Source organism: Podarcis raffonei, chromosome 5, assembly GCF_027172205.1.
Source record: "Podarcis raffonei isolate rPodRaf1 chromosome 5, rPodRaf1.pri, whole genome shotgun sequence".
Lineage (NCBI taxonomy): Eukaryota > Metazoa > Chordata > Lepidosauria > Squamata > Lacertidae > Podarcis > Podarcis raffonei.
In genome coordinates this window covers 64,920,466-65,458,595 of record NC_070606.1, presented here as the reverse complement: position 1 = coordinate 65,458,595, position 538,130 = coordinate 64,920,466, and the positions used below count along the sequence as shown (strand labels likewise).

General features: G+C 42.9%; 2 protein-coding genes and 2 long non-coding RNA genes across 12 annotated transcripts; 2 read left to right on the top strand and 2 right to left on the bottom strand.

Annotated features, from left to right (window-relative positions):
• Positions 1-4,124: 4,124 nt before the first annotated feature.
• KY (kyphoscoliosis peptidase) lies at positions 4,125-33,568 on the bottom strand. The gene is made up of 11 exons (XM_053389857.1): positions 33,162-33,568; positions 28,265-28,315; positions 26,419-26,466; positions 24,304-24,378; positions 23,002-23,058; positions 18,966-19,048; positions 16,556-16,664; positions 15,108-15,225; positions 8,895-9,083; positions 6,481-6,671; positions 4,125-5,631 (listed from the first exon to the last, which is right to left on the bottom strand). Exons 1-11 carry the CDS (start codon positions 33,301-33,303, stop codon positions 4,727-4,729), a joined length of 1,968 nt encoding a protein of 655 aa, XP_053245832.1. The 5' UTR covers positions 33,304-33,568; the 3' UTR covers positions 4,125-4,726.
• Positions 33,569-82,897: 49,329 nt separating this feature from the next.
• Positions 82,898-84,304, bottom strand: LOC128414488 (uncharacterized). The gene is made up of 2 exons (XR_008330674.1): positions 84,136-84,304; positions 82,898-83,090 (listed from the first exon to the last, which is right to left on the bottom strand). It is a non-coding gene; the product is annotated as an uncharacterized LOC128414488 (long non-coding RNA).
• Positions 84,305-84,725: 421 nt separating this feature from the next.
• Positions 84,726-97,865, top strand: LOC128414489 (uncharacterized). The gene is made up of 2 exons (XR_008330675.1): positions 84,726-84,785; positions 97,721-97,865. It is a non-coding gene; the product is annotated as an uncharacterized LOC128414489 (long non-coding RNA).
• An 8,686-nt stretch (positions 97,866-106,551) lies between these two features.
• Positions 106,552-437,988, top strand: EPHB1 (EPH receptor B1). 9 transcript variants are annotated; one of them, XR_008330670.1, is made up of 18 exons: positions 106,554-107,034; positions 217,089-217,153; positions 242,990-243,671; positions 349,107-349,262; positions 361,617-361,952; positions 379,011-379,192; positions 383,104-383,266; positions 386,352-386,460; positions 387,287-387,351; positions 396,838-396,960; positions 399,943-400,190; positions 401,087-401,302; positions 407,501-407,650; positions 412,012-412,205; positions 413,784-413,939; positions 415,009-415,988; positions 423,964-424,026; positions 437,565-437,732. XR_008330670.1 is itself a non-coding variant. In XM_053389846.1 (16 exons), exons 1-16 carry the CDS (start codon positions 106,962-106,964, stop codon positions 437,827-437,829), a joined length of 3,126 nt encoding a protein of 1,041 aa, XP_053245821.1. In that variant the 5' UTR covers positions 106,552-106,961; the 3' UTR covers positions 437,830-437,988. The 9 variants fall into 9 exon arrangements, 3 of the variants coding, with proteins under 3 accessions (XP_053245821.1, XP_053245822.1, XP_053245820.1); XR_008330671.1 differs by lacking the exon at positions 437,565-437,732 and adding an exon at positions 424,480-424,769; XR_008330672.1 differs by lacking the exon at positions 423,964-424,026 and having other exon boundaries at positions 106,553-107,034; positions 379,011-379,135; positions 415,009-416,273.
• Positions 437,989-538,130: the final 100,142 nt, after the last annotated feature.

Below are 538,130 nucleotides of genomic sequence, written 5' to 3'. Positions count from 1 at the left end.
TCTTTCCAGTGTGCTAACTCCTGTGTTTTGCTTGCTGTGTTTGATTTTTATGGCTTCATGTCATTCTTCGTCAACACCTCTCACAGCAGCTTGACACTGATAGACAATCAAATGTGGCATGAAGACAGACATTTTTTAAAAATTTATGTTGTTTTGTAGGAATGGTTAACAGTTCTTGGCAAAGCACACACAGCATTTTTTTTTGTTAAAAAGTGGTTGGGTGGCTGCCCCCGCAAAGTGAGTATACTCTATCATTTCTTGTGTAAGAGCCCTGGTGTTAACATTTTGAGTAGAGGGACTGAAAGTACAGGAAACAGCTGCTCGAGGCAAGAAGCACATGCTACAGATTTACTCCTTGGAAGACAGAAGTCAGACAGGGAGACCTTGTAATTTTGCCCTTCATATTGAGCAAGGAACTTCTGCCATACACGAGGAACCTGACATGTACATTGGGATTGACTTTCCCTGCACATAGAGGTGACTTCTGTGGGAGTGGCCAGCAAACTTAAGTTTTGGATCCCTGAAAACGTGAATAGTTATGAATCCATTCCAGATGCATTTTCAGAGATGTTGTGATTTGTTTTTGTGAAACTTAAGAGTACAAAAATAATCACTTAGTAAAAAATATGACAGCCTTTAAAATAGACTGCTACTGAATAACAAAAATTCTTCAAATTCTGTGACTTGAAGATCAAAATTTTCCCACTGTGAGTGTTGGTCAGGTGAGTTCAGCAACTGTGGCTTTCTATGTCTCCTGTTTGACACTTTGCTCTCTGAACTAGGGAGAACTCTGACTCTGGCTTGCAGGTTCTGCAGTGCATAAGGCTATTGTATCATGTTTGACAGAGTTGGCGTCAAACCAGTGTTGATGTTTCCCCAAAGGCTATTCATTTCCTACTGTATGATGATCTTTAAGTTGACCTCCAGTAATGCAGAGGGTAGAAAATAAAGTGTAGTAATAGGTGCTCCAGATTGTGCAGTTCTGTGGAGGCAAACATTCCTTAGAGAACATTATCAGTGGAAAGAAAAGAAGATGCTTCTTAAAAATTTGAAATGCATAGTGTACCTTGGGATATAAAATATGCCTTGTTGCAGCCATATTTTTTCCTACCTTGCTAAATCTTCAAGGATGTTGTGCATGCCACCATCGAGTTCAGTATAATTCCCTTTGTGACATTCATAATTGGGCAAAGACGAGAGCACCTTAACATTCTCTTGTAAATATATCTAACATCTTAACATTGCTCAGTCCCTTCTAAAAAACTGGGGGGCATCTCTATGTTGTATAGAGCAAAAGTAGTGTATTTGGTGAGGAATATCTTTGGTGGCTCACCCCTCCCACCTCCATTCTGATTCAACACAAATTGCTTTAAATCAAAAACTAATTTGGGTGTATCAAAAAAAATTTCTGGAGGCCTATCTGATCCGAAAGAGGTACAAAAATGTTCTGTGCCACTTCACTTGTGTTGCACTCGTGTTGGTTACTGTGTTTTTTTAATTCAGGGGAAACACTGGTTCGTTCTTGGAAAGAGAGTTGTAATAACAGAGGTGCCAAGAACTTGAGACAGTGCTGTACTTTGGCAGGGCAAACTGTTAGTCCCAAAATGGACAGCAATCTGAGACGAGCAAATTGCACAAGGAGGTTGGTATTCCTGCTTGTTGCTTCCCCGTGCATATAGAGTACAGAAAATGCTACAAAGGACTGATGAGTTAAGGGCAAAGAAAAAATTATATTAGGAGTTATGTGTAGTTTGTGGGCTACATCATCAAAAACTCTTGAGTGGGCTTAATATGTGTTGAGACTGTAAATATGCATGTTTTGGAGGTGCAGGAAGGTTGTTTATCCTGGAGGGTGATGACAAAGCTAGTGCAGACTTCTGAGGCACTTTTATCTGTGGCTGCAGGGTTTCCATGCATTCATCTATGCCTTGAGAATGTTGAACATCCCTTTGGAATAATCAGTTGGCCTTAACAGTTTTATAATTAATGAAGCTGGAGGGGAGTTTTTTCTTTGAACTGAGCCTTTTAATAACACCAAAGAGTTTCCTTTTTGCTTGCAAGGCTGAGCCAGATGTTCGCCTTCTACTTTACATATTTTTTTTTAAAAAAATGAGAATCAATGTGTATTATATTAGTAGGTTTAATTGGTAATCCTCAGTAAAAGAGTTCAGAGAAAGTTTAAGGATTATGCTTTGGCTGGTGTTCAGTATTATCTGCCTTCACATCAGATATAGAAGATTGCATCCAGCAGCTGAGCTTGCTTGTCCTTTAACTTCCTTAGAGGCAGCCCTGCACCAAATACCATTTTTTGTGCTCTGTAAGATCTAGTTTATAGCCCAGAGCAGGGCCTTTTAGTATCGGAGTCCTGTGAAATTGTTTTCCCTAGGAGGCTTAACTGAGCCCTGCAGCGTAAGCCTTCAGAAAGCAATGCAGGGCTTTCTCTTTTCCGAGAAATTTCTAATGATCCATTAGTGATGTGAAAGTGTAGAATAAAACAATGATAAGAGTGTTCAAAGTCTTTGTAATCCTCCTAGCTATGTTGGGTAGGCTGGTATTGTTTCCAAATATAGAAAAAGAGAAGGGTTTGTTAAAGTCACCTAATCAGACTATGGCAGATGCAAGATTTCGATCAACTGCTTCCTGATTTACAGCACAGAATCCCAGTTACTATATGCATTTTGGGGGTAGCCAACATGGTGCCTTCCAGACATCTGGGTTAAGAGACTTTTCTTCCTCCGTTTTTAGGATCTCTGGATGAAGCTGAATACGGCAGTAGGTTCAAGACTGACAAAAGGAACCCTTCTTGAACTTGCTTACCCAGGCCATATTATAATTTTGGGGTAGCAACAGACAGGGGTAGCAGCAATTGTCACTCATCAGTTGGCAGATGTTATCTGTATGGCTGGCACAATCACGCTCCAACTCACCTCTAAAGGAACTTTAATTCTTTGGATCCTCTAAAATAATATTGCTAACACAATGGCTGCATGTAATGTGATTGTACAATATTACAAAAATGACACAGGAGCCTATTGGAAAGTTATGAGTCATGAGAGTGCCAAAATGTTCCTCTAATGTTTTTAACTTTCCCTTTTACTTTATGATTATTATTTTTTTGCTAAATGAGTGCTCCCCTCCTTTAGAGACTCTACAAAGCTCATCTTGCGATGTTCTTTTAATTATATATGTGGTCTGTCATGCTTGCACCACCTTGTGCTTCATTCTTCAGAGTGTCATTAACTATTGCATCCACAGTCTTTCCCTGGCTTCTTCTAGTGGGTGCTACAATTTAAAGTGTGGTGGGTTGGAAATTGTTTGAACAGGAGCATAGCTATCTTCCCTTCTGCTTCCCCAAAGCTGAATAACGGATTGGGTAATATTAGCACCTTCATTCAAGCTGCTGTGGGGAAGATGCAGTTGGGACACATGCCACTTGACCATCTATATTAGTCCTTAAACTGTTGTCTATTGGTGCGAACCAAGTCACAGCAGGAAGAATTACTCATTTGACACAGGGGTTTGCTTCAAGTATATATATTCCTACAAAAACTGGTAAAACAAAACTTTTAAAGGCACATGGAAAAAATGAATTGCTGATATTTTTTGGTCTAGGCAAGGAATCCACATGGTTCAATGAATATATGAAATTTGTAATAAAAAATTAATGTCATAGCACTGAAAAACCTCCAGGGCTATCCAGTCAGCTCCCTGAATTTTGATTAGAGACAAGGATTTTTTAAAAAGCAAATTGCAGTCTATTGATCTTATAGAAGATTAGACAGATTATAACTTGTGTTAAAATAAATTCATTTTCTGACTTAAACCACAGATCTTTGCTGTTATACTAAACTATCCATGTTTGACCAAAAGGGTTCATGTGTTTATATAGAAACTAACTTTTATCTATGATACCTTTGTGTTCGTGTTTCATTCTGTGCAGGTCATCAAGATTGTCTTTGGTTATCCCACTGTGTTTCACACTTGGTGAATTGCTATTTCCTAGAATCAGCAGCACAATCTTTTCTTATTGATAAGGTTGCAAATTAGTTAAGAATTAAATTGCCCTTTTGTTCACATACATGTTCCTTACCATGTCATTTAAAAAGCACCACAGCCCAATGAGATAAAAACTAGTATTTAATTGCTTTTAAGATCTGGTGTAAAAACTTGTTTTCGCAGTATCATTTACAGTAAGACAATGAAGTGCACACAAGAAAGCTTCCATTTGGATTATATTCTTGCACCAATATGTGTTTTGATGAGATTCTGCAGCCACTCTCACATTGATGCTCAAAAGTGTGTGGTCCTCTCTTCCTGGCCCACAATGAGTTAGAGAATGCCCCTTTGTTGTCCATAACATATTTGTTGAATGTAAGCCATTCAGAAATCAGCAGTTGCATCCTAAAATGGAGGTGGACTAGGTGGGGAAATGTGCATAATGTACTAGGCCTGTAGCACAGGAATAATCTATAGTTGAAATTATGTATATGGGAAGTATGACTTTACACTGGTAAAGAAACTACGTTTCCTACAAATGCCACTCATTGCGTAATACCATTCAGGAAGTTTTGATCAAGTTGTATTGTTTTGTTGGTGCTTCAGAGAGGGGTGAGCACTATTCCCCAATGTTAAGGGAGCCTTAAGGAATTACTCGAGAGCGGTATGAACTGTGATATATCAGATCTCGCTGCACATGTGGACAGATGATAAGAGTAGGAGTGGCCTCCTACTGTGGCTCTACTTCATATTTCAAGATGTGAGAGTAGAACTTGTGATTGGCATTTTCCAGCACCATCACATAGACCTCTGTGCAGCCTGATGTGCTGCAAGATCCCTCCCAGTAGCCATCCTTGCTTAAAGACAAGGGGCAGATTTTTTCACATTGAACAAATGCCTTGGCAATGCTATGAAGCTTGAGTTTAAACTTAACGTTGCGGTCAGCAGGGAGCAACCCGGCTAGCGGCTCCACTAGCTCATAACCCTCCACCCACTTGCTATAAGTCTGGGGGAACACTGGCCATTTCACCTTGGTGTTTGGGCAACAGATGAGGTAGTTGAAGACATAGTTATAATTTCCAGGATCAGACTTCTTTTTCGCAAAGATTTTAAAAGCAAAGTTCCCTGCATGAGGAAGGTGGATCTTAAAGTCTACCTGGTTTCCTTGGCAAGCTTGCAAGATATGCCGTCTTGTTGTATCCTCGCTGAGGCTTACGTTGCCCGAATGCAGGGAAGCTAAAACACTCAAGTCCTTACTGAGGATGAAGCTGAGATCGTAGCGCCCGTCACTTGTATGAATGATTGGGCCTTTTTGCGAGGGCTTGAGGAATCCTTGTCTCTCTGAGAACCAGCTGGGCCCAACAGGTTGATGAAGTTCCTTTGGAAAGCAGACGTTCCTGTCTACAGAGCTACACTCTAATGTATATTCTATCACACAGTTGTAGACTTCATCTGAGCCCTTGGATGGTTTGGCGTAGATCTGTAGCTTATGGGTCCCCGTCTTCTGTGGGTAGAGCTCCAGATTCATCCCATTCCTCTTCAGAGTCATCAAGCTATATTCCTTTGCCCCTTTCAGTTCAAACATGAACAGCATCGGCAAACGAGTCTCCACAGCTACTACTACTTTCCCATTTACTGTGACATGCAAATAAAGGAGGCTGGTTAGGATGTTTCTTACTATTTACTCAAAAATACAAATCAATCAAAAAAAAATCTGGAGAAAATGACCTGGAGAATGGAATTGCCTGCTGTACTGTCAATCATTTTGGCAGTGAAAGGGAGAATATTATGGTTGGCTGGTTAGAAGTTGACAAGCGTCTGTCAAATCCAAATTCAGAATAAATAACAAGAGGGTTAAGGGCGGGAAGCCTTCATTTTCGGGTACTTGTTTGCTTCTGTTTTATTACAAATGCAGTAGAATCGCTCATCATTCTTGGAAAAGATGAAAGCACCAATGTCTTTCAGTTACAGCTCAAGCTGCCTGCAGTTTTTGACTACAACCCCTTAGAAACTTGTCAGTTTCAGAGAAGTCTGAGAGAGTTCAAAAGACAGGATTTCGAAATGAAATTATTCATTCCATGGTTAGGTTCTGAATGACACCATGGGGAGCATCTGAAACTCAAGTGTACTAACTTGCACCCATATAAGGCTCTGAGCCTCAGCCCAGAATTTTCTGAAACTTTCCCCTTCACTTCAGGCTGGAATATAAATATTCTTGGGGCACAAGCAATCTGATGGGTAATAAATAGCACTTTGTATTTTACACCGATTGGTACCCCAAGGGCAATGGTGATTATGACCAAAAAAGGCTGCAGAACTTTGAACCCCATGCTTTAGACCCACAGAGCTAATCTTTTAAAAGTAACCCAGCAACCTAAATCCTAACCTTTGCTACTTTAATCTTTTTTTTTAGCCCCCCTACCAAAAGCTGGAACTGTTCCTTATAATAAGATCGGCATGGGGCAATGACATGTATCACTGTACCTGTTTGAATAATTGGTGTTTCTGGGTGGGCTGCCAGCAATCCCATCATGTAAAAGTCACTCTTATATAGCATGTTGCTCTCAAACTGTTTCAATGTCACAGCTGGTTTGAGGAGCTGCCAATTGCTGTTGTCTGGGAAATGATTATTAATAAATAGGGCGGGGTGGGTGAGGAAATAAAATTCGTTGTATCTGGAACAAGAAAGGAGAGGTCAATACATCATTGGCACCGGGTGCTCTTAGCTTTCTGCCTTAAACTGAATCTTAACTACGGCAGCAGTTCTAGATAGGTTTATCAATGGGGGTTTCCTTTCAACTGTACATAAATTAGGACTGGAATGATGGTAGGAAACACAGCTGAGCTCTAGGAGGCAAAATGAAGAGATGAGATGTGTAGATTTGGGGCTGGACTGATTTGGCTGAGAATACAGTAGAACAGAGGGTGCAGTCAAATGAGGTTGCCTGTTACAGTGTAATTTATCAATGGCCCAGTTTGGTTATAATGCTCCTGGCTTAATAATGCATAGTTTATGCGCTGATTTCCTCATATCAGACCTGGTCTGTTTAAGGTTGAGTTGCTAGTTATGTTAGTGAGGAACTATTGTTAGCATATTAACCAGGATCTTAAACCATAGTATGGTCCTGGATAGTTAAATGACATTAAATGATAAATGTGTTTTTAACTTTTTAAAATTTTGCAAATACAATAAAAAGAAATGTTGTCAGCTCATCTTAACAATAAAAATAATCCTACATGCACCTATGCAATCCATGTTTCCAAAAAGATTTCCAAATGAGATTTCATATATCACAGGGATGCTGTTTTAAAGATCAGAAAGGTTGTGCTAAAGCCAAAAACTTGTTCCTAACTCAATAAACTATAGTTTGTTAAGGTAGGGAGGTTACATAAACTTCCTAAATTGCATAATTCAGTCATTCTGCTTCAGCAAGACATAGACAGGATTATGCAAAACACTGAAATCTCCATCCTCCCCAACTTCTTGGATTTCCCTATACAGTGGTACCTCGAGTTACAAATGCATCAGGTTACAAATGCTTCAGGTTACAAACTCCGCTAACCTGGAAGAGTTACCTCAAGTTGAGAACTTTGCCCCAGAATGAGAACGGAAATCGTGTGCCGGCGGCGCAGCGGCAGCAAGAGGCCCCATTAGTGAAAGGCATGTCTCTAGTTAAGAACAGTTTCAGGTTAAGAACGAACCTCTGGAACGAATTAAGTTTGTAACTATAGGTACCACTATATGTTCTCTGCATGCACTTTCAAGCCTAGGTTTGCAGGTTTAAGGGATAAAAACTTAATTTAAATAAAGGAAGGCTGGATGGGAGTTCTAAGAATGCTGAATTCTGCTACCCAAGCATGTGGGCAAATCAGGCATTTTGAAAGAGAGCAATAAGAAAAAACAATCTCGCCGCTAGAGAGTGAAATTTTCAAAATCATGGAATTTAACAACTTCAGTTAAGAAATAACTCTTTACACCCAATGTAGTCCCTCTATGATTAAGGGACAATGCCAAATGAAAGCAGCATTCTCTCAGAATTAATTTTTAGCAGGAGCTACTGAAAATGCATTTTCAAAGTCAATGCTCGTCTTCAATTGTGTTGTGCCAAAGAAAGTCTATAATAAGCTAATATGGGGATTTTCAGACTGGCTAGTACCGGTAAACTTGGTTTGGCCTGTTGCTTGCCCCACGGTGTCTCTAGCTTTGGTGATCTGTGTTTCATTTCTAATTACTGTGGCCTTCTAATTATAACATGGGTTGTCCCAATGCTAGGTCTTCACATGGAGAAATATCAAATCCTTCACATGGGTCATTGTCCAGACTACCAGTAACACTGGCTATCTGGACCAAGTGGATTTCTACCATTTGTTTCCAAGCTTTAATTTCCTTTTCATGGTTCTCACACCTTTCAGGAGTGTTTTGGTTTCAATAGTTAGTGGAAATATTAACATTCAAAGAATGGGGACTTGTTTAGCTAGATTTCTATACCTTTTTAGTTTGTAACAACCCTGTTTAAGAGCTTGACATTTCTCATAGGTGGAAGCCTGAGGAGAACCTTTAGGGGCCAATTGGTGGGAGGGGAGAAAATATATACACCCTTATTTATTTTTTAAATGAAGCTTTGTCCCCTTCACGATTAGCCTTTGAGACACGTAGCTTGGAATAGTGAAGTAAATGGTCATTATGGTTAAATGATAAGCCCTACATCGTGATGATGCTTTTGTTTTTTCAAATCTGAAATTTGACATGGATTTCAATAAGTAGTTATAAATGAAGCAAGCAAATCAAAGAGTATATGTTGCAGAGCCCTTGAATGTGACCAAGGAAAGCTACGTGTTTTGCTTATCCCCACCCCTGTGCCCCAGAGCTGTAAGGGAGGAGGAAAGGACAATCATACCTGAAGGTAAATTTGCTGAAGCAGTCATCAATGGAGCCACTTCCCCAGGTGCTGTCCACCAAATGCCACCTTCCATCAAGGTAAACTGCATTCCAGGCATGGTCATACTCTCCTGTGAAAGTCTCCCCAGCCCTGTAGCCATGGCCTTTAGAATAACCAGATAAATTCATGCATTGCACTCCTGCAATACTGGGGAGAGAGAAAAAGGATAGAAAGGACTTAAAGAACAGGGTCTTGCTTCTAAGGGGCTGTCTTTATCATTCATATAAATGTTGGAAGTGTTATGATCTCTCGTGCTCACTGCAGATTAGAGTGAATCACATCTGAAATAATACTCTTTTCATGCATTACTAATATTTATGGGTGTTAAGTCAAAGGCTGTCTTTTGTTCTTCCTGACATCTCTTGCTTCGAGCAAGTGTTATTATGGGAGGAGGCAGACTTTTAACTATTTGGCAGTCGATCCAAGTGCTGTGAAATTTTTATTTAAAAAATAATAATGCTTGAATAAGTAAAGACTCCTGAAAACAAGCAGCCTCAGTTTATTTAAGATAAAGAAGGAAGCCCAAGAGTAGCCCAAGATGTGTTTAAAGATGCAGGCGAGAAGGAAAAAAAGAGGTCTCACTGTTGTCTTCTATGCTGGAGCTCTGCTGCATCCGGGGAGGGTGGGGTACAAATAAAATTTATTATTATTATTTTGGATAAATGCTCCCAGTCTCCGCAGATCAATCAGGATAATGCTGCATTCTTAAAGGCAAAATTAGCCTGTCAAGAACATAAAATGAGCCCTCCTTGATCAGGCTAAAGGCTCATCTAGCCTAGCATCCTGTTCTCACAGTGGCCAACCACATGCCAATGCGAAGCCCACAAACAGGACCTGAACTGCAATAGTGCTCTCCCCACTGTGATTTCCTGCAACTGGCATTCAGCAATGTAATGCTTCTGACAGCAGAGGTAGATTATAGCCTTCATGGTTAGTAGCTGCTGATAGGCCTGTCCTTTGTGAATGTGTCCAACTCTCTTTTAACACCAGCCAAGTTGGCCATCATTCTCTTGTGGGAGCAAATTCCATAGTTTAACCGCATTGTGTGAAGAAGTCCTTTCTTTTGTCTGTCCTGAATCTTCCAACATTCAGCTTCTTTGGATGGCCCCAAGCTCTAGTATTATATGAGACAGAGAAAAACTTCTCTATCCATTTTCTTCACAACGTGCATAATTTTATATACCTCTGTCATGTCCCCACTCACCTTTTCCCCAACCTGAAAAGCTCCAAACATTGTAACCTTTCCCGATAGGTGAGTTGCTCCAGCCCCTTGGTCATTCTGGCATCTCTTTCCTCCCCAAACTAGGCATAGGAGGATGTAGTTTAGGCCGGCTCTGCTTGTAAAGGTTCAGCCCCATAAAATCCAGCTGGCTGCTCCACCAGCAAAGCTGCAGCCCTGACTGGAGTCCTGCCTTGACCAGTTCTGAGGAACTCACACAAGTCTCATAGTACAATGCCTTAGTTTATACTTGTTACATCCAGGTTAGATGACTGTAGCGCTGTGCATGGGGTTGTTCTTGAATACAACCTTAAAGCTTCAACTGATCCAGAATGTGGCAGTGAAGTTTCTGATAGAAACTGTCCATTCTCCAGCATCACTGGTTACCAGCTTGCTTCCCAGCTCAGTTTAAGCACTGCTTTGACCTATCATGGTTGGACCCAGAATATCTCCAAAATCACATCCATCCATCTCAGCCAGCATGGGACTGTCATTCTATTGCAGAAGCCCTCTTTTGGGTTTCATAACTGCTGTATGAAATGGCACATCAGTATCCAGGAAAGGGCCTTTTCAACTGTGGCACGCAGGATTTGGACCATTCTCCTGAGCAAAGCACATAATAGCTTACTCACTGCCTGCAGGCAGTGACGATGATCTTATATGTGAACTTTTGTAGAAGTCTGCTTTTATCATGTGTCCCACTGCTATTTTACATTGCTGTGTTTGTTTTTGCTGAAATGTGTTGTGGTTTTAGGTGGCGTTTCATCTTTCTCTTGCTTTGTATTATGTTGGTAGTTTTGTAAGTTGCATTGCATATTCTGGTTTTAAAAAGGCAGCAAACAAGCCAGTCACGTAATGATTCTGGACAATCCTATAGAGATGGCCTAACCAGGTTCCTTCCTTTTACTGTTAACAACTCATCAATTAGGAGTGAGTGGCTAGAGAGGGCTGTGAAGAGCTCCCTTGACGCTTAACAAAGCCAGTAGCTTGAACAGAGTGATGGTAGATGAAATTAAATTTGTGGCAACATTGGATTGAATGAAACAATTGGAATTGATTGCAGACAGTGATACAATCCTTGCAGACAGTTCAGCGAAAGCATCTGCTCAGTGCATGGAGATGATTAAAAGCAAATAAGATGTTAGCCTGTGTTTCAAAGGGGAATAGAAGATAGCCCGGAAAACAGTGCAAATTACAATGGTGTTACGTGAATGGCATGACCTTCCCTTCAGTACTACTGCAGTAGACGAAGCTGGTCACTTCAATGTGAAGAAAAGTGGTTGAGAGAAAGAGAACAAAAAATTGAAAGGCTTTAGGGAAAGTGCATGAAGGGAGAGAGAGTTGTTTCAGCGAGGCATGTGGAGAAATGAGATAATTGCCAGTGATAAAGGGTATGGCTGGAGAGAAGGCAAGTCTATATAATCAATGAAAGGAGAAAATGGTTACTTGGTTTACGGTCAGGTTCTTCTTCATCATGTCTATAGCTGGGCCAGCACTAGAGGCAACAATGATTCCTGATTTAAACTGCTGAAATAGAAGCATTTCTGCATGTTGCTACTTCCCTCTGCCAGAATGGTGTTTTGTTCACCCAGTTAGTTCTGCCCTTAGTCAATTAACTTTGCTGTTTCGAGCTGTGGGGCTGCCAGCCCAGACAGCTGCCCAAGTCAGCAAGGCTTTGGAGTTTTGGACGGGCTCTTCCTTGATATGCCAAGCTGGCAATCCAGCATTGCTTTAAAAAGCATTCTTGGTTAATTATATTATTTACATCAACAATGGAGATGGATGGTGTCTTGTCAACCTCATTTGTTTCCAAAGCCATTTTTGTGGTAATGATTAGGACTGCAAGGTAGGCTTTCCCCAGCGTTTATTATCCTCCATAAAAGTCGTTCATCTCCAAAATGCAGCCAGAGCTGCGGCAGGCTTGCCAAGCAAAGCAGCTGTTGGAGGCGAGACCCTGCTGCCACCAGAATCTTCAACTCCTGATCAAACATGGAGGTTATACTGTATGTGAGACCTGAACATCGGAACGCCTAACAGGGTGCCAAAATCTCAGCATGAGAGGCGAATTCCATGGCCCGACATTGAATGCTCTTGCCCCTAAGCCTATTCAGTTAGAAATGTTATGCCCTCCATCCAGTGTCACTTAAATGTATAGCTTGAAGAAAATTGCCTACATACATAGCGAGACGGTAATGAAAGGTTGAGAGTGCACCTTGTTGCTACATGAAGATTATCACCCTGATCATTACAGCAGCAGTTGTGCACCATTATTATGTTGTGCTGGTCTTGCTGCAACAACAAGCTAGCTAATCTTGAAATATCACAGCCATTGCTTAGAAGTACCCTAAAGGTTTCTGCTCTAGAATAGAAATGAAAGACAAATGTGTCGGCTTTTGCCTGCTCAGCAGGCACAAACGTAGCAAAGCTGCTCCTTTCTCTTTCACCCCAAGCATTAGGTTTTTGGCTGGAGGTACACTTGACAAAGCAATGACAAATCTAGACAGCATCTTAAAAAGCAGAGACATCACCTTGCCAACAAAGGTCCATATAGTTAAAGCCATGGTTTTCCTAGTAGTGATGTATGGAAGTGAGAGCTGGACCATAAAGAAGGCTGATCGCCAAAGAATTGATGCTTTTGAATTATGGTGCTGGAGGAGACTTTTGAGAGTCCCATGGACTGCAAGAAGATCAAACCTATCCATTCTTAAGGAAATCAGCCCTGAGTGCTCACTGGAAGGACAGATCCTGAAGCTGAGGCTCCAATACTTTGGCCACCTCATGAGAAGAGAAGACTCCCTGGAAAAGACCCTGATGTTGGGAAAGATTGAGGGCACAAGGAGAAGGGGACGACAGAGGACGAGATGGTTGGACAGTGTTCTCGAAGCTACAAACATGAGTTTGACCAAACTGCGGGAGGCAGTGGAAGACAGAAGTGCCTGGCGTGCTCTGGTCCATGGGGTCACGAAGAGTCGGACACGACTAAATGACTAAACAACAACAACACTTGACAGAGCAATGGTTTGGGGTAGAGAAGGGAATTTGGATTCAGTTTTCTCTTCAACAGTGTTTGCTATGGAAAAACAACAACAAAGGATGGCAGGATTCTCTGTTCATTTCAATGTTTTAAGAAAGGAAAACAAATGAGGTTGGATAATTTGCCTGAAGGCAGAACTTAATACTGCCTCAGTCTAACAGGAAGGGGCTACATGCTTTATTGAAGCACACTAGGCAATATTCAGGTTTGCGAATGGTGCAAAATACCCTATAGAGACTCCCTACCTTAATGGCTTTTTGTGGTATTTCTGCACCCATTTTGCACCCCTCAATGGGCTACTTATGGTCCCATTTTAGGATTTCATTGTGTGATCTCAGCCATAATGAATGCAATGATGTCTGCAGCAAGTAGTCAATATAACATCACTGAGGGCTAAGAAAAGTCTTCCACTGGCCCCAGCCCATTCAGTGAGGCAGAATGGAGAGAGATGGGATACATCTCCATTGCCAAAGCAGCCACAATGCTTGCCACGCTGCTCTGGCAGACTTTGTATTCATCAAAACATGATGTGGCAAACCTAGTGTGACCCATGTGTAGTTGCCCACGATTAGCTCTTGCAGAATGGATAAAGATTGGAATCCACAGCACATTGGAAGACATGCAGTGAAGATGCACAGTGTCTGCATTCAAGTAGGCATGTAAACACCTATTTTCCATAAGCATCCTTCTTACAATGGGATGAACATTTCGGTGAGTGCTTCAATATCCCACAATTGCTTAATTAACTTCCAGCAGGGCTAGATCCTGACAAGGGAACATTTGGATGAGTTGATAATTACTATTGTTAAATGATATCTGATAACACAACATTTCATCATGTTGATGTTTACTTTTTATGGACATCAGGGGCTTGGCTTGGAAGAGATCTCAAAGCTGTAATTAAAAATATACATAATTCCTTCCATAAGCACCTGTTTTTTCTCAATGGGTAGAGGATGTGTTGGAAGAAAACCTTGATTTATTCTCGATTCGATTAAGGTCTGGATGTAACAGAGTGGGTGGCATGGGAATCCAAGTCTTCAAGGAAGTTCTAACAACATCATTGTTTTTTTTAAAGCATTCTCACCAGCCTTAATTCATAAAACGAAGTTGGCAGGAAAGTTCTTGTGAAGGAATCAACTTGTATGTCTTGTAGCCATTATTTTGTGAGCAGTCAGGTGGAAATTAATCACAGTGCTTGCACAGCCAAATCCCATCCCTCTAACTTAGGGCTGGGAACTTCAGGCTGAAGGCCAAATGTGGCCCTCCAAGCCTCTCTAACTGGCCCTTGGGAATCTTCTCAGGCCACGCCCCTCACCAGCCTTGCTGTCCCCTTGAGAGGGAGGAAATGTCCTGTTGCATGAGTGCCACACACACAACTTAGATGAATCCTGCCCAGAGTTTTATTTGTTGCTCTGCCCTCTCACTCACCACTGACTTGTGGCCCCTGGGAAGTCCCCCAGAAAGGAATGTGGCCCCTGGACTGAAAAGGTTTTTGTACCAGGGTGCTCCTGCGCTAGATGTATGGGGCAGTTTGCAGAGGATGTGGCCAAGTTCAGTATGGGACACACCACTCACCATTTCTTGCGTGTGGGGAACTGCATGGGGTAGTCTATATTCTTCAGTCCTAATGTTCTTTTAACCTTCAGATGCTCCAGAAAAAACCAGAGAGCCTCTTCTAACTAAATTATCCCCATGTACTCATCTGCCATTATGTTAATGCAATGCGAGCCTCAGCAGATGGTACAAAGTAAATTATGGAGCGGGGGGGGCGGAAAGCAAAATTGACCTTTCTAGGACTTGCTGCTGTTCAACAATACAGCTTCAAAACGGTGCTTCAGATCCTAGTTGGTGTAAAGAGAGATAGAACTGGTGCATAAGTTAACAGAGCAAGGGAACATTTCTGATCTTCATGTACCTGCACATTTGTTCAAAGAGCCCAGCGTATCCCTCGCAAATGCTCTTTCCACTCTGGAGAACATCCTTGGGCTTGAAAGACTGCTGGTCTTTGTTAAAGAAGCCCACAATATCATATTCTGGGGAGCAAAGGTTGAAAGTTTAAACACAGGTGTAAAGTAAACAAATAGACAAAGTGAAACAAGGGTCATTCAGACCTGTGCTAAGTAACCAGGAAGTATTCACATACAAACAGGTACAACAGATGTTTACTTAAGGTGGGATTCACCTAAGGAAGCCTGTCAGTGGAAGCCCTTGGTAATGTGCAATGGATACTGACACTCTGTTGTTAAAGAACAAGAACAAAACAACTTTCCTCATCCAAATTAGACTGCTGAAATGAAGAAACTTAACCAGGAGAAATGCATTACTGTGTAAAAGAACTGTGAATTCAGTTAACTTCTGCTGCTGAAAACAAACTCCTAGCACTAAGTTCAGTGTGCTTAGAGTCACCCTGTTCTTTAATTGTAACTGGGATGTCTTTTGTGTCTGGCTCTGGTTGGCAGATACTGAGATTCTAACAGGGGTGGGAATCAAAGTAGGTCTGATAGCCTGAAGTCTGCTTTGCCCCAGGGACAGATGCACCACCAGATCTAAATTCCTGCTAGGCTCTCACCAGTAGGACAGAAAGTGAAGACAGGGCGGCTTTTTGCTTTTTTCTAGGACACCAGTCCATGGGTTGATGTACTTTCCCTCCCTGTGTTGGTGGGGTGTTGGTTGGAGAATGGGAGGGTTTTGGATCTAGCAGCTTCAAATCCCACAGTGACCCACCACTGGTGCACCCCTTTCCAGTGCTTTCTCTCACTGGACCTCAGCTGGAAAGCCCCAGTGACAATTCTTCCTGCACTGCCTGGGAGGGGGTTTTCAAGAAGGACCTTCCTCTCTGCCCAGATACCATAGAATTGCATCCTAAGGGAGAAGAACTGTTCAACCCTTTCTCCTTTGGCCAGTTCCCACTCCAAATTGTTACTTTTTCCTCCTTGCAGGAGAAAAGCTATAGGCACCAATACAAATCCAATCTAGTATGAATCAACTGTCATTTGTTTCATAAATAGTACTAAGAGCCTTCTGTGGTGTCACAATTTTCACAGCTGCGCCAAACTTGAATTGGGAAAGAATGGCCCAAGGGAAGACAATAATTTACATAAGTGTTTTCTGGGAAGGGACAGTTCTCTGAAAGGTATATGAGTGAGAAGATTATTGACATAGAGCACTTTTTGCAGTGGTGGTAAAAACATTTCAGAGTTTCTTAAAATTCAGATTTTTCCAGGCCTGGTGCATTTTCTTGACATTCTCCCTCCCTCTATTGCCAACACAATGTGTAAACTGGGCTCTAGAACCACAGTGAAAGGCAAACAACTGTTCAGCATTATCCACAGGTTCCAGGAAATGATGGCATCCTCTGCTTACCTATATGATGGCATATCCATGTCCAAATGGCCCTAACCTTTTCCAGGTCGGTACGTGCTACACGAAGCAAGGTTTTCACTAGCTCCTCCACAGTACTCTTGGCAGTCACCTGTATTATACGAATAAAGTGGATAACTGGTGATTTCAAACCAGCTGTGAAGGTTGGTTACCTTTTCTGCCTTCCTACAAAATTTAGAGGATCTCTCTTAGGGTCCACTACTTGGCAGAACCATTGACTTCATCAACCAAATCTCTGCTATGTTTCACAGAAAGCACATTAGCTTACAGGTGTGGGGAACCTGTGGCCCTTTGGAGGTTGCAGAAGAAGAAGAAGAAGAAGAGTTTGGATTTGATATCCCGCTTTATCACTACCCGAAGGAGTCTCAAAGCGGCTACCATTCTTCTTTCCCTTTCTCCCCCACAACAAACACTCTGTGAAGTGAGTGGGGCTGAGAGACGTTAAAGAAGTGTAACTAGCCCAAGGTTACCCAGCAGCTGCATGTGGAGGAGCGGAGATGCGAACCTGGTTCCCCAGATTACAAGTCTACCGCTCTTAACCACTACACCACACTGGATCTCAGCAGAACTACAGCTTGCGCCATCTCTGGTCATATGGCATGTTCAACAAACAGAGTTGTAGTTCAGCAATGTCTGGGCGGCCAAAGGTTCCCTACACCTGGGTTACAGTTTGGCTCAGGATGGTTTTAGGAGCCATTTTCTGTTTGTTTGTTTAGAAGCCGTATCTATTAGTCAGCAGGCTGGCATAAGGCACTCAGAACAGGGTTTTCCTCAGCTTCATCATGCTGTTCTTGGCAGCTTGCTGTGTTTTAAGAAGCAAGTCTTTTACAAGCTTCAAACATATTATTGGGTAGGGTTACTCTCTCCTATCGCGCGTATGCCCTTCAGATACCTTTAGACACTATTCTATAACTAGATTCTATTTAAACTGCTTCCTTTCACATGGTATGATGGTTGTCAGCCAGACCTGCTCAACCCTCAGGCCAATATGAGATTCTGTTACTGTACAATTTCCTTTGCCAGCCAATGAAAGTGTGTTGTATCTGTTCTAAAAGATCTGGAAGCCACATACTCAGCGGACACCTCATCCTGGGCTGATACTGTCTTGTGAGAAATATTTAGCAAGTTGTTTATGGAGTTGCCAGTGAAATTTTTGTCCAAAGTGAAATTGGAAGCAAATTTTGGAGCTCCTCCTGAAGTGAAACATCTGAGGGAAGCCAAACAACATTTTGATAAGACTTGTGGAGTTTCTCAGCAGCTTTTAAGGTTGTCCTCAGATTTTGCCCAAAGCAAAACATTTGGATGTGCTTCCTCAGGGAAATATCATTTGAGGAATTACAAGGGAAAGGGATCATTACTCATTAGTAGAGCACTTGCTTTGCAGGTCCAATGCCTCACATCTCCTGTTCAAAGGACCAGCCTTCCACAGACTAGGGTCCTCCAGATGTTGTTGGACTGCAATTCCCATCACCCTTCATCATTGGCCACACTCTCTTGGGGCTGATGGTCTCCACAACTTCTGGAAAGCACTAGGTTGGGGCAGTGGCGTAGCGTGGGGGGTGCAGGGGGGGCCGGCCGCACCGGGCACAACATCTGGGGGTTAGGGTTAGGGGGCGCAAATCCACGGGTTGGGGGCGCAAATCCACGGGTTGGGGGCGCAAATTACTTGCCTTGCCCCGGGTGCTGACAACCCACGCTACGCCACTGGGTTGAGGAAGGGTGAGGCAGCAAGTAATTTGAAATGTCTCTTTCAAATGGAGAACTGCTTCCAGTCAGAGCTGGCAGTACTTGGTCTAAGGTAGCTTGGGATAAGGAGGGAAGAGTTCCATTCAGATGATTGCGGAAGGGTATTCTTAATGCAGAATCTGAAAGACACCTCAGGAACACACAAATGAAATTCAAAGGACTGTTTGTGTTTTGCCCACTATTCAAGTGGAAGAGGTTGTCTGAAGGAGTTGATATGAGCAATATCAGACTTCATCAAAAATGTGATGATGATTGCAGAGTATTCTGCATAGATAACTCAGTCCATAACCCAATTCCAAGGATCATGAATTTATGTTAAAGGCCAGTTCCTGTAATCTTTTCCCCCCAAAGTGGTTATTATTTTTATTTAAAATATTTAAATTTACACTCTGCTTACTGGTTTTTAATTCAGCACACACTTGGCTTCTCAGCATATTTACCAGCAGCCATGTAGCTTTTTGCACAAAGTGTTGTAAAAAATAATAATTGAACTGATATATCTGATCATTCAGACAACCAAATTCCACAAGCATTCCATTGTGTAATTACTAGAATATATGCAGTATGTATCTGGTGCTGGAGTTTTAGAAATGATGGGAAGCAGAGTTTGAATTCATGATGTCATGACCTCCATTTATGTTTTTACCTTTGTTGCATATGCATCCAATTTCTCAAAGTCCTTTAGGTCAAAAGGTATGGATTTCAAGCATGACTTGTCCCATGGGTAAGCTAGGAGAAAAAACACATGTCATTGGTAATAATTATTCTGGAAAGGAAGAAACATTTCAGCTGGACAAACGCTCTAGCAAGCATAAACCAGATCTATACTAAAATCGTTTTCACATGCAAGGTTTACAATAGTTTAAGTTTCCCTCCATTCATTATGTAAAAATAAATAAAAGTCCACTAGCAACTGAAAAGGCTAATAAATATATAGTGGCATAAGCTTTCTTTGCCCAGAGGCTGTTTCATCAGATGCATGGAGCACTGAGCAGGTAAGTTTATACATGAACTAGGAATGAGGAAACTCCAGCCTATGTGCCAGTTGTGCTCTAGCAGGGGGTCCAATTTGGCCTGTGAGGCCATGCCTCCCAAACCACGCCCACTTGTCAATCAACTGATATCATGCTGGGCAGGAGGGCTGGGTTCGATCACACAATCCCAGGAGTCCTTGCGGCAACCATTGAGGCCTCTGGAGGTTTGGAGGGTGTTTGCAGGTTTTTTCAATGTTGTTCCCAATATATATAGTTTCACGTAAACACAAAGTGCCTCAGAACATAGCCCCCGTGTAAATGGGGAGTTGCCTGTACTGCATTGGCTTTGCGCACCTCTTCCCAATTTATAAACATTAAGGCACAAAGGGGAGGCAAAAGGTTTCCTGATTAAGCGGGGACCAAAAGGCTAAGCAATGGATGAGATTTGCATCAGCTGCAACACATGCAGAACACAAAGATGGAATCAGAACTGATCAGATTGGTATAAACATTTTCCCTATGCAACCATGTGCATCCCTACCTACACAGGCTATCGCTTCATGTAAACAGCCTATGCCCGAAATCCTATGCACTATGTCCTGGGACTAAAGCAATTTGAATAGGTATTATAGCTGAGTAGACATGCATAGGATTGTGTTCATGATGGCCACTAGCTTAGGTCACTTTAAAGGGGATTACGCAAATTGATACAGGATAGGTCTGCCAATGGTTGTTGGGCATCATGGCTCAAGGGGCAGCTGCTCCATTAGGCAAAATTGGGCACTGCTGCACCAACCCCAGTCTGCCCTCAGCCAGCCCCACCTAACTGCCTTATTTACAGCCAGTCCAGGGGGTGGTACTGCCTGTCAGTTTCCTCCTCCTTCGTGTTGCTCTCTTGGGACTCAGCAAGGTGGAGGATGGAGACAAAACTAGAAATAGCTGCCTCTGCCTCTCGTTGGTTCTGGCTCCACCTGTAATGGGCTCTGGTTCTTGTCCTCCCTGCTTTCTGCCCCATCAGCCACCACTGCCACTGAATGACAGGCCACAGTAGGAGAGGCTGATTGCCTCAATTCCCTGCTTCTGAGCTTCCCAGAGGCATCTGGTTGGGCCCAAATGTTCTGACAGATCTGCAGAGGATCAGATTTATATAGCCATTAAGTTGACTGTTCACAGATGCACAGCCAACACAAGCCATCTATGCTGTGTTGTGTGAATCAGCTATACATCAGCTGATGCACTTGGGTGCTAAATAGTCTCTACTGCAAATTGGCAGCTTCACGGGCCCAGGAACAATGTCCAGGAGTAGTCTAACTGTGTCACACCTCTCCTGATTTTAAAGCCAAGTAGCACACGACTCTCTTGCTCTGTCTCCATCCCTAACACACCTTTTCTGCTGTGTCTGACCTTTGGGGAATGGGCAGGCACAGCTGAAAAAAGCCTAGTGTCAGAAGCCCGTGTGTCTCACTATTCCTCAGGCTTGGTTCAACCTCATTTCCAGACTGTGATTAGTGATGGAGCAACCACAGGCAAGAGGGTGTGTGCTGTCACCTAATGTACCGAACAGCCATCTGTCTGTCTCAAACCAGCACTCAAGCACAAGGCATCTGTCTCTTTAACAGGCTTGTTTGTTTATCTGGCCTTTCGCTGAAGAGGGCTATTACACTGACCTAAAGAGAGCTAAAGCAGATTTACGCACTTAAAAGGTTCCTGCTCTATACAGCTCAGAAAATTACTTTTTTGCCATTTGGGAGCGGGTAGTTTCTTCAAATTGGTGATCAGTTTTAGTCTTTGTCAGGCTATAACTGAAAAGGCTCCCTACAGCTGCAGAATTCACAATAACTCTTACAGTCACACACTGTTACCATTAGCAGCCAGAATTGTGTACTAGGCCTCCGATATGCTGTGCAAACGGGAGCAAGGCAATATTTAAGCACAAATAACATTGGCAGGCACTGACTATACCAATTTCGAATGTTTAATTGGAGGCCTATCTTAAAAGCAGCATGCTCAGCTAAAACACTTGCCCATCAAACTTCCGAAAAGGGCTGTGCGTGGTCAGGTTATGGTGAGGCACACACCTTGCCATCAACAAAGTGAGGTTGTATCTCCACAAGGACTGGCTCCAGGCTGGAGGGGTTTCTGGGCAGAGTACCATCTTGTGGGCCGCTCTTACACTGGTGGGCTCCCTAAGCTGTACTTGGCGGTGGTGACAGAAACAGCACTCCAGGAGAGGCCAGGCACTGCCATTTTATTTCACCATAATGCTCTAGAGCACTTCATGTAGCTGTTACATGGGTTTTGGGGGCGGGGAGTAGGCTGAATGCCTGAACCCCTTCTAATTCTTGTAATAGCCAGGCTAGCTTCTTGGTGAGGTGTCAGCTTGGGTGATGGGCCATTAAACAGAACAAAGGAAAGGGTTTTGTGTGAGATAGCAAATGGGTGGGTAGTTAGAAGGCCAAAGGCAGAGTTGAAAGTTGGGTGATGTGAGCTAAACACTAGAGTAAGGTTACTAGACGTCCCCATTTCCCGGGGATAGTCCCAGGATTTACAAATCAGTCCCCATACAAAATCAATTGAAGTTGAAAAGTGTCCCCGGATTCACTGAATTTTTTTTAGTAACCTTACACTAGAGGCAAAGCAGAGAAAGATGTTTGGTTTCTGCAGGAATTAAAGGCTGTGGCTAACGGTGAAGCAAGGCCCTCTTGGGGTGTTAATGCTGTGAAGTCTCTCTATCATAGGCTCAGGTTGCTTATATATGTGTATATAAACTACGTATCATAAAGACACTACAGTCTCTGCTGTGCCTCATTCCAAAGGAAACACAAACCTTGGGTAAGAACCTGGACTCACACCACTTGGGGACTGGGGTGGCGTGCAATGGAGTGTTCACTTCAGGGTGCTGTGGGACATTAAAATGGAGGCTCACAGGCCCAGATGCTCAAGATGGAGGGTCCAATGCAGGCGTAAGTGCTGGTGGACCCCGCTGGAACACTGGGGCAGTGGCCTAGGATGCCAGATGCTGATCTCTACCATGGCTGCTGTGCTTTATACGTTCACTCCCTAATAATCAGCTGTATTTGTAACTAAGAAATGCGGAGGTGTAATCTGAGAGCAGGATTTCCTTCTCAGCCAAATTGCCAATGCATTGATGGCATTTTCAAAAGCTTAGTAAGTTTAGCCTCCTGGAACTCATCGGCACCAGCATCCTTGCTTTGAGTCATCAGAGAGGACTCACCCCTTGTTCCATGCTGCATACACAATTTTTTAAAAGCATATTACTTCCCCCAAAGAATCCTGTGGTTTGTTAGGGTTTCTGGGAGCTGTAGCTCTGGGAAAGATAAACTACAGTTCCCAGGGTCCTTTGGGGAAAGCCATCTGATTTAAATGTGGGCGGCAACAATGCTGTTGCTGCTGCTCATGAGGATTGCCATCTAAACAGATGGAAAGTGCTGTCAAGTCAGTTCCCAAACCGCTTCAAAGATAACAGAGCTGGCAGCACAGAAAAACTGTCCAATGGTGAACATGTGGCAAGGAGCACCACATGGGCAGCCTTGGGTGCTGAATGCAAACTTTACTCTCAACTCCATTTGTTTTGTGTGTGCATTTTTTTTCTTAAAAGGATGCTTCCCATTTTGTATATTGTTGTTTCTGCTGTGAAATCTGTACTGTAGGAGTAGGAACGATGGTATAAAACAACTCTATAGTTACCATGCTGGTCTTTCAAACCCGGTGGACGGGGTCTGCGTTTTCTGTTCTCCGGAAAACCTATGAAATTGTGAAAAGCATGTGAGATAGGTGAACGGATGTAAAATGAATTGAAGTAGAAAGACGAAAGAGAAGTGAGAAAGGAGAGGAGGCCTACAGAACAAGCACTTAATTAATTGACACTGATTTGTTCAAGAGGTCATCACACTAAAACCCCACATGGCATTTCCCTAGTCTCAGTGTGGTGTGGCAGCCATGAACATATGATCACGTGAAAAGCATGCTGCAGGTGTTTCTTTTGCCATGAGTTGAGGACATATGTTGAACTCTCAACTATTTGTGTTCCCATCATCTCTGGGACATCAGCTCACTAATATGCCCAAACCATTTTAAAGGGCTTGAGTATAGTCTCATATGTGGAAGATTTTACTTATTTACTTCTCGCTCTCTTTCTCCCTCTCTACTACTAAATATAGTAAGAGGAAAGGTTGGGAAATTGGCCCTACAAAGATGGAACAATTCTCCAATAATAAAAGTGCAAAAGTGACTGGAGCTTTTTGTATGAGAAAATAAACGAGTGTATTCTTTTCTGCCATTAGTGGAGTTGGGTTGGTGGAATCCAGATTGGAAGGGTATGGAATAGGTAGGTCAATTTTGGAAGGGTGATCATTTTGATCATGGCTATTTTATCTGACAGAGTGAAGATAATATGGTTCCATCTGCTCAGGTCATTGTTAATTTGTCACCACAGGGCTTTGTAGTTGTGGAGGTATAGTTTGTTGAGGTTTCTGGTTATTTGTACCTCTAAGTATCTGAATTTGACACGGCAGATTTTTATCTTTGTGATGTTGGAAAATTCTTTTTGTATATGAGGTGGGGTGTTGAAACACATAGCCTCGGACTTGGCAAAGTTTACTTGTAAGCCCAACACCACTGCGAATGTGTTGAGTTCCTCGGTTAGGGTGATTGCTGTATATGTGGGGTCTGGTGTCGTGACCATCAGACCATCTGCGAAGGTAGGCCACTATTAATATCCCACATATCACAGTGGAGGAATTGTGGATAAGAGAAAATGTCTTTCCTAAGGCTACCTAGCGAGTGCGCAGAAGATTTGAGGACTCCCTCTTTCATAGCTCAGTTTCTTTACTACAGCGTAACATGAGCTCCTGCATATAATTTGAGATATTTTGCGTTTATCAAGGAACCAGTCAATTTATTTTTATTGTTGCGAGAACAAGGGAACAATAAAAATAAATGTGTAAGAATTGTTCCAAAACAAAATATTGATTTTTAAAAGTGGCATACCTTTCCCAAAGGAGAGTTTTTTGAACAACTGTGGGGTAGAATTTCTAGCATGTACTTCTACTGTCACGTGGGTTCCTGAAACAAGCAAGAATTTTTGAAGCTGGTCAGTACCGGGAAACGTAATTCAGCATGTAAGCATCATGCCTTGCATCCAAGGCAGTGAGAGCCCAAGGATGAAAGTCTTAGGATAATCCTGCATTCCTCCTTCCTACTGAAACCCCAAAATGCTAAGAGCTGCAATGATAGTGGGAATGAAAGTAGTTTTGGGTGATTCTCTCCTCCCGCTACCACTCCCTGTGCCACATTCCAGGCCTTCAAGGGGCAAAGGGGTTGCAGTGGGGAGAAAGACAGCTGGAAAGCCCTCTTAAACAAGCAGGTGTCCATTTGTGCAACACTGGTTACATTCCCATACGAAACAAAATGGCGGAAAAGGCCATTTTTCCAAGTCACAACCAGGACAATCCAGAACAATCAGGAACTGAAAGGAATTGTTCCTTTGCAAGTGGGAGGATTGGTACACTAGAGAGTTTGCTGTCAGGAGCTGTCTGGTGCAGACAAGGCGGCTGGAGGAAGCTGTGTGGATTCAAAATCCTTCCTCTAGTGCTTTGAATCCACACAGCTTCCTCTGCAGAGGGGGCAACACTCTGTTTAGAAAGTTTATGAGCTGGCTACCCACATAAATATGCTTCCTTTATGCTTGCTTTCACTATAAGCTATTCAAAAGTTCAGATGTATAACTACCTCAAGCCAATTCTCATTTCTCAGCCTCTCTTAGAAGGGAACCATGAGGGACTTTCTTCAATCAAGACATATTTTGACAGTTGTATACCCCTTTGTGTTTGATATTTCCTCATCAAACAGAGAAATTTGACTGGGAGCCTCTGGGCACTTAACAGATGTTCTGAAGTTTCTTTGCAGACAATGAAGTCAAGTAATTGCCCTGTCAGTCCTTCATTCTTACTTCTTCCAGTTCTCTTTTAGTTTAGTAGAATCTTTTCTACTCTTTCTCCACAAGGTATGGCTTACAATTGGGCTTGCAATTTATTATTTTTTTTTGAGGAGCAGATTTGCAGCAAAAAGTCGTGGGATGGGGGTAGCCTCTAAGAAGATCATAGGAAGCTGCCTAACGACAAGTCAAATCACTGGTCTATCTAGTGCAAGGGAATTTTGAGAAAAAGCAGTGGACACTCACAATATGGCTGCCATGGAAAGCAGCCCATTCATAAAATGGCTGCTTTGGTGGGCATAGCTATAGGAGTTTTCTGAGGGACCTACTGGGGATTGCAGGAATTGAATCTGTGAACATTGCATGCAAAGAATGTGCTATATCACTTCATGATGGCCATTCTCTTTTGGAGGATTAGAAAACTATCTGTATAATGTTCTTCCTCCAAGGGTAGGGTTGTCACAAAGCAAAAACCAGGACACCCTGAAAGTTGAGTTGTTTTTTGTTTTGTTTTACAAAAACACCAAAAAACATGATTTTTTTGACTTGCCTAAGATCCAGGACAAAACACTGCCCTTCTGACATCAATTCCGCTTTTGAAATCCTGGTAATGTCCAGGAAAATCCAGACATATGGCAGCCCTATCCGAGGGGCATCTGACAGACTGCTTATGAAGACAGAATGCTAGATTATTGAAATATGTCTGTTTTTTCTTCATTTTATAATGCAAACTTTTTAAAAAAATGAATAGAAGTTCTATAATTTTGGATCTTTAAGTATTTATTGTTATAATGGGAAATCATCAGGAAAAAAGTAGTTTAAAATGCTTTTGAGATTGCATTACATACTCCTTTAGCAACTACATTTTGCCTCCCTCAGGCATATTTACCGGTAGATTGATCAGGCATGCAGGATTTTTTTTTAAGTAGGCCTTCCCTCATCTTAATCCTGCTTTCAGAGATTAATTTTATTGAGGGTTTTTTCTTCTTTCAACCTCTGTAATTTTGTAACATCTGGTCATGGTGATTTTCTAAAATAGTATGCCATTTTTTGCTCTGTTCAACCATCTCTAAATGCTCCACTATTTTATGATGTTCTAAGGTAAAAGCTTACTCCCAGTAACTTGTAGCAAAGGGCACTATCAGACAGTTCATTGGTTTATCACATACCTTGGGCAGAGCGGGAAGTAATGACTTGCTGCATCTGAGCTGCATGGCCTGGTGATGGAAGGAAAGCTTTAGTGACAAGAAAACAACCTATGAAACAGGGGGAAAGTGATAAGTCCATGCAAAAGCAGGGAAAATGCAAGTTGGACTAGTGGCAAAAGATTGAAGAGTATCATTATTAGCAGGGTGTTCCTGTTTAAAGTCCCAGCCAGCCAGCCATACCCTCCTCCAGGATAGGTCATTCCATTTCCCCTCCCAAACACCAGTTGCCTGTTCTTCTCCAACTGAAATTGAACATCACCTCCTTATGTCCAACCCATGGTCTGAATAGAGCCAACACTTGTACATGGTACAAGTAAGATAACTGTGAAAAGTAGCTTTTGCCATCTGTCATGGATGCTTTAGCTGAGATTCCTGCATTGCAAGGGGTTGGACTAGATGACCCTTGATGTACCACCCAACTCTATAATCCTATGATTTGTGTAATTGTATATATGTAGACTCTGCTCCGACTTTTGATGAATGCAACTTGACGGCAAGGATAATGGATTCAATCCCCACTCTGTGCATTCACAGAACACACATACACTCATATTTTAACAGGTCCATGGTTTTATATAATTTTGATCTAAAATACTAGCCCCCCCCCAAGCATGGAAGATAGACCAGTCTACATCAATGGACACACTGAGTTGCATCCCTTTTCTTTCAAAGATCAGTATATTGGCAGTCCCCAGAGAGAAGCTGGAGCATTTCAGCAATGTGTTTGCCATTCTGGGTACCACGTATCTTATGGCTGGCATGGCTCAGACCCATGAAAGATGATGAGATATCACTGCAATGTGTGTGATGACGGCCCATGTGTTTGTTTTAATATGGCTCAATCTGCAGTTGCATCATAGCATTCAGAAATACTGTAGGAGCACCGGCTGCTTCACGGTGTCAGACTTCATAAGTACAGTAATCTCGCTACACTGCCTGAAATTGATTTGTTGACACCTCCATGCTTGGTGCATGAAGATTTCTGGCAATACAACTGGAGATCTTCAGTGAATACCTATGAGTTGGTGGAAGCCGCTGTAAAGTCTTGTTAGATCCGGTTGTAAAGCTAAAGAGCCTATTTCCCTCTGATCTGAAAATTTCATGCCCAGATTCTTGGTAGTTCCTTTGCTAGGACTCCTGCTCTGGGGCATCTTTTATAGAATGAGGAGCAGAATGACTCTGCCTCTTGTACTGTGGTTTGAGATGAGCAAAATGGAATTATCTCACAATGTTTCCCAAACTTGGTCTCCAGCTGCTTTTCAACTTCATTTCCCATCATCCCTGACTACTGGTCTTGCTAGCTAGGGAGGATGGGAGTTGTAGTCCAAAAACAGCTGGAGAACTAAGTTTGGAAAATATTGAAGAGTTATGCACAAGGCCTAATATTTGTGTTTCTTAATTCAGGTTGCTAATATCTGTACTTGGCCGTTTCTGTAATTTGGGACTTGGGAAGCTCTTTCCCCCAGACTGCCTTCAGCACAGAAATTGCTAGCTCTCCAAATGCCACCATGGTGCTATGGGCATCAGGACCGGCTCTACTATTAGGTTGAGTGAGATTTTGCAATGCCATTAAATGGCAGCAGATTGCCAGTTGTTTACAATATCTGAGCAGCCTCTGTGAGTGGTGACAGCATTTGGACCTTATATTTCAGGCAGCAAAATATACGGAGCTAATGATTAAACCTCCAAGAGACCCACCCCAGCCTCTCTCAACATGGTATGGCTGCCTTTAATGGGTATTAGAATACACTGATCTGGACTGCATTTCTCACATGGAAACTCAAAGGGTTTAGAGAAAATGACATACCATGAAGCTCATTTCCTAGTTTGTTGTTTCCATTGCCATCCCCTCGAAAGCCTAAAAAACAACAACCAGTAAACTGTGTTATTTATTTATTTAACAAAAATTATGTACTGTTGGATTGTAACAAAACCTTTAAGTGGATTACAAGAAATATTAAAATTATCAACAAAGAAGTTAAGAACAATGAATTAAAAACTTTAAAAAAACAATTAAAATAAGTAGTGAACTAAAAATTGATTAAAACATGTCAACATTTTCATGCCTGGGAAACCAAAAATGTTTTAAACAGGCACTGAAATGAATACCGCAATAGCACCTACTGATTTCAATAGGCAGGGAGTTTCAATCAATGGAGTTAAGTTACCCAAGTCAATGGGTCTACTCTGAGCGTGATTAACATCAGATATTGCTCATAGCATTTTGGATTTGTCCAACTAGCAAATGAATTCACCATCCCCTAGATGAGTATTTAATCATGGACAGCTACAACAACAGAGCACTAGTAGCCTTTGTGTATATGATCTACTACTAGGACTGCTCTTAAGGCATACCTGCAAAAGCTCACTGTTCTCCCAAAGGTATGAATAGTTGGATGAAGTCAAAGACAAATTCTCAGCTGGGTGGTTGTTGTTTTTAAAAAGGCTGAGCTAAGGAAATTAGAATTGTTTCCCTTCATAAATTAAAGAAATGTGCATATGTATGCTTATTTTTCATCTTTTACAGTGCAATCTTCTAGATGTCTCCTCTGAAGTTAAGTCCCACTGGCTTCCATGGGATTTGTTCCCAGGTAGCTGGGTACAGAGTTACAGTCTTATTGTCCTCCTGCAAATCCTGAGAAGCTGGAGGCACTGAAGTCCTGCTCAGCTCTCCCTTTGATCTCTGAGGTTTCACTAAGAATTGAAAGCCTTGCTCTGGCACCATAAAGGTGTGATCACAGGATCATGACACAGCCTGTCTTGCAGAACTGGTGACAAAAGAGAAGTCAATGCTTTGGAGCGCTTGGAGATTTTGCCTAGAACTGTGTGGGGTTTTTTGGTGTGTGCACGCATGCAAAATTAGGCTGGATGCCCGAGTCCCTTCTAATTCCTGGATCCAGCAAGGGTTAAAATCTCATGGAGGATTCAGTTGTTGGAATAGCCAGGCTAGCTTCTTGGTAATGGCCCTAGGTCTTTAGTATAAGGAAGGAACCTGCTCTGCGCATGAGGGCGAATTGGCTGGTAGTGGCTGATAGTGAGAAGGTCAAAGGCCAGAGTGGGGAGAGTGGGTTGGGCTACAAGCAAGTAGATGCCTGAGAGTGATAGTCATGTCAAGGGTTGTGGCTATGGGAGAAGCAAGTCCTTCTGGGGTGTTAATGCTATGAGCCCTTTCATCATAGCCTCAGTCTGTGTATATGTGTAAATAAACTATATGGCAAACAGACACCACAAAATTCCCTGCCCCTCATTCCAAGGAAACCAAACTGTGGGTAAATGATTTGAAGCCCTGGAATCTTACACTGCTCAGAGATTGGGATGTTGTGCAACAATATATTCCTTTTCAAACTCTTTCTATGCTAGGGTGTGTGTATGCAGCTGTTAGTTTAAATTAAATGTACAGCATTTTCCCAAAGGAAGGAATGAACAAATGGGCTGGCTAGAACAAAAACACTCCCACCCCTCTCCAAACCTCCCCAGGGTAACTTCTGAAATGTGTTGGCTCATTCTCAAGGCCAAAATCTCCTTCTGTGTTTGTTTCGTGACCATATCCCTGCTACTCTTCCTTGTTTGGAAACAAACATACAACCCTGAGTGCTTTGACTGATCCACCTCGCTGCAGCTGACCAGGGCACCACGGCGGAGTGATGAGTGAACAGCCTGCCTAAGGGAATTTGGAATGGCTTGATATTGCAGACAGACAGTTTTCGTTATAAATAATGGCCGCAACACATCAGGTTTATGAAACACGTAAACACCTAATGCATCAGCACAAATTGGGATGTTACATTTATATTTCTGCTCTGAACTTTGTCCTTGGATATCTCAATCTCTTCTGGCCATTGAAAATAGTGACATTATTCTGACATTGCACTCTGCAGGAACAACACAAAATGAATGCAACATTAACTGTACCTAAGAATAAAAACGATGACTTGCCTACCTATTGGAGTGGAGTGTATGTGTGTTGTTTTAGTATTTCTTTTTATATTCAATTTCTATTTTGTGACTTTATACCATATGTATATATTATTGAAAGACCAATAAAAAAATAAACAAATAATGGCGACAATCTAGCACAGAATTTGCATTTGCTTTAACATGTCATTGTTTTTCTTTAACACAACTCCTACATCTGCTCCACTCACAAAGAAAGCAAGAGTTAAGAAATACAATTTAATGAGCAAGAGAGGTGGCTGGGTAGGGTGGGAGAAGCTGAATCTTCCTTGCATCCTCTGCTTACCCTACTTGAGCTTCTCTCCTCAAGCCCTCTACTCATTCCAGCTAGACATGGAGCTCCCAAAATAATCTTGCTCTTTTTTCCCTAAAAACACTTGCAGGTCTCCCCTATTTTGAATGGAGACATGATGCATGGCAGGGAGAAGGGGGTGGGGACAGGGAACCTAATATTTCCACCCCCCTTATTTATTTGATGATTTATAATCCACACTTTCATAAAAAATATCAAGAGAGTGTGCAACATAGGAGAATCAAATCAACAAAAGTATCCATAATAACAGTATAAAAACATCAACAAAAATATCAATAAATACTGATGGGTCAGAAAAGAAACTTCCTATTGTAAAGGCCTGAACAAACAGTACAATTTTCAAAAGATGTCTCAAAAAAGGGAGGCATGATTCCTGCTGAACCTTTATTAGTGGGGAGGGCCACAGGGCAGGGTCTGCCACAAGATAGGCTTGGTCCTTGGTGAAGGCCAAATGAACTTCAGGGATGTGGGCAATCAAGAGAAGTGCCCCATCTCTGTGAAGTTCTCAGTGGTCAAGGTGGAATTTAAGGAATCAGTCACACACAACTCCCTTCCCCAGAGCTACTATCAGCGTGACAATGTGTTTGAAAGGCTGCCTGGCCTAAGTCCAGCTGAAAGGTAAAGATCCCCAAGAAGGGAGAGTAGAGGTCCTGACATTGTCCATCACCTGGACAGCAGATTGAGCAGGCACAAGGGCCACAGCCTTCCCAACAATTCTCTTCTCTCCTAATAATTCCACAGTGATGCATCACCATTAAAATCTTGAGCATTTCATTTCCCAATAGGCTGCTCTTTGTTGTGGCAGTCTAGGATGTTCTGGGAAGGTTGCGCATTGTGCTCTTGTTTACGGTATATGTAGGCATTGTACCTATGTATATAGTATGTAGGCGCTTTCTCTTCCCTAGCAACTGGGCTGCCTCAGTGTAGCTGAAGTGGTGCAAAATTCTAGTGTTGTATGTCGCTTCTGAGTTTCTTGGAGAAAGGGACAAAATTAGTAGTAGTGGGTAAGATGGTGGTTCAAATTTTACCAATTTTTACCTCAGTCATGAACTCACAAAGTGGCCTTAAGCAAGCCACTATTCACTCACTCTCCATTTGTAATAAAGGGACAATAACATTGATCTACCGTATTAGAGTGTTGAATGCTATACAGCACATTTCAGCATTAAATATGTGTGATGTATGCAGTCATACCTCGGGATAAATACGCTTCAGGTTGAGCGCTTTCGGGTTGCGCTCCGCGGCGACCCAGAAGTAACAGAGTGTGTTACTTCCGGGTTTCACCGCTTGTGCATGTGCAGACGGTCAAAATGACATCATGCACATGCGCGGAAGTGGCAAAACGCGACCCGCACACGCACAGACGCACTATCGCGTCTTACGTTCTGTTTGGGATGCGAACGGGGCTCCGGAACGGATCCCGTTCGCATCCTGAGTTACCACTGTATTATCAATGGGTGATCTTGGACCAGTCTCACTCTTAGCCTAATCTACCTCACAGTATTGTAGTGAGGGAAGAAATATTGTGGGGAGAATGATATACACTGAATAACAAATGAACTCCCCTCATACCCTAGCAACTGGAAATGCCTGTTCTTCCCAGTTGCAATATCCTATTATTATCATATTATATTACTACAGCTGCTCCTATTATTTTTCTGAGGTCACCCATTTCACTGGTTTCTGTACTGTGAAAGGAGAGTACTTAGGTCACCATTACAATTATGCCCCCTGCAAAAGGTGCATCAGGCTATATACTAAAGTTCCTTGTATTACACACATGCATGCTAGCACACACAGACACACACTGCAAGCATTTGTTCTCTTTGTTTATGATGGCAACAGACAGGAGATTGAATTACAGAATCACTGTCTGTTTCAGCAGCTCCCGTCACTGGTTCTGTCTGCAGATGGGGAACATTTTCTGAATGACAACTTTGGAGGTTTCTCACACTGTAAAATTTCTCACATTGAGAAGGGACAATGTGAAGACATTGCCTTCACAGTAACTATGCACAATGCTGTGCTTATGCCCTATGTGCTGCTGCAGAGGCTTCTTCCCAGATGGAGATGCAACAGGAACAGTGTTTCCCCTTGTTGTTGTTGTTATATTATTATTATTATTATTATTATTATTATTATTATTATTATTATTATTTCATCCACCATTCAAAGTTCACAGGGTGGTTCACAACAATTTTCACGGGAAGGTTGGTAGGAGGGAGCTAAGCTGAAAGTTTGCAAAAGCAGCTCAGACAAAGGGAATACCCATGTTTTGTTAAAACTTGTTTGTGGGAGTGCATGTGCAAAAATAGCTCCCTCCTTCCCTTTATTCCCCCCTCCTACCACTTTCATCCTGCAAAGTTAAACCCTTGCCACCGAATTTGTTTGCACTTCCCATCCTTGCAAGCTAACCAGCCAACACAGATTTCTTTACCTTCGCTTTGATGTGAAGCGTGGCTCTCCGTCTGTCTGTCCATCTGCAGCCTCTGCACCATCTTCCTCTTCTCGGGCTGGACTATCAAGAGCATTTCTAGGGCTACTGCACTGGGGTCTTTCTGAAACTCCATAGTCCCCATCAGAGCATTGCCTCTCCTGCCTTCCTCTTAGAAGTCCTAATGCTACTGCTGCTACAGCCGCCAAGTGCCCTGGGTATTTTCTACCCCTCACCCAAATTGCACACCCGTACAGACATGCACGCAAAACACACGCACGACTTTTGGCTGACCCTGCCAAAGGCACTGTTTGTGGGTACCCGGCAGAAATCTACCCTAATGAGTAGGTTACAAGTCACCTTTGAAAGGAAATCCCAGCAGGGATCCATTTCCTAAACCTGAGGAAGGAGACACATTTTGGAGAGAGAGGGAGGGAGGGAGGGAGAGAGGGAGAGATAGAGATAGGGGTCTAGTTTCAGAACATGTTCTTTTCGAACCCCCTCCCTTCTGGCTGCCCTTTCAGCATTAAGCCCTTGCTCACATGTAAATCCCGCTAACACCACTGTTGCTCTCGGAGAATTTGCTTTGTGAAGCCTGCATACCCCCTAAAAGGACTTCTGCTGGATTGCCAAACCCAATGTGGAAACTTAAAACGAGACTGCGGGGAGGGGGGGTGGTCAATTATTTAAAAGCAGCAAAAAATAAAGTAACAATAGGGATACTTTTGGTGAATGGAAGTTTTTGATGTCACATCCTGGGGTACTTGTTTCAGATAAAATGAGCAATCCCAATTATTTTCAGAAGCAACCTGGTTTCTAAAATATCGTATTAACAGCAGCAGCAGTAATAGCAATTGCCCATCAAAAACACCCATTCAGTTTCTCAAGCAATTCACTTTTTCTGCAGCAACTTGTGTGCTTTGCCATTCAGTCTCATTGCAACTGCAGGCAGAGAACATGGAAAGGTGGAAATGTCAACAATTTTTACCAGCTCCCAGTCCAGCAAATAGAAGCACTGGCAGTATGGTATAGCAATTATGAGCGACCTAGTTTAGCCGGCTGCCGTAATGGGGAGAGTGTGCTGGCATAAGAGTTCTTTCTAAATATATCCCGGACCTCCATCCTGTCACAGTCCGAGCTGGCAGCTGAGCAATGTTTGGCTCATCGTCTTGGGGGTGGCAGGGGTTTGGATGGGAACACCTGTGGGCTGGAGGACGGTGCAACACAGCTAGATAGTTTTTGAACTTCTGCAGCCCTCATTCAATGTATGAATGCAAACCCATGAAACTGATTGCAAGCCATCCTGGGCTTAAATGCTACCACCCCATGGTCCTCAAGTGACAGTTGGTGCTAGAATCAGGTGCAATAATTGTTCACATGTATAATTTCTGTGTGTTTCTTGGAAGACTCCTGCAGGGCATAAAGGCAAGACGTTTTCAGCAATCTGCTCATCTCCCATTATCATCCACCAGCAACTGATACTTGGAGATATACTACCTTTAAAACAGGAGACTGTAGCCATCATGGCTGGCAGAAAAGAGGTTCTGTGAGAAAGAGTCAAAATCATAAAAGAATATGAAACCAATAAAAGCAACTCCCTTTATGGATACAGATAGGTAGCCGTGTTGGTCTGCCATAGTCAAAACAAACAAACAAAATTTTTTCCCCTTCCAGTAGCACCTTAGAGACCAACTAAGTTAGTTCTTGGTATGAGCTTTCGTGTGCATGCACACTTCTTCAGAGTGTATCTGAAGAAGTGTGCATGCACACGAAAGCTCATACCAAGAACTAACTTAGTTGGTCCCTTTATGGAGATAAGACTGTTTTGTCCAGTAGCAATATAGGGCTTATTCACACTTACCTTTCCTCCACTCCATGTTGTTGTTGTTGTTGTTGTTGTTGTTGTTGCTGCTGCTGCTGCTTGCCCCAGAGCTTTACCTGTGAAAACCTGCTCTTTAGCGCTCAATCTGAGCAAATGTCAATTCGGGTTTTAAGCAGATTGTCATTTGCTTGGGTTGAGCTCTAAAGAGCAGGTTTTCGTGGAAAACGTCTGGAGCAAAGAAAAGAAAGGACACTTGGACACAGAACTGTAAAGTGTCGTCCATGCCTGGAAAGTGTAGGGCAAAATATAAGAGTGGATAAGCCCACACACTCCATTTCTGATATCAGTAGTCTACGTGGCTATTCAAAAATTGATTTTTGGAGTTGAGGCAACAACTTCGCACTTACGAAGACTAGACAGCCTTTTGTGAAAAACTGGACATGGTGACTTGCTAATTTGTAATTTAAATAGCTCTAGAACTCCATATTTTCTTCCCTAGGCCAATATAAAAAATTCATTAAGCTTTTCTGCAATTTCCCTGTCTTCCTTTAGCAATGCTCTCATTTGCTACCAGATTGCTCTCACCTTTTTAAAGGAAGTCTTTCCTTTTATAGCTTCCCTGATTCTACTTGTTAACAGGGCTGGCATCCACTTCGATGGTATCTTTCCTAATTTGTGGTGGCATACAATCTGTCTGAGCTTCTATTATTATGTTTTAAAGAATCTCCAAGCATCCCAGAGAGATTTGACGCTCCTGACTCTCCCATTTGACTTCCTTTCAACTAATCCCCTCATTGAAGTGGATCCACTTTCTTTCCTGCTTAGACCCAACATTGCTTCCCTTGATGGAATACTGGCTCTTAACATCTATTGACACCATTATTTTTGTAGGGATGGCAACTGGTATCCCAAGAGGGTACCAACTTACTTCCTCAAGGTGGTACTTCCTGTTTTCCTTTGTAGATGGAACAAATCAGAGAAACATGAGATTCCAGTAAAACTAAGAGTGTTGGTCAACTGTTGAAATATATACTCTATTAATTTATATACAATATATGTGTGTGTGTGTGTGTGTTGATTGTAATAGTTAATATTGTAAGCATATTACATGAACTGTTAAATCTTCTATAATAATGTTGTTTATGAATTGGGGGAGTGGGCAGATTCCTCCGAAAGTCCTGCGTACCAGATTCCCCCCCCCATAATTTCTAGAGTTAATAAATGTAGACAATTACTAAATGCTTGAAGTCTTCACCTGGGTGCAAGGCAACTTAGCAGTGTACAAATCCCAGAATCTTAGAGTTGGAAGGGACCCAAGAATCATTGAGTCCAGCCCCCTGCAATGCAGGAATATCAGCTAAAGCATCCATTACAGATGACCACCCAACCTCTGCTTAAAAAAACTCATGAAACGAGAGTCCACCACCTCTTGTGGTAGTTTGTTATACTGCCGAACAGCTCTTACTGTCAGAAAGTTTCTCCAAATGTTTAGTTGGAATCTCCTTTCCTGTAAGTTGGAGCCATTGCCTCGAGTCTTACCCTCCAGAGCAGGAGAAATAAAGCATGCTCCCTCTTCCATGTAAATGGAATGCAGGCTGAATCAGTTTCTTGGCCTGGAATTGCTTAGAGAGAAGAACCATTGTGTAGTACAAAGGAAGAAAATGGGCAATTAACCCACTTACCCTGTGCTGGGCAGCAGAGGAGTGTGAGCCCTTCCTCATGAGGGGATGATGAGCAGAGACAAAGGTGAGGTTTAGGATTTCATTGTCCGCTGATGTAAGCTGGGAGCGGGGAGGTTGCCAGAGTAACAGGGTGATATCAAAACAGGAAAAAATGTGTCCTTTTAAAACAGAGGAAGGAGGGGAGAACTCTATGTTCGTTGGCTAGAAGAAGGGGGCTTTGAGAGAGTAGGGAGTATGGTGGCCTTCTGTTCTGGACCTAAGCTTGCTGAAGCTATGAAAGCAGCAATAAAGAGATACTCTTGGGGTGTAATGTTCTGCACTCCCTCCACCTAAACTCAGAGGCAAATATGTGTAAATAAACCAAATCTCTTAAAGATACCACAATCTCTACAATGTGTCATTCCAATAGAACACAAACCCTAGTTAAGCACCGAGAGCTGCTTGGCTGAGATTGGGGTGGGTGGTAATAATACTGATGTTTATGTTTTGTATTAATTTAATAGTTTAAATGCAAACAAACCAATCATCACCATCATCCTGGCCACACAATGTGCTTCACTGCATCCACACTTTGATTTTATGTTGGATTTCTCTCTCCCACACCTGACTGCATTATCCACAGATCAGGAAAATCTTAATTTGGGGTGGGGTGGGGGAGTGTGGGCTGCCACTTGGTTGACATCCATGTCATGTGGACAACGTGAAAGACAGGCACAAACGGCAAACATCAAATCCACTTTATACTCCAGAGTGTATTTGCTGGATTGATTTCCATTCTAGATATGCGACAAATAAATGAACAGCAGCAATTTCTACTCCCATTTCTGTTGTCAGATTTCTCAAACATCCCTAATTAAGCTAGCTGTAGCAAGCCCACTCTCTGCCCCTCACAAGTTTCTCTGGGTGTGTCTTTCCCTCACTGACTGCACCATGTTTCAGGCTCATGGTTGGATTGAAGGACAATTAATTTCTCATTCTGTGGATAGATTTTCAGAGAGCTGAACTACATGCATATGCATGGATTGACCTCTCCATTAAGATACGTCATGCTCCAAAACTATGTTTTCTGTTTCATCTTTCGATCTTTTTGGGAGAGGTGCACAGAAGGTGCAGACAAATGAATCTGTCAATTTCAATCTCTCATTTTTCTAGTCTTGAGTTCAGACCTCTGTACTTCTACAGCAGCCTACAATCTTTTCTGCAAAGTCCTCTTGAAAATTCACCAGCATTTCAGTGTGAATGTCTGCCTAATGTATTTTTTAATATGTTCACTCTCATATTCATTTTTATGCACACCTAGCCAGTCTATCTATCTGTTTGTACAGATTACTTGATTAGCAAACTGCATTGTAAAATTTGGAGAATTGTGAACTTTGAAGGTTAGCTGTGCTTCAGTTCACATCTTGTTCCGGAAAGGACAAACTAGGTAGGATGGCTTTGAATACTAACTGAAACAAATTTCGGCCCCATCCGAACCCTGCCTCACTGGCTGCATTCTGATATTGTCTTGACAAAAGGAGGGAGGGAATGAAAACCATCTAACATATAGTTTGAGTTTTAACACAATCTTTAGCATATTTACTTGGAAATAGTAATTTCCAGCAAGTTTAATGGGACTTGCATTCCAGTAATTGCATTTAGGATTGGAGCTATGGGCCTCCACTGTCATGACAAATTAATCTGTATGTATTAGAAGTTGATTTGATACTGAATTCTGCTCTTCTGGGGTTCAGACTGAAAATTTGCAGTCGAAGGGGGAGGAAGAGATTTTTTAAGTTGCTTGGGGGCTTGATGTGCCAAGTAATAAGTCCCAGGGAGATGGATTAGTGAGTAGGGGAAGCTATTAGGGCACATGATAAATAAATTTATCACATAGGTATCATATTTATATCTTGAGGTCTGTGGGTAAGAAGGAGGGAAACTAAATTATTTAAATTACAGAAGGAGTGGAAGAAAACTTTGTGGAACTACATGGAGTAGAAAAAAGTCTAATTGAATAGGCCTTAATTGTCAAACAATCTCACCTGATTTGTAACAGTATCATTCTGGTGTATGGTGTGAAGAACTAGTGCAGAAAAGCAAGGCTGCTCATCAGTTATGAACCAGGATGTCTCTGGTTCAAATCTCTCATTGGGCTGGTTAGGATGTAACACTGAACAATGGTTTATTTAGCCCAAACTATGGTTGTTCTCTATGGATGAATGTCCAGTGTCCAAGTGCACCAGGAAGTAAGTCTTGATACTGCACACAGCCCTAAGGGCAACATTAGAGACTCATCAGACAGCCCAAATCATCAAATACCAGTCCAGGTCCAATACAAGGAGCAAGACAACCTGGGGTCAGTCCTGAAGTCACAGTCCAGTGGCTTTCCCAAAGCAGCCAAGCCATAGTTCATCAATGGAGAAAGTTGAGCAGACACAGAGTCTCTGCCTTGCTTCCCTTTTATCCTTCCCAATCTTGATTGCTGCTCCTGAGCAGCTGTGCCTCTCCACTTGATGAAGCATGTGATCCTCACCTGCTTTGACCTTCTCCAGCTGAGTGACCACCACCCTCTTCCCAGACCTAATGAGCACCATGATCTCCACCTGGTCCACTAGTGAGCTGGGCTGTGTTCCCTTGCCTGCCTCCGTCTCTTAGAATGCCCTTCCTACTGTTCCTGCTGCCTCAGAGCCTGTTGTGTCTGTGGAGATGGGGGCACCTCTGGTTCTGGTGATATACCCCCCTCCTCTGGCTCCCCTGAACTGTCAGCTGCCCCTGCAACATCCTCTGATGTCCTGTGAGTACCTCCTAAGTCCCCAACCTCCCCTCCCCCCTCTCCAGCTTGTCCCGGTGTGTACCAATTGTGGCTACACCCCTCACCAGGATCTAACCCCCCCTTCCTCTGTGTCCTGCGAGTTCATGACAGTGAACCTGACCTGGTTCACTAGCTATGATTTGGGAACCTTAAACCACAATTTGAAGCTAGCTTGTGACTCTCAGCTTGCTCTAATTGTAGTTTGTCATTACATCCAAATGTGGACATTGTATGTTCTTAGGCACACAACCGTCCCTCAGTCTTTCATCTGAAATGTGGGAACAGTGGTACCTCGGTTTAAGAACAGTCCAGTTTAAGAATGATTTGGTTTACAAACTCTGCAAAACCAGAAATAGTGTTTTGGTTTGAGAAATTTACCTGTCTAAGAATGGAATCCGAACGGTGGAAGGGCACTGGCGGCGGGAGGCCACACCTCGATTTCAGAACGGACTTCCAGAATGGATTAAGTTCGTAAACCGAGGTACCACTGTATACATTTTTTTACCTGTTTCCTAAGGTCGAGGTAAAGAATATTGATGGGAAGCACTTTGAACACCCTGAAGCAATATATAAACATTAAGGATTTTAAAGGAATTGTGCCATGGGTTGGGGCACTGATAGGAGAATACTTGTATTCTCAGCTGCATTTTTCAAACGCAGCCAAGGCTTAATTCTAAGTTCCACATTGAGACACACCTTAAAAGAGCACAGCTATGTAAAAGAGGTGAACACTCTCTGGGACCCTAGTGCATATGCAAACTAAAATGTATTCGTGAAGGCAAAATATATTGCTGAACCACTGTACAAAAAAGCAGGCCATTTGTTGAAAGCTAAAACCAGTAACAATACATGTGTTTATACATTATATTGTACCTGTGTACAAGCTGTCTATAGCTGTGTTTAGCTGGTGAGACCATGTCTACATATTTTTTAAAAATAAGTTTTTATTAAAGCTTTTTGTGTTACAAACGAAACAGATAAATAGAAATTGTCTCCAATTTCAATTCATAGTCTCTTTCACAGTTTGTTTACATATAGCAAGAGACACTTTTGGCATAGACATTTTGCAGTTGGAGGAAAAGGGGGGAGGAGAAGGGGGGGTATTGTTCTTTCACACTATAGCCTGTTATTAGTATAAGGGTTTGTGTCAGGGTTTGTGTGGCTAGGTCCTGTATCGATTGACTGATAATATGAGGTACTAGGGCGTCCCAAGCTTGGTTGGCTGCATTCAGTTGATGGCAGTGTGTCTTGTTTGTATGTGTGTTGAGGGTGGGGGTAGATTGTTGGGTCGGGTTAACCATATTGATAGGTCATTGTCCTGTTGTGCTGTGTATGGTATCTACACATGTTGATGTTTTACTCACCTGTTGACCAGTCCTGCGTCTTCTCCATATGGCTTTGACCATGTGTGGTTTTCTAATGCCATGGCAGAAAATGCAGCAGGGCAGTAGAGTGTTCTGTCTACCCAAATCTCTTATTTTCTCCTTTTAATTCAAACGTACTGAAGGAAAGGAGAAAGAGAACCCACATCTAATTACCCAGGAAGATCATTTTTCATAACTTTGGGAATATTGAATCTATTATTGATAGTGTGGTAGGTTTTAACTACACAGCTTGTAGTGGGAGCCGGCAAGGAGAATCTGGGCTAGAGATAGCTTGTTTCTCTTGGGGCTAGGATCACACTCTCATGTAGTTTGTAATGTTCTTCCCATCCTATTCCACCCCATCCCACTGCACTTATTGATTTCTTTCTTTTTCAATCATCAGCCAGTCAGCAGGAGGTACACAAAAGGTTGAGGAAGCTGAGAGAGAATTCCCTTACAAATCTTGTTCAACATACCTGCCCTGAATTCTCTGTGGCTCAGCTTGTGGTTTTATGAATATGAATGCTGCCCTATACAAGTTGACTTCTCCAGTGTGTATCAGATTTAGTTCTTGGAAAAGAAACATTTCTCACCCTCCCACCACCCCTCAGTTACTAACCAGGAAGAAAAACAGAGATACACCGATTCCTATATTTCGCGAGTGGGGAACCTGTGGCCCTGCAGGTGCTGTTGGACTTCAATGTGTAGCTCACAAGTTCCCTACTTCTGCTGTACTGGGTAAACAGCTCAACCTAATGCTGGAAAACTTTCATTTGGGCATCCATACGTTACCTTCACAGTTTAATTTTGCTACCTGCGATGAGTTTACTAGAATCCTCCCATTTCTTTGAGCATATAGCTTGTCCTTTGCTCATCCTCATACTGAACAGTGAACAAATGGACTTCACCGGTGTGTACACATCACTGCTTCCACCGGCTCTGACACCTCTGGTGTTTGAAGCCAAATACGCAAGATGGTAGCCACATCCCATAGGTATCCTGTAGCTCAGGCATAGGCAAACTTGGCCCTCCAGATGTTTTGGGACTACAGCTCCCATCATCCCTGACCACTGGTCCTGTTAGCTAGGGATGATGGGAGTTGTAGTCCCGAAACATCTGGAGGGCCGAGTTTGCCTAGGCCTGCTGTAGCTTATTTAAGAAATGTGATGTGTTTCCCCTCCAACCAGCTTCCATCTGATACCCACAGAAAGTAAAGAAATGAAAGACACCAGTTCTGGACTGAACTACTAGCGTGGACCTGGCCAACAGTATGATATGACACTTGAGGCAACTTTCTAATTTGTCACAACTGGCCTTTCTTTTGCTAGGCATGTGTTACAGCATGGGAAATGAAATGTTTCTCTAGAAACGTATCCTGTTCAATTTTACCTCTTGTCTGTTCCCATCTTTGTGTATGCCTATCAGCAAGCGCCAGTTGGTAGCATCTTCCTGTCGTCCCCCCCAGGCCAATATCTATGTGTGCAGCAATTAGGATGTACACTCTTGAACCCTTGTGCAGCAGTGATTTGTTTAGACCTTGGAAAATCAAGAGCAAAGCCAAAGCTTGTTCTAATTGAATCTGTTGCTGTGTTACCTAGAAATAGCAACAAAGATCATTTGCCAGAACAGTTTTTACTTTGGGGCATTGCCACTTTAGGGCTTAACCACAATTACCTTTTGCCCCACTTTTTCCAGGCACATGTCCATCCTTAAAAGCTCCATATCTGAGTGGTTTGTCGGTTTTTTTTTTGCCCTGGAGCTTCCCCCATGAAAACCTGTTCTTTAGCACTCAATTGGAGCAAACGTCAACTCAGGTTTTCTGCATCACCACCAACACAGAGGTGGCAGGCTTCTGTTTACATAATGTAATCTATATTTATATTATATGTATATGCACTGTAAATATGTTTTATGTTGCTGTTATTGGTTTTAGGCTATTCTAAAAATGATACTGGGTGTTTTTTAAATTGTACATCACTTAGATCTTTTAAATTTTTATCATGTTAAGAGGTTAATAAATCCTTTGAAATAAATAAATCTTCTGACTGGGGTCTAATGCAATCCATGAGTTTGTGTTAACATAGGACTGTTGTCAACTAACTTTTAATCAGAGTAGTACCATTGAAATTAATGGCTAAGTTAACCATGACTGTTAATTTCAGTGGATCTGCTCTGAGTAAAATTTAGTTGAATACCACCCATAGACTCTCAAATCTTTGAAGAGATGACTGTTACTCCACATTCCTTCTTTCAAACCCTCTGATGACCTTCTATCACTTTGTGAAAACATTCATTTTCTAGCAGCCGTTTGGCTTCCCAAGCTGTTAATTTTAGCCTGCCTAATTTGATAATGAAAATGTTTTTATGTGTTGAATCTGCTCTCCTTTCTGGTTGTGTATTTTATATTTTATTGTTGGTTTAAACCTGTTGATTACATTGTAAGGAGGGATGAAAACAGCCTCCCAATATTCTTTATGCTATTTCTGAGCAGGGAAGGGGAAAGGAGACATTTTGCCTGAATTTATTCAAAAGCTTTTAATGAGAAATTTTGACTCAACCCAAAATGTATGGCACCTTGAGCTTTTTAATGGAGACGTGTGTTGAAAATGCTTTTAATGAAATAATAACTGAAAAGAGGGGTGTTACCAGTAAGGAAGAATCAGATGCCCTCAGCTTGCCTGCATTCAGCACAACATGTCCCGCTGTCATATGCATTCACACTCTTTCCATCCAATTATGAACCATGCAAAAGCCCAGATTTCTGATTATGTGCAGTGTTTAGGACCATGCAGTGGTGCACATTAACAGAGCTACCCTAACTATAGAAAGCAGCCTAACATACCTTGTTAGGGTATGCGTGTGACAGACTGAATGTGTGAGCAGACAAATTTGTCACTCATAAGCTGCTTATGGATGTCAGGTTAACCTTGAAGCAAAGCAGTGATAGGTGTGTTCCAGCGACAATGCCCATCAGTTTGTGGTTGTTTGGTTACTTCTTTTAACCATGAAGCACATCATCTGAATGCTCTGTGTTTATGGGATCAAAAGTGAAATACATGCCGTAAAACTCTGTAGATATACATCCCACCCATGATTACTGCAAGCTAGAAGGCCACATAATTTCCATAGATAGTATAGGTCATCACACTTCCATCACCATCCCATATCTTTTTGTTGCTAAAGGCTTAAGTAATGGCAGGTCATTTGTCCCAAGCATAAACCATGCACTTTGTATTTTCATGCAGAAAAAGAGTGCCCAGTTCCTGGCGACTCTTCCAGGGAGCAATTTTCAGTACGATGCTCATTATGCACCCCCTCCTGTGGTGACGGACAGGCCAATCAAACCCTAAAGCACTTCCACAAGGCAGACAGTTCAAGTAAAATTGTCCTGTTAAGTCGGCAGGTCACCAATTAAATGTGCCAGGAAGGGAGTCTATTTCCCCCCTCTGTTTAAAGATGCTGTCTGAATTAACTGCAGCTCGCCCGCTATGCTTCAACTGTACAAAGACTAGTCGAGGGCAGAGGAGTGTAACATGAGCTTGGAAGAGTCAATTAATGCAAGCTGTAACTCCCATCTTCTCAGTGGCTGCATTTTCTCTCCTCGTTATGGATGCAAAGGCAGTTTCTAGCCAGCTCCCTTGACTTCCTGTTGAAGACTTCTGACATCCCTAAGATCTTTGCTGGTGTTTGCCTTCAGTCTCTTGGGCATCCACTGTGACTAGTCTGACTTTCCCAAGGCCTCGTCCACTTGTAGAAATGGATGGAATTTAGGGGGAGGGTGTTTGTACATTTCAAAAAAAGAGCTTTGGATACATACCACTTGTGGAAGTCAAATGTTCTATATTTTTTTGGGGGGGGGGCAGCGGCTAGTGAGATGGTGTGATTAGTAGAAAGAGATAGCAAGAGGACACCACCACTGAAGAGGGCCCAGGGGGAAGATGAGGCCCCATGAGCTTACTAGAGAGATATGCAAGGCTGGGCTGGAATCAGAGCATTTCTGCCTTCAGGACCTACAGGTGCATGAATGTGGACTGGCTAGGATAGGGACAGGAAACCTTGTTGGACACCACTTCCCATTGGTACTAACCATTGGCCAAGCTGGCCTGGGCTGATGGGAATTGAAGCCCAACACTGGAAGGCCACAGACCTCCCATCCCTGAGCTAGGTGTATCTAGCAGCCTCTTCCTCATTCTTCCTACCACCTGTAGGATCTGAAGAAGTGTGCATGCACACGAAAGCTCATACTAAGAACTAACTTAGTTGGTCTTTAAGGTGCTACTGGAAGGAAATTTTTTTTTGTTTTTCCTACCACCTGTAACACTGCCTCACAGGTTGCCACTGTTCACTCCTCCTGTTAAATTTAGCAGGATTACAACAGATGAAACCTTGACATTCTGTTTGCAGAACATGCTTTGTTACTGCTTGAAGAGCTGCACTATGCTTTGCTACTGAGCAGAAGGAAAACAAAAGTTCAGTGCCCAAAGGCATATTTATACTAAAGAGCTGATGATGCAGCTGGTGCTCTTAACTTTGCAAATTGTTTACACGGATTTTTCTGGTGTTTGTAGGTTCACTTAGGGACTGCTTGAAGTATGAGATGACAGAGTAATGCTATTAGAAACAGTCATTAATTCTACCCAGCTTATTATACTTGTCCTGTTCAAGCTACAGAGCCTTTGGTCACTTACTGATGACTTTGTTATTGAGCATTTATTCTGATTAAGTTGCAGAAACTTTGTGGAGAGATTAGATAATGTTGACTGTTTATTCAGCCTTCATTCTGACTGGTTTGCAGTGAAGTTATATGATATCACAGAAAGCAATTGTTTCCCCACCATTTTCAGCATATTTTCACATTACCTTCCTTACTGCAAAATTACTGACTGGGAGTGGGGGACCAGGTTTGTTGCATAAGAGTGCCAAATCCACTTCATTTGTACAGCCTGAATTTGGCAGTGTGCAACTGAATCCCACCTGCAAAATAACAACATTCTGAAAGATGTATTTGTTCCAAGCAGAGAATGAAGAAAGTTCAACAAAATGGCCGTAGGATTGAACCAGAGATCTTCTGCATGCAAAGCAAATACTCTTCCATTGAGTGATGGGAAAAAAAATAAGAGGAAAAGATTAGATGCTGAAGAAAAGTAAACTTAAGTAGAACATAAACCTTTTAGAAGACATCTGAAAGCAGCCCTGTTTAGGGAAGCTTTTAATGTTTGATGGACTATTGTATTTTAATATTTTGTTGGAAGCTGCCCAGAGTGGCTGGAAAAACCCAGCCAGGTGGGCGGGGTATAAATTATTATTATTATTAATAATAATCAATCTAAAAAAAAACAAAGTAGAGAAATGGCAAAGGCAAAAAAACACACAGCCAACGGAGTATAGCATATTAACCCCAGTTAACGATGGTCCTGCATGACCTTCGTCCTGAAACTTTAAGGAAATGCAGGGAACTCCATCCATTCACACTTCAGCTGCAAGAAGTAAACTTAAGGTACCAGTGGGGTTTTTCTTTTAAACTGATAGTTAACAGAGGCACCTTCAGCATGAAACATTAAAGAGTCAGTGAGGCTGCTGACAGTGTTAGAGGCGCAATCACCAGAAGGCACTCTCAACACAGATATACCCTCAGATGAGGGAGACGATGATGAAGATGACAGATTTTTTGAAGGAGGAAGGAAGCAAGTTCATAACCCAAACAAGCGAAAGAGGAAGAAAAATCTAAAACCATGTACATCAATCATCCCCAAACACCACACACAGCTCTGCACTCCACATCAGCTAGATGCCTTTAAAGGACTCGTTGAAGACTCATAAGACATCACCAACCTATCAGATTATTTTGTGGGCAATAACAATTGGACAACTTCTACATGGATTTCCCCATTCTCCTCAATGAAGAGTACAAATGAAACAATTCATGGTTAAGACATTATCCTTTTCACAGCTGTATATAATATTTAAGTGTTAAAACGTAACTTAGTTGTAATCTTTCTCACGCAATAACAGGTGGAAAGTATTTTTGAAATACGTGATGGAAGAGCAAGTCTGTCTTTGTGACAGAAACATCCATGTTATTCTACCCCCAGGGCCCTTTAGTTTGTTTATTGCTGCACAACTCTGAGTTGAAGTTTAGGGAATGTCTAGCTATTTAGCAGGCACCTTAATTCCTTTGATGTTTAATCAGACTTTTTTTTTAAAGTTAGTTTAGGATACAGTGGTACCTCGGGATACATATACTTCAGGTTGGGTTACATACGCTTCAGGTTACAGACTCCGCTAACCCAGAAATAGTACCTCAGGTTAAGAACTTTGCTTCAGGATGAGAAGAGAAATCGTGCTCTGGCGGCGTGGCAGCAGCAGGAGGCCCCATTAGCTAAACTGGTGCTTCAGGTTAAGAACAATTTCAGGTTAAGAACGGACCTCCAGAACGAATTAAGTACTTAACCCGAGGTACCACTGTATATAATTTGATGGTATGGAAACAAAGGAAGCTGGACAAACTAAAGAGTTTCTATAAGGACAGCAAACCATTGTAAGAGCCGAAACTCACATGACACCCCAATACATTGGCTGTTATGGAGACAGTTGCCTTCTTTTCTAAGTAAGAGAGACATTCAAAAATTGGTCCTTCAATAATTGACAACTTGGGAAAATAGCTTTATGTTGTAGAGGCCGGATAACAAGGCACAAGTCTTATATGAAATTTTGCTGGACATAGATACAGGTACTGCTGCTCTCTTAAGATCTTTGTGGGGAAAGAATTGTGGAAACGTGATAGAGGAGTCTCTACGAACAGCTGTGTGGGAGAAACCACTGTTTAAAACAATTTTCACACACACTAGGTGTCAAAACCTGAAACTGGTCCACTGCTAGTACATGACTCCACAGAATCTCACATTAACATCACATTGTGTGGCCTTTGTTGGAGGTGCTTTGGTGAAGTAGGAATATACATATGTGGCGGATGCGCCAAAAAGTACAGGCGTTTTAGATGTTTTCTTCCTGGGAAATACAAACTATAATGAATAAAAAAAATAAAATGGCACCACATTGGCTCTTCTTAATCCATTTATGGATGCAAATATACCTTTGCAAAACAAGGATCCCATCTGTCACTTTTTAACTGCTGTGAAGGCAAGGATAGTAAGACCCTAGAAAATCCTTGAGGGACTGAACTTAGACATGTGGTATAATTAGACATGTGGCCTTATTAGAAAAACTAATAGAGAGATGCAGATTGGCAACTACACAAAAGAAATCAGACACATTTTATCCAGTTTGGTATTATTTTATTGTTTCTACAAATCAAGCACAAGCCTTGGATTATGCACATTTGTTACTGGTATATGAGAGTTATGACTGAAGCTCTGTTATCTAGAAAACAACACCAGTAAAGGAAGCAGAGAAATTATAAAGTTAGTAATCTGTTGTGAGGATCTGGATAACTTACTAATATGATACACCTCAGAGGGATTCGGAAACTAACAAGTGTTAAGCATCCTCCAAATGAAACAAGAATAACTTGAAACCTTTAATTTAATCTGATTTATTTGCCCCCACCTATACAGTGGTACCTCGGGTTACATACGCTTCAGGTTACAGACTCCGCTAACCCAGAAATAGTACCTCGGGTTGAGAACTTTGCTTCAGGATGAGAACAGAAATTATGCTCCGGCGGCGCGGCAGCAGCGGGAGGCCCCATTAGCTAAAGTGGTGCTTCAGGTTAAGAACAGTTTCAGGTTAAGAACGGACCTCCGGAACGAATTAAATACTTAACCTGAGGTACCACTGTATCTTAGACAACACACCAGAGGTTATTTTTTACAATTTACAATATAATACCTTGAGCTGAAAGGGAATACTGATAGGATATATTTTATCATAGTTCTGGACTTTGGAATTATTAATCTCAGTTGTAAAATTTTGTTGGATTATTTTTTCTCAGTTTTTGTTGTAATCAGTTTTTGTTGTAATTGTCACTATTTCTGTATGCAAAATCTGTAATTTTTGTGTTTAGGTTTGAAGAAATAAAGAACTTTAAAGTCAAACATACAAAAGAAACAGAATAGACAAAGTCTAACTTCTTTGTAAACAAATGAATGTGAATGCTCAATAAATAGGTATATCTGGATGAGCCCATAATTCAGGAATAGGTGAAAAAAAGGGAAAGGTAAAGGGCCCCTGGATGGTTAAGTCCATCAAAGGTGACTATGGGGTTGCGGTGCTCATCTCGCTTTTAGGTTGAGGGAGCCGGCATTTGTCCACAGACAGTTTTCCAGGTCATGTGGCCAGCATGACTAAACCGCTTCTGGTGCAATGGAACACTGTGGCGGAAACCAGAGCACACGGAAACACTGTTTACCTTCCCACCACAGTGGTACCTATTTATCTACTCACACTGGTGTGCTTTCAAAAGTGCTAGGTTGGCAGGAGCTGGGACAGAGCAATGGGAGCTCACCCCATCACGGGGATTCAAACCACCAACCTTCTGATTGGCAAGCCCAAGTGGCCCAGTGGTTTTGACCACAGCGCCAGCCACGTCCCTAATTCAGGGATAGTGAAAATGGGTAAAAAAATCCGGAATGATCATTAAATGCATGCAGAATTCAGCCCAAACCTCTGCCATATGAACCCCCACCAAGCATGTGTGCATATCCTTCTCCTACAGAAATGCATAAAACTCACGTGGGCTTGGGGAGACCCAGTACCAACTTTCTGATGTGGAAAATCTCTTCCATCCATCACACAACCTAGATCAGAATGCTGCATAACCTTTAGGAACTGTACCTGGCACACACTGTGTGGTGCCATGGTCACAGAGCTCAGCATGGGCAGTAATTTAGTATGCACGCAGCAAGACACTTTGCACTCCCCAGGTGGCATTTTTGAAATCATGTGAGACTGGAGGATCAGTGCTGACAGCTTCTCTCAGCCAAGTCATTATGACCATCTGCTCTCAGCTGCACCGAGCCAACGGCTTCTATAAAGAGAAGGCATGCCACAGGATGTCAGGGCTCTGGCAGTAACAGGATCCCTGGAACTTTACAGAGGAGCTGACTCTGTCTTTTCTAGCTATGAGTTTTGGATGTCTTATCTAAATTTCTAGATTGAAGCTTTCTATAGAGAAGAATTGCCCTACAAGGTAAGGAGCGAGCTTAAACCGAGGACTGGTTCAGAAGCTTCAGTTTCCATATTGGGGCAACCAAAGAGGGTCTCTCAAGGCAGAAGCTCATCTTGATTCACACATAACATTTTAAAGCTGGCATCATGCATTAGGCCAATCCATGCTAGTGCCTCACACTTGGAGCTCTGCTATACCAGGGAGGCAAACTGGGACACTTTGGGTTGTGTATACATATTTGAAAACAATTCTATAGAAAAGGGGTCTGCTGCACCAGGCTCCTTAATTCCCCATAGCTAATGGTATTGACAGCTCATGTTCCATCATCACATGTCCCAGTAGTGAAATTCTGGAACACTCATAATTCACTTATGCATAAAGATCAGAAAGTCATGGTATTTCTGCCATGGCAGATCTCGAAAGTAAAGAAAGAGAAAGAGTGTCTAGTTTGTCATATTGTTTGCAAGACTGCCTCTGTGTGGACATGCAGAGGAAAATAAAGTGGTATGCAGTTTGACAGCACCCTGGGGTTCCAAATCCCCCTCCCTGAGCTTTAGGGATCTGCTTGTTAATTTTTTTCAGAAGCAGCTTGCATTCCCTTCTCTCCATCTCCCTTATCAGAGCAGAGAAGCCTGCTCATCTACCACCTGCCATGCCTCACCAGTTCCCTTCCTCCTCCATTAAGAGGCTGTTTCAGACTTCCTTAGGCTTCTCTTATGACTTCTTCCTCTTCTCCTTGACACCCTCTGAGGCTTAAAAGCTATTAAGAGACTTCCAGGTTCCCTCTATCAGCCCCAGCGAGAGAAGAAACACCATGGTGCATCTGTAGCAGAACAACTGGATGCCTGCATCTGCTCCAGCTGCAACAAAATATGTGTCTCTTGTATCAGTCTTTACAGACACAGCAGGTGCTGTAACTCTCCAACGGTTTGACTTCACCCCCAAAGGCACACTCTTCCATTGTCTCCTGAGATCGGTGGATGCCAACCATATGCTAAACACTGTCCTTATAAAAGGCAGAGTATGTTGGGAAGGAGGACCCATATATTGTAGAGACTCTTGGTTGGAATAATAGAATCACCACCAATGCTACGAATCATGGAATCATTTGGAAGGGACCCTGAAGATCATCCAATGTTGGAATAGGCAGCCATCTCCTATGGAGAAGCACAATTTCCTCAGGTTTCAAAGGATCACATGCAGACACCTTAGATGATGTGCTGGCATATACAGTGGTACCTCGGGTTATAGATGCTTCAGGTTACAGATGCTTCAGGATACAGACTCCACTAACCCAGAAATATTACCTCGGGTTAAGAACTTTGCTTTAGGATGAGAACAGAAATCGTTCTCCGGCAGCGCGGCAGCAGCAGGAGGTCCCCATTAGCTAAAGTGGTACCTCGGGTTAAGAACAGTTTCAGGTTAAGAACAGACCTCCAGAACGAATTACGGTAAGTTCTTAACCCAAGGTACCACTGTAGGGTGAAGCCATTGTTGAGAAAATAGAGCCCACCCCAGCCGAGAAAGGAACATTTTAAAAATAAGATTAAAAGGTTAGGACCTTAGTGAGGCTGCCTTTTATTGCATCAGACCAGGTATTGGCCCATTTGTTTCAGAACTGTCTACACTGACAGGCAGTAACTGTCCAGGGTTTCAGACCGGGAATATTTCCCAGACCTAGCTGAAGGTGTTGGGGATTGCACCTGGGAAAAAATAAAAGAAAAACAGATGATGAAGAGAGAAAACTTAATTAGAATATAATCTGAAAAAAATAGAAAAGATGGGCCATGGGAAGAAAGTAACGAAAAGAGCAAAAAAGATGAAAGAGGTACAATCAGAACAAGACACCCCCCCCCGCAGCATCCACCAAGGACCAAATCTTACCATCTCTTACAAGTGTGCAAAGAGAGTATTATGGGTAAGAGTATAAATACTGTTTTAAAATGATATAAATCAGATAGTCAGAATCATATTGTCTATCAGATATTCTAAACAGTATCTTCAAAAGAGAAAATGGAAACTGCATTCCTGAAAGGAATGGATGCAGAAATAGAGATTAAAAACAGGTTTATTAAAGACAGGGGTGTGTGTGTGTGTGTGGGGGGAGAATCCAGATGTATGATGAGTACTACAGAACACAGTTTGAGCGCAATATGCAGTTTTGTCTCCATAAATAAACAGATGCAGTGCACAAACTGATAAACACTAAGTATCCAATGAAGTCATACCTCTTGAGTACACTTCTTGAAATCAATGGACTAGACTTTTTATGTCGGGTTAGATGGATACAACCCTGTCCGGAATTATACCGCACTTTTTCAAGGTTCAGAATAAGGTTTGAATGCATGGAGCACAATAATGTAAAAAAGCAAATAATATTTACAATTTTTAGTACTTGCAAAGTTTCTAAGAATCAGTATAGGTTTAGAAGAAACTGTGTTTTTTTAAAATGCATTTTTATTAAAGATTTTCTTGATTTGCAGAAGTTTGTGCAATGTCTCTCTCTCGTTTCCCCCCCCATGTAACATTTTTACAAATCAGTTTCATTTGTTGAGACATTAAGAAGAAACTGTTTTTAGAAGAAGCAGTTTTTAAAAGGGTATGGAAAATCCAGATGTATACAAATAATAAAAAGGTAGCTAAAAATGGCAATGTATAAAGAACCTTTAGAGTGCTCAGTTGTCTTAAAGCCTAATTTGTGTCAGTATGACCTTGATATGCAAGAATATAGGCTGTACAATGAAAACTCTTTAGCAGTGGGAGAACAGGGCTACTCTCCTGCCAGGAATCCTACAGCAGTGCTCCCAAATAAATGTAGTGGGCTACTGTAGTGGCTGTAAGTGGATTGTTTTAGAGTCTTTTAATGGAAGAAATACATTTCAGAAACTAAAGAGCACAAAGCCGTTGCCATAGGAATGACAGTAACAAAAATTAGACTAGCCAAAGCCATAAAAACATATTTTGCAGTCGAAAACAAAACCTTGGCACAAAACAGCTTTAGTTGTGCAAAACAGCTTATGGCTACACACACACACACACACACACACAGAGAGAGAGAGAGAGAGAGAGAGAGAGAGAGAGAGAGAGAGAGAGAGAGAGAGAGATCTTGTTGCAGTTTTTATCAGGCCACCCTGGTCAAAACAGATGGGAGGAAGAAGGGGAGGATGGTGCCAGCAAGAGGAATTAGAACAGACAAAAATTCTGAAGAGGATTCCTTACAGCCCCCTAGTGGCCAAGACTAATAATTAATATGATTTTGTTGTTGTTGCACTGTGAATAATTTTAACATATCCTTTCAGGAAAAACAAATAAGTTAGAGAATGGTGTAACTAACTGGCCAATGCAGACAAACTTAATTTAAAGATAGAGTCTTACAACAACAAATTTATGTTCATTAATCTGAAACAGAGCATATGAAAAACACACAACATAAACCCATTAAATACTGTTAATGAATATGTCATCAACCAAATCTCAGAGCAACAACATCTGAACAATTTAGAGCACATTGGACCACAGGTCAATACCGGATTATCTGGATACAGCACAAGCATGGGGTTGAACCTGGCCATAGCTGACTAACAATCCAGAAGGGATTATTGGCCTTGACACACCCTCTCCATACATTTGATGAGGGTCCATTTCCAGCCCTCCAACTTTCCAAGTTGTCTCTTTCCCCAACTTGATAGCAGTCTTGAGCTTTTAACAGCTTCCCTATACACCGGCTGAAACTATGGCTTTGCAACAAATGGGAACCTAAGGGTTGCCATAGACGTAAATACCCCCCCTCTGTGTGTGTGTGTTGGGGGGGGGGAGGGAATAAGAGGGGATCCATAATCTCCCATAACAATTAAACACATTAGCCAGTGAGTAGAGATGTAAACTTTGGTTGCAAAAATTGCAAAGTAAATAAATTCTCCAGTAAAAGCATCATTGATCAATTTAGTATCTCATCTAAAAGGATGACAATTTATATTAATTGGTCATAGGCAAGTCACCAAGACCGCTGACCTCTGGACTGTAAGGAATACAGTCAAGTGCAGCATGGCAGAGGAGTGCTGGGAGAGGTTCTGCAGCATTTGCTTGTGCTGTGCCTACCGAAAGCTACAGCAATTAATCCTTTATCTTGGTAAACCCCTAATTAACTCCCATGCTTTTAGTTAAATGAAACAACACAGCAATCTGCCACCGGTGAACAATGAGATAATGCTGATGTCACCAGCCAATGTTTCAAGTAGTAATATCATACTTAGGATGCCCATTGTTTCTCCAAGCAATGAATTTGTTACTTGAGCAGTCAGTGACAATGTCACCCTCCCAAACACTGCTAAAGATGTTCAAAGAAGGAATCCAGTAGTACAAAGGAAAGGGGCAAAAGGATTCTTAATTGGGAGCCTGAGTCACAGGAAGGGACTTTCATAGGTTTTTGCAGCCCGGAAGGACTGTGCAAGAATCCTGAAAGAAACATCCTATGGTGAAACTGTGGCCCTCCAGATGTTGTGGGACAGCAAAACCCAACATCCCTGATCACTGGCTGCTTGGGGCTGGAGTAGAAGTACAGCAGAAGGGCCATGGGTTCCATATCCCTGGTCAAGAAGGAGTTTTACTGTAGGATCAAGGGGTGGAAGTGGGTAATAGGCCAGGGCCCTACGATTAGGTCCCTTAAGGAGCTTCTGGCAAGTCCTTTGCTCATGCCACCACTACCTCTATATATGGTATTCTTCCTGCCTTTTAACTTGTTAGAATTCCCAAGGGAGCTGCCAGTTCAAAAGAATTTTTTTTTATAAAAAAAATTAAAATAGAAGAAAAATAAGCAATGCCTTACTCATCTTTGTAGGTGTTGAATTCTATGGTGTGTGAGAGTATCTATAGTAAGAGGGCCTTGGTCTAGATCTGGTTCCACCATTAACATAGGGATATCTTGCTGGATCAAGTGAGTTGCCCTGCAGTGCTGCAGGTGCCCCTGAGTCAAACTCTTTCAAGGTGGGCCCGTTTTCTGCAGGACACTGCATAGAAATTTAAGAAATGATGATGGCACCACTGTTGGTGTGACTCGCCTCAGGTTGAGTCACAAACTAATAGATTCATAAGCTGCCAGCTGGGAATGAATGACAAAATGCGTAAGTCATGGAATTGTAAAGTTGGACGGGAGCCTGAGGGTCATCTTCTCCAGCCCCCTGCAATGCAGGAATCTCAGCTAAAGCATCCATGACAGATGACCATCTAACCTCTGCTTACAAACCTCCAAGGAAGGAGAGTCCACAACCCTCCCAAGGGAGACAGTTCCACTGTTGCCAGAAAGTTCTTCCTGATGTTTAGTTGGAGTCTCCTTGCTTGTAACTTGACTCCCAGGAAAGTAAGTGCTGCCCCCCGCAGTGTGGTGCCCAGTGCCCCCCGCCCCCCTAGCTACACCTCTGATGCACAAGATGGAATTCTCAGTTTCCTGTTTCTGTCAATTACTTCTTTTTAAAAAAATAATCCAGTAGCACCTTAGAGACCAACTAAGTTTGTTCTGGGTATAAGCTTTCGTGTGCACGCACACTTCTTCAGATACCTTGTCAATTGTCAATTACTTGTCGTAAGCCTTTTGGGGCTGAGACTGAGTCCAAAGTAACATGGTTTTTGTCTTGATAGGATTCCATGGGCTCGGCACAAGTAGGTAGATTGTAAAATCTGTTGGAATTAGTCTAAAGCTCCAGCTTGCTATGAGACATGTAATGTTTCAGACTAGCCAGCAACAGCGATTTCTTTCTATCCATTTCAATGTGAGCTGCTGCTGCTGACTTTCCCTTTGAAATGGACGCAGTATAGCCTGGAGATGCTTTGCAGAAGTAGTAGGATTTTCGAAGCAATTTTTCTCCAGTTGTGAGTCAGATTAGATTAGAAAGTGATCTCATCTCACCCACTATACAGTAAGTGATGCCACTTCCAGCATGTCTGCTAGAGTTCCTCAGTCTTTTGTTCTGAAGACTGCAGCTCATTCCTTAGTGCCTGTTGCTAGTATGAAATGGAGAGTAATGCAGTGTTTTCTAAGGCCCAGAGCATGTGGAGACCACTTGAATATGGAAGCTTTTAAAAAACGTCTTGTAGCTTTTTTAAAAAGATGCTGGACTGTCTGCTGGTTTCCCCCATTTGGCTAAAGATAGGAGGATGTAACATTGGTCTGCCAGCCAGTTTTGGAATGTATCTGATCTTTGCTCTTAGGTTGCTGGAAGCACTGGCATATAAAAAGGGAAAGTGCTAATGGAAGATGGCTTAAAAACAAGCCAATCTTTGCGCTACAGCAAATTCGCATTCACTCCAGCACTGTAGGGGGAGGGAAAGTGAGCAAATCTGTTTTACTTGGTCAGGTTTCTTGAAAAGGCCTTGCAGATTTTTTTTACTCTCACTCACAACTTGCTCTTGTGTTCAAGTGGAAGAGGCAGACAGTGTAGCTGATACATACAGAATCAACACAGCACCAAGTATTCAAGATGTTGGCTAAGATAATAAAGTCATTAGAGTACATAAGTATAAGAACATAAGAATTGCCTTGTAGGATCAAAGAAAAGTCCATGTAGTCCTGTATTTTGCTTCCAGCAGGGTATGTGTGTGAATGTGCAGAAAGCTGGATACAATTCTACCAGTCTGGAAACTGAGGGGGAGAGAGAGATGTTTGAAGATGAATCACCTGAAGTCTCTCAGACTCTGATGCAGGTTTAGCAGATCTGCCTGTCTTTAAGACTCTGCTTGAGTCCAGTTGGGTGTACTTGAATATTTATAAACTAAACAATTATTTAAGAAGCACCATACTTCTACAGCAGTCTCTCATTCAAAGGAAACTAAACTGTGTAGTGCTTCTCACTGTTCAGGAGGGAGTGTGTAATTGTATACAGTGGTACCTCAGGTTACAGACGCTTCAGGTTACAGACTCTGTTAACCCAGAAATAGTACCTCGGGTTGAGAACTTTACCTCAGGTTGAGAACGGAAATCATGTGCCAGCGGCACGGCAGCAGTGGCAACGGCAGCGGGAGGTCCCATTAGCTAAAGTGGTACCTCAGGTTAAGAACAGTTTCAGGTTAAGAACGGACCTCCAGAACAAATTAAGTTCTTAACCCGAGGTACCACTGTATTTACAGCTCCCCATGCCAGGAGTTATTTTGCATCTAGTGTAGTGAGCTGCAAAGCAGGCCGGATTGCAGCACTTAACAGGTAGACATCATGTGTTGACTTAGCCATCATCCTCATAAAAAAGGACACAGATATGCATTAACATTTGCCAGATTCAGGTTGTTGCTGTTGCTGTTGTTGGACCCACACCACTGATTCTTTCAGGGTGTAGGGCACCTTGCCAATATCCTCAGGCCACAGCAATTTTAACTGATGCCATAGATTGTGATTGGATGGTACTGTGGGCACCTCCTCTAGAACTGTACCAAGATCCTTGTGCTTATCGTTTGTGGGTAACGTCAAGGCCTCTGCTCTCCCTTAAATTCATCTTTAAGATGAATAGAACTTCAGGCAGAGGACTTATTAAAATAAAGGACTGTCCTCTGATAACCCTAGAAGACTGTTTTCTGTAACAAAGGACACTTGACCACAGACAGGCAGCAGTGTAAACTGGACCTTGTGCCCAAGTCAGGCCTGAAACCTCTCATGTACCTATCTAAGTGTGTTGCAAACTCCAGTTGCCCATTCCACTTATGGCACCTGTGCCTCAGGTTAGCCGTTCTTGTTTTATAGCTATCAAGTATGGAATATGCTGTATTTTTTTTTGTTACATAGAGCAACAGCTTCACAGAAGATTTAATCTCTCTCTCTCTCTCTCTCTCTCTCTCTCTCTCTCTCTCTCTCTGTGTGTGTGTGTGTGTAATACTGCAATATTCAAATGTTGATGTGCCAGGGATACAATATGTGTCTACGGGGAGTCCTGACTCCTTCCCAAAATACTACACTACTCCATCATATCATCAGTCAGGGCCAAATGGGGGCATTGTTGCTCTTGCTGCATCTGTTCAAGGACTCTGAAACCTGGTTAAAATGGAAAAATAACCTTTTTTAGAATTATAAACAATATAGAAATAGCTTACTGCTCTCTAGCACTGAACATTGATACTTAATACCTGTAGAAAACAATGAACAAAATACTTATCAGCTTCTCTGTATGTCTTATAACTATGGGTGAGTTCAGGTTAAAACAGGTACAATTTAGCCTATGAGTAGTTCAACAAACTCTGGCATTGTACTTCTGTACGGCAGCCATATTGTCTCCAGTTCATTAGGTTTGAGAATACATTTCATCGTTCAAGGGCAGTGGAAACCTATTACTGATTGTCATGTCAAGCAGGTAGGATTAACAGAACTACTGTGGATAAAACAACACTACATCACCTCCCAGGATGCTGGGAATATGCTTTCATCCCTCAGTTAATAAAGATGTGGGGCTGTCAGAGGCTAAGGTATCATACTGAGCGATGTCAGAGCAACCTGATGAATTAAAGCAACAGCAAATTATCAGGCTCAGATCTTTCACACCTATACATTTTCAAGGTGCAGCAGAAAGAGATCTCATTAAAACCGGCAGTAAGGTTGATAAATGTTGCATCTCATCTTTGTTTCAAGAGGAGCTTGAAGCCAGGCCAGAATGGCTGCAAAAGCCTGTGGTTGGTTAGTTGGGATGCTGTTGGCTTCCATTAGTAGTTAGCAGCATTTGCTGTTCCTGGAAGTCTGAGTACACCTCCACTACAGCAGTACCAAGTCAAGTTAGGCTTTTTAAAAAAGAAACAAATATTTAAGCACATGGTACACAGGAGGGATTTAAGCACATGGTACACAGGAGGGATGCGGCTGGCATTGTGGTCTAAACCACTGAGCCTCTTGGGCTTGCCGATCAGAAGGTTGGCGGTTCGAATCCCCGCTACGGGGTGAGCTCCTGTTGCTCGGTCACAGCTCCTGCCAACCTAGCAGTTGGAAAGCACATCAAAGTGCAAGTAGATAAATAGGTACCGCTGTGGCGGGAAGGTAAATGGCCTTTCCGTGCGCTGCTCTGGTTTCGCCAGAAGCGGTTTAGTCATGCTGGCCACATGACCCGGAAAAGCTGTCTGCAGACAAATGCCGGCTCCCTCGGCCTGTAAAGCGAGATGAGCGCCGCAACCCCAGAGTCGTCTGCAACTAGACTTAACTGTCAGGGGTCTTTTACCTTTTACAGTATATACAGAACAATGCAACACACACTGGAATCCTCTGCTGGTTTAAGGATTATGGTGTCTAAAAGGAAAATTGGCTGAAGCAGTCAGAACACCAGAGATCTGTCTGCAAGTAAAAATTCAATTTTTTCCAAGAAGTAACAGCTCACCTTCATAACATAGTCAAGCTAGAAATTATTGATAAGTTACAAACAACCCCCCCAAAACCTCACACCAATATGGATTTGTTATATAGCTGTAGTTGAAAAAAAAAACAGATGGAAAGGGACTGTTTTGTGTGGTTTAGATATAACTACGGACTTGAACAAGCTTACTCACAGAATGTTACTGAAGTGGTAACTATCCTCAAGAGCAAAGGGATTCTGAATATTAAATCTTTTATGTGTTTTAGAAAGCAATGTTAGCAGAGACACAATCTTATTTAACATTCTTCTGGATATCGCCACGCTGCACTGGCAACAGCTCACCCTACTATACATGGAGCAGCTGAAGATATTTGCACACTTATTCTGAGTGTGTGTGTGCCTGCCTGCGCAGAGACATGTTAGCATAGTAGACATTATTTTATTATCAATAAGCAAATAATTTCAGGCATCAGCAAAATGCCTCAGAACAGATTGAAAGGCATTGCCTGATAAGGAGAACTACCTACCCTCTAAGCTATATCAGGAATTCTCAATGTGTAACATTATGAGCCTCCAAAAGCAAGAAAAAAACTGTTCTGGGGGAGGGGAATAATAATAATAATAATAATAATAATAATAATAATAATAATAATAATAAAAATAATTTATACCGCACTCATCTGGCTGGGTTTCCCCAGCCACTCGGGCCATCTTCCAACAAAATATTAAAAATACAACAAAGTATCAGACATTAAAAACTTCCCTAAACAGGGCTACCTTCAGATGTCTTCTAAAAGTCAGATAGTTGTTTATTTCCTTCACACCTGACAGGAGGACGTTCCACAGAGCGGGCGCCACTACCGAGAAGGCCCTCTGTCTGGTTCCCTGTAACTTCACTTCTTGCAGTGAGGGTACCACCAGAAGTCCCTCAGAGCTGGACCTCAGTGTCCAGGCAGAACGATGGGGGTGGAGATGCTCCTTCAGGTATACTGGGCAGAGGAAACATCCATTGTCTGGCATTTCATAATTTCTTAATTTTTTTATGGTAAATAGATAACAAGAAATGAAAGGAGAGAACATTGCTTGGCCCTAGATTTTGGACAAATGTTTCTGAGGACTGCGGATTTGGTGGAGAAGACTGGGTACACTATGAGCTTTAGTTTCACTGAAGGGTATGTGTGGCCTCCCATAAGCTTGGCAGCATTCCTGACACCATCTTACAACTTTGACCCGTAGGCATACCTCATGGAGGTGGCCATGCCAGTTTGTCTCTGGGAAACTAACCCAGTTTGCTTCATCCCTTGCTACTCATTTAGGTCTCGGCACAGACAGATTTCTAGCGAGTCAAAAGGGTGGTTTAAAGCGACTTCTGAATTCTTCTCAGGCTTTGAGAAGGTCTTTAAACTTAAAAGGTAGAGTCTTTCCCTTTGAAGTGGAGATGCCAGGGATTGAATCTGGACCCTTCTGTGTGCACAAAGCAAAGGACACAGAAAGGTGGTATTAGTATCATTTTAGATGTGCAAATTACAAGAGAGAGAGAGGACAAACACACAAAGGTACACATGGACATGAAATATAAAAGAGCACAGTAATTGTGTTTGCTGTGCAATTATCTTTCACCAACTGCTCCCTTAAGGTAAGTTCATGAGAGTTTAATGTCAAGCTTACTAATTATCACACCCATACCAGTGCTACATTTGTTGCATATTAAATTGAGGTAGACCGGAGCGTTAACATTTAAAAGGGTAGTACTAAGAAGGGGGACGTGGGTGGCGCTGTGGGTAAAAGCCTCAGCACCTAGGACTTGCCGATCGAAAGGTCGGCGGTTCGAATCCCCGCGGCGGGGTGCGCTCTCGTCGCTCGATCCCAGCACCTGCCAACCTAGCAGTTCGAAAGCACCCCCAGGTGCAAGTAGATAAATAGGGACCGCTTACTAGTGGGAAGGTAAACGGCGTTCCGTGTGCTGCGCTGGCTCGCCAGATGTAGCTTGTCACACTGTCCATGTGACCCGGAAGTGTCTTCGGACAGCGCTGGCTCCCGGCCTATAGAGTGAGATGAGCGCACAACCCTAGAGTCTGTCAAGACTGGCCCGTACGGGCAGGGGTACCTTTACCTTTACCTTTTACTAAGAAGGAGTTCCTTACGTCAGTGTGGCAGTAACATTTTAACATTTGTCTGCAACAATTTGGACAGTGTTACTTACCTTTTTCTGAGGTAACTGGAGATAAGTAGAGCAGCTCATTGCATGCCACGAAACATTGAATATGTGCAGTCGGCATGTACTGCTGCCTCAGAAATGTACACTTATGCTATCAGTGGCATATTGGAGGAGTGTGTGAGCATTACCTCTAGAGAAGTTGAGCAGTGCCCACAAACAGCTTGATCTACACTGTGGTTCTACAAAATATTGGACTCTCCCATCATTTTACAAAACAATTCTTTACTTTTATATTTTTACAGTGGACTTCACAAAGAATGCAGGCAACACAAAATGGGAAAAGACACGAGGCTTTTAAAGCTGCAGTCCTGAATACTGAGGGTTGTTTGAATGACAACACAAGAGACTTATTCTCATGGGCTCCAGGGGTTATATGGAGCAAACAATACATTTCTTCTTTTCAAAGTCATAGTTCTGCTTCATTGGTAAAAGAACATGCTTTTGCTTTCTGAAGTTCCAGGTGCAATCCCTTGCATTTGTAGTTTACCAACCCTGAAATTTAAGATGGTTTAAAAAGACCATAGAGACCAGCTGCTTACCAGGACCATGTGGGTTCATATAAATCAGCTCTGTAAATATGTGTTATGCTTATATAGATTGGCATCTGCTCAGAGTCTCTGGGATTAAGTTAAAATTCCAGATAAGCAACTAAATAAATATATTTGCATGTGGGCACAATCCTATGGGTGGAGACCATGGGAAGGAAGTATTCATATGGACAGCAGAGGGTGTTTTATAAAGTTCTCTGGTCTCTTGATGACCTTCTGCAGTCTCACCTGCTGAGCTCATACCAATTCGTATTTGTATCTAAGTATGGGCAGCAGCACTGCATTTAATGGTCTGCGATGAATATTCATAGCAAATCTTCTGCATGCATTGTTTGTGCAGCCTTATTTAAGCTACTTCATGCTTCTTAAAGGAAGTGGAGCAAAACAGCCTCTGGCAGACTTTGCCCTCATGGCACACATTATTAAATTCTGAGTGAGAGTTGACAGCATTGAGCATAAATTTAGCACCCGTAAATAAAAACAAGAAAGTAAAGAGAAGCTTTCACGGACTTTCCTCAAGATGGGACAGGTGTTTGTTTTCAAAGTATCTGAGCTAACAATTTACATAAGCGATGTGAAGGTTAACTTTTGACTACGTGAAGGTTAACTTTTGACTGTTATTTTAATAATACATTTAAATTAGAAAAGCAAAGACGCAGAAAAACAAGAGGTAGAACTGAACGTCACATGTTTTCCATCGTTCCATCTGTGCAAACATTTCAGCTTGTCAGACAAAATGGACCCCCCTTTCCTCTCTGCACACTTTTCTGGGGTTCTGCTGACACACAACACCCTAGCCAGTTTCAGGGAGCGAGGGGCACACAATGTTGGAGGAGGGGGGAAGCAATGTTGTGCAAGCGGAAGTCCTCGTGTACTGTAGTGATTGTTCATCTGGAGTTTCTTTCACTCCCGATCAGCCCTTTTGCTTTGCTTCTATTTCAGCCTTAATGTTGGTAAAATGGGCCATTTTACAACTTCATACCTCCATTTAAATGCATTGAGATGCATTGGAAGGAAATAAGCTTTTCCTCACCTCTGGAAGTACAGTGAGACCACACTGTGGAAACACTAATATTGTCGCATTGCTTGGAAATCAGATTTGTGCTAATAAATAAGTAAACAGAATTCTTTTTTTTGCTTTCTTCATGTTGACAGGAAAAAGGCCAGAGCAGCCTCAGAAAAACAAATACTATTGGCCAGTAAAGATATTTACACTCCCTGCTGCCCCTTTCTGCCAAGTGCTGAAGTCAGACAAATGGCTCAGATTCATTCCAGATCCAGTTGCTGTATAGATAGATGAAATAATGAAATGATTATTTCATTTTATGGGTGAAATTTTCATTTTATGAAATAATACAGTGGTACCTCAGGTTAAGAACTTAATTCGTTCTGGAGGTCCGTTCTTAACCGGAAACTGTTCTTAACCTGAGGTACCACTTTAGCTAATGCGGCCTCCCGCCACCGCCGCGCCGCCAGAGCACGATTTCTGTTCTCATCCTGAAGCAAAGATCTTAACCCAAGGTACTATTTCTGGGTTAGCGGAGTCTGTAACCTGAAGTATCTGTAACCTGAAGCATATGTAACCCGAGGTACCACTGTATATAAATGATATGTATAAATATATAAATAAATGAATATTATTCATTTCATGAATGATAGATAAAGGATTAAAATATAACAACAACAACAACAACAACAACAACAACAACAACAACAACAACTTTTTTTCAAAGTACCTGGGCTTTCTTGGAAAAAATAGAAATATTCTCCAAAGGTTACTCTGGTCAAAGTAAAGTGTGAACATAATATCGAGTGTGAATAATATGCATACTCACCTTATTACATTATTATTATTGCTGTTATTATTAATCACCTACCCTTCACCATAAGGCCCCAGTGAGGGTTACAACAATTTATGATATGTTGAAAACTTACAATTAAGAATAAATGCAATCACATTAAAAAAAGAAAGAAAAAGACTTCCTTGGAATGGTAGATAACTGTAGTGTTTCACCAACAGGTGGGCCCTGCAACATTACATGTGTTCCAGCTGGAGAAGGGCCGAGCATGTGGTCAGAGGAGAGTCCCACTTCTGTGTCACCAAATGCCCTTACTGCCCTGGCAGAGCTGCCTGACTTGACTCTGGCACTGCCTCCTGTCAGTGAAGCCCTCCCCACCCCCAGAGAGGCTCCTGAGACAGTGTGCCAGCCATGTCAACTCCACCTCCATCACCGAGAAAAGTGGTAACAGTGATGCTCGTGTGAGCAGACCCAGCCTAATCATAGGAGTGCCCATTTGTTTGCCCAATCCTGTGGATCGGGATGACAACCGCGCAAATGACTGTGCCTGCCCTGCTCATCAACAGGGGAGCTCGTCAAGTGTTGGGGCAATGTCCTAGCCGTGTATCATAGCTCTGAACTATGGAACTGTATAGCCTTTAGTCTTGTCTATGTTTGGGCGCTGTGGATTTTGGAACAAAGCCTTTAACAACAACCTAGCCAAGGGTCCAAGTACTGCATCCACGTGTGGAAGCTAGGCAGCCAAGGGAAGTGACTGATGTGCATGCTGGCACTGAGGGGGCTGAGTTAAACTGTGTATTCTTGGAAGCCAGCTCAAAAGAAGAAGGCTCAAATGTCTGCTGGAGTCAAAAGACCCTCTGTAATTTAATTGCTGAGTGCAGCATATTTTCATGTTCTGATCAGATGTGACAGTTGCAGTCTGTCTAGGATGTGAATACAGGGCTGGAAAACCATTAAGCTAAATTCTTACGAGAGCTTAAGATCCCCTTTATTCTTTAAGGATCTATAGTCTTTTGTTCCAGGCCCATGTTTAACAGAAGCAAGAGAAAAACAAAATGGATTTTGAATCCTGTTGTGATAAAACTGTCTTTGGAAAACTACTCTGGGTATATATGAGTGAAGGGTGGTGTACTAATGTACTCAATAAGTAAACAAGCAAACCACTGTCTGCATATATATTCATTTTATATATAGAGAGAGAGAGAAGGGGGGAGAGAAATAGGGGGCTGATACCACAATTTGGGGCTACATGGTTTACTTGTGCATCTTCCCTACAAAAATTGTGGGGGGCTTGCATTTCAATGTACATTTTCCGTATGGAGTGAGAGAAAAATCAGATCCTAAGAGCAGTGACCAGAGCAATGCGTAGATGAGGCAAACACGGTTTTAATGGAAGCCCCCATGGCTCCCTTGTGTCCTGTCACTGAATATGCCAATCATGTTTAATTATCTCCAACTATGCTGTGGTTTTCTGTTAGACACAAGTATCCATTAGGGGATAGAATGAGACCACTCCATTAATTTCAATTGTGTCTGAGGCAACATTGAATGTGGGTCTCTAAAACCCAAGGCTAATGCATTGGCCTGTTACACCACTCTTCACTTCCTTGTTCCCAAGGTAGCCATTTATGTTTTATTTATGAAATTGTCTTAACTGACTTGATTTATGAAGGCAAATTTACCGATACAGTATCTGAAAAAGGAATGATACAGGACAGAAAAGCCGATAGCATATACTCAGGGTCTGTCCTGAGATACCTTATAATTGGCATCACGAAATTGATTTCCAAAGAGCAAAGCCAAGTTGTATTAGACCTGGCCCTAAGAATTATTTACAATCAATCTGAAATTCTGGAAATTTTCCCAGAACTTTTATACATTATATAACCCAGTAGTCTTCATTCTACTTATAGAAACAACTTGATTGGCTTTCATATATTATTGCATTTATTAAAAGGTTGTTTGGTATTAACCCTGACTACAAAACCAATGTAGCTGCCTCCTACAATGTGAAAGGTGTGTTCTTGTGGAACATGTGGTTTGAGACAATTGTTACATTGGGATTTTGATTAGGTTCAGTGGTAGTGCAGAGTTTAAGGTAGGCTGGAAAGCAGTGATGAAAAATGCATGTGGGGAGCCTTTAAGCTAAATGACTTCTTTTTTCTACATGTTTTGTTGTGGGCTAGTTGTTTAATATAGTTTAACTGTTGTTTAACAGGTATAAGGTAGATAGCTCAAGTTACATCTATTTAATAACTCCTATTTTATATACGTGTTTTTAAGTCAGAAGCATAGTTTGAGTGTTAATATGAATATGAAATATGACATTCAGAAGCATAGTTTGCATGTTAATATGAATATGCAATATGACATTCACCTTGCACGCAGAAAGCTTGTTGGCAACTAGGTTTTCTTGCAATTCTCTGCTTCTCTCAGCTATTCCTACTGAGAAGAATTGTGGAATAGAAGTTGTAGTTTCTCACAGCTCTGGGCAGTGTAATTTTCTATTGATTCTGAATGGAGCCTGCAAGAAAGTATACATAGCTGTTGCTAGCACATTGGTCCACCTAGTGGATCAGGACACACATGCGGGAAATGCCTTAGTCCTAGTTACAGGCGCTAACTCCTAGGGGCACAGCTCTTGGGGGGAGGGGAATTGGGGGGCATGTGCAATGATTTTTAATTGGTTAGGTCCCCGGCTTGTTCATGGGCCCAATAAGAGAGAAGACTACTAGCCAGACACAGCCTTGCCTATCTAGAGTATTTCCTTGACCACTGCTTCTATGACTGGCCATACCATTAGACAAAGTGATACAGCTGCCTCAGGCAGCAGATGCTGCACAGTGAGGAACATGTACCTTGTGTGCATGCAGCCTGCCCTCTGGTGCATTGGAGGACACTGCCCCGTTGCCAATGCTGAATTAATAAATTCAGCTGCCTCTTCTGTACATGGTATGCAGGGTGTGGAGTGGATCTTGTCCTTTGCTTCAGACAGCAAAATGTCTTGAACTGAACTTGACCCTATGCCATGACTTTTCAAAGCCATATTTTTATTCTCTTGCTCCCACATATATGAGCATAAGAGAGAAAAGGATAGAGGCAGGCTCACTTCTTATTTCTGTAAAGAGGAAGAGGGAAGGGAACTTGAATTGAGAACTATCCAATAAAGCCTCAAAGGAGGATGAATTTGTCCCAGATCATGTGGCACCTGCTTTAGACTCAGGAGCAGGCTGGCTGTACCATGAGGTGGCAAATATGGTGAGGTGGGGAGCACCCTCTTTTTGTTATTCCTCCTCCTCTTTTCCTCTTTCCCTCTCTTAGGTTATAGAAAAGCCAGTATACAGGTAAAACGAATATAGAGTCTTGTGCAAAAGCCAACACAGAGACATTGAGCTGAGCTCCTCAGCATACGGGCCCAGCATTGCTAAGAATTGTAACAGTCAACGAGCCTAATTAAACCCAAGGGAAGAGTCACCATTAACCTCACTGGAATATGGATTTCACCCTCACCTTAGCAACACACAAATAAGATTAAATAGTCCTCAGCTATTGTCTGTCACTTTAATAGTCCTCAGCTATTGCCTTTAAAGGGACGCGGGTGGCGCTGTGGGTTAAACCACTGAGCCTAGGACTTGCCGATCAGAAGGTCAGCGGTTCGAATCCCCGCGATGGGGTGAGCTCCTGTTGCTCGGTCCCTGCTCCTGCCAACCTAGCAGTTTGAAAGCATGTCAAAGTGCAAGTAGATAAATAGGTACTGCTCCGATGGGAAGGTAAACAGCGTTTCCGTGCGCTGCTCTGGTTCTCCAGAAGTGGCATAGTCATGCTGGCCACGTGACCCGGAAGCTGTATGCTGGCTCCCTCGGCCAGTAAAGCGAGATGAGCGCCACAACCCCAGAGTCGGTCACAACTGGACCTCATGGTCAGGGGTCCCTTTACCTTTACCTATTGCCTTTAAATGCCTCCAAGATCAAGCATTTTCTGGCGACCAATGCCATCTACTTTTATCATGTCAGTATTAATACAGTGAAAGTGTTGGGAACTCCCTTATTGTGGCTCTATTTTTCCACTGCTCTTTTGAAGTCTTGGAACATTGTCAAAAAAAACCCCAAAATAAAACTGACTACCATCCAGATGTCCTTGGAACAAATCCATATGACTTCACTAAGCATGCCAACAACATATTTATGTTCCATAATGGCAAAACTTACACATTTTAGAACTAAAGATTAAACCTTTTAAAAAAGCCAGTTTTAATGACCCAATTAAATTCAAACACACCACCTTCTATCTCCCATATTAAACATTCTATCAACTTACACACTCAGCTCTGCTTTCATCATTCAAAATATATCAAACTCATCCATATTCTTTACTGCCTACAGTTGTAATGTAGCTACATGACATTTTCCATCAATTGTTATCAGTGCCAGTCACATATGTTTGCTACCTGAACCAGAGGCCCAGTTCTTTTCATGAACATCTTTTGTTTCCAAGGCATAAACTTGAACATCCTGCTAGATCCAGGTGAAAGAGGGCTCCTCCAGTTGACCTATTTATTGTGTGTTCATTCTGATTTGCTTGCACAAAGCTTATGCAAAGGTTGGACTGTGTCCAGTCCACTCTTGAGCAGCTGTTCTGATTTTTTTGTCCAGAGGTTACATGACAAAAAGCATTCATCCTGATTTGCTTGTGGAGAGTTTTCGCATCCTGATTCCCTTTTAGGGACATGCTCCAGAATTTCAGAGCACTTGTATGTGGTGGTTGATCCAAAACTTTCCCCTCCATACAATTTCCTGAAATACCTGTTTTTGGGAACATACCCAATGCAAAAGCAACAACGGAGAGAGATGTGTGTATGTGAGAGACGGTGGGTGGGGAGAAGGAGGGAGAGAGTGGAAGTAGAGCCAAATTTCTCTTGGGTGAAATTTGCTGTATATTAAAGAGATGTTGATTGATTGGAGCAGTTACTGTGATCAGTGACAGCACCACTGTTGGTTAATCAGAGCACCCTGCAGTCAGCACTGGGCAATATTGAAGGCTTGTAGCAGTTAGGGCTGGAATTATAAACAGGTGCATTTCACACCCTATCAACCTTTTTTTAATTTCAGAAGCTTTGCAGAGAGTCTTCATATATTGTGCAAAGCTGGAACAACAGCTAGCTTTTGTAGCATGCACAAAACTAATGGAAACTCGAGCGGTGGTGCATCTAGCGTCCTGACTAAGATGGCATGCAGCCAGGCATCAGGAAGATAAATCCAGTACCATTTTATTGTTTTCTTGTACTAGTTGATGTGATCATCGTTTATGCCTTTCAGAGTTCACCAAACATGTCCAAAGCAGAGCTGGCCCACCCATGCTGCAGGGTGAAGCGCTTGCCTCAGGTGGTGGAAGTGCAAGAGGTGGCATTCCACCTACCCCACCCCTTCCCCCACCACATTGCCACTCGTCTTCCTCACCAAGTTTGGCAAGAGCCCGGGGCATTCCTGTACACCGGTTGCCACTTGGCTCAGCCCCCCAGGAAAGCTGTTCAGTGACACTCTGAGTTCATTGAGAGCCCAGGCATTCCTGTGTACCATATGCCACTTGGCAACACTCTGAGGAGTGCCCTGGCTCCTGTCGAGCTTGGCAAGAGCTGGGGCACAGCAGCAGTAGCAGACGTGGGCCAGGAGGTGGCAATTTCCATTTCACTTTAGGTGGCAAGTTGGGATGGGCAACCCTGGTTCAAAGATATGTGTTTACTAAGATTTGCCTCATCATGGCCAAAGATTTGTCTTTACTAGGGGTGCTTCCAGACTGTCACTATTTTTCAGTGGGATTCAATCACATACCAGCAATAAGGAGAATGATAGGAAAATTCAGTGGAATGTATGAGATAAACACTTGCATTGAGTACGCATGCGCATTCAACTGCCTAATGGCGGCTGCGTCACCCAGGAGATTGCAGACGCAGAGATAAGAAAGGAGAGTCATTCTGTTGTCTGGAGAGGCCACTTCCTGGCTTGCATGGAGAAGCTGTTCTTGATGGAGCCATGTAATGGAAGTGTGCAGCTGTATTGAGGCAGCACCGGATATTGAAATTTTACATCCCTAACCATTTTGTATGCAGGGCAACTGCCCATGTTCCCCCCCCCCCATGCTACGACATTGGTGTAGTTATGTAGTTGCTTTCTCATTCTTTTAAGACTATCAACCAATGTACTGTAATGTTATAGCAGGCCTATTTCGGGTCAGGAAACTCTCAACTGCAGCAACTATACAGCTCTCACAAGAAGGTTCAGGTGGGCCTTGCCACTATAAACTCCAGCAGGTCAACTTCTGTTTTGACCCTTTGTTGAGATCTGTGGTGAGTCTGTGTATATAATGATCCTGAATGCCCAGCCTTTTTGACCCACTTGAAACAGATCCATGTTTTTGGTCCTAAGCTCTTTCACCTTTGCAATCTGGTTTGCTGGCTTCCTTAACTGAAGTGCTTGAGTACGTTTGCCTGTGTTCAAGAGGTACAGTGGTACCTTGATTCTCGAACGGCTTGGCTCCCAAACAAATTTGCTCCCGAACGTTGCAAACCTGGAAAGACGTGTTCCGCTTTGCGGACGTTTTTTGGAAGCCAAACATCTGACGTGGCTTCCACAGCTTCTGATTTAGTGCAGGAAGCTCCTGCAGCCAATTGGAAACCATGCCTTGGTTTTTGAATGGTTCCAGGAGTCAAATGGACTCCCAAAATGGATTGACAACCAAGGTACCACTGTATTCTGACCTTGGTTTATGCAGAGCCCAAGCCACATGTGGATCCTGATCCTGCATCCAGTTCAGCCACAGGTTGTGAGCTTGAAATTCCCCAACTCCCCCACATTCTGGGCATCTTTATTCTGAATTAAGTCCCACTGAGTTCAGTGGGATTGCTTTCTTAGTAGATGTGCAGAGGGTTGCAGTTTTTGATTTAGAAACCACACCTGAACAGGGAGCCCAGCGTACTGACTGTTTCAGTGCTTTTCTCATGCAAACAGATCTCCACTCTGGATTCTGCTAAGGTTCCCCACTGGTGCTCTCGGGTGACTTAATTAGGATGGGCGCCTACTCTGAGCAGTCTGTGCTGCTCAATATTCATTCTAATCATGCAAGAAGATTAAAGTGGAAAAATAGTCAGCCTGCCTCTCTCTCCCCACCCTCAATTTCACCCTGCAGTGAGAAAATACTTACAGAGAGTGGGGATGATACATCACAGAGGATGGGAACCAGGCAAGAAAAGCACCTTGCACTGAGGGTCTCATTAGTGCTATTAAAATGTAAGCCGTTGGAATACAGATGGGTTTAAACAAGTGCCACTGGCCTGTGCTTGTGGTTCTGTCTTTCTGAAATGGCTTTCTTGAAGCTACTTATGCTTCAGTTTGGATTTTGGGTTCCTAGTCTTTACTTTCTTTACTTATTCCATGACAAACTACGGACCAGAGCCCTGGCATTAAAGGAACATAGATTAAGGAGTATCTGTTGTACCAGCGTTGCGGGTCAAGTAATAAGAACAGGTGATATTAAAAATAGGACAGTGCTTGGATGATGGTGTAATTCTAGCAACTAGATTTTAGGAACAAGTGTTATCTATATATAACACGCCCCTATAGATGAAACCAAAATACACAACATGAATTGACCTTACCAAGATCCAACTTCTGCAGGTCTGAGTACTAGATTTTAAAAATCGTCCTGCATCATTACATCTTTCCAGATGCTATTAAATGCTGCTGTAATTTGCGATCTTATCCTGTTAGAAATTTGTCTCGGATGAAGGACCCCTAACAGGAAATACAAGCAAAGCACCATAATTTGTAGTAAACTCTGCTCACTTCACCAGGACTACCCCATACCCTCCATCTTCCATCTCAAGCATTTTTGCCCAAGAGAAACAGTGGAAAGCCAAATTAGAAGGTGCTCCAGTTCTGAATGTCAGAACACTCACTGCTCTTGCAACCCCTAACAAAACAAATTGGCAAGTTATTCTTGTGCAGTCATTGTGCAAAAAACACAACACCCCAGAACAAAACCTGTAGATATCTAGCATAGGTTTGAACACCCCAATACAACACCCTGAACCCTGAACATCCTCAACTGCCTCTCCTAATTCAGATGGAACCAAGGGCAAAAAGCTGGGTATTATTGCCTTGAAGCTGCTTATACTGTTCTGATGGGTGGCTTAGAGAAAGATAACATTCTTAGCACACACTGTGAATTAATAGCTCTTTTGTGAAAAGTAGGTAAATTTCAACTGGCTTCATGATAGAAATGCCCCCAGGTGCAACCTATTAAGGGCTGGTTTGACAAAGGAAGAAGAATGCTTCTAATGGACATATATATTTATGGAAATTAGGGCTGCTTTGCACCTTACTTTCAAGGATGATTTCTTGGAACAATGGTTCCTGTTCCTGAGACATGTTGACTTGAAAAGCTGTGTGCAAAATGACTGTTAACTCGCATAGACAGATATTGTGTGTTATACTTTAAATGAATTTGATCTTTGTTGACTCTGAAAAGAGAAGATGTAAGTGAAAATTGGTAGATATATTTGAAACGTGTGTAATGGTACTTAGTTTATTGCTCTTTTGTAATAGAAAAATCTTCAAGTAAAAAAAATGCATTAAAAGAAACACTGTTAACATTGTGTGCAGTAGAATATATGAACAGTTTTCTGAAAGGGCCTGTATGCAGATGATTCCTGAGCAGGCACCACTGGTCAAGAATTTCTCTTCCATCTTACGCAGAAGCCTTTGTTCCTGGACAATTGTTATTTTTTTATTGCTAAAGAAATTTCTTAAGTCTTTTGTGCAGCAACACATTTTGAACATGACTGGTATTGCCAGTAGCTTACGTCTGGGGCTCATGAATATTTATCTGGGTGTGAATGCATAAGCTCAGGTTCAGCGAACACAGTATGATATGGTCTGTTTTGACTTTTCCAGAAATAAAATCTGTCATTATGCTATTGTGATGCCTGCAGGATTGGGCCCTGTGTTTGTGTGCAAGTGTGCAGGAGACACATTTTTGCCCTTGGATGCAATCATCCATGTAATTATCTTAAGACTGAAAGGAAAAGGGCAAAATCACATTATCGTTATGATAGCATGGGCAAGGCCATTGATCAAGGTGACAATCGGAAATTAATCACAGAATGGAAGAAATGAAAGTAGCCCTCCTTTGAATGGAAGGGGAAGATTTAATTGAGTCAAAAGGTAGCCAATAGCTAGCATTCTTGTTATGGCATGAGTCACTTATAAAACCATCTGAAAGAAAGAAAGAAAAGGCACATTGGCGTCTTTAGATATTATTCTTAAAAATGCATCCTTTTTATAACAAGTAACTGAATGATAGGAAACAATGGCAGACTGAATAAAGTCAAATGCTTTACATCAGACTAATAGGTAGTATCAACCAGTTTAAAAGATAGCATCATCATTGCCTGGCTGGAACATATGCCTCTTGCATGTCTGAATGGAGGATGAGAGTGTTCAGAGAACAATAACAACAACAACTTATTACTTATATCCTACCCATCTGTCTGGGTAGCCCCAGCCACTCCAACATACAGTCGTACCTCGTTTTGCTTCCAACATACAGTCGTACCTCGTTTTGAGTCCGCCCCTTTTAGAGTTCATTTTGTCGAACGTCCACAGCAAACCTGGAAGTACCAGAACAGGTTACTTCTGGGTTTGCCGCATGCGCAGAAGCACTGAACCGCACTTCGTGCATGCACAGTGCGACGTTTTGTCGAGCGTCCCTTTCATCAAGTGTCTGGGGCTCCGGAACGGATTCCGGATGCAAAAGGAGGTACGACTGTAATATAAAAACACAGTGAGACATCAAACATTAAAAACTTCCTTATACAGGACTGCCTTTAAATGCCTTCGGAAAGTCGTGTAATTGTTAATTCTTTGACATCTGATGGGAGGGCATTTCACGGCCTATTGTACCCAAATATAAATCATATCAATTTCTTTTTTTATTTATAAAAAAGATTTCTTATGTGACCTACACCATAACATCCTAGGGAGGGTTGTGACAATATAATATGCTATAGAATGAGACAAAACAGTCACGATTCTAAAAACAAGCAAAACTCTTCCAACCGGAATGGGATAGTATAGACTGTGGGTCCTACAAAACAAAGCGAAGGGTAGAGATATGTATGTCTTGTGCATCCTCTGAAAACTGTACAATGAAGATGCTAGATGCACCTGTATGGGTATGAGTTCCACACAGGGATTTGTGGGGATAGAGGCAGACTGTTCGATATTTGGGGTTAAGCCATTTAGGGTTTTAAGCTCTCATGTGAACACCTTGAATTGGGCCCATAAGCAAACTGACAACCATTGCAGCTGTTTTAAACCATGAGTTATATGAGCTATATAACTCATTGGGTTCTTTGGAACCCAAAGAAGTCAACCTTTCTTAATCTCCTTCAAGGGCAGCTCTGCCCACTTTTGCTTCTGGCTGCGCTGTCACTGGCATGTGGCCCTCAAAGTGCTGCCTGGAATTGAATGCGGCCCTCACGTTAGAGAAAAGCTTCCCCACACCCCTGTGTTACATGATGAGAATCTCCCAGGGCGGATTCCAAAACTTCAAAAAGATACATTGGATTTTTCTTCTTAGTAGGGAAATTTCCAGGCAGAAAACCATATTTTTAAAGGGCTTTTGTTTCTGGAAATGAGGACTGCTAGCTTTTTATTAAATCTCCATCTGTAGTACGCTTCTGTTGAGCTGTAGATTTCTTTCCTTCAGAAATCCTGGCTATGCACAACCAACACATTATTTAACTGCAAGTGTTTCTTTCACAACTTATTTCTAGCACTTTTGAAACTTTTAATCTTCAGGTTTGTGTTTTTTTTAATGTGAAGGAAAAGAAAGTTGAAGCCAGATTAGGAGAGAAAGCCATCTGTCTTCAGAGGAAGTAGGCTTTATATTTACATCTGCATTTGGTAATCCTTTATCTTCAAAGAGAACAAAAGATTCTTACCTTTATCAACAGGAAAGAAAAGCAAAACCCAAGCACTCAGCGACATTGTCAGCTGCAAAGTGGTATGATAATCATGTGACCAATGCAGCCAATGGAAACTTTATTCATTACAGGGAAAATGTCACTGGTCGCTAATTATAGAGTGAGGCGGCAACATATACTTTGGTTCATATAGGACGTTATTGCTGTTTTGGTTCAGGGGATAAAACTTTTCTGAAGTAATAGTGGCCTGCAAACCAGACAGAATTATACCTTTTATATAAGTTTGTCCACTGATTAATATTTTTCTTAGGAAACTAACCGTTCAACTAAACAAACAAACAAACCCCAACCCTTTATGTGCAGTGTACCTCAAGCTATTATTACTTGTTTTTACTGCTGTGGAGAAAAACACCTCACAGCCTAAATGTTGCCACTGGAAGATGTTCTCTGATTAAGGATGCGTCCAGATTGTTGAGTTCCAGAAACAGCAAGATTCTCTGAATCTTGTTAAATCAGTAATAAATCATCAGGTTAAATCAGTAATAAATATGTCCAAGATGCTGGAAATGAGGGTTGCCAACTTTTCCTTCTTGTAGGGCTGCTATGTCTTTAGCAGTGACCCGATAAGGAGAAATTAGCAGGTGGAGCTTTTCCTGATATGGAGATGGAAGTGATACGAAAAGGTTTGCCCACCTTTCTTCATGTCACGTCACTGCTAAGGGCACAGGAGTCCTGCCAAAAATAAAAACAAATTGGTAAGCCTTTTGGAAGGTCTTCCATATTTTCCAGTGATACCAACTATTATAGCCTGAGTAGCTTTCTTGAAGATCTGGACGGCATAGTGATGGAATGCTGGTGGAAAGAGATGGGGCACCAAAAGACAAAAAAGATAGCGATGAAACTTTTAGGATGGTGAGTCTCAACTTCTCCTCTAACTTCAGGCTGCATGTCTTTGCTATCCAAACGTGTTTGACACATTAGCTTGTCAGCTTCACCTCTTTGCTTGCTTTCTGCCATCCAAAGCCAGACAGCTACCGCAGGGGATTTGCAAAATTAATGCATATGTAGTACAGCAACAGAATTTTGCTGTATTGATTGGGAGAAGGGAATTACACGAAGGTGCTTGCAGAACATGCAAATACTATGCTTCTAGGAAGTGCCAGCTGTTTATCTATTTGTAATATTCCTTATATAAATCATGCCCTATCTTTCTTCCCCTCAGTGAGATCTACCACATGGAAGACAACAAATGCCCATCATTTCAGTTCTACCCAGGCACCATGCAATAGGGGATTTATGGCCCCTTCTGCCCTTACTTTATCAGCACTTTTTAAGACAGAAAAGTGTGTGTGTGTGTGCATTTTTATTGGTAAGAAATTTGTTGTTTAGTCGTTTAGTCGTGTCCAACTCTTTGTGACCCCATGGACCAGAGCACGCCACGCACTCCTGTCTTCCACTGCCTCCCACAGTTTAGTCAAACTCATGCTTCAAGAACACCGTCCAACCATCTCATCCTCTGTTGTCCCCTTCTCCTTGTGCTCTCCATCTTTCCCAACATCAGGGTCTTTTCCAGGGAGTCTTCTCTTCTCATCAGGTGGCCAAAGTATTGAGCCTCAGCTTCACGATCTGTCCTTCCAGTGAGCACTCAGGGCTGATTTCCTTCAGAATGGATAGGTTTGATCTTCATGGGACTCTCACGAGTCTCCTCCAGCACCACAATTCAAAAGCATCAATTCTTTGGTGATCAGCCTTCTCTGTGGTCCAGCTCTCACTTCCATACATCACTACTGGGAAAACCATAGCTTTAACTATATGGACCTTTGTTGACAAGGTGATGTCTCTGCTTTTTAGGATGCTGTCTAGCATCCTAACTGGTAAGAAATAAAACCCGCCATTCACAAAAATGTAGAGCAACAGACCCTACAAGCACTGGAGGAGGAAGGGCGTGCAGTGGGTGCAGTCTGCCACAGGTGTCATCCCGGGGGGGGGGACATCACCCCCCCTGCACCCTGGGACGCTCGCCCCGCCCCCACGGGCAGATATCCCCGCCCCTGGGTGCTGGAGGAGCTAGCTCCGCCTCTGCCTACAAGGGATTCCTGTCACATCACAGCTTCTACATTGGGGTTTCTCAAACTTGTCCCAGAGAACCTTTCCCAAGAGGGAAAAAGATAGCAAATTTTGACAGGCTGTGTAACCAGCAATACCTTTTTATCGCCAGGCTAGGGAAAGGACATTAAAGAAAAATGCAGGAAGCAGGGCCACATGAAAATCACAGAATACTTTATAGCAGCTATAAAATTTTATTTCTATCATTTAAAAAACATGGGAGGGGTCTTGTAATGCACCAATAAGTCATTTTTATGTCATGTAAAGTGCAGTCCCGCTCTGGTACTCTGATAAATGTGGTGTGTGAACCCTTTATGTACCGTATGTATTTGTTTATTTATCACTTAATGCCAAAACGGGCTTCTAAGCAGTTTACAAGTATAAAAATGAATTACGCAAGCACCCATAATTAAAATGTGCAATAAAGCATCTGTAGAAATATTCATAATTAAAATAATAACACAACCCCATTAGAAAAACACAGCAGTTACGACAGGAGACTCAGATCAAGATGTGGGACTCAGACCATGGGGTGGCTGTGGACACTTTTGGCTATGCACACCCCTTACATACAGCCCCCAACTATCTCTCCAGATCATATTTCTGCAAATCCTTGATGTGCTGGTTTTCCATTGATGGCCCAATGGTCACTGTACGACCATTGTCCTAACTGAACATTATATCATATTTGTCCCTCTTTGTCCTGCCCCCCTCAAACCAAAAGAAAACCCACCCAGATGCTATTCTGGGCTACATTTCCCGCTGCTGGGGCTGTCCCTTTCACCTGGTTATGCTGAGGTGACACAGTGGCAGCATCCAATGGCTGACTCCAGTTGATCAGAAGTTATTTATTAGCACCTTCATTAGCAGCTAAGACTTTAGCTAATCACCTGAATCAGTAAAATTCCAAAATCCATCACAGGACAAACACTTTATTGGGCCACCCAATATATTATTTTTTTTAAAAAACCAAACTCATACATTAAATAAATGCCACAAAATAGTGAGCAAGCTTTCGGGTTCTCCAGAACTCTTCATCAGGCTATATATTTTTTTAAAGCAGATGGTGGCAAGATGAAGATGGGGAGGGAAAAATAGGCTGATGTTGAAGTCACACAGTCTGCATTTCGTGATGGTCTTACATTGGAGTGTAGTGGGAGGCAGCAGACAATTAGATTAGGCTCTACGAGGTGCTATGTAAGTTTCAGGTTGCAGTTGAATCAGTGAGGTAAAAAGTAAACTTCAGCTGTTAAAATTTCGCAAGCTCTGAATTTTCAGGCCTTGGCTATTGTGAAGCTGAGGTTGTTTCGCTTTATGTACTGGCTACCTGAGCCTTCTCATTAGCCCGAAAGACCAGTCTGTTGACACTAGTCAGGGTTAGAGCAATGAACTGGGTCTTTGTACCTGGCAGAAATGGGCAGATATATGAAATATGAAAATTTGAATCCCATTGCCTAGTATGACAGCTTTGGCTCCGCTGCAGTACTTTGTAGAGTTGTTCTTATCAATCAAATGAAGTGTTAATATGTGCTGACACGTCCAAAAAGACATTCAGAATGCTAATCTTCAGATCTCCTCTGCATTTGTGCTCAGATGCTCAACCGCACTGTTACAGAGGTAGAAAAAGAGAGAAGGGGAGGGGGAAAGGACTCACACTTCATCTTTATTTTCATTGTGAAAAGGGCAAAGGTATTCCATTATTGTTCTAAGTGAATTTCCCTTTACCAAGGGAATCGTTAGACTTTCCTCCACTCTAGATCCCACTCTTTCTCTTGGTTTAGTTGCCAAATTAACCTTTGTATCACCTGGTTTCCTTTCACACTGCTTTTCAATTTAGGCCCCAAATTGTTCAGACACACAAGTAATTGTCCTCCTTTTCTTGCCCTCTTTTGCCAAGGTAAGTCATTTGATCTCCTCCAATAGCAATGTGTGAGGTTAGTCTTTGCTATTCCAAGACCATATGTCACCCTGAGGCTTTTTCTGTCTGGAATATCTTCAGCAATTAACAGCTTGTGGAACCACAATGCCTTCTTGGAAATTCATTTAAATTACTAGCACTAATTAGTATTAATATCGCAATTTATCATCTGATATATTTTAAATATTGGCTTGTGGGAAATGACAGGCTAATTTAATACAAAGCCAACTGTGTAAAGAAAGAATGCTGATATCGGGTGGCTATTCCCTTCCCAGCCCAGCAAAAATGGTGTTTTCATCAAATTTGAATGTACTATTCAAAAATTCCTTACTTGCCTAGGTCTTCACAGTCCTTCTCATATTGCTGATGTTGTCTTCATCCTAAAACAACGAAAGCTTAGCCTTTATTATTGCATTTTTAAAAAAGCCTTCCCTTCCTCCAAGGAGTTTAGGGTGGTATGTATGGCCCCTTTGCATATTTTTATTATCAAAAGAATCCTGTGAGGTAGGTTAGGCTGAAGGATAGACAACTGACTCATGGCCAGCCAGTGAGCTCCATGTTGGAGAGGGAGAACTGAACTTGTGTCTCTTCTCCTGGTCCAGAAGTCAATCACCACACCCTACTGGCTTTCGACTATGAAAGGAAGAAAGCCTAAATTATCTTAAACTGTTGAAGAATGTGTAAATTGTCCAGGGTGAAAACCACCAAGGAGCTGAAAAATAACACACAGTAAATAACAGCTTCCGCTGATGCTGTTATTATTGATGAATGGCATGCATGCCCCCCCCCATCTCTCTCAGGAAACATAGCTACAACCAGCAGGGCAAAATTTCATGAATTGGAAGTATCTGAGCCAGAATTGTTTTCCTTAGAAGTGAGACAAAAGCACCTCCCCAAACATTGGATTGATACCTCTGGAACCACAAAATCATAGAGTTGGAATGGACCCGAAGAGTCATCTAGTATAATCTCCTGCAGTGCAGGAATCACAGCTAAAGATTGGCAGATGGCCATCCTGTTAGAATTCCTGCTCCATCATTGCAGTCATGGGATTTTTGTCTATCACATGACGGTATATGTTTTGACTCCACAGAGTGGGAAGTGACGGAGACAGGATGTTTGTGCTACTGTGTTCCCTGAAGTGGGACTATTGTTCTTTGTTCTTTCTCTTTGCTGTCTGATGCTAGAGAGAGAGAGGGAGCCATGTTGCAGTGCTCCGTGTGTGTTCATATGTAAATAAAGTTGATTAGCCAAAATGCTGAGTTGCTGAGGTCTGTTATGCAAGTTGTGCAAATTCTGTGGATCCCTAAATGTGCCGATGTCTGTTGGCATCGGTCGCTGTGATGTTCGGGCTGAAGAAAGCTTTTGAAGCTCCCAAACGATCGACCAGGAGGGAGGGAACATGCCAGTTGGGCATGTGTCTCTGCCAGGGTCCTACTGAAGTGTAGGCAGAGCTCCTGACACATCCAACCTCTGTTTAAAAACCTCCAATGAAGGAAAGTCCACCACCTTCCGAGGGGGCCTGTTCCACTGTCACACAGCTCTTACCGTCAGAAAGTTTCCCCCAATGTTTAGTCGGAATCTCCTTTCTTGTAGGCTGCATGAACACCATACATTTAAAGCACATTTCCCCATCCCAAAGAATCCTCAGACTTTTAGCTCTATGAAGTGTAAACTAGAGAACCCAACTTGAGCACCAACAATTGCCTTCATAGTCAGACTGAGACTTGCATCGTTTTGGTGATTGAACCCCTCAGCCCAGACCAAATCAACGCCTGAACACATGTAACCACACACTCACTCACTCACTCTCTCTCTTTTGTATCCTTGCTTCTGCTATTCCTTCCCTCCTTCTCACTGTCTGAATTTAGACTGAAGCAAAGACTTTCTTTTGCCTTTGTGATCTTGTAAAACTCAATGTATTATTATTATTTATTGAATTTATATACCACCCTATACCCGGAGGTCTCAAGGCAGTTCACATAAAAAGATCACAGTATAGAAAATAAAAATAAAAACAATAACCCAATAATACCTCCCCAAGAGCCACATTTTAAAAGGGCATGGGATGTTGATCAGGTCAACCAAAGGCCTGTTTAAAATGGAACCTTTTTGCCTAGTGCCTAAAGGTGTATAATGAAGGTGCCAGGTGAACTTCCCTGGGGAGAGCATTCCACAGATGGGGAGCCACTGCAGAGAAGGCCCGTTCTCATGTTGCCACCCTCTGGACCTCTCAAGGAGGTGGCACACAAAGGAGGGCCTCAGAAAATGATCTCAGGGTCCAGGTAGGTTCATATGGAAAGAGGCGGTCCTTGAGGCATTGCGGTCCTGAGCTGTTTAAGGCTTTATAGGTCAAAACCAGCACTTTGAATTGTACACTGACAGCATTACATCAGTTGTAAGCATTGTGCTGTTGAGGACACTTCCTCAACTAGTTTCACAAAGTGACATTTTCCAGCCAAGAAAGGTACCATATCCCACTCCCATCTGGCTGTGAAGAAGGAAAGAATGACTGTTTTATCTGAGATACGTGTTTATCAGATTGGGAAGGGGGTGAACATGGGATTGTTCAGTTCTGGACCTGAAGAATTCTGGATCAGGTCCAGTGGTTCTTCTGCTCCTATTTAAGAGGTGCTTGTGGCTGTTTGGAACAGAATGCCTGACATTGAATACCCTCAAATGGTGTTGTTGTTGTTTAGTCGTCTTAATCGGGTTTGGCTCTCCATGACCCCTTGAACCAGAGCATGCCTTGGAGACTCTGACTTTCTTCTCAAAGCTTCTCCTTTTTTATGTCCATGGAGTTTTCTTGGCAAAATACTGGAATGGCTTGCCAGTTCCTTCTCCAGGTGGATCACATTTAGTCTAAACTCTTGGCTATGACCTGTCCATCTTGGGTGGCCCTGCATGGCATAACTCATAGCTTCTTGGAGTTCTTCAAGCCCCTTCACCACGACAAGGCAGTGATCCATGAAGGGGTCAAATGGTGTAGAGGAGTGTGATTGCAGCCATAGGACTATTTCTCAACCCTCCTTAAGTCCAGTTTGATATCCCCCCCCTTTTTAAATTTTTTTTTGAGGGACAGCTGGTGCAGAACTAGGTTAGGTCTCTTACGCAGAAAGTATCTTGCTGGCTGCAGTACAGAGGGCAGGCAAAGGCTAAGGAACTCACACTAATGTCACGAACTGTGTCATTATTGCCTGCAGATAATTAAAATGGATTTTCAGGAGCAAATGCTCCCTGCACTGTATGTTAACACTTCACATTTCCTTTCATCAAGCCTCCATATCTTAATCCTCTGGAAATGGCTTGGCATCACTTAAAACACCATCAGAGAGCAAAAGCAAAGCTATTAAGACAGAGCTGGTTTTGACATTAAACCACTGCTGGCTTAATATACTGACCTTTGTTTAGAGTCGCAAATGTATGAGTCATGTCTGCAGTCTTGCCCATGATACTAAAAATGAATGGAATTGCGGGGCCATTCATGGAAGAAATTTCTTATGTTTAAACATGCAATATATTGCCGAAGGACTTAAAGACCCAGGATGTTCCAATAACATCCCCTATCACCAAGTGACAATGGCATTCAATAAAAATTATTTACAACCTGATAGAGGCAAATGACTGGTAGGAGCAGTTACCAAAGGCTTTTAGAGGCAGCCTGCACCTCTCCATGATAGTTCTGGACAAGCCTCCCTTTCACACACAGTTTATGAAAGATAATGTAAAGGCCACTTTTCTGTACCCTCAGCAGAGAATGGGGAGAAAAGCCTGGGCTATGAACATTCACTCACTCATTCATTCATTCATTCATTCATTCATCCATCCATTCTTTGAAAGTTGGCATGATCAAGAGTCAAATTTAAATGTTAAAAGTTAGGAGGCAGATACCTTAAATATCATAGCTAGCTTAAAACTGTGATCCATAAAAGTATGAGGATTCGTTTAATTTCCTTTCTCAGTTTTAGAACCTATAATCATATCATTCTGAAGGTTTGCTACATTTAACCAGTTGAATAGATAGCATTTTTGCTATATGTTATCTGTCAGGATGTGACCAGCCCCAGTGTAATTCTTGATTTCATATAATCTTAGATGTGGCACATGCCAATTTGATACATTTCAGAACATTCTCAAACTAGAGCACCAAGCAACCTGATAAGCCTATCTAATATTAGACCAGTTACCAAGGAACAGCTTTTGAGACATCAGTGAATCTGCAGTTGAAGGAAGAGCTCCAGGAAGGGCCATCCACATCTCTTCTGCAATAAGAAGACAGATGTGTACAAGTGCTTGCTGTGGGATCATTTACTATCTAGCCTGCTCTTATTTGACAGGCAAAGCATCTTAATGTCTAGGTAAATCCATCTAGTTAAGCTACTGCAAATCTGCTTTGCATATTCACCTGCACCCGTCTAACCCTTACTTGTGTAGTAGCAAATGATTCGCTGATGAAAGATGGTGTGACTTAAACATTAATGCCTCAGAATTGCATTGCATTTTCAGAGGCTGATAAAACCTTTTCTGCAACTTTGGTTAGTTTTGAAGTGTGTGTGTGTGCACTTGGAAGTTATGTGATGGGAGCATCACAGAGGTTGTTGGACAGATACCATTAATTAACTTATTTTTATTTATTTTGTATTACACTGGTACCTCGGGTTACAGACGCCTCAGGTTACAGACACTTCAGGTTACAGACTCCGCTAACCCAGAAATAATACCTTGGGTTAAGAACTTTGCTTCAGGATAAGAACAGAAATCACGCGCTGGCTGCTTGGCCCCATTAGCTAAAGTGATACTTCAGGTTAAGAACAGTTTCAGGTTAAGAACGGACCTCCGGAACGAATTAAGTTCTTAACCCGAGGTACCACTGTATTGTATGTAAATTTACTTTCTAGAATATCTTTTTTTACACATGTACAACACATCATGATTTCTAACTGATGTTAATGGAAGTCAATTGGCTCCACCTCTTCATTCTCCACCCCCATTAAGAATAGTAGAGAATTTAATATTTAAAGTGCTAAACCCAATCCTCCTGCTATCAATTTCCTATGTACAGCCTCTGCTTACCCTGGGCTGTGTTTTTTTTTTACAAAGTGCATTTTCCCCTAGGAAGACAAAAGTATTTCCACAGTGTTCCCAGTAAACTCTGTCCATTTTGCCCTAGGGGGCAAATAGAAGCTCCAGGATGTATTTGATTCAGATAGGAAATAGGGTCTTCAGAGAAAGTGTTAACCCCTTCCTTCAATGGCACAGGCCCCCTGAAGCTGCATTTTACCTTTAAAAAAATAACCAGTTGGTTACCTGATCATGGATCACCCACTCTCTAGTTTGGCCCTGTCTGGATCGTAATCTAGATTTGCTTCTTATCACAAATAGCACTACATCGTCAGACAATTCCCTGGATAGCAAAGGAGCAACACTCAGTTCCCTTTCAGACCTTTTGAAGACTTCCCATTGTCTCCTGCTGCCTTGGTCCATGCTTGGCAACAGCACAGTATACAAAAGCCAGGTCACAGTGGCTGAATGTTCACTGTGATGTCACAAAGTCCTGCCACTTGGCAACCAGACCTAAAGCCAGAGTTTCAGAACAGCCAGATAGCCAGAGAGACTATCCATTGCCTAACCCAGATATCTTAACTGACTGAGTTCCATTGTTAATACTCTAAAAGGCTCATTTTTAAAGGGATGAATAATTACAGCTTCTTCAAATAAATTCCTACTGTATTTGAATTAAAAGAAGCTATTTATTTGATTTACAAGGAAACAGAGGAGACATATGTAGCCATGAAGACGCAAGGACAGCCCAGACTTCAGAAGCTCACCTACTCAGGCACTTTTTCTACTAGCACCGTCTGTGAACAGTTTCTCTAGCAGATGAATTAAAAGCAGCCGAATAAGAAGTCTGAAAGGTGAATCTTCCAAGTATGGCTTACATGTCGGGATGTTACCAAGTATGTGTGGTCTTTTGTTTTAATGAATAGCTTTATTCAGTTCTCGGTTCACTGTTTGTGTCTGAGAAACTGATGGGCATGTGTGGTCAGGAAATAGATTGATCGGTAACATAGCTGACTCTGGATGTGCTACCGCAAGATATTTGGTGGGACTGCCTCTCCATATGGCTTATTTTTGTATTTATATAGTATCATCAGTGTGGGTGGCGTTTCACAATGTACAAGAGGACAGGGCCCTGACCCAAGGAACTTGCAGTCTCTAACATTTGACACAGGAGAGATAACAGAGGACAGGAAGGAAAATAGAGGCAGGAAGAGACAGAGGAAGAACATTCATTTATTTCAGTTACATGTGCCTGGGCTTAGTTACAGTAAAGGGTGCCGACATAAAAAGCAGAGTGTAATGTATTGATCTTAGATATCACATTCACCATAGCAAAGCAAGTTCAAGAGAAATCTAAATACCTGCTTGTTATTAATGACTAGGAGTTGCACCCCTGCTCACAAGCCCCCCTGTCATTCCCTCCACATTTTTAAATTATTATTATTATTATTATTATTATTATTTCCATATTATTACAAATTGAACTGAATTACTTTAATTTAATACAAATTCTTAAAATCAGGTTTCCCGCTCCCATTGCTATCATATGTCCCAAGATATTCCCCCATAGCTGCTTCCTTTCTTATTTAGTCTCCAGTTGACTTCCTTTACTTGCCATTAAGCCATTCTTCCAGCTGTCCGCCTTTTCACCTTACAAACAGCTACCTTGGTTTCATCTTATATGTATATAATCTATTTCATCTACATTTTTATTCCAGACCTGGTGTGTTGAAAGAGTTCAGTTATTTCTCTTGTTGTTCAGTTCTTTGCAGTGTTTATCTGGGTGGCACAAGATCACATTCCATTCCATTCAGCTGTTATCAAACTAATATGTCAACCTCGGCCATAAATAACTTGCAGAGTGAACTTTCCAGACTTCCGCCATTAAATTCCCCTTTGCAATTCTTTCTCGGCATACAACACACAACAATTTCCCCCCTCAGATTCAGCCTCTCTTCAACAACTGTCATTTCTTTTCCCCCACTACAATCCTCCAACAACACACCCCATCCAGAGGTGGTTGTAAAAAAAAATCAATTCACCCTCGGTTGAGGGGGTGGGGCAAAGCAAAACTTTATTAAATAACTTGTAGATCATAAATCAAAGGCCTACCCCTTTTTCGAAATATAAAACTGAGTAGCAACTACACGTGTCTCTTTGTTATGTAGAGGAGGACAGGATAAAAAAGACGATTAGAAACCATAAGAAAGCGCAAAGCACTTTGTCTTCCCCCTTCCTTTCATGGCTGTTGTGGGGATTCACAGAAAACCATTCAAATACCTTCAGAAAACCAGTCCCAATTCTTTCAGCGGCTGATTGATTGAAGCCTATTTGCACATGATGCTTCAGGAGCACCTCTTTATTAATGCCAATTATCCAGATTGAGGAGGAACCTGCTACAAATCAGGCTGGTAACAGAGGCTCGTCCATGTCAGTGGCACACTCCCAGATCACTCCCGTTCTGCCTTCCAAGTTGGCAGACACGGGATTGCGTGTCACTGTGGGATGCAGTCAACTTCCCAAACCCCACTGGAAAGCATCAGAAAGATTAATGCCTCGTTCCCTTCCTTCCCCCTGCCTGAACTGCTTTGCAATCCCTGGATGGCTATGAAGAACCACCACCATTGACTCATGGGCATGGCCGGAAACTGTCATTCCCTCCCCATTAACCCCTACAGCTTCCCCTTCACACGCCATGCAACTACTAAGTTCACTTTTCTTGACCTCTTGGTCCCCCCCCCCATGGAAATCCAAGATTGTGGTGAGGCACTACAGATCCTCCGATGGGGGTTGTGATCTGACGCAGATCCAGACTTCTGATGCGGCACTACAGATTCAATGGGGGCTGCATGACGACAGCCTTACATTTGTATGTACATAGGAAGAAATGTCTTGACAAAATTGTTTTGATAGCAAAGCAGACAAGTCAGGCATGTGCAAAGGGGCTCCACGTTTGCTGTTGCCGTTTAGGAAAAGCAATACTTCTCTTAGGTGTGTTGCTGTATAAGAAGAAAGGAACACAAAGTGATTATGAGAAGTTTTGCTTTATCCAAATGGTAATGGCAAATCACTGCACTGTTTGAGGCTTCAATCTTTTACACCTTTGAGCTCCTTGGGACTGACTTCTGAGTAGATATGCATAAGATTATGCTCTAAACTCTAATCGTATGCATACGTCTTTGAAAGAATACCTTGCTGAACTCAGTGGGACTTACTCAAGTAAACTGGGATTGGATCAGGTTTTTAATTCAGTATACAATACAGTTGTACTTAACTGCAATATGATGATAATACTAACCAACCTGTCTAATGATCATTGAGATAAAGCATATGAAATATGCTGAACATTCAAAAACCACTATTTACACACTAGGGATTATTATTGCTGCTATTATTATTATTAGGATTCAACCCGATCAATTCACATTGGCTTTACCACATCGCAGAATTGAGCTGTACATGAAGAACGCCACACAAAATAGTAGCTCAGTAGCTCTTCTAAGTTTTATTACCAAATTACACTGCTAATTCTTCCATAGTGTCTTAACAGCTGTTTAATTTCCTAGGGAAACTGTGAAATCCTTCTCTGGTGACTGATTTAAAAGTCTCACTCATGTCATAGATGTTTGAAAAGCAGATTTGTTTGCTTATTTAACTGTAAACATTGGCATATGTCAGGGTTTATGTACAGTAAAAATGAAAATGTTTTCAGGATGCAATCCTCTGCTCCCGGTGATTTCCCTAGTCTTTAAGGCTACCATTCTCTGCTCGCATACCTGGAAGTAAGTCCCTTTGAACTCAGTTTAGCTCACCTCTGAGTAGACACATAACGGACTGCACAGTTTGGCATTCTCACTTCTGCACTGGTTTTCCTGAGGGCTTCTTCTCTTTTTCCAGGAACTGAACATTCTAGATGAAAACAACCACTCTGAGTTGCAAAATCACGCTCCCTTTTATGAAGGGACGGATTACAAAAAGATGAGAAGCGATCCACCGAGTTGAACAAAGGCCACTTAGGGGGCAGAGCCAACCACCACCGCCCTGCATAGACCACCCCATGCAATCTGATTAGTGTGCAGTGATCTATTGCAGAAGGTGCATTCTAACTAAACAGCCGCTGGTGGTGGAAGCAAGTGATGCAAGCCTTGTGTGGCAAGGAAAGAGCTCCACACTAACGAGTGAAATGCTTACACTGGGGTTGGGGAACCTTTTTGGCTCCATGGGTCCTTACCAGGATCTGCTCCTTAGACCCAATTTGACAAGCGAGTGGGAGGCCACCTCCCTTTCAATCACATAGCATCATTTTGATGGCGCATGATTGATATGATTGGCCATCCCTCCCATCAAAATTCATTGCGGGGGTTCCCAAGTGCCTGCTGCTGAGGGAGGCCAGAAAGTTGTCTCCATTGTAACAGGCTTCTTTCTCTCACTTCCTGCCGCAGTGGCAGCAGTGGTGAGAGGAAAACAAAGGGGAAACTTGTCAGAGGTGCAAAGTCCACCCCCCCATGCTTATCCTTTCAACCAGTGACATCAGAGGTTGAAAGGAGGAATTCGGGAAAGAGCTTTGCAACCCTCCCCCTCCTTTGCACCTCTGATTTCTGATTGTCTCTGCATAAGGCAAATTCTGATTCCCGATAAAATCAGTATTTTGGAGTTTTTAAAGAGTATTAAAAATGCTTTCATTATTTAGGTGCCAGGCAAAAACGTTCCTTTTTAACCAGGCCCTTGGTTTATCTGTTTGACATCATATACCCTTTTAAAACATGGCTCTTTTGGAGGGGGGGTGTTATTGGGTTATTGATCTTATTTTGATTTTATATATTGTGATCTTTTCTGTGAACTGCCCTGAGACCTCTGGGTATAGGGCAGTATGTAAATTCAATCAGTCAGTCAGTCAATCAATCAATCAATCAATCAATCAATATTTATTAATTAAAAACATAAATTTTCATGTGCTAAAAGATCATTATGTTTAGCACCAAAAATACTCAGGACAAACATAGATGGAGGGCTTTAGACAGAACATGACCAAGAGAATGCTTCTTTAGTATATCTGGCTAAATATTTGTGAACATACAGTATATATTCCAATGTTTAGGTCCCTGCAAACTTCTATGAAAATTTTATGACTGGGAACAGTATATTATTATTTCTTGCCGCCGCACTTGGTGGCCCTTAGATGACAAGTACTGTATAGTGCAAATGATTGTTTTTATTATCTCGGTTGCTTTACTGCGGCCAGGAAGGGGCTATCATTATCGTGATTTGTAAGAACAAACAATATTTCTCGCAAAATAGGTGAGTCACTCATGGGCCATACCTGCAGTCCTGTAATCACAAAAGAGCCATTTTCTTCTACTGCAGAAAGGAAAACCTGTGAAAATCATTGCTGTCGACTTTTGCTATAAAGTTTGGCTTCTCTCAAAATGATTTATTAAGTGAAAATTTGTGATAACCCAGCGACTCTTGAATCAGTACAAGTCTTTGATTATGGCAGGCAGCTCAGCCCTTCAAAAAGGATGGGGGCATCACATATATGCACCCTCCAAGATGATAATACCCTGGCAGGACAAACCTGACATTCCACCATCCTCTCTTCATCTTCTTGATGAGGAAAACGTGAATGGAGCCAAAAACTCTTTTTCCCCTTGTCCATTTTTATTAACATTGCCAAGACTGAATCTTGGGGATTTAGCCTTGAATCAGGACGACTTGGCTACAGCACTCCACAATCAGTTGTAGCAGCAAAGAGACCAAAGCCCAAAGGACTACCATTAGTAGCCACTGGAACCCAAGCCAGGAACACTCCACTCTGTGCATGTAATGAGCCACCAGAACTGCATTTTAGAGCATCTCTCTATGTCCTTAGGCTTTGGATTGGCCTTGCTTACCCAGGCTGACTTTTGGACCCCTTGAGGCACAGAGAGTGAGAAAGGGCTTCTTCTTCGGGCTGTGCTTGGACAATAATAATCTTCCTGGCTCCGGTGTGTTTCATTTTTTTTTAAAAGATATTTATTAAAGTTTTCAATTTTTTATACAAACAAAAAACAAACAAAGAGATTTTAAAAAAACACACATATAAACATACTTTTCAATAACAAATTTCTCTGACCTCCTCATACCTCCCCTTCTTGTATTCCATTTCAGATTATTTGTTCAGCAAATCCTTAACTTAAAGCATTACAGCTTATAATATCACCTTATTTTCTATCCAAACCCTTTTTTTTCATCCATGTTCCTTTATATCATTACAGCTAGAAACCACTCAATTTCAATCCAACATCATTCAGCATTCCTTAATTTTACAATATTTCTGTAAATAGTCCTTCATTTTTTTCCAGTCTTCTTCTGCCGACTCTTCTCCCTGGTCACGGATTCTGCTCGTCATTTCTGCCAATCCCATACAGTCAATCAGTTTCGTCTGCCGTTCTTCCAGAGTGGGTAGATCTTGCGTCTTCCAATACTTTGCGATGAGTATTCTTGCTGCTGTTGTAGCATACATGAAAAAAGTTCTGTCCTTCTTTGGCACCACTTGGCCGGCCATGCCCAAGAGAAAGGCCTCTGGTTTCTTCAAGAAGGTATATTTAAATACCTTTTTCAATTCATTATATATCATTTCCCAGAAAGCCTTAATCCTGGGGCACGTCCACCAAAGGTGAAAGAATGTACCTTCATTTTCCTTACATTTCCAACATTTATTGTCGGGCAAATGATAGATTTTTGCAAGCTTTACTGGGGTCATGTACCACCTGTATATCATTTTCATAATATTCTCTCTTAAGGCATTACATGCCGTAAATTTAATCCCGGTGGTCCACAACTGTTCCCAGTCAGCAAACATAATATTATGTCCAACGTCTTGTGCCCATTTAATCATTACAGATTTAACCGTCTCATCTTGGGTATTCCATTTCAGCAGCAAGTTATACATTTTTGACAAAGTCTTAGTTTTGGATTCTAACAATTCTGTTTCCAATTTAGATTTTTCCACCTGGAAACCAACTTTCTTGTCCGAATTGTAAACCTCCATTATCTGGTAATAATGAAGCCAATCTCGCACTTTATCTTTCAGTTTCTCAAAACTCTGCAATTTCAGTCTGTCCCCTTCTTGTTCCAAAATTTCCCAGTATTTTGGCCATTTGGCCTCCATGTTAAGTTTTCTCTGAGCCTTAGCCTCCATTGGTGACAACCACCTTGGGGTTTTATTTTCCAATAGATCCTTATATCTAATCCAAACATTAAACAATGCTCTCCTGACAATATGGTTTTTGAAAGCTTTATGTGCTTTAACCTTGTCGTACCACAAATATGCATGCCACCCAAATACATTGTTAAAACCTTCAAGATCCAAAATGTCTGTATTCTCAAGAAGCAGCCAGTCTTTCAACCAGCAGAATGCTGCTGACTCATAATAAAGTTTAAAGTCTGGCAGGGCAAATCCACCCCTTTCCTTTACATCAGTTAATATCTTAAATTTTATTCTAGGCTTCTTGCCCTGCCAGACAAATTTAGAAATGTCTTTCTGCCACTTCTTGAAACAGCCCATTTTGTCCAAAATTTGCAATGTTTGAAACAAAAACAACATTCTAGGCAATACATTCATCTTTATAGCTGCAATTCGACCCAACAAGGAAAGCTTCAAATTTGACCAAATTTCTAAATCTTTTTTCACTTCAGCCCAACATTTTTCATAATTATCTTTAAACAAATTCCCATTTTTAGCTGTCATATTAATCCCCAAGTATTTCACTTTCTTAACCACAGTCAGTCCTGTTTCATTCTGAAACTTCTCTCTTTCAATCGGTGTTAAGTTTTTCTCAAGAACCTTAGTTTTCAACTTGTTCAATTTAAACCCTGCAACCTGACCAAATTCTTGAATTAATTCTAAAACTCTTTTGGTACTAGATTCTGGCTCCTGTAATGTCAAAACTAGATCATCTGCAAATGCTCTCAATTTGAACTGTTTAGCTCCGACCTGTATGCCTTTAACCATCCGGTCCCTTCTAATCATATTCAGCAAAACCTCTAGGACCGATATAAAGAGCAGAGGGGAAATTGGGCATCCCTGTCGTGTTCCTTTTTCTATCTTAAATTGTTCCGCAACCACATTATTTACAATTTATTTGGCCGTTTGTTCTGAATATATTGCATCTATACCATTCTCAAAACCATGGCCTACCCCCATACCCTGCAGGTTCTTTTTCATAAAACTCCAAGAAATATTGTCAAAGGCTTTCTCCGCGTCCACAAATATCAAAACTGTCTTAGTATTTATGTTCACTTCTAGCTTTTCCAAAATGTCAATTATATTCCTCAAGTTATCAGAAAGATGTCTTCCCGGAAGAAAGCCCGCTTGGTCCTTATGAATCTCCTCAATCAGTACTTTTTTCAGTCTCTTAGCCAAAATGTCAGCAAAGATTTTGTAATCCACATTTAATAAGGATATGGGACGGTAGTTCCTAAGTTGAGTCTTTTCAGTCTCTGTTTTTGGTATTAGTGTAATATAGGCCTCTTTCCACGATTCTGGTCTGGCTCCGGTGTGTTTCAATTTGCTCCTCAGCTCTGGCTCTGGTCCTTGGCCTCAACTTCCTAGCTTGTCTCCTGCCCCAGCTCTGACCTCCTGGTGCAATTCCTGTTTTCCAGCTTCTGGATGGCTCCACTTTGACACCAGCGGGTTAAGCCCTGTGGCACATGGAGTTTCATGGACAAAAGGAGATTTACTTGTCTTTTTCTTCCAACTGTGTATGCTCTTGGTACTTGCCAAGTTTCCCCAGAAATTCAAGGCAGCATCAAAAACACCCTCCAATTTTCCCCCTCAGCTTTTCCCCCTCAGCTGGAACTCACTAGAACTGAGTTCTGGAACCTCTTAGGTGGGTACAAGAGGTTTCAGTGAGTTCTGGCACCTCTTTTTCTAGAATAGCACTGCTCCAATGGAATGCTGGAGCAATTGTCAGAACAAAATGGAGAAATGGTGCGTGCGCACAAACGCTTGCATGTACCTAAAGAGACTCTTTCGATTGTACACAGTATAGGTCCATGTTAGGAAATCTATGTGTCTTACAGTCTGTTGCAAAATGACACACAGCTTGTGGATCAGGCATGTCAGATTTATTATAAAATGCCCACTGTGACTAAATGGATCTTATGCTTATGCAGTTATTCATCCCTGTGCCGCTGTTTAGCTGCGGTGAAGCCATCTTTGACTGTACCTAAAAGCCTTTCCTTTGAAGCATATGTCAGCCAGGAGATAAGCTGTCAGACTGAAACAAGTTGTGGCATTAAGCAAGGAAATATGCTATATTAAGAAATAGGATAATCTGTGTTTTAATCTTGAATCTCTCTTGACCAAAGGGGAGCCATGATTTCTGTTCTGTATCGCTTGAAAGTATCTCTTTGTTCTCCCTGACCTGTTCCTGGCAGGCCAAATTGTGCCAGCTACAACTGCCGTTTGTTTGTGAAGGTCTTTTCCCTGATCAAAGCCCTCTGTTCTTGCAGATAAAATGTCTGCTGATTTCCTTTCTTCTTCACCAGATGATGGTCCATCAAGCCTTAAGAACTGCGGGTTCATTTGCTGGTTGCGGGCAGATAACCTCCTATAGGGAGGGATGTCTCTTTCTTGCTACCTTATCTGAACTCCATTGTTGTGCTACTATGAATAGCTAATGCCATTTGGTACCCACATGGTCTCCAGGCAGGGAAATTGCTATGATATGTCCAAATTGCATGGGTAGGTTAAGGACATCTCTCTCAGGCTGTGATTACACATGCATCTTTGACCATCCCAGAATCTCCTCACTGCCTTCTTCATTTCTTGCACATCATAGCTATTCAGAAGTTAGGTTTTCCTCTGATTTAAACCTTTCCATGCTCCTTCCAACCATTTATTATTTATTTACTTATCTATAAGGTTTCTTATTTTTCTTAGCATTTTTAAAGAAATAGTCCCATGGTGGGCTAGAACAATATAATATACATTTATGAAAACTATTACAATTATTTAAAAAAGTCAAACCATTCCCAATGGAAGAGAACAGTAACAGCTAGTGCAAGTTATACAACAGATGTTATTTATTTTATTTTTAAACATCAACAACTTAAGTTCTCTTCAATGTAAGCCTTGGCTTTGTTAAATATATTGAACTCTACTTTGGATCATCCTAAATCTTGCCTAAAATCCTCAGCAAATCCTGTTGTTACATCTTAAATGACTACCTGAGTATCATTTTCAGGAGTGGAAGAGACCCATACCAAGAGAGACATGTATAAAATTACACATTCTGGAGAAAGTGATGACTGCACTCCCTGCTCCCATAATATCTGAATCAGGAGTCCTCCAATAAAACTGAAGGTGGAAAGATTATTTGACAGATGAAGGGAAATACTTCATCACACAGCATATAGTTGAACTATGGGATTTGTTCCCAGAAGATGTTGGAATCTCCGTTCGACTGAGCCACTCCTCAGGTTGAGTCCTCCGGAATCTCCTCCTCCAATGATTAACGACCTAAGCCTTTGATGAGGCTCCAGGCATGTTCTCATTACGCAGAGTATACGCAGCAGCAGCAGGACGAGAAATATGAGCTACATTGCTAAGAGTTTTATTTCTAACTACGCAGACAGAAAAGAATATACATCCTCTCTCTGTGAAAGCAGAGAGGCAACTGGAACAAAGGAACAGGAAACCAGCAATATCAACATCCGTCTCCCATCTCCCATGAGACTTCCAACAGTCTGGAATCTCTGGAATGTAAACAGAGTCTTGTGACTCCAAGCACTGCACAGTGGCACAAACAGAAACCTAACAGACATGACCACCAACTCTGGTGACTTTGAAAGAGAATTGGACCAATTTGCAGAGGATAAGGCCACAAGTGCTGCTAGTCATGACAGCTATGCTCTTTCTCCACCGCCAGAGGCTGTGGACTCAGTATAGCTTCTGGTTGCTATAAAGTCCCACAAGGACTTCACTTTAAAGCAGGGTTTCCCAAACTTGGGTCTCCTGCTGTTTTTGGACTACAGCTCCCATCATCCCTAACTAGCAGGACCAGTGGTCGGGGATGATGGGAACTGTAGTCCAAAAACAGCTGGAGACCCAAGTTTGGGCAACACTGCTTTTGAGGATTAAAGCAGAGATCCTTGTGGGACAGTAATGTGATCTTAGACCACCCATATTCAGCATATGGTCTTACTGATTTTAAGTAACATCAGTACGCAGCAACAAACTTATCCAAGGACAGCTGCAGTATTGCACTGGGTAGGTTCACAGCAAATAGCTCATTTTGCAAATGCAAGTCTGAGAGAAATAGTGGGCCTGTTAGCATCCTCCCCCCCCCCGCCCCTCCTCTCTGTATGCTAATCTTCAGGGCTGGCTCACTAGCACTTTCCAAAATCACATAAAGATAGAGATGTTCAAACATGTAATTTAACGATTTTTCAAAATTATTATTATTTCTCCTGATGGCGCAGAGGAAGGATTTCTCTCTCTTTCTCCAGCCGCCGTAGCACAAGTGCAATCAAAGAATGAAATAACCAGGTGTCCTTCCTGCCTGTCGGTATTCATAAGCAAATACCCCAGCTCTTCCTGGGCCAATGTTCAGAAATGGGTTCAGCAGAGCTTTCTGAGGACAAGCCTTCTGATGGTACTCAGACGGGATCCATAGGTGGCAAGATGGCTCCAGATTTTGAGCTATTTGTATGACAAGGGAAAGAAGTGTGGGCTTCAGATGCAACTCTGGGTTCTGCATTGGCCAGCTACTTTGATCCTGTGCCAGCCTCTTTGTTTGGGCACAAAACTGTTGATGCCCTTCTGCAAGACAAATGAAATCTTTTGATGCCAAACAGATGGTCCTTGCTCTGTGGCCACATGGTTTGGCCTGGAATGTGTTGCTTGGATTAGCTTCCCCTTCTGGGCACATGAGGGCAAAATAAACTGATGTCAAATGTTCTGGCAGTTGTAGACAACAGTAATGGCTTGCTAGGAAGCCCTCTGTATGGGGCAGGGAGACCTAACATGTATGTCAGTTGCTTCAGGTAAAGAAATCTGCTGAGGGTTCTGCTTTTGTTTCATGTTTAAATCTCTTTAAAATATATAGGAGCTACAAGTGAATACAGTGGTACCTCAGGTTACAAACACCTTGGGTTACAGACTCCACTAACCCAGAAGTAGTACCTCAGGTTAAGAACTTTACCTCAGGATGAGAACAGAAATTGCATGCCGGCGGCGCAGCGGCAGTGGGAGGCCCCATTAGCTAAAGTGGTACCTCAGGTTAAGAACGGACCTCTGGAACAAATTAAGTTCTTAACCAGAAGTACCACTGTATAAAGCAGTGGACTGCTTTTGCAAAGAGACCAGGTTCACTGAACTGGCTCAATCAGACCTGTGTGTCTAAAAGGACATGACTTGAACTGGGCAATCAGACAAACTTTTTTCAGCACTTTAACTCAATCACTACAGTTACTATGATACTACCTGGGCAGAAGCACTGAGGGTCAGCTAGGTTAGACAATGGCTAGTCTCCCCGAGCTGTCCTGTTCATCTCTAAGTCTTGTTGCCAAGCGGCAGGACTTTGTGACATCACCGTGAATATTCAGCCACTGTGACACGGCTTTTATATCTTGTGTTGATGTCATCATGGCACAAGGATCTTCTTTGGGAAAACCTATATGCATAGGTGCAGGAAGACTAGCTAGGAGCCAAGCTCAGCTCAAGCTGAAAGTTTAGAGGAAGCAGGGGCAGTGGGGCAGTTGCAAGTGGAACTGAGATTTCCCTTCTTTTGTAATGTTCAAGTTCTGAACAATCTCAGTAACCTTGGTCTGACTGGTGGTGTATGCATGCAGGGGTGCAGCGTGGGGGTGGGGTGCCGGGACAATTGCTCCAGGAGCATTTGTGTGTGTGTGTGTGCTGCTCACATGGGGACTGGTGTCGCTCCAGCAGTATCTGCATCTGCAAGAGCTGGGCTGGCACATGGCGGGCTCCATTCTCCCATTGTGCCCCATGCTCCAGTGTGTGTACCCCAGGTACCCTGGGTGCCATGAAAACATGCTCCACTGCTGCATGCATGTACCTGTTTTGCTTGAAAAATAAAAAGAACAAAGCTGTCAAGGAGATAAGCAACTATGCAACCTTTAGAAGACATCTGAAGGGAGCTCTGTATAGGGATTTTTTTAATGTTTAATGTTTCATTACATTTTTATATGTGCTGGAAGCCACCCAGAGTGGCTGGGGCAACCTAGTCAGATGGGCAGGGTACAAATAATAAAATTATTATTATTATTATTATTATTATTATTATTATTATTAAGAAATAGCAATCTTGGGGGTAGGGACCCTTTGGCCCTCCAGATATTGTTGAACTACAGCTCCCATTACCCTTGATATGTTGGCTGATGGGAGTTTGAGTCCAACAACATTTGGAGGACCACAAAGGAAGGGTCCAGGAGGAACCTCAGATTACAAATGAACCCCCCAGAAGGACAGGATGCAAGAGGCTGATAGAGACACGTTTCCTTCAGCAACGTGCCTCATGCCAATAGGTTGTCTCCCAACCAGTGTGCTTTCAGCAGGCCTTCATTTTCATGCACCCTTTTGTACATATTTGGAATCAAACTGTCACCTGTTTTCCTGACCCAAATTCTCTGCCTTCAACAGCAGCAGGTGCAGCTTGACTCAGCACAGTGGCAACATGATGGGGAAAAAAAACCTTCTGAGTTTCTGCATATCATGCAGCTTGTAAACGCAAAGCCTATGGTGGAACGATAGCAACCAGCTGCCTGGTGAGTGCTTAACCTTTAGTAATACATCTGCCAATGGGATTGTCTATGTGTTTTTCAGGGATATGCCTGTTCATCAGCATCTAGTTGGTCAACAGCCTTAGAGAAACTTCTTTCAGACGAGGTTCTGTATCACTAAGGATCTTGGATGCCTGTGGCAGGTGAACTAACTCCAAAACATAATAAAAAACAAACTGCTTTCTTTACACCATTTTCATTCAGAGGCCACTGGCAGAAACTGTTGGGCATCGCTTTAAAAAATACTTCAAATGTCCCTATTTATGGTCAGCTTAGGCCCAGCATCAACACCTGGTACCCCAGGGCAGCTACCAAGTCCACCATGCTGCAACAAGGCCCATCAGCACTCCACATTGGGTAGTTGGGTTTGTGAGTCTCCATTTTAATTTCCTATAGTGCCAAAAAATGGGAACAAGATCTAGGCCACCCAATTGAATATAATGAATGGGAAAGACTATGGACAAAAAATATAAATTTTACAGCATGTTACTTAATAAGAGAGAACTATATGAAAATGTATCACAGGTGGTATCTGGCACTAGAAAGGCTTGCAAAAAATGAATAAAACATATAATAATAAGTGCTGGAGTTGCAAGATACAAAAAGGAACCTTCTACCATATGTGGTGGACATGCCCTGAAATTGGGAAACTTTGGAGCATGATCCACGAAGAAATAAAGAAAATATTAAGAATATCATATAGTAAAAGGCCAGAGGCATTGCTTTTAGGAATTTTAAATGACGATATTCCAAAAGACAAAACTAATTTTTTCTTATACGCAGCGTCTGCAGCAAGAATCCTGGTGGCTAAGTACTGGAAAGGGAATCAGTTACCCACTAGGGGAGAGTGGCTATGTAAACTCTCAGAATACTTAGAATTAGCCAAATTGACAGATATTATTATTATTATTATTATTATTATTATTATTATTTATACCACGCCCTCCCCAGCCAAGGCCGGGCTCAGATATAATAAGACAAAAACCAAAAAGTGAAGTAAAAAAAGAATGAGAGTGCCTAAATGAATACCTCAAAAGTCAAGGTTCGAGGGCAGAAATCTGGCTGAGTCTGGAATAACCTTGTGAAGTGAAAGAATATGAAAGAAGGATTTATATCTAGATGTTAGGATAGAGAGGATAAAGAAAACAGGAAAACAGGAAGACACAATGAGAGATAAAGGAGGTGCGGTGGGATTGGTGGAAGTCAATGTCTTCTTGTTGTTTTAGTGTTTATAATATTAGCTTGTAAGATATGGATTTGTTTTTTGTGTTTTGCTTTTGTTTGTTTTTTAGTTTTCGAATGTTGATTTTTGTGTGTTGTGTATTGTTATTTTTTGATATCTTTTGTGTTGTTGTTGTGTGGAAAATACTAATAAAATTCATTTATTGAAAAAAAAAATTTCCTATAGTGTCTTGTAGTAACAATATGCTGGACCTGGTCTGGAAGCTCCAGCTAACACCACTAACGGGGGCAGATGACTGGCAGCCAGTGACACCTGCACTGGCTCTCCATATGCTACGAGGCCAAGATCAAGGTTCTCATATTCATACTGGGGAACCTCCACTTATGTGGGATGCGCACCTTCTGGCACACAATGCCTTTCTTATCAGGAACTCCCATAGGATAGGGCTTAGGAGCATCACATTGTCAGTATAAATAACATTGTGTTCTGTCAGCATGTGAGGATTTAATTGCAATTCTAACCTGCCCAGCAGGCATGTAACTCATAGATAGGATCACACTGTTTTCCATTTGCACGAACAGATTGTATTTCTAAAGTTACTGTAAAAACAACAACTTTATGAGTCATATTACTTTCTTGAGAACTAACCTGTAGTTTTGCTTTGTTTGGAAATATGAATCTCAGTTGGATTGCAGCTGACCTCTTGCAATACTCACGTTGTCCTCTTTGTTGTTGTTTAATGTCCTAGCCTTGGCAAATGTGCCATAATTATCTTAATTGCAAGTTTGCACTTCAGAGTTCTCTGTTATAAAAAGACACACCTGGGACCAGAAATGACAGGTTGTTTGCCAACTGTGGCATGGACAATAGCTGACTAGTCTCTCTTTTTGTTTAGGACTTTTTCTTCTATCCTTGGGGCTTATGCACATGATACAAGATTTAGAGCAGGGAGGGAGCTGTGGTTCAGCAACATTTGTAGGGCCAAAGGTTCTCCATCCGATCCACAGGACAAGATGTTTGGTGGGAACCTCATTAAATGGCTCCCAGTCCTGATCATCTCCAGCTGGTGAGCTGTTTGATGCTCTCCACATCGCTGCAGCATCCACCCACTATCCCTGTTGTCGCTTTCTGGAAAAAATCATTCCACTTTGCAATGAGAATTGGTATGATAGCTCACCACTCTAGAAAGCATTTCAAAGCATCATCCACCAGCTCTGCCCACAATGACCCAAGCCAATCTTAGTTGCACATGCATTCTCAGCAGGAGTTTGTAGCTGCCTTCCAGCCATTGACCTGCTGCACTTTGCCATGATTGCAAATACCAGTACACAGTACTTTCCCCCCTAAAAAAATATGTTTAGGGGTACTCTCATTTTGACTCAAGAAAAGCACCATTTTGTAGTTCCAATCAGGAAAAATAAATACAGTAAACAGACAAAAGTACAAAGAACATGCATTACACTGGGAAAGGAAATAAAGCCGCCATCAGAGGTGGTAACAACGAAACTGACCAATCACCGTGCTAGATTCCAACTCCTACTTCACACATAAAATGCTTGCTTCCGTTTGAAACTCAGGAAACACTGTGACAGGAAATGAGGCCACCATCGGAGGTAGCGACGGAACTGACGATTCACTGTGCTATTCAATGGAACTGACGATTCACCATGCTAGATAAGCAACTAAAAACATTAACATTTTAAGTTTCTTCTCCCATTAGATTCACAACATGTTTAGGGATATGTGTACCCCTGCATCCCCCCCCCAGAAAAAAGCACTTGCAGCAGGACCGGATTTAGGTTTGATGAGGCCCTCAGCTACTGAAGGTAATGGGGCCCTTTCCAGCTGTCCTTTGTCAACAACAAATTGTCGCTGTTTTTTGTGTTGAATATATGCTATATGGTAATTTATGGACCTAATAGGTATCTAAAGCCATTTACACATAACAAAATATGTATTTTATCAAAGTAATTGTTGAACTGAAATAGAATTAAGAAGTATATTAATAGTGAAATAATTATTAAGCTCTAACTGTTGCTGTATGCAGGTTTTATTTTATTTGTTTTTTATCTTATATTTTGGAAATGTACATTCAGGTCTTTTTTCTTTAATTTTTTTTGGCCCCCCCCCCCAAGAGAGTGGGGCCTAAGCTATAGCTTCTTTAGCTTATACGTAAATCCGGCATTAACTGGCAGTACAACCTAAGGCACCTGACAATAGCACCAGGCAGTTAGGAACATCTAGGTCTGCAGGACCAGTCCCCCCCACCCCAGAGAGTCAATATTTAGCAGTAGGAATTCAAACGCATGCTAGAAATCTAGGTGTGCACAAATAAAGTGTTCTGTCACCCTGGTGCAACAAATGCATTTTAAGATATTGTACTTTGTGCAGTGTGACTGGGAAATGCATAGAATAGTGCAGGATGTACAAATGATTAAGGGGAAAACATATAAATACCCCATGAGCAAATCAGGATGAATGCACATTTTTATAAACTTCCCGTAAACAAATCAGAATGAATGCTCATCGTTAAACCTAGTTTAATGCGCAAGCTGTGTGCAAGCAAATTGGGATAGAAGGTTATCTGGAGGGGCCTAAGGTCAAAATGAGACATCCTGGGAGGAGGCTAAGGTGAGGTGGAGAATGGAGGGCAAGTGAGGAGAGCTGCAGGGGCTGAAGTGTAGAAATGGAAAGCAAGCAGGAGGAAGGAGAGGGAGTGCAGTAGATGAAGGCTACTTTCCAGCAGGAGGAAAGCCACGGGTAGAGGCATCTCCTACCTGCTGCCCAGAGCCTGACCCCAAGCAGCTCCCTCGATAGCATAGCTCACTCAAATGAGTTCTTTCCCTTGAGAGTTGAGACAAGAAGCCAAGGAAGGTGAGGTTAGAGGGCTGTTGGAATGGAAGTGGTGTTGACGGATGAGTGTTTGGACCCTGGGGTGCTCACTTGTGGGGTGCCTCAGGGCTGTGTCCTCTCCCCCATGCTTTTTAACATCTACAGTGGTACCTCAGGTTACATACACTTCAGGTTATATACGCTTCAGGTTACAGACTCCGCTAACCCAGAAATTTTCTTCAGGTTAAGAACTTTGCTTCAGGATGAGAACAGAAATCATGCTCCGGTGGCGCGGCGGCAGCAGGAGGCCCCATTAGCTAAAGTGGTGCTTCAGGTTAAGAACAGTTTCAGGTTAAGAACGGACCTCCAGAACGAATTAAGTACTTAACCCAAGGTACCACTGTATACGAAGCTGCTGGGAGTTTGGGTTAGGTGTTCACCCGTACAGTGGTACCTCGGGTTACAGACGCTTCAGGTTACAGACGCTTCAGGTTACAGACTCTGCTAACCCAGAAATAGTACCTTGGGTTGAGAACTTTACCTCAGGATGAGAACGGAAATCGTGCACTGGCGGTGCGGCAGCAGTGGGAGGCCCCATTAGCTAAAGTGGTAGCTCGGGTTAAGAACAGTTTCAGTTTAAGAACGGACCTCCAGAACAAATTAAGTTCTTAACCCGAGGTACCACTGTATGCAGATGATACCCAGCTCTACCTCTCATTTAATTGGTGGTTGGTGGTGGATGGCGGTCAACGGATTGAGGTTGAATCCTGACAAGACATGTGTACTATTTCTAGGGGACAAGAGGTAGGCTGGTGTGGGGGAGTCCCTGGTCCAAAATGTGGCAACTATGCTAAAAGACCAGGCATGCAGCCTTGGGGTCAGTCTGGAAGTGCATGGAAGTGCAGGTTAATTCTGTGTCCAGGGCAGCTGTCTGCCAGCTCCCCCTGGTGCAATGGCTGAGACCCTACCTACCTGTGCAGTGTCTCACCAGAGTGGTACATGTTCTGGTTAGCTCCCACTTGGACTATTGCAATCTGCTCTATGTGGGGCTACATTTGAAGGTGACTCAGAAACTAATCCAGAATGTAGCAGCTAGACTGATAACTGGGAGTGGCCACTGGAACCATATAACACCGGTCCTAAAGGATTTTGTTGGGAGCTGCCTAGAGTGGCTGGGGAACCCAGTCAGATGGATGGCATATAAATAATGCAGCAGCAGCAGCAGCAGCATCTATCTATTCTGCCCATTCCAGTGATGCAACTAGGGATACACAGAATCTGGAAGACATTTAAAGTTGTAGGCCTGCTTACTTATTCTGCAAACATGGAGATGCATGCATGCAAATGCACACACATATACACTCTTCCTGAGATAGAGTGGAGGCAGGTGGGGGGGGGGAGGAGGGAGAGATTCCATTTGCATGAAGCTAAAATCCAATGAGGTGACTCTATATTGTAAGGGCACATCATTTAGAAGCCTTGGAGAGGTGAACTGAGCTTGGAGAGGGTGGGAGTCAGGCTCTTGCTGTTTGCTCCATTTTATTTATGCATTTTGATTGAACAGAAAGCATCTAATGTCTCTCTATCACCATAAAACACATGTAAAGACATAAAATATCACCACCCTGTACAGCAGTAGCTGATTTAGTGGCATCCTTTCCCTTCTTCTCTTAGGAGGGGCATGGGAATCAAGGTACACAACACACATATTAATAAGGCGGCTTGGCTCAACCTGTGATCTGTCACTCCCAATCTCCCATCTCCAGTCAGGCTGTCCTCTGAAAAGAGAGAGAAGGGGGGGCACTCAGATAGCTCCTCCATGTTTGCTCACTCCTAGAGCCAGGCTGTTTGTGTCTGGGATTGTATTACCTTTTTTGTATTAATGGCGATGGTGGCATCGACGAGAGTAAGTGATTTCTGAACAGTTCACTTATGCCATTGGAATGCAGGGCAGCTCTGACTTGAAGTGGACAAAATGTAACAAAACACTTCAAGCACAACCTGTGCCACAACCCACCCGAAAAGTGCGCCAGCAATTAGAATCTTGTGTGGTGGGAGAAACAAACCAAGATCCTTGACGGAGGCGGGAGGGATGACACTTCCAGATGACCTGTTTATTGAGCATTAAACATGATTTGTTTCTAGGGAGATTAGATGGACATTGACTATTTAACAAGCATTCATTTTGATTTGCTTGCAGGGGGGTTAATGGTGCTGCAAGTGTTATACCACACTATCCCGTGCATTTTCCTTACTGCAAAAGTCTGATCTTTCGGGAAAGCAGGTTCATTGCGCAAGACCTCCCAATCAACTTTAAACATTCAAACTTAATTTGTTGGCATGTTATTGAATCCCACCGGAAAAGAGTGGCAATCTTTTCATTAAATATTCCAAAACATAACAAGAAAAACAATTCATTAACATTCAACAAATAAAAGCAGTATTAATTCTCAATGGCATTAGTACTAGTGATCTGCAGAGGCCCGAGTGAACAAATAAATTTTCTGGAGGTGGTGAAAACTCAGGTGGGAGAATACTCCACAAGCTAGGTGCCACAACAACAAAACAAAAACTCTGTGCTGTAGCTACTCAGTCTGCTTTGGAATCTGAGTAGAGCAGGTTTCCCTTCCATCCCTAGCCTGGCAGGAGTTTTGCTGACCCAGGCAAGCAAAAAGTGAGTTAAGCAAGGTTGCAATCTCTGGTTAGGGGCATATGCACTGTGTTGTGCTTTTAGCCCTTTGCACTAGGCAGGAGTGCCAGCTTGGCCCTGCGAACATGGGTGCCCAGGGTAGTGGGTGCCATGCAGTGTGCATGGCCCTGGCATCAAAATTTGTGGGTGCCCGCCCCCTTCTTGGGGAATTTTGTGGGTGCTCAGGCACCCAGGGCCCCAGGGAGCCAGCACCTATGGCATTAAGTCTGCTGAGTGTTTCTAAGTGTGCTTGGTTAAACACACTTAGAAATCTGCTGATGTTTCTAGCTGCATCCAATCAGACATGCTTAGGAACCCTCTGCATACTTGCACATTCCTAGTGCAAATCTCCAGAGAGCAGCCTGTGTGTCTGGTGACGCTGACGCATGGCTTGCAGGTGTGCTTCTGTCCCTGCCTGTGTCCAAACACCTGAGCATGCCTTTTTGCTCAGCAACAAGTCATCCCCAGAACACCAGCCACTTTAGTCTGGAAATCAATTGTTGGGAGAAAAATGGGTAACAACATTTTGAATATCAAACAATCAAACTAGCTTTGTGGGTGTATTGGGGGCAACCCAGCCAGATGGGCGGGGTATAAATGATATTGAAATATACTCGGAGTTGAGAGTGGATTTCATGCTCCTTATTCAGCTCATAGTGGTTTGGAGGAATGGAAGTCCCCCCAGAATGTCTGCTTTATATACATTATTTACACAATGGGCCCCACGTGATTGGCTAATTCCGGGATTCTCCTGTAGGCCAATCAGGTTGCGGATTCCCTTCCACCTGGAGCTGGATTGGGTGGCTCCTGTGGACCAATCAGACTGCTGCATTCTGGATCCTATTGTTCTAGGACCAATCAGACTGCTGCCTTTTGGATCCTATTCAACTCAGTACATAACAGATATAACAACAACAACAACAACAACAACAACAACAACAACGCATTGAGCCTTCTCAGGGGTTGCATCCTGTTTGTGATGTTCTCTCCCCAAAAGCACAGTTACCCTTTCCTGCAAGAAGCAAAGACATTTTTATTTCCCCAGGCTTTAAAATGTATTTTTAAAGAAACACAATCAGATAGTATCCTTCTGGATATCATTTGGTGGAAACCAGGGGAGGGGCGCTGGCATACAGTTCCTGCTTGTGAAGACAGGATGGTGGACTAGTTCATCCAGCAGGGCTTTTCTCCAGTCCTCATGATTTGTGTCCTTCATGTCCTTTTCCCACTGAATGAATACACATATTTTTAAAACTATTGTTTAGCGTAAGTGGCTCTATTTCTGTTTCTACTGTAAATTGTCCTGTGATCCTTGGATGAAGGGTGGTATATAAATTCAACAAATCAATCAATCAATAATTTCTATAGAACTTAAAAAAACGAAATCAACCAATGACAGCTATCCCTATAAACTGCATAGCTTGTTAAAAGCCAGAGATGTCATCTTGTGATCCTCATAGGCAAAGTGCCTTGTGTCCTGTCCAAATGTAATTAAAATCATTAAAAAGAGAGAGAGAGAAAGAAAAGAGACTTTGGATCCCAAGGGTTATTAGTGGGATTAAGATGGTCCAGGGCCAAGCCTCATCAGCGACAGCAGCAGCAGGTTCAGGAAATCTCCGGCTCTGGAGACTGGGATTAGGCAAACCCTTCCGATTGTCTGGACATTAGTTAGCAGGCAAGTTCTGCCTTCATCATGTTGCTCATGTGTGCTGTTAGGTGGAATACATTCCTGCGATTTCCCGTTGATCGTAGGGGCAAGAGGAATCTTTCAGAAAGGCGCAGGAGGCCGCGAGGAAGCGCGCTGCAAACAAAAGCCGAACGCTGCTGAAGATATTTAAATAGGTGGCTTCTCGTTAGCTTAAAGGCAGGGGCTGCTTCTGCGCGCAGCGCCCCGAATTAATGCTGCATCAGTGGAAGCAGGAGCGCAGCGCTCCCGATCAGTCACTAGGGGCCGCTCTTCCCCTTCCTTCGGCGCTCTCTCTCTCTCTCCCTAGTCCCTCGCTCTCTTCCCTTAGCAAAAGTTTTTCTAAAACTAACAATACCAGCGGAAGGCAGCGCTCGCCGCTGATTGGCCGGGGGATTTTTGCAGGTTGGGTTCCTTGATTGGACAGGAGCTGCCGGGGGTGGGAAGAGTGTGGATGGTACGCGCGGGTGCGGGGGGGGGGGAGGCGGGGAAGCCTCTCTCTCTCTCTCCCCCCTCCCTCCTTGCAGCCTCAGTGGCTGATCCAGTTCTCACTGTACACTTTACTACGGCTTGCAATGTGACACTAAAATATACACTCCCTCGCTCTCTCACGCACACCTCACACACACACGCACGCACCCACCCAGACACTCGCACATACCTTCACACACACACATATACACAGACACGCATGCACGCACGCACACACGGACCCACGCGGGCGACGGGGCTATAATCCGGAGTGGAGATCGTTCTTTCTCTCTGTGTGTGTGAACGGATCTAGATCGGTCGCTGCATCTCCGCGTCTGGTTGAAGCGGAGCCCGCGGAGCAGCGGGAAGGGAACTAAGCGCGGTCGCCCGACCAGGAGCTATTTCTCCGCGGGTGCGCCCGCATCATGTTTGGCGCGCCCATGCCATTGGATTTTGTCGTGCTGTTCTGCTTGGCATCTGCGATCGCAGCCGTGGAAGGTAAAGTCGACGGCGGCGGGCGAGAAAACTTTTGGCTCTGGCTGTCGGGGCTCCGTTGGGGGCGGCGGCTTCTCGGGACGCGCCCGCGGGGCTCTGTCTCGCCCAGGCACCTTCTCCGGGAGGAAGGCAGGGCGGCGGGCGAGGGGGACTCCGGGGGGACGAGCGGGCAGTGGAGGCTGGGAAGCGCCTGGCAGCCCTTCCTGACTCGCCAGCCAGAGGTTGCAGTGCAGTTTATGGGGCTGACTGGCTGGCTGGCCGGGCTCCGGGGGGCTTCGCAGCCCCCGGCCTTCCCTCCTGCCTCCGTGGCGCGCAGAGCGAAGCCCTTGGCCGTCGAGCAGCCTGGCGTGGCCCCCGAGGGCAGGTCGGGCTGCCGGAGACAAGGAAGGGTCCTCGCTACTCCCGCGAACAGGAGGTGCGCAAGCGTCTCGCTCTTGGGAGACGGCGCGCATCTTGCGCCTGTGCCTCGCCTCCTCGACGGGCGCTTCCCCACCCGACATTCGCGGAGATGGCCGTTTGCGTGCGCGTGTGTGGCGGGGGGGATTGCAGAGGAGAACCCGGGCGGGCATGCCTTGCCAATGGCTTTTTGACGCGGAAGTAGTGCGGATGCTCCGCGCGCGCGCTTCCTTCGAGGCGTCGCTTAACGCGGGAGTCCGCCCCAGCAGATCGCAGCATATAACCGAGCTAGACAATCGCAGGAGCAAAGAGGTCATTTGAGAACCGAAGACCCCGCGCTTCTCCACTGTGGCTGGGGCGTGTGTGTGTGGTGTACAACCTGTCACAGACCTCCTTCCCCCACCTCTTGAATGAATCAAGCCATAAAGCAAATCTTGGCTCCTGGAATCCGTTCTCTGCTGTCTATAGATCGTGGCTGGGAGTTTGTGTCACACTCTCATTCACACAAGGAACGAGCAAACCCTCGGTTTTGTAGAGCGAAGGGACACCCGCGAAAGAAACTTTCCCACTCCCACAAAGGAGCGGGGGGGAGTGGCTCAGGGATTTCACCAACCTGGGGAGGAGTGGGGAGGACATCCTTTGGTCTCCATCCTTTGGTGATGAGCAACTTGTGACCTTTTGCATCAAGCTGCCCCAATCTAGTTGGGGGCATCTTTATGAAGAGTCACTTCGGGGTCCACAGGACAGTACGAGGAGGAGGAGGGTGTAGAGCTGTCAGTCATCCCCGCTAGGATGATGAATGACAAACGTGACCATTCAGAAGATGTTCAGCTGGTGCAATTAAATGGAACCATGAAACCGCTTTAGCTGCTGCCTGGATGCAACAGGGCAGTGCAACTTTGGAAACCTTTGCGGTCTAAAATCCTTGCCTTCTTAAACCCCGGGAAGCCTGTTAGTCTTACGGCGGGGACCATCTTCTATAAATAACCCCGTGACTGTTTTCTTTTCTTAAAAAAACCTCCAGGTCTCCTCTTTTTTTGTTGAGGTCTGCAGGGATCCACCTTTTAATCCCCGCCTTATCCATGATGTAATTGAGGGATGAGATTAGCCGGGAGAAAAGCACTGGCGATCTTTTCCTTTCCTTTTCAAAAGACAAATTCCTTCTTGCACTGATCTTCTCCCAGCTGGTTGTCTTTGCAGGGGCTCTTTCTTTCTTTCTTTCTTTCTTTCTTTCTTTCTTTCTTTCTTTCAAAAAAATGCTAGGTTCAGGGGAGGAGGCTGCTGCCTGCTGGAAGCAGCGTGTGTGTGTGTTGGGGGGGACGGGAACTCTGGACCTTGCTCCCTTCTTTGCTGCTGACAATTAGAAGCTGGCAGGAATGGGGGCGATTTTAAGGAGACACAGCCCTTAAGGTTTAGTTTAGCAGCCCAGGCGTAGCTATTTGTATTGATTTTGCTTGCCAAGAAGGCAAAGCAGGAACGCTAATGATGCTTTATTGCAACATGCGTATTCAACATTTGGGGAGAGAATAAAAACTGTCTACTGAAGGCGATGAGATAATAGCTGCTTAATTTGTGCTACTTCTCTCACTTTTTTTATTACTGTTTTGAATTTAGTGGACTAGAGAGAGAGAGGGCGGGTGTGTGTGTGTGAGAAGGCATGGCTAGGATGTGGCGTAGCTCCTTAAAGACAGAGCCTGCTTTACATGGCTGAAATTTCATTGGTATTATTTCATCTTAGACTTCTACAAGAGGTGGGAGATTGTTTTTGTGAGTAGGTGGGGTTTGATTTTTTTAAAAAAAACCCCACAACAACGGCAGCAGCAGCACCACCCACAAAGGAGCTGCATAAAGGATCTGTTACATTTCATAAAAGAAACCATCCTTTGCATTTTGCCCTATGATCCTTTGAAACACTGTTTCTGTATCACTTTCCTCCCCATTGTTTACCTACCAAGTATCTTCTTGCTGTGTTGTTATTTTTTTTCTTTCCAAATTCACACTTCTGGCTGCATTTTCAAAAGGCACAGAGTGAATTCACGAATGGCAGGTATTTCTAAGAGATTTCAAGACAGCCTCTTTAAAGTTGCAAATGAACAAATATGTATGCATCCTGTAAATCAAGTTGCTGTTCTGGCGGTAAAACAACCCCCTTGTTCCATTGTGCTATTTTGCCACACGTAAAGCTGGCCACAGTCTGGTCGTTGCGTTGTCTGCATGCGTGAACAACCTCTGCTTCAGTACGAAATTATGAAGGGGTGGTGGCTCGTTTTCTTTTAACCCCTCCCCCCTTTCCTTTTTTCTTTTGGTTTTGTTCTGGAAATCTCAGGAGTGCACAGCTCAGCTAACCCCAGGGCAAACAGCTTTGCTTACCTAGCTAATTCCTAGTAACCACAGTGAGGAATGGCTTAAATCCCAGCAAAGCAAAAAATGACAATGGCTGGGAGTGGCAGGGGCTGTGCTGCATGGTTTCACAATACCTGCACCGATACTTGGGATTTAGGTTGGTTTATGGATTATGGTATTGGCTGGAATGCTATTGTCAGGAGTGGGGGAGGAGAGATCCTAGACAATGGGTGAGCGCTAATATGCACTATGGCAAGACAGCTTGTGGCAGAAGAGTGTCTGTTAAAGTTTGTAGAAAACACAGGAGCGGGGGGAGAGAAGCGTGACACTAAATATTAAGTTTTCAAGCCAGGCTGTGATTTCAGGACTTGATACATTCTGACTATTAAAATTAATGGGGAATTCTCCGGAGGCATTGTCAACATTTTCCTATTTCCTTTTGCATATGGGATGGGGACGTAGTTAGGAATAAGCAAATGTCCGCTAGCTGCTTTTTGTTCCTGCTCTCATTGTTAAAGATTTTGGTATTCCCAGTGCAGCGCTGAAGTGAAATGGACCAGTTTTCCTTCAGCATGCAGTCTTTGGGGATAATGTATGAGTAGCTTAAAAGTCAATTTTTGTCAAAATGCAGGGATGATAGAACCACCGGCCTGTTTCACACGTACATTTAAAGCGCCTTGATTTCTCGACACTCATCTTCTGTACACTTGGTGACTGGCAGCTGAATGTGTGAATGGACTCAAGTTGAAAAGTGTTTCATTTACATATTTGTTGGAGCAGGATTATAAATACTATTGGCCTAGTCCCAGGATGTTCACTGCCAGTGGACACCGCACTGATAGTTCTGAGCCCTAATGCTAAGAGGGCTTTTATTTCTAATGGTTGCTAACTTTATGTGGTGGCTAGAGGATGGTATTCCAAACAGGGTGCCTCCTTGTTAAAGTTTCAAAGGATTATCTGGGACTTCATAATAGCAGCTCAACTGCAGGCTGGGTGCCACAACCCAGAATGCCCTGCCCCATGCACCCATCAGCTGTACCTCTCATACAAAGTACTTGCTTTCATGGACAAAGAGTGGGTGGACAGATTCATGCGGGAAGATGCTTTTTCCAGATATTCTGGCCTCCAACTGTTTAGGGCAGAGTTGGGGAACTTGTAACTCTCAAGATGTTGAGAGACGACTGCAATGCCCATGATCTCTGATAATTGATGATGCTTGTTGGGGTTGATGGGAGCTGGAATCCAACAGCATTTGGAAGTAGTCCACTGATTCCCCATCCATAGTTTAAAGCGCTTTTAATTTCACTAAAAAAATAAAATAAAAACCCAGACCAGAAGCCAGTAAAGATGGTACAACTTAAAAGTCCCATACTTCTGTGAAAACGTGAACTGTAGCAGAGTAACTGGGGCTCTTTTGATAAAATTTACCTAAGGATACACAGGAACAGTTTCTGAACTCACAGAACTTTTTTTTGTATACTGGAAACTTAACTGGAAATTCCTGTTTGACATTTTTATTTCCATTTTCCCCCAGTTGCATATTGCCTATATAGCTTCTTTTTTTCTATAACAGTACACTAACAGTATTTGATTTGATTGTGTAATATTTTCATTCTTGTAAACATTATAATTTAAAAAAGAAAATCTGAAAAAAACCACAAATAAAAACTTTATAAAAAGGAAAGCATTGCATTTAAAGTGACCAATAAGTTCTCTCTGTGGTGTTGGATCAGTGTTGGTCCATTCTCACATGCAATCCACCCTTCTTGAAGTCATCAAATGATGAACATTCATGAGTGAAGCCCATTGAAAAAACACTTATGGGAATGCTTTTAGTCCAGGCTTTGGGAACCTGTAGTCATCCAGATGTTGTTGGACTCACATCAGATGCAGCCAGAAAGGAATTGCATCCAATGTGTTTAAAACATAAGCATAAAATAAGATACATTAAAATAGCAACACCTGCAGTTTATAAAAAAGACACAAAGCTCTCCCCGGCAACAACCCAAATCGTGCCCAATGGCATCCTTCCAATTACTAAGAGGTTGGCAGGCATACCAGGTTCTGCATGAGATCACACAGTGTGAGGCGGCCTGATGGGGCCCTTTGCGCCCTCTGAAAGGCCCAGCGGGGCTTGTTGTAACCTTGGGGGGGCCCCCACTGGACCCCATTGCAGCTGCAGGAGGGCTGATCGGGCCTGTCTGGCTGCAGAATATTGAGGAGGCCTGGCCCCCGCCTCCCCAATCGATGGTGCATCTGTAGGTTGGCAAAAGCCTCTACTGTCTAGTGAGCTGGCCCCATTGCTGGTTACCTCCTCCTCAGAGATAAAATGTATTTTTGTTGTTAGAAAGGGGAGGGCTAGTTAGTGGCAAAGGAGACTGGCTTGTGGCAGGGGCAAAGATGAATCCTATTTTGAGTCAGCTCTAAATCTGAAGAAATTTAGGCCCAACTCAAAATTGGGTGAGGATTTTCAGATGGAGCATATGTGCCTGTACCTGTACACACATACATAATTTTATTTGTGTTCCGTCTTTCCACAGTTCAAACCATGCTCAAGGCAGCTTCCAACATGAAAAAAGACATAACTATAACCTAACGAAAGAATAAATAAAACATTAAGAAATACAAAACTGAACTGAACAATTTCTACATAAATCACAACAAAATCTAAAGATACAAAATAGCAACAGCAAACAACACTGCCACCAACAAAAACCCCCAAACAACACCCCAGTACACAGTTTGTACTCTCACAATTGCAATTATTCCCTCTTCACTTGCCTGCATTCATATAACTTTTTATACCCCAGTCGCTTTAACTGATTTGATATGGTCAACCAATAAGTATATTTAAGTACATGTTAATTGGATGTATCATTTAGTAAAGGAAAAACAATGGCGTCAGGTCTTGAAACGGTATCCATTCCACTTCAAAAGCATGTCTAAAAACAAACACAAGGCAAGATGGAAAGTTGGTTGATGGATGACTGAGTGGAAAATTGAGGCCCTTTGTAGCGGATGGTCTTATATCCTTGCACTCTCCTTCATAGGTCCCCTGCCATAAGCTAAAACCAGAGAACACCAGCAAGCAATGAGTTTTCCCTTCTTTGGGGAATAATGGGTTGGATTCAGAGAAATGCCTATGGAAGGGGGTTGGTATAAGCTGATTTCCCCATCCTCTCCTTGTCCAAGGAACCCTCTCCAAAAGCCTCTCCCATCTGCATGAGCTGAGGAATGAGGGCAGAGGAGGGAAGAGGGGATCCCCCCAGATCAGATGAAGGCACTTTTTGTGAGCTTCTGGAAATGGGATGGGAAAGCCAGCTTTGTCCAGCTCCTTTCTTTGTGGTCTTTTTCCTGGATCCAGTCCCATGGCAGATGAAGTGCCACCCTTTCTGGTGACCTGCTAGTCACCCCAGCTCACTTGTAGCTCTTTCCTCAACAGGAAGAGAAAGGAATTGTTTACATGCATGGTCTCAAGTGTCTTACGTTCTCCATTTTCCTGGTGCAAGAGCAAGGCAAGATGTGCTTTCCCCCCACTCCACATCCATGTATCTTGCTTCCCCTTCTGTGCTTCTTTGGGCTTGCAGTGAATGGGGCAAGCAGCAACATTGAAAGGGCCAAGTTTTGTTGGCCAGGAGTCACTAGTTGCTGACCACTATCATCAAACTATAACATTGGAAGAGGCTTAGTGGTTCATCTCCAACTCACTGCCCTAAGGTTTCTCAGACATAAGGCAGAGCCTGTGAGACATTTCCAGTTTCCTCTTGAAATCTTTCAACAAAGGAGATACCACAGCTGCCCTTGGTGTCTCGTTCTCTTATAAAGTAGTTGGAATCAGGCTACACAAGCGGAGCAAAGGCTTTGCACTTCACCGCCCAGATTTGCAGGGGCCTTTGGTTTTCAGATATTGTATGATGTTTGCAGAGAAGCCTCTTCACCCTTCTGTCAAGTGGTTTTGGAACTCATTGAGGCGGAGGGGGCAGATGGATGAATCTTCAGTGACATCTGGGCTGTTCCTTTATAGCCAGGAGAAATAGTGGAGCAGCTGAGCATGAGTGAAGTCGTCAGACTCGCTTGGCTGCCATTGATTTCGGATAGAATTAGGCTCACAAATGGTGCTTTTGTCGAGTTAAAGGCACTTAAGATTATAGGAGGGTTCTGTGTTCCTGTGAACATGATTGCAGTTATATTTCTTAAACTTTTGCACAGTCTCCCCCCCCCCCCCGGGATTAAAATAGGAAGCACGTTTCATTTTTATGCCCCCCCTTTCAAGGTACACATATATTTTCTTGATCAGCCTTTAGAACAATTAACAAGCATATTCCTTGCAAACGTGATGATAGCCCATTGAATGTTCTTCCTGGGGTATCCCACCTTGTCCTTGGTTTGGGTTCAGGAAGAGGGCAAGAAAGCACATCGAACAGGTGACAGTTGGAGAATTTATTAAGTACAGTGGTACCTCAGGTTACATACGCTTCAGGTTACAGACTTCGCTAACCCAGAAATAGTACCTCGCGTTAAGAACTTTGCTTAAGGATGAGAACAGAAATTGTGCTCCGGCGGCGCGACGGCAGCAGGAGGCCCCATTAGCTAAAGTGGTGCTTCAGGTTAAGAACACTTTCAGGTTAAGAACCGACCTCCAGAACGAATTAAGTACTTAACCCGAGGTACCACTGTAGAGGGATAAATGCCCAATGTGGTTCAAAGGTATATCTTCTTCAGAGGTGCACTAGCTTTCTGTGTTCTTCTGTGCCAGCAAAGGACTCTCCTAAATTTCAGACAGATGAAACTGATATTCTTAGACAGAAGCGACCCCTGTAGGCAGTCCCATGCCCTCTTGTTCTCCATGGCCTTTCTAAAGACTTATAAATACAGGGCAAGTAGCTGCCTCCAGAAACTTAACCAGAGCCATTTGGTGCTGTCACTTGACTCACCTCTTGACAATTGACTTGAGGTGTGATGCAGCACTACTCCCAGAGCATTGCAGGACAAATTAGAATGGCTCAGCCACTGACAGCAGTTAACATGAGGGGTGAACATGTGGTCTGGTAAGCACCTGAGGTGGCAAGCAAGTGGGGTGGCAGGTGGGGAGGAAAGCCCACAAGGCATGGGCAAGATTCAGCTCAGGACACCTGGCCAGAGGTTCTCTCTGAATTTGTATAAAGATGCAGAGGCTCTAGAAAAAAGCTACTGCAGTTGAACAGTGGCCTGTAAACCAGTTAAGCAACTTTTGATCAAGCTCATGAGTTGACCTGAAATGAGTTTAGGCCAAATCCCCTGGTTTAGGGTTACAATTTGTAATTGGCTCTGTATCTTTTTATCAAGGGATTGTTTTTAACACGGTACTCAAGTCACAGTTCTTCTGATCACAACTCAATGTTTTATGGCTTTTTCTTTACGGCACGTGCCACAGTTCATTTTTTAATGATCCAGAGTTATGTGGGAAAGGGAGGGGCTTCAAATAATTTCCAGAACCTTCTTTGTGCCTCCCTACACTGTCGAGTCCCTGTTAGGCTCTTGACAACTTTAATCATAACCTTCCGAAACTTGACAAAGAGGAACCTTATTATTTTTAGTCTATCGAGGAAATTACTTTGATAATAAAGCAATATCCTGGGAGAGATTTCCAATTGAAAGGGAGATTTTGGATGAAGTATGTCTGAGGTATGGTATAGCAATTTATTCCATCTGATTTGATTTGAAGCCAAATTGAGTGCCTCCCTCCAAGGTCCTATAAAGAAAACACCTTTTTATGACACTTATTTCATTCTTTTAAATCTTCCTAGACTCAGTTAGGACATTTTACTCAGTGAAGGATTTAGGGCTCTGTTTTAGAAAATCCTCTGCTTTACACATTCTTGTGTGTGTGTGCACACTAAATTCGATTTTGTGTGGTTCTCCACACAGGCAAGAGTGAATAACCAAAGTGTGAGCTTTTTCGCTTCAGCTTTACAGTGCCCCTATAGTGGTGGGTCTGCCATTATTTAAATTCCAGCATTGGCTGAGGGATTGTATGTTTGAGTGCTACCTTCCACCCCAGAAAACCTAGCAGGTACACAGAAAAACTAGCATATTAGAGAAAGGGATTTTTCAGTAGTCTTTTCTGTCCTTGGCTAGTTTACTATGTTCAGGAAGAGGGGTTTGGGTTGTCCCCTCCTCCATGGGGGAGAATTCAGTCATCCATTTCCCTACCTGTAATCTAATATGGTTCTGTCCAATAAAAGCCATATAATGATATAGGGATGCGGGTGGCGCTGTGGGTAAAACCTCAGTGCCTAGGACTTGCTGATCGTAAGGTCGGCGGTTCGAATCCCCGCAGTGGGGTGAGCTCCCGTCGTTCGGTCCCAGCTCCTGCCCACCTAGCAGTTCGAAAGCACCCTTAAGTGCAAGTAGATAAATAGGTACCGCTTTATAGTGGGAAGGTAAACGGCGTTTCTGTGTGCGGCACTGGTGCTGGCTCACCAGTGCAGCTTCGTCACGCTGGCCACGTGACCCGGAAGTGTCTTCGGATGGCGCCGGCTCCCAGCCTCTTAAGTGAGATGAGCACACAACCCTAGAGTCGGTCACGACTGGCCCGTACGGGCAGGGGTACCTTTACCTTAATGATTCTGTATCACATGTTGATCGGCTCCTCCTTCTTTAAGAGCGCTTTATATTAAATTATTGATTCTTCTTGTGCTCTCTGTGACACCGTGGAGAAAGTATTGATAGCGAGGCTCATTTATTTACTACAGTCAAGATGAAATTATTTTCTATAGCAAAACAGTAGATGAATCTTCCACTAGAAGGCATGTCATCTAGCACTCCAAACTGTTCTTGTATCCTTTCCCCCCAGGATTCTACTTCTTTTTACAGGAGTGCCTGTTTGTGTAGCACTTGAGAATGGCAACAAAAGGCCAAACTGCATTTCCATTTTTATACCAAGAAGCGATTGTCAGCATGTTGACTGGCTTGCCATTTCTTGGGTGTCTGCAGGAATTTTTCCAAGAGGGGGGAAGAGTAAATATTCCAAATAAACATACACCATGCATACATCCATAGCAGTAGAGAACAGAGCTACCATTTCTGGTAGATCTGGTGACAGTCTGGAGGTGGGCCTGAGTAGATGTAGCATTTGAGAAATTAATATTCCAGGTCTACAGTGTCCCTCCTTTGTTTCTCAATATGTAGACTTCATCTGTGGATGGACCTGGCAACTCAGAAAGTTTTTCTGCCTACAAGTGAGTCCCCAGTTTATCCTCAGGCTTCCTTCATCTCCTCCAGCTTTTAATTAATTGCACTCCAGTGAAGTTATATTCAACTTGACTGCCCCTGCATTTTCCTAAATAACTTGACACCAAGATAAACAATCTTGGACTACACTTCAGGGTTCAAACTACACAGCTCCAAACCCCACTAAAAATGGGTATAATAACACCTGGGTTTCTGTGCAGGACTTGTGTAACCCACATTTTCTTGGCCACAGCACTGCCCCCCGCAGAATGGATATAATAATTATTGGCCTTATGGGTATTTGCAATAGTAGAGTAGGCTTTTCTTTTAATGCTTACAAACTCAGGAGGGATGAAATGATATTTTAAAAATACAAAACAAATTCCTGTCATGAACTCTGTTGCTACCTTTTGTTTATGGGCACTTTTAGCCAATCATAGCTGAACTAAAATCATGTCTACTTGAATTGTTTACTATTAGGCAGCAATCATTATCCCACTAGGGGGAAATAAAAGGCTTTAAAACTGAACCAAGAAGTTTGTTCTGTGGACAATGGATGCATCTCCATAGCTTTTGCCAAATTTCTAATCTGCTTTCTTAAATGTCAACCACTAGCCTGATTCTATTCATTTACTAAAAAAGCACACTGAAAGAGAGGAACAAGCTAGTTTCTAACTTAATGAATGAGCAGAATGGTACCTGTGTGTTCTGCATAATATTAGCATCTCTTAACTTACATGTGTAGATGCCAATTCTAAAATCATGGGTTTATGTAACTTACTCAAAGTAGACCTGTTGAAATTAATAGACCTAAGGAAGTCATTCCTTCATTTCAGTGGGTGTGCTCTGAGTAGAAGGTAGCTGAATACAACACAATTTGCGCAGAAGTGCAATACTTTTCAACACTGTAGGAAAGACTGTGGCCAGGTGGCATGCGTCTGCTCAACCTCTTGCCTAGATGGTAATGTTGATGGACTATTTCAAGACCCCTGCTCTCCCTTCAAACAGAGGAATTCATTTAGAGAAGGGTCCTCTGTAAAGTACAACACAAGGTCACCATAGCTTTGGCTCAAATTGATCATGGTTGAAACTACTGAAATTTGCAATAATATAAAAGGAGATGACTAACTCCTGAGATTCGCAGCAATGCAAGTACAGTGGTACCTTGGTTTTAGAACAACTTAGTTTATGAACAACTTGGAAATAGAATGCTGCAAACCCAGAAGTAGGTGTTCCGGTTTGTGAACTTTGCCTTGGAAACAGAACATGTTCCGCTTCCTGTTGAGTGTGTTCCATTTATAAATTGAGTCCAACGCTGCTAATCAGAGGCTTTCTGTTGAGTCTGTCGGCTGTTGAGTCCCAAGCACCCACTCAACACAGAGGTGATATTTGGAGCTTTTGTTTTTGCTATTTTTTGTGTTTTTGTTTGTGTGGCTTTTTCGTTTTTTTGACTGTGACTCGTTCTTCATTTTATGGGACTTTGTGACTGTGGCTTGTGACTTCATTTTTGTGACTGTGTGGAACCCAGTTCAGCTACTCACTGATTGATTGTGTGACTGCAGAAATGGATAAAAGCCCCCCATCCAAACAATGACTATCATCAGTGCATGTAAGAAAAAAAAATAATTTTAATTTTTATCATCTACAATACTGCCTTATTTATTTTATAGTACAGTACATTGATTATTCCTGATCTTATGGATCTTATGGTCTCGTTAGATAGTAAAATTCATGTTAAATTGCTGTTTTAGGAGTTGTTTTTAAAAGCCTGGAATGGATTAATCCATTTTGCATTACTTTCTATGGGAAAGCATGCCTTGGTTTTAGAACACTTTGGTTTTGGAATAGACTTCTGGGACTGATTAAGTTTGGGAACCAAGGTACCACTGTATGTGCATGCAATACTATACCCACTTACCAGGGAATCAATCCCATTTACATTACAGTGGGACTTCTGAGTAGAGGTGCATAGAATTGTGCTGTAAAAAAAGACCCTTATTTTTTTAAAAATAGTGCATGTCCACCCCATTGTTCACTTACTTGCCTCTCCCCTTATTGATATCTGATTGTATCCTCTGCCTTTTCTCTGTGTTAACATAGTGAGAATCAGCTGGAGTAGCTAAGCATTCCTCAGTTTTGTTTACTTTTTTGTTCAAAAAACCAGCCAAGAGTCTGCACATTGCCAGGCCTCAGTGAATCAAAGCACGTTGTAACATAAAGCATTAGTGCGATGTAAGGCAATTGAGATGGCTTCCACCACAGTTTAATTATAGTCTCCCTTCCCTCTGCCTGAAACAAAGGGGAAAGAGCTATTTTAAAAAAAGCCCACTCTGCCAGATGCTGAGTACCTCCTGAAATGATAACACCCCCACTTCTTGCAAACTTCAGGAGGACTTGAATGTTTTCCTTTCGCACATGTTTCTCAGCATGTAATCCCCAAGCCATCTAAGCACCAGCCAGAGGCTCTCCTTTCATTGTCGCATACAACTCTCAGCACGAGCCCCTCTGTGTTTGACTTGCTAATATATATATATTATTGCACTTTGGAGCCAGCGGTGGGCAGCTCATTTATGGCCAGCCCCCAAGTTAGCAAGACACAAAGGGAGCTATGGATTTGAAGTAAATCCAAGGGGCTATCATATTGCAAATTCTAGGTGATACATCCAGCGCTTGAGCAAATAGCACAGCTGGCATCTCGAACAATTCCCTATCTAAGAAAGCATCTGAATTGCTATTGTACATCAAGCCTGGGCTATTTATATTGTTTCCATTTCCAGCCTAACATCCTTGAGTATTTGAAGGGGGAGGGAGAATGCCAATTATTATGCATCCCTGGAATTTAGCTTGTGATCACATTTTATTTGGAGGGGTGGGGAGGAAAGGAAGACAGAAGAGGCAAGGTTATTTCACCTGGTACTTGTGTGTGTATGGCACAAAGATTCACTCAAATGTAATGGTGCTAGTCTGTGCTCTGGTATTGAAGAGGAGCAATCCCAAGGTGCTTCTCTAGGCTACAGATGACCCTGATGACTCATACTGTACAGTGTTATGAAATGCTGTAAAGATTGAAAAAGGGTTTTTGTTCCGACATTCAGATAACAAGGCAAGAACGACCTTGATGCAGCCATCCTTGAAACAGTGCAGTTAGTATTGCTATACATGACTGACATGGCACGCTAATGCCAGCTTTGGTGCAGATATGCCCCATTCAGGCTCCTTTGCTTGGCACTGCCTGCGTGAGGGCATCACCATTATGCCATACTTAATGCCATTGGTGATGTGGGCAGCCATTGGATCCTCATGTTCTCTCCCCTTCCCCAAAAGAGGAACACTTGAGCTGAAATGCCGAGTTATTTTTAAGCCTCAAATGGTAGCTGATAGTTGGGGTGTTAAGTGCTCTTTAGTAATACAATGAAATTTTGCACTTGGTTACATGTGAGGGCAGTGCTCTAAGTTCACATGACATGTAAGTGTATTTTGACAGAAGATGGACATAGTGCAGTTGGGTGAAAACAGCTGAAATGTAATAAGGAGTCAATAGCTGCATCAGCATCCCACAAAATGGGATAAAGCTGTTTGTAATAAATGTATACGCATTATAATAAGATCCAGTTTGTGTGGACCTTGTAGCCTTTTCATCTACTCTGTCCATCTGTTCCACCTCTACTTAGCTCTGCATAGGTAGGGTACTTGGGTAGCTTGGTTGTGAATGCCCCAATATGGGAAGGATAGCTGGCTGTTTGTGTGAAGTGTGCAAAAGGCCTGGACTGGTGGATGAATACGTGTCAGGGACTGGGCAGAGGAGGAATGGTGGAGACTGCCTCCCCATCCTGGCCCTTCCAGGGAGGAGGAAGAGGAAGACAGTATAGATTTACAACAGGCTTTGAGGGAGGTCACAGCTCAGAAGCAGATGAGGGGGAAAGTCGTGAAATCATGGGAGAGCCAGAGCAGCAGCTGGCTGACACATTGTCATTAGATAGTATTTCAGGCCCTCCATCTCCCAGAACCCAGCAAGCCTTAAAAGTAGGAGAGCAAAGAGCTCAAACACAGAGGGCACGTAGCAGCACCTGTAGAGGAGATGATGAGAATAACAAATGAAGAAGTGGGAGAGACGGGGGGTGGGGTGGAGATTCACTCAGGACAATGCCACTATCTAAGAGGCTGGGTTCTATAGCATCTCTCTGTAAAGACTGAAATAAATAAAGACTGTAAGAAACTTTTCCTTGTCTTTATACTTTCCTGGGCAACCATCTGGGAGTCTCTGGCAGCATCCTGACAATACAGTGGTACCTTGGGATGCGAATGAGATCCATTCCAGAGCCCTGTTCGCATCCTGAATAGAACATAAGACACGATGGCGCGTCTGCGCAGGTCATGTTTTGCCGCTTCCACGCATGCACGCGATGTCATTTTGAGCGTCTGAACATGCGCGAGTGGTGAAACCTGGAAGTAACACACTCCGTTACTTCCGGGTAGCTCAACCTGAAGCACATTCAACCTGAGGTATGACTGTACTGGTATTGTGGCAGATGAATCTACAGTGTATCAGAAGGTTATAGTGTTAAGAGCATAGGAACATAAGAAGAGCCTGCTGGAGCATGCCAGTAGCCCATCTCAACCAGCATCCTGTTCTCGCAGTGGCCAACCTGCAGGAAGTCCAAAAGCAGAACCTGAGGTTCTGAGCACAACAACTCTCTTCCCTCTGGCAGCTGGTACTCAGAAGCATATTGCCTCCAACAGTGGAGGCAGTACATAGCCATGGTGGTTGGTAGCCATACATAGCTGTATCTTTCATGAAGTTGCCTAATCCTCTATTAAAGCCACCCAAGTTGGTGGCCACCACTACTTGAGATGGTTGGACAACCTGAATAATTACAAGCTCACAGTGTTCATCTTTCAGTGAAATAAACCTGAGCAGGTTTATCCTGCCCATGGGCAAGCAGCCCTATATCCTTTCAAATAAGTTTCATTTCCCTATAGAATGCGGCGTCTGTTTCTGATTGAGGCAAGACCCATCAGTCCACCAAAGGGGAATAAACTTAGGCGCCCTATCCTGCTTGCCAAGTAAACTTTGGTAGCTCCCAGCCATGACTGATTGCAACTTTCAGCACAAGCCAATTTTGCAAGAATACACATAATGAGAAATAGTAAGAAAAATTGGACAAGCATGAAAGGACCCAGCCTTTTTATTTTATATTTATGAATTATTAAGGAGCACTGGATCGAGATTAACTTCCTTTGTTCAATATTTATTACTGTTTCATTCTCCTGGAAGTGGGAACACTGTGGGTTCTGATAGATAGGCCTGCATTTGCATGATAGTTAATTCAAATATCATCTTATCCTTGGGTGAGAAGCTAATTTGTAATTTCCTATAAAGTATTGCCACTTTATGAATGCAATGTGTAATGATACACTTGAGTCTTCCATGCTCCCCTCCGTTCCCCATGTAAAAAAAAAAAATACTTGAGAAAAATTCACTTTCTTTTTTCTTTTTCTTTTTCTACGTTGGATCAATCTGGAAAGTGTCCACTGGCTCTACCTTTACATTTTAGTAAGAAAAGTATGGGAAGCACATAGACCAATCCCCCCCCCACCTCCTATGTTGGAATGTTTCCACATCCCTAGAATATGTTTATTCAAGATGGGTGGATAACAGCAGCCTTATTTTTCTGGTTGTAAAAGCCATAATCTAGTAGGTGGTGGGATGTCTCTCTATTGTTCTGCAAACAATATTGTCTGTGTTCAGCCAATGGCTGGAATTTAAGCTTGATAGCGGTTCTGATCTCAATCTTTTTGCTTATTGGAAGCAACTGGTTAGCATCCTTCTGACAAAAGCAGAAAACTAAACATGTATGATGGCTTGAGTGTATGATAAATACTCCGCTGCTAGAACACCTGGGGTTCTGCTTACAATTTTCACTAACACTACCACAAAACTACTAGCTATGATTTTGTGCCTGGATCTGATGCTGATGCAGTAGTTAGGACATTAATGCAGACTGCACCACACAGAAAGTTGCACCACACAGCTGGTTGAAGACATTTTGCCAACTGAGACATGCTGTGCCACCAAACAGTGCCCTTTTGCTGCCTTCTCCTCACCCAATCCTGTGGTTCTTCCCCAATGGTGCAGAGCCCCACAATTCATTGTTCTGAGGAAGGAAGATATGTTATACCATAGCATCTTTCCTCAGAGAAAGGCAATGTCAGGGTGAGATGGCCCCATACTCAGCTGTGGGTGCATGGTCACATTAGTGTGGTAGCAAATATTTTTAAAGTTTATTGGCAAACTGTTAAACAGTTTTGGCTGCTGCAGCAAAATGATGGCAGTATTCCTACAGCTCTCTAGAGTGGGGCCATCTTACCCCACAATGCTTCACTCTGTGGATGGAAGTGGCGACACAGAGAACTTCTCTGAGAGCCTTTTGACGTAGGACAAGACCTTAAGACATTTTTTAAAAATTGAATTATTATGCAAATACAAATGAAACAAAGAATACAAACATTTCAACTGAATACACAAAGAAATAAAAAGAAAAAAAGGAAAAAGAAAAGAAAAACAGAACAGAACAAATGCAAACAGTAAAAAACATAAGTATAATACAAGGTAACTATAATAGTCATACCGGACGGTCACTTCTCTACCTGAATACTGACCCTTCTGGGGTGAATCTCTTTCTATTATACTTTTGGTTTTGGATTTTGACTTCTGTCGACCTCACAGTGGTTCATTTCCTATAACTAGTGTCATTTCTCTGTGTTTCACTATATTCCTTATCTTGGTATAAGGAGACATTTTCCCACTTACAGGTTTATTCTAAACACAACCAAACATTGGTTGTTGCACCTTGACTCGATAGGTAGGTATTTAGACAATCCCATTACTTCTGGACTATTTTATTTGACTTGTTCCTTAAGGCTTCAGTCAACCTAGTGAATTCCAAGTACTTGCTCAATTTTTGTAGCCATTCTTCTTTATTTGGCTTAAGTCATCTTTAGATGAGGGACGCGGGTGGCGCTGTGGGTTAAGCCACAGAGCCTAGGGCTTGCCAATCAGAAGGTCGACAGTTCGAATCCCCGCGACGGGGTGAGCTCCTGTTGCTTGGTCCCTGCTCCTGCCAACCTAGCAGTTCGAAAGCATGTCAAAGTGCAAGTAAATAAATAGGTACCGCTCCGGCGGGAAGGTAAACAGCATTTCCATGTGCTGCTCTGGTTCACCGGAAGTGGCTTAGTCATGCTGGCCACATGACCCAGAAGCTGTACACCAGCTCCCTTGGCCAATAAAGTGAGATGAGCGCCGCAACCCCAGAGTCGATCACGACTGGGCCTAATGGTCAGGGGTCGCTTTACCTTTTATCTTTAGAACCTGAAAGTTACCACATCACTCATCTCTCCCCAAATATGGCGCCCACAGCAGAATGTTAGCAAGATGGTTCAGTGTACATACTGTTTTACCACTTGGCTGATGCATGAGGGGGCAGTACCAGCATTTACCTCAGGCTGGGTGCAGACCTACATCTTGGCAGTAGTTGGAATTCAAGGTTAAGTGAGAATACATCAAAGTGTATCTCATGGGAGTGGAGAATATAATGTTTGTGCACAAGCCCCCTAGAAAGACCAACCGTCTTTTGAAAGAAAGAAAAAATAAAAGGAGAAAAAGACTCACTCCACTGAGTTCACCATATTTTGGCATGCTGCTATCAGATGCTTGTGAAACGAGGTGTGGCGTCTGGCTGCTGCTGTGGTAGGTTACTGCTGAAGGTTTTCTGAAGTGCTTCTGAGACCTGTAGCTCTCGGCTTCTCATGGCTCCGAAGGCCTGTTTTGCTGAAAGTAATATAATATTCATGGGAGTCTTGAGGCGAAATCTCTGTGCATCATAATGAAAACATGCCAGTTAGTGTCAATTTGCGCCTGCCAATAAAACACAAAGAGAAAAGCATCTGTTCAGCTGAAGAAAGGATTAATGATAAACAAAATTGTTATCCTTGCCTTGAATAATTGAACAAGAGGACCACTGAATATTTCATTTTGATAATATTTAGTTAGCAGGATCCTCAACCTTCTTTTCAAATGCAGGATCATCTGTACAGGGAATGGGGTATGGAGGTGGGGGAGAAAAACTCATGAAAGAAGATAATTTGTTATAGCCTACCACGGCTTTTTATTAATCAGTTGTTAGCTAAAATTGGTTAATGAGCTGAGCTCAATTAAGAAGCACAGACAGTGAAACTCGATGTGGCTAAATAATTATAGCTTTTGTCTACTAAGCCGGTAAACCCCAGGTGACCCAATTATTATGAGAATTCATGTGCTCTTGTCCTATTTTTAATAATTTGGATGAGAAAAAACTCTTTAGTTAAAAAGTCTTGGAGTGGGTGCGATTTTTTTAGTAATAGAATATAGAGACCTGGATTTCCTCTTTGTGAGATCTTTATTTGGAGATTACCCTTCTTCTTCTTCTTCTTCTTCCTCCTCCTCCTCCTCCTCCTTTCAAGCACTCAAGAGTCCTGGCACTAACTACTGGAAAAAATAAAGTGGCAGGAACCACATACTATTTGGGTGAATTATGCTGGGAGATCAATTGTGGGTTTTGGCAGAAATACCAGATAAATATTTTATTTGGCTGCTTGTACAGGTTTCAGCCAACTCACCAAAGACACAGGGTAGCAGAAAGCGTGTCAGCTAGCGGGAATGGTAGAGTACATGGTTTGTTTATGTAAGGTCTTAGATTCAGTCCCTACAACTGTCTGAAAAACCTTCAGGACCATGACTGGGAAAGAAGGTGCTGGTCCTACCATTAGACAGAGTGAGGAAGCCTCCACCTCAGGCTGCTGATTTTGGATGTTGTGAAAGGGCAGCAAATATTTATTTATTTAATTAATTGTTTTGATATTTTTTACTCCTCAGGGGAGACTTTTGTGGAATTTTCTGCCTCAAACACCAAATTAACATGGTCAGCCTTGGGTACTTTGCTTCTTCGCTAGATGAAGGTGGGGAATCACCATTTGCTGTTCCAGCTCAGGCAGCAAAATGTATTGTGCAGGCCCTGACTGTGGCCTTCAGGAGTGTCTCTGAATTTTGCATGCTCCCTCCTTCCTCTTGCACTTCCCCTTGAATACTTCAATTCCCTCCCTGGTCAGGCAATATATAATTTATTATGCTCAATTGAAATAAACCATGGTCTGTACAAATTGTAGTTTGTCTCTGAAACAAATCTGGATACTTAATTGTTTGGGTGGCAAACCATGAGTTGCCTGATTTCAGTGTAATGATAATTATGGTTTGTTCAAACCAGGGAAGGGAATGGGTTAAATCAGAGACGGGGAGAAAATATTTGAGCTGGAGGCACATTCATGAAAAGAAAACCATGGGTTGGTTGTTAGGTATAAACTGAGCTCTTCAGAGCAGATAAGTCTGTGTTAAATGTGGGTTTCTGTATTTAAAACTCTGAATACATGTGCTTAAAATAACAAAAATTCTAAGGCCAACATGGGTCCCTTCCAGATGTTGTTGAATTCCAACTCCCATCAACCCCAGCCAGCACTTCTGCTTTTGATTAATTGCCATTTGCTGTGCCATCCAGACTTGGAACTGTATTTAACATTACCTATGGTTAATTCAAACAAACCAGCTTCAGAAACCAGAGACTGAAATAGGATGGTTTTAAACCAACCATAGTTAATGTTTCAGACTGGATGACATGGGAAGCCATGGTTAACCAAAATCAGCAGTGAGAGGTTCTGGACTCTTCTTTGCTACCATGCCACAGGAGGATAAGGCCACAAGGAGTGCACAAGTCTGAAGCGCTCTGCAATCCATTCCTGTTGGTGCAGCTCACACTAAACCATGGTTTAGCATCCCTACAAACAGGGAGGAGCATGTGAGCTTTCAAGCATTTTACACCTGAAGAAGAGCTGTGCGAAACTTGAAAGCCTGCATATTTGCCCTACCTGCCCTTATACATAGCATGTCCATCCTTCCTTTGAATCCTCCTTGGAAGTGGAAGAACAATGGGGGAACCTTGGTACACTGCCAGCAAAAATCTGTATGAAGTTCTGCAGCAACTCCATTCCCGAGAACCAAAATAATTTTTCTTCAGTGAGCAAAAGTGTCATTCTTAATATGTGTGCTACTTTGAAGACAGGTGGAGAGCTAAAAAAAGTGTGAAGGGAGGGGATGAGGAACAGTTTCAGATAATGACAGTAATTTGTTTATCTTCTTTGACAATCATACCCCTAATAAGCAGGTGGCTTCCTTTCAAGGATTTTGCAGTGATAGAGAAAAGAGAGAGTATTAAATTTATTTTGCTCCCCCACCTCCTCATTGCAAAACTGAATGCCGAATGGATAGGGAGCAACTCCTGCTTCAGTTGTCTGTTAACTAGCATCACACATACAGTGTTTAATATCTGAATTACATCCAGGTGTTATTTCTGACATTATGAAGTCAGGTAGACTGCAACATATAGCTAAAATGAGGGTGTTGGGAGTTTGGAAGTGAGGTCAGGGTTACTAGGCCACAACTGAGAAAAACTATTCTGACTTTCTTTCTTTTTTATAGTCCAGCAGCTGCAAAAGAGCATGCACTATTCCCCAAATAAGTGCTTTTCAGATGCGTCCTTGCATACCTAGTGACAGGAAAAACAATTTACTTTCCAGCTTTCAGTATGTGACATTTAGAGGTCCATGGATACTTCTGGCTTCCTACCATGGGACATCCTTTCTGCTTTGCATCATGCAGTTCCTCATTTCCATTCATTCCTGTTCTAAACTTTTCACTGTGTTTTTACAGAAGATTTTTCTTTACTGTTATGCCTCTCTCTGGGCTTGTTTTTGTTCTGCTGCATATTCCATCTTTTAGACAGTGGCTGGAGTGGAAGACAATATCCCAGGTCAGGATGTACCAGCCAGCTTGTAAAACGGCACAAGGCTTTTCCAGTTACAATCAAGTAGGGGCTTCAGCCCAATTTTCATAAATCTTTAGCACTACATTTCAAGGAACATTTACTTCTTGTTCTAGTTTTAGAGCCACATTGTGTTGTGAATGTTCATGGGTAATTCAAGACCCAGTAGCATATACTTGCTGTTACTTGCAATCAAATTATTCATACATATTTTTCAGACAGAATCAAATTTATCATCTGGTTCCCCACTAAACCAAGCTTTTCATGAGCTCCTACAGAGATTTTTCTGTTACTTGAGATCATCCAACATGACTTGAGTTAAATCTTCTGACTCATACTGTACATGTTCAGTAATTCTTTACCTCTTATTTTGGTTCACATGGTAAGCAGACGATAGGTGAAAAATGAGTCAAGATGTCAACTTAAAAGAACAGTACATATCGCTGCATATCCTTGCACATTTATGAGCACAGGTGTGTCTTTGTGCACCAACTACAGGAGTGAAAAAAAACTCTGAATAATTCCCATTACATTTCCAAAGTCGCTTCTGCCTTTATCTAGGTGAATGTAGGGTGAGGACCATCTAGTTATGCCATCATTTCTTTCTTTCTCCTGGCTTTAAAAAGAAAAGCAGTCTTTCAGGCTGCCATCAGTAGTAGAAGAGTAGTGGCAGCTCACATGGGGAGTCGGAGCCCAACCATCTCCCTTTCTGCTTTTTGTTTTCTGAAAAAAACCCTCTGTCTGTGAGAGAGGAAGGAGATCAATGAGTGGGAAAGCAGCTGGAGGGGGCAAATGGCAAGAAAGGGTTAAGGCACTCCTCCTCCTCCTCCTTCTGATGGCAGCATCTAAGGATGTTTTCAGGTTCAGAAAGAAACACAGAATTACATGTAACTGTTCTTTGGCCCTGACCTAACATATTCACAACATTATTCATGACATCAGGAGAATCCCAGTACAAAAGTCTTCCTTGTCTTTTCCTGATCATGTGCAGAAGCCCACAGAAGAAGAGGAGTTTTGGGCGGGCGGGTGGGTGGGTGTGAGCCAGCTGTAGTCAGTCATTCCATCAAGGTAACAAATATGGCTGGAGTTTCAGCACCTTGGACAGCTCCAAGCAGACAATTTGCTCCAACCAGGGGCTTATCCACACTTTCTTCCTCTTTCCAGGCCAGGCTTCCTCAACCTCGGCCCTCCAGATGTTTTGAGACTACAATTCCCATCATCCCTGACCACTGGCCCTGCTAGCTAGGGATTATAGGAGTTGTAGGCCAAAAACATCTGGAGGGCCAAGATTGAGGAAGCCTGTTGCAGGCATTGTCCCTGATTTAAGGCTCTATGTCTGAGCACCAGCATTAGAAACTGAGATATGAAGCCTAGGAGCTAAATGGCACCTTAAACCTAGGTTATAGGCACATCAATGGAATGTCTAGGCACACTCTTTTTTATAACAAGACTACAAAGCTGCAAATGAATGAACTGCAGCTAAAACCTTACGTTCATTTTTCACATGTCCTTCCCTTGCCCACCCCCCTAATATTCTTAAGAGGTTCTCTTCTCCAGTCTTCAGAGAGTAGCTGGCTGGAAGTGGTGAGGCAGAAAAAGGTCCTCCTTTCCTTCCACTCTGCAGTTTTAATCTAAAATCTTAGGCGCAGAACTGTGCCCAGAGGTCAGAAACTGCTTGCGCTAATGAAATGCCCTGTTGCAAAATGCACCTAGAACCTGGGATCTTTTGCATGCAAAGCAGATGCTCTACCACTGGGCTGTGCTCTACCTCTGAGTCCATCTCAGGACAAATCAGATTTAGTAGAGCCTAATGTTTCTACTATGTGTTTCTGGTATATATGAAGGCCTGGAAGATATATTCACGAGCAGCTTAGTTAAGTCCTCTGTTCTGGCCCCGCCTCCTAGTGTAATCTTGCATATACCATCGTCTTCCTTGGGTTCAGTTAGCCATGGGTTCATCTTGCATCACACCTATGTGGGACAACAGGTGAGTACATGCTTATCACTCCATGGCTACAACAAAAATACTTTACTTGTACAGATCAGCCATCTCAGACCGTGCTTGCATATCACTTTATAGAACTGCCAATGCATGATGCCTGTCAGCAGAAGCAGTTAAGAACACGAGAAGAGCCCCGCTGGATCAGGCCAAAGTTCAACTTCATCTTTCCCACAGAGTCCAGTTGGAGGCTTCTGGGAAGCCTACAAGCAGGACCTGGAGGGCAATAGCTTTCCCATGCTGTCGTCTCCCAGCATATAGCCATAATGACTAGTAGCCAATGGTAGCCTTATCCTCCATGAATTCACCTAATCCCAGCCCTGTTCCATTGTTGAGCAAATGACTAATGCACATCTATATATGAAACCCACCAAAAAAGCTGCAAGCCTAATAACAGCGTCTTTAATTCTAAGTCGCTGAGTGGCACACGTCTCAGTTATGCCAGTATTACAGTCTAGCTTAGATTCAGCTGGAATCCTGGAAGAGAAATGAAAGGAATTGCTGTGACTAAAATCTCCAGCCTTTCATAGGATCAGAAGCCAGGGACAGACTTCTTTGATTATTAGAGTCCTGTGCTTGGCCAAGCCCCTCTCTTGAAATGCTTAGCTGCAGGGACTAAAATGTCTCATTATCATTCTCACTAGGGTCCTGTTGATGCAAGGATAATTGCTTTTGTTCAGTAGACTAAAATCACCACAGAGGATTTGGACTGGTGAAAATTGCTCACCTCTTCATCCCTTAGCAAACAGAGAACTCAGTGGAAAAAATATGTATAAATAGAATATTGCACCTGAGTGTTGAGGTTAGATATTTCTGAGGTGCTTGTTGGGCTTGGCATTCTTCCCTGCCCTTGTTCTTTCCTGTCACAACTACTTGTAGATTTACAGCCCTGATTTTGGCCCTTGCAGCTAAGCTCACTATCTCTAAATGACTTTTAGGTACAGCTCTTGAAAAGCCTGTGACCTGGTTTACTTACCATATATGCATGGACACCCATCAGCATATGTTGCCTGGCTAGCTTACAGAACAATAAATCCAATATTGAGATGCAACATGATTAAATGCATCACTAAAAATAGTAAAATGCAGGCTTAAAAAACATTTCTCTTTAGCAGTAGGAAAATGAAGCCAGTTTGGAGCTCAAATTTAAAGATGCTTAAAAGGCTTGGGTGAAAAGATTTTCAGCTGGTGAAAAAAGAACAGAAAAGGGAACATAGAGATGCCACCAGGTGATATTCTCTGAGGATGCTATTCCATTACTAGGGTGTCACTATGAAGAAGGCCTGACTCCACTTGGTGGGGGCATGTGGAGCAGGGTTTCTGAAGTAGATCTGAAGGTCTGCGTATATGGAATAAGGCAATCTTTAGGGTAACCTGATCCCAAGGTGTTATGGGCTTTAAAGGTTAAACTTGGAATTTTAAATTTGGCTTTGAAATGCACTGGGAGCCAGCGCAGCAACTATGATTGAAATGCTCAAGTCTCAGTAATCTTTCAACCCTGTTTTGGGTGAACTGTAGTTCCCAGATTGTTTTTACATAGAATGTATTGACAGAGTATAAACAGGTGCTGGCCCTAGCAGAATCTGCTTGGCATGTGCAATTAGATGAAGAAGAACTCTTGGATCAGAATTGGTGAGGAAGGAAGGAGGATTTGTCTCTTGTAGGGCAGTGGGCCTTACCTGATCACATAGGACAGATCATCACCACTCCCCTTGTCATGACAGCCATTGCTCATACAGATTTTCTGCTGCTGGAGCCACACATGGAAGCACTTGCATGAAAGCTAATGGTGTGCAAGGAACTTGGTGTATATTGATTTCTTAGCACACCTCTGAATCACCCCGGCAAGCGTTGCACAGAACCAACATCTTTCCATGCAGAGATAAATCATATGTCTGTACGATTATCATGTTTCAAAATAGCTTTTCCTGCTCACAGGGTTCAGAGCTACTTGTTACTGACACATCCCAGTGGCTTGCAAAAAACTACACCTGCCCTTAGCATTACTGTGTGGAGGCCACCACGCTGTGGCAGGAGCAAAGGTGCGAATGAACCTCATGGGTGACACATGTCGCAAACATTTCCTCCAATGCTGAAAATGGAATACAAATTCTCATACATTATCACTGTACATTGTGATAACTTGTATCTTTACAAGGTTTCCTGCTAAGACTAGAATAACTTTATTATAGCAGAACAGTTCGTGATGTACCAGCATCTTTTCAAGTTGATGTAGCTAGCGTGTTTATGCTAGTGTGTTTATATTCTAAACTGAACTGAGTGGGAGAGGAGTTTTCTGAACAGAGAACTCTGCAGAAGGATGACTACTGGAAAGCAGGAAAACTGATGTTGTGCTGGAAGACTCTGCTGGAGCTGTGCATAATGTGCTGGTTGAAGTGTAGTGTAGTATCAACATACAACAGATGGTTGGGCCCAAGTCTAGGAGGTTATGGGCCAACTGACTTCTACAAGTCCAACAGCCTTTAACTAATTTCCACCTCTCCCTCCACCCCTAGCCTTGCAAGATGGAAAGGTCTTGTGACTGTGCTGGAACATTACCCTGCTACCCCCTCTGGCACATGGAAGCAATCCTACATCACCAGGGCCATGGAGTCAATGTTTGCTGTTGTCATCCTACTTTACAGCTGCCAGGGATAACTCAGCTGCCACTGTGGCGACAGAGCTGGCATCTTCCTCTCCACTGCTCTGTATCATTAGCTGCTGCTTACCTTCCTGATTTTTGAGTGGTAGTCAGTTAGTCAGTCAGTCAGTCAGTTAGTCAGTCAGTCAGTCAGTCAGTCAGTTTGCCTGTCTGTCTCTCTGTGGGGGGGGGGGAGAGAGAGAAGTGGAAGATGAGGCAAACTGTACATTTCTAACCCAGGGGCCCACAAAAACCTGGATCCAGCCTGATTCTAAAGTATGAAGCAGCCCTGATGTGGAATGAGACCCAAGACACACCCACACCCAGAGCAATGAATCTTTATAAGACAAAACTTTCATCGATCCTTTCAGTTCGTCTGGGCACTGTGGCAGCGCACCCTCCACTTCCAGCATTGGATTTGTTATTCTTGTAATGGAGACACCCATCCCAGTGTCAGACTCCTTGATTGCCATTGATTGTGACAGTCAGCTGCACATCTCACAGTGAGCCTCACATTTTGGGGTGCCTTGGGGGGCAATGAGATAATCTTTAAATGTACATTCAGAAGCTCAGGAGCAAGGTTTGCTAAAGTGAAAAGCACAGGGATGCATTTCTGCAAAGAGCTTTCAAATGATAACTTGTTGGTGAAAATTGTTTGAGTGGTTCCAAAGCCTTTTAAGGAAGTGGGATATATACTTTTGCTAATGCAATCCAATCATTTTTGAGTTCATTCATGGTGTGTCATCAATGCAGCGTATGTTTACCCTTCTTGGAAGGTCTGCCTACCAAAGCGGTAGAGAGCCTTAGTGTTATAACAGTATGATAGTCTGGCAGTAGTGTGCTAGAAGGTCTTCTTAGGGCCAAGTTACACATGAGAATTGTATTTTGCTTTTCAGTTGTTGGTTGATTTATGTTTTATTTTTTAGTTTGTTCTGGGAAGAAGAGCTTGATCGGGATTGTCTCAAAGCCTGCAAATAGGAATGGGAGGAAAGTGGGTGCCAGTGGGAGATTTTGTCCCAAGGCACCCGAGCCACAAAGTTCTCAGGAGAACAATAAAACACACTGACATGGAGTATTTTGGTTTATGGGTTCAAATAGGCCACAACTCTATTTCAAAGTGTTGGTGTTGACCTTTAAAACCCTAAACAGCCTCAGCCCAGTATACCTGAAGGAGTGTCTCCACCCCCATTGTTCTGCCTGGACGCTGAGGTCCAGCGCTGAGGGCCTTCTGGCAGTTCCCTCACTGTGAAGCAAAGCTACAGGGAACCTGGCAGAGAGCCTTCTTGGTAGTGGCGTCCGCCCTGTGGAACGCCCTCCCATCAGATGTCAAAGAGATAAACAACTACCTGACATTTAGAAAACATCTGAAGGCAGCCCTGTTCAGGGAAGTTTTTAATGTGTGACATTTTGATGTATTTTTAATTTTTGTTGGAAGCCGCCCAGAGTGGCTGGGGTACAAATAATAAATTATTATTATTATTATTGGTTACAGATGTGAACAGTTTGGCTTAGGCATTGGGGTAAAGCCAGGCTATATCTTGACTCCTGCCCATCTGCAGGGAGTCCTCGGAAGGACAAACCACCGAAATGATGCCCTATGACTTACATCTAATAGGGGCATCCCAAGGGGTCCCCATAGGGGCTGTGACATGGCCCTAGCCCACGTCCAGGCTTTAACAGGATACCCTTACTGAGGAGGGGCAGGCAAGGCAACAACCTCCCCTCCCACCAAACAAAGGCTTATCCAATGCCTAACCTCACAAAAGTTGTGATGATTGCGACTAGTTAGGCGAAAACCAAATGGCCAGTGCCAATTTGCCAAGTGGAAAAAAATTCCTACCCGGCCCCAACAAGATGGCAACCAACAATTGCCATAGCAAGGTCATTTCAGAGCAAAGCATGAGAACCGGGTGGGTAGGGTGATTTGTCGAAGAGGCAAGAAGAGGGTACCAGCTGGCTGCACCACAATTAAATTACCCGCAGCCACACGTACCCTGCCAGCTGATTGGCTGGGGCTGTCCCCCAGCACAGATGACACACCCGGCCATGATGTAGGGGGAGGCAGCATACCTCCATACTATTGAGGCCTGGCTGCCTGGCCACAATGCCGCCCACTGGGTAAAAGGTGAGCAGACATCACAAGTAGCATGAGGAAGAGGATTCAGATTAAGATTGTGCTGAAGGCAAAGGGTTTAATGTCCCTTCTTTCTACACCACAGTCCTGATCCAGCCAGGCCCACTCTATACCAGCTGTTTATTTAATTTAAAACCAGCAGTGCAGGAGCAAACAACATGACAAATGTCTTGCCTGGTTTGGTCCTTTGTTTGCTTTTGAAGCACGTATCTCCCATGCTATTATTTTAGTGAATGACACTTAAGAGGGTATCAAGGAGAAGCAGTGGAATGATATAGCCTTCCAGGCCCAGTTTCAAAGCTACTGCAATTCCCATTTCAAGGCAGGCAAAATGAAAATAAGCACACTGCAAAGAAAGTAAACAGGCACTGATTTCTTCCAGGTGCTGCTGCTTCATTATTTATTACTTCTGGAAAAAAGTGAGGGTAAATACAAGGCAATTTCAGTACAAAAGCCAAAAATTGCAACACGGTGGGGGGAATTAAAACACATTAGCGTTCTGTTAAGAGTCCTAAAATGCAATAAATGGCTTTCATCTTTCTTGGAAATGGTCCAAGTTTGCCTGCATTCATAAAAACCTTTATACAATAAGTCAGCTTCATCGTTTTGGCAACATCCCATATCTTGTAAAGCCATTTATTAATTCCTTGTGTCTTATTGTTCTTCCAATATTGTGCAGTTAAAATGTTTGCTGCTATCAGTAAATTTACTGTCAGTTCCTGTTGTTCCTTAGAAACAGCATTCTTAAGATAACCAAACAGTAGTATAATTGGATCCCTTGGCAAATTAATTCTCATTGTCCTGTTTAGAAAAACAAGAACCTTTTTCCAAAAGTCAGCAAGAGCACTACGTCTGCCAAAACTCCCATTCCCAGTCAATAATGTTGACATTCATTTCATGGATCTTTCAAGAGCAAAGTTTCCAGGGAAACATATTTGAAAAAGAATTGCTTTCAGTTGTTTATTAAATTAATTGAGCTCCATATTTAATACCAGAGATTCTTAGCTAATTAATCACCTGGATTCCTCTCCTTTTTAATCTTACATGTAAGTGTACAGAGTAGAGTGTACACATATAAGATTCACTGGAAAATACATGTGACAGGGTGGGCCTCCCAGCAAACATTGAGAAACATCTCTCTGTCTGTATATCTCCCTATCTTATCCTTATTATCTTACATTATCCTTATTAAACCATGCAAAATACTTTCTGTCTATTATCTAAGTTAAAGTTTTATTCAAACAAACAGGCATCAAGGGTGATTTCATTGAACTTAAGGCACCATTAATCACGAGGAAATTTAAATAATTATTGGAAAATGTACATTGCCTGTTCTTTATGTTGATCTATAATAGACAGTCCACAGGTTTCTTAACATCCCACTTTTATTTTCTTTCATTTTATCCCACTTAGGTACTTCAAATGGCCTTAAAGTGGGAGTCAATTATGTTCTGAAGACCTTTAATGATGCACATATGGCCTTACTGTGAATGTGTGTTTCACATGCATATATGAAAATGATTGTTTTTTAAAATAAGGGGTGGTGTCAAGGAAGAAAAGAGGCATCCCCATCCTTTCTCACGAAGTAGTCTTTTGTAGCCCTGATAGCAGCAGAGCATGGTTCTGCATTTGAATTAATGTCTAGATTTGTGTCTTTGTGTTTATCTTTCACAATTTTGTAAACCAGCAGTCTCATATTAGCCATGGTTTGGGAATTCTAAGAAACTAAAAAAATCAGTGCCATTTTGAAATGTTCATTCTGCCATCTTGATTCATACAATTGTATCCAAACATACATACAAAAAAATCTGCTCTCTGATCTCAGGAACCATCATGCAAAATTAGGTTACAGTATCTTAAAAGGTGTCCAGATGCATAGCCATGAAACAAACAGCTTACCAAAATACATAATAGATATTGCAGACTTGCATTCAAAGTCTCAACTACAGGAATAAGTGAAATGCAGGTGTTCATTTTTCAAGAATTGTCTAGTCCTAATTGCTAAAGTGAGCATGTAAACATAAGAGGGGTTCTGCTGGATTGGACCACTGTCATATCCAGTCCAGCAATCCTCTTTCCATAGTGGTCAACCAGATGCTATAGAAAGTTCACAGTCAGACCGTGTGAGGAGTTTCTTAGGATGCTTTATAGTTTCAGGAGTAATTGGAAAGGGTTTATTGCCCCCTTTCTTGCATAGGGGGCAGTCTGATGATATTGGATGGCAATGTCAAAATTATACCTTTAAAAAGTCTTGCTGCACCAGATTCAGACACTAATTCCCACAAGCATCTAGTCTCACCCTGCCAGTGTTGCTTCCTGAAGCAGGTTGCTTCATCTGCTGCATGGCAGTACCAGAGTCCTGTTGCATGGTCCATTCTGGACTTCTCTGACCTGGTGATATTGTTCAGTTTCTCAAGCATATTGGTTGGATCAGTTCATGCTTTACTGCTAATTGTCTTGTCCTCAGCACCAGTTCAACAGTTGGGAACCTTCTACAGTTAATTTATAAGTTGAAAGTTTTGTAAACAGTGCTTTGACTTTTCTGGGAATCTTGAGATGTTTGGATTTCTGCCCTTGGCTGCACTTAGTTCTCCAGATGTTGTTGGACTACAACTCATCTCACCCCTGACTCTCGGCCATGCTGGGTGGGCTGATGGCAATTGTAGTACATCTGGAGGGCCACAGGTTAGCCACCCTCGATTTAAGAAGTTTCTCCTTTGCATCCATGTGGACGTTAGAGAAGCATGCCCTTTTGTATCTGTTCTTTTCATTCTCAAACTTGATTAAAACCATAACTGCCTTTGCAATGTACAAGTTCTTCTGTGCCTTGTAATTTATAAACTTCATTCAGAATGCCCACTCAGCTCTTTTGTTTTCAGCCACTTCCCCATCCATCTCAGACGTCCATCTCTGTTTTGTCCATTTCCTAAAGCCAGCACCTGTATTGTTTATCCTCTGGTTCTTGGTCCCTGTAACACTGAGATACAAGGCCTTTGTTTAAAGGTTATTTCTTACTGATCTCAGTAGAGAACGATTGGCAGAAGACTAGGTGGAATTCTAGTTTGAAAAGATTGCTGGGCTCTCAAGACTTCTGTTTGCAAGGCTGTCAAGTACTGTTATGGACACAGTGTCCTAAGAACAGTGACACCTCTGCTCACCCCTGTCAAATTTTACTCCCTTTGGTGTTCACAGTCATGCTTTGCTGTTTTGTTTCTTTAAAACCAGACCTGTGTGCAGATACCATTCTGTGTCCCACTGGAAAGCTACTGCAACAAGTCCAAAACCTGTCAGTAAACAAAGATCTGACTACCATGAAATTAAAACCAATAGCTGCATTTTCAACAGGTTTTTGCTTTCCTTAAAGGGTCACCGGATTTGCTGCATATCTGTTCAGAGGATCACATCTCAAAGTCTCAGAAAAGATGCAGCACAGAATAATACACTCTGTTCTTATGAACCATCGAGTACCTTTGCATAAAGAGTTTATTCAGCCATTTAACAATGAGTGTAATTCCATTGCATTGGAAAGTAACAAAATATGCTAAAGAGCTTGAGGTAGAATCACCTTTTCATTTTTTTATTGCTAGATGAACTTAAAACTAATACAGGCATTTCCTCCCCACCGCCCAGTATGGAAAACATTCTGGAATAGCAGTCTTGAGTAGTGAGATTAGCTAGCGAAAGATGTTTTTGAAAGCAAGTTGCTCAAGGCTTCCATTCCCTATTATTTGCTCATTGCCTCAGTTGTATGGGCATACACATTTCACATTAGATTCCCACCAAAGGCTTTAACCATCTGTCATCTCATCTTGCCCCAGTTGGGAACCACTTGCCATATGGAAACTGTTCTGCATTTGTATTAACCATCTCATAGGCTGAAGATTCTAGAAGGGGCAAATTTACACAGTATTATGGCTGCAGGGTCCACTAGCCAGCGGGGGCGCCATAAAGCTTATATAATGTAATAAGTTACAGAGAAAGCTACCAGACTTCTTTAGTGAACTAATACAGTGGTTCCTTGGGTTACAAACTTAATTCATTCCAGAGGTCTGTTCTTAACCTGAAACCGTTCTTAACATGAGGTACCACTTTAGCTAATGGCGCCTCCTGCTGTCGCCGCACGATTTTGGTTCTCATCCTGGGGCAAAGTTCTTAACCCAACGTACTACTTCTGGGTTAGTGGAGTTTGTAACCTGAAGAGTTTCTAACCCGAGGTGTTTGTAACCCAAGGTACCACTGTAGTCCTTTTGTACTCTTTGCAGTAACAGTAAGTGCTTCCCAGGTAACTTCAGGGCACTTGAAATGGAAACAACATGCACATTTCTCCACAGCTGGTCCTCCTCCTCCTGTACTACCCAGTGCTAAGCCAGGGTTTGACTTAGTGGTACCTCAGAACCTGGGCTCATAGTTTGCTTCACGCCAGGTAAACCTCAAGTTGGGGCTGAGGTTTGCTCATGGCTTAGCACTTGTGGTTTGTTTGGAGTGGTCAGTCCATGAGCCCAGATTTGAGTGTGAAACTTAGCCAGACCATGGCTTAGCTCCAGATAGCACAGCAGAAGAAGAACCAGAGAGAAGTTGTTGTTGTTGTTGTTGTTGTTGTTGTTGTTGTTGTTGTTGTTGTTGTTGTTACTGTATCTGCACACTTGCACATTCATGCTTAACTATAGTTTGGCTCATATTTTTAGTTTGGATGTGTATTTTATATTTTTATATTGGTATCTGTTTTCGAAAGCTACCTGTGGAGGTCTTCATCCTGAGAGGTGGCACATAAACTCTTAAATAAATATAAAATGATTAATGATAAGACAGTGGGTCATAGTGTGGGAGAAGAAAGCTGTATTTGTAATCGGTCACTATGGAATAACGTGTGTGTGTGTGTGTGTGTGTGTGTGTGTGTGTGTATGTGCATCCATCCATCCATCCATCCATCCATCCATCCATCCATCCATATTTGTTCCAAGGGGCAGTTGAAGATAAAATGAAGACAATTTTAGAAAGGCCCACCAAAAAGCCTTTCTGATTTTTGCCCTCTTGTGTATGTTTCAGAACTCAGGAACCTGAGCAGCATGCAGTATCTTTTAAGGAGCTCACCTTGAAATGTATCTTCAGTCTTGAAGGACCAGAAGAAGGGGTTTTTATTAAGTTAAGAGAGTCAGAAAATAATAATAAAACATGGTTTATGAAGTTGGCGAGAAATTTAGAAATGAGATGAAGTTTTATAGCTGATGAAATTGATACAAGTTGTAAATCTGAATTCCCAGATGAGTCTTTTTGATGTGGTCTTTATTACATGAAGTAACATTTTCCACAGTTAATAGCTCACCTCTGCACGCTGAACAGGGAATTCTGCCTTTCAAAAAGGGCTGCTTTAAGAGTTCTATTAACCAAGCTTTTACCTTACTTTTAAAGGTTCTGTTGATTACTTTCATTGGGAAAACAGCCTCTTTTTGATTATTGACAAACATCTATTACCTGCCTTATTTTGAGTGGAGAAGTGCCATGTGATGTGAGCCAACACATTCCTAGTAGGTGTCAGATAATCCCTTTATTGGTGTTGTTCAATTTCTGCTGTTCACATTTAGGTCAAAATGGAGGATTAATATTTCCAAGGACCAAATATATTTTGCACATTGCCCTTCATAAAAAATATTCCCCATAGAACCTATTAAATGTTTCAACTGGAATATGCCTGCCTGAAAGAGCCACCTCCATAATAAAATACCAGGACTGGTGCTGTGAAACAACACCGAATTGTCAGTTTGCAGCAACAGAGTTTCCTTCCAGCAGCAGTTATATTGCATGATAGTTTTCGGGAGGAAAGAGTCAGCAGACTGGCAGCATTGTGGAATGTGTGATTGTGGCAATAATGTGTGGTGGTGATTTCTTCCCTTTTTGCCATTGAACACATGGAGGAATTGCAAACTCAAATAATATAACCAACTTATTTATTTATTTTTTAAAAAATTAATTCCTTGCTCAATTTAAAGGAGAAGCAGTTCATAACACACTCAGATTAGAATGAATGGTGGGGTGGGGAGAGACTCATTGCTTCCAATTTTAAAATAAAAAGTAAAAAGCAGTGCCATTCATTCTATATTTTTTATTCCATGTACTATGAAGAAAATAAATGTAAAGTCAGTTTCCATTGGTCTGCTTTACCTTATTCTAATTACATTTTTTTTTGCTCCATAAGATTTTGCTCCATAGTTTTTAGAGGGGGAATGCAAGATTTTTTTTTTTTTAAGTGAGCGCTGAGCAGAGCCTGTATGCATCCCAGGCTCTGCTCAGTGCTCCCTTTCAGGAGGGAGAAGGGCCCCCAAGAACCGCACACATGCTCCATGCGGCTCCTGAAAGGGGGCTTTTATGGGAGGTGGGGGAAGGGACTGAGGGGCTGCCCTCTGTCCCTTCCCCCACCTCCCGCAAGAGCCAGCAAGATCCCTCTCGTTGTTCTAGCTTCTGGGATAGCCACGCAGCCTGCATTCGCTCCATAAGACGCACACACATTTCCCCTTACTTTTTAGGAGGGGAAAAGTGCATCTTATGGAGCGAAAAATACGGCAAGTTTCGGGGAGACATCAGGTTTCAAAGTGCCCACGAGGATTGGGGGATGTCTAGATGTGTCCCACCAGCTTTATAAAAGCTCTGTAGCACCGCGAGTGTATGCAGCCGCCCTGCCTCCTGTCTGCTCTGCCTTCACTTTGTCTGCCGACTTTGCTGTCCTACTCGCTGTGCAGCAAAGCTGGAACCTTCAAGGTGAAGTGACCTTGGGAGGTACAGCAGTTGCATATTTCATGGAAGCCATGGAGTTTTCAAAGAAGTGGGTAGCATCTCCAGGTTGAAATTGAGCAACCTTGCTTAAAAGCAGCTATGTTCAAACACAGAAGAGAGATGTGTGAGGTGGCTCCAACCTCTTTATTTTATATCCATTTCATCAGTAACACCAAAGACTTAGGACTCTCTCTCTTTCTGAGCCTGTTTCTCCTTTCACTAACACATAAAAGACATTTATTCAGGGCACGATGCAACCAAAAGGAAGCATTCGCTAGCATTGTTGATTTCAATAGGAAAGAGTTAAAAATTCCCCATTGAGATCTGAGATTTAAAAGTGCTTGATATTAGTTCCATAAGGCTGGAACCAAAGAAAGGATATACATACACCTGCGTGAAATAAAACATTGTGTGCAGCTGAAGCTCTGCTTTGCTTTTCACTGGAGCTTTTCCTACTACTGAAGAAACAATCTGCTCTTCTGTTAAAAGTGGCTTGCCTCTTTGGCAATGCGAACTGCTGCTGCGAAAAGTGAAAACAAGGTACTGGCTGTGCATGATGGCTGTCTCCTCCCCATGCATACCCTTTCTTTTGACCATAGCCTTATTTATAAAGAACATTGTAAGCAAAAGATAGGAGAAGCATAGAGAAGAACTGTGAGTGAAATTATTTCATGATGCTTCCATTTGTCTTGTCTGCATGACTACTTGTCATGATTGTTGAGAATAAAAAGTTGGCATGTTTTCAATCAATAAAATGTTTAAAAGCTAAAAAGTAAAAGTCTTTGGTTAAAAATCACTCACACAATGTCCAACAATAATAAGCCTTTATTTAGCTGTCCAAATGATTAACAGATTCATCATAAATTCCATCTGAAGATGATATACTGATTGTACCTATTCCCACAAACGCACTATTCCTTTGGTTCTTCTGGGGCATGTCGACGTGCTGTGAGTATATGTGTAAATATTTGGTTTCTAATGAATCTTTCAGAGAGTAGTATTGTTAGAAAATTGAAACCAGACAGCGGCTGTGTTTTTAGATGTTTCTTACAAGGCTGTATCTCTTTGTGCCGCCTTAAAGGTGACCTCAAAGGGAAATAAAATTGGATTTGTCCTTTTTTGTTTCTTTGTTTCTTTATGATGTGTATAAAAAAGGCCTGCTTGTTCTTTTTTATAATAGAAATGTACTGAAAGCCTGTACAGTGATTGGAAAGTTATTGCAAAATGCAGGCTCTACAGGTGCTGAGAAACTTGAGTACGGAACAGAATACAGAGTGGATGGGAGCAGTAGATTTCTTTAGTCCGCACAGATTTTACCCATAAATGGAATTGGATGTTTTGTTTGACATGGGGCTGCCATGGCAAAGACAGGCTCCGTGTGAAGTTCTCCATCTTCTCCACATGAGCCTTAGGTATACTTTTCTGTGTGTTGTGATGTAATGATACTGTGCATTTTCCAAGCTCTGCCGGTGGCAAACAATGACCGCTCCCCACATCAAATGGGGGCGCCTTTTGCGTGGTCGTGCGCAGCCCCCCGGATCCCAGTGCGACTCTTGGTAGTTTGGGCTGACTTCATCCTCCCAGGCTGGATACCTGGAGGTCTCCGCCTACCTCAGCCAATCGCCCAGTCCTGCCTGGGAGGTGTTGCCAGGGGATTGGCCAGGTAAGGGGAGGGACCGTCCTGCCCACACAACAGAAGGTGAATCTTACCTGCAAAGCCGTAAACAATGACACAGATTATGTACGTGAAGAAAAACGGACAAAGCTATGAAATTACCTTTATATCCCACCTGCCCACCTAGGAACTCAAGGAGGCATATATGGCTGTCTGCCTCCCTGTGTTATCCTCGCAACAACCCTGTGAGGTAGGTCAGCCTGAGCAAATGTGCTTGGCCCATTGTCACCTCTTGAACTTCATGGCAGAGTGGGGTTTTCAACTGTGGAGTCCCAGGGTCCCAGGTGTGTCCATGCATGTATACTTAAAAGTAAGCCATAGAATCATAGAGTTGGAAGGGACCCCGAGAGTCATCTAGTCCACCCCCTTGCACATCCTAGTGAGCTCAATGCTAAGCTAGTATATATGGGACGGTAGTCTATCAAAATGTTGTGGGCAGAGGGGGGAGAACTTGATACAGCATTCCTTTTTTTTAATAGCAGCCCAGGGTTGAACATAATATTCTGTTCAGTCATTCAATAAATGCATATGAGAGTGGGGTAGCAAGCTCTGAGCCCTATCTGTGCATGCTCACTGAACACTTGAGCACAGCATTGGGCATACATCTGTATGCATAGGAACTCAGGAGCTAAATAATGGTGCTTGGGACGTGGGTGGGGTAGAAATTGCCAGTGCAATATGATACTCCACCATGCATTCATTGAACAGACTTTGAATAATTGAATAGGCCTCTTATCTAGATCTGCTGTAAGTTGATTAAACTGTTAAACACCAAATTCTTAAAATGGTTGCAAACTTTCACAAACTGCTTAAAAATCTTTATGTGAATTTATTTATTCTACCAGTTGTTTACTGTCACTAACTATTGAAAAGGGTTTTAAGAAATCACCTAGAAAACCAATGCTAGAAAACTGAAAATTTCATTCAGCTCATTGCAGGTCCAGTGCCTAAAACTCTGTCGGTTGTGCAATTGCCAGGTAATTCCAGCTGGATCTCAATTCAGCATCTCAGAAAACATCCTGATTTGGAGGCTGTTTAGTTTGTCATGAGATCCAATCCAAGTTGGAAACTGAAGCCTTATGCACCCCATTCACTATTATGGATACATTAAAAATGTCTATAACCTTTTCTCTTTTTGACAAAATTGGATAAAATTTGCAGTGGCAGTAGATCTTCTTGAGTGAATAAGCCTGCCAAATTCTAGGCAAACGGGTTCAACCTTTTTTTGGAGATTTTTTAAAACAGGAAAATCTATGGATTTTGTTTATTTTTGTCTGAATTGAATGAAATTTTCAGGTATTGTAGCTTCTTCTCAGGGAATGAAAACTGACAATTTTCAGAAGTATAGCTGCAGTAGTTTTCCTGCAGGGATGACCTTTACTGTTCTGGAGAGGTTAAAAAAAGGATTTACTGTTGTTTTGTGTTCAATTTGTATGAAAATACCATACATCACAGAACTGCTCTTTGATTAGAAACCTGCCAAATTTCAGAGTGATAGATGCAGCAGTTTTGTGCTAGGTGCTTTTGAAAAGTTGGTTTTGTGGGAGGGAGAGGGTGACTGGATTCCATCTTTATGGCTTTGGGTGCAATGATTTTAATATGTAGATGGCATACACTGCAGAAGTGACCCTAGAGAAGTAACCTGCAGCATTTCAGAAAGACAGATGAAGAGGCCAGAGAGTTAAGCTGAATGAAAACAACAACATAGAATCCTAGAATCTTAAAGTTGGAAGGGACCCAAGGGTTATCTAGTCCAACCCCCTGCAATGCAGAAATCTCAGTGGAAGCATCCAGGACAGTTGGCCACCCAATATCCAAGGAAGGAGGGTCCATCACCTCTCGCGGGAGTCTGTTCCACTGCCGAACAGCTCTTACTGTCAGAAAGTTTTTTTTCTGAACAGTTTCCTGCTGATTAAGTGCAAAGCTGGTTTAACAAGAAAGGATGTGTGAGGATGTGGAACAGCCAAAAGAACTTGGCTGTCCGGCATTTTCCAAGCAAGTACCACTAGCAAAGAGCACAGAGCAGCCATGAGCAAGGTGATACATTGCTTCATCATTCCTCCCACAAAGTATTGTGACTGGAAAGCCCTGGGAAATCAATTCCCACTGATTAGAATTTAGTTTGCCAGAGGAGAGCTCTCGCTCTCCCCACCATCACCAGTGTTTCTCTTATATGGCAAGGCTGGAGAGAAATGTTTCATTTTTTGCTGATGCACTCTGCAGTGTTTCCCCTAAAACTGAATCTCCAAAGTGCCTTGAATTGCTTTGGCAATCCCTGCTACAGTTTGGGGCATTTTATGGAGATTCCACTCAGTTTGGGCAAGGCCCGAATCATTCTAAAACAGCCTGCTATGGATCAGAATTTGTGACTCATCTGAACCCCCACTAAATATATCTGTTACCATGCTCTCTGTTGTACAATGATTCAAGAATTAAATATATTGGAAACTTCTTAATAATACATAAAATCTTTATAAAATTTGCTGCAGAAGAACAGAGAGTTGCAGTCAACTAAGTTCTAGTCAGAGTAGACCCATAGAAAATAATGTACCTAAATTGGCCATGCCCATTAATTTAAATAGGTCTGCTCTGAGTATATCTAATACTGAATATAACCCAGAAAATAAGGTTGCACAGTGGTACCTCGGGTTAAGTACTTAATTCGTTCTGGAGGTCCGTTCTTAACCTGAAACTGTTCTTAACCTGAAGCACCACTTTAGCTATTGGGGCGTCCTGCCGCTGCTACGCTGCCGGAGCACGATTTCTGTTCTCATCCTGAAGCAAAGTTCTCAACCCGAGGTAATATTTCTGGTTTAGCGGAGTCTGTAACCTGAAGCGTCTATAACCTGAAGCGTCTGTAACCCGAGGTACCACTGTATATTGTAGCAACTTGCACAGTCAATTGTAGCCACCTATGTATACTTTGTCAGATCCAGAAAATGTTACTTTTACATACATTATTCAGCTGCAATATGGTTCTATTTTTGTTCTAATGTTTGAACAGAGTTTTTCTGACCTAAGTTGAACAATAAAATTTGACTGACTGAGTTTCTGGCCTAAAACTCTAAAGCTGGCTTCTGGGAATTTGAAATCTTTTTTCCATCTCTGCAATTGAATATTTTGGTGTTAGGAATTGGCAGTGAGCTCAGGATGGAGCTGGGGAAAGAGTTGACCCCAAAATATATGGGCTTCCTTGAATGAATCTAAGTTCTGACAAATTACAATCTTGGCTGTTGAAGGCAATACTTGGAACAAATCTCAAGGCTGCTAGCAATCATCTGTGAGAAGTCTTGGAAGATAAATGGAGTCCTAGTGGATTTGTGAAGGGCAAATGGTCCTTGTTCTCAAAACCGGGGAAGAGAAGGTCCCAGAAATTTATAAGCCCACTAGCTATCATTTCTGTCCCAGGGAATTATTTAAAATAATGATAAATATATTTCTAAACATTGTATGTTTCAGCTTTAGCTCTCTTCCTCTGCCCCACGCTGTGGCTCATGGCACAGGGCCAAAATAGCAAAGAGTAGACCACATGGATCTGACCTGAGTAGAAAGATGTTTCATATTTGTTATTAGTGACATGCAGGCTGGTTCTGTGCATGTTTGCTCAAAAGTAAAGCCCCTCCCCCTCAAGTAAGAGTTGTGTGACTGTGTAAAGTGTACAGCAGGGCTGGGCGATGTTTGGTTTTCAAGATCTTGATATATCATCAGCTTAACATCACGATATACTGATATATCACAAGATTTGAAGTAAGGATGTAACTATGTAGAGGCAAATGGGGTAGCATCCTGGCAACTGCTACTACTTAGGGGTCTAAAACTGATACATTTTTATTTACTTTTAACATATTGTTATAACTGTTTAATAGTACAGAGCAACAGGGGCAGCACGGATCACGAGAAAAGTGATGACCAGCTTCACAGTCGGTTCCCCACGTATCATGGTATTTTTTTTACATAACGCACACATTGCGATTCATAATATATTACGATATCAAATATTATGAAACTGTTATCACGATGTGGACTTCAAAGTGATTTGGGGTGATGTATCGATATAGTGCCCATCCCCAGTGTGCAGGAAGGGGCTGTGGGGCCATGCTTGCGGCCCTGCCCTGATGGCATGCAGCTCCTCTCAGCCCCACCTTTGACATATTCACATGGATGTCTGAGGCAGGGAAGCATTTGCAGAGAGCAGTAGCAGTCCGCATTGCTCACCTGGCTTCCCAGCACCTGGTGCTGCTGCTGGCTACTGAGAGGGGTGAGGTGGTGGGAAGCTGAGCATGTTTTAGCTGTAGTGATAGGAGTGTCAGATTGGCTGTGCAATGGCACCTGCACTATGCTGAGCTCCTGACCTGTCTCCCTCCTGATAGGTGGCAGTGATGTTTTTGGTGCAGGGAAGCCAGGTGAGTGATGCTGCCCTGCCCTGCCCAATGACTACTGGCATGGAGGCTTCCCTGGGTACCAGAATGCAGGGAAGCCTCCACACACAGAGGTCTGTGCATGGATGATTCCCTGCCTCATGCGTCCATATAAATGTGTTGAGAGAAGCCACAAGGATGGTGAGGCTGAGCTTATAAGTGTAGCCTTGTAGTCTCTTTCCACACAATTTGCCCCTTCTCGTGAGTAACACAGGAAGGGGATTATGTTTCATTGTGTTCAATGACATTTTCTCTAAAGTACGTGTGCATGGTTCAATGGTGTATTATCGCTAGTAAGTTTGCATAAGTTTGCTCCTTTAGGGTGTTTTCACATCGATTTTTGGCTGCATACAGATAAACGTAGCTTCAGCAATGAACCCACTGCGAAAGTGTGCTTGCCACTAGACAAATGTTCAGTCTTACCTAGATTGAGCTCAGGGGAAAACCTGCCCTAGTTTTGGATTTGTACAATATTGATCGGCTGCCCTTTGTATTAATTATAAAGTTATCTCCCCACTTTTCATATTGGGGCTAAGTACAGAGTTACGTGGCTGACTTTTGTGGAAGTCACAAAGGCAAATTACTTCCCCCTGCAGTTTCAGGTGCTCAACATTAGTTGTTTCGTTTCATTTATGTATCTCTTCCCATGAAGCATCCCTGAAGGATTAGCAATAAAAATAGCAGTAAAAATGGCAATAATAGGAACATATACAAAAACCAGTTCAGACCTAATACAGGTACAGACTGGGGCAAGAATCCCTGTTTAAAAGTTTTGTTGAAATATTAAGGGCTTCAATAGGCTTCAGAAAGAGATGGATCCTGCCTGATGTGCAATGGGAGGGAGATCCAAATGGATCTTCTCCTGCAGAGAACAGTGATCAGTTGAGTATATTATGGTTGAGTTTATATTTTAGGCACCCTGGTCCCAAGCTGTGTAAGGGCTCTGGGCACCAGTACTAGAACCCTGAACTTGGCTCAGTAGCTCATTGGCTGTCAGTGCAATTCTCTCAGCAGTCTTGTAACATGGTGGTGATATTCTGCCCCAATGAGCAGTCAAGCTGTTGCAGTTTGCAGTAGCTTCAGCTTCTGGGCCAACCTCAGAGACACTCCCCACACCCCAGAAATCATAAAATAGCATCAAGCCCCCTTTAAAAAATTTTTAAAGCATCAGATAAACATTTGATTGGATTGAACATGCCAGAAACTTGGAATTTTGTTAAAAAGCCATAACAAAAGTACCAATTTTGAACAACCTATCTGTAAGCATGGCAATGCGGATGAGGCAATTAGGATTCAATCTGGTGAATTTACAGGTGTAGATTTACAAGAGTGTATGTACGGGAAGGAGTTCTTATTCCAAATTCACTCCTGTTCATAGCTATGCACTGTTAAAGCAGCTTAAGACGTCTTACTGAAATGCAAGTGTAAAATGATTTTGACTGGACGGCTCTTTCAAATTACAGGTGCCTCTCTCCTGCTTTCTTTTTCACTTTAACAAGGGTCAGACAACAACATCAATAGCACACAAGAGGCTAAAAGGTGATTTAAGCCTCCTTCGTGAAAATACTGCTACTTGAGAGTGGTGGCTGTGCTCAAATTTGCAAATACATGAACCTAGAAGGAACTGATTGATGTATTAATAAAAATAAAGAAGATTGGCTAAACTCTGTGCCCACAAAGTACCACCAAGGGGGCTATATTGGATTGCTATTTGACAGCAGTATGAGGCTATTGTGAGAAGGCATGTGGCATTCTGGCTTCTGTTAATAGATGCAATGTACTTAGTGCTAGTTAGGGCACGACTGGAATATTGCGACCAGAAATAAACACACACTGGAGAGGATTCCGGGAAGAACGACAGTGATTAAGAATTTGGGATGCATAATGTGCATGGAAGGGCTGAACACTGGTGATGTGACACAAGTTCTTAGGTAGTTGCAAGGCTGAAAGAAAAGCAGCTGTTTTCTAGGACTAGAGATGTGAAAGGCCATGGATAGATGGGTGAGACGAGAGTTTTTGTTTCTGTAGAGCAAATTTAGGCTAATAAGGGAAATATTTTTATATGCAAGAATAGCTGGAGAATGGAACATGGTACTCTGGGGAGCTGCGGAATCTCCTTTCTTTCATGGCTTCTCAGAGAAGATAGGATGAGCCCAGGGATATGTGTGTGTGTATCTGTCTAGGAAACCTCACATCTCAGAACAGCTAGACTGGGTAATTGGATTTTGAAGTGTTACAGTTTTGTTTTGTTTTGTTTTGCTTTGCTTTGTTTTGTTTTACCAAGACTAGAGTAGAATGGTTCCCTTTGTAGAACAGAAGAAGACATCTGGCAAATGGATGGCTGATGTATTTGTAGCGCTGTGAAATCCGATGGTGATGAGGGCACCATGTTTCCCCTCCATTCGTTCTACCTTCTAGTTGCCTCCACTTGGTTTCCTGCACTTCAGGGCAGCCACATCACCTCTTTCTCTGACTCTGAGTGATGATTCCATGAAAGCAATCTGTTTGCTCAGTGCTGATGAATGATTCACAGGGGCCATCCTGGGCTATGCTTCTTCCCTTCCCGCAGCTATAGCTAAAGTGCCACCACCTTCATTTAATGTGAGTAAGAGCAATATACACCATCTGCTAGCACAGCCCAAGAAGGGGCAGAGCTGTATTTTGCCTCACTCTTAAATTGAAAACAAGACTACAATAATGTATTTTAATAAATGAAAATAAGTTCACCTGTTTGCATACCATAAAGAGATGATAGGAAGTAATGAACTAACTAGCTTTCTGTTGTCTCTGCCTACAATAGGCAATGCATGCAAATATGAAAGCTGTTCAGTCCCAATGCCTTGATTTCCTTGTTATTTTCCTGCATATTTGCCTAATGGCTTAGTGATCAGGAGTGTGTTCGTTTCAATGTGCAGGGCAGGCCAATAACTTGGATTAGCACAGTGACATTCGGGGATGTGGTAAACACTTTCCTTCCTGTGCTATTTGTCTGATTTAAATTGTTTCTTCAGCTAATACTAGCCATGGAGGGGGCAAACCTGGGGGCAGCAGAGGTACCCATCTGTGTGCCCCCTCCAACCATGACTAATAGAATCTTTGGAAGGGGAGTGAATTAAATTAGGAGACCTGTGGAGTGAGGATTAGCTTCCTTTCCCCAGTAACATACCACTTATCCAGATTTGAGCCCATCCATTGCTGCTTTTAATCAAAGAAGAAGACAGTAGCTTCATTATGTGATCTTAAACAGTGCACCTTGTTTGATCCTTATATTAAAATACATTTGGGGACATGGTGTGCTAAGTGTGATGAAGCTCTAAGTTCTACATCCCAAAGCTCAAGCCAGCATCTATATCTCTAACAAATAGTTTCTGAAAAGCAAGCAAATATGAGGTGTCTTTGTGCCTCCTTTCTGTTAATCTGCTGTTGGCCTACAACCGCCTCCTCCAACCTGGTGCCCTGCAGATGTTTTGGACTACAACTCCCATCATCCCCAGGTCACAGGGCCATGCTGACTGTGGCTGATGGGATTTGTAGTTTGAAAATCTGAAGGTTGGGCAAGGCTGGCCTAGAATTACTTTTCTGTCCTTTGATATTGAATGCAAATGCAAGCATTTTTTCTTTCTCTGGGTAACATGCAATATATGGTTTGATTTACTGCAACGACTAATGGGGGGCATGTGCATTTATGTGTGTGACACCAGATACCAAATTATACATGGTTTCTATGGGATTGTGTATGGTTTTTCCAGTTTATACCAGAATCTAGAAGATTTCCTGTCGGCTACTCTGTGAAAGTATTGCCTGAAACCAGATCAGATTTGGTTCTGAGAAAGCAATGTAGTTCAGGGAAAGTGTGATGTTTTCTGTTGCTACATCTATGGAACCCTATGTAAATTCGTACAATGATTTCACTATGTTGGAAAGTTACTTTAAAATGTGCAATTTGAAAAAATAATAATTGTATTATTCATAAAATTCTAAAATGAACACAGATATTCACCCGTGTAATTTTAATCTGGACATCATAAGAAATGTTTCAGACGTTAAAATGTTGATATAATGCTGAAAAATTCATTATCTCTTATATTTCATCTTGAAAAGCAATAACCAATCTGTTGTAACTGAATGTCAACTCTGAGAATATAGTGGTTGAGTATTTTTATTCACTCCTTTAAAAATGTATATGCAGTAACCTTGCACTCGAAACTGGGTTGTTTTTGCTGAAATATTTGTCTCAAAAGCAATCTTGCTCTGTATTCTCCACAGTCTTGTCCGATGCCATGGGCTACTCAGATCAAACTGGTCACTTTTGAAAACAAAGTTGCTCTCGTGTTTTATTTTCTCACCTTGGAAATAGTCCGAATTTATTTAAGAGGCACAAAAGGGGGAATGGAGATTGTCTGCAAGATTGAGTGTGTTTTTAGCAGTTGAAATTCAAAGCCATCTGGGTATTTATACAGCAAAATCTTCCGGATGAAGAATAGGCCAAGGTAGTCACATGGCGGGGGCCAACATGAAACAAAAGAATCCATTTATTATCCCGGCAGGAAATTTGTTCTTCTAGATGTTGTAGCTGCAGACATAATGATTTCATTTCCTTCAGTTTGCTCAGATTAATTGCCGGTGCTTGTGTGTGTGTGTGCGTGTGTGCGTACATGAGAACTCATGTTATTTCGAAGTATTTTCCACCCAGGTATACTTGCAAACCCTTAAAATGCCAATCTTATAATGTCTTTGTACATAATCTGTGGGGCAGCCACACTTGTGTTAGTCTGTTGCAGCAAAATCAATGGTGTCTTGTGGCACCCGAAAGAGGAACAAATCAGGTATAATACCGTGAAGCTTTTGTCGATTGATGGGACTGTCGTCCACAAAAATTTATGCCATAATAAATTTGTTAAGTCTCTCAGGTGCCGCAAGACTTTTTGTCAGCTGGAACGCTGTGTCTGTTTCTGGTTGTTGCATCTGGAAAACGGCACAGTACAGATGGAAAAGGTGCAGAAAAGGAGAACCCTAAATGATTGAGGGACTGGAACAATTCTCCTGTGGGGAAAGGTTTCAAAACTTGGTCTGTTTAGTTTAGCAAAAGACAAGTCAAGAGGTGTATAAAATTATGTACAAGGTGAAGGAAGTGGATGGAGAGCAGAAGAACAACAGCTCAGTGGAAGAACATTAGCTGTGCAAGTAGATAAATAGGTACCGCTCCGGTGGGAAGGTAAATGGTGTTTCTGTGTGCTGCTCTGGTTCGCCAGAAGCGGCTTAGTCATGCTGGCCACATGACCTGGAAGCTGTCTGCAGACAAATGCCGGCTCCCTCGGCCTATAGAGCGAGATGAGCACTGCAACCCCAGAGTTGTCCGCAACTGGACCTAATGGTCAGGGGTCCCTTTACCTTTACCTTTAAACAAAAAAATATAGGTTCAATCACTGGTATTTCCAGATAGGGCAGATGCAGGGAACCTAACACACAGGGTCCAAGTGTGATTTTCCAGGTCTCATAGTTTGGCATTTGAAACTCCTCCTGGGCTGTTGTCTTTCTCACCTTTACTCACCCTGCTTCATATCCCAAGTGCTTTTACCTGACTAGAATGTGTCCTTGAGCTATGGTAATACCTCTTGCTTGTCTGGCTGGAGAGCAGAGGGGTGTGTGGGTGTAGAAAGAAGCCTACTTTGCAAATATCAATTTCACCCACTTCTGCCTGTGGTCCCATCAGCCACTTGCATGTGATAGAGACCATACCGAACCAGATGGACCAATGTTCTGACTTGTTGAAAGGCTTCCTTTGTTCCTGGAAAAGTTTTTCATCTTCCCTCAAAACATTCAAACTTAGGGTTTTTCAAGGAAGCTGAAAGACTGGCGATTCAGGACAAACAAAAAGAAGTACTTTCCCATAAACAATACAATTAAATAATGGAATCTGCTTCCTCAAGATGTTCCTCTGGACTTAGATGGCTTTAGAAAGGGATTAGGAAAATTCATGCAGTCTCTCATTAGGGCAACTCTGTGTGACCTAAGTCTGGAGCCCTGCATCCTGGCGGCCCCACCAAATGATACCAGAAAGGCAGCTGTAGCTCTGCAAATTAGGAAGGGATGTGATCTGCTGGCAGCCCAAACTGCAGCCACTCATTCTTTTGAATTTAATCATTTCCCCAAAGTGAGAGTGGCAGTGAGCTCATCCAATCAAGGAGCCAACAAGGGTGACAGAGCAGCGAGGAAAGCAACATCATGGAGGCACCTGGCCTCTGCCCCTCTCAAGCCTGCCAGTGTCTCTGCAAGGAAGATAATGTTTTTGTTAGTGTAAGAGGCGTCATGCCTCTGGGTACCAGCCAGGGAGGGAGAGGCTGTTGTCCTCAAATCCTACTTGTGGGCCACTGTGGGAAATAAGACATTGGACTAGACAGATCCTTGGTCTGATCCAGCAGTGTTCTTCTTATCTTCTGATGGCGTATATGAAAGGCACAACATACCTAGGAAATTTTTGTGTGACTCACCTTTTGATTTTGGCTGCTATCTGATTTGGACTCATCTGATGCCTTTGAAAAAGGAAACTTGACTAAACATACATGCCTCCTGGAGAGTATCAAAACAGAGACAAAACAACACAAGAGAAACCACAGCTAAGCTTTTTCAAACAGCATCAGAGAACACTGCTGAAAATCTGGATCAGGAGAAATATAGTATAAGAGAATTCTGGGTGCTCTCTGTGGTGCATGGATTCCTATCCATGGGAATAACTGCTCTAAAGCCTGTAATTGGCCATTGACTTTAACCCATGCATAGCTGTTGCGGTGGTGTCTCACATATATCTCTCATGGTTTTGTCTAGCCTTAATAAATTTTCTGAATGCTTTTCTCATAATACAGGCTCTCAATAATGAAGCCTCTTGTGGTTTCTTTGAAATCTGTGGCTCTCTTGCTCTGTTCCGTAATAGCAAATCTCTCTGGTATAAGGTTGTTTCTCTATGTAGGAATCACTGTGATCTGGTTGTGGTGGCTGGCAGCATCCCGGGCAATTAAGGAGGCAGAAGGAGTTAAAGTCTCACTAGACACACATCCTTTGCTCTTTCTCTGCTGAACCCAAAACTTTCCTGAAGCTACACTAACTTTTATAAATTACCGTATTTTTCGCTCTATAACACGCACCCGACCATAACACGCACGTAGTTTTTAGAGGAGGAAAATCCGTAGGCATGCCACCCGTAGGCATTCCCTCCATAACACGCACAGACATTTCCCCTTACTTTCTAGGAGGAAAAAAGTGAGTGTTATGGTGCAAAAAATACGGTATCCTTTGATATGAGTACATTTCCTCACTCACTCTTGAGTGCGGGGGGGAAGTGCAGTTATTTGGGACCACATAGTGTTGTTGCAGCCCTATATCCCCAGGTCGGATGGGGCAGAGAAAAGGATTTATCCATGTTGTGGCTGCCACTCTCCACTTCCCCCCACCAGGGACAACCCCACCTGGGTTTGGTTTATCCTGAAGGAGACAACACTAGCATTCCTGCAAACTTGAATTAGTTACAAAAATAAGTGACGAACAGAAGTGGAGTTGAACAATAGTCACATCTATCGTCAATAGATCCGCTACCTCCCACATCAGATTTTCCAAAAGAGGCCCTGCCACAAAATCATCCTACCCTTCAGCTAAGTCTCTCAAACTTCAAAACTACTGCTTCAAAACTCTCCCTGCTCCCCCACAAACCTTTCCTCTTTCCTTAGCTGGGCGGCCGGGGGGGGGGAGTTATATCACCTTCCCCAAGCCCTGGTGGCTCTTCCATTCAAAACACTCAAGAGAGATCCCTCAGCTTCTTCCTATTGCTATTGGCATCTGTCTGTCTCGGAGGACAATGAAAGAGTGTGTCTTCTGGGGATAAAGTTAAACAGTTGGGGTATTACAGCACCTGCTGTGGCTGTAGCAAATGATACAGGAGGGGCAGGATTGATTGCAGGTGGGGCAGATTAAGGCGCCCAGTTTTGCTGCTACAGGTGCTCCATGGTTTTTCTTCTCTCTGTGCTCCTATTGAAAATACATCAACTAACCAACCTGAGCCATTAACAAGCTGAGCCTGACAAAGGATTGACTGCCTTGCTGCCTTAGCAATACGGTGCTGTAGATGCTCTAGTGTGGCATCTTCCTGAATTATGCTGGGATAGTAAACTGTGCTAATGTGTTAGCCAGATGTAATGATGCTGAAGACAGGCTACAATTGGAATGTAATGGATTGTTCTTGTGTATAATATTTATTTGTAGCTTTTGCTAGTGCTTTCAGTAATGGAGATTTTTCTTTTCAAGCACATTAAATACGATTAATTGAAAGAAATCCTGCTGGCAAGACTGGAGCATTTTTGCTTTTTAATTGAAATGATGATGTCTTTTCCACTCTTTTGTGGGTTTTTGTTGTTGTTGCAGCAGTAAGTATATTATTTTCTGTCTTGCACTTCTATAGCCTTTTGATTTCTACCACATTCAAATCTAATAGCCTCCCCCCCAAAGAGTATCTCTTGTGATAGAAGGAGCAGTATTACAAGCGTGCAGTGATGCTTTGTGCACAAAAAATAATTTCCAAGTTCAGAGGTACACTTTTCAAAAGCAAAATGTAGGAGCTGGTGATATTTCCTAGAAGCAATATCCAGTGCCATTTTTCTAGAAAAAGAGGTGCTGGAACTCACCATGAATACCTCCCTCATTCTCTTAGAATGGCAATGGCACCCACCTGAGAGGTGCTGGAACTGAGTTCCAGTGAGTTCCAGCTGAAAAAAGCCCTATATTATACAATGCCTTGACCTCTGTCCCAATCCAAGAACTGGTTGCTAGTGAGGTGCCAATGGCTCATGGTTCTATCCAGCCTTTCCTCACTAGGTGGAGCTGCCACATTTCCAGATTAGGCTTCCAAGACTTTAGTGGAAAACCAGTGGCTCCTCAAAACCAGCCCCCGTACAAACACATGGATACTTTGGCAAATATCCAGTTGCTATGCCCTTGGCAGGACCCACAGCAGCAGCTGCTGGGTCCATCCTGGACCCCCCCTTTTTTATTTGCCCAGCAGAGACAAGAGTGTCAGGTCAATGCAGCTGAACTTACTCCTGTGGCCTAAGGCTGCAAGCCTCTGTACACTTTTGTTTGTTGTTTAGTCATGTCTGACTCTTCGTGACCCCATGGACCAGAGCATGCCAGGCACTGTCTCCCACTGCCTCCCGCAGTGTTGGTTGTTGTGGTGGCAAACACCCTGATGTTGTGGGTCTTATTTTAAGGAAACCTGCAGCAGACTGAGCTGTTTGTGTTCTGGCTAGGTAGTCTTTTGATCCTGCTAAGCCAGTGTCCCTCTTTACTTAGGAGTAACCTACTGTGCAATCCTAACCATGTCCATTCAGAAGTTCTATGAAATGCAGTGGGCCTTATTCCCAGGTAAGTGGGGCAAGGTCTGTAGCTTGTATTGGGCATCTTATGCACCTGCCATAGAAGTAGAGGAGGAAAAGACATAGAACAACCTTGCCAGCCTCAGCCCCCAGTGTCCATGGAGTACACACCAATGATGCCCGCAGGGTAGCCTGGGAGGAAGAAAGCTAACCCATGTACAGCATCAGGGAAGGGCCCCCATGACATCACACCATCCTAACACATGCACAAAGCACCATCTGCCTGACACAAGGCATTGCTATGTTCGTCACTGAAGGAGCTACTGTGACCCAGGAATGCAGGAACTATGAACCTCCAGGAATCCCTGCACCCCAGTGTTTGAAGCCACCCTCCCTCTCACACATTCTCACATGCATGTGCACATGCAAGCACGCACGTATGCACACACACACACACACACACACACACACACACACACAATTCATAATTGTCCTTTTAACTGAAGAACACAAAGGGAAGGAAGAAGATGCCCTCTAGCACAGAACTCAAATAGCTCCCTTGCCAGGAGGCTTTTGTAGAGGCAGGGTTCGAGATCGACTGAAGGGCAAAGGAACCCTTTGCCAGGCAAGAAAAGGAAGGATCTAGGCCAGGCCACAACTGCACCTTCACAGGAGCAACCCTGTGATTAGAGCCAGCATTGTGTAGTGGTCAGAGTGCCAAACTAGGACCTGGGAGACCAGGGTTCAAACCTCCAGGGTTCAAACCTCACAACACAGAGTGTAAAAAAACATATTTAACAACTGCACCTTTCAGTAAACCTCGGAGTGAAAGTTTGCAAATATTAATGAAAATTTAGTGTCGTCCTTCTCATGCACCTACCCAAAAAAAGCATGTGCGAGCCATTGAAAATATCTGGTGACAGGTGATCCGTGTTAGAACAGAAAATGTTGCTTCATAGGTGACTGTAACATGGGTGATGGTCCTTTCAGTGGCCACAGGTTTATCTGTATCTTTACAGACCATCCTTGCTTGATAAATTTCTTGCAATGCATTTGCTCCGGTTTTTATAGAATAGCCTTCTTTCATCAGCCACAATTTCCTGGGGAAAGAGGGAAGCTTGCTTGCTCAAAATTCAAGTCATCCACAGAAGCTACTGCAGCAATCATTTCTCCTCTACCATCATCACACACACCCCTGCACTATCATATGAATCTTTTCTCTCACACACTTTCACCAGGTATAGTCATTCTTTTCATCTTTATCAAGTCTAGCACATGTCATAATATCCATTTCCATTTGAAGGTAACGGGCAGATTGATATGGTTCTATGAAGTTGTGATGGCTACTTGTTGAAATGTAAAATATAGAGCAATCATGTGCTACTTCCTTTAGCTTCTCTCCTACCCTCCAGCCTGATGTGGCATCTTACCACTTTTCCTTTTTTAATATGTGAGAGATGATTGATTCTTGTCTTTAGAATAAAAACAAAACAGTGCAAAGGCAGGAAGAACAGTAACTATGTTTACATCCCCTAAGGGTTTAGAGTCTCCCATTTGGTTGAACTGAATGTCTATAACAAATATCAGCCTCATGAAATTTCCATATAGTGCTCCATACTTAATCTGTATATAGGATTGATTTGGACAATCTCCTGGTCTGAAATATTCTAACTATGGCCTGTTCATGGACGAATATGTCAGCTTTGATTTATTTCTCTTTTCCCCCTTTCTTTTCCAATCTTTACTTCAGTTTGCCACATTTCTGCATCAGCCTGCACAAAATTAATACAGCCGTACCTTGGAAGTCAAATGGAATCAGTTCTGGAAGTCCATTCGACTTCCAAAACGTTTGGAAACGTTTGGAAGCCCCTGCAGCCAATCGGAAGCTGTGGAAACCCAATTGGATGTCTGAGTTCCAAAGAATGTTTGCAAACCAGAACACTCACTTCTGGGTTTGCGGCGTTCAGGAGCAAAAACATCCGAGTACCAAGGCGTTTGGGATCCAAGATACAACTGTATTCCTTTCCATGTGCTTTTTTCCTAATATACACTTTTGCACACAATATATGCACATCTGCAGTAATGCATTTATATGTTTTTGATAGAGTGCAGCTAAGAAATATTTCAAATGAATAAATAAAGCAGTGTGGCCATAAATCCAGTCATTGGTGGTAGAACAGCAATCTGAAGCATCTGGAGGGCACCAGGTTGATGAAAGCTAAAATAAGATATGCCCCCTAAATTCTCATACTTTAACAGAAATCAACAATAGATTTCCTGTTTTTCTCTGTGGCTCATGAAGGCTAGAGTCATCTTCATTACATTAAGCTAGTAAAGAGCATGTCACCCAGACAGGCCATTTTGGATAAGTTGGTTTGAGGAGAGACCCTTCCCCAGCTTAACCACTGCTCCCACCTTGGAGCATGGAAGGACAAGGGTAACTTGGAAGTGCAATGGCAATGCTAACAACCAACAAGGAAAGATTTAGCTTCTGTCATGGGCTGAGCAAATTCCCACTGCTCAGCCCCACTCCTTTGCTTCAGAGGACAACACCAAGGAAGACCAAGACTGAGGGGAATTAAATGCCACTTGAATAATGCTGTTTTCATAGGAACTTTTCTGTTCCTGATACCAGACTTAGATATAATTTTCATTGCAAGAAAATTCTGCAAGTTGCTTTGAGAGCCTTTCAGGGTTATAAAGAGGCATATAAGTATTCCAAATAAGTAAATATATTTGGGTTCCTGTGCCTGGATTTTAGGAACGACAACCCTCTATTTTTGGCCCATATGTTATCTCTCTGTGCCAACTTTGAGAAGAGAATTAAATTTTTGGCCATTCGGAGTATTGACTGATACCTATAGCAGCCAAACAGTGAATTGGCCTAGGACAATTACCCATTCTGCCAATTCCTGAAGACAAGAGAGTTTGTGTTAGCAGAAAAGACTTTTGGCAAAGCTGGGGATTGTTCTTCCTTGTCCTCTCCTATCCACCGGTTAGAGCTTTATATTATGGACAAGAGTGTTGATCATATCAGAGAACTCAAATAAATTTCAAGGTAGTTAAACTCTAGAAAATGGATAGAATCATGGTTTATATGGCATGGTAACAATGAGTTACTTTCTATATTTATGGTGTAATATTCACAATATCTTTATTTCCTTCAAGTGCTGTCATAGGCAAATATATCGTTGTCATGTAGCAATAAAATGTTCTGCTTTTTGCAAAAAAAAGGGGGGGGAAGAAAAATGGAATAGTATTTTGAAGCTAGCCTGTTCCTGTGTTTATGAGAATAACTCAGATGACAGTGGATTTATCACAGTAAAAATTGGCCAGTGAGATTGTTGACTGCTTTCACAAATTACATTGAAACCAGTGTTTAATTTCCTGTGTTTGTAAATTGAATAATGCAAGTATTTCATTGGGGGATCACAGAGATCTGTTCTATGCTGATTCTGACTGGCTGCTGTTATCCAGAACATAGCTGTCAACGTTTCCCTTTTTTAAAGGGAAATTCCCTTATTCCGAATAGGATTCCTCGCAAGAAAAGGGAAAAGTTGACAGCTATGATCCAGAGGTTTCAGGCCAAGGTCTTTCTCAGCCCTACCTGGTGAGGCCAAAGACTGAATCTGGGACCTCCTGCATGCAAAACTTATCTACCACTCTACCACTCTGGGTATAATTGCTTAACATGGAAATGTATATGGCAGGGAGTTGTTGGCATCTGTCTGTCTCGGGAGACAGTGGAGGAGGATACCTTTGTGGGGTGAAGTCAGACTGCTGCAAGTTGCAGCGCCAGCTGTGGCTGTAGAGACCGATATGGGAGAGACGTGTTTTGTTGCAGGTGATGCAGATGAAGGCATCTGGTTGTGCTGCTGCAGATGCACCATGGTGTTTCTTCTCTCTGCGCTGCTCTTGAGTGATGAACCTTTTCCAGTCTGAGGGTCACAGTCCCTTGTGGGCAACTTTCCCGGTAGCACATGCTAGTGGTCGGCACAGCCAGAGGCAAAAGTGTGTATGCCCCAATTAAAAACTGGCTGGGGAAACAGATGTGGCTCTTACCTTTGAAGATGACGTCCCATCCATACAAACGTCGTGAAGTTTCCAGGCACCCCCCCAACTCTCCCTCTGAATGAGAGGCATTGTCACAGTTCAATGGCACATGCTAGCCAGGTGAAATCATTAACAGAGGGTGCAGACAAAGACCAGTGAAGGGTATGGCCCCCAGGAGCTACTTACTCAAGGGCTAAGTAGAAAAGCCTGGAAAGTAGCATTTAGCTCCCATATCGGAGGTTCTCTGGCGTAAGGCTACCACTGGAAATGGTGCTCCATTTGTAACTTGGGTTGTGACATTGAACGTTGAGTATGGAGCAGTGGGCGGGGAAATGTACAGTGTCATGATGTCACAACATGGTATTTTACAACACAGTAGGGAGGGGGGTTACAGGATTGCTATTTATGGAATCCTTTACCTTATATCAGGCATGGCCAAACTTGGTCCTCCAGATGTTTTGCGACTACAGTTCCCATCATCCCTGACCACTGGTCCTGTTAGCTAGGGATGATGGGAGTTGTAGTCCCAAAACATCTGGAGGGCTAAGTTTGGCCATGCCTGCCTTATATAGTTCCACTCTGTCTCCAGGGGTGGACAGGTCTCAAGAATGAAGGTGATGGCTATCCCTTATGGTTAGTTTAGTCCCCAGGCTTCATTCCCTGAAGATGGGAAGCGACACTGATTCCATCTTCCAGTTTCTATGTCTCATTAGCAACAAACAGTAGTAACTTAGAGAGTAATAAATAGTGCTGAAATTCTGTTAAGCAAATTTGGGTGATATTTGCATACTTCACAGATGACCGGTGATGACCAGTTTTGGGGGTGGGAATCTTGCCGGCGAATTGTAATCAGATTACAGTTTTTAATCCACAGTACTGCATGTGGTATACTTGTATCTGTGTGAAGAACTCCAACTCTTTCAAATGATTCTGTATTTTCTCCTTTCCCTGCTTATTATACTGTACATGGAATTACCACCTGGAACAACAACACCATTCTAGCTTCTCCCTTGTGTCAGGGTCTTCCTTGTAACCTCCCTTAATCCTCCTCCCCTCCCCACCTTGCTACCTTCCTTTCCTCTGTTGTTTCCCGTATGTCAAATAATTAGATGGTAAACTTCTTGGGTCAGAGTCCGTCTTCTTGTTACTCTGTAAATGGCTAAGCCCATTGATGATGCAATCAATCAGTCTTTAATTTATATACCACTTAATGCTCAAATGGGTTTCTAAGTGGTTTAAAAGTCTAAAAACCAATTACAGAGCCAATAAAATGCCAGCAAAGGAGATGCAGTGAAAAAGTGTGGTAGAAAATGACAAGATCCAAGAAAAATAAATGTGCCACCTAGTTTACTGCACTAGCTTGTCTAAAAATAAGCAGAGTCTTCCATTTATAAGGCAGATAAACGTTGACTACACAATTTTGCTCCTCCAAACCATCTCTAATTTGCTATAGACTGTAGAGACGGGCATGTCCAAAGGTCCATTAACAGTGGTAATTGGGCTTGTAGATTGCAATAGAACAAGAAGCTTTACGTCTAATGGAGTTCTTCTTGGTGTAGTGCAGGAAAGCTGCATGTAGAAGGAAAGGTTGCTCTCATGAAGTGAAATCTGAACCAACCAACAACTGCAAACTAAATAATGAACAGCCACATTATTAAGTAAAATGTCAGAATTTCTTCCAGGCTTCCCACTAACTTCATTGTGGGGGATTCCACATAATTTGCCCTTGGCAGCATCTAGGTACAGATGGATGATGACTGCTGGTGGTTTTAGCTGGTCCAAGGCTTTTAGCAGTTGGCTTTATGGGAAGCCTCCTGGAGAAAAGGTTGGAGGATGGAGAACAAACCCACTGCTACCCATCCCCCAAAGTCCACTGCTAGCAATTTCCATCACCATCCATGGAGGAGAGTGCTATCAAGAGCTACAAGTCACGATGGCTATGCTCTGCCTCCATATTTGGAGGCAGCAATGCTTCTGAATACCAAACTGCAGAAGGGGAGGGTGCTCTTGTGCTCAAGTCCTGCTTGGAGGTTTCCTGCAGGCATCTGGTTGGCCCTGATGCTAGACTAGATGGGCCATGGGTCTGATCCAGCAGGGTTCTTGTGTTCTTACGTTTGGTATAAGGGAGCTGCTACTGGAACAGGGAGACTACAAAACCTCCATACACATGCAGTAGATCTTGTTCAGTCCTTTGGGTTCTGGCTGAGTAAATAAAAAAGTGCCTAGGCCAGCCTTCCCTAGTCTGCTGCCCTCAAGACTAACACTCCTGTTAAGCATCAAAAACACCTTGAGGGCATCCGACTGGGGAAGGTTGGTGTAGGCAGAATGATTGCAGTCTGGCCATCTCATGGATTGCACCTGATCTACCTTCACTATGCTTTCAGATAAGAAATTGCACTGAACAATTGCTTCACAAACAACCTTGTGCCCTTTGAAGGTTATTATTGTAAAGTGTTTTGTTAGGGCTTAAAAGCAGCATAAATTATTTTGTTCAAACAAACAAACAAACAAACAAACAAACAAACAAACATAGCGTCTCAGATGCCTGTGACTTTCAACCTGAGGGCCAACAATATAAGAACACCACACTTTTGGGGGCCGTGGGATGTTTCATCTAGCATTCCAGGAGTTGATAGTGTTCAGAAACGCCGTGATTCTGCAGTTGGTTATTTACACTTAAAGCTCATTCCTCTTAGTGGACTTTGAGCCATTTCACACATTGCATATTTCAGTGTGTATTGCAGGAGACATGCTTATGGGGGGGGGGAGTAAGATGTGCATGCGACAGTCATTAGGATTCTGAGGTTGTCCCTGCCTTCCTGTGGGATATGCACACAGTGGCAAAACTGTGAAATGCCACTGTGCAATTCTTGAAGCTACCCTTAAGGACAAGTGACTGGATGCAGGAGGATTTCAGCTTCAGGCTGTTTTGCATCCGCATCCACATAGGAAACGATTCTCACAAATAAAAGAACTATCTTGGCTTCCATCCCAGTGTGCAGATGGTCCGCTCCATGCTTGCTCCTTTGGAGTCTTTTCCTAGCATAGGCTTGCACAGGCGTCTAGGCTGGAGGCAGGGGTGTGCTTTGCAGGGAAAGGCGCCAAACATCATGTCCAGCCAGCTTTTTCTTACCAGTTCCCAGAAGATTATGGACAGGAAAGGTTGATAAGAAGCCAAAGCCATAAAGCCATGCATGTGAAACAAAGAGGGTTGACTGTGTGTGTGTGTGAGAGAGAGAGAGGGGGGGGGGGAATGTACATTGCATGTTGCAGCAGACAAATTCCTCATATGAGGTGCACAACAGAGTTGCTTCTTCAAATCATTATGTGCAGGACTTCGCGACGTGTTTGGGCTGTACAGATAGTCCTCTTTTTCATCTTTCCATGTTGCGCTAGATTTCCAGTATAAACTCCACATGGACACTACTGTGCCAGATCCTAGTTGCTGGGAATCTCAGGTGGCAATTGCGCTGTTGTGCTCCTGTCACTTAAGGAAGTTCATGGAAAGATAGCCACCCTACCAGCTCTCACTTTGTTCAGAAGGGCACCCTAACCCACCAGGGAGACCTTTCGGGCAGTGGGGGGGGGAGGGCAGCAGGCAGGAGGGGAGAAGAAACATTCCCTCCTTTAGACAAGTGATTACTGTAAGTGCTACAATATTGTCTTTTGTTAAACTTTCAAATAGCTGTTCTGTTTTTATAATGTAGTGTGTTTTGCTATAGCTTCAGCTTGAGGTTTATAGCAGAAACATAATGATAGCCCAAGAGCAGCAATTGTGCAAACAAAAGACAGAAACAGTCAGTAAAAATTGATACTTCTCAGGGTCGCGCTTTGGCACGGGGAGCTCTGATTTCCAAGATGACGTAATACACAAAAACATTTGGATTCATGGAACAAGGCCATTAGAACTGTACTGGGTACCATGAACCTTCTGTCATAGGGTGAATCTCAGTTGCTTTTGTTTGTTCATTGTGGAGTGATTTGCAGGCGCCTGAAAACTATCTTGCAATCAAATAGTAGAAATCTGCTTAATCTGGGTGATACTGATAGCTGTCAACGATTGCGTTGCCATCCCAATGGATTTAGGAAGTACCAACTGTTGCTAATTTCTCTAAGAACAGACTCTTTACGGCATCTGCATCATTATTTTGATTAACCCTTCTCTTGAATGTGAATCTGAGGCCACCAAAACAATTCATAAGCTACTTACATCTTTGTTCTATCTGGCTTCATTAATTGTCTTGAATCTGGCTACTATAAAGTTTGCAGAACTAATAGCCAAACAGAGCTTCTGTGCAAACCTCTGGTTTTGTTACATACATACCATGAGAATCTGCCTCATACCGAAAGCAGCCCTAGGTTAGTAGGTGTTATTGTACACTCCCCCTCTCTCAAAGCTTTCCTCTTGTACACACATTATTTTGTGGTTTTGTGGTTGTGTTCTATGCAATATCTATCTGTGATCTTGGAGTCTGGGGAAGATAGTGGATTATAGCCATTGAAAAGACTCGTTGGTGAGGCAGTAATAGGATTTAGCCACAACAGATGTTAACCGCAAGCCATGCAAAGGCGTCACAGAAGTTGCTGGCCTTTTCTTCCTGGCAATGGTTGTGACAAGCTCTTCCTTCAACATAAGAGATGACTAGGGCTGAACTGTGTCAACGGCACACTTGCTATTTTCGTCACCTCAAGAAAAGTAGTAACCCGTACAGCCTACATTTTTGGAGAGTCTCAAAATCAGCGATAATAAATTCTAGGCCATGGTTCTAGGCCATGTTCTCATACCTAGGTTCACTCTTTCTGCAGTGCTGCAATGAATACCCACTTTATTGGACAGTATGGGACCAAGAGCTTTCTTGTAGCAAAGATATTCTCCCTATATGTGGGCTGAATATAACGCTGCTGCCTATGGATGAGGAATATGGTTGATGTCACTAGCTGGTTTGAACACCTTTTGCTGATCATGAATGCATATTATAATTGTGTGTTAGGTATCCAGAGATGGTCCACAGCATTCTAAAGTTTCAATGTACAGCAGTGTTCCAAAGCAGGGCTCCTTTTAAAAGCTTCCTTAGGGTATCTCTTGCTGTGACTTCAAGTACACCTTTATTTCCCCTTCATTCTCAATATACTTTGTTTAGTCTACAAGCATTTACAGTTCTTGGCAGATGCATTATTTACTCAATAAACTGGCTGTCCTATAAATACATACCTAAAGACTACTCAAATTGACAGTAAAATCTATAGGAAGTGAAGCTGCAGAACACAGTCCCAAGAGCCTTGGGCCATATTTCCTTTTTAAAAGGATCAAATAAATAATGAACTCACTGCTCTAAAAGGTACCTTGTATCACTTTGTTGACACCCATAAAAGAGAAACACCATCCGTATAAATGAATTTATGGAAAAACTCTCTCAGCCTTCTAATTTCCTGTTAGAAGAATCCACTCCCATTCTCACAGATAATACTGGAGTGTTTTCACCTGCTCATTTCAACTCCTAAAGAAAATATGGCGGCAGTGTCTCCCTGTAGCTGCTGTTCAGGCTTTAGTATTATGCCTAAGTATAATTTCTCTGGGCCTGGTGCAAACTTGTAACATTGGCCCTTTTACTCCCCTTGAAAGGTGAACCCAGTACCAATTTTTATGGCCCACCCCAAACAAGCCTTGTCTGTTTTGAATATTTGGTCCTTTAGCTCCTTTGTTTAAGCTACTGTCTGCTTGCTTCATGATTATAGACACAGCAGTATGACAAGAAACAAATGCATGATAGATATTATACACTGACCCTGGGATCTAGTGTCAGTTTTTCTAAGAACTCTGGAGCTCACAGATGTAACTCACATGCTTTCTGGGGCTTGGGAATCTCAGCAGCACTGGCTCCTCCTGTTCCTGGGATCTCAGTGTTCCTGATTTTGTGGCATTTGTCCCTCATGTCTTCTGCCACACCCTATGGGCTTCTTCTGGATTGCCTGTAAGAATCAAGGAATTCTGGGGATTGTTATTCTTTAGGGAGCATGGCACATAGGGGAGCACATTTATCCCAGGGCCCTAGACTAACCTGTACAAGCACACTCTTAGGAACAAAGGAAGCTGCCTTATACCGAGTCAGACTATTGGTTCATCTAGTTGAGCATTGCCTGCACGGAGTGGCAGTGGTTCTCCAGATAGGAGACATTTCCTATCTGTGGTATTTCCCCTTCCTTCCTTCCTTCCTTCCTTCCTTCCTTCCTTCCTTCCTTCCGAGCACCTTACTATTCTAGCCTTATTCAGATATTATCCAGGCATAGAGCTAACGTTTGGAGAAGGAGGCAGCAGGATGCGTTGCTGGCACTGCCCCTGGAAATCCATGTGTTGATACAGATGTCTGCATGGTGTGCTTTTGCTCTGCAGACATCTACACTAACATCCTGCTGGATAGCTTAGTCAGTTAGAGCATGGTTCTGATAATGCCAAGCTTGCAGGTTCAATCCCCGTACCGAGACCAGGGCCACATAGGGGCAGGGGCAGGGGCAGCAGTATGGCCTCATTGCCCTCTTCTTCATGCACACGGAGAGCACATGGAAAGAACTCCAGCATGTTGCCTTCCTGTCCTAACATTGTTCTGAATGACTTCAACAAACCCCACAACATAGAAACAAGTTTGCGTAAACATCCTCAAGCATGATCTCTAGTTCTGCCACAGTTTCTCCCTATATGGTAATGGATCCACAGCCTAATTCTTTTCCTCTCATCCAGGGTCACCAGGCCCAAGTAAACTGCCCTCCTTCCCCCCTCCCTCACCCGTGGTGAAGCTTGCAATAATTTGAATCCTGGAAATTCACAGGAGCTGATGGTCTGACACTTGTGAGGTGTGTGTGTGCGCGCATGGTGAGGTTAATGTAAAGGTGAATGTTGAAATTTAAACCAGGCTTTAATTTAAGCCTGTTAACTTGAATGTGCTTTATTTCACTGATGACAATGTGTGAATTATGTTGCAAGAAGATAGCTCATATGTTGCACACACACATAATTCGCTGCAAGTCAGACCATATTTAAATAGTAGAGAAGCGCCTAATCATAACCCAAATCATATGCTGTAATTACATGTTCAAAAGATCAACATAATAAAAGGCTGCAATAAATAGAACTGCTTAAATTGTTGCGATGTTTTCCTATTGGTCCTCGGTCTACATCCTGTATCCCTCCCCAGGGCACGCAAATGCCTCTGCTTGCTGCAGCAGGGATATTTTGTTAAATAATGGCAGATACAGGAGACCAGCCATGTAGATGAAATTTTAAGAGCCCAGAGGTGTGTTTGTGGTGATGCAATTCCTCGAATCCTCCAGTCCTGCATAGGTGCATCTGGTTTGCCACTGGGCTCAGTGGTCTCACTGGCAGTAGGTGTGGCATTGGAAGGTAGGGTATGCCCTTTGCCTCTGTCTTTGTCGAAATGATGCACAGTTGACTTGGAAGAAGCAAGAGAAACATGGGGATGGTAATGAGTAATGGCTAGCAGCTGCAGCAGATGGTGCCTGTTTCTGGCTGCTCATTAGGAGCTGTTGAGCAATAGAAGTGGAGGGTGCGACTCTCTATGTCAGGCACCCCCAACCTGTGGCCCTCCAGATGTTTTGGCCTACAACTCCCATGATCCCTAGCTAACAGGACCAGTGGTCAGGGATGATGGGAATTGTAGTCCAGAACATCTGGAGGGCCGAAGGTTGTGGATGCCTGCTCTATGGCAAGCCTGAATGCAGCTATCACCTCTTCTCTCGGTTGTGCACTCAATATCTGAATGTGGGAGAACATGTTACTGTCAGCACAATGCTCCCCTGTCCTTTTGGCACTGCAACACCACCTGAAGTTCCTGCTTGTTCCACTGCATGCCTCCTTGCTCTTAGCCTGTAGGGAAGAATATGTCAGAGGTGTTTATGTGGCTAGCTGTACCAAGAGTTGGAGTAAAGTGCTTGGGTATCCTTTTGAATCGATGTTGTGGGTACTTTGGAAGGTTGTGTCCAACAGGGCCCTACCATTTTCAAATATCAGTTGCTGATAAGCATGGGAGTAGTGAATGCTCCTGTGGTCATGTTCTGCTCACTTGTTTCCCGCAGACATCTGGTTGGCCAAATATTAATGGGCTTACTCCCAGGTAAGTGGAGTTAGGGTTCCAGCCTTAGTTAGTGTTCTCTGTCTTAGGGACACAATTAGTCTCTGTTAAGTAAAAAGAGTAACTTACAAGAGGGGGGCAGGGGACGAGGAGACAATCTGTTGTTTGAAGATGCTGCCACTTATCTTCTTCCTCAGTAGCAAAGTGGTGGAGATGAATGGTGCTTCTTGGAGGCATGAAATCCCCCCCCCCCAATCCTTCTCCATTTCTAGTCTGTGTGGCATACTTTTGTTTTTGCCTCCCCAGCTTCTGGACTGGAGTTAAGGTTTCTGGTAGATGCTCGCATTTGGTGTCCTGGAATAGTAGCTGAACAACAAAACACAAGTGCCCTTCCTGCATTTGCTATTCTCTTTGGTTGTGCAAAGTTCTTCCGTTGTACAAAGCACTCTTTCACTAAAGCAGGGGTCAGCAAACTTTTTCAGACCTTGGGGTGGGGACTGTATTTTGAAAAAAGAAGAAAAATGAATTCCTATGCCCCACAAATAACCCAGAGATGCATTTTAAATAAAAGCACACATTCTGTTCATGTAAAAAACACCAGGCAGGCCCCACAAATCACCCAGAGATGCATTTTAAATAAAGGACACATTCTACTCGTTTTTTGACAGAATTACAAGCCTGGTAGATGAAGGGAATGCAGTGGATGTAGCCTACCTTGATTTCAGCAAGGCATTTGACAAGGTGCCCCATGATATTCTTGTAAAGAAGCTGGTAAAATGCGATCTTGACTATGCTACCACTCAGTGGATTTGTAACTGGCTGACTGACCGAACCCAAAGGGTGCTCATCAATGGTTCCTCTTCATCCTGGAGAAGAGTGACTAGTGGGGTGCCACAGGGTTCTGTCTTGGGCCCGGTCTTATTCAACATCTTTATCAACGACTTGGATGATGGACTCAAGGGCATCCTGATCAAATTTGCAGATGACACTAAACTGGGAGGAGTGGCTAACACCCCAGAGGACAGGATCACACTTCAAAATGACCTTGACAGATTAGAGAACTGGGCCAAAACAAACAAGATGAATTTTAACAGGGAGAAATGTAAAGTATTGCACTTGGGCAAAAAAAATGAGAGGCACAAATACAAGATGGGTGACACCTGGCTTAAGAGCAGTACATGTGAAAAGGATCTAGGAGTCTTGGTTGACCACAAACTTGACATGAGCCAACAGTGTGACGCGGCAGCTAAAAAAGCCAATGCAATTCTGGGCTGCATCAATAGGAGTATAGCATCTAGATCAAGGGAAGTAATAGTGCCACTGTATTCTGCTCTGGTCAGACCTCACCTGGAGTACTGTGTCCAGTTCTGGGCGCCACAGTTCAAGAAGGACACTGACAAACTGGAACGTGTCCAGAGGAGGGCAACCAAAATGGTCAAAGGCCTGGAAACGATGCCTTATGAGGAACGGCTAAGGGAGCTGGGCATGTTTAGCCTGGAGAAGAGGAGGCTAAGGGGTGATATGATAGCCATGTTCAAATATATAAAAGGATGTCACATAGAGGAGGGAGAAAGGTTGTTTTCTGCTGCTCCAGAGAAGCGGACACGGAGCAATGGATCCAAACTACAAGAAAGAAGATTCCACCTAAATATTAGGAAGAACTTCCTGACAGTAAGAGCTGTTCGACAGTGGAATTTGCTGCCAAGGAGTGTGGTGGAGTCTCCTTCTTTGGAGGTCTTTAAGCAGACAACCATATGTCAGGAGTGCTCTGATGGTGTTTCCTGCTTGGCAGGGAGTTGGACTCGATGGCCCTTCTGGTCTCTTCCAACTCTATGATTCTATGATTCTATGATTCTACTCATGTAAAAACACGCTGATTCCTGGACCGTCCGCGGGCTGGATTTAGAAGGCGATTGGGCCAGATCTGGCCCCCAGGCCTTAGTTTGCCTACCCATGCACTAAAGAGTGTTGTACACACCAGAGAGGGGGTGTCTTCCCCTGATGTGCATTACCTGATTTGTTTCCACCCACCCATGAAGCCCTATTCAAGGAAGCTGTCCTTTGTGCAGGTGCAATGGCTGTCTCCAATGTACACACCTCAGGTGAACCATGCCTTGCATTTTCAAATCATTTTTTTAGACGCAATTTATTAATTTTATAATCACAAAAAGGAAAAGAACATCATAATAAAAAAATTAAATCATACATCTTAACTGACTTCCCTCCACTCCCCCTCCTGGTTCTGAAGCCTTATTTACCTAGGGATCCATCAGCCACGCCATCCCCGGACCTTGGAGGGAACAAAAGTACCAGGAAAGCAAAATCTTCTTTGGAGAAAAAGAGTTTATTGAAATCTGTGTACAAAGACATTTTGTACACAGAGACAACCAGTTGGATAGCTCCTGAAAATACACTGGCTGTAAATACATGGCATTTGGCAGGCATTCTTATACTGTAGGTACACATTTCTCCACCAATCAGCAATTGCCAACCTATAGGTACACCTCCCTTCCACCAATCACCAATTGCCAACCTATAGGTACACCTTCCTTCCACCAATCACCAATTGCCAACCTATAGGTACACCTTCCTTCCACCAATCACCAATTGCCAACCTATAGGCACACCTTAGGAGGATAATCACGTTAAGCACGTTCCTTACCCATTTCCCTGTCTTTTGAGCCTACGTGGCTCCTCTTATTCTTTACTTGACCAGTGTCACAAGCCAAACCTGCTTAAGCAATCTTTATTGGAATCTAAAGCCAAAGCTTGCTCAGGCAATCTATATTGCAAACTTGACCAGTGTCACAAGCCAAACCTGCTTAAGCAATCTTTATTGGAATCTATATTGTGACAGAGCTAAACCGTCCCTTCCTTCATTCCCTCCTCTTCTTTTGGACAGCCTTCTGGCTCGTCCAAGGCAATAGGCTGGTATTCACGCATCAAAGCTATCACTCGGGGACCCATCATGCGCGACATTGTTTTGTGCACCATATTTTGCAAGCATTGCACCAAGCAGGGAATACAGAAGCAAAGAAGCAATAAAAATAAAATTGGTCCTAAGAGCATAAAAAAAAAACATTCCTCTGAGCCACCCATTTGGCAAAAACTTATCTAGCCAAGACATATTCCATCCTTCCCACATTTGTACAGGGACGTGTGCCACCTTCTCAATACTTGCGGCTAGATTACGGATGGCTTCACCATGATCTGAAATATTGAAGCAGCATGCTCCCCCAGTCAGGTTGAGGGCAGCACAAAATCCTCCTTGTTTGGCCAGAATAAAGTCCATTCCCAAACGCAGCTGGAGGACAGCAGTGCGGGTCTCATCCAGCTGGGTAGCAACAAGGCGAAGGGCGGTGGCCGTTGCATTGGCCACAATCTCTACTACTGCCTGGAGTCGGATTATGCGATTTAGATTGTACATGGGCTCTCTGGCACCTGCTACTAACTCATCAGGGTTCCAGGAGGCCGGATCATAGTGGGCAATTATTCGCTCAGGTGGCCATTCATCCTTTCCCTACGTCTGCTTGCTCCCTGAGGCTATATTCATGATATCAACAGATCTGTGATTGCGATGGGGAAATAAGGTGGTAGGGAGCAGCCACATGGGGGGTAAAAGGAAGGCTGGATAACAATTGCCCCACCAACCGTTGGGGAGGTGGTGGAAAGCCTTTGTCCCACAAATCCAATATACAGGATCCTTGTTCTGGGTGGCCATATGGTCACCCATAGAACTAAAAGCTAAAAGATTTAAATTGGTGCAGGCTCCGCCACACTCAGTGGTATCAGTGGGGTTACACGTACACTTGCATGAGGAGCGCCCAGTAAAAGTTATATTGTGTCCAAGGGTGGCATTTTTGGTCTGGTTGACACAGAACCATCCGGGAATCCGATAAACCCGGAGGGGATAGGGATGATTCCAGTATGGGCCCCACTGGAATTTACTTCCAGTATACTGGATTCGGGTCCGATTAAGAGGCAACGGAAGCAGGGGCATGCCCCCAGCCGCATCCAGAGGTCCCAAGGCACAAACAAGGCAACGGGTCCTATTCTCCTCCTTAGCTACCATTTCTGCCGTTTGCAGCCAGCGGTTGTAAGGGTTGTGGATGCCCCGCGTGACCATAATACGGGTAATGTTTACCTGGGAGATCCAGGACCCTACTTCCCCCTGGGCCAGAGCGCAGGCGGGTTCCCCAACTAGGAAGAGAAGGAGAACTGTCAGTGGGATGGAGGAGGGACGCTTCTTCCTGCAAATTCTATGGCGCTCGTGCCAGCAAAAAAGAGAGAGAGACATCCACGTGACAAGGGCAGTTGAGATAACTCCCACCCACTAACGCCAAGAATGCCAGGGCTCTTCCCACCACAGATCAGTCATGGTATGGGTCTGGAAGGGGGGTTGGGGTTACCCGGACGCTCGAGTTGGTTAGGGAAACAAGGTCGGGGATACCTCCAAGTGTCAAACCCTATGGTGTGGAGATAAAACCCCTCAATCCCCGGGGGATGATGGTACCCCTGATGGGTGGAGGATAACCTTGCCCCCCAAGGAGAGGGTACCCACGGTGGATGGGCCACTACACACCCACACGAATAGGTAGCCGCCTGTAAACTGCAAATGCTTGGTGTCAAAATCCCCACTGCTTCCTCCTCACACCATATAATGCATACTAAAGTTCGTTCAGGGTTCTGGACGTTATCAGGGGACAAAGGCTGCAAGGCTGGAACGTTGGAGGTGCTCCCGGCGGGCGCCCCTCCCATCCAATTATTCAGCTGTGCGTAGAGATATCAGCTTCCGGTGTGATATCAGCAGAGCGGTCGTCTGCCAGGCGTCTGGCGATAGTCAGACGGAGGGAGTTCTCTGGATCTGGTGTAACTGTCCAGTCTGAAATAGCTTTCTTCACTCGAGTATGGTGGACCCACGGGGTGATGCCAGCAACCTTCACAGCAGTAGGTGTAGAAAGTAGCACAGTGTATGGTCCCTTCCAGCAAGGCTGTAGGGGGGGGCTCGCTGCCAGTCTTTCACCCACACTTTATCACCTGGCTCGAACTGATGGAACCGTTCAGTTAACACACATGAGGTGCGAGCCTGGGTCCACCTGTTGAAACAGGAGAGAACTTGGGAGAGTGACTGTACATAGTTATTCAATTGCATATCTTGGCTAGCATATGGAGTTAACATTCCAGTCTTGTGGCCATAGCAATGGATAACTGCCACTGCCTCGGGCTCCCATACAGCATCCAGAAGGTTCAATAGAGCTTGTGGGTGGGCCACCTGGTTTCCTCTGGAGGTAAGCAAACCTCTTTCTTTCCATAAGGCTCCATGGGCATGTAAAGTCAGGAATGCATACTTAGAATCTGTATAAATGTTTATCTTCTGTCCCTTTGCCAGGCTCAGGGCTCTGGTAAGCGCAGTTAGCTCTGCCAGCTGGGCCGATGTTCCAGGCGGGGAGTGACTTTGCTTCGATCACCTGGTCTTCCAGGGCTACCACTGCATAGCCTGCTTTCCGCTGTCCAGTCTCAACAAAGCTGCTTGACTAATCTTTCTACAAACTCTTCATTCTCATCATCCTCTTCTCCTTCTGACTCATCAGTCTTGGGTTTGGGCTGGGGACCAGCTCCTCCCAGTGCCTGGGGACCTGGGCCTGGTGGAATTGCCTGAGGGGCAGTTGGTGAAGCATAGGGTGGAGGTGGTTTAATAATTCCTCCCTCCTCATCTTCTGGGTCTAGTATCACTGGGGGCCTTTCTGACTTCCCTGCCGGTCGAACTGCACAAACTGTACTTTGTGGGGCGTCGCCTCGGCAGGCTTTCAACCATGATGGGTTCTTTTCTACATTGGTTTTCCAAGTAGAAATGTAGGGGATCTGGTCTGGGTGGACGTTCAAGATATTTTGATACAGTGGGTTGATTAGTTGCAAATTAAGACTGCCCTCCGATGGCCAATTAGTTTGTTGGGGCCAATCAACTTCACACAATGTCCTAATCCTCTGTCTTCTCAATTTCCCCAATCATCATGCTTTGTGGCTGCTTTCCAGTTGTTTAAAAAAAAACATTCCAGAGGACTATATTGGCTTGCCCCAGACCCCATTTTTTTTCTTTCTTTTTTTTTTTTTTTCAGATACTCTGCTCCTAACAGGTTGTAAATTCTTTCACACTCCACACACTACAGCCCTACAATCGCTCGGCCAAGGGGGACACTAAGCCCTGGCCCACACTTGACAATTCAGTCACTAGAGTATCTGACATGCAACATACAACATACAAAGCACATCAATATAGTTTCAACATGTAACACACTAAACACACCAAAATAATTTCAGCATGCAATACACAAAACACACCAAAGTAATTTTCCCTCCTTCTTCTGTTCCAAATTTTTGCTGGTGGCACTCTCCTGCACAACCAGTCCCCCCCCCTTTTTTTTTTTCCTGGTGGCTGGCACTCTACTGCGCAACCAATCCCCTTTATTCCTGGTGGCCCACCTGCCACGCCCTTTTTTCCCTTCCTGGCTGCACTCTACTGCATAACCAGGTGAGGCTGATCAGGCCTCGCCCTTTCCGTCGGGCTGCCCTTTCCGTCGGGCTTACCTTTTCCGCTGCGGATTCCCTTCCCCTCGGCGCCGTCCTCTTTGTTTTTCTCCCTCAACAAGATGTCTCCACTGCAGGACAGTGTGGCTGGCTCCCCCCACGAAACAGGCGGGGTGCGCACGGGAGCCTGCAAACGCTGCTGAGCTGTTCACCTTGGTTGAGCCTGGCCCTCCGGTCCGTATTTGGGGAGGGGGCTTATCCCGGGACGAGCCCCCAAAGAAATGAAGCCTTATTTACCTAGGGATCCATCAGCCACGCCATCCCCGGACCTTGGAGGGAACAAAAGTACCAGGAAAGCAAAATCTTCTTTGGAGAAAAAGAGTTTATTGAAATCTGTGTACAAAGACATTTTGTACACAGAGACAACCAGTTGGATAGCTCCTGAAAATACACTGGCTGTAAATACATGGCATTTGGCAGGCATTCTTATACTGTAGGTACACATTTCTCCACCAATCAGCAATTGCCAACCTATAGGTACACCTCCCTTCCACCAATCACCAATTGCCAACCTATAGGTACACCTTCCTTCCACCAATCACCAATTGCCAACCTATAGGTACACCTTCCTTCCACCAATCACCAATTGCCAACCTATAGGCACACCTTAGGAGGATAATCACGTTAAGCACGTTCCTTACCCATTTCCCTGTCTTTTGAGCCTACGTGGCTCCTCTTATTCTTTACTTGACCAGTGTCACAAGCCAAACCTGCTTAAGCAATCTTTATTGGAATCTAAAGCCAAAGCTTGCTCAGGCAATCTATATTGCAAACTTGACCAGTGTCACAAGCCAAACCTGCTTAAGCAATCTTTATTGGAATCTATATTGTGACAGAGCTAAACCGTCCCTTCCTTCAGTTCCATTATTATATACTTACTCATGCACATCCATAAAATCTTATATTCTTAACTGTCCAATTTTAAAACCTTTTTCATGTTGTAACAAGTGACCTTTAGAAGTTCAACTAATGTAAAAACCTATGCACAAAGCTTGCAAAGTATGCATTAAACATTTTCCCATATATATTTTAAAAAACAATGTCCTTTTCTTTCTTGGTTTTCAAATTGTCTAATATGTCCTGCATGTTTCATCAATTTGTTTTTCTGATCTTCTTTGGCGGTAGCTTCTTCCTGTCTTTTGCACAATAAATCCATTAAGTCCTGTACCTTTCAAAATCATAGCTTCTGGGTTGTTGGTTTTTGCTTTTGTTTTAACAAAAATCATTTTCAACATTCTCTTCAAATCTTTATATGTTACCTCCCAGGCCTTCTTAATAACTTTACATTGCCACCACATATGGTAGCCTCTCCTACAATCATTTTCAAATCAGATGGAAGCTGGTTTGAGGGAAAATGCATCAAGCAGGAGTATCTCTCAAGAAACTACAGGATACATACGGATTGTCGTTAACGTCATGTGTGCTCTCCCTCAAACACCAGGAATGGGACTCAACTAGATCTGGAGTAAATGGTAATGTGTACACAGCACTGGACTCTACATGTTTCCTATTTTGCTATCATCACCATATGCTGGTAAGGAGACAGGCCTTAAGGCCCAGCGGAGATGATCAGACACTTTAACTAAACTAGTTAGTCCTATGAGCCTCCCTACCCTTACCACATCCAAGCTCTTCCTTCTCCCACTCATGATCGCATCATTACGCTACCATAACTTGAATTTATGCCAGGCTAGTGGATTGATTTGCAATTGTTACTTCACGCAGTTGGTGTAAGTTGAAGATAGGACCCCACCATAAATCGGAGGTGAGTGCTGGAATTGGGTAACGTGAGCCTGATGCCTTAATTTCTTGTTTTGCCTAAAAAATTCCCCTTGCTGTGTCACAGCGGCTACACTCTCCAGCAGTTTAAAAACAAATCCAGAAGCAGCTTTACATCTGCTTCTCAATAAAACTAGAGAACCGAAAGAAATATCTTTGCCTCTCTAATGAAACTTGGGGAAGGCTCCCCCTTCCTATTTGAAGTTTTTATTTCGGAAAGGTTATGCCATATGTTTTTTTTTTCAAAAAGGAAAACATTAGATAGAATTACCAAGATCTGTTTTAGATAAATCACCCCTTTCCCTTGTTATTCTTATGGTGTTGATAAAGTACTGAGTTTCTTTGCTGATAAAACAGTGGTGTGGTGGAGAAAATGGAATCAGTTGCATGCTGGTCTTCTAGTTTTAGAGAGAGATCTTTGTTTGGCTCAGTGGTTCAGTTTGCATGCCATGTTAAACCATTTTTAAACCATGGTTTGTTGAACAGGCCATGCTTAAGCAAAAGGATGTTCTGCAGTTGATTGAAGTAACTATGGTTCTACCCTATTTTGTTCTAGCCCTCAGCTGCCTCTCCGCCCAACATCCCTTAAGAGTTGGTGGCACCCAAGTTCTGGCATTGCAGCACTGTGTCACCATTTTCCTTTGCATTGGCTGGCTGCAAGAGTGAGGGTGTGGAAATCTTCTAGGTGACCTTTGGCACCTGTCATCAAGCACCCGCTCTGTTCCACCAAGAAAGAAATGCCCCTACTTCTTTGCAGCCGGAGAAGTCGTTGAACCCTTTTCTTCCACTCCTGTGTTCTACAACTGCACTTTTTATTTTTCTTTCTCCCATAAATTGCTACCATGAATTTATGCTTTGAGATTACTGAACATCAACTATGTTGGAGCCACTCACATCTCCTACCCCTCCACTGCCATGGAATTGGATAGACTGCTTTTCCTAATGCACGCCTAAGTTGTTTCATCTGTTAGATGTAATTAATATTAGGAACACAACCTCATATTGAATCCCCCTCCCCATCTTAACTCAATTCTCAACTCTGCTAGTTGTTTCGTATTTTATTTCTTTGCCTTGCTGTCAAAGAGTAAAATTGCAGCTCTTGTTACCATTTCCTACTTGGAGAAAGTGCAGAACTTAGTCTGGTAAAATCCCAGCTGCTTCCATCTGTGCAACCCTACAGTGGAATGAACATCCACCTGCTTGAACCCCTGACCCTAACAGCACAAATATAACACACTCAGAAGGTCTTTTTGCAATAACTTCACTTCATAATCACATAAGACAGATGCAGCAGATGCTGCATCATATATAAGCAGAAGAGGCAGTGCTTGTGTGTTTTTCAGTTATCAGTGATGTCAGCTTTGGGGAAAAATGCCAGCAAGAGGAGTTGAGCATTGAGAGAGGCTTCTTTTTCTAGTTGCTCTTGCCTAATGGCTCTGTTGCGTGGTGCATAATTTCACTGGGGTGACTAAACAAATCACACTTAAACATTAGTTAAGGAAGTCCCCATGTCTGCCTGTAATGCTAAGACAGCAACGACTCATGACTTATTTTTGCAAACCATAGTTGACAATCTGTAGTCGAGACATCAGATGTAAAGCTAAGCCATGGCTTCTGAACAAAGGTCTGTTTAAAGCATGGTTTAATGTGGCATGCGAACCAAGACAATAAATGTAGAAGGATGGTGATAAAAAATAAAAATGTACCTGGTGCAGTTTTCTGGAAGCTACATTTTAAAGGTAGCATTTTATAAATGATTGTAGAAGGCATATGTAAGGCTGTTAGTATAGTACACCCTTACCTTGTCCTATTGCTGCCATATGATAAAATGATAATTCTCTTAGTGGCATCTAATTTCACCTGTTGAAATTAGATCTTCTTACAAAAGATAATCTTGCAGGCATTAGTCAGCCTCTGACAAATTTGCTAGTTGGTTTTACATTGGATGTGAGATGATGATACACAGTTTATTGATGCAGATAGAACTCTGCTGTGGCTCAGTTGTGCATTAGCCATACATTAGTTGCATATTGATACACAACAGAGCCTTGGTCACTGCACCACAGCCAAATGCAAACATTGGTGCAGTTGCGGTTTGTGCCTGAGTCTTCATACTGCCCAATTCAATGTTGGTATTGGATTTTGAGAAATATGTAGCATTGAGCAATACAGTTTATAACCCATGCTCTTTCTGCTTCTTACCTTAGAGTACAGATGGTGCTTAAGTTATAGTCCTGTCCTCTTTTTAAGCAGGTTTGTTTTCAGGTTTGAAAGGGGCCCTTTGCAAGGTCCCAGTTGCCCTGTTCGGTTCCCACAACGCTCTTAAGCAACATGACATTGGGGCATTATGGGAAATTTAAAATGGCTGGCAGTTACCTGACCCATCCACTCAGTGTGGAGAGACCAGGGTACCCAAGGATGTCAAGTGCTGATGCCAGGGTGGGTTTGAAAGACCAGCATGTGTAGAAATAGGGGAAAGGATATGTATTTGTGTGTGAGAGAGCGTTATGTGACTCTTTGCAGGTTAGAAAGATGGTAACAATCACAATATTTTATCAGAGAAGCGCTGGTCTGCTGTCTCAATTTGAACTCACACTGGATTTGATATTGGAAGAATAGACTGGCATTTCCCCAATAAAATACTGTTTTTAACCTTTTACTCTCCTCTCCATGTACTTATCAACATTTGTATCCCTTTTCCTATTGGGATGCTGCAGAGGTATCTTCCTGCTGCTTTGCTCCTGCTTTGGATGCTGTTAGTTTTCTTTGTTCACAGCCTCATCCCTGCTCTTCGCTCTCCACCCCCCTCAATTAATCCCCTGTTCTGCAGGTTCTTATTTGTGCTCAGCAATCATGGAATGTCAGGGAGAGAGCATGCAGAGCTCATGTTTCATTACCCAGGCGTCAGGGAGAATTCCTTCACTTTGAACCGCTGCAGCCTCTTTCTTGCTTTCTTCTTTGTTCCTTTCAGACACAGGGTATGCCAACATTCTCCCTCCCTCCCCGCCAGATTTTCGTTCTTTGTTTTTTCGCTTACTCTCAGTTTCACTTTCTCTGCACAATGCCACATTTCTTCCTTTATTTGTTCAAGCAATCTGAGAAACAAAGCCAGAGAGCAAAGCAGCCTCCCTCTGTACACACAAAACCCAAAGAATCATATAACATTGGTGGCGATTGTGCAAGGGGGACAAAAAGATCTTAGAATCATAGAATTGGAAGGGACTCCAAGGATCATCTAGTCTCCTGCAATGCAAGAATATGTAGCTGTCCCATACAGGGACTGAACCTGCAACCTTGGCATTATCGGCACCACGCTCTAACCAACTGAGCTGTAGTCCACCCCGCTTTGCTCCTATGTTCTTATGCTGGCAGCTTCCATGCAGTCGTAATCTGCAACAATACAGTCCAGATTTTAGGGTGCCACTAACAGGAAGCGGGACGCGGGTGGCGCTGTGGGTTAAACCACTGAGCCTAGGGCTTGCCGATCAGAAGGTCGGCGGTTCAAATTCCCACGACGGGGTGAGCTCCCGTTGCTTGGTCCCTGCTCCTGCCAGCCTAGCAGTTCGAAAGCACGTCAAAGTGCAATTAGATAAATAGGTACCGCTCCGGCGGGAAGCTAAACGGCATTTCCGTGCGCTGCTCTGGTTCGCCAGAAGGGGCTTAGTCATGTTGGCCACAGGACCTGGAAGCTGTACGCTGGCTCCCTCGGCCAATATAGCGAGATGAGTGCCGCAACCCCAGAGTCGGGTACGACTGGACCTAATGGTCAGGGGTCCCTTTACCTTTAACAGGAAGCAGGAAGAGGTATGGAGCAGTAGTTCTTGATGACAATCTCCGCAATAGCTGGTCTCTTTGACTTGGAGGAAAAGCGCCTTTCCAATTCCAAATACAGGAATCAGTCAGACCTTGAGCATGAGCAAAACCCATCTGCTGAGATAGCCAGGGGAATTGTATTGGGAACAACTCCACGTGACCCGTGCTCTGACTCTAGTTGTGGCAATGCAATGTTTGGGAAGGTATCCAAATTTGCCAGGCTGCTGACACCTGCTGATTCCTTCTGTTCATGACTCTTCTGCTTATTGGAAGCTGTCTGAGACTGAGTCAGGCCGCTGGTCCATCTAGCTCAGTACTATCAACACTGACACTCAGCAGCTATCTAGGGTTTCAGGCAGTGGATGTTCCCAGCCCAGCCAGGAGATGCCAAGGATTGAACCTGGCACCTTCTCCATGGAAAACAGATGTTTCACCACTGAATTACTTCCCCTATTGCAAGCTTATGTGGGAGTTAAGTCCCACTGAACATGCTGAGATTCCTGGTCGTTAAAACATGCATACGGTTGAAATGCACATGGAACTACTGGTATAAACTGGGCAGAGGTAAAACAGGCAAGCTGTGCTAATAGCATCCTTTATTGCACACCACTCTTTTCTTTAAAACAAACCATATTAAATTGATATAGTTGTCCATCAATACATGCAAGTGAATCATGCAAGTGATCCTTTCCCATGAGATTTGGTGATGAGTTGCATACTAAGGTCATTGGGCAAGAATAACTTCCACGTAGAAAGGAAATTCCGCATAGAATTGTAGAGTTGGAAGGGACCCCAGGGGCTTGAACCCATGACCTTGGGATTAAGAGTCTCATGCTCTACCAAACTGAGCTATTCAGAAGACATTTCCCTAGAATCCAGGGAGTTTTGAGATTTAGATACTGGAAACTGGTATGAATTTAACTTCTCTCACAGTGTTTTGATCTGGTGCAGTCAAGTCCAATTTGTGTAGTCCAAATGAGAGCAACAATATTGTCATACTGGGTGGAATTGGCAGGCCATTTTCTGCATGTGATACCAGATCAGAATGGTGTCTGATCAAGAGGATAGGAAAGCAGGTATGGTACCCACAGCCAGTATGATTTGGTAATGGGGTATGGAAACTCTGGGCCACAATCTGAAGCCAGGTTGCTGGACTCTTGCCAAGCCATGCTCCTTCTCCCTGATGACACCACTAATCCTCCTTACTGTAACAATAGCTGACCAGACTGGCAAACCAGTCTGACCAATAGCCGATTAGACTGCTTTGCCAGTCCCCTTGGGGTTAGAGTGTCGAGCTAGGGACTCCTCCACACTGCCAGTATTTTGTGGCAGTGATGCAATTGCCTACCAGACCTTGACGTTTGCACATTTAACGTGGAATAAAGTGTCCTGTCACCTGAGGGGTATCATATCCTCTTTTTCAAAACAAGCAAGTCCCAGACTTCTTGCAAGTTTGGAAAGTGACAGAGAAATGCATGGAAAAGTATGGTCCAAATGAATGAATAATGGAAAGTTGTGTGACCACCTGACAAGCAAATCAGGATGAATGCTGTCTGCCATATAGCCACCCTAAAGGTAAAGATACCCCTGACCGTAAGGTCCAGTCACGGATGACGCTGGGGTTCTGGAGCTCATCTCGCTTTATTGGCCGAGGGAGCTGGCATACAGCTTCCAGGTCATGTGGCCAGCATGACTAAGCCGCTTCTGGCGAACCGGAGCAGCGCACGGAAACACCATTTACCTTCCTGCCGGAGCAGTACCTATTTATCTACTTGCACTTTGACGTGCTTTCGAACTGCTAGGTGGGCAGGCGCTGGGACCAAACAATGGGAGCTCACCCTGTCTCGGGGATTCGAACCGCTGACCTTCTGATTGGCAAGCCCTAGGCTCTGTGGTTTAGACCACAGCGCCACTCTGCAACATATCAAAATGAATGTTCAACTGCATCAGCTTTGTACAAGCAAATCAGGATGACTGCTCAGTAAAGAGGTTGCATGAAATAGTCCTTGGGCCAGAGGCAGGTGAGTTTAAATCCCTGTGAAATTTGTTGGGTGACTCTTGCAGCTCAGTCTACCCAGCAGGGATGTTGTGAGGATAAAATGGGAAGGGGGGGGGAGTAGAATGCCACCTTGAGCTCTTTGGAAGAAGAGCAGGATTAAAATGTGCTAAGTTAATAAATGTGTGTTAAATATGTATGCTTGGATTATACAGTATGTTTAAGGAGATCTTGGAAAAGTAGAAGTGTGGAAGAAGCTTCCATGGGGTCTGGTGTCCCCTTTGTTGCTGCTGAGTCCGGCTGCATCTTGTATACCAAGTGCTATACAGGGGTACCTCAGGTTAAGTAATTTGTTCCAGAGGTCCGCTCTTAACCTGAAACTGTTCTTAACCTGAAGCACCACTTTAGCTAATGGGGCCTCCTGCTGCTGCCGCACTGCTGCTGCGCAATTTCTGTTCTCATCCTGAAGCAAAGTACTTAACCCGAGGTACTATTTCTGGGTTAGTGGAGTCTGTAACCTGAAGCGTATGTAACCTGAAGTGTATGTAACCTGAGGTACCACTGTACTTTGATGTCCTCATGTTACCAAGACAGTTTTTTTGTTTTTTGTTTTACTTCTCCTGCTTCTTTCCTCATTTGCACCCCCTCTCTCACTCCATATGGTACAGAGAAAGGAAAGATGTTTGGAACACTTGCCAGCTTGCGGTGGTTGATAAAGTGAAAACTGTGCAGATAACAGGAGTAAGGGGGCCTCCTTGCATCTTGATGAAACTGCACGGCTCTTTTGCTTCCATTGTTTGTTTTGTTGCAGCATTTCCATTTCTCATTCCATTTCAAAGCTTTTTCTCCTATTTATTTTAACACATGCATATTGTTCATACTGGGTATGCAGACAGGAGGAAGGAGGGAAGTCTTAACTCCTGTTTTGGGCCGAAACCTCACTAAAGAAACCATAGCTGATTAATTGTATGCATTTTAGTTGATTGATGAATTAATTAAATTAGCAAAAACTGCATTTGAATTTAAAAAGTTGCTATGAAGCAAGAGACTCTCTCTTTTTGTGTTTAGGTAATGCACAATAATATCATGGCGGGCATAATCTTGGAACTGGCATTCCCATCTCTGTATGAGAGAGAAAGAGGAATGTCTGTGTTGTCACACACACACACACACACACACACACACACACACACACTCATATTCCATATTAATCAGGGCATATGTTTAGTTGAGAAACAGTCATTTTAATTCGCCAGTCTAACTGACTAATCAGTTAAACACTGCAGCCAAATTCATCTATCAATTACCTATTCCTGCAAGGCAATTCTTTGCATGCTTATTTGAAAGCAAGTCCCACTGAGGTCAGTGCAATGCTCTTCTTTCTCGGGAGTGAGTCCCACTGAACTGAGTGGACCAGCTTCTGAGTAAACATGCATAGGATTGCATTGTTAAAAGCTTTTGCCCCTTCCCAAGACTCATGTGTTAAATAAGCATTGAAGCGGCCAGTGTGGTTTAACTTAGTGATTATTAAATGTTTGCATTCTTAAACTCCTCTCTCCTTTTCCCCCCCATTGTCATTGCTATAGTGATTTAGGAGATTATCATCTTTAGCGTAGAATCTCTATAATAGAAAAGGTTCATGTGTTTTGGCAACTGTTCAGAATCCCTTCCCTTCTTATTCAAAGTACTTTAGCTCTTAGCGGTTGCAGTTTCCTTGCCCATGCTGCTAACTCATCAACAATGATCTGCACCACTTTAGCCATAATCAATGGGCAAAAGCCACCTAAGGTCAAAGGCCACTTCATGTGATGTTTGCCCATGACATGCAGCACCTAATATGGCTGTACATCTATGATATGTGTGTGTTTGTCACACTGCACTTACATTTAAATTGTAATCATTTATGTATTTGCGTCTATACAAACAAATTAGCATATGCAAACCTGCATCCTCGTTTCATCTTCATTTTTGGTGATGCGTAAGTGACCACCCTTTGTGTCCTTTCGGAAGCTCCCTGCGGGCTGTGCATCTGTGACCGCTGCATATTTTGAAACACGTGTTTGCAGGTAGAACATGTATTGTTAACATTTGTGAGATAGATACGTACTAAAAGGTTTTCTTGCTGGAAGTGTTTGAAGCACGGCAGCATTCAGACAGGATTTCTGTGGAGTAAGTGATTGTGGTCCTACATATCAAAAAATCTGGAAAGCTTTAGGGGCCCTGCACTCGGACAACATCAAAAAGGCAGATGTTTCCCCGGGGCTAGGTTTTGGGAGGAGCCGTCATTGCGTTAGTAAAGATCGGAGAGGGAACTGATCAGATAGGCTTTGTTGGCTGGAGTCTTAAGAAGTTATCTGGCTGGAGATGAAAATTTAACGAGGGCATTAGAATGTTTCTGCTGACAATAAATCCCTGAAACACCCGGCGTACTTTGTGCTTATATTGATCTTAAATATTGCACCTACAGTAAATGCTTCATGCTCTATTAACACCAACGCTTGAGAGTCTTTTTGATCATTGCATTTACAAGTTTCAAGGGTCATATGGTACTGCTGATGAAATCGCCAAATGCTGCTGCCCTGTCCTGAGAGGGAAACCAGCTGTGCACTGCTTTGCACAGGGAGAGCTTGAGAACTATGCCCAGGGAAGTGGTTGTTTTACATGCTGCCTACCGGCAGGCTGGGACATGCAGCGTTTGAGATATAGGGCCTCCTGTAAATCCTGATAATCTTCATTTTTAGTTGCTAGCACTTATTTTGGGACTGTGGCTATAATAGAGAGAAGGCGTGAGAGGAGCAAGGGAAGAACCCAGATGAAGTATATAATGCAGCTTTTTTTTAAAAAAAGAAGAAGCCTAAAGACAATTGCTGGCCTGCAAAAGTAGCTAAAGATAGAGAAGTGTGAAGAGGGTGCCTGGGAGGAAGAAAGGAAGCATAGAGAAGATTATCGAGGCAAGATCTATAACTGGACCAGGGTTCATACTATGCCACTGTCATGATGGTAGCATGAGTAGAACTGAGATGGGAAACCTGTGGACATGCAGATGTCCTGGAGGGCAACTCCCATAATTTCTGGACATGCTAGCTGGGCCTGATGGAGCCCAACCACATCTGATGGACCAAAGGTTCCCCATCCCTAGAGAAAGGACGTGTGTGTGTGTGTGTGTGTGTGTGTGATATTTTGTGCCTGCCAGCTTGGTGTAGCTGTTTGCCATGCCTCACCCTCAGTCTGAGGAGTCTTTCCAGAAGGAACTGAGTGGTGACTTTGTGGTCTAGTTATAAAAAGGGGGAGTGGTGGCTGACACAATGCTATCAGCCATGGGACTCCTGGTGTGTGAAAGCTGTTGTGCTGCCTTTAGCACAATGCCCTTTTAATGGCCACATCTGCCAGGTGAGAGACTTTCTCCACCTTTCTCCTTCTTGGGTTCTTCTCCCTGAGGACTGCTAGGAGGGCAGTTGCCATAAGAATAAGGCTACCTTTTCTTGGCCCAGGAGAGGGAACCCTGATGAGAGAAGGGTCTCTTACGGTCGGGAGAGGGTGAGCTGTCTGAAGTTCCTTGTGGATTTCATGCAGTTTGCTTTGGGGCTAGATTTGGAATCCCAGTGTGTGTGTGCAGGGTGGGTTTTCTCAGGACGAAGTAGGGGCTGTTGTTTGACATCTTTACTGGGCTTGGGTATAGCAATATAGTATGCATGGTTGGAGACTAGTGCTAAGGAGACTTCAGTTTCCTTAATCCTATATTTTCCTCTATTGCTGCTAGTGTGATTTGAGCAAGCTATCTAATTGTTAGGTCGCTAAATATAACTGCTGAATGACTTCCTTAATGTAGGTTTAATCTTAATATTATTGGTAATGAATAATTTGTTAAGTGACTTATTGGTACATTTCATGCTCATTTAAACTTTTCATATGTCTTCTCTGAATTGCAATTGTTGTAGTATAGTTTTTATTTGTTATGGCTACTGTTCTCAAATTGCCTGTTCTGTGAACAGCTTTGAGAACACAGTATATAAACAAACAGATTATGACTATTATGGGTCTCCATGAATCCTAATTGATGCTACCCTGTGATTTGCATTCTATTCTTATGTAGATATTCTGGCTTCTGCGTCAGGTTATATAATCTTTATAGACACAGCCGCAGGAGGCAGTGATTGCCACTAATCTAGATGGCTTTAAACAAAGATTAGACGAATTCTTGGAGTAGAGGGCTATTGAAGACTGCTAGCCATGATGGCTATGCTCTGTCTGCACTGTTGGAGGCAGTTGTTGGCATCCGTCTGTCTTGGAAGACATTGGAGGAGTGCACCTTTGGAAGAGAAGTCACACCATTGGAAAGTTACAGTGCCTGCTGTGGCTGTAGAGATGGACATGGGAGAGACATGTTTTGTTGCAGCTGGAGCAGATGAAGGTGTCTGGTTGTGCTATTGCAAGATGCACCATGGCAGCTCTCCTCTGTGTGCTCTTCCCAGTGGTCATTTCTCCTCTAGTCACTGGTATGGATGTATACCAGGTACTGTGGTCATCTGTAAAGGATTCCCCAATGGCAGGGTTGATGATGACAGCCTTCAAATTACATTTGGTGTGCTGGGGGCCTGGTGCCTGAAGCCAGTTCGCTGTAGAGTACATCCTTGGGGATCCTGTCATTTTGCAGTCTGTGTACATGACCAAGCCAGCATAGTTGTTGACAAGACATGAGTGCAATGTGGGCTTGGAACAGCACATCCTTGTTTAAGACTCTTAAACTGCCATGTGATGCCCAAAGTCTTCTTGGCATAGTGCATGTGGAAGGTATTGAGGCATTGCTACTGGCGGGTGTTAGTTGCCCATGACTCAATTCCACAAAGCAGTGTGCTCAACACACAAACCTAGTAGACCTTCATCTTAGTCCTGGATGTTAGCATCACATTCTCCCTTCCCTTTTGGAGAGGTGAGCCATTTCCATGGCTGCATTCCCCACCACACCCACTATTAACTGATTTTAGGAGAAGAAAGAAATGTCAGAAGATCCAGTCATCATGTTCTCCCACATAATGTGTAGTTTGGCCCTGACTGATAAGAGGAGCTATATGGAACATACCACAGCATATGCACAGATGACTTTTGCAATAAAAAGTTGTGATTCAGAGTCTAGGGGCGAACATGTTTCAGGCTTTGATCTGTTGGAGTTACAAGAGCAGCCCTTCTGCTGCCTCCCTCGTAAATTTTTGCTCATATTTCACAACAGCAGTTTGAGCTTTCGAAAGGGGAATGATAACTACCAGTTGGCTCGTAAGCTCTTAAAAGTCATAGAGTGTGCTAATGTACCACAAGAATAAACTTCTCTGTGCAGAAGAGCCAGCTAAACAATTTTGCACCAAATAAATGAGATACAAAACCTTTTGTTAGAGTGGGCTGTTGTAGGTAATGACATTACTTTTTCATTTCTGTATTGTAGCCAACATTGCTCAAAGTTGACAATACATAGAAATATCACCCAACTTTCATAAATGGTGTAGCTGGGTACCTGTGTATTTGTGGCAAACACCATTGTTACATACAGCTTAAGGAAGCCAACCTTGGATACAAATTAGCATGTTTGGGATGAAATCAATTTGCTTTGTAATAAGAATATTGTAGGATCAACACTAGAGATGTAAGGAGGGAGCAATTTCTGTCGTGTTCAGTGTTTGTCACAATCACTGCTGTTTCCATTCTTCTGTAGTTCGGCTTCAGCTAAAACCTGTGTGGTTAATCTTCATTTCCACTATTGCTGAAACTAATAGAGTTAATTATGCAGTCAATTTCAACATATTTCAATGGAAGGCAAACATCAAAAATGATGCAGTATATAATGCAATTATTTACATAATGTTTGCAGCCTAAAAAAAAAGATAGTGAATACCGCTCATACTTGCTTGCATGAATTCCATTCCTGACTCTGATGAGCATGCAAATTGTGGCAATTTCCACTCCAATTTCCATTTCTGATGGAATTCTCCAACATCCCTAATCTACAGTATCTGCTTTGACTGATGCAACAGCTGGTTGCAGTCATGCCACGAGAGCAAGTTCTTACACCTGTAGTTTGTCTCTGCAGGACCACTTTGTCCCTTTTCTCTACACTACTGGCATTTTGTGTGCGTGTGTTTGGGGGAATACCTGTTTTTGAAGAAAGTGTGAAGCCTTTCTAGAGAAAATGGTGCAAGAAAATGAATCACGCTGAATTGCTAAGCAAACTGTGAAATGTCATGAAGTCTAGATAAATGTTTTGACGTTACCCTACTCCTCACAGTCTTTTCTTTGCTGGCACGGGCCAAAAGAATGACGCTGATGAAGAGGAGGAGATAGAAAGAGGCTAATATGGCGCAATGATCAGAATGTTCTGTTTGGGCACAGAGACCCAGGTTCATATTCTTAAGGAGTCTGGCAGGTGGAGCCTTGTGAGAAGTATAGGAAAGCAAGCAGAAACTCTAAAAGGACCTTATGCATTGAGAATGCTTGTTATGAACATTCAGAAGAACATGAAATTGCTCCTGATGCAAGGATGTGGAACCTGTGGCCCTCCAGATACTGCTACATCACTGACCATGATGGGACTTGTAGTCCAAAACATCTGAAGGGCACCAGGTTGGGAACAGCTACTTTAAATAAATAAATATCACAGTGTTCATGCCCAAGGCAGGACACTGTGCTGAGGAGAAGATTTGAAACCATTTTCAAACCACCCACATTTACCTATGACAGTTTCCCCCATCCTCATGCTTTCCAGATATTTTGTAGTACCACTCCAGTCATTTCTGACCATTGCCCATGCTGGCTGCAGCTGATGGGATCCAAAATACCTTGAGGACACTAGGTTAGCCTGTGATGTTCCTCTACACTTCTCTGATCAGCTCAACCTCTCTATGTGAAGACATCTCAATCATTCATGCATTTGCTTCCGGCACCAGCAGGTCTAAAAACGCAGAGGAGACCTTTCTGATGAGAGAAGTCCCAGACTTCCCAATAAAGGTATAAAAGACTCACTGCTCTTCCTCAGGGACTGAAATGGAAATTGGGGTATATTTATCATGGGCCAGGAGTCAGCTTCACCTGCTAATAAGCAGGTTGAAGGGGGAGAAGGCAGAATGACTCCACCTGCAGTTGATCAGCCTTCAAGGATAGGAGGAGAAGGCACTGATGAGAACTAGCTGGCTTCAGCCTTCTTAAAGATAGTTCTCAGCAGCAATCAGATGCTGGAAACAATGCCTGTGGTTTGTGACCCTACTTTGCTGCTTCTTGCTCTCCATCTGGACCCTTGATTCTGTGATCATCTGGATTTCCTGATCTCTGGACTGTCTTACTATGTGGATTGCTGCCTGCCCGACCCTTGGAATATACTTCGGGTGTGGATTCTGCTCTCGAGCCAGTGTTCCTCAGAGACTCCTAGCCCCTGCTTGCTCAGCAATGGGACTCTGATGGGGTTATGACAATTTTGCTATTCCTCCAGGCTCTTTATGTTATTTAGAGGGAATGAACATACTGAAAAGTAATGGGGTGTTGCCGTTGTTGTTTAAAGTGAAGTAGTGTTTGGCACTAAACCTTCTTTGTAAACAGGCAGATGGCAAGGTTAGGACACCAGAGTTGCCTGCTATTTTGAGAGTGCATTTGAGCATTGAGGGTGAGGGCCATCCTAGACATGATGCCAACTATACAGTCCAGAGCTACATGAGTGGTTGGCAGCTTTTTTTAGTTCTTTTGGTCTAGAATCAGAACCCTGGTGGGCATAGGAGAACTTTCACATTTTCCTCCCACCGCTGACCTGATTCTCAACAGGCTCTTGTGACTTCTGTGCTAGAAAGAAGGCTTCCATTGGTGCAAATGGGATGCTTCCTTTTAATTCAGGAAACTAGTGCGGGCCCTTGGTCTGGATTGAGTGCACAGTAGGGGAAAAAGATAAAGCTCCTGATATTGCTGCCAAAGTTCTGGATTGGGACATCTGTGCTTGTTTCACTAAAACAACAACAACAACAACACATTCACAAAAATGTTAACTTTCTGAATGGTGTTACATCTAGTTTGGCCCTGAGTAGCAGACATGGAAAAATATTCCCAAGGAAGAAACATCATTTTTAAAGGACCTGCCTGAGTTTTCCCCTACATGATTTGAAAGTATTATAGTTGGTGTTTTCAAATATACAATCTTTTTGCTGGGATGAATAATGGGAAATCTTTTCTATTGATTGTATATTCTTAGCTATAGCTTTCACCATCTATCTAATGTGGCCCAAGAAGCATAAATAGCTCAGCGCATGTCTATAGTGAGCAATCTCTGTCGATATTTCTTTTTACAGAACTCCTCTATCACATCCCTTCAGCTTTTTATCTTGAGGAAGATTATTATTTTAGCCCTAATTTAATGGAAAATGACCTTTGGTGCACTAGAAGCAGAAAAGACCTGCTTATTTAGAACCTATTTAATATTTTAGCCCTTTTTGATAAATGCTCAGAGTAAAGCATTACTGACTGCCTCAAGGTGGATTTCTGTACAACGATTTCAATGTAACCAGCACTAGAAGAGGCAGTAATTTGCTGTATTTTTCTCTCTAGGTAAGGGATGCTGTCCATTCATGAAAACAGGAAACACTGTACTCGGGTTTAAGGTTTATTCTGTTTACCTGATGCTCCCTAACCTCAGAGCACATTTTATGTGATCTTTCATGTGCTGTAAAAGCCACTTCAGGAAATAAAGTGGAATCTAGTGGAAGTCCAGCATTCATTTTTGTCTTCATTGTGTCCAGAAAAAAATCTGTTTGCAATCCCTTAGCCCAGCAAATCTGTGGATGAAATTTGGGGCAGTATCGCTTGCAGTCATCTTGCAATGGAATCCACTTGTAGCTGAGCTCTATCTAAAGGGGAACTTTGCAGATGGACTTTGACAGTAGTGAACCCCTTTAGATAAGTCTATGGCTGCCTACTTATATGGTGGTCATGTGATGGCCAAAGGCTGTCCTTTGATACTACTCCTAGTGCAGGTTCTAACAGGAACTTCTGTGAATGATTCGTATTTTTATTTAAAATTGAATTCTCCATTTCTTTGTTGTAGCTTTTTCTCTCAACCAAACTGTTCTTTCTCTTCCTTTTTTCTCCCAAGATGCATTGTTTCTCAATTTTCTTTCTTCTGTTCTCCTCCTGCTCTCTTATCTCCCACTCTTGCCAACACCTCTCTATGTAATTTGTTTGCAGGCTGGTTGTCTCTTTGATTTACTGTGTCTTTTCTCAATAGGATTATGATAAATGGATTGCTTGGCTCAGCGAGAACTAGACCAACACTATTTACTCAGGCTAGGTCAAGCCCATGCAAACAGATGAAAGGCACTCACCCTCTTCTTCCCCCTGCTCTCCATGCCTGCAATTTGCTCTCCTTTTCCTGCTGAGCACCCACTGTAAGGTATCACAGCTCCATGGCCACCACTACCTACAGAATGCTGGATGTCACACAGTGGACCTTTGGGAATATAACCCTATAAATGAGGCAGTGTGTATCTCCCTACAGAGAAAGGAAAAATTAAAAAAAAGGTTCATAAGAGTGTTATCAGCTGACACTGTATAAATCCATGGATTTTGCAATTCTAAGTAAAGGTTAATCTTGGGAGTGAGCAGCTATGTGGTAGGAGCAGCCTTGACTATGGATGGGGGTGGTGGAGGAATTCATTTGGTTTGTATTTTAATGTGAATCTACCAACTTTGCACTTCCAGGAACTGAAACACAGCTCTCCTGCAAAATTCTCACTTTTTCGAATTTTGTGGCGCATAGAAAATGTGTATATATATGAAAATAACACAAAAATGCATTCTGTTAGGTGGAAATTGCTTGCAAAAATGCATATGCTAGGCAAATTTGCATATAAAATGTATAGAAACCCAGGAATGGGGAAATCATGCCCCTTCCAGGTTTTACTGGACCGCAACTCCAGTCAGCCCCAATCAGCATAGCCATCAGCCAGGGATGATGAAAACTGCCCTCATATAACCCTTGGGGTTGGTGATGGGGACAAGTTCCCCACCCCTGGATTAACCTTTTTCTCCACCAATGTAACTAATCCTTCTTTAAAGCTAGTATCTGGTGACAATAAAGTCACATCTGATGGCTTTGAATTTCACAAGTTATTGTGCATTATGTGAAGATATTATTTTTTCTCTCTGTCCTGAGCCCACTGTTAATCAGGTTCATTAGATGTCCTTAAATCCAAGGATTATGAAAGGGTAAGAAGAACTACACCACTTTCTTTCCATCACTTGTAGTTTTATAAACCTCTTTCATGTCTGTTCCTTACTTGTTGTTTTTCTAACCTCCAAATGCCACCAGTAGCTTGAATGTTTTCTCAGACGCAAGAAGCTCCATCCCTCGGATCACTTTTCTTTCTCTTTTCAGCACCTTTTCTCATCTCTTTCCCCCATCTATGTTCTGTGAGCTCACACATGGAATCAGGACATACACAGCTCCTGCCTGCGCCTTAATGATACTACTACACGTATCCTCTCATCTTGCTCTTTAGAAGGAAAAACCTGCAATAGATCCACTATAGCGACGAGGTGTTATGAGGGGTTTGATGTATTTATAAAGGCCAGTGAAAACACCTCATGATGGATTTATAGAGGTGTTTAAAGCTTTTCCAGTGCTTTGAACTTGTTTGGCTATTCTGGGGGATAATTCTTGATCATAGTGAATCTGCGAGAGATTGATGGGGCTTGCTCGTTATGTACTTGCCGCCTTGTTCTGCGGTAATTCTGGAGCAGCAAAATGCACCATTAAAGGCAAAGAGCCACGGGAATGATGGGCCATAATTAGTTGTTGCCGTAATAGTTTTGATTGAATGTGTATAGATATTGTAAGCAGCTCTTTTGGGAACCAGTGCTCTTAGGGAACTGTTAAGCAGAGCGGTGCTTAGCGAATGAAAAAGGGGTCATCCTGCTCTTACCCAGCCCGCCTCTCCAGAGCCATAATTAAAATGTCTGGCAGTTATGGGAGAGCTGTGGAAGAATCATGTCAAAGTGTTCAAAACATGCTATTCTTTCGGAGAGAGGCCGGCTCATTCAGAATGCAAGAGAGCACAGCTGCGCTTGCTCTTCCTCCAAATTGGGAATAAGAAGTGGGGCGGGGGAACCCACTGTGCTTTCTGCTGGAAATAGTCTTTCTGCAGGTCCACATGGCATCCTTTTAAGGATGGCAGTGATTGGTCTACTGGGATGTCTGCACGTTCCATCTATTCATTTAGCAAAGTTAGAAAGACTTACAAAGCATAGAGCACTCTAAAGCAGTGTATATCATAAAACCGTAGATAAATCACAGCTGAAATCCTTAAAACTATTTACGAAAGCAAATATACATAAAATAGCCAGCAACAAAAACCCAAAGAGAAACCAACGGAATTTTTCAAAACAAACACGGGCAACTAAATTACATGTGTGGGTTGGCTTGCTGAAAAGTTTCATGGCACACTTTGTACTTCGCCAAATCTGTTGGGGATCAGGCAAAGTAAACAGTAAACAGTCCAGTCTTGTCAGATTTTAAGGCCGGAATATTCTACACATTTCATTAGCTAAGAAAAGGAAAAGCCCAGGTGAAATTGTGCTGATTCTTAACATAAACGTTGTAAAGAACTAGATTTTATTTTGATCTATCTGCTTTTCCTATCGGTGGGTATGGTCTTTTTGGAGAAAAGAAGGTGTTTTTGCGTGTAATAAAATTGTTACGGTATGTTATATACGGTCCTTCAACATGGTAGAATTGGGGATAACATCTGGGAACTTGGGAAAGCTTGTTCTAGACTCTTTCCAGCTTGCTGTCACAACTGAAACTGTCTTGGCTACCCTGGTAAATGATATCCACTGGGAGAATAATGGGAGAGTATGATCTGAATCTTTTACAGTGGTACCTCGCAAGACGAATGCCTCGTAAGACGAAAAACTCGCAAGACGAAAGAGTTTTTCGTTTTTTGAGTTGCTTCGCAAGACGAAAACATCTTGCAAGTTTGTTTCCTTTTTCTTAAATCCGTTAATACCCAGGGAATGAGTGCTTCGCAAGACGAAAAAACTCGCAGAACGAATTAATTTTGTCTCGCGAGGTACCACTGTAGTAGCTTTTGATATAATCAACCATGATACCCTTCCACTGGTTAGTTTAGGGGTAGGGGGACACTTCTTTCCAGTGGCCTTGCCCCTATCTGGCTAGACTGTGGGCTTGGGACACTACTGTTGGGCCCCATGGGAACTATTCTGGGGGGTAATGTAGGAGACTTGTCTTCTGTAGTATTCAACACCCACATGAAACTGCTAGATGTGATAGTACGGGGATCTAATATTAGGGTGTATTGATTTTACTGTAGGCCACCTTGTTGGAGAGGCCGACATTGAAAGGCACAATACAAATTGATTAGATATTGAATGATTGTAATAATAGTGTTCTAGCTCTCTGCAGCCTTTTTTTAATTAAACAAACCTATATTAAAATTTTCATTAAATGAAGAGAGCAAAGTGTAAAAAGAGGTGTATTAGCTCTCAAAATCTATTCATAATTATTTCATTGAATAAGAAGCCAATTACATTGTGTAAACATTTTGGTTGGACTAATCTTCCTGTTGCTCGTAGGCATTATGTTCTGAAGTAAACCGACAGCTGAAATATGTACACACACACATCCCTTAAGTCCTTGTATCCTATCATAGAACAGTAGCTTGTTATCTAAGTAGTTAAGTTAATGTTTTGTAGGCGCTTTTCGTTACAATTCTTTAAAACTGAAATACTGTTAACAAAATCTCCATGATAGTTGCTTCTGGATATTTTTTTTAAAGTGTGATCAGAATTTCTTTTTTAAAAAATAAACTTTTAACTTTTTAAAACTGAAAGTTAGATTTTACTAGGAGTGCAATTCCTATCACCATGTTGATTACTTGTGGGGAGAGGATTAGGATGGCACAGGATTACCTCTCCACCTGCTTCTCCTTGGTGTGGTGGGGGTTCCAGCTTTGCCAAAGTGGGTGAAAAGGAACATAGGAAGTAATGGTGCTTCTGTCAGCAGTAAATAGTGGAATGCCCTAAACTGGGGTTTTATAGAATGGCATGGATGCAAGTCACGGACCACTTTGAATCCAGAGCCTCAAAGATCCTATTTTCAGGTTATGCCTTGGATCACAAGTTCAAATCCATAATATTTTCTCTCTTTCTAAATCTTGTTTTCAGGTTATGCCTTGGATCACAAGTTCAAATCCATAATTCTCTCTCTCTCTCTCTCTCTCTCTCTCTCGTTAGTTCAAAAGTGTGTGATATGCTTACGTAAATTGTGAGGGGCTGCTGAAATAAAAACAGATTCTGAATTCCCTAACTTGATTATTCATTACCAGATCAATACTGCCCAAAGAAAGTTTTAATTAATATCAACCACATTTTTAGCTGCAAACTCTTAAGTCCCACACAGTTACATTTTCCATGACTGCTCCTTAAATTTTTCCCAGAGGCCCATGGTTTCTGGCTTCATTTTTGCTCCTTAGACTCTGTTATCTGTCAGGTTTCCAGAGCAGCCGTGACACTGTCTTGTTCCATTATTCTCCCATCTGCAAATATTACCCATTCCTTCCCTGTAACTGTCAGACTCATTCTCAAGGAGGGAAACCTGAGATGGAGATGTGGGCTGCAATCCTATACCCAATTACCTGCGAGTAAGCCCCACTGAACTTGGTAGGATTTACGGCTAAGTAAGTCAGATATGCAATCCTTGGAGTGGATCATAGCTGATTACCTCTTTTTCATAGAGAATAATCCTCAAGCAGAATGCATATCCCATCAAGATTGGAAAAGGAAGTGCTAAGATACAGCCAGATTTGTTTTAGGCATAGCTGTCAACATTTCCCTTTTCTTGTGAGGAATCCTATTCGGAATAAGGGAATTTCCTTTAAAAAAGGAAACGTTGACAGCTATGGTTAGGTGTTGTGCACTCACTAATGTATACCAGCAGGCATTTGACTCTTCCTTGCCGTTCCTGCTAGCCTTCCTCTTTGGGGTGTGTGTTACACCTCTTTGCCCTCAGCGACCCTGGCATATTGATTGCAGTAACTGGAATTTTCACAAGGGCCCATCCAACTTCCGCAGAGCCATGTTTCAGAGGCAGCTACATATAGGAAGGCAGGCAGGCTGGTGAGAAGCTTTGCTCCTCTTGGGACTGAACTATTCCTTCCTCTCCCCGCCCCCCCACAACACTCCGCTTCCCTCTCTCCCGAACTGATTTGTGTCTGGAACGTGAGAATAACATCACAGATGGATATTCTGCTCCTCAAAGAGTATGTTCGTGCATTTTAATTGCTGGCATCTTTACTTGTTACTGGTGTAATTGTGAGTAGACTTTGTTTTTGTATTGATAATTAGGGAGTAGAACAGATGGCGGAGGCTTAGTTTAAAGTAATGTGTCCATTAAAGAAAATCTACTGTATGCAGCTGAAGAGTCTTCACTCTAGCAGAACCTAGCGGCTTCTAACAATCCTCTTCTCCCTGGCGGAGTGGCTCAGGACTGGCAGAGGGTGGGATAGTACTTCCCCACAAATGCGACGGGGCTGGATATTTGGAATAAAGGGAGTGTGTCTGTTATCCCCCTGTATTTGCAGCAGGAGTCCAGAGCTCATGTGGCAGCTCACAGGCCAGCAGGCATCTGGAACGAGTTTCTTTAAAGGGAATGGCTTTATGAGCCACATGTAGCAATGATGTGCTGCCTGGGATTGGGAAGCATGGAATCAAGCACAGAAAGGGGGGGAAAGCAAGTTTGCTACAATTCTTCTGAGTTCCCAAAGTATAAGCAATCTTTGCAGAGATGCAAAACTTCATCTACAAAGTACTGACTTCACTCCTCATCAAACCCTCTTCTCATTTGCGGTGCTCCAGTTTATGGTGGATTTAAGATCTACCTCTTGATATACTTCCTTGTATGGAGTCTAGCTCATCCGTGGCCCCTTCAATTGTCTAAAACAAAGGCTGAGCAGGCAGCCAGCCCTTTAGCAAATTCTGCCAGCCAGTCCCCAAATACATTCTGCTGCACCACACACAGAGACACAAGACTTGGAGTTCATGAATACCCAAGTATGGGGAAGAATTGCTAGGAAAGGTAAACAAACAGGAAGCCATGCTTTAGATCACGAGTCCAAAGTTTAGAAAGCTCTCTCTCTCTCTCTCCTATTTTTTTCTACTTTGGGATATGATGAAAGAGGTTTTGTTTTTGTATTTTCAACTTTGTCTATGGCACCTGGTATTTCTTCAGCAGCTGCATAGTATTGTGAGTTTGGTGGGGTGGTTAACTTGTACAATGTTTGAGTCCCTTCGAATTCCTTGATCCAGCAAGGATTAAAATCTAATGGAAGATCCCATTCTTGAATTAGTGAGGCAAGGACCAAAATGGCCCCCAAGTATGGGACATTAGTATAAGAAAGGAAGTTGCGTTGTGCCACAGGTCAGGTGGGTGGGCCCCCTCCCTTGCCTGGTTGGTAGTGAAAAGGACAAAAACCAGAATATGTGAGAGAGCTGCGCTGGAAGCAGACTGCAGACAGAAGGCACAGAGGGAGAGCCATGCTTGATTTCTGCTAGAATCCAAGGCTGTGACTGGGAAAAGCAAGACTGTCAGGGGTGTTAATGCTGTGCGCCCCTCCATTGTAGGCCCAAGTTATAGGTATATGTGTAAATAAACCATATAGCATAATGACCCCACAGTCTTAGCTGTCCCTCATTCCAAGGAAACCAAATCCTGGGCAAGTATCTGGAACTCCTGGAGTCTCACACTGCTTGGAGATTAGGTTGGCATGCAACATCATTTTATAGCACTTGAGGTGTAGCAATAAACATCCAGGGAAATTGCAAATAGCCACAGGAACATAGAAAGCGGACTTCTACTGAGTAACACCATTGGCCCATCTAACTCAGTATTGTCTACCCTGACTGACAATGTCTCTTTCGGATTCCAGGTAGGAGCTTTCTCCAGCCCTACTTGGAGATGCCAGGGATTAAATCTGGGACTTTTGGCATCAAAAGCAGAATCCCTGCCCACTGATCTAGTGCCGTACCATTGAGCTCCAGCTGTCGGGATGCTAAGATAGCAGTCCCCCCCAAGCTTGTTCTCTGAGTATATCCTACATTGTCCGCCCCGGCAATTTATGGCTTAATAAAATTGCCAGGAATGAGAGGGTAAAAGCAGAAGGAAAGTCAGGCTTGCACAACATCTTCCTCCTATGGTTTACTTCTGATAAATTCTGAGTAAGTGCTTTGGCCTTCTGGGCTGCTTCATTCAGCAGAATCTCTGAATTGTTTTTAGGACTTGGTAGTGGAGGAAGGACAGAGATTGCAACCGGCTTCTGTAACTAAAAGCTCCCAAAGTCTTTCCTTCAAGAGACTCCCTTCAGAGCTGTAACGCATATTGAAGACTCTCTGGAGCACCCAGCAGGAATGGCATATGGGCACATAGCAGCAGGCAAAGTGAAGGAACTGTGAACCTATTTTAGGAGGAAATATCACGTGAAACATTTGATTAGAAAGACATAACTCTGAAACTCTGATGGTGTCATGCAACGGCTTCACCTGGGTGTCTTGTGGACTCCCTTGGCAAGGATGATCAATGGCCCATCCTGCGGAAATCGCTGTCTTTGGTTGTGGTCAGAATCACATGGGAGTACTTCTGAAGTTTCTGTCCTGTGCAGTCCAAATCTCCATATATGTATTTACTCAGAAGCAACGTCCTTGCTGTGTTCTGCTGGGCTTACTCCCAGCTAAGCATGTTTAGGATTGGAGCCTTAGTTTAGTGTTAAATATCTCCAACACATTTAAAAGTGTTTTCTCGCATCATGTTAGCAGCGCCTTCGAACCCACTTATGCTATTTGTGTGAAAGTGTGAATACTGTTAATGTGAGAGAGAAGGCATTTTTTTAAAAAAAATTGTGCACATAGTCTATCTTATGTAGGTTTTATGTTTTGCTGCTGATGTAGGAAATGGAAATGCCCTTGTGTGGCAAGCATATGGAGTTCCATCAATTAAAATGATAAACTGCAAGAAAATAGAAATAGCAAGGGTGTTTTTTTTCTTTTTTTAATTCAACAAAGGAGATAGGAGGCTCCAATACCATTCCTTCTAACAGGTGGTTGCGAGCCAATTTGTTTGGAGGAGAAGAACCTGGCATGGATGTCAATTTTAAAAAGTGAAATTTGGGGGGAAATTGCCTGTTTTCAAGCCCCTAACAATTTAGTATCATGGGCTGGGGGGGAAGTTGGGAGTATGCAAATGATGAGATTAAAACCCCCCACTAATAATAATAATAATAATAATAATAATAATAATAATAATTTATTTCTACCCCATCCATCTGGCTGGGTTTCTCCAGCCACTCTGGGCAGCTTCCAACAAAAGATTAAAAATACATTAAAACATCAGTCATTAAAACCTTCCCTAAACAGGGCTGCCTTCAGATGTCTTCCAAATGTCATATAGTTGTTTATTTCTTTGACATCTGATGGGAAGGTGTTCCACAGGGCGGGCGCCACTACCGAGAAGGCCCATTCCTCCCTGCACTACATACATATTTTTTTTGGAGGAACCACATCCCTCCATTACTATACAGAGAATGATTGGCAGCCAGCCCTAAACCTGAGCCTTTTAGTACTCTGTATAGTGCAACAGGAGAAGGTCCTGCTGTGTGTCTTTCTTGCCTCCTTCCCATTCCTCAATAGTAACCGCCCCCACAGGCCTGAGCACTTATCCTATTTCAGGATAGGTTAAACTTGAAGCAGGACTCCTCCTCCTAAGGCTATGGATCCATTGCAGGTCCCTACTCTCATTATGTTTGAACAGTATTCTGGCAATTCTTTCACAAACATGAGTTACGCAGTTTAAAGTATGTTTCTGGACATTCTGCAAGTTCTCCATTCCTCAGGTTTGAGGACTTGTCACCAAAAAGAGGAAATGCATCGTTAAAAACAGGAGCAATTTGCATAAAATTAGCATGAATTAATTTGTATGGGTGGAATTTTATTTAAAAATAATTACCATAATTTAAACAGAAACACAGTAATCTTAGCATAGTGTAGAAGCCTATGATCATGTGACCTGTTTACCTGCTTGTTCTGCTGTCCAGGTGTTCACTGTTGATAGCAGCTCTGAGAAAACTTCCCTTTCTCACCCCCAAAACAGATGACTGTCCTCCTTCAATCAGGGCAGGTGGCCATTCACAGTTTGACACACGTGGTAGGAATAACTTTGTAGCCTGATGGGCTAACGACTTCAAATAATAACTCTGCTTGGCTGGAATGGGTGGCAGATCCCTCAGAGTTTAGCCAGCTCCATTACTCAGACTTTTTGTTTCTTAGGATATAATTGTATTGTTTTTCCTCTTGGCTTCTGTTGCTTTTCTAGTCCGAACAGAAAAGCAATTTCTGGCACAGCTTCTGCATAGTCTGCATTTTACAGAATGGAGAGATCTGCTGAACTTTTGGTGGTGTAAGGATTTTAGTTCTCTCATGTTGGTGCTTGACATTTCCCTTTTCAAAGCAGCTGCCTCTGCACTGACTGACTCATGATTCCTCTGCAAAAGTGTATCACTCACTTGGCTGAACTTTTGATCTGCGTGTAACAAGCCAAACATATTGTTTTCCATCTTTGGGGGCCTTTAGCGTTGCTCCCTGGTCTCTGGTGGCATCTCTTGGAATGGTACAGTTCCTGCTTTCTGGTTAGGTGTCCAAGTTGTTGGTGAATAAAGAAGGTCTACCTAGTGCTGGACCCCATTTGCCAAGTATGCCTGTTGGACTAGCACAACATTGTCTATCCTGGAAAATGGCTCTAATGCCTTTGTTGGTGTATGCTGACGGCTAGTTTTCATGCTGGAAGTAAATTCTGGATGGTATGTACTGTACAGCAAAGTCGATAGCAACATAACTTTTGTTGGACCGAAAACAATACAGTGGTACCCCGGGTTAAGAACTTAATTCATTCTGTAGATCTGTTCTTAACCTGAAACTGTTCTTAACCTGAAGCACCACTTTAGCTAATGGGGCTTTCTGCTGCTGCTGCGTCGCCGGAGCACGATTTCTGTTCTCATCCTGAAGCAAAGTTCTTAACCCAAGGTAATATTTCTGGGTTAGTGGAGTCTGTAACCTGAAGCGTATGTAACCTGAAGCGTATGTAACCCGAGGTACCACTGTACGTTAAAGAAAATATTTAAAACGGCACCAGACATTGTGTGTGTATGACTTATTATTAATGAGTTTGTCAGTTTTACTAGTTTATTTAAAAGAGGACTGGGGAACCTCTGACCTTCCAGATGTTTCTAAACTAGACCTCTCATCAACCCTGACCATTGGCCACACTGGCTGGGCAGATTGAGCTGAAAGTTCAGCAGCATCTGGAGGTTCACCAATTCACCAGCCCTGACCTAAGAGAGCCAGCTGGTGATCTGTTTTCCTTTTTGTGTGCAATTTTTATTCTATAATCATCATCATAAACTGCTTTGATACTTTTAAACAAAATCATGGTATACATTTTTTTAAAAAATACATACTTTTTTTTTAAAAAAAAAACCTTCCTTTTTAACTAAAAAATATTTCCATGGCAGCTCGCAAACTTTAAAAATCCAAATGCATGTTAAAACAATTAACAAAATAAACTGCCACAGCAAAACAGGAGCAGGAACGAGTGGAGCATTTTGTTGAACTCAGAAGCTCCCCAAGGACCTCAGGAGAAACCCAATCTGTGCTCATCAACAGAGAACAATCAGAGAGAACTTCTCCAGGGAGGGAGTTACCCAGTTTGGGGCATATCCAGCAATAGCCATGAACACTTTCCTGTACTGGTGCCAGTCATGCTCCTGGGAACTAATGCTGTCATACGGAGGGTGGGGAGGGAGAAAAGAAACCCACCTTTATGTAAATTCTTGGCTAAATTATCTGCTGCTCTGTAAGAAAAAGATCCTGAAAGGGAATCTTTCAGGGTGGAGTCTGGCATTGCCACCCCATCAACAAACCAGAAAACGGTGTTAGGGTTTTTAATTAAAGAGTTAGAAACAGACTGTTTAGGAAATACATAAAATAGATTGGATGGAGAAAAGCTGGAAGGAAATTGGGGATGTGAGGGCAGGATGGAAAGACGGGCGGGGGGAGCGCGTGTGAAACATCTGACAACAACAAAGCAGATGAAAGAGCTGCTGGGAGTGAAAGAGGGAGGCATAGAAGGGGAATAGAGATGGCTCTGAAGCTTCTTGTCTGATTAATGATGCTCAGGCTGTGATCCATTGTAATCCTCTCATTAGCAAGCTGAGAAAAGTAATTTTACACCGGCCCCTGACCACCTTTCCCACTGCTTTTCTCCCCCACCAGTGATTGATTGTCCTCGCAGATTCTTTGTTGTCCACATGCACACGCGGCCAAGGTGGCACTTTAGGAGTTGACGCAGAACTTGGTCTCCCTCCTGCAACACTGCAAAGTTTCGGCTTGGCTAGCAGACCACTGTTTCTGAAACTCGTGGGTGTTTATAGCAGGATCTAGTGATGGAGAAACTTATTTATCTGTCGATGAAATTAGCCACCACTTAAATACAGGGCACTTGATGTTGCTTACAACAACTAGCATAAATCAATAATAAGTTTATTTGTTTAAATGACTTTTTAGACTGCCTTTTAGTGCTGGGCCCTCACCAGGCAATTCCTAGCAAAGAACACATGGTATACCATCAAAATTAGAACATATTAAAATTCCATTTTTAAAAAGATAAAGTACCACCAACAGAGCACCCATGTCTGTCTAAGATAGGGTGGGAAACAGAATGTGGCCAGTGGGCCAGATTCTGATCTCTTCTACCCACTGCAGGGCATTTTGACAATCCCATCAGGTGACCCAAAGTTAGAGAAAATCCTTTGTGGATGTAGCTCAGGCTGCAACTGCACAGGGACTTCCTTTGCACTTATAGCAACCCAACTTTGGGCAAGGATTGTGAACTCTGTAGCATAGCCAGTCCCATTGAAGCTTGCTGTCAGCACTGTTCAGCTGTCCCCATTAATCAGGCATATGATGGTGAGTATGGGGCAGATGAGTACAGTTTGAGAGAAGAGGCCTTGAGGGTCAAATCTGGCACCTGAGCTGGGCCAAATGTGGCCTGTGTGCATTTCTTCACCTCTGGCCTAAAGTATTCTTATCCAATCTGGTACCTTCCAGTTGTCTGGGGGGTCCAACTCCCATCAGCTTCAGCCAGCATAGGCAGTGTTCAGGCATGATGGAAATTGTAGTTCAAAACCTCTGACGAGAACCCGCTTGGGAAAGGCAGCTCAAAACAAATGTGCAAAAGTCCTCCTGGCCACAGCTACTGTCTGTCTATGGGCCAAACAAGGTCCAATTACCTCTGTGTACCTGGCTCTATTGAAAAAATGCAACTCTCTTTAGAACAGGTTGAGGATCTGGAAAAGAATTTAGGAACGTGAATCCTGAAATCTCAAGAGCAATGCCAAACACGCTTTATTTATTCTGAAATCCTCAGTTTTTCCCAAGCCACATTTATGATTTGTGGAGCCTGCCATTATTTCTGTGCAGAGGAACTCTTTGGCACTGGCTTCTTTACTTGGACTTCATAGGCGTGTGCGTGTGCATAAATGGAAGGAACTGTGAGCAGGAACAAATTGCCTGTAAGTCGGTTCTTAAAGGGCAATAAAGCTGTGGCAGTGAAATTATCATGGACATCTCGAAATTCCAATTAAACACACACACACACACACACGCTCCACATATCTGAGAGTAAAGGGCAGAGCTGTCTGAATTCAAGGATGTGGCTTACAGCACATCCAGAATCTTTCCCTTTAGAAATTAGTCTCTGGTGAGTTCTGGCAGAGAGAGAAAGATTTGCTAGCTCTTTTTACTGGCCGTGCTTCTATACCAACAGGAGCCTGCCATGAAGAAATCCTGCTTTTGAAACCCTCCCTGTCTTTTATCTCCACATGCCGAAAAAAGCTTCACCTCCTTAATTTCTTCATTTCGGACAGCTTTTATAGGTATGGGAGCAGGGCCAGTGCTCTCTCTCTCTGTTTGTGTCTACTTTAAAAAAGAGAGTCAACGAAAGGAGGCAAAAGAGACCATCTTTCTTCACAATGAAGTGCGTCACCGGGAGAGAAATTCTGAGCCTAACGCTCTACAGATGTTCTGTATGGAGCCTTGGAACAGAGGGCACTCTAATTGACTACAGGTGTGACCCGTGACCAGGTAACATCCTCCCCTGCCTTGGAGAGGCTTACCAGAGGTCAGGTTCTAATCCACTGTCTTCAGAAGCTTTTATCCAGCATAAATGAGTGGGGCTGAGGAGGCTGAGCAAACTAAAGAGAAGAAGAAAAGGAGAAAACCCGCGCAGTAATAGAACCAAGCACTCATTTGTCATGTTAGAGCAAAGCTGTGTGACAAGCTGCGGCTGCTAACACTAATCCCCCTGTGTATTACAGTCATGCACTATAACACAGATAAGGAAGCTGAGCTGTGAAGGAGGCAACACCAACTTACCCCACCCCGGCTGCCCTGCTTCTCGTAGCAGGGGATGATCGGGAGTGGGGGGGACATATTTGTTCAGCAGGAATATTTCCCCCCTCTGTTGTTTGCCTGAACCGCACAAGTCAATAGTTTCAAAGAACGCCAGCCACTGCCAAGTCTGGAGTGCGCAAAAGGCTTGCTTGCAGAGGAAGCACCTTGCAGCCTGGCTGAAGTTTATCAAAAGTACATTCCTGTGTCAGTGTTAAGTCAGAAAAACGTCCTCTGGGGAAGCAAGTCAGAAGCGTGCTGAGCCGCTGGACAGGAAGGGAAGGCAGAGGAGGGAAAATCCTTTTGACATCAACAATGGTTGTTGTTTTAAATAGAGCCTGGCCTATAATTGGTCACAGCCAATTGCCCTTGAAAAGAAATGGGGGGGGGATGATGGGTGAATAGTACAGATGCACTGTTGCAGCAAGATTACTGGCCCTTAGGCTGTGCTTGCACTAGCGAGTTTGTTATCCTCCTGTTCCTATGAACATTGTGCCATGGTCCATAGGTGCATCTGTGGTTCATATGTCTACAGAGCTGCAGGGAAATTACTTGTTAAATATGCATATTAAATATGCTCGCTGTGTGAAGTGGTAAGTAGGCTTACTTGTTTATTGAGTCAGACGCATTTGCAGGGAAAGTTGACTTGAAATGGTTGAGTAGACTCTTCCTTGCCAGCTACAAGGAAGTCCACAGGAGGGGAAGCACACGGGATCTGGTGCAGACTGCACCAGCTCTCAGGATGGAATCTGTGGAAAATGACTTGTGGTACATGCAAGAACATAGCTGATATGAACACACCTTCAGTGTTTGAAAAGATCATCATGGGTCATCCATTGAAACTCAGACAGAGCATGTCAGGTTAGGGATTTCACACATTTATATAGTTCAGCCAATATCTGAAAACAAGATTATCACCTTGGGTTTGTTTTGCACCAAACCTGCACTGTCTGCACTGCAGATGTGAAAAGATAACAGTTTGTGGCAAGAACTGCCTGTTCTATGTAGGGAAGGGAGGAGCAACGGGCGTGTACAGAACTGTTTGCCATTTTGTGCCCTTCTTAATGTTTTCTACACTTTTGTTTGTGGTACAGGAGCTTTCAAAACTATTGATAGAATGCAGGGCTGAAGGTAGGCCACCCAACATCTAATGCATTACTAGCAGGTTGTGGTGAAGTATTTTCTTGTAAATTTCCTCTTCAACACTACTTGAGCCACTGCAGGTAATGACTATGTTTATTGAGTGCTGCTCAGAAGATACACAGCATGAGCAGTTACTCTCCCCTTTCCATTACTCATTTACTTCTTAATTTTTTTGGGGGGGAAATCAACATTCCTGCTTGACATACACATTGAAAAGTCAGGATGGTCAATCAAAATCCAGACCAGGTAGCAATTCTCTATCTACCGATAATATGTGCCATTAAGGGCTCAGGGTTTTCAACATTTTGAGTCACTAGCTTTGTATTAAAGTCAATAAGAATAGGCCTGGGTGAGCCTTGGGCTCATTCCCTCTCCTGTGGCATGACTGGGAGGAGGAAACTGAAAGCTATTGCTTCCATTTTTGATTAACCACAGTTTATTGTTACATATGAGGGACGTGGGTGGTGCTGTGGGTTAAACTGCAGAGCCTAGGGCTTGCCGATCAGAAGGTTGGCGGTTCGAATCCCCGTGACGGGGTGAGCTCTCGTTGCTTGGCCCCAGCTCCTGCCAACCTAGCAGTTCGAAAGCACGTCAAAATGCAAGTAGATAAATAGGCACTGCTCCAGCAGGAAGGTAAACGGCTTTTCCGTGCGCTGCTCTGGTTCGCCAGAAGTGGCTTAGTCATGCTGGCCACATGACCCGGAAACTGTATGCCAGCTTCCTCAGCCAATAAAGCAAGATGAGCGCCACAACCCCAGAGTCGTCCACGACTGGACCTAATGGTCAGGGGTCCCTTTACCTTTTTATTGTTACATATGAACCCTAAGCAGTGGTTAATCTTAACTATACTTTGGAGACTTCCGGAGGCGGCGCAAAACCGTGATGGCGGACCTCTTCGAGCTCTGAAGAGGGGCACCGCAGAAAAGGGTTGCTCGCGACGGCGCAGCGGCAACCCATCAAGATAAACCACGGGCAGAGTGAGTCCGTGGCCGTGGGACCCGGCGGGCACCTGGAGCGACCCCGAAATCACAAAAGGAACCCCGTAAGGGGCTCCGGAGTGAAGGAGGGGGAGCGGTGCTGTGGGTTCATCGCTCTTTCTGCGGAGGCGAAGCCGCGCGGCTGTCACGGATGAGCGCTGACCTTTCTTCCAAGAAACATCGGGCTGAAACATCAAACCCGTGAGTAAGGACCTAAGATTCTACAAATCAAATCGGAAAATTTGGCTAAAAACGGGAGACGAGAAAGAGGAAGTCCGTCTTCCGACACTGCTTTCAAGATCAAAGCAGACGGTCTAAAGAGCGGAAAGCGCTGTGAACAGGGAAGCTTTGAAGCTTTAAATCGGGACTTTCGTGCACATTTGAATTTTACTTTTAAAGAATAAATACAGCATAAAATTGACCTGGAGCGGACACCCCAAGGGCAAGGGAAGACTCTAACCCCAAATTCCCGGGTGGCCGGGTAAAGTTGTTTAAACTGCGGAACTGTTGCAAGCTTCCAGATACTTTTGTAACTGGATAGTGTAATTTTGAGCTCACCTAGCTGAAGTGGATACAATTGCAGGCACCTTGCTGGAACTTTGTTATATGTTTAAAAGGGCTCTGCAGGACCTTTCTTTTAGCGTGCTGGAACTAATTTGCTTTTAAAATTGTTTTTAAAGTTGGAACAAAGAGACTTTAATTGCGGAAAGTTACCTTCTTCTTACTAAAACTTTGGTGGCACTCCCCCTAGAGGACATTGGGAATATAGAGGCCTGGGAAAGTTTCTCTGTTTACCTTCTCTCAATAGACTGTTTTTAATTCTGGACTTGCCTTTCCCATGGGATTACAACACTTGACCTTGAACGTTGACTGATGAGTGGCACAGGAAAGACAAGAGCAGCCAAAGCTAAGGAAGCTAAGGAGAAAGAGAAAGCAAAAAAGCAAGCACAGCTTTTGCAAACAACTTTAACTCAGGGACGTAGATTATCAGTTCCAGCTGTGCTTGCGACACAAAAAGTAGAAACCGAAAAGCCTGAAAAATCGGAAGAGGAAGATATGGCAGCAGGAGGAGCTGAGGCAGTACTGAAACAAGTTTTGGAACAATTGTCAGCAATAAATCAAAAAATTGATAACCAATCAACAAAAATTGACCAAGCAACATCCTCGATCCAGAAATTGACAGATCAGGTTTCCCAACATACCCAAGCAATTGAAAAATTGCAAGGAGCAACAGAAGAGAATCGTAAACTGGCAGGGGAAGCCGTTCAAATTGCAACATCAGCTAAAAAAGAAGTCGAGGAAGTTAAAGCGGAAGTCAAGCCTCTTCATAAACAGATAGGGGACCAACAAACCTATCTCTCGTTGGTGGAATTGAAAAATCGCGAGACCAACCTCAGACTAAGGGCAGTCCCAGAAATTGAACAAGAAGATTTGAAAGGACTTTTGACAACAGAGTTTACAAAGTTCTGGGACTTAAAAGAAGAAATTGATTTCAAAATTGTATCGGCTTTTCGGTTGGGAAGATTAGTAAGAAAAGATAGATCCAGAGACTGCTTAATAGCTTTGAGATCAAGGGAGGAGAGAGACAAAATACTAGGCCTACACTTCAAAAACTCAATTGTGATACAAGAGAAAAGGGTGGAAATTTACCGAGATATTCCTAAACAGTTATTGGACTTGAGAGCCACCTACTCAGATTTGGCTAAGTTGCTGAGACTCAACACAATTCCTTACAGGTGGGAGTTCCCACAAGGGCTATCATTCACTTACAAACAGAAGAAGGTTAAAATAAGATCACCAGAGGACTTACAAAAGTTCCAGCACGATCACGGAGAAGACCTCCAAAAAGAAGCAGCAGCTAATTGGCCTATACCCAACCCAGGTGGAGCAATACCTGCACCTTCGGAACCAGAGGAGAAAGAAGATACACCGCTCTAGGTGTAGCAGAATAGTTCAGGATGTCTCTGCGGCTACTCAGTTGGAATATAAATGGCGGAAATTCCCCGGAGAAAAGAAGGAGGTTATTTCACATATTGAAGAAAGAACAATTGGACATTATTTGCCTACAAGAAACCCATGTGACCAGGCTCCACAGGAAGGTTTTGGTAAATAAAAGATTAGGCCAAGAATTTATTTCGTCTGACAAAGTAAAGAAAAGAGGAGTGGTGATCTACGCTAAGGAGAGCCTGATACCCAAATTTCTATTTAAGGATGAACAAGGAAGAATTTTGGCAATTGAAATTCAAACCCAAGGAGAAAAAATATTGATATTAGGAATTTATGCCCCAAATGACGGGAAATCAGAATTTTTCAAGAAGCTGCATGAGACGTTGCTGGACTATCTGGATTATGCTAACATCATAATGATGGGAGATATGAATGGAGTGGTGTCTACACATATGGATAAGTCTTACAACCAAAACTTAACATCAGACGGCAGACTGCCCAAAACTTTTTTCGAACTGACTGACAATCTGGATTTGATCGACATATGGAGGACAAAGAACCCCCTAGGTAAAGAAGGAACTTTTTTCTCTGAGGCCCACCTGTCTTGGTCAAGGATCGACCAAATCTGGACCTCCAGGGGGCTGGCACCCAAGACTAAAAAGGTGGAAATCTGCCCAAAAACATGCTCCGACCACAACGCCTTGAAAATAGAACTTAGATTAACTCAACCCGGTTCCTTCAGATGGAGAATGAATGACACACTACTAAGAGATCAAGAGATTGTGAAAAAGGCCCAAAAAACATTAAAGGACTATTTTGAGATAAATCTGAATACTACAGTTGAAAAAAGAACGATCTGGGACGCAAGCAAAGCTCTTATGAGAGGGTTTCTGATACAACAGAATTCAATCAAGAAAAAACTCTGGAACGGAAAGAAGGACAAAATATTGGAGAAAATACACCAAGGAGAAAAAAAACTGAGAACCAAACCAAAGTTCAAGGAGGTGCTGAGAGAAATTAAATTCCACCAAGCAGAATACTCAAAATTGATTAATCAGGAGATTGAATGGAAAATAAAACAGATGAAGCAAAGATCTTTTGAATCAGCAAATAAATGTGGAAAGCTGCTAGCTTGGCAGCTGAAAAAAAGACAAAAGCTAAACACGATAACAAATCTAGAGATTGATGGAAGGATCGTACAGAAACCAGAAGAAATTAGGAGGTGCTTCCACAGATACTTCAAAGAACTGTATGCACAGGGGCCCCAGAAAGAATCAGAGATAGATCAATTTTTAAAGATAAATGGACTATCAAAAATAACTCAAGATAAAAGATCAATCTTGAACTCTACAATAACCTCACAGGAAATTGAAGGTGCCATTCAGAATATGCAACTAGGCAAATCTCCAGGCCCGGATGGACTTACCTCCAAATATTACAAGGTTCTGAAGGACTATTTGATACAACCTTTGTTGGAGGTATGTAACCAGATTATGGATGGGAAGAGGGCACCAGAAACGTGGAAAGAAGCCTTCATCACATTGATACCTAAGTCAGAATCTGAAAAGACTCAGCTTAAAAACTACCGTCCCATCTCACTCCTAAATGTGGATTACAAAATATTTGCAGACATTTTGGCAAATAGACTTAAAAAAGTCTTAAATGAAGTAATTCATAAAGACCAAGCTGGCTTTCTCCCTGGTAGACATTTATATGAGAACACTAGAAACATCATTGACATTTTAGAACTTTTGCAGACTAACAGGAACACAAGGGCGGTGTTAATCTTTATTGATGCGGAGAAAGCATTTGACAACATATCTTGGATGTTTATGAAGAAGAACTTGGAAGGGATGGGAGTGGGACGGGGGTTTGAGAATGGATTACATGCAATCTATTCAGAACAAAAAGCTAAATTAATAGTGAACAATGTGGTGACGGAGGAATTTAAAATTGAAAAAGGGACACGACAAGGGTGCCCTCTATCCCCTCTGTTATTTATTTCAGTCCTGGAGGTGCTATTGAATATGATCAGAGAGGACCGGTTGGTACAAGGGATAGAGGTCGGAGTGAAACAATATAAACTGAAAGCTTTTGCAGATGACCTAGTTTTGACACTGCAGGAGCCAGAATCCAGTACAAAAAGAGTTCTCGAACTTATATCTGAATTTGGTCGGGTGGCGGGATTTAGGTTGAATAAACAAAAAACTAAGGTTCTGACCAAAAATTTAACAATTACAGAAACAGAGGGGTTTCAGAGAGAAACAGAACTGAATGTGGTTAAAAAAGTGAAATACCTTGGGATCTATTTGTCCTCCAAGAATTTGAATTTATTTAAGGATAATTATGAGAAATGTTGGTTGGAAGTTAAAAAGGATTTAGAAATTTGGTCAAGATTGAAACTTTCCTTGTTGGGAAGAATTGCAGCTATAAAAATGAATGTGTTGCCGAAAATGTTATTTTTGTTTCAAACCTTACAGATCGTGGACAGAGTGGATTGCTTTGGAAAATGGCAGAAGGATATATCTAGATTTATCTGGCAGGGCAAAAAGCCCCGAATAAAGTTTAAAATATTAACAGATTCGAAAGAAAGAGGGGGGTTTGCCCTGCCGGACTTGAGGTTGTATTATGAAGCTGCAGCCTTCTGCTGGCTGAAAGATTGGTTTTTGTTGGAAAACACCGATGTCCTAGATCTGGAAGGTTTTAATAATGCTTTTGGATGGCACGCATACCTATGGTACGACAAGGTTAAAGCACATAAATTGTTTAAAAGCCACATTGTCAGAAAAGCAATTTTTGCAGTCTGGATGAAATATAAAGACTTACTAGAGAGTAAAACTCCGAGGTGGCTATCACCAGTGGAGGCCAAGGCCCGAAAAAGACCCAATATGGAGGCCTATTGGCCGAAATATTGGGAATTGACTGAAAAAATTGGAGACAATTGGAAGTTGCAGAGCCAGGACAAACTAAAAAATAAGGTGCGAGATTGGCTACATTATGCTCAAATTCAAGAGGTTTTCAAAATGGACAAAAAAGTTGGTTTCCAGGTGGAAAAGTCGAAACTAGAGACAGAATTGTTAGAACCAAAGACAAAGCTGTTATCTAGAATGTATAACTTGCTGCTTATGTGGAATTTACAGGATGAGACAGTTAAATCTGCTATGATTAAATGGGCACAGGATGTTGGACACAACATTATGTTTGAAGACTGGGAAAGGTTATGGAACACCGGAATGAAATTCACGGCCAGTACGGCCTTGAAGGAAAACATTATGAAAATGATATACCGGTGGTACATGACCCCAGTCAAGTTAGCTAAGATACATCACCTGTCTGACAATAAATGTTGGAAGTGTAAGGAAGCAGAGGGGACTTTCTTTCACCTCTGGTGGACATGCCCAAAGGTTAAGGCTTTCTGGGAAATGATTTACAATGAGTTGAAAAAGGTATTTAGGTATACCTTTCCCAAGAAACCAGAGGCCTTCCTGTTGGGCATGGTAGACCAGAAAGTGTTAAAGAAGGACAGAACTTTGTTTATGTATGCTAGTACAGCAGCAAGAATACTCATCGCAAAGAACTGGAAGACACAAGATTTACCCACGCTGGAGGAATGGCAGATGCAGTTGATGGACTACATGGAGATAGCTGAACTGACCGGCAGAATCCGAGATTTGGATGTAGAAACAATTGAGGTGGACTGGAAAAAGTTTAAAGACTACTTGCAAAAGTATTACAAACTGTATGAATCTTAAGACGGTGCATGATTTGGAAATGATACGCTTTAGCAATTATGATTAAGTAAATAGTAAACTAAGTGATAAAAGAGAAAAGGAGATAATATGAAATTGAACATGTTACGTTTATTTTAAAGGTATAAAAATTGTGACATAATACATTGAATATAGATACATAACATGTAAAAGTTACAATAAGGTATGACATAAGGTAACAAATTGCTGACATTGTTAATATAAAGAACGCAGAATCGGAAGGGGTGGGGAAGTCCAAGTTGGGATTTTTGTTAAAAAAAAAAAAAAATGGTTTCTTGTAAACTCCTTATTTGTTTGTAATGTATAAAATTTGGAAAGAAACGTAATAAAAAATATTATAAAAAAAAAATAAAAAAAAATCTTAACTATACTTTGTTGAAGCAAGCCAGTTTCATAATTATTCAAGTTTGCTGGTTTCAACCATACCACAGTTAAAATTAACCATAGTTGGTTGGGTTCTGATGGTGTCACAGTCTCTGTTTAATAAAAAAAATGGAAGCAAAAGCTTCTACCTCATTATGGCTTCTCTGGAGGAATAGTGGGAGAGCATGTGTGTTTGAGGCTCACACAGGCTCATTCCCATTTTGATAAACCACGGTTTAACATGCTGCCCAAATGCAGCCACATCTTCAGGGGATTACTGAAGGGGAAGAGTGGTGTTGTAAATCCCTTACTGACAAAACCCTGGTTACTTGAGTATGAATAACAAATAGACTGTGAAGATGGTAATGCATTGAAGGAAGACACAAGGGTTTGCCGGGAGTTGGTTTGGAGGGAGATAGCACACTGCTTAAAATGAAGTACACTTAGAAGGATGTGGATGATTTCACAAAGTTTAAAACTTTCTGCCTTGGGGTGAAAGGTGGTGATCTGAAACATTATAGCTTTCTAAGCTGTGAGGTGTAAAGCGAGGAAACGCACAGGAAGGACAAATAGGGAACTGCTTGACCAGATGCTGGTGACAATTGTAATTTCCTTTTTCTAACATTTGGTGGAATTGCAGTAGACAAGCAACTTAATCTGTTGAAAACAAATAAATAAAACCTGGAAGATTTTTCTCCCCATCTGTCTGTCTATGTTTTTGTTGTTGCTATTATTGTTACTCTTAAAAACGAGAGTCTGGGAAAATATCAACAATATTTGTTTTTTGTTAAACAAAAAACTAAACCAAAAATCCTCCCTTAAAGAAATAAAATTTGACAACACATTCTAATAGTGTTGTTTGATATTGGTGCTTCTGATTTTTTGCCAGCATGGGCAACCAACAAATCAATATATCTAGCAGATGCCAATATAGACAATAGGGGGGAAATATATTACAGGTTTGGTCAGTCAGCCACCAGCTATTCATGGAAAAGCCAATAATTGACTACATCCATCCTCTTCACTGTCGGGCAAAACAAAGCAATTTGGGAATAGAGCTGCAGTAACTGGCATATTTATATCCTCTAGTCTGGCATTTTGAATTCATTATGCTAGTTACATTCCACTTTTTAAAAAATTATGTAACATTCAAATGTTAGAGATGTGATAATGGAGATATGGGCTTAAGATAATAGGGAATCTGAGTCCTTTACTTGGACCACACTTTCAAAAGGGTTCTGAATGCTGAAGCCTGGCAATTATTTTGGTGCCTAATTGGCCAATCAATAGCCCTGTTAAACTGAAGTGTTAGAATTTAAGCTGACCCATTGATTTTATTTTTATTTTTTGCGGGGAAGGGGTTTACTTAGCATCTTACACCTATGTACTTCAGCTCTCTGCACCAAGGCTATACTTTATTTGGCGGTGTTGGCTAAAAGACCCAACCTTAGGGTCAGGTCCTCCTTGCAATTCAGCCTTTTGTGTTTGAAGTGATGTAGAGAAAATACAGCATGAACTCAGTCACATAGAGGTGAAGCCCACAGTGACTGGCAACAATTTCCAGGCCATCCAGATTTTCAGTTGCATTTAAGCATATATAAAACGGGTGTTCATTTTATTCATTTGTCTTCTGGTTCATTTGTCTTCTGGTTAGGTTCAGTCCCTCAATCAACTTTACTCTAGTTCCTTTAAATCAAGGTGTGGCAAAAGAGCAATTGCGTTGAAACTCAGTTAGTTGGACTCAGTTGCCACTGGAACCAATGGAGCAAGTCGCTATGGCATGATCTAAAGCCTATTGATTTCATAGAATCACAGTGTTAGAGGGGGTCTTGTTGTTCCATCTGATCCAACCACTTGGTCCATGCAGGAAGTCCATAGCTAGAGCATCCTCAACAGGTGGCTGTCCATCCTTTTCTTGAAAACCTCCAGTGAGAGCCCATCACCTTCTTGGTGATTGATTCCATTGTTAAGTTGCTCTTACAGTACATAAATTTCTCCTAATTCTCAGCCACATCTACCCTCCTTTAGCTTAAGCCCATTCTGTGGGAACTAGGAGCAACTCATTTAGTCTGGATCTCACATCGTGCACAGTTTAACTTAAAAATAAAAGAAGCAGTAAGCTTTAAAAAAATAAATAAATACAAAATCACCCCACATTATACTGCAGTCTTGTGTGCATTCTAGAAAGGCAAAAGATTGCTGCCAATCTGACCCTTTGAGGGATATTTTAGCTTCTCTCTCATCTGATGGCCTCATTCAGTGTACATTGGATGCTTGGGTTGCGAACGTGATCCGTGTGGGAAGCACGTTCGCAACTCGCATGCGCGGGTCGTGATTCAGCGCTTCTGGACATGTGCAAGTGCCGAAAACCGGAAGTAACCCATTCCGGTACTTCCAGGTTCAGTGCAGTGCGCAACCCGAAATCGCCCAACCTGAAGCATCTGTAACCCGAGGTATGACTGTACTTGTTTCATCAGTGCAAAGATGTTTAGCTTCCTCTCCCTCTAAATCTGTTCTGAGTTCCCCCTCAACCCTCTGGAGCAGATTAGGGGAGGGGCATGGGGGCATGCACAGGGAGAGGAGGGGGAGTTCCATTGTGAACATGGAAATCATTGTGCTAACAGAACAAGTGCATTGGATTCTTCCCTGTATCTGTAAAGTCCTTGCTGGTGGGAGATGCCAACTTTATTTTAAAACCTAATAATCCTTAGCTAGTGTCTGGAGAGCATACTGGACCCTGAAAATAGAGAAATCTCTGAACTAAATGAATGTGCACATTTTGCATTGACTTCCACAGAGGTAGCTATTAGTTGTAGCAAAACAAGAGTCTTGTAGCATCATAAAGGCCAATAAATTGATTATGCCAGATATTTTTATGGAGTAGAGTCCACTTCGTTAGATGCGCCTGGTGAAGTGGACTCTAATCTGTGAAAGCACATACCATAAGAGCATTCTTTAAAGTGCTTAGAAACTCTTTGGTATTATGTAGCCAAACTTCTAAATCGCAGTAAGTGCCTAAACTTGTATCTACTTTCAGCAGTGATCATTTTCTATTGGTTTAGAATGAACATATATCTCCAGCTACATCTTTGTAGTGTGTTTGCGATTTTATTCCAACTTCTGATTTGCTTAGTAATTCTTCTCTTTTTTCTTTTTGGTGGACTTCAGAAACCCTAATGGATACTCGGACAGCCACGGCTGAACTTGGATGGACAGCAAACCCACCTTCAGGGGTAAGTGGATATTTGACATGTTCCTGTGTGTCCGCTGGTTGTTAGAAGGTCTGGTGGGGGTTGTTCTCTTTTTTTATTCACGTAGGTAATAATTTCATGTATATGTTGGCTTGAATGTGTTGTATAAAAACACTTGATTAAAGAAGACTTAATTTCTCTTTTTTATGTTGACCCAAACAATGGCAAAATCAACAAGTTTCATTTTATGCAAACAATATTAGGTATCTTTTTTTCTCAACAGCTGGACTGCTCTAATGGGTGGAATTTTTCTTCTTCTTCCAGTAAATACACACACACACGCACGCACGCACACACACACACACAGAGTGTATATAAGCTTATGATTTGGGGCTGGTTCACAATTCTTTTAAAAAAATATTTCAGAAGAAGCTGTGGGCTGTCAATAATATTTAAACATTCAAAGTGACATATATGATGGGAACTTGACTCATGCCTCAGTCATCAGAATGCTATTTTTTTCTTTGTCGAAAAAAGAATTTGGAATGAAAATAAATCCCACTTGCTCTTTGGATTCCCAGATAATAATCAGCAACTCCCTTGGCAGGTCCTCTGGCTGCGTAGGGCTGCATGATACAGCAATATGTGAGACACTCACTGCCTTGCCAGACTTGACTGTCATATGGTCCTATTTCCTTGAGAGTGGCTGTGTGTGGCAGGTGTGCAGCCCCCTTTTTTCAAGCCCACTTCTCTGCACAGTGGAGGCAGATTGGGCACTGCCTGTGTTGTGCTTTCAGTCAACCCAACACAATGATCATTCACTGATGTGGGAAGTCAGTTATGTTAAGCTTTCCATTCTCTTCCCACCCCCCGGCCACATCCCACAATGGGGCTGTTTTTCCTACTCACACTCAGATATCAGCAGCCCCCATGAATTCCAGTTTCTGGTGGTGACACACTGTGTGCATTTGGGAAGAGGTGGGGCGGTGCAAACAGCTGCCTGGGAGCTGGTTTGAACTTTTTGCCAATCCCACCTTTTGCCTTTATGCTCCAGATCCTATTATACAGCAGTGAGTCACCCCCTGCCTATGTATATAACCACGCAGGGAAATAACAGCTCAGCAGGGAACACTCTGCATGCTCCTTTGTAGCTTGCAATGCAGCCTGGGTGCTGGGGGGAATTCCTTCACACGTATTGCTGTGTGCAGCGGAAGGGAGATGCTGCTTTCAGACCGGAGAGAGGAGCAGAGCGTGTACTAGGGCAGGGTCCCCACCTTTTTGGGGGACCATTTGGGTGTCTAAGAAACTGTCATGGGCACCACAAAATACTCATTTCGCCAATGAAAATCTGGCCATGCCAAAAAGAACAGACAAACCACTTACACTCCCCCCTCAAAAAAAACCCAGACAAGAAAATAATCATGCAACTACATCTCCAAACAGGCAGCCCTGTCAAACAAGTAAAATGAAATGAAATAAATTGAAAAAATAAATTGAAAGGGGTAGGGGCCTTTGTAGGTGGCAGGGAGGGTTTCAGAGCCAAGTATTTGGGAGGCAGCTGACTAGGGGAAGATCTGGAATAGGGAGCCCATGCTTTTGATGGGAAATGCAGGATACCAAGAAGGCCTGACAGTGGGACTGAATATCGTGTGTTTACAAAGAAGATGGAAAGGGGAGGAAGTCTGGAGTGGGAAGTGAGTTTGGGGAACAGCAGCTTCCTAGTCCTGGCTGCAGTCCTCTGCACACTTGGGAGTAAGCACCATTGAACACAGTGAGCCAGCCATAGACTTGTACTGCGTGTCTGTTGGAGAGTTTGTGCGCAAATGTAGACCTGTTTTGAAGGTATATACTTGGTGTTACATGCAACTGTATATATCAAAAGCATGCTGCAGTGGTGTGGGGTGAGATGCTGCAGCAGGTTGTGTGCAGAGGAAAAGTTTTTTGTCCTCCAAGCCATTTTTAGCCTACCCCCCCAACAGCTCCAAGCAGTGTATGTGGTTCCCTGGTTTTATCCCACAGTATGAGTCCTGCGGTTGGTCTGGCAAGTCTAGATGTTATGTTCATACATCTCGAGGATTCCTCTAAGTGTGCTTCCAGATGGGTGTTTATTTTGGGGTTGGTGCTGCTCACGCATGCAACCCTTTCACAGTGTCCACGTGACGTCAGGACATCAAAAATGCCAGTCCTCATTCTCTCTCTCTCACCCCAATTTAATCTGGATTTTCCCTTTCCATGGAAAAGCTGACAAATGTTTAAAAACACAAACAAAACCCTCTTGCCAATGGCTCATTTGTGATATTAAGCCCCCTGTCTGCATCCACCCCTTAGACCCTCTGGTATTGTCAACATGACAGACAGTCTGTAAACCAAATGTTCTTGTTTTTCCTAGGCCTTTGGTTCTGGGCAGTTTGCCTTGACTGATTGCTTGCTTTATCATGGTAGCTGTCCATGTGGAGAGGATTCATGCTCTTCTGTGGTTTGCCATGTGCCTTTGGCGCGATACATCAGTATTAGCTGCACAGTGTCAATCGGCTCAATATGTCAGTTTCAGCTTCGCAGGGGCCTGTTGCCTTTCAGAAGGAATTGACCAAGACTTGCCCCTACCTCCCTGGCTGCTGCCACCCTCTAGGTGAACGGAGCATGTATATAAGTCAATGTTTAGCCCTCTCTCTTCCCTCCTTGTTTCTCTTGCACTCTCTACCTAAAGGATTATAATTAGGAAACATTAGCAGGCTCAAAGCAGCTTTCGTACCTGAACACCATTCATAATTGCACTCAGCAGTGCTCTTCTCTGGCTATTAATGTCACTTCTATGAAGTAATGAGGAACAAACCACCTTCAGGCACTTAAAACATCTTCTTTATACAATAGGTGCATTTGAAGAATGGGAGCATAAAATAACCCGACTCGCATTCCCCTGACAGTGAAAGTGATCAACAAAGACAGGGACAGGTGCATGAGAAAAAGATCAGTGAGAAAGATGGTCGCTGCCTTAATAGGTAGGTTTAAACAGGTGATAGAGGGCTAGCTGCGGGGGGAGAGAGAGAAGGCTGTGCTGGAGACAATTGTTTTGTCAGCAATGGAAAGATTGAGAGACAGAGAGTCGTGCCAAAGCAACGAAGATAAAAAGAACGCTTAACAAGAGGGAAATGAATCGTTCCTATTAATTGACCTTTGCAGATGTTTCTTTTCTGTACATAATTTTATTGCACCTCAAAGGATGTGGCTGATTGTTGCTGCAGCAATATCTCACTTTGCTGCAATATTTCATCCCTTTGGGCCACTTTGGGTGCGGTTCCTCTAAAAGGGGCCTTTGGAATCATTCTTGGGTGGAGGAGGAGGAGGAGAAGAAGAAGAAGAAGAGGAGGAGGAGGAGTTTGGACTTGATATCCCGCCTTTCACTCCCCTTAAGGAGTCTCAAAGCAGCTAACAATCTCCTTTCCCTTCTCCCCCAACAAACACTCTGTGAGGTGAGTGAGGCTGAGAGACTTCAGAGAAGTGTGACTAGCCCAAAGTCGCCCAGCAGCTGCGTGTCGAGGAGTGGGGAAGCGAACCTGGTTCACCAGATTACGAGTCCACCGCTCTTAACCACTACACCATGCTGGCGTGGATAATGCAAATCCAGCACTCCTTCCAGTGTGCCTGTGAATCTCCAATCTCACTGTCACCTCCCTCCCTTCCTTTCCTTCCTGGTAAGCAGCAGTGATGCCCTTGCATCCAGCCCTTGGGGTGAACCACTTCTGCATAGTTATGCACTGCACGGGGAAGTGTCTAATTCTGCTGTTTGGTGAGCCATATTATACATCTGGCAGAGATCTATGTCTGAGAAGCAGTCTCCATCAAACATCTAAAAAGCAATGTGTATGTTTTCTTGCACAAACAGTGGTGGTGCGGGACATGAAGGAAGAAACTGTGGGCCTGGGTTGCTTTTCCCTTTCTCTGCCTCCCACATCTCCCTTGAAGCCATTTTCTCCTAATTGCCCCAGAAACGTGTCTGAGAACCTGCATTAGAAAGAATAAGCCTGAGAAGGCTGTGTGGTGGCAGGGGAAGAGAGTGGATCCAGCTTGGTGCATCTCTCCTGTGATTCCCAATCTCCCTCTTTGCATGTTTGGCAGAAACCTGGATTTGCTTTAAGCGAGCATTCCGTCTCCTTGTATGCACCATGACTATGGAGAGGGAACATCACTTCCTTGCCTACTGCTTTGGGGAGGGAAAAAAATATTTGTGACATGAAACAGAACTTGTTGCTGCTATCTCAAAGAGAGAGAGAAATTGCCAGGAAAATGCGTAGTCAACGGGATGGCAATGAATGCAGACAAAAGACAGAGCAGGTGGATAGATAAATATGGTATCTAGCAACAAACATATGGATAGGCAGACCAATTCTGTACACAGTCAGAGGCTGCAGTGGAAGAGAAGAAAGGCAGAGCTAGAAGGCAGAACAGATAGGAAGGCAGATGGATTATATGAGGGGGAAAGGGGGCATGGGGGGGAGGCAGGTAGAGGAGAGGAAAAACAACAACAAAGAAAGCTAATTCAAAGAAGGGGAAATGGAATAGGGGGAAATTGAGTATGTATATGCTTCCCTTTCTCAGGTATTTCAGTTGAACGCATAGATATTAGCAGAGCTAGAATCAGCACCTGGCATTGTTGGAAGTTGGGAGAGCTTCATGTCCTGGCAAGAGGCATATTCTCACAGCTTCTTCCTCCACTGCTATAGCTGCCTCCACTGCCTCTTTCTTCTCCACCTTTCCCAGCCACAGCCATTGCTAACTGTAGGGTGCCCATCTTATGATGCCCCTAAACCAACTTAGGGGTCAGAGCTGGCACATGTTGCTCCTATGCTGCTACACACTTTTGCTATTGCATATATAGACTGAATGCCTGAAGTGGACTTCAGCATCACATCAGAAATGACCCTGAGATCTCACTTTAAACTGGCTTTAATCCAAGTAAAGGTAAAGGTAAAGGGACCCCTACTGTTAACTCTGGGGTTGCGGTGCTCATCTCGCTTTACTGGCCGAAGGAGCTGGTGTTTGTCTGCAGACAGTTTTTCTGGGTCATGTGGCCAGCATGACTAAGCTGCTTCTGGCGAACCAGAGCAGCACACAGAAACGCTGTTTACCTTCCCGCCAGAGTGGTACCTATTTATCTACTTGCACTTTGAGGTGCTTTTGAACTGCTAGGTTGGCAGGAGCAGGGACTGAGTAACGGGAGCTCACCCCGTTGCGGGGATTCAAACTGCCAACCTTCTGATCGGCAAGCCCTAGGCTCTGTGGTTTAGACCACAGCACCACCCACATCCCTTAATCCAAGTAGTTCACCTAAATTATTGTGCAGATAGAAGGGGGTGTTATGTTCATGGGCTTCAAAAGCTACCCCTAGGGATCAGTTATTGTAAATATTGTTTATGGTTGTTAATAAGACAGATTCTTCCATCATTTAGTCATGTTGCTGTGGATGGAAATAGTTAAGGTGGGGCCAAGCACCCTGAAGGGGTAATTGCATTTGAAATGGCCCTTAATTATCCAGGGAAAGAAGTCCAGCTATTCCTTACATGACGTTAATGATCATAAAAGGGTCTGGACTTCAGGTGGAATCTAATTGGTCAATAATAGCAAGGATATATCTCCCTAGGTAAGGACTGTAACCAGATTATGTGCAGCCATCAAAAGGGAAACAGAAAAGGAAAATAACTCATCTCTTACACTATTGTTAGCTAGGTTCAGGGAGAGGGGTGGAGAGGGTCCCTGTTGAAAGAAGGGAGAAATACTGGGTTTTGTGGCTAGTCCACCAGATTGATTGTGGAATGAAGAAAAGCAGCTTAATATGTTGAGACTTCTGCTTGTGTGAGCCATCTCTTCTTCCTACCGTTGTCAGAGTTCCACACCAAGCAAGGAGGTCTTCAGTTATGTGTAGTTTCCTGTCATATCTGAATCATATGCCTGATTTGGGCATGTGCCTTTCACCAAGGAAAAAAAACCAAATTAAGTTTTAAAAATAAAATACAGTATTCTTAGCTGCCTTGAAGCCAGCATTGCTGGAGAATTCTAAGAAACCACAAACCCAGTGCACTTTTCAAAGGTTTAGTCAGCCATCTTGATTCAACATGGCATTCAAACACAGATGAAAAGTCATTGATCTCAGGAAACATCATACAAAAATTGGTTAGTATATCTTAAGAAGTGCCCAAATGAATAGAAAACAGTAAATGCCCCCCCAAATGTATAGTAAATATATCCTATGGGGGGAAAAGGGAAAAGGTGGCAAATATTAGAGCACAGCAGTAAGGTAAGAGCAGAGAAAAAGCAAATGCATATAAATTGAGTGTCTGAACATGAAAGTAATAAAAGCAGGAAAATGAATAATATCCATTAATAATTTAATATCTGGCAAGCTGGATGTGTGTGCAGAAGCAGAGGAGTGCTCTGGGAAAAACACATTGCTTCAAAAATCAGGAAAGTTAATTATTTTATCGCTGGAAAGAGCATACAAAAATGCTGTTGAGAGTGCCATAGCACTTTAAAATATAACAGTTTTGTTATAAGCTTTCATGAACAAGAGTCTGCTGCATCAAGTACTAGTTTCAAGAAACCCAGATTAGGACTGACCACAGTTTAGGTTTCAGAAGATGGGCTAAACTGTGGTTAAACTAAAATGGAAGTGGAGGTTGCAGGAGGAGATGGAGAGAGTGAACAAATCTGGGGCTCTGAGGCTCTTTCTTATAAAACTGAACACAATGTAGCACAATCACAGAATGCAGTCACTGACGGGGAGTTACTACTCTTTTCTAACCATTCCTTCAAATTCTCAAGTTTTTTCTGCTGTCTCAAAAGTTCCCATTCTTTCCACCTTCTTGCCTCTGGATTTATTGTTGTTTCTTTTAGATACAATTGGTTTTCCACACTATTTTTCCACACCATGGTTATGAAATATCTTTATATGCCATTTTTTTTTGCCTCTAAGAAGGGTAGCAGTTATTAAAAGCAATATGAAAATCAGTACAATAAGAAATGAAAAAGCAACAACATTTGAATAACTGCTTTTACTAGAGAAGTACCTGTCAGTCAACGTAGTCTCATGAGAATGACAACATTGCTACCAGGTACCTGAAGGATGGCCAGGTCAGCACTATAAGAGTGTCTGTGGTAAAGGTGCTAGCATAGGTGCCAACACAGAGAAAGCCTTGTTGCTGAACACATGCCACACAGCCTCTGAATGTAAGGATATCTCAGTTAGAGCATCTGTAGCTAATCTTAGAAAGAGGAGGAGTCAGCCCTTCAGAAATTTTGGTCCCAAGCTGTTTAGGACTTTGTGTCAAAGCCAACACATTAAATTGCATTTCCTGGTAGAACCTTCCCCTCCCCAAGCTGTCCAACTCCCCAGAGCAGATTTGGGGATGAGCTGTATGTGCACAGGGGGAGGAGAGGTGGGGGATTCCCATTGTGCTAGAGGGAATCTACACTCGTGTCTGCTAGTGCAACAGGTTCACTGAATATGGCCCAGCATGGAAATCAGTGAAGATCTTTTAACTTAGACAAGATATGTTCAGACCCGTCCCAGTTAACCAGGTGGCTGCTGTGTTCCAAAACAAGTGAAGTTTCTGAAAAGTTTTCAAAGGCAGCCCTGCATATATTGCATTGCATAAATCGAACCTAAGTGTTGTTAGGGCATGGAACACTGTGGCGAGGCTGCCTCTGTTTTCATGTGGCTTCTGTTGGCATACCAACCTAAGCTGATTAAAGGCACTTCATGCCTCTGATGCCAGCTGGACATTCGAGTGAGATCCAGGTCTAATAGCACCTCCAAGCTGCATATCTATCCAGAACAGGTTGTTCACCATCTGCTTGGCCAATGGAAATGTCTACAAATAGTACCTCCATCTTGTCTGAATTAATCTTCAGTTTATGAGGCCTTATCCAGCCAATTACTGACTCTAGGCAGCCATTTCCACTGCCTCTCCTAGAGCAAACAAATAAGAGAAATAGAGCTTCATGTCATCAGCATATTGATAGCCCTTTGTTACAAAGCTCACAATGACCTCTGACAGCAGTTTGATGTAGAAATTAAATAGCATGGGAGACTAAATGGAGCTCTGCACCCCACCCCACCGCCTAGCCCAGGCATGGCCAAACTTGGCCCTCCAGCTGTTTTGGGACTACACTTCCCATCATCTCTTGACCACTGGTCCTGTTATCTAGGGAGGATAGGCGTTGTAGTCCCAAAATAGCTGGAGGGCCAAGTTTGGCCATGCCTGAACTAGCCCAGTGGCATAAAAGGCATGGTGCAGAACTAAACTCTATTCTTCCTTACAGCATCCCTTCTGGAACTTACCTGTCAGGTAAGAGGGGACTCACTAGAGCATGATGGCTCCTATTCACAGCCCAGAAGGTTACCATGATTAATAGCACTGAAAACCACTGAGAGGACCTGGATAATCTGCGGGAGAGAAAGGTTTGGGGAAGAAAGATCCTTACTCTCTCATAACAGAGATAAGCACAGTTGCCCTAAGCACATTAAAACTTGGTTAGATTTACTTCTGCCCACATCCACCTTTGAACTCTGCCTTATTCAAAGTCAGAATATTTGTCCATCTAGCCTAGGACCAGCCCTATCATTAGGCAGAATGAAGTGGTTGCTAATTTTGTGTGCTCTGAAAGGGAAGCAAATGGGTAATTTATTAATATTGTATTGTTTATTCCCAAGGAGAGACAATTGTGTGGGGCTTTCTACTTCAGATGCCAAAGTAACTTGGCCAGCCTTTGATACTATGCACCTTGAGTCGAGGATAGGCACCACTTGCTCTTCTGTGTTAGGCAGCAAAATGTCTTGGTCACCCCTGATGTAGCTCAGCATTATCCTGCTCTTCAGGGTATGAAGTGAAGGTCCTTCCCATCAAAGATTGAATCTGGGGTCTTCAGCACAGAAAACAATTCCTCTGCCACTTACCTATGGTCCCTTCCCAACCAGATTGATCATGGCAGCTGTTGTTCCAAAAATCACATTTGCTGAACGTCAATATTTCAAATCTGCAGCGGCTTAATGTGGAGACATCAGTTGGTGAATTCAACAGCATGAGAATCCAGTGAACACATTTCCTTTCACCCAATCACCATCTGGCCTCAAAGAACATGGAATTCATGCTCAACACACAAGAGTCCAAGGTAGAGAAGGGGAATCAACCCAGAGCTGAATTTGTGACACATGGATGTACATTAAAACTCTGCCCGCTTTGCATGTTTGTACTCTTTACCTAAAGTGGCCAGAGGGGCATGTTAAGAGCCCATTCCTAACTGCTTCATGCAACATTGGTGGCTGTGTAAGCTGGACAGTCTGCAGTGCTTAATTCCCAGGCGGGACATGAAGATGAATTTTGTGTAACACATTTGCAGCTGCACTATGGCTGATGTGTGCCTGCTTTATGTTGTAATATATTACTGGTTTTGCTGTACTGAAGGATTGTAGGGACCGTTCTGATGGCCATTCTGATTCAAGCAAACCTAATGCAGCCTGCAGAGACTATAATAGAAATTAACATCTGTGTCTTTAAGTGAAACACAGCAGCATCACCTAGCCTTGGGAGATAATTATTCTCTTAAAAGAATAATAAAAAGCCAGCCAGATCAGTGTAGCCATCTGCTAAAGGAGAAACTAGCTCCAAGGGGCTAGATTCTCATCTGGTGTAAATTAGTGGCAGCAGGATGGGCTTGGTGTGTTAATGGAGGATTATATCCTTGCATTTGAGAGAGATGATTGGCATAGGAGTTTTCTACATAACTGGTCTGTAGCGTTCTTGACTTGTTCAGTGGTGCACATGTTTATAATCCCCGCTTGCTGTTTCATATGCCTGTATTTTTCACCTGCCATCTGTAGCTCTTTGGCCATGCTCTTCGTGCTAACCCTGTGAAGCAAACACAGGTTAATATTGGATCTTTAGATAGCATTTTAATGTGCACAGTGAATCCGCATCTTGCATGCTTTAGCAACCACCCGTAGGGATAGGCTTATCCCCATTTTACAAGATGGGGAACTGATACTGAGAAGATAGCAAGCAGCTAGCCCAATCCCTTCCCCAAGGAGCCCATCGCTGAGCAATGAATCCACGACTCCCATGTCCAACTACTCTCCGCCCCCCCCCCCAGCCCACATGGCTGAATAAGAGCTGAAAGGGAGGAGAATGAAATCTAATGCATGTCTCGTGCAGGGTCAATTGCAAATCACCAGAGACCTTTAGGGGTCTGCTGTTCATGGTGAGAGTTTGATGGGTATTTTTAGTGACAGGTTCAGGCTCAGCTCAGTATAGATATACACACCAAGGGAGAGTTGACCCAGATCACAATGTGTAAGGATTGCATTTGGGTAATCAAGACTGATGTGTGGTATTTTTCCTACATAGACTGTGTACATGTAGGGAAAAGAAACGGTTACCTGTTGTGCAGGATGTACACATGGTTTAAAGCTCTAAGGCACAGTCATTTCCCAGTGCATGCATGAGGAGCAAATCAGACTCTTGCACAGTTTTCACACCTAACGTCATTGGGGGGGAAATGTTATATGTACTGTACCTTTTGGGTCTGAAATGAGTCAAGATTTTATCTTACCTCAGATAGATACATGATGGAGAATCAAGGCTTTGAGTTACACAAATCTCTTGCTTAGGCAGACAAGTTCTGTCCTGCAAAATTCCCAATACATTTGTCACCTAAATGGTTTTGGATCCTAGCTGTCTTTTGTAAGAGTTAATGTTGATAATCTGTCATAAACACCATATATGACCAAATAAGGAATCCAGACCAGAATGAACAAGTATACACGCTAAGAGGCATTTCTCTCTCCCTTTCTTTTATTTGGGTGCCAAGATGTTGTTTGGATACCCACTGTTAGGGAGACACCCTCTAGTCTAGTCCGTCCTGTAGCTTGTTTTTATTCAATCTTTGAAGGACAGGAGTGATAGGCAGTTTTTATTTGACGTCCTAGATAATGACATGTATGAACCTTTGGAATAATGACAGCTGAATAGTGTGCCTGATATTGCCATGGTTACCAGCCAAGCTTTCTCCCCCCTCTCTCCCCCCACCTTCTCCTTCTCCCATTCTGACATTTTCTGTGTGTGTGTTATTGTTGAGTTCGCTTTTGGGATAGTGAAGGGGAGGGGAGCCAGGAGAAGAAACAGTCCATTATAGTCTTTTAAATCTCCCAGCTGGAAGTGTTTTAAATCTCAGCAGAGACAGGGAAAAACACTGTCTTAATCCCCAGCTCCCTGTGAATTATTTAAAGTGATCTTGTCGGAACAATGCATTTGTCACTGTTACAGTGTCAACAGTAGAGGCAGCTGTCCGAATGGCTCTGGGGTTTTGCCACAGGTAGGAGTTTGGGGTGGGGCATTTGCAGGCCGGGCAAAAGGCAAACATGGGATTGCTGAGGTCCACAGAACTCTAGAGACTGATCTTTTTTTTTGCAAGGGGTGTGGGGAATCTTTGTACCAGTAACATGGTTTATTTTGTACAGTTTGGCCTACCATTCTCTTCCGGAGACCTCTGGCTGTGCCTGCACCGGTGGCTGTGTTTAACGTTCCACCCACACCATATATTTAAAGTTACAGAAAGGTAGCCGTGTTGGTCTGCCATAGTCAAAACAAAATTTTTTTTTCCTTCCAGTAGCACCTTAAAGACCAACTAAGTTAGTTCTTGGTATGAGCTTTCGTGTGCATGCACACTGAAGAAGTGTGCATGCACACATCTGAAGAAGTGTGCATGCACACGAAAGCTCATACCAAGAGCTAACTTAGTTGGTCTTTAAGGTGCTACTGGAAGGAAAAAATTCATATATTTAAAGCACTTTTATACCACTTGGAACAGTCATGGCTTCCCCCAGTGAATCCTGGGAAATGTAGTTTGTGAAGGGTGCTAGGAATGAGAGTTCTGAGGGCGTCCCAACAACTCTAAGCATGCTCAATGAACTACGGTTTCCAGGATTCTTTGGGGGAAGCCATTACCGTCGATGTGGTGCTTTAAATGTATGGTGTGAATGCGGCCGTAGTCAAGGGAAGAACAGATAGGCGGGCAGACTAGTTATGCATCTGGGGTGGACACCCAGTACTGCAAATCTTGGGTGCAATGTAATTCACCTCTGGATTTGCATTTAGTCATCCACTTTCATCATTGCAAAATTCAGGTTCTATTCAATCCTCAAACATGACTTCTCCTCCTACTCCAGCTATTATTACATATCATTCTCATCCCCCTTCATCGCACCACTGAGTTCTTGAAGTGAACTGCCTGCATTTGATGTCTCATTTTTTTGTAACCTCTCTTTTCTTGATTCTTTTTGGTTTGGATTCTGTCCTCTCCACTTTACTCGGGCAACTGTGCAAAAATTATTGACAATCTCCCAGTTGCTCAGCCTGAGAGGCTTTATTGTGGCCTCATTTGATATGACCACACTTCCGACGTTAACACTTTTGTCCACTCTGACTTTTCCAGTCTTCATCAGGACTTTTTCAAATGAATGTTTCAGAGTTTGATCCTATGCCCTTTCTGATATTCAGTGGAACATCTCAATAACAATTTCGACAGCAGGATGGAAAAAGTCCAGAGCTGTGCTGAAATGAATATATTTTCTTGAACTTACCATGAGTTCCCTTGGGGCCAAACTTCACATTACCTTTAATCACACTCTGCAAACTGGCAGGAAAACCCAGCCAGATGGGTGGGTGTGAATAATAAAAGTATTATTATTAAATTATTATTATCCATTGTCATTTTTGTTTCAAATAAAAAGCAGCTATAGGGCTCTGAGCCTCTTAATCTGGAGTGTACCTGTTTCCTGCTGAAGATCCACCCTGATTGCAGTTTGCTCCTGAAGTTGATGTTTATAGTAAAAACACTTTCTGGGGCAAATAGCAGTCTGGTGTGTGTGTGTGTGTTTGTTGGTGGGGCACAGGCACACAGCCTTCATGGTTCTATTGCTGCTTTTCCTTCTAAACAAAAGTGGTAGCATTTAACATGCATTTTTAAAAAACACGGTTTTTTGGTGTGGCTCTGAAGTACTTGTAGATAAATGAATTTATTTCAGAAAATCAGTTCCAGTGGAATTTGCAAAGAACGTTACCAAAATAATGAAGGGGCAAAAGACACAATAGGAAACAAGTGGCAGGCTGGTGTGTGTATCTCTGGGTAGGGGCACTAGCCTGCTGCTTGAAATGCTAATCTGATGTTTCCCTGTGGTATTTATTCCTGATGCCATCAGTCTTCCACTTACAGTAGAATGCCAGGGGAGAGTATTTCGTTCACTGGGTGGGTATAGTGACCTGATCTGTTTTTTTGGGTCTGCTCTGTCCATTCTGATTTATTTTTTTATTTGAGTCTAAATCTGTTACGTTAAATTCAAACCTCTATTTCACCCACATCTAGTATAATGCGGAATCTAAAAAACTGGCTATAACTTGTTCTCCCTTATCACATAAGTGGATGTAACTTGCAAGCAAAGTTTGCATCGTGGTTTGAACATGCCAAGGTTCAGGCAGATCAGTCCTTTAGAGGGAACCCTTTGAGGGTTCATCAACATTGACATTTTTTCCCTAGAAAAAGAGGTGCCGGAATTCACCACAAACACCTCCCTTGTTCTCTTATAATGGCAATGGTGCCTATGTGAGGGGTGCTGGAACTGAGTTCCAGTGCGTTTTGGCTGAAAAAAAAGCCCTGTATCTATTTGAGTTTATTACATTCTGACAGCATTGGATACCAATTGTAGGCACGGTCACCCATTCTGAGGGGATGAATCCTTTCAAATTTCAGACTGATGTGTACAGCAATTCTCCAGCAAGAGCAGACCTTACCATTTTGTACTATGCAAAAAACTGTCCTTGTAAGCCTGCCACATCAAGTAGGGAGCATGTTGGCAGCAAATATGCAGGAGCTGGGAATTAGGGTAAAGAGAAGAGATTTGCCATTTACTTCCCATCAGCCTGGGGTCTAATGTGAGGGGAATTGCATTTGGGGATATATATTACCAGGTATACACTATTTGAGCACAGGTTTGCCTCCCCAAAAGACTCTCTAACCTGTGAGGGGGAAATACTCATGAGTGCATTCTCTGAACCCAGTCAATCCCCCCCCCCACCAAATAATAACATGCTACAATTTAAAGGGTGGCCTGGAAAACTCTATCCAAGGCTGACCTTACAGTGAAGCAGAGTGAGGCAATATCCTTAGGCAGCTGCTCTGAGGTGTCATGAATGACCAACAAGTTAGTAAGTTACTGAATTTATTATTATTGTCTTTTACTCCCAGGAAGAAGGGCTTTTAAGATTTTGTGCCTCATGTGCCAAAGAAACTTGGGCAGCCTTGGTAATTATGTACCTTGACTTCTGTGGGAGCGGGAGCCCTTTACTTCTTCACCTCAGGAAGTAAAATATCACTGTCTGGCCCTGTGCCAAATAGACCAATGACCTTCTGAGTTCAAATGCAATTTTTCTGTGTGCATCCAGATGAGGATGAGGATATATATTTGGAGCACGTTTACGTTTTATTTGCAGTAACAAGTTCTTTAGGGTGGATGAGAGAGGCAAAATTTATTTTATTTAAGTTTTTACAAACTGCTGTATCATAAAAAATATATCACAGTGGCTTACAACAATGTCAAAACATAAAAGCAGACAATAAAATCATAAAAAATTAAAAGCAAGTTAAAGCAAAAAGAAATCAAAAACAAACAGCAAAAAGTAATTAAAAACAAACATGAAGGACCAAAAAGGAACTGAAAGTTTGTCCTGGTTTTCCATTTCTCCTTGTTTAATTTGATCACTGAGCAATTTACAGAGGTAGATTAAGCCAGAAGGCATTGCCTGCCAAATAATCTTGGTGCCTGAGCAAGAGGCATCTGAAAACCCTCCTAAACTCACTTTTAAAGCCACGGCAGCCAGTATAACTAAAAACCCAAGTTATTATCAAAGTCCTAAATTCAGACTATAAAACATTCGTATTTGCTAGCATTTCATTATGATTTGAACAAAAACGACCCAGCTCTGTCACAAGCTATTCTTCAGTGGTGGCATTCCCCAATGATTGTCCTTTGGAAGCGTTTTATAACTTTCCTTGAAATGCTAATTGCACAGACATTTGCATAGCACAAAAGTACCCAAAGTATAAACCAAGACCGTTTTTAGAATGAGATACCAAGGCACATCGTTTCTGTGCTTTAGTATTAGTATTCCCAAGGAAATGAATTAGTCTTTTAGTATGGCAGTGCCTTCATTCTTTTGCCGTTTTTGCATTTAACTGTTACCACTCAAGCAGCTCCACTGAGGCTAGAGAGACTGAAATAATGTTTAATGTTAACATTTGCATAATTATTCTTTGGATGAGTCTCTTCTTTGAGAGCCTAGATTCAGTTGGTAGGTTTCTGGTGTTTCCTGTCCACTTGCCCTCATGATAATGGATTGGAGATAGCCTTGTTACAGTTATCTCCTCTCCCCAAAATAGTTATTTTAAGCTTTCGGAGCTGTTTCTGCTGCTTTTTCCATCGCATTGCCATACATCCAGGTTCCCCCCAACATTTTGCATTTTTACACCCAAAAACCAGGATGTGTCAGGAATTTTCCTGATGTATGGCAAGCCTATCCTGGGTAGACTATTCAGAAACTCAAGCTGGTACAGAATATGGCAGATAGATTAGTAACTAGGATACACAAGACTGATTATAGGGTCACAGTCATAGACCTATCTTAAGGGTACATTGACTGAATGATAGCCTGTCATTTTAAAGAGAAATTGGGAGGACATTTGGGTCTATAGCAAATACTAGGTTTTTCTACCTCACAGATTCGTTATGAGGACAAAATGAGGAGGCCAACTTGAGCTCCTTGGAGTAAACATGGGGTATTAATGTCATAACAAATAAGCAAATTGTCATACTTTATGTTAGAATGCCAAAAAAGGGGGAGCCTTGCCATATATATATATGAATCACATCCTCCTTTTATAACCATAAACTGTGGCATAGGAAAAGCATCTTAGCACATGTCTAAACTTCTGGATGGTTCTGTTCATAGGCCTCAACAGCTGCAATTTCCAGGCATTCTGGAGCTTGAGCGAATGTGGATAGACATGTTGAACCAAAAGGGTTTTTTTGTTGCTGCTGTTGTTAACTGTTGATTTTTCACCCAGGTAAAAAAATTCTATTGGCTTCAAGGGCTTTTTGGGGCACCACTCAGGATATTGGTTTTGGCTTTCAAGGTCCTGAATGAATGGCTCAGGACCTGAGTGACAAAGGGATAGCTTTCTTCCATATGAATCTGCCTGAAGTCTAGGAACTGCTTCAGGCGCCTTTCTCTGGGTGTCCTTGTAAGAAAAACACTGGGGCCTAATTTGAATAGTAGAATGTCTGGCATCTGGTGGGCGGGGCTTTTGTGTTGTGCTCTGGAATCGGCCCCTCCCTTCATGTGTTAAGTTCAGTTAGAGAGACCAACTGTCATCCTTGCCTCACCATGTTGCTTTAGTTCCTCTTAGATAGTATGTTATTGTGTTACAGTTTTCTTTATTATTAAAGCTTTGTTTGACATATACGTGAGCTGCTAGCTGAAAGAAAAGAAACTGTGCTGAAGGATGGTGGAATATCGTAAACTGGGTGAGTGAGGGGATATTCCCAGTCTGACAGGAGGATTGATTTTTTAATCACCTCAACCCTCCACAACAGTGGCTGTGGTGAGGGCCTTTTCTGTGGTGGCGCCCAAGGTGACATTGTTGTAAGCCATGATCGTATAGTGGTTAGTACTCTGCGTTGTGGCTGCAGGAACCTCAGTTCGAATCCGAGTCATGGCACCAAAAGGTTGTAAGCCAGAAAATGGCTTATCTCCTGAGTTTACACCAATAAAACTCAGAAACATGAGGAGTTAGGAGTCCAGCATTGTTTATTGCAAAGCAATAGGTTACAGTCAGATCATTCCGCAAAACTGATTCCCACCGTGTTCTGTTACATTGTGTTAGTGTACATGTTGGGAACCTGTGTTACGTGTAGCCATTTGCACCATGTAGCAACTTATGCTCTAGCTTTGAGCTGTATCTTTGTGATTCACATATTAGCTGTATTTCTGCCCCAATGAGGGGTGGCAACTTGCAAAATCACCAGTTTCATAAAGTACCAGGCTACCATAAGTTCTCTATTAGAAGCACACTCAAGGATTTACAGGGGTACACATTGCCACATTTATTGCGGTCTTTGGGGCCACTGCCACAACATCCTTGGGCAGCTGTCAAGATCCCACTACTGCTGACATCCCTGAGTGTCCGCTGACTGCTGAGTGTCATGTGAGCATTAGAAAAGCCCTGAATAATGCTATATGAGAGCCAGTGTGGTGTAGTGGTTAAGAACGGTAGTCTCGTAATCTGGGGAACCGGGTTCGCGTCTCCGCTCCTCCACATGCAGCTGCTGGGTGACCTTGGGCTAGTCACACTTCTCTGAAGTCTCTCAGCCCCACTCACCTCACAGAGTGTTTGTTGTGGGGGAGGAAGGGAAAGGAGAATGTTAGCCGCTTTGAGACTCCTTAAAGGGAGTGAAAGGCGGGATATCAAATCCAAACTCTTCTTCTTCTTCTATATAGTATGGCTTGGCGCATGTGGGCAGTTTCAGTGGCAGCCATTTGCAACTGCCACCCTCTTCATTCTCACCCCTGCAGCTGGCGGAAATAAACTGGAGAGGGAGCTAAGAGAGAGGACAGGGCTACCTGCCACCTGCTTCAATGGGGGAATCCCCCATTAACATCTGGGGAAATACCACGGGCCCCTCAAACCTGGAGATGATATTAGGGGGATAAACAGGTTAGGCCAACCACCACCAACTTGGTGCTCTCCAGATGTTTTGCACTACAACACATGTTTTGTAATATCTGGAGGGCACCATGTTGGCAAAGGCTAGGTTATGGACTATCTCCCTGGGGAATAACTCAGGTGGCTCTAGCATTTTTATCACTTTAGAAAACTGGTTAAGCCCTTTTTATTCCCCAAGAATTTAATGGGTGATCTGCGGCTGCTGTTCTTTTATTGTTTTGTTTTTCTGATTTTATTTGATCTTTAGACTGCTTCTCCTTTGGTGCTGCTGATTAAGTTATTTTTATTGCTCACCTGGCGCCTGCTCTGATGTCATTTCAGCACCAGGCAAAGTTCTTTTTTATTTTCCCAGACCTTTTAAAATGTGAAATTTTATTCCCTGAAGATGGTTTCTTATTTTTTAAAAAATGTTCTATTTTTATCTGCTGCTTTTAATGTTTGAATCTGTTATGGCTTTTGTTTTTGTAACCCACCATGGGAAAGGCTTTTTTTTTTTTTTGAAGAGTGGGTTATAAAGGTTTAAAATAAAACAGAACAAAAATAAATGAATATAAGCACAAATATTGATGTTTTTACTGTTTTACTAGATTTTTTTTTTGAAGTGTGAATTAGTTGGGACACACTTAATAAACATCTTAATACTTTAAATAAATAGTGAAATTCATGCTACCGAATTTGAGAACAAGTGCCAAGTTATTTAGATTCATAAGATAAATGATTTATTAGGGATGGATTATCAATATTTATTAGAGATAGATGATCAATGTCAGTTTCTATATTAAACCCCATCCACTCTACATGTACAATGGTCAGTGTTCTTGTCAGTCTCACAGATACGTTCTACTTGACATGAAATATTTCTTCAGACAAATTACTAGCTATTTACGTAAGGCTACTGGCTGAATGTTCGCACAATGTCTGGATGAAATTTGATAACAGTTGTGGAACCTTTTTTCTCTGATGTAAAATGTTCACTCTCAATTTATTGCTTGTATCAAGAACCCTCTAAAAACACTACAGCTAAAGGGAAATATTTATATCTGGGCAAACCCCAGATCTTTGGTTTTGGTGGACCCTGTAGGAGGCTGGTAGTAGTTTGGATTATGTTTGCTCTAGGTACTAGTCTGAAATAAAACATTCATTCAAAACCAACTCTGTGCATGTTCACTTTGACTGGGAGGGGCAGGGGGCAGCATTTCCTGCTCTGCCTCAGTCAGCAAAACTTATTGGTCCAGCCCTGCAGAACAACTGCCTACCCTTCTTTCTGTGTGGTTGGGAGGACAGTGTGAAATTCTCATGTCAGAAAGTGTTATTTCTGTCATTATAATCTCCATCCTTATTTTATTTTAATGCCCCTCTATTGCAATTGTGTTCATTATATCTGATCTGCCACTTGGAAAACTGCAAGTCCCTTTACAAGCACATCATAGCTGTAAGGGAGGCTCTGGCAGATGCATAATGTTTTGAAGACCAGATTTTGATATTTAAAGAGCATGCCTTATGAGAGGTCAGTGATGAGCCAAGACAAACCAGGAATGGTGCTGGGCAGGCTGCAGCCTCATCAAGATCTACCCATGTGTTTACATCACCCCACATCCCCACCCCAGTGAATCATACCAAGGAAGTTAGGGAAATAGTATGGTGCCAAATCCTTATTCTTTCCCCAAGGCTGATATTCACACATTATTTGAAGTATGGTCCCTAGGATTAAAAAATACTTGCAATAGATTCTGGATGTGATAAGTTGTCAAATATGAAACAGAATAACAAATTTTATTTAGATAGGCCATTAGGAAAGTTCTGTGTTTAGACAGAAAAATATAAAATTTAAAAATCAAGTCGTTACTGAGTTTGAGGAACATATATACCCGAGATATGCAGAATAAATATGCAGAAAACAATCTCTTTACATAATACTGGAAAATAGTCAATAGTCAAAACTACTGTTTTGAAAAAAACACTAATCTAGGGAAGGACCTGAACATTACAAACCCATTATCTTAACTTCTATCCCAGTTAAATAGGTAAGAAGCATTATTAACTTTAGAGTCACTAAAGCATTCAGACTTTAAATTTTAAAAAGTGACTAAGGGAAGACATGGTGGAGGTTTATAACATAAAAACTGGAAAGAACATGAACAGCGAAAACTTTTTCTCCTTCTCCCATAGTACTAGAACCCAGGGACTTGCAATGAAATTAATGAGCTCATCCACTCATCTTGATACTTCAGCAGGTAAATAAACACATATGCTCATACAAAATTGCTGCACAAAGGCTGGTTCCATTTTAGTGGTGTGCTTGTGCTTCCTAAGAATGCAGTTCTGCAAGGTTTTCTGGGTCCTTTCTTTTGAGTGAATGGCAAACTGTCTATAAATAAGTTATTGCAGCGAGTAGGAAGAATGCCCTTATCAACAGATGCACTTTGCAGAGAATCCAGCATAACAGCTTGTGTATAAATGTACATGCTTTGAAACAATTTTATATTGTTGCACATAGAGGCAGAGATAGTACCTTTTAATGGGATTGTTATCACCACCTAGGAAGGAAGTAAACGGTTGATTGGTGGCTGCATTACAGTTTTGCGAGCCTTTGCTGCTTCTCAGCACTTTATTCTGGAGCTGAAATTTAGTAGGGGAAATACTGTGTGGACTTTTTAAGTGCAGTAATAAGAACTTGAAAACTCCGAAAGCAACCTGAGGTTGCAGGCATGCGCGCTCCTCAGCACAGAATAATCTCCTTCCCCCTTGCCACCACATTAACTTCCGTTGATCTACATGACAGCCTAACATTTTACACCATACAGTTTTGCTTACATATGTAATACTCTCATCTCCATAAAAAAACATTAAAATCCTTCTGATAACGTTCGGCGACACAGCCATTAATTCATGCTTCAGTGGCACTGGAGCACCTTGGAATTATGCATCACATCCAGAGCAGCACTTAAAGGCTGCCATATGAATAATGCTGTTGCAAACAATCAGCCTGTAAACACGGAGCAATTTGGATGGCTTATAAATTGGGCTGCGATATTCTAATTCCATCACAGGCCCGGGCACACTTTCTTCCTGCCCTTTAATTGCCACAGTAGCCAACATTACGGTAATGCCCTTTCATTATTCCACCTGAAAATTGGCACAGTCCCTGCGTCAATTTTGATGGATGTTGCTGCTCAGAAAACTGAGAAGCGGAGAGCCCTGCCTGGAGCAAGTTTTCTCGTATTCATTTCCTATTCCCCAAACCACATGTGGACCACAGGTTCATCCGCTTTCCCACTTTCCTCATGTGGCTGCACAGATGACCTCCCCCTTCCCTTATTTATGATCATATGACACCCACTCAATATGGTCATTACTGGAGAAGTGTTGCAATAATACGGTTGTGCTTTAGCATGTTAGCAGATGGAGACAAGTAGGTTAGAATGCTTGAATTTCGGGCATGGTGTTTAACAGGTTTGATTTTCACTATTCTGTTTGCAATGAGCTTGTAGTTTAAAGTCCTTAAGGTACACCCCCCCCCCATAGCCATAACCTGAGTGAAGTGATTTTCCACCTTTTTTCCTTGTTGAACTGTGCTGGTTTGGATCACTTTATTCACCACTTCCAAATGGCAGACACATTAGTCTCTTGCAGCAAAAATAGCAAAGAGCTGTCTTGCAACACCTTAAAACAGGGAACTCCTTTAAAAAAAAAAAGCATGAGAAATTTAAGAAACTGTTGTGGACACCACAACGTATTAATTTCACAGAAGAAAAATGGATGATGCTCAGAACCCATGCTAAACAGGCAAACTACCTACACTCCCCTAAAACAAACTGAAGACAAGCTGAAAAAGCAGGCAACACCCCAACCCTATATAGGCAACCCTCAATGAGAAAATAACCACCACAAAAATATAATTGGGGGGGGGGGGAGGGAGAGGCAGGTTTGAGACCAGTAGCAAGGTGTCTAGGAGACTGAAATGTTACGTGGAGGAGGACTGAAATGTTAAATGAGGAGGGGGTGTACCATTTGTACCACTCTTGAGCTCCTTGTGGATGGGAAATGGGAAATGTCTGGCTATCTGCAGTCAGTTCTCAGATGTTACATTATTTGGGGGACAACATTGATGTCCCGAGGAAATTTCTGTTTCATCCTGTGGCCTTTGGCATAACAGGGTGCCAATGTTTCATCTCTCTCCCACCCTCTCAGTTTTTATCATCCACAGCCACTGATCTTCAACTGGTGGGTTGGGATCCTAGTGGGTCACAGCCTGATCCAAGGTGGAAATATATTGCAAATATATGCTTCAAGAAAAGGGTTCCCGAATGCACGTTTGTGTTAAAAGTGGGTGCTGGGTCTGAAAAGGTTGAAGATAGTTGATATATACATGAAGCCACTGGGGAACAGTGTCAACAACATACCTGCAGATCCCAGAGAGGCTGTGGAATTTCTAAACACATGTCTAAAGGGTAGTTTTGGGATAGATGAAAGAGAGCAAACTGAAGCTTAAACCAGACAAGACAAAGTGGTTGTGGGTAAAGAAACTGGGTAATCTAGGTAGGGAGGTGCTGGATGGGCACACAGCCCCCCAAAGGAACTGCCTCCCAATAAATTTATGGTTGCCACTATCAGCTGTAGTATTTAATAAAGCTTAAAAACCCACCAGTTTCACATAGCTGTAAGCTGATGTGTTTTAGCTGATGCTATGCTAGTGTTTTATTGTTTTACTGTGCTTGCTTTGGAAATGGTTTTATGCTGTATTGCTGTATTGCCATTTCTTTTGTATTTTGCAGTTTGTATGACATGGTAAGCCGATCTATGACTTACTGGAACCACACAAATGTGTGGACTCTTGGAGAGCAGCTTGTAGCCACCTTGCTCCTTTTAAAAAATCTTGTTCCATACTGAACTAAGTCAAGGTTTGGTTTAGTATGTTTTCCAAACCCGGGTTCATGATTCATAGCCAAATTTTCACTACTATTTGTGATTAACGAGGAGAGAGCTTAACCACCAGTCTGGGTTGGGCTGGAACATTAAATGAAACTTTGGCTTAGCTCAGCGCTGCTTGTAAAGATACAAAGACCCTGCAAGCTTCTTTCTAGGAGTATATCCTTGTTCCAGTAAGCCATAATGTGCAAAGTCTGGGTAAGCCAGTGCTATATTATGCTGGAATGCATACAGTGTTACACTATGTGTTATGTACTGAGTGAATAGGATCCAAAAGGCAGCAGTCTGATTGGTCCTAGAACAATAGGGTCCAGAATGCAGCACTCTGATTGGTCCACAGGAGCCACACAAGCCAGCTCCAGGTGGAAGTGATATTTCACTATGTTATTGCATTTTTATGGTTGTATTATTGCTCTTTGCCACCTTTTGTAGATATGCCTCAAAAGGGTGACTTATAAATAACCAAATTCAGTCTGTCATTCTCACAGGGTATAGAATCCTGGCTATCTTGGATGTGGAGACTTTATATGTTTATTATTGCAGTTCCTTATAACTCACTTTCCAGGATGCAGATCCTTTCCAGGTTGCCTCATGAGTGATATCCAAAGTCATCAGGATTCTTCTCACTGGGCAACTGGTGGTAGATGGCCTGCAGAAACAGCCAACCTTGCCCCAGTGTCTTCTTTGCCTTTCTCCTTATTTATATGCCATCATTTTGCTGAAAAATGACCTATAAACCATTAGAGTTTTTCACTGCATATGATATTCTATCAAAACTGGTCACCACACTTTGTTTAAAAATGTCCCTGTCCCATCTTTTGACAACAAGGTCACCAAGGCACATCACAGTTGCAAGTCCTCCAAGGCACATCACAATAATCTTAAAGAAAAAACACTACACAAAAAAAAACAAAAATTTCATTATTAACAGATAAAAATCGAAGGAACATTAAAACAACCTGTAACAGCAGGAGAAAAAACCCCTGCTAAAATAGAAGCAGATGAAATACCTGGTGGAGTAGGAATGTCTCCATTATTTGTCTGAAGGCCAGGAGGAAGGATCCAATCAGGCTTCCTGTGGGAGGGAGTTTCCCAACCTTGGCCTCGCTACTAAGAAGACACTGTAACATGTCCTGACCAGCTGAGTAGTTGAAGGCAAAGGGACATGGAGTAGGACATCCAACAATGAACATCATGGGAGGGAAAATAGCCCTTCAAATATCCTGGTTCCAAACCATTTAAGGCAGGCATCCCCAACCTGCGGCCCTCCAGATGTTTTGGCCTACAACTCCCATGATCCCCAGTTAACAGGACCAGTGGTCAGGGATGATGGGAATTGTAATCCAAAACATCTGGAGGGCTGAGGTTGAGGAAGCCTGATTTAAGGCACTACAGTGGTACCTCAGTTTATGAACAGTCCTGTTTATGAACTATTCAGTTTATGAACTCTGCAAAACCGGCAGTAGTGTTCTGATTTGTGAACTTTACCTCAGTCTACGAACGGAAGCCAAACATTGGAAGGGCACCGGCGGTGGGAGGCCTCATTAGGGAAAGTCTGCCTCAGTTTAAGAACGGCTTTGGTTTAAGAACGGACTTCAGGAACGGATAAAGTTCGCAAACCGAGGTACCACTGTATAGGTAATAACCAGTACGTTGAACTGGAAGCTAGTGCAACTTAGTAACACTGTAGTAATAATCTTGGCAAAGGTGACTCTCTGCCAGCACTCTGGCAGCTACACTTGCCCCTAGTGGAGCAGCCTGTCCTCCTGCACTCCCTGCATCTGGCTGCCTCTGAAAGCTCCCTGTTTCCCATGGAGGAGTTCTGTTTGCATACATTGGTACACAGAGAGATATTCTCCCAGAGGCTGGATAGCAGGGGGCCATAGCAGCCATGCATGTTGGCAGTAAGGGGTGGGATTAACCCATACACGCCCCTCACCTGTCCTTCTAATGTGGAGCGATGACCATCACCTCCTCTCTTACGTGGCTTTAGGATGCTACAGTGGTACCTCGGGTTACAGACGCTTCAGGTTACAGACTCCGCTAACCCAGAAATAGTACCTCAGGTTAAGAACTTTGCTTCAGGATGAGAACAGAAATTGCGCGGTGGTGGCGCGGCGGCAGTGGGAGGCCCCATTAGCTAAAGTGGTACCTCAGGTTAAGAACAGTTTCAGGTTAAAAACGGACCTCCAGAACGAATTAAGTTCTTAACCCGAGGTACCACTGTACTGTTATTTTTCTGATCTATGCTGCTGTTAATATTATGATTTAATTGCATTCAGATTCATTGATTGTTTTTATTGTTATTATTGTGAGCTCCCTTGGGAAGCTGAAAGGCAAGGTATAACTGTTTCAGATCCATTAGTCAAATAATTAATGAAATGTCCCTGGTTCCAGAGCAGAATTTATTGGTTTTGATAGCCCACCTACAGGTTTAGGTAGGGTCCCTTTCCTTTTATTGTATAACTTGAAAAGCATTATTGAGTCACCAACCTATTTTCAGTAATTTCAGTTAGACCAGCTTGTTAATTTAATTTAATTCAATTATGGCCCACATTTCCCCCCTCTTTTTTACACTAAACACCCTGATAGTTGCCAGCTCTATCCAAGATGAGCATTGCTCAGGAAACTGCCAAGCTTACAGAGGCTCTGCCAATTAGGGGTTAAAAGAGGTCAAACTATCAGAAGAGCAGAAACTGGTTGATTTTTATGATATATGTCACAGAACCTTAAGGGCATCAGATGATTCAGAGTTACATCAGCTTCAAGAAGCGGGTTAGCATATGAGTAAAAATCTAAATGTGTGTGTCACTTTGCTGGCCTCAAGCAGGGTGTGTGTGTGTGTGTGTGTGTGTGTGACTGGGCCAAGAACTCTTAGCTTATTGGCTTTGTTTCTGTTGGCTGATTCCATGCTCATGGAACAGACCCTAAAATTAGGGATGTCTCTCACGTTTTTCAGAACTGAAAGTAGAACACACAAATCCTCCAAGTCTTGTGTATCCCAGCTAGCTTGCAGTGATTAATGATCCCCCTGGTTTAAAGTGCCATCTCTGTGTTTCGTTCTCTCCATTCATTTTAATTGCCTGATTCCCCCCTCCCTCCCTTCTTATTTGTTCCACACAGTGGGAAGAAGTCAGTGGCTACGATGAGAACCTCAACACTATCCGGACTTACCAGGTGTGCAATGTCTTTGAGCCCAACCAGAACAACTGGCTCCTCACCACGTTCATCAACCGACGGGGCGCGCACCGCATCTACACAGAGATGCGCTTCACGGTGAGGGACTGCAGCAGCCTTCCGAATGTCCCTGGTTCTTGCAAGGAAACCTTCAACCTGTATTACTATGAGACAGACTCTGTCATCGCCACCAAGAAGTCAGCCTTCTGGACAGAGGCCCCCTACCTCAAGGTGGACACCATCGCTGCAGACGAGAGCTTCTCTCAGGTGGACTTTGGTGGCAGGTTGATGAAGGTGAACACAGAGGTGAGGAGCTTTGGTCCCCTCAATCGCAACGGCTTTTACCTGGCCTTTCAGGATTATGGGGCGTGCATGTCACTGCTGTCAGTGAGGGTCTTCTTTAAGAAATGCCCCAGCGTGGTGCAGAATTTTGCCATCTTCCCAGAGACGATGACAGGAGCAGAGAGCACCTCCCTAGTGATTGCACGGGGCACGTGCATCCCGAATGCCGAGGAGGTGGATGTGCCCATTAAGTTGTATTGCAATGGTGATGGGGAGTGGATGGTTCCCATTGGCCGCTGTACCTGCAAGGCTGGATATGAGCCCGAGAACAATGTGGCCTGCAAAGGTAAGGTGATGATTCGTTGAGATGCTGTGTGATGATGGCCAGACAGAAATCCTTGACATGGGACAGTGCCCAAGTGGCTGTTAAGGGGCTGGTTTGATAGCATCGTTTGCCCCTAGCAAATTGGAACAGCCAACCTGTATTAATGCCAGTGTGTTTGGGATTGCCTGGGAATTAAAGTTTTGCATTGCTTTGTCCACCTTGGACAGCTGTAGCTCTGAGTTGAGTCTTTTCAGTATCTGTAGCAAGGGTTGCTAAGAACTGTCCTAAGTGGTACCTGCCTTAAACCAAGTCAGGTAGAAGATGTGACATCTTAATAAATGAGATAAGGACTGAGATGATGTATGTTGAGTAGTGACAGTGATTTACTTGTGATTCCTCTGTCCAATTGTGTTTTGCCTTCGCTTTATGCCACACAGTTGTTCAGAGTAGAAAATCCCACTTACATTTTATCCCAGTGCTGAAGCTTCTGAAATGACCATCAAATGAGCAGCTTCTCTGCTCATGGTTGAGTCATGGCATATAGGAAACTCCTTTGTGAATGTCTAGTATCCTAGGTGTAAATTTGCAGTGTAATTTGCAAGTTGATAATACTTCACAGTAGTATTCACACCCTTTCTGTATCTCTTTGGTAAATGCTTTTTTGGAGGGATCAATTTTATTGGCATCAGCATTTAACAATAAGCTTTTGGTGGAGCAAATGGGACTGCAGCAGAGGTCATGTCTGCAAATATCTGTGGTTTCATAAGGATCAAATGTGGCCTTCACTGAGCTCAGCCCAGAGGAACCTTTACTTAGCTGAAATCTCTCAGTCAACATTTTGCCACATATTTACTGGATCCACAAAGTTGGATCCAGGGTGACCTATGTTAGGCTGACCTACTGATACTGTTGTGACAGGTGAACATGTCTGTTCTGTCAGGAAAGCTCTACCAGGAAGAGCAGCAGCAAATGCCACTGCCTGTTTGGCACTCTGCCTGGTGAGCAGGCAGGTGGTAGCTATGATGATGGTGGTGGTGGCGAAGAAGAAGAGAGCAGCAGGAGCAGCTAGTGAAAATGGTGTTGAGACTTTCTGATGGAGAGGGATAATCTAGTGCAAGGAACCTCAAAAACCTAGAGTTGACACTCTTTGGATGAATTCAGATGAAAGGCAGTGTGTTATTGTTCTAAATGGCATGGGCCTTGCCTCTGTGTATGAATTGAGCCTTAGGAGTTAACTTCTCCAGGCTGAGAAATCTGAGCTGGGAGAATATGGTGGAAATTATTTCTCTCTCTGTTTTCCACAATGGCAACATGGGAGGTAAAGGTACTCTATACAGCTGTGGGGTATGGAGCACAGACTAGGGAAATGCTAACATCTAGGGACCATGATGTGATCTGGCTTCTGTAAGTGCAAGGCCATATATGGGGATCTTTTATTGTGAAGTGACTGCTGTGTGTGGAAACAAGTATATGTCACAATGTCAAGGCTATAAGTGGCTGAGATTATGCAAATGGCAGTACATAGTTGGCCATGTGCCCGAGGCGGCACATTCTGAATGCTGTGTCTCACACAGAATGTTTGCAGTGTTTGTAGTGAAACCCTGAGGGAACTGCATGTAAATGTTTAGTAAATACTTCAAATAGAAAAAGGTGCATACTTTTTATAGAGAACATACTTTGCAAAAAGTTACTTGACCTTATTTCTCATTCACACTTTTAAATGCTCTCTAAAACAACATATTGCCAGCACAGTCTAATATTAGCAAATATATTGCTTTGCTTTCAGTATGCTTTCTAAAAGATATCTGCTTGTGGAGTTTTTATAAGATGAAATTAGTATCTAAGGAAAATGGAAATTGAATCTAAGGGCCAAAACAGATGTGATGCAGTCGATTCATGATTGCATTTCCCAACTTTTTATTGTTAAACTTTAAAGCAGCCATAAGGGGATACCCAGTTTTTGTAGGAGCAGTGACAGTGAGGGAGTGTAGGTTGAAACATTTTCCTCTGCTGTTTTCTCCATTTAAATCCTCCCCCCACAATTTTGCTATTACCAAACTGAGAAAAATCCCAAACATGGTAGAGCTATCTATATTTCCCCCCAGCAGGGCTGATGGCAGCTTTGGGGTGGGGTGGAAAAGCAATTTCGATTAAGAAATGACATGGAAGAAAGGCATGGCTTGGGTGCCTTTGGGAGGAAGAGCAAGATCTAAATCAGGGGTCAGCAACCTTTTTCAGCCATGGGCTGGTCTGCCATCCCTCAGACCTTGTGGGGGGCCAGACTATATTTTGAAAAAAATATGAACAAATTCCTATGCCCCACAAATAACCCAGAGATGCGTTTTAAATAAAAGCACACATTCTACTCATGTTAAAAACACTAGACAGGCCCCACAAATAACCCAGGGATGAATTTTAAATAAAAGTACACATTCTACTCATGTAAAAACACACTGATTCCTGGACCGTCCACGGGCTGGATTGAGAAGGTGATTGGGCCGCATCCGGCCCCTGGGCCTTAGGTTGCCTACCCCTGATATAAATCACCATCTTGGATGCTATTTGTGATCCCAGATCTGCTCATACAATGCTTTCTCAGGCACCCAGAATCAAAATTGTTGAATCTGGCTGCTTGGAAGCCAAACAGAAACACCACCTAAAAGCCAGCATACCACCACAAGTGTATCCCAAAATCCTCTTTTTCTGCTAAGTTGCCACCCTTCACTCATACCAACTGTGCTACTGGAGAAGGTACCATTGGTACTCATATGAAAGATGTATTGATTGGGGGGGGGGGCTAGGCCTACCTGAGGCTGGCTAAGTAAGCACACCAGGCTCTTATAAACAATAAGGTCACAACTCTACTAATAACAGACTTAAGATGAGTGAACTACTAAACGACTCACTCCTTTGGCCTTGAATTTTGCATGAATGACTAATCTAAGATTCAAGCTAGCTGAGCCAGAAGGAGAATTGTCCCCCTCCACAGAAGGAGAGGAGCTGACATTTAGAAAATGATAAAGTTTTTTTTTCTGCCTTCAAGTGATCTGGCACAAGATAACATCTCAACTGGTGGTGCCCTAGTACCCCCAATCCCCAAAATACTTTTCAGATGAGTACCAGTACCACCTGAACTCTATGCATAACTAAAGACCTGAGGCCCTTAAAAGAATGGGAAGAAGTGAAAATCCCTACTGCCTGTGTGTGTGTGTGTGTGTGTGCTTGCTCACGGACTCATATATGGCCAGTGCAATTTATATTCACAGTGCCTCTTCATGACTCTTGCGTTCTCTAGCTTTTTATAAATGGATTGTGCACACATTACCAGCTTAAAACATAGCAAGGTGGTTTTCTCCTGCTGAGTTTCAAACAGCCTTTGTACATTGTTGTACCCATTAGTATGGTTGAATGTGTTTGCCTGCTTTCTGTCCACACCAGTGGGTGGAGAGGGTAGGTAGATGTCTTTCTGTGGTCTACATTTTCAAATCAGATTGAAGGTGATTGTGGGAAAATGCATGAAAATGCAGCATTTGTCAAGAAACTACAGGCTAGATAGATATGGATTGTGGCTAACTTAGTGCATATGTGGCTTCCACAACAAGCAATGGGAATGCACTGGATGCTTGAGTGAATGGGAACATGTATACAGCCATGGTGAGTAGTATGTTTATGAAGTGGAATGCATGCAAATATTGCCTTGATAATGAAACCAGCCTCTAGTCCTAGCATTACAATAGCATCTTCCAGCAGAAAACTGCCCCTGGGAAGCCCACAAGCAGGATATGAAATGAGATATCCATCCCTATTGATTGTCTCCAACATATGGTAATTAGAGAACCCAACAGAACATATTTACATGGAACTGCAGGTCCCTAAAGTTGGGATACTTCTCCCAACTGAAGGGGTTAAAATTAGTTTAAGTAAGCCTGCCTGGCTTAAGAAGAAAATGGAAGCTGTTTATACAGTGGTAGCTTGGGTTAAGTACTTAATTCGTTATGGAGATCCGTTCTTAAGCTGAAACTGTTCTTAACCTGAAGCACCACTTTAGCTAATGGGACCCCCTGCTGCTGCCGCGCCGCCGGAGCACGATTTCTGTTCTCATCCTGAAGCAAAGTTCTTAACCCGACGTACTATTTCTGGGTTAGCGGATTCTGTAACTTGAAGCGTATGTAACCTGAAGCGTATGTAACCCGAGGTACCACTGTACTGCGGAAACACCAGTAGTGTTTATTTGGTTTAATAATGGAAGTGTAAGATCCCTAGCAAGATAGGGTGCAGTGAAAGAAAGCAGTAAAAAAATTAATTATAGTTCTCCATATATCCTATACAATGCAATACAAACATAAAAAAACCCTAGGAGATAATTGATGGCCGTATCATATTCACCATCTAGTGGCATCATGAGCAGGTGCTGAAATAAATTGAAACCAAATTATAACATTACAAAGATTAAATATGAATAATGGAGCAGAGTAAAGCTTATGGAGCAGGAAAGGAGTGGAAGGATTTTGTGCTGTGGCAACAATGATGAGATACCTGCAGCCCTCTTGCTGCTGTTGGCCTCTGTGATGTTAACATATGAGAGAGTGCTGGAGGTGAAATAGTTAAACAGGTTACCCAATCAGGACCTAGGTGGAGTCAGAGGGACTATAAAACCAGCTCTGGGAGGGGCAAAGGGGGAGTTCGTTGGAGAGTTCGTTGGGAGTTGGGTGGTTGGTTGGGTTGGAGTGGGAGTGAATTGGGATAGAGTCTGTGGGTAGGTTGAGTTAGTGTAGCGAAATAAGCTGAGTCAGGAAGTTAGAAGCTAGGATGACAAGTAAATATCTGAGAGGTGGTTTAGTGAGTGAGAGCAGGTAGCGGAAGTTATAGGTCTGGATAGGCACTCCATGAATGTAATTGACCGATACCGTTTATGAAACCATATGCTTGTTAAACTGCAATAAATAAACAGAAGTTTATGTTCCAATTTAACCCTGACTGGACTCAGTATTGTCCCAGGTAAGGCCTAGGTGGTGGCAGAGAGAAATAAAGTGGTGGCACAGGGATCAATAGATGGTGAAATGTCCGGGGACCCTGTGTGATCGCCGCAGGCTCCAACTCCCATTAATCCCAACCAGCATGGCCACAGGTCAGGAATGATGGGAAATGCAGTTCAACAAGGTCTGGAGGGTCACAGATATCCCATGCTGGCTTTACAAGACCTAACCTTTAAGCCAGGATTTCTAAAAACAGCATTGATTGGCATCCATAGGCCTACAATGGAGAGGTTGGATCATCCCTAAGTGCACCTTAGTACAGTGACTAAATGGCAGCTGTCAGTGCTTCTCTTTTGGTATTAATGGTGCACATTTAGAAGCATTTGCAGCATTCCTGGAAAGGGATTATATTTCTTCCCTTGGGGCACTCTTGGGCTGCACAGCTTCAAAGCATGCACTGGTCATGCAGTAATCCTTGCCTGCCATGTTGAAAGGTCAGGTGATAAGTGCATAGACGGTGGTGGTGGTGGTGCTCAGATGCACCTTATAAAAATAGCCGTGGTCCTTTAATTGCTAACACCGACAAGCAGTAAGAGAGAATGGGAAATGCAATCTCTTTTATTGCACTGTTCAGGAGAAGAGAACTGGCACCCTAAATTGGAGGCCTCGGACGGGGTGTCTACCAGCGGCAGATGGTGACCAGGCTTCTGGCTGAGTTGGGAACTGAAAGTGGTAGACCAATCACTGGAATGGGGGTGTCAGCTGACGTAACACAGTCTGCTGCCTTAGGGATCCTTGCCATTGTGCTCCTCAGATCCCCATTCAACACTCCTGTCATACTCTCCCCTCCCCATTCTATTGCATCAAACCTCCTAATTTAGCTGAAACTTATGATGGAGACAGCATTGCTAGTTTCTCCTTTCATGGAATAGCCTTTTTTATTCTGCTCATGGTGGCTTAGATTAGATTCCAGTACACATTTTAACGGTTTCCAGCTCATATCAAGATGGAAAGCCCAATTTTGAGTAGGAGACATAATGGCTGATAATATGAATTAATTCATCCTTTTAGATAGGCTACATACGGTAGGTATTTGTGAAGACAGTTGCAAATAGCTTACTGTGACCCAGCTCTGAATGCATTCTCCAAGATTGTCAGTTTACCTTGTTCCCCTCCTTCTTTGACTTCACGTACTTGGCGTTACCTTGATTTTCTGTGCCCCATGAATCTATAGAATTTGTAGAATGTATAAAACTATCACAATGGGATTGGAGTCCAAGGTTGGTGCAGGTGTTCATCGGCTGAGGATCTGCACCATAAGCAGAGGACCTATTGACAAGAGCCCACTGTCCTTATTGTAGTGAGGAGGTGGACTTGCTGAGGTGAGCGGGCATGGAGGATGCCCAGCAACCAATGCCGTCTCACAATATAGTGGAACAAGGCGCATTGTGAGGTAAGAGATGATGTAATAGCAAAGTAGTAAGATGAGTAATACAGCTTCTGAACTCTAGGACCTTTGCGATCATGACGACAGGAATAGTAATGGGATATGGGATGCATGCTTTGATAGCACCTGAGACACGCATGAACATGACCTCAAATGTCCTTCGAAGCAAAACCGATCCAGGGCTGAGTATGTGGCTTGATCAATTTTGACACCCCTCCTCCAAAAGATTTCCCCTTCTTGCTTGGAAACTCATTGCCCCCTCAGGCTGGCCTTGATTGTTTGTCAGCACCAAGGTGCAGGGGCTGTTGTAAGGCAAAATCAAACTGCAGATTGCTTTCTTGAAGAAGGCCACGCAACAGCTGCCTTGTGAAGGCAGAACTCTCCGAAGTGATGTTTGTGATTTCTTGGCTTCAAAGGGCTGTGTGGGGCTGCGTTGGCTGGCTGGGCCTCTTTCATCTTTCTCATTATTTCCTGAGTGAAACGGCAGGAATCAGAACAAGCCTTGATTGGTTCTGATTTAAATGGAACTCCGGGAACGACACTCTGATTCTTTCTCTTAATTGGAACTTTTCTCTCTCTTGTTTTGGGCTTTGCCATGCGTGCTGTCAATTTGATACCGCCTGCTGGAATCCTCATAGGGTTTGGATTTATAAATATGGAAATTATGTAATTTCTCCTTTTATGTCACTGCTTTCTGAGTTTTTATTAACATTGCTCATCCCCCCCCCTTTATGCCTAGTGGCTTTACTGAAACTTTCTGTTCTTTGAAATAACATTCTAGTTTAAAAGGTTCAGTCCAAAGTTGCTGGAAGGCAAGGCAATGAAAAAGTTGGGAGTGTTGGACATGGTGACACTACTGAAGGCAGCTTTCAAAATGTTAATAGTAATATAAAGAGATAGAAAGAAAGAAAGAAAGAAAGAAAGAAAGAAAGAAAGAAAGAAAGAAAGAAAGCAAGCCACCATGGGTCCAAGAATAACTGAATTCTATGCAAAGACTAATCTCAAAAAGTTGTAGTTATAGGGGAATCATCTTTTTTTTCTTAAAAAAAATGTTTCTAGATCCCACCATTACAGAAATTGCTTCATAATACAATTTTCAAGTCTTCCAAAAGAATGTTTTTTAAACATTTGGTTCTTATAATTTTTCGACCTGCTAAGTCTTTTTATACTGTACTTTGCAAAACTATAATACTTAGAGTCACTGTTATTTATTTGAAAGATTTCTAGGCTGCCCTATAGGCCAATGTCATGAATGGATTCATGCCAGTGACATGAGAATGATCAGTTTCAGGTTTGAAATCCAATTCTGGGACTTTCAGTAAATCGGAGGAAGTGGCTGCAATGTGCTCTAAATATTAATTTAATAATTCTTTGATGTTTTAACTACCTGATTTTCTTTCTGTCTCTCTCATATGGCTTTCTCCTTTCCAGTTAATGGCAGACCTCCTTGGCTTAAACTCGACAAACTATATCAAATTGTGAAGATTAAAATTTTGAAGATTTATTTGCTTTGCTCACAAGAGATGCTTTTTTCTTTACGTGTGTTTGAGTGCAATATAATGATCAGTCACTAGATGGCTCTATGTGCTCTGTGGAGTTAAAGAGAGGGTGTGTCCTTTATAGACAAAGAAGCGAGAAGCAGCTCAAGGTGTGTGGAAAGGCATTTTTTTGGTTCGCAGGTAAAACTGATGACAAAGACCCATACCTTGTACAATGAGCTGTTCAAGACCTGGCCAGAATCTCCATTTTTTTACTCTAACACAATAGCAGCAATCTTCATTTCCATTTAGTGAAAGATGGAAGATGTTTTCCAGTACTGTACATTCGCTTATACCACCATTATGCCAAAGAGGTATGATTCTTTGCATATACATGTATTTCCAAGATCTTTCAATCCCCAGGGAACAAGGGAAGGTGTGAAAAGTGTAATCTTCTTAAAGGATTTATTTGTGTTTTGCAAAGGGTGTAAAGCTGACGAAAGGGCCCTGCTCCAGGTCATCCTCTGCCTTTCTTGCCATCTGCCTGCACTTATCCCATGTCAGTCGCTACACAGCCTCAGCATGCTACTCACAGCGGTGCAATTACCCATTGCTGCATCTTTGCGCAAAACTAACGACATTTTCGCCAGTTTTATCCTGGGCAAAAGGTAGTCCCCATAGCAGGCCATAGCGAAAAGGGTTAAATTGTTCACTCTGACCAAAATCACCTCTTTTATTATAAAACATGTATGAAGTACTTTCTCGGAGCAGAGATTGTTTGTGTGTGTGTGTGTGTGTTTTAAAACGCTTTGAAAATAAATAAAACAAAGTGTGCTCCCCTCCCCTGCAAATGTTTGTGAACAATTGTTTTCAAGGAGGTAGACATGAAGCTCACTCTCTATATAGTGCAGCCACATGGTCTAGTGTTGCCCTACACCTGGGATTTCTTGGACACGTCTGGTTTTGGGGAACCAGCACCCCCATCCGGGCAGATTTTTGCATTTTGGATTAAATGTCCAGGTTTGGGTTTTTAATTTTTTAAAATGTTTTTGGTTGTTTTTTTTTAAAAAAAAATGTGAGGCATGCACATGCTCAGAAGGCGCTGTGTCCTGGAACAGGAAGCAGGCATCTGGTGGTCAGGAGCAGCCTGCCGGGGGTTGCACTAGGTCTGGTGTTCCTGGCTGCCGCCAGGCCTTGCACTGTCTTCCTGGTGCTGCGCTGGTCCCTGCAGTCACCTGGCCTTGCGTGGCCTTCTAGGGGCCACTCAGCCTCTCTTATTGTGAGCAGGAGGCCGCCGAAGCCAGCAGACGTAAGAGAGGAGAAGGGAAAAGGGGGGAGCAAGCGGGTGAGGAAGGAAGAAGAAGAAGAGTTTGGATTTGATATCCCGCTTTATCACTACCCGAAGGAGTCTCAAAGCGGCTAACATTCTCCTTTCCCTTCCTCCCCCACAACAAACACTCTGTGAGGTGAGTGGAGTTGAGAGACTTCAGAGAAGTGTGACTAGTCCAAGGTCACCCAGCAGCTGCATGTGGAGGAGCGGAGACACAAACCCGGTTCCCCAGATTACAAATCTACCGCTCTTAACCACTACACCACACTGGAAGGGGAGGGTTAGTGGCAGGGAGGGGGTGAGTGAGGGAGATACCGGATGATGGGGGGTGTCTGGATGGTGGTGGTGGGGAGTGTCCAGGTTTTTGATCCCCGGAATGTGGCATCCCTAGCATGGCATACAGTCTATCGGTTCATCCAAACCTATTTTGCTTCCTGCCGCAGCTGACAGAAATGGGGAGAGAAGAGCCTGCAATCACATATTTTACTCATTGAAGCAATGTTTCCTTTCTCGTCCGAAATCTTTTGACGGTGATGGCAAATTATAAATACCCGTGCATTTGCAAGAATACAGAAAATATCAAGTGGCATTAGAGGTTGTGCTTACTGTTGGCAAGGCCATGGTCCTGTGTTCAGAGCTCTGTGTGATAACTGAATATTCTTTCCAGGCTTTCTTTTTCTTTTTTTGCTGAGAAGCAAGAAGCAACAGATATTATTGCTTGGTATGAATCAATTTGCAGCTGATAATATTCATTTACTTCAGTAGTGCTCCCAGTGTGTGTGGCATTTTACAAGAGGACAGGTCTGTGTCCCGAGGGACTTTCAGGTTAAAATTTGACAAGGGGAAACAACAGAAAAAGCAGATGGAAATGGAGGCGGGGGTAAAAGGGACGCACTGTGTGTTTTTTTCAATTGCACTTTCTGAGACTCAGCTGTAAACTGGGTTACATTAGGGGAAGGCTGACTAAACTTTTGCTCTCCAGATGTTGCTGGATTACAACGCACATCATCTCTATTTGCCATATTGGCTGGGTCAGAGCTGAAACTCAGCATTAGGCAGCCACCCCGCACTGTGGGGGTTCTTGTGCCTGTTAGAATTCCTGCTCCATGATTGCAGTCATGGGATTGTTGTCTTTCACATGACGTGGTATGTTTTGACTCCACAGAGTGGGAAGTGACGAAGACAGAATGTTTGTATTACTGTGTTCCATGAAGAGGGATTATTGTCCTTTGTTTTTTCCCCTCTTTGCTATCTGATGCTAGAGAGAGAAGGAGCCATGTTGCAGTGCTCCGTGTGTGTTTATATGTAAATAAAGTAGATTAGCCAAAATGCTGACTTGCTGAGGTTTGTCACGCAAGTTGCGCAAACTCTGTGGATCCCTAAATGTGCTGGTGTCGGTTGGCATCGGTCGCTGTGATGTTGGGGTTGAAGAAAGCTTTTGAAGCTCCCGAACGAAAGACCAGGAGGGAGAGAACATGCCAGTCGGGCATGTGTCTCTGCCAGGGTCCTACTCGAGTGTAGGCTGAACTCCTGACAGTGCCCAAGGCTTCATGGAAGAGGTGGGTTTTGAGCAATATCAGGGGTGGTGGTGGTGGTGGCATCTCACAGTTATGCCTCCTTGTTCGAGAGCAAACAAAGCTGTGCCCCTGTGCCAAGGCAAGCAGCGTCCTGTCCTTTTTTGGTGCCTGTCGCATGCTGGGTCAACAGAACCCACCGTGCCAGGCCAGCCTGCACCACCAACGCCACCGGGCATGTGCATGCAAGGCGCAGAGGGTTCACGGAGCCTGTGCAAGAGCTTGGCCCTGGCCACTGGCCAAGTGTGGCTGTGCTGTGCCCCTGCCCCCCTGTCCACTCCCACATGCTATGGTCCAGGCCTTTTCCAAGGCCTTCTTAGTTACTGTCAGACTCCAGCATAGACCATAGACACTAAAAGCGGCATGTGTGAAAAGGGTATAGATCAATGATGGAAACAGTCAGAGCACAAGAATGAAAATGCTTCAAAATAGCAGAAAGGGCTTATTAGAGAACAGAAGTCAAGGGTGTGTTTAAAGTTTGCCCTCAGAAGTGCCCTTTAAGCATCTGCTCATATTGGCATACCAGGCTTACTCCCGTGAGTTGTGCTTGTTGTTTAATTTTGCCAGGACCTGGAAGTGAATCCAGAAGACTCACAGTGGGGGCTATGAATCCTTATCCTGCTGGTAGGGACCACGGCAGGATTCAGCGGCGGCAGCAGATGGGTCACACCTTGGATAATTTTCCAGCCAAGAGCTTTTACAGATGAATGGATTGCATGAGCTGTGCCTAAAAGAAGCCTTTGCTTGTCCCTTTTACTGCAGAAGCAAGAACACACCAACGCTTTGAGAGCAAAGTCTGAAAAGGAGAGAGGGGGGAAACAAGCCATTTGTGTAATATCTTCCTGCCTTTGCAAAAAGCTCCGGTGTAATGATGTTATTTAGTGAGCAGATTTTGCTTTCTTTTGTTTTTCTTTTCACCTTGGTTTTGGATTCATGTGCACTAAAACAATGTTTAGCAAAGAGAAGAATAATTGATTTCTTGCAATATTGCACAAAGCTGCATTGCAAAAGGTAACTTAAGTGATCATTTCATATGATACTTTACTGATCAGAAGCAAACTACTTTCCCCTCTGAGCAAATTCTGCTTAGTTGGCTCCCATGTGTGTCTCTAGGGCAGCCTAAGAATATGAATTTGCAACACTGGTCTGTGTTAAAACAGATTTTCCCCTCAGCTTTTCCATTCCAGCTGGTGTATTTGAAGTATTGTAATGGGTTTTTGTCTTTCTTTTGAAATAATTGACAGCGCCCACAATTTCATAGTGACCTCTCCAAATTCTGTTTAAAATGAGCAAATCCCAAATTTTCTAGATTGTTTTGGTTAGCAATAATGATATAAATGTCTATAGCAGTCTTTCTGAAGAATCTCAACCTTGTGTCCCCAGATGTTGTTTGACTACAACTCCCATCATTGCTAGCTAGCAGGACCAGTGGTCAGGGATGATGGGAGTTGTAGTCCAACAACTTCTGAGGACCCAAGGTTTAGAAAAGCTGGTCTAAAGGGTAAAAGCCAAAGCCTCTGAAAGCAGGAGACCAGTGAAGAAACAATCCATGTACAGTCATACCTCGGGTTGAATGTGCTTCGAGATGAGCGCGTTCGAGTTGTGCTCTGCGGCAACCCGGAAGTAACACAGCGCGTTACTTCCAGGTTTCGCCGCTTGCGCATGCTCAGACGCTCAAAATGATGTCACGCGCATGCGCAGAAGTGCTGAAATGTGACCCGCGCACTCATAGATGCGCGGACATGGGTTACGTTTGCTTCTAGATGTGAACGGGGCTCCGGAACGGATCCCGTTCGCATCTAGAGGTACCACTGTATAGTATTTTAAGTACATTATTTTAAGATGTCTTAATATAGTTGGACGTTTTGACTTGTTGGTTGCCCTGCAGGGACAGTATACAACACTTATAATGAATTGATATCTTTATTAAAGTACTAGATGAACTAGTCTATTTGATTTTATGCTCACTGAGCTTGTTCCCCAGGTGAGTGACTAGAAAAAGCACAATATCTTTAAAGTAGGTTTCCTGGTTTTCCACATTGGATCAACGTGTGCTTTATTGCTTTGTTCTTTGGAATTTGTAGTTGTAGCTTCGGTTGCTGTAGTGCTGAGGTTGAAAACTTGTGCCCTTCCATATTTGTTGGATGACATCTCTCATCATCCCTGTCCATTGGCCATTTTGGCTGGGCTGTTGGGAATTGAAGTCCAACAACATCTGGAGACTCACAAATTGCCCACCTCTGATATATATATATATATATATATATATATATATATATATATAATTGTCCAGTAGCACCTTAGAGACCAACTAAGTTTCTTCTTAGGTGCTACTGGAGATATATATATATATATATATATATATATATATATATATATATATTGCATCAGACCAACACGGCTACCTACCTACCTACCACCTCTGCTATAATAGGTCATGAAATGAATTTGTAGCCTCATATTTCATGGTGTTGTATGTGGGGCATTTCTTAAATATAGGAAACATCTTGACATCTTTTGATTGATCTCAAGCCTGCAGTTGCTGATGGAGACAGAATGAAGCATTTAATTTTGTTAAACATGAAACTGCAATGAATTGGCAGCTGTGGATTTGCTACCTAAACAGAACAGTGTCTTCCTGGGGGGGGGGCATTAGAAGGGGCATTTATGCTTGTTCAAACTTGCTGAAATGAATTGCAGTTGCACAGAGAGCTATGTGACTATAAAAAGTGATGAATTTATATTTTATATATATATATATATATATATATATATATATATACATACACACACACACACACATATATATATATATACATACATATATATATATATATATATATATATATATATATATATGAGCAGAGGGCTAGGACCGAAAATAACAAGCCTCATTTTTGTAATGTATTGCCTGAAATGTACAACATGATGCGGGGAGGAGGCACAAGAAATAGAATTGAATGAGAAGGCTAATCATTCACTCTGAGAAAGAGTGGAGTGGAATGCCATGACATGCATTCCTAAGGCACATTCATTCACATCAACACATTGAACCCAGAGAACTGTGATTCACTTGTAGTGGCACATGACTTGCAGCACATGTGTGATGGTGCTGTGGGTTTCATTTTATGCCTGTTTTGTTGCTGGGTGCATGTTCGAGCTTTGCAAAAGATTGCATGTAGTAATTTGGGGGGAGTGATAGGAAAGCCATTTCCATTGCTGTGGAGATTAGAAAACAAAACGTTAGCTGCTTAATGTGAAGATGCATGTGCAGTCCATGCACTGTTCCTTAAATGAAGCAGAGAAAAGCATGAAGTGTGTGCACGGGGGGCATTAGTAGCTCTTCTAGATTGTAGTAGCACTCTATGAATTTGGGTGACTTGGAAAGCCGCGTTACATCCTAGCACCACGAAACCCTATCGTTGAGATCTTTGTGCAAGAATCAGAGGCACATGTCTCTCCATAGCTGTCAACTTTCAGATTTGAAAATAAGGGACCAGCATCCTCACCTGTCCCGGGGACAGCCTACGGGATATCTAACAATCCGGGATAGCAGCAGGAAGCAGCGGGAAATGGCGCTGGAATAAGGGAATTTCCCGCAAAAAAAGGGAAGGTTGACAGCTATGCATCTCTCTTGTGCTAGTACTTTGCTCATCTGTAAGCATTACAGTGGGCAATTGTTGTGTTTCTTTAAACTGGTCAGGGTGCAAAATAAATCAATAGCGTATTAAAATTACATCAGAAAGGATCAAATGAACATTACATTTTCTTTGTATATCATATGTATGTTCCAGATCCACGGTTTTCAGACAGAAAGTTGTGCACAAAGTATTACTTCATTGAATCAGTAGAACATGGCATTCTGTAAACTGCATGTCCATTTGAAACAGCTCATGTGAGTTTCAGTGAGAGTACAGGGCACGGTTACAAATTATGTTGATTTTGGCTCACTTTGATACGAGGCAAATGGAACAGAGATTGCACAATTGATTTGTCACCAGAACTGTGTGGAATGCTTTCGGAGCTGCTCCTGTTTCCCAGCGAGGGCAGAATCCGCCTTGTGTTGTAAGTAGGCACGCTCGCTGCCTCCCTTATGCAAGCTCCCAAGAGATACACACCGCCTGACATCTGTTCAAAGCCATCGTCAACCTGAGCAGCTGAGATGAGCCACTTAATAAGCCTTGGGGAACTGTCACTAAAAATTCCCCGTAAAGGAAGGCTGAGAAAATAGGCCTAATTCCACTGCTGGGGGAAAAATAGGTCTCTGTGTTGTTTAGCTCCCTCTCCCCCTGTACCTCCCCCCACCCTAGAACAAAAGCAGCAGATATCATGGGGCTATTAGACCCAAGCGCTTCATGCTGACAGCCAAACTCAGGGGCACTTAGGGAGCCATTAATACCAGCTTTTATCGGCACTTAGCTGCTCACTCAGAGCCCCAAAGTGAAAAGCAGAGGCAGAGGCTCACGATCTTCATCAAAGGTGTCTTCAGGTCCCAGGGAGATTAGCTGTATGATTTGGGGTCAGAATGACCAAGGCCATTACCATGGTGGCACTGGAAAGAAAACTTGAATATTGCTGTAATTTCTCCTATTCTTTTTAATATGTTGTGTTTATCCCCCTTTGCTATGGTGGGTGTTTTTAGCTTGTATTGTGCAAGCAATTCTGGTGAAACCCACTGTGGCGTTTGCCCATTCCTTGTGATTTTGTTTGGATAGGGGGATGGAAATGGTTAATGTAGATTGACCAATGAGAAAGCTCAGAGGCGGAGCATGCCTAGTTTTGAGGCTTAGCCCAGGGGTTTTACCATTGGGAGATAGAGGAGTCAGAGTCAGACAGAGCCAGTAAGACGAACATAGCGGTTGTGACAGCTAGAGTGAGAGACAGGGACAGAACTGAGAGAGAAGAGTGTGACACTGTGAGATAGTGCCACATCTAGTTAAGGGCGCACATTTGAGAAACCGTTCTGAATATATTTAATACTTGTTTGTTCTTCAATAAACTTTAATCTTCGTTGCTGACTTTACAACCTGACCGAGACTCAGTATTTCACCAGAAGAAACCTGATTGGTGGCAACGGAAGAATAAAGCAGTGGTGTACAGGTCAATAGTCCGTGAAACGACCGGGGGCTCTGTACGAACACCAAATCTGCCAAATGTGTGAGGGTTGTCGGGGTTTTTTAGATGTGGGAATTATGTTGGTATTAATTCCTTTCCTCTTCTACACTTTTTCCAGCAAAACCCCCCCAAAAAACAAAAACAAAAAATGCTTCATGGCTGCTGTTTTCCCTCAAAGTGGAGAAAATGCAGATGTTGAGATTCCCTTGCAACAGTAGGGAATCAGGAAATGCCAACTTCCCAGTATCTTTTATTTTAGTTATTCCATGCAATATGCATCACATGATTCTACAGCCACAGAAACTAATTGGTACTATGTCCATCATTTTTTACAGTGCAGTCCTCCTATGCACCTCCTAGCTCTGGGAGATTATATACTTTCCATGCATAAGGTGCTAGGTTCAATCTCCAGTAAATCCAGGAAGAGTTGTGTTATATAGACTGATGGGCTGGCATGGTATAAGGCAGCTCAGCAGTCGCTGCCACTGTCTTCAGTGGGGCTTAATCTAATGCAAGTGTGCATAGAGTATAAACTTTGCCAAATCTATTGTCCTGTGGATTGTAAAGTGTGATCCAGGCTTGAGTATCAAAACATAGTTCAGGGCAACACTGGATAAATTTTCATTACATGAAGATATTGAATTAAACTGAAAACTGAGGCTCAGTTACTGACAAACTGAAAATGAGTAATGCAGTCCAGGCAGCCTATCACATACTGCTTATTGTGAAATAAAATGCATTTCGTTTTGCTCTGGAACCTGCTGTCATATTTGGGCTTTGGAGTTAATTTGCCTTTTGAAATCCATTGATAAGTTTGCCCTGGCTGAAACTTAATTTGCCTTTGAAAGGTTTTCTTCACAACATTTTCAGTGCACTGTTGTGCCACATCTGGGAAAACTCATTTCATGTAATCTGAGCAATGTACAGTGTCAGAACTGCTCTAACAGTCCAGTCCTTTCAAACCGCTTCAGCTATGTTGACATAGCAAGAGGTGTGCAGCTAAAACAGTGTTCTGTACCTGAGATGTGTGAGAGAGCTGGCTGAGTGCAAATCTGCCACTTTGCTAGTGCACCACTGGCCCACATCTCAAACACTCACTTCTTGGGAAAGTAGGTGTAAAGCACAGTATCTTCGCTGACTTCCATGCTTGTTTGAAAAATAACCTCCATTGTTTTTGAAGCTATGCTGATGAAGGGGTCAGTCAAGGAGACATTTACTTTCACATCCAACCACCCAACCCCAGTCTCACTAGAAAGCCAGGTGACAATCTGGAAGAAAGCCAGGTGGTAGGCCTCACCATACCATGGAGCTTGTCCACATCCTCAGGAAAAACAAACGAACTTGACAGGCATCTTTCACCGTATAGTGAGGTGGGGCCCTATCCCATGTCCTGGACACTCCCCAGCCAAAGGGATGCACATGGTAGGTATTTAATTCTTTATTGTCAAAAGCAATCACTTACAGTAGTTTCTATGGGACTCTCAGTACACTTTCACAAAAGTTCTAGTGTCTAGCCAGCCATTCCCGGTCTGTGGCTTATAAAGCAGTTTCATCAACGGGAAGTCACACCCCCTTCATTGGCTTACGTACTCTCCCCCAAGACAATGGCTGAGACAATGGCTGTGTGGCAGCCACTGCTGCTCTTCCTTCTTCAACCCTTTCCTGGTTCTAGGAGTCAGTGGGGCAGGAGATGGTGGGGATACACTCAGTCCTCCACTTGTCTGATCAGCCTGTCCCTCCACCTCCAACTAGTTCAGTGTTCTGCCCTCCATCCCTTGATAACTCTGACCCTTCTCCTGGCCTTGGTTCCTGTCTCCCAGGGAACATCGGCCCCCATAAATTGCTAGCCGCCTTTCCCAAGTCAGTATCCAGTGCCCATGCATCTGACACTCAAATGTCTGAGTCCGGCCAGTCCCTGACATCCCATCCAGCTCTGACATCAGTTAATAAATTCCAGTTTTATATGGAGAAGAGCTCATTTGCACTGTGTTCTTACTTGTACAGCAGTTGGTTTGCTACAGATAAACATAGAATTGTAGAGTTGGAAGGAACCCCAGGGATCTTCTGCTCTGAGCCCCTGCAATACAGGAACCTCAACTGAAGCATCCCTGCCAGATGGCCATCCAACCTCTGCTTAAAAACTTCCAAGGATGGAGAGTCCACCACCTCTCATGGGAGCCCGTTCCACTTTTTAACAGCTCTTACTGCCATAAAGTATACTATGGAGATGTGTGTATCTGAGCATTTGGATACATATATGGTGAACGCAATGGTGTGTGTGATTGGTTGTAGTTTTCCGCCGCTGCATGTTGAATGTTCAGGGATGTCTGCCTTTCTTTCACCTTTGGCTTCCTGACCACAGTGCGGCAGGCACAATTGCTTTCTTGCTTGCAGTTTCAAGTACAAAAAGAAAAGGCAGAGAGTGAGTGGATGATTTGGTGGGGCCTTCCCCCGCTTCTCTTTAGTTCTTGTTTGTAACACTGGTAAGGACTTTCAGATGATAGATTTTTCTGCCCAGAACAGCTGGATGTTTAAATCAGCGGGGCCAATGAATTGAAATAAAAAAGGTGTGATGCTGATCTGGTCTGATTCCACTTGGAGAAAGCAGGTGATTCTGCTGTTTTCTCTGCTGCCTGTAGGCATATCCTAAAGCAGTCATGTTCCAGTGGCTTTGTCTTTAATGTAAGAATAGGAGGAACACTATCTTTATTTCTAGAAGCTAGCCAAAGACATTTTGGTTGCAGTTCAATGCATTTGACTAGCTATAAATAACACATTTTTCTCCCCTTATATTTAGTTTTTATTTTGTAGGAACCTTAACCTCATGATTTATGTGCAAGACCCCCTCTTCCTCCCCCAACAAGGGCTTTTATTTCTTCACTACAAATTCAAAACGGGAACATCAGGTGGTGGAATAATTGGCTGTTTTCAGCAGTCAGCAGTATAGGGGTAGCGATAGCCTGGAACCAAAGTGGCATTTCTAAAGCTTACCCCCTACTTTCTGCACATCACAGGCTGCAGCACTGTTTAAGGCATGAGTGATTATCTTTGTATGTGTCATGAGAAGCCAGGCTGGTGGTATTTAGATAAAGGCTGGAATGGTATGCTGCTGGAAGCTCTATATGCAGCCAGGGATATATTGCATGCTGCCGCAGTACTCAGCTTCTGTTGAGTGGCTAATTCTTTAGCATGTTGAAATCCATAGCACCCCACACATGGGTGCACATCTAAAGGAGCAGTTCCTGGGCCTTTGCGGCAATGCATATGGTGATGCCACACACCACACTGAAAAGCTTTTGGGGGCCTGCATATTATCCCATACAGGTTGCCATGAATCCACCAAAATTACAAGGGGTCTTGCTTTTCTAGCAGGTTTGGACACTTTTAAAGCTTCCAGGGTTGAACAGTGAGTAACAACAACACCAAAGTGCTTTCGGGCCATCTGAATTGTCCACCGAATTGGAGCAAATGTCAATTGATTTTTCCACAGATTGTTGTTTGCTCTGATTCAGCAGCAAAGAGTAGATTTTCCTGGGGAAAGCAGTGAGGTAAATGGAAAACCAGTTGAATCTGTGCTGAGAAAGCATATGGGGTATTTGCAAACCTGAGACCTGTTCTTCCTAGGTGGAGGACAAGCAGTGTGGATGAGCCTTCAGAAAAAGCCTTTTCTGGTCCCAGCTGGAGATTGAACCTAGGAACTTTTGCGTGCTAACCATGTGCTTTACATGGGGTGTGGCCCATTCCCCTAAGTAGGTAGATTAAAAAAAAGTTCTGACATGTACATTGGTCTGAGTGGTGTGGATCAGCTCAGCTGATACTGGAATTCTAAACGATCAAATTCCTCAAGCATTGTTACCAAGATCTTGTGCAACAGGAACAGCAGTGAAGAAGATTCAGAAATGTTGTCCTTCTTTTGCTGAAAACTGGGGAACACTTCCTGAAGATATCAGGAAACTCTTGGAAGTTTGCTCTTGATAATGGGTTGCTGTGGTCTCTATGCAGGCACCAGGCAATAATTACAAGCTCCATCCATCACATTATTCTTAACTTTGCCATCCCACCCCCCAAAAGCAATCTCCTTTCTTTCCTTCCTATGTACAAATAAACTTTTTCTTCTGACTCAACAAGGGCATTTTCTTAACTATCAGCGGACACAATATAGGGAGCAGCATGTTTAATCTTATATTTTCAACAACAATCAACAAAGTCATATTTGAACTCTGAACTTCAAGCTGAGTTTTCATTGTCCTGGTGGTTTCCCACCCACTTTACAGCACTGGCTGTGGTGTACTTTATGTCCTTCTAGGTTTCCTGTTCAAGCTGCCTCTCTTTCTGCATTTTTGCAATGTGACTCTTCTGTTCCATGCCTTGCCCCCTCCCCATCTCAGTCTTCCCTCCATGGCTTTGCTGTCTTTGTCTCCCCTTCTCATTTGTCTTTCTCTCTAGCCTGTCTCTGGTTCACTCCCAAGGCCAGATTCATGAAAGGGATAACGGGACAACATTTTCCGTTGCTAGAATGTTAATGACAGGGTGGCCGCATTCCTCGCCAATATCTCTTCCCCCCTCCCCCTGTTCTTGGGAAAGGTGCTGGTAATGATTGATTTCCTGCGTTTATAGCTCACGGGCAGATGGAACAAAAGGACTGCTAATAGTTAAAGAGTGACTGTTTGAGTTTGTTTTAGTAAAGATGGACATTCTGTAATTGTCAAGGGAGTAATTTGTTATCGGTTGAAAGCGGAGAATTGTATCTTTGCTTCAGAGTGCCCAGTCTGAAACTCAAGGCTTTTTTCCCAAGTTTTCTTCTTTGTGCTTGCGTTTTCCATCCTGTTTGATTTAGGTTTTTGGTATGGGTGCATCTGTGGTTCTGTGTCCAGTTTGAAAGCCCCTGACCTCTTGTGAAGGGTGACAAATGGTTCAAAATTCTAAAACATATCTGAAGCATTCTGGAGGAATCAATCTAGCCAGAATTGGATAATATTCCCATCACCTTATTTGCAGCATGGAATTATGCCGTTGCCAGTACACTTCTGTTACAGTTCACAGTGCTTTATGCTTTAGCATATTGTTCAATATTATCCTCATATATTTGTATGTTTCTTGTGCCTCCAGGATCCTGGCATATTGTGCTGTGTCTGAAAGTACATATTAAATTTCCCTTCCCTTAACAGTTGTGCTGCTCTTTGCAATTTGTAGGTGGGGAGCTTTAACCACCCACAATCAAAACATTGGTCTGCATGCTCTACTTTACCTGGAGATAGGTTGTAGATCCTTCCCCATTATTATTATTATTTATTTAAATTGCACAGGATTTGCACAGCGATAACCCATGCGGCGGGGTGAGCTCCCGTCAGTCGGTCCCAGCTCCTGCCCACCTAGCAGTTTGAAAGCACCCTTAAGTGCAAGTAGATAATTAGGTACCGCTTTATAGCGGGAAGGTAAACGGCGTTTCCGTGTGCTGTGCTGGTGCAGGCTCACCAGAGCAGCTTCGTCATGCTGGCCACGTGACCCGGAAGTGTCTGCGGACAGCGCTGGCCCCTGGCCTCTTAAGCGAGATGGGCGCGCAACCCCAGAGTCGGTCACGACTGGCCCGTACGGGCAGGGGTACCTTTACCTTTACCTTTAACCCATGCATAAATATACCTTTGTCATATATATGGGAATGATGGGCTGGTCACCTTAAATGCAGTCTTCAAGTAATTTCAAGCATTATTACACGTGAAGGTGTGAAAACCTGCTGGTAGGTTCATTTTCCAAAAATTGTACACTGCTTTGGAAGCCTGGCTAAAGTGCTGCTCAGAAAGTGGAGGAATTTTTGTGTTTTTTAAGGCCAAATCAGGTCACCACCAATAGTGGTAAATAAATGAAATACCTTACTTGATCTTAGAATAGGTTGACGTCTAAGAGATGCCTATGACATGGTGTCATGTATTGATGTTATGGGACTCAGGAGCTTTGAATTAGGGTTTGATGATTTGTTAGCAGCTAAATGAAGTGGCTTCTTCACTTTGAGAGTAGAGGTGTCAAGTACATGCCCAAATCCCTGATTTTCTGAATGTTAATTGGACAAGTTAAAGAAGGTTTTCCATCCTTTTACCAGAATATGTTATCTGGAATTGGTCAGCGGGTCCATTTACTCAAAAAATTGTTTTAATAGCCTCAAGCTAATGACCCTGGATATAATTTTCCATGCAGATGTGCCTCCTATCATTCGAATTTGGGTATGCCGTGATCCCATCTAGTTTTGCTTCCTTGCTTTCTAGCTTCTCCATAAGGTCACTTTGGTAAGTGAGGTCAGGTGGAAGACGCATTCTGCGAATCCCCCAAATGCACTTATTCACACCCTTGGTTTCTCCCTGAGATGATAATTCAAAGTTTGTGTGTGGTAGGTATATGATGACATCATGCAAGAAGCCTGGGGAAAATTCATTGGTTGCTCAATTGCTGCCATATTGATACTAAGGAGGTCAGCTACTCAGCAAGCGGCCACAAAGCATCCGTGTAATAATGTTGACTTGCCATCTTAATTGTTGATTGAATCCATGACCAAATGGGTAGCAATGAAGCCAACCACTTGCTATTTAGTACGCATCATGAAACCTAGTTGTGAAATTTGTATCTGTGTTTCCAATCCAAAGCTGTTGCTGGTCTGATATAGAGGACATACAATAACTGGCAGAGTTTAGGACCCATGAGGGACACAATCTTTGTCCAGAGAGCTATAGGTTGTTGTTATTGTTGTTTTTTAAAAAGAGTGGCCTGCTTTAGTGCTGGTGACCCACTTCTTCATCTAGGAAACAACCCCGTTTCATTCTTCCCTTTCCATGCTTTCCCATCATAGCTTTTCATCTCCCACCCTTCTTTTTTTATTTTGATCTCTGAATAGTGCACAGCCCACCACGGTCTCTCTGCCATCTCAGCGCTGTGATCTTTAGATAGACATTGTACATTATTTGCCAACAGGATGGCTCGGGTGCAAAGAGGAGCTTAAGAAGACACCATCTGCCTCTGTCTTTCACACACATTCTCTGCTCTCGTTTTGTTTTTGTGTCTCTCTGTGTGTGAACATCCATACAGAAAAGCAATTGCTAATTAGAGCGAGAGAAAGAGGGTGTGGAGAAGAAAAAGAGGGGATCTGGGAGCAATTCTGCCTCCATGCAAATCAATCAGCCTTTAAAGGCAGAGGGGAGAAGAACGGGGAGCAGGCTTTTCTTCAAAAGGAGTGGGAGTGGGTTATTTTGACAAAACAAGTGACAAAGGTCTTTCTGATGTGAAAAGATGGCTTTAAAAAACCCCTTTTCACCATAAAATGAGAGAAAGGGATAAAAGAAGGAGTGAAAAAGTGTTTCTTACAAACTCCCTCTGTTAAATTCTCTCAATGGGTCCATTCTGCAATTGTCTCTATTAAAAGGACTGTAAAGTGTATCATTTTCATGAATGCTTTGTGCGTACATGTTATGTGTGTGTGCATGCTTCGCACCCCTCCCCCTAAAAAAAATCAATAAATCTGGCTGCAAACTTGAATACTGGAGGCTTTCCCTAACATTATTTGTAGTATATGATAGCACTTCCATGTGTCAGATCCACTAAGATACCAAGAGCAGCATGAAATCCCAGCAGAGAAAATTTGCTGAGTAGTTTCTCAAGAAATATTTCCTGGTGGTTTCTGCTCCCCATTTTCATCTTCACTGTAGCACCCTTTGCATCTGGTGCTGAGCCACCAATGTCCACAACACCTCCTTCCATTGCCATTGTCATTTCTGGAGCAGATAGCAGGGCTAGCTAATATCTTTTGTTTGGAACGGCACCAAAAAGCCTCCAACAATATTAGTATTAGTATTAGTATTAGTATTAGTATTGTTGTTGTTCAGTCATTTAGTCGTGTCTGACTCTTCGTGACCCCATGGACCAGAGCACGCCAGGCACTCCTGTCTTCCACTGCCTCCTGCAGTTTGGTCAAACTCATGCTGGTAGCTTCGAGAACACTGTCCAACCATCTCATCCTCTGTTGTCCCCTTCTCCTTGTGCCCTCCATCTTTCCCAACATCAGGGTCTTTTCCAGGGAGTCTTCTCTTCTCATGAGGTGGCCAAAGCATTGGTGCCTCAGCTTCACGATCTGTCCTTCCAGTGAGCACTCAGGGCTAATTTCCTTAAGAATGGATGCGTTTGATCTTCTTGCAGTCCATGGGACTCTCAAGAGTCTCCTCCAGCACCATAATTCAAAAGCATCAATTCTTCAGCGATCAGCCTTCTTTATGGTCCAGCTCTCACTTCCATACATCACTACTGGGAAAACCATAGCTTTAACAATACGGACCTTTGTTGGCAAGGTGATGCCTCTGCTTTTTAAGATGCTGTCTTCAATGCATGCTTTGCTATTAATAGGGTTCAGCCTCATCGTGCTGTCTTGCAATCTTGAATGGTATTTAGCATCGTCATGCAATCTTGGAGTCGCCCTAGATTTATTATTGCATGTGGATCTCTACATTGCAGGTGTGTATTTTGCCAACTCTTAACGTCTCCACTTCAGAAACAGACCTCTGATGTGATGGGTAGAAGATCGAAATGCATTATATCTGTTTAGCACTTTCACTTTCAAAGCTGCCTATTGACCTCATTATTATTATTGTGTGTACCACCCATCTTCACAGAGCACAGGACACTGCACAATATGATGAAGTGCTATACAACAATAATAATTAAAAAGCAATCAGTTATAGCAACTAAACTAATAGGAAAATAGCAGGGGATAACTCAAATAAGGGTATCAGCAGTAAGCCCCTAGTCTACATTATAATAGGGCTCAGTCATCAAGAGTACATTATACCAGGGCTCCAGCTACTGCTCCTCATTTTCTCTCAGGCTCAATATGATATTGGATTTAATTCATCAGTGTTTGGGCCCTGCACACCTTAAAGATTGCCTCTTCACCCTTGTATCATTCTGAGAACACCTTTTTTTCACCTAATAGGTTGGCTAAGAACACACCTCTTTCATGCATTCATATTTGGGCAGCATATAGAAGTTGAATTCAGATCATTGTTTAACCAGAAGGCTTTTAGCAATTGTCAATGGCACACGGAGAAGCGGTTTCAGTGGCTGACACACGGTTACCTACTGGCTTGTTTGCCATCTTGATGGCACAATTTTTCGACTCAACTTCGCCAGCTACTTGCCACCCCATTGCCAAATTGCAATCTGTTTAATAAAGATACTATTGGGATAGTTCAGCATTATCACCTTGCATGAATTATGATGCACACAGTCACTTGATAAACAAAGAGCTACTTAATGGATTTGAGCAGTTTCTCCACATTTCTCAGTGTCTGCAGAGCGCCATCTGTCAGGGTTGTTTTAGTGGAGATTCCTCTATTGCAGAGGGTTGGACTAGATGACCCTTGGGGTCCTTCCAACACTATGATTCTCTCATATGAGTAGCCACTGTTAAAAATGTACATAATTCAAACATCACTGGATAGTACACTGTAATGGGAGGTATTAACATGGAATTTCTTATGGGCAACTTTTACTGGAACAAAGGAACTGCTTACATGACAACTAATCCTCTGCCCTCGCCATCTGCACTTGTAAGGTCCATGTTGAATCATAGAATCACAGAATCGTAGAGTTGGAAGGGACCCAAGGGGCATCTAGTCCAACTCCCTGCAATGCAGGAATCTCAGCCAAAGCATCCATGACAGATGGCCAACCAGCCTCTGCTTAAAAACCTCCAAGGAAGGAAAGTCCACAAGAGATAGCTAATATGAGATGGTGATTGTAATGGTTCTAGGGGTTGCTCGTGCGTAAGTTACCGCCACTCTAGACTAGGTTGCCTGGTTAAACCTTTTCTGTCTGGACAGCCATTCACTTTGTGGCTGTTTCAGTCGCTAGCAGAATCCGTCAGTGGGCATTTCTTGAACCTCTTCCAGCAAAGAAGTTCTTTAACGCCAAGTCGCCGCCTACTCTCCCTGCGCGGAAGTCTTCTGTGCAGGGTGGGTGTGGGCAGCGGAGGACCCGTGCTCTCCTCGCTGGTCTCCTGCGAGGAGTCCTGGAGCCCCCTCTCCGCTTCCCCCATCGGCCCCCCTTTATCCCTGGTGTTACGCTGATTTCCTTCCCCAGCCGAAGAGCTGCCTCTCTCCCTGCTGGGCCCTTCTCCAGCATCGCTGTGGAGCCTTGCCTCCGCCTCTAGCTCCGATGGCAGTTCCCTGACAGTGATGATACCTAATTGTCACACTATTGCTTCCCATGGTGGCCAGTGCTACAGTATTTATTATTATTATTATTTAAAATCAAGAATGTTACTAACAAAAGCTAAAATCTCCTGGTAGCGTTCTTTGATTTCTTCAAGGTGTTGCTTTTTTCATGCAATGTTTGCCCGTTTTCACCACTGGGTGGAACAGGCAACCCACTTTTCCTGGTGATCTCTCAAGCATCAATGAGATTTAGGTAGAAGATGACGTTGATGGACCATACTGTAGTTTTTAAAAGACCAAAAAAACACACAGATGTAATTTTTCTTAAATGTTGGCCTTAATGAATACATCCATTAACACTTAAAACAATTTCACAAGACAAATGGCCAAGAATACCCAGTTACCGTCTTCACTAATGAGTACAAGCAGTTTTAATGGGGGTCTTAATTGGACATTATAGCAGAAATGCTACACTGGTGATTTGAGGCCTTTTCCCACCCTACTCCTAGAAGGCGTGGGATGCACCTTGACTGATTTAGTTCATAGGGCTACATACTGCTATCTTTATTAGCGTGGTAATAGAAGGAAGTTGTGCTCTCACTATCGCTTACCTCTTGAGACCTGAGAACAGAAGGTGGGAAGAGAAAAAAGCTGGCTTTGTGTTAAAGCCATAAAGTTTGTATTGATCTCAGTCTTCAGATCTGGTGTTTCCCTTCTTTTTCACACTAGAGAGATGAGGTCTCTGTCACTGCCCACCTATAATGTTGGTTCCTGTGATACCTGCCTACACTCACCATCCCCTAAGTGGAAGCAGAATTGTGGTATTTGAAATGTCTGGAGCTGCAACCAGGTATAGGTTCAACAAATCTCACTTCCTTAAGCAACCATGTCTGTGACAGACCACAGCATATTATTATTATTATTATTATTATTATTATTATTATTATTATTATTATTACAACTGCCCTTCATCTAAAGATCAGAGGATGGTTCACTTCCATACATGACTACTGGGAAAACCATAGCTTTAACTATATGTACCTTTGTTGGCAAGGTGATATCTCTGCTTTTTAAGATGCTTTTCATTAGGATGTCCCTATTTTCATTGGAGAAATGTTGAGTTATCCAACCCTCGAGCTGTCTGAAGGCAATCCTGTATAGGGAAGGGCTTTTTTAAAAAAATGTTTAATGTTTTATTATGTTTTTATATATGTTGAAAGCTGCCCAGAGTGGCTGGGGCAACCCAGTAAGATGTGTGGGGTATAAATAGTAAAATTATCATTATGGAATGGGACGTCCCTATTTTCATTGGAGAAATGTTGGAGACGCACATATCAGATGCGCCTAAAATGGTCGCTGCCTGTACATTCAATAGCTATTGGCAATAGCACCTGTGCTATGATAACTTTGTGTGCATTTCATGTTGAACTGACACATTATTGTTCACAGCATGCTGTTTTGTCCTCAAACATCCAGAACAATTGGGATGTGTGCCTAATCTACTCCTCGTCATGTGGTCGCCACATCCCAGGAGCAGGCTGGAAGTGTTCCTGTAACTCCTGTAAGATCAAGGCATCCGTGTGGTGTGTGTTTTATGGGAGAAGGGATGCTCTTAGTTGCCCTCAATTTTAAGCTAAAACAGAAACAAACAATCTCAACTGAGCAATCTCTTTCATGTTACCAAGCTGAAAGGGGAATTCCACAAGGTGCCCAGTCCTAGATGTGAAAGAGTGTGTTTGAGCACAGGCAATGCTGTATCGTTGGCACCTTTGATCATCAATGTGTCTGTCTGCTCTGACGAAGTAAAATCAATGGCAAGACTTTGCCGAGCAAAATAGTCTTTTATTTTTTGGTGTTGCTTTTGCAAAAAAAAATATATGTCCCTGCAAGTCAAGCGAATGACCCGAAAGGTGGCTTCGCTGCTTTCCCTCCCCGCTGGTGCTCTTCTCAACAGAGCAGGGTACATTGTGGGGGCTTTTTTTCTGTTGTTTTAATGAGAACGTTTGAATGTCATATTGATTTCTAGCCTTAGAAAAAGCATGTATTGATTTTTTTTTGGTGAGGGAACTTTTCACAAGCTTATTTAAAAATGGTGGGATAAAACTGCTTCAAAATTGTTGACTTTGTTCTATTGAGTCGGCAGTAGATGGAAACTTTTTTTTGTGGTAGTTTAAATGGTTGGAGAAACTTTTGTGCCTGTTTTAAAATGCTGTTTGAACTGGGATTCATGTCTCTTGTCCGTGGTGCTAGGGATTTGTGTGCTGACATAAGCTAGTTGTTGATGGAGGTACCTAACGGGTGGAAAAGAACTCTGTAAGTCATTGTTGGCTCTTTGGGATCTATTAAAATGTAAAGAAATTTATCTCCTGAGCTGTTAGCCTCCATTTTCATGCTAAACAGGGCTATCCTACAGTTCCTACCATCCTTCACCATTGGTCATGCTGGCTGGGGCTGATGGGAGCAGGAGTCTAGCAACAACTGATAGCTATTCCTTTATGGACCTTAAAAATACAGATCAAAAAAGTGGGAGTGTTAATTGTGATTATTAAGATGTGGCTTGTTTGAAACTAGGACTTGAGAACCCAGAAAGTGATCTGTAAAGAGCCCTTAGATATTTTCAGACTTTATATTTCATTCCTGGCAAGGATAGCAATTGATTTTGTGACAAGCCCGAAAAGGTGAAAACATGTTGGAGGGAAGCAGAAAGGGTGGGGCAGAAGAGAACAAAACGATAAATTTCATATCACTTTGTGGTGAATGGGCGAACTATGCATGCTGACTCAGAAGTAAGCTCCACTTAGTTCAGCCAAGATTGCTCCTTGGTAAGTGTGCATAGGGTTGTAGCCATTCAGAGCGACCATTTGCATATCTTCTCAGATGCCAATTCCACTGAGTTAAATGAGACTTAAAGGCATGTGGGCAAAGACCTACAGTCAAAGGACTAGACAAAATAACAGGCAGCTGGGCTTGCAAAGGTGATTATTGCGCTTGGCCCATGGCATTGTAAACTGTAGGGAAGGTTTTTTATTATTTTGGTGCATCTGCACACGAAAAGCTCATACCAATAACAAACTTAGTTGGTCTCTAAGGTGCCACTGGAAAGATTTTTTTTATTTTGTAGGGATGGTGTTTGTTGTTGTTAGCAGCTGTCTTGAGAGACAATGGAGTGTGTTTTGGGCGTGAATCAGAGCTTTCCAGGTTGATGAGTCCCATCTGCCCCTCACTTCCCTCTACTGCATGTGCTGTAACTGCCTTTTTGAACATGGGATCCACAACTGGTCTCATCCACTCTATCTGCCAGAGCCTATCTTTGCATGCAAGTGAAGTCCCTAACTCACTGAAGGTTTGAGACCCATTGGCTACCCTACCTGGTTTAGCATACCAAAGGGTTGACATAGAATTATGCAAACTTGTGAAATAGCCTAAAGTCTTTGTGGGGGTACAGTTAAGGGGAATAGGTTTTATCTATTGTTGATTCTAATTAACATAGTGCTGTGTGTCCTGACCTTCTGCAGAGGGGAATACTGTTAGACCTGCTAAATATTAGAGGTGTGCACGGTCCCCAAGTTTGGCCTTGTATCTGTATCTGTGACTTTGTAACAATTCCAGTGTTTCTTAGTTGCTCTGTGCTTTCTTCACTTCAATCTGAAATTCACATTCCAAGCTGCTCTGTATAAATCAAACTGTGTATATATTCATTTAAGTCAAAATGGATGAAATTTACAGGCACAGGAGTCCTTGCCAACTTGCAAAATACAAGGCATGAGGCTCTTTGTGAGGGGCAGAAACAAGATTTTCGTCCACAGTCCTTTATGAGGTGGCGTACTGGGGTAAGCGAGGGTTTGTCTCCAGTGCTTCTTACTTCAAATTGATTAAAAGGTAGCCAAGTAGTGGGTATTCTTGCCTGTAGATGTATATATATATTTAACCAGCTTTTCTCTGAGCTTTCCTTTCCAGTCCTTACTTCCTTTTCCAGTCCTTGTGCTTTCTAGAATGCTTCCTTTGGAGCTTTGAAGAGCTCTGTTTGTTTTTGTTAAAGCAGAGCAACACAGTTGTTGTTTTTAAATTTACATGAAACTTTTAATTTTTCAAAAAAAGAAGAAAAGAAAGAAAGAAAGAAAGAAAGAAAGAAAGAAAGAAAGAAAAGCTCTTTACTGATCTATTTAAATGTAGAAGAAAAAAAGTCCAGTGTTCTTTACACTTCACAGGTGATGTTTTGGACAGCATCTCTTTTTGCAAAATCCACACACCTTTATTCAATCCACCATAGAGATGATGCACAACCCTTTTAAACATCATTCCAATTTGACAAATGCTGTCAGTTGCAGTCACAGGTTTGTACATGTGGAGCTGCTGTATTTTGGTGCAGCATGTAAAGGGGCAACATACAGAACTTGGGGTGGGGGAAGTATTTTAGGTTTGATAACTGCACACCCCACCCCACCCTGAACTGTCACCGAGGATGTTGTGGTGCATCCTTGAATTGTAAGGAAAAGGACCCTCGTTCGGTGGTAGAGTTATCTGCTTTGCATGCAGATGACCCCAGATTCAATTCTGGATGTCTCCAGCTAGGGATGATAATGTCCCCTGTCTGAAACCATGGAGAGTCACTCAATGAGGGAAGCTCTGAGCTAGATGGACCAGTGATCTGATTTGGTATCAGGCACCTTCCTATTTGCAGTGCAGCCACATTGGGCATCAGAATCTCTTGGATGATGCCTGTTGAAGCAACTTGGAGCAGCCTCATTGCTCAGGGACACTAATCTCTCTCTCTCTGTATATATATCATCCTCATAGGCTGAACCTTGGTTTGAGCCTTCTTGAGGAGGTAGGCGCAAGATGGGTCACCGAGTAAGGAGCTGGAACCTCAAACACGGGACTCAGTAATAACAGGCAACTGCTCCTATTCTGTTAAGGCTTAAAGGCCATGCTCCAGTATTTATATCTGGCTTGTCTGGCCTTGCTATTTTTAATCTCCTTTTTAAGGTTAAATATGCTGCTGCATGGCTGTTTTCATTTCTTATTTATTGGTCTACTTGCTTGTACTGTTTGTTTGCTGCGTTGTAAAAACTCATTTGTAAGCTACTTTGGGAGTCCCTTGGGGGCTGGAGGGCAAGATACAGAATACCCCAACAAATAAACACAACATCACAGTTTGGGTTCTGGTCTTGTGCTCCCTGACACGAAGGTTTAGTGGACTACTTATATTTCTAACTTTTTTTTTAACCACCAAAGGAAGGTGAAGTGTAGCCAAAAGGTTGTTGGTTAAGTGGCTGCTTACAGTCTTTTAGTCTCTTAACTGGATGAGTTGTGAGCACCAGACATTCTACAGCAAGGCTGCTCAAAGTGCTGGTCCATGGACAGGTGCTGGTCTGCAAGCCATCAGCTGTCATTCCCCAGCAAATCCAGCGCAGCCTAGATTGGATGGGGCACTTCAGGGACCAAATATAGTACCAGTCCCTAGCAAGCTGTGAGAGGGAGAGAATTGGTGCTCCATCACAGCAAACAGCTTGAGAAGCATTGGTCGACAGTGTTTCTGAAGGATCCATTCCATTACTCTAGTTAAGGTTCATCCCTGTGTGGAATAGTAACCATCGCAGACTTACCCATCCAAGGGCAAAATATATCTCCCTGTGTTTCTCATCTGTATGTCTTACCTTGAAAAGTTCTGGCATCTGCTTTGTTATGACAGGGATTGGGGTGGGGTGGGGAATGTGACCCTACAGATATTGTTGGACTCCTATCAGGTAGCATGGCAAATGGTCATGAATTATGAAAACTGTAGTTGAGCAACATCTGGAAGGCTAGAGGTTCCCTGCTCTTGCCTAAATGTGCAACAAAATGGCAAATAGATTGTAAATGTAAAGTGATGCTCATTGATGTAAAACATTCCAGCCACATAATGACAATTAATGTGGTTGTGGTGTATAACTAAATGAAAACATCATTTCAGTGGTTGGCAATGGTGGAGAAAACAACTTCTAGGTGAGGGATTTTTAGGAAATCAGTTGAAAATACAATTGCCAGTATTGTCATGGATGATGGGAGTTGTAGTCCAACAACATCTGGAGGACCTCAGCGACCCCGTCTTTGGCTTCCTTGAACATTTCATTCTTCTTTCACCTTCCCTAGAACAATAATTAAATAAGCAACATTGGGGGGATTTTCTGAGCCTTTTATTCAATACTCCATCCGAGGTGGGGAAACTTAATTTTCAGGGATGAGAACATCAGGAAGGAGAAAGAAGAATTTCATCACCATCGTTTAATCATTTTATTTGTATGCCACCTTTCCATAGTTAAAAGTTTGCTCAAGGTGGCTTACAACATAAAAAGATTTACACAATTACAAGCATAACAGGAGTACTCATCCACAGTAAATAAAACACAACAAAATACACAACAACATTGAACATTGTGAAGGACCCCTGAGAAAATGTCACCACAGACTCCTAGTTATTGACCATTTGGTAGAACAAGGAACTCAGCATTTTCTTTTTATTAATTAAGGAAATTCAAGATGATTCCTCCTTCAGTCATAAAGTCTCCGTTATCATTGGCGTACAAAGCACCAACATTTCCAGCTGCGTTTCAGCAGTGATGTGAATGGATGTGAGTTGATGCCTTATAATGGGCTCTGCCACAGCTGATAAAAATGCCAAGCAGAAGCACTGAGATGCTTATATTTTGATGCAGTCACAGTCCATAATTGGACCAGAAATGCGTGTTCTATTAGCATTATTCCCATTATGCCATCTCTAATGGGGGGGGGGAATGGACCTTTTGTATATTTCAAAGCAGCTGTCTAGTATATTTCTGAATGAGGAATGATTCCACATGGTGCATGTTAAGGGGCAATCTGCAGCTCTCATTCTAAAACATGTTTAAGGCTTCATTTTGGTTTTACAAATGATTTTTGAGCATTCAAGTAATGTATTTTGGTGGCAGCCTGAAGGCATTCAGATTTTATGGTCTTCCGCTGGTATTTCCTCATCTCAAAGAAGGATGCACCAGAAGTTAACCTGTATCTTGTAGATACCGAGTATCCTCTGTGTTCTCTTGTAGTACTTGTGCTGGTTGTGGTCCTAATATCACTGTGACACTTCAAAGATAATTTGCTGTGATGCTAGTTTGGTTTCCTGTGGAGGATTGTGGAAAAACATTTGCATGTCATTCACTACTTTCTGAGTTCAAAACCAGCATTTATTCCTTCAGTGCTAAAAGGCATTAAGTCAGCACCTTCTCCAATACAGTAGTTCCTCAGTTTACGAACTTAATCCATTCCAGAAGTCCGTTCTTAAACCAAAACAGTTCTTAAAACGAGGCCTCCTGCTGCCAGTGCCCTTCCACTATTCAGATTCCGTTCTTAGACCGGGGTAAAGTTCTCAAACGGGGACACTATTTCTGGTTTTGCAGAGTTTGTAAACCGAATCATTCTTAAACCGGACTGTTCTTAAACCAAGGTAGCACTGTATTATACTCTGCAAATTCTGTTGGACTACAACTGCCATAATCTCTGACCATTGGGTGGGCAGATGAGAATTGGACTCCAACAATATCTGGAGGACACCCGGATGCAGGAGGCTATATTAAGGTGTACAATATAGTTGTTGAGACTGCATGTTTCCCTGCCCTCTTCATCCTGTTCTTTACCCTCTTATGATATATATCCAACAGCCCCTTCTAAGGCTGTCACCACTGTCTGAGATAAGATTGGTCACCTAATAATAGAGTTTTTCCAGTGGTGGGCCCTTGATTGCGGCATTGTCTCCTGATAGAAATAGGCAAGATCCTGCCATTTAAGAGGAGTGTGAAAACCATTCTGTTTCAACAGGCATTTGGGCTACAGGGAATAACACTGCTTTAAATTCTGTTTCAATATGCTATTTATACTCATTTTCATCTATTGTTTTTAAATGGCTTTTGATACTAAGTTGGGGGTTGAGGCATCCTTTTATGATGACTTCACTCCTGCTTATGGGATCAGTTCATCAGCTCAGTGTATCCACAGGTTGCCACGGGGGACAATTTTGTCCCCAATGCTATTTACTATCCAAATTGAAGCTTCTAGGGGCAGTCATTAGGATACTTGGAGCAAAAAGTCACCTTTATGCTGATGATACCCAGCTCCGTAATATCTGTACTAGGAGAAGCCTTGTGTTAAAAATTGGTACTAGGATTCACTGTTCATCTGGATGAGGACTAATGAAATGCAGTTGACTACAGACACTATGGATGGATGGTTTCTAGGTTGAGAATTGGGCTCTGTACCTGCCCTGGTTTGGGTTGCACTCTCTGAAGGAGCAGGTACAGTACATAATTTGGGGCTGCTCCTAGATCCACTGCTATCATTAGAAGCATGGGTGACCTCTGGCCCAAAGCATCCATTATCAGCTTTGATTGGTGCATAACCAATGATCTAGAGAGGTATAAACTTGCCACAGTGGGCCATGCTATGGTAACCTTGCTGGCATTTAAAGCCCAAAACAACTTGGGACTAGGTTATGGAGGAGACTGCCTTCCCCAGTCCCCTGAGCTTTTAAGATCTCCTGAGGAGACCCTGCTGGTCTTTCCATGGTAAGTGCATTGTCATTTGGTTACAATGCAGAAGCAGGCCTTTTCAGTGGTAGCACCCAGCCTCCCTCGACCAGTATGTGAGTTGGAGGAAGTAATGGTCTTTAAACCTCTTACCTTTTCAATTCCTTTTTTGTTGCACACTGGCCAGCTTTAGCTGTGATGTATAGTTTTGTCCTGTTTGTAGGACATTTTGTGGACTATGATTGTTATAGGAAATTTTATTCGATGCTTTATTGGATGGGGTCTGAGAAGCACCCCATGGCCAGCCCCAGAGGCATCATTTGCCTGGGGAGCTTGTAGCCAGGGCTGCTGCAACAAACAGCTGTGCAAGCCTTTGGGAGACAGAGACGCAAGAGGGCATCAGAGGAGGATGGAAAGGAAAGAGGGACAGGGGACAGTGTTGCCTGCAGCACCCCTGACCATCATTCAAGACACCCCAGGGTGCCAAACACACTGGTTGAAAACCACTGCCATAAGCCATTCCCCAGCCCCCTATTTGAAACAGAGCTGCACTATCTAGGGTGGAGACAAAAATGTCCTTGCATGGTACTTTGTGATCTGGAGGAATAATATGGGTGCAGCCAATGCACACAATGTGGGATATATGGGATTAAGATTGATCGATTGACTCACCAACTTGCCTTTCAAGGCATACGTGCCACACGGGGCAGTTTACAAATACAAGTTGAAAACACATAAGATACTAGAAAGAAAATAAATACAACCAATTAAAATTAAAAAAACTATTAATTAAAACCAATGCTGTTAAATCTTTCATGCACAGGACATGAATAAAGTGCCAACTACAATGAAAACATACATTAAAAACCAGTAAAGATGAGGCCATAGGTGCCTTCCCAGAGAGGGAGTTCCAAAGATGTGAAGCCACCACTGAACTGGCCCTGTCCCTGGTATCCACCTGGTATCCACCCATCAAATGTTTCCGGGGCTCATATGGATGCAGACCATCCTTTAGAGCATAGTTCTTCAACCTCAGGTGACCCAGGTTGGGCTGGTTATAGGGAACATATGACTCCCTTGCTGGAACAGCTGTATTAGCTACAGGCTTGTTTTCGGACACAATTCAAAGCGCTGGTTATGACATATAAAGCTCTACACAGCTTTGGTACAAACTATCTGAAAGACTGTGTTCCCTTATACAGACTTGCATGGGTTTGGAGATCTTCAGGGGAGGCCCTTCCCCCGGGAGAGGACTTTCTTGGTGGCTGCTCCCAGACTCTGGAACTCCCTCTCTGGGGAAGCTAGACTGGCTCCTTCCTTGCCTTCCACTGGTAGAAAACCTTGTTTCAGCAGGCATTGGGGTACTGACTGCTTTTAATGAAATGGCTGGTGTCATGCTGTTTTTCTTGTAATTATTTGTATGTTTATGCAATGTAATTATTTGTATGTTTGTACAGATTATATATATGTAAATAGTTTTAATTTTATTAATGTTAATTTTTTGAATGATAGTTTCCCCCCCCCTATGCTTTTAGCGGTTCTTATTTTATCTGTAAGCTGCTTTCAGTCCAGTTAAGGAACTGGCAGGGTATAAAGAAAGATATACTAATGCTAATACTAATCTTAATATTAATACTAATACTTATTTAGCTGAGGCTCCAATACTTTGGCCACCTCATGAGAAGAGAAGACTCCCTGGAAAAGACCCTGATGTTGGGAAAGATTGAGGGCACAAGGATAAGAGGACAACAGAGAACGAGATGGTTGGACAGTATTCTCGAAGCTACCAACATGAGTTTAACCAAACTGCAGGAGGCAGTGGAAGATAGGAGTACCTGGCGTGCTGTGGTCCATGGGGTCACGAAGAGTCGGACACGACTAAACGACTGAACAACAACAACAACAATACTAATACTAATACTAATACTAATACTAATACTAATACTAATATTGTTGGAGTGCAGCACCTATAAACCCAGGCAATTGGCTAAGCTGGCTGCAGATGATGGGAGTTGTTGTTCAACAGCATCTGGGGACTCGAGTTTGCTTTAGAGAACTTGGTCCTAACTGTTTACAGTTTTAAAGGTCAAAGGGATTGCAGTTCCTTCTCACCCCTTGAAAATCTTAATAAATATGCAGTTCTTTCTCACCCCAAAGCTGTCTTTCTAACATGAATTGTAGATTGCCAAATAAACACCACCAATCACATCAAAGCATTTCTTGTGTATTTTAAATAGGATATGAAGAACCATGAAGGGGAAAAAACATACACCCCAAGACATTAGCTTAAGGAATTCCACTATAACATGCCAGAAATAGTTAAGGTCTTCTCCAAAAGGCAAAATGTTTATCTTTGGCTCAAAACCTGAAGGCACTAAAACAAGGAGCCTGCTTATCTGGTGGGTATGTCCACAGTCCCCTTGAGAGTATATTCAAAGAGATGATAATTAAACAAAGCAATGTTGACTAGGGTGTAACACAAAGTAAATAACAGAGCTGCATTGTGGAGCAGAGGACTTATCATTCCACTTGGAGCATGAGGACAGTGTTTGCAATGTGTAAATATCTATTCAAAGACAGGGTTGGTTATAATGCTTCTGGAGAAATGCATATTTTAGACACGACAAAGGCAGGTTTTAAAGCTGCCAGCTTCTTTCATTTAAGGATATTGTGACCATGGGGACAATGACACAGGGTGGCTTCAGTAACAAGTCATTGTTGATTGATTTCATGCGTTGCTGATGTTGCCCAATGAGCCACAATTTCTCTGTTCATCTGTTAATATCCCCTGCCCATCCCCCTACAATTTGAAGGACACATTTTTAAAAAATCAATTGCTCAATAAGTGTTCAGTTAATACTGGTGTATGGGTGGGTTTTGTTTTGTTTTTCTTACAGAGTACATTTCCAACAGTCTGTGGGAAAGGGAGATGGCAATTTAATGTGCCCAAGTACAGCAAATCAAGATAACGCGGCAGAGTGCTTCCCACAGTGGTGACAGGTTGCAACAGAATGTTTCTGCTTAAAATGCAACCTGCCAGGTCTTGCTGCAGCAGGGGAGTTCAATGTGATCTGATGGGGCCGGCTGCAAGGAGATGTCATGCTGCCATTTTATCTAAAAGGCTTGCCAGAATGCAATCTGATGGGCTTTGCTGCAGGGATATTTGTCATCATAAAGTAACCTGACGGAACAGCTTGTGGCATGGCTTAAATCTAGCGCAGTCAGTTAAAATTATTATGAAATAAAGTGCTAGTGGTGGGGTGACAAACATTGTGCCACATAATCCTGAGGGTGTGCAAAGTTCTGTCATAATGGCCAGGTTTTTCTGTCGCTATAGGGGGGACTGGATGGTTCTATAACCCCTGGATAGGAAGACACAACAGTTCAGCATACTGGAATAGGGCAATGAAACATCAAGCAGACAGCAGGAAGTGAAGAGAATGGCGCTAACACGTGTGCTGCTGCTTTTGGAGGGGTGATTTGCGATGAAAACTACGCAATGCTCTGTGGAAGGCATGGCTGCTGTGCCTTTAATGTCCTTAGAAGGGAGAATATCAGCAGATTCAGCTTTGGCGATTGGAGTGCCACTGCGGAGGATCAAACCGCACCAGTCTGTATTCCTCCTGTTATACAGCAGGCACAAAGAATCTGGCCTGGGCCAATAGTGGCAAGTTCCCAAATGGTAAGTTGAATGAGAATTCCAGGAGCTCAGCTTGGGACCTGGAAGAAATTACATACAGACCTCAGTTTTGGGAGGATCATTGCAAAATCTCCCACCGCCAAACAACCCTTCATGCCCGACACAAGTATATTCTCACCAGCAATTATTTTCTAGAGTTTTTGTTGCTTTTGGATAGAGAGGTTCAGGATGGTGGCAAAAGGGAAGTCCACTGCCTTTGACCTCTTCAAACATAAATTAATGACACAATGGTGGCTGTGGGAGATGGTTTTGCTATTTGGCATATTCTTCTGGCCCTCTCTGCTGCCTTGCCCATTCTCTTGAAAGGGTGCCCGTCTGCCTGCTTGCTTTTCTTCCATTCCACTTCCTGGGATACTGCCCAAATTCAGTTATCTACTGGCTCTGAGCCCCCATTATTTACTAGGTCCTTTAATTGCTCCATCCTTCTTGTCTGTAGCACCAGCAGTGAAAGCTGAAGCTACAGCATGACTGTACCACTCTTCAACCTCACGGCCGACATTTACATTTCCTTTGCTGGGAGTTTCTTTAGAAAAGATGTAGTGGATCAGCCTGCTGTGTCTGAACCACTTGGCAAGGTGGTCTATAAGCAAGAGATTCCCAGGGGCCCTTTACAACTTCTCTCCATGATTGTTGTACTCATGCTGTGCCTGTATCAAATGGGCACAGCCCACTGCTAGGTCCCACATCCTCAACTCGGTGGGGAACTTGCGCTATTCAAACATGCAATTGTACACACAGTATATAATAATGCTGCTTGTGGGGAGCCTGTGCTTTACTTGCATGTAAATGTAATTGTGATTTGTTGGAAATCACTTGATATGCAGTGCTTTGATCTTTCTCCCCCTCTCCCCACTTCAATTACTAAAGGAGAAATCTGATTCTGAAATGGCTTTGAAAAATGTTTGCTTTGCATGAGCGTGGTTTTTGCTTTTGTTTTTAAAATTTCCCCTTTGTTATCATTTCTGGTTAGAAAGAGCAGCCAAATGCAGCGCAACCAACTGCTGTGACAAAAATGCCTAGGAAAAAAAATGGAATTGATTGTACATTATATTTTTGCATAGATAATAGGCAGGGGAGGGGGGGAGAGAGAGAGAAAGATGGTTGAGTGACACATGGCTTTCTTGATTTATTCTCCCTTAGGTCCCATATCCATCAGGGTAGTACCAGAGATAGTCAGGAAATAACCGCATCACCTTGGCCACCCTCCTTATACATCAGAAGTAGGCAACATAAGGTGTATGAACCATATCCACCCACCTAGAGTGTTTCCACCAGCTGTTTAAGGTAAAGGGACCCCTGACCATTAGGTCCAGTCGTGACCGACTCTGGGGTTGTGGCGCTCATTTCGCTTTATTGGCCAAGGGAGCCGGCGTACAGCTTCCGGGTCATGTGGCCAGCATGACTAAGCCACTTCTGGCGAACCAGAGCAGTGCACGGAAATGCCATTTACCTTCCCGCCGGAGTGGTACCTATTTATCTACTTGCACTTTGACGTCCTTTCAAACTGCTAGGTTGGCAGGAGCTGGGACCGAGCAACGGGAGCTCACCCCGTCGTGGGGATTTGAACCGCCGACCTTCTGATTGGCAAGCCCTAGGCTCAGTGGTTTAACCCACAGCGCCATCAGCTGTTTACTCTCCCTCATTCCCCAGAAGAACCAGCCTGCAGGTGAATGGCCACAGACACTAGCACAGCTGTATGGGCAAGAGATAGCTGTATGCCTTTGTTTAGCAGACAGGGCCTGTTGGTTTTATGTTGTGTGTAACTGGCCTAAGCCCTTTCAAGATGTTCAAATAAGTATACTACAACAGTGAAACTGAAAAACACGCAGTTAAACCAATGTCATCGTGCTGACTTCCATAAGACTAAACTATCTTAACTTCAACTGTAGTGACTTAATGGCTTTGTGGGGTGAAGCTGTAAAGACTCCCAGTCATATTATTTTTATCTACTAGGGGCTGCCACCTCTACTTGCTGCGTGTACCAACCTCACCTGTCCCTACGCCAACTGACCAAACCTTGTCACTTTATACCTCACCTACCCTTTGACTATCCTCCCCACAGGTAAAGGGGGGGGAGTCCCTTCACAGAGCCGCTTGCTAAGTCGCAGTCTGATGCAGCTCCACCCCGCCCCCCGTTAAATCTTGTTGCAGGAGTGTTTAAGAGATGGGGGAGGCACTTCACAGTCCTCACCTGGTCTGCCTACCACCTATACTGCTTGCTGGCCAGTCCTCACACTGGAGTTGCTTATTGGCAGTTATATGAACTGCAACATGACAACAGCTGTACCTCTTTGTATGTATATAGGAAAATTTAATCAGTTCTTAGAGGGCAAGTGCCATAAGTAAATTATATTTCACAGCAAATTGTTGGTTCCAGAGTGGCCACTGTACATTAAATTCTCACAATCTCATATTTATTTTTATTTAAAGGCATTTCTATCTCACTTAATATTTCAAAAATCCCTCCAGTAGTGTGGCTTTATCCTGCGAACAGCAGATGATCAACAAGAGAGGAGTTATTTTTGTTATTTTACTACTAAGCAGAGTCAGTTTGCTTTCTAGTCCTTTTCAGATGAGAAATGGCTGGATATATTCAGGCTGGCATTTGTACACTGGACAGGCCTATTGCATTTTGGTGTCCCTGTTAAATATGAGAAAGACCATCCAATCTTTATGCTGTTCCCTGAATACCATCCTAAGTTATGACAATAGAGACATTGTATATGAATAGGCAGGGAATCACATTAATGCAGAAAGAGCCATTCATAATATGTTAAGCAGGGAGAACAGATTTGTAATCCTCCTGTAAACTTGCTGATAAAAACACTCCTGTGACTCTATCCAGCTTAGAATACCTCCTATAAAACTGTTCATGAAACCTGGGTGTGCATGGTCTGTCTATGCTATCTTTAAACAGTATCAGAGGCAAGAAGATTTCTTCCTTTATGTTTTATTTGACCTGGTTTCAGATTTAATACCTCCATCTAGGGAAGACACCTGTATCTGGAATATCTTTTTGAAAGGAGTTTTTTTTTTTTTTTAAAGAAACTTCTGCTATTACCCAATTGCTCCACCAACTGGATGGGGAAAATCAGAATATAGATGGAAGGAAAGTGTAGCTTAAGTGCAAATGGGTGAGTTTAGCACCTTTGGCAAACTGTACACCTTAGTTGGGCTGTGTGTGAAGATGCTGTGAAGAATAGTTGGTTGCGTGAAACTGGACTGATCTGTCTGCCTCCTGAAATCCATGATCTTAGAGGTTCAGGGCACCTGAAAGAAATCTGGGCTAGTAGAGTGTGATGGGATTCCTGTTCATTAGCTACTTTACCAACAGGTCACTTTGAGGAAGGAGGAGGGGAAGCAGGACCAAATTCCAACAAAAGCATCCTGTTGGTGAGCCCATCCACCTCTCTCCTTGCTCTGCTACACAGTGCAAACAGATCAAACTGATGTATAGATTGCTGATAGGCTGTAAATATCTTGATAGACAACACAAGCTAAGCAAAAACAATCCATCTATAAAAGGTTTCCTACAATTAAAGCTGGATACCACATAGCATGAACCTGCAGTTTTCCCCAGCCTTCCCTGAAATCATGTTGAATATGAATTAATTGCTTGTCTCATCAGGCCTTCTGAAATGCTTTGCCTCTTACTCTTTTGCCCGTATGCTTATTTCTGTTTTAACAGTTGCAGGGTAAACACGCCTACTCCTTTCTCTCTCTCTCAATTTTTTTTCCAGAATATCTGGTAAAAATATTAGCAATTAGTAAGCGTTCTCTCAACGTATTTGGCAGACATTTAGCCCTTACTTGGAATGCAAGGTATAATTTTGAATTTAGGTCTCTCTAGGAACACAATTATTTGCTGGCAGAATAACTTAGGAGTGGGGGTCCTGTGCACAATTTTAGAGACTTGCGGCACTGTTTGTGCTGTGTTCTTGCACAATTCTCAATTCATTTCACTGAGACTTGCACTGAATGAGTCTGGGTCAAACTCATGACCATCCTCTGCTTGGTGTTGTCTGAAGGTACCAACTTGAATAAAATGTTTTTTTGGGGGGGCAGGTAAGCCCCACCCCACATGATCGATCACATGATGCAGCACGCACACACACCATTTGAATGGCAATGCTCATCAACTTGGGGGGGCAGCCCCCTCAAATATTTATTGGGGGCAAAGGACCTCGGTCCTAGGAGTTGGCTCCTATGATTCCTAAACACGCAGGAGCAAGCCCCATTGAAAACAGTGAGATTTGCTGCAAAATAAGTATGCATAATAGGATTGTGTTGCATAAGACATGTTCTGCCATTCTGTAGTAAAAGGGGGAAATAAATTCGGGATCTTGATATTACTGACCTTGTTATTATTGAATCCAAATCAATCAGGACTCAGCAGCAAATCACACGCTTTGCTGGTTGCTAGGTGATGAGGGGACATTGGGCTCACCCTGCCCCTCTGAAGCAATTTTGGGTCTGGGGGAGACAATGGACTCAGACACATCATGCCCTCTCGTCTGCTTCCTCTGAGCCTAAATTATTTTCCCCACCAGGGGCAGTTGATGAGAGAACCCTCCTTTTTTCTATGTGCCTGAATGGTATTGAGGAGAGAACGTTACCACTCTCTGCATCCTTAGGTTTTATCAATTCTCATTTCGAGGCAATAGCAATGGTTCAACTAGTCCAGCATTCTGTTCTCATAGTGGCTAGCCAGATACCCCCACAAGCAGGATGTGAGTGCATTCACACTCTCTTGCACACAGTTCCCAGTGACTGGCATTAAAAAGCATACAGTGGTACCTCGGGTTACATATGCTTCAGGTTACATCCACTTCAGGTTACAGACTCCACTAACCCAGAAATAATACCTCGGGTTAAGAACTTTGCTTCAGGATGAGAACAGAAATTGTGCTCCAGCGGCACGGCAGAAGCGGGAGGCCCCATTAGCTAAAGTGGTGCTTTGGGTTAAGAACAGTTTCAGGTTAAGAACGGACCTCCGGAACAAATTAAGTACTTAACCTGAGGTACCACTGTACTTTGGGTTCTGCCCCAGGACCAGAGCTGCTAAATCATATGCCTGCTCTTGCAAAGATAAGGAGTACAGTTTTCTGTGTGTTGAGCTGGAATGCTTAAGGGGTGGCCTTAACGGAGTGTGAATATACAGCTCAAATGTGAAAGGGAGACTGATGTGCATTGGTGCTGAGTGACTTACATGCCATCTACTGTCCTGAAGGAGTAAAATAGGGAAAGAAGTCTCTCTCTTGTTAAAAAAGAAACCCCATAATAATTAAAGGTCAGAAAGCAACTAAGGAACTCTTCCTCTTTTGACTGCAGTGCCCACGATTAGTTGCACTGCAATAATGTTCAAAGAGCCATCTTCTACACTTAGAGGCAGAGGCTGCCTGCCAAGGAAATGCAATAAAAATATAATGAAATATAGGAAGAGCAGCATGAATAAACTCAATTAGATGTGGTAACTTAAGGGTCTCCCTGAATGAGGGAAATGACCCTATTCAAGGATCCTGTCGATAGAGTTGGATACATGCTCAGCATCTTTGAAGATCTATCTGCTTATTTCAAAGCCCAAAGATAAAATGAGTATAGCATCTTCCAAGCTCAATACAATTGAATAAAATCTCTCCTGCCCTGAAAATAAAGTTGAGAAATGGTAGTGGCTGTTAAATACATTCTTTCCTTCTTTCACCAAAACTGAATCATTAAACTGTAGTTTCCCCTTTTGGCATTAGAACCATGGGATTGCAGAGTTGGATGGGACCTTGAGGGTCATCTAGTCCAACCTCTTGCAATCTCAGTCCAAACTACTTTCTAATTACCTGATTTCCTTTTGCTATGAAACTATTTCCTGGTTGCATTAGATAGGACCATGGTGGGTAGCCTTTCTCGCCCGCTGGGCTAGATTGTTAGCTCCTCCACTCCTTGTTGGCTAAGTTTCAAAGGCAGATGGAACTGCTAACCTGATATCACAGAGATGTCAGATGACCCCCCCCTTTTTTTGCTCTCAGGGGTCTTCAGAAATCTATCTCAAAGTGCTGTTTTGCACAGTGCTTTGAAATATCAGCTGATTGTCGGCTCTTCAGAAGCCCTTTTCAAGGTGCTATTTTGTGTCATCTCAGCCTTTACAGACACTGACAAACCACTGGTCAGCGGTGCCTTCCAACACCCTTTTGGCTGAGCCTCGCTGTTACCTGCTGTATACCTGATGTCAGGTTCGTGTGGCTTGGCCAAAATTGCCTCATGAGCCAAATGAAGAGGCCCATTAGGCCCACGGGCTGGAAGCCCCACACCTCTAAGATTGGGCCTCCTCATGAACATAGGAAGCTGCTTTGTACCATGTCAGACTATTCATCCATCTAGCCTAGTATTACCTACTTTGAGTGGCAGTTGCTCTCTTATGATTAGCACTAGTGCAATGGGATTTATATCCCTTGTCCCCTGTGCATGTCAGGACTGCTCCAGGGGGTTGGAGAAATCCCCAGAACAGTTTTAGGGATGCACAGGGGAGGAGAGGAAGAGAACATTCCATTGTGCAATGTAATATCCTTGTGTTGTGGGAATATTAACCTTAGTGCTACATTGACATGTTACATGGGCAAACTCAGCCCTCCATATGTTTTGGGACTACAACTCCCTGTTAGAATTCCTGCTCCATGACTGCACTCATGGGATTTTTGTCTATCACGTGACGGTGTATGTTTTGACTCCACAGAGTGGGAAGTGACAGAGACAGGATGTTTGTGTTACTGCGTTCCATGAAGTGGGACTATTGTCCTGTGTACTTTTTATCTTTGCTGTCTGATGCTAGAGAGAAAGGGAGCCATTGCAGTGCTTTGTGTGTGTTTATATGTAAATAAAGTAGATTAGCCAAAATGCTGAGTTGCTGAGGTCTGTTACGCAAGCTGCAAAGACTCTGCGGATCCCTAAGTGTGCCGATGTCTGTTGGCATTGGTCGCTGTGATCTTCAGGCTGAAGAAAGCTTTTGAAGCTCCCGAACGAAAGACCAGGAGGGAGAGAACATGCCAGTCGGGCATGTGTCTCTACCAGGGTCCTACTCAAGTGTAGGACGAGCTCCGGACACTCCCACCATCCCAGTGGTCAGGGATGATGGGAATTGTAATCCCAAAACATCTGGAGGGCTGAGTTTGCCTATGCCTCCTCTGGAATGACATAAAAATGCCATGGCTACAGATGCACAAAGGTATCTAAAACTGGTGTCCTGACATCCAAAAGTGAGTTCAAGAGACTGGCATCTCCATTTCTTCCTTGCATCTTAGCATCACACCCAGGGTCAATTAATCCTTAAAAAAATTATTGTCCAAGATGCTGTTCAGCTCTTTGTGTCATCAATGGAAGCTTTTCTCAGTAATCTATTTGGGACTGTCTACTTGGATATTTATTTTGACTGTGGTTCATTGATTTAGTAACAAACCGGAAGTTTGAGAATAGTTCCGCAGTCTTATGTCTGCACAAAAACACCCCTCTGCCATCTTTGCACATTTGAGAGGGTGTCCAGAACAGCCACCCCTGCTGCTATGTTAACTCTGTTGGTCTGCACTGGGCAGATGGATTGAAGGGCCGCTTGAGCTCAGCTCAGGCACTGTGTCTGTCTTTGGTGGATGTGCCCCTTACAGTGCAACCTTCTGGCTTGGCTCCTTTTCTCTCTCTAGAGGGAGTTTCAGATGAAGCTTTCCAGTGACATAAATGCTAAAGGAGAAATTTCCTGCCTGCCTGATGTATCTTTCACATTATGATAATTATATATATATAAGTTAGTAAGGTGGAGACATGGCCAACAGCTTAATGGGAAAAGGTCCCTGGGAGTGAACTTGCTTGGCACAGAAATGTCTTTCATCTGGCAAGAAACCCTGCTGCTGTTTGCTTAATGCACCATCAAGGTGACTCAATGGCAATCCCTGAAAGGGGAAGTTCGGCAGAGTGTGGTGTGCCCTAATTTAAGACTAAGACTGTTAAATAACTCTGCCAATGTCCTTGTCCTCCCCCACAGCACATTGCTTTCCTGTTTAGATGTTCCATCTTCTGTACTCTGCCTCCCAATTTTGGTTTGAAATGGACACTGAAGTGAAGTTTCTGACCTGTGCAGCCTGGTTTTTAACAACGTCCCTAGTGACATCAACTTTGCTGTCTGTTGATCAGGGGAGTTCTGATACTGGCTCCAAAGATCTCCTTGACATGGAAGACCTTTCTCATGGTGTAAATATTTCCTGAAGAAAGGAGTGTTTCTCCCATGGATGCTCCTAAGCAGGGACATTGTTTAGACAAGAAAATGCCCTATAATCATAGGTGGGTGTTCATTCTTAACTACTCCCATCACGCTTGGCCAGCAGCTTTCAAGCATAGAAAGCTGCTGGTCCTCAGCAAGATTACTTCAAAGAGAATTAGTTTGTGGTGACCATGAGTTGGACAGAGGCTGGTTGCAGAAGCCTTCCAGGCCCCCACCTTCTAAACCTGGGCGATTGCATCTCACATCTCTTTCCATTTCTAAACCCAAGGAGCTGCGTCCTTTCTCCCCACAAGACTGCCTTCATACAACATGGCCCTCTGCTTTTAGCTTATTACCTCTTGCTTTGGAGCACTTACATAGGAAAGTGACTGGTCAGGTCATCATAAAGCTGAGCTAAAAACTTAGTTATGGCAAGAGTCCTAAAGGAGAGCAAAGTGCTTTTTCGCATGCTGGCCAGAGAGGGCTCTGAGCCAAGAATCCCTGAAAGAATGTTATTAACCTTGATAGAGGAGAATGAAGTGTGACAAATCCCAACCTCTGCAGAGGCAGACTTGAAACACTTTTCGCTTATAGGCCCTGATAATGGGGAAGAAATGGAGAGCTCTAAGATCATTCAGAACAGGAAGGAATGGGAAGCAGATTCTGTGATTGGGTTGCTGGGAGACCAACATACATATCTTGTCCATTTACCATGCTCTGCCAACCATTTCTGTTAAGTAAGTAGGAGAGTTGAGTGCTGTTCAGACCATTCTGAAGATAGTGGCCCCTTGCTCCACAGCATGATGGTGGGTTGATGGGCTTAGCTGTAGCAATTAACATAAAGTAGTTGTGAAGAAGGAGTAACCTCACAGAATGCTTTTCACTACATAACCACTGATGAAGAAATGGGTGGGTCAGTCCATTTCTGGTACATACCAGTTTTGCCCATGTTCCTTCATAACTCCATCCTGTTGCAAGTCCACACCAATATGTGATTAGGATTTTCTAAAAAATGAGCAAACCACACAATTCACATGTTAAACCATTTTTTTAAAAAAACAAAATGTTTAGTATCTTCTGCACAACAGCACTGCAGATATTGGAAAACTTTTTAATTTAAAGAAACGTTCATGCTTAATAGGCAGTCATACTTACGATCGTAACTATTTTGTCAAGGGTTAAGGAAAAATGCCACTCTGTTACTGGAGCAAGTTTACACATACGCTTTATTTTTAAAGCTGAAAGAGGTGAAGCACAAGATACACAGAAAGTAGAGAAAAGAAGGTGGAAGTTTCAGAAATTGCTTCTCTGTATTTCCAGGCTTTATTGGCACCTAGTGGTTCCTGAGATTAAGGCTGATAATAGCTTCTCCATGGGAATAACTGAAATCAATGGAAGTGGATGCCTGACAAGATCCATTTAACTGCTATGGGGAGAATAGGAAAGTGTTATTAAAAAAGGAACAAATTACACAAAATCTATATAAATGATGTTCATATGTAGAAATAACACAGAGAGAGAATAAACTGCAGCCAGTTGTTTGAAATAAGGCATTATTTTATTCTAGGATTGTTGAAAATTATATATCTGCTCATACAGAAGATTTTAAGAGTTCGGTCTGTATCTCTAAAACAACAAAAATAAAACATCCTTTTATGTTACGTTATAATTAATTTCCATTATGATTTGCTTCCCCAAAATTATTTGCAATGCATTAAAGGCATACATAGAACAATGACATATTTTTTAAAAACTAAAACATTAGCATATATAAAAACAGTTTAAAACATTAGCAACAACACATATATAAAATAATTCAAATTCAATACAGGTAGCAGCTAGGATAAATCACCATTTGGAAGGCTTGTTGAAAGACAGATGTCTTCAACAGGTGTTGAAAGGACAATAAAGAAGGTTCCCGTCTGCTATATTATGTATACACAGAGAGGATGTTTAATGTTTGAAAATCGTAAAATACAAGCTGAAGAGATGTATGTTAAGGGGAAAGGGGAGGTGGAGCATAGCCATCATGGTAGGCTTATCCTGCATGAATTTGTCTAATCCTCTTTTAAAGTCATCCAAGTTGGTGGTCATCACTGTGGTCACATCTGCACCATACATATAAATCACATGATTTCTCCCAAAGGATCCTGGGAACTGTAGTTTGTTAAGGGTGTTGAAACTGAAGCTTTGTGTGGGCAAACTACAGTTCTCCGGGATTCTGTGGAGGAAGCCATGTGTTTTCAGTTACTTGGACTTCACATTTTTATCCCAGGATTATTCATTCCTGCCGCTGACTGAATCAACATCTTCACCATGACCCAGAATCTATTTGCTGGTCTGCCACTGCCAGTTCATACGCCATTAGTGTATTTCCTGAAATTAGCATTTTGTGCCCCAGACAGACCAAAATCCTTTTCCCTCCAAAATGTGTTGCTGTATACTTCTCATTTTACTGCTCATCCACTCAGTTTGGAGAGATACTTTTGGAGCTCCTTGCAGTCCCTTTCTGTAGCATGTTACAAGAATTCAAGAACTAAAGAAGTGATGTTAAAGCACAGTGAGGTCTAAAGAAGAAACACTTTTTACAAGAGTTGGAGAGTTAAGTAGAAATTGGGAGTGGTTTTTGTGAGTGTTTTGCACTTCCCGCAAAGCAGCCCACATTTTGGCAATACAAAGTGGGAACAAAGACTTGCTTTTGGCTATCTGCCACCCCCATCATAACATGATCCTTTATTGCTGGGATTGTGCTGTGAAGTAGAGTGAAACTATGGAGTAGAAGCAACACCAGACTGAGGGAATAATGGCTGCTGTGGGGGTCTGGAATGGGGAAATGGAAGGTAGAGCATTTTGGGGAAACATCTTCACCTCTTTTGAAAATGCATTTTTTGTTTGCTTACTTGGCCCCTTAATGTTCTAGGGGGGAAATGAGCAAACCATAAGCTTGGTTTGACTTTCTGAGAAAGCTGCTTATACAGTGGTATCTTGGGTTAAGAACTTAATTTGTTCTGGAGGTCCGTTCTTAACCTGAAATTGTTCTTAACCTAAGGTACCACTTTAGCTAATGGGGCCTCCCGCTGCTGCCATGCCACCACCGTGCGATTTCTGTTCTCATCCTGAAGCAAAGTTCTTAACCCGAGGTACTATTTCTGGGTTAGTGGAGTCTGTAACCTGAAGCGTCTGTAACCTGAAGCGTCAGTAACCCAAGGTACCACTGTATAGGTAAAGAATTCTGTCTGAATTCTGATGCACCTGATTTCTTCTTTAGAAACAATGAAATAATCATGCCATGCCTCCTTCTGTAATCTCTGGCAGTAAGGCAAGTGATGGAGATTCCCACAATGCTTCTGTTTATTTCAAGCCAAATAGGGCTGTTTTTAATGCGTTTTGTTTTCTTGGAGATTTGGGGGGGGGGGGGAAAGCAAATAAATGCACAGTGAGCACATCATTCTTAACCCCCAAAGGAAGGAATCTCCACTGCATTGAGAGCCACAGGATGTCTTTTTTGTACATGAACTCAATCCAAAACCACTAATGTCTGATGAGGAATACAGCTCAACAGCTCCCTCCTTTGCTTTCCCTTTCTCTTTGTAGCCTCTGTCTGTGCATGAGGCACAGGCTTCCCATGGCAATAATGAGAAACAGCAGCCTTTTCGGCACTGTGATGTTTCTTGACTTTTTCAGCCGACATCCAGTTCCGCACAGGCGTTTTCAATGTTGTGTCATCTGACCCTGCACACGTTTGCATGATTTGATGGTGAAAAAATGTCTGTGCCAAGCCGAATTAGAACTTCCAGCAGCAGTGGCAGCCTGTGATAAATGGGGTGTGCATGCAAGTGAATAAATTACAGCGCAATAATAGTCATTCTGCTGCTCTGATCACTCGATTAGCTCTACATCCCCCCTTCCGCCCCCTCCTTAAAAAACCCTCACAAAGTTGTTCCATGTAATAACAATTATGGGTTTTTCCATTATTAATATTCATGGGGGAACGTTTCTTAATTATTTTTAAATTAATTACATATACGGGGCCTTGTGGGGAGGCTGAAAAATGTGGGAGAGTGATTATATCCCAGATGATTAGTTCCAGCCCTGGTGAATTAATCCTCTCTTTAAAATCTCCAGCGATGTGCTGGCAATAAAGCTGGATATTGCAGCCCGGTTGTTGGTGATCTAAAATGGAGAAAGAGGCAGTACCATTTCTAACATTGCTGTAGGCCATAAAACCTTTGCTGCCCAACCCAGTTCATGCTGTGGCCAGTGCCGTTGCACTGTTGAGGCGAGTCTTGCTTTATTGCCACTGTCAAACTCCCAAAGGCAGAACAAGGCAAGGCAAATTCTGGCAAGACCAGGAATATGCTTTCTAGTTGATGAAAGCAGGAGCAAGAATGAGAGCATCCATCATTTGGAAATAAGCATGGCAGGTGCCCCTTTTTGAGACTGAAACAGCCATAGCTCAAGCTGCTATCCATGAGAAGGCCATGGAGAACACTTGCCTAAGTATATGCTGTCTGACTGATTGTAATGGGCTGCTTACAGGGTTTGCAACCAATCAGCTAAGCGTAGCTCAGTGCATTTCAGAGGAAAACATACATCTATACTAAGTAGGAACTTGACTTTAATGTTGGTGTCCTTAATCCTTCTTCCGTCCCTTTATTTCTGCGGTGGCAAATACATTATTCTGTTGCAGCTCATTCAGTGATTCGCTGAGCTGCTTCAGATATAAAACCCAACTATGGTGTGTTGTTATGTGGACAAAACTTGTGTCCACACCTCCATTCACAACATACTACTCCTACTACTGTTGCCAAAAGCTCTCTGCCGTTGCTGGAGAAGGATCCTCCGCAGGCGTACACATCAGAATCTTGGTGGGGGGATTAAATAGAAGCATATTAGGAAATGGTGGGATGGAGCTGGAGAGTCCTTGTGACTCATGAGGAGACCCTCCCCAGAGCCTGAAGAGCAGGAGTCCTCAACTTCGGCCCTCCAGATGTTTTGAGACTACAATTCCTTTCGTCCCTGACCACTGGTCCTGCTAGCTAGGGATCATGGGAGTTGTAAGCCAAAAACATCTGGAGGGCCGAGGTTGAGGAGGTCTGCTGAAGAGGGTATCAATGAGGGTGGAGGGAGACCTGAGGTGCAGCAATGCTTTGTTTAGGCTGCTCAGTCTCCATGCCTAACAGCAGATGCGCAGGGTAGCATAGCAGCAGGAGCAGCAGTTGCTTTTCTGTGAATCCTCCATCCTCTAGTCAGCCCAAGAGCTTCAACTCTAGTTGAAGAGAGTGTTGGAGAGAGGAAGATATTGCTAGAGACCAGGAGAAAACAGGCATTTGGAGGTATTTTAGAGGGTGCTTCCCACTTTACGTGATTTCGCTTATGTGTGCAGGGGGCCGGAACGTTATTCCTGCGTAAGTGGGTGGATGTTTGTAGTGGCTCAAGAATGACTACTGCCACCATCAAGTACACCCATGACGGAGGGCCCACTGATGTAAAGGGTGGGAGCAGGGGACCTTCTGAAACTAGCCCTTCTGTGGATCATTATTCCCCTACAATAAATATGGCTGCTGCATATCTGCCATAGTCTCCAGGGGATTTGTATAAAGAGGCAGGGTTGAGCTTGAAGCTACATAATTTTTCGTGTGAAAAGGTGCCTCTCATTTTCAGCACTTGTGAAGACATTCAACTTTGATTATGGTTTGCTTGGGCACTGGCTTTCTTCTGCACTATCCCTTGCCTCAGCTTTGTAGGCACACACTGACGTTTAAATATAATTGTCTATGGCAAATCATTCGTTTTGTGGATGAGGTCATGATAGTACTTCAGACATGGAATCATAGATGGTCATAAATTAAATAACATGGGTTGCCGCAGTTTATCAGATTAAAGAGCAGGTTGGGCAAATATGGTCAATGAGATTAAAGGCAGAGGAGATGGGAAATAGTACAGAGAACCAACAACAGTCTCTAAGAGGAGTAAAATGGGGTCAAACAGCACCAAAACAATGCAAATATTTAGGAAGTGGAGGTGTGTGTTTCTCCCCGTAAATTGTTAGGCTGCATAGAATGTGCTTTCCAAGTGATTTTTTTTTTTTTTAAAGTAGTTAGGCAAAGGTGTAAAATCAAACCTTAGGGATGAATCTCTCATAAAAATGAATTTTGTTTTAAGTGAAAGAGTCTTGGCTGGGAAAAAATAGCTCATATGGGCAGCCTTACTGGGCTTAAACTGCCAACAAAGGGTGCAATCAGAGTTTCAAGCTGAGGTTTCCTTTCCAGAACATTTGTCTCATATTGACCTTCAGACTGAGGAAGGTTTCCTTAGGGAATGGAATTGCATGACCCAGCTCCTCTGTTAATGAGCTTTACTTTCTTACATTACTCTCCTAGTTGACCCTCATTGTTTACTGCAGCGTTGCATTACTATGCTGCGCTATCCTTTATGGCTTCATTGTTTTTTGGGGGTGCTTTTTTCCATTTAAGAAAGTCCTGATATCAATGCATAGATTTCCAAGTTGCAATATTCTATTATTTTACCGTTGCCAGCAGATTTCATTAAAACACATTTCTGCTTGGGAAGAGAATTGATATATACAGAGAAAGCAATATGTTTTCCACTCCCTTCAATCTGTGCAATTTTGGTGGCAAATTTACAAGTGAAAAAATGCTCCCTTCCACCTGCCAGGGCAGCTAAGACTAGCTGGAGTCTGACAACGATGCAGTGGCAAGTGTACTTTCTGCTCAGTACAGTTGTGAACCTGGGGTTAACAGATGTCTCTTATATGAATTTTTTTCTAGAGGCTTCTCTCCTTTATTCTAGAGCATCTAAACACCACCTAACATAATACACAGGTCTTAATGCTAAGTCAGCATAGAACAAATTCGTTATCTGTACAGTGGTACCTCAGGTTAAGAATTTAATTCTTTCTGGAGGTCTGCTCTTAACCTGAAACTGTTCTTAACCTGAGGTACCACTTCAGCTAATGGGGCCTCCCGCTGCTGCCCCACTTCTGCCATGCGATTTCTGTTCTCATCCTGAAGCAAAGTTCTTAACCCGAGGTACTATTTCTGGGTTAGCGGAGTCTGAAACCTGAAGCGTCTGTAACCAGAAGCGTCTGTAACCCGAGGTACCACTGTAATTTTGGATGCCATAGCATCTAAAGGCCACCTCATAAGACATTGTCAACACAAGAAGGGCACCTGACATAGACTTTGCTTAGCCAATGCTCCACATGCAACAAGGTATTTTGAGTCCTGGTGTGTGGTTTGTATGGTGGTCACATGTCGTACTTTATAGAGGGCAGTCATTTATTTGAAGGAGTCCTCTATTTGAAGGATGGCCCAGTTTGAAGATAAAGAACTCTCAGATGTGAAAGCAGGAGCCTTGAAGTTGCCCTTCAGCAGTGAGTTCCCGGAAACCAGACTGAGCAGGCATGCAGGTCTTCCATGCAAGGGTGTGATGTATTGTATTTCTGCTTAAATTGTAATTATTTCTGAATATGCATGCTTGCATATAAATTAGTATATGCAAACTTTATGCAAATCTGAGCCCTCTTTTCTCCTCTTTTTTGATGGTGCATTTCCTATCTCTTTGGTGATGAACAAGTGACCACCCCAGGGGATTGTGACTAGGGCAGCTCTCATACAGATGCGTTCTGAAAATGATTTGTGAGTAATATCACTGAAGGAAGGGCTGCTGTCTCTCTTTGACTTGTGCATTTTCAGGGCCATTTTTTGTTATCCCTCAGTAAGTCCCTTTTATTCGTCTCCTGCCTGTAGTTGGTGGTGTTACAGCTATGCTGCATGGGAACTATATGGCTAGCTCTGCATGTGCAAAGTCTAGTGGTTAGCAGTTTAGTTGATGTGCAAAGCACGGAGAAAATCCAAGCCCCCTTGCCCTAGAGCTCAGCAGGGTCTGCAGTGCTGACAGGAGGAAAAGGGAGTCAAACCACACATTTTTCACCATCGTCAGCAGATCTGGACGAATCCATAGAGGGAGTCAAGGTGACGAGTACAACTTTTTTAGCCATCATTTCCCAGACAGAATCCATACAATGTAATTGTGGCTTCCATTAAGCTGTTTTTAAATCCGTATGACTAGGGTTCCCTCTTCCTAGTCAAATCCTCCTCTATAAAGAGCTTCATCCCCACCTCCTCATTTAATAATTATATACTATGGTATTACTATCTAAAACGTATAAAGAAGACCTTGCCCACAGGCTTACAGTCCAACTTTAAAACTCAAGGCAAAAGGGGAGGGAATGTGGAGGGAAGAGGAAAGCTTAGCAGAGCAAAGTTAAAAGAAGAACAGGTGTAGCAAGGGAACAAGGAAATTGAAAATTATGCATTAAGTTGACACACATGGAAATGAATTAGCATATGAATTTAATTGACGTGTGGCGAAATGAATTAGCAAAAGGGGAGAGAACATTTTGGTGCAGGTACTCCAGATCTGCCAGCCTAACAGGAGATGCAGGTATATCTGCAGATTGTCAATAAGGGGAGTTAATGAATTTCCGGTTCTTGCAGCTGGGTAAAGGGGCTTAGATGGTCTGTCATACACATCTGACTCAACTTTGGGGACATGAGACTTTTCCAACCATGGAATCTAACTCTGTGCATGTTCTTTCCAGCTTTAGATGTTGTGGCTTAAAAGAAAAAAAAAAGAGGCATCAGAATCTTGTGAATATCATTTTTTTAAAAAAAGATAAGATAAAAACCCCTCCAAAGAATATGTTTGGGAGTCAGACTTCTGTAAATTGATTTCTAGTTTTCTGCCCAATGGGACTGTTCATTAAGCATCTGTCCATCTGGTAATCATGGAGGTTAGTACAACCTTTCTTTTTAGAATGAAAATAAAGATTTGTGTGCAATCGTATGATAAACAAAAGCTAAACTTTTAAAAATCTTTTTAAAAAACAAACAAACAAACAACAACAATGCAACGATTCACAAAATAAGAGCACAACAACTGAACAAATGAGCATAATATTTCCAGGAGAATTGTCCTATGCCAAAATACTAGAATCAACACAGTTTGGAAAATTTCAGGGAAGGGAGACTGAGAGGGGTGCAGGGCTTGATGTTGACACCTGCTATTGTCATAATAATGGAATGAGTTAGTTCATAATTGGTTAAGACTGATATAAAAATAAGGAAGGACTCCAGCTCCACAAGCAGTTGATTGTAATTCTGTGCTTAGAGCCTGACATGCTGCCCAGATAATTATGCTTCTCAAGTAGAACATTACTAATCTCTAAACCTGATAATTATGAAAGAGACACCTGGTGGTCTCACTCCACTTCTCAGTAAAGATCTAGTAAAAGAGTGCAGTGACGGGATTCCATGACTCCCAACGTTTTTTCTCTCTCAGTACATTAATTCTGGCACTCTTGAGTTGTCATTTTAACTCTGTGCTGTGGTAACGAGTCGAGCAACAATGTGTACAGTGGTACCTCGGGTTACAGACGCTTCAGGTTACAGACTCTGCTAACCCAGAAATAGTACCTCGGGTTAAGAATTTTGCCTCAGGATGAGAACAGAAATCGTGCACCAGTGGCGTGGCAGCAGTGGGATCCCCATTAGCTAAAGTGGTACCTCAGGTTAAGAACAGATTCAGGTTAAGAACGGACCTCCAGAACGAATTAAGTTCTTAACCAGAGGTGCCGCTGTATTTTGTAATGCAGCTGCCTTGAGTTCTACAGTGCTGGGCGAACTTTCCTCAGCTCCATTTGGAATAGGCTCACTCTTTAAGAGCTCTCTCAGTTAAGATTCGGAAAAGCTAGTCTTCCCCCTGCTCCTCTGAGAATTCTCTCCATGCTTGTTAAATCACTATGCGCACACTGTTGGCTGTATACATCTGCAGATCATTGCATTATACCCCCTGGGAATAGTCATTTGGTATCATCTGCATAGCACCTGCCTTACAATGCCAGCCACGATGGGGAGCTACTGGGGAATTCAAGAAACACCATAAGCTCACCTAAGAATATGAGAGGGTTTTATACAGGGATGGAGAATGGCAGCCAAAAGTATTTGCAATAAGTGATCAAGAGAACCAGTCTATACAGGGAGTAGATACTCATCAACAAAAGGCTGCTTGGTTGGGTAGGCTAGTGACTAGTCACATAATTCATAACAAGCAGGGAGTGCTTCATCAAGAGTAAAGGGACTGACTTCAGTGTGTGCACTTCGCAGCAGGCGACTTTGGATTGGGCGTGCATAATCTCTCTCTCTCTTCTTTACCAAGCTGGAGAATAACTTTTTGAGGAAATGGTATTTTGATTTGTGAGAAAGCCAAGCGTTACAAGCTGGAAAGTAGTATACTAAACCAGGTAGGTGCACATTTCTGTGCATCGCTATATGTTGTTGTGCTGTCCCAGTGATGCCTATGCCCTTCTTTGATAGTTGGAGGCAGCAATGCTTCTGAATACCAGTGGCTGAAAGCCACAGGAGGGGAGAGTGCTTTTGTGCTTGGGTCTTGCTTGTGGGTTTGCCACAGGCATCCAGTTGGCCATCGTGACAACAGGGTGCTGGACTAGATGAACCAATGGCCTGATACAGCAGGCTCTTCTCATGTTCTTATTGTATTTTGCTGAAAAATGCATAAATCGCTGGCAAATCTTCGAGGTTTTATGTGAGTTGGCAAGGTTGCATATCTTACTGGGGGCTTCAGCATGTGCAACAGCTTTTGATACCATTGCACATGATTCCGCTGCTTGCATACATTCAATACTGTTGATTTAGTTTTAGAAGTTGTTTATAGGGAGGACAGTTTTTAACATAGCTTTGGCTTGGAGCTGAAAATGGTTCCTCTCCTCATCTGGTGATGCATTTACCATTCCTTTAATTGCAAGGAGTGTTGAGACTCTTCCGTACGGATGCTGATCCAGTGGTTGTATTGCTTCATGCATCATAGAGGGAGGGACTGTAACCTAATACTACTTTGACCAACTTGTGCAAACTTGGGCAAGGATTTGTCTCCCGTTGGGCCTCACAGATGCTGCCGAAGCTCTTTTGCTAAAGCCTCTGTTATGAAAGGACTGTGGCTCAGTGTTACAGCACCTGTCTTTCAAGAAGGTCTGAGGTTCAATCCCTGCCATCTCTGGGTAGAGCTGGTAGAGAACCCTGCCAGTATTCCTGGAGTGCTGCTGCCAGTCAGTGTAGACAATACTGAGCTAGGGCCAAAAGTCTGACTTCCTGTCTAAATAAGGCAACTTCCTCTGTTCCTGTCTCCAGAGATTCTAGAAGGAGATATTTTAGAGCATGCCTATAGTGTTGTCCTGTGGAGACACCTGCACTTCAGGTTTTGATCAGAACATTCAGAAGTCATTTTCCCAGACCCCTTACTACTCCAGATGTTTCTCCTTTGATATTCTCCTATAGCTTTGGGGAAAACATTTCATGGATAAGGAGACAGCTAAGCAGATTGCAGGGGTGTCATTTCTACCTATCAGCCTTCAACTCTTCACCTGCACAAGTCCCAGATGCTTGTGCCTTAAAACAGCTGGAGCAAAATTACCTGCTTGCTCTGTGGTTAACCCTTTGTTTCCTTTGATCTTCTCCACTACGCAAAAGAGATAACTTTGACAGATTCATATGAATAGAATCCAAGGACTGCAGCTACAGCCAGGCTCCTACCCAGTTAGCGATTAATAGACACAATACACACAGAAATTCTGTACACGGATGCATAGGGTTGGCCAGTCCCAGCACTGAGGTGAAGACATACAGATGGACTGATGGATGGCAGGAGGAGATGTAGATTGATTGGGAAGCAGCGTAATAGACCAGTGAGCGGAGACAGATTTATGGATAGCTTTTAAGTAGATAGATGAATCACGGCAGTTTGACAGAGATAGAGTCACAGAACTCTTCAGTCCTCTCCAGAGTCTGCCCAAGTCACCATGCTAGACAAAGGAAAGGCCAGCCCCATGTTGCTGCTTTTCAGTCAGGCTTAGAGCCGGGGGCGGGGGGGCGGGGAGGAAAAGGAGTGAGAAAGGGAAGAGAGAGTGCAAGTGAGCCTCTTGCCAGGGAGCTCCATTGCAAGCTGATGTAAGTCTGTAGCTAAAAACAGGTTTGTGAACTGGCCTAGGATATGAAGCAAGACACGGCAAAATGGAAAGCAGAGAACGTACTATTTCCCCATGTTGGAGTATTATGCCAAGTTCACAAAGGGCTAATTTATGTACAGTTAACATTATTTCCCCCTCACAAATGTTTTCATTAAAGTTTTTTAATTATGACAAGAAAGAAAGAGCTTGACATGTGGAGGAAAATAATGGCAAGACACAGAAATGACATGTAGCATAAAACCCAGCAGAGGACAAAACAATTGCAATAATTTCCATGTAAGTAGGAATTCCCTGGAACTAAAGAATTCACATACAGACTTGCCAAACGAACAATAATATGAAGAGCTAGCATCATTGTTTCCCTTGCTTCCCAAACACTCATAGTTTAAAGCAAATATAGAGAGGATATATCTGTTGAACTGTACTTTGACAGAATCCACACCTTGGAATAAACAGGAGAAACCTTGTGACCATGGGCTTCTTCATCTGTAAATGAAATGTGTTCCTGAGTGATCCTATGGATCTCTGTAGGGGCATGTGGCCTTTCAGGAAACTTGGTCCCAATTATGTTAGCAGCAAGACCTCAGCAGCAGGGTTGCCATATTTCAAAAAGTAAAAACCACGAGGCCCTGAAACTTAGTGTAGAGAACTTGAAGCCAGAACAGGCCTACTTTTCTCACCTTTGGTGGATGCACCATGTGTGGGGATAACAGCTGAGGGTGTACATGGGATTGTGGCAGTCATTTTGAAAATGCTGACCCAGCAGGTTTACAGAGGCCTGGGTGATGGCTTAGCATTCATTGCAGCCCCCTGCCCATGGTTTCCTTAACAACCTCACAATCCCATCAATTCACAAATGTTCCTTGCCTTCAGGGTCCACTGCATGGGACATTAAAGATCTGGCTCTGTGTAAAAGGTGTGAGTGAGCTTTTCCATTTGAGACTACCAAGGGAAATGCCAGATGCTAGCTAGTAAATTTTCCAGGACCACAAAAGAATAATAATGGTGAGGGAATGTTTCTTTCCCCCCACCTTGTCTGAAGGGGAAAAAAGATTTGCTTGCTTTTAGCATAACTAAGGAGAACTCAGGAGAACAAAGGTGTGAGCCTCCACCTGACACATTGTATTTCTGCTGAAGCAGCATATCTACACATGCCAGTGGTGGGAGAGTGCTATTGTACTCATGTCCACTTGTGGACTTCCCATAGGCATTTGGTTTCATTTTGGGAAACAGGACTAGATCGGTCCTTGGTTTAATCCAGCAGGATTCTTCATATGCCCTGGCCATTTGCTAAGGATGGCAGGCAAAAGGATGGTTGAAGAGAGAGGATCAGGAAAGACTAGAATAACAAGTCAGAATAGTGGTATGAATATAAACAGACATTCTGTTCAAGTATTTGCTACAGAAATGAAGGAAGACTTGTATCCACTTACAGAACAGAGAAAAAGTCAGGTGAGATGGCTCCTTTTTTGTTTATTTGTCACTTTTCCCTTAGCTGTGCCCACGTGCTGCTATTCTACATCAGGGACAACCATGGAAAAACCATGGACACTTTTAACTTTTTACTGGTTCCCGAGGGCTGTATTTCACATTAACAGCATTCTATTTTTAACTTTGTTGGCTTAACATGATGTGTGAATCAGACCTGCCTGTCCTGAGCTGCCCTACTGCCCTCAGGCGAGGTAGAGGATGTTGTCCCATCACCAATGATAAAATAAGATTGAGCTGCCAGTACATGTCATCAGGGTGAACCATCTGGATAGATTTTCCTTAATAGGTACAGGTGAGCTGTGGCTAGAGATTGGCATCTCTGTCAATTTTGGTTTCTCTCACTTTCTCAGTTTTCCATAGTTAAGTTCAGTTCTCCACATTTCCACATCAGCCTGCGATTATTTTTTTTAATGTGCTCATGAGAATTCACCAGCATTTTAGTGCAAATTTCTCACAATATACACATTTTTGTATGCAGTTTTGCCCAATAAACATATTTTTGCAATGCAATGTTCCTCGTTGTAAAGCATTTTTGGTCTGCTATTTTCACCAATAAAGGCCTTTTATGCACACTTCATTGTATGCATTTTTGTACATATTACTTGGCTGGAGAACTGCAATGCAAATTTTGGAGAAGTCTGAATTCCAAAGGTTCACTTTTAAATGGAAACTGAATCCAGTTTCCAGCACCACCACCTTCCTGCTTTTCTAGTTGTGGCTCAGAGATGGTGGGAAGTTTGGTGAGTGAGTCGGTAAAAATCACAGCATTTTTAGTATCTCTACAGCTGCAGTGGACAATTTGACATGGAAATAGCTATTTGGGAGATCCAGAACTATGAGAAGAGATTAGACAAATAGCTTAACAATACTTCCAGGAGCAATGAAACACTTACTAAATAAATTGCAGAAAATTCAAGAGAGAGATGTAAATCGGAGGCTACAAGATGATGTACTAAAGGGAGCAGGAGACACTGGTATTAAAAGTAATGATCTTTGTAGCAGGCAAAAAAGTCCAGTCTCTCTGAGTGCCAGGTCTCCCTGCCACTGTTGTCAATGGAATTTTGGATTTGCTCATTTTCTTTGTTTGAATGTGTTCAGCAAATAGAAACTGTGGACTTCTCTTGAGTAAAGAACGTAGAAGCATATTGAGACATAAAATACAGAAAGTCTTATTTTCTGAATTTTCTACATCAGAAAATTATTTTAGCATGTTTCTAATTGTACCACACCTATGGCATTATGACTCACCACTAGATGGGATCATGCTTCAGCAAAGGGATCATGATCCCATCATGCTGTGATGATCCCAATGCTTCCTTCTCCTTTTCCTGTTTAAAAATGTGGCATTGCAGCCCCAGCCCTTATTACACATATATACTGGCATCCTCTGGCCACTTCACTGTGTAAAATCCTCCTCCTCCCTTCCCTTGTGTACTAGCCTACCATATTTCCAGGCCACTTTGTGCATCAAATGATCTGGGGTGTTGTGAGCCCCTTGACTGCATCAGGATCTGACATAGCTTGGCAGCACCAGATGGAGGAGGAGGAGGAGGAGGTGGAAGCCTGACAACCAGGGGTGGAGGAGGAAGGCCTTCCCCTTGTGACTCTAGATGTCAGAGAAGGAGAAGCACAGTTGCCAACTCTCTCCTTTGACCCTCTGGTGGAGCACACAGCCTCATCGAGAGAGAGGAGGACTATAACCCACCACAGGGAGGTCTGAACAGAAGGAGCCAGAGCTGAAGTCAGAGAGGCAGGGCAGGGCCTTCACAGGTGAGACCAAACTCATCTGTCTATGTGAAGTGAATGTCTGTGTGTGCATGTGTATGCAGCAGAGTCATAGGTCAAGAGAGTCCTGTGAATGAGCATGCCCCACATCATATTTAAGAGCTTGTCTGGAGGAGTCTGTCCACCATCAGGACATCTCCTTAGCTTCTGTTTCATTAAGAAGCTCTTGCCTTGCTCCTATATCTTGGAACCTTCTGGAGCTTGTACTTGCTGTTGATGCTGAACTACTATTAGCCTGAATAAAGACCTCTTCCTTATTTACAAGTAAGAGTAGGAGGTGTTGTGTTTTGGGATGGGAGCCTGACAGGGGCTGTGCTAGTCTTCAGTGCTCCACAGAGCCCTTCTGCCATTTTTCCCTGTACAAAAATTGCTGCCAGTAAAATGGGAGGTGGATCAAATGAGCTGGGTATCCGATTCTGCATTGCATGGGCCTCTCCATTGCCTCAGTGTGCAGGACATTCACCAGATCTGTTAATGCTGACTCACTGTAGGCTGAGCGTTTCCTCCACACTATATCGTATACACACCCTATTCAAAGGGTCATGGAATAGAAGGGCAGGGCAGAGCCAACAGCAGCACATCTTTGTGACTGGAAGCATTTGGTGGGGCACTTGTGCACATCTGGCGTAAGCTCTGGAACAGAAGGCATGAGTTCCGGCAGATGTCTGACCTCCCAGGCTTTTGCTCTTACCGCATCTGCATAAAAAGGTGAAAATGGGACCCAGCAGCTGCAGTCCTAACCCTATACATGCTGCTGTTGTTTGGTTTCACTTGACACATTTGTATTATGTGTGTGGGTTGGGTACATCTATGTGTATGAGTGAGCAGTCTCAAAGGGAAAAGACAGCAAGGGGTAAACATCAGAACTTCAGTCCTGCATCCAAATATACATATGCCGGCACCCATTAATGCCAGTGGAGCTTTATCTGAATGAAAGATGATGAGTGTATGAACCTAGCTGCCTTCTACAGGACCAGACTAATGGCGCATGGGTATAGGTCTTGGGTATAGGTCTTTCATATCACCTGCTACCTGGTTTTTTTAACTGGAGACTGCAAGGGACTGAACCTGGGACCTTCTACCTACAAAATATATCTATACCATCCAATTATGACCCCTTCCTAAGTCTTGGCATGTGGGGGGTATAGACTAATAGCCAGCATAGATATGAGACATGTCTGGAAGCATAAGAAATATGCACCAGTGTCTTCAGGTGCATCTTTTGAATGTGAAAAGGACACAGGACATGTCCCACATTTGCTTTCACCAGCCTGATGTGTTCAACTCTCATCACCCAACCAGAACTCATTTTTAAGTTCCCACCAGGGAGGCAAATTCTATGGGGGTGCCACTTTTCTGCTGCCAACTAACCTGTGTGTCAGTGAAAAAAGAAGAAGGAAGAAAAGGTCTAGGCTCTAGCAGGGGATGCCATTTGGAGATTTCATTTCAGGTGCCAAAATGTCCAAGGCCACTTCTGGCTCCTTTCTGTGCTAGGCTGTGTGCCTTATTATGTAGAAAAGGAAAGCAGAAGCAGAATAGCTGAATGTCAAGAAAGAGAAAAAATGAAAGGCAAATAGGATGTAACATGAACAGGAAGGGCTGTGCATGTGATTAAGGAGCAGGGCTGTGGTGTCTCTTCATGGGATAATACATTCCACCTGCTTCTGCCTGTCCTGATGTTTCCCTTTGCTCATTTACCTTGCATTGAGTTCATAAAGGGAGATTAGGTGACCCTCATCCTTCATCAAAAGCTCATACCTCATTCCCCTTCCTTTCCCTGAATGCTGATCACTTTCATCATACTGGCCCTTCACAGCCACAGTGAGCTATTGCTCCACTCCCTCGGTCAATATTTACCCAGCAGTCATTGTGCACAAGTGAAGATGAAATCACGCCAGCCGGGTTTCTCTGAGTGATGTTTTTTTTACTGCGGTAATAGCACCACCAACTCTATCCCCTTCCATCTTGCCCCATTATTTCTGGTAACATCTCACCTCTTTGCCTTCTTCTTAAGTAATGGTTGTTGTTGTTTTGCATCCGCATCCATCACTGCATCCTCCTCTTTTTTCTCCATCTTTCTGCGTTTCCCGACATTTATTTACTCATCCTTTCCAGGGTATGATGCTGTGTAGATACATGAGGATAACTTTCTCCACATCAGTATCTCTCTTCCTTCCACTGTAAATAGCGTCACAACAATTCCCTCTGTGGTGATGCTTCCCACACACTCACTTATGTATGATACATAACCTTTCCTGTAATCTGTTGCAAGAGATTGTAAGCAGCAGCCAGAAACATGGATGAATTGAATGAAGACCTCATGCTTCTTTCTGCCCAAGAGATTCGCCAACCACTTACTTCCCTGGAGTCTTTCCTTCTGTTTCTGAGTCTTTGCTGACAGCAGGGGGACCACAAGGTGCACGAAAAAAACCAAAAACCTGAAATGAGTCAGTTGTAGGCTAGTGCTGGGGAAAGGAAGCATTTTAGGGGCTATGATTGTGGCCTGTTCTTCATTTCCTTCAAGCCAAATAATGGGGAGGAAACTTTGTAAAGGAATCCTATTAGAGCCCCTTTACTAAAAGCTCAGTAATATGGATCATATGGGTTCTCAATTCCAAAAAGGGGTTGGATCATAAAACAGTTATGTTCTATCATGTAGAGGTACAAAGGGTGTTTTGTAGGTATGCAGAACACACCGTGCACTTTGTTGTGAAAGTGGAGGGAGTAGGGGTGGATTTTGCAAATCAGTGACATCTGAAATAAACCCCACACACTGCAAAAGAAATGCCAGCAGCATAAAGAGGGGAAACATCATAAAGCTGCCCAGGGATCCCGTTTATGTATAAGAAAGCTGTTATTAGGGAGAATAGATCAGGTACACTCACTGCAAGACTTACCACTGAAAAAGTGGAAATGCAGCCTGCTGCTGCTGTGCCTTTTGCATCTTGGATTTTTTTTATTTTTAGTGTTGCTCTTCATTTGGGGCTTGTCTGGCTGAACATGAAAATACAGATCCCATGATTGATGTGTCTCTGATTGCGCCGGATGTGCATTACAGCCCAGGTATGATCTCAGTTTCATCTGACTGTCTTTTAGACACTGCTGATTATACACAAACATATTGTACCTGGCACTTCAAACATGATCTACTTCAATGGCAACATCATCCTGAGCAGATAGGCGTGCACAAGTACAACAGCTCCAAAGTACGAAGCCTTCCTAGACATCAAAACAACTGTTGTACTTGCTTTCCTTGACCTTCCAGGCCCTGCTGATTGACCATAGTTATTACAGGACAGCCCCTCTGTAGAGATGAAGGAGAGCATTTCAACTACTGGTTCCTCTTTGTTCAGTATGGCAGATGTCTGGTGAATGCCTTTCCTTGCATATGTGCATTGAATCAAAGGTGGTGCTTGTTTCCATTGCAATGGTTGTTGCCAGTAAAGAGCTGTGCATTGGGTCTCCAGAAGCAGGCAAAGAAAAGGATATTTTTTGAATGCTTCTTGCTTGCTTGAGAAGGAGGGTACTTCCACAGCAATTGGATCAATAAGACTTCTTACATGAATAAGATTCAATGTGTTTACAGGATGCAGGTTAAACCCTTTCCCCCTTCTGCTGCACCATTTGCACAATCTTTTTGAAAAACATTTTAGAGATGCAGCTTGGTGGGTTTGCAAACATGCATCATGGGTTTTGTGGTCTGCAGTGAGTGCTGCTCCTCCCACTGGCCACACTTCCTGGAACACCTTGGGAGTGATCATAGAACCATAGAATTGTAGAGTTGGCAAGGACTCTGAGGATCTGCCATGTTGTGTTGCACTGTGCTGATCCCAAGGCACTCTGGGCTGTGGCTCGTGGGAAGTAGCATGAGGTTTTCTCCACAGCTTCCCACAGGTCACACTTCCTGACAAGATCCAGTAAGGTAAGCAGTGACAGCCCCCTCTCTATGGTGGGGCATTTCAATAATGGGGAGGCAGCCATCAAGAATACATCTGTGCTCACCATTACGGAATTGACCTGGTGCATAGCATAACCTAAATAGGTTAGCATTTTGAAGATTATGAAGGAGATCCCATAAGAATTGTATACTTGTGTCCTTTTTTAAGATCAGTTTCTTATACCTAAATATAAAATGCATGTGTAAGTTATGAAGGACACATAAGTATATAAACATCTTTTTCCTTCTAAACTGCAAACAAGAAAATATTGTACTTCCACTTACGGTAAATATATTTGGAAAAGAAAAGCTACAACTTACATATGCATTCAACCTTCATAGCTGATGCAACACTTGGGTATTTGGTGAATTGATTTATTCTATTTGTTGGAACCTAAGAATATAATGTCTTGATCAAAGTGGCCACTGTGCATGTTAGCACTTGAATGGCTTGTTGAATAGCACATTAGAAGAGCCCAAAGGTAATGGAAGAGGATTGCCAGATGGTGTAAAACTGTGCAAAACATCGACAGCTGCTTTATATTGAACCAGAGCATTGGTTCATCTAGCTTGTCTACACCAGGGGTAGCTAACATTGTGTCTTCCAGATGTTGCTGGACTGTAGCTCCCATAATTTCTGACCATTGGCTATGCCGATGGGAGTTATAGCTCAACCAGAGGTGCACACCATGGTGGGTATTCCTTATCTGCATTTGCTGCTAGAAGTTCTCCAGAGTCTTATGCAGAGATCTTTCTCATCATCTGCTACTTCCTTTTAATCTGGAGATGCCAGCAGTTAAATCTGGAACTTTTGCAAAGCACATAAAACAGGCTTCCTCAAACTCGGCCCTCCAGATGTTTTGAGACTACAATTCCCATAATCCCTGACCACTGGTCCTGCTAGCTAGGGATCATGGGAGTTGTAGGCCAAAAACATCTGAAGGGCCGAGTTTGAGGAAGCCTGACATACAATAAGCTATGACTCTTCCTCAGATAGCTTGTACAGGCACCAAAATATCATCTGACATGATGAGTTGAACTTGCACCCCTAGAACCAATGGACAAGCAAAAATGTGAAGAATTAATGTTCATTGTGTGCTGTTGCTTCCTTTTATGAAGTATAGGGTGTGCCCAGTCACAGAATGATGTGCTGATGATCTGGTATAATTGGGACACACTATGATGCTGAGCTGGACTGATTAAGTATATATATTCAAGAATGAGAAGGTTAAGTGCCCTGAAATTTTCTCAGAGAACTTCATCACTTGTCCTTTGTTGATTCAGATTAATAAACTTGGTCAGTATTAGAACAGTTAGCAAAAGCAGATGGTAATCATTGCTGTTGCTAAGCAGCAGCCATTTATTAAGCTAGTAGACAGGCTGCAGAATTGCTCTAAATTATATAGCATTTAATCAATGAAGCTGGATGCCATAAAGAGCTGAACGCCTCCCTGTTTCTTAAAATACTGTGTATATATTCTGGTACCTGCTCCTTTATGGAACATAGCTAAATGTGCAATGTAATGATGACAGAACTCCAGACTTCAGCATCGTAGTTATTTCTGACTGAACTAGGTTAAAACTGCTTACTTAACCAACCCTGTTTTAGCAGGCTCAGTAAAGCTGCAGACCTACAAATAACTTGTCCATTTTATTCTGCATTTAGTATAATTTGTGCTCATTGTGCTATCAGGGCATAATCCCACTTTCAAGACTGTTTGCACCTGCAAACATTTTGGGATGGTTACACAGCTTCATATCCTGTAACTCCCATATCCTGCTGAAATCCCATAACTTTTTATATCACAAATGTTCTTCTTTCCTTTTTGTCCAGCAATAATGCAGCGGCATTGGGGAACCATAACAGAACACTAATAAGGTGGAATAAATCTACCACTAATGTACTATTATTGTGTTAAGAACATGCTACAAAATACACCCACTCTGGAGGGTCCCTTATCCTACAGCAGTGTTCTTGAGCTGAATGAGAATAATATTCCAGAGAATGTAGTTAGAGAAGCCCAGTGAATCCTTTGGCTGTTAATCTACTCATGTTCTGAGGCCTTATCTGTAGGTTTTGCTCACACGAGAAGCTTACAATATGCTTTTGAGCCTCTCTTGAGCTATTTTGTGTTCTGTGTAGGGCTGAGAAGAAAATTTATTACTTTTAATCAAAAGGTTTGTTTTGAGGTTTGGATAGACCTAAATTATGTGACGATTGAAGTTGTTTCACTATATTTTGCCCACCCTCTGTGAATGCAAATCATTGCTCACAGCCTAAAGGGTTGGAGAAGACTTGGGAATGTGTTCAGTTCCTGCCCCTTCTTCATAAGGACTAGAGATGTGCTGAACCTGCCTGTTCCTTTTCCGTCTTCAGCAGATGTAACTGAGTGCCTCATTATTCTATCACATTTCAATTACTAGAGTCATTTAAAACAACAACAACCCAAACTTGCTGAAGATGCATGTTTTGCTTTCAGGCATGTGGCTGGTTAATCCTTGCCCCTCATTTCAGATTTCTTGGAACTTTTTGTGATTGGTGTTCATTGAAGGCAGTGCATTCTGTACATTCTCAGGGGTTCTAGAAACAGGGCTGAGGATTTTCCCTCTTGCTCTGCAGGCATTCCCCCTAGGCTGAGCTCTTTTGGTCCGGCTGTCCCTTGATCCCAATTCCCTTATGCCCAGATCCATCTATGCTTGCTTTGAGCTTCAGTTAGTATTTGCAAGTGATAAGGTACGAGCAAAAACTCATTAAGTCCATCCTAGATCCAATATGACAGGGACGCGGGTGGTGCTGTGGGTTAAACCACAGAGCCTAGGACTTGCCAATCAGAAGGTGGGCGGTTCAAATCCCCGCGACGGGGTGAGCTCCCGTTGCTCAGTCCCTGCTCCTGCCAACCTAGCAGTTTGAAAGGACGTCAAAGTGCAAGTAGATAAATAGGTACCTCTCCGGCGGGAAGGTAAACAGTGTTTCCGTGCGCGCTGCTCTGGTTTGCCAGAAGCGGCTTAGTCATACTGGCCACATGACCTGGAAGCTGTCTGCGGACAAACACTGGCTCCCTCAGCCAGTAAAGCAAGATGAGCGCCACAACCCCAGAGTCGTCCGCGACTGGACCTAATGGTCAGGGGTCCTTTTACCTAAATCCAGTATATCTTGCAGAGATTAAACAAGTGAAAGCTTTCCTGGGAAGGCAAGAGTAGTTATAGGGAAATTTTACTTATTCTATAGCCAGTGGCGTAGCGTGGGGGGTGCCAGGGGTGCCGGCCGCACCGGGCGCAACATCTGGGGGGGCGCGAGTCCAGAGGGAAGGGACAAGTTCCTTCCTCCGCCGGGCTCCCCGTCGCCACCGCCAGCCTTGCGCCCTAGCGCGCGCGCCGCCCCCCGCCGCCGCTGCGGCTGTGCTCCACTCACTGCTCGCAGGAGGAGCAGCCGCTGCAGCAGCGCCGACGCCGCCACCGACGCCTGGCCGGGCGCGGGCAGCCTCCGCACCCCGATGCCGACGCCGACGCCATCCCCTCGGCCCAGCCACAGGTGGCGGCTGCTTCTGCCGACTGGGAGGGAGGAGAGCTCCGAGGGGCCTCGACGCGCCCTGCGCTCCCCAAAACCCTCCGAGAGGAAGCCGGCGGGCGGGCGAGGGTCTCCCGGCGGAAGGGGGCGCCGCTGGCTCCGGCTCTCAGCGCAAGTCTCAGCCGCGGGGCGGGGGGGGGGCGAGGACGGAGCTCGGCTGGAAGCCCCCGGACCCGGCCGGGAGGAGGAGAGGCGCTCGCCAAGCCCGGATCTGGAGCGCCTCGGAGCGCGGGCTCCACCTACAGCCCAAGGAGAGGAGGGGGCGGGGAGGCGCCCGAGGGGAGGGGGCTTCGGCTGCCTCGGCCCGCGGGGGCTCCGCAAATAATAAATTTAATAAATTCCTGCTGAGCCTTTGGGGGGGGTCCTTGGCTCCTTCGCTCGCCCCCAGCCCCAGTGGCATAGCGTGGGGGGGTGCAGGGGGGCCGGCCGCACCGGCCACAACATCTGGGGGGGCGCTCGCACTCGAGTGCTAAAATCCACGGGTTAGGGGGCGCAAATTACTTGCCTTGCCCCGGGTGCTGACAACCCACGCTACGCCACTGTCTATAGCTAGCTTTCAAAGGCACAAATGGCACAGCAGAGGGAGGGCTTAATTGCTGAAAATAAACCCTGTCCCACCCTGGATTTTTTTTATTTTTATTTTGAATGGCTAGATTAGCCCCACCGTGCAACCTCATTGGAAGGGCAGAGGGTGAGGAAGAGAGTCTGGCAGGACTTAAAACAGTGTAGCCAACATGTTTTTTCCAGAGGCTCATGTGGCTTTGAAAGGTGGGTTTGTTTGTGAGGCAAGAATTCAGCAATTGCTTTGAGCTGTAATATGTATTTCTGTCAATAATTATAATAATAAAGTTTGAACCATATTGGAAATAAATCAATAGTGCTTCCTTTTCTCTTCCTCCAGCCACAATAATTACAAATTATTTTCAGTTTAATGGCGGATGGGAATATGCATAACTTCCCTGGGGAATTTTGCTATTCATGTCAGAAGTCTCTTAGCTTACCAGTCTTGCTTTGTTCTGCATAATGCAAAATTTTATAGCAATGCTAAGAAGGACCAAGTTCAGAGAGACCCCCTTCTCAATCCCAGTTGGGCAAAAGCTTGGCCACCTTCCTTTAAATCAAGATGCTGTCCAATGCCCATCATCCCAGCCAGCATGGTCAGTGGTCAAGGACAACTGGAGTTGTAGTCCAGTAATATCTGGAAGACCACAGATTTCCCAGCCTTGCTTTATAGACTCTGTGTAAACTCTCACCCAGCCAATGTGTGATTGCCCAGCTCCTTGGAGCCTTTGAAGAAGACAAAAAAAAAGGGGGGGAGATTTCAAGGGACTTGTTAAAAAGACATGGGAAACAGAGATGCTTTTAATGATAACAAAACTGAAATTGCATAGATAGCATTGGCTTTGTTCCAGCCTCTTGTTATGTGAACGTTTTTAATGCAGGCTAGAATGGGGAAAAGAAATCAATTGTGCATTGTAGCCAAAGTGGGCTACATTAATGTACAGAGCAATCTAAGCCAAAACTGAACGTCACTCCATGTGCGAAAATCCTCTATGATGTTTGAAAATGGCTGCAAACATCTACTCCATCCATTATTGACAAGCTGCAGGCTTTTCAGCCACTAGATTGCCTCCCTGATGGAGACTGATAGGTTTTTGGATACATCCATTGAAGAACAGCCCAAACTGGCTCATTGAACACACACACACACAGACTCTCTCTTGCTCCTCGAGATTGTTCTTTTGATTATGGTTCCGATAGCTTTGATTAATAATCAGCATTTATATAGTGCTTTCAGTGTTCAAATTACTTCATATGCATTATCACTGCTACTCTTTCGATGGCTCTCTAAGTGAGACATATTGCAGATAGGAGACTAAGATAGTGGCTTTGCCTAATGCCACATAGCATGATGAGTCTTCTCTCTCTCTCTCTCTGCCTTATGCTCTGTACATAGCTTGAAACTCGGTGAGGTAATTTATCCCCAGCCCTGTTTCAAGTCACATTCTTACGTTATTGTACACACCAGAGTGGAAGTTGGGATGTCTTAACCCTACATGCATTACCTGATTTGTTCCCTGTGCCAAACTCCAATTTAATGAAACTGTCACCTGCGCATGTGCTGCACCTGTGCATACGCAATGGCTGTCTGAAATGTACGCACTTTAGCTTAGATTTTCAAATCAGATGGAAAGGACATACAACAGAGATCTTTCTTTAAAAGCTACAGTACGCACATGGACTAACAAAACATTGCAAGCCTCCCATCACAGTCTTATTCCTGACATAGAACTTTTGAGTCTGAATGGAGAGAAAGTTACTTTCCTTGTGTACTACTGTTGGGCTCAAGTTAAGGCAGTCTGGTATTGGTTGGTTTAAGGCCTTTCTCTTTACCTCAGTCATTTCCTTTCTCTCCCCTCACCCCCTTCTTCTTTGATCAAATGCTTTACTTTCTGGTCACTGTCTAACCTTTAGGAAAACACATGCAAACTAAAGACACCGATGGATCTATGGTGCTATCTTACAGAGTATCTCCACTGTCTCTCATGAGTGCTGTGTGCCCTATAATATAATGAAACCGATCAAGAGCAGTTCTCAATATTTTGTTCTGTGTTCCTCATGTTATTTCACCATTAAAGCTCTGCAGTTCTGAATGCTCCATCAAGGAGCATGGCTGCTGTCCATGCTTTTTTATTCAGGGGTCAAGACATTGCACTCCCTGAGGTGGACCTGCTGCCGCTTTCTAATCTTCCCGCCTGACCTGCTGACACAGCACATGCACTCCCAGAATTTCTGGGGCTGTCTCATCCTAAGGGGCCCTTCTTTGGAGAGATGCATTGTAGGAAAGATGGTGTTTCGCTGCCATGGTGGCAGATTTCATTTAATAAAGTTTACCAGAGGTTGTTCAACTTTAAGCAATATTTGTCCATTGCCCACAGAGTGTGCCTGGCATGCACAGAATTATTTAAGAGGCCAGGCTTGCCCCCGTGTGTTCCTGCTTGCCCCTTCCTGTGGGGAAACTTGAATGCCCAAAGAGGGCCAAGATGAAGCTAAAACTTGAAGTGTTTCATTAAAGATAAAGGAGTGAATTCTTAAAAACTTCAATCCAGTTTTCCAGTCCGCATGAGATAGCCTCGTGGCACAGTTGCGTGTTAGGACAAACAGCAGCAGCACTGAAAATCCAGTGTGAAAGAAGAAGAAGAAGAAGAAGAAGAGTAGTAGTAGTAGTAGTAGTAGTTTGGATTTGATATCCCGCTTTATCACTACCCAAAGGAGTCTCAAAACGGCTAACTTTCTCCTTTCCCTTCCTCCCCCACAACAAACACTCTGTGAGGTGAGTGGGGCTGAGAGACTTCAGAGAAGTGTGACTAGCCCAAGGTCACCCAGCAGCTGCATGTGGAGGAGCGGAGATGCGAACCTGGTTCCCCAGATTACGAGTCCACCGCTCTCAACCACTACACCACACTGGCTACAGAGAGTGGGAGGGAAGCTGAGTAAACACTGGAATGCAGGCAGATGACAATGGCATGGGCCAGGATTCAGCCCATGAGTCCCATCAGTGGAATTATTGTGCAAGGAGTTCCATTTCTGCAGTAATGATGCCCCCTCCCTCTTGTGCCCCCTGGAATTGGTTCAGGGTGTGTGTGTCAGGAGACCCCATACAACAGTTTGGGGATAGGGAGCACTGTGGCGCAAGGAGAAGTCCTTGCTCAGATAGAACATTTGTCATAGCCTGATGCTGAATTCTGTCTATTGATTGGATCTTCTGTAAAAGGTGATTGGACAAAGGATGACAGTTCCAAAACAAGTGACTAGTATCAAAGCAGCCATGGGTTTATTGAGCAAGGTATCTCCATATAGAATCTAGGCTAGTAACTGCATGTGTATCAGTAAATGAATGAAGCACCACCACAGAGTTTCTTACATTTACTGAAACTCTGCACATATAAATATATATATACATGCAAATGAAGTCCTATGTTCTGCAGATGCTGAATGCTTTTATTGCCACCAAAGTCACCAAGAATGGTAGGTGCTCAGTACTGTGGCTGAGTCAGCACATAACTCTTGATTTAAAGCCTTTTATAGTCTTACAAATTATACTACAGCCCGCTTACACGTGTGCTATAGAAGCGTTATCATTAATAATTGAAATTGCTTTTGTCAAAATAAATGAACAATGTACTTTCCCCAGATAGAGTGCCTTAGAAATATGCAGACTGAGGGACTGCAGGGAGCTTGTAAACTGCACGAGGGTATTAATTCCATTGTCTATTTTGCCTTCCTCACACCCATGATTAAACTTTCCCTTCTGCTCCTCACAAAATTGAACAAATAAGTGTTTAACGCAGCATCTCGATGAAGGGGGCTAAAAAACAACGACATGCAGTTGGCTAAGCTTGCTGTGATACTAATGTAATGGGTGATGAAAGCCCTTGATATTATAATAATCATTTTGCATCTTTAAGCTCCCTGTCCTTTCCCATATTATCTGTGTTGTGAATTGCTCCCAATTATTAGAAGGGGAAACCATAATATAGCATGGCCATGGGGATGCTGGGATCTTACTTCTTTATTCCATTACACTTGCAAATGAGAACCTGAGCAACTACAGCTCCAATAATAACTAATAGCTGGGCTTTTTAGAAATGGTAACTGGCACATGCAATGGCTCTTGAGCTGCTGCTGGTATTTGTGGTGCAAGTACTTTGATGGTGTACACCAGGGTATTCCAAACTAGGGTCGCCAGCTGTTTTTGGACTACAACTCCCATCACCCCTAGCTAGAAGGGCCAGTGGTCAGGGATGATGGGAATTGTAGTCCAAAAACAGTGAGAGGCCCCAAGTTTGGGAAACCCTGGTGTACACCCTATTAGGTGTCGAGGTGGGGGTATATCTATTGAATCTAAGGTGGGGCAGGGTGGAAGGTTTGAAAAGTGGACTCTGAGATCCCAGACATTAAGTAGGCTTTTATCAGCCAGCACAGCTGTCTTGTTCTTCTCTAAATGCCCCCCAAACAATGTCTTAAACTGCACATGCTTTGAAACAGAGGAAATGTAGAAAATTCTAGTAGGATGCTAACACTTTATACATGAGCAAGCATTTATGCAATACCAAGCCGAGAAGCCAGTTTAATTCACTTGTAACTTGAGGCAGGTTTAAGCCTTTTTTTCCCTTCCTCTAAAGGGGACAGACTGATTTAATTAACCCAGTATGTCACCTAGGGCAGGACCCCTTCTTCCTTTTTACATCTTTGATAAATATGTACCATGGCCTGTAGAAGGAGAAAGCCAGATGCTCTAAAGCTCATGTTTATCTTATGAGTTTCTCTGTATATATTTTCAAAATATGGGGGGGGGGATGCTATGAATGAGTACTGTTTGCAATTATATGTAGGAATTGTGTTTGGTTCCAAATTTACAAATAGCTTCTGGTAATAAAGCTTAACCTAAAATACCATGAATCACATCTTGCATAGATGTAGCACTAAGTTATGTGTTTCATATGGCAAGTTTTCCATGACATAAAAATAGAACATCACATATACTGTGTTTCTAAACTGCTGTAGGTCTCTGGTGGCAGCTTTCCAGGAGGACCACACATGGCAGCAGATCACTGAATGTCAGTTACCCAAATGTAATACTAGGCCTCTCCTTTTTTTGCCCTCTCACTGTTTGTATACTAAATTTACACCAGAAGTGGATTTGTATGGTGGGTAAATTACTAAAATTGAAATTGGCTGGTGGATTATTGTCAAGACCGCAGTTTCCCCTCTCTTTCTCTCACTCATGAACATGTACGCTGACATTGCACACATTCTTGTAGCTCATTCATAGTATTTCTGTCTGTCTCCAGCAGCAGCAGCACCTTGATTTGGTCTTGTGCAGAGGAAATCTAACAGTGGCAGAGACCTGTAACATATATCCTTGTGCAAAGTGCATAGGCACTAGAAGGGTGAGAGAAAAATCTTCAAACAAATAACATGGAAAAATCTTTAACCACTGCACAAGATAGATGGGAAGGAAGGAAGGAAGGAAGGAAGGAAGGAAGGAAGGAAGGAAGGAAGGAAGGAAGGCAGGCAGCCCTGGCCTTTATACCTATTTTTTTTATATTTGCACAAAAAGATATATATCAACATACCTCTGACATTGCCCCATTTGAGGGTGGGGGCTGTTATCTTCTCCCCTTAATTTGATGAAGTATTGTGTCACTTTGCCAATTATCTCTATGCTAATATCATTAATTATGATACCACGTACAGTCATACCTCGGGTTACAGATGCTTTGGGTTGCGTGATTTTGGGTTGCGCACCACACTGAACCTGGAAGTACTGGAACTGGTTACTTCCTGGTTTCGGCTCTTGCACATGCGCAGAAGTGCTAAATCATGCTTTGCGCATGCGCAGAATCGCCGAATCGCGACCTGCACCTGCGCAGATGCGGCACTGCAGGTTGTGAATGCTGCAGTTTGCGAACGTGCTTCCTGCACAGATCATGTTCGCAACCAGAGCGTCCACTGTACTCTTTGATGCAGGTGATGGGTGCAATCCAGAGAAAATTTTATGTGGTTTCAGTAATCATTATTTCCCCCTTAACAGTATCTAGTCTAGCTCAGTACAACTTAGAGATATGAATAGGCCTTAGATCTTGGAACCTGGGCGATGCTTGCTGTTAGAACAGTTTTGGAAGCTTACAAAAAATAACAACCCATTCCAAAAAGTTTAGGGTTCAATCCTTAGAAGGACAAACTTTCTCCTAAAGCTGATAGTGAATTAACAAAAATAACCACTGAATTGTCAGAGGAATTTTCATGTTATAATACATTTCCATGCCAGCTTTAGAAGACATTCCAGAGGGCCAAATTCCAATGCAATAATACTGGTTCCCTAATCCTAATAGGATTTGCTGAAAATGAAGCTCCATGGTGTATGCCTTGATTTCCCTCTCTGATCAAGTTTAAATGCCAAACATTACATCTCTTGCTGTTAGCCTGGAAAGATTGCTCGGAACAGAGGGATATTTCAGAGTTGCTTTCTTGGGCTTTTGGCACAGCTGCCCATTGCAACTGAAGCCTGACAAATCTTTCAGTCTCCATCCTGTTATCTCTGCTAGCGGTGTGTGGTGCTGTGGCTCCAGTCCTGATGGACTTGGAGTAGGCAGGCAGTGGTTGGCTTGAAATGAAAGGGAATCAAATCATTAAAAGGTTGTTTTAAAAGAAATGTAATTGTGAGGAATCAGAGCAGTGCCTTCCCAGAGTTCCAATTAAATCCTAGCCAATCAGCACCCACAACTTGCTTCTTCTATTCTGTTGCAAAAATAATGAGAGAGATGAAAGCGACCCGGACGAGTGAAGTCTTTGCTGTGCTTTGAAGATGGGGGAAATGGCAAACATTGCCTAGGAGAGGTTCTACTTATGTGACAGCTGTTTCTGGCTCTTTAACACAGAATGAACTTTGTGGGAGGGTCTAGTTAGCTTGCTTCAAGGACTCCTCAAAATAAAGGCAGCCTCAGAAAATGAAGTCTAGTGCTTCTTGACTTGCAAAGTTACATTTTTTAGAAAGAAAAAACCTGTTTGTGTGTGTGTGTAGTGATGAATAAGTTAGCAGGATTTGCTTGTGTGCTGCCTGTTCATCCCTAATGATGATGTTAACTTGAATAGCTCTGATTTTTGCTTTTGTTACTCCAGGTAGAGATTGCAATATGGTATGCACTTACCTAGAAGTCCTGAGGAACTTACTTCTGAGTAGACAAGCAGAGGATTGCACTGCAAGAGCATAAAAGAAAGGAGGGGGGAACTATGAGGGGAACCAGATGTGAGATTCTGTAAACTGTCTTTACAAGGTTTCTCTCTCACTCTTTGTGTACATGTGTGAATGATGTCAATATGTTGGGGACAGAGAGAGGAAGAGAATCCTATTTTTTTTGAGGCTATATTTAAACACAGATGCTGGGAAAGCAATAAGTCATTTTAAATTATTTTGTGTGAAAATGTCCATTTTCAGGATCAAAGGGTGATTTCTTAGTAACCCTTGAGGATATATCTGTGTTGGAACTTTAATATTGATTTAGGATTTAACTTCTGAAGTCTAGCAAATTCAAGTGAGATCCCTTGTAGCAGGACCAGGGAAGGTCAGAGGTGGGGGAGGAGATTGCCTAGTAAAAAATAATTGAAGTGAAGACTACCGTTCAGTTTAGGAACTAACAGTTCAGTCACAACAATTTACACTGTTCAACATACGTTTTTCCATAAGATAAATCTGCACCAATTAAAGTGAATTTGATTTCACAGTCACTTTCAGGCTTGCACAGTTTCTGCACAACTTTCCCAAAATGATTGTCAATCACCCGTAATTAATGGGCTTGCATTTTAGGTCCTCGTGACTTCTTAATTTATGAATTTGCTACTTACTGCTTAGTGCAAAATCTCACATTTGCTTGATTAAAGGTAGATTACTAGATATTAGAGGATGCATGCAACTGAATAAGAGTTTTGTAAATGGCTTTGTGAACTAAGTGACATATGCAAGCATACAGAAATGGATTAGAAGTGCATTCTTCTGAATAATTATGAGATTTAAATGGACTCAGTTAATAAAACACTGAAGAAAATATCAGTCAACAGCTCTCTTATTGACACAAATAGATTCTCTAATATTTCAGGGTATATAAAAATTATTATACATTCATCAACTCTAAATTGTATCAATTATCCCTCAAATCCAGTGTAATTACAGTTAAGAAATTGATTACTTGCCAAGTTCTTCATAAAAGTGTGGGGTACATGTTGTACACCTATATTTTTCTGATGTCCCCCTTTGTGGCCACTGCTAGTTCCCTTGCTTTTGGCGCTTCCAGATTTAGCAAGAGGAATGTCCAGAGGGTTCTGGGTAACATAATATCCCAGTGGAAAAATTCCTATTCACACCTATTGGGTGTATTTACTTCTCTTAGTACAGCCCAATCCTGTGAAATGCCTCTGTGCTGTGACAAAAACTATGCCTGTTCTTAGAGTTGCAGTGCACACCCTAGAGTAGCAGCTCATAGGATGGGGCTATAAGGTACACGCCATTTGCAGAGCAGGCTGGTTTTTGCAGATGCTCTCCATAGGGAAAGATCCATTTAGAGGAGCTGGAAACACATAAGGTGAATACTGATTAACAACCTTTTTCTGGTGGAAATTTTTAAATTTTAAGCTGCACGTCTTACAGCTCAGCCCTCCCCATTCATAATATTTGGATTCCACTAAATATATGTGAAAGCCCTAGTCATTCCTTAGAATAGATTCTAATTTTTCACTGCAACATGCAAGGAGCTTCGCTGGCATTCCGAAGCTTAGGGAACTGCAGCTGAAAATAATGAGACATTTGTTTTGATAAACAGATTAAAAGGGATGGGGATAGCTTTTCAAAGTGAAGAAAAGCACTGAGGTTTATGGACTTTTATATGAAGATAGAAGTGCAAAGTGGCCCATCTCAGGCTGGCAGGGGTTAGGATTAAATTTAAATCCTGAAAAAGAAAAAAGAAAAACAGCCCACAACAGCATGCTTTTATTCTGATGGGGAATCAAATATTTACGGAGCTGGCTACCTAGGAAAGATCACAAGGGAGGCTGTTACTCTAATCAGGGCTATGGTTTTTCTGCAAGACAGATGGTTTTACCATAGCAATCTGGCTTCCCTCTAGTATTTTGTGTTCAGAAGGCCATCACTCATGCCCCACCACTGTGATTTACCTGCTTACAGTGCTGCAGTAAGTGACTGAGAGCATTACCTCAGCCCTCCAGCCTTTGAGCCACAATAACATTTGTCAGGCATGGGAGGCGGGCATGAGGGATGGAACCAGGAGGGCAGGGGGCACAATTTTCTTTCCTACGCAGCAGTACGCAGTGAGGGGGGGGGATGGGAAATCAAAAAGAATATTGTGCCTTAGAGCAATAGCTTTTCGTGCTCTCATAGAACACAATTTTCATTCCTGGACACCACCAGTTTTCGCAAAATGACTCATTGCATTTAATCAGAGAACAAGGAGAAACCAAATAGGTTGCCTGCAACGTAATGTAGGTAAGTGAAATGGCAGATCTGGACCTGGGAAATAAATAAAGTGGATGTGTCGGCAAAGGGAGGTGGCTAAATGGAGGAGAATGGAAGTGTCATGTCCCTAGCCTGGAGTAGCAATTCAGGACTGGTTTATACATCCTGCAGGATGAGGCAGGGAGAGAAAAAAAGAATGAGGTTGTAGAAATCCGAGATGAGAGAATGTACTGCACTATGCCAGGCTGCAGTTAGGAGGTTCAATTTTCAACACTCTTCTATGTGAACATTCCCAGAACATAGAAAAATAGCACATTAAGGAGCAAGCTCTCTTTGTTCTGTGCTAGGTTTTTACTTACAAATGGTTTTACTTTTTGTTTTTTACATGGAGGACTACTGAGAAATGTGATCCTCCACGCCAACTGCAGCCTAAATTGATACATTCTGCCGTCTCAAAATTCTTCCCTCTAATTCACTTGAGAGCCAGAGTGGCATAGTGGTTGGTCTGGATTCTGCATTACAGAAGTGCACAGTTACAAACTTAACCATGGTCCAAGCCCTTGTCCACCCGTCGGTGAGCACTCATGGGAAAATGTAGAGTGATGTAATAAAATAAAATAAAATAAATCAAATTAACCTCTAACACATGGCATGATAAAAGTCTGTAATTTTATTAGGACAAGTTACTTGTTGTTTACTGTTGTAACAACTGTTTTCTCAAAATTTATCTTCCGTACCATGAAAATAAATACAAAAAGTATTTTTTTTAAAAAAGGGGGGAAGAAACAGGGTTTGGAGCAATCCCTGCTGTGTGGCTTCATTCATGTTCCAGCACATTGAAGCAAGATATTGTCTACCTCTTGGAGCTGTCCAAGGTCTAAACATTCACATATCTGACTAGGAGAGACTATGGCTTATTCCTCTGCAATGTGGTCTCACTGATTAGTATTGGTCAAACCACTATCCTGAAGCATTTTTTCATCTGTGAAATGGGAATTTTATTCCTAAGGTGTCCGCACAATCTGCAGTAGTTGCTGAGAGGGCAATTAAAATGCATTGCATGTTAGATATACTAGAAGACTGATGAATAACATTTCTAAGTGCTCTTTCACAAAATGTTATTTCTTCAAGAGCCATCTGTCAGTTCCTTCCCTTTGACTCTGAGGCTGCCCAATCCTTGGTCGCTGGCACCAAATTGTCATCAATGCCTGTTGCTGCTAATTAGGCATGCCTAGCTGGGTGGGGCTCTGGCTGATTGAAAGGTTGCTGCTTGGGGCAACATTTAGCTTTCAGATAAATATTTAGATTCTGTTTCTGCATTTCTCTCATCAGACTTAGTGTGAACTATTATCCCACTGTTGTGAACTTCTTTGAGCAAGGTTTATTGTGGAAGATAAACTGGATCATGATGGTGATATGTTTGGGCAGTGCCACTTCACATGGGGGATCGCTTAATTGGTTAACCCTCCATAGAAACAGATAAAAATAAAATCTCTTCAAATAGAAAATTATATGTCTCTTTGATACCTAGTTGTCTGTCTGAAGGATTATAGTATTGAAGAATATTCAGGTTTGTGAGCCCCCACCAATTTGCAATCTGAAATAATGCAGTCCAGAAACAGAGTTTCTACCCCAGTAAGAACTAAAAAGGTAAAGGTAAAGGACCCCTGACAGTTAAGTCCAGTCACGACTCTGGTGTTGCAGTGCTCATCTTGCTTTACTGGCCGAGGGAGGCGATGTTTGTCCACAGACAATTTTTCTGGGTCATGTGGCCAGCATAACTAAGCCGCGTCTGGCAAAACCAGAGTACCTATTTATCTACTTGCACTTTGACATGCTTTCAAACTGCTAGGTTGGCAGGAGCTGGGAACGAGCAACAGGAGCTCACCCCATCATGGGGATTTGAACCGCCGACCTTTTGATCAGCAAGCCCTAGGCTCAGTGGTTTAGACCACAGCGCCACCCGCGTCCCTCAGTAAGAACTAGGTCCTTGCTTTTCTTATCATACTCTTCATGTAGCCTGCTCATTCTGAGCTTCTAAATCTTTGTTGCTGCTGCTGACTGCTGGCCTTCACCCCATCCAATGAGCCTAAACAGAACAATAAAGAGAAACTGGAAGAGCAGAGATCAAAGATGGCAGCCACAGAGAAGAAGAAAAACCAAATACAAGAGCACAGTTGTATATAACAATCATAACAAGTGCTGAAAAGCACATGACTATAACAATATATTGATGCCGAGAAGAAGTTTACAATAAAGTAGACAAAGTATCATTACAGTTGCAAAGTGAACATTTCAGCAACGCTTACGAAGAACCACCAGAAAGGTAATTATTATTGTATTGTGCTGTGCTGTGGTTCTCATCTGTCTGCTGCCTCCAGCCATATGCTAAGCCCAGTGTTACTGTGCTGCTGTAGCTGCTTAAAAAATAATAATCTGTGGAAGCTGGGCTGCTGCAGGTGCAGCAACACTATGCTTACCGCGTGGCCAAGGGCCTCAGACACTCCCAGAGGAAGCTTTTTAAAGGACCAGCGATCATCTGACTCTAATAGTACCAAAGGACAAGAGGGCTGGCATTTAGTAGCATATGTAGGGCCCACAGAAACAAAAATAACACATGAAAGTTTTAATTGCTTTGCTGAGGCTCATCTGATATGAAGGGGAAATGTGCTTTTGTGGTAGTAGTAGTAGTAGTAGTAGTAGTAATAATAATAATAATAATAATAATAATAATAATAATAATAATAATAAATTTATACCCCACCTATATGGCTGGGTTTCTCCAGCCACTCTGGGCGGCTCCCAACCAAATATTAAAAACACAATACAGCATTAAACATTAAAAACTTCCCTAAACAGGGCTGCCTTCAGATGTCTTTTAAAAGTAAGATAGTTGCTTATTTCCTTGACATCTGATGGGAGGGCACCACTACCAAAAAGGCCCTCTGCCTGGTTCCCTGTAACCTCACTTCTTGCAGTGAGGGAACCGCCAGAAGGCCCTCAGTGCTGGATCTTAGTGTCCGGGCTGAACAATGGGGGTGGAAACACTCCTTCAGGTATACAGGACCTAGGCCATTTAGGGCTTTAAAGGTCAGCACCAACACTTTGAATTGTGCTCAGAAATGTACTGGGAGCCAATGCAGGTCTCTCAGGACCGGTGTTATATGGTCCCAGTGGCCACTCCCAGTCACCAGTCTAGCTGCCAAATTCTGGATTAATTGCAGTTTCGAGTCACCTTCAAAGGTAGCCCCACAAAGAGCGCATTGCATTGGCGGGAGAGAACTAGAGCATGCATTACTCTGGCAAGACAGTCAACGGGCAGGTAGGGTCTCAGCCTGCATACCAGATGGAGCTGGTAGACAGCTGCCCTGGACCCAGAATTTACCTGCACCTCCATGGACAGCTGTGAGTCCAAAATGACTCACAGGCTGCGCACCTGGTCCTTCAGGGGCACAGTTACCCCACTCAGTACCACGGAGTCCTCCACACCCGCCCCCTGTCCTCCAAGAACAGTACTTCTGTCTTGTCAGGATTCAGAAAGACAGTGCAAATGTGGGCCCTGTGGGGATATTAGACTTGTGAAAATTACAAAAGTGCTAGACAGGCTTTAAGGGATCCATCACAGCAAGGAACCAGGGAAGGAGGCCTGGGAGTGTACAAGATTTCTAAAACAAGTGAAGTGCCCCCCCCTTCCCAAATACATTTCTATTTTAAAAATGGAGAAGAAAAGATGCCACTGCATTCCCCCTGGAAAATGTTACGGGTGTGTGTGTCATATTGAGACGAGAAGTGTCTTCTTTGTGAAGCTTCCCTGTGAGGCTAACAATGGAAGCTACAAAGTAAGATATCCTTTGAAAAATATGAAAGTCAGATGTTGTCGAGAGAGATCTAATCTCTGTTTACTTCCCTGGAATCACAGACCCAGCTCGCTCTGTGAGAACTGCCCTGGAATCACACTTCGTTATTGGGTATCACCTTTCAGCCTGGAATCCTGCCTAGTCAGCTGGTTGCTCAGGTGTCCGGGACTTGCCTTTTCCTGGTCAAATGAATTGCTTCAGATCTCGGGGGTCTCATATTTTATTAGAGTTGTTTGGAGTAACCCACAAATGTTTATGGGGCTCATAGTTTCTGAGAAAATCCCCAAAACATGGTTAAACTCTTGTGCGTGACATGCGAAGCAAATTTGAGCCTTCTCCCAGCCGCATGTGAAAATTGTTAAAATGTAACCACATGTGGAAGAAAAACCCAATGGGCACCGTAGTCAGTGTAGGTTTTATATTCTCCTTATAGTCTAGTTCAAGGGAAAGCTGCTTTCAATCTTAGGCATGGATGGGTCATTTACCCCTCGACTTTTCTGGTGGTGTACAAAGAGGATAAAATACAGCATTCTTAAATGCTGTGGAAGCTTCTAGTGGTGCATAAGCTGTTCACAAGCAGGCCTCACCTCTAGTCCAAAGTATGAGACTACCACTCTGGGCTGCCTCCGCCCAGGGAGCAGCTTCTGATTAAAGCTAGGGTAGTCTGAACGATGTAACCTACCTTTTTAACGTGTAAAGCATTTTTCCTCCTCATGGATTACTTTAATATTGCTGATGCTTTTGGCAGACCACCTAATGATTTTTCTGCCTGCTGTAGCAATTGTAATGTGCTGTGCTGGATGCAATTTAATTGTTTATTCTATTTTCTTGTATTACGGTTCTCATTCTTTGGAATTCAAACTGTAATACAGTGAAGTACAGCGTGAGCATTAAAAGAAATAAAATTAAAATTAAAAATCCATATGAATATTTAATGTGGACATGCTGCATACCACCACTGTTTGAGAGTCCCAGGTATAAAATAATTTTCATCATGTTTGCAAGGTTAATAATAATAATAATAATAATAATAATAATAATAATAATAATAAATTTATATGCTGCCCATTTGACTGGGCTGCCTCATAAGAGGTTGACATCCATAAGAGCTCCTTGGAACATAGGAAGCTGCCATAGAAAAAGTCAGACCAGTAGTCTGTTTAGCTCAGCATTCAGTCAATAGATCCCTGGTCAACACATTGTTTCACTCAGCATTGTCTCCACTGACCGGCTCTCCAGAGTTTTAATGCAGGTATGGTATCTTTCCTCAGGCTATGTTGAGAAGCTGGAACCTTTTCTTGGTTCATGTTTTAATTTTGCTGAGGCAGGAGGCAAAGGAGATACTGCTGAGAGATACTGGTAGCCAACGTGGTGCTTTCTGTACATGGTTGGATTACAGATCCCATCAATCCATGGTGTCTGGGGCTCATGGGACTTGTGGTCCAGCGGTATCTGGAGGGGCTACGCTTAGGCTTTCAAGTGCTTCAGATATATTAGAAAAGTAAGCCTTAAAACAATAATGTAAGGCAGGTCAGTATTATTGTATCCGTATTGCGGCGATACTGCTGAGGCTGTGGGATAATGGCTTGGCTAAGGCCACCTGATGAATTCATGGTTAAAACAATGTGTTGACCCAGGATTTATTGACCGATAGTAACTTGTGCTAATGTAGCTGAGAGGAATTCTCCATTTGGCTTTGCTCTTTTAAAGCTAACTAGAAAGAGAGAGAGGAGGCAGTGTTAGACACTTTATCTTACGTTTGTTTCCATGTCTGGATATATGAAATTGTTGTTAAAAGGTGAGTTACCCCAAGAGTACATTTTACCTGCAAAGATTTCCCCTATGGCAGGATAGTAATTGCTATGCAAAGACCTCCTTGCACATTTTAACGACCTCTTGTATCTTAGGATTTATATAGGCCTCACAACGCTGAATCACCCTGACAAATATTTCAGTGGGGCTTGATTAGTTAAGGCTGGTGGCAACTTAAAGAGGACATATCACTGCTTATTAGTTGCAGCTGCAGCTGGCTTCCATTATAAATCTTAGCACTGGTAAGGAAGTTCATAGAGAACCGAAATGGCTTTTCTCATTGGTCCCCCCCCTCCCCACACACTTGCAGGTTATTGAAAACTTTGCCCTAGTGCATTCAAATGAAGACTTGCACCTGTTGTGTCTTTTGTCATTCCTAACAAAAAATATTTTTGCAACTTCCCCTTTCTCCCTTTGCAGCTCTCATGAGGGGGCTCTGCAAGATGGGGCTCCATGGAAATTTGCAGGGGAGAACTGGGCTCCTAGAAAGTGTTGTTTCTGGTCTAATACTACTTCCTCCCCTCAGTAAACCTGACAAAATGAATCATTTATGGTAAGGGTGAGGAACCGATGGCTTTTCAAAAGTTGTTGGGAGAAGTTGGAAGAGTTGCCCATTGATGACCCTGGGAATTAGGACAGGCAACACTTGGGCCACAAGAGACATAGGAGCCACCCAGGGGAAGTTACAGATGAGGATGTGGATCCCAGAGAGGGTCCCAGTAGTCACCCTGGCGCTCTGCGCTGTTCCCTCTCATATCACCCAGATGCTATGTGCCCACTTCACCAGCATCTCCTCTACCAGTCTCACCTCCAGCCCCAGCTCCCCCTCCAGTGCCACCAGAGCCCATGCCTAGTTCAGCCTTCCAGGAGATGTCCACGACCCAGTATGATTATGAGTCAACACTGACTTCTTCCCTGTCACCTAAGTCATTGAGACACCAGCATCAGTGCAAACAGACAGCTCAGGTCTAGGCCACTATAAGAAGGCCCCATCTGCTTGCCCAGTCCAAAGGAACACCCCTCTTATTGTGCTCAAGCTGTGCCCACTCTATTCTTTTATAACGGATCAATGTTGTAGCTCACTTAGCCATGCATATCACCTGTTGTGCCTTGGATCCTTGCTGTGCTTATGTACGGTGCAGATTTGAGCACTAACGCTCAAATTATAGCCTGCTCCATGAGGAAAGGTCTACCCATAAGGAAGGACCTATTTGCAGGTGAGTTCTTACTTGGAAATATACAGGTGGAGTGAGAATGGGGCAGGCAAAGTCAGCTGCCCAAAAAAGTTCAAAGGTGGGAGAGACCAGGGAGACAGAAGGGTTTGCCTGAGCTTCTCTTCACAGCAAGCCTCTTGGCAAGGAGGACACATATGGGGGTTGCTTTCTAGCCCCTTCCCTCTTTCTGTGGCTTGGGGCAACTGATTGGGAGCAGTCAGGATGGCAAGTCAAAGGGCTGCTCACTCCATTTAAACTGATTTATTTCCATAGTAGTTCCTGCAAGGAGGGGAAATTCCACTGTTTCCCACTGCTTATTGTTAAGTCTTACTGACAAGTGGAATGCATTCGGAAAATTTTGAATACATTGAGAGAATTAAAAGACTCTCTGATAACTCCTTTCTGAAATGTTGTCAGGGTGTCTAATGCATCTTTGTGTTCTTCTGACTTGCAAACAAAATCACATTACTCCACAGGATTTGAAACACAGATAGATTCTGACACTAATTCATGCAAGAGGTAGTTTTCAAGGGCAGAAATGGTAAGATGTTTAAGAAATTGCCATTAGTTGAAAACAGGACACAATTTTCTATCATTGAGGCTGATGGAAGAGAAGGGGGAAGAGCACACAGCACAGTAGAGAATTTGCATAAACCCTCTCTAGTCAGGCATGGGCTGTGTTTCAGATGTGGAAGGAAACACCCAAAGCTGGGGGAAGAGATCTATCAAAAGGAATAGTGCATTCTTAGTGCAATAGTAGTAGCTTTTGTATACAGACAGTGATCTCTCTCTTAAGAGCCAGTATGGTGTAGTGGTTAAGAGCAGTGGACTCGTAATCTGGTGAACCGGGTTCGCTTCCCCGCTCCTCCACATGCAGCTGCTGGGTGACCTTGGGCTAGTCACACTTCTTTGAAGTCTCTCAGCCCCACTCACCTCACAGAGTGTTTGTTGTGGGGGAGGAAGGGAAAGGAGAATGTTAGCCGTTTTGAGACTCCCTAGGGTAGTGATAAAGCAGGATATTAAATCCAAACTCTTCTTCTTAATTTGGTATAGCAGGGTATGTCAGGCAAAGGCACTGCTCCAGCCCCCACAACATTCCTCATGACACCCATATATTTTTTGCACGGGGTCATAGACACCAGGGGGATGTGTGCGCCTGACACCAGCATGCCCAGCAGCGGAGCGTATGCTCCTGCAAAGCGCACCCCCAACAGAGCCTGCCATGCCCAGCCCGGCCAGGCACACTGCCCAGCTGAGGCAAGGAGTGGCAATGCTGCCACGACTTTCCTTCGCCTCCCAGGTCAGACTTGACCCAGGAGTGGAACTGAGGCTAGGTGTACATCAGCAGCCCAGTGCAGGAGAGGGGCGGCAACGTTGCTGCCACTGCCGCTGCCTTTCCTCCACTCCACCCCTGGGTCAGACTTGACCCGAGAGCAGAGCTCCGGCTGCGCGCTGGAGCCATGCTCCAATGAGGGAGCCTGTGTGGGAGCAACTAGTCGTGCCCCCTCTCAAAAATGCACCTTGGCTGTGGTGGGCATGCTGACGTCAGACATGTGCACTGTGGGCATGCATCAGATGCACGCATACACACACACTCTCCGGGCACCCACTGTCCCAGGGCCAAGCTGGCAGGCCTGATGTCAGGTGTGGGCAAAATGCAGTCCAAGAAGCCAAATGATGCCCTTGAGGCCCATCTGTCTGATTTTTGGGATTCATTCCAGGCACATCTCCCCAGCTGCACACTCTCCTCTGCCTCAGCTCCCGACAGTCATGACTCCCTGGGAACTTTTTCCCCAACACAGCTTGATACTGCAAGTGAGTTGAGCTGTGAGAACCGGAAATGGAAAAATGGTGAATGAGGAAGTGGTACTGCATGGTAGGGCTCAGTTATTCTCACCCATGTGCCCTGTTTGATGTTAAAAATAATAATCCAATAACCCCCTGTTTAATGGAGAAGATAAATAACCCAAAACAGTTGCTGCTATCATGTCCCATTTGATCCTCAGTTGGCAAGAGCTTTCAAGGGTTGGAAATGCCATAGGCTGGATGCACATCAGTACAACAAACCAATGCAGAAGATTTATGTCTTCAACGATAGCATTTCCATGAAAGCTTTCAAATGCCGCCGGATAAGATGGTGTAAGCTGAACTCATGACATGGATGTCAATCCACGAAATTGATTGATAATTTGCTTTACCGAGTATACTGATTATCCTGAAAAGTGGACAAAGGCATCCAGATGAAGTTATGCAAATGACCGGGACAGCTGTCACTCTTAGGCCTCATTCAGACACAACACCGAATATGGTTTAACATTGTGAGAACTAGCCGTGACAAGCCATGGACTCACACACACTCCTTCCCTCCTCCTTCACACTCAAAGGAAGGGGGACTAAGATCCCCACTAGGTCTGAATTTAGGAAAATGTGATTAGTTAACAAACTAAGATATGAAACCACTGTTATGCCCTGGTTTGTTTGAACTAACCTCAGCTTCTCGAGTTTGGATGAAACAGGAAAGTGCAGTTTATTAAAAACTAAATGCCTGTGCTTCCATTCTTTTCTTATGCATGGAGGAGGAGTGGTTTAGCATTAGTCATGGCTTCGCATTATGTCTGAGCCAGGCCTTACGGTATCTCCACAGGCCCGCAGTCTGGCCCAGATGCTCTTTTGCACTATAGAAACTGATTTGCTAATTTAAGCAATCAAATTTATTTACATCCTGCTCCCTCCACTCCTTAAACACTATTTATAGAAGCCAGTTGCACATATCTAAAAGTCTTGTTGCGGTAAAGTGGTTTGTCAAAATGCTCCCCTTAAATTGCAAATGGATTGTTAGATGTGAGCAAGGTTGATTTGGTTTTCTGGTTACAGCTCAGTTTGTTTAGGGATTAAAGGATCCCCCGCCCCTCACAAGTGATAATAGAAAATCTGTGCCCTTTGTTTGTGGTGAGAATATTTTCTACAAGTTAAGCATCAGAGAATCATTTGCATTATATGTTTTGTTTCTCAAAAGGAGCATTCTCTTCGCCAAAGAATATGTGGTAATTGTACCCAGGGAAGATCTTTTCTCCTGTTTTCACTCAGCAGTTGTGTGATGTTTCTGGCCATTGTGCGTGTGCTATTGGTAACACTGCAGAGTTTCCATAGCATAAGTGATTATGTGACATACCATGTCAGCCTGCAGCTGTCCTTCATGCTCAAGCCATTTTGCTTGACACTGTTTAGACGGCTGCTTAACCTTTTCGGACATTGGGACTTTCTTTGGCTGTTTTAGCACATTCCATTTCCAGACTACACAGAGACACATTTCAGAGGTTGGGTAAAAGACAGTAATGTAAACATTTATTTTGGGTTTGGAAAGTATAGGTAAGGCAAGCCTATGTATGCATTTACATACATACATACATAAATACATACATAATTACCTATGGAAGAGATGTATTTATGCACACATTTATTAAACAATTACACCCCAACTTTCAATGCAAGATTCTCAAGGCACTTTACAACAACTCTTTAAAATATAACTGATAAAATAGCACACCACAGCACATAATAACAGTTAAGAGCAGCAGTAAAATCCCAGGAGCCATTGGCAGAACAATTGTAAATGTGTGGGTGGTGGTTAAGGATGGCCTATCATTTCCAAAGCCATGATGACTGTCACTGGTGGAGTGTGGAGCAGATTTTCCTTTTCTTATCATAATGTAGGTTTTTGTTTTTGTTTAATTCTATCATTGCTTTCAATAGGGAAGAGTTAAGCTCCAGGCTAGCACAATTGAAGGGCTTGATCATGGGGCCTTTTGGAGGGGTGGACAGAGCCTACTGACAGCAGAAATGCTTCTACCAGTAGTCTTCTGCCCACTAAGCTTTCTGCTGGTGTACCAGGGGCCACCAAGACAGAGGTGCCACCCACCAGATGTGATCCTCTCTGCCAGCAGAAGGGCACTTCCACCCCAAACTAATGCAGAGTAGGATTAGGATTGCTCTGTAAACCATTGGTAGTTCAGCAAAATAAAATGGTTTGGGTGCCTTGGTTTGGCATCAAACAAACACGTTAAAGGGAGAGAAGTTTCACAGCTGAGGTGCCACTCTTGAGAAGGCCCTAGTTTTGGTACCTCACAGCATAAGGTGAGGTGACCTGTGCAATAGGTCAAAAGGCCGTTTGTAGATAGCTTTATATATAGATATACAGGATAAAACAGGGGACGCGGGTGGCGCTGTGGGTAAAACCTCAGCGCCTAGGACTTGCCGATCGTATGGTCGGCGGTTCAAATCCCTGCGGTGGGGTGCGCTCCCGTCGTTCGGTCCCAGCGCCTGCCAACCTAGCAGTTCGAAAGCACCCCCGGGTGCAAGTAGATAAATAGGGACCGCTTACCAGCGGGAAGGTAAACGGCGTTCCGTGTGCTGCGCTGGCTCGCCAGATGCAGCTTGTCACGCTGGCCACGTGACCCAGAAGTGTCTGCGGACAGTGCTGGCTCCCGGCCTCTAGAGTGAGATGAGCGCACAACCCTAGAGTCTGGCAAGACTGGCCCGTATGGGCAGGGGTACCTTTACCTTTACCTTACAGGATAAAACTTGATTATACACACTGCACTACATACTTTGAATAGAGAAGGGAAATGGTGTATCTCATAAGACAGGGAGGAAAGGGGGAAAGTGAAGGGCGGAGCTTGAGAAAGGAGTAGCAGTAATAGAAAAGGTGATGGGTTTGGCTGAGTGCATATAGAACAGGAGTAGGGAGCCTCAGGTCTACTGGTATGTGGCCCCCTGGAAGGTGGCCCTCTGCCTGAAAAAGGTTTTCCATCCCCTGATATAGAATAAAACAGGTGCTCCCAATGATGGTGCTGGAAAGGCTTAGGTATTGAGTTTTGAAGAACAGGGAAATAAATTGGCATATAAGATAATGAGCAGGCTGTTCTAGACATGGGGAGTGTCAGAAAAGAGCACCAAGAGGAATGGTAAGTACACATATGGGGGGAGGGGAGGGGAGAATGCATGGGAAGAAGTAAAATGTACTATCTGGAAGACCTGGGCATTCACATATAATAAAGGAGAGATTTCTCATTCCTTTGGGGTTCTTACTTTTCTTAGAGACAAAAATTGCCCTTAGATTTGGGGTCTGGCTGACATTCAGCACCCCTTCATGTTATCATGATCCCAACACTATGGATGAGGGAGAAGAGTGGTTGGAAGCTGTGGGAATAGGTTCATCAGCAAAGATGGAAGCAGCAGACGTGTAGAAAGGGAACCACCCTAGATGGGTAGTTTGAGTTCCACCAAGTGTGGAAGTCATTTGAGTAGAGGGGACTGCCTCCCCAAAGATAACAGGATTGCAGCATCAGATTCCAGAGCAGACTAAGGAAGGTGCTATTGCGTTCAGAGGAGGTACATGGTGATGGTGTGGGGAGAGACACACAGGTCTGGGACATTTTTTTCAGGACAGGAGCAATGATGTCATTTGATGGACAGCCAGCGTAAGTGACAGACCCACTTTGCTCTAAAATGTGAATAAGGTTACACACACACACACACACACACACACACACTGTATATGGCGTCCAAGTTTGTTTGTGACAAATCAGCATAGAGGAAGTCAGAGAATGGTGAAAATAATCAAATGAGGCAAACAACAAATATTTGTTTTGGTGAGGTTCTTTCTTCATGCTAGTAGTTTAATTGGTGGCATTCCTTTGCAAAGTTTACAATTCCAATTAAAAGCTAAAGGTTCCAGTTCGGTTGGCTGAAGATGTTTTGTTAAAGCTTATTATTGTCTTCTAAGTTGAACCCATGCAGTCAAAAATAAGCATCACTGAATTCATTTATGTTTATTCCTACAGAATGATGCAAAAGACTGCCACAAACAATAGGAAAAAGTGTTGTTTGGCCATTGGGCTAGTTAGAAACAGTCTTGTGACTATATGGGGCCTGCCATGAATTGAGCTCCTTCACTTCAAAAGTCACCACTACATCATTGTAAGAGACACTGAATGTGAACAAGGTGGTGGTGTGGTGGAGACAGACTGGGCTAAGTGAAGGCCAGGAACCATGTATTATGTCTACCTGTTGGCAGGAACTGGAACTCACTATGAAGTAGGAACTTTTCCTCTCTTCTAGTGAGCTGTTTGTCACTAGTCAGGTTTATGATTTTGCTGCGTTTCCTGCATAATTCTCTTCTCTGAGATTATTATATGAAAGCCTACTTATAAAGAAAGCCATTTATCACATTCCCAGTTCTGAAGGAATGGCACAAACAGAATGCCTAGGACACTTCCTGGAATTCTGGAAAGGAGGTTGCATTTTGCTCAAAACAGCCTTGCATTGTGAGTGGAGTGTAAGTGCCTCTCTGATACTACAGTGGTACCTCGGGTTACATACGCTTCAGGTTACATACGCTTCAGGTTACAGACTCCGCTAACCCAGAAATAGTACCTCGGGTTAAGAACTTTGCTTCAGGATGAGAACAGAAATCGTGCTCCGGCGGTGTGGCGGCAGCGGGAGGCCCCATTAGCTAAAGTGGTGCTTCAGGTTAAGAACAGTTTCAGGTTAAGAACGGACCTCTGGAACGAATTAAGTACTTAACCCGAGGCACCACTGTACTTTAGGCCACAATCCACTCAGAATGGCCTTCTGCACAAGTCCCTTTGACACAAGTGGAAAGAGTGGTGTCTTCAGCAAAATAACTATTAATTGACATAATGGTGGGAGAATGTTCAGCCACAACTGAATTCTATACTGTCAGGCTTGGGTTACATTCTTGCATTTGAGGACACGTTCCAAAAACTGTGTTTTTACCCTTGTGTAGAATGAGATGGGGGGTGTGTGGAAAGAGGAGGATGCATCAGACAAGAGTCATATCGTATGAGACTATAATGAACCAGCCAGATAATTTTAATTCAGTCCCCAAAAGGCAATGTCTGGAATTGTGACTAAATTCTTCTTTAGGTGCTATTTGAGACAGGTATTAATTTGTTGCATTTTACTACCTTGCTCTTCATTCAGAGTTGTTCTTAGTGGTTTACATGGTCCCCATTTATTATCACAACAATTCTGTGAGGTAGGCTTACTGTAGGCTTCGTAATAATTACCCAGTAAGCTTTGTAGCTGATATTGAGCTGCCACTTTTCTGCTTTGGTGGCTGTAGCCACTAGACAGTAGCAGATGCTAAAATCCACAGACATTAGTACCTAGAGGCATCTGTGCAGAGAAAACCTGCATATTTTCTTTCCCCATTGTTTGCCTCATGTCAGATTTTAGATTGTAAGCTCCTTGGGGATTGTATCCTGTGAAACGTCATGTGCTATATAAATAATAATGTCAATTTTCTTACTGATTCTCTTTGCCATTATTGTTCCCAACCAGATCCCCAATATTATTGAGTCTATGCCTTGCCCCTCTTCCATTTCTTGCTTTTCCATGTACTGTAGTTTATATTATTTCTAGAGAGGAGCAGAACGCTTACATTCCGTATAATATTTTGCGCAGCAATTGGCAAGAGGTTTAGGTTGGAATAATATAATTCTTGTAGCTTTCCCCAATTTTCTTTTCCTCTCTTAGGAGCACCTTCCTGACAGGTTTCACAGCACTCTCACATGGCCTGGTAACTGGCAGAAGGGCACTTTTCTTCATGAAAAGGAACGAACAACACCTAGGGAGTTTACCACCTTATGCCTTCCAATAGAACAGAAATACTGTATTACCTTTGGCATAATAGAAGCTGAATCTAAGGTCTTTGACAGCCTTCAGCAACAGCATCAAACAATTTAGGACAGGAAGTGAAAGATGATGTACTCAGCTGAAACTGTTGGGGGATGTAGGCAGACAGACTGTAATTATTGAAGAGAGATACTAATTTGTAATAATAACTAAGAGACACATTGCAGATTACAGAAATTTGCAAATTACCAAGTTAAGTAGTAACAGAAAATCATGCACAGTGTAGTACAAAATGCACTTTGTTCCTTTATTTTGACAAGAATCATTCAGATTAATTGTCATTAAAATAAACAAGTGTGACCCATTAGCTGAGCTACCAAGTGGTCCATATGGCAGAGACGGGTGGCCCACTGTACCCGTGCTGTCCTTCCCCATCTTGTCTCTTCCTTCAGTGTTTGTCATCCAAATCTAGACCTCTCTCCCTCTCCCTCTCTTCCCCTAGCCAACTTAACTTCACATGTGTTTTGACTATTTTGAGTACTGTGCAAAGAAGAGAGAATCATAGCTGGGTTGTTGTTTTTGCTTCTTTACAAACTAGCACACAAACTGCAGCATGTATGTGGACTTTGATTTTGAGAAACAAATCACAGGATTTCTTCTCATCATCTGCTCCCCTCTTCAGCCCCTGGAGAGTTTATTTGGTGTGTCAGTCAACACTCCTGAAGAAGGAATTGCCCCAAACTGGGTAGGCACCTTGAGCAAGCAGAAAGCAGCTCACATAAAGCGATTCTGCCCAATTTAGGATGGTCCATCTCCTGCTGGGCTCTGTACCTCAGATTGTGCTGCTTAGGAGGGCTTTCCAGCTTTTCAGAGTGGCTCTGCAGGGGCCTGCAAAGGGAGTAAAGGATGTGAAAGTCTTCTGCAAGTTTGCTTCCCATCAAGCCACTTTCAGAAGTTATTCCTCCATGCATTCTGTAGAGGAATAACTTTGGAAAGGATCTTCACCGTTCTCAGAATTCAAGCCTTTGTGTTGTGTTCAACTAACATTTGTTCAAGGTAAACCCATTAATTTCAGTGGGCCTACTCTGGAGCATTTATTTTAGTAACTTCATTATCTGTTATTTACCCATTTTCTCATGAAAGTTAATAGTTGCAGACTTCCACCCCTGTGCTCTCCCCCCACGTGCTCATTTCACCCCTATTGGACATCTTCAAGGGGCTACTGTGGGCTTAGGTATAGGGGGGAAAGTTGGTTTAATTAGAAATAAGAAATATAGGTACAGTGGTACCTCAGGTTAAGTACTTAATTCATTCCGGAGGTCCGTACTTAACCTGAAACTCTTCTTAACCTGAAGCACCACTTTAGCTAATGGGGCCTCCCGCTACCGCCGCGCTGCTGGAGCCCAATTTCTGTTCTTATCCTGAAGCAAAGTTCTTAACCTGAAGCACTATTTCTGGGTTAGCGGAGTCTGTAACCTGAAGTGTATGTAACCCGAGGCACCACAGTAATTAAATTGCCCACGGATGTCCCTGCTTTTTGAGGTGAGAATGGTTTGTTTGGAACACATTTTAACATCTGTTGGGAATTGGTGAGGGGTAAGCAATTTAAAGGGTGCAAAGAGGTGGACTGAGCTGCTGGTCCCATCACCTCTTTGGAGAATCATGTGGAGTGTGGTGCTAAGCATATTTACTGAGAACTACCCGGTAATTCATAATCAATTCAGTGGGGACTTTTTCTCTGATGAATATGCTGAGCAATGCATCTTAAGAAAAACAATGTTTCTTTTCAACGTCTATCGTAATGACTTTTGGAATACTACATTTTGTATTTAGTAGAAAATACACAGAAGTCATTTGTTGTCTGTGATAATATAATTGTTAAGATTGCATAGAAGGGACAAATAAGTCACCAGCATCTGCAGTTCATGAGTTACCACACTCTGTCTTTCTGAAACTGTAGCTAGAGATGTTTAGGGTTTGAAAAGTGAAGGTTGGAGTGGTCTGACCAGTGACGAATTGATTGCTCTGAATATTCTCATTGACTGCTATAATCCTAGCCAGTTGGTGTAGCATTAGTTACATTGCACTGTTCCTTTCCTGCCATTAGAGTAGCAGCCAAAATAAATAAAATGTAATAGTCATAAAAGAAAGAATCCAGGGTGTGAAAGGAAAAGAGAATAAATGGTTTTGGCTGGTATTTGACTCTTGATTACTAACAAAAGATACAATGTAGGAAACTAATGGCAGTTTTATGCAAACTAGGTGCTTTGTTAAACCTCTTGCAGGTCCTTTCAGTGCTTTGCCAGAAAATAGCTGTGGTTAGCAACGTCTAGCAACCTGGAGCCTCTATAAAACAGTCATTGTTAGATTTTGTTGGCTGTATTTGGATGTAGCGGGAATGTGGAGAGAAGTAGACTAGTCACATCCTGTCTCAGTGGATACATGGTGGCAACCTGTCCTTTCGCTTATGTTGAAAGCAATATGTACACCGATGGTGCATCATCATCATCATTATCCAGCCATTGGGTTGTTCCATATCAAGTGATACAACTTTTTTACCTCATGTCATTCAGTTTTCTTAATATTTTGTACACTTGCTGAGTGATCAAAGCTAAGTTTAAATCTATCATGCAATAGCAAGCTATCACTCAGCTTTGGAACATGTTTTTAGTTTTGATGTATCTCAATTTTGAACTGAGCTTTTAATGTTTTTGTGTAGTCTGGCAAGGCCAAAATGGTCAACTTTTTGAAATTTCAAACCCTCATCATTCACAAACGAGATGAGATAAACAATTAAAATTTTAGATTTAAACTTGGTTTTGATCATTCAACAAGTGTACAAATTAAGAAAATTGGATGACACAAGGTAAAAAAAGTTGGATCACTTGATATGTAATGCCCCCATTGTTTAGTACAAACAGCTATAGCCGAGAGATAGATTTGGTGTGTGACCAACCCACCCCCCTTAAAAGAATATGATCTACACCAGAATGCAAGCAGTCATCATAACTCTTCATTCTATATGGCTTTCCCCCTTAACCTTCTGCTCAGCTTTGAAAACTGTTTATCCCTGGATAAGGAGGTGCCTGAACAGTCTCTCATCATGAAAGTGGTTCTGGGCTAATCAAGCAAAAAGGGCATCTAGATCACTTTTTATGACCTGCATATTGAGGGCACATGTGGCCAAAATAGTATTCAGGTGAAGGAAGGCTAATGGATGGGTCTGTTTTCAGAAACCTGGAAGAAATGCGTTTACCCAATAGCCAAGATTGTTATCTCACTGTATAAATACTGAGACTACACGCTGCTAAATCTAGCCCATTTCCCCCTTGTTAGAGCAATCTGGGACATGTTTTCTGACACCCACAAGTTCCATCTGAGCTGCTTTCTGCCGTCTGTTTCAATTATCTCATGGCAAGGCTACACAGAAGAGAGGGAGAGCAGGTCATAGACAAAATCTATTTATTTATATTTTATTTAGGATATTTGATAGATCACTCTGCAGTCCCAAAAGGGACTCTGAGAGTGGTTCACAAGGGAGCCTTAAAATGCAGGAAAGTAAAACAACAAATAAGGATTTAAAGTAATACAAGCAGCAGCATTTACAAAATGAGAAGAGAGATTAAGAATAATCACAGAGATGAAAAAAGCCCCAGCTAATTAAAATGTCTTCACCTGGTACTGAAAAGGCATCAGGCACAGCTCCAGACAAGTGCCACAACTAGAGAGACCCTCTTCCCCATCATCATAAGGTTGTTCCAATTGAAAAGGCCTAGAGAGAATAACAGAGAAAGATACAACCCCAAACATTCTTGTGGAGGAACAACCCCACTGGAATTCTTCCCTTCCCACACTTTTTAGCAAGATGTAGCTGGTTCTTAAATATCCTGCTATGAAAAAATTAAGAATGCAAGAATGCATTAAAATAAGGTCTGTGAGAAGCTGGTAAACCACTTTAGAGCCCCACCACCACCATCAATGCTTTGTTTTAAACAACATTGTTGCAATGATTCTTTGGTCCAGTAAGTTATGTGGGTATGGATACAGTGGCTTAGCCTTACTCTAGTAAAAGAGGAGGAAAGAGCATTTTTGCAAATTTCCCTTTCTGCCTGATATTGTCCCCCATGCTCCATTTCACCCTCTTTTGTAGGGGCCCCCTCCAGTGGGAGCTGCAAGGGGGCGGATGAACCAGCAAAAAATAAAGTTTTCATCTCCTTCTATCTACTAAATGAAACACCCTTCTGTGAGCTCAGGGGCACCAAGTGGATCCACCCATCATTGGGGGTTCTTTTTTGTACACATCTCAGGACAGGTATTTTGTGTCCTTTTGCTATCTGAAGAAACTGGGAGAGCAAGAGACCTGTGTGTGTTTTGAATTAGAGGTTAAAGGACTTCAATAAAGATTAGATGGACCGCTATCTCCCAAGGAAATTGCATCAAAGTGGTTGCTCCAGCTTGCTCCTGTTAATTTCCTCCCCTTGGCTGTGAGGAGATGTCTCATATCCTGATGCAGCAGACAGGGGATAAGAGGCACTTTCCATTATCTCAATCACTGCGCTGTTTATGAGACACTTAATATGTTTCTTTACGAAGTAATGTGACTGTGGGGTGATGGATTCCATGTGGGTGAAGGAATGGGGGTGCTAGAAAAAGCAGTTCTGATGGCTTTTACAATCACAAGGGGAGGGCTGTAGAAAACAAATTGCATTTTTGTGTGTGTGTTCTGCTCCTACTTTTTCCGTTAGATAGCATCCTTTTGTGTTCTTACTGTGTGTTAAGTACAACATCTTGAAACATGGCATTCTTTTGATTTTAAACAATGAAATGCAAACATTTTATTTGCATTGATTTCATATTTTTCTTATGTATTTAGAATTATTTTTGTTTGCATCTTTTAAAGTTATATATTTGTACTGTGGGACGATTGTATTTCTATAACATAATCTTGTTTATAAATTCCTGTTGCCCAAATGTATCTTAAAAATAACCACCCCTTTATTTTCATCTCTTTTTATAGTAGCTGCTGGTGGTGGTGGGAATGAAGTGCTTAAGAGGATTCACAGGATTCCCCCCCCCACACACACAAAGGAGGCCTCAACTATGCTAGCTCTGGATCTAGCAGGGCATGGAAAGCAGAAGTAGCTCCACCATGGAATATTGCCCAATACCACAACTATAGGATTACTCTGACCTTATAACTTTAGAAATTTTAATCGTCAAAATCTTCAGGCTGTCAAATAATAGCCCATCACATATAAACTATGGTTCTTATTTCATGGAATATAATCCCTCCTCCATTGCTAACAGTCCTCATTCCCTTTGCATCTATGCATGGTCCATAGTTGCTGTGGTTCATCCTCAGAATTCTCCATCTTCACATGTGCTTACCAAAGAGATAAACTGTTTGTGGCTATACTTTTTCAATGGACACCTGGGGTCCTTGTGCAGATCCCACCAAGGTCCCTATCCCTATGCTTCCTTTTTAGGCCCGGTAAATCCATACAACAAAACACCCGCTTTTCTAAGGAGGGATTGATTTGTGCAGGGCTAGCAATGAATTCCCCAGGGAATTCAGTGTTAGTGTCACCATTCCAAGGTTCTGCTCCTTTAATGTCAGCCTGCCATAATTTCCTGGCTCTCTGTATATGCTGTTTCTCCACTCTTGGGCTGCTCAGGACAAAAGTAAAATGAAGAAAAAGAAGCAAGCTGGCAAAACACAACGATTTAAAACATAACTATGCACTGGGAAACCTCTGGTTCAGGTCTCTGGTATGGACATACAGGGTGGTCTTAGGCAAGCAATTGCATCAGTGACTCATCTCCCTGCTCCCTCTCCCAGACACATTATAGGGCGAGGATAATGCCTATTTTACAGTTGAATAAAGGACTCTCAGGTTCTCAAATTTTGCACAGTGCACCATAATGTGTTGGGGCAGAGAGAGGTAAATCCTTGGCCTCTAGGACAAATCCTCCATACCTAGCTATCAGCACCCAGCCTAAGGGTAGTCAATGTTGTGCCGCCCTCGAGTGTTGTTGGACTCCAATGCCCATCAGCCCTATTCAGCATGGTCACTGGCTAAGGATGATGGAATTGTAGTCAATCAACATCAGGAGGCCACCTTGTTGGCTTCCCTGACCCAGAATATTGATTACCTCCTGTAAGCTTCCTGCCTCACACTTCCTGCCTATAGACGTACCCTCCAATAGCAGCCGAAGAGTGGGAATAAGGGAGAACTCAGCTGGCAACTTGGAGATGAAGTGGCTTAGTTTGGGTCTGTGCTTTGCTTGCAATACATGAAACAAACAAAGCCCCTGGGAAAAATGGGATTTTAAATAGGAAAACAGCCAGTGGGAAGTGGGTGAGATGCCTCCCCTTCCCTCCAGCCATTCCTTTGCTCAAAATTCTCCAAAGTCTGCTTTTCATGTTTGTTGTTGTTAACATTTTATCAATGAGCTTTTTGTTTCATTAAAATAGACCATTCCATGGGGACCCCTTCGCTCCTTCATTGCTGCTTACCCACAATTTTAGTTGTCATTAAGTCCAATCTTAAATAGTAAACAGAAAACAATATAACACATACATAGTGCACGTGTCTTGCATCTTATTTTACCATGACTTTAATCAATATAATGATAAAATCAGATGCAGGAAACATGATACCTTTGTTAACTGACCTACCCTTCTCCCCAACGTTCAGGCAGTATTAGATACTACAAAGGGGAAATGAAAGGACAAAATTTTTTTTAAAAAAGAATGGATGGATGAATCTATTAAATTGTGGAATACTAAATAATCTATATCATGACCACCTTACCCCTGCATATATTCACATGAGAAATATTACTCTAATGACCTGGAGGGCACCATATGTTACTCCAGAAACAAATCCCATATGTCTTTGAATTTAACCATGATCTCCAGTCTTGCAAGGCCTAATCACTTTGAGGATCTCTGCTGTAGCCTCTCTGCTGCCCATTTCTTGTGGTGAGACATAGATTGCTTTTCACTTTTTTCATAGAAAAGCCTAGACTATGCTACATACAGTTTCTAGTTTGTTTTCCTGTCTCCCCTACCTTCCCAGCCCAAGAGTCCTTGCCTACTTAGAGCAACTCCTTCACCTTCCTCTGAACCAGACCTTCCATTAGTATAGGCAAATATTATTCTCCCCAGCTGATAATGTTCACATGTGTGAGTGTCTATGATGAGTCTGAGACATAATGACTTGCGCACGACCACCCAGTGTTATCATGCATTGCTAACCCCTGCCCTGGAATGGGGGCTGCCCCTACGCAGTCTTCTTCCTCTCCCCCTCCCCTTATGCTTGGGTCCATGGGTAAAACTAGAGCTGGGCAATTAAATTGAGGTGAGGGGAAGAGGGGGAGCACTTCCAATGATGAATCATTCCCACCCATTCTATAGATCCTTCTGCATAGTATTGGACTACATGCACACAGTTGCACATATGGGATTCCATGTGCCCACCCATGAAGTGGAAGATGGGTAGCATTTGGGTTTGCAAAGTAAGTTGAGATGGGATAGATAGGGGCAGAGGTGGGAGGGAAAAAAAGATATGAAGAATACTTAATTGTTGAGATACTGTTCTCTGAAGTCCTCTAAGCAACTGTCAGGAGCAAACCAGCAGTAAATCACACTATGGAGATGACTCTTTATTAAAACATGTTATGCACAGGAGTGTCAGGTGTAATGAACACATCAATTCATCTCCAATAGGTCTTGCCCCCATGAAGCAGCTGCTAAGACTGAAGGTCCCTGGCTTCCCACAACTGCCCAAAGTCCCCTCTTCACCAGGTGTTTCCTCAAGCAGAGGCTGATTCTGTGCATCACCAATTGCTCCTTCACTCTTTCATGCCTCTTCTGGTTCTGGGAGACAAGCAGGGAGGGGAGCTTGACACAGCAAGAGGGGAAGATACCTGTGACTCTTCACCAGCCTGACTCATCTCTGCTTCTTGGCCCCTTCTGACTCTTGATTCTGGACTTCTGTCTGCCACAGACTCTCCCAGCTCACTAAGCCCTGTTAACTCTTCACCTTCCAACATCTCCTCTTCCCAGACTTCTCCCTCTTCTCCATGTGGTCACTCATCGTTGTTCCACCTCCACACACCAGGCTCTGAGCTTTCATCCCTTGGTTCCTCCCACCAATCATCTGTGTCCAACCAGTCCACGAGAGCAACCAGTTGCATATTTCTGACTGACCATGCTTTCAGTGTGCTGCTGCTGCTGGATTTGCAACCATTTCTATGATTTGTTGTTCATCCAATAACCGAGAGGTCAAAAGTGTGTTAAGAAACAGCTGAAGCCACCAGGCATAATTTCTTCCTCTGTGACCTAAGGGCTGTCTTAATTAGTATGACTTTCTGTTGCCACTCTTGAACCATTGGTCGTCTTGGAGTTCCGCTGGCAAGGATTTGAAGAACAATCTATTGATAATAACTGGTTTTCCTTTTCCTCTTTCTCAGTTGCATTCTGTTAAAAGCACCAAGTTCATTGTTAAAGCAAACAGAAACTCCCCCCTTCAGTTTGCATAATGCTTCAGTGCATTTCTTTCTCTGTTCTTCTTACTAGCTCAGCGTGATCCCCCTTATTTTCTCTCCTACTGAGCTACACATGTAGTTAAAAATATAACCCTGGCATCTATCCTGGAGCACCCTTCATCCATTTTTCATTCACATAGTATCTGATTCATGGAAGACTAGAACTAACTCACCTTTGGGCTGTACATCTTCTGTTATATGTTGGAGCAACGAGCAGGCTGTCAGTCCACTAATGTTTTGCATAGAGGATCACAAGTCACGGAGAGCCAGTTGATTAATGAATCATCACACCAGCAAGGATAAAAACATTATTATTGCTCTAGTTGGAGAGGGCTTCCTATTTATGAATTAATTGCTAGCTTCTGGTTGAATAAGCTCTGAGGTGATGGCCTAGAAACACATTAGCACTGGGTATAGTTTGAGGGAGATAATCAAAAGACCCTTCAGATTGTTGTTGTTGTGAGTGTGCAGGCATTGTAAATGAAGTATGAACAAGTATTAAAAAGCAATCTCAAGTGAGTTCTTTGAAAAGCTGTAGGCTGAATTTGAGCAGCATTCCTCCAGACAGTCTCTTGCTTCCTTTCTCTCCCCTCCCCACCACCCCATTCCTGAGTCTGTACCTACCTGTCATGACAAGGGGATGGGAAATCTCGTAATCTTAGTTGCTGTCACACGGCTTGGATATTTTGCCTGAAAAGGCATATTACCATTCAGTGATTATGCAAATCAGACACCCACAGCCAATCGGAGTGGAGAGAATTGTGTAAGTGAGAGTAAGCGGTATGATTTTCTGTCCTTAATGGTGCATCATCCATCATTATGATTAGATGAGACAATTCCATGTCAAGCTAATGCTTCTTAACTTTGTTTTTGCTTTATAAATTTATTTTAGCTTCTAAACTTCCCACCCTTATCCTTCTGCATCAACAACTAGCTATTATGCAAAGATTTCACACTGGACTCATGTCAACAGCCCATTTTAGCTCACCCGTCTCATTAAGACAAATATCCTGGCGGCCTCTGCTCACTCTGTATCATTGTACATTAGCATCTTAGTGTTAGAAACTAACTTTTCTGAACATTAAATCCCAGTGGCTTTGTTAAATTTTTGCCTGCAAAAATCTTCTGTGCCAAAGCTGCCAATTAGACTGAAAAGAGCAATGGTGTTTATAGTGTGGTCAAGGACTCGTCTGAGAATATCAGTTGATATGCCAGGCTACTGGAATTGTGATGGTTAATAATACTTTGCAAAACTGACCAAATGTCATAGGATGAAACTCTGATGCAATGTGCTATTTAAATATATATTTCCATGTATTAAATATCCTCTTGTTCTGATGGCTTAGGGCTGGTAGCAACAATCTTGCATAGGTATGGCAGCCTGAATTCAATACATTTAATAGTGTGATCCTATGCATGTCTACTCAGAAATAAGGCCTGTGGCTTATTCCCTGTGGCTTATTCCCAGGTAAATGTGCATAGTTTTGCAGCCTAAAATTTAAAGAAAGATGTAACAAAGAGACATAGATTGCTTTTATTTTTTTTCATTTTTGTATCCGCGCCCCGATTTGTCGGAGGGCATCGTGAATGATGGCTCATGTAAGACATCAGAACAGGAATAATGAATCATATTTAGATTTTTTCCCCCTTGAAGAACAATTCTGCAAACCCCTTATTAATTGGGTCTCTTTTAAAACAAGGTATGTAGTTTGCAGAATACTTCAGTAATAAAAATAAATGGGAGTTGTGCTGGAGCAATACTTAAAGAATTACACTTTGTACCAATAAGCTGATCAGATAACTCGTTTCAATATTATAAGTTTGGAAGAGTACTAAGAAGGCCATCCCTGCCCAAATTATTTTCAATGGCACATTACAGTAGTACTTAGGTAGTTGAATGGCTTGGCTCCTGAACAAATCGGCTCCCGAACACTGCAAACCCAGAAGTGAGTGTTCCAGTTTGCGAACCTTTTTTGGAAGCTAAATGTCCAACACGGCTTCTGTGGCTTCCACTTCCTGCAGCCAATTGGAATCAGCACCTTGGTTTCTGAATGGTTTCAGGAGTCGAACGGACTCCTGGAATGGATTAAGTTTGAGCCATGGTACCACTGTATTACAGAAAGGGGCCTTTAACATTAAAGAGAATCAGAGTCACTCCACAGTAGACAGCATACTTATATGTGGCTTTTTATCCATCTCTCTTCTGTGTGGGGGAGCTGCCTGCAGCGCCCTAAATCCCGAGCAGGCAGGAGTAGTTTGCCATCTTGTTCTGCCATGAGCCAATTCAGACCACTGGTGAATTGCAGCAGGGCTGTACAGTGGTACCTCAGGTTAAGTACTTAATTCGTTCCGGAGGTCCGTATTTAACCTGAAACTGTTCTTAACCTGAGGTACCACTTTAGCTAATGGGGTCTCTTGCTGCTGCCGCGCCACCGGAGCCTGATTTCTGTTCTCATCCTGAAGCAAAGTTCTTAACCTGAAGCACTGTTCCTGGGTTAGCTGAGTCTGTAACCTGAAGCGTATGTAACCTGAAGCGTATGTAACCTGAAGTACCACTGTACTCACTTGCACAGCCATCTTACATTGCCACAAACTCTGCAAAAAATAATCATTCATCCTTAGATGTTCTCTGGCTTTCTAGACTTTGGCTTTTGTTTAATAGATATATATTTACACCCCACCCAATAGCAAAAGTTCGCAGGACATTTGTCAGTCAAACCAGGACCCTTCTGTACAAGGATGTTAAATTCTTTGTTTCTATTGATGATGTTCATGTCATATTTTGGAAACTGTCTTGGGAACTGCAACAAAATTAGATTAATTCAGTTCCTGTCTGATACATGTATTTTGATGAGAATTTGACACCTTCTTGATTCTTTCTCTGCCCTTGTTTATTCCAGCTTGCACAGCAGGGATGTTCAAAGCAAACCAGGGTGCCGGGACCTGCACACAGTGCCCCTCCAACAGCCGCTCCACATCAGAGGCTGCCCACATTTGCACTTGTCGCAATGGTTACTACCGTGCTGACTTTGATCCATCAGAGGTTCCTTGTACCAGTAAGTAACAACATTTTCTACTGAAAACGCATAGGCCTCAAAACTCACATGGATAATGTGTTCTATGAAGGTAGCTGATAACGATTTAGAGTGAGTATTCAGAGTTGCATCGGTGTGTCATGATACCTCAGTGGTTCCATTGCCTCTCATGCTCTGTGGGCCTGGTGGACAATGTTCTGGAATTGTCTTGAAATGATACGACACTATCCCTTATGGCAGTATCCCTTTCTGTTGGCATGGAAATGTCTCAGCACTGTTAATCCTCAGTCTTCAGATCAGCACATGAGCTAGGTACTCTTTATAGCACATACAAAGGCAGGCCTCATTCAGAATAATCATTTTTCAACATACTTCAGAAAGAAAAAAGAAAAAAATCAGCAAAGTGAACATACTGAGGCAAAACAGAACAAAAAATGAAACAAAACCCCACCAGCTAAGCCATTTACTGTAAGTATCATTAACCCAAAGGAAAGGATGTGAAAACACAACCCTTAAGACAAATTATCCTACTCATAATTTAGGGCACAGATGGAAGACATTAACTCTTAATGCTGATGACAGCCAGAGATACATTTGTATGACAGAGGAGGAGTTGGAGACTTCAAGTCCTCTGTCTGACCACCACTAATGTGTGACACAAAATGGATCCCAGGACAGATTTATTTCCATATGTGGTTGTATTTTCACATGAATGCATCAGGAGCTGGGATATGGATACAATATAGTAGCTACAATAGTACAAAACCCAGCTCTGCTTGAATTCCAAGTTAAGAAGAGTGACAGTATACCTTCAGTATTCACATGCCAGGATCCTTGCCAGAAATATGGGGTGAAGTAATAGGATACAGGAAATGCATTATTCTGTGTTGGATTATGTGGGTTCACTGTGGGGGAAGGAGCTGATCTGTGAAAGATCCTGCATTGGGAGAAAGGTTGGACCCTGTGATCTTCAGCCTCTTTCAGCCGTATAATTCTGTGGGGAGAAGTGAAGGTAAATAAGTAATTTGTGGTTTTTGTGAAAAAACAATTGGTTTGAGAGAAATAGGGCTACCCTGTGTGGCTCCAAGGAAAGAAGTTGGCTTTTATCCTTCTAACTTCCAGTGCAACTTGCCTGTATAGGAGGCCTGTGTTAGCATACTGCTTTCTGCAGTTATTCTTCTGTAGGTAACTATGCATGCATGCTTGTGAGATGTCTAATGTGTGTCTGGAATAAGAGATTAATTTTCATATTGTGCCTGATTCCTGGTAGCAGCGAGTGTAGTAGTAAATAAATCTGTTTTTATTGCCTCTTGTTATATAGCTGATTTACAGTATGTCTCACCAGAGGAGTACTGTATAAAAAAGTCAATTTGTTGATTTTTATTTCTACTCGTTAAGACTTAATTTTAAAATGTTCTAATTTGAGGTGCCAGCTGTTCTATTTCCAAGTTGTTACATGTCATAGGAGTAAATAAATTTCGTATTGTATATCTGTGGGTGCTGCTGTTCCCTGGTGTAACAGAAACATGCCTCTCCCTTTCCCGCACATTTCCTGCTAAGTTGAGCTTTAATGCATATTTATGATTGGTGCCACAATGTGAACAATTGCCATTTTAACTGTTGCACATTTCACAAGACAGTTACTAAGAAGCAGTATTTCAGTAGAAGCTATTTTACACACTGACCTCAAATCAGCCAGGGATCTGCTGCTTTCTTTTGCCAAAAGAGGACAAAGCTTTGTTGTAGGTTGCTTCTTCGATGTGGTTCCACCTTACTTTGATGCTGTCTATAGAGCAGTTCAGTATTGCTTCTTTGACAGAATCAGAGAAACCTTCACAAAGTTCAGGTGAGACTGTTCTGACAGGGTTGATTCAAGGACACACTTTCTCCTTTTTGCTATAGGTCCTCTTTGGCTGGAGAAGGAGATCTTGCTCACCACCAGCCAAGGATCCATACCACAGTTGGCACTGTTGTCGCTCCCTGTGCAAAAAAGAGAGTTGAGTGCCAATCACCTGGTGACAAACAAGTCCCTCTGCTGCCAATGGCCTTTGATATCTCCATGACACTTACCATTTTGCCTTGGCAGAGAAGAACATGTTCAAGAACATGTTCAGGCTATGGTCTGAACATAGCTCAAGCAGCCTTTATCTGCCTTTGTTCATGCTGCCAATACCTATGCAGTTGACCTATGCAGTTGTCTATGTGTGATGATCACCCCCAACTCTGGCACTGAAATCTCCCAGCAGGAATAGGTGTCCATGGGCTGGGACCCTCCTGACAACCTGGTCTAGTTCCTCATAGAACTGGTCCATGATCTGTATATTCAAGCACACAGAGGGAGCGTAAGCACTCAAGATGCTAACCTGACCGAAGGTGGTTGAGAGACAGAGAGAAATAACAGTCAAGGAGGAGGAGGTAACAGTGGCAATGGTGAGGTGGTCCCAGGATTTTGGCCATTCAATAACCATGGCTCAATGGGAAAATTTATGGAAGATCAATTGGAAATTCACAAATTGTTACACGATTAGAGAGAACTTTCAAAAAATGCAACATCGATGGTATCTAACACCATGGAAACTTTCAAAAATGTATAAAAATGTGTCAAGTAATTGTTGGAGATGCGGTGAATCAGGAACATTCTACCATATGTGGTGGATATGTAGGAAAATACAGGTATTCTGGGAGAGTATCCATGTAGAACTGCTAAAAATGCTAAAGACCTCTTTCAATAAAAAACCAGAGGCCTACCTCCTGGGAATAACAGATTTGGATATTCCACAAAAGAGGAAGGGTATCTTTTTATATGCGACGGCGGCAGCAAGAGTTTTGATCGCACCAAAATGGAAGAGTAATGAAATCCCCTCTATACAAGATTGGATCCAAAAGCTGACAGAATATGCCGAATTAGATGGTTTATCAGAAAAAATAAAGAATAAATCAAAACAGGAATTTGGTTCTAAATGGGAGGTTTTCAAAGATTATCTGAAAAATAAATATAGTAGTTTAAATTCTGTTGCAGCATTCGAGGAACTTCAGTAATACTCGCAAGGTAGATATAAGAAATTAGATTTATTGAGAATAAGTTTAATTATGATAAAAGTGTATACTGGCAAAAAGTAATATGAATTTGAAATATGGAATAGACGGGAGGTTGGGTCTTTAGTGTTAAGACCAATAGATGTTTTATTGTTTGCTAAGAAAATTATGTGCCTATGGTTATTTTTGTAATTTGTGTGTAATTTGGTATTTGTGTGTGTTTTTTTTCTTGTTGTATAAATAAAAAACTTTAACAAAAATTTTTTAAAAAGAGAGACAGAGAGAAATAAGCATTCTGAGCCCTTGGATGGCAGTTCTGTTGCAGACAGGAGTGCCTCACTGTGAAACCTATGCCATGAATATGTGGTTCTTCTGGGTGCCCTCCTTGCCAATCAATGGTGTAGTTCTTCTCTCAGAGGCTGCATTCAAACTGAGTGTGGCCTCCTGTAAGTGGCAATGTCAGTGTTGAGCGTTTTCAGCTCATGGTCAATGATAACTGTCTTCCATGAGTTATTGACCTGAAACAGGCCAGTGGACAAGCCAGGACACATGGTCCTGACATTCCAGCTTGCACAACACAATCGGGTTTGTTTCTTTTCTTTGTTGCCTGGAACAGTGGTTCAGTATGCTTATTGAGTGATACTCTGAGCTCCAAGTACCCATTGAAGCATGTGGACAGCATTTTTTTGACATGGGATAGTAGCTGACCAGTGAGAAACATCAATCTCTCCCACTAAAGAAGCCAACCTGTAGCGCTTGTATCTTATACTAGTCAGGTTGAGCTTATAACTTGTAAGTGCTGCCTCCTGTGTTGTTTTTGCTGTACTGGCAGCACCAAAGTGACCTCTTCAGGGTGCAAGCTTGGAGAATCCTGGGCTGCCCAGATGACAAGACCCCCCCCCAAAGGAAAGCAAAACAGTACATTTGGCACCAACTTGGCTGAAGGAGTTGTTGGAAGGAGGCATACAAGGTGCCAGCCAACAATCTTAGGGACTCCGCTCCAGATTTGTGTCAGGTTTACTCCTTGGCCTCTCCCGAAGATGTCCTGCAAGGCAGTGGATAGAGCTTTGCTACTGAAGCCTTTCTTGTCAATGAGTATAGCCACAAAGCAGTGGAGGTTTAAGATCAGTTTTCCTTCTCCTAGGTTAATGAGCCCCACCTGCCCCTTATTTCCCTCTACAGCACACACAGAAACTGCCTTCTTGACTCATGGACCCACTTGTGGTCTCATCCATTTGATCCACCAGAGTAATGCAAGTGATGCATTGATATCTTAAAAGTTGCAGGGTTAAAATGTGCCTGAAAGCTTCAGTGTCTGATCTGGGAACCAATTCTGCTTATCTCAAGTGTGTGTGTGTGTGTGTGTGTGTGTGTGTGTGTGTGTGTGAGAGAGAGAGAGAGAGAGAGAGAGAGAGAGAGAGAGAGGTGGGGAGGGGTGAGTGTTTGGAGTAGGCTTTGCTTCCTGTGTAATGCTTTATGCCTCTGCTCTGATGCATTTTAAATGTAACTTCAAATGTTTCAGAGCTGAGACATGGGATTGAAAACAGATCCTGGGGCTGAGTCTTAACATGCTTCAAGGACATGATTCCACCTGGGTTAAATATGGTAAAATGCTTCTCCAAAGGGTTCCAGCAGTACTGTGAGATGGCTGCCCTCTTCCTCCCTGGCTGTGCTTTAACTGTAGTGCTGACATATGCTGGACAGCATTCCACCAGTAAATCAAGAGTTGACAAAGAACAGGAGATTGGGGGGTGGGGATGATGATAGTCTGCTGCAAGATCCCTCTGGTAAAATCAGATGTATTTGTTACTTTTTCTGTGGTTCCAGGCATGACTGCTGCAGACAAGATAGATAGTGTCAAGAACTCCACTATAAATCACCTTCCCCGCCCAGGGCTTTATAATTCCAGTAGTGAAATTTGCTTTGGGTTGTATTGATATGTAGTTGTTCCTTTTTGGTAGATAGTTTAAAGGGTTTAAGGGAGATGGATTTAGAAAGCATAGTGATTAAGCCCCCTCTTCCTTTCCTCCATTTACCAGGCATGAGTCCAATCCTGTGGACATTTCCCCATCTGTCTCATTTTTAACTGCCAGCCCCAAGGGATGGGCAAATGCCTCAGGCGGGGGGTGGGGGTGGAAGAGACAAACTTACAAACTGATGACTTAAGGCCAAAGTGAAGGCTGAAGGCAAGTAAAGCGATTCAGAAGCAGATGATGGGGAAGACTTTTATGTGAGGCTGGTGTGGCCATTTACGGAGAAATGAAAAAGGGGGAATGTATTCTCAAAAAGAGAGTGAAAGGAGACACAGATTTGCATTACTTTTTCATCTGCTTATTTATATGTATAGGTGCAATTGTTGTTTTTTTTAAAAAAACTAATGGCTTTAATTTAAATAGATGTACAATACATCTCAATGCAAAGGGGAGCATGATTCTTACCAAATTATCTATACTTAGAACATCTGGAAAAATTCTATTCATGGTACCTCACCTCATCTTAGCATGATGACCCCCAAACAGGCATTGTCTGCTGTTGCTCTTTTCTATGTAATGCCTTTACCTTTGTCGTATGTGAAGCAGCAACCACTGGTTTCTTCATGCATATTTTATAGCTCAGGATGGAAAACCTCCGACCTGAAGGTGAAACTTAGCTTGCCAGGCCACCCCAGTGAGGTCACCAGGGGATGCCATGTTCACCCACCCTGCACCTGATGTCATATATGATGTCAGCTGTGTACAGCCAGTAAGAGCGAAGCTGCAAAAAACAACAACAACTAAAGCTGGGCTCCTGATTCTTCTTTTCCTGGAGCAAGGCACGACCCAAACCTCCAACCAGCTGGCAGGAGGTGGGAACACCCCTTGCTCAAGGAGGGTGCTGATCTTTGGAACTGTCCCACAGAGCTCCTTTCTGGCTCCAACATGGGAGACTTGGAAAGCACTTTGTGATCTTCCCTGCTCTTCTCTTTCGTACCTCTGAGGTCATGATGTGAAGGAGAAATGCAGGGAGGATTGAAAAGCCCTTTCCCACACCTCCCCATTCCACATCCCATGTTGGGGTTTTGACAGTTGTCTGGGAAAACCTACCTGTCCATTGTGTCATGTGATAATGATGTCATGTGATTGACAAGTGGGTTGCCCCACCCCTTGTCAAAGTTGACCCATAGAGTGGTGTGCCAAAAGGTTCTCTATCTCTGGTATAGACATATCTTTTTACCCAGGTTTGTCTGACCCACAAGTTCAGTCCCTTATCAGACCCTCTTTTCACCAGCAGTCTCATTGGTACAGAATGCAGGCGGCCAGTTCCAGCTTCACAGGGTTCCCAGTTGGAGCCTGGCTGTACCTTACAACAGCATGAGCAGATTCCTTGTGAAAGATACATGGTTTGACTGCTTTTTATTAGGTGGGAAATCTCAGCTTACTGACCATTATCAGAGGTACAATATATCTACCCTCGGATTTTATACCCCAGGTTAAGTTAAGGAAGGCAATGGAGCTATAACGTCTATTGCTCAAAATGTCTGCCACTAACCCCTCAAACAAGCTGATAAAAGGTTCTGCTCTGTGATTGATGGCATCACTTTTAATAACTCTGTCTCAGATCAAATCTCTGAAACCAGGCAACAGAGGCAAGTGTTATGTACCATCCCATCAAGCTTTCAAGATGCAACCTGTAATGTTGCAGCAGAAAGTGATATGGCCCAGCCAGATTCCCACCCCCAGCCATTAACTAACCTGGCTATGATGTCACAAAGTCCTGGAGACAAGGAGAGTGGATATTGGGGGTGGGGGAGCTTAAAAGCAATTGAGGCAGAATATAATTTTATTTACTTACAATATTTATTAGTACTAGGCCAATGTATGCACCCTAGTACAAGGTTTTGATTAGTACAAGGTTTTGATGAGTTGGGTGGTTGGGGCAAAAGTGGCTTAAGAGCAAGTCATTATTAATCTGTGGGAAGGCAAAGTCTACCTACATATACATATATATATTGGGTGGGGAGCTCAATTTTGAGAGGAGGTGGCAGAGGGTTTCAAGTTGCTTTCTATCCACAGAACCAGGGCAAGTTTGTGGGGCGAAGGGAGCCTGACAGATTTTGGGCCACTGGGAGATGGGACTGGCTTAACACTTCCCTGGGCCTTCATCCTAGTCAGCCTTCATCATCATCATTGATGTCAATCTCACCTCAGATGGACAAGGCGGTGTATAGAAGAGTGCTTTGGCAGGTGATCTCAAATAACGGATAAGGTGTGCATCTTTAGTTACTTGGGTTCCACGCTGTTAAAGGTTTTAGCAGCACCTTGAATTGGACTCAGAACTGGACAGCTAACCAGTGTAGGTCTTTTAGAAGTGACAAGACAAGATGTGCCAGTGAGAATTGTGGCACACTATTCTATCATGGATAATAGACGTTGCTACAAAGTGTGGCTTACTGAAGCAGCAATTTTAGGAAAGCAGCAGTAGAATCGCATTAAGGTTGAGAGGGAAGAATTGGAGATGGCAAGAAAAATGATGGAAGAAATAGAGAGCTTGGCTATATTTTGACAGAGCCTTCATGTTTGTTTATGTATTGATGAAATGTGAACTCATTGACCTAGGGTAAAACAATTAGAATGCAACTAGAATGGCCTTGCATTTTGTGTGTATCCCTATATATTGATGACCCACACAAGGGAACACTTTGAAGTGCAGCATCACTTCAGTACATCACATTCAGCACATCACATTTCCACTGTGTACACAGCAAAGTCTTTGCTGCTAGATGGCTCATGACAAATACTTTAACTGTGCTGACGGGAAAAAATTAAATGAAATGGAATTTTCGTTAAAGGATAGCATTTTTCTAGCAATTTTAACAAAATGCTTTCATCTGCAGTAACCATAGTAACAGATCAGAGAAGCTCTCTCTCAAAGTGCCTCTCTGAATGTAATTATGAAGAAAAGGAGGGAGAGAGAAAGAGAGAGAGAGAGAAAGGAAGCCGGTAGTTTGGAATGGGGATAGCAGCTGAAAACTCCTCAAGGGCTTGAGCAGAGGTAGGTTGTGACAGATTCAGCAGAACTTCCCTGGATTCATTTTCTGCTAAGTGGGGTGCTGAAATGCCAGCCTCTTAATGGTAACCCCTGATCAGTGTACTTCTCCACCACCATCCTGTCAGCACAGCACAGCAGTTCCAAGCACTTCCAAGTGCTAGTCCCAAAAGTAATGTAGAGGAACGCTTGGTAGATGACTGGGGCCAGTTTGCAAACCACTTTGCTAGTAAAGTCCCTTGCAGGATCTATGGCTGTGGCTGAGATATCTGTTTGGACTATTTGGATACATAAATTTCAGCTCGTCCAACCTGAGCATTAGTAAAAGATGCTTAGAGGATTGAAGCTAACTACTTTCTAACTATATCCATATTAGTTCTTTTGCACCTGTTGGCAACCTTCAATATGATTGGCCGTAGTGTCTTTTGAGGACATCTGGCTGGGAGACATGTTGCAGTGGCTCTGTATGGTTGGACTTTCCAAGAAGGTGGTCAGTCTTGACCCCCTTGTTATTTAATAACTACAAAACCTTCATTGGAGAGGTCACCTGGGATTTTGTGTTCAGCTGTGATCAATATGTTGATGACACCCAACTCTTATCTTTCTTTTTCAACTGATGCTAAGGAGGCTATAGAGATCCTCAAGCATTGTTTGGGTACAGTGATGGAGTGTTGACAAGAAGGGTAAAAGATGTGTGCAGATGTATCATATTCTGATTAGCTTGGACTCTGTGAGTTTGCACTTGCCATTTTCAATACGTATTTCTCATAACCTCCTACAAAAAATATTTTTCTCACCTGATAGTGGGTCAGCTTCATTTTCACCAAGTGTGGCTCTTTTAAGTTGCAATCCCAGCTTCTGCTTCTGCTGCATTACCTGCTTACACATTTCTCACAGTGTCTGCAATTCCACAGGCATGGAAGGACACCAGATGCAGGAGCAGAACAGAAAGAGTCTTCAAAAATGTATAGAAGAAAATCTTGATTGCTTTCTGAAAAAACTGAATCAGATTTGCTCTTGAGGAAAAGTGCAACACTCAAAATGCATTGGACAATAAATTGTTTTCTGTACATCTCTGAAGTCCCCTCCCCTTTTGTTATTGTTAAGTAGGGCCTCAATCCTACGGTGTCAATCTTACAAGATAATTTTTATTATCAGCTCCATCCTCCCTAACCATTTCCACCCTGCCAAAGTGATTTCCTTAGGAAATCATTCAGCTACTACTATTCCATAAATTAGTTTTTGATTGGACAGATTAATGCAAAACCCCATTTTTATTTTGCGCATGCATTGTACTTGTTGTGCAGTGAATCGTGAGGTCTGCAGTTTCTCATTTGTGCAAACAAGTCATTCACATGAATGTCTTTTCACTCAGAGTCATAATATACTGCACAAGTGAACCGAGAAGGATGTAGCCAAAGCTACCATTCTCCTCACACCACAAACTTCCACTCACACCACAGCTTTCCCTCTCCTCTCCGCTCCTCTGCAGCTACCCATGGACCCTCCCAAACTGCCCCAGAGAGAGGGGACCCTCCAGAACAGATTTTTGGGGCACACAAAGAGAGGAGAAGGTGAAGTCCAACTGCATGAGTGGATGGATCAAAAGCATTCACACAGAAGCAAATGCTACATTGGCAGGAAAAAGTGATATCACAGGATTTTGTGCAATTTCTGGGAGATGATTTGGCCCAAGTGAATTAAAATATTATAGGAATATCGGTGGTGTTGAGCTTTGAGTTTGAAAATAAATATGGATGTTGCAATAATGTGTAACGCTCATAGATGTAATCATGACAACCATGAAACTTCCTTGTCCAGGGCTTGCCCAAAGCATGAATTGTTAGAACTCCAACATTAAGTTCCAGTTTTCGTTATGAGAATTTTTGTGGCAAGTCTGCCCAAGTCTGAATTCAGTTCTCTGGTTTAGAAAATAGTAGCACTGATCAGACTGAATAATTACAGTGTTTGTTTAATAGAGCTTGGCCCATTATGCTGTTTGCTTTGCCTGCAGCATTGCCACAGTGTTGACTCATTTTATTTGTCATTTCTTACAGCCCAGAGAGTTTTCTCTGTGGCACAACTGCCTGATCAGCATTCCCCTGTTATATATGTGTGTCTTTGATTACTCTTTCCACACTGTATTTGTTCTTATTGAATCTCCATTAATTGATTCCAACCCCATTTCCTCAACGTATAAAAACAGAGTTGCACTTAATTCCCCCGCCCCTGCAAAGCCACCATTCTCCTTCTCAGAATGGTGCTGCCTGCAGTTTTGATATACGTACTCTGAACTGTGGCGTCCAAGCTGCTAATAAATAATAACTGCATAAAGAGCAGACACAGAAGGAGACCCTTGTAGGACCCCACTAAATACCCATCCTTTCAGCCTGACATATTGAACCATTAATAACTGCTCTTTGCTTCTGACATTTTCTGCTAGTCTGTCTGTTTTTATATCATGTGTGCTTTTCTGAGCCCTAACTGTATCTTTCAAGGAATTCTTAAAATAAAATACTGTGTCACCTCTGTTCTCCCACCCGCCAAATGTGAATGTTCAATAGCATGTGGTTGTGTGTAGATTTCCAGATGTATAAACTTGTAGCTTGAATTCTCATTGCAACTTAGTGGTAGTATCAACTCAGCTTCAGTGAGGATGGGTTGATATTGCAATGGAAGTAGACCAGGTTTTTTCGGTTCACAAAATGTCAGGACCAAGATTTGGAAATGGGGGTGGAGGGAAGCAGTGCTTGGAAATGTCAGAAATTAAAGGCTGCCTTGTATTACTCTGCTAGATGGTTGGCGTGGGCAAAGAGAAGGCATTATACCAGCCGAGGCCCCGTTGTGAATTGCCTGCACCAAATCTTTCAATACCTGTCACTGATTTGCTCCTCATAGTCTTATAGCAGCTTCTCCCACATTGAAATGAGGAACAGTGCATGGCAAATAAGGAACAAACAACCAGAGACACCTTATTTGCAGGGATACAATATGTGTTTCTGGCATTTATAAAGACTATAGAAGGAGACGTGGGTTTCACCCACTCACCGACCAACAGCCATTCCACAGCTCCATTTTCTTTATCCTTTTGTCCCATTCTTACCAACTGATCCAATGACAGATCTTGCTGCTGTTAGCCTTCTCACATTTTGGAGCATGCCACTGTTGGTCTTTTGGTATAGTCTCAGCTCCAGTATGTGGCTGGGAGCAGAGTTGGGGAAGGAGAAAACTCTTGAACTCTAAGTACACACTCTCCTTTCTCTCTTTAGAAAGGGTATTGTGACTATTTTCTATCCAGTTTCTTGAATATTTGCTGCCAGAGTAACTTATGTGGCTCATGAGCCTCATCCTGGCCAGCCCTGTGTGTATATATAAAGCAGGATTTATATGGGTGAAGTCAGCAATTTTTGGGGACTCAAGAGATCTGAGCTGGAAGCTGGTTGTCAGATGGACCATTAAAACAAATCAAGGACCTCATAGAGCTGAGAGGACTGTGCTGTGTGACTTGATAGCCTCTGGCAACTATGGCCAAGTCCAACAGCCCATAAACCTTTAGTGAACTGGTGGGACTCATAATACTAAGGAGGGAAAGTGTGACAGCTTTAAAAATAGAGCCACATGTAAGATTCCTTTTACAGAGCAGAACAGCTGAGTGCTATAATTTGGTAGAAATACTGTGGAAGGGACAAAAGGCCATCTATCTTAACCCCAGCAGCAATTTAAATAATAGAGACTAAAGCATAACCTAAGCAGAGAAAAGAAGATGAAGGTGTCTGAAGATCAAACAAGAATTAACCAAGAAGGGACACAACTTTCCCACCACTCTGTCTACTCCACGCATTAGCCTAACCAAGCAGGGAGAAACTTCCAAATATGTTAGTCTGGTATCTGAGCCAAGCGACACTACAAAAGAGGGATCATTACTAAGTAATCTGACTGAAGGGCTATTGTTCTACATTTAAAGTAATCAGGGAGGTTCTGTGTGAGCCCAACATGCCAATCGGAGGATTTGGGGGAGGGGGAGAGAGAGATTGGGTAAGGTTTATTGAATTCATGTATCATTTCCCACAACAAAGAGTCCTAAAGTGGTTAACATGCCATGTTGTGGGGGAGATGTTCAAGATCATTAGGAGTGGGGTGGAGAGCCTTCTTGGTCTAAGGGTCCTCAACAAAAGCCCCACAATGGAAAATCATGAGGCATGCAGCTCTGGTGAGTCCAAATTCACTAATCTCTACATCTCAGCAAAAGTATACATTGTACCACGATCAGGCATTTAGTTGCATAGCCTTTATCTGCAAATTGCTTTTTAACAGGTGTTCCTTCCGGGCCTCGCAACGTGATCTCTATTGTCAATGAAACGTCAATTATACTAGAATGGCACCCACCCCGGGAGACGGGAGGTCGAGATGATGTGACCTACAACATTGTCTGCAAGAAGTGTCGGTCGGACCGCCGTAGCTGCTCCCGCTGTGATGACAACGTGGAGTTTGTGCCAAGGCAGCTGGGCCTCACGGAAACCCGAGTCTTTATCAGCAACCTGTGGGCCCATACGCCATATACCTTTGAGATCCAGGCTGTCAATGGAGTTTCCAACAAAAGCCCATTCCCACCGCAGCATGTCTCCGTGAACATCACCACCAACCAAGCTGGTAAGTGCCACAACAGCAACTCAGAGACCTCATGTCTGGTTTTCTTGATATGCGCAGAGAAGAAAATCTAGATTGCTTTCAGATACTGCACTTGCCTCTGCCATCGTTGATTTGACATTGTTCAAGTTTTTCAGCCCTGTTCCATAAATATATGTTGCTTTTGCCACTTGTCCTTCTGACCTCCACCCTTTTTAAATGCTTCTGTGTCATACCTCCAGCCGGGGTTTCTTGTAACTGGATAAAACAATGGCATAGCTATTTCTGTTTGAGAGCATAGTGCCATTCAGTACTCCCCAACACCATTGCTACCATCTGGTGTGCTTACTAACGATGGTTGGCGCATGGCGGGAGGTGGCAGAAGCACTGGTGGCACCACCATCAGGGCCTCCCGTGCTGTCTAAGTCACTCTCACAGTCACATTACTCTCTGTGTTCACAACCACAAAGGAAGTACCAACTGTTGGAAGAATCCCATCTTCCCAAATGGCATGATACTACAATTTGAGTGGCGGTGTCATGATTCCGACAGTGGGAGCACTACCTCGAGGGAAGTTGTAATCAGGATCCACTTTTTAGCCGAGTAACGACTGTGCAGATGGTGCACTAAATCAGTGTTTCCCAACGTGGGGGCCATATGGCCCCATTTGGGGGGGGGCAGGATATTCCAAAGGGTCCGCAAGTGAAAATCACATATATTGGGGGGAGGGCACAGCACGAGGCTAGGGGGCCACAGAGGGAAGTGGCAGATGGAACTCCCTTGGGAGGTTCTGGACTCTCCTTCCTTGGAGCTTTGTAAGCAGAGGTTGGATGGCCATCAGTCATGGATGCTTTAGCTGAGTTTCCTACATTGCAGGGGGTTGCACTAGACCAGCGGTTCTCAACCTGTGGGTCCCCAGATGTTGTTGGACTGCAACTCCCATCATCCCTCACCACTGGTCAAGCTGGCTAGGAATGATGGGAGTTGTAGTCCAACAACATCTGGGGACCCACAGGTTGAGAAACACCGCACTAGACAGGTGACCCGTGGGGTCCCTTCCAGCTCCATGATTCTATGTTTTTCTGCTTCAACAATATTTCATTATGTTTCTATCATTTTACGAATTGTATTCTGTATAAATTATAAAAATGATAAACAAAACATGTTCTATTTACAAAGAAAAGAAAACATTTAAATAACTACCTTTCTACTGGTAGGATGGGGATGACGACATAGGCGTAGCCAGAATTTTTGTTAGGGGGACAGGCTTTTGTTGGGGGGACAGAGCCTCAGATATGTATTGATTTTTTACTTATTGGGGGGCATCTGCCCCCCTTGGCTATGCCTAGGGGGGCACAGGAAGGAAACAAGGTCAGAAGGAGACCACAGTTGGAAAATTTGGGAAACATTGCACTAAACAACAACAGCAACGATACATAGAAAGGCACTTAATTGTTTTTGGAGTTTATCTTTTTAGATATTAAATTTTCCCCCTTGCAGAGTCATGTTTAGTTACTAGGAACAAATCCTAGAGAAAAATATTACTGAATGTGACCTGTATTGGAAGGAAAGGGGGGCACAAATAGGGAAAGTGGAGTAGGTAGCCAGATGGTGGTGGATCTGTGAAGGGTGTGAGCACGTGTGCCTGTGTTCTCCATGTGAGGTTAAGAAGAAGGGTGGGGAAGGGACAGCAACCAGGTGGTGACCCTGGCCTAAAGCTTAATGAAGGGAAGAATTGACAGTAGAAGGCAACAATAGATGACAATCTGTTTGGTTTCGTTACAGAAAGGGAATGGTAATTTCTGCTTTGTATGAAACACGTAAAATGGAAAGTCTTTGTTAACTCCACCCCGCTGGGAGAGTTCACAACAGAAACCTGGCGTAAATATTTTAGCGTCACATCTCCGGGGAATAAGAACTCTGTCAGGTTGTCATGTTAGGTTTGTGCCCGGATGTCGTTTCTATCTCTAATCAAGTCCAATCCAACCCACTACTTGTATCTATACTCTTTCGTCTGTTATGTCTGCTTGCTGCTCCTCTCCCTCCATTTTGACATGTGCCCACCTGCCCATCTGCTCTTCTGCCCATCTGTGGCTGCCTCTCCTTGGACAGCGAGGGGCCTCAAGGTGGCCTCGGCAAGAGCAGGTCAAACACTCCTTTGGTCTATTGTCTCGGCTTTGATTCCCCAGAGCTCCATTCAACCCTACTCAGCCCATCCTCCTCCTCCTCCTCCTGTAAATTTCTCTTGCTTTATTATTCTGTTAGGTGTTGTTTCCTATGCTCCTTTTTTGTCCTGCCTGTCAGTCACTCTATTCCCCATCTGTGTATCCACTCATCTCTCCTTTCCTATTTCTGCCAGAAAGCCATGATTATTAAGAGTTGATATATTTGCATTGTATTCAGACATGCTCTGTAATTATCCAACTGAAGCGCATTTGCTTTCAGTGCATTATGGATGCGAACAATATTTGAAAGACCACAAACATAAAATAAATATTTGGCAGTTAGATGCAAGGTGTTAGCATTCAGCACTTGTTTAAGCAGGTTGAAATGGGGTGCCAAGCACTGGAGGCATTTAAAGGGAGGTTAATGGGAATGCACAGGCAGAATAGATTGTGCAGATTTGGCACTGACTCAGTCATTGATGCTTAACAATTTAGTTTTGCCGGCCTCTCTTTTTTTGTGCCGCTGCTGACCTAAAAATGCAATATATTTCTAACTGCAAGAGTTACTGCCTAAGCAGACAATAATGGGGAAAGTGTGTTATTATAGGCAGCTGTATCTCCATACACCAACTTTGAATGGGAGTGTGCATTCAGAATCTACATGGGGCTTTATTAAAATCACGCATGAAAGAGTGGGGGGGGGGGAGCAGACTCCAAGCAATGACAAATGATGGAGAAATTTGCATACTCCAAGTTCACAAAAAATAGTATTTATGTCAGTTCTCTTCTCTTTAATTAGTCTAATTAAGCATTTCTTAACAGAAACAAACTTGGATGCCTTTCTCAGGTTCATAAGAACCAATCAGTACTCTTTTCTTAACCATCTGTCTGCCCATTCACCCATACATCCATCTCCACGCTACTTTTCTTTTCATCTCTCTGCAACAACTATCTCCCCATCTGTCCATCTAGCCATCCAAATAACCCTCCACCCCAATGAGTTTCTATTTAATTCCTTGTATCTTTAAGGCTCCCTTTTGTTAATGTGCAGAGCCTGGGTGCCTCTTTACGTGGTCCTGATAACTTTTGTAAGGCTCGCGGTTTTGCCCACTTGCCTGCCTGAAAGATTATTGCTGTGGGAAATGTTGCTAACTGACCCTATTCCCAGAGCATTTCAGGCTGCAAAATATAAATACGTACAGCACACTGAATTTCGTGTGTGAGCAAGTTGTAATTGCAGGTCTAGACTCATGGTGTATGCTTTAGGTTGGCTGGCTCCTGCTATCGGCCTGCTTGCTTTGAAGACTGCTTTCTCTCATATCCAGCAGACATCCAGGTTAAGAAAGAAGGTCATTTCCCACTTCTTCCAACATTTTGCAATACAGTGGTACCTCAGGTTAAGAACTTAATTGGTTCTGGAGGTCCGTTCTTAACCTGAAACTGTTCTTAACCTGAGGTACCACTTTAGCTAACGGGGCCTCCCACTGCTGCCGCGCCGCCACAACACAATTTCTGTTCTCATCCTGAAGCAAAGTTCTTGACCCGAGGTACTATTTCTGTGTTAGCGGAGTCTGTAACCTGAACCATCTGTAACCTGAAGCGTCTGTAACCCGACGTACCATTGTATTGACTTGGGCCAGTAAACATTTGCTACATCTTCCTATTTCAGATAAGCCCAGTTTTGTTATTTTGCTGAAAGATTCTCCCACAACCACCACATTTCTAACACATTCAACTCAAGGTGTAGAATTTTCCCCAAATGCTCAGTGCTTACCCAATTCTACCCTGGTGGCAGTTATTTGTATTTATTATAGAGCCACTTTTAAAGAACAAAAATCTACTTCATAGCCCATTGTCCCTCTAGCAAAAAGAGGGCAGGATTGTTTCAGTTTTTAAGTTTCTTGCATGCATTCACTGGCACTTGCTGAACCCCCCTTCCCCAGTGCCACTGAGTCGTCATACCTATGAGGCCCTTGGTGAGTTGACTGGTTTGCAGCATGCATAAGCTGATGGCAGGGGATGAAAGTTTCAAACTGGATTGTTCAATTTCGTTTTGAGCAAGAGAGAAATCTGTGAGGCAGGTTAAGGAAATGTAAACTTTAACCTTTAGTATTTTTCTGTTAAGCCACACAGTCTCACATGTGTCATAGTCACAGAGGTCACACACATAACTGCTAACACATCACTTCACATAGTTATATGTACTCAAACTCACATACATGAATACAAAATTAAATAGTTCTACTCATTCTATAAGTATCCCAACTAGAGTATACAATGGCACTTAGAAGCTTTTCCTGTAATTTTTGATGCTGCACTCCATAGTACTCTTTCAGGCTCTGGAAAGGGCACAATCATCAAACATCTACAAGGAATAGTTGCTATATGAAGTGTGGAGTATAATAAGATGATTCTGGCATTTCCAGGATACATACACACACACAAATGTGTGGATGCAATTTATAATACTTTGCCTTTCATTGCGAAGAAAATCTGTCCATATAGCTTGATGGCATTAATTTATTGGCCAAGTTAACCACTTCAAAATCTAGAATTTAAAATGCTATCCCTCCATGTATTGAAATGCCAAGTTGGCTGCTCACTTGTGAAAAAGACTCCTAACTCTGCTTTGACCATTGTCACATATTGCTGTTCTGAAGCACAAAATGTAGAGATGGAATTGACAAAAGAATCGTGCCTTAGCTAGACACACCTGTCCGTTCCCCTGAACACCAGTCAACCAGTATATAGTCACAAGATATCACTTTACCTGCTCGATGTGAGAAGGTTTAATTTCACATAGGGAAACTTTCAAAACAGGTTTGTAATAAGAGAAAGGAAGGCGCTTTCCCCATAAATAGCATAAGGTGCCGTGGTGCGTGTTAAATATCATGATATTAGCCCAAACCCCTGTGATAAAAATACCTCATTTGTCAGGGAAGGTGTCAGCAACATCGGATACCAAGTGTGTCCCATGCTGCAGCAGGGGTCCCCTCACAGTCTCTGGAGACTCCTTGTCCTGCAGCTGCAAACCCAGGAACCAGTACTATCTGCTGTTTTTTAATTTAAAAAAGAAAATTCAAAAAGATTATCATTTCTCAACGTGGCCAGTAACCTTTGTAAAAGTAACATGGAGTCAAAACACACTAGTCATATGGGGTTTGAGCACTATTCTGAGCCAGTCGTTGCCAGTGGAATTAAGAGAGGGCTAATCAGATGAGTGATCTTTCATAGGCTGTATAGTCATTTGTTTCATTTTTTTATTTCCTACTACATTCCTATCTCTATCTCATTTTGTTTACTTTGCTCATTTGGTAGTCAAAAGAATATAATCCTAGTGGGAAATGTCTAAACTGGTAATCTTTGTTTGTTTCCTGAGTTCTAAGTTTATCTTACTATTAAATATGTGGATCTCATTCTTCTTTACAGGAGATATTAATTATATTTTGCTGGTAACACCAGATGCCTGTGCTGATCTTTACATAAAATATTAAGAAGGTCTGGAAAACTTCCAGGAGATGTTCAGGATAAAGACTTGCACAAGGGTCAATAAAGTTTGCTGTATCCATTATGCCAACTTTGCTGAACTACAGAAATAAATCATAGAAAAAGTTCAGCTTGGCACACACACCATTTCAGGCTTTCCATGGGATCTGGCTGGCCCTGCGATAACAGGATGCTAGACTAGATAGGTGTACTTGGTGTGATCCAGCAGACATCTTAAATTTTCATGATCCCAACCTTGTTCTGGGAGCAAAGATAAACACACTGGTAGAGCTGCGCTGTAAGCATTTGCTGCGCTGAGGGCAAGGGTGATTCTCAGTGAGGACTACAAGGCAGTCTGAACTCTGTGCCTTTGAATGCACCAAATCTTAGGTATAGAATCAGACTGTTAAAGCTGGGAATAAACAATTATTGTGTTTTTAAGAGGTTTGCATTGTGAGTCACTTTGAGTTCATTAGTGAGGGGAAAGTGGGATATACGCTTTCAAAGTGAATAATAAAAGCATAATTGGTGTTTCTATCATCGATGAAATTGATATTTAGTCAGGTGAAAACTAATCTAAGCATGATTCATTCTACATAAGATGCCCTTGTGTTTATGCAAACCGAGTTCTTTATAGAAATGTAGGGTAATTTATCAGAGCTTCCAAGAACATATGATTGGCTTCCAGTTTGCAGGATTCTTCACATGCACCCCAGTGCTAACAGGGTGAGAAATCTCTTTCTCAAGATTCCTCTTTTGAACTTCCATCTGTGTGGTTTTGTAAAGACGTTTCTGCTTCAGATTAATTCTTTCCCTTTGTGCAATGATGCTGGGCAATCCATCTGAACGAGCAACGATGAGGAGGCCTCACTACTACCGCCCGCCCACCTGCACACCAATTTGATGCCGATCATCTTTGCAGCATTATCCATGTTAAACAGGCAGGAGCACCAGGGGGGGTTTGTGAATGTGGCAATTAACAAAACAGCAATCAAGCTAAGTGTTTAATTTCAGAAAATTATCATCTTCTCTGAGCGGATGTGGAGAGATAAAAAAAAAATTTTAAAAACCCAGGATTAAATGTGCTGTGTAAACAAAGGCAATGCTGGACTGTCAACATCACCCACTGGAAAGAATAAGCAGCACCTCACTAAGTGAATTCCTGAACACTCACCCAAAGCGGGAAGCATAAAAATAAGAGCTGAGCACACACATCCACTCAAACCCTGTTCTGAAATGATTTGTCATTTTTCAGTTCTTTCCTCTCTTTCGATTTTGAGGAGGGGTGCTGGGGAATTTATTGGGGGGGGGGAACGGAGCAGATGTCCGTCAAAATAAATTGGAGTCTCTGCCTGCGGATGGCAGGCAAAGCCAATCCAAATATAGCAAGGAAGACTAAGATGTTGATGAACTAAAGAAAGATGCGAGGAAATGGGAGGTGGTACCCCCAAAGCAGCCCCAAGGGGTCCTTGGTAGGAGATGGATTACATCACCAGCATCAAACAGGGATGAGAAAGAAATTTGGTTCACTTTGCACTTTAATGAAGTGAAACGCAGCTGCCCTTGCAACATCTGCACTTTTCCGAATTTTGGAACACAGTTCTCAAACAACAAAAAATGGGTGTGTTAGGGGAAAGTGTGCATTAGAGGGCTTATATTAGTGAAAAGAAAACACAAAAATGCATCATGTTGGGGGAAGTGGCATACCAAAATGTTTATGTTGGGGGAAATTCACACTAAAATTCTGATAAATATTTGTGAGGACTTTTAATAATTTTTAAATAAAAAATTCAGAAAGAGATGCAGAAATGCAGCAAGCTGTGCTTAAGATTGGAAAAATATACATACAGTGGTACCTAGGGTTACATATGCTTCAGGTTACAGACTCCGCTAACCCAGAAATATTGCTTCAGGTTAAGAACTTTGCTTCAGGATGAGAACAGAAATCGTGCAGCGGCGGCGCAGCAGCAGCAGGAGGCCCCATTAGCTAAAGTGGTGCTTCAGGTTAAGAACAGTTTCAGGTTAAGTACGGACCTCTGGAACGAATTAAGTACTTAACCAGAGGTGCCACTGTATGAAACACCCACTTTGCAGCATTTGTACCCTCACATACAAGACAGTGAAGACAAGGATCAATTTCGGTAGCTGGCAGAAAACTGGGAAGAATGTTAAAACTGTTTCAGCTCCTCTGAAATATTTTGGTAGCATTATTCTCCCCTAGCCCTCTGAAATCCATTTCCTCATTTGAGAGCCAGTTTAATCACACCAAAACAATTAATTTTTTGGGTGGGGGATCTGCCTTCAGGGGTTTCATTACAACTATAAGCTATAAGAATGTTTTCTGTGGTTTGTAATAGATTGTTTGTAATAGATTTGTATGTGTCACATACTGGCAATTCCAATGTGATGTGTTGTGTGCAGATCAGCCTTCCACAAGCTGGTGCCCTTCAGATATTTTGGACTACAACATCATCCCCAGCTAATGGGAGATATAGTCCAGCACAACTGTAAGGCACCAACGTGGGGCAGGTTGGTCTACACTCTGGAGTTAGATGTAACTTGATGTGACATGGGAGATCCGTGTTTAGGAACTCCTGCTATTTTTAAGAAAGCCTTAAATACCAGCTGTGGGAGGATGATTAATAGTAATAAAAACATGTGTTCTTTCCTGTCAGTGGCTCCCCAAAGGGGCTTCTAAGCGATAAAATACAAAACAAATTAAAATATACCAATGCTATTTGCAGTGTAATATTGTAATGTATGACATCATATTAATGCAATGTGCAACATCAGATTGCTGTGTAAATGAATGGCTGAGGCATTCACATCCTTGCTCATTCGGAGGGATTGGCCATTCTCATGGCAACTGTTCTCCCACTCCAGGCTTGGGGAAAAGGTACAGATGCCATCAGATGCATTTATTACTACATGGAGAAATAGCAGGTTGAATGGTATTCCAACTGGGGAAATGACTCAGGGAGGAAGGGATAACTCTTACACTCACCCCACCCTGCTCTTTCCCCAATACCATGGTCTTGATCTGATTTCCACCCACCCCACTAGAGCTGGTTGGATTGTTTGTAAACTACCAGAGATCCCAATCACATATCTCTCATGTCCCATCCTTGGACCAAGGAGATCTGGGTTCAGTTGACCATGAAGCTCCCTGAATATAATGAGTTTGAAAAGATAGTGGCTTGACTGAGCTCATTTGCCTATGGAGCTGGCTCTCTTCTCTTTCGTCCCTCTGTTATCTCTGATTTAAAGATTTTGCAACTTCTTCCAAAAGCTGTGAACAGAGATAAAAACATCTATGCTCCACCTCTCCATATGCTCAAGGCTGGTTTCAATAATATTTTTTTTAAAATAGTTTTACAAAGCCTAACACATTTTGGCAACAGAGAAATCTAGACCATTAACACCCCCCAGCAATTATGATGCCTCTATAAATACCACCAGCAGCTACCTCAAATATGAGGCAAAGTGTAACACCTGCCTTTCAGGATTGAAGATTTCACATAAAGAAAAACGGCAAAGAGAAACTGGTCCTAAGATAGGAACATTTGTGATGCTATTGTTTCTAGTTTTAACAGAGTAGTAGTAGGAAAACAAAATTGACCATGTCTTAAGGAGATTGCAAGTGGTGACAAGACAGATTCTCCTCAGCTTGATTCAGAATCAGGACATAGTATTATAGGCCGTGTATTGTGTTGCCTTAAGATACATACTTTTGTTTGAGCTCTGTACTCTTAATCACAGCTCAGTTCAAGCTACAACCAGAAAGGGAGGGGTACTTTAAGACTGAGGAGAGCTGTGGGCAGGCCAGGGGAAGTTCCAAAGGGCACAGGAAAGAAAAAAGGACAAGTGCAATCCTCAAGCCTGGGATTTCTGTCCCAGGTCACATAATACATTATGTAAAGATGTTTCTGTGTTCTCACCTTAGCCTATATTTCCTTGACCTTTTCAATTTGAGTCTAGTCCCAAAGCTTTCCTCCCAGAAGGCTTTGTGCTAAATGCAAGTTAGATGAATGGCAGCCACCAAGCCACATCATTTCATAGTTCAACAACACTGTTAATTTCAAGATGAAAATCAGTGAAAGGAATTTCTGAAGCCTTCTTTGAAGCCTTTTCCCCAGCTGCTGCTTCTTCAAGCTTATTTTTTGACTCCAGAGGAACTCAGTTACAGAAGGTTGCAGGGAGAAAAACAACAATGTCCCTTCTCGCTCACTGCTGCTCTGCCCACTCACTACCTGGTGGGACCTACCATTTTACAACTATTTGTATTCCTGATTTCCTCTGGTCCGAGCCAGCATGGCCAATGGTCAGGGATGATGAGAACTATAGTCTAATAACATCAGAAGGACCACAAGTTCTCCATCCTTGATTAATTGTATATGCTCCAATCCCATACTCCTCTGGGTGTTTGCCGAATCTGCATTCATTTGTATGAGTTGTAATCCAAACTTTACACCACTGCCTGTAACGATTTATGGAGTGGTGGGGCCCCTCCCACATCTGTAGCTATTGGCCCAATGCTATCATACAACAGCTGTAAAATCAGCTTGGGATCCAACAGATCCCAGGCCATCTTAGCCCCTCACCAGCCAACCTCTCTCTCTCTCTCTCTCTCTCTCTCTCTCTCTCTCTCTCTCTCTCTCTCTCTCTCATTATATTTATTGCAAAACATACTACACAAACAGACAAAAACAATACCACAATGACAACTAAACATTAATTGACTACACATCATCTAACATCACACACGTTTTTGACTTCTGATTCACCTCATTGTGCTTTCTAAATATTCTTAAGCTATACACACTTCCTGTTATATCTATTACATATCAAGATTTTTTTATGTTTATAATTTTCTTTAATATTCAAAATTCAATCTATACCTGTCAGGAGATTTGCATTTTCACAATATTCTTTTAAATATTCTTTAAATATTACCCATTCTTTGCTCACTTTCTGATTTGAGTGTCCTCTTATTCTCCCAGTCATTTTCGCAAGTTCCAGGTATTCTATCATCTTCACCTGCCAGTCAAGCTTTGTAGGAATTACATCGCCTTTCCAACTGGAAATTAAATCGGCCACCCTCACTCTCACCTGTGTGTTTGGCAGGTGCAAGGGGGAGTGCTACATTGACTGGGTGACAAGCACATCAGGGTGGCAGTGGGAGGCTGACTTAACTGGGATTAATGAAGGGCAAAGGGATGCTTCCACACAACCTAGCACACATCCCTCAATCCCAGAACAAGGGGGTTCAGCTTGCTCTGTAAGACACCTCTCCAGAGGTGGGCTATTAAAACAGGATGTTTAGCACTGTTTTCATGCAATTAGGATTCACCAGCATCCAGAGACTCCTTTTGATCCTCAAGGAGGCTGCCTGCGGATTTTGTATTTAGATTCCATTTTGAGCACCTCATTCTATAGTACATTAGAGTTATCAGCATCATTGTTACTTATATAAAACATCGCTCTACGTTCTGGTGGAGAGGTGATTGACTGTCGGTAAGCAGCATTGTTCTGTGCACCATTAAATTAAGAGGCTGGCACCACTGCTCACCAGGGACTTAAGGGGCCGTGAGTTCCAGAGGCATGTATAGGGAAGAACATTTAGAAGACTCTGAGGATTAGTCTCTGCAGAGCCCTCACCACATGCATCAGTGGGCTTTAAAATGAGACACTTTGATGTCTCAGGAGGACCAGACAGGAAATTAACTTGTTTAATGAAGCGCAAGTTATATTGCCTTGGTTCTGTGTGGACTCCCATCCCCAGCAGGGATTCGAAAATAAATGCAGGAGGCAGATTCACGGATGACATCAGTGATTCTCCAGGACTCTGACTCAGAGCAATGCACACTCCCATCTGGCACATACGTTTTGAGAAGAGATTCCTACTTTGCCACCGTTCAGCTGGTTGTCAGCTTGAATCAGATAAAAGTATTTCTTTTGCTTAAATTAGTCATTTAAAATGTGGAGGGGTATTTTTTTTAGCTCACTCTTCACTGAAATCGACCCCCAGTATCCTATCTGTTTCTTTCTTAACAAATTGTGCTAAAAACAATTGTACCCTACAAAGAAATCACAGGCATGGCATCCCTTCCCTTCTATTTTCCCCAGGACTCTTTGGGGAAGCCGTGACTGTTAAAGTGGTAGATGTGCTTTAACTGTATGGTGTGGATGTGACCTTTTGTCTCCTGAGATACGGGCAAAAGCTGGTCTGGGAAGACATGGCTGGGGTTACAGCGGAAAAGTGGTCAGTGAGCGGGGAAGGGTTATGTACAGGACACATACTTGTTTGCCATTTATCCTGCGTTTATTTCCACATCTCTCCTCCAGCACAGACATAGCAGATAACTTCCAAGAAGTCCTCAAGTATGGCATGAAAGCAACAGCTTCTCCTTATTATTTGTGCCACAGAAACCTGTATACAGAGGTATACTGCCTCTGTACATGGAGACCATCATGACCAAGAAAGGTGGATAGACCTGTCTGCTATACCTTTGTCTAATTCATCTATTAAACCTATCTGGGCGTGGGGGCATCACACAGAATAAGTTCCTCAACAGCTATTAGTCACAAGAGCTATATTGCCTCCAGTATCAGAGAAAGTAGGTTTCTGAATACTAGTTGCTGGGGATCATTGCACTTGTGTCCTTCTTGTGGGCTTCCCACGGGTATCTGGCTGCCTACTGAACAGACTAAATAGACCTTGGGTCTGAACCAACAAGACTCTTCTTATGCTATGTTTTTGTATCCTCTTGTAGCAAATTCCTTAAGCTAAGCATGAGTTGTGTGAAGAAGTACTTTGTTTTGTTTGCTCTGGTCCTATTGACAATCTGATATCAGTGGGCAGCTGGCGTCTAAAATTTTATTGGGATAAAAAATTCAGTCTATTCACTTTCTGCACACCATGCACAACCTCTATCACGATCCCCTTAGATGTCATTTTTCTAAACTTAAAAATTCCCCAGATTCCTTTGGCCTTTTCTCACAGGGTTCTTTAACCCCTTGATCATTTTGCTTGCCTATTTTGCACCTTTTCTAGCTCTAGGATATATATTTTTGGAGATCAGATAGCATAACAGTGTTCTTGAGGAGGTTGCAATATACACAAGTTTATAAAGAGGCATTGCAAAATTTGTTATTTTTATTTTCAATCAATTTCTTAGTGATTTCTTTACATAGAATTTGTCTTGCTGCTGTTTCACACTGTTGATGCTTTCAGTGAGCTGTAAGAGATACCAAGAGGCAAGGCTAGTTCATAGCCCAATTGACACATGTTAGGTATTACTGATTTAAATGGCTACCCTATTCCCCACCAACTTCCTGCCTGGAAGTTTTATATAACCTTCCGCAGTAGAGTATTGCAAACTGGCTCTCATAATCAATTGGTGTGCAATGCGGAATTTGCCACGTAATGTCGCGGTCATATGATTGCTTCACCATCTGTCCCAACTCACAACTCAACTTATTTTTTACTACGCTCTAAGAATGTTACTGCACCACAGAGCAACAATTATTTTTATTATCGTGTAGGAGTACTAGTCGTGGTAGTAGTAGTTTAGGAATATTTTTAACCTGTCCCTCATTGACAAGCCATCCCATAAAACTATTTAAAAAGTAAAAGAGTGTCACCAAAATATCATAAAGGAAAGCCTGATAAAAACCAATAGCAACCATAGCAGCTATAAAACAGCAATAGTAACACAATTGGAAAAGAACACTGTATTCTTGCCCAGAAAATGCCTATGTGAATAGATGGGTTTTCTGTTGGTGATTGAAACTCATGGGAGTCAGCAGCAGCAGCCATACATCAAAGGACAGGGTGTTCCATAATGGGGGTGGCAAAATTGTGAAGTTCCTTTCCCGGGTAGCTGCACAGCAGATCATATTTGGGAGATATTGGTTGATATTGGGAGAGTGGGGCAGGAGCTGACTCTTCAAGTATTTCAGTCCCAAATTGTATGGGGCCTTATAATTCATCACAAACACCTTGAGTTTGGTTCGGCCACATATTGACAGCCAATGCCACTCTTTCAGGTGTTAAGTGGTGGTGCTGCTAGGTTGATCAACTCATTGCATTTTGTATGAGCTGCAACTTCCAGACTTGAAACAGGCTGAAATATTATGTCCCATGGTAAATTGGTCATACAACTGTCTCACCAAATACCAGACAGTGTGCACAGACCCATTCAAACCTTGCTCAACACACTATTTTGGGTTTTCTGAATTGGTCTTGAGTTGAGAGACAAAGAACAAGTGAAATAAAGCTGAACCACAATTATTATTTAGTAAGCTATGTAATGAGGTAGTGGAAATGTAGCCAAAACTGGGTTCTCAATTTTTGCCCCCCACAAATGGGCTGTCATTGCTCCTGCTTGTCAAGGGCAGGTCACATTGCAGATGACTGCAGGGACCCCACACTGCAGTCACCTTCCGTGCAATCCTTTCTTGACAATTGCTTTGCCAAGAGCAAAGGGTCCAGCCACACTATTCATAGTGCTGCATATTAGCTGCAACAGCCATTTTATAGATGACAATATGCATCTCAAGACCGCTGTGCCATCTTGCTAGGGGTGGATTGTGTGTACAGAATATCCCCTTTAACTGATTGGCCTCTTGGCTACTTTTAAGGATGCAGTCTGCCAAGCAATGCCCAGCAGAGGTCCCCCACTGCTATCTCTTTTTAGAAAAAAATGTGACCTCCCCCACGTCTGCCCCCATTTCACTGTGAAGAAGAACCCTTCCAAAAATCCATTGCAGCCTTAGAAGTGCCTTTGCCATTGTTCATGTGATGGGGAGGCTAAGGAGAGCAAGTTGTGCTGGCTTCATAGTGAGTGAAAAATATTTTTCTGAATTTGCTTGTTCATTTGCAGATGGGCCTGTGTCGCTTGCCTTTGATAAAGAGTCCCGAGGAATTTTAAGTTCTAATTAAAAATAACTAGCCTTTTTAAATATTAAAACTTTATTATTTACCGACTGTTCCCATTTCATTCCTCTCACTGCAATAATGTTCTTCAAACAGCAATTAAATATGAGGAAACTTTATCACCATGGCAAAGGGAAGGCAGTATTGCTTTGAAAGCAAGCTCCATTGTAAGCACACTTGCTAAATGGAGGGGGTGGCGAGACTCTTGATGCATGCATTCTCCAAGAGCACGCATTCTAAGTCTTCCCCAACCAAGTGCCCTCCATATGTTTCACTCCCATCCACTCTGTACTTGCTAGGAGTCATGGGATTTACAGTCCAAAACATCTGGAGGGCACCCAGTTGGGAACAGCTGTTCTAAATTAGGAAAGGCCAGTTCTTTCATGGAGAATTTTCTGCACAGCCTGAGCTAAATTGGAAAGAAAGGTCTATTAGCTCCTCTTTAACCCCACTGGGCTACGGGAAAAAGTCTGCTGCCATTTATCTTTAATTTGGCTTCCTATGATAGGGAGGAAAGGGCTGTAAAGTAGTTATAGGAAAACGATACAAAAAGACCAAGTCTATACCCATCCCTGTTTTGTCAACACTAACATCACTTCTGAAGTTGCATTCCTAGATTTCCCCAGCTTCTTTTCAGGCAGCCTTTCCTCCTGCCTAATGAGTTTGCGAGAAGTGGGAATAGAGAGAAAAAATAAGAATTGTAAAGGGATCACAAGGATAATCTCGTCCAATCCCTTGTAATGCAGGAATCTTTTGCAAAATGTCGGGCTTGAACTCCCAACCCTGTGATTAAGAGTCTCATGCTCAACTCTTTTAAACTATTGTTTTGGCAAATAAAGTTGAGGACGATAGAAATCCATGTGCTTTTGAGGATGGGACTTGACTCTGTCACGTGTTTTGTAAATATATTATTCTTTGTGTTTAATTAGTCTGGCTTTTCTAAACAAAGCAAACTGAGTGGCTCAGACATGTGGACTCTCAATAAAGAGGTGATCCAATGTGAGCAAAGCTTGATGGGGTCAGAATCACCAAATTCTGTGTGTAAATCTGTTTGAAATGGATTCCTCCTCTATCTCTAGTCAGAGTGGCTGGAGTAACTGTACTAGAAGTGGAAGTTAACTAGGGATGAGGGAGAAATCTACTCAATTTGCACTTCCCGAAACAATACACAAACTGAATGACATGAATCCTTTGAAATTTGCACTTTTCCAGATTTTGCACTGCCATTCACCAATAAAAATTCTGTACAAAAATGCACACATTGGTGAAAGTAAAACACAAAAATGCATTATATTAGAGGGAAATGCTTTGAAGAAATGTGTATATTAGGAACGTTGCATACCAAAAATGTTTATATTAGAATAAATTTGCATTAAAATGTTCATACAGTTCCATGAGGGCTTTAAAAAAAAATAGCAGACTGAGGTGGAAATGTGGAGAAATAAATTTAAGATTGTAAAAATGAGAAGTTGAGGAAAAACTGAAATTGGCAGATTCACTGCTCCCCACAAGCAGAAATCTGAGAGAAGGAGGGTAAATTCCATGAGGCACTGAATGAAGGAGAATAAGCAAAGAGTCATGTGCATAAAGGCCATAAGGAAAGTTGGGGGCTGAGAAAAAGTTGGGGAAGGCAGTAAGGGGCAAGCGAAAGGATGGGGAAATATGGCCTATGACCATATCTTAGGAAGGTAAACTTAGGAATGGAGACTTGGAGTAGGCAGAGGTCCAAGTCTTGATTAAAGGGTCAGAGAGACAACAGGAAGCAAAGGTAAAAGGGAGCTGCTGGAAGAAAAGCAGAGGAACAGAAGCTGAAGAACCATAGATGAGATGGAGGAATGGGACAACGAGAAATCCAGAAGCATGAGCTTCTGAAAATAGGTGCAGTTCTTGTAAGAAAAGGAGGCCTCCCCTCTTTGCAGGTTGTGGCTACATCCTAGTGAGCAAGTGGCATTGTGTATTGTGGGCAGGAATTTCACATATTGCTTTAAAATAGCTATGGAAATAGCCTTCTAAAGGGTGCAACCTACCTTGCTCCTGATTAAACACCTCTGAAATATTATTCTTGTACAGCTTCCATTCAACTCATCGGAAGCATTTTTGGCCTCTTGAAGATAAAAACTAACGGTCAGCCATTCATTAATTCATTTGGTGGTTTATTTGTATGCCACTTTCCCACAAGATGGTGGACAGAGCAGCTGAACAACAAGAAACATAACAGGTCTGCGTAGTCGACATAGAATTCTACACACTAATTGTTCTAGTGCAGAAATGTATTTTTTCTTGTGTGTCGAAATACTGCATGTAATTGCATTGAACTGTACTATTATTTCATGTAATATTCATTCTCCTCCTTCACCCTCACTGCCCCTTCGACTTCACCGTGATCCCACCCTGATGTTTTATTTCTACCACCTCTTCGGAATGCTCTCATCCTCCTTCCCCTAGGTTAATTTTCACTTTTCTTGCACTTCCTGTTCCCTCCTTTCTCCGTAGCTCCCTCCACAGTTCCCATCATGCACCAGGTAAGTGCCAGCATGAGGAGCATCACACTGTCATGGCCTCAGCCGGAACAGCCCAATGGCATCATCCTGGACTATGAGATCCGTTACTATGAGAAGGTGAGCCGGATCTGCATCCCCGAGATTAGCAGCACTATGGGCGCAAGACCATCCACCGTAAGCCTGAATGTGTTTGAGGAAGGGGAGTTGGGATGGGCCATTATTGATTTCGGAGTCTGGTGTTGTTTTTTCATGTTGTGGAATGTGAAGTATTGGCTTGATTCAAAGCCTAGTTGAAGTCAATGGGGAGATGCTCTGTGACAGCTGTGAGATTATTGAAGTAGGCTCTTTCCTCAGTGTTAATATTTCTGGAAAACCTATATCAGATTTGTAGCCCAAACATTCAACATTTGAGGTGGGCAAGATGGGGTTAGCTGTCCTTCATATTGACCTTCCCTAGAATGAATTTGTATAACTTCTCTACATTCCAGCATTTTAATGCAAAGCTACTTAATTTGCACTTTCTAAGACAACACACAAAGCAACATTCAGCAATCCATTGGCACGCACACTTCTCCAAATTTTGTGATTCAGATCTCCAGCCAAGAAATGTGTCCCAAAATGTGTATATTGGGGATAATTGTATATTAAAATGCATATTTAAAAGTAAAAAAAAAAAGACAAATCACTAATTCAGGCAGAAACATGGAGAACGGAATTTCAGATTGGGGGGGAAATGTATGAGAAACTAAAATAGACAGATTCACTTAGCTGCAATTGGTTCTAATCATATTGTCAATACAAACTCTTTCCGTACATACAACACTCCCACCTGTGGACTATCTCCTTACAGGCTTTGTACCACCGGCCTGCAAAGAGTTGCTTTAGTACATTATTTCACAGCTTACTAGGAACTTCTCCATGTCCAATCTTTACATTCTCACTATGGCTCCAGTCCTACCCACATTAAATCAAATGTACCCCGCTTAGCTCAGCTTCTGTTGCCTGTTGCTTGCCTGAACCATAAAGCAGCAGCAGAGAAGGAATTCCTGTCCCAGGCGTCACTAAACCGTTCAGCCCCACTGCTGCAGAAAATCTTGAAAATAATAGTTAACTGAAAGCAGGGACTCCCCGTTGATTTCTGCTTGCTTGCTGTGTACACTTGTTTCATTGCCTCATGTTATTGAAATATCATTGTTTCAAGTGACTAATAGCTTGCTAGGAGTGACAGTCTGCACACTGAGCTAGACTTGGTGATGTATAGTGAATGCTTTGCCAACTCTGTGCCACTCTCCTGTGCCTGTATTATCCTCCTGAAGTCCTCTGCCTCTCAAGCCCCTCATATCCAAGAGATGACTCTTGTTTTATTACCTTGTAAAAGTTGGATAGATGTAACCCAGCACAGATTGCTGCAGATTGGACTAAGAACCTGCTCTGCCCATGAGTCCCTGAGGTACAGTGAATGATATCAAATGCCAGATTGTCAGGAAGCCCTTGTCAATTGCGGTGCTACTGTACAGACCATGCATGGTATTGTTTATGAGTGCAGGTCTACCTGAAATGGGAGGTGGCGGCAGCTTTGGACCTCAACAAGTTCCCATGTTTGTATTAGACCCTCCTGCCTAAGTATCTGACTGCTCAGAGGGAAGTGAAGTAGTCCAGAAGAAAAAGGGAGACAGGGCAAATGAGTTTCATGATTTGGATTCAAAACAGAGGATATGCTATAGCTACATAGGGTCTTGATAATTGAGTGTCAAGCTGAACACAGGGTGGTCAGATGAAAAAGAGGACATGCAGCTGCACTTGTCGCATCAACTACACCTGCTGAAATTCCCTCTTCTACACAACTATTAAAGTGCCAGAGACTTGTCCTCTTTTTCCATCTCACCACCCTAAGCAAATTGGAATTGGACACCAGGGAGTCCCAAATTCAAGCACTGGGCACTATGGTAGCCTTGGGCAACTTACTGATTTTCACCTTCAGTTTTCTATCTGTCAAATGAATATCTGGGAAGTGAAGTGTAAGAAATAGCATATGACAATCTCCAGGCCACAAAATTGGATAGAGTTGCATTCTTTCTTCAGGCCCCATTGTCACAGAGACAATGGATAGTGACGGCTCTCTGTGCCCGATGCACACTTCACAGACCAACCCAGTGTGTGAGTACATTGGAGTGGGCTATTAAACTGGAATCTCATCTACACCATCCCACGCACACCACAGCAGAGCTGGGGCAAAAAAGCAGGGACTGGAATGAGAATTTTATGAAATGCTAACACTGTGTTTTTGAGTCACAAGTTTTCAGCAAGGCTTGATAAAAGCCTAACAGCCAAATCATATATTATAGCATCATATCTTATATTATAGGTCATGCCACCACTTTTGAGAGAGGAAAAACACGGAGTCCAGCGATTTAATAGAAAGATATTTAGGATACAACAGTTGTGTTTGAATTCTGATATTCAATTTTTATTCCAAATCTCCTATTTTAGTTATCATATATCAACAGGAGTCACAGACTTTCATTTGCACGTACATGTCAAATTGCTCAGAAATACAATGTTTGATGCAGTGTGTGCACTGCGTAGTCTATAAAGGGTTGAGTTTGAGGAGGGATGTTCTGTGTTTGATTGTTGATGGTTGTTTTGCATATACAAGTTACCACTTCATATTTATATTCCTGCAAGTGAGGAACATGCATGTGTAAATTCAGCTGCAATCGCTGCCCATTTGGGAGAGATGGCAGGCTAGCTAGATTAAGTACTGTATAAGTAAAGGTACCCCTGCCCGTACGGGCCAGTCGTGACCGACTCTGGGGTTGCGCGCCCATCTCGCTTAAGAGGCCGGGGGCCAGCGCTGTCCGAGGACACTTCCGGGTCACTGTACTGTATAGTGGGTACTAAGAATGGAAAGCCTCTCCAACTTTTTGTACAATAAATATTACCCATATTTTTACCCAGCAAATCACCTTCACGCCAAGTTGCACAGTGAAAATGCATTCACTGTGCAGTATATTGTACCTTTCCGAAGAAGTAGGGAATTTGGTTACATCAGTAGCAAACGGTGTGGTGTGGCGCTGCCATTTGCCTGGTCTCTGTCACAGCACTGCTGTTTACTGGGAGGTAGCGAAGGGGAGTCCAGGTGGTACTGAAGTTGGCACAGTAGAAATACACCCACACAGTCAATCTGGGGCTCCTGCCAGTGTGCTTGCATTGTGGCTACCTCCCTCCTCCACCTCCCAAGAAGTAGCAGTGATGCCACTGACCAGAGGTCAAGTGAGTGGTGCTGCCCCACCACACTGTCCACTACTGGATTGCCCAACTGTTGCAGGTACCTCTTTGCAGGTACCTCTTTTGTGATAGAATCAGTGATCTGTGCTGTAACTCACTCCCCTATAAGCCTTCACTATTTAGTGAGGTCTGTTTGTTTGTTTGTCTGTTTGTTTTAAAAGTCTGTGAACCCCCTACACATACAGATACAGTGGTACCTTGGGTTACGAACTTAATTCATTCCAGAGGTCCGTTCTTAACCCAAAACCGTTCTTAACGTGAGGTGCGCTTTTGCTAATGGGGCTTCTTGCTGCCGCCACACCCCGGGCGTACAATTTCCATTCTCATCCTGGGGCAAAGTTCACAACCCGAGGTACTACTTCTGGGTTAGCGGAGTTTGTAACCCGAAGTGTTTGTAACCCGAGGTACCACTGTATGTTCATTTCATCATTTTTTAATGGAGTGAATCTGCCTTTTTGATTACGTGTAAATGGTGCCATTTACACGTAATCACCATTGTTATTGAAAAGGGGTCAGTGGAAGTCAATATGTAGCTGTGATTACAAAACAGTCATCAACATCATCAACCCACTGCTTTCCATGCACCGGGCCTAACAGGAAGCTTGCCAAATGTCAGTGGTTTCATGTTCTTCCTTGGCCCTTTTGAGGGAGAAATACAAGGAAGATGTTTGATGTTGCCTTTTGTTGCCATCTTAACTTTAAGAAGCCGTTGGCACAAAAGTACACCTTGGAAATAAGATCCCCAAAATATAACTTTTACTCATATGTTTCTCTTTTCTATTTGCTGTTCCCTGAAGGACCACAATGAGTACAATTCCTCCATGGCAAAGAGCCAGACCAACACGGCACGGATTGATGGGCTGCGACCAGGGATGGTGTATGTGGTACAGGTTCGGGCTCGGACAGTGGCTGGCTATGGGAAATACAGTGGAAAAATGTGCTTCCAAACCTTAACGGACGGTAAGTGTAACAAAAAAAGGAGGGGGAGGAGGGAGGGAACGGAGAAAGGAACAGAGGGAAGGAGGTTGCACTCTGTCGAGCCTCTAAGCTATAATTGGATTAAATCAACTTGTCTCTCCAAACCCTTGCCTCCCAGTGGGGCAGTGTGGAGAGAGACTGGTGATTTAGAGAGATGTTTGATTAATTGCCAGCTGGAGGATTAATCTGACTGAAATCTCTTATCTCTGTTTTTGCCCTGACCATGTAAGTGATTCCCCGCCCAACTGCATATGAATAGGTTTTCAGTGTTTGCATGCAAGCTAGGGAGGGATCAGATTGGCCTCTGATGGTCAGAGTAGTGGCCTAGTATTCTGTATCCAGCAGTGGGTAGTATTCAGCATAATATAGGATTTATACATGAGTGTGGTATGGTGTGCTATCCCTCATTGTTCACACCCAACATGTAAATCTGCAGTTCTAGGAAATAAGCACCTGTGGTGGTATAATAAAATTAGATTTTGTTTGAAGTTATAGGAAGTTGAGAAATAAACTGAATGTAAACATTCAGAGCCTGACTGTATTGCCATTATCCTTTGATTGTATAACACTGCGCCACCTTCCAAGGTCTAACTGCAACAGTCACAAGTTCATTTTTGGATTTCCGAAGAAACGGAGACAGGCCCGTGTACATTAGTTTAAGGTTGGTAGATTAAATCTGTTTACTTAAGCATGATAGCCCAACACTCTACCAACAAGCAGCCAATTAAAAGTGTATAAAAGAGAGTATACATATGCACTCCTGAATTTACTCTGGTGGCCAGTCCTTTCTCTCTCTGCACTAGAGAACGTATGGGACCTTCCTCCAAAAAGCAGGCCTAGAAGAAGTCCAGAAGAAATTGTGCATAATTGGAAGAACTCTGTGACAAAGATTAGCTCTCCAAGTGTAGGCAAAGTATCTTCCTTGGCACTCACCACCACTGTGGAATCAGACCAGAGGCATCATCTTTCTCTACCACTGAGGGTTTTCTGTATATGTTGTGTCAAACATGGCCACTACTTTCGCCCCAATAGCCTGCAAGAATTACCATGCTGGGATTTTACAACTTAGACTTGCTTTCTCTAGAATGAACTGTAAACAGATAAGCACATGACCACAGCCTTGTGCAGGTATGACACATAAACAGGAAACTAACCCAATCAGGAGGCATGGGGCAGGCCCCACCCACAATGTCCCCAGGTGTGCCAGCCCTACCTCTCTGTTTCTGTGCTGAACAGGGAAGAACTGAAGAGGATTATCCACTTTGCAGTCATTTGAATGCAAATAGAACCCTCCACATGATTAGGAACTGTGATAAAGTTCTATGGTCCTGTTTTCTATTATTACCATACTAAATATGTATTAGTGTTCAAGATTTGTCTACAATTGACAGCCACTCTCAGTTCATCAGGATTAAAGCATCTCACATAGTTATTCACTAAGAATGGGTTGGCCATTGCATTTTTAAAGTGTACATCCGAAGTATGTACTAAAACTGTAATCTGTTAGGGAGACAAATTGGTTTGAAAGATATACACACTGACATGAAGGGTGTTGACATGTGTCACTGAACCAGCAATTCACTGCTGTATATACACATCTTAAAGACACATGTGATTCCCATAGTGCGTCAAGCACAAAAGTCTTGACTGTCTCATAATTTCTATATCTGTAGAAGTGGACAAGGTTCAGTTTTAAATGTGCACAATTAATTTTCTCAGAACCTAAAGACTGAAAAACCAACATGTTTGGTTAATTATATTTTGAAGAATTGTTCAAGTTCTAGCTCAAACTTCAGGGGAGACACATATATATGATGCCGGGTTAGACAAATCTTACTTTGCTTGTAACAAAATATATTCTTTTCAGTAATATATTCTCAGCGTAGCTAATGATCAGCAAGCAATCCCCCCCCCCATTCAGGTGGCTGCCTCCATGGAGCACTTTTAAGAGGTTCTTTCAAAGTCTAGCAAAGTCACTTTTGCTACAAATGCCTCCTTGTCTAGTGTCCAGAAGTTTAATTGAGGAAGGGTATGGGGAGCACATACACACAGCACATAACTGATGGACATTTTAAAAAATGATTTTCTCCAATACTTACAATTAGGCAGACAAGGAGAATGCTGTGTCTGAAATAGAAGCAGCTAATTGAAATACAGCAAGAATGGATATTGTATGTTATTAAATAATAATTGATTGTTAAATGAGATTTTGCACAGGATTTAAGCATCAAGCAGGAGATAAAACAGGTTACCAGTAATTAGCTGCAAAACGAGAGGAAGAAAATTAAAAGGAAGTGTGAAATATTTCCATTTGTGTGAATTCATTCTAAGCTGATAGGACTTAGAGACAGAATTATCAGAAGATGAACAATAATTTTAATAAAAATAAAAATGTTAATTGATGTGGAGGTCCATTGTGGTAAGGACTGAACAAATACAGAGTTCTCCCTATCTGATCAACTTATTAAGAAAGCCAGAAGGCATTTCAAAGGGTATCATTTCCCTGAATTAGGTCCTGGGTTGCAGGGCAAACATAAGCCAAAGTTTGCATGTTCTGATGCAATGGTAAACTAAGTAATGTAATGGTAAACTAAGGTTTGCAAAACAACAACAACCAAAACGTAATTAGGTTTTTTGAGTCTGCAAGGGAAGTATGGAGATGGAAGAAAAAATATAAATGTCTAAGGCTCCCTCCAGGCTTTTCCTTGTAGTATGAAAAATGATTTGGTGTTCCATGTGAACTGAGCCATTATTAAGTGCTTGTCTTCCATAGCCCTCAACACTCAATTTGCCAAACTGTAGAGTTCAGGATCTGAGAGCCCTTCTAATATAGAATTGGGAAAAGATGGCTCTTTCCAGTTAGCATTGTTACAATCCCTGTCATTCATGGGATTCCAGGGGTCTTCAACCAGGATCTGTGCTTCTTTGGATCACCTATGTAACCCATCCTGAATTCCTGGTAGAAATGGTGGCATACAAAGGTGGTAAATAAATATTAGAGATTTGCTATTAGCAGCAAAGGCTGTATGAGCAGGCAAGAATGTTACAAATGTCTTTTCTTTTCCAGATGACTACAAGTCAGAACTGAGAGAACAACTGCCATTGATTGCCGGGTCTGCAGCAGCAGGGGTCGTCTTTATTGTCTCCTTAGTGGCTATTTCAATTGTTTGCAGCAGGTACCATTTGCCACATTATAAATTTTGCTTTCATTCCAAGGCTGAATCTTCCTGAAGGAGATTGTGGAAACACACACATTTACTGCAGGGCAGCGCTGGATAATGGAATCAAGGAGCTAACAATTGATCTGTAATGGTTACATAAGAAGCGCGGTGTAGGTGCTAATGGATATTTGGTTTGCGTAGCTTAAGCACACCTTTTTTAAAGGAGCGAATGTTCTATTGCTAAGACACGCTTGCACACGGGGCAGAATCTCGCATGTATTCTCTTACGAAGGGTGCCAGATTTAAACAACAACAGCATGAGCTACATCAGTCTCTGCATTTAATGGTACTTTCCCCGAGAAAGCTCCTTTCCAAATGCCTGTTGCTTTCCATTACTGGTCCTGAGCTTGATGCACACAGGCCTACCAAAATACACTCTTCCTGAGGAGTTTCTGGTAGAAAACTCATTTTGCAGTTTGCAGGGCCAGCTCTGACTATTAGGGAGGTTGCCTCTGGTGACAGATGCCGGGTGATGGGGACTGGCGATGAGGTGTTGGAGGACAGAGCTGTGCCCCCAAAGCTGTCCTACTGCTCTCAGGTGCTGTGGGGAATGCTGCAGTGTCACCAATGTTGAAGTAAGATTCAACTGTCTATCTGGTCACGCACATGGAAAGGATAGGGTGCAATTTTGTCCCTCGCCTCAGGCAGCTCCAGTCCTTGAGCCAGTCTTCATATGTTAATTCCATCTTTGGCCACAAAGGTGCAGTGAATAAGGACAAACTGGTATGTCTTTACAGCCTTGGGCACTGATTGAACGGCATCTTCTTTTTCATTTTCCTAGGAAGCGAGCTTACAGCAAAGAGGCAGTATACAGTGATAAGTTACAACACTACAGCACTGGTCGAGGTGAGTAGCGGGAGAAGCCAGGAAAGTTCGGACAGCTCCATGTAACTGTTTTTCGTTGGGGCAGGGTTGAGAAATGTCAATTAGATTGATTTGTTTTCTAAATTTATGCACCACCTTTTGATAATAAAAGTTATCCCAAGGCAGTTTACTACCTTATATATCAAAATTCAACAACAAAATACATTTTTAAAAAATAAATAAATAAATACCTATACTTTAAAGGCATCTTTAAGCATTGTGGTCTAACTTGGAAGTAAGATAAAGTGAAAGGAATGCCAAGAGAGATGGACAGTACTGAGATAACTAAGGAGGGGAGCAGGGATCATTTCAAGGAATATATTGGCAGAGAATTTAAAGCGAGAACAAGCATTTTCATGGAAGATGTTTAAGCTTGTATGAAAGTGGGGATTTTCTCAGGAGATACTCTGCAGAGCAAATTTTTAAAAAGGCAGCAAGGAAACAGGGAGAATGTAAGGTTTCAAAAAGCTCTGGAGGAAATCCTCAGCCTTTGTGCCTCCTGGCTTTTGTTTAGTCAGATGTTGAAACAGGTTCTGCCATTATTTTTTACAAATGCGTGTTTTAGGAAAAATGAGAAGCTGAGATGTATGCAGCACTTGCTTGTCAGCCAGTTACTTGTAGTATGCGCTTGTCATCAGCCCTTTTACACATGAGTCCTAGGAGAGAGGCCTACACACAGACCTCGGCTCAGCAGAAATGGGAGTTTGTCACAGATTACTGTAAAGAGCAACTGCCTTTTTGCTTGCTATAGTTAGATTGATGAGCAAAGGCAAGGTCTTGGAGGGAATCGATAAACAAACACCCCCCCCCCCCAATTCTATAAAGTGCCTGGTTTTTCCAACTTCCTCCTTTTGAAATGCATAGATTGATTAGTCACAGTGAAATATAGGCATATGGCTTTTCATCAGCTGTTTAGTAAACAGATCATATCCAGATCCTTCCCAGAATGCAAACGGAGCTCTCCTGAAAGGCAGCAAATGAGCCTTTATAACCTGTATTAGGAAAGTTAATAGGATAATAAAATAGCAAGGCGGCAATCTTGGCCAGTGAGTAATCACTGTCCATCGACACTTCTCCGCCCGCACCTACACATACTTTACGTGCTTGCTGTGCATGCAGAACCAGCTGCAAACAATTATATTCGACAGTTCCCAGGTGTTTCAGGGGAAATCTCCAACACAAATGCACACAGCTCTTTAGGGCTCTTCAGATTACAGCCAGCAGCAATACCTATGTAAACCACAGCCAAAGCAGGAAATGAGATAGGGGGAAGAAAACCAAATTGGGAGCAGCTAAAATCCAATTTGCACTTTAGGAGAGAAGCCTCCCAGACTTTCTCTTTCTTTAAAAGGAAAATGTGAGCCTAAATTCTTGGGGAGAATGTACTCATTATAATTCAAATGGACGGATCATGAACATGCAGCCATGGAATTAAAGATTAACCAAGAGCGTACTGCAAAAGGTGGAATTAAGGTTTCCTGCTAAATTTGTAGTTGCTCTTGTACTTCCTGACCTTCAGATGCTTTGTTGTATATCCCTGAGATTTTCTTAATTTTAACTTTTGGACAAAATGTCTCTGGATCACTTCTTATCCTTAAGGGAAGATAATTAAGCTGAAAACAGAGGCCAAGAGAGCTCAGTGCTGGAGCCTAATAGGTTTAAATAATTTTAAAGCTATTTAATGAGACCAATGTGAATATGGATGATGGGATCCTTTGCACAGAAAGTTTCTAAGTTCGGCAACAGTGAATCAGGATAAAGTAACTATCCATATTTTTCCGCTAATGTGTAATACCCCTTAAAGAAACGTGTGATCAGATTACCTAAAATGTTTACTTCAGTACAAAATATATGTCAGTATACTAGACTATACAGAAGATTGTGAAAACTGCCAAAAAAGCATAACTCAAAAAACATAAATATAAAGTTACACTATTATATCAACTTTCTAACTAACATGCTGGTATATCTGAAATTACTGAGCACAAATAGCATTTATCGGCCACGACTGAATTTATTTATTTTACTAAGGGACAATATATGTTATATAAATACCTGTAGGCTACTTATGCTAATAAATCAATATACCTATAAATGTAAATATGAGAGTGTTTGGAACTTAGCTCTGAGAGTCTGACATCTTTGAGGGTTCCATTTATAGAACAGTGACCCTTAGAGCTGGTGGGGGAAAGAAAATATAGATGTGGAACATGTGGCCTCCGCAAAAGTTGTTGGACTCCCATCAACACCCAGTTACAAGATAATCTAAAAATTACAGCTCTGTACAAATTGCCTCTCAAAATTCTCCACCATATTTGTGGGCAGAGAAATTATGGGGAGAGGAATTCACTTAATCTCTCCAGGAGATGAGAAATTTTTCCAAAAGTCATTCTAGGGCATTGTGGGGGGGGGATGGATACTGCCCCCCACCAAAAATGGTGGAGAAATTTCTGCAAAGTGGTCTTCTTTTTCTAGATAGGTGAGACCAAGAAAAATCTCAGAAATTTCCTGATAAAACCCAAGTCTAAGAAATTTTACTTCCTTTCTACAGAAAACCCTACTTACCCTGTTTTGGGCTCTTTGGAGGAAGTATGGAACACACATACCATTCCAAATAAATAAATGTGAGGCCAGTACTTCTAGAAAATTATTCAAAGTACACATATATATGATGCTAGAAAGACATGGATTTCTGGCTTATTTCTATGTGCATTTTTGAATGTGAGTAGGAATGTGTAATGTTGGAGAAGTGGGCTTAGGTTTGGACCACATTTCCTGAGATTGATGGTGGCCCTGAGATGTAGATGAATAGAAAAAAGTTGACCCCGCGCTTGAGCAGATTGCCCTTCCTGTCTTAGTGTTGTTTTTGCAATACAGGTAGAAACTTCCCTTTTTGATATAAAAATGCACACATCCCCATGGTTGCTGTTTGCTGTGTCTTTGTTCAGCAAGTTAGTTTTCTGTGTCATGACATTTGGATGGATTTTTACTTTCTGGGCTCTGCAGGAGCTTCTTCAGCATGACCTTCGTACCCCTGTAGCCAGCAAATCTTTGAGCAAACATATTTACCACTCCTCAAACACCGCTGGACTGTTTGTATACATGATACACCTCTTCCCTACTGCCATGATGCTCTTTTGCGGCATTTCTGCACTTTTTAATGCCCATTAGCTAAAGCCTTGTTCCCTGAGCCATTACAGTACTTCTCCCTATGCCCTTGGTCCTCTGATGTGTTCCCACTGCTGACATTTTCCCCAAAACAGCACTTTGTCTCTCTGTCTGACAGCATTTTTTTTTTAATGGAAAGAATTATTTCGTATAAGGCAAAAGCAAACACACAGCCCAGTGGCAGGAACATTATAAGGGCAGCCCATCAGGACAAATTTGAGACAGCTTGCATAAAGCAAGGCAAAAATATGTAGGTAAGGCAGCACATAAATTCTGGCCTCCTCTGTGCAGAAATTTTAAAAGTTATTAATAGGCAGCAGATCAACTCATTCCTTCTGAGACAAAACAAAGGTTTCTGCAGGTATGTTTTCCTGCATTGATCTGTGGGGTGCCATGCCTTGAATCAATCCTGCCAATGCATTTCCTTTATTTTCAAAGCCCACCCACCTCTTTTGGGAAAAGCTCCCACCTGGATGTCAAATCTGAGTTACAGCTCATTGGTAACAGTGCATATCCCAGGTGACCGCTGATAGTGCCTTGAAGACTGCACACATTTCAGATTATGCACCTTTGGCAACCTCTAGGCAAGGCCTGCACTGCACAAAATAAAAGAATCTGTTCCTGGAATTTGAGTGCGGGTGGCGCTGTGGTCTAAACCACTGAGCCTCTTGGGCTTGCCGATCAGAAGGTCAGCATTTCAAATCCTCACAATGGGGTGAGCTCCCATTTCTCTGTCCCAGCTCCTGCCAACCTAGCAGTTCAAAAGCACGCCAGTGTAAGTAGATAAATAGGTACTGCTGCGGTGGGAAGGTAAACAGCATTTCCATGCGCTCTTGTTTCTGTCATGGTATTCTGTTGCACCAGAAGTGGTTTAGTCATGCTGGCCACATGACCCAGAAAGCTGTCTGTGGACAAACACTGGCTCCCTCAGCCTGAAAGCGAGATGAGTGCTGCAACCCCAGAGTCGCCTTTGACTGGACTTAACCATCCAGGGGTCCTTTACCTTTTTACCTTTACCTAGCGTGCTAGCCGGATCCAGTGCAACAAGTCCCACTAGCACAATGGGGCTTCCCCCTTCTCCTCCCCCTGTGTGCTCTCATGCCCTCCTACCAGCCCAAAGAGGGGTAAGAGAACACCCAGAATAGCATGCAACGGGAGGAGATGGGAGATCTTTCCATCAGGGAAGCAAAAATGTTTGTGCTGATGGAGTGATCTCTTTAGCGCTGCTTGGAATTCCATCCATAAATTCTGAGTATAGGGATGGATGGATTGGGAAAGCATGTTAAGAAAGCCACGGTGACTACTAATGAAAGCTCTGTGAACAGGATACTCTCCTAATTCCACACTGCTCAGTCGGAAGGTTAAGTGAGGAAGTAATGGCCAAGAGAGCCCAGAGAATCCAAGCTCTGGAGAATGGCTTGGTTTGGCCAGAGATCATTCTCACATGAATATGAAAATATGCACATAAGAGGTCTTTTAAGGTTTCCTGAAAGAAGGCATTTTGCTAACTATAGCAGGCTAGATAATGGAGAAGGAGAGCAAATAAAACATTTTCTTTTAAAATCCCAGGACTTGGAAGAATCCACAGGTCAGGACCATTTCTTTATGTTTGTGGTGGGAAGAAAGTGTCCCTCAGCAAAGGTAAAGGTAAAGGACTCCTGAACGGTTAAGTCCAGTCAAAGGCGACTATGGGGTTGTGGTGCTCATCTTGCTTTCAGGCTGAGGGAGCTGGCATTTGTCCACAGGCAGCTTTCCGGGTCATGTGGCCATCATGACTAAACTGCTTCTGGCACCATGGAACGCCATGACGGAAACCATAGTGTGAAACCATAGTGCATGGAAAAGTCCCTCATTACCCCCGCAAAGCTCTAGTAAGCAGACCCTCTACTTGGCTGATGTAGATAAAAAAGGGTACAAGGTAACAAGCAACGCTTTCAATTCTGTTTCCGCACACTGCAGAGCCAGTGCTATAGTCTATCACTGCAACAGTAAAACAGAAATCTTTACAGTGTATATCTTTTCCCCCAAATGAAACATCTAGGTTAGTCTGTCTAATTAACTCTTCAAACCATTTTCTGAGTGTTGGAGTGCTGGCATTCAAATGACCTAGATGCAATAAGCAGCCAAATACAAATGAGGCAGCCTCAATTGGCAAGCCAGTCTCTTCCATGTGCCTGCTTGCAGAGTATCAGTATCTTGTTCTACAAGTAAGAAGTTAAGAAGACAATAATTGCTTGCTGGAGCAGAGCAAGGTCCATCTAGTTTTGCATTCTGTTTTTAACAGAGACTGACCAGATGCTTCCCATGGTCACAAGCTAGACATGAAGACCTCCCTTGTTGTTATCATCAGCATCTGGTATTTATATATACATAGGTACACTAGCTCTATATGTGGAGGTTCCATTTAGCTATTTTGGCTAAAACTCTCCTACATCTTAAAGGTAATTTCCAAAAGTCCATGATCCATTTTGTGTGCTGGCAAGAGCTGTGTGCCCATGCTAATACTGTGCATATAGCCTCATAGCCAGGTGATTCCACTGGATTCATGTTCTCAGTTATTGTTTTGGTAAGTATCCATGCAAGATGCAAATTGTGTGTCCTTGAAAACCCTGAAACACAAAATTAGAGAGATGCATCTTTCACTAGCTTGCCATCTGCTGGTGGTGCAGAAAAAAATGCACAACTTTGAGATACAGGCATTCTCCCCAACTGCATGCTTCAGTGAAACTAAAGTGGGGAGCACCTCTAAACACCCTTTAAACGCCCTCTGTGCCCTCTCACTTCAATCCATACAAAAATACTGGATCCAAAAATATCCACAACTAGAATTGAAACTCTGGGGCCAGCAGAAGGCTGGAGGATGCATGGGAAAGCAGCTGCTGCGTGACCCCACACACCAGCTGTTAGATGGGGAGGCTGAACAGCCTAAGCAGAGCCCTGCTGCACCTCTGGTCTCTATGGGGTTTCCTTCACCCTCACTGACATCTTCGGAATCTGGAGAGTGTCCCTTTGTGAGCCATGAGGACTCTGTAGCTCTCTCCTGCCATTTCTGGGTTTGAATTGAACTATTTAATTATTTCCCAGCGCTGTGTGTGTATGCGGTCACTTGAGTCTATTGCTTGTAAGTGGTGTGTGTGTGTGCGCGCGCACACACACACACACACCTGTGCAGAAAAGTCCTCTTCTTTAGGCAGAACAGAGAGGTTGCTAATTCTCAGCAAGAAAACCAAACAGCTCCTGTCAACTAGGAATATACACCATTCTACTCACCATCTTTGAGTAGACGAATCATAAAGCTTTTATTGATAGCCCTATGGTTGGATTTGGTCTTTGTACTGAACTTTACACTTCCAGACATGTTGTTCCAAATATGTCAGACTGCCTTTATCCATAGTCTGGTTCCAAACTCTGGCAGATTTCCTCAGACTTCTTATGAGCCCAGAGCTGTTTGTCAGCAGCATGGATACCTTTCTCCTGGACATTTAGAAGCCATTTTACACTGGCCGAGTGGGTAGCACTAAGTCCAAGGTCATTGCGTCCCCACCTTGATCCTTCTGCATTATATGTTTGTTTTGCTTTTCTAATCTGTAAGCCAGCCTTGGTTATGATCTTGTAAATTCCTTTGTAATCCTGCTAGAGCATCAGCTGCACTTGTAAAAGGATTTATGGAACAGTAAAAATGTATGTGATGAAGCTGTAAAAAGATTTATGAACTGGGCAAAGCATGGATGACTTCATCGCAGGTTTTGCCATCAGTAATGGAAGGATAGAGTTTTGGCCCAGTGTGTGCCTAAGGCTGCCTTCCTGTAAGCTGCAGCTTTCCCTTTGGCAGATTTAGTGCTTTACTACTAAGCTGTAAATGAAAGAATTGTACTGCAAGGAAGAGAGATGAACTATTGTAAGGGTTTGGTATTTCACTAGGTGTTGTGTCCTATGCCACCTGTGCTGCTTCTACTAGATGTGGTGCACCATCCGGATGAGTAGCAACCAGCAGTTGGTGGGGAATGGACGTTCTGCACTGTTCCTATGTGACTTGTGAGTGTCAGGCACTCTGAATTCTCAAGACTCATAGAAACTCTGGAGTTTCTCTGGAGTGACTCCTCTGCAGTCCTGGGATATTCTAGACCTGCATCTTCACATTTCATAGGGCTTACGGCTGCTGCTTAACGTTAAATATGTGGTAAACGAACAATGCTTGAATGGGATTGGATTAATTATATAGACATTAAAACTGCAGTCCTAAGCCGAGAAGAGGTGGAGAGTGTTTGCTCTCTGACTGATTGCCAAACATAAAAAAGGTGAGGAGCAAATCCCAGGAGAGATGAGATGCTAGAACAAAAGTTAATAATAGGATGGAAAGAGAAAGGGGCAGGTGAGAGTAGGGAATAGGAGAGTCACAGCAGTGGGGCTGACTTTAGTGCCATTGCCCAGAATAAAAGAGGATTACTATTTTTCCAGTGAAAACAAGATAACTGTGCAATGCATTCCAAGGATTGCCTGCTGTGATCACCCAGAGTATCTCTGGCAATCTTTTCAGGTGTTAAATATAGTGATTCATTTTGGTCAAAAGCATATGACAAATCTTAGGTTAGCCACTTCTCTGAAAATAGTGTACACTACAAAGAGAGAGTTGAAGAAGAAATGGAAGGACAATTTTCTGGAGAGCACCAGGCTGGCAAAGGGTGGTGTGATGTAATGCATGCCATGTTTAGCTCAGGTGACTTTCACTACTTGGGAAGCCCATTTTCACGTTCGGAAGACTGGGATTTTCAGCTTCAGCCTGCTGGGCCTCATAGCTACAGCAACACCTTTTTGGATCCTGCAGGCCAGGTAATTTGACAGGTGAATGGCATAAAAGGCCCGAGAGGACTAAGCCGCAGTTCAGGAGGTGGTAGAGCTCTCACTTCTCTCTATTAGCACCTGGCCACAAACAAGAAATACATCAGTTGCCTTTGTAATGGGTGAAAGTGATCGGGGTTTTTTTCCAGCGTTCAAGTTTGCAGTGTAATCTCAAAACAGCAACTTGACTAGCCTTTGTTAGATTCACGGGTTCCACAATTTAATGTGCACCAGATGGGAGGAAACGCCTCCACCAATGCGATTTGTGTTCCTGAGTGTGAGATCTCTCTTAAAATTTAATGAGTGAAATAATGAGGTTTCTACCAAAGTTAACTCCTGCCGGCAACCTCCCAAACTCCCTGCAGCAGCCTACAAGTTCTCAGTCATGTCTGGTAGAGATTTGGCAGCCTGCTGCAAGGGGCCGTGTGACGCTTTTTGAAAGCTAAAGCAAACCCCCAAGAATATTTATTATGGAGGCTGTATTTTATCATTAGGATGCTCACTCGTTTGTAATTGCTGCATTCTGTCATTTTAGTAGCAGCCACAAAACTATCAAAGGTATGTTGGGTAAATAAAAATGGCTTAAATTATGCATGAACAGCAGCATCGTAAACCTGCTGCCATCTTTCCCATAAAAACAGCAAACTAGTGTTCGTTTGTAACTTCCCTCTAGCGGGTTGAATGTTCAGCCTGAACAAGAGAGGGCTTGCAAGGAGGCATTCAACACCAGGCTACAGAGGTGGTCAATCTGAATCAACTGGAAAGCTCCTAGAATGTCAAACAGCTGAACAAATGACTTTCTGCACTCTCTTAAGTCCTTCATCTGTATACGCCTCCTCTTTCAGAAGGGACACCGTGATGATTTTCACTGTGATTGAATCCTCTTGATTTTTCTTTCCTTTCTTCTTTTTCATTTCTGAGACAACTTTTCCCAAAGCGATTTCCTTCTTTCTTCCATTTCTCCCCCCCTCCTCCTCTTCATTCATTTATTCTCTCAGCTTGCTGCTATTCTCTTTGATTTTTATCTTTATTTTTGCCCTGCATTCACTGCTATAGCACAGCCACCTGGTATAACCCTTCCAATCAGACCGACGCAGGAAAGGTGTCAGATTGATAAATATTGATCTCTACCTGCAGTTCTTTCCTTGACTCTCCTGCTAATGGATTTGGTACTGCTTCAATAAATAACAGTGTGCACCCACTTTCTGGGTGCAACCCATGGCCTGCTCCCAATCTGCCAGTTATAACTAATATGTTATACATTTCAAGGAGAAAAGATAATGCAGGGGAAGCGGAGAGAAATATAAGAGGAAGAATGAAACAAGAGAGCAAGTGACTAGGGGAGCTGATTGTACAGATAGGCAAGGAAGGAAGGTTTAGGGGGAGACGTGCTGTTGATCCCTTTTCCCAGAGATGAATATGATTTTTTCTCTCTCTTCCGCTCTTCTCTAAAATGAGAAGGCTCCCCAGGAATGAAGATCTACATTGACCCTTTTACGTATGAGGACCCCAATGAAGCTGTTCGTGAGTTTGCCAAGGAAATTGATGTGTCTTTCGTGAAGATTGAAGAAGTCATTGGAGCAGGTGTGACTCATTTCCCATTGGGCAGGTTTCAGTGGCATCCCTCCCCCCTTTCCCCTTCCCTTCATTTACCTTCCTGCTTTCTTCCCTTCCCTCCTCTGTTGTCGATGCTCAGGCTCGTTCTGCTCAATTAACAGTGGACTGGCACTTTTCTCCTGGAAGCCTAACAGAATTTTCTTCTGTGATTTAAGAGACTGTGCTTAATTAATTGACTCACTTTAATACATTGTTGTGCTCCCTGGTTTAATTAACAATAAATAGGTAGGGCAATAGCTCCCTAGTTTACAGCATCTCTCTTATCTGCTACAGCAGGAATCATACCTTTTTGGGGCCGTTAGCTAATTTCAGAAGGAAAAGCTTGCATACTTGCCATTAAAACACACACAACAACAACAACCTACCCTCTAGTTATTAAAAACCAGCCGTTTGTGTTAAACAACAGTGTGAACAACAGCATTTAGGAGATTGGTTGTTATTCTGTGCAAATCGTTTGACTTGTTCCCTTTAAATCTTTTGAGTGGTAAGCTTATACCCAGGACCGGCACAGTTTAACTACTGCCCCTGAGCACTTCTCAAACTCATCATACCAGAGACCCATTCCCAAAGACAGTGCTAACATTGTGGGAATGTTGCTTCATCACTGTACAACTTCAAATGATCCAGGAAGTACAGTTCACCTAGAAGGAGGTTAGTGAGCAGCATGTTCAGAACTTTAGTTAACAGTAGCCATGTAAGCGGAAAAAAGAATCTTTGTGGTAGCAGTGGACCATAGGTAGATCCCAAAGCCCATCAAGTCCATCAAAAGGGGAAAGTATCGCAACCTGAAGACAGCAAAGTATTGCATTTTGACTACACCATGAGAGGGCTGGTCTACTACCATCCCCAAGGATTTCCAATGTCCTCTCACCCCAAATTTACAGAGTAAGTGTGCATACTCAGAATCTTTCCACCATTGTGAAATGGTGGAAATCCTGAGTATGCAGTCTTTCCTGAGAATATAAGAAGTGCTTGGGTGGAGCACACTAGGAGTAAGCTAGTCTAGCATTCTTTATAACAGGGGTAGGGGAACCTGTGGGTCTCCAGACATGGTTGGACTACAAGTCTCATCACCCTTTATTATTGGCCAGGCTAGTTGGAGTTCAACATCACCTGGAGAGCCACAGGCTCCTCAGCCCAGCTTTACCCTATATGAACCATCCGAAAGTGGCCTGTAGTCCACCAATGGACCAGAGTATACTTTTTGCCCATTCCTTTGCTCTGGGCATCTAGAGTCTGCCTCAGAAAAGTTTTTTTATTTGCTAATATGTAATTTCCCAACTCCCATGTGTCAGAGCCCATCTGCTGCTATATCTCTTTGCTCTTTCTTTCTTTCCAGCATCCTTATAACCAGTTGCCTATAATCTGTGCCAACCTATTGTTTGCATTCATTGCTTGCTATTTGCATTCAGTGCTTCAGCGTTGCTTCTTTTTCCACCAAAGTTGCTTCCAGATGAAGCTGCTTCTGAGCATCAGATGTACAGCAAGTGGATTTTCATTCTGATCTCTCTCTGTCCAAATGGACTAGAGGCAGTTGGGTGGCACAACAATGGCAGTACCATCATGGCACCAAATGTTTGGAATAGGAAGTACCTCTTCTGGAGTTGGTACTGTGCCTATTTTATGAGCTATTGTCTGGAAGCATCCTTAATTTTCTCTTTTACTTTATCTCCCTCCCAACCACACTTTCTGTCTCCCACTCATTCCACAAAAGCCTTTCCTTCCCCATTTTATGAGACAAGATGGAAGACACTGGTAGCTCACAAGAGCCTTGGGGAGCAGCTCAAGCAGCAAGCCCAAGCCTTTTACTCTGCTTCCACTGAAGTCCATTCTAAAAATTTCACCTGTCTGCTTCCACTGAAGTCCACTGTAAATAGTTTTCTGTCTGCTTTGGTATAAAATTGGAATAAAAACAGTTTTTGGTCTCTTCTGTCCTATTTGTTGCTTTTCTTCTTTTACTAATTGTGTCAGAGTTACATTTGTCTTGCCTATCTTGTGACTTGATCTTAAGTATACTTTCTTAAAAATAAGTCCAATGAATTCAGTAAGACTTAGCACATTGACTTAGGATCACAGAGTAAGGCTGCAATATTATGCCTACTTAACTGAGAGAAAGCTCCATGAACTCAGTAGGACTTGCTTCTGAGTATACATGTAGAGGATTGTACCATTAGTGTGACAGCTTGGGAGAGACCTTGGATGTCATCTAGATCTCTGCTTTTTGCAGGATCTACAGCATCCCTGGCCATAATCAATTTCAGCATTGCAGACAGTGAAGAGGAGCCCACCACCTCCTGTTTCCCTTTCAAACAGTTCTTACTGTTAGGAAGTTTCTCTTAAACGAAACAGATTACAACATAAAACATATTTCTACTGAATTAACTGATGGCTGAGTAGTTGGAAGCACCACAGGAAGCTGCCTTGTACCAAGTCAAACTATTGGTCCATCTAGCTCAGTATTGTTTACATTGACTGGCAGCTGCTCTCCAGGGTTTCAGGCAACCTGGAGCCATCAAAATGATATTGGGACTACAGTTCCTATCATCCATGACTGTTGGCCATGCTGGCTAGGGAGCTGTAGTCCAGCAACATCTGGAGAGACCCAGCCTGGAGGAAGCTGGAACAGAGGCTTCTGGACCTTTCAGCATTGTGATGTCATAGCATCATGTCATGTGATAGTGCTAAAAGAAAAAAGCTCACCGGCCCAAACCTCCCTCTTTGACAATAGTTAAAGGTACAAGAATTGTGCTGTGTGTTGCTTCTGCTCACTTTATTACTGGGTTGGTATTTAGACATGTGTTTTGCTGCCACTCACCTTTTGAAGAAATTTTAAAATGTCTTGGGCAAGCACCTTGTCCTCAGCTTGGGTAGCTCTCATTTCTCTCCCCCCCCCCCTAAAAATAGCAGAATGAGCAAAGTCAATTGTAAATGGTACCTGTTCCATTACAGGGGAGTTTGGTGAAGTCTACAAAGGGCGCCTCAAACTGCCTGGCAAGAGAGAAATCTATGTGGCTATTAAGACATTAAAGGCTGGCTACTCTGAGAAGCAGCGGCGGGATTTCCTGAGTGAGGCCAGCATCATGGGTCAGTTTGATCATCCAAACATCATTCGGCTAGAGGGGGTGGTCACCAAAAGCCGTCCAGTGATGATTATTACAGAGTTTATGGAAAATGGTGCCCTGGATTCCTTTTTACGAGTAAGTATGACTTACTTTCTTTTTGAAGTGATAATGAAATTGGATCAATTTAATGAGGCCAGCTCTTGTGGGGGTGTCCACTGTGCAATTCAGCCCTCCAAATGCAGGAGCATGCCTTTCCTTCCAAATTAAATCGTCCAAAACAACAATGACATCCTGGCCTTAATGTAATTATTGCTAAATCTGTTTGGAAGTTGCCCAAATGTTTACTGCATTTTGTAGCAACCCAGCTGATAAGTATTTTAAACAGATTTTATTGATTTTTCTATGTTTTTAGCAGTTCTTGTTTTTATCTTGAGTTCTGTCAGGGAAAAGGGCAGGATATAAATAATCACCATCATCCTAGGACTGTTAAATGGTCCCCAACTCTCCTTCTGACACCAGTGGAGAGCTTCTCCTGCTCTTGGACCAGCCTTGCCCATTCTGGTGCTCTCAGGAAGTTTGGACTCCAACTGCCATCAGCCCTAGCAAAATGGCCAATGGTCAGGGAAGGTGGGAGTTGTAGTCCAATAAGATATAGAGTATACCAGGTTGGTATAGGTTGCCATTGTAGGCAATGGCTTTTTCCTTGAGATTCCTTCATTGGTCCTTCCTTTTCTCAATTCTCTTCATTTACTGCTCATATTTTCGTTGCCACTCCATCTCTTCCACTTACGCTTTCATTAGAATTAGTTTCCGGTCTATTGCCTGTTCTTTCTCCTTCCTTCAGCTACTGCTTCTGAGATTTCCTATCATCTCTTGGGACCGCTTCCTTCACATTTCCCCAAAATTAGCCTCCCTATCTGGCCAAATAGATCTCTGTTTCTTAGAGCCCGTATTGTAGGATACTATTCCCAGCCCGGATTCTTTGAATACAGAGGAATGCTAATTCTTTCATTTAACTTTCACTGATACAGCAAAACGATGGGCAGTTTACAGTCATCCAGTTGGTGGGGATGCTGCGAGGGATTGCAGCTGGTATGAAGTACCTTGCAGAAATGAATTACGTCCACCGGGACCTTGCAGCCAGAAATATCCTGGTCAACAGCAACCTGGTTTGCAAAGTATCTGACTTTGGCCTGTCACGTTACTTACAAGATGACACCTCAGACCCAACTTATACCAGCTCTTTGGTAAGTACCTGTTCACATATCATGTATGTAAGAACTCACGTGGAGGGAGATGTGCAGTTTCCATCAATTCACTTTTAGTCAGTGATAACAGCTGCAACTATGCATTGGACCTCTTCTAATGATTTCCATACAAAATGGTTTTAGTTGAATATCCATTCCAATATTTATTGCAGTCATAATTTGTTGTATGGTGATTATGAGGACCAAGGTCATATTGGAGACATATTTCAAAGAAGGCTTGGTCCCAAAGGAACTATATTTTGAATGGGAAATAGAGAGGAAGGGAGGAGAGAAAAAGTATCGGCCTAGGAACATGAGCAAACAGGTGATCATAGCAGATGGCAAGTTCAAGGGAACAGCAAAATAGTACTTATCACTGACACTTCTGATAGGCTCAGCACAGCAGCCACTTCGTAGCCATTCAGCTTAATGAAATTTTTGAAGACACTGGATATGTGCTTTTTCAGAAGCATACATTGTTGCCGAAACAACGGACAGCTTCCTCTATCACTTCTCAGATTGCCAACAGCTCATTAAGTCCAGGTTCTAATACTGAAGTGTATATTGACTCTCAGTGTATATTGTAAAAGCCATGAAGTCACCTATTAAGTGGATGCAGGTATTTTACTGTGTGGTTCATACAGTGAACTCTTGCTTTTTAATGAAGGGAGGAAATGCAGAATTCACAAGAAATTCAAAACACAGTTACAACAGCACTGTGGGATTTTGCAGTTCTTGATTTAAGATATGTCTTAGAGTTAATTCTCCTAAGAAAAGTTTGGTGGTTTTTCTTGGCAAGAGGCCATATTAGGTCACATTGTCTTGGCTGGCCTCAACATCGTTTGCAGTCTTAGCAGACCTTTCAGACTCCACAGTTGACTCAAATGGCTTCTTCTGCTGTCTTGCTGAGACTTCAAGGCAAAAGTGAGTGTTTTCAAGCAACACCAATATTGATGACCAGCATCTACTGATCCTTGGCAGCAGCCCTTAGTGTGCTCTATTTATCGTGTCAGAATTCCAGAAAACAAAGCTGGAAAGCGTCTATTACATTTTTATCCCTCCCTTTCTCCAAGAAGCTCAAAGTGGCGCACTTGATTCTTTTCTTCCCATTTTTTTCCCTCACAACAACCCTGTGAGGTATGTTAAGCTGAGAGACTGCGACTGGCCCAAGGTCAGTGGGCTATCTAATTGGCTTTAAGTCAGGATATCCTAAAGCACTGGTGATTGATGTCTGTCAAAACATTTTTGTTGATTTGAACTGCTCAAAATTTCATAATTCTCTGAAAAGTTTGTTCCAGCACTGAATAGTATTTTCCCAAAATCATTCAACTTAAAATCTTTCTTCCTATGCCTTATACTTTTTAAGGGTAGGTATATCTTTCATAGTAGCTCAGTTTTAAAACTTCCACTTTATTGAACAGAACTGGACATGACATTTTCATAAGGTTTTTTTTAATGATGATGATGATGCAAATTGCTGAGGAAAAGTAGGAAACTGATTTTAATATTGAAAAACTGAGAGAAACCAACATTGACAGATTCAGCCATTGCTGGCCTGCTCCACAATCCCCCCGTGGGCTTTGTGGCTGATTTGGGATTTGAACACAGGTATTCCCAATCTTGGTCTAACCACCACAGCACATAAAAGATAAGGGCCACCTTAATAGATGCTGTAGAAAAACCTTTAATATGTGTTCCATTAATTTAGAGGGTGTAGCTAAGTGGGTACTATTTGTTCCAGAATTCCCTTCTCAGCACATCAGATCTTTAACCAACATCCTGCCAAACAAGCAGCAAGACACAATTTTTGAAAGGTCCAGTGAAATGGAAAAGGTCCTTGCTTCAAGAAGTTTTGGGGACTTGACTGTGACATTTATACCTGACACTGGAGAGATTAAAACAGGATCACATGCATACCATAGCGGTGTTCACTTGCAGAGCGAATACCAGCGACTGAGCCAGAAACAAGCAGCCAGCTGGTGTTAGTTGGTATGAATTTCACTGGATCCAAAAAGCCACTTTCCGGTGGTTGCAAATCAGTGGCATAGGTGCCCTTGCAGTCATTGCAGCCAGGCCAATTTACACCAGCTGAGAATCCTTGAATCAGCCATCCATGGCTTAACTGGGAGTTCAGTTTCCTCCCCAGGCTGCACACTGCGGCCCATTTAAGTAAATCAATGTGAGTTTAAACTGCCCGACACTGCCTGCCTGGATTGAGCATGAAGTGGCCTCTCCCACCTCTGGAGAAAAAGCAGATTTTCTCATCTGTATTTTTATAGTTAATTTATGCCACAAATGGCCTTCCCAGCAGCTGGGAAATGATGCACTGCCTGCAATTACATCACAGCCTCCCACGGCAGGTTCATAGCTCTGCTCTGGGGAAAAGGTAGGCAAAAACAACCTTCAAGCAAATCTCTCCTCTTTTGGTTATTTAAATAGAGCTTTTATTACAACAACGAAATCTGTTTTGCCATCCATCTTTGAAAAGCAGCTGAAAACTAGAGCAAACAATTCCTCCCAGAGTCAGTGTCTTACTTTGTCTGTGTTTCTCTTCTTCCTCCCATTAGTTTTAATTATGGCATGAATCATTTACATGGAAACAAGATAATTGTTTTCTAACACTTCACATGCTCCGGCTGCTGCTTATTGCACTCCTCACTCTTCCATTGTGACATGGCAGTCCTTACCCATCAAATAGGTCATAATGGTGTCTGCCTCCTGTTGGAGAGTCACTGGCTCAGATGAGAGGCACACTGCCACACATGGGATGAATGCAAGGTTTTAATCTTCACGCCCATTGAAGAGATATTTTGAGTGGGAAGCTCTCTCCGATCTGATAAATTTATTAGGATTAGGCGAGCTGTCTCATCCTCCCTTTGTACAGGTGAGATATTATTCCAGTCACTAGTCTTAGGGTAAGTGTAAGGCAACCAAATCCTCCATTTGATATGCTAGTGAAATTTGCCAGAGCTAGACTCAGAAACCAGCTTTGGGGGCTCAAGACGCCTACTCCAGATGAAGTGTGGAAATGAATTTCCTCACAGCTTTCTCTCCCCTCCTTCCAATAAGTCCTGCCCCCACTCCATTGGTGTAGCAGCCAAGAGAGGGGTATCTATATTCCAACATACTGATGTGCTGATAAGGGTTGTAGGATGGGTGCCTGTATATAATTTTTACATGCGCCTTAGATTAGCTCAGAAAACTAACCCTTTCCCCTGATTTTTTGAGTGGGTGAGGGGAAGATAAGATAATTAAAGAATCAATTCAAGACAATGAGTCAACACAGCTAATGGGTTCTGGAGAGCTCACCCATCCCTTGTTCCTACCAATATTCCCAATATCAATAGCAACTTTTAACATTTTTGCTTTAACGCTTAAACATGCTCACTACTGCTGCTCACCCCTCCTACTATTGCTGGGCATCTCTGATTCTCCCCTGGTGCCCAGTTACTCCAGCACTTTCTTTCCCAAGACCATGGTTTTACCATCTTCATTTCTTTGATGATCTAGATATTTGAAATACACACTCAACAAGATTCAAATGAGCATGAGCAGCACCATCACCTTGAACTCACTTTGTCAACTTCTGCACTAGTATAGCTTAGATCAGGGAAACTGAAGTTGATTGAGCTGTATGAAATGCAAAGCGCTGGTGGGAATCTGCATTTAAACCAGGAGAGCAGGGTTCAAAAAAAGTCCCCTGCTGTGCACACAATCCCCCACTGTTGCTGTAGTAACCATTAAGACATCAAAAGCACGTTCTCCATCTTCTGGTTTTAAATAGGTCCCTTCCCAACATTCTGACAGTAGGTATCTTTTGTAGCTATGCTGAGATGTGCTCACTCAGAGAGGCATGTTTGCTGACATGCCCTGAAATATAATGAAAGGGAACCCACATTAGTTGCCTCCTAGAATTGGACTAATATAATTTCAAACTGAGCTACCAAAGTATGTGTTGCTCCTCATCTGGTGTATTTGTGATGAGCTGTCATCTTTGTGCCAAGGGCAACTCCACCTCCTTGCCCTTCGCTTGCCATCTTTCTTAGGGGAAGAGGCCCGAAGCAAAGGAAGTTTTCCTGTGCCACAATAGAAAACTGCCAAGGGTAAGGAAGTGTCACTCAGGATAAAACCCTGAAGGCCATAGTTTCTACTTGATATGCAAAGAGGTGCAGAGAAACAGCTGTTGCTGTCAGCCTTTGACGTCTGCTTTTGGGACTAGTAAGTGTGAGAGCACCTACATATTCCCTGTAGGAAACATGCTGTCCTTTCCAAAACACTTGAATGTTCCTTGGCATTCATGGGAATGAGATTTTGTTACTTTAGTTAGTGTTTACATTTAAACATCGCAGCTGGAATAAATGTCATAATGTTAATTTTCTCACCACAAACGTCACATGCAGCAAATAACCTGTGCCTCCTTCAAGGTGCATGTTCAGGAACAAGGTAAATATATAAGCTAGGGCAGGGATGGGAACCACCTGTGGCTCTTCAAATATGTTTGGACTCCAACTCTCATCACCCCTGTGAGAACAACCAATAGGCAGGGATGATGGGAGTTGTAGTCTAGCAACATCTGAAGGGCCACCGGTTTCCCATCCCTAAGCTAAAGCCACAAACCTAGACTTATTCTTGGACACACAGACCTAAACCAGTTTTGTTGCTGTTCATGGAATCATGGGAATTACGGTTCTGAGAATGGAAAAACTACACTTTCTAGGGTCCAAGGTGTAAAATATGGCAAGCTGGTTCAAAAGCCAACTGTAATCTAGCCATTGTCCGTCTAGCTACTCTTTGGTGTATTCCTTTTGCTCTCTGAACCTGTCACTTTACCAAGGAGAATAATAACAATGTCTTTTGTAAAATCTACTGAGACTTCCTAAGGAAACATAAATCATTCTCCTCCTCCTCATACATCAGCACTTGAATAGCTGGTTTGTCTGGAATAGTGTTGCCCTCTGAAATTTTGTATTTTGTGATCTGTCAGGATTTGCAGTGAACCAAGGACATTGGCATTCATACTGGGCTTTCTTTTTTAAGCTTTCAATTGCTCTGGGGTTTTTTTTAATGTGGACAATTAAGAGCAGGGGTAGCCAGCTTTATATTATTCTCAAGCACCACTCTGTTCCCCAGATACTAGGAAGGTTGCATACAACTTGATGCTGGCCTGAGTTTAAAGGGAATGGTGAACCAGCACCCAGCTCAGATTGAACCCTAATGATGATTTATTGCCCCCTGCAATTGATTAAGAACCAGATCCAGGTGTTTCCTGAATTGACCCATGTTGAGCTAATCTGGTGCCCTGGGGCTGTACACCGTCATAGAAACTAACAAACTGCATTAGACTTAAAAAATAAAATCAATTTACAAATCTTGGTGTTTTATTGTTTCTTAGAATTCCTGAGCAATGCCGGGTATATCCAGCTAGTCTACTATATATTTTGGAAAGTTGTTTCTCTTTTATTATATGTTTGGACATATATGTTTGGACACCTATATGTTTGTAACCAAATTTTGCATAATGATTTGTGAGATCAAGGAGCAGGTTTTTATCTATGAATGGATAGAACTTGAAGCCATTTTAAATCAAGATGGTGGAACCTTTCAAAACAGCACTGACTGTAACCACTGATGGCAAAACAGCACTGCGGGGTTGTTGTTGTTTTTTTGTTGTTGTTTCTTAGAATTCCCAAGCAATGCCAGGTGCAAGGCTCCTAGGAAGTAAGCTATAATTTTATAGTTCTAGTTACAGGTAGGTAGCCGTGTTGGTCTGCCGTAGTCGAAACAAAATTAAAAAATTCCTTCCAGTAGCACCTTAGAGTCCAACTAAGTTTGTTCTTGGTATGAGTTTTTGTGTGCATGCACACTTCAGATACATGTGCATGCACACGAAAGCTCATACCAAGAACAAACTTAGTTGGTCTCTAAGGTGCTACTGGAAGGGATTTTTTAAATATAATTTTATAGTTATTGTTTGTTAGTTTCATCGCTTTTAGGTTTAGGTCTCCCAAGGTGGCACAAAATAGAAAATCCAAATATTAAGGAATTACCGTATGTCTAAAAGAGTCGTAGTAACAACATGTAAAACTGTCAGCAGAATAAAACATGACTAGTAGCCATCAATACTCACGTCCTCCATGAATTTGTATACTGGCCTTTAAAGGCATCTATAGTTAACACTTGTCTTTTCTTCTCCTTCAGGGTGGGAAGATCCCAGTGAGGTGGACAGCCCCAGAAGCCATCGCCTACCGCAAATTTACATCTGCCAGCGATGTGTGGAGTTATGGGATTCTCATGTGGGAAGTGATGTCATTTGGGGAAAGACCCTATTGGGACATGTCCAACCAAGATGTGAGTTTGGTGAATCCCTCCCTTAGACCACAGAAGCCATATTCTTTTGTTTTTCTCGAGGGTGGAAAGAATCTTTCACAACCACACTTCCAGCAAGAATTGCTCAATGGTTTTCCAGTGCTATGTCAACTGTTGTTCTTTCAGCAAAATCTTCTGTATGGAATATGTCTTAGTATATTCTTTCCTTTAAGGGGAAGTGCTCTCTTTCTGCATAGGGAGTGGCTTGGTTGGGACAATGGAATATACTTGTACAATACTCTTTCTTTCCCATACACAGCAGCATTATTTTTCTGCCTGATATCATTCCTGTCTACCTGGACTCCATCCCCCCCCCCGCCGCCCATGTAGGTTAGTGTAGCCCTCACATAAATTAATATTGAAAGGAAGAAAGACATTTGAAGAGGGACATTGATAAATTTGAGCATGCCCAGAGGAGACCAGCCAGGATGAAGAGAGGTCTGGAGATTGTCCTATGATGCTGGTTTTAACCTTTAAAGCCCTATACGGCCTAGGACCCTCGTACCTACGGGACCGCCTCTCCTGGTATGTCTCATGGAGAACCTTACAGTCTTCAAACAAAAACATCTTGGAGGTCCTGGGCCACAGAGAGGTTAGGCTGGCCTCAACCAGAGCCAGGGCTTTTTCTGCTGTGGCCCCGATCTGGTGGAATGCTCTGTCACAAAAGACTAGGACCCTGTGGGACTTGACATCTTTCCGCAGGGCCTGCAAGACAAAGCTGTTCCACCAGGCCTTTGGCCAAGGCACAGTCTGACCTCCTCCTTTGGTAATCCTCACAGAACTCTAGCCCAATGGTTGCCATTAATTTGATTTTGAATTGATTTTAAAATGAATTGATTTTAGAATGCTGTGTTACTTTTATTGTTGTTAGCCGCTCTGAGCCCAGCTTTGGCTGGGGAGGGCGGGATATAAATAAAATTTTATTGTTATTATAAGAGACAGTTGAAAGAGCCAGGTATGTTTAGTCTAGAGAAGATTAAGGGGAGACATGATCATTGTCTTCAAATATCTGAAGCACATACATGCAGAACACAGCATAAGCTTGTTTTCTGTTGCTGTAGTTTTAGTAGAGGGATGCTGTAGTTGCATCCTGCATTGAGCAGGGGTTGGACTAGAGGAACTCCGAGCTCCCTTCCAACACTCTTTGGAAAAGGTCCGTCTAATCTAGCATCCCGTTCAAATGTCCATGATGCCCACCAGAAGAGCCCTCCCTCATTTTATGCTTCCAGCAGCTGTTACTCAGTGACTTGTGGCTTCTGAACATTGAGGTTCCATTTGGCTGGTGTGTGGGGCTAATAGCTCTTGAGAGAACCATCTCCTACAGTTTCCTCTCTCACAAAGCCACTTAAGCAGTGGCAGCCGCCACATGTTTTGACAGTGAATTCTAGGTGTTAACTATGCTTGGGTAAGATAGTGCTTCCTTATATATATTCTGAATACCTTGTTCATTCTAAATATCTTGTCAATCAGTATTAACCCTCTCCCTGGTTCTTATATGATGAGAAAAAGCAAGAAACCACATATTACTGCATTCTTATACTGTAAACCACCCTGTGATCTTTGGATAAAGAGTGGTATATAAATTTTAATAGTAATAATAATAATAATAATAATAATAATAATAATAATTCTCTTCATACTATTCATGATAAATGTCTGTTGTGTTAATTGATCTTACCTCCCCAAAAGAGCATTTCCTAGCCCTAAGGCTGTTCAGCAAGCACTTTCTTTTTAAGATCGAACAATCTTGCCTCACCTTGTTAGCTGTGCAGTGAACAACTGGCACATCCATTTCCCCTTCCACAGTGTGCTGTGTGCACGAAGAAGGATGTTTGTTATATATTACAATATTGTAGAAGTGCAGTATGGAAGACAAGTCTCTCCTTAATCACACAGCCACACTGAGCCATGCAGTGACACCTTTTGTATCTGAGCACTGGGGCTGCCTGTTTTATCTACTGGTGATTTTCAGGTGGAAATGTTGGGAGTCAGTTCCAGTGCTGATGCATGCTGGGCCCTCGAGAAAGGCTGGGAAATGCTAGCTGTGAGGTGCAAACTCCAGCTTGCCATTCCTTCTTCTTATTTTCCCTTGAACCTGTGCTGCAAAGAAAGAGTTTTGGAGATGAAAGAAGCTGAGAAGGGGAGAGGAGCAGAGGAAGAGGAGCCAGTGTGGTGGTAATTGGACACTAGGAACCTGGCAGGCCTTTGAAAATGTTCAGAGGGTTTATGAGCCAGGCACAGAGACTTGATGAAGTCCTGCACTCCAGCATGATAGGCAGAGATAATGAGAGTGGCGGCTGCTAACAGGGAAGGGACTACCTTTGTCTTGAAGCATCAGAACTCAAATTAACCTCTCAATGCCCTGCTTCCTTCGGAGAGAGGAATGTTTCCTTTGCTTCTTGTGCAGAGGGCACACACCTCTTCCTTTACTCCATATTAGTGTTCTGAACACTGGCTGGGAAAAAGAGCTCAATTTCTAAAGGAAAACGAGAGTGGGGAACATACCTTAGCCCAGGAGGGATAGAGCAGGGCGGCTCTGGAGGAGAGGCAATGTTTTAGCTGGTTGAATCCAGTGCTAAATTCGCCACATTCCAACCACCCAACAGTTTAATCCATATAACAAAAGAGATTCTTTTCTAAGCCTTGTTGCCATTCCTGCTGTGGTTGAGCTTCACTAGTAGAGCACTGTGGGAGGACCTGTTGAGAGTAAATTAGTAAGATGAGCCAAATGAGCTTCTTCTAAGCAGCAAGGGCAGGTAAACTACTCCCCCTGTTATATATTTGAGTTTTTAGTTCACTCTGCTGGTTAGTGGGTGGGAATATCCTTTTGTTTTATTGTTAGTGTGCTGCCAGAATTTTCTGTCACTGTTATGGGATGACTTGTTTTTTGTTCTTTGTACACACCCCATATATTGTATGGAATGTTATTGTTTCAAAATAATTTCATATCTATCTTTCTATCTATATCTATCATCTATCTATCTATCTATCTATCTATCTATCTATCTATCAGTGTAAGTCTCTTGCCTACCATTTAGGTAATAAGCAACATAAGCAATAATAATAATAATAATAATAATAATAATAATAATAATGCCACTGGCCGACCTGTGTGAAGTTAAACACTAACTTACGACCAAGCTAGATAGGAATCTCATGATGGGCCCTTGGGTGCTTGTTTTTTCTATGCTAAATAGCAGCCACCAAGGGATACCAATCCAGATGAGAATGCTGGGGCTTAAACTTTTTCCTTCTGACACGATCCCAGTCTGGACTATATGCCCCATGACTAGTATTTGCATTCATACACACACACACTTTTGACTAGTGGGCATCCTACCTTGCTTCCTTTTGCTGCACCTTTTGGCTGCAGATAGAGCATTGGCATGCCTGGTGGGTGGAATGGGGACAGTTGCCCTTGACCTCATGTATGGAGGCAGGCCACATCCGCCGCACTGGTGAACAGTACACTCTAGGTGGTAGAGGAAAGGGCTCAAGTGAATATAGGCCCTGACCAATTGTAGAGGAAGAGGACTGCCAGCTTGAACTGAATTTGCAAGACCTGCAAGCAAGCAATACAGCAAGCAGACTTAACATGGACACTGGTACCAGAGCTTGGAATAAACCCAGATGCCAACTTTGCTGCCACATACACCCAGACAACACCATCACTGGACCCAACAACATCAAACACACCATCTCAGGCCTATTTAATTGCTCATCTTCTAGACCTGGTCTTATTAGAGATATTGGATTCCTGTCTCATTACATATGCTAATCATCTGCATACTATCCCTTGCTTTTCCCTGTAGGACTAATTGCAGTCATTAACAGTTGTCAACAGGTTTACCATACCCATTGAGTCAATCACCCATCTCCTACTACACTCCTGAGAAAAACTCCACCCTACCCTCCCACCATATATAAGGGTCTGGTGACTTCTGTTTCAGTGTATCTGAAGAAGTGTGCATGCACACAAAGCTTATACCAAGAACAAACTTAGTTGGTCTCTAAGGTGCTACTGGACAATGATAGATAGATAGATAGATAGATAGACAGATAGATAGATAGATAGACTGCATCAGACCAACACGGCTACCTACCTGAATTTGCAGGTGCCGTCTAAAATGAATATGAAACCTCTTATTATTGATCCTAATGAAAGGGTTTGGGCACACCCAGCAAGGGTCCAGGAGGTTTTTCCTTCAAGTTAAAATGTTATTCCCCCCCCATCCTTTGTTGCTTTTTTTTTTTTACAAAAAAACACTGATGACCCTCCAAGTTGTTTTTGTTAACGTTTGTATTTATCTCTTTAACTTACCGATGCACTTTTATTTTTGTAGGTAATTAATGCAATTGAACAAGACTACCGGCTCCCTCCTCCCATGGACTGCCCAGCTGCCCTCCACCAGCTTATGTTAGATTGCTGGCAGAAAGACCGCAACACCCGGCCACGCTTTGCTGAAATAGTTAACACCCTAGACAAAATGATCCGTAATCCAGCAAGCCTCAAAACTGTGGCTACCATCACCGCTGTGTAAGTTTCCAGCTGCCTTGCTGCGTAGTGGCTGAGGCCCTGAAAGCCATATTTGGCATTGCAAGTAGAACTGCCAAGCAGCTTTTTTTTTTTTAAAAAAAAAAAAAAGCTTAGTTGATTAATAATCTCTCTTAAATTTTAAAATGATTAATTAATCAGTTTTATTTAAATACATTTGCATATTACCAAACACTTAATATATGGGTCTTTTAAATGAGAGTGAGACAATTTGCCATTTTAATTAACAGAAACTACTACTTGTTTTTCTTCTTCATTCTATAGTACAGTTGCATAACAAAACAGTAAATCGTCAAAACAGAATCAAGTTGCTCTTAAGTGAGTCCTGCCAATAAAAGTTCCTGTCAATTAAAGCATTGAATCAGCTCAAGCTTTAGAATAGAACCTATTGGTTAAAGGTTGTGATTCAAAGCCAAAGAGAAGCAGAGAGGCCTGCATTGTGTTTACTGACTCCTAAAGTACTATTTCTGATCTCCCTGCTCCCAACTTCCCAGAAGAAAAGAAGGTGGCAGGAATGGCCCAAGCCATGTGAGTGTGCAGGCTGTGGAAGAGGAAACTATAGCCACTTCATTCCTCCCTAGTTCTTTTGCTGCATTGAGCTAAGCCTGGACAAACCATGAGCTGTAAACCATGGGACCATCCTTGGTGACAGCTCATAGTCTGGGGAGAGCTAAACTATGAACCCAGGTTTGGGTGACATGCTCAGCCAAGTCATGGCACCACAACAAAATGACCAGAGAGGGGCAAAGTGGGTGGTATCTCTTCTCCATGAACCTGTATGCTTCCACGGTCATGCTAAGCCATGGTTGGCTCAGTGTGGTGTGCAAAGCAGACTACCATGTAGGAGCATCCAAGGACTCCATACCAAACACATTCCTCCTTGTCATCCCCACTCCCTCCAGATGAATCCTCAGTGCGGCAGGGAATGTCACTCTGGCTGCAGCCAATGCAGATGCCACAGATTCTCCAAGCCCAGGAAGTACAGCAACCAAATTATACTGTCCAGAGCATCCAGAAACTCTTTGTGGCCAATGGGACTGCCACCTTTCCATTGGAAAGTTATGGGTGGGGAAGAAGAGGTGTCCTCATTTGCATCAAACAGGCCATAGCCAGCACTGAAACACTTTTTGCACATCCAAAACTGGCCTATTAAGGATGCAGTTCTGACATAAGCTCCCTGGCATGCTAGTTTTGAATTTGCACAAAGAGGACTTTGTTTTTTAAAAAAGAAAAAGTGCAAGAGGGAACAATTCAGATATTTGATCCTCATCCTTCAGTCTGAAGTGGTGTCATCTGGTAGCAGCATCAGGTGAGCCTGGTGTTCCTATGTTTTGCCTCATGGAAATGTGGGAAGGTGTATCTGGCACCAATGAGTGAATGGGATGGAAGAGAAGGTTGAAGGTTGGAATTTGTCCAGTCACAGGACCAGGTAGGTTAGTGAGAGGAGAATAAGCGGAACCTCAATTACCCAATTTTTGCTCATACTGCCTTTGTTTTTCTTATCACAGTTCATAGTTAATGGTTATTCTGCCCTGACCTATTGTTTGTCTCATGATCTAGGCCTTCTCAGCCACTGTTGGACCGCTCCATCCCTGATTTCACTGCCTTTACCTCAGTAGAAGATTGGCTCAGCGCCATCAAAATGAACCAGTACAGAGACAGTTTTCTGACTGCTGGATTCACGTCCCTTCAATTAGTTGCCCAAATGACATCAGAGTAAGTGGTGCCTTCTCATTCTCAATTCAGTTTTTAGCACACAGATTGAATGAGTGTTCTTACCTCAGTGATGAGAGAAGACGGAACCAGGGTTCAAGAATTCACTGGGCAGATTCTGGATCAGAGTAGAACTTCAGCACTGGGAATGTGCTGACTTCCTGAAAACAGGCAATTTTTTTAAAAAAAATTTTTGGCCTTTGAAAATGAACCACTTCCTTTCTGACTTCATATGGAGTCTTTTGCTGTGCTGTTTCTTTTGATTTTCCTGTTGTTGTTTGGCATATTTAAATTCTGTTATTTCATGGATATTTTATTGTTGTTGGGTATTATTTTAGTTTCTGAACTGCTTTTGAAATAAACGTGTGTGTGTGTACACACACACATTTTAAGTAAGTAAATATATAAGGAAGGGAAGCAGGTCATAACTGGTAAGGCAAAATGTCTCCTCCCACAAGCTCTTTACCACTTTGCCTCCATTTCTCTTGGCCAGATTAATTTGCTCCCAGAATTCATTTGCGCTCCAAAACCTCCACATGTTCCTTGCTCCCACGCTAACCATTAGCTTCATTCATCATCAAAGGCTCTTCAACCAGTAAGCTATACTCTCAAGTATTCACCCACTCGCTGCCATCTTCCCAGTAGCCCTCCACCTAGAGGTGAAGACACAATGAATCCATAGTGTTGGGTGTCTCTGATGTGGTGTCCTGTCCCCCCCATTCAGGGATTGCAGCAGCTCCATAATCTTGAATGCAGAAGCCTAGTAAAGAGCATGTGGTTAGGCCGTTAGCATCTTTGCAGAAAGGGAAAATAAGACTCCCTAATCCTTTTGTGCTCAAGTGTCCATTTGTTGTGGCTTTGAGAAAAGTAATATTTTTGGCTCATACACATATGCACATTCATCCCATGTCTTTCATCAGCACCGATTGCTGATCTTTGGTGACCAGCCTACAGTTTCCTGTACTGCAGTTTGAATTTGCCAGGCCATGTATCATGTCCACATAGCCAAAGGAGAGACTTGGGACAAAGGTCTCTACTGCACGAGTATGATCCTGTCTCTTGTCTTTTGCAGAGATCTTCTAAGAATAGGGGTGACCTTAGCTGGACACCAGAAGAAGATCCTGAACAGTGTCCAGTCTATGAGAGTACAGATGAGCCAGTCGCCAACTTCGATGGCATGATGCTTCGTGTCTTCTTACAACAATGGGGGAAAAGAGGGGAGGACAGAGGAGGGTTGGATGTGGGAGGGGAGGGTAAGCCGACAAGACAGTGAGATGTTTGCAGAGGTTGGATTATCGTCTGAGAACTTTTAGGAGCTGCAGGCGAAGAGGACACAGGACTTGTTTCAACATGGCAACTTCCGTTTCTCTCCAACAGAAGCACACTTACTGATGCCATGGGAAGCAGCATATAAATAAGTATAAATATGTACAAACCATATATTTAAAAAAAAGCAGTGAAGACAAACCAATGTGTGTTGGGAGGAAAATAGACTCTAATCCCACCACCAGTGAGCAGTAGTCAAGGGGCCGGTGGGAAGGAGAGAGATGCAACCCAGAGCAACCATCTTCAGCAATCATGTTCCTTTTCTTCTCTTCTTACGTTCTCCTGATGGAGTCCTTCTCACCCACCCATTTCCCTGTTTTGCTCATAAACCCTGGGGAATTTTCTTCAACAGTCTCTACAGCTACCTACTAGAATATCAAGGCATTGTTCCACCAGTTACCAAAGGACTTCACTGACCACTGCATGGGGGATCCAGAACAATCCAGTTAATGTCTTCATATTGAAGAAGAGATGTACCTTCAATAGAAAACCTTGTTTTTTTCTTTTGCTTGCATTTTTTTGCAAAAAGGGAAAAAAAATCCTCATGGAAAAGAAGAAAGAGTGAAGGTGTTCCCGCGAGTGTGCGTGTGTGCGTCTGTATGTTGTCAACTTAACTGAGGAGTCACTCACTGCTTGTCCATAGCAGGAAAAAAACCAAGTGGGACTGACGGAAGATAAATTCACCACCTCCGGGGAAACTGGAGATTCAGTGGGGGAACAGAAGTGGTATGTTTTGCTTTCTGTCTAGATCAACTGCGCATGGAACGTGTATTAGGAAATGGGGGGAGAAAAGGGAAAGCAAAGGATTTCATAGGAGGAAGAAAGCAGAAGAGTGGACTATGCAACAAGGGTTTCGTGTAAAACTGTTACAGGATGCACAACTGTAGAGGCAACTGAACAGTAGAATCTAGCATCCCAGGGACCAACAGAGGAAGACTCGGGGATATTTAGTTTCCTTGTGTGGACCTAAGAATTTTGATATATATTCACTTTGGTTTCATGCCATCAGAGGTAGGTTCATGTGCTGCATCCATCTGTCTGTCCATCCCTTTCCTTTACTGCTTGTCTCTTATGTTTCTTTAACATTCTTTCATTTGGCCCTTTGCCCTCTATATATTATCATTCTGGTAACTTAGCTCATTTAAAGTAGACAACAAATTAGCTATACCTCACAGTATATAGAAGGAACAGTAGCCCTTCTTTAATCAGAAGAGTTTATGCAAATGACCCTGAGATTAAGAGTCCCATGCTCTACCGACTGAGCTAGCCGGGCACTACAAGAGTTTATGCAAATGAATTGTCCCTTAACGAGGCTTTTAACTAGACTGTTATAATTGTACACTGTCACTTTTTAAGGGATGCAGCCAACTGTCAGCTTGCACTTCATTAAAAAAAAATTGGGTGCAATCAGCTATTTTTTTCTAAAGCAAACCTGGAAATGCAGCTGGCTTTCAGAATTGGAAGAGACCTAATGGATTATCTAGGCCAACCCCTGCCCTAAACAACATCTTATAAATATAAGCATCTTCCATTGATGTCTGTCTGGGGGAGGGGGAATGTTTTAAGTTCAAAGGAAAATAATTCCACTACTTCACTAGACAACTGGCAGGTGGGTACATTATCTACATCGCCAGTGCATTGAGTCATACATATGTATGGTGCCCCAGTGTTATGAATTGTGATCCCATAGTATAATAAGGCTTCCTTCAGACAACACTTGTTTTATGTGATCTTTCACATAATATAAAGGCCACTTCTGAAAATATAGTGAAAAATTAGTGTTCATTTCCATGTTAATTACTTCTAGGGGGAAAAAGTGCTGTAATTTCCCTGCAGTTTTCATGGATCATGCCAACACAGCTCACATGATGAAATTTGGGGTGGTATTCTGGCATACAGTTCTTTCTCACCATTTTCATGGGTGAATCATGGGGGAACAGAAGCCCTCATGTGCGTAAAGGGTGGCAACATATCTGATGCCACCCGCTGGTGTGAATAAAAATTAGCACAATATGGTGGTATGTTCCATTATGTATATTCCATAGTGCAACAGGTGATCCAGGTTAAAAAGAAGCACTAGCATTATAACCAGCTAAACTAATGCAATAAACCACATCTGAATGTACCCTAAGGTGCACATACACCATTGGTAGTAGTATCCATACCTGTTTTATCTTAAAGGAGCTTTGCAGCTCTTCTACCAAATTTTCTTGCCATGACCCTAATTCTAGTCAGCTCTGTGAGTGTGTGTACATGCATGTGTCTATTTCTGTATATTAATCACCAATGCATACAGGAGAAATGTGTGTAAAAAGCACCACCTATTTAAATGGGAATTATTTTTGTGCAGGTAGGCAATGTTATTTTTAAAAGTGTTGGATAGCCCAGAATGTCTGAAAAGAACTTCTCACCATCGCAGAATTAAAGCTGAAAGGATATATTGATTTTCCTGGGCCAAATATGGAAACATGTCATTTGCACCCATGCTCATTACACCTCTGTCATAATCCCATCTGTAGATTTGGGTGGGAGGGCAAGTGTGTATGCAGCAAATGTAGGTGTAGTAGAATTATCCGTCATCATCACCTCCAGGCTAATCTTTCCGTATAATATCTTGCATCTCTTATATCATGGCATTCCACAGCTTCTTTTGCAGCATCACAGACGTCGCATAAATCAGCCACTGTGTTTACAGCTACTCTGGCCTCACCGTGGGAGCTATAAAACTTATTTATTCTAAAGCAGAGTTGAGTAATAATATGAAGGTTACCCTAATTCCCCCCTCCTCAAGCTCATGTTTCAGCAGCAGTCCACTTGGCAGCCCCAACTCACGCCCGGTGGGTTTGTGCTCCCTTCCCCTGGTTTGTCAGGATCTGCCACAAATCAAAGCAAGATGTTGAGTGGAATAGATCTTTTGTTCAGTAATGTTGGCTTTAGGGATATTCTGGAGTTGATGGAGCTCCATATTTGGGGCTGGGAAGGATTTCCCTCCACTCGCTTTGATTTGCTAATTTGAACATACTCAAATGCCTTACAATGAGTGTGACCATTTGGTCCATCTCACTCCTTACCTTCTAGTCAGGGCCAGTGTGAGTTAAGTGAGCGGATGGCTTTAACATTTGAAAGAGAGATGGGTTAGGTGGCCTTTCTGACACTTTTCAGTGTTGTGACACTCTGAAAATGTGTAGCAAAGAGAGAAGGAAGGGTGATGGAGCACCAGCCAGTCTCTGGCAAATTACCACAAAACAGGGAGACCTGAAGGCTTCTTTATATCACTGCCATCTGATTATTAGGAAAGTTCCCTGCAGCCCGGGTTAGAAGGAGATGCTAACAAGATGCAAAAGAATGATGTTTTATCTTGCAGGGCCTCCCTAGACAGGCAGTGGAAAAAAGCCCCTTGTTTAACAACACAAGGGAGTGTTCTTAGCCCTGTCTGATAGCCAGTCATGAATCCCTTCTGGAGTATTCAGCGCAAAAATCTGTATTCAAGTATGTTGTCAAACCAAATACAACATGCATAGAAAAGGTGTATTCTGAATATTAATCCTCTAAACCAGTCCATTGATATTCATGCAAGGTGGGTTGAAGGAGCTTTTGTGCTCATTTCTTATGACTTTTGCTTTTATTAGGATAAATCCAAAGGTGTGAAAAGCACAACAATGATGACTCAAGCTATAAATACGCCGTTCTACCTATCTGGCAATATTGCTCCTAATTTAATGAGAGGTTGTCATATTCTTCCATGCCTCTGAAAGCTTGCTTGGCATCACTTGTGAAGTTTGTTAGCCTTGCGCAGACAGAACTGAACAGCTAGTTACCTGAGTGGTTATTTTTAGTAGCACCTGGTGGCCACAGGAAAATGCCTGTCCATTTTGGCTCTCAGCTCATGATGAGCTGGTTGTGTACACTCTTGTCTATGCCATGGGCACTCTGTGGAATGCAGAGATGACCGGGAGGCTGACAAAGTGGGTGATGCGAATGCTCCATCAGTGCAAGGATTTCTGCTTGTGCAATGGAAGGATATCTCCATCTCCTGCCCCTGTGCACCCTTAAATGGGTTCTAGGGGTTCCCTTGACCCTCTGGAGAAGATTTCCAGAGGGTGCATGGTGGGGGGGTGGGCTGGGGTTGGAGAATCGCATTCGGCAAGTGGAAACTCTTGAACTGACAGGACTGGTTAGTTGAATACTGCCCAGTCACTCCAAAATGCCCCATTCCATTGAACAGTATTCTGCAGAGCTGAGGGCTAGGAAGCAAGTAGAGAAATGGCAAGAGAGCAGCCAGCAGAAGGTTTGCAGATGATTTCTTTGAACACTACTCACAGCTCATTATTGAGCCTACTCAGTGGCTGTGATGTCAGCAAATAAAGTTCTTTTCTATTCCTATCGCTTTCTCATAGTGCCATCCAGTGAAGCTTTTTCAGTTGGTTCAGGGACATCTTCCATTTGGCTTATATGGCACTGTTCAGAATTTGGAGGCCAGCTGTGACATGTTTGCAAAGCACTTTAAGGATCATAATTGCTCATATCCTTGGTGACATGGATGTGAAAATGGAATCAGGTCTGTCTATGGAAGTGTCCACTTTTGAGAATGGAGACAGTTAAAATGCACTTGTATTTTACCCAGAAAAAGTGCATTGAAAAGTATATATTGGGGAAACACAAAGAAAAATGTCTTCAATAATGCATATACTGTACTGTACAATAAGGCGTACAATTTGAATGTGCACTTTTCATTCAATCTTTTGAAAGATCCATATACAAACAGTATAGAATGGATGTATGATTGAGTGCCAGTGAAAATGAAATGGGATGGACTTAGGCTGATCTGTCCATTCTTAGTCATGGCATCCTGCATTTGTTTGCTGCTCTGTGTGTCCTCTGGAGAAAGACCATTGGAATTGATTTCTGAGTGCTCCCTTCCTGCACTGTAAAAACAGGGGTATCAGGACTGTTGTTCTCCAGATGTTGTTGAACAACTCCCATCATCCTAGGATAACATGGCCAAAGATTAGGGAAGATGGAATTTCTAGTATAACAGCAACAAATGAAGTACACCACATTGACTTCCCCTGTCTACAAATCAGCCATTAGTCTAATTCACAGATACAGTAATTTTTCTCTCTAGTATTATTTATATTTGTCACTTACCTATGGTCACCTCACCCACCACCCAGGTCATATTTTTGTATACCACCCTTTGATCATTTTCTGAGGTAACACCTAATTAGTAATCATTGCCATCTACATTTCTGAAAACTATGGAAATTTGCTCTCTATTTCAGGTCCTTGGACTTAGGAAGATATGGTCACATTCCCTAGCTTCCTATTCTTCTTTCTTCTTTCTTGTTTGGGGAACCCTAGCATTACTTTCCACTCCCTGGTTTCCACACCCAAAGCTGTTCTTTTCTCGGTCTGCAGCTTTCTCCACTCGCTGTTTATCAATTTATCTATTTGTCGATCTCACCTTTCTCTTTATTTCCTGTGACTGAGTGTGTCTTGTTCTCCCTTGTTCTCAGCCATGTCTTTAAATCTATGAAATGGTTTTCAATTGTCAGCTTCCTCCCTACATTTCTATGGCAACGGCAAATTCCTGTCCTACTCCTCTCTCCCCACCCACCCCAGCCCGGCCCGGCCCTCCTCCCATGTAGTGGATAAGCTGTGAGAATGCTGACAAGCTGTTGAGCACCAGGTAATTTATCTCCTAAAGCAGACAGCTGTGGCAAAAGGAAGAAGGGAGAGCAGGGCAGAAAGGTTGGGAGGGAGGCAGCCAGGAGGGGGTTGCCCTGCCAAGATGGGGGCGGAAGGGAGGTCAAGGAACAAAGGTTTGCAAGGGCTGGTGTTTGCAAACAAGGGAGAATGAGCAGGGAAAGGTGCTAAAATGCCCCTTACAGATATGGGCAGATGGTGCAATGTTTGCTAAATGGCTGTTTGCAATTCCATTGAGTGCTGCAGAGCCATAACCATAGCTCCGGGGTAGGGCCAACAGACCTAGCAGAGCTGTGGCACACTGGGGCACTGACCTGGGATGCATTAAGTAGCACTTGAGTCTGGAACACCTGGCACCTTTGCCATTTAGCCACAAGCATGCACCTGAGTTGCAGGGTTTCTCCCTCATCCTGAGTGCCCACCCTCCCTCCTGGCAAATGCCTGGGCTGCTCTAGTGCGTTTTCTGCTTCCCTGTATTCCCTCCCCCTTTGTGTTCTATGATCCAGAGAAGGCCAAGTGATGGGAGGGTTACAAAGGAGGGGGGGAGGCTGCTTTGTGATAACAGTAATTCAAATGGGGATGACAGAGTGCATAGCTGGTAGCCAAGGGAAGTCAATCGCTTTCATATCGGAGATAATAAATACTGCAGGAAGGGAGAGAGGAGTCCATATGCATAGCATTATTATGCGCCTCTTTATAAATAAAGGAAATATATTTTATGCTCTTTAATGACCTTCAAATTAACAGCTCTTTGAAAGCACTTATGTATATTTAATTTGAAATGGTGCTGAAAGCCTGAGTGGGGATCGCAGCGAAAGCAGCAGGCAGCCAGTTTTTAAATAAGAGTAAACTCGGGCCATTATTTCTCAGCCTGTCAGCTTTCCCTGGATTTAATGTACCAATTTTTAAAAGAGAAAACCTTTTCTTTCCTCCTTTGTGCTTTAAAGCTCTCCAGGATCCTTCTTTGCAGGCTACAGCAGCAGCTTAGGACTGTATTTAATTGTTCCCCCCTTTCTTTTTCTGCTTTGTATCGCTTCTCTTGAGTAACAGCTTTCACTGATGGGTCACTCTTAGGTATACAAAGGATTAGGCTCCCCAGTGACCTGGATAGTGTGTGCTAGTTTATGATTACCGATGTGTCATCGTGGGATTATTTCCTGCAGCATGTTGTGCAACTAGCCTGGTGCACGACATCCATGACCTACAAGTCATCAGGTACTTTGTGCTGTGGAGACTTGTGTTATTTATGCCCTTGCTGTAGACAGGAGGGAGGGATCCAATGCCTGATGCATACAGAAGCTTTCACTTCTTGCTTTTGAACAGAAACACACTGAATAAGTATAGGCATTTCTTACTGTACTCATCAAGCTGGGGTAGCCAAAGTGGTGGTCCAGATATTGTGGACTACAGTTCCCATTATCCTGAACCATTGGCCATGTTGTGTTGGCTGGAGCTGATGGGAATTGTTGTAGAGGGAACACATTGGCTGTCCCTGTCATAGAACATTTCTTCTTGCAAGTAGAATCAGGAAGCTCCAGAGTTTTGATCATGGGTTGGGAATCTCTGGTTCATGGGCCTAATTTGGTCCAGTAACCTCTCCTGTTGGCCTGGGAGGTCATTTTGGCCAAGCTCACCGGCTCACATCTAATGACATCAGGTGTTGGGCATATAAAGACCTGGATTAGCCTTAAGGGGTTGCCAGGTACTGCTGATCAGTTCTACATTCTAAAACTCTCCACAATTGGTCTTGTGGCATAGTTTCAAACCATGCAAGCTAAAAAAAAAAGTCACCTGATGTCATTGTGATGTCAGGTGATTATCAGGTGAGCAGGCCCCCTCAGCTATCAGTTTGACCCATGGGGATGGGAGATATAACGATCTCACCCATTGGGTAGAGTAACCCATGAATGTAATTGTGGAGAGTGTTGATTTCTATATTATGCACACCTTCCCTTCTTTTTTCCCTTATGAAAGGACAATTTTCATTCATGGGTAGAGAATGAATGGGGTGAGAAATGGCTATTTCTTTTTGTGTGTGGAATTTCTCTCCTAGTACAGATATTTTCATAATCTGTAAATTATCAGAACTTTTTTCTTCATACCATTGTTTCCATCAAACATCTGGGCTGAAATAAAGTAGTGGGATTTGAGGAAGGCTGGCATGAACAGTTTCCTATTTTTGTTGAAATATAAACCAGAAGCCAAAGGTTGGTTTTTAATCAATGTGATCTTCAGATCTTACTTTACCAGCTCCCATCCACCTTTCCCCTCTGTGTGGACTGTCTCTTGAATTTTATTCCTTTCACAGATCTGCCCTTCTGGTCATATCCTCATTTCCTACCTTTTTTCAGACTCTTATATTTCTGTGTGTTTCTCCCAGTCCACTGTATCTCTCCCACTCCTTTATTTTTATTTTAAAAAAAAGCCCTCACCACCCTTGACCTTTTGCCTTCCCAGTTCCTGTTTCTTCTGTTCCTACTTCACTAGACCATCAAGTGAAACGAGAGCAGCCTAGCTATACTTACTAAGGGTTCAGCAGAGCAGAAGGCCTCACCGGAGGCAATTTGACTACAATGTTATCACTAAGTAAGTTCTACCAGGAACAGTTTGAGGCAAATAGCTCCAAGAGCTGCAGGTGTAGATCTATATAGGCATATATATTTGAGATCCAGCACTCTTAGAGCTGGTTGCAGATCAAAGACAAGCACATGCAGAATCATTGCTGTTTCCTATTCATTCCTTTTCATCCATTAAATATGTACCAAAAATCTGTACAATGATGTCTTGAGTACCATATCCTCCTTCCCCTTTTAAACCTGCTAACCTTGGTAGTGTTGCACCTATTTTCTCACTGTGTGTGAACAACACGTTGGTTATATATTTTAGTAGTTTCTTTCTGAGCAGAGTTGGGCAAAAAGTTAGAGAATTAGTTTTTTTAAAATCCCATCAGAAGTATTGCTTTTATTTTTTATAATTGCAAATAGTTTTCTTCCAGGATCATGAGAACTTGGTCTGCAACAGACAGATGCATAACCCAACCGTTTCCTGTCGTCACAAGGTATAATCGGGCAGACTTCCCACTATTTGGAGGAATAATGTTTGCAATACAATGTGTTGGCAGAGAAACTGGAGGGTGTAGCTGATTCTGATGCTGTAGGAGTTTTCCAGCTGGCAGGGACAGGGAACACAGAGCATCATTTATGCATTATGGTTTTGGGTGAATTACTATGATTACTGCTGCTGATTTGCAACTGCAAGCTACACATTTGCAATTTGAGAAAGCAAGGTAGATTCTCCCTTTGATCTGCAAATGCTCCTAATAAGTTTTAACTATAATGTGTTCACTTGGAAAGCTGTCAAATCTTAGGGCTTCCTTTTAAAAATTCATCTTTCTAACTGTAGCGAATGAATCTTAATGTGAACCAGCTCCCTGCTCTGGGCCTATTTTTGTGTTTCGGTAGCAGGCAAATCAATTTGTAAAATGTAAAAGGCTTTACTTTTCTGATCATAGGTTAAATCACAACTCGTGCTGTGCAACTAGGCATTTTGCATCTGGTTCCCCTCTAAAGCTCTGAGTGAGCAAAAGAAGATGATCTACATAGATGTTCTTCATTTGCATGTCATACTCTGATTTGGGGGCTCTCTTTCATAAGAACTTGCCAAGATGGAAACTTTCCAGTAACAGCCTGGCAGCCTTCCAAATTATTTTGAACAGTGGATGAAAATTTACAGAAGACTCCCTAGACCTTGAAGCAGAAAATTTGTTGTTAAAAAAAAGTCATAAAAATAGTAAGAAAACTAGTCCCTGTACTCCTCTACTCCATATTTAATTGCTTGTAAACAACAAAACTCTTTGCTGGGAGGTGGGGAATCAAAAGAAAGGTGGAAAGGAGATTCTCCCAGTCAATGGTGCATGAATAACGAATCACCACAATTATATATATTCAAGCTTTTCCTATCACAACTTCTCTCTTTTAGGTCCTTCTCTTTCTCTCCTCACACCCTGCCAGTGGGTGGTATTCAGCTATGGATTACTCATAGGATAGGCCACTACAATCAATGAAAATGACTAACTTTGGTTCTTCAATTTTTAGTAGACCTACTCTGAGTAGACCATAGTTGAATACCATCCAATATACTTTTAGCTGTTAAACCTAACCCTTATTCAGAAACGCTCAAGATTAGCTTCAAGTGGGCATATTTAGAACCTGCAAATGCTTATTTTGTAAACCACTTTGAGGTGGGTTGTTGGTTTTTTTTAAACAATCAAGCAGGGTATAAATTTTATGAAATAAATAAAATAACTGAAGAAGCTGAAGCTCTGGCAATTGCCTGTATAGGTGGGGATGTTTGCGCTTTTGCAGAAAATAGGAGAACCCCCCCCCCACAAATTTATTGTGCTCTTGTTATTTCATTTTTATACCACAAACTCTCATAAAAATATGTCTATGTGGTGTACAAAATCTCAATTAGGACCAAACAACATAATAAGTGAAATCAAACAGAATACATTCAAGAAACAGACTTGAAAATGGGTCATCTGACAAGAAGATGACAAAAAGCTATAAATCATTTTCATAAGAAAGCTTTTATTATAAGGCTTAAGTCACATCTCTGTGACCCAACAGCAGACCAATATGGATGTTTGTATTAATTTACTGAGGGAGAGGGGGAAATGTGAAGGGAGAATTGTGAAGATGAAGATAGGGATGGTTAACACATGGGACACAGAACAAACCATTGAATGTAGGTCTGAAGGAAGTACAGTATTTTCCCGTGTATAAGACTAGGTTTTTTCCCTAAAAAATAATGTCAAAAATTGAGGGGCATCTTATACATGGATACATCTCCCCCCATTTTCTTAAATTGGGGTCCCCCAAAATAGGGGGCGTCTGTACATGGAGGCGTCTTATAGACGGAAAAATATGGTACATAAGACCGCAGGGCAGTTTTTGAAGGAACAATCATTTGCCAATGTGCAATTGGCTGCATTTTACACTCATCACATGAGAGGCAGACAAGTTATGGCAGCTGAGAATTCTAAAGGTGCCTTCTAGACCACAAGAACGTGAGTAAACTGGAAGTGTTTGCTTGACGTCAAGTTACGTGAAAGTGAGGCACTGTTGGTGATAATTTTTTTCCTTATCACTATTCAGCTAGCAGAGAATGAGATAGTGAAAAGACAAAGGCCTGTTAGTCAGCAGTGTTTCCTGGTCTCTGAGCATGACACCAAGAGTGATGTCACTCCAAGGTGTCCTTGACTGCTGATTGTCCAGAGGGTGCCCTTAGATCAGTGGTTGCCAACCCAGCGCCAATGGGTGCCATGTGCCCATGAAGGCTTTCAAAGGTGCCCTTGGGCATGGGGCCTAGACTCTGACTTTCCTTTTTTCTAACACTTTGGAAAGAAACAGGTAGGTAGTTGTGTTGGTCTGCCGTAGTCGAAACAAAATAAAAAAATTCCTTCCAGTAGCACCTTAGAGACCAACTAAGTTTGTTATTGGTATGAGCTTTTGTGTGCATGTATCTGAAGAAGTGTGCATGCACACGAAAGCTCATACCAATACAGTGGACGCTCGGATTGTGAACCTGATCCGTTCGGGATGCACATTCTCAACCAGCAGCATTCGCAACCCACGTATGCACACGAATGGGTTGCGATTCGGTGCTTCTGCGCATGCATGTCCGCCGAATCCTGGAAGTAACCCATTCCAGTATTTCTGTGTTTCGGTGGTACGTAACCCAAAAAACCCCACAACCTGAAGCGGCTATAACCAAGGTATGACTGTAACAAACTTAGTTGGTCTCTAAGGTGTTACTGGAAGGATATTTTTTTTTTATTTTGGAAAGAAAGTTATGGGGCAAGATGTACAGGAACCTTCTAAATGATTTCTGTGAAATAAAAGTAAGGCATGGCCACCGTGTGTGTGTGTGTGTGTGTATTCATTCTGGTGCTGAAAAGTGCTCCTTGCTGCTATTAGACAGTGTGTATGCAAAATCAATACTGTGTGATTTAGGACCAGCAAAGACATCGCTGACTTCCCATGGTAAACCTAAGGTTGTCAGGGGTAGCTGTCTCTCTCTTTTAGTGTTATGCCACACACACCCCTTAGCAGCTATTGTGTGACTGGTGCTGCCCGCAATCCCACAAATTTTGAAATGTGCTCTCTGGCCAAAAAGGCTGGGGAAGCCTGCCTCAGATACTCAATAGTCACACCCTGGCTACTTCTCAGGTGGTGATTGTGACATGTAACCAGACTCCAAATCCCAGTTTCATATATGAGGAAGTTAAAAGTGCATTTGGAAATTATATAGCCTATCCTTATCAACATTATTGCCCAAATAGTTCTTATCTCATACCTTTTTAAAGTCAGGTGTGATATTTGTAAAGTAGTGGGAAAATCCATTTTGAATACATAAGCATTTTTCCCCATTTTAAGTTGAAATTTCAGTGTGACAAGTAGAGACCCAGTGGCCAAATTTAATGACAGAGCTACACCAAATGTCCAGTCTTCATCTTGTGCTCTTGCATATTATGCCAAATTACTCCTTCTATAACTTAAAAAATAATAATTTCCCCCTTACTTTTTATTTCTCCCACTGGTGTATTGTGTCTATTTTTCCCCTTTAGAACTATTTCCCTCTGCTAGTAATAGCACTGAAGTTACCAGGGCTGCACCATGATTGAATTTGTCCCTGTTTCTTTCTGATTATCCTCAGGGGTCTCATTAGGTAACCAAACCCTTGTTTTGAAGGTGGGGAGAAGGGATGAAAATTATGGTTAACATCACTGCAATTCTCCATGCTAATTAGCAATGAGTGGGACTGACAGCATGAAATATAGCCCATGCCAAGAGCTGTGTTGCAGGAGGAGGATGCCTGGAGAGTTTCTTATCTAAAATGCAAATTGTGATTTCCAAAGACTATCAGGAAGATGAGTAATTGGTACAAGACACCACTAGCCCATCTTTAAATAAATAATAGTATTTTCAGTTTTTAAAAAACAACAACAGCGAACTTTTGCAATAACTTTTTAGGAAAGGGCATATAGAACTGAATTTGGGATTTGCACACATTCCCCCCTCCACGATTTCCCCATTCTTCCATTGAATAGATGCCCTGGTTTAGTCTGAAGGGAGCAAGATATCCTGATGTTCAACATTAAAGGAAAGACCAGATGGTTACCATGACTTCCTTTTGAGCATACTCCAAATACAGTGGAACAAGTGGAGGCCAGTGGCTTTGTGTGATAGTGTGCTCTAGTAAACATCTTCCTTTTCTCCCATAAGCTCTTAGTTTTGCACCTGGCTAACAGCCTATAGCAAGGCCACCTGACTATTCTAGCTCACATTCCACAGTATGGTGTGCATGAGCAAAACTGTTGTTTCCCAGGACAGTGTGTACATGTGGGATCTTGGAGAGGCACTTATGTCCACTTTTTTTGCCATTGGGCCTGTTTGCTCCCATACTGCACCGAACTAAGTCAAGGTTTGGCTTAGCATGTGGTCCAAACAGGACTCATGGTTAAACTTCACAGTTTGTGCTGTAGCTAAAAACAAACCACAGCAAATAATAAACTTCGACTACAACTCATGGTTAGTGAGGAGAGATGAAATATACTTGGAGTCGAGAGTGGATTTCATGCTCTTTATTCAGCTCATAGTGGTAAGGAGGAATGGGAGTTCCCCCTGAATGTCTGCTTTATATACATTATTTACACAATGGGCCCCAAGTGATTGGCTAATTCTGGGATTCTCCTGTAGGCCAATCAGGTTGCGGATTCACTTCCACCTGGAGCTGGATTGGGTGGCTCCTGTGGACCAATTAGACTGCTGCATTCTGAATCCTATTGTTCTAGGACCAATCAGACTGCTGCATTCTGAATTCTATTGTTCTAGGACCAATCAGACTGCTGCATTTTGGATCCTATTCAACTCAGTACATAACAAGAGAGCTTAACTATGAATCCTGGTTCAGATGGCATGGGAGTCCAAACTTTGGCTATGCTCATCATGATTCAGTAAGGACCAGGGAAAGAGCAAAGGACCCGCAAGCTCATTTCCAGGAGCCCATATGTCTTGTGTGGTTCAAGTAAACAATAGTTTGGCTTACCATGTTACATGAACCAGGCCTATATGTGCAGAAGAATTGAGTAGCTTGTTCTACCTAGGCCTTTCTTCAGTGTTTTTGCCATGTCGCAATACCACTTCTGATGCTCTGCTCTGCCATGTTTATCATCTCCATCCCATTTTCTAGATTTGTGCCTATTCTCTGTCCCTGTCATGGGGTGACTCACAGGCCAAAATATGTGGTGCTTCTGCTGAACTTCCAGTTAATGGGAAAGAGCTGTGGTAGTGATGAGACAGATGATAGGAACATATTATGAAAAATATAACAAGAATGTCTGCATCTTCCATTGATCTATTTGAGGGAGAAACATAAACAGACATGGCCAAGTTTAGCTTGATAAAATGGAGACTGAGAGGAGATATGATAGCCATCTTCAAATATATAAAGGGCTGTCACATGGAAGATGGAGTAAGCTTGTCCTCTTCTGCTCTTGCGGGACTAATGGCTTCTAGTTACAATAAAGGGGATTCCGACTAAACCTCAGGAAATACTTTTTTACAGTAAGAGATGTTCGACAGTGGAAGAGTCTCCCTCAGGAGGTGGTTGACTCCCTTCCATTGCAGGTTTTTAAGCAGAAGTTGGCTGGTCATCTGTCATGAATGCTTCAGTTGAGATTCCTGCATTGCAAAGGGTTGGTCTATATTACCCTTGTGGTCCCTTCCAACTCTATGATTTATGATTCTATTATCCTGTTTTCAATATACCGTGCTGAGGAGTATGTTCTTCCAAACATAACTAGACCACAGTTGCTGTCATTACTGTAGACTGTTGAGTAATCTTTGTGTGTTTTGTACGCTAAGCCTGGCGTTGCACTGTAGTATACAGATACTATTTAACAAGGGCTACATGGCTTGTCCCTCTCCATGTAGATGCTGTACTTTCAAAACACAAATGTCTTATTTGTGTAATGGTTGCATTTCTGATAGTGCTAGTTACTTTCCTTACATTTCCCAGTTTTTATCAAAGGAAGCATATAATGCCACTGTTAGGGTGAAAGTGAGTCCAGTAATTAGGAAGCAAGCATTGCATCTGTAGCAAATTAGAACACACACACACACACACACACACACACACACACACTTGGAAAAAGAGAGAGTAACAAGAATTATTTGCAAATTCCTTTCATCATATCTATGATCTATGGTTGATTACTGTTAAATCTCACAGACTCTGCAGATATTATGGAATCTAAAGTACTAGGAACTCATCAATTTTAGAGTGGCTGTTGACTTACTGAAAATTGCAGAGAAGTGGAGAACAAATCTGGTTACTGTATCCAGTCTTAAGATTCTTCATTTGTTGCTCCCTTCCTTAGTAATTCTGAGTCATATCAGAGCATATCTTATTCAACAAATAAAAAGGGGGGAACTGCAGGGCTGCCTAGTTTAGTTCATACAGAATGTTTCTTAAGAGTTTTATGACTTGTTTAGAGGAGAAAATAAAACCCAAGGTAAACATTCCTGGGAGTTCTTAAATAGTAGTGAGATGCAAATGTGTAGATTGTAAGGTAAAGTTTAGATTAAATTCCACGAAATGTCAAAGGGTTAAGAGAGCAGATTTTAACATGTCTCCCAAATCCAGCCTATGCTTTTCATTTGCAAGAAGAAAGTGATTTGCTGCAGAAAATGGGGGAAATGACCTCTGCTCACCATTTTCTCCCAGCAATGTTCTTGACCTACATATCCATCTGCACAGGGCATTCCCATTGGTGAGAGGGGAGGTTGTAGGAGAGAACTGGGAAAGGGCTTGAGATTCCCTGCCATGGATTCATTTTCTATCAGCCTCAATTATGCCACAGTAAAAAGAAGAAGAAGAGCCACATGCTCAAAATGTGAGGGCAAATGCAATAAGCATTTAAAAATCCTATTGGTCAAAGTTCTGTTTTCTTTTCAGAGGTTGGTGCATGAGATTTTTGTCATCTTGCAAGGTCCATTGTAATGAATTTTGTAGTTGAACCTCAGGGAGGTCTTAATTTGGCTATGTGCACTACGGTCAGTGCGCACTGAACATGCAGCAGGGTAAGTGGGATTGCAGAAGTCAGCGCCAAACTCTTCTCTTGCATTGGCTTTGAGTTCACAGAGCCTGTGTACAAACAGCCAGAATATGTGAAGTTTCACAGGTCCTCAGATTGCACAGAGAGCCAGTGTCTGTTTAGGCTTGGTGCATGAGGCATAATATTTGGATTGGGTGTGGAAGCAGGGCCTACTGCTACAATCCTGTTCCCTCCTCCTCAGTTCATTCCATGTAGTCTGAACGTGCAGGGATTGTGCAGCCTGCCTTTTCACAGGAAAGAGTCACAAAAGGATGAGGCCATCCAGAATAACCTCATCTCTATATTTGCTGTGCTGATGCTTTTATTCTTGGCCCTCTTGAACATGTTCCTCTTGGCACACATTCTGCTAGGAGGAATGAGTCAACTGCCTGCCAAGGGGATGCTCAGCCTTTCCCAGAACTTTGAATTGTACTCTGCATCCGTCATGGCAAAAGCCAAGGGGAGTCTGTTCCATACTGCAGTTTCCTTTGTGTCTTTGCTCTGTGTTCTCCCTCTCAAGTACTTCTGGAAATTAATGAGCTTTGTCTCATACACACCTGGTGGGGAGCAGTGTTAACAGTTTTTTTTATATATAACTTTTAACCACATGATGGCCTCCCTTCATAGAATCAAAGCCCCATTTGAGTTAATTGTGGCTGTCAAATTATCCTCCCTGTGAAGTGTGAAACTGCACTCAGCTGACAATTGGGATTCCCTAGGGAGATGACATTGTTAGGGCAACTAACCAGGGAGTGCTTGTATGAACAATTAGAGGCAACAGTGGCTGCTCTGGCTTCTTCCTCTCCCCACCCTTTCATCTTGCCTATCCTATTCCAGGATTACTCCATATTTGCAGGCATGTTTTCAATCTGTACAGCCGGCATTCCCCTCCTTTCCTTGTAATTTACTGTGGCACAGAAGCCACACTGACTCCACACTGGAGCCGGGTAACAACATCTGTGCACCATTCTGCAACGCTGCTTCCGCCACATGAACATTTGAAGCAGGGGGTGCTGTTTGGCCTAGAGATTATATGATGTGTTAACAACATTTTGTACTTTTATTGGACCATTTAATCTCAAATAAATCTCAGTAGTGTAGTTTTATCACTGTTAGCTATATCATAGTCTCTTGTGGAACAGTCTTGTCCAGGCTGCAGGTCTGAGCTCAAGGATAGATTATTATGTCTGCTACTACTATCAGTAGAAACCTGAGAATCTGTTCACATTGTATGTATAAAAAACACCTCTTTTACAGAGGCATGCAGAGGCAGATAGGAGCTGGCTCGGTTTTCACCTCACCCCTAATCCACCTCTTCCTGTGCCTCCTTCATCCTGTCCTTTCTTGCAATCTGCCCCTCCATTCTCCTGCCTTTCCACCATATAAATTATCGACCTCTTTCTGCTTTCTGACTTATTTCCTGCTGCTTTCAAGTATCCCACAGGTTCCTCTGTCCTTAAAAGATAATAATAATACATTGGCCCTTCCTTTCTGTCCACCTACCAACTATTTTCCCTTTTTCTCTTTGTCTCCAAACAGCTGGAGCTTGTTGCTTACTTCCACTGTCTCAACTTCCTTTCCTCCAGCTCTTCTCCTGACCCTTACAATCTGGTTTCTGCACCCTCCTGAAACTCCCCTCTAACATCCTCTTCATGGCTATATCAGATATTTGTTCTTGGCTCTCTGCTGTTTTCCTTTGACACACCAGCCCTGAATGTCCTCATAAAATCCCATAGCTTTCAGTACTGCCTACATGCTGATGACAGCTAGCTGCACCTCTCTGGTCCAGGCCTGTCTCCCTCCTGTTCTGCATCTCCAACTACTTCATATTTCTACTTTGACATTTCATTGATTTCTAAACTTAGCATGTCCGAGGGTAAATGTCTCATACTGCTATCTAAGCACTCCACCTCTCCTCAGATCATTTTCTGTATCTATTAACAATGTCACCACCTACCCTCCTCTTGTCCAGGAATGAAACTTTGGCTTTATCTTTCACTCCTCTGCCTTCTGTGCCTGCTGCCGTACTGTTGCCAAGTCATGTTGATTTTCCCTTTACATTCTCCCCCCCTTGTATCCTTCATTGACTACTGTAGGTCAACTCTCGCCTAGACAACTGCTACTGTCTCCACTCTGGTCCACTTGTTGTCTTGCTTCAGTCCCCCCCTCCTTCCGTCTAGAACTTTGCTGCCAAAATCATTCATCTCCTTTATGGTTCTGCCCTCCTTAAATCCCTACACTGGGCCTTCTCCCAGATCAAGCACAAACTCCTTGCTCTTGTCTTCAAAGCCCTCTACACTCTCACTGCCCTTTCTTATCTCTCTGGTCGCATCATATCCTGTGGCAGCCCTGCCTGTGACCTTCACTCTTTAGCCATCTAAAGATCTTCTGCCCCCTCAAATGAATTTGCTTGCTCTTGATGCCTTTTAAGCTCAGGACTGTCTCCCAGAACATCTGAAGGATGCTGCCTCCCTCCCTTCCTTCAGATCTCTCCTCAAAACCAATCTTTTCAATTAAGCCACATTTGCCTGGTCCTCCCAACTCACTGTAACTACTCCTAAGTATGGGTAACTGAAATAAACCCATATCCTTCCCTGTTTGCATGTGCCTATATGCAGTGCCCCCCCTCCCCTGTGTCAATTTTTAATTTGTAAGGTGTCTGGGGAGGGCAAGGATTTATCTTCTTATGCTTTGTAATGCACCATAGAGATTCATAGCAGTACATAAATAATGCAAAATCATCATCATTGATTCCCATTTTGCCCTAGGAGATACAATAGACCGGCTGTAATTTGAAATGCAGTTGGGGGAAATCTTCGCTGGTATTACTAGAGGCAAAGGGCGGGGTAGAGCTCCTGAACACATACTTTGGATTTCTCCATGTAAGTGAATGGATTACATTCCTTTCTATGGGGGAGAGTGCTGCACTTGGACACCATTGCAAGGGAGGCAAAATCTGTATCCTGCCTTTGATGTTGGTGGGGGGCAGCCTTAGAAGCAGGAGTGCAGTGAGGAACAGTTGGCTCAGTTCAGAGTACCCCAAGATATATAATTGTTTCAGGAGTTCCTGTACTATACAGGTACTAGTGATAGACATTTCATTGTTACTTGATGGGTATCTTTTCCTGTGCACATGTATTTAGGAGTACGTCTCATTGAAAGCAATAGGATGTACTTTCCAGTTTACATTGGGTTGTAAAACTCAGTTTCTGACATACGCTTGGCTCCATCTGATATACCTTTCTGCAGACTCTACACCTATCCTCTGGTTACACTCCTGTCTTCCTTTCACCCTGCTTCTAAACTCTGGAAGTAAATCACACTGATTTCAGTTGAGATTTTATTCATGTTAAGCTTTGCCTGTTTAACCCTATCATACGCACTTATCTTTTACCCTGTTGGGTAATTTCCACAAGCTTCCCTGTTCTGCATTTCTCTCTGACTGGTTTCTGCCCTCCCCCTTTCTCCTTTTCTCCCCCTTGTGAATCCCAGATTAATAAATAAAAGTTTCATTACTACCTAGGTTTGCAAAAATGATTTGATTCCAAAAGATGATGAATTTTAAGAGAAGCAAAATGTCAGGCACAGCAGGGACATTTTTTAAGCTTCAGTAAGTTAGGATGGTGGAACACAAGCCCCAGTATAATTGTGTTGGCAGCCCCTAGTTATCAGGAGCTAGGCAAGGGGACACAGCGGTCAATTGCTTTGCTATTTAATATGGCGGTTTTATGTTTCCAATGTGCAATTGTATATTAAAAGTATCTTTGCCCCCCTGACGTGGCTAAATAATGGGATTTTGCTGCTGGGCTACACTTCTCTGTTACGGCATGGGTAACAGGCAACCCTTTGCTGCTCTTTTCAGGAGTGACTACACAAGTGGATGATGCACCATTTCTTTCTTTAAGAGACAACCTTAATCATCTGTGCCAGAAACTCCTTAGGCCACCCATTCCACTTCTGTCCAGCACATTGGTCTAATTTTTCTCCCAGAAAGCTGCCTTATATTGAGTCTCACCTAGCATAGTGTTATCTGCATTGAGTGACAGCGGCTCTCCAGGGTATGAGATTGGAGAGAGGCACCAGGGATCAATCCTGGGACCTTTTGCATGCAAGGTTTGAGCTCTACAACTGAGCTACAGCTCTTCACCTTATATGCAGGGCTTGAAAGAATGAAAAAGGCAGGTGGCCTGGCACAAGTGGGTGGGGGCAAGGCTAACAGATAATTCAGCATTCAGTTCTCTGGTGCATACATCTGTATTATCTGTCTGGTGTTCCTGGCATAAGGATTATTCTTCACCCCTTTAATGCAGAAACAAGGGATATGTGGTGAATCAAGGTTCTCAAAATCCATGCAAATTGGTGTTTGCACTTCCTAAACCATTTTACAAATTATTTACTCTCAAGCCCCATCACAAACTTGAAATTGAGGAGTAGGTGGACACCAAAGCAATGCAGAGCTTTTGGTAAAATGCAGGCCATTTTTGCGCCATTTCTGAGAGAATTACAAAGGGGGAAGGAGGTAACCTTGGACAGGGGTTATTACTGCTGCAACATTAAGCAAACCCTGTTTTATTAAAGTTATGTCTCATGCTGGCATTAGGGCAATAGAGGTGTCAATTCTCCTGTTATTAACTCTACTGCCTAGAGGCATAGATTTCAGCAAACATATCCAAGAGCTGGAGCTAATCTGTAGCAAAGAGTGGAGGCAAGGGGTAATTTCCTCTGCCTAGAATCAAACCAGAGGAGGGGCAGTCAAGGAAAACCACAGTATTTCCAAAGAGAAAAGGGAAGGGGGGGAATATTGCCCCCCACACCTGATTTCCTACGAATGAAACATGAAAAGAAATCAATGTAGCTGAGGGCCAAGTACGTTATTGCTGTAATATTATTCACCCTTTACAGATTGCTTTAATAGCACAATCACAGAAAAGTCATGCAGGGAGACTGAGGATGATATAGGGAGCTTTGTTGATTTTGCCCTCCTCCTGCCCCAAGTATAATGGATTTAAAAAAGTAAAGAATGGGGAGAGGGACTGGATCAGTGTGAAGAGATGCTGTCATTGAAAGCTTGGTTCTTCTACATGAGCACAGAGCATTGGCTTAGCCCCAACTCTCAGTGCACTAGAAAACATTGTAGTTTATTTTTGGGCTGATGGGAAAGGTGTCAAGAAGACACACGGGCTAGAAACTCCAAAGCTGGGTTCAAGATACCAATTTTAAAGGCATTTTGGTCAGGACTTCCTTTGACTCCGTGCTGAATTCTGGAAAAAGTTAGTAGGAACGTTGTACATTCAAAATGAAAAGGTAGGCTAGAGTAGAGTAGGCAGAAGGCATAGATGGCAATATACAGACTCTGTGTGTATGGGTGTGCATTCATATTGTTCCAGTATATGCATGCAATATAATGGTGGTGAGTTTAGATGGCAGATCTTGCCAGCCAATCAGGAATTCAGGGACAAGTGATAGGGTGCAGCAAGGGTGAGAAATTTAAAACACTATGGAAAACAGGAGGGGAAGTTGAAATAAACCCAATAACACATTTTTATGTGTTGGAATGTATATGTGAAATTTTTGAAATTTATTAAAATATAATGAATGATAAAAAGGGGATTCAGGGACAGGAGACCCTAGAGGTGCTCTAAAGACATTGAAAACTGTTCTGAACTGCCTTTTGGCAGTATTGCAGCATTTTCAGAACCTATAAAACCACAGATCTCCTGGGAAGCTAGTTAGCTGTGGCAGGGCTTATAAAAGGAATCTCATGTTCCAGAAGAAATAAAGATGGCATATATTCTGATGGAGTTATACCAGAACCCTCAAACACCTCTGCATAGTGGGGAGCTGCACTGGGTAGTAGTGCTTTATGTAGTAGTTAGTTCCTAAGCAGTAGCAAGAAGCCTCTGCAACTATAATCCTATGGAAAGAACATATTATGGTGCCAGTACTCATTGCTAAAACTAGGACTGTCACTTGAATAAATAAAGTCTAGCTGATTGAGCCTATATGTTTTCATCTGCATGAATCTGCACAGAACTGAAACAATTATTATGTGGGGGAATTGTCTTTAGGTGACACATTTATTATGGTAGACTTCCTCTTCGTAGGGGCATCATTCATTTCAGAGTGAGATAGAAGGGTGCTTATCGTCTCTTATGAGATGGTGCTTATCTGTATTTTTAGAAATACATTAAATAAATAACTTCATTTTTAAAAACGCCATCGTTTTAGTCAATATAAAATTTTGATTAATTATAGATGAAAATTACCGTAATAGGTGAAAATTAATAGGTGACAACGAACAGATAGGACTCCTCTTTCCTCCTCCACCATCAATATGTCTGCCTTCACAATGCTATAAGAGTATGCATGATTTAAAAACTAAAAAGCTAACCCTTTGTTGTTTTTCTTGTTCTCGTTTCTGCCCGCTGTTGTTTTAGGAACACTTTTATGCCACTGTTTGATGCCGGAAGGACATGGAAAGAGGCCAGCCCTGACAGCGAAGCTTACCACCGCAGACCTGTCCTTGTTTTCCGCTGGCAAGCTGGCCATGCCCTGCAGATGAGCTGTGACCTCCTGAGGGTGATGCCAAGCCCTCGTGTCAAGAACATGCTCCCTCCCGATGAGCAGAGGAAGGAAGAGTCCTCCCGCAGTAGCATGCACTGTCCCAGCCAACAGAGGCCCCGCCGTGTACATAGCCAATGAGATGTCTGTAAAGGATTGCGCCTTCTTGTACATTTCCCTCGTTCCCTTTCAACTTGTTGATTGTGTCAAAATTGTCAGAGTTTGTAACAGTAACTTTCAAAAAAATATTGTACTAAAAACTGAAAATTGCACTCAATAAAAATTACGAAATAACCTTGATTTTGGAAAAAAAACCACTTTAGTAGCTGAGAGATTGAAGAATGCTATCTGAAGGGAAGGGGGGCTGGTTTATGAGTATGGCATGTTGTGTATTAGCAGCAGAATCCAATCTGCATGAGTAGGAACATCAACATATTTGGGTGGTATTCAACTAAGTTCTGTGCTTTGAAATTTAACAAACACAACTACATTAGGTTCATAAACTTCAGTGTATCTACTGCAGGGCTGTAATATGTCCAGGTTTTCCCAGACCATCAAAATGGTGTCCAAATCGGAAAAATGTCCTGGAAAACCTGGACGTATGACAACAAAGATTTTCACTTTGGGGGAGATGGCAACCCTAATCTTGTCGGAGTAAAACTTTGTTGAATGCCATCCTTTCATTCTAAGGGTTCTTTCTTGTGCAATATTGTTATATCTGGGTAAAGATACCAAAGTACAAACAACATTGCCTTACAAAGGGAGCCTGCGTGTTTCAAGAAATTAATTTCCATATATGAAAAAGTCATATGGCCTTTGCTTCCATCTACTTTAAGATTTGAAATCTGTGCACGCTTTGTAATTGGCTTGGTACATATGTGATTTTGTACTTGAATCAAATATCAGCCAAAAGTTTATTGGGTTTTGAGATAATTGGCATAATATCCATTTGGACCACACCCCTTTGAATCACAGGGATGCTCAAGAGATAGTTGATGCCAAATAGCTTTCTACTCCAAACTTGCTTTTTTTAAGGTGAGAAAGAAAGGAGCAGGGATGAAGTTGCAACATACTGGAACTGGAAGAAAAGTCAGAGTAGTTTTGATTGCTGCAATTTAGGTGCAACAGAGTAGAAAAGAGGAATGTGGGTTGCTTACAATCCGATCCTATGCATATTAACCCAGAAATAATAAAACCCACTGATTTTCAGTGGGAACATATTCTGAGGGCAAGTGTGCATAGGACTGTGTCTTTGCTTACTTAATTATAACTCAAATATGAACTTGCAGTAAATAAATGCTGAGTCACTCGTATCTGCTATGGCTGATAAAGGGGAAGTTTGAAACAAATTAAATATGTTTTGCTAAAAAAAGTGGAATTGTAGAAATTGAACAAGTAGGTCTGATTAACCACTGGATGTTTGTTTGTTTTAAATGAGGAATCAGCCATTTTTTGTTTCATTGGCCCAGTACACCTTAGTGTATCTTGAAAAACTGTTTAACACCTAGCAATTGCTAAAATCTAATCAAGTCTTCACAAGTCCTGTATTCCTTCTTAAGGTAGTTTCAAAGGGCATATATTGTGACTTTAACATCATGCCATCTTTTTCTCTCCACTCTGTTTTGCCTGGGGGAAAGTTGTGGAGAACTCAAACCTTGCTCACTTTTATGACATTTTGGTTGGTCCTAATAAAGATGTCACCACACTGTGAAATTTGAGTTTTTTTCCCTATTGACCAACATGGCTATCTTTGAAGTATGAAACAAATAAGAAGTAGTTGGTCAACCCTTATTACTTGCCCTACTCCAGAACATAAGTATCACATTTTTTTTAAACTTTGTTGAAGGCCCTCTACTGGGTAAAGTAGCTTTCCTAGAAGGCAGCTTTCACCAAGAGCTTGAGAGGGTTTCCCCATTCTTATCATAGCTGTCAACGTTTCCCTTTTTTTAAGGGAAATTCCCTTATTCCGAGTAGGATTCCTCACAAGAAAAGGGAAAAGTTGACAGCTATGATTCTTATACACAAGAGCCCACATGTAGTCATCCCTCCGTGCTTCCCTTTCACCCCTAGATTGGTAACTGGAGATTGCAAGGGCACCCATCAGGGGATGGATTTCATTCAGGGACTGACATTTTATAATGCTGTTGTTTTCAAAGTCATTTATGAAACCTGATTGTCAGTTTAGACATATTTGTGTCCTGGGCTAATGTTTCATCAATGTGGAGTAACTCTAGGACTGGGTGGCTCAACTCTGACAGAGGAATAAAATGAGTGCTCTCTGTAGTGGAATTCCATTAATTTACAGACGATATGGACAGTTTTGGAATGACCCCTAAAGCTGGTTTTAAAAGTGGTTTGTGTCTTTTTCGCTACTACCCTTTCTTACTACTCATGATTATTCCCTGTTCTCATTTGTTCGGGTGGCAGGATGGACCTCCGAGATTTTCATTACACACTGTATCTTTAAAGCACATTTGAAACACATTCTTTCCCTCAAAGAATTCTGGGCACTGTAGTTTGTTAAGGGCTGCTGGAAATAATAACTCTGAGACGTGAATTACAGTGCCCAGAATTCACTGAGGGAAAGAATGTGTTTCAAATGTAATTTAAAGGTGTAGTGTGTACACAGCCTTAGGGTCATGTGGTAAAGTCAACTTAGAAGCTACTTGCAAAAAAGGAGAGGCTCCCAGTTTCTGTTGCCTCAGAAAGGCAGGGTGTGCTTGGGTTTCCAGAAAGATACCACAGAACTTCTAATAACAACTGGAACAGAAGAAAACCATAGCAAAGCTGCTAGAAAATATGAAGCAAGCCAAGGCAAAATTTCAAGACTCGCGTAGTTGGAAGGTATTTCAAAGGTAATCTAGTCCAACCGCTCCTGATACAAGAAACCCAGGACTACAGCATCCAAACAAGGTGGTCGTTCATCCTCTGCTTAAAAACCTCTACTGAAGAAAATCTATAGATTCCAAGGCAGTCTGTTTCATGATGAACTAGTTTGTGCTATCATAAATTTCTTTCCAAAGTTTAATCTTGACCCTTTCCCTTGTAATTTGCACCAACTTCATATTTGGGGGCATGAGTGGCATTCATTTTCATGTGTAGGGAACAAGATAAAGAACTGGACTCAATGGAACCAATGGGATTGTGGTGAGGCTAGACATGTTTCTTGCCACTGGGTAACCCCAACCATTAAGAATCGAACCTGCACCTATTTACATAACCACCATAATGAATTCTCACTTTTTGTTGCACTGGAGTGAGGCAGAAGGCTTCATCCTAGCAAAAAGTACTTCCTTGACACCTGCAAGAGAAAAGAATATCTTCCTCCTATATGAAGTTAAGCAAAATAAAATAAAATCAAAGCAGGAAAACCGCTGTCTGGGGTATAAAGGTTGGAGCTCACATATCATTATAGCAGATATGTAATTCTAGCATACAATTTTAACATGCAATTTTAGTAAGTATAATAGTTTTTAAATTGCTGTTTTTATTTTATATTTTTAAATATTTGTATTTTAAAAGTTGTATTTACATTTTATGTAACTTGTTTCGATGTTAGCTTGCGTTGCTACTTTTAATGAATATTTTAGATTGTCTTTTGTAAAGCACTTAGCAGTCTTTAATTTGAGTAATATATGAATGTTGTTAACCTATATAAATAGTGCATTACTTTGTGCAAAAAAAGAGAAACAAACCCCACCTCACACTCCCTGTATACTAGCTGCTGGGTAGCCAATGTGTGAAACAGATTGCATGACTAGATGGGCCTTTGGCCTGATCCAGCTCCCTGCAACTAGATATGAAGGAGAAAGATCATACCTTTCACCTTCTACCTGGCACAGTAGTTTTCTATGTATAGGAATCTTTTGTGCCTGTTCTGTTTGGGGGGACTCCATTACATGAGCCCCAACCAGGAGTCTAAAATGGCATGACCCTGGTAGAACCTTGGCCTCTCAGAAAGAGCTAGGCCTGAGCCAACTAACTGTGAGCAGGGTGAAGGATTTCCTGGCATTCAGTTTTTACTCTCAGTGCTTGTCATATCAGAAATGGCAAAGCCAATACAAAATACTTTACAATTTGTACTTAACATACCGCTTGTAATGTATTTCTTAGCAAAGGCCGCTTGGGAGGAGCTGTGGCTTTAGGAGCGCATGAAACATTTGCACATCAAATCCCCTGGCTTTGCTTTCTTAGTATTACTTTGAAATAACATCCCTCAATTGCTACACCAGATTGGAGGTTACTCTTTACAAAACAGAGCATGCTATTTTGTATTGTTCATTTTCTTTGTGCGTTCTGACCTGCAGCGTTTTCTCGGGTGTCACTTCTACATATTGATTTGCAGAGACTTCCCATTCCTCCAGCCTTGTGATGGCGTTTGCTTTTTCTGCAGGGTCTTGAAATGATACAGATTCTCACAACGACATGATGTTGGTTGAAATCTCATTGAAAGCTAGACCATCAGACACTGACTGAGCAACAATGGAAACACCCCCTAGAATATCTAAAAATGCACTGCATTCAAAAGAAAAAGAAGACAAGCTGAACACCTTAAACAGTGAGTGGGAAAGCAGAGAGAAAATAGCCAGAAGGAAGGGATGTAATCATGGGAGGAATATGGGTGTTTGAAATGGGTGAAATGTTAAGGGGCTTAGTGGGATAGTACAGATTTGGCTGGTGACACACAGCTGTACCTCTGCTTTACACAGGCAGGTGTGGCAGTGGATGTGCGGGAACATTGTACTGCCTCAGTTCATTGGATGAGAGTCAACAAACTAAAGCTAAATCCAGATAAGACTGCGGCACTATTGGTGGGTGGCTCCCAAGACTGGATGCCTGGGAGGTTGTCTGCTTTTGATGGAGATACATTCTGTTATGAACTGGCAGGACTACAGGGAGGAGGAAGAGGATCCTGGCAAGGGGTGTGGCCAGGACTGGGACACAGCAGGGCAAGCTGGGGATGGGGAAGGAGAGGTTGGTGTAGGAAGTACAGGGTGACAGAGGATGATGAGGGGATGGGGGTCCGTGCACAGGAGCCAGAGCAGCAGAACCCATCACCAGAGTGGCCCCCATCTTCATGAACACGGTGGACTCTGAGGCATAGGGAGCAGTGGGAGAGGCACTCTATGAGACTCAGGTAGGCAAGGGCCCACAGCCCAGCTCTCTAGCTGGCCAGGTGGGGCTCGCTGGCTCTGGGAGGAAGTGTGTGATTTCTCAGCTGGGGCAGGCTTGGAGCAGGTGAGGGTCATGTGCCTTGTCAAGCCCAGATGCTGCAATCAGCATGCAAAGTACAAAAGGGAAGCACCGTGCTGTGTCTGCTCACCTGCCCATGTTTGATGGACCTCAGCTTGGATGCACCAGGATCTCTGTGGGACTCTGCTTTGGACTGGACTTTGGGCATGTGGATTGACCCTGGACTGGGGACATACCGACTTACTGCCAGGTAGGCCAGGGGTTCAGGACACACTCCCTCTGAAGGAGGGAGTAGATAACTTGGGGGTACTCCTGATACTCCCCTATGAGTCCAAACACCACTTTCCATTACGGGCAAATAATAGGTCCTGCAACTCTGGCACCAGTTTATTGAAATGAGGGTTCATGGGAGAATGCCTGCTGAGGTTCCAATCTAGTGAAGGAACACTATGTGAAAAATAATGCTAATATCTAAGAATAGTAATAGAGGTCTGGTAGTGGTGAGGGGGACAGCCAGTGAGCGAAGTGAAGTGAGCAGGGGTGCAGATACATACCGGTAGTTGCTGTTATTTAAATTTCTTCTGAAGATTATAGGGTGGTTCACAGCATAAAAATACAAAATGAGAACACAAAATACATAATAAAAACAACAACCAACCAATAACCCCTCTCCCACAAAGACATTTTAAAGGACGTAGAATGTTAATCAGCCAAAGACCTGGTTAAATAGAAAAGTTTTCACCTGGCACCTAAAGATATATAATGAAGGTGTCATACGAGCCTCCCTGGGGAGAGCATTCCACAAATGGGGAGCCACCAGAAAAATGTCCCATTCTTGTGTTGCCACCCTCCAGACCTCTTGCAGAGGAGACACACTAAAAAAGGCCTTAGATGATGATTACAGGGTCAGTTCATATGGGGAGAGGCAGTCCTTGAGGTATTGCAGTCCTGAGCCATTTAAGGTTTTATAACCATACAACCTGGTAGTTATTTTAAATTACCAGTCTGTTCTGACCCTTTGGCAATGCTTTAGAAGAAGACTGTATGTTTTCTGGGTAGCTTGATTGATCAGTATATGAGCAATTGTAAAGAGCCTGGTGCAGTTCCGCTACCTTAAACACCATGCAAACACATTTTTTACAGGGTGGCAATTGGCAACCTTGGGGTGTCTTCTGTTGAATGAAAGCAGCTATATTGCTGAAATACATTGCTGAAATGCTGGAAGGAACATTCTATTTGATTTCTGTCTAACAACATAAAAGCTGGCTAGGATATTCCTGCACTAAGTCAAAAACGGATAGGGAACTTTAACGTTACCTGCTAGCTCTTGTAACCAGTACAACAATACCCTGTGCATCAGTACGGTACTGATCGTAGCATAAATATTGCAGTGACTGCTTTCAAAGCAAGCAGCCAGTAGTTACTATTATTCAGTAGTTACTGTATTCAGCTAGCTAAATATTCTGCGCCAAGGACGTATGAAATAGTGACATCTCTACTCAAAAGCCCATGTAAGTTACTAAATACAATTTCCATTCGTCACAGAGCAGGGCTTCTCCAGGGGCAGAGCTTGGGCTCTCAAATGACAGTGACACCCTGTGTGATGCCTTTTGTGTTTCATTCCAAATCATAGCTGTGGTGCCCCCTGCCTTTGCCCTGAGGCTCCACACCCAAGTGCAACTGGTTCCGCTCCCCTAAATCTGCCTCTTTCTTATACGCCCCGCATGCACCTTGCCCCTCCTAAAGAGCAGCAGAAACAGAAATAGACTGTATGAAATAGTAAAAGTAAAACAGAAAAAGGGAGACGGAATCGTGCAAACAATGGAAGCCTTGCAAAATTGCAAAACTTATACAGGTTTCAGAATATAGCTTTTATCATATAATTTACCTTAGTGCAGAATTGTGATTACAGAAGGCACCCGGTCCTGCTTATAGCTAGATAACAACAGCTGTATAAGTTGGCTTAGTTTGCCAGTTTGCAGCCTGCAAGGCATTTTCAACTAAGTTTCTGCTTAGCAGTAGGTTAATGGAGAGGGTGATCAGCTTGCGTGTTTAAACATTGGAGAAACTAAACCAACATAATTTGAATCCTTCAGTGAAGAGAAACTCCCAGAGTGCAAAAACTGTATACCCCAAAGAAGAGCTTAATCATCTTGCTTTGATTCTTATTTTGTTTGTTGAGGGGTGGTTCAAAATCAGAAAAAAAACCATTAATGTCAGGAAGACACTTTCAGCAATGGACAGAGTCCAGTTCGTTTGGAGAATTAGAGGTTTTGAAAACCATCTGTAAGCTTTGAGGAAGCTTAGCTAGAATTGCCCATAATCCGTCCTGTACTCAGATGTCCTGTACTCCAGTGCATTTGCCAAGCATGCAGGCAGATCTACAGAAAAAAAGATGACAAAAAGAAGCAAGAAGATTCTGGGGGAGATAAAATATATACAGTGAGAGAGAGAGAGAGAGAGAGAGAGAGAGAGAGAGAGAGAGAGAGGTGTGCCCAGTAGGATCATTGGCTAGACTGTAATTAGAACACTGGCACAATGGTAAAGCTATGTGCCAATTTGCATAAAAGGGAAGCATCTGCCTGGATTATTTGAGGTGTTTGACTAGTAATTAAAACGAGTTTCTTCCTCAAAGAAGGTGCTGTGTGTGTGTGTACCAGAGCTGAGTTTATTTTATTTTTTTTTTTTTTTATAAATTTTTTTATTGCTTTTTTCTAGAATCTAAATCCATCATCAATAACACAACAAAAGCGGTTTTACAGAAAGAAAAAGAAATTAAACAAGAAAAAATTCATTTTTCGAAGTCTTTTTTTTTTTTTTTTTCATCATCCACTGGACTTCCCCATCTCCTCCATCCCTGCATTCTTTATAATAAATATAAACAGCAAATTAATACCTTGTTTCCTGTGTTTTTGTATTTTCATCTAATTATTCACTCTGAAATTAAAACTTTTCTCAATCATTAACTTTGTTTCTATCAACTCCGAATTTCAATACTGAAGCATATTTACCTCAAACCTTAGCAAATTTTTAACATTCATATATCTTATAATGTTTTTGTAAATAGTCCTTAAATTTTTTCCAATCCTCTTCCACAGCCTCTTCTCCCAGGTCTCGGATTCTGCCAGTCATTTCGGCTAGTTGCATATAGTCCATCAGTTGTGTGTGCCATTCTTCCAGTGTGGGTAGCTCCTGTGCCTTCCAGTATTTAGCTATGAGAATTCTTGCTGCAGTCGTTGCGTATAGAAAGAAGGTTCTGTCTTTCTTAGGTATCCTCTGGCCCACAATGCCCAAGAGGAAGGCCTCTGGTTTCTTCTGAAAGGTATACTTAAATACCTTTTTCAACTCGTTATAAATCATTTCCCAGAAGGCCTTCACCCTCGGGCATGTCCACCAGAGGTGGTAAAAAGTTCCTTCAGCCTCCTTACATTTCCAACATTTATTATCAGACAAATGGTATATCTTTGCAAGTTTGACTGGGGTCATGTACCACCTGTACATCATTTTCATAATATTTTCCTTTAAGGCACTACATGCCGTAAATTTCATACCGGTGGTCCATAACCTTTCCCAGTCCTCAAACATAATGCTGTATCCAATATCTTGTGCCCATTTTATCATGGCTGATTTGACTGTCTCATCTTGAGTATTCCATTTAAGCAGCAAGTTGTACATTCTTGAAAGCACTTTCGTCTTAGGTTCAAGTAATTCTAGTTCTAATTTTGATTTTTCCACCTGGAAACCAATTTTTTTATCTTTTTTAAAGATCTCTAAAATTTGGGCATAGTGAAACCAGTCTCGCACCTTCCCTTTCAATTTTTCAAAGCTCTGCAACCTCCAAGTGTCACCCACTCTTTCTATTATTTCACAGTATTTTGCCCAGCCACCCCCCATATTAAGTATTTTTGTGGCTTTAGCCTCCATCGGTGATAACCACCTCGGAGTCTTGTTTTCAAATAAGTCCTTGTATTTAGTCCAGACAGAAAACAGAGATTTCCTTACAATATGGTTTTTAAACAACTTATGAGACTTTACCTTGTCGTACCACAAATATGCATGCCACCCAAAAGCATTGTTGAACCCTTCCAGATCTAGGACATCAGTGTTTTCTAGCAAAAACCAATCTTTCAGCCAGCAGAGGGATGCAGCTTCATAATACAACCTTAAGTCCGGCAGGGCAAAACCCCCTCTTTCCTTTGCATCTGTTAATATTTTAAATTTTATTCGGGGCTTTTTGCCCTGCCAGACAAACTTCATAATGTCCCTCTGCCACTTTCCAAAACATTCCACTCTGTCCACGATCTGTAGGGTCTGGAACAGAAACAGCATTTTTGGCAATACATTCATCTTTACTGCTACAATTCTTCCCAACAAGGAAAGTTTCAATCTTGACCAGATTTCTAGATCCTTTTTAATTTCAGACCAACATTTTTCATAATTATCTTTAAACAGATTCAAATTTTTCCCAGTCAAGTTGACCCCCAGGTATTTCACTTTATTAACAACGTTTAGTTCTGTTTCCTTCTGAAACCCATCTATTTCTAAAGGTGTCAAGTTTTTTGCCAAAACCTTAGTTTTTTGTTTGTTTAACTTGAATCCCGCCACCCGACCAAACTCAGAAATTAATTCCAATACTCTTTTTGTGCTGGACACCGGCTCCTGTAATGTCAAAACCAAGTCATCTGCAAAGGCCTTCAGTTTATATTGTTTTCCTCCGACCTGTATTCCTTCCACCTGCTGATCCTTCCTGATCAAATTTAGCAAAACCTCAAGGACAGAAATAAATAGCAAGGGTGATAGGGGGCACCCCTGTCGTGTTCCTTTTTCAATTTTAAACTCTTCTGTCACCACATTGTTTACTATCAATTTAGCCTTTTGTTCTGAATATATTGCATCTATGCCATTTTGGAACGCCCTTCCCACTCCCATCCCTTCCAAATTCTTCTTCATAAATTTCTAAGATATATTGTCAAAGGCCTTCTCCGCGTCTATAAATATCAAAACTGCTTTTGTATTCAAATTTGTCTGTAGAAGTTCCAGAACGTCAACAATGTTCCTAGTATTATCTGACAAATGCCTGCCAGGGAGAAAGCCTGCTTGGTCTTTATGAATAACTCCATTTAAGACTTTTTTCAATCTATTTGCCAAAATGTCAGCAAAAATCTTGTAATCCACGTTTAGGAGTGAGATGGGACGGTAGTTCTTAAGTTGAGTCTTTTCAGATTCCAATTTTGGTATCAAAGTGATGAATGCCTCTTTCCACGATTCTGGTGCCCCCTTCCCTTCCATAATTTGATTACATACCTCCATCAATGGCTGAGTCAGGTATTCCTTCAATATCTTATAGTATTTGGAGGTAAGTCCATCTGGGCCCGGGGATTTGCCTAGTTGCATGTTCTGAATGGCATTTTCGATTTCCTGTTGGGTTATTTTATAATTCAGGTCAGTTTGTTTGTCTTGTGTTAGTTTTTGTAGGCCATAGCTTTTTAAAAATTTATTTATTTCAGTCTCCACTTGGGGTCCTTGGGAAAACAATTTTTTAAAATATCTCTGGAAACACTTTCTAATTTCCTCTGGTTTCTGAATACATTCTCCTTCAACCTCTAGATTGGTAACAAAGTTCAGTTTTTGTCTCTTTTTCAGCTGCCATGATAGCAGCTTCCCACATTTATTTGCCGATTCAAATGATCTTTGTTTCATCTGTTTGATTTTCCATTCAACTTCTTGATTTATCAGTTTTGCATATTGTGCTTGATGGAATTTTATTTCTCTCAAAACTTCTTTTGATTTTGGATTTAGTCTCAACTTTTTCTCTCCGTCTTTTATCCTTTCCAAGATCTTGTCCTTTTTACCGTTCCAGAGTTTTTTCTTAATAGAATTCTGCTGTATCAGAAACCCTCTCATAACAGCTTTGCTTGCGTCCCAGATTGTTTTTTTTTCCACCGAAGTGTTCAAATTTAGTTCAAAGTAGTCTTTCATCGTCTTTTGGGCCTTCTTCACTATCTCCTGGTCTCTAAACAATGCATCATTCATTCTCCATCTGAAGGATCCAGCTGGTGTAAGTCTCAAGTCCATTTTCAAGGGGTTATGGTCGGAGCAAGTTTTAGGGCAGATCTCTACTTTTTTGGTCTTGGGTGCCAGTCCTCTAGATATCCAGATTTGGTCGATTCTTGTCCAGGATAGGTGGGCCTCAGAAAAGAATGTTCCCTCTCTACCTAGGGGGTTCTTTGTCCTCCAGATATCAATCAAGTCCATATTGTCTGTGAGTTCAAAAAAAGTCTTTGGTAGTCTGCCATCTTTAGTCACATATTGATTTTGTGACTTATCCATGTGTGTGGAGACAACCCCATTCATATCTCCCATCAGAATGATGTTATTATAGTCCATATGGTCCAGCATTGTCTCATGCAGCTTCCCATAAAATTCAGATTTCCCCTCATTTGGTGCGTAAATTCCAATTATCAAAAATTTTTCTCCTTGTGATTGTATTTCGATCGCCAAAATTCTTCCTTGTTCATCTTTGAACACAAATTTTGGTGCTAGGCTCTCCTTTGCATATATCACGACTCCCCTTTTCTTTTCTTTAGCTGATGAAATAAATTCTTGGCCTAGTCGCTTGTTTATTAGCACTCTTCTGTGGAGCCTAGTCACATGGGTTTCCTGGAGACAAATGACGTCTAGTTGTTCTTTCCTCAAAATGTGAAAAATCCTTTTCCTTTTTTCAGGGGAATTTGCCCCATGGATATTCCAACTAAAAAGCTGCAGAGACATCCTGGATCAGCTTGTTAGCCGATGGGGTTGTCTCCCTTCTCGTCTATGTCTGGAGGTGGATCTTTTGTACCAGGCGTGGGGGGTGGCCAGGTACCTGCTGTCCCTTTTCGAAGGTCCTCCCCGTGATCGTTTAGGAATTTTTCTTGCTCTTCTGCTGTTCTGATTCTCACCTTCTTCCCTTTCAAATTAAAAGATAATCCTTGGGGGAATTCCCACCTGTAAGGGATTGTGTTGTTTCTTAATAATCTTGCCAGATCCTTGTATGTAGTTCTTAAGTCCAACAATTGTTTTGGTATGTCTCTGAAGATTTCTGCTGTCTTTCCCTGTATCACCAATGGGTTTTTAAAATGTAGGCCAAGTATGTTGTCTTTTTCTTGCTTGTATCTCAATATGATCAAGCAATCCCTTGGTTTATCTTTCTTGGCCACTCTTCCCAATCTAAAAGCGGTGACGATTTTGAAGTCTTTCTCTTCTGCCAAACCCCAGAACTTGGATATTTCTGCAGTCAAAAAGCCAGCCAAATCTTCCTTTTCTAGTTCTGGAATATTTCTAATCCTAAGATTACTTTCCCGGTTTTTCAGCTCCGCCATAGACAGATAGGCCTGTTGTTCAGTGACCTGTCTACTCAGTGGTCTTACTTCCCCTCTTAATTCCTCAATCCTTTTTTTGTTTTGGTCTGCTTTCGTGTTTGCGTCCTCAGCTAATTTTCGGTTCTCTGATATAGTCTTTTCAAAATTTCCTATCGCCTGTGTGTTTTGAGCAACTTGGTCTGTCAACTTATTAATCGTTGCTGTAACCTGGTCAAATTTAGCCGCTTGTTCATCAGCTTTCTTATTTAATGCTGCCAGTTGATCCAATATTTCTTTAGAAATAGGGTCTAATCCTCCTGCAGCCATATCCTCCAAAACTGGCTGTTTAAATTGTCCTTCTTGCAGACCTGTCACAATTGGAACAGATGATCTACGTGGCTGCACAGGCAAAGTTGATTGCAATAGTTCAGTTTGTTTTGCTTTCTTGGCAGCCCTTGTTTTTCCTGCCACACTCATTCCACAACTGTCTAGGTTTCAAGGTCAAATTGTAAATCCCATGGGAAAAGCAATCATCCAGGCAAAAAGATTTCCAAAACAACCAGCAGTTCTCAGAGGTTTATATTTCCACAATCCAGCAGGGGGAGCTCCCCAAAAGTTTCCACCATTTAATTCCCAAATATGGTAAAATCCAAAATAAGGGGGGGAAACCCTCTAAATTCACTTTAAACTGCAGATGATAAAGGTTCTTTGCGAAGGTGTGAACAACAGTTCCTTTTTTGTAACTGCAAAGTAGCCCAATGTAACTTTATGTCTCTATACACAGTTGCCACAGTCTGATGTTACTTTGTATCCAGGCAGCCCGTGAGCTGGGGCTTATAACTTTATAATCCACAAAATATAGAGAGGTATAGCACAGTCTCACAATCAAATCCAAACTTGCAGGGTAAGTTCCAACTTCTTTTAAACTCCTTTCAACGCTTCCGCTTTAAAAAAACTTTGCTCAGTACTTTAAACAGGGACGGAAGACTGACTTCCTTTTTAGCGTCTCCCGCTTTCAGCCGAAATTCACCAATTTGATGTCCAAATAAAGCCTCAAATTTCTTACTCACGAGTTTGTTGTTTCCAATCAAATGTTCAAAGAAGAAAGGTCAGCGCTCATCAGCAGCAGCCGCGCGGCTTCGCTTCCGCGGAAAGAGCGATGGATTCACAGCACCGCTACCCCCTCCACGTTCCGGAGCCCCTTACGGGGTCCCTTCTGCGTATCCGAGGTCGCTCCTGGTGCCCGCCGAATCCCACGGCCACGGGCTCACTCTACCCGTGGTTTTCCTAAACGGGTCGTCGCTGTGCCGCAGCGCACGACCCTTTTCCGCGGAGCCCCTCCTCAACAACTGAAGAGGACCGCCATTGCTGTTTCGCGCCGCCTCCGGAAGCGAAACAACTTAAGACTTCCCATCACTCTTTGCCATAAGGGTTGAATTGCTCTCAATTGCCCTCTGTGATATCATCACATTTCAAATCTAATTGCCTACAGACTCTTGTGACATCATCTTGCTCACCGTATGGCCCCTGAGAAGTACCTAAACCAGGATGGAAGAAGAAGCAGAACTGAGGGGAGAAAATTGTGCTAATAAAAGGAACACCATAAAGGTAAAGGACTCCTGACAGTTAAGAGCAGTTGTGAATGACTCGGGTTGCGGCGCTTATCTCGCTTATCTCGCTTATCTCGCTTTACCGGCCAAGGGAGCCGACGTTTGTCCACAGACAGTTTTTCTGGGTCATGTGGCCAGCATGACTAAGCCGCTTCTGTCAAACCAGAACAGTGCACAGAAACGCCGTTTACCTTCCCGCCGGAGCGGTACCTATTTATCTACTTGTACTTTGATGTGCTTTTGAACTGCTAGGTTGGCAGGAGCTGGGACCGAACAACGGGAGCTCACCCCATTGCGGGGATTTGAACCGCCGACCTTCTTATCGGCAAGTTCTAGGCTCTGTGGTTTAGACCACAGTGCCACCCGCATCCCAAGGAACACCATACGGTGCCTTATACTGAACCAACCATTGTTCCTTCTAGTTCAGTGCTGTCTACATTGACCAGCAGCAACTCCCCAGGATTTCAGGCAGGGGAGATGCTGGGCTGTGACCCTTGAAGAAAATACTGGAGTTATAGAGGAAGCACATTAGCAGTTGAGTCATTGCATATGGTCTGTACATTTGGCACGTGTCCCACCCTGGTCCACTCCCAGCCTTCTTTCATCAAACAAATTCTGCGAGATTTCTGGAGCTTCAAAAAAGCGACAAAACTCTTTGACAGAAATGACGGCAGGAGAAAAGGAATTGCTTCATGCTTATTTAATAAGGCGGCTCTTAACAACAAAGTTCGGTAAGGTAAAAAGAATGCACATCATTCCTAAAATAGCACAGGCCTCAAAATACAACAAAGCAACGACTCATAACAATTCACAAAATACCACTTTACCCATTGCAGCAGTAGCAACTCATCCATTTACCTATTGGTGTCTCCTCCTCCTCCTCCGCCTCCTCCTCCAAGTACCCCAACATTATCTTGTTTGATCTTCTCCCTGCTCTGACTGGCAGCTGCTTTCTAAAGCTTGGGCTGGGTTCACCCCTACGGCATGAAATACTGCTAGCTGGAAATGGCAGGGCTCATGTGCTGTAACTACGTAACTGCAGACCTACCATTAAAAGCTATTGTCTGTCTTCAGCTTGGGTACTTGCTTGGTGTCTAACCAATTACTTGCCATTTGGAGTCTGCCAGATTAGGAAACACCCCTGGGAGCAGAGCTTCTGGATGTGATTGATCTGATGAATGAAGCACACTTTCTTCTATTCTGAGTTTTTTGGGGGTGTTGTTTTTTTTTGACACACACACGCACACACTTTCTTATTGGAGTTGCTCGCTTCCACCATATGTAACCTAGGCAGAAGGCATTCTGGACAGTCTCCAGATGTTTTTGAGACAAAAGCCTTGGAATGTGGCTGCAGCGCCATCCCTGAAATCTGCATATTCCTCTGTGGAATTGTGCGTGGGCAGGCAGTTACACTGACTCCATTGTTGTGAACTGGTTTTCAATTACCATCTTAATGAAAGGATGCCCAGGTGACCCGCTGCTGTTTGACTGCCCCCCTAGTCAACAGCTGTTTTCAGAGTCTGCGGACCCAGGGGGCTTATTTGCTTGCCTCAGGTGGAACACCTTGATCCAATTACTTCCCCTCTCATCACAGAGCTGAAGCCTGGCACCACAATGGCTGATATTTGATCTGGGCTCCGAACGAATTCTCTGTATTATATGTGCCTCTTGGCATTAAACAGGATAAGCAAAAAAACAAAACAAAGCCCGCCAACAGCTTCGACATGTAAAGCATCTCTTCCTGACAGGATGTCTTCAGGCACTTTAGGGAAGATGGTACCGTAATGCACAATAATGTTACCTTAATAAGGGAAGCAAGACGACAGGAGGAATATTCCTGCTTTCGTTCCAAAAATGAGAAATCTCAGTAATCTTGCTGCCTTTTCCATTAGCTTCATTACAGGAACTCTACTGGCTCAATCAATGTAGTGCACAGCACACAAGGACATCTGAAGATGTTTCTGTGATGGGCTTCATGTCTTCACTACCTCTTCTGTGGAGCTTCTTGTGCTGGTTTCAAGCGTTGGTCATCTTTTTCCTGATCTTGGTGGCAGAAATAGAAACCGCCAAATACTAAGTCAACTCAATAGTTAAGAGCAAAGTGACCCTGAGCATGAGCATTTTTCTGTGCACGTGATAGCAAAACTGGATGCCTTCATCTAGCCCATCTGCAAAAAAACATGTCTCTCCTGTATCAGTCTCTACAGCCACAGCAGGTGCTATAACAAGGGCATTTTTTTCAACCAGAACTCGCCAGAACTCAGTTCCAGCACCTCTCAGGTGGGCACCATTGCCATTCTAAGAGAATGAGGCACGTGTTCTTGATGAGTGCCTCCACCTTTCCTCAGAAAAATAGCACTTTCTGTAACTCTGCAATGGTTTGACTTTACCCCCTAAGGCACATTCTTCTATTGCCTCCTGAGACAGATGGATGCCAACAAGATAGAAACTCTGCTTAAATGGAACTATGTTAACTGTAAAGGTAAAGGTAAAGAGACCCCTGACCATTAGGTCCAGTCGTGGCCGACTCTGGGGTTCTGGCGCTCATCTCGCTTTATTGGCCGAGGGAGCCGGCGTACAGCTTCCGGGTCATGTGGCCAGTATGACTAAGCCGCTTCTGGCGAACCAGAGCAGCGCACAGAAATGCCGTTTACGGTACCTTCCTGCCAGAGCGGTACCTATTTATCTACTTGCACTTTGACATGCTTTCGAACTGCTAGGTTGGCAGGAGCAGGGACTGAGCAACCGGAGCTCACCCCGTCGCGGGGATTCGAACCGCCAACCTTCTGATCGGCAAGTCCTAGGCTCTGTGGTTTAACCCACAGCGCCACCCACGTCCCTATGTTAACTGTATCCTTCTTTAATTCTTGAAGCCATCCTCCCATGTTCTTAGATGTGGGGTGGGGGGAGAGGTTGGAGAAGCTACCCAGCTTAGTCTTGAAATGTGCTTAACAGTTAGCAGGGCTACTACCAGGACCCTTGGCCAGCCTTCAGGCCTAATGCATTTTGCTGCCTGAAACAAAGGACAAGATGGTGCTCTCTCCTTGTTCCACATAGGAAAGCTGACTGTATTGGCAGTTACTTCAACATGAGATACAGGATTAAGTCCTCCAGAGCATCTGAAGCAGCAAGTCTGATTTTGGGGCAGGGGAGCAAGCTGTGAGGCAATAGAATGGGATAGTGGTGGTTCTGGGGTGAATGCAGGAAAAACAGCCAGGGAATGCTGTCGCCCCTCTTGCCAGTATCTGGCATCTAAGGTGCTTACCTCACCCTGCCTAATGATAGGGTTGGTCCTCCCAGTATTAACTGCTATTGGACAATGAAGGTGACTCTGTAAATAGTTTTCCAGGTGGATCCAGCACAGGAGGACCATATCACAGGCCTATGGCATGGGCAACTTTCCTCACCTGTTCTGGAATTATTGGATGAAGTGAAGCAGGACTTCTTCATGCTAATATTTCAGGGAAATTAGCAACATCATACAATCACATGGGGTCAGTATCAGTTGCCCATTATTGCCTTTCACAGTCTTACAACGGCTTATAAAGAGTGTCAAATGAGACAAACCAGCAGCAACAGCACTGGTCTTAACACCATGCAGATGTTTACATCAGGATGCATCTTCAGTAACTAGCTCCACTCAGTGATACAGATTATGTTGGCTGTTTACTGGAGGTGGTTATTTATTTATTTATCTATCACATTTCTAGTCCACCTTTCTCCAGATGGGATACACAGGGAAGGTTGTAGCGCAACAGAAAAGTAACTAGTTTGCAGGCAGAATGTTCCAGGTTCAACCCCTGGCATCTCCAGGCCCCCTTGGCATATGACATCACGCAACGCCAGGCCCCCTCAATGTGAGGGGCAAGTCGGTGCCCCTGCATGGATGCTACTGGTAATGGCAATTGGCTAGTCATGACTTTGGCTCATTATTGCCAGGAAGCTGATTATTGGTTGCCATTCTGCACTGAGCAGCGAAGAGCAGCCTGCAAGGATCTGTGTTGCTCCCTCTTCCCCAAGAGCCCTTCAAGCAAATGAGAAATACGGAAATCCGCACGAGACCTTTCCTGGAGACTGACTGACAGCCTTCTGATGTGAAGGGAGTAGGAGAAGGCCGCACAGGCCTACTGCACTTACACAACCATATTTTTAGAAGCAGCTTTTATTATTAGCGGCAAGCATGGGAGCCATCTTCATTCGATAATGAGAACCTTTGCAAGGAGTTTTCCTCCCACAGGGCCAGCGCACTCTTTTGTCTGTTCCTCCCTCCTCTTGTGTCTTGTCATCATGTAAGATTCTCAGCTCTTTGGGGGCACAAACTATCTTTATAGCTTCTATATAAAAGAGTACTTTACATGGTGCTCTCCCACCCCCACCCCGTCTGTGTGTGTCTCTGTGTGTGTGTTGCTAGAAAAATGGTGGAGAAATGAAAGTACAGATGAACGAATAACAGGAAGACAATCAAACATCCCCAAAGCATATCAGGATGATTCAGGAGGGATGCGCAATGTATTAACTCCCTACAAATAAAGCAGAACGAGTGCTCACTAAAGCACTCTGACCTCTGCACAAGCTTTGCACAAATTCAGATATGCGCTCAATAAATAGGCAATCTGACGGAGCCTTGAGTCACCCAAATAGTGCTTTCTGGTCTTCTGGCTCACGTTTCCTGAGAAATGTCATTATCATTAAAAAAGTGAAGTCCCTATGGATAGCCATGACAAGCAGCAATTACTGCACTGCCAAAATAAAAAATGGGAGCTGTTTTGCAAACATTTTTCTTTGCAGTCCTGCTATCACAAGAGAAGTAGGTGTGAAAACACATGAAAACATATCTTCCTTAATAGTCTTTTAATTATCTACTCAGGTGAACTATAATTTGAGGGAGGATATATTAAATCTAATCTTTTAATAACAGTACGGATAGTTAAGGATGTGATTCTGTGTAATGGAGTGATGGCAGGATGCAGTCGGATTGCAGCTGCGTGTTGAAAAACCTGGGGAATCATTTCAGCTCCCTACCCCTTTATATGCACCTGATCCTGGCCTGCTCTAGGTCACCTGAAATCTCTTTGCTTTAAGGGCCTTCAGTTGTGCACTTGGTATCTACTGCTGCCATGGGGAATAATGGAGCAACCAAAATAAGCAGGGACTCATTGGTATATCACCTGCATCCATGCACCTTGGCATTAGAGAAGGATACAAATACAAAGAAAGGAGAGGTCAAAGCAGTGAAAACCTGGGAAGGAAAAGGTAGATTTTCAAAGAGGAATTAAAAGATAAAAAGTAGGGAGGGTGTCACATCCCTGAGACAACAGAAAGACAGATAACAAAAGGGTCAGAAAGGATAGACAATGTGGTTATGGGATTAGAGGCCAATATTGGGAGATCTTTCCTAGGCATCAAGGAAGCAGTGGGCAGGTGAGTGGGGAGCAAAGAATACAGTGGTACCTCGGGTTAAGAATTTAATTTGTTCTGGAGGTCCGTTCTTAGCCTGAAACTGTCCTTAACCTGAGGTACCACTTTAGCTAATGGGGCCTCCTGCTGCCGCTGCACCACCGCCCGATTTCTATTCTCACCCTGAAGTAAAGTTCTTAACCCGAGGTACTATTTCCGGGTTAGCAGAGTCTGTAACCTGAAGCGTCTGTAACCCGAGGTACCACTGTATGTGACATAAGGCATTGATGCACATTTAAACAAAAAGAGACAGGGGTGGAGGGGGATAAATAGATCAGCCTGGAGTGGTCTCAACAATCAGTGTGGCCATGCTGGTTTAAGGGATCACAGTAGACCGGCCTCTCCATCACTGGGACAATGAATGAGATTCCTCTCCCTCCTTGGCTGCCACATGACTACAGGAGTCTTGCAGCTTCCCCTCTCCCCCCACCATGATCAAAACCTGATACGGAAATGGGCTGGCTGTGAGTACCCTGCACAGTAGAAGCAGCAACAGATGATGTATGTGTGTGTGTGTGTGTGTGTGTGTGTGTGTTTGTAAGTGACTGTAGAGGGTTCTTGCCTAGCTGAAACATGATCTGGCATGGCCATGGCAAAGTGGAGCTGAGTAAGGGTCTGCATATTTGCAGATTCCAGGAGATGGAACAGGGCCAGCACTGTTTCACCCACAGAGCCTTAACACCATGCCCCCATGCCCCTAGGATGCGGATATGAATGTGCCAGCAAACACACACCATTGCTTACTTCTCAACCCCCACTACTACATTGTCTCAGACGGTCACAGTGGAGAGACAGCTGCTAGGCTTAGGAGACCAGAAAGAACATCTTCTGAGGCACCCACAGGCAAATCTCCATTGCCCAGGCACTTTCCCCCTTCCTTGGGAGTGAAAACAACAGTGACCTACTTCAAAAATGGTTGTAACAACAAGGCTGTGAATCAGTCTTTGCACTTTAAAAAGCTCCATGCACATTATAATTAATAAGGAGACATTATCTCAGCTTATCCTACCTAACTCCTCCTCCATTGGATGCTTTCAGCTACTACCCACTTCTTGCCAGTTATACTAATATCTGCTTGGCTTATGACTTTTCCCACTGCACTCTGTTTGAGAATGTTTTCCAGTGCTTTGGGGACTTGAGAGGTGAGACTTTTTTTCAGTTCATAAAGGAAAATCCACAAGTCAAGTCAACCCCTGATCATCATTTAGGTTTCTGACTGTCTCCCTTCAGATCTTTTCTTTGTTTGGAATGAGTTTAATTTCCCTTAATGGCATTGTTTTAGATTCTTGTATTTTATTGTTATTGTTTCATTTTCTGAAAAATAATCCCTGGCCCTGGAATTTCCTGGCTCAGTTCTCCCAGTCTGCTTGGTGCAGGAATCCCCTCAGTCCATGCATAGGCTAGCAATATAGCCAGCCATAGTCCCTAAGCAGAATTCAGGGGATGAACTCACCCTTACCCTCCCACCGAAACACAATCCTGTTGCATTACAGTTTATTTTGCTCTTTGCTGCTTCGTTTGTGGGGTGGGGATCACATTCTGTGTCTCATTTTGTAATGGTGTGTTGTGACATAATGATTTTCCTTGACATTCCATTCAAAAGGCAAAGGACTCTTTTACTCTTTTACTAGAGTCCTTTGTGTGCCCATTATTCAGATCCACAGATTATATCTAAGTTATATGACACAAACCCTAACATTTGAACATAGAGGGAGAGCTGTTTCTTCTACGGTCCCCAAATGACACTGGTTAGGACAACATAAGTAGCCCAGCCGGTGACATGCCTGTTCTGCAGCATAGGAGAAATAGCAGTATTAGTAACTGAACCATAGTGTGCTTGAAACACTTTTGATAATGGAATTCCAGTTGGGAAACATGGCCTAGAGCAGCTTTCACCAACCTGATGTCCCCCAGATGTTTTGGATGACAACTCCCATCTGCTCCAGCTGCACACTAAGTTGTACACTAAGTTGGACAACTCCCATCTGTTCCAGCTGCACACTAAGTTGGTAAAGAATGGGCTAGAGTTTCCATATGAGGAGGGTTTATTTAATAAAGTCAATATTCTGTTGTTGGAATCCATATGAAAGCAAACTAGTGCCAACACTATAAGCTCATGAATTTGTGTGGCAGCTCAATTTAGTAATATTTATTGATAGTAGTATATAACTGAGCACACCTTAATGTATTTACTGCATTATTCCATGATGGACCTTGACAAAACTTACTTTCTGGTCCTAGGCAACTTCCCATCCACTTAACAGACCCAGCCTAGCTTAGGTTCAGCGAGGTAGCATCATCATGGGCCTGTAGACCATGTGCTGGGTTGCTAGACTGCACAAATAAAATAAGCTACTGGCTACTTTGGACTGTGTGAGCACTTCTACAAAAGCCAACGCACTACAGAATGCATCTGGGATGAGAAGAGGGAGAAGGAAGAAGTGCAGGAAAAAAGGGTCTGTGTCGTTTCAAAGCACAAAAAGTAAACAGGATACAAATCATCCATAAATGGGGATATGTTACCAGACATTGTATTAATAGCAATACTAATAATGTGATTAGCTAGTCATATACTCAAGTAAAGCAATCTGCAAGCTGAGGACTTGGAGCTACTTCAGGCCCAAGGAATCTAGCAGTCACGAGGCAGTGGGTGGTAAAAAGTCCTGTCTTTGTGTATGTGCATGGGATGTGTGTGTGTGTGTGTGTTGCGTATGGTGACACAGAGCACTTAGCTGAACATCCTCTTGAGATTCCCCCTCTCATGCAGGATAAAGTTTTCCCCTTACAGCTCCTTCCTCAACATTTTTCCATCTTACCTTCTTTCTGCTACTCTGCAATCTCATTATTCAGCCAAATGGAGTTATAAAATATATGATGCTGTCAAAACAATGGCTCGGTGCTTCGGCGTGTTGTTGCTGGAAGCACATAATAGAAGAGGAGGTTGGCTGTCATTATCAGCCCATTGGAAGGATAATGTATTTACTTAACCAGGGCTATGCACATGGTAGAGAACTGGACATTTTTGGAAACTAGAACAGCCAACAGAGATAGCTAATTACAGGGATAGTTAGCGGCTACTAGAAATTGTCCCTAGTGTTACATTCCAAAGAAATTCTGGCATTGCAAAAGCCACACCCATGTTAAAGTCACACTTCATGTTATAGTGTGACATCTACAAATATGTGGGATGTTCAGCTTCATATAACCAACATGCTAAACTCTAATTAATGCACGAAGGGTTAAGACCATAGAATAAGCCAGGGGTCAGCAAACTTTTTCAGCAGGGGGCCTGTCCACTGTCCTTCAGACCTTGTGGGAGGCCAGACTATATTTTTGGGGGGGAAATGAACGAATTCCTATGCCCCACAAATAACCCAGAGGTGCATTTTAAATAAAAGGACACATTCTACTCATGTAAAAATACGCTGATTCCTGGACTGTCTGTGGGCCGGATTTAGAAGGTGATTGGGCCAGATCTGACCCCCGGCCCTTAGTTTGCCTATCCATGGAATAAGCTGTCCTCCCCTTGGGAGGAAGGCTTACCAAACTCTTTGTTCTTCTATTTCCATCATATGAACCCTACCAGTAAGGAGGTCTAAGCTGGCTACTCTCAGCTCAGACTCAGTGGCTTAAGCAAGCCATCTTTGTGTTTCTATAAAAATATATTTTAGAAACATTTTCTGTTTTAAAACCTAAGTTATACTGCCTGTCTTTTCTTGCTGCACATGAACCTGATGTTTGAAGAGTTTGTAAGTAAACTTTTTTTTTTTAACTTACCAAATGTGTGGTCACTTTCTATGCTAATAGAAGTGGGGAACTTTGTAAACAACTTAGAAGGTCTATCCATCTATATTTCCCTACTTTACATTGGTGCATATTTTGTGATTTTAAATCACTGCTGGGGTTCTGTCACCAAAGAGTACTTGCCCCAAACCTGGATCTTGGTATCCAGGGAAATCACATTTTTATTTTACCATATCTATTTCCCCCCCTTTCAACCAACACAATATGCTCCTCATTGAGAAATGAATAGGGAGAGCGGATTCACATGTCTGAATTTCTCTGTGTGTGGTTGTGTATGTGAAGGTGAAGGTGAAGGTGAAGAAAAGGCTAATAAAAATGCAGTGGTACATGTGGTGAGCTATTGGCCATCTTCATGTTCTCAGCTGATGCGAGGATGCAGCTGTAATCCTAGAAATGCTGCTGGTTTACTGTGTGTCCTTCTCACTAACCTTTTCCATGTGATTCTATGCTCATGCATCCCTGTACACAATTGTGTAGTGCATAGTGGGAACTGCTCAAGATCATCTGGAAATAGTTCTCCACCCCTTTTTAATCAATTGTTAAGCTTCAAATTAAAAAAAAATAAAATTAAAGCAATTGACTTAATAACAGGAGCTAAGATCACTGACAACCTTAAAAGCACTTGCGCTCACAAATGAACAATTTTAAGAGCTGGATCCTTCACCTAAATCAGTGGTGGCCAAACTTGGCCCTCCAGCTATTTTGGGACTACAATTCCCATCATTCCTGAGCACTGGTCCTGTTAGCTATGGATGATGGGGGTTGTAGTTCTAAAACAGCTGGAGGGCCGAGTTTGGCCATGCCTGACCTAAATGGTCAAAGGCACACAGGCCGAGTTGTGTGACCAGTAATGCATTACCCAAAATGAGAATTTGCATTACAAAAAAGAGAACAAAATATAATAGCAATTTGCTGAAAGTTGCATACGGTAATTTATATTTATAGACGCAAATTTAGAAATAATTACAATTTAAATAGAAACCAGTTATATTTCGCCATAGCAGGGAAGACACCAGGTGACTTGTCTGCCTGCTTAGGACAGATAGAAGACTTCCCTTTGACAGCCCTTCAAAACGGAGGACTGTCCTCTGCAAAGTAGGGTGCATGGCCACCCTAGGCTACACATAGTCAAGGCTTTCATACCACACCCATGGGGCTTCAGTAGAAAAAGCCTTGCTCATCTAACTATGATTCATGTTGGGACCTGCTGATCTGAACAAGCCTGGGGCAATCTAAATGGATTTGTAAGAAGAAGCCAAGCCCAAGGACGCCAGAATAAAATTAAGCAGCTGAAAAAAGTAAATAAAAATGGCCTCTGGTTGCATCAGAGGTCATGGGGAAAACAAATCTTCTGCTTCCCACATTGCCCTTCTTGTAATGCAACAGGTCGGTGTGTCTGGCTGCTAACCAGAAGGTTGGTGAGTCTACCCAGGGACAGCTGGGTAGACTCACCAGGGGTTTGGACTAGCTGACCCTTGGTGTCCCTTCCAAATCTACGATTCTATGAGTCTATGATTCTTGCTTTACGAGCAAGCGAAACAAGCTGCAGAACTCAGGCAGGGTTGCAAATGCTTTCCACATTAGGAAGCGGGGGGTCTATATCTGCAAATCTCTGGCAATAATGAAAGCCAAGTGCTGTGCAAACAGAAGAGTAAAATGTCAGATCAAGTCCTGACAAGTCTCTGCTGTAAATTGAATTATCGGCCATGCTCTTGTCTTGTACTGTTCTCATTCTCTCAAATGATAAACAGCATCCATCATATCATCATGTCTGGAAGCCAAACCAGGAACTCCTTTACATTGTGTAGCCAACGAGAGAAAAAAATGCATCTGTCTGCTTTTCTGCATTACTTCAACTCCTTCATGCCTCATACCTTCTTGTTTCATTGCACTGGGATCAATGCCTTAGGCCCCCAAATGGCTTATACCAACATTTGCCAACCTGGTGCCCTCCAACTGTTTTGGATTACAACTCCCAATGCTGGCTGGTGCTGATGAGTAGTTGTAGTACAAAACTTCTGGAGAACACCGGGCTGGCGAAGGCTGGTTTATACTTTCACTATTCCACACATGAAGGACTTGCCACCAGCAAGGTCCTCACACCTCATCTTAGTCATATGGACTTGATTTTCCTAGAACAGAATACTGGCTTTAAATTTGGTGGTGGTGGTGGTTTTTGTGGTTGTCGTTTGCCAAATCACTCTCAACATCTGAGCCATGTTTTGAGAATCATTTCATTCATTCTCCATTCCATTGAAACCTTATATCTTTTCTCTTTGAATTTATAATCTGAGTGTCTGTGGTTGTTTTTCTTCATGCAGGCTTTGGGATGGAATTGCGTCCAGTCCTGATCTACCTATCTCTCTGACTCTGATGCTGTTAAGCAAGTTGGGGAATCTGTGGCCCTCAATAGGCTGCTAAACACTTATTCTTGCCATCCTTGACCACTAGTTATGCAGGCTGGGGTTGGTGGTAGCTAGAGTTCAACAGCATCCAAATCCCTGTTGCAAAGGCATGGACACTCTGGTCATTTATTACATACGCTGTCATTTCTGCAAGAACCATTTACCTGGATCCAAAGGCAGATTGTGAAGTGTCTGTTTCAAGGCTGTTTTTTACAATGTAAAGAAGCCAGTTACTGTAAGAAAACAACCTGTTTCCCTTCACAAGGGTTGTCTTTGTTCAGAAGCCAAACCATGAAGCCCCGAATATGTCAAAACGAGGCAATGAAAAACAAACATTTTCCCCCCTTTGTGGTCAATACACTATGCTTTGATTTTGATATCTGCTGAACTCTTGACCCAAAATGCTCATATTATGCACGTTTATGATGAATGTCAATGACCGTTCTGTTCTAATCGAATGTGAAGTTATGAAATGTTTGGGAGCAGAAGGACTGAATTTGGGAACTAATCTAATAGATTCCATTCAAATCCCTCCCTCTCACCCAGCATAGGCAGTGTAGCAGGCAGCTTTTTATTTGTGTATATTATTTGCAGCTGAGGTTTTCCTTGCCGTTGCAAACTGACAGCAGTCATGTTCGCCCTCCATATAACCTGGGGAGTTCAGACCTGGGCTTTTTGTTGTTGTCGCTGTTAGCATAATTGCTCTTCCCACAGTGCCTGCTGCACAGTTTGTAAGCTCATTTCGAGCTCTGCTGTGGGGATTAGTGATAACACTCCCTATTGTACAGTGTGTCTTATTATTTAAAATCCGAAAGAGAACAAAGGCAGTTTGGTTCTTCTTCTGAACCTTCTGGATAGAATAATATTTCCCGAGAACAGTGTTGAAACACCCCCACCCCCAAATCCTGTCTATCTACTATTTGTTCTGTTCGGCCAATAAAGGGCAAAGCCAATGTTAAAGATGATGAATCATGATAATTTATGCTTTATTAAGTGTCTGCCCCTTAGAGAGTCCTGTGGCATTAAGGTGTTCCGTGGGGGTAGTGAGATATCTTTCAATTTACATCCCTATATCTAGGATCTAGCTATATGGCAGAACAATTTGGTGTGGGAGGAATGTTGTCTGCTAGAATGTAACCCCAGCAGCATTCTATTTATATTACGTGAGGATTATTTAGCCAAGAAACAGCAGCAAATCAATCACATTTTTCATGCTACAGTATTTCACCATTATGTCAAAGGGAACATCCTTTAGCTTTAAAGGATCATTTTGCCCTATATGTATCAAGTTTTGGTAAATTGTATGCATGCTTGCTTATTTATTTATTTATTTATTTATTTATTTAATTAATTTATATACCACCCTTCCTCCAAAGATCTCAGAGCTGTTTACAAGATAAAAGCACAGGATAAAAGCCAAAGTGAATAGTTAAAACAAAAAACAAAACAATACCTCCTCTTCCCACAAACACATTTAAAAGGTCCTAGAATATTAATCAACCTAGTTGAAGAGGAACACTTTTGCCTGGTGTGTAAAGATGTATAATAAAGGCACCAAGCCAGCTTCCATGTAGAGAGCACTTCACAAACAGGTAGCCACCACCACATTTAAGGCCCGTCCTTATGTTGCCACCCTCCAGATCTCTCATGGAGGCACACAAAGAAGGGCCTCAGAGTATTGTTACAGGGTCCAGGTCGGTTCATATGGGGAGAGGCGGTCCTTGAGGTACAGTGGTACCTTGGATTACATACGCTTCAGGTTACAGACGCTTCAGGCGTCTCTGATAACCCAGAAATAGTACATCAGGTTAAGAACTTTGCTTCAGGATGAGAACAGAAATCGTGCTCTGGTGGTGCGGCGGCAGTGGGAAGCCCCATTAGCTAAAGTGGTGCTTCAGGTTAAGAACAGTTTCAGGTTAAAATCGGACCTCCAGAACAAATTAATTTCTTAACCTGAGGTACCACTGTATTGTGTTCCTGAGCCATTTAAAGCTTTATAGGTCAAAACCAGGACTTTGAATTGGGCCTGGAAGCTAATTGGCAGCCAGTGGACTAGGCCAAGATCTGTGTAATATGCTCACACTGCCTTGCCCCAGTGAGCAACCTGACTCCCGAATTCTGCATCAGCTGAACTTTCCAAACTGTCTTTAGAGGCAGCCCTACGTAAAATGATTTTTTATCTAAATAATGTATATTCTGTTGAGTATAATGGTCTCTAAGCAGTTTAATCGTACTGTCACAAACGTTTTCATGGAAAAAGCTTTGGGAAATCAGACTTGCATATCTTCAGTTAGACATGGTAGAAAGAGAAGACGTAAGCCAAACCTCTCACTTGACCAAATATGCATTCAGCCAGATCCCAGAAATGCAAGGTTGGTAGGGTAAATCCATATTTAACCACAACTAGTTCATATTTCATTTGTTAACAACCTGCACTGGCAGATGGCGGCAGGAGTAGGACCAGCCCAAGGTATTCTATTGCCTGGGGCAAAACAGCAAGTGGTGTCTTGTCACATCAAGGCAGAGTACCAAGAATGACCAAGTCATTCTGGCACCCAAGGCAAAGAAAAAATCCCACTAGTACCCAGAGGTGCCACCTTCTGAAGAAGAATGGGGGGAGGTGTCAGGACATCGGAGGAGCCGGGGGTGGAGCTGAGTGCAGTGGCTGCACACAAGTAAACATTTTGGGTATTAAAGGGATGATTTTTCTCCACTTACCCCTTGTTCATCTTTTTCACAGTGGTTCAGTTTCTGTCTGCTGTCCAATCAGCAACTGCTTTTGTGCTCCCCCCCCCGAAAAGTGCTTTCTTCTTCTTGCTTATAGGATTGCATGGCCAACATGATAATAGCACAATGCCATCATGTAGCCTGAACCACAATTCCCGCCAGACCTGGAAGACATGGCCAATGGCTAGGGATGATGGGAGTTGTAATTCAACAACATCTGGAGTTTCCTGACATTTGATGCAGCCCATCAAGATGAGCTATGTTGTTTTGTTGCAAAGGCAAATTCAGAATGAAAGCAGGGAGCACTCACTCTGAATTGTTGAACACTTTCAACCCTGTTTCAAATTATTGAAATGGGGATTGCTTTGTTGTTGTTGTTGTTGTTGTTGTTGTTGTTGTTACAGTTTGGGGAACCTTTGTGAAAAACCCATTTTAGCTCAGCATTCATTTCTTCTGCTACCTAAATCAATTACACTGGTACCTCGGGTTACATACACATCAGGTTACATACGCTTCAGGTTACAGACTCCGCTAACCCAGAAATAGTGCTTCAGGTTAAGAACTTTGCTTCAGGATGAGAACAGAAATCGTGCTCCGGCAGCACGGCAGCAGCAGGAGGCCCCATTAACTAAAGTGGTGCTTCAGGTTAAGACAAGTTTCAGGTTAAGTACGGACCTCCGGAATGAATTAAGTACTTAACCCGAGGTACCACTTATTTGTTTTAAAAGCTGTGTGATTTTTTTTAATCCTAATAAATTAAAATTGGCTGGAGCAAACACAAAACCCCAGTGGCAAAAACTGAAAAAATTGGAATCATTTTTGTCCCAGGGGTTTTTGTTTGTTTGTTTTCAAAAAGAACACCCTGGGTGAGATTCACCCAACCAGCCCTGTCAGTGGAAGCCGTGAGCAAGGACTTCCACTAGTACCATGGGGCTTTCCCCCTCTCCTCCCCCAGCATGCTCCTGCACCACCAAAATTGGCTTTCTGAGGGGTTAAGAGAACTCTCAGGACAGTACCTGGTGGAGCAGAAAGGGAATCATTTCATCTGGAAAGCAGAAATGCTTTCACAAATGGAGCAATTGGAAGAGTGCATAGCTGAAGTCTACCCCCTGTCTGGGCACTTAAAATCTACATCACTGAATCAGTTTTTGTTAGGAGCTTCGCCCCCCCTCGCCTACTTACATTTGTGCGAGCAAACAACAAAACATTCTGCTTGTAAAATTAATTTTCCTTGTTTCCTTTTCGTCACAGGCACCTTTTGTACTGAAAATAGAGAGTGGCTGTAAATACATGAAATGTGGAGATGTTGTTTCCTACTGTGCAGGTGACTATGCCCTAGAAGGATTACATTGTAAGTTTACCTCTGTGTAAACCCTGCAGTGAAAAAGTGCACCGGTGGCATAATTTTATCCTCAGAGGTCTGGGTGAGAGTTAATACATCAAGATAAGGATTTAAATATTTATTTGGAAATGCGCATTTAAATATATACATATATATGTTCAGAGAAAATAGACATCCAAATATGCATTCGAATACATATTAAATGCATGTTTTGAGGCATTTTTTAAAAATGTAGATTAAGGCAGAAATTGAGGAGAACAGAATTATGGGAAGAAACATGTAAATGTTGCATAGTCTGGAAAGAGATAGATTTCTAGATGTAAATGTGTTATAGACTGGAGAGAGATACATTTGTCTATCCCTCCTCATCGCTCTCTTGCTTCTCATACTGAAACCTCATTCCACCATCTCTTAGCTTCTGGAAGTAGGGGTGAAGCTAAGTCTTCACCCCATCTCTGCCCAGCCCATTATATAGCCAAACCCTCTTACATTTCAGCTGGACAATTTGATGTCACATTCTTCACACCGTGTCTGTCCCTTGTAACCAAATGACAGTGTGGTAAAGATCAGGGCTCGAAAGCTTCACCTTTGAGGGGGAAGCCTAGACACGGACAAAGCCAGAAGACTGGATGTTAAACAGCTGGTGCCTACTCTATATTCATAACCAAGACGGGGCAAAAGAGTAGGATTGACATTTGAACTGCAACCTCTAGGCACTGACATTATGAAGTCACGAATTCCATTCATGAAAAAGACAACCTGTAGTAGGATGGCCTCCATTCTCCTGAGCTCAAATCCCTTTTACCCTCTGTTGTTCCTCCACGCTCACACTCTACCAGGTTTGGTACCTGATGTGCAAATAAGGCCAATACCAGGCCAAGGCTTTTCTTACACTGTTAGACTACACTTTACAGTATTAGTCTACCCAAAGTGTAGTCTAACACTGCAGATCCTCCAAGTGTCCCTATTTTCCAGGGAAGTCTCTGATCTAGAGAAGCCATCTCAGTTTCTGATTTGATTCTGGAATGTCCCACATTTCCTTAGGATGTCCCTATTTCCACTGGAGAAATGTTGGAGGGTTTGGAGTTATCCGACCCCCGAGCTGTCTGAAGGCAATCCTGTATAAGGAAGTTTTTAAAATGTTTTATTCTGTTTTTATATATGTTGGAAGCTGCTAAGAGTGGCTGGGGTAACCCAGTCAAATGTGGGGGTATAAATAGTAAAATTATCCTTATGGAATGGGACGTCCCTCTTTTCATCAGAAAAATGTTGGAGGTTATGATGCTATAAAAAAACCCGACATTGGTGTGCTTAGTGCTCACCAGCAAATGGTTTGGTTCCATCCTAGGTGCCACTAGGCTGTTTCTGGAGAGAAAACCCAGTTCTGACCACTGTCTAAGGGAGACTTGAAAGTCCTCGTCTACTCTGTTCCCATTCAGGATTCTGAAGGGGGAGAAGAAAGGCGCTGTTATTATTCCTGCCATGGAGTCGTACCATCCCCAGAGCCTTCTGCTGAAGCAATATGCCCTCTTTATCACCCTCCCACATCCCTAATCTGTCTCAGCGGCATCATTCAACAGCCCTTCATCTCCACACCGGATTCTGGCCCCAGCGGGCGGCCGTTGTCCAATATGGCCTATGGAGCTCACCAGAGGCAATAATGGGCCTGTTATGCTTCATTAAAAGGGTCATTTGGCTTAAGCCTCATGCCTCCTCCCCCTGTTAATCCTGATATTGAAAGGGTCTCAAGCAAAGGAGGAGGAGCGAACGGGGCGGGGTGGGGGAGACCGAACTCTGAATACACAAAAGCTAGAGGAATGGCAAGCGGCAGTAACCTAGCAACAGTGTCTCAGGATTTGAATGTAATTATCCCTCCAACGTGATAAATACTCTGAAGGACTCCTTATGTGGAGATCATACTAAACAAGTCTTTGAAATTACCCTCATCAAATATTGATCGAGGGAGAGGTTTGGGGGGGGGGAGAGAAAGGGAAAGGGAAAGGGAAGAAAAGGCCCAGCAAAATCCAGCAAGCCCATGGACTGTGGGTTAATGGGACAACACAGATTCATTAACATACAGCAATAGTACCAATAGTCTCAGCTGGCAACAAAAGGAACAGTCAAAAGCACAGCCATCAGGAAAGGCCGACGTATTGATTCTGCTTTTGTTTCATGTCCAGCATACAGAGCAGCAATCACAATAAACAGGATTTATCTTACCCAGCTGAACTGATGAAAGTTTAATTGTTGTGGAAGGTGAAAGGGTGTTCCCCAAAGGGAAGCATAAGTAGGGTAGAGGCTAGGATGGGAGTGCATCTTTACACATTAATAATCAGAAGGAATGCCTCCTTCTCACAGTGTGTGTGTGTACATTAGATATATCTCCTCAAATACCTGTTATAATCAAGGCACACCGGACTGGGAAAAGAGCTGATTTATTTGCTCGAGTGTGAGAGGAATGGATTTATTGCCCAGGGGTTAGCTTTTTGCGGCACTACACATCAGAGGTTACTGGGAATGGACTCCGTGGTACAAAACAACTTCACAAAGAACCCAGGTGACAAAGGAGCCGAGCAGTGGACGCCAGTCTGTGTACGCACCATACTTCGAAAGCACATTTAAAACAAGTGACTTCCCTTAAAGAATCCTGGGAACTGTAGTTTGTGAAGGGTGCTGACAACTGTTGTTCTGTGAGGCATAACCCACAATTCCCAGGATTCTTTGGGGAAAGTCATGTGCTTTAAGTGTACGGTGTGTGTGCAGCTTAACTCTGAAGAAATTAGGCACAATTTAATGAAACTTAGGGGCACAAGCTGCAGTCCTATACAGTGTAGTACATTCACCTAGGAATGTGAGCAAATGGACTCAACAGAATTTACTTTGAATAGAATAGGATTGCACTGTAAGTGTCTTACCACACTATTATTTTTTATTTTTTTGGGGGGGGGGAATTGTCCACCAGATGTCCTCAATAAATAATGCAATACCATAACATCAGGCCTTCAGAAATGATGTCAGGATGTGCCATGAACTTTTTTCAGTGTGTTTCTTTGGATACATTGGGAGGAGAGGAAGTAGGTTTATGGCAGGCCTTGCTCTGACCTACTTGTGTTTGCTGCAAGGTCTGAAGAGAGATGTGAGGCATGGCAAGCACTTCCACCCTTGCCATAGCTGTCTAGGGATGGGTGAGAAATTTGATTCAGTTTTGGAATTAAAGGTGAACTTACCTAATTCATTTTCTGAAATAATAAACTAACAGGAGCACAGTCATCTTTCAAAATCTGCACTTCCCTGAATTTTGCGATGCAATTTCCCCGCTAACTAATGTACACACATATGCATATACTAAAGCAGAGTGTGCAGAAAGATATTAGTAAACATAGTAACTCTAGTAAACATAGCATACTAACAACTATATTGGGAAAAATTACCTCACAAAAATGTGTGGAAAGTAAGATCAATTAGCCAAAGAATGGAGGAGGTTCCACAAGCCTGTCCCAGAATGCACTGCAACTGAAAAGCCAAATTTAAGAAAGGAGGTTTTTTTTAGACTAAGTCTAATTAACCAAAGGCAAAATAATACTTTAAGAAAAGATACAAATGTTATGGATCTAGCTAAACAATGGACACATACTCTAAGATTTCAAGCGGAGAAACAGCAGGTTAAATCTGTTAACAGGTGCAGGTGAGAAACTAAGGAATAAAGGCCACACATTTGAGGTCTTTTCCACCCAGATGCTTGTGAGTAACAACTTGCCTGGCACAGCCAGTGGGTCAATTTGCACTTACATAGGAAAGCACTTTTAACACATTCTGGAAAGATGGGTGATTTGAGGTGCTGATTAGCACAAATTTTCCCCCATCTTTATTGCAAATGTGACAGAAGAAAAGCAAAATGTTGTCAGCTCACATTAACAGTAGTAATAATAATAATAATCACAGGGCAACAAGAACATACACAGAAACTGCTCAGCTTTTCTGCTAGACAGCATCTCTCAACGGGCTGCTCAGCTTGTGGTTTCAAAAGTGGTGGGGTAGATGCTGTCTCCCCACTTAGAAGGAAAGAGAGAAGTTATGTATTTTAAAGAGACATGTCCCCAGCAGGGTGGATCTGCATCACTAGAACCTACACACTTGCACAACTATATGCACGTATCGTCCTGTGCATTTCAAACACTGACAAAGCAAGCATCACAATTGCACGAAGAGAGACCCACATTTATACATTTGGGGTGCTCATAGGCTCTCTTCAGACCAACAAGCTCACACGCATAGATGGGGCACAGGCAGTATACTTTATCCCTACACTTCCATGTGTGTTTGCTACGTCATGGGTCAATCAAGGAAGAATTGCTGGAGCTTATTTTTTAATAATGATCACAGAACTTAAAAACCATTTAAATCATCTAGAACACTCTTCATCACAAAAGCTGTCCCCAAACAATGGACAAGCAGAACAAGGGCTAGAACAAGAACATAACTAGGAACTAGAATAGCATTTGTACTCCCCCCCCAAAAAAAACAACTCCACCATTTGCTAGGCAACTGCCAATATAGATTCCATATAGGCAATCACTGGTCTCTAGGCCAGATGCTTGAGGGTCAAGCCAAGACTTCAGCCTGGGAATTTGCAAATCCAAGTTGATAGCCAATTACTTATAATGGTGTTGAGTTCTCCTGGAACAAAGTGAAGATAGTTGGGCTCAAAGTTTTAGCAGTGATGTAATGCTGTGATTTGAAATGGTGACCTCACTCCCCTTGGATGAGCAAGAAGGAAATGTTAACTCAGATTAAGAGAATTAGACCTCAATTTGGGGAAGGCATTGTGAATGTTGGACTAAAGAACATACTGAATATTTAGACTGAGACTGGAGATCCCATATCCCTGGGTAAAATCCAGCTCTCTAGAAAATGAATCAGAATGATGACACTGAGCATGGAAAAAAGAGAAAAGGATAAACCAGGAACATTCAGAGGTTCTTACTAGTATTCGTTTTAAGGAGAAAAAGTTAAAATGCGCCCTAATTAATTTCCTTACAATTCTGATACTGCCTCCTAATGCAGAGGCACAGAAATGGAACACTTCTGGAGCAAGGAGTAACCTGTATTCCACCTCCTCCTGCTCTAAGGTGGCAGAATAAAAGAGCTCTTGCAGTAATCTTTTTCTAAGAGTTGCATTGTTAAAACCATCCTTAGGGAAATTCAAGCAGCATAATTGCTCTAGTCTGACTCTGTGTGCTAAGCTGCTTGAATTAAGTGGGTGTTTTGGAATCCTGAGCAAAGCCTTCTGGGAAGTGACCTTTGACCCCCACTGCTGCACTTCTCAACCTGCCGCTAATTAGGATGGAGAGAGTCCCCCCTTTGTTTTCAAATACTAGTTTACCTCCGTCTTAACTTTCTGCTGGGAGCTGACCATGGTGACTTGGTGCATAATGAACAGGGCAGAGCAGATGGCAACACACCAGCACGCCTCTGCCAGGAAACAAAACTTTCCGCGCTGCAATGCAAAGAGGCCAGGCTTTGAGCTGTTTGTTGAGCCTCAACACTGCAAAGCTATTCATTAGCCACACAGCTCATAGCCCTGGAGGTAATGTCTCGGAATGTGGCTTTGTTAAAATCTATCTCTCTCTATAATTCCCCTCCTCATTCAGCAAACTTTTAAGCCCGTGGGAGGCCTAGGAAGGAGAGGGAGATGGAGAACTAGAGAAGCTTCCAGGAGGAGAGACCTGCCTTACCTTAGGACCACTGGACAACTCTCAAAACCTACTGGGCTGAGCTGGGTTTGAGGGCAAAGGAATAGATTTAGGTAGTTCTTTTTTCCACTAAGTCAAAGGCCCTGAATAGATGATAAGCACAGTATGTAATTTTCTCCCCTGGGCTTTTCCATTCTTAAAAAAGCATCGAGTCATGGTACCCACACCATAATGATGCAGGATAGAGTGATCCTGTTCATGATCCCAGCCAGTCAGCCATGCTATTTCCCTCTTCTGTTTCTTTTTATTCTTCACCCCCCTCCTGCATCAGTCTACCAGTATTCCATGGCTATTGATCATGCTCAGCCTTCAGTAGGCTGCTTTCACTGCTAGAGGCTTCTTTCTTAGCAATTTTTGTACATCTGAAAAGCACTGGCTTCCCCCAGATCTGCTGATGCCTCCCTCTCATGTTTAGGTAATACCATTTTGACTGCATAAGGCTCCACACTTGGAGAATATTTGTTCGCTATTTGTGTATAGCAGGTACAGCCAACACTGTTGTTGGACTACAAGTCCCATCATCCCTGACCCTTAACCATGTTGGCTGGAGGGGTGATGGGATTTGGTGTCCAAAACATCTGGAGGATGCCAGGGTGGCTACCCTTTGTATATAGGATAGCAGCTATGGAGTGGGGGGGGGAGAGTGGGAACCAGACTGGGAATATTGCAGCACATGGGGTGAGAGGTATTGACCTTTAGTCCTTCACTGGTTCCCCACTGAAGAGCCCCAGCTGCTCCTTGTCTCCAGATTTGCTGCAACAGCATGTTTGAAGGGCAAATAGCACATGGGATGAGGAATTGTGAATTAGAGAAAGAGAAGGACAATCCCAATGCTTGCTAGTTCTTGAGGGAGAGGGGTCATGAGAGAAGCAATTATGTGGTAAATGTGCCCTCTTTTGGGGTGGGGGTGGGGTAGGTCTCATTCTGATCCAATATTGGTTGGAATGTGGAGGTGGCTCTTCCAAGTGTTGTAGGACTAGCTCCCCTCAGTCCCAGCCAACATGGCCAATGGTCAGGGATAAAGTTGCAGGCCAGGAACCTTGGTGGGGAGGGCACCCTGTTGGCTACCCCTGGACTAGAGAAACACAGAAAGCCCCAATATCAAAGAAACTTGAAAAACCTAAAGCAAGCTGCCTAAGGCATTTAAATTCACATCATTTTCTGTAAGAAAACAAAATCAAAATGCACCACCTGCTTATTTGTCACTATCCCAGTACTTTTGAATTTACCTGCTGGAATCATGCAAGCTGAGAGCAGATTTACTTCTAAACTGAACAGCTGTTGAATCTTCATGTACCATTTCCCTCATGTTTCCAAAAGTAAAAGGGATAGTGGATTTCCGCCCCCTGCAATATCACATAAAATAACCCACAATCCTGCTTGTGTGATATGCAGACCAGACCTGTTTCGGTGGTGTCACAGTAAACACTTACAGCAAACAGTTCCAGCATTCCTGTGTCCCTTTTGCTGAAAACCCTTTAATCAATTTGAGCACTGAGAAATTATGGTACACAAGATTAATGGGCACTGGGGACCAATCATACACATTGTAGCAGACACAACTCCAAAAGGCTGCAGCCTAATGCATTAATGTCATCAGAGCTCAGGAAATCCATCTTATAGGTGACAATGCCTCCAATATGGTCATCCCTATCCATCCCCTTAATCTTTCTTTCATGTGGAAAAGGCTGTGGGGGAAAGCATGGTCTCTGTGAGCCTTGCTGTGCTCCTGCGAGAGAGTATGGAGTGGATTCCCTTTTTGTGCGGAGGTAATTGATTCCCCTCAAAAAAGCATCATGATAGGTTGCCACCACAGGCTGAATCTAGCCTTAAAAAACCACCAGACTGACATGCCAAACTCTCTCTGGCTCTCTGTGATTCCAAGCCCTGCTGACCCCTCCCTCTAGCCTAGTTCTAGACATAATGAAAAGGAGCTTTAGATGTACTTTCCAAAAGCCCAAAGGACACAAAATGTAACAGAATCTTGAAAAAAGATGCTTAGATCACAAGCTTAACAACCATACCATCTAGCACATGAGGGAGAGTTCAGTGAGAAATTCCAGAGAAATGCTTCTTTAAACCGATAACAGCCAACTGTCAATGTTTATAAGAAAATTTATTTGGGGGAAAAGGTAAGGGAAGAGACCAAATAACACAGAGGTTTTCAGATAAAAAACAAAAAGTCAGTCAACCTAAACAAGTTACATTTTATGTGGTTGAGTAAAGTTTTGGGTTTCAGAGCATGTGTGGAATACTTTGCAGAAAATATTAGTCCCTTTCAGAGTATCTTTGGTCATCTGATTTGCATTCTTCCAAAAGAGAGATGGGACTGGGTTGGTGCCCCAATATTTACTGGAATTTGAGACAAGCTGAAATGGGCCTTCTTTTGGAGGCAGACAGAGTAGCCAAACAGTACGTTTATATCACATTCAACACATTCAAATATGGCTTCCACAAATATTCATGGGAACTGTCATTTGTTAAGGGTGCTAGAAATGGTAGCTCTGTGAGTGGAAAACTACAGTTCCCAGGGTTGCTGAGGGTGGGGAGCCATGCTCTTTAAATGTGTGTTGAATGTGCTTTAAATGTATAGTGTGGATCTGCCCTGCCTGTGTAGTTTGAGTCAATGGCAAGATAAGCTCCATCGCTGAGGTAAATGGCAAAGCCATGCAGTCAAGAATTTACTTAGAAGATGGTTCCACCATTTAAAAGGGTTGGGACTGACCAAGGAGCAAGCTAGTTCAGATGCGTGTTGTAAAAAGAAAAGAAAAAAAGATAACACATTTGGAAAGTGGGTTGGATCTAAAATCAAGGATATTGATCTACACAGTGGGCTCTTAGCAGGCATTCAAACTAAACAGCATTATCAATCATTATTGGAATGTAGCCATTTGTCACAACCCAAGGAAAACTGGAAGATTCTTGTTTCAAGAACAGAAACTTATGAGATAATGTCTCTGGAAATCATGGCATTTTCGAAGAAACTTCACAGACATCCACTTTCTTGGAGGCATGGAAACAGTAACCCAGATCAGATTACTTCTGTTTCTCTGGTCACAACTGGAGCTATACTAGCTGCAGTAAGGAATACAGTAAAAGTGCTTTTATGTCTATTAACTCAGAGAGATTATCTCCTTAAAAAACAACAAAAAACAAGTTCTATTGATTTTCAGTGTATAAACACAATTACAAAGAGACCGCCCACCATCCCAACCTACCCCCTACCCCTCCTCAGCTCAGGTCAGCCTATTATGTTTTGCCAAATTCCAGTTTGTGTTTCTGGTGGATGATTCTCTCCTTTTTTTCAGGAGCAGCATAACTTAATAATAACTGGCTTTGGACATGGTGGAAAGGCAGGGAGAATATAAGGGATATATATATATATATATATATATATATATATATATATATATATGCCTTGCACCTACTGTTTCTGTGCAGGAGAAAATGTGAAGAATCCCATTTGGATCTTACATGCAGGGAAGGAAGAGCAACTTCTATCTCCTGTTAATTCTGCATGGAGTGTAAGAGGCTGTCAATGACTACTAATATCTCCAGTGTTGAAGGAGATGTGCCCCTGAATACCAATTACAGGAGAACACAAGTGCAGAGAGTGATATTGTGCTCTTGTCCTGCATATGGGCTTCCCAAAGGCATCTGGTTGGCTGCTGTGAAAACAAAGGTACTGGTCTACATAAGCTTTTGGTCTGTTCCAGTAGGGCTCATCTTATGCTCAAATAATAGATTTTTGCTCACCTTCCATCTTGCCATTGTGAGGGGAAAGTCAGTGATCCATGACAATGGATCAGTGGCAGCAGTTTCACACAAATTCAAGTTATCTTAGAGCAGCCACACTAACCATGGGACAAACCTAATGTGCTACCCTAACACTGGAGCTTTGCATTTAAAAAGATAAGCATCTTCCATTCCTGTCAGCAATACGCCAGTCCTCCATAGCCTTTAATGGGCTTTTCGGAAGATAAAAATTCCAGACGTTATTCTTTGTGCTGTATTATTATTCCCAACCTCAGTCCTGCACCAGCAACAGAATATCCCCATCCCTATGACTAGGGACTAGGGCCGCTCAGAAGGGACCTCACTCAAACATGCACACGTATAATGGTAGAGGCCTGGCTGGAAAACTTAAAGCCCACTACTGCTACACGGGAGATGGATTGAAGATATAGGCTCCACTCCATAACTTGACCAATTGTGGCTAGGAGCAGCTAGGAGCTAGATGGGGGGATCTTTAAAAAAGTGTAGACTTGCACATGCTGGCCACCTTCCATTTTGACTCGAAATATTCATTCTGGGCTTCCCAGAAGTATGGTACCAAGAAGCTGCGCCCCACCCCCTCCTTGTCAGCTGATGCTGCTGGCGGTGCTGGTGACAACATGGAATAGGAAGACAAGTGAATTATCAGCTGTAGACCAATCATCCAAGAGAGTGGTGGTAAGAGGGTGGTACCAAGGGAGAATGAGTGTCCCATTCAGTATCCTTTTTTTAAAAAAGTGACATTTTGAAAGTTATCCAGGGGCACGAGGCCACTTGCTGGATATTATGATCTACAATAAATTCCCTTTTCCCATTTGGGGGGTTAATTTGAGCAAGTGAACATCCTTCCCCTGCACGGTGGTATCCAGCTTCCCTCAAAGTATCAACATCGGAGTAGAATTCTGTGTGGGGAGGAAACTGATTCCGGATTTTCAGCCGTGTAATTTTTTTTCACTTCTGCTGCTCCTTTAATAAGAACCAGCCTATTGGGGGGAGGGGGGGAATCAATTAGGGGCTGAGGAAGGAAAGGCGGCTGGTGCCTTCTGGAAGGGAGAGGGACTCAACTAGCATAACAACTGGGAAAAATCCATCAAGAATGCCTGAGTAAACCCGCTGTCTGCTCTGGCTAGGAAAGAAAACAGCCCGGCCTTAATCTGTGGCTAGCAGTCAGTACACGCTGTCGATTAAATATCCATCAATTTGCACATCACACTTTGTGCTTGTGTACCCAGAGCCAGCGGTGCACCGAATTACAGCACTGCAGGTTTGCCAAATGGGTGCTGTCAACTGACAGGCCAAGAGGCCCTAGAGCAATTTCACTCACTTTTGATTCATGACTTGTCAGAATGCTAACCAAATATTCCATTTTCACCCTCAGGCTGCTTCTCTTACTGCTGACTTGCATCGCCAACGAGGACTCTGCTCTTGCTTCTCGGAGGGATGTGTTGGGCTCCTCATTCCCTTGAGGACAGACTCTAGGGAGGATGGATTCTTAAATAACAATCTGAATTCTGATGGAGAAACAGTTCAAAGATAGAAAGGGGGTGGGGGAATGCAGTTGCAGCTTGCAGAACTTAGCGCCATGGGAATTCTTATTCTCTGTCTTTTCCTCCCGTATTTTGTTTTTAAATTACATGGGCAGGGAAAGTGTTTTACATTCAGACTTAAGTCATAGAGGCAGCCTTCTTGCTTTTTATATATATTAAAGGACACCAATATATTTCATGTCCTTTAGGCCTTCCCCTTGCAGATTTACAGGGTTGGTACTCGGAAAGGTTGCTCTGGAGCAGACAGCTTTGCATCCACAACTGTTCTGACCCAGGATGTATAACATTCAGCATCTTCCTTTGATAATCCCTAATGCTTGAATCACATGGGTTCGTAGCAGAGTGCCTGTCGTAGTTTTCTGGCTAGAAAATGTGTTCTTACATCGGATGGAAGACGTAGTGGAAGCAATATCATGAGGGTTTAGGGAGGAATACTCTTGATTATGGGGGTTTGAACATGTGCAGGCCTCTTCCCCCCTCCTTGTTTCCTTTGTCTCTAATTATCTCCCCTCTCTAAGACTGCTATGGCAGCTTCCATTATGCTGCAAACTCATACATATTTATGTACGTATGAGCCCCATTAGGAGTGGAAGGTGAGGATGAGAAACATATGGAGTTTCCTTAGCAACTGTGAGATGCCAGGCCCTAGTGGAGTGGGTTGTGTGTGTGTTTTACCAGCTCAAGAAGTGGGCCTCCCATAGGTGTGGAGGGCACCAGTAAGAGCACAGAGAGAGAGATTTTTATCTCACTGGAAGAATGTCACACTTTTCAGTAAAGGCTCAGCTTTCCCCAAACTGTAAACCACGATTTCACTGTAAGATCAAAAGCGGGGAATAGGGTTGTGAATCCTGCCTGCTGGGGGACTCTGTTACTTCAGGGTGAAGATTAAAGAAGCTGGGGAATGGGGGAGCCAGAGGGAGAGGTGAGAATGGGTAGGTGTGGTTGCAGATCAGGGATCAGGAAACGTTGTCAGCCTGAGGGCAACATTTCTTTTTTTTTTCATATAATATTTATTGCAATTTTACAAAAACATCAGTTTACAAAATACAAAAAAGAACATATGAAAAGAACAAAATAAAAAAAGAAAACCTAAAAAAATACATAAAAAAGAAGAAATACAAATAAAAATACAAAATACAAAAAACGAATAGGTAAAAGAGAATTAAAAACAAATCCATTTTTTATAATTTTATGCTCATTAACTTGTTTCCTTGACCTCCTCACACCTCCCCTTTTTGTATTCCCATTTAGATAATCAAATCAGCAAATCCTTACCCTCTTTCATTTATCTTAACTCTATATCTTAACATATTATAACTCTATATTTTCATCCATTATCAATTCATTTTTGCATATTCTTATTAACTTTGTTGCTAATACCCCCTATTCAATCCAATCATCATTTTAACATTCATTAATTTTACAATATTTCTGTAGATAGTCTTTAAATTTCTTCCAATCTTCTTCCGCCAACTCTTCTCCCTGAGGGCAACATTTCTGTCCCTGCAACCTTTAGGGGGTCACATGGCAGTAGTGGGCAGAGACAGAAGCAAAAAAGCAATGAATATAAATTCTACCTTTGCACCATAGGAGAATCGCTACACCAACCCACCAATCCCTCTGTCCTCCATCCAGGTAAGCAATGGATATGTATTATTAGAGCTAAAGGACACATTCCAGCCAGGCAAAACCATTCAAGGGGGTGGAGCAAGGCCAGGGACATGACATGAAAAATGGCTTGGCAGGGAGGCTGTATCAGGAGGTCAGGAGTGAGCTACACCTGGTGTACAGGATAGTGGAGTGAGAGGAAGAAGTGGCATAAGAGGAATGTGAGGGTTCCTGGGTGGTTCTGAGGGTACTGTAGATGCAGGACAGGCATGATTTCTTAATATATTGGTACCTCGGGTTAAGAACTTAATTAGTTCCGGAGGTCCGTTCTTAACCTGAAACTGTTCTTAACCTGAAGCACCACTTTAGCTAATGGGGCCTCCTGCTGCCGCCGCGCCGCTGGAGCACGATTTCTGTTCTCATCCTGAAGCAAAGTTCTTAACCTGAAGCACTATTTCTGGGTTAGGGTTAGGGTTAGGGTCTGTAACCTGAAGCGTATGTAACCTGAAGAGTATGTAACCTGAGGTACCACTGTAATGTTTTTCGAGTTACTGAAGAAACATTTCCAAGAGCATTAGGGAAGTATGACTGGTGGCCTTTAAACAACTGCTACATATTCTCCCCATTTAACAGCAGTCTTGACCCCAAGGGATGACGTTGTTGTTGGGTTGGTTTTTTTTTAAAAAAAATCCTATCCTTCAGTTAAAAAGAAAAGTAGTACCACCCTTACAGTGAGGTTAAGGGTTAGGGATAATTTGTGTGCATGTTCAATTAACACAGGATCAGAAGCACCCAGGAGAAGCTTTATCCTCCTTGCCAACATCCTTCTTATCTTACCTTCCATGAGCTTCCTTCCCTGTGGCTGGAGGCACTGAAGCCAGCTGCTACTTCCAGTTCTCCCTCCCGGAGTTGGCTGCTGTCTCATTTACCCAATGCAAATCAAGCCTCTCTTTTCCTGTAAGCCAGCTCAATCCTCTCACTGATCCTTGCTGTGCTCTGGCAGGCAGGCAAGAATCCCACAGCTACAGTTTTCCTTCTTTGTAGGTTGTCAATATTCAGATTTCTAGGGTACTTCTCAAAGTTGTTGCTAGGATCAACAATAGAAGGGAGACAGTCCTTGAAACTGAAAAGTGTCACTTTAATTAGGTACTTTCTGTTGTTGTTGGTTTCAAGCTGCTTTTGCTATTTAAAGTGTGAGGCCAGTGAGTCCTCTTCTAATCATTCATTGTGGCAATTCTGCTAGGCCACAATTATAGAAACAGGCATTTCTTTTCACCCTCTGCTTTAATGGGTGGTTTGTGGTTGGTCAACACTCTGGATCCATTGTGCTGGGGAAAACTGATATCTGGAAGAGACCTGAGATCAGCTTTTGCCAACTTGGTGTTCTCCATATGTTTTGGACTACAACTCCTCTCAGCCAGTCTGGTTGGTGAAAATTGTCCTAGAGAGCATGATTCCTAATTATCATGGATCAACATGATTCTGGATTTGTGGACAGGAAAGATTCCTTGTGCTGTAAGATATCAATGGCCTGCAAAAGCCATACGTAGAACATATCACTACATCATATAGACGTCAGCATTCTAAAACATTTCTATTCTACCAAATAAGATTGTGTAGTCTCCAGATTCATTCATTGACCCGAACCGTCAACTGGATTATCTAACTCCAAAAGGTTAGTGAGAGTGAGGCAGAACTTACCCTTGCAGAAGCCATGCTGACTTAGCTTCAGTAAGACTTGTTCTTCCATATGATTTGTATTTCTTTCTTTAACAATGCTTTCCAACAGCTCTTCTGGTACAGTCCTTAAGCTAAAGGGACTGTAATTTAGAGGATCTCCCTGATCCCTTTTTTAAAACTTGATGTTACATAAGGCTACTTTCCAGTCCTTAGGTACAGAGGCTGCACGTAGGCTTTGTACATATTTTTGTTAGAAGACCAGCCATTTCCCATTTGAGTTCTTTAAGCACTCTCAAGTGGATGCCATCCAGACGTGGTAATTTGTCAGTTTTTCATTTGTTAGCCAGGCCAATAGTAGCTATACGCTATGTGGGGAATGGCATCAGAAAATGCTGACACAGCTGCAGCCATAGCCTAATTTGTGCTTTCCTTCTTTACATCCTCAGAAGAATTCAGAGCTGTAGACTTTTAGCATTCTGACCTCCGAAAAGCCTCCGTGATGAGCCAGCAAGGAGTAGCCTTAGACATTTTGCTACCATAGGGGGAAGTCAAGTACTTCCTGCTCCACAGGGCCATGAACATTTCTGTGGCTGCAAATCTTGAAACATCTTTCTACATAATATGTTTTTAATATACTGTATATAGCACCTCTTTTTTATTTTACAAAAAGTCATAAGTACTTAAGAAGGTGCCTCTTAAACTAAACCAAAGGTTCATTGAGATCAGGGATGAGGAACCTGCGGCCCTCAAGATGTTGTTAGACCCAACCCTGCTCAGCTTCAGTCAGCATGGCCAATGGGCAGGGAATATGTGAACCTAGGAAGCTGCTTTATGGGTCCATAGGCATGGTCCATCTCATTCAGTATTGTCTACACTGACTGGCTTGCCAACAAAGGTCCGTATAGTAAAAGCTATGGTTTTCCCAGTAGTGATGTATGGAAGTGAGAGCTGGACCATAAAGAAGGCTGATCGCCAAAGAATTGATGCTTTTGAATTATGGTGCTGGCGGAGACTCTTGAGAGTCCCATGCAAGAAGATCAAATCTATCCATTCTGAAGGAAATCAGCCCTGAGTGCTCACTGGAAGGACAGATACTGAAGCTGAGGCTCCAATACTTTGGCCACCTCATGAGAAGAGAAGACTCCATGGAAAAGACCCTGATGTTGGGAAAGATGGAGGGCACAAGGAGAAGGGGACGGCAGAGGACGAGATGGTTGGACAGTGTTCTCGAAGCTACAAACATGAGTCTGACCAAACTGCGGGAGGCAGTGGAAGACAGGCATGCCCTGCGTGCTCTGGTCCAGGGGGTCATGAAGAGTCGGACACGACTAAACGACTAAACAACACACACTGACTGGCAGCAGTTCTCCAGAGTTTCAGGCAGGGGTCTCTCCAAGCCCTAGGTGAAGATGCTGGGGACTGAACCTGAGAATTTTAGCATACCAGTCATGCTACTAGCCCACAGCCCATCCTTGATCATGCGAGTTGTAGTCAAAAACATATGGAGGGCCAGAGGTTCCATACCACTGATCCAGGCTGTCATCCTGTTTACTATTGTGACCAATCAAATGTTTCAAGTATCCCTACAAAAAGGAAATGAAGGCAACAGCCTTCCCCTGTAACTGGTACCCAGTGTTATTTTATCTCTGCACTGGCAGGTTCTTCTTAGTGATCATGGCTAATAGCCTTTGATAGATAGAGCCTTTGTGGATTTCTCTAATTCCCTTTTAAAGCTGGTAACCATCACCAGGCTCATAGCGGTGAATTAATTCCATACATTAATTACATGTATGAATAAGTACGTTATTTGTCTGTCCTAAATTTATTGCCCGTTAATGTCATTGGTTGACCCCTTGTTTATGTTATGAAAAAGAGAAGAGGGGAAGGAAATTTTATATTCACTTTCTACACACCATGTGTCATTTTATAAAACCCTATGGCATCCTTCCCTCTAGTACTCATTTGGCTAAATGAAAATGCCCCAAACACTTCAGCCTATGCCCTCATTAAAAAGAAGGGCAGCCAGGACTGCAGCAGAACCTATGAGGAGAGTGGCCATGTGTCCTACTTAAAGAGCTGGTCAGAGGAGAGACCGCTGTTTGAAGGAGTCCTCGATTTGAAGGGTGGTCCAGTCCATGTCTGGTTTAACATTACAGAATAATGAGAAGGAAGAATAAGTTGCCCACAGGCCATTAGCACCTGGGCAGTAGACTGAGCAGGCACACAGCTCACCAGGTTGCAATCTTTTCCACAATGGTGAGATGTATTGCAGTTCTATTAAAACTGTAGTCATTATTTATCAGTTTGCATGTATGCATACAAACCTAAATATGCATATTTTACTCAATCCATGACCTCTTTTGTCCTCTTTTTTTGATTATGCATTTCCTATTTTTGGTGATGTGGCCATCCCACCCTGGGCAGCAAGAATGAGAGCATTAAACAAGGGCAAAAAGTTGTGCTGTTCGCTGCCTCTGTAAGCAGAAATCCTTGGTGTCAAGTGGGAGGCAGAGGGAGGAGAGACATTTGCTTGTCTGAAAACTATTAGTTAAAAATCATGGCATTGATCAGTTCAGGGAATTCAAAAGTGGTGTGCAGAAACTGTCTACGACGTTTCCTTATTAAAATGCTGCTCCTTACCAATTTCTTGTGTGCTTTAATTGCATTATGGGTGAGGAAAGCCTGGGGCCTAATTTATGGATCTCAACCTGGAGCATCTGAAATGCTGATGATGGTGAATGCTGGAGGCATTCAAAACACATGAGGGAACACAACAAACATCCCTCCAGGGCATTGTCTTTGGATTGTTTAATAAGAATGTGTATTTCTAAATCCTACCTCCACATCTGTGCTGAACTAGTTTCTATGCATTGGGTGCAGGGGTTTCCGGTTTCTGAAATCATTGTTCCCATACACAGATACTTCCATGCTTATTCACATCTAATCTTACACTGAGAAGAATTGGTAACAGGACAAGAGATCCCACCTAACCATTCCCAGCCAAATTGCTGATGGGCTTCAAAACAGTGAACCATGTAACCACCAATTTTAACCAGTCATGATCCTGGGTTCAGAAAACACACCAAGCCACATCTTGCCCTCAGCAACCCCCTGCACCTTGCCAACCACCTCACCCCCTAGATCACACCTACTACCCACTCCCTCAACTAATTCAGTAGACCTTCTCCTTTCCACCTCATACCAGCACTGCAGCCAAAGACCTGGCCTAGCAGGAGGAACACAACAAGAAGTAGGGCAGAAGTGGTGGCCAGCTAACCTGGGACTGCCACCACCTTATCCAGGCCTATGTACCTTCCATCCCAAATGGTGGCAGTGGCGACAGATTACCAGGGTAGCTGTCAATAGCTTCTGGCTGCCTTCTTCCTTCCTGTACTGCTCTTCCTATTGGGCTGACATATCCTGGTTGGTGATGGTTGGAGGAGTGGATCTCCAAGCTGGCCAGAGGAAGAGGAGGAGGATGGCCAGCAGTACCAGCCAACCTGGGGATCTGGGGGCAGGGTTCCCAGGGCTGGCAAGTAGAGGAGCTTCTGATGCTTGCCTGGGCCACTCATACACCACCCCCTAGCATGGTGTAGTCCACCTGTATGTGGCCAAACAAACTGCAGTGTGATGACACTCTTACATTTTTATTACATGTAGACATGATTTGCGTCAGCATGACTTGCAAATGCAGCCATAGCTATTGTCTGTTAGTATGCACTTCACAACACAGGAGCTCTGATAAATCACCTAAAAGAATGGGGGATGTGGGAGGAGAGGGCAAAGGGACTTAGCCCTGATCTGTGTGTGATATGATAAAGGTATGTGTGAAGCAAAGTCATCTATTCCAGCCGTTGAATGTAATAATTTCAGCTTGCATAATCAGTTCATACCTGGTTAAATTTTTTTGTGCCATCTCTATTCTAGCAATGCTCCATCCCCTCTTCCCCTCAAACAGAAAATGGCACATAATGAGATCATAATTGATTTACTTTCTTGTCTCCTGGGGAAAATTCTAAAATCTGAATTATATTTTCCTTTTCCTTTGCTAAATCCTTATATGTATGCCACAGCAAAGACTATTAATGGTGAGACTAATATTTTAAGCTTTTTCATTAAATGACTTAAATTATGGGCATTTTAATAGTAGAATTAGATGTTGTGAGATACAGAAAGCTGTTGCTGCTCCACCTCTCTCTTTCCCTCCCTCCCCCCATTCCTGGCCAGGGCTCATGCAAGTTTCACCTGTAGAAATGTCCACTTCTTTATAACCATGAAGATGTATGGTGGGATGGATCGATGAAGCCCCCTCCCAAAACTGGTGTTGCTACTGCTTACCTGGGCAGGACTGGGGTGGAGCAGCACTGGTAGATAAATGGGAGTGCTTATTTCTTTATGCACACAATATATTTTTCTCCTGTATTTTTATGAGACCATATTCAAAGTGGGTAATACAATGACTATATTATACTCTTCTTTACTCCATGCGCTCCAGCTAGCATATAAAAATTTCATTAAAAAAAAATATTTATATCCCGCCCTCCCCAGCCGAAGCCGGGCTCAGAGCGGCTAACAACAATAAAAGTAACACAGTTTACATAAAATCAAAATCAATTATTTGAAATGCATTCTAAAATCAATTCCTTCTAAGATCAATTCAAAATCAGTGTCCAGCTTTATCTCTAAAAGACGTAAAGTCCAAGCATTCAATTTGAGATTGTTTGAAGAAAGTAGTGAGGACAAGCTTATTATATATAATAAATTCTGACCAGTCTCAAGCTATTCTTTCCCTTATCCGAAAATAAGGCTGTCAGTCACAATACATTGTTATATGCCTGTTCAGTTCCCTCTCTCAATTCTGAGGCTGCTAATACTCGACTAAATGTATATAAACAGAATAATTTTTAAATGCATCTATGAAAAACACCAGCAATATAAGAACTCTCTCCTTTCCTACGCTTTTCAAAAACACAAGTCTTGTTCTTTAATATAAGAGCAAGGGTCCCAGTCCAGCTGATAAATAAAAAGTGATGGCAACATGTTGCCTCACCTGGGGCCCAGTCCCAGCTGGTGAATCCTCAAAAGATGGAGATGGTATAGTTCAGCTCATTTGCTTCTTCCAGAGAGAGAAATGTCTCACCTTTCATTGTAGGTAGCTTCTCCTAGGCCAGTGGTGGAGAACCTGTGGCCTTCACAATGATATTTGGGCTCCAACGTCCATTAGTCCCAGCCAGCATGGCCAATGTCAGGGATGCTGCGGCAGTCTATCAACACCTAGAGGGATCACAGGTGTTTCATCCCTGCCTTAGCCTTTCAGCTACTTGGCATTTTTTAGGTAAGGGATTGTAACGTGTGCAGCCACAGCCATAGCCACAATACTCCCTCCTCCACAAGCAGCAAAGCTTTAGAAATACAGTTTCTACCATCCAGAAATATAGTGTTATACGTGGCTGGAAGTGTGTGAAGGCACTGCACCCTACAGTATTTTCTGTGTCTTTTAAAGTATTTGGGCAGATGTCAGAAGCCTCTTAGTGATGCTGAGTTTTTGTTTGGTAGTCTGCATGCATTTTCAAGGGACCGAGATGCTTTGTCAGGGTGCCACCTGGGTCAGTCTGTTGGCTGCCTGCTTTGTTTGCCTCCCAGATGCTGTAGAAAGTACTGAGCCTTGGTTAGAAGCGCCGAGTTGGCAATTTTTGATATTGCTGTTAACATAATCAGCTTTTGCTTCTGCAGCAATTAGCATATTATTACCCATAATGTTTTGCATGGCAATTTTGTTGTAAACATTTGTACTAATTCACCATAACCTAATTATTTTTATGATGCATAATTATGGAATATTTTCCAAGAAGGAATGGTTCTATTTTCTAGTGTGTAATTCTTTTGGAGGAAAATCGGGTCATTCTAGTGCTGTCCCCAACCCCACTTCTTTCCTTCCAAATCTGTTTCATTTGGTTATGAGCACACTTTGCAAAGTTTCCCTGAATCTCCTGAGCTGCTGAAAAATGGATCCTTCTTGTATGGAAGTTTGTGCAGTATCTTGGGAGAGCAGACTGAACCAATGTGGTCCAATCAATCAGGTGTTAGATTCATAGTACCTCAAGATCTGGGCTCAAATCCCTACTAGGTCAGCCTTGCATTTTGCTGTTCAGTTACTTGCTTGGGATGCTAACACTTTCTGGGAATGTAGTTTGCCAGAGTGATTGATAAACCTCAGCAGGGATGGGGTTTACCTGTGGCCCTCCAGAGGTTGTTGGCCTACAACTGATCTTATATAAAAACATAGGATACTTCCTGATACAGAGTCATACCAGTGCTCTATCTAGCTCAGTACTGCATATGCTGACTGACAATCACTCTCCAGGGTTTCAGGCAGTGGTTGTTCCAAGCACTGATTTGAGATTGAATCTGAAGTTTCTGTATGCAAAGCAAATAGGCTACCACTAATCTATGGTCCTTTGACCTGAGCTACAACCCATCTCCATTGGTCATGCTGGCAGGGGCTGGTGTGAGTAGGAATCCAACAACATCTGGAGAGCCAAAGGTCCCTTATCCCTGACCTGCAGGGAGACAGGTGGGCAAAAATTGTGTGGATACCTTTATCTGCAAGGTCATACTAAGCTCACTGGTGCTCTTGAACAAGTCACTACTCCCAGAATCAAATCTCAATACTAGGAATGAGGAAACCTACCTCACAAAGCTATTGTGCAGGCAGTGTGGGGCAAACATCCTAAACAAACAAGCAACTGAGGGGGGCCACATTTTAGGGCTACATTCATGGCTATGTCTTCTTACTTCCTCTGCCATTATGTATGTCTATGCTCCAAAGGACTTCATGAATGCAAGATGCAATCATACATTTAATTCCATGTCTAGTTTGCCATGTATGTGAATGTTACACAAGGGTACCACCTAAAGTGGCAGTTCCTAAAGGCACAGCTGATGTCAGTAGCAGTTCTGCCTGTCTTGATAAAGAGCAGTTCATCCCCGAAAACACTCTTCTCTCAGAACAGATCCAGGAGCAGAGCTCATGATAATACTGAGGCCAGGACAGTTCCTCCCTCTGACAGCTGAAGTGATGGCCCTTTAAAACGAATCCATAGCAGAGCAATACATAAAATGCAGATTGAAACTGCAATGTTTTCAATGTTGTTATTGTTTTAAATAAGGACAGGGCCACATGGATTTCCTTATGGAGTGCATTTCATAAATCCAGAACTACCAAAACCTGTCAGTCTGACATTTTTCAGTGATGGGTCAGAAAGCCAGGTATAAGATAATGATCTTAATGCATGAACAGATTTTACAGGTGCAGTCATTCAGAGATGAGGCAGGTGAGGCTGCTGCTTCAAGCAGCAGAAGACCCCTAGGTGGCACATCTCTGGGTGACCTGCCTGCACCACCACCACCTCCATCAGCACCAGAGAAGGACTGCCACCATTGATGCTGATATCGGGCAAGATCTCAGCCATTTTGTGCAAGATCTTGCCCAAAATCAATGCCAATGGCAGTGCCACTTCTCCACCAGTAGTGGATGGGACAGGGTGTGTGGCGATGGCAGAGCAGGCATTGGTGGCAGGAGCAGGTAGGTGGTGGCAAGAGCAGTGGCAGCAGTAGAGCAAAACAGCACTTCCTGTTTCACTTTAAGTGATGAAACACTGCACAGCACCCCTGCAGGCAGTCCTACAGATAGCCAAGTTTCAAAACATTTATGACTTGAAAGGTGAAAAACAGTACTTTAAATTAAGCCTGGGAACAAGTAGACCGTTAGTTTAACCGGTGGTTAAACCCATTGTTGTAATACGTTCTGCTTGCTTGGCTTCCAACAGAAAATCTTCATGGCATTCAAGATGTACCCATATATGCCGTTCTCCACCTATACCTGCTTCCTGTCTGTGTACATGACCCTTTCTCCTAAGGAGGGAAATGGCCGGAGTCTCATGGGCACTAAAAGTGCCCAGTCACGCCCTCCGGTGATTCAGAGGAAGGAAAAGAAATGAATTGTAGTAACCTTTACAACAATAAAACCCCACAGTGTTTCTGGCCAGGTGTGCAAAGAGGAAATCCCTCTCTAGGTGATCAACTTACACACTGAAGCATGAAGTTTGATTAGCCCTGTAACGTTTTATAAGCTTGCATAGCTGCAAATGTTATTAATGCTCATAAAGTTTACCCAAGCCTTTAAAATCCTATTGGGCCAATTCAGGTCTCGTTGGATTCCTGGGGCAATGCATTCCAGGGGTGATACAATGCCACGGAAAGTCATTATTTCTGTTTAATTTGTCTAAGGTGGATGCTGCTTATTTTCAGAGAGTTTCCTTTGTTTTTGTGTTTCCATTGTCTATGCATGTGGAAGGGAGTGTAAAACAAAATGACTGGCACCGTTTTGCTGTAGCTTGGATCACAAAAAGGGTAAGTCAAGAGCCCTTGTTTTTGCCAGAGGTTCTAGATCTCTCCCCTCAGCTTGTGAGAGCCACTTCACATGTTTTGAGGCAGGGAAATAGTTATATTTTTTCTCCTGTAAGGGTACATGCTGCAGGGAAACACCAGCAATTGTGATCCCTCTACATAGGGTAGTCTCAATATATTCTGCTGCCTGAAGTGAAGAATAAGAGGTTGCCTCCAGCTCCATATCATGTTAAGAAGCCAACCACCACTGAAAGAAACAGACTAGTGTACTGGTGCAAAGCTATATGGCATAGAATTATAGAATCAAAGAGTTGGAAGGGACCACAGGGTTCATCTAGTGCAACCCCCTTCCTTGCAGGAATCTTTTTTTACCCAACATGGGTATCCTGAGATTAAGAGTCTCTTGATCTACCAGCTGATCAGCTCTGCCCTCCAGCAGCTCACTGCCGCTCCCCATCTCCCACCATCTGCCGCCTGAGGCAACTGTCTCACTCTGCCTAATGGTAGGCCTGGCCTGCCACTCTGCTATAGCATCCATATGCATCAAATGTACAGCAGTGTCCTATGGTTCACTGAGGAAATGGAAGGTTTTATTACATAGTCCTTCAAGGCAGGAGCACAGGCTGGCTTACAACATAAAATATGCAATATAGAACTTAATATAAATATATATACCAATTCATATCAGTTATATGTTTAGGGAGGCTTTCTGAAAATACATATTTGTGTGCCCAGATTTTTCCTGACCTCTAAGATTAGACCTTTAAAACTTGTATCTTTCTAGCATGTTCCCGTTTTGTGTTCTCATTTTGTACTTTTCTGTTGTGAACTACCCTCTGATCATTGGATGAAGGACAGTATACAAATTTAATTAATAAATAGCTCTGCCACAGTATTTTACTGTTTTTGTTTATATTGTTTGCTTAATGACTTTATACCTTGTGCCATGTTTTTACTGCATGCTGTACACCTCTTAGATATCTTTTCATGTTGAACATTCTAGAAATATTCTAAATAAACCAATAAACAAAACAGCCACAAAGCTGCATTAAACACAAATCAGCAACAGCATGTTGTGGTGAATATTTGGAAGGGACAGCAAAAACAATGGGAATATTTGGAAGGGACAGCAAAAACAAGATGGATGCTTGTTTGCCACTGTGATAGTGATCTCCAATTCAAATTCTGAGTTGTCATCTAAGATGGCAGTCACCCCAATAGCCAAAGGAAACAACTAGGGGAGCTTTAGAATCAAATTGGCATTGAAATGTTGGTTCCTGCGTCATCTTGGGCCTGCTCAGCAGCTGGTTGCCTTGACTCTTTGTTTTTGTTTTTACAGTTGCAGCATGGATACAAATCTAAACCTTTGCTGATATGCCGTAAGCTCTCGAGAGACACCTTCTTTTCCTGGTGATAAGACTCGAGCCTGAGGGTGTGGAAGCTGAATTGGGCAAGTGGGGCTCTGTTGCATCGATTCCATGTATCCTTGGAATCCTTGTATTAGCATGAATTAATAGCCCCTTGTGCACAACGAAGAGGAAGAAAGCATGCCAGAGTTAATAACGAAGCCAGCCATCGAGTTAACAGCAGGCAGAGAGGTGACTGGAGCTGTCTCCAGCAGCTGCCTCACAGCCTTTCCTGCTGCTGCAGCCTTGTAAAATGAGAATTTCACATGGCAAAGCTTTGTGCTCTGAGCTGTGAAGGCTCCTGATTCCAGAGCCTGCTATGTGGTCCTGTGGGGGTGCTCCAGTTTATGAAAATAGCCACCTGCCGTGCCCTAGATTACTAAACCTAATGCTGAGTGCTGGAGTCTATATTTCACTTAGCATCCCCTCTCATCTTGGCTAAGCTGCCAAACTCTTGCAATGTCCCACATGGCATCTCATATGCCTGTAAGAGCCAGAGAGCTGGATTCATGAAAGGGAGGCAGCTTTACCTTCTGAATGACAATGCCGGTGAGATGGTCCAATTTTCTCTCTGTTTGTTTTGGAATAGCTGCAAACAGTTCGAGTGACAAGTGGAGAATGGAAACAGGAGGGAGCACAATGTTATCATTGAGTGTGCAGTTGATAAAACCTCCAGTCCCATAACCCTTACTTACAACCAAAGGCCATACATTCTGAAAGCTCTGTATCTGCAATCGTGTACCATGTGCTGATTTGTTTCTGAGGGGCATGTTTGGGTTTGTTGGATCAGGCCAAAGGCCCATCTAGTCCAGGAAGGATCCTGTTTTCACAGTGACTAATCCAATGTCTTTGGGAATCTGTATGTAGGACCTGTGCACAGCTTCACACTCCCCACTTGTCAGTCCTGGCAAATAGTATTCATCAGAGGTATACTTGCCTCCAACAATGGAAGGAGAATATAGCTACCATAGCTTGTAGCCATTGATAGCCTTAATCGCCATGACTCTGTCTCTTATAAAGTCATCTAACATGGTAGCCATCATTATTTCGTTTATATGTTGTGTGATGTACTTTCTTTTGTCTGTCTTTAGTATTCCAACATTCAGCTTAATTGGGTGGTTCTAAGTTCTACTGTTAAGACAGTGGGAGGAAAAAAACCCCATATCTACAAAATATTCCTGCACTGCAGAGGGGTGGACTAGATGACTCCCAGGGTCCCTGCCATTCTACAATTCAGTGATTCTATCTTCTCTACGCCATACATCACCTTGTACATCTCTATCATGGCCCACTTACTTGCTTCTCACTGTCTGCACTAACAACAGAAGTGGTTTTAAGGTGGTGTGGCTGATGCGGCTGCACTGGGTGCCATGCTGAAGGGAGCCACAACAATGCTACAAAACGGGGCACAAGAGGCCCACAGTCCCCCACTGCTCACAAGCCCCAAAGGTTGCAGCCATTCCTAATACAGGAGTTGCTCCAACCCTTTGATCATTTGGGTTGTTCCGTTTTGAACCTTTTCCCAATGAGGTGAAGTAGCCAGAATTATACAGAGTATTCCAAGTGAGTCTCACCATAAATTTGCGTAAGGGTATGATATTGTCGATTTTTATTTCCATTTTTCCAACAATCACTTCCTAAGGATCCTTAGCACGGCATTCACCTTTTTCCACAGCTGCTACATTATTCCTGGTCAGTCACTGCCAGTTCAGACCTCGGTAGTGTATATGCGAAACTACGATGATTTGCTCTGACATGCTTCTCTTTCCTTCTTTTCTACACTTACATCTTGCCCTTCCTTCCAAAGGAGCTCAGGGTAGCCAACAACACGTGATAAAACAATACAAACACCTTGAAAACTTCTTTACACTTGCTTACATAGTAGTTCATTCTTCGTATCGTTGGTGAAAACTACAGTGATCAGATAGGAGTGAATTACTATCGGTGCTATAACACTGATGGCAGCTGAGCCTGTTGCTGAAGTAATTGCTATTGATCAGTTGATATTGACAAGCAGGCCTGGTTCCAAGCATGGATCAAAAACCGTTGTATTTTATTACATTGTGTAGAAGGACAATGGATCAAAAACCTTATTGTTTTGTGAGTCCGTAGGCTCACTCCATAGATTTTGGTATAACCTGGCCATAGAAGGTACGAAGACATATGTGCAATTAGCATTCCCAAATATCTAGAAAGTGAGACAATATATGGCTGAAAGAGGTCTTTGCTTGGTCTGGGGTCTTGGTGCAAGATGGGGTGACAGGATTCCTGTTCTTCTAATAGTTATGTTATGCAGTGGGTGAACAGCTGCACCTGCCAAACGCCTCCTGCTGTGTGACTATTAAAGGACAGTAGCATCTGTTCACCCTCAATAAGAACTCAAGAGCAGCAGTCAGGAATTTGGCTCAAGAGCAGCAGTTGGGGAAAAGACTATCGTTTTGTGATGGACACTGCTTTCTGATGTGCTTGCGTCTGCAGTATGGTAATACCTGCTCAACCTGTACATGAGAAAAAGAAAGAAAGAAAGAAAGAAAGAAAGAAAGAAAGAAAGTATTTCTTCTCCTTTGGAAACTGATTTGGTAAAGAAGGGATAGTGAACTTTTCCCCCCCATTGAAGGTTGCAAGCCCACACGGACAATCTGTTGGTGGCTGCTTGCTGGTGGAAGTTGGGGCAAGAGCCAAAAGTGGTACATCACTTTGTTGGGCGGCTGATCAGGCGAGAGGCTCAATCTGACCATTTCAATGCAGGTTGCTTTTCCCTTCTTTGGATTTATTAACAGGTAGCGATCTTCCCACATCCCTCTTGCATCTCATTCCTTGTTATGGTTGAGGCATTTCAATGCCACCTGATACAGTGTAGTATGGTTGCAATTTGGTATCCTGGTTTGCTGTTGCTATTTCATTCTGCAGCTATATTCCTTCCTTCCTTCCCTTGTTATGCACCTGTTTTTTTCAGTGTCTATATGTTTATGTATGTAACAAAAATTCAATAAAAAGTAGAAGGGTGGGGGGACTGGGTGGGCCACTCCCTTTTCTCCTTTTCCCATCACTTTCTCCCTCTTTCACTGCCCTCATCCCTCCCTACAGTGGGCTGCCAGGGAAGGGTCCAACCACCCTTGCCAGTCATCTGAACTAATCATTTGCAGAAGGATTTTCCCCATCCTTCCTTTGCCCTTTCCAGCTTGGCACTCTCCATCATTTCCTCCCTCCTTGCTAGAAGTCTGAACTGATAGATTCCCAAGGTCTTCTCCTAATCATTCCACTGCTTCCCTGTTGGCTCTTGCCTCCTGCTGCTCTAGTTTTCTTCATGAAATCAGGTAGGTGGCTGCATTCAGTTAGGCTATGGGCTGCATGCAGCTTTGGGGCCACATGTTCCTTATCCCTGATGTAAAGGCTGGGTTTTATATCCTACCTTTCAGGGGAGCTGGACCATACCATGTTCTGGAATCCTGCAGAATTATTTTGTTAGGTGATGCAGAAGTATGCTCACAATAGAAAGAAGAATCTGAATGTAAAATTGTGTCTCTTGCAGATGGCAGGGGACATGCCTTTTTTGAATTAACATTTCCATAATTTCGTAATTGTGTGTGCTGGTGCAAGTTAATGTGAGACAAGTCTGCCTATTTTCATCTCACACGTTGCAGGATAGGTAGGCCTGGGTAAATGGAAGGGGAGACAAGATTTAACACTCTTATTCTGTTTAAATCAGTCTTTGTCTGCCTGTGTGTGTGAGTCCAATTTAAATGGCTCACGCTGAATCCTAAATTTCACCTCTTTCCTCCGTTAAGTTTGCAAGAATAAATTTCTATTTGTGCACTGATTTAGGGTTATAGTTGAAATAAAATTAGTAATGCTAATTGCTGTAATTAGACTTCTTTAGTCTCCATATGAATTTTACAGCTCTTATCACACACAGGACAGAAGAAAGGCTTTCCCAAGAGAGACGGAATTAACTGGTATAGCAATAAAATCCCTCGCTTATTAGCAGGTGAGGCAGGAATGTGCTAACATAGCATCTCTGTCACCATCTGGCTGGTAAATGGTGGTATGTTTTCAAATAACACCACTCTGAAATCATGGCTGGGGATCCTGTCCTGTAAAATGTCAGGTGCAAAATAGGTGAGGAAGCACCTTTGTCGGGGTCAGTTTGTTTTGTTGTAGGAAGTGCATCCTTTGAATTATTCAGAGTTTCATCAAGCAGAAGGGAATGATAGCCACAAGGCTAGCCCAGGACATTTTGCTGCCTTTGGGATGCTCAGGCTGCACCTTTAGGACAACCAACCTAATTCACGCATCCCAGACTATTATGTGGGTCAGAGAACATAGCTATCCTTCAGGTTTTCACTTTTCTGAATTTGTAATATGGTTCGCAATGCAGTTCTCAGGTCAAATGTACCAAAATGTGTACTTTACAGATAAGTTGTGTACACAGATGTGCTTTATAGGGTTAAATGCATGCAAAATGTGATTAAAAAAATAAATAAAAATGAAGTTTTTTAAAAATGTGGTTTTTTTGTGCAGTTTCTTTTAAATTGCAGATTGAGGTACAAATAAGTCAGAACTGACTTACAAATGAAAACATGTAAAACTGACAGTCAGGAAATAAGCTGATGCACCCATCCCTTGAGAAACATCTCGTGAGAGTAAAATGGACCACAAAGTTCTCCTTGCAGCGAAATAAAATGGAAAACACACTTGAACTCACTTTGCCTCCCCTGTGTGCAAGAGTTCAGAAAGAAGTATGAGGAATGCGGAGAACTCAAGGAGTAGCTGAACATCTCCCGGTTCACTGCTAGGACAGATAATGTAGAACTTCTGGGTCTCATTACCCTGAAGACTGGTTTTAAGGTAAGCGACAACACTTTAAAAAACACAAAAATGGACTTCTTTTTACTTTGCCTAATGGATGCTGAGCACTTATTCTCATCTTATTTTAAAATCAATGTCATGATTTTTGAGTAGCAGGAGATACTCAAAATATATATGGGCATATCTTGGCATGGAGGTAGTATGGGAGAGATGTCAGATGCTGGCCTTTTTTAGCCATTCACTAAGGCTGTTTTCCTTCATGTGGTGGAAAACAGAAAAGTAATGGCAGGTAAATGTGGATGGTATTTTTTAAAAGATTAATGAATTTCAGCTTTGAATTTTTTCATGATTCTGAAGAGGCTTCTCCCATCTTGCGGGAATTCTAATTTAAGACTGGCAGTAGGGGAAAGGCAGATAATCTCCACCTGCGTGAGAAAGAAAGGAAAGGAAAGATAAGTTTTAAAACGGAAAGGCAGGCTAGAGTGCAAGAGGCTGCCTTGCCAGACAATTTCCATATCAGCAGAGACAATGTATGGGAAAGAAAGAGAAAGTTTGCAAAGTTTCTGAAAAGCCAAGTCTTAAAAGGAAAAAAAAAAGGGGGTGGACCTTAAGGGGTCTAATGAGGAAGCCTAATGAATGTACAGCTCTTTTTAAAATGGGCTTCCTCCTTATGCAATGGATTATTTTTAACTTTGTGGTGATTTACATGCCAGTCAATTTGCATATATTAACCCAAGCCCCTCTCCCTGCTTCGCTGTGTATTTTCTCTTTCTGTTTTTTTTTTTTTTAAATGATATTTTATTAAATTTAACAAGAGAAAGGAAAAAAACCATACAAAGAAGAACAATACATATTAAAAAGATTAACAGAAAAAAAGAAAAAAGAAAAAAAAGGAAAAAGGAAAAGAAAAAAGACCTCTTTTCAAATTCTTATCATTCATGACCTTATTTTCTTGACTTCCACCCGCCTCCCTTTCTTGTATTCCACTTTGAAGTTGATCAGCAAATTAATTCTGTTAGTTTTGTCCTTATATAATTTCCCTCCCATATTGTACTTCCCCAATCCTTGCTTACTGGAACCCCTTCTTTTCATTTCAATGTCATCAGCATTCAAAAATTTTACAGTGTTTTTGTAAATAGATTTTAAACTTCATCCAATCCTCCCCCATCCGCTCTTCTCCTTGGTCTCGTATTCTGCTGGTCATTTCTGCCATTTCCATGTAGTCCATTACTTGCATCTGCCATTCTTCCAGGGTGGGTAGATCTTGTGTCTTCCAATGCTTTGCTATAAGTATTCTTGCTGCTGCTGTGGCGTACATAAAGAAAGTCCTATCCTTCTTTAACACCGATTGGTCTACCATGCCCAGGAGTAAAGCCTCCGGTTTCTTCAGAAAGGTATACTTAAATATCTTTTTCATTTCATTGTAGATCATCTCCCAGAAGGCCTTAATCCTAGGGCATGTCCACCAAAGGTGAAAAAATGTACCTTCAGTTTCTTTACATTTCCAACATTTATTATCGGGCAAATGATAAATTTTTGCAAGCTTGACTGGGGTCATGTACCACCTGTACATCATTTTCATAATATTCTCTCTTAAGGCATTACATGCCGTGAATTTAATTCCAGTGGTCCATAACTGTTCCCAGTCAGCAAACATAATGTTATGTCCGACATCTTGTGCCCATTTTATCATAGCAGATTTTACTGTTTCATCCTCAGTATTCCATTTCAGCAACAAGTTATACATTCTTGACAGTATCTTGGCATTGGGTTCTAACAGTTCTGTTTCTAATTTTGATTTTTCCACCTGGAATCCGATTTTCTTGTCCAAGTTATAAGCCTCTCTAACTTGAAAGTAATGTAACCAATCTCGCACCTTATCTTTAAGTTTCTCATAACTCTGCAATTTCAGTTTATCACCCTCCTGCTCCAAAATTTCCCAATATTTTGGCCAATTTGTCTCCATGTTAAGTTTTTTCAGGGCCTTTGCTTCCATAGGCGATAACCACCTTGGCGTTTTATTCTCCAATAAATCTTTATATTTAATCCAGACATTGAATAATGCTTTTCTGACAATATGATTTTTAAATGCCTTGTGCGCTTTTACCTTACCATACCACAAGTATGCATGCCACCCAAATACATTATCATACCCTTCCAAATCTAGAATATCCGTGTTCTCAAGAAGTAGCCATTCTTTCAACCAGCAAAAAGCTGCTGCTTCATAGTATAACTTAAAGTCTGGCAGGGCAAATCCCCCTCTATCCTTTATATCCGTAAGTATCTTAAATTTTATTCTGGGCTTTTTGCCCTGCCAGACAAATCTAGAGATATCTCTTTGCCACTTCTTGAAACAGTCCAACTTGTCTATGATCTGCAATGATTGAAACAAAAACAACATTCTCGGCAATACATTCATCTTAATAACTGCAATTCGGCCCAGTAAGGAAAGCTTCAAATTTGACCAGATTTCTAGATCTTTTTTCACTTCTATCCAACACTTCTCATAATTATCTTTAAACAAGTTAACATTTTTTGAAGTCATGTTCACCCCCAGGTATTTTACTTTCTTTACCAATAATAAATCTGTCTCCTTCTGAAACTTCTCTTTCTCAATTGGCGTTAAATTTTTTTCCAAGACCTTAGTTTTCAACTTATTCAATTTAAAGCCTGCTACCTGACCAAATTCCTGGATCAATTCCAGGGCCCTTTTAGTGCTAGAAACTGGCTCCTGCAATGTCAAAACTAGGTCATCTGCGAAAGCTTTAAGTTTATATTGTTTCTCTCCGACCTGGATACCTTGGATCTGTTGGTCCCTTCTAATCATATTCAGCAGCACCTCCAGGACCGAAATAAAAAGCAATGGGGAAATTGGGCAGCCTTGTCGTGTCCCTTTCTCAATTTTAACCTCTTCTGTCACCACATTATTAACTATTAATTTAGCCTTTTGTTCTGAATAAATCGCACCTATACCATTTTCGAATTTTTCCCCCACTCCCATCCCCTGAAGATTCTTTTTCATAAAATTCCAAGAAATGTTGTCAAAAGCTTTCTCTGCATCTATAAATATCAAAACTGCTTTTGAATTTATATTCACTTGTAGCTTTTCCAGAATATTAATTATATTCCTCGTGTTGTCCGATAAATGTCTACCGGGGAGGAAGCCAGCTTGGTCTTTATGTATCATCTCTGCCAATACTTTTTTCAATCTCTTCGCTAGAATATCAGCAAAAATTTTATAATCCACATTAAGCAGGGATATGGGGCGGTAGTTTCTAAGTTGTGTCTTTTCAGACTCATTTTTCGGTATAAGTGTGATGAAGGCTTCTTTCCACGACTCTGGCGCTTTTTTCCCCTCCAAAATTTCATTACAAACCTCCTTTAACGGTTGAATTAAATAGTCTTTCATCGTTCTGTAATATTTGGAGGTTAACCCATCCGGCCCTGGAGATTTGCCCAATTGCATATTCTGGATGGCACCTTCCACCTCTTGTTCCGATATTTTGTAATTCAATAATAATTTATTTTCTTGTGAAATTTTTTGTAATCCATTAATTTCCAGAAATTGGTTGATCTTAGTCTCATTCTGTGGCCCTTGTGCATACAATTGTTTAAAATATCTCTGGAAGCAGCTTTTAATTTCCTGTGGATTCTGTATATTCTTACCATCCACTTCAAGGTTTGTAACAGTATTTAATTTTTGTCTCTTCTTCAACTGCCATGCTAGCAGCTTTCCACATTTGTTGGCTGATTCAAAGGTTTTTTGTCTCATCTGTTTAATCTTCCATTCAATATCCTGATTTATCATTTTAGTATATTGTACTTGATATAATTTAATTTCTCTCAAGATTTCCTGTGACTTTGGTTTGGTTCTAAGCTTCTTCTCTCCTTCTCTAATTTTCTCCAAAATCTTTTCTTTTTTCTCCTCTTGAGTTCTCCTTTTTATTGCATTCTGTTGAATCAAAAATCCTCTCATTACAGCCTTGCTTGCGTCCCAGATTACTCTTTTTTCCACTGAAGTCTTCAAATTTATTTCAAAATAATCTTTCATAATTTTTTGGGCCTTCTTGATAATTCCCGGATCTCTAAACAAGGTGTCATTCATCCTCCATCTAAAGGAACCAATCTGTGTTAGTTTCATTTCCATTTTCACAGGATTATGGTCGGAGCAAGTTTTAGGGCAAATTTCTACCTTTCGAATCTTAGGAGTCATTCCTCTAGTTATCCAGATTTGGTCAATTCTTGTCCAAGTCATTTTAGCTTCAGAGAAGAAAGTCCCCTCTCTGCCTAGGGGGTTCTTAGTTCTCCAAGTGTCAATTAAGTCCATATTGTCTGTCATTTCAAAAAAGGTTTTCGGTAGTCTTCCATCTTTTGTCACTACCTGCCTTTCAGATTTGTCCATATTTGTCGACACTACGCCGTTCATATCTCCCATCAAAATGATATTATAGTCCATAAAATCCAACAATGTCTCATGCAGTTTCTTATAAAATTCCGATTTCCCCTCATTTGGCGCATAGACTCCTACTATCAAAAGTCTCTCTCCTTGAAATTGTATTTCAATTGCAACAAATCGTCCCTGTTCATCTTTAAAGATGAATTTTGGTGATAATTTTTCTTTTGCATAGATCACGACCCCTCTCTTTTTCACTTTGTCTGATGAAATAAATTCTTGGCCCAATCTTTTATTTATCAATACTTTCCGGTGGAGTCTGGTTACATGGGTTTCTTGCAGACAAATCAGATCCAATTGTTCCTTTTTCAGTAGGTGAAAGACTCTTTTTCTTTTGTCCGGGGAATTTAGACCCCTAATATTCCAAGTTAATATCTGCAGAGACATGATGTGATTATTTTGCAATCCCTCCAACTGCTCCCTGAAGCTGTTCCTGTTCTGACGGCAGTGTCTCTTCCTCTGGTTTATCCAATCCCAAGGGGTGTCTTCCTGGGTCTGGTGCTCCCGATCTCGATGCTTTCAATTCTTTTATTTCGGTCTCTTTTTGCAGATCTTCCTCGTGATCTCTCAGGAATCTCAGTTTCTCTTCCTCTGATCTTATCTTTACTTTTTTCCCTCTGAATGTGAACGACAGACCCTGAGGAAATTCCCACCTGAATAAAATATTGTTTCTTCTCAGCAGACCCACTAGGTCTCCGTAGTTGGCCCTGAGATCCAATAAATGTTTGGGGATATCTTTAAAAATTTCAATTCTTGAACCCTCTATTTCCAATGCTTTCTGGTAATGGAGACTCAATATTTTGTCTCTCTGCTCTTTCGACTTAAGAACAATCAGGCAGTCTCTCACTCTGTTTTTCCTTCTAACTCTTCCAAGTCGAAAGGCACTCACTATCTTAAATTCTTGTTTTCCTGGATCAAGATCCCAAAAGTCCTCAAATTCCTGTGTAAGGAATTCTCCCAAGTCCCCTTCTTCCGATTCTGGTACCGCTCTGACTCTCAGATTAGCCTGTTTTTCCTTAAGTTCGATCATAGAAAATTGTGACCTGTAGTCCTCAAGTTGTTTATTAATTGGTTGTATCCTTTCTTCTACCGCCAATACCCTCTCCTTCGCTTCCTCTGCAGTCTTTTTTGTCTCTTTAGATTCCTGCAGTAACCTATCGATAGCCTGGGTATTAGAATTTACTTTCTGCCCCAGGTCATTTACAGTTGTAGTATTTACATCAATTTTGACTGTCAGATTTTGTAAAGCTGCAAGTATTTTATCTAATGTTGCAGAGTCTGTTCCTTTTGTTTCTTCCCTTTCTGGGACTAGTGGGGCAGGTAGGGCTGCCAATGACGGTCTTCGTTGCTGCAATTGCTGCTGTTGCTGCAGTTGCTGCTGTTGTCTGGTTTTAATCCTTGTTGCTTTTTCCTGGGATTTTTCTTGCGGTTTGTCTTGATCCATTACTTTGCCTGTGAGAACCAAGGTCACCTCAGAGTTTCAAGATTGTTTTGCAGTAACAAATAACAGCTGCAGTGGAAAATCCCCAGTTATGACACAATGTTCCTCTAGGGGAGCTCAGTAGCAATTTGTTTCAAATTGTTTCTACAGTACTTATTTTCTAAAAATATCTCAAAAACCCACAAACTTTCCAATTACTTCAGTAGTGAGAAACTGTAGCAAACTTGAGGATTTCCTTAAAAAGTTACCATTTTCCTTGCAGAAGTCACAAAAGATTGCAATACCTTTGAGCAGTGCGTCACTTACTGTGCCCTTTATGTTGTTTAAAACAGTCCGACATCAAGGATTGAGCGGTGGTTATTCTCCCCCCTCCGCAACTTAGGGGGGGGGGGTTTTATTAGACAGTGAAATTTAGGTCTTTTAAAGTCGCTTTTTACAGTTTGCAGTTCCTTTAGTCTTTGCTTTCTTTCTATTTACAAGACCGGAAAGACGGACTTCCTGTTTGCGCCTTGCCGTTTCGGATCCGAATTTAAGTTCAGAGTATCGGTCAAAGTGCCAATTTTAAGTTCAAATACCAGTCAATCAAAGTCTTATTCCTTTGATCCTTTCAGTTTTTCACAAGTTCCTACTCACGGGTAGATGTTTCCAATCAAAGTTTCACAGGAAAAAGGTCAGCGCTCTCCGGTAACTGCTGTGCAGCTTCGCTCCGCAGAAGTAGCAGTCGACTCTCAGCACAGCGCTCTCCCGTCCCGCTCCGAAGCCCCTTACAGGGCTCCTTTGACAGTTCGGGGGGGCGCGAAAAGTGCCCGCCGAGTCCCACGGCCGCAGGCTTCTCCCACCTGCGGGTTTTCAAAAGGGGCCCCCGCTTCGCTGTAGCGGTGGACCCGATTTCTGCGGGGCTTCTCCCTCCCGATCAGAGGGAATCCGCCATTACCGATGGCGCCGCCTCCGGAAGTCTCGTATTTTCTCTTTCTGAAGTCACATCTCATTATAGCTCTTCTGGGACCAGGCAAATCATGGCTCTGGAGGCAACATTAATTTACCCAACGCATGCTTTGAAGACTTTTTTTTTTTTTTTAATCGCTTGCTGCATATTGTACCTGGTATCTTTGAAGCTGTTCACTGCCTCAGCCTTCTGTTCCCAGCAGCAGAAGCAGCAGCGATGGCGGGGGATGAAAGGAGGAAAATAAATGTGATGGGACGTACCAGAGAGGAAGGAGGTCGGCTTCCTTGGGGAAACTTGGGACGGAGCAGGAGAGTTGCTGAGAGGGCAGGGAGGGAAATTGGTTTTATGCCTGGATCACATACTTACATATTGCAGCACAAAGCTTTACAATATCACTTTCCTGGTATGGATGGGCAACTCAACCAACTTGTTGTTGTTCCATTTATTAATTTGTTCCTGTGAGGAGTCTCAAAGTGATTTACAATGTAACACACCCACACTCACACACCCAAACACCAGTTACATATACAGTGGTGCCTCGGGTTAAGTTCCGGAGGTCCATTCTTAACCTGAAACTGTTCTTAACCTGAAGCACCACTTTAGCCGCTGGAGCACAATTTCTGTTCTCATCATGAAGCAAAGTTCTTAACCTGAAGCACTATTTCTGGGTTAGCGGAGTCTGTAACCTGAAGCGTATGTAACCTGAGGTACCACTGTATAAACAACCCAAGTGTGCACACGCACAAATGTAGATGGAGAGGTGGAAAGAGTACAGGGGGAAAGCCCTCTGTAAGCCATCAGCTCAAACTTCTAGCGAGAGTAATCAAGCCTCATCCTAGCAGCCCACAGGCAAAGAGAGGAATAAAGGGGTGTTTGAAAGAGACAAAGGAAAAAAAATGGGTGGCAGAAAAAGAGAAAATTTATTTTAATATTGTGTTGGAAGCCGCCCAGAGTGGCTGGGGAAACCCAGCCAGATGGGCAGGGTATAAATAATAAATTACTATTATATTAGCTTTATAAAAGGGATTGGCCCCATTCACTTCTGGCTCCACCCACCACAAGCATGTGACTCCTGACAGCTTACTCTCAAGGCATGCAACCCTCGGCAAAGAAAATTTGCAAGCACAAAGTGTTTCATGCCATATCCCCATCTTACTCCTTGCTTTCAAATGACAAGCTTTTATCTTTTAGCCGTCAGGGACTGGTTTACATGTGCACATTCAACACAGTGTTATTGTAAAGTTTTGCCATGTCCTGCCTGTGCAAATGGGCCGCCTATATCTGACATCACAGACAGAATTCTCTCCGCACCTCAAATGCAGTGTTCTGCTACAGGAGTAAACCTATACATGCCCTTGGGGAATTGGGTCATGCAGCTGGTCCAGTGGGCTTGGAGTTACTGCCGATCAGTTTACAGGCAGTGACTTTGAATCTGCTGGGCTTCTCCTTGCCTGCTTTTGGGCAGAAGTCAGCTGTGCTACTGAGCTCCCCATGGGGAGCCAGTCCCAGCAAGCTTGCTCTCCACTTGCCTCGCTCACCAATGCATAACTGGAGGTGCATAGACAGCCATGGCTCTTTGTGCTCCATGTGACATCAGGTGTGGGGGCAGGTGGTTGTGGTTTGGGGGAAATGGCCTTGTGGGCCAACCTGGGATCTGAGCCAAGACCAATTAGGCCTGTGAGTTCCACACTGCTAATTAAAAACATAAATTAGCTGGAGCATTATGTTTCAGCAGATGCACACACATGACCATTTTTGGAGGTGACAGCAGGTGTTGTGAAAGTTGCATCGATGAGACAACATTAGAGGTGCAAATCTCACTGTGAAATAGCCCCAAGATTCTTTATTCAGAAGTCCTAAGTCCCTCTGAGTTCAATGGGACTTACTATCTCTTAAGTGTGCTTAGGAGTGCAGCCTCAAAAGTTCAGAGGGACTAGTCAACAACCCACTTACCACACTTGGTCCCTATGTTGTTTGGAAGGCTGGAGTTTATGGATTTGCAGGACCAAAACTGAAATCCATATTAAATAAATAGCCTCCCCAGAATATGCCTGAATCCAATCATTGAGCTCCATAGAGTATGGAATGGAATCCATGAGCATAGCGAGTGACCACAGGAGGGACTGGAGAGGTGGAGAGAGAAAAGCAATGAGGGGAAGAATTAGGTTTTTAATAGAATATTGAGGTTTGAAATTGTTGACTTCTGAGATAAAAGTTCTGATGTATGTTATAATATGATCATCCTGTTCTGTTGTCTCCATCTTCAGTCTCTGTTCAATCTCTATTTTCCATCTCAGTACAGAAGCAAGCCCTGCTATTTACATTTTCCCAAATGTCAGAACCTTTCATTTAGATTGCACAGGAAAGCTTTTACCTTATTTACCTTTGATCTCTGTTTAACGCAAAATTTGCAGACTTCTACAGCTTTATCTCGGGTACACAACACTTTGCAGGTGCTTTTATTTAACAAATAACAGTTTGAAAATGCCAGGTTTAAGGTGTGTTTTTTAATTGAATTCGGCTTCCCCTCCAGATGGAGCTTGGCACACATGGCAGTTTTTTTTTTAAAAAAAAAATATACTGTTTAATAAGGAAGAAATATATTTCCATGCGTATCCAAAGCCTGCAGAAATGAAGGGCGTGAATAAACTTATATTAGGCTATATAGCTGATTAATGAAATGAATGGTATGTAGACTCCCTCTGCTTTTTGGCTAGCTACAGGAACTGCTGTGTACAAAGGCTGTAAAAGGCAAAAACGAAGGTGTTTTAATGGTTATTAACAAGCAAGAATATATCTTTTGGGGAATTTGTTAAAGGTACAAATAAGAAAAGGCTTTAAAGGGGGGGGTGGATCTGGTTTGCTTTAGTTATCTTGCTGTATTGTAAATGCTGATTGTTACAGTACCAGCCTGCTCTGGGAAAATAGCTCATAGGTGCCTAAGATTTGACCTCAAACACAGGGCTAGTACAGAGGCAGAATGTATGCTCTGTCGGTGAGTTCAAAGATGTCCTTCTTGATGTAGAAGACACACACACATAGTGGTGCCATCAGGGCAGGACTTTAAGATGGAGGTCTTAAAGCAGAATGAACAGGAGGACCTATACAGTGGTACCTCAGGTTAAGTACTTAATTTGTTCCAGAGGTCCCTTCTTAAGATGAAACTGTTTTTAACCTGAAGCACCACTTTAGTTAATGGGGCCTCCGGCTGTTGCTGCACCGCTGCTGCGCGATTTCTGTTCTCATCCTGAAGCAAAGTTCTTAACCCAAGGTACTATTTCTGGGTTAGCGGAGTCTGTAACCTGAAGCGTATGTAACCTGAAGTGTATGTAACCCAAGGTCCCACTGTACACGCACATAAGTAGAGTCGCAGATGCAGGTAATGCTCATTACCCTCTAAAGAGCTCCCCCCTTCCAGTAAGACCATTAAGTCCAAAGTCTTAAATTACCTGACTGCACTGTTGAACACACACACACACACACACACACACACACACACACACACACACTGCTCTTTCCTTGCCAGTGCTGACTGGCCAAGGGGATATTGTGAAGCTGGCTCTCTGGAGGCCACCTTGCTATAGAGGACTTGGTGAGTGATGTATCCGGGTCCCATGGATGGAATTCATTTCCAGCACAAGAGAACAATACCCCTTCTTCCAGCCAAGAACCATTTTATTAGTAGTAGTAGTATTACCCTCAGCATTTCATATGCCTCTTAAGGGAGGAAAAGAAGCAAAGGGACACACACACACACACACACACACACACACACACACACACACACAGAGAGATAAACTTTTTTTACTGCATGCCCAGGACTCTTCCATCACATAATGTAACAATTATCGCAGCTTGCAGGCGAGGCGAAGAGGGGACATTTGGAAGAAGTGCCAGCTCCACACTCCAAACGAAACAGTCGTGAATTCTTGAGCATCCTAGCCTCAAAATAAAATGGACAATTAATTCATAAGGAGAGTTAATTGTTATTTCTCGCTTTCCTCCTTCTCTCCCGCCACTTATGTGAAAACCAGAGATTCGTAAGGAGGTGCTGGGACTGAAGCAATTTTGCTTAAATCGTAAAGCTGTCCTTGTCAGTTTTCCTGCCTGCCTGCCTGCCTCTTCCCTCTCTGCCTCTCCTCAGGACTTTTCGGGTCAGAGGTGTTTCCTGGTTCATTCCTTTGTCCCTGAGTGAAAATTATTGGGGCCAGGGCTTATGCAAGTGTAAATCAGAACTGCTGCATTGATCTATCTCGCTTGGGAGCTGGGCTTTGAGATCTCACATACCTTAAGCTGCCAAAGAAGAGGCAAAGAGAAACTGTCACCCCAATGTCCATGTTCTGCATTAGAATGGGCGCATATGTCAGTTTTTGTTTCTGTCAGTTTCTTATTTTTCCAATCTTACATCTATGCCTCCACATTTCCCAAACAGTTTGTGTGTTTGTTTGTTTGTTTGTTTTTTAAAAAATATGTTTGAAAATACATGTTCTGCCATGCAATTTTGCTTAATATGTTTTTTCAAACCAATTTCCCTTAACACCATGTATTTGTGTATATTATTTTCACTAATATATGCAAGCTGATGCACAATTTAATCTAGAATGTGCTTTCTTTCTTTCTTTACACATTACTTTGCTGGAGAACTGCATTGCAACATTTGGAATTGTCTGAATTTCAAAGTGTTTTGGCTTGCAGAAGATTTTGAAAAGTGTGAGTTAGGTGAGTTCACCTTTAAATGCAAACTGAATCAAATTTCTCTCCCTCATTCCTATCTGTGGGGGGGGGGATAAGCCCACCAGGACTGGCACATGGCCTTTTCCTGCCTGATACAGAGCAGAAAATGGCACCACACCTACCCCAGTTAAAGTGCATTATATCCAAGGTTTGACACACCTGAGGTGGAAAATCCCCAACAGTGCTTTTCCCCATCCCTGGAAGTAAAAATTCAATAATAATTAACTGAACAACTATTTGCTGCCCTTTGCTGACTCTCCAAATCAGTTGCCTGAGGCAGCTATTTCCCTCTGGATAACAGTAGAGCTGAAGGACGCGCCTAGGGCTTGCTGATCAGTAGGTCAGCGGTTCGAATCCCCATGACGGGGTGAGCTCCTGTTGCTCGGTCCCTGCTCCTGCCAACCTAGCAGTCGAAAGCACGAAATGCAAGTATATAAATAGGTACTGCTCCAGCGGGAAGGTAAACAATGTTTCCGTGTGCTGCTCAGGTTCGCCAGAAGTGGCTTAGTCATGCTGGCCACATGACCCGGAAGCTGTATGCCGGCTCCCTCAGCCAATAAAGCGAGATGAGTGCTGCAACCCCAGAGTCGTCCGTGACTGGACCTAATGGTCAGGGGTCCCCTTTAACCCTAACAGTAGAGCCAGCCCTGAAGGCCACTGATACAAAAGGTTGCCATTGACGCTGGTAACTGCTGTTGATGCTTTCTGAGGAGAGTCTTTGAGTCTCTCATTTAAGCTTTCACTCCCAGAATCTACTTCTCAAATATCCTGTCTGAAGAGGCAGACCAAACGAAGTACAAAGAAACCCTGAATATCATCTGCTGGCAAAGATAAACATCTACAAGCAGTCAGGGGGAGCTGTCGCTCAGTGGCAGAGCTGATCCTTAGCAGGCTCAAGGTCCACAAATGCTGGCTTCTATCTAACAATGAACATGCAGTTCCTAAACCCTCTGGAGCACATTTTGAGGGTGGTGGGTGGGGAGCTGCAGGGCCGAGAATGGAGAAGTGTTGTTGTGAAAGTGGAAGTCTGTTGTGCAAGTGGAATGGCAGTATTGGATACAACTCTTCATCTATAGAATGCCCTTTTAAATCATAGAATCTTAGAACTATAGAGATGGAAGTGGTCACGAGGATCATCTAGTCCAACCCTCTGCAATGCAGATATCTTTTGTCCATTGTGGGGTTCAAACCCCTGACCCTGAGATCAACCGTCTCGTGCTCTACCGACTGAGCTATCCCAGCTGTCAATGGAACCTTTGTAGCAGTGCTGAAAATGACCTTTATCTGAGTCTCTCAGTGAGGGCTCTCAACTGTTCGTCTTGTTCCAGGTTTGTGAGCATCAAAGTGCACTTCTTGGGTTTTTTATTTGTCTGTTTGACACTTGTTGCAAACATAAATATGCATTCTTTTGGTCCTGTCATTACTGCTACTTCTCTGCCCTCAGCCTCATTTGCTATTTCTCTTGTTTAATCTGATTGGCTGGAGTGACGTAAGTGGTTTTTTGCCAAGGTGGTGACAAAATGCTATACCCGAGGTGATGAACTCAAGCTTTAATGCAAAATCTAACACTGAACTTGAACTAAACTGCCTGCTTTAACAAACAGGAAAGCAGGATGAAAAAATTCTCTTGGAAATAAATAGATGGGAGATGCCGCAAATGTAACACATAAGAAATATTATTCATAAAACAAACTTTAATTGCCGTGCTGGTTTTTGGCTTTTAACGCTCCTTCAGTTTCATGAGTTTTAGGGGGTGGGGTGGGAAAGAGAAGAAAACATTATTCTTCGATAACAAAGGAAGCCTTCCATGTTTCTGGAAAGTAGCATAGCACTCAGTGGGTGGCAGTTTTCTTATGGTCAGGTTCTGAAAACGTATAGCATTTGCGAAAGATACCTACAGGAGAACTTTCTCCAGTGAGTTCTCATTCTCCTTATGGAGTTCAGCATCTCCTTTCTCCCACCACCTATAAAATTTAGGATTAAACCACTCTAGAAAGGCTTGCTTAGTGAGTCAACTTTGGCCAGACATACCACACATCTCCTGTTTGCTATAACATCCACCCATTGGTTTATAACACTTCCTTCCTAAGCTCTCAAAAGGGCTGTACAGGAATTTAATAGTTTCACTTCTAGTAAAAGCCAATTGCAACCACATGAGAACCTCACATAAGTTGGGGGAGTTTGGAGGCCTTGAGCAATGTTATGAGAGCTGGAAATAAACGCCATACATAGGACCAGAGTAGCTAGTTTCTGGGATTTGTTGAAAACGCTCTTCAAGCACACAAGCCTCTAGAGGCTCTTTGCTTATAAAATGGCTTTAAATTATTCCTCACCCAACTTCAGGCCACAAGCAGGCACTTTGCTAAGCTGAAGCAGGTAGGCATGGTGCAATTTTTAGAAGGCATTGCTCCCTTTGATGAAAAAGATCAAGAGGCAGTGTGGTGTGGTGGTTAAATTGTTGTACTAGGACTTAGGAGACCAGGGTTCAAATCCCCATTCATCCATGAAGCTTGCTGGTTGACCTAGGGCCAGTTATTGTCTCTCAGCCTATCCTACCTTACATGGTTATTGGAAAAATAAAAGTGGAGAAGGGAGAAACCATGTATGGCTCTTTGAGATCCTTAGAGTAAAGGCAGGGTGAATATAAATGCAATGATAAATAAAAAATAATAGAAATGTATAGAGTTCTTCACTCTTTTTCTACAGTATCCATTGCAGCAGAGTACAGTAAAACCAAAATATGACTGTGAGCATTTCTTCATTCAGGCAGGTTTCATTGATCTGGTTGTTTGGTGCACTATGATCTAAAATGCTTAACATTAATAAAACAGAACATTTACATAGCTCATTACAAGGTTCAAAGTGCTTCACCTCTATAATCCCCCTCATCTTTACAATAGCCCTGGGTCAGTTATGGATTGTTTGAAGGGCTAACCATAATAGAACATAAGGATGTAAAATACCGGTAGCAGTGATTTCCGTTCTGACCTGTAATAGTCACCATCAGTGCTGTGTCTGTTCCTCTGCAATTCAGTTTCTGCCAAATTCTACGTTCTGCACCCTGCTGTCCACTATTTAATGTTATGTTACTTATGTAACTATTTACATAACTTAATTCATTTTGGTGTAAAGGAAATGGCAAAACGATGTGTTAGAAAGTTCATTAGGTACATATTGTTTGTGGCGTTTAAAATAACAACAACAACAAAAACAGAAATGATGTGAACAAATACTGATTATATTAACTTGACTGTTATCCATTCTCGACCACAGACAAACATGCAAACTGCAACCATTTCCACTTTTTCATGTTTTCACCCAAACGATCTGACATCTTTAATAGCACAAGATGCTGAAGGACATGTCACACATAGGTCCACCGGCTTAGCCCACGCCAGAAGAAGAAGATGCACCTGGCAAAAAATACAAGAAGAGCCTGCAGGATCAGGCCAGTGCCCATCTAGCCCAGCACCCTGTTCTCACAGTGCCTATCCAGATGCCTGTGTAAAACCTGCAAGCACAACCTAAGCACGAGAGCCTTCTTTCCTCCTGAGGTTTCCAGCAGCTTATGTGCAAGACCAGGTAGTGGTGAGCACATGTATTCACAGAGCCCTACTGGCAGAAAATCCAATTGCTTCTGGCAGCTTGGCGCCCCATGGCATAGGGTCGGAATGTACAAGACAATGCAGCAATTTCCAGGAAAGCTCAATGGAATTGAAAGCCAACATTTTGCAGTTTCTTTGCTTTTATTTTACTGCTTCCTCCTGATTGCACTGTATCTTCTTATTGCCGATAGGGAGCTATGAGGATTGCCAGAGGCCACCTAGTGTCGTTGTGGCTGGACGCCGTGCGATTTGACTGGGGATTTCCCAGCTCACTACACTGCCCCAGGTCTCCTCATGCAGATATTTTCCTGTGATTTGGGAGTTATTCTTGCCTGTGTGCCACAGAACTCCAAACCCACCTGCCTCATTCAGGCTGCACCCATACACGCTTGCCTTGGTGCATTCCTGCAAGCTATGCCTTCTGATCTGGAAACCTTGCACAAAGGTGTGACTGTGCTGTATTCATTCACTGGGGAAGAAAAAGCCCTGTGTGAACATTCTCAGGTGTGCTCTTCGTTGTTCTTTCGTCTCATTGCATTGAAAAGAGGTTCCATGACTAAGCCTGAGTGAACCATGAGTCACCCAAAATCTGTATGTATGCTTCACACATTGTACTTTGAAGCAGTGCCTTGCTTTACTGGCATTTTAAAAGCAGACGTGACTCCCCTTAAGATCTCCATAAAAATGAATACTACAGAAACTGACAGGGGATAAAGCAGCTAACCATAGGGAGGAAGTGGTAAAATAATAGGAGGTGAATTGCAAATTCTTGGCTTTTAACATCATTGAGCTTTCCTAGAAAGTTTTGCAGGCCTTCTTTGCAGCTCTGCTATTACTCTACCATGTGCTATGCAGGCAGGGATGCAGAACTCTATGGGTGGCATGCAGCTAAATTTTACACAGAGTAGACTCATTGAAATTAATTAATTTGACTAAGTCTAAGGGCTGCCCCTGCTCACAGCACTCCTGGCTTAATACATTCTGCTTCCTGAGGTCCTTCTATGCTGTCCTATGATACCCCAAATCAGTTGCTTGTGGCAAAGTCTGCCCTACTTTGCCCAATGGTAGGGCTGGGCCTGACCCAGTGGCCAGCAACAAATCTTTGATGTGATCTTCTTTTGGGGGTTCAGTGTCAGATTTTTCCCTTTCTGGGGACACTTAAATTTCCATCACTCTCTGGAGCTGTACAATCTTTATCGTGGTTGCTGATACAACGAGCCAGTTGAGGTGCATCATTACCACTGCTACGTTACATACAGTGACTGAGAAAGAGGAGGAGTTGTTTAAGGCCTGTGGCAGAGATGAGATGTGGAGCCAAAGCTAACGCTGTCCATTGCTGTATGAAGGGGTAATCACATGAGTAGTGGGTTGTGGAACCAGGCTCCTGCCCCAGGCATCAGGCCTGATGCCTCGCCCTGCCTCTAGATGTCCATGTGTTAGCATGGCTGTCTGCAAACATAAAGCCTATGCAATCAGGACACCCAACTGTGCCTGTGTCCCAATTGTGTGGAAGCCTAGAGATTCCAGAGGATGGGCCTCACACCACTGAGCTCCAGCACATATTTCTGGCCACAGCTCTGCTCGGCTGAAACCCTGCTGGGCCTCACTTTCTGTATAGCTTTTATTCCCCCTTTCTGCACCAACTGGCAAATGGGCAGTTTCACATCACCTCATGGCAATTTGCTCCAGATTAAACATTCGCTGTGGCGACAGGAGGAGAAAAAAGCAGTCTTTGAAGCAGAGCGTAACTCCTGTTGCTCCCCAAGAACCTTCTATAGATGGCTCAGTTCCAACGAACCTTTCCTCTGGAGGTGGGTTTTCTCTGTTCCTGTCTCTTTCTTCTCATTGCCACCTTGTGAGAAGGAGTTAACAGACTTTGACTTGACATAGAAAAAGACACTTTCAGCCAATTAAAAGATATAATAGCGGGAAGAGGGAAAGGAACATGGTGCTTCCTGCACGCGAGAAGTTCATTGTCACTCAGTCCTTCATGCTGCTGGAAGGATTAAAGTGCACAGGGGCGGTCCGTGAGAGACTTAATGCTAAGCTCCTGAGCTGCAGTTACATTCTTCAGAGCACAGAGACAATAATTCATTACTGATGAGGATGGAAAAATTACTTTTTTAATTTACTTATTGATTTCCTACCCCCACATGCCTGCCTGCCTGCCTGCCTCTCTCTCTCTCTTTCTCTCTCTCTCTCTCTCTCTCTCTCTCTCTCTCTCTCTCTCTCTCCCTCTCTCCCTCTCTCTCCCTTCTTCTAACTCTCCTTCAACCTCATACAACAGTTTATTTCTAGGTGGAAATTAGCTCCCAATAGACACGGGGTCAAATGAAGAGGCAAACAGTGAAAAGTAACAAAGAGCATATCTATATAATGGATCAATCTGGTTTTAACAGATTAGCTGGTTAGTTCCTCTTCCCGAGGAAATCAGGGATCTGAGGAAAAGACTATAGATGTTTGCCAGTATTCTCAGCACCCTCATGAAACTCCGAGGTGGAATCCAATGCCCACATTCTGTTAGTGAAAAGATTTGTGCAATAACATTTCCCCTTCCTCCCTCTTCCATGCACCCTATGCCCTCCCCATGGGGAACCCCCCAGGAGAGATTATAGGGGGCTGCAGGGCGAGGAGGGGAGGTTCTGTTGCACAAGGATAAATTCTTGCACTAATGGAATGAGAGATTTAGTGCTACTTTGGATACAAGCCACAAATCTGAGGATCGGAGCTGTGTTTATGTGAGTCATTACAACTAAACGGGCATAAAACTAATATTACGCCTGTAATATAAATATGTTCACATTGATTTGGGTGCCTGTTTATATATCACCTTCATTTAGGGATGGATCAGTTTTTTCCTAGTCCATGTCCCTTTCAAACATGTTAATTTATAAGTGCATTCCATTTCTGCATTAATTGGGGGGAGGGGTTTAACATTAAAAAATCCATATGAAAATTCACATTAATTTCAAATATATGTTTAAATGTGCATGTTTTGAATTTCGTTTCCTAGGAAAGACTCATTTCTAACTAGATTTTTATCTTGTTTTGATACAGGGTTATGAGCTGAGAACTGCATCATGAAGTCTGAAGAAGTGTGATATGTGTGATAACTACCTTCCAAACTGCACATGGGTCCAGGAAGTACGAATCTGGACAGTTCCTATCACAATTCACAAAGATCAGGTTCCTCAGGCTTTGCTGCCTTCTGTGTGCATACTACACAGTGATGTCCAGAGCTTCAAATGCAAAGATAGACAGGTCCCTGTCCCCGAGGAGTTTGCAGTCTAAAATACAGAGGCAGTTCTACAAAGCTATCTGTATACCCTTTTTTATACCAGTTTGAGTGTCCCAGCTTCTCCATATAATTTTGAAGGGTTCTCCGCACTTCTGAGCCCTTCCCATTGAACTGTCATTTCCTGGGAGGAGGAAATTAGTGTTAAACCAGTTTAGGCCTGTGCTGTAGATGTAGCCCTTATTCCTTCCCTCTTCATTCCTGTTTTACATCTTTGCTGAAGAGCATTTTGGCCCTGTTTCCATTCATTTTAATTGGCTGTATACAGGATAGCTTCTTAGTAGGTGGCATCCCTGGGCACTCTCCCTTGCTGTGCAACAGAGGAAGCATTTATCTTTGCCTCTGCTCACCCTTGTTATAAACTATCAGGCCCTACATAGTCTACAGGAAAATACGGTATATATCAGAGGACAGATGATGAACAGCCCCCAGGTATGCTAATTGTTTAATTGTACATTGAAGTGGAGAAATAACTGTATAACTCTGTATGCACTTCTGAAAGTATAGCATTGGAAAGTTCCATTGAACTAAACAAATGAGTTGCAGGAAGCCTAACACAGTGTTTCCCAAACAACCTCAACAAGGTAGGTTAAGAACCACTATTAATGTAATGAAAATCCCAACTGAACCAGAAGACTAGCCTTTAGGACCAGGGTTATTATATTTTGGAGGTGGGGTGCAAAATTAGGTGCAATCTGAATAGCTGGAATGTTGGAGGTGTGCTATTTGGACCATAATAATAACAGTTTTCAAAAATCACCCAGTCCCCCCCCCCCGCCGCCCTGTGCTATACAGTAGGAGAATCTGATGTGAGATTACTTCAAGAGAGAGCAAGGCCAAGCAAACCTTTTCATCTCCCTTCCCCACGGGTTATTTTAAATGCATTCTAAACATGCAATAGTATCATCTAACAAATTGATTTGCTATATAGCCCAAGCAGCACTCAGACTCCTTTCCCTTAAATTTTAGTTTTGAGAAAAATCAAGAACGTAATTACTTGGCTGAATCATTAATTACTGGCTACTGGACAATTTTGAATGGAGTGCACAGAAAGCCTGAGGCAGCTATTAAAAGCTGCTTTAATGCTATTGATCTATTTGTGTTTATCATTAAATTTCTCTGCTATTATGACATTTTATTGAGCACATCACTAGGGGAGTGGAAGCAGAGCATGGTACCCTTTGCCCTCTTCTTCTGAGCTACATTCTCTCCTGGGGCTTAAGTCTATTCAAGCCAAGGAAGATGTGCTGGGGCTCAAACCTACTGAAAAAGAGGCAAAACACACCACATCTTTTGACTCAGCAAGCCACCCCTTAATCTTATGAGGCATTTGAAGAAGAGGGAACTCGCTGGCTGTTCTCTCGGTCATCACATGCTCAGAGGCACATTCAGGTTACTCTGAACGTGCAGGAACAATGACCCCCACCAATACATCATTTTGGTAATGTAGGTTCTGGGCCCTCAAACTTGATTTCTGAAATACATTATGGCACCAGTGATTCTTCAATGAAAGTAACCTCTGAAGCACGTTATATGATTATTTTATCACTGAAAGGAACCTGTTCATATTAGCAAGGTGATTATTATATTACCCAGCTAGGGGGGGTAGCTATAGGAAAGGTGAATCTTTGGAATTCTTGAATAGCCATTTAATCTAAACATAGCAATATCTAACCCTTGATTCACTTACAAGGGGGTAATGACCTACTGAACAGAATGACGCTAGATCAAAGTACACATTTGTAAGATTAAAACAAAAAAATTTTTTCCTTCCAGTAGCACCTTAAAGACCAACTAAGTTAGTTCTTGGTATGAGCTTTCGTGTGCATGCACACTTCTTCAGATACATGTATCTTCTTCAGATGTATCTGAAGAAGTGTGCATGCACACGAAAGCTCATACCAAGAACTAACTTAGTTGGTCTTTAAGATGCTACTGGAAGGAATTTTTTTTTTTGTTTCGACTATGGCAGACCAACACGGCTACCTATCCGTATTTGTAAGATTGTACTCTAAGGAAGGAGATGGTGGAAGATGGCCCCTCTTCAGTTGGAGATGCCACTAAACAAGTGGGGGTGACTCTGCCCACAGCCGTTCTCATCCCCGTCCATGAATTGGTGGTCAAATGTATGAAACAGGGAACATTCAGGACTCATGGAGGTTTCATGCACATCATAGAACTCTGGAAAATCAAGAGTTCTAAAACACACAGGGAGGTGCTACATGTATAGCGCAGTTGCACAGCAGCACGTGGCGGGCAAGGGGAATGACGATGGGATAGTGATGTAGAAATACCAAAAGAGCAGAAAAGTCTGTTTATGTACGTGACAACAGCTGCGTGATTACTTTTAGCTTAGAGATGGAAAGAAGATAAAGTCCCTACCAGAGAAGAATGGCTGATAAAGATGATGGACTACGCCGAAATGGCAAAAATGACCAAGAAGATCCGAACCCAAGAAGACAACAAATTTAATAAAGAATTGGAAAAATTTGTAAGTTGCCTTAGAGAACACTGTAAACATTAAAAACATTGGCAGGATTTTAATAACACTTGTAATGTAACAAGAACTATGGTAAAAATTGAGATTTGAAGATAAATGGAAAACAGTATACGATGCAGTTGGGGGGAAAAGATCTACAATGGAACCCATGGAGAGGAGCAGAGAAGTCAAAGGATTCAGAGAATCCTATAACTGTATGTTTTTTTTATTTTTATTTGAATATAAATGTTAATTGTAATATATATATATATATATATATTAAAAAAGATGATGGGATAGTGATGTAGCTAGCACACCTATCTCTGCAACCCCACTGCCCACCCTGTATGTTTAGATAACACTGGATATTAATGTCTGAAAAGCGTTTTGAATTTTGTTTCCTTTTGGGCATATATTCTCAGGCTGGTGTCAACTTTGGCAAAGTTTTTTGCCATCAGAAGATCCAGTATTCATTTTTTGCTTCTGTATTTTGAATTAGTTTACAAAATTTGCAAACCTTTTATGCTTCCGGCTACAAAAGCTCTAGCTTTTGTGCAGGAGTGAGGATGTGCATTCTCTTTTTCCATGCACTAATAGGCATTTCATTCTCTGCCTTACATTTTCAGATAAACATGAAAGTATAATTTCTCCTTGATCTTCTGAATCTGATGGCCTTTGCGTGGTTTTGAACATTGCACAGAAGTTGGGCGACAGTGGAAACATAAGTTAGCCACACAAACCATCTCATTGCACTTCCTATGGAACATGCAAATGAGGAACTTGAACATTTCCTACCTCATCTGATGCATGAGATCTGTATGCGTTAGAAGTCTCACATTCCACTTTGGATGAGATACACTGGTTCATCCTTTTCATGTTATACAAGAAGGGCAATTGGGATGCATGTGTTTCCCACCGTCATTCTGTTTCCACTTCTCTGTAATATGCAAGGACAACCTGTACACATTCTTCCTTTCCTTCTTGTAATGAACGTACATGGTCATGCCACTTTTGTACAGTAAAATGAGCAAAATACAGGTCAACAAGATTGCACGCCAAATTATCCTTCTGGCAAAGAATCAGCATGAAAGAACTCCATGCGAAAAAGGATGCATGTAGAGTACACACTCTCTAAAACCTATAAATAAACATATAAACAAACATGCGGATTCTTGAACTGAATCAGCACTAAGACTCATGCACTATTACTGCAATGGGTTCACCAGAGAAGGATGGTCCAAACATATAACACAAATTCTGGCATGACCACACTTGCTAGCAGTTACTTTTTGGGCTCAATTCAAAGTGCTGGTTTTTACCTGTAAAACCTTATGGGGTTCAGGACCCCAGTACCTCATGGACTGCCTCTCCTCACGTAAACTCACCCCAACCCTGAGATCATCATCTGACGCCCTTCTCTGCGTGTTCCTTCCATTGGAGATCTTGAGGGAGGCAACACATGAACTAGCCTTTTCCAGTGATGGTTCCCCACTTGTGGAATTTTCCCCCAGGGAGGAGTACCTATCACCCATTCTTATATATTTTTAGGCACCAGGAAAAACTTTCATTTTTACCCAGATTTTTGGACCTTAATTTGATGGATTTGGGTTATTTGTGGCTTCTTTTAGAAGGGCAAGATCAGTATCACCTGTCTTTTTATCTGTATAGATGTGGGGTTTTTTTTTTGCTTTTCTTCATTTTGTTTGCTATAATTTTTAGTGTTTTAACATTTATGCTATTTTTGTAAGTTGCTTTGGGTCACTTTTGTGGGGAAAGTGGCTGATAAATATTATTATTAGTAGTAGGAGTAACATTATCTGTCATACTTTAAAAAAACCCTTATAAAATTAACATATTAAACAAGTATTTAAATATGTATTTTGGAATACATTTTCCTCACAAAATATGCATTTCTAAATGCATTTTCTTTCAAAATACACTTTTCAAACACATTTTCCCCCTTGGCAGAGGTCTGCATCAGGAAATTCATAGAATCTAAAAGATAACTAAATTCTGATCCAAACATTGTCTGGTAAGTACAGAGCAAGACTGGGTCAATTCTTACTGGAATTCACATACATCAAATTCCTCAAGCATCCCAACTTACCTTTCAGCTGAACCATCTATTCTTATTCTGTTGGTAGCGTTAATTCCAACAAGTGAGAGCTAAGCGAAGTGTTGGGAATCTTATCATTCAGAGAAAGGTCAGGTTACACCATCATCCTCTTGTGAATATAATTAAATGGTGTGGAAAAGACATGATCAATAACCATCTCGCATTTCTGCCTTCCTATCTGGTATGCAGTGTCCAAAAGGAAGTTGGCCTTTAGATCATGGTAAGATGATTGCAGATGATGCTGAAAAGGTGGAAACCTTGATAAGCCAAGCTCTGAGTCACTCCCATGGGCAGGTTTGTCACTGTTTATCCCAGTGGCTGCTAAGTCATGTATATTTCTTGCAGACACACACACACAAAACAACAACAACAACAACACAAACACACGTAAATATCTGGTCTGAAACTCTTCATTTTTTTACTGTCCATCTGACTGGGTTGTCCCCTAATATATATCTTACCCCATGTCTATTTTGTGTGCTGTGAACTTGAGTTAGTATAGCATACACAATGCAGAAGGTGTAAAGCCATAGAGCCACATGATTCCAGTTTGTAGAGGGGTAACTATCTTCCCGGTGTAAACCACTGAGCCTAGGGCTTGCCGATTGGAAGGTCGGCGCTTCGAATCCCCATGATGGGGTGAGCTCCCGTTGCTCGGCCCAGCTCCTGCCAACCTAGCAGTTCGAAAGCACGTCAAAGTGCAAGTAGATAAATAGGTACCACTCCGGCGGGAAGGTAAACGGTGTTTCTGTGCACTGCTCTGGTTCGCCAGAAGCGGCTTAGTCATGCTGGCCACATGACCCGGAAAAACTGTCTGCAGACAAATGTCAGCTCCCTAGGCAAGTAAAGCGAGATGAGCACCGCAACCCCAGAGTCGTTCGCGACTGCACTTAACTGTCAGGGGTTCTTTACCTTTACCTTTAACTATTTCAGAGTAATGCTACAGTCCCAAAGAGGGAACATGGCAAACTTTCATTAAGCACACTAACACAAAAGCTGCCTGCCTGTTTTTCACAACCATGGCTACTAGAAATTTGCAAATAATAAAATAAAATAAAATTCCAGACTGTACTTGATCATTCCCTTTGAGTCAACTGCAGCCATGCTTCTTTCTTGACCCACCAAATATATGCTTAATCCCACTTTACAGTCCATACATGATTAGGTAAGATGTTGTGGGCTGGACAGAACTGACTGTCCACTTTTTAAATATCTGAATTTTTCATTGCTATAAAAAAGTAGTAAGAAAAGTTGTTCAAATGGTACAAACAAAGCAGAATTGCATATCTTTGCTTATTTTAGTAAAATGACTGCTGAGTATTAAGACTTGTAACAAGTAACACAGAGGTTCAAATGAGCCCCATATCTGTTCGATCTCCTGCCCCCACTTAGTTCTTTGATTCCCCTGTCACTCTGACTACAGCTTTCATTTCAAACAACAGCAAAATGTGAAGTTGCAATGCACAAAAACTGTGCTTGCATTGTTAAGGAGTAATGTATATGCACACTCATCCACCCATATGTGGACACATCAGCCTTTCAGCTTTCCAGTAACTGGGGGCTCTGCCCAGTCCCCAGCAATAGTGGCCCCCTCTAGCAACATGACAAGCAAATCACAAGACATATATGCATCTAGCCATGGCTTCTGTTGCCCTGCTCCAGCTGTGCGCTCCCTCTCTTTTGCAAGCCCAAGGAGAGCAGTGGAAGTGTGGTAGTTCTTATTGTGTCATTCTCACAGCAAAGATAAGTGCTAATGGGATATACACACACAGCCTGCAAACAACAGAATAGAAGAACAGTGGGCTCTTTGTGGATTCCTCATGTTGTCCCATCTATATTAATTCCTTCCTTGGTCCAGAAAGGTTCTCTAGAAATATCTGTTCCAAAAGATGCCTTCTATTTCGTTTTAGGTCAGCATGAGCACTGAGACTCATAGCAGTGACAGAAGAAGGGATGGTTTCATTGTTCATCCCTGTAATTGTTCTCTTAGCACGCCTTCACTGCCCTTCAGGATGGGAAGTCATGCAGAGATAGGCTGCGGTCAGTCCTGAAATATCTGTGTGTGGAGAGCAGGAAGGCAAGAGACCAACCCGGGCAGCTGTGCACCTGCAGTATAGCTGCGAAGGTTGATTTGTCCCATGTTGCTGCTCCACACAGGAGCCAGAATGAGCCACAGAGCCACAAAAGCTGCCATCTGGATGTGTCTTAAGAATTCCTCCTTCCCTTCTGTTTTGAGCTTGCCATGACTGGCCAAAACAACTCCTCCCTCTCTGCTTAACGGAGCAGAAAATGATGTGGCTCTCAGAATGAGCAGGGTCCAGGGAAGGGGAAACTTCTTGATCTTCTGGAAAGTCAAATCCGTTCCATTCAGGGGGGAAACAGGGACGGCTGCCATCGGAACCATCTGCCAGTTTCCTGACTGAAAGGTCTTGATGCACAGGCTTTACATCTCCTCATGCTCTAAACTAGGCTTTTGTTCTTGTGTTCATAGATTCTCTGCTGCCCACTCTTTCAGCACATGATTAGCGACTGCAGGGAATCTAAATTGTACTGCTTATGGACATGAATATGGACCTGAGGTCTGGTGGTTATTGGAGCTGGTTACAATGGAAGAAAAGCAGTAGCTCAGAGGTACGGAACATGCTTTGCATGCAAAAAGCTTCAGGTTTCATCAAGCGTCAGAACAACTTGGCCACAATAAGGACATTTTGCCCATGGTATGACTATTTTCCACCTTCCCATTTCGACTCTCTGGCATCCTATCTGCATAACCTAGCAATTCTAAAATATAGACTCGCTTTTACTCTCGCAAGATTGATAGGGCATTACTTTCTTCATTTAAAAATGTGAGAAGCTAGCCTTCCTGCATCTGGGGGCCCTCCTTCTCACTCAGCTTAGTAGGGCCCTGGACTCAAAATGCCCGCTTGCTGCTATCCTTTTCACAAGATATTGACAACTGTTTCAGGTGCTTCCTCCTGTTCTGTTTAAAATGCCTCCTGGGCCACGAGCGTAAAACTGATAAGCTCCATGTCTGGGCGGTGTGTGTATGGGGGATTAAATTTCAGCATCAAGGTTATTGATAAGGGTAGTAATTATGGCACAGACCCATTATCTCCAGCTGTTAAATAAAAATCAATTCACATCCTGAATGTTACTCTGAACACACAGCTTCTCTTTACCCTATTGTGTGCCTTGATTTGTATGTCTTTCCCATGATGCTGATCTTTACAGTACACATTCTTTTGCTAAGGAGGTCCATAATGATTTTCTTTTTCCTCTGCTAGTTGCAAGGCCCTGTATTTCATTTCTTTGTTAAAAAAAGAAATAGCCCACCCTCCTCCTCCTCCTCCTAGCTAGGCAAATCATCCTGTTCCCACAGGCATCCTGTGAGAAAGGCAGATCAAACAGAACAATTAATTCAGCAAACAATGCAATTAAGCCATGATCCAAGCATAGTTTCCAGGCTGAAACAAAACAAATAGCCCTGGCAGCATGGATAAATAAGATCACAGATGGAGGGATTTCACAAGCAGCTAACTTTTCCTGCTCTGAGACTTCGAGAACATAAAAATGTTGAGCGCAAGGCCCCTTTTCCAAACCCTCTCAGCCCTTCAGCGCAGAGCTTGCAAGCCTGCTGAGAGGCACCATATTGGGTTCAGGCACCCCTGGGATCCTCCGATCACCAGCTCCAAGGGGATAATTATGCAAGAAAAACACATGCAAAACAACTGGTGCTCCAGCGGCATTTTCAGCATCTCCCACTGGGCTGGCCTCTGTCACCATCTTGACACACAGCAGAAAACGATAAGGCTGTGAAAAAGAAATCTGCTTCACACCCGGATAGGTTTCTTTGCTATTTCAGAAATTGATAGGAATTCCAATTTCTGGACAAGTATGAAACCTGTCTGCTTCTTGGTGGAAACATGAAATGCGTGTAGCATCGAGAGCTAAAACATGAAGGCAATAGAGCAGGAATGGGGAACCTGTGGTTTTCCAAATGTTGTTTGACTCCCATCAATCTCAATCTCAATGGTCAAGGATGATGGGAGTTGTAGTTGAAAAGCATCCAAAGGAACACAGGGTCACTCCCCACCTTTGCATTTATTGGCTAGGTTCGTTGACTGCGCTTCTTAGCCTTCACTGTTATAGCGCAATAGAATGAGTGAAAAATGCAGCTGCCTTTTCTTCAGTTCACATCCTATTCTGGTCTTAAAGCTGCATCGCACATTACACTATCCTATGCAACAAGAGGAATTGTGTGGGAATAATGCACTAAATATGAATAGTCATCTGTTTTAATAGAAGAGCACTAAGGGCTTTCAAATTTCAGTGGTGTCCTGTGTGAGGTCAAAATTTGTCCATCCCCCCCCCACCTCTCAATGTTCTGCTCAATTCACTACATCATAGTTGTGATACCTTGTGGCATCCCCTAGGCTTGGCTCCCAGTGTGGTGGAACCAGTTGCGCTGCCTTGAATCTGTCTCTGGAAGCCAGGTTTGCATAAATGGATTCTAGGCAAAGTCAATCTGGATAACATCATCTATGACAACATGCGCTGTCCCCTTGACACCCCCAAGTACATCAAGTGCAAAAACTTGGGCACTAGCCACTGCCTATCTGAGCAAAAAGCATGCAACTTTCTACTGCTTCATTTGTACACACCTGTTATCAACATGGCTCTTACATTGATGGCAACCAAACAAGATTGTACATTAGTTTCAGAGCTGGAGGCAGCTTTATATCTGTAAATTCAGCAGGTATGCTGCTCTCTGCTGCTCTTGTTGCAGTTTGTTTTCCTTGATTCCTCCCAAATGAACCTTTGGATTGATGGTTTCTGTGTGGAGAAAACACAATTCACTCCAGAGAATCATAGTAGAGTTTCAGCTGGACTGAATATGATGGGCATAGTAGTTCCCTATTTGTCCAACCGTGCTAAATGCATGAAAGGACAACCATAATTTTGTCCACCCCTATTTGTATTACGATGGTGGTGCTTATCTTAAATGGAAGAGCTGAACACCCAACTAACCTTTTTTCCTAGGCTATGTCACCTCTCCTTCCATTACTTCTTACAGCTTTTAGGTAGTTGTGAACCCTCATTGATGGTTCCCTGTTGGCTGCTATTACTGGAACCCATTCATCTCTAGTCATATTACACCCAGCAGACTCAGTGCTATGACAAACTGATGTACCCACCAGGTGTGCCTTGATTAACAGGCCAGACGTGTTCCTCAGCTGAGCAGTATTTCTGGTCCCCATCTCCTGGCTTCCTGAGAGGAACTCTAGTTACCCATTCCTAACACAGAACAACCCTTTTGTTCCTGAACAGCCCAACCTGCCAGAACCCCTGCACTCCCCTCTCACCACTCTTTATTCATCATGGTGATTCCATGATATTTCTCTCCTTGTTTTAACCATTTATTGCCCCCCTTCCCTCTATGGCTTTGTCTCTCTCAGCTTGGACAGTTCAGTTGGTTAGAGTGTGGTGCTGATTAATGCCAATGTTGCAAGTCTGGTCCCCATATGGGACAGATGCACATTCCTGCATTGCAGGGGGTTGGTAGATGATCCTCAGGATCCCTTACAACTCTACAATCCTATGATTCTGTTATTTATTCTCCTTGTACTTTCTGCTTCACAGACCCCCCCCAACCCAATCCCCCAATTATACTCCCTTGCCCTCCTTTCTCCATTCTTCTTCATGTTCACTTGTTGGTCTCCTCTGAACTGCTACACTCCCGCCTCCCCCTTTATATTCTTTTTCTGTTATATATTTAAGCCCATGCAGAAACAAATTATTTATGAAGGAGTGTAATTTACGATGCGTTCTTAATGTCTTGGAAGACACAGATAATTTATTTAATGAGTAAGGACATGATAATTCACAGAAGATGATTCCAGTCAGAAAATTAGTTTCATTAATTTGCTGTAAATTCTTTGCCTTGATTTAGTACAGCAGGAGTTCCTGTAGCCAATGCAAATCATTGCCAGAGTGTTTTTGTCATCCCAGAATCTGAGCGCAGGTGTTCCTTTCAGCTTTCTTTCACCTCAACCCCCACCCCATGCTCTTGCTTCTTTCTTCCTTGTGCATTCAGCGTGCCATCACACCAAGGCACCTTGCCTTCTTCTACCCAAGGGCACCCTGAATGCAAAGGGATCATATCTCATCCAGATACTGGCTGGGGTATTTCATTTGGCTGCAGTTCATGGCTTAAGTTGCAGGCCGGTACCCACTTCCCTGGGAGTAAAAACCCAATTTGAATTCGGCAGGACGATATGTGTGGAGCCAAACTGTCAAAGGGTGAGGAGCTGTGGGCTAAAATGGTTTTGTGGCCAAATCTATACATGGCCCAGTATTATTGATGGGTTTTCCTTTGGTGCCCCATAGAGCCAGGCTTAGGGTCACTATTTGGGCACTGTGGGAAATGGAAATGCATCTCTCTACATTTTAATTTCTTGTGATGCTACGTTAGGTGCTCCAAGGCATTGTGGAAAATTAAAAATGGCCACTGCCCAGTGCTGATTTTGGGAGTGTCACCGCCAGGTAAGCCTCCTGGGAGACTCATACTAGGGTGCCCATAGGGAAGACAGTGCCAAATGCCCCTTCAAGGTTGGTGTTGCCCTCCTGGCACTGACGTTGATGCTGCTTACCTGGATGGTACAGGGAAGCTGTGCGGTTTGGGCTGCATGCCAGATGGGCTTCTCTAGTGATCCTGAGCAGCCCTGCCCTCACCACTACCCTGCCCGTGCCCCATCTAGGTAAGTAGCAGTGATGCTGGTGACTCCTGGCTCAGGTTTAAGACCCCAAGCAACAGGGAAAGTCAGGGAAACTGTTATTATACACACCTTCTGTCACCAAGGAGAAAAGGTTAGGAAGGATACGTAGCATCTGTGCTGACAGCAACTCAGAAAATTCCTACTCACCAAGAACTGAAAGTACAGAACTTCCTGCAGCCGACAAGGCAAAGGGAGAGGGCAGTGTGAACACAGTAATCGTTCCATAATCTACTTCTGCACTACAGATAGTTCCACTGGAAGATGCAACACAATCCCCCTGACCCCTGTGCAAAGGGGCATGTGACTGGATGACATAAGGGCTGTTGTGGGCTCCTTTGGGAGGATGGTGGGCACAGAAATTTAATAAATAAGTAAGTGGAGACTACTACAAAGAAGATTTAAAGGGTCAACAGAGAGGGGAATGAAGGGAAGGGGCTGATGGACTGATCACTGTGTGTGTGTTGTTGTTGTTGTTGTTGTTGTTTTTAAATGAAAGCCTAATATGCTATTGTGATGGGATGATGAGCTGCTTGTGCGTAAAATCCTAATCCCTCAGAGTTTGGCTAAGTCCCCAAACCTCTGTCTGTGATGGAGCTCCTTAAACATGACTCCATCAATCGCTCGTTGAATCGGACAGTGGGCGTTTACGGAACTTCTTCCAGCATAAAAGCTCCTTAACGGAAACGCGTCTTCTGGACTCTCGGCGTGACAGTTTCCGCCGAGGAGTGGGTGTCCCTACAGGAGGTCCTGAAATCTCCCCGCTGCTCCCGCTTGAAGTGTCTCTGAGCCCTCCCTCCGACTCACTTTCCCTTGGAACTCCACTTCTCCCCCTGCTGGTCCCCTCCTCCGCTGAATGGTCTCTCTCACCCTCCATGAGCCCTTTCACCTCCTTAGTCTCAGATGGCAGTTCCCTGACATCCACCTCCCCTCCAGGGCCCCCTTCACCCCCTTCCCTCCCCTCCTCTGCGGGAGGCGAGGGAGCAAAACCCCTGAAGGAACCTCCCTCATCTTCCGAAGTTTCGAACACTTCCCTCCACCTTTTGCTGTCTCCGGTTTCCAAGTACTCCTCCTCATCGGAGTCTGTTCCTCCTTCCAACTCCGATTCCCTGAATCCCTCCAGTTCCTCCTCATCGTCGGTGGTGCCAAAGTACTCCCTCCGAAACCTCGCTACTGGCTGAGGTTTCCTGGGGAACCTTTGGTGGAACGTTTCGATCAAGATCTCGTCACGGACCTCCTCTGCCTTCACCCAGGTGTTTTCCGACTCCGGTTCCCCTTCCCACGCGACCAAATACTCCACCTGATTACCCTTCCACCTGGAGTCGATGATTTCCGCCACATGGTTGCGGCTTTCCCTTTCTTCTATGGCTGGCCCCCGTGTGGATACCCCTTCACCTTCCCCCCTGTATGGTGACAGTAATGACCTGTGGAATACTGGGTGCAGTTTCATGTGGTTCGGTAACCGGAGTCTGAACGCCACTGGGTTGACCTGTTGGATGACCTCAAATGGTCCCAATCTTTTGGGTCTCAATTTCTTGCAACCCCCCTTGAACGGCAACCCTTGGGTTGATAGCCAGACCCGACTCCCCACCCTAATTGTTTCACCTTCCCTTCTGCTCTTGTCTGCCTGCCTCTTATATTCTTCCTTGGCCCTTTCTAAGTTGAGTTGGAGTTGACGATGGATCGCTTCCATTTCTTCTACAAAAAGTTCCGCGGCCGGAACACTCCATCTTTCCCCTCCTTCCCCTGGAAACGCCCTGGGGTGGCATCCATAATTAGCCAAAAAGGGGCTCATCCCGGTGGACACATTCTCAGCATTATTGTAAGCAAATTCCGCTAGTGCCAACTTTTCGACCCAATCGTTCTCTCTGTCATTGACATAACACCTCAGGTATTGTTGGAGAATACCGTTTGCTCTCTCCGCCTGCCCATTGGTCTCAGGGTGCCTGGCAGTCGAAAAGTTGACCTCTACGTGCAATAAGCTCATAAGTTTCCTCCAGAATCTGGACGTGAACTGTTTCCCTCTGTCGGAAACCACCCTCAAGGGGGCGCCATGCAGTCTGAAAATATGTTCTATAAACAATTTCGCTGTTTCTTCCGCCGTGACTGCATGTGAGCAAGCTACAAAGTGACCCATCTTAGTTAACAGGTCTACTACGACTAGTATGGCGGTTTTCCCCTGGGATTTGGGCAGATCAGTCATAAAATCTATCGACACCGCCTCCCACGGTCGTTCTGGTGTGGGTAACGGTTCTAATAACCCCGCTGGTGCCCGCCTTTCTCCTTTGGCTCTCTGGCATTGGTCACACCTTCTCACATACTCCCGTACATCCTCCCTCACCTTGGGCCACCAAAACTCCCTGGTCACCAACCACATGGTCTTGTGTTGCCCAAAATGCCCCGCTGTGGGATTGTCGTGCAGCTGTTTGAGTACTCTCCCCCTCAATTCCCCTTCGGGTATATATAGCGCCCCTCTGTAATACAATGCCCCGTTTCTTTCTTCAAAACCCCCGGGGTCTTCTCCCTCTCTCCTTAGACCTCTGAGCTTGTCCTGGGCGTACTCATCATTTACCGTTCCCTCTACCAGTTCTCTTTGCCCCACCCAGGCCGCACCACACACCCAGTGGTCCTCTGGGATAATATGTCTCTCTTCCGGCGCTCCCTCCCCCTCCAAATATTCAGGTTTGCGAGAGAGAGCGTCCGCTCTGATGTTTTCTGGACCTGGCACATAGCAAATTTCAAAATGGAATTTGGAGAACTCCTGGGCCCATCTCACTTGTTGTTGGTTGAGCACCCGTGCCGTTCTCCAATACTCCAAATTCTTGTGGTCCGTACACACTTGCACCTTATGTTGTGCGCCAATTAGTAAGTGTCTCCATCTCCGGAACGCTTCGTGAATGGCGAGTAGTTCTCGGTCATATACCGTGTAGTTCCTCTCGGATTTGTTCAGCTTACGCGAAAAGAAGGCACACGGTCTCCATTCCGACTTATTGCTCCCTGGCTGAAGCAGCACCGCCCCCACCGCCCGGTCTGAGGCATCAGTTTCCACTCTCATGGGTTTTTGTAAATCCACATGCAGGAGCTGTTCTTCCGAAGCGAATGCCCTTTTCAATTCCTCAAAAGCATGCTCCGCCTCCACCGTCCAAACGAATTTCTTCTTGCTGCTTAGACAGTCCGTGATGGGAGCCGTTAAGTGGGCAAAGTTCTTGATGAATTTACGGTAAAAGTTCCCAAACCCTAAGAACCTTTGCACATCTTTTTTCGTTTTCGGTGTCTTCCATTCCAGCACCGCCTGGACCTTCCCTGGATCCATGGCTAATCCCTTGTCTGATAAGCGGTACCCCAGGAATTCCACCTCCTTGGTGTGGAACTGACACTTCTCCAATTTCACCCACAACTGGTTTGCTTGCAGCTGGCTCAGCACTTCCCTGACATCCTTTACATGCTGCTCCTCATTCTCTGAATATATCAGCACGTCATCGAGGAAGGCCACGCAATTCTTGTAGAGCAAAGGTCCCAGTACGTGGTTCATGAGCGATTGAAAACAGGCGGAGCCTGATTGTAATCCGAATGGCATAACGAGATATTCAAACGCCCCCAAAGGGGTGAACATGGTGGTTTTCCATTCATCCCCCTTCTTTATTCGTATCAGGTTGTATGCTCCTCTCAGGTCCAGTTTCGTGAATATCTTTCCCTTCCTCACCCTGGTCAAAATGTCATCAATCCTGGGCATGGGGAAAGTCACTGGTTCTGACACGGCATTTAGGGCCCGGTAGTCCACGACCAATCTCGGTTTATCCGTGTTTTTTTTGTCCACAAAAAACACTGGGCTCCCCCCCACCGCTCTGGACTCTCTGATGAAGCCCCTCTTCAGGTTTTTATCAATAAACTCCCTTAACTCCTGCATTTCCCTGTCTGACATGGCGTACAGCTTGCCCACGGGGAGCTGGGCCCCAGGGACCAGATTAATTTGGCAGTCAAAGTCTCTGTGCGGTGGTAATTTATCTGCTTCCCTTTCACTGAAGACCTTGCTCAGGTCAGCGTATTGTTTGGGCACCTTCCCTTTGTCCGCCACTTCCGTCCCTGCTAGAGAGGCTTTTGCCCCTTCTGGCACCTTTCCCTCTCTGCAGTGTTCCAGACAATGTGCTGACCCAAAGGAGACCACTCTCTGATGCCAGCCCACTAGCGGGTCATGCAACGCTAGCCAGCTCATTCCCAAAATGACTGGAGCCCCTCCCAGGGTGGCTACATTGAACGCTATCCTCTCAGTGTGCCTGGCCACCCTCATAACCATTGGGACGGTTTGTAGGCTAACTTCTCCTCCCAGCAGCTCCCTCCCATCGATCGTGGTGACCTGCAGGGGGTTGCTTAAAGGGAGTGTCTGTATCTGGTGTTCAGCTGCAAACTCCTTGCTCATAAAATTACAGGAGCTGCCTGAGTCCAGCAGCGCCTTAGTCTTTAGTGGGTATCCGTTTGCCAGCTCTAGCAACACCTCTATTACTAGGGCTGGTCTTGGAGGTTCCGGAGTGGGCACTTTTACTGCTCCTTGGCCTGTCTGCAGTGCCCTGACAGAGGCAGACAGGCGTTGGCTTTTACTGGCTCCTGGACTTCCTCCTCCTTCCCCCCAACAGCTCCAGCCATCCCTTGCCATTCCTTTCTTTGCGGGCAGACTCTGGCAAAGTGACCTGGCTGCTGGCAGAGATAACATTTCTTGGCGCTCTTTCCCTCCTTCTTCCTCCCTTCACTGGGATTTGAAACTGCGCGCGCGCGCGCTGTTCCAACTTCCATCGGCTCTCCTGGCGGGAAACTTGGTTCTGGAATCTCTGGAATGCGGAAATCCCTCCAACGCTCTCCTTTCCCCTCCCGCTTCTCCAAGGCTCTTGCCTCCTGGCGTGCTCCAATGGTCAGCGCTGATTTGGTCAGCTGGTCCATAGACTCCGCCCTGGGCGCCCGGGAAAGTTCATCTTTCACCGCCGAAGAAAGCCCCTCTTCAAAGAGCATTTGAATGGGTTCCGCCGAAAGGTCCCACCCCAATCTATGTATCAACATTGTAAACTCAGTCCAGTACTCACGAACCGATCGGCTCCCCTGTTTGCACGCCATCAATTGTCTGCGCACCAGCCCCTGTTCAATCTCGCTGGAAAACATCAAATCCATGGCGCGAAAAAACTTCCTCGCGTCCTTCAGCATGTCACTATTCCCTGCCATCAGGGGTCTGACCCAATCTCTCGCCCCTCCTTCGAGATGGCCAATCACAAACGCCACTCTCGATGCCTCGTCGGGAAAGTCATTAAACTGCAGTTCAAGAGCATACTGCATCTCTGTCCTAAAGGCTTGGTAGTTCCTGGGGTCCCCCCCAAACTTCTGCACCATTCCTGGCATCTTTCTTGCTAGTGTAGCGCCTTTTGCCTTTTCTGCATCCTGCGCCCTCCTTTCTTCTAGCCTCGCCGTTTGCATTGCTAGCTGGAGTTCCAACACCCTGTACCTTTCTTCCAGGCTTGGACCCTCTCCAGCTCCTGCTGCTCCTCCGGCTCCGGCTGGGTTACTCATGATGCCTCTCTGCACAAGCTGCTTTCAGGGACTGTCCGATTGCTGTGATGGGATGATGAGCTGCTTGTGCGTAAAATCCTAATCCCTCAGAGTTTGGCTAAGTCCCCAAACCTCTGTCTGTGATGGAGCTCCTTAAACATGACTCCATCAATCGCTCGTTGAATCGGACAGTGGGCGTTTACGGAACTTCTTCCAGCATAAAAGCTCCTTAACGGAAACGCGTCTTCTGGACTCTCGGCGTGACAGTTTCCGCCGAGGAGTGGGTGTCCCTACAGGAGGTCCTGAAATCTCCCCGCTGCTCCCGCTTGAAGTGTCTCTGAGCCCTCCCTCCGACTCACTTTCCCTTGGAACTCCACTTCTCCCCCTGCTGGTCCCCTCCTCCGCTGAATGGTCTCTCTCACCCTCCATGAGCCCTTTCACCTCCTTAGTCTCAGATGGCAGTTCCCTGACAGCTATCAACAATGATAAACACAATAGAGGGAGAGGATATAAGGCTACCCATCACAATGCCCCCAACTGGCTTCTGTCACAAGCACATACTGATCTTTTCATTGTCTATATGTTCCACTGAAGTGTGTACTGTATATGTGTGAGAGAAAGACCATCTCTAGAATCCAGGGATAAACTTTCATCTGGACCCAGGGCTGAGTGGAGATTTCCAGAGGATCTCACCAGAGAGTGTGTAGCACAGTGTTTTGTGGGAGAGGAGAGAGACTCTGTCTACTGGCTTTTTCCACCTGATGGCCCTAGGAGACTTTCATAAAGGAACTTGCTTCCAGAAGAATTGTGGTGGGGCTTTCTGGCCTGTTGGGTCTAGATGTAAAAGAGGGAATTGTTAGGCACCAACAGCATTGAGGCTGTTTTGGGATGTGAAAGCATTGCCTATTGTTCATGGATGTGCTTACCTTTTGATGTATTTTAAATGAAATCCCGATATGTTATGATTGTGCACAATTATTGTAGACAGTTTATTTTCTGCGAGCACAAGTGCATTTGTGGAAAATGCAGTGCACAAATAAATGAACTATGATGGTAATGTGAATAGTGCTTGTTACTGACTTGCTCCGACTACTCAGGACTGCCAATCCGTAGCCCTGGGAGAGCTAAATTTTTATTTCACTGCTTTCCACTGCCCTGCCACACTCCCCAACAAATTGCTTCCTGGTGGTGGTTAATCTCTGCCAGCAAACCCAAACATTTATATGAACTCTGTTGCCGTTGCTCACATCCCTGATGCCTTCTTTATTCAGCAAGCGACAAGAGTTGGCAAAGCCCACTTACATTCATTGTGGCTTCGCTGCTCCAGACATAATGAGGTAAAATGAAAACAACTCCTCCCGCCGCAGCTATGTGAGCTGGGAACTCATAAAGGCTAAAAAGCTTTTAATTACGAGCTTGTTCCGATTATGCCCAGCCTCTCTGCTTCCTCCCAAAGAGCAGAACAAGCACTCAGGGGTCAAGATGAACTTCAATTACTAAACTTCTGGCAAATGCTGCTTGGAAACCTGGAGACTTTCTCCTTCCTTAGAGCAGACACCTGGGCTCTGTGATCCTAGCACTCCCCAAGGCCCCATTCTCTTGGCTGTAACATTGCTGAAAGCAGAACAAGCACATTCTTCTCTGAACCGAAAAAAGGAGGGCGGCATTTTCTATTTTCTCTCCCCTCCCCTCTGCTGTTCTCCTTGCCTTCCTCCTTATGCTCAGCCATAGATTAGGACCCTCCTGGCTCCTGCTGCAGCTGTAGGCACAGGGGGGCTCCTTCCCAATGGCAAGCCGGGGCCTCTAATCAGAGCTGCAGACTTCCACTTTGCAGCTTGCCAGGATCAGGTTTCCTAGTTGCTAAACAAAACCAAAGGGTGAAATTTTAATTTCAGGTTTGCTACACAAAATCTGCCTCCAGGCACTGTTCGGGAGGTGCCAGTCTCAAGGGTTTCCAGGAAAATGTGACTAGGAAAGAGAGTGACAGAGAGTGTCAGATCATACTTGCAAGCAATGTGTGATCTACCTGAGGTAACGTGGTTCTTTTTGACTTATTGTGTGAGAAAGATTGTAGCAATTTCATCGACTGCTTTATATCTCTCCATCACAATTTGTTTTTGCTTTTTAACACCCAGGGAATCTTGTGGTTCTCCTATGGCAGGTCAGATTGGATATGGATACTTCACTGCCTCCTACTGCCTTAAGATATCAGGACTGGGTAGACAGTGAACCAGACAAATCTCAGAGTTGAAGGAGGCAGAATAAGGCATCACAGTTCTCCCAACAACACAGAATGAGTAGTGGGGAAATAACTTTGTCATTCTTGCTTGTTTGTCCATTCAACAAACCTGAAAGATAGCTTACAGTGTGTGATTATGACCTTTTCAAGGCCATCAACAACTGAGTGTCATGACTAATCTAGATTCTAAGTTGACTTCCTTGTGCCTAAAATCTGGCAATATATCAGCTGCACCACAGTGGCTTGTTGTTATTGTCACTGTTATTATTTGTAAAAATGAGAATTGTTCAAAATCTGCTTTCCGTAGCTTGTATGCCAAATGCTCCTAAGGTAATTGTTTTTAGTTTTTGCTTAAAAGAAAGCTTAAATCGGAGATTTTGGGAACACAGCAGCTTCTCAAATTGTTTCTAGGAAACTACTCCCTAGTTAGTCTTAAATAATCACACATAATTTACCTGTACATTTCTGTTACATGCATTTGGGAAATTCCTTCTTATTTCAAAAGCAATCGGAAAGAGTGTCAACATTTGAGCCCTTTGAGAAACACCCTAGAGGTCCAAACATTGATTTTTTTGGTTTGATTTCTTTGTTATGTAAAGGGAAAACAAAGAAATGAAAAGCTGGCAATATGTTAGTACGTTTTCATTCTTTTTTAAAAAAATACATACCTCCAACAGGTGGATATATTCTTGCAATAAATAAATAAATATCCAGAGGCTATTTTGTCAGCTTTCTAAACAGAATTCTGTCTAGAAATCTCCTGTTTTTGAAGATGGAACAACAATGAAGATTGTGATGAAATGAGACTTTTAAAAAATCAGATTTTTGTCTCCCGTACTCTCATTCTCAAACATTCCCCTCCCACATTTCTCAAGTTTTCATCATCCACACACCCCTCGATTTAATTAAAAAAAATGGGAGAAAAATTCTCGGCCTTTCAGCTCTGTGGAACATGCAGACAAATAAATTAAAAAGCGGGAGAAGTGGAACTAACCCAATAATCCGTGAAAACCTAATTTCCCTCACCAGCGTTGCTGACGCAATCATGTCCCTTCTCCCTTCCCCATCTCCAGTTCTGGGGCAGTGATTGGAGAAATTGGCTAACAAGATCAGAAAATTTAATTACTGTTATGCTTCCCCTTCTCCAGAAATTGGATGTCACACTTCCTTGTTGCCTGTTTTAGAGATGTGCTATATAACGGATTTTCATAAAGCTTGATTCCTCCTCCTCTCTCAGCATTGCAAATGAGAGTTAAGAGTTCAGCCTTAGGGTTACAAAGCAGAGGTCGGGGTGCCAATTTACGTGTAATCGGAAGGAAGACACGGTCCTGACCTCCCTGTAAATTACTCTTTGATCCTTCTTGTCCCCAAGTCCTGAGCTTAACAGGCATGCCAGAAACTTCCTAAAAAGAGCATGTGTGGGTTGGGGAAGGGAGATCACCTCTAAGCTGCATTATAACAAAGTCAAGATCAAGACCAGTAGTTCTTTAATCTGTGCATATTTGGAGGGCAGGGGACCTTCCAAATATTTACCCATGGTCTGGAACTGAAAGCAGGAATAGACATTCTTCTTCTTCACCTCCCAGGATACTAATGACAATAACACCTCAGAGATAAGCCCCCCACCCCTTTTCTCTTTGTAAAATTTGGAAATACTCATCATATGACATGCTGTTGTCATATGGAATGTTTTCCCACTCAGCTCCCGCTATCATTGGCTAACACTGGGCTTGTGCACACTTTCACTTGCTTCATGCCTAGGAATCATGGACCTCAGCAGTTTTCCTCTTGCTCCGCTCCTTTCCCAAGGAAAACCCACTCTTTACTGATAAATTGGAACAAACAGCAATCCATGGGAAACCTGAATTACCGTTTACTCTGACTGAGCACTAAAGAACTGTTTTCTCCAGGAGAAAGTGGCAGGACAAGATGAAGTGTGGATAAGCCCATGTATAAAGGGGGCCGAACTTTAAAGCTGCATCATATCAGAGTGTTGCTAAATCTTACAGTGAGAGAAGGGGGAAACAGGAACCAGGCAGAGGGCCTTCTCGCTAGTGGCGCCCGCCCTATGAAGAACCCTCTCATCAGATGTCAAGGAAATAAACAACTATCTGATTTTTAGAAGACATCTGAAGGCAACCCTGTTTAGGGAAGTTTTAAATGTTTGATGTTTTATTGTGTTTTTAATATTCTGTTGGGAGCCGCCCAGAGTGTCTGAGGAAACCAGGCCAGATGGGTGGGGTATAAATATTATATTATTATTATTATTATTATTATTATTATTATTATTATTATTACTATTACCACTATTATTTTATTACAGGACAAAACCAGAACATTGCAATCAGGGCACTACAACACCAGCACCTATCAGTGCTAGAAAACTTTTTCTCAGAGTCCAATAAACTTCAACTATCTATATATATTTGTTGCCTCACACACAATCTAATATCTGTGGAAATCAACCTGACAGAGGGCATTTATTCCCTGGATGCTCACATTTGCCCACTTCACTCTGACCTGGGTCCCTCTAGATCTGGTTTAGACTTGTCACTTAGGGTTTGGTAAAGACGTGTCACTGGCTTAGGGCCTGTAAGTCCTCCAACAATCCAGAGGTTTCTGAGGCACTTAGTGCCTCAGGTCCAAAGAAAGTAGCTAACAGATGTTTCAATTGCAAATACTGCCAGCTTGCAGCTGACAGGAGAGTGTGTGCTTCCCTCAGATTGGAAAAGGGTAGAAATTAATCATTTCCCCCAATCAGTAAACACACCTCCATCAACCAATTTCCTTCAAACGAAAGGTTTCCCACCAATTCTAGACATAAGGTTTGTTTATTTTGTGCATGTGGATCAAACCCCAATTTTTGTGCCAACCTATTCCATATCTTACAAGGAGCTACTGCTGCCGTTAACAAATTTATAGTACCTTTTGTGTGTTTAGACCCCAACGCCATCCATCTGATCAATGGAGCAAGATAATAGGATTCAAGGGCAGCCCACAGAGGTGCATGCAATGGTGAGGGTTGCCATCAGGAGAAGCAAAGCCACCTTCTGTAACTGGCAGCTGCAGTTTCCGAAGTGAAATGGGATGTCTCAAAAACTCTTGGATACATCATCTGTTTTGTATAGTGCTACAGTGGTACCTCAGGTTAAGTACTTAATTCGTTCTGGAGGTCTGTACTTAACCTGAAACTGTTCTTAACCTGAAGCACCACTTTAGCTAATGGGGCCTCCTGTTGCTGCCGTGCCGCCAGAGCCCGATTTCTGTTCTTATCCTGAAGCAAAATTCTTAACCTGAAGCACTATTTCTGGGTTAGTGGAGTCTGTAACCTGAAGCGTATGTAACCTGAAGCGTTTGTAACCTGAGGTACCATTGTATTTTGTTTTCTCTCTCCTATTTAGTTTTAAACTGTTAGGTTAGTTAATTTATATTGTTTTATGAGTGATGTATGGGTTATTTATTGACATTTTGATTTCCCCCTAATAGTTTCTAACATTATTTTTTTTAATTGCGAGATTTATTTTTTGTGTGATATGTTGTATGAGTCAATTTTGGTGCAATTTTGTGGGAAAGTGGCATACAAAGAAATGGATGAAGTGAGAAATGAGAAGGTTTTCTGTGCATTTCAGAATGACCGCTCCCCACATCAAATGGGGGCGCCTTTTGCGTGGTCGTGCGCAGCCCTCCGGATCCCAGTGCTACTCCTGGTAGTTCAGGCTGGCTTCATCCTCCCCAGGCTGGATACCTGGAGGTCTCCGCCTACCTCAGCCAATGGCCCAATCCCGCCTGAGGAGGCGTTGCCAGGGGATTGGCCAGGTAAGGGGAGAAACCTTCCTGCCCACACAACAGAAGGTGAATCTTACCTGTGAAGTGGCAGTCGGCTCCAGAGCTTCTCCCCCCTCACCCCCTCAGTTAAGTCTTCTTTTGCAGGTTAACCTCTTTTCCACAGGTACGCAGGCGCTGCTATG

Excerpts from the sequence above, each read along its gene's own strand:
- KY (XM_053389857.1), bottom strand. The coding sequence starts at position 33,303 with ATGGGGACTATGGAGTTTCAGAAAGACCCCAGTGCAGTAGCCCTAGAA. Across the intron at positions 28,316-33,161 it reads CGCTTCACATCAAAGCGAAG|GCTTTCGAGGGGATGGCAAT; the intron begins GTAAAGAAATCT and ends GTTGTTTTTTAG. Across the intron at positions 16,665-18,965 it reads TGGATGCATATGCAACAAAG|GTGACTGCCAAGAGTACTGT; the intron begins GTAAAAACATAA and ends CGTATAATACAG.
- EPHB1 (XM_053389845.1), top strand. The coding sequence starts at position 106,962 with ATGTTTGGCGCGCCCATGCCATTGGATTTTGTCGTGCTGTTCTGCTTG. Across the intron at positions 396,961-399,942 it reads TGAAGAAGTCATTGGAGCAG|GGGAGTTTGGTGAAGTCTAC; the intron begins GTGTGACTCATT and ends GTTCCATTACAG. Across the intron at positions 401,303-407,500 it reads CAACTTATACCAGCTCTTTG|GGTGGGAAGATCCCAGTGAG; the intron begins GTAAGTACCTGT and ends CTTCTCCTTCAG.